We start from the raw sequence: 576716 nt of genomic DNA on the forward strand, positions 1-576716 counted from the left end.
AGACAAACAAATATTGATGAACTTGCACTGCAAGAAATGTTAAACAAAAAAAGATTTTTAGAGAGAAAGAAAGTGATATAGGTCAGAAACTCATATCTACATAAAGAAAGAGCATCAAAAAAGGAATAAATGCAAGTAAAATAGAAACTTATTTTTGCTATTCTTCATTGACCTAACAGATAATAGTTTGTTCAAAATAAAAACAGAAACAACATATTAGTTATGTATGCATATGATACAGACAAGAGGCAGGGAAATACTGGGTAGAAAAGGGAAGGGTCTCTGGTGAGGGCTCCACCCTCAAGCCTAAACCCACAGCCCTAAGTGAGAGCTTCACATCCTTGTTTTCCCACCTGAATGTTGCCTTTTGGCTCACCATGCCCCCTATCCTATGCCCATAAGAACCCCAAACCCCAGACTCAGCTCACACACACACAGAAGAGAGAAGCATCTGAATGTCGAGAGAAGAAGTAGCTGGACATTGGAGACTACAGTCAGAGAGGAGTTTGCCAGGGATGGTCAGTGACTGCTGGGGAAGGCTGAACTCCAGGGCAAGACTGCCTTCCCACTCAATACCCTTTCCAGCTCCCATCCCTCTGAGAGCCACTTCTACCACTCAATAAAATCTCCACACTCACCATCCTTCAAGTCTGTGTGGCCTCATTCCTCTTGGGCACCAGACAAAAATTTGGGATGCACTGGGTGCGGGAACCCAGAAAAGGCTGTCACATTGGCCCTTCGCCCTTGCTGGCAGTGGGCAGCTGCCTCATACAATGAGGCAAAAGGCTCACTGGGCTGGTAACATACCCTGTGGGGCTCCGGGGCTCACAGGCACCCCCTTCCAGATGGCAGTGCTAAAAGAGCATGGTAACGTGCTAGGATGCTGCCAAGCGGCCTACACAGAGCCTCCTCCCACCAGAGAGGAGCCATCAGCCGGTTCCAGCATTTGTTAGCTTTGTCTCCTGCACCTACTCACCTGCATGCTCCCCATCCCATGAGGGGTTCAGAGCTGCAGGCTGAGTAAATGAGCCGCCCCTTCACAAGTCCCACTCCTGAAGGGGCCAAGGGAACTATCCCATTTTGTGTATATATATATGTGTGTTATACACACTTATATATAAGTGAAATAAATGATAACAATGAGATAAAGGATGAGAAGCAGCAATGAGGATTATTTCGTTATAAGGTACTCACACTGCCTTTGAAGCAGTACGGTGTTACTTGAAAGTGGGCTTGAATTAGTTGTAAATGTATTTGCACACTCTAGGGAAACCACTAAAATAAGTTTATAAATGAATGTAACTGATATGTTTTATTGATACATTACAATGCTGTATGATATTGATACATGATAATGATATTCATACATTATAAATGAATGTAACTGATATGCTAAGAATGGAGAAAAAATCCAATCATATAAAATTCTCAATTAAAATAACAAAAAGCAGAAAGAAGACAAAAATAAGAACAAAGAAAAAGGGAACAAATAAAACAGCAATAAATGTGCCAAATATTAATCCAATTATATCAATAATCATTTTGAATGTCCATGGTCTAAATGCAACACTTAAAAGACAGAGATTGTCAGAGTGGATCAAAAAATAAGTCCCAACTGTAAGTACCCACAAGAAACCTACTTTAAATATAAAGGCACATTTAAATTAAAAGTAAATGAATGGGTTGGGCACCATAGCTCACACCTGTAATCCCAGCACTTTAGGATACAAAGGCGGGTGGATCACTTGAGCCCAGAAGTTCAAGACCAGCCTGGCCAACATAGTGAAACTCTATCTCAACTGAAAATACAAAAAATTAGCTGGGTGTCATGGCACATGCCTGTAATCCAAGCTACTTGGAAAGCTGAGGCAAGAGAACTAATTGAACCCAGGAGATGGAGGTTGCAGTGGGCTGAGATCATGCCACTGCACTCCAGCATAGGCGACAGAGATAGACTCTGTCTCAAAAGAAAAAAAATAAAAATAAAAGGTAAATGGAAGGGAAAAGCGATACCATGCTAACACTAACTAAAAGAAAGCAGGAATGGTTATGTTAATCTCAGACGAAGGAGGCTTTAAAGTTATTAGAGATAAAGAGGGGCATTACATAATGATAAACTCATTATCAGTTTTATCAGTTCACCAAGAACACATAACAATCCTTAATATGTATGCACCTACAACAGAGCATCAAAATACATGAGGCAAAAACTGATAGAATTGCAAGAAGAAATAGATAAATCTACTATTACAGTTGTTGGAGACAACAACATCTTTCTATCAAAAACGGGCAGATCTAGCAGGCGGAATGTCAGTAAGATGTAGTTGAACTCAATAGCACCATTATTCAACTGGATATAATTGACATCTATGGAGTACCTCATCAAACAAAAGCAGAATGCACATTTTTCTCAAGTTCACATAGAACATTCTTGAAGATAAACTACATTGTAAGCCACAAATTACACCTTAGCATATAAGTACCCACAAGAAACCTACTTTAAATATAAAGGCACATTTAAGTTAAAAGTAAATTAATGGGTTGGGCACCAAGTAAATGGAAGGGAAAAGCGAATAGAAGAGAAATCATACAATATCGGCTATCAGATCACAATGGAATCCAATTAGAAATCAACAACAAAAAAATTGAAAAATCACATATACATAGAGAATAAACAATATCCTTGTAAATAATAAGTGGGTCAAAAAAGAAATCTCAAGATAAATTTAAAAATACTTTGAACTAAGGGAAAATGAAAATACAACATCAAAATTTACGGGATGCTGTGAAATCTGTACTTAGAAAGAAATGTATAGCATTGAATGCATATATTATAAAAAAGAAAGACGTAAAATCAATCACCTAAACTTCCGCTTTAGGAAACCAGAGAAGAAGAACAAATTAAATCCAATGTAAGCAGAAGAAAAGAAATAAAAATTAGAGTAGGAATCAATGAAATTGAAAACAGGAAATCAATAAAGAAAATAAATGAAACCTAAACTTGCTTCTCTGAAAAGATCAATAAAATGAATAAGGTTTTAACCAGTGTATCTAAGAAAAAATAGAAAGAACAGAAATTATTAAAATAAGAAATGAAAGAAGGAACATCACTACAGATTCTATGAACATTAAACGAATAGTAAAGCAATAATATGAACAACTCAATGCCCCAAAATTTGATAACCAAGATGAAATGGACGAATTCCTTGAAAGACAAAATCTGCCAAAACTCACACATAAAAAAGGAAAATCTGAATAGGCCTACATATGTTAAAGAAATTGAATCACTAAACAATATACTTTCAAAACAGAAAGCATCAGGCCCACATGGATTAACTAGTAAATTCTACCAAACAGCTAAGAAAGAAATGACATCAATTCTCTACTATCTTTTCCAAAAGATAGAAGCAAAGGAAATACTTCCTAACTCATTCTATGTATTGCCCTAAAGCAAAAAACCATACAGAAATATTACAAGAAAACTATATACCAGCAATAAACAAATGGAATTTTAAATTAAAACCACAATATTATTTACATTAGCACCCCCCAAAAGGAAATATTTAAGGATAATTCTAACAAAATATGTACAAGATCCATATGAGAAAAACTACAAAACTCTGACAAAACAATTGGAATAACTAAATAAGTAGGGGAAAGTTTCCATATTCATGAATAGGAAGACTCAAAATTGTCAAAATGTCAATTCTTTCCAACTATAGATTCAGTGCAGTCTCCATCAAACTCCTAGCAAGATATTTTGTGAAAACCAAAAGCTGATTATAAAGTGGAGAGGCAAAAATCCAAGAGTAGCCAAAACAATATTGAAAGAGAAGAACAAAGGTGGAGGCCTGACACTAGCCAAATGCAAGACATAAAACTCCAGTAATCAAGACACTGTAGTATTGGTAAAAGTATACACAGATAGATCAACGGAACAGAATAGAAAACTCAGAAACAGACCTACATCAGTATAGTCAAGTGATCTTTGACAAGGGAGCAAAGTCAATACCATGAAGAAAAGAAAGCCTTTCAACAAATGATTCTGATACTACTGGGTGTCAACATGCAAAAAAAAAAAAAAAAGGCATCTAAACACAAGCCCTACACCCTTCAGAAAAACTAACTCAAAATAAATCACAGACCTCCATGTAAAACACAAAGCTACAAAACTCTTGCAAGATAATATAGGAGAAAATCTAGATGGCCTTGTGTGTGGCAATGACTTTTTAGATATGACCTCAAAGTCATGGTCCATGAAAAAAGGAATTGACAATCTGGGCCTCATTAAAATTTAAAACTTCTGATTTGCAAAAAACACCCCCAAGAGAATGAGAAGATTACCCTCAAACTGGAAGAAAATATGTTTAGAAGACATATCTTGTAAGGGATTCTTAAAAACATACAGAGAACTCTTGTAACTCAACAATAAAAAAATAAAATAAAATAAAATGAGCCAAAGATGTGAATGAGCCAAACACCTGACCTAAGAATTTATGCAGGTGATAAATAAGCATACAAAAAATTGTTTAACATCATGTGTCGTTAGGGAATTGCAAATTAAAACAACCATGAGATACTACTATACACGTATTTGAATGGCCAACATCCAAAACAGACAGCACCATATCCTGGTGTGTATATGGAGCAACAGGAACTCTCATTCATTGCTAGTAGGAATGCAAAATGATACAACCACTTTGGAAGATAGTTTGACAGTCTCATATAAAACTAAACATATTATTAACGTATATTCCAACGATTGCATTCCTTGGTACTTACACAAAGGAGTTCATATATTTTGTCTTCAAAAACCTGCCCATGGATGTTTATAGCAGCTTTATTCATATTTACCAAAACTTGGAAGCAGACAAGATGTCCTTCAGTAGATGAATGGATAGGTACACTGTGGTACATCCAGACAATAGAATATTATTCAGTGCTAAAAAGCAAGAAGCTATCAAACCATGAAAAGATAGGGAGAAAACTTAAGTGCATATTATAAAGTCAAATAAGACAATCTGAAAAGGGCACATACTGTATGACTCCAACTATACAACATTCTGGATAAGAAAAAAATATGGAGACAGTAAGAAGATCAAATGTATAGAAGAAGCACAGGGAATTTTTAGGGCAGAGAGATCATTTTGTAAAACTCTATATGGTGAATACATGCCATTTACATTTGTCCAAACTCGTAGAATGTACACCACCAAGAGTGAACCTCAAAATAAACTATGGAGTTTGAATGATAATGATGTGTCACTGTAGGTTCATCAGTTGTAACGAATGTACCCCTCTGCTAAGAGATACTGATAGTGGGGGAAGCGATGTGTGTGTGGGTACAGAGGGTATGTGGTATATCTGTTTCTTCTTCTCAATTTGGCTGTGAACCTAAAACTGCTCTGAAAAAAATTTTTTTAAGAAAAGCAATAAAAAATGGATGCATACTACAATATAGATAAACCCTGAAAACATCATGCTAAATGAAATAACCTAGTCACAAAATACCATATGTTGTATGATACCATTAATTTGAAATGTCCAGAATAGGCTTGTGTACAGAAACAGAAATTAAATCATTTGTTGCCTAGGGCTGGAGTGTTGGAGGAAAAATGCGAAGTGATTGATAATAGGTATGGATTTTCTTTTGTGGGTGATGAAAATGTTCTAAAATTAATTGGACTGGTGGTTACACAACTGAATACACTAAAAACTGATGAATTATATAATTCAGTTGGATAGATTTAAAGGTATGGTATATGAACCATGTCTTAGTAACATTATGATGTCTTAAAACTAAATAAATTGGAAATGTAAAATTATAGACAAAGAAGAAAAAGAAAATCTTGCAAATGGCTGCTGAACTTTATCAACTAAGCATAAAGAAAAGGCTAAAGACTCAGTGTCGATAACACAGTGGTGGCTGTGGCCAGTACCTTAGAAAAGAGAAATGTGTCTCCCTAAAATACATAATGATATGAACAAAAAGAAATAAAAACAGGAACTTAATTTAACAATGGCAACTAAATAAGAATATTAATTTCATCCATTACAAAAAGTAGTGACATAAAAATTAAATGGAAATGTCTAGCTTGCTTTGTATATTTCCTAAGCCTTCTCTGGTTTTGAGAACCAATAATGTGGAAAGAACATGAGTAAAATAAATCCCAAGAATTATTTCTACCAATTAGGAGAAAAAGCAACTGAGAGTGAGAGCAGGCAGGTTAGAGAAGAGAAATGAAAAGTCACTGGAGTCTGGAAGCACCAGCCTTCTACTATAGACTCTCAATGCTGGCAACAAAAATTTCCAGAAATCAGTATTTTTCAGGTTTTCATGATGAATAGAAAAAATGTTCCAAAACCCAAAGCCATATCCCCAAGGAAATAGGTAGCTTTGCTGTCTGAGAGGAGTGAACCCAAATACAAGACTTTGAACACAATGCAAAAGACCTAGGACCATCAACAAAGACTATGGTTAGCTCTTCTTCTAAGGCCATCCCAAGCTATGGAAAATTGGGTACAGAATAATCCTCATGCTTCAATATTTACTCAAAGGAGAAGACAAAAAAATTATATAAAGTGTGCAGAATATTGATGATAAACTACTCACATTATAGTAAATGAAATAGAATACCTAGACAGATAGTACTACAATATGCATGAGAAAGGTGAGAAAAAGGAAGAGATGGAGGGAAGGAAGAAGGAAGGAAAGAAGGAAGAATTCGGAAGGAAGGAGAGAAAAAAATAAACGAAGGGTAAATAGATTTCTTTGTATTTTAAAAGACTTTTTGTACTGAATCAGGAACTAGAAGATGCATGAAGAGGAGGCCTAAACACTTGATTGGAAAATGTATCAAAGAAGAGAGAATTGTATTTTGCTTAAAAACGTGATCTGAGTGTCAGCCAAATCTGTTAACATTGGCTAAATTAGTGAGTCAGTGATACATAACGATAAACAGTACTCTCATTGATATGCAACTATCTCAAACTTTGGGTTGATTGAGGCATCTCTGTTGTGCTCAATTGCCTCACTCAGGTCAGTAGGTCAGCTGACTCAGGCTGGGTTAGGTTGGCTAAATTCTACTTTATGTTGCTCATTCTAGTACTCAGCCTGAGGAGCAACAGCCGCACAGGGAGAGCTCTTTTCTCAGTAATGGCAGAGGCACAAGAGTGCTTGACAATAAATGCACTTTACAAATCTCTGCTTACATCACATCTGCTAATCTTCAATTGGCCAAAACAAGTTACATGGCTGAGCCCACAGTCAAGGATTAGAGAAAAAGATTCTACCCATGGTGGTAGGAAAAACTGCAAAAGTACATGGCAACAGGCTTGTTTGTGAGAAGGAAGATGTGCTGGGGCCAACAATTCAATCTCCCACTTGTTATTTTAAGCAAGAAACATATAATGTTTTCTCCTCAGAAAAATGGCAATAATAGCAGCAACTTCACAGTGTTAAGAGAAATGAATAAATTGCTGTATAGTCAGTAACTAGAAACCAAAAATGTAAATGAGAAAAAATGAGTATCTATCATTTGTTTAATATTTGTTCCAGCCACTGTGTGGTAAGTCCTAGAAATGTTATAGAGAACCACTGGTTAGCTCACAGTATAATGGGAGAGGCCAAGATACAAAAATATAAAATGCAATATCTTTGAAAATTTATAAATCTGTGTACTTTTGATATATATATATTTCTGATGTATATTATATTACAGTAAAAAGTTTTTAAAATAGTATGTGTAATAAATGGAGTGGAGGGAAAAGTAATAGATACAGAAATGACATGAAATACAGACAATACAACTCTGTTTACATTCTGGAAACTTTCCCAGGAGAAATGATATATGAATTGGGGTTTTAAGAGAAAGAATATAAAAGGGTAGTGGTCCAGGTGGTTGGGATGTAAAGACATGTACAGAGGCCATATTCTAGGAAAAGAAAACATCATTACAAAGTAGATGTGAGCTCACTGCTTGACTCCAGCTGTGGGAATCAAATATAGAGACTAGAGCAGAAGGCAATACTCGAGCTAGGTCACACATGAGGGAAGAGGCAGTCTTCAGTTCATTGAGCTCATGAATCCAGATAATCTAGACATGAGGCTTAGGGATGGACTTATGTCAAGTTCTGTCTGCCAGTTAGAGTACAGCTTATTATATACTTTCAGTCCCTGTTCTCCTTGTTCCTAGGATTACTAAGAACTGATCTTACTGAGATGTTTTTAGATTTTTTCTCTAGGAAAAAAAAGATTAACTACCACAACAGATGGGTTATGAGACACACACATTTTCTTGATCCTTGTAAGCAAATCACATAACTGTTTAGAAAAATAAAATGATTTGAGAAGAGTTTTTATGTTAAAATTAAAAAGACAGAAAGAAACAGAAATTTTGATAATTTCAGAAAACCAAAAATACAAATCTTCTTACAAAAGAAATCACAGGACAAGACTGGTTTTACTAGAAAATTCTACCAAAGTTTCAAGGTAGAGATAACTTGAACCTTACACAAGAAGTAACTCCCTCTAATTAATTTTATGAATAGTATAAACTTGATACCCAAAACCAGCAAGGGAAAAATGAAAAAGGAAACCTGCAAATTGATCTCATTCATTAATAGGTGTAAAAGAAATCATAAATGAAATATTAGCAAGTCAATTCCAACAACATACAGCAAAGATATATCACGATCAAAATGAGTTTATGCTGGGTATACAAAGTACATTTAAATTAGAAAATCAATGTATTTGATTTATAAAATTAACAGATTGAAGAAAAAATATGATAATCTGAATAGATGCAGCAAAGCATTTAATAAAGTTAATAAATATTCATGATTTAAAAAAAACTATTAGCTAACCAAGGATTGATTGGAACTTCTTTAACCTGATAAAGGCAGAGACTGCTATTTCCCTATTTACTTTCCAATATTCGCTTCTATTTTAGTTAAATAATCTCAATTTTGATGGGATATCTGTGTAAACTATAAGAAGACCCCACATTTTTTAACTTCACTTGTAGCTGATTACTCATGAAACATGAGGGTTTTGCAAGCTCTTTGAGAAGGCCTCTTTTTTTTATTATTATACTTTAAGTTTTAGGGTACATGTGCACAATGTGCAGGTTAGTTACATATGTATACATGTGACATGCTGGTGCACTGCACCCACTAACTCATCATCTAGCATTAGGTATATCTCCCAATGCTATCCCTCCCCCCTCCCCCACCCCACAACAGTCCCCAGAGTGTGATGTTCCCCTTCCTGTGTCCATGTGTTCTCATTGTTCAATTCCCACCTATGAGTGAGAATATGCGGTGTTTGGTTTTTTGTTCTTGCGATAGCTTACTGAGAATGATGATTTCCAATTTCATCCATGTCCCTACAAAGGACATGAACTCATCATTTTTTATGGCTGCATAGTATTCCATGGTGTATATGTGCCACATTTTCTTCATCCAGTCTATCATTGTTGGACATTTGGGTTGGTTCCAAGTCTTTACTATTGTGAATAGTGCCGCAATAAACATACGTGTGCATGTGTCTTTATAGCAGCATGATTTATAGTCCTTTGGGTATATACCCAGTAATGGGATGGCTGGGTCAAATGGTATTTCTAGTTCTAGATCCCTGAGGAATCGCCACACTGACTTCCACAATGGTTGAACTAGTTTACAGTCCCACCAACAGTGTAAAAGTGTTCCTATTTCTCCACATGCTCTCCAGCATCTGTTGTTTCCTGACTTCTTAATGATTGCCATTCTAACTGGTGTGAGATGGTATCTCATTGTGGTTTTGATTTGCATTTCTCTGATGGCCAGTGATAGTGAGCATTTTTTCATGTGCTTTTTGGCTGCATAAATGTCTTCTTTTGAGAATTGTCTGTTCACGTCCTTCGCCCACTTTTTGATGGGGTTGTTTGTTTTTTTCTTGTAAATTTGTTTGAGTTCATTGTAGATTCTGGATATTAGCCTGAGAAGGCCTCTTAATAGAAACTGATTTTCCCCCATATCCCTACCCCCAACTTCCTCCTTCTTGTTTCCTGAACAGTTGCTGTGAAGACTAGAAATGCACGAGCCATTTTGCATCATGAAATGACCTTAAAAGGGCAATTCACATGAAGAATGGTGGAGGAGAAAGATTAAAGAGATACCCAGATAGTGAGCATAGTACCTGATAGGTGGAATTTTTTTCAACTCATGTTGTCCTCCCTATCTCCCACTTCTAGTAGTTTGCAGTGTCTATTTTTCCCATATTTATGTCTGTGTGTGCTCAACGTTTAGCTCCTATTTATAAGTGAGAACCTGTGGTATTTAGCTTTGTGTTTCTTTGTTAATTTATTCAGGATGATGGCCCCTAACTGCATCCATGTTGCTGCAAAAGACATTATTCCATTCTTTTTATGCGTGCATAGTGTTCCATGGTGTATATGTGTGTGGTATGAATACACTATAGAACTTTGACATTAAAATAAACACTTTTCCATCAAAAGACCTTATAAAGGAAATAAAAAGACAAGCCATAAGCAGAGCTATTTGAAACACTTAGAATTGACAAAGGATTTAGTACCCAGATTATGTAAGTAAATCCTAAAAATATAATAGAAAAAAAGACAAATGACTCAACAGAAAATTAGAAAATATTATTGAACTGGTTTTCAAAGAAGAGTTAATACGAATGGTATCAAATCTATGAAATGATTGTAATCTAATAATCAGAAAAATGCAAATTAAAACTATAATGAAATATAATTTTGCTTGACATGATTGGCAGAAATGTTTAAGTCTGACAATACCAAGTATTTGAAGGCTGTAGTACAAGTTTTATTATTTTTGAGATTGTATATTTTCACTACCATCTAGGTAATTAGGCATTATCTATTACATTTTAAGATGTACACAATTGATTACCCAGAAATTTTCTCTCACATGAAAAACCCAAAACATTTACATGTATATTTTAGGAGACAAGTATGCAAATACTCATAGCAGTTTTTTTTTTTAAGTAAAATACTACAAATACCCCAAATGCTACACTATAAATGGCCATCAGCAGAAGAATGGGTAAATAAGTTGTGGTATACAATATGGATTGGCTGTGTTCCCACCTAAATACCTTGAATTATAATAATTCCTGTGTGTCAAGGGTCAGAGGGGTGGGGCAGGTGGAGATAATTGAATCATGGGGGCAGTTTCCCCCATACTGTTCTCATGGTAGTGAATAAGTGTCATGAGATCTGATGGTTTTATAACTGGGAGTTCCCCTGCACAAGCTCTCTTTCCTGCCACCATGTAAGACATGTTTTTGCTTCTCCCTTGTCTTCCGCCATGATCATGAGGGCTCCCCAGCCATGTGGAGCTGTGAGTCCATTAAACCTCTTTTCTTTATAAATTACCCAGTGTTGGGTATGTCTTTATTAGAAGAGTGAGAACAGACTAATACAGTATATTTATATGAAAGAATAATGCACAGCAGTGAAATGAGTGAACTACAACTACACAGATTAACATGGAAAAATCTATAATAAAATTTTAACCAAAAGAAAAAGTGTCAAAATATGACATAAATATGATTCTATTAAAGTTCAAAAATGTGCAAAGCAAATTAATAAATTTTAATTACACTTATGTGGTAAACAATAAAGAAATGCATGGAAAAGATAAGTACAATGATCTGAATAGTTTTCTTCTCTGTGTATGGGATAAGGAGTGGCTAAGGTCACACAGAATCTGAAAACTGGTAATGGTCCTTGCCTTAACCCACGCTGTGGATACCAAGGTTTTATTAATTATTATTATTTACATTTTTAATTTTTATTCTCCTGTATGTGTGAAATATTTCATATTAAAAAGCAAAAACAAACTACAACAAAAAATAGTAAGAATTACTCAGGACAGACTATCTAGTTCTATGGACATGATTATTTTAAGGGAGCCAGTATTATGAAACTGTTATAACCTCTTCTGGGTAAAAATGATGGCTTGTGATACCATTCAATGCAACCTTACTTTTCTCATTGAGTACAGTGAGAATCAGGGTTGTATTTCCAACCCTCTTCCCCATCAGATTTCTAATAAAAACATTAAGATAATAAGGCAGTGTAATCTCTAGACAGGCTGATTTCTCACAGAAATTTTCAAAGCATGGTGTGTGATATGGCTTGGCTGTGTCCCCACCCAAATCTCATCTTGATTTGTAGCTCCCATAATTCCCATATGTTGTGGAAGGAACCCAGTGGAAGATAATTGAATCATGGAGGGTTTCCCCTGTACTGTTATCATAATAGTAAATAAGTCTCATAAAATCTGATATTTTCTATAGGGTTTCCCCTTACATTTTGTTCTCATTCATTCTTTCTTTCTTTTATTAAAATTCTACTTTAAGTTCTGGGAGACATGTGCAGAACGTGCAGGTTTGTTACACAGGTATACATGTGCCATGGTGGTTGGCTTCACCCATCAACCTGTCATCTACATTAGTATTTCTCCTAATGCTATCCCTCCCTTTGCCCCCCACTCCCTGACAGGCCCCAGTGTGTGATGTTCCCTTTCCTGTGCCCATATGTTATCATTGTTCAACTCCCACTTATGAGTGTGAACATGTGATGTTTGGTTTTCTGTTCCTGTGTTAGTTTGCTGAGAATGATGGTTTCCAGCTTCATCCATGTCCCTGCAAAGGGCATGAACTCATTCTTCTTTATGGCTGCATAGTATTCTGTGGTGTATATGTGCCACATTTTCTTTATCCAGTCTAATATTGATGGGCATTTGGGTTGGTTCCAAGTCTTTGCTATTGTGAATAGTGCCACAATAAACACAGGTGTACATGTGTCTTTATAGTAGAATGATTTATAACCCTTTGGGTATATACCCAGTAATGGGACTGCTGGCTGAAAAGATATTTCTAGTTTTAGATCTTTGAGGAATGACCACACTGTCTTCCACAATGGTTGAACTAATTTACACTCCTACCAACAGTGTAAGAGCATTCCTATTTCTCCACATCCTCTCCAGCATCTGCTGTTTCCTGGCTTTTGAATGATCGCCATTCTAACTAGTGTGAGATGGTAACTCACTGTGGTTTTGATTGGCATTTCTCTAATGATCAGTGACGATGACCTTTTTTCATATGTTTGTTGGCCACATAAATATCTTCTTTTGAAAAGTGTCCATTCATATCCTTCACCCACTTTTTGATGGTGTTGCTTGTTTTTTTTTTTTTTTTTTTGCAAATTTATTTATGTTCCTTATAGATTCTGGATATTAGCCCTTTGGCACATGGAGAGATTGCAAAAATTTTCTCCCCTTCTGTAGGTTGCCTCTTCACTCTGATGATAGTTTCTTTTGCTGTGCAGAAGCTCTTTAGTTTAATTAGATCCTATTTGTCAATTTTGGCTTTTGTTGCCATTGCTTTTGGTATTTTAGTCATGAAGTCCTTTCCCATTCCTATGTACTGAATGGTATTGCCTAGGTTTTCTTCTAGGGTTTTTATGGTTTTAGGTGTTATGTTTAAATCTTTAATCCACCTTGAGTTAATTTTTGTATAAGGTGTAAGGAAGGGTCCAGTTTCAGTTTTCTGCATATTACTAGCCAGTTTTCCCAACACCTTTTATTAAATAGGGAATCCTTTCCCCGTTGCTTGTTTTTGTGAGGTTTGTCAAAAAAAGATCAGATGGTTGTAGATGTGTGGTGTTATTTCTGAGGCCTCTGTTCTGTTCCATTGGTCTATATATCTCTTTTGGTACCAGCACCGTGCTGTTTGGTTAACTGTAGCCTTGTAGCATAGATTGAAGTCTGGTAGAGTGATGTCTCCAGCTTTGTTCTTTTTGCTTAGGATTGTCTTGGCTATATGGGCTCTTTGTTGGTTCCATATGAAATTTAAAATAGTTTTTTCTAATTCCGTGAAGAAAGTCAATGGTAGCTTCATAGGAATAGCATTGAATCTATAAATTACTTTGAGCAGTATGGCCATTTTCATGACATTTATTCTTCCTATCCATGAGCATGGATGGTTTTTCCATTTGTTTGTGTCCTCTCTTATTTCCTTGAGCAGTGGTTTATAGTTCTTGACAACGTCCTTTACATCCCTTGTAAATTGTATTCCTAGGTATTTTATTCTCTTTGTAACAATTGTGAATGGGAGTTCACTCATGATTTGGCTCTCTGTTTGTCTATTTTTTTTATTATACTTTAAGTTTTAGGGTACATGTGCACAATGTGCAGGTTAGTTACATATGTATACATGTGCCATGCTGGTGCGCTGCACCCACTAACTCGTCATCTAGCATTAGGTATATCTCCCAATGCTATCCCTCCCCACTCCCCCCACCCCACCACAGTCCCCAGAGTCTGATATTCCCCTTCCTGTGTCCACCTATGCGGTGTTTGGTTTTTTGTTCTTGAGATAGTTTACTGAGAATGATGATTTCCAATTTCATCCATGTCCCTACAAAGGACATGAACTCATAATTTTTTATGGCTGCATAGTATTCCATGGTGTATATGTGCCACATTTTCTTCATCCAGTCTATCATTGTTGGACATTTGGGTTGGTTCCAAGTCTTTGCTATTGTGAATAATGCCGCAATAAACATACGTGTGCATGTGTCTTTATAGCAGCATGATTTATAGTCCTTTGGGAATATACCCAGTAATGGGATGGCTGTGTCAAATGGTATTTCTAGTTCTAGATCCCTGAGGAATCGCCACACTGACTTCCACAATGGTTGAACTAGTTTACAGTCCCACCAACAGTGTAAAAGTGTTCCTATTTCTCCACATCCTCTCCAGCACCTGTTGTTTCCTGACTTTTTAATGATTGCCATTCTAACTGGTGTGAGATGGTATCTCATTGTGGTTTTGATTTGCATTTCTCTGACGGCCAGTGATGATGAGCATTTTTTCATGTGTTTTTTGGCTGCATAAATGTCTTCTTTTGAGAAGTGTCTCTTCATGTCCTTCGCCCACTTTTTGATGGGGTTGTTTGTTTTTTTCTTGTAAATTTGTTTGAGTTCATTGTAGATTCTGGATATTAGCCCTTTGTCAGATGAGTAGGTTGCAAAAATTTTCTCCCATTTTGTAGGTTGCCTGTTCACTCTGATGGTAGTTTCTTTTGCTGTGCAGAAGCTCTTTAGTTTAATTAGATCCCATTTGTCAATTTTGGCTTTTGTTGCCATCGCTTTTGGTGTTTTAGACATGAAGTCCTTGCCCATGCCTATGTCCTCAATGGTAATGCCTAGGTTTTCTTCTAGGGTTTTTATGGTTTTAGGTCTAACGTTTAAGTCTTTAATCCATCTTGAATTGATTTTTGTATAAGGTGTAAGGAAGGGATCCAGTTTCAGCTTTCTCCATATGGCTAGCCAGTTTTCCCAGCACCATTTATTAAATAGGGAATCCTTTCCCCATTGCTTGTCTTTCTCAGGTTTGTCAAAGATCAGATAGTTGTAGATATGCGGCGTTATTTCTGAGGGCTCTGTTCCATTCCATTGATCTATATCTCTGTTTCGGTACCAGTACCATGCTGTTTTGGTTACTGTAGCCTTGTAGTATAGTTTGAAGTCAGATAGTGTGATGCCTCCAGGTTTGTTCTTTTGGCTGAGGATTGACTTGGCGATGCGGGCTCTTTTTTGGTTCCATATGAACTTTAAAGTAGTTTTTTCCAATTCTGTGAAGAAAGTCATTGGTAGCTTGATGGGGATGGCATTGAATCTGTAAATTACCTTGGGCAGTATGGCCATTTTCACGATATTGATTCTTCCTACCCATGAGCATGGAATGTTCTTCCATTTGTTTGTATCCTCTTTTATTTCCTTGAGCAGTGCTTTGTAGTTCTCCTTGAAGAGGTCCTTCACATTCCTTGTAAGTTGGATTCCTAGGTATTTTATTCTCTTTGAAGAAATTGTGAATGGGAGTTCACTCAAGATTTGGCTCTCTGTTTGTCTGTTATTGGTGTATAAGAATGCTTGTGATTTTTGTACATTGATTTTGTATCCTGAGACTTTGCTGAAGTTGCTTATCAGCTTAAGGAGATTTTGGGCTGAGACAATGGGGTTTTCTAGATATACAATCATGTCATGTAAAAACAGGGACAATTTGACTTCCTCTTTTCCTAATTGAATACCCTGTATTTCCTTCTCCTGCCTAATTGCCCTGGCCTGAACTTCCAACACTATGTTGAATAGGAGTGGTGAGAGAGGGCATCCCTGTCTTGTGCCAGTTTTCAAAGGGAATGCTTCCAGTTTTTGCCCATTCAGTATGATATTGGCTGTGGGTTTGTCATAGATAGCTCTTATTATTTTGAAATACGTCCCATCAATACCTAATTTATTGAGAGTTTTTAGCATGAAGGGTTGTTGAATTTTGTCAAAGGCTTTTTCTGCATCTATTGAGATAATCATGTGGTTTTTGTCTTTGGTTCTGTTTATATGCTGGATTACATTTATTGATTTGCGTATATTGAACCAGCCTTGCATCCCAGGGATGAAGCCCACTTGATCATGGTGGATAAGCTTTTTGATGTGCTGCTGGATTCGTTTTGCCAGTATTTTATTGAGGATTTTTGCATCAACGTTCATCAAGGATATTGGTCTAAAAATCTCTTTTTTGGTTGTGTCTCTGCCCGGCTTTGGTATCAGAATGATGCTGGCCTCATAAAATGAGTTAGGGAGGATTCCCTCTTTTTCTATTGATTGGAATAGTTTCAGAAGGAATGGTACCAGTTCCTCCTTTTACCTCTGATAGAATTCGGCTGTGAATCCATCTGGTCCTGGACTCTTTTTGGTTGGTAAACTATTGATTATTGCCACAATTTCAGATCCTGTTATTGGTCTATTCAGAGATTCAACTTCTTCCTGGTTTAGTGTTGGGAGAGTGTATGTGTCGAGGAATTTATCCATTTTTTCTAGATTTTCCAGTTTATTTGCGTAGAGGTGTTTGTAGTATTCCCTGATGGTAGTTTGTATTTCTGTGGGATCGGTGGTGATATCCCCTTTATCATTTTTTATTACGTCTATTTGATTCTTCTCTCTTTTTTTCTTTATTAGTCTTGCTAGCGGTCTATCAATTTTGTTGATCCTTTCAAAAAACCAGCTCCTGTATTCATTTTTTTGAAGGGTTTTTTGTGTCTCTATTTCCTTCAGTTCTGCTCTGATTTTAGTTATTTCTTGCCTTCTGCTAGCTTTTGAATGTGTTTGCTCTTGCTTTTCTAGTTCTTTTAATTGTGTTGTTAGGGTGTCAATTTTGGATCTTTCCTGCTTTCTCTTGTGGGCATTTAGTGCTATAAATTTCCCTCTACAAACTGCTTTGAATGTGTCCCAGAGATTTTGGTATGTTGTGTCTTTGTTCTCGTTGGTTTCAAAGAACATCTTTATTTCTGCCTTCATTTCGTTATGTATCCAGTAGTCATTCAGGAGCAGGTTGTTCAGTTTCCATGTAGTTGAGCGGTTTTGAGTGAGATTCCTAATCCTGAGTTCTAGTTTGATTGCACTATGGTCTGAGAGATAGTTTGTTATAATCTCTGTTCTTTTACATTTGCTGAGGAGAGCTTTACTTCCAAGTATGTGGTCAATTTTGGAATAGGTGTGGTGTGGTGCTGAAAAAAATGTATATTCTGTTGATTTGGGGTGGAGAGTTCTGTAGATGTCTATTAGGTCCGCTTGGTGCAGAGCTGAGTTCAATTCCTGGGTATCCTTGTTGACTTTCTGTCTCGTTGATCTGTCTAATGTTGACAGTGGGGTGTTAAAGTCTCCCATTATTAATGTGTGGGAGTCTAAGTCTCTTTGTAGGTCACTCAGGACTTGCTTTATGAATCTGGGTGCTCCTGTATTGGGTGCATATATATTTAGGATAGTTAGCTCTTCTTGTTGAATTGATCCCTTTACCATTATGTAATGGCCTTCTTTGTCTCTTTTGATCTTTGTTGTTTTAAAGTCTGTTTTATCAGAGACTAGGATTGCAACCCCTGCCTTTTTTTGTTTTCCATTTGCTTGGTAGATCTTCCTCCATCCTTTTATTTTGAGCCTATGTGTGTCTCTGCACGTGAGATGGGTTTCCTGAATACAGCACACTGATGGGTCTTGACTCTTTATCCAATTTGCCAATCTGTGTCTTTTAATTGAAGCATTTAGTCCATTTACATTTAAAGTTAATATTGTTATGTGTGAACTTGATCCTGTCATTATGATGTTAGCTGGTGATTTTGCTCGTTAGTTGATGCAGTTTCTTCCTAGTCTCGATGGTCTTTACATTTTGGCATGATTTTGCAGCGGCTGGTACCAGTTGTTCCTTTCCATGTTTAGCGCTTCCTTCAGGAGCTCTTCTAGGGCAGGCCTGGTGGTGACAAAATCTCTCAGCATTTGCTTGTCTGTAAAGTATTTTATTTCTCCTTCACTTATGAAGCTTAGTTTGGCTGGATATGAAATTCTGGGTTGAAAATTCTTTTCTTTAAGAATGTTGAGTATTGGCCCCCACTCTCTTCTGGCTTGTAGGGTTTCTGCCGAGAGATCCACTGTTAGTCTGATGGGCTTCCCTTTGAGGGTAACCTGACCTTTCTCTCTGGCTGCCCTTAACATTGTTTCCTTCATTTCAACTTTGGTGAATCTGACAATTATGTGTCTTGGAGTTGCTCTTCTCGAGGAGTATCTTTGTGGTGTTCTCTGTATTTCCTGAATCTGAACATTGGCCTGCCTTGCTAGATTGGGGAAGTTCTCCTGGATAATATCCTGCAGAGTGTTTTCCAACTTGGTTCCATTCTCCCCATCACTTTCAGGTACACCAATCAGATGTAGATTTGGTCTTTTCACATAGTCCCATATTTCTTGGAGGCTTTGCTCATTTCTTTTTATTCATTTTTCTCTAAACTTCCCTTCTCTCTTCATTTCATTCATTTCATCTTCCATTGCTGATACCCTTTCTTCCAGTTGATCGCATTGGCTCCTGAGGCTTCTGCATTCTTCACGTAGTTCTCGAGCCTTGGTTTTCAGCTCCATCACCTCCTTTAAGCATTTCTCTGTATTGGTTATTCTAGTTATACATTCTTCTAAATTTTTTTCAAAGTTTTCAATTTCTTTGCCTTTGGTTTGAATGTCCTCCCATAGCTCAGAGTAATTTGATCGTCTGAAGCCTTCTTCTCTCAGCTCGTCGAAGTCATTCTCCATCCAGCTTTCTTCCGTTGCTGGTGAGGAACTGCGTTCCTTTGGAGGAGGAGAGGCGCTCTGCTTTTTAGAGTTTCCAGTTTTTCTGTTCTGTTTTTTCCCCATCTTTGTGGTTTTATCTACTTTTGGTCGTTGCTGATGGTGATGTACAGATGGGTTTTTGGTGTGGATGTCCTTTCTGTTTGTTAGTTTTCCTTCTAACAGACAGGACCCTCAGCTGCAGGTCTGTTGGAATACCCTGCCGTCTGAGGTGTCAGTGTGCCTCTGCTGGGGGGTGCCTCCCAGTTAGGCTGCTCGGGGGTCAGGGGTCAGGGACCCACTTGAGGAGGCAGTCTGCCGGTTCTCAGATCTCCAGCTGTGTGCTGGGAGAACCACTGCTCTCTTCAAAGCTGTCAGACAGGGACATTTAAGTCTGCAGAGGTTACTGCTTTTTGTCTGTGCCCTGCCCCCAGAGGTGGAGCCTACAGAGGCAGGCAGGCGTCCTTGAACTGTGGTGGGCTCCACCCAGTTCGAGCTTCCTGGCTGCTTTGTTTACCTAATCAAGCCTGGGCAATGGCGGGCGCCCCTCCCCCAGCCTCGCTGCCGCCTTGCAGTTTGATCTCAGACTGCTGTGCTAGCAATCAGCGAGACTCCGTGGGCGTAGGACCCTCCGAGCCAGGTGCGGGGTATAATCTCGTGGTGTGCCGTTTTTAAGCCGGTCCTAAAAGCGCAATATTCGGGTGGGAGTGACCCGATTTTCCAGGTACGTCCGTCACCCCTTTCTTTGACTCGGAAAGGGAACTCCCTGATCCCTTGCGCTTCCCAAGTGAGGCAAAGCCTCGCCCTGCTTCAGCTGGCGCACCGTGTGCACACCCACTGACCTGCGCCCACTGTCTGGCACTCCCTAGTGAGATGAACCTGGTACCTCAGATGGAAATGCAGAAATCACCCGTCTTCTGCGTCGCTCACGCTGGGAGCTGTAGACCAGAGCTGTTCCTATTTGGCCATCTTGGCTCCTGCCCCCTCTGTTTGTCTATTATTGGTGTATAGGAATGCTTGTGCTTTTTGCACATTGATTTTGTATCCTGAGATTTTGCTGAAGTTGCTTATCTGCTTAAGGAGATTTTGGACTCAGATGATGGGGTTTTCTAAATATACAATCACATCCTCTGCAGAGAGATAATTTGACTTTCTCTCTTCCTATCGAATACCCTTTATTTCTTTCTTTTGCTTGATTGCCCCAGCCAGAACTTCCAATATTATGTTGAATAGGAGTGGCGAGAGAGGGCATCCTTGTCTTGTGACGGTTTTCAAAGGGTATGCTTCCAGTTTTTGCCCATTCAGTATGATATTGACTTGCACTTCCTGGGTGAGGCAACACCCCACCCTGATTCTGCTCATCCTCTGTGGGCTGCACCCACTGTCTAACCAGTCCCCATGAGATGACTTGGGTACCTCAGCTAGAAATGTGGAAATCACCCACCTCCTGCATTGGTCTCACTGGGAGCTGCAGCTGGAGCTGTTCCTATTTTGGCCATCTTGTCCAGGAGTCTAGGTCCCATTCTTTCTTGTCTGCCACCATGTAATATGTGTCTTTCACCTTCTGCCATGACTGTGAGGACTCCCAGCCATGTGGAACTGTAGGTCCACTAAACTTTGTTTTTTTAATAAATTACCCCGTCTCAGGTATGCCTTTATCAGCAGCATGAAAATGGACTAATACATTCTTTCTTTTGTGGAAACAGCAAAAATTATGCCTGAGGAGGGAAATTCAGGACTGTAATTATAAATACAGCAATAATGTTGTTAAAACTTTATATATCACTCTATATAAGTTGGACAAACTTCTCAAAGTTTTAAATAGATTTACTTATTTGTTTTCAAATTAACCCTATGAGATAGAAATTATTATCCTCATTTTACAACTGAGGAGATTGTTTTTTCTGAAAATTATCCATGCTCTTTTAGTCCAAAGATTTCTTCTACAACAATGAAGAAGGCTCCCATGACTGATGGGCAGGGACCTAAGCCTGTAAACATGGTTCTCCAAGAATCTTAATCAGTTTATTGGAGGACACTTGATTGCCTGTTGTCTGGCTCCTTTTGTGTTTTCTGTAGCCCTTGCCTTAATTAATGTGACAATAATATGCACCTGAATTTAATTCTTTTTTTTCTGTTCCATTGTCCTTCATTCCTGAGCACCCACTTCATTCCTGTATTTCAGAATATTAATAAACTATAAAACAAATTTCCAGATATGTAACAAAAGCAACAGTTCAGACCTGTAGTGAAAAAAAAATGCTAATTTCAATAAATAGTGCTGAGTCAATTGTTTATCCATATGGAGAAAAAATAGTAGATTGATTCATACCTCACACTGTACACAAAAGTTAATTCTAGATGGATTACATATTTAAATATGAAAATAAAACATACAACTTTAAGAGAAAGTATAGAATAACATATTTATGTCTTTGGAATACCCCTGAATTTCTTGAGCAGGATACAAAAAGCTCAATTCATAAAAGAAAAAAATGATAAATCAGATTATATTTAAGAATTTCCTAAATCAAAAGGTGCCATTCTGAAATCAAGAAGCAAGATATTGAGTTAAATAAGACATTTGGAATACATGTATCCCACAAATCATTTCTATCTTGAACTTATTAATACTTCCTATAAATCAGTAAGAAAAACACAGATGAACCAACAGAAAAATGTACAAAAGATTAGAAGAGATACTTTACAAAAGAAGATAACAAAATATCCCACATATATTTGAAAAAATGATCCATAGCATCAATCATAAGTGAAATTCCAATAAAACCATGATTAGATACTGTATATACTCACTTGAATTGCCAAAATGAAAAAGACATTATCAAGTTTTGGTCAGGGTATGAAATGATTAGAACCCTCATACCAGTTTGTAGAAGTGTAAATTAGTATAACCACTTCAGTAATTGTCTCGCAGTATTCATTAATCTTATACTTTATGACCCAGTATTTCCACACTTACTCACACGCCAATAGATGTACACACAAGCTTAACAAAAGATATGTACTAGATTGTTTATAGCAGCAATATTTTTAATATCCTAAGACACAAAACTACAAAATGGTCATCAAAAATTAGATAAATAAGTCATACTCACACAATATAATACTGTATATCATTGAGAATAAACAATTGACAAATAAACACAACCATATGGATGTGTCTCAGAAACATAATATTAAAAGAAAGAAACCCAGAAAAATAGTGTATGTACTGTATGATTCCATAATAAAGTGAACCTATGTGCAAACTATTCTACTTGGTAGAAATCAGGGTAATGATTGCTTGGACATTGGGAGATGGTATCATGAGTGGAAAGGGGGCTTTCTGGAGTGTTGGTACAAAAATGAAATTAGTTTGTGAAAAACCATCAATCTGTATAATTTTGAAATGTTCACTTTTATGTATACATATTAAACTTTGAGTTAAAAAAAAATTCCAGCCCATGATGATCTTATTTCAAAGGTGGGGACTTGCTAACCTGAGACAGAAAAGTAGGATGCTGGAGAGTGAGGTACCAGTTGTGGGATCCTGAGGGAAGTGGAGCAATGTGTCAAGCAGATTTACTGTGAAGCAAATGAAACTTCAACTTCAGGGCCTCAATCCCAGGAGTTCCTTCTAAGGCCCTCGGCAAGGGGTTGCGCAATATGTTGTGTTAAATTTTTCCAAACCGTCAGCTTTTCACTTCCATTTACGTTACTACCTCTTCATTATAGTAAAAATGTGTGTGCCTGAGAAACACCTTTATACCTTCTCTTAAGTTATTCACCCAGTCCTGGACCCCTTGAGTCACTGACTGACTTGGTAATTGTTTGGGGCAAAGTGTTATGGGATCTTTGAGGTGTTGCTTTTCTGGACAGAAACCTCTGTGGCCAGTGATGCCTTTGCCCAAGTTTTGCTTGGGCCTGCTGGGCTCATTCTGCTCACTCAGCCTGGCAGGCTGCACTTGGCTCACACTACCAGCCTGCCAAGGGCAAGTCAGGCATGGAGCAGCAAGAGGTGTGTGACCAAGCATGAGGTCTGGCCACTGCACACAATTGGACATTCTGGCTGCTGCCACAGAATGGGTAGCTCCAGGTGATGGCATAGACACTGGCTCTCTGCAAGACTGAGGCTGGAGCAGGCACACTGCAAGCAGCTTCCCTGGCTGGCACTGGGGAATTCAGTGGCACCGAGAAGCTTGGAGATGCCAGGAACCACAAGTCTCCAAAGAGGGAGTCACAGCACCAGCTCAGGGAGCTTCCAGGTTTGGGATTCCTGAAGGACTGCAACTCTCCTTCTCTTTGTCTGCAACATGGCAAGCAAGGGGCATGTTTCAGCCCTGTTTGTGTTACAGCTCTTTCAGCCTCACCGTTCAGCAAGTCCAAAATTCTTGTCCTGTGACCAGGAAGAATGAGGTACACAGACAAGTGGAGGATGAGCAAGATGAAGAGGAGCTTTATTGAGCAATAGAACAACCCAGAGAAGATCCACAGGCAGTAGCTCCTTTCTGCAGCCAGAGTGTCCTGATGAGTGTTCTGTTCCTAGCAGAGAGAGTAGCTCCTTTCTGCAGGCAGGTCATCCCAACAACTGTTCAGCTATCAGCAGAAAGGGTAGCTTCTCTCTGCAGCTGGTTTTCCTGTCATCTGCAGTTCTCAGGAGAGAGACCGTGGAGTGAGTAGCTCCTGTCTCTGCAGCTGGTCATCCCAACATCTGCAGCTCTCAGCATAGGAGGCCCTGGAGTGGGTAACTCCTCTCTGCAGCTGGTCATCCCAACATCTGCATCACTCAGCAGAGAGGAGGCCCTGGAGTGGGTAGCTCCTCTCTACAGGTGGTCATCCTGATGTCTGCTCAGTTCTGGCTGAGCCCAGGACTTTTATGGGCCTCAGAATGGAGGAATTACACACCAATTCGTCCATGGGTGGCCATGGGTGGGCCGGAAAAGGCAGCACAAGTTCCCACTCCAGTTTGTGGAACTGGAAGCCCAGCCCCCAACCTTCAGGCCTTCCCTGGCCTGAAGGTGGGGCCACACCAGGGACTGCCCCCTTCTGCCCAGGAACCTGTGTCCGGCTGCCATTCATGGCACCAAGGCTGTAGGTGCCAAGAGGTGCCTGCAGGCCCGTGCCAAGCTGCCCTCAGTGCCACCTCAGCTTCCCTCCTATGCTTATTGGTGCCCAAAGTCCAGAGGGGGTTGAGGCAGCAGAGGGCTGGTATGTCAGTGCTACTCTGAGTGTGTGCACACCTGGTGGGCTGTGACAGTGCCCAGCTTGGCCCCAATTTTGCTCCAAGATCAGAGCATATGCTGAGAGCAGGGAGAAGACAGGCAGTGGGAGTATGCATTTCTGAGCCTGTGAGGGCAGTGGGGGCCTTCCTAGGTCCTCAAGAGTGCAGAGATGCCTGGGTCTGCAGCCATGGGTTGGGCAACTGCACCCACGCCTAGGGGGCAGGACTTCTGCCTGCTCCTTGGAGCAGGAGGCCTGGCTCTGCAGCAGTTACTTGGGCAGCAGAGTTGTGCCGGGGAGCTCCCACCCCACTGACTCAGAAGAAGCAGGGCTTTCACTAGTCCCTGGCTCCTGCCAGCTCCCTGAGTGTTGGAGTGTGCAACCCTGGCCACGCCTCCCTGCTGCAGCTGGCATGATGGCAGCAGCTGCTCCAGATGGGCCACTGCTGCCATCAATAGGATCCATGTATTTCAGTCTTCCTTGTGGTGCACATGATGCACACACCTTTGAAAAGGTCTCCATAAAGGGAATTGTTAGTTTGCAGGAGTCAAGACTCTTTTCCCCTTATGGTTTAGTTCCTTATTTCCTCTAAAAAGGCCACCACAGCTGGGTGCAGTGGCTCACACCTGTAATCTCAGCACTTTGGGAGGCCAAGGTGGGTGGATCACCTGAGGTCGGGAGTTCAAGACCAGCCTGGCCAACATGGCGAAACCCTGTCTCTACTAAAAATACAAAAAAAAAAAAAAAAAAAAAATTAGCCGGGCATGGTGTCAGGCACCTGTAATCCCAGCTACTCAGGAGGCTGAGGCAGGAGAATCGCTTCAGCCCAGGAGGCAGAGGCTGAGGTGAGCTGAGATTGTGCCACTGCACTCCAGCCTGAGCGACAGAGCAAGACTCCATCTGAAAACACACACACTCACACACACAGTTTTATGAACATGTCAGACTATATGGTAGGCTTAGAAAAAGCTAAAGCAAATTAACTGACATAGAAAGAACTTAAAGCTATGAGCTACATGTTGTATTTCCCATAGTCAATGGGAAAAGCACCCCCAAATTAAAATCCTTTGCAGAGAGTATGTTTGTACATGTGACTTATTTCCCAGTCTTGTTATCTTTGTTCTGGATTTACTTTCTTTTAAGAAAGTAATGTCATCTAACCTCAGGTATGAAAATTTGATCTACCTTTTGGGAAACTCATCTCTTACCCACACAGGTTTTTAGAGTTACCCTAGTCTTCATCCCCGTACCCCTACAGTTCATTTTCTCGTTCTGAGTTACATCTAGAATACTTTCCTGGAGATGCGTGAAGAACAGTTCAGGTTGACTTTGGTATTCAAGATCCCCCGGCAAAATTCAGGTTGGGCATAGCCCCGTCAAATTCTGTCATTTTAAAGGTGGCCCTGCAACTTAAAAAAAAAGTTGCACTTATGCTTCTTTCATTTTTTCAGGTTTTCAGTGGATAACTGATCATAACACTTGCACACACACTGAAAGCATATATCTCCCTAGAACAAAGCTTAACACCCAAATTTTCATAATCAATAAAGTTTATACTCAAAACAAAAATTATTTTCTAACTGTTCCATCATCCAAAAAGCCATTCCAGTCCACCAAAGAGTTTGTATTCACACAGTGGAATAGCACAATTTTTTTTTCTCCATTTCATCTCCTTCCTACTACAGCTTTCAAACTGTCATCTGCCAGGCCTATTGAAGACTAAGAAACTACCAGGTACTAAGTGAGTTGTTGTTCCACTAGATCTATAAGAACCAAGATGAAATCTCCAAAGGATTCCTCCTAAGGGTCTGCTTAACTTTAGACACAATGCCACACATTCTTTCCTTGGTCAGTTTTCCCGAGAATTTGTATTATAGATTGGTGATGATGGGAAAAGGAGTCATTGTCATAGAATTGATACATATTTGATGTTCCCTTAGCCTGGAAAAGTGGATCTCAAAATAAGACACTCGGACTAGCAGAATTAGCATGACCTGGGGAACTCATGGGAACCTATGACAGATCTACTCAATCAGAAACTCTAGGGCGAGACCCAGTGATTTGGGTTAAAATTTGACAACCTCTGGTCTAGGACATCCTCTTCACTTCTTTTCAACTTTCTGCCTGGCAAAAACGGACCCAGATTTCACAGCTCTTTGTGAAGTCTTCTCCAAACCCACAGCCTTTTTCACTAAGCAGAAAAGAATTGCTCTACATCACTCTGTACCCTCTGCTTTTAGAACATTTTGGACATATGTACAACTCTCCATTACAGCACATATCACATTTTCCAAAATGGCAGTCTTTCACTCACTTCCTGCCACATCTGTATCAAGTGACTTGTATCTTATGATGCCAGTTGCAATAACAAAGTGTAATGGAGGAGTCTTATTTTGCTGACAACTTTGACCCCATAAGTGATGGCTATTAAAATGAACCACTGGACAGAGTATGAACAGCATAGTCTTGGAATTTTCATACAAGCCTCTTCCTCCATTCTCACAGCCTCAGGAGCAACAAGAACTAATAAAGTAGTTATTAAGAAAAGAAAGAACTTGATAAGCCAGAGAAGATTAAAAAGCAGATCAGTGGTCAGTATGAAGGCTGAGAAGTTGCCTTCTTGCTGAGTTTAGACTACTTTGCCACTTTTTAATTAAGCAGTCTTTTTGCTCTTGCCAATCAGAAGGCTTCAGACATCAGTGTTTCTCATATATTGGGTTACATATCTTCACCCCTTAAAGGAATCATGTGGTTAGATGGTTATAAACCAGATGTTTGAGGTGTCTGAGATATACCTGCAAACAGATTTACTTTGTCCTGGTGGAAATGGCTCCTTGATTATAGGTTAGATACTTTGGGGTACTGCAGAATTCCCTTCCATCTGAGTATAATTAGAACATCAGTGCTCTAGTGAACTAAACACAATTTTAAAAAGTAAATGCTGAGAATGCAAATTCTTGGAAAATCCTCTTCACTTTCCATTCTCTGTGCTGGTAAACTTTAGTTGGATATTTGGAGCCATATCAGAGATCTGAGCAGATCAACAAAGTAATTCCTATTTTTGTGTTGTATTGGGATCGGCTCCATAAAATGCTTTACATATGCTCAGTCTTTTGTGTGGTAGCCAAGCAGACAGATTTTTCTTGCAAACAGTGTTTTTGAAAATTTGAGCAAATGCTTTTTCTGGCTTTTTTCCTGTTATTTTCAAGAAAATGTGATGCCTTCTATGATTGAAGCCTGTTACTTTGAAGTTTAATGACAATGGAAGAGAGCAAGAAGTCCTCATTGATAATGGACCAGGAAGGAAAGGAACTATATGTATCCCTAAAATATTTATCATTTGTCACATAATTTAGTTTTGATATTATATGCTCCAAACAATAGAAATATTTGTAATTGCCTCTGTTCATTTTTTTCTATATACAGTTTTATTGTTTTGTAATTAGATAATAAAAAGACATATTCCCATTATGCTATTTTAAAATTAATAATAAAAATAATATATGCATATTTTGGATAGTTAGAAAATACAAACATATAATAAAAATCCACAGTCACACATACTACTGTTATTAAGAGAAAATTTATTATTAATATTTTTGTGAAGAGCTTCCCTGTTATTTTATCTATGTGTGTTTAATTTGTTTTTCAAACTTGGGAGCATGATGTACTATGATGTTTTAGTGATACTTTAGTTAATATATCTTGAGCATTTATTTATATCATTATCTTTTAAAATTTTATATAGCAACCTTATTGTTTTCCTGGTTATAAAAGTTTCTTTTATGCTAAAATTAAGTAACCTTAAAGTCATCCAAAAATGATTTAATTAAAAAATTCTCGGATAAATAAGAAGCTCTACCTCAGCACTATCCCAGAGAAAATGCGAAGCAGGTATGTAATTTAAGATTTTCTAATAGCTACATTTTAAAAAGTCAGAAGAAATTTGAAATTAATTTTAATAATATATTCTATTTATCCCAATATATTCCTGTATTGCCATTTTAAGATGTAATCATTACAAAATATTATTAATGAGAGATTTCACATTCTTTTTTTATTTTAAATCTTTGAAATCTAGTGTGCATTGCACACACACAGCACATCTGAATTCTGACTAGCAACATGTCCAGTGATCAATAGCCATATGTGACTAGTGGCTGCCATGTTGGACGGTGTAGCTCTATATTGTCTCACATTTTTTACTTGTCATCAAACAAAGAAAATATTAAAACTAGCACATACAGGTGTATGATTTCCTTTACATGGACCTTCTTTTATAATTTTTTTCATATCACATTATCTCATAAGATTCAAAGAGAAGTTTCACATAAAATTTTCCAGTGATCTAAAGGTGAATAATTCTTAAAGACTCCAGCCCTTAAAGACTCCTGCCACTGCCACTCTCATCTCCACCCCCAGCAGTCCAGAGTTGTAGGACTTGGGTACTGAACTGCCTGCTTCAGCCACTTTGTGCCCTTGTTATAAAGCAATTCCTGGATCTCCATGCCTCATGATTTCTTTGAGGTCATGTTTCTAGACTCTAATTTTTATCATTACATTCATTTATCTCCTTATTACATTGGGCAATTCTACAGACTGTTGTCTTGGGCAGCAGTGTTCAAACTGGGGTCTGGGGATCACTGAGTTTCCAACTTTTTAAAGATAAAGTGCTATGGAGGACATGGAATGGAAATTCGAGATCAAGGAAGAAAAAAGAAATATGTAAAGATTTCCAACTGTTAAAGAAAACTTTTTATGTATGCTTTAAGGACAATAGTGGGGATCAAATAGCTTTTATAGTTGTATTGGATTTGTTACATACAAAAGACTTCGAAATTTATTATTTTAGAAATCACATTCTTTGTAATTATTTAAATATATATATAATTTATTTATATATAAAGTTAAAATGTGCAATGTGACAGTTTTTAAAAAAAACCAGACAGTATGCAAACAAAAGCTTTGAATACCTCTTAAAATTAGCCCAGTTCACTTACATCTGGTCCTGAAAAGAACCCCTCTGGCAAGATTCTTAAACTTTCTGCGTTTCTATAATATGGAATAATAATGTTATTTACCTCACAGTGTTGTAAGGTTAAAATGAGATAACTTATGTAAAAGCCTTTTGTAAATTATGATATATTGGAGAGATGTTTGTTATTCATAATTTCTTTTCTTCCATGAATTCCTTACTTTTTTTTTTTTTTTTTTTTTTTTAATAGAGTCTCTCTCTGTTGCCCAGGCCGGAATGCAATGGCACAATCTCGGCTCACTGCAACCTCTGCCTCCAGGGCTCAAGTGATTCTCCAGCCTCAGACTCCTTAGTAGCTGGGATCACAGGTACGCGCCACTGTGCCCAGCTAATTTTTGTATTTTTAGTAGAGACAGGGTTTCACCATGTTGCTCAGGCTGGTCTTGAACTGCTGACCTCAGGTGATCCACCTGCTTCAGCCTCCCAAAGTGCTGGGATTACAGGCGTGAGCCACCGTGCCTGGCCCCATGAATTCCTTTAATAAAAATATTTCTTGGGCATCTACTTTGTGACAGAGGCTTTTTTAGGGTTTGTAGATACAGTGATGACATAAAAAGGGAAAGTCCATGTTTTCATAAATCTTACATTTTAGTAGGACTGGCAATTACACAAGTAAACAAATGAACAAAGCAAGACACTTGCAGGTGATGATAGATGTTAGGAAGGAAATAATACCAGGTATTTCAACTGTTGCTGAATTTCCAATTTATAGTTTTTTGAAAGAAAAGAGCACTGCCGTCATTATATGGAACATCTCTTTAACAATGTTCTAGGACTGCCAAGGCCTACAATATTCTACAGGTCCCCACATTCTGACATTATCTCTTCACGTGCTCCTCTATGTCCACTGTGTTCCAGCCACTGTGACCTCTTTCCTGAGGCTTGAACACTCGAAGTATGCTTCCTCCTTAAGATATTTGTATTGTCTCTGTCCTTTCTCAGGATTGTTTTCTTCATATGTGCAGGGATAGCTCCTTCATCCCCTTACCTTCTTTTTCTCACATTTAATCTTCTTAATAAAGACTATTTTGGTTATCCTATTTAAAATTGAAAACTGTCTCCTTTTTCCTCCAACTCCATATTTCCAATCTACTTTGCTCTATTGTTTTTTCCTATTTTCCCCATAGTATTTACCACATTTTAACAAACTATATCATTTACTTATTATTTCTGTCTGCTTCTTCAAGAAGGTAAGCTCCACAGAAGGAGAGGTCCCTAGAACTCTAACTCACTGATGCTGTGCAGTCACTGGCAACATTTGAATTAAATTGGAATATTCCACCTTAGGGTACTAATTGTTTAACTATTGCTATCTCATTTAATCCTAACAACCACATGAGGTATATTCTATTTTTAATGCAATTATTTATTGCTGCATGACAAACCACTCCAAAGATGAGTGGATTAATAAGCAACAATTTATTGTTTCTCACTATTCAGTGGGTCAGGAATTTAGGCATGTCTCAGCTAGATGATTCTCTTTATACATAGATAATCACTCACTTATCTGGCTTCAGCCAGTGTCTCGGCATGGCTGGAGAGTTCGAGAAGTCCCTACTCAGATGTCTGGTACCTCGGTGTTCCTCTCTCTCACTACATGATTTTTCCCCCATCTAACAGTTTCATCTGAACTTCTCAATAGCACAGCAGCTGGCTTTCCTGAGAGGGAGCTACCAGACTTCTTAAGGTTTATTGCTGGACCTGGCACAGATTCATTTCTTCTACAATCTATTGCTAAAAGGATTTTACAAGACTGGCCTACATTCAAGAAAATGGAAGAAAGACTCTACCTCTCAAGGGGTGGAGCAGTAGGACATACAGAGAGAAAAGAAAAGGATGCCAGCCCACTTTGGAGACTATCAATTGCAATTATTCTCATTTTCTGGACAAGGAAATTGGAGCTCAGATATATTAGGTTGATAAATCAAGCCCAGGCTTCATTGATTCCAGAGCCTGCACCTTTAAATATTCTGGTTTATGGCCTTTATTAGAGGGGCTCCCACCCTGGCAGAGAGGAGGTCTAGGACTAATGAGACAGACTGTTAAGACTGTTGGAAAACAGCCACGTCATTAGGGAGGCATGCAGTAAGGGTTTCAGAATCCTATCCTTGCTTCAAGCAGAAGAACTCAACTTCAAATTATTTTACCCATTGATCTTGCACATAAAGTTTGATTTGAAGAAGAAATTCCACAGACTTAAACATAGTCAAAGGATACAAAACAGATATATATATATCAAAAACTAGTTTATATCTCTATGAATTTAAATCTGACATATTCTATTTCAAAAATATGTGTTTGTTTTTATAATTGTTATTATTCTTATTTTGTTTACAAAGATAAATCCTAAAGAGATAATAGTTTACCATTTCAAATAGGTATTTTATGCATAAGTCAAGGCTAGTTTTATACAGTGATTTTCAAAATACTAGGTTTTTTTGGAAGCTTCCCTTCGAGCTCTTTTGTAATGTTATAATGCACAATATATCCAATTTCAATCTGATAGGAAAACTATAACCTTTCCACTGTATTCTTTTCAGGAATACAATTTAGGGAGCAATTTTTCACGTAGTTTTTGGGCAGGTTACATTACAATTTTTTGCAAACTTGGCACAATGTGATTGTAAATTATAATAACTGTTTCTTCATAATACAACAAATACTGGAGAAGGGGAAAATTGTGAGTAGTCATATTTCCACGCTTTAGTCAGAGAAGTGTTCCTTTTCTTATTTTATATGCTACATTTGTGTGCAAGATTTTGTTTGAAGAAAAGTGTCCACTGCAAAAGAAAAGTATAATTTTAAAACAGTTTTACTAAACAATCTTTAAGCCATAACATTTAACTACAAAGTCCACGGATTTCTGGCCATAAGGTAATTCATTTGCCAAGATCTGTACCCAATATATTTCTGGAATGTTTAAGGAATTTGATAAAGTTTTTAGCAGTGATTATATTAATTGGAAATAGAATTATATAAAATTATATAAAAAAGAATTAAAAACTTCCATTAAATGCTGCTGATAAGCTGGTATAAATATTTTGTTTTGGTATAATTATTTTATTTAAGACTGCTTGAAGGTAGTTGGGATGCCCACATTTTCTTTAGAGATATTCTTGACTTTCTAGGACACTGCTTTAGATGAGAAGTGCATAGAATCATCCATCTAAGGAAGCAGTGGAGTCCATAACAACTGGCTTATCTGTAATTAAGAACCAGAGAAAATAGAAACTATCCTAACTTTCCAATAGCCACAAGCTAAAACATAGTTCAAAATTCATTCTACTTTCTTAATTTTTTTTGGTTTCTTTGCATCCAAACCCTATTTTCAATATGTACTTTTAACAAGCATAATTTTCTTGTAACAATTCACTTTTGTTCCTGAAATAGCAACCTGAGAAGCCCGGGATCACTCTAATTCCACATGGACTGAAAAAGAGCCCAACACTTATTCATCCCACATGAGTGCTAGAAATTAGCAGGGATAGTCAACTCACTAGAGAAAATATTAAGTTCCTCTGGATCTGATTTGACAGTGGCAATTGCTGCACACTGGATCTAGAAAACACAGCACTTTATATAATATAATCAAGACAAAACATTTTCTATAGCCCACGCATAGACTCTTGCACTATTAGAACAAATTGGTCACAGTGTTCTAGCAGAGAGATAGCTTTGGTCTCAAGGCAAATCAGATATAGAACCAGTTACAAGAAATATCATTAGAAGTCATGGATGTTCTGGGTTTGTAAACTAGGAAATGATTGTGAAAATTAACAATACATGTGGCCAATGATAAAAGCAAGAAAGTCACTTAGCATGACGTCACTACAACCCCAATAAAAATGTAAAAGAGCTGAAATAAGCTAGTCATCAATGGGATAGAGAGGAAAGAAGGTATAAACTATAATAAAGAGTTAAGCTGATGTAGCCAACCAACCATTTTGGGTTGTGTGGTACTGAGCGGTTTCCTGGGATACAGAACTTTTAGTTTTAAAACATGTACAGTCCTGAGACAAATTTGTTGCCCAGCTCTACCTTCCTTCACTTTCTTATAACGACCAAGCTTTTTCTTGCCTCAGAGTCATTGCAGAAGCTTTTACTTCTGCTGAGGACATTGAACCTACCTCTCTAGAACACTCAATTACATCTGGCAAGCTTCAGCTAATTCCATTCGAAATGTTCCTAGAACATCTCAAGATGAACCAGAGAGGAAAAATCAGGTCACATGGATGAACGATGATATGAGTTACCACTGACTTATATTAAAATCACCACAAACCAGAAGACAATGATCTGGCATCTTTAGAAAGAAAACCTACAATTCTATAACTAGCAAAAGTATCCTTCAAAACTGAAGACAAAATACATTTTCAAATAAACAAAAGCTGAAGGAATGTGTCACCAGAAGATTTACATTATGAAGAATGTTAATGAAATTTCATCAGCCTGACAGAAAATTATATAACATTAAAAAATTCAGAGGTACCAAAGAAATCAAGAGCACAAAAAATTGTAAACATGTAGGTAAATATAAATTATTATTTTGTCCTTGTTTCTTAACTTATCTTAAAGACACATTACAACTGAAAATAAAAATAGTTTTAAAAAATCATGATCAGCTTGTAGCTATTGCTCAACATGGAGAAAACTGGAAAGAATATGGCTTCCAACCTTACCACAAAAATTTAGACACCAGATAATCTGAAAATTCCCTGTTTTTCTCAAACCTAGCAGATAGCTGAGGTTTCAAGGCAACAAATACCTGAGGCTTTAAAGCAAACAACTAACCTGAAGTCTAAGGAAAAACATGTGCTCTTAGGAGAAAGGAGAGAAGAACAATTGCTTACCTGGATCAGGGCCCTACACAAGCCAATAAGAAGAGTTGAAGTATTTATTAAATTACTAAGGGACATGTGTGAGGCAGGAGGAAATTATAAAGCTTCTGAGAACAATAGACCCCAAAGTATTAACACTTATTTTCAGGTTCTTATCAATGAATCTTCCCAAGATTCACTAATGAGGGGCAACGAGGAAGAAAGTCCTACTTGTCCAAGATGGCCGATTAAAAGGCTCCCATTGAAAAGACCCATAACAGCATGCAAATCCTGCACCAGAAACTGAGGTATCCAGGTTCCCTCATCCGAACTGACTAGGTGGCTGGTGTGACCCACAGAGAGGAAGGAAGAGCAGTGTGGTGTGGTGGCCGACCTGAGAGCCACATGGGACAGGGGAGCCCCCACCTTCCTACTCCCCAGCCAAGGGAGGAAGTGAGTGAGCATGCTACCCAGCCTGGGAAAATGTGCTTTTTCCACGGACAACCCACGGATTGGAAGAAGATCCCACTCATGAGCCCATGCCACCAAGGCTATGGTTCCAACCATGGAGCCATGCAGATTCTCAACAGCCACTAAGCTAGAATCTGCTAAAGCCTGCAGAGCTCCCAGGAAGAGGGGCAACCATCACCACAGCTGCGCTGCCTGTTGTCTAAGCAGTTTGAGCTCCTTGGGGGAGGGGCAACAGCCAATACTGGGACTGATAGCTGCCTAACACACTAAGCTCCCAGGATGAGGGAAGGGTGGCAGCCATCTCTATAGCTCCAGGCCATGCTTTTCCCCTGCTGGAGTCAGGGAGGTTGAGCCACTTGGTCCCAAGAGGTATACCCTACAACCCAACACATCGGCTGGGACAGAATGTGGACAGAGTGCCTTTTCAGGCCTGACCCTGACCCATCCCTCCTCACTGGGTGGGGACTCCCTGCAGGAACTCTGACAACTGCAGCCAGGGGCTCAGAAACAGAACTCTGATCTCCCTGGGGCTGAGCCCCCAGGGGAAGAGATGGCTGCAGTCTCCATGGACCAGCAGAATTAGCCTTTCCTCCTGCTAGTTCTAAGGAATCTGGGCAGCCCAGATGAATGGGTTTCCCCCACAAAGCACACCCCCTCCACCAAGGGACAGTCAAAGTGCTTCATTAAACAGGTCCTGCTCCCCATGCCACCCAACTGGATAAGACCCCACAACAGGGGTTGTCAGACACCCTATACAGGAGCATTCCTTATGGCATCAGGTCAGTGCCCCTCTAGGTCAGAGATCTCAGAGGAAGGAGCAGGCACCCATCTTTGCTGTTCATCAGCCTCCTCCAGGCACGGGAATGAACCAGATGAATAGGGCCTGAAGTGAATCCCCAGCAAACCACAGCAGCCCTATGGAATAGAGATTGCAAGAAAAACAAACAGAAAGCAACAACAACAGCATCAACAAAAACAAAAAGTCCCCACAAAAACCCCATCCAATGGTCAGCAGCCTCAAAGATCAATACTAGACAAACTCATGAAGATGAGAAAGAAATAAGGAATCAACAACAACAACAAACAGTGAAAGCCCAAAGGCCAGAGTGCCTCGTCTCCTCCAAATGATGGCAATGCCTCCCCAGCAAGGATACTGAACTGGACAGAGGATGAGATGTATGAATTGACAGAAGTAGGCTTCAGAAGGTGGCTAATAACAAACTCCACTGAGCTAATGGAGCATGTTATGATCCAGTGCAAAGAAGCTAGGAACCTTGATAAAAGGTTTCAGGAGCTGCTAGCTAGAATAACCAGTTTAGAGAGGAACATAAATGACCTGATGGAGCTGAAGAACACAGCACGAGAACTTCAAGAAGAATACACAAGCATCAATAGCCGAATCAACCAAGTGGAAGAAAGGATATCAGAGTTTGAAGACCATCTTGCTGAAATAAGGTATGCAGACAAGATTAGAGATAAAAGAATGAAAAGGAATGAACAAAACCTTTGAGAAATATGGGACTATGTAAATAGACTGAACCTACAATTGATTGGAGTACCTGAAAAAGATGGGGAGAATAGAACCAAGTTAAGAAACACACTTCAGGATATTATCCAGGAGAACTTCCCCAACCGAACAAGACAGGACAGCATTCAAATTCAGGAAATACAAAGAACACCGCTAAGATATTCCATGAGATTTTCAACCCAAGACACATAATCATCAGATTCTCCAAGGTTGAAATGAAGGGAAAAAATGTTAAGGGCAGCCAGAGAGAAAGGTCAGGTTACCTGCAAAGGGAAGCCCATCAGACTAACAGCAAACCTCTTAGCAGAAACCTTATGAGCCAGAAGAGAGTGGGGGCCAATATTCAACCTTCTTAAAGAAAACAATTTTCAACCCAGAATTTTATATCCAGCCAATCTAAGCTTCATAAGTGAAGGAGAAATAAAATACTTTCCAGACAAGCAAATGTTGAGGGATTTTGTCACTACCAGACCTGCCTTGCAAGCGCTCTTGAAGGAAGCACTAAATATAGAAAGAAAAAGCCAGTACCAGCCACTGCAAACACACCAAAATATAGACCAATGGCACTATAAAGAAACTGCATCAACTAGTGTGCAAAATAACCAGATAGCATCATGATGACAGGACCAAACTCACACATAGCAATATTAACCTTAAATGTAAATGGGCTAAATGCCCCAATTAAAAGACACAGACTGGCAAATTGGATACAGTTAAGACCCATTAGTGCGCTGTATTCAGGAGACCCATCTCACATGCAAAGACACACATAGGCTCAAAATAAAGGGATGGAGGAAAATTTACCAAGCAAATGAAAAGCAAAAAAAAAAAAAAAAAAAAAAAAAGCAGAGGTTGCAATTGTCGTCTCTGACAAAACAGACTTTAAACCAACAAAGATCAAAAAAGACTAAGAAGGACATAACATAATGGTAAAGGGATCAATGCAACAAGAAGAGTTAACTATTCTAAATGTATATGCACTCAATACAGGAGCACCCAGATTCTAAGCAAGTTCTTAGAGACCTAGAAAGAGACTTAGACTCCCACACAACAATAGTAAGAGACTTTAACCCCCTACCATCAATATTAGACAGATCAACGAGACAGAAAATTAACAAGGGTATTCAGGACTTGAACTCAGCCTTGGATCAGGTGGACCTAACAGACATCTACAGAACTCTCCACCCCAAATCAACAGAATATAAATTCTTCTTGGTGCCACATGGCACTTATTCTAAAATCAACTACATATTGGAAGTAAAACACTCCCCAGCAAATACAAAATAACTGATGTCATTAAAAAAAAAAAGTCTCTCAGACCACAGTGCAATCAAATTAGAACTCAGGATTAAGAAACTCACTCAAAACCGCACAATTACATGGAAACTGAACAACCTGCTCCTGAATGACTCCTGAGTAAATAATAAAATTAAGGCAGAAATCAAGAAGTGCTTTGAAACCAATGAGAAGAAAGAGACAATGTACCAGAATCTCTGGGACACAGCTAACACAATGTCATAGCACTAAATGCCCACATCAGAAAGCTAGAAAGATCTCAAATTGACACCCTAACGTCACAATTAAAAGAGCTAGAGAAGCAAGAGGAAACAATTGCAAAAGTTACAAGAAGACAAGAATTAACTAAGATCAGAGCAGAATTGAAGGAGATAGAAACATAAAAACCCTCCAAAAACATCAGTGAATCCAGCAGCTGTTTTTTTTAAAATTAACAAAATAGACTGCTAGCTAAACTAATAAAGAAGAAAGGAGAATGATAAAGGGGATATTACCAATGGCCCCACAGAAATACAAACTACAATCGGAGAGTACTTACCATAAACACCTCTACACAAATAAACTAGAAAATCTAGAAGAAATTGATAAATTCCTGGATGCATACATCCTCCCAAGACTAAATGAGGAAGAAGTCAAATCCCTGAATAGACCAATAACATGTTCTAAAATTGAGGCAGTAATTAATACCCTACCATCCAAGAAAAGCCCAAGACCAAAAGAATTCACAGCTGAATTCTACCAGAGATACAACGAGCAGCTGGTACCATTCCTTCTGAAACTATTCCAAGCAATTAAAATGAGGGACTCCTCCCTAACTCATTTTATGAGGCTAGCATCATCCTGATACCAAAACCTGGCAGAGACATAACAAAAAGACAAAATTTCAGGCCAATATCCCTAATGAACATTGATGCAAAAATCCTCAATATAATACAAACAAATTCAATCCAGTAGCACATCAAAAAGCTTATCCACCATGATCAAATCAGCTTCCTCCCTGGGATGCAAGGCTGGTTCAACATACACAAAACAATAAACATAACACATCACATAAACAGAACCAATGACAAAACCACATGATCATCTCAATAGATGCAGAAAAGGCCTTCCATAAAATATAAAAATTCCTTTATGTTAAAACCTCTCAATAAACTAGGTATTGACAGAACATATTTCAAAATAAGAAGAGCTATTTATGACAAACCCACAGCCAATATCATACTGAATGGGCAAACGCTGGAAGCATTCCCTTTGTAAACAAGAAAAGGATGCCCTCTCTTACTACTCCTATTCAATATAGTATTGAAAGTTCTAACCAGGGCAATCAGGCAAGAGAAAAAAATAAAGGGTATGTGAACAGGAAAAGAGGAAGTCAAATTGTCTCTGTTTACAGGTGACATGATTGTATACATATAACACCCCATCGTCTCAGCCTAAAAACTCCTTAAGCTGATAAGCAACTTCAGCAAAGTCTCAGAATACAAAAATAAATGTGCAAAAATCACAATGATTGCTATACACCAACAATACACAAGCAGAAAGCCAAATCATGAATGAACTCCCATTCACAATTTCTACAAAATAATAAAATACCTAGAAATACAGATAACAACGGATATTAAAGACCTCTTCAAGGAGAACTACAAATCACTCTTCAAGGAAATAAGAGAGGACACAAACAAATGGAAAAACATTTATCCTCATAGATGAGAAGAATCAATATTGTGAAAATGGCCATACTGCCCAAAGTAGTTTATAGATTCAATGCTATTCCCATCAACTACCATTGGCATTCTCCATAGAATTAGGGAAAAACTACTTTAAATTTCATATGGAACACAAAAAGAGTCTGTATAGCCAAGATAATCCTAAGCAAAAAGAATAAACCTGGTGGCATCACTCTATCTGACTTCAAACTATGCTACAAGCCTACAGTAATCAACACAACATGGTACTGGTACCAAAACAGATATATAGGCCAATGGAACAGAACAGAGACCTCAGAAATAATGCCACACATCTACAACCATATGATCTTTGACAAACCAGACAAAAGCAAGTAGTAGAGAAAGGATTACCTATTTAATAAATGGCGCTGGGAAAACTAGCTAGCCATATGCAGAAAACCGAAACTGGACCCCTTCCTTACACCTTATACAAAAATTAACTCAAGATGGATTAAAGACTTAAATGTAAAACCTAAAATCATAAAAACCCTAGAAGAAAACCTAGGCAATACTATTCAGGACATAGGCATGAGTAAAGATTTCATGATGTAAATGCCAAAAGCAATTGCAGACAAAAGCCAAAATTGACAAATGCGATCTAATTAAACTAAAAAGCTTCTGCACAGCAAACAAAACTATCATCAGAGTAAACAGGCAACCTACAGAATGGGAGAAAAATTTTGCAAAATACGCATCTGACAAAAGGCTAATATCCAGAATCTATGAGGAACTTAAACAAATTTACAAGAAAAAAACAAACAACCCCATCAAAAAGTGGGCAAAAATATGAATGGACACTTCTCAAAAGAAGACACTTATGCAGCCAACAAACATATGAAAAAAGCTCAACATCACTGATCATTAGAGAAATGCAAATCAAAATCACAGTGAGAGACCATATCACACCAGTCAGAATGGCAATTATTAAAAAGTCAAGAAACAATAGATGCTTGTGAGGCTGTGGAGAAATAGAAATACTTTTACCTGTTGGTGGGAAGGTAAATTAGTTCAACCATTGTGGAAGACTGGTGATTCCTCAAAGATCTAGAACCAGAAATACCATTTAACCCAGCAATCCCATTACTGGGTATATACCCAAAAGAATATAAATCATTCTACTATAAAGACACATGAGCACGTATGTTTACTGCAGCACTAATTACAATAGCAAAGACTTGGAACCAACCTAAATGCCCATTGATGATAGATCGGATAAAGAAAATGTGGCACATATACACCATGGAATACTATGCAATCATAAAAAGGAATGAGATCATGTCCTTTGCAGGGACACGGATGAAGCTGGAAGCCATCATCCTCAGCAAACTAACATAGGAACAGAAAACCAAACACCACATGTTCTCACTCGTAAGTGGAAGTTGAACAATGAGAACACATGGACACAGGGAGGAGAACATCACACACCGGGGCCGGTCGAGGGGTGGGAGGTGAGGGGAGGGACAGCATTAGAACAAATAGCTAATGTATGCTGGGCTTAAAATAGATGATGGGTTGATAGGTGGAGCAAACCACCATGGCACATGTATACCTATGTAACAAAACTACACATTCTGCATTTGTATTCCAGAACTTAAAGAAAAAAAGAAAAAAAAAAAATAGAAAGCCCCACTTCTGGTGCATCTGAAGAGAGAGCAAGGCAGCCACTGTGAGGAAGCCAGAATAACTTGTCTTGATGTTTCCCCGCTATCTCCCATGCTGAACAAAAGCTTTAAGCTCCTGAAGAGGGGCACTAAATCCTGTTGCCCTTACATCACAGGTGAAAACTTATTGTAGTTAGGGGAAGAAAACAGTAACAACAACAAAAAACCTTCTACTCTGGGAGAGGGGCAAAAAGGCCTGACCTTAGAGATTCCTTGTCACTAGAAGAAGTACCAGATCACAGAGAAGGCTTCATCCCTGAGATCCAGTGTTTTAGCAGCTGCCTGACACTGAGAATAAATCCAAACAACGGAGGACACACTCCCTGCCTCTTACCACAAAGCCAGCAAGAGTTGAGTAGTCAGCAACAGCACTCAACCAGTAGAAAAAATAAAGATACTTAAACAGGTACTTTTCAAAAGAAGATATCCAAATGGCCAATAAATATTTTAAACTATGTTCAACTCATTAGTAATCAGTAAAATGTGACTTAAATATAAATGAGACATGACTAGGATGTATGAAACTAAAATAACTGACAAATGAAGTGCTTACAAGGATGTATAAGAATAGGAATTCTCATAAACTGTTGAGGGGGGGTGTAAATGATACATGTGGAAGATTGTAATTTTTAATAAAATTAAACATATACCTGCTCTCTGACCCAATAATTCCAACGTATATGTTCCAAAGAAATGAGTCCACACATCCACATAGAAACTTCTATGAGAATGACATGGCAGACTTAGTAATAACAGCCCAAAGTAAGAGACAATCCAAATGTCAATCAACAATAGAAAGGGAAAATAACTCATCATAAAATCATATGATGCAATACTTTATAGCAATGAAAGGAATGAAATACAACTATAGACAACATCACAGATGAGCCTCACAATCAAAATTTTAGTGAAAGGAGCTAGACAGAAAAGAATATCTACTGTATGATTACATTTTTATAAAGTTCAACAACAGGCAAAATTAATCCCTAGTGATAAAATCCAGAAAGAGATAAGCTTTATGGAAGGGAGTAGGGTAGTGACTGGGAGGGCATATGAGGTGTGCGCATAATGCTTTATTTTTTTATTTGCCTAGTAATTACCAATTTGTTCACAATGTCATAATTACTTAAAAGGCACGTGTATGATTTGTGAACTCTCCTACATGTCTGTTAGAGTGCAATAACATTTTTTATTGTTAAAAATAATAAAAATAAAATAAAGCAAAGTAAAGCATATTGATCTCCAAACTTGAGTAAAATCAATTACTGTGTAATTGGCAGCTATTTATTGATCTAAATTTTTTTCCTGGAAACAAACATTCTGTATTGGTTAAGTGGCTGTGGCATGGGTTACATTCTTGGTCTTGATAAGCAGCCCTGTGTAGTCGGTTCAGGTTAAATTAGTCTTTGAGAGAGCAGTGCCCAGTGGGCAGCTTCTCTTTGCTCTTTTCTAGACTTTTTACTTGTTTACTTTATGCTCCCTTCCTGCTGAGATGTTTCTGGTATTAACAACAAATAAATGACAGCTGTAGCCTATGAAAAGTAATACCTTAGGTAATTCTTTTGTGATGAATCATCTGATTTTTTATTAATTCTTTTCCTTTTTGATTCTAAGAGAAAGCAGAGGGCATCACCTGGAATCCTGCCACTGATGAACACTCTTTGCTGTTTACTTGCCAATAATTGAGGTATAACAATAGCAGTTATAACAATAGCAATGCTCATTTGCACAGCATTTTAGAAAACATTTTTTAAATGAATTATCTCATTTGAACTTTATATCAGTCCTGTTAAGAAAAGTGGAGCACATGAGAACACATAGACACATAGAGCGGAACAACAGACACTGGGTCCTGCCAGAGGGTGGAGCATGGGAGGAGGGAGAAGATCAGGAAAATTAACTAATGGGTACTAAACTTAATACCTGGGTGATGAAATAATCTGTACAACAAAACCCCATGACACAAGTTTACCTGTATAACAAACTTGCACATGTACCCCTGAGCTTAAAATAAAAGTTAAATTAAAAAAAGAGTAACAATTGCAGTGGATTGAAATATGTTTAATCCTTATGCTTACTCTGATTTTAAAAGAATAAAGCTCACTGGTCACCTTGAGAAAAAAAAAAGAAAAGTGGAGCAGACATTATTATCTTCATTTTATTCAGGAGGAAACTGAGTTTCAGATATATGTTGAAGAATAAATTCTTTATTTGAGACGAGTAGGGAAAGATGAAGCTTTAATATCACTGAATTTTTGTCTTCCCAGAAGTAGATCCTGAGCCAAGTGCAAAGAGTTTCTTTGGAACAAGAAAACATGACAAGGAAGTGGAGAAATGAGAGCGGCAAGGTAAATCAACAAATAAATAATTGGTTATCAAATCATTTACCACTGCGGGCTAGTAGTATTTAATCCTGCTCTAGGAACAAGAATGATATTATCCTAACCCAAAGAGCAAAGGAAGTAGGAGCTAGGGTATTTATCCACCCACATTGAGGCCTATATTAGTCCGTTTTCACACTGATATAAAGAAATACCCGAGACTGGGTAATTTATAAAGGAAAGAGATTTAATAGACTCACAGTTCCACACGGTTGGGGAGGCTTCAGGAAACTTCATGGTGGAAGGTGAAGGGGAAGCAAGGACCTTCTTCATATGGCAGCAGGAGACAGAAGTAAAATTAGGGAAAATGACAAACACTTATAAAACCATCAGATCTCCTGAGAACTCACTCACTATCATGAGAACAGCATGGGGGAAACGGCCTTCATGATGCAATCACCTCCCTCCTTCAACACTTCCGGATTACAATTTGAGATGAGATTTGGGTGGGGACATAGATCCAAACCATATCAGGGCCATTAACTTTCTTCCTCTTCTGTCCTGTTTGCATAGGTGGACAAAGGGGATTTTGGAGACCAAAAAAGTCCTCAGGCAAACAGATGCAGGTGCTAGCAGTTGGAAGTCAGGCCCAAGAGCTCTGATGCGTGTGATAATATGGGAATTAATAAGCCTGCTATATTTGGTAAATAAGAGAATTGTCTTATCATTTGTGATTGCTTTCCTTGCATCCATTTCCTATCTCTTTCTTCTTGTACAAGAATTTCCTATTACTTTTAGGGACCAAAGGGTGGATCAGGCAACTTAAGCTGGTCCAAAAAGAGTTATATGTTAACTTTTTCTGGATCTCTGGGAGAAAGTTCCCACTTTATCCTGATGAATGTGGAAAAAGAAGCCTGTAGCCCCAGCAACTGCTGGAGTGATGTTGACATTATAAAAGAAGATAACCTGAAGATGAAGCTTATAAAGGGGAAGATAGAGTGGAAACACAAACCCAGTTTCTTAATGACATTATTAATCCCTGGCTCAAGACTTACCTGATTCAAGCTGAAAAACTTGACTTTATGATTAAGTAAAATAATTGATTCCCTTTAGTGTTTAAGCAAGTTGGAGTCTCTTATGTTTTCACTTACAATGAAAGAAATCTAATATTTAATCTAAAATAGTGTTCATTTGAAGAAGCATTATCATTTTACATACTACTGGGGAAAAAATACTTCCAATTAAACTAAGAATCAATGACTTACAATCCCTAAGGTTTTGAAAATTTTATATGTTTTGAAAGATCTCTGTTAGACATTTTTAGATGTAGATTTTTAAAATATAAGTTTTGGGGGGTATTCATTAGAAGGAGTATAAGGGTGAGAGTCAAATATGCTAGTTACGAGAATCCTAAAATGTGTTCCCACTCAGAGTCCAACTCTTCTCAAATCATTTCAATCGTGAGCATCATCAGTGCTCATATGTTCTTACTACATCTTCCTTGGCAACATAACTTTTCTTAAATTGAAAAACAGGAAACCGATCTGTTTTCTGTTACTACAGAAATCTAGAAATGCTAAAATTCTAGCATTTAATATAAATGGAATAATACTACACTATGTACTCTCGTTTCTTTATGCACTTTTCTAAGACGTTCCATGTTGTCACATGTAGCAGTAATTCATTCTTTTTTATTACTGAGTAGTACTATATTGTATGTTTATAGTTTTCTATCTATTCGTCCAGTTTGGAGCTACTGTGATTATACCCACTATAAGCATTTGTGTACAAGATTTTCTATAGACATGTATTTTATTTCTATTAGGTAAATATCTAGGGATGGAACTGATATGTCATATAGTAAGTATATGCTTTACTTCAACATTACTGCAAAATTTATTCCAAAGTGCTTATATATTCCCACTAGTATGTATGAGACTTTTAGTTGCCCCATTTTCTTCCCAACATGTGATACTGCCGATCTTTTAAAAAACAATTTTGCCTTTCAGGTGAATGTATAGTGATATCTCATTATTTTAATATGTGTGTTCCTGATAATTAATAATGTGTTTATTAGCTGTTTGTATGTCTTATTTTGTGAAGTGTTTGTTCAAATATTTTGCCCATCTTTTTTTAAATTGGGTGTTTGCCTTTTTATTAGAGTAACGAAAGTTTTAATGTTTACTGGAGACTTCTCTCTATCAGATATCTGTACTGTAATTTTTTTTTCCAATTAGTGGCTTTTCTTTTGCTTTCCATAGTAATGCCTTTCAAAGAGTAGTTTCTTTTTTATTTTGATTACATTTAATTTATAATTTTTTTCTTATAATGTTGGTACTTTTGTAACCTATCTAAGAAATCTTAAGAAATCTTCTTCTTTTTAACTCTATATTAACAAAGATTTTCTTTGTTGCCTTTTAGAAATTTTGTAGTTTCAGCTTTTATGTTTAGATCTATGGTCCATTTTGCATTTTTTGTGTGTGTGTCATGTGTGATAAAGGTCAAGACTTTTTTTTTTCCAAACAAGTTTCCAGTTGTTTGAGAATTGTTAGTAAAAGATTATACTCTCCCTATTGAAATATTTAGGTACTTGTATTAGTCAGAGTTCTCTAGAGGAACGGGACTAATAGGATAGATGTATATATAACAGGGAGTTTATTAAGGAGTATCGACTCACAGGATCACACGGTGAAGTCCCACAATAGGCCATCTGCAAGCTGAGGAGCAAGGAAGCCAGTCTGAGTCCCAAAACCTCAAAAGTAGAGAAGCAGACAGTGCAGCCTTCAGTCTGTGGCTGAAGGCCTGACAGCCCCTGGCAAACCACTGGTGTAGGTCCAAGAGTCCGAAAGCTGAAGAACTTGGAGTCCGATGTTTGAGGGCAGGAAGCATCCAGCATGGGAAAAAGATGGAGGCCAGAAGACTTAGTCAGTCTAGTCCTTCCACGTCCTTCTGCTTGCTTTTATCTTAGCTGCACTGGCAGCTGTTTAAATTGTGCCCACCTAGATTGAAGGTGAGTCTGCCTCTTCTAGTCCACTGACTCAAATGTTAGTGTCCTTTGGCAACACCCTCATAGACAAACCCAGGAATAGTACTTTAAATTCTTCAATCCATTCAAGTTGACACTCAGTATTAACTATCGCAGTACTATAAACCAAAAATTAAATGAATGTCCTCCAACCATCTGAATGGACTTCCTCCTCAGCCAGGGCTCTTTTAAAATTTAACTTGAAAGATTGGTTCAAGCCATGACAGAAGCGGGGTTGGACGTTTCTCTTTATACCTCTCTGGCATTAACGTCCACACAGACTTTAAGTCTGATAAGGGACATTTTACAACCTGTCTCTGAAGCCTGTTACCTGGAGGCTTCATCTGCATGATAAAACTTTGGTCTCCAGGACCTCTTATCTCGACCCAGACATACCTTTCTATTGATCCCAGGTCTTCGGTTAAACTAAACCAATTGTCAAGCAGAAAATGTTTAAATCTACCTATAAGCTGGACCCCACTCCCCTTCAAGTTGTCCCACCTTTCTGGATCAAACCAATGTTTTTCTTAACTGTAATTGATTTAAGTCCTATCCCTCCCTAAAATGTATAAAACCATCCTGCATCCCCAACCACCTTAGGCACAAGTTCTCAGGACCTCCTGAGGGCTGTGTCACAGGCCATGGACACTTATATTTGGCTCAGAATAAATCTCTTCAAATATTTTACAGAGTTTGATGCCTTTCATCGACAGTACAAATATTAAAATTTAGCCTTATATAAATGGATCTATTTCAGTAGTCTGTTATTTTGTTTCTTTCATTTTTATGTCTGCCTTTACATCAACTCTATACTGGATTATTGGAACCATATACCCTTGGGAGGGGTCCTGGGTGATGGGCTATATCCATATGATAGCTTCCATTTAAAATGCCTCAAAGAGCTAAGATTTAAAAATCCTTGAATAACTAATGTGAAGGTACTCCCCAATACATAAGGGACTGGATTTTGAAGAAAAACAAAATTTAGTTTAGAGTTACCGAAGTTTACATGTAGGATACAAAATGTATACTTAGTATACAAAAGAGAGACTGTGTGGTCTCTTTTTTGCCATCTAGTGGAAAGCTACTGTGATTCAGTTCTATTTGAGGCCTGTATTTGAAAATTGGAAGGAATCTCAGTTACTGTGTAGTAAAGCAGTTCTCAAACCTGGTTTGCATTGCCTAGGGAAGTATATATTTCCCAATAATCAGGCGTTCTCCACCATTTAAACATATATTTTTTACTTTATTACCACCTATTATATTTATACTAATATTTTGTATAACCTTTTTTAAAACAATTTAAAGTGTTATAGGTAGGTAGACAGACATGAGTGGGGAGGAGCGGTCTCTCCCCTCACCCACTAGAAATGTCAGGTGATGGTTCGGCAGTAAATCTCATTGCCTCTCTAAAAGTGATAAATTGGCAGCCGGTGCCAGGGAGAGGCCATTTCCTGATGATTCATACCTGTGAACATTAAAGTGTTAATTAAAGGCAGACCCCAGGGAGAAGCATCTTCCTGGGCATGCACATTAAGAGACAAAATGGCGAAGTACAATCTTCCGGGTACACTCCACTGGAAAAAGGAAAGAAAGCTTCAGACAGGCATGTATATAACTCCCTAAACTCACTCAGTATGTTCAGTTCCCAAGGGTAGGAGAGCACCGCACATGAGGAAAGCCTACCCTAAGAGATGAATCATGGGAAAGAGGCGAGCCTAAGAAGTCCTAGGATCAAAGGTTAAACGCTCTTCTTTTTTCTCTCTTGGGCCTCAGTGCCCACTTGGATCCCTTCCAAGCGTTCTTTCCTTTCTTTACTGTTCTAAAGCCTTTTTAATAAACTTCCACTTCTGCTCTGGAACTTGCCTCAGTCTCTTTTTCCGCTTTATGCCCCTCAGTGGAATTCTTTCTTCTGAGGAGGCAAAAATTGAAGTTGTTGTAGACGCCTACAGATTCGTCACCAGTAACTTGGGGTAATTCAGATCTCTTCTTTTTTTTTTTTTTTTTTTTTTTTTGAGACGGAGTCTCGCTCTGTCGCCCAGGCTGGAGTGCAGTGGCGCGATCTCGGCTCACTGCAAGCTCCGCCTCCCGGGTTCACGCCATTCTCCTGCCTCAGCCTCCCGAGTAGCTGGGACTACAGGCGCCCGCTACCACGCCCGGCTAATTTTTTGTATTTTTAGTAGAGACGGGGTTTCACCGTGTTAGCCAGAATGGTCTCGATCTCCTGACCTCGTGATCCGCCCGCCTCGGCCTCCCAAAGTGCTGGTTCAGATCTCTTCTACTGCTAACAAAAGAATGTAAACATTAAAGAATATTTTAATCATTAATAAAATAGGAAAATAGTTTTCTAATATGTATTTTAATAATAGATAAATGTTAAATAATGTCATCTTGGTATAATCTGAACTCATCCAACAAACAACTCATAGTATCGTACTCTGAAAAATACTGCACTAGAGACCTATAAAATGTATGCTGCATGTCCTTAAGGGAAATTACCACAGAAAAGTGAGCAATATTGAATCTAGTCAATAAGTTTCATTTTGGATATCAAAGATTTTGAATGTTTATGATATGATTTACGTGTCCTAAGAGTTCAAGACTTGGACTCAAACTCAAGTCCCTTGATTCCAAGTCCAGTGATTTTCCAATTATACATTGGAAAAGGTTCCAATGTTTAGAAACCTCTTTTCTCTGTTTACCTTCTGAAACATGTATATTCAAATTATTATACATAGTTTGTATAAGAAAGGAGCCATTATCCATATTAATATAATAATATGAAAAAAATCAATTTTAAGTTATGTTTTTGATTTTGTGAATTTATAATCCACAAAAATCAGTAAACTTTATTTTTGTCATGTTTCAGGAAGCAATTAAATGAAACTTGAAACTTTGAACATGACAAAAAAATTTTTAACTTAATGACCAATTATTTAAATATTAATTTAATTATTAGCTTTTAACTTCTAATTTTACCTGAATGCAATCAATGCAACTAAGTACTATCTATCCTTTAAATATATTAATATACATTTAAGTAAGTCATTCAAGGACTTATTTTTAAAAGACCTAATCCTTTAAAAAAAACAAAAAAGGATAGGAAATAGTGGCGACTTTAGCTACTTTCCCCAAAACTCTTCTGCATATGCTTAAATAACCATTCAACAGCAATTAGAATAAAACTGATAGCTGTTCTTGTTTTTTTGTTGTTATATATATATGTGTGTGTGTGTGTGTATTTGTCTTTGGCAAAGAAGAATGACTAAGCTTACAAAATGCTATCAAGGGAAGTGTTTAACTGTTGAAATTGAACTTAATATAAAGGATCTACAGTGTGGGCTTGTTGATTAAAAAAATTTATTTATTTCCAAAATTCAAATAAACTCACACTTCTGCATCATACTCTACAGAAGCAAATAACACATTGAGGCAAGGGACCTGCTGCCTCATCAAGCAGTACTCCACTCCTTCATTCATTCATACGTTCACTCATTCCTCATTGAGGCAATCACATCTCTGTGGTACCTGAATAATTTTGTGAATTGTTTTCATTTTGAATTATTTTGTACATTAAGCATACCCATGATATTGATCCTTGTGTATTTTTTAATGGAAAGAATAAGCCATTACAGCCTCACCCTATCAAATATATTTTAGTATTTCCAATGATTTGTATAAGTTGTTTCTTTGGATCTGCTCTCTAACTTCCCAAAAAACATTGTTATTGTCACATAAAATTATCAGCTGAAAGAAAGAAAGGACTAGTGAAAAGTTAACTATTAATTATATTCTTTTAAAATGTATCATTATTTTGGAAAATAATATCTCTAAAAATCTCTGCTCTACAATGTGAAAGTGTTGACTTTTTTATTTTAAAAAAAATCCATAAGCTTAAAGATACAAAATTCTAATAATTTTATTATTTCATTAACTTCATTATTTGAATGTTTTCCTTTTTCCTTTTGAGTAAAACTCAAATGTGATTGATTTATCTTTAATGTTATATTTTATGTGCGTCTCTCTTAGACAGAATAAGACAGCATATAGAATCAGATAACTGTATAATAGAATGATCAATTAATGTGCATGTAGAAGCTACTGAGCTTTTAATTCTTGTTCTTATTATAAACTATGTGCCTAATAGGCTTTATTGAACTTTCCATCTGTTTTCTCTCACATCTGTAACTTAAAATGAAAGCTTTTGTTAAAGAAACCCAGAATTGTTCTTTTCTAATTTTTCTTAGAGCTTAAAATATTCTCAAAGTGTTGTAACTTCTAAATTCCTTGATACTATTTAGTCATATCTGGATTTGCATATTTCCTAAGGCAGAATCTTCAAGTCCTCTAACTTTACAGTCTCAATAACTCTTTGTCATCCTTACTATATATTCTACATTTAATAGGCAACAAATATATATATGGTCCGTACTTAGTTAAATGGTAGGGGACACAAATAATAAGATTAATAGATAGAAAGTGAAGGTTAAACAACAGGTTATGTAATAACTCGAGGTAGTTTTATAAACTGATGTTGCAGATATTCTGCAATTCACTAGATACTGTTACATTCTCTACTTCAATTTTTCTTCTTGAGTTCTGCTAACCTCAAGGTAGCCTGAATGCATATACCAGGGAGAATGATCTGAAGTGACAGCCATAACTTTGAATTTTTAAAAAATTCCTTTATTAAAAGGAAATATATCACTGTATATTAATACAAAAATGAAGTTTCTGGAATATGTGCCTTGTTTATATTATGTCTTCAGAAATAACTTTACCACATACCATGAATTATCAAAGGCACATATATGCCAGTTTGAGAAGCATGGAAGGTGGTCTACAAAAGATTAACTGCCATAAATATTTTATCAGAATAATTTAACTCAAAAGAAAACGAGGAAATTTACCTTCCATGAGCACATGAGAGATTGTGCATCAAGAAGTACACCATGTTAATAGTCTCAAAAATATTGATCCAGGAAAAAGCAGAGCTACAAAAGCAAAGTCACAAGAGTATTCTACTAAGACAATTTAGATCTAAGTACTCTTTCTTGACTTGGCTGTTTGACTTTGGAAAAGTCACAGCCTTTTATAGTGTGCCATCCCTCCCCTGCTAGAGTCACTGCATAGCTTCTAGAGTCTTCTCTAGTTTTGCCATCCTGTGATTCTAAAATTTACTGAATTTCTTATCATTTTACAACATTCCACTTTGAATTAACAAACACAGTAGAGTGGCAATGTTCCCTAAGTGCCAACCTCATCACCAGAAAGTGTTTTGACAGTGTAATTTTAAAACACGTTTTGACTGCCTGCTATTTTGAGGCTGCTGCAAAGGGAAGAAAACAGCATTTATTTAGCTACTATAATTTGCCACTCATTGCATACTCAGCAATAAAAAAGAAATGACCCAAGACTGCTCCTTAAAGTTTATTTAGAAGCAGTGTTTTTAGAGCGAAATTACATAAGAAACATTTAAAGATGGCAGCAACAAAGGAAACACTAGATATTCAAGATTTAAATCACTTCAAGTTAAAGTGATGGTCAAAGTGGAAAAAGATTAGAAGTAGAAGACTTTTTTTTTTTTTTTTTTTGAGATGGAGTCTCGCTCTGTTGCCCGGGATGGAGTGCAGTGGCGATATCTCGGCTCACTGCAAGCTCCACCTCCTGGGTTCACACCATTCTCCTGCCTCAGCCTCCCGAGTAGCTGGGACTACAGGTGCCCGCCACCACGCCCGGCTAATTTTTTGTATTTTCAGGAGAGACGGGGTTTCATGATGTTAGCCAGAATGGCCTCGATCTCCTGACCTCGTGATCTGCCCGCCTCAGCCTCCCAAAGTGCTGTGATTACAGGCGTGAGCCACCATGCCCGGCCTAAAAGTAGAAGATTTTTAAAGTAGGTGAATTTTCAGCAAAATCTGGAAAAGAAGATGGTAGCTAAGTAATAAAAAGAAGAAAAGAAAGAAGGGATTGAGTTGAAGAAGTAACAAAAAATGTAGTTGAAAGGAATCTGCAGTTCAAAGATTTTCATTTAAATATTAGAATGAAGGAACTGGCAATATGGAGGCTCTAGCTAAGTTCACCTGATCAATACACACTGCCTAAATAACCCAGCATGTGCAGAGCATACAAGTCTGTATTGAAAACCTACAAAGAACACTGGTTCAGTATAGGTACTATGAAAGAAAGAATCTAAAATATAATCCTTTCCCCTAAGTTACCTCTGGTCTAGTAGCAGACCTAACGTGTACAGCATTGGAAAATAATGAAACTATATTTTATAGAATGAAGTCAAGACATCAAAAGAAGACATGCCTTGATATTGCGTGAGACATTAGCAGACAGAGAATTTGGGCAGTGCTACTATAATTCTGAAAAGAAAGAGATCATTGAGCTAGTACCATGAGTTAATAAAAAAGAAGTGGATAGCATGATGTCTGACCACTAAGAACTTACAGTTTTTAAACATCTACTTCATCAGCACTTAGAACTGCTCACATTCCCTCCCCTTGATTTCTTTTTTCTTTTAGCTGAGTGATGACGGCATTGCCATTTACATCAGCACTGAGTATCTATTCTCATCTTCTGCTAAAACATTTGGTTTAAATACATACAAAGGAGCAGCAGGAGACTTAGAAAAGACTGACTTTATATATATATATATATATATATTTTATTTATTTATTTATTTATTTTTTTATTTTTTTATTTTTTGCTTGTGTGAAAGTCTAAAAACAGAAACCGGGGTAGAATCTAGGGAAGAAAAGGAGGGTGTGAGAATCAGTATTTTCATCTTTAATGCACTAGGAAAAACTCTGAATTGTCTTTATCTGTATGTCAGCAAAGAGATAAAGTTTTTCTTTCAAGTTCTCTGGGTCAGCAAGGATTGTTGCTGGGGTTCAATTTTCAAATGAAAAGAAATAGCTCCCAATCTTATTTTGAAATTTTCTAGCTGAACATGGATCATATGAAAGCAAAAGGGACTTCCGAAATCTGAACTTACTCTTCCGTCTTTCTTCCTCCATATGAATTTCAGAAATGTTAAGTGGTTTGTTTAAGGTCTCAAAATTAGTTAACAATATGCTTGGAGTAGAGAACTTGAGTTTTCATGTCTGGTATTTTGCTATTTCAATAAAAAACAAGTGAGAGTTTTCTCTTGGAACTTACTACCAGGAAATGTTTTGATCTCATCCAAATAATCAAGATGCTAATTTTAACTAGGCCTTTTTTTTTTTTTTTTTTTTTTTTTGAGATGGAGCCTTGCTCTGTCACCCAGGCTGGAGTGCAATGGCATGGTCTTGGCTCACTGCAATCTCTGTTTCCTGGGTTCAAGTGATTCTCCTGCCTCAGCCTCCAGAATAGCTGGGATTACAGGTGCCTGCCACCAAGCCTGGCTAATTTTTGTATTTTTAGTAGAGACGGGGTTTCACCATGTTGGCCAGGCTGGTCTCCAACTGCTGACCTTGTGATCCTTCTGTCTTGGCCTCCCAAAGTGCTGGGATTACAGGCATCAGCCACTACGTCTGGCCATCACTAGGCCATTTTTTACTCTCTATGTGAGAGCTTAATTTAATGCTCAGGTGAGTAAACCACATTCCTTGTACAATATTCAAGATTTAAATCACTTCAAGTTAAAGTGATGGTCAAAGTGGAAAAAGATTAAAAGTAGAAGACTTTTTTTTTTTTTTTTGAGATAGTCTCGCTCTGTCGCCCAGGATGGAGTGCAGTGGTGATATCTCGGCTCACTGCAAGCTCCGCCTCCTGGGTTCACACCATTCTCCTGCCTCAGCCTCCCAAGTAGCTGGGACTACAGGCGCCCGTCACCACACCCAGCTAATTTTTTGTATTTTCAGTAGAGATGGGGTTTCACAATGTTAGCCAGAATGACCTCCATCTCCTGACCTCGTGATCCGCCCACCTCAGCCTCCCAAAGTGCTGTGATTACAGGCGTGAGCCACCGCCTTTATACTTCCTGATTTTTTCTGTTTTTTTCCCCAATGTATTTTGAATTTCATTTTTAAAATAATGTATACTCATTATAGAAAATTTGAAAAACATGTCCGAGTATAAATAAGCAAAAATGTCTTATAATCTTATCAGTTCATATTACTTTACTTGAAATAATTTCTATATGTGTTTTGATTGTAAGCTGCCTTGAGATAGTTTACAAAATAGAAAGGAGTTACTTTACAGATAAATTTATTTTCTTAAGCAGAACTTACATCACCTCACTTTTCACAAATATCCACCCATTTATTAATATGCATAGTTCATATAGCTTAACAGGCATCCAACAAATGGGAGCCTTTTGAAAAATATGTGTATTGTGCCAGATGCAGTGGCTCATGCCTGTAATGCCAGCATTTTGGGAGGCCAAGGCAGGAGGATTGACTCCAAGAGTTCAAGATCAGCTTGGGCAACATGGTAAGATTCTGTCTCTATAAAAAAAATCAAAGAATTAGCCGGGCATGGAGGCATACACCTATAGTCCCATCTACTCAAAAGGCTAAGGTGGGAGGATCATTTGAGCCTGGGAGGTCGAGGGTGCAGTGAGCTATGACTACCACTGCATCCCAACCTGGGCAAAAGAGCAAGACCTTGTTTAAAACAAATGTGTGTATATATATATATATATATAATGATGAGATTGAAGCCCCAGTACAGGACATAGGCATGGGAGATTGGCCTCATAGTGAATAGTTATAGATTTAAGAAACATTCTATAGCCTTAAAATACTGTGACTTAAAGAACACACATAAATAGAAAGTGCCTAATTTGAATGAGGAAGTTTGGATCATATACCAACTCCTTGATTCATTTTTTTCATGTAAATGATCAATTCAGCAGTATGGGGAAAAATGGTAGGTATATTATTTTAATTTCACATTTGCATGATTCATAAATCAATAAATAAAATTTACATACCTTCACATGTACATATACCCCTACATTCAGAGTATGAATAAACCAAGGGAAAAAGATTGTATAGAAAAGAGAATTGTAGTAAAAGAGACATAAAGTCAATTTTGACTCTTGCTCCTGAAAAAGACATGCTATAGATTAATTCTGTTGTTCTATATATTCATTTCTAATTCATTAAACATTGTCTCATGCATCCTGTGTTGTAGATAACCTTACGTAAAGGTTGGACAGGATAAGATAATAAACCATATGAAGCTCAGGGTGCTGTGGAACAGACAGATAAGCTAATAAATATAAAGCAATGTGGTGGTAAAATGATTGAGATAATAATTATGTTAACTAACTTTTTTTTAAACAAATATTTATGTGCCTACAATGTACCAGGGATTATGTTAGCCACTGGAGATACAATGGTGAAAAAACAGTGGATACTGTACTAATCATTTTCTCTATATTATTTCATTTATCCCTCGCAGCTGCCCTGTGAAATGTGTGTTATTATAATCTCCATGAAACTAAGAAAAGGCTTGCCTAAAACTGCGCAGATAAAACTAGGTCAGAAGATATACAACATCTATTATGAAAGCAAATGCTTCTATTTTGAGTGGCATTCAAATTAGGCTGAAGTGGAAAGTGGGTATGTGTGTGTTAGTCATGCAAAGAAGGTCTGGGAAGCACTTTTCATGAAGTGAGGTTATCATAATCAAAGTCATAGTCTCTAGAGGAGCACTGTGTATTTTAGGAACTTCTAGGAATTGTGTTTTCCTTGAGTATAAATTTTGAGGATGGTGAGAAATGAGCCATGGCAAATAAGATGGGCTCATAATCCCAGAGGCAAAATGAAGGGTGACATGCTCAGATTTGCCTTTTATTAAAATCATGCTAGCTACATTGTAAAGAAAGGCTTAGAGGCTAGGCAAGGTGGTTCACACTTGTACTCCCAGTGATTTGGGAGGCCAAGGCAGGAGGATCACTTCAGGGCAGGAGTTTGAGACCAATATAGCAAAGATCTGTCTCTACAATATATATATATATATATTTTTTTTTAATAGCTGGGTGTGTGGTGCATGCCTGTAGTCCTAGCTACTTAGCAGGCTGAGGTGGGAGGATCACCTGAGTTCAGGAGTTAGAGGTTACAGGGAGCTATGATTTCACCACTGCACTCCAGTCTGGACAATAGACTGGAGCCAAATATGGCTCTTAGATATAAGAATAAGGACTACTTGGGATCTCACATAGATTACTTGGTGGTATACACAGAAGTTTATGTGAAATAAATAGTTAAGGAGTAATATCGAGAGCACAATTAGGTATTGTCAGAAGCTTAGAGGCCTGGGTTTCAGAAAAAGATTAGGAAAGTGTTCTCAGAAAGGAAATATTTAAAATATGACAGTAACTGAAATGTAGAGTTTAGTGGCCCAGTTTATGGAGTCTTGAGGGAGACTAGAATATAAAGATAGGCTAAGGGAAGAGGGTTTTTTTTTTCTTTTTTCAAGAAACCCAACCATTCAACAGAAAAGACTCTTTCTGTTCAAAACAATAAAGTTTTCTATTTTAGAAATTTAGAAAGTTTTAAGAAGGAATTGACAGAGTCAAAGACAACAAAAAATTAGGAATATATGGATTGAAAATGTCCATTATTTTAGAAAATTACGTCATTATTGACTTTGATAAATCTTTTTAGAATGGTTGAAGAAGCAACAAGATCAAAATAATTTTAGATGGATTTTCAGGAAATTTACATGTAAAAGAAATGTGAAAGATCAGATAGATCAAGGAAGGATATGTCTCAGGATTAGAATAGCTGGAATATTTATAGGTTGAGAGAACAAACAAGTAGTGAGAGAAAAAGAGACAGAAACAAAGATATAGGACAGAAGGGGAGGACAAATGGAACATGATTCTGGAAACAGACAATGAAAATTTCAGGTGGCTGTGTATTACTTTTGGAGAGAACACCTAATCTTCTGGAAGAAAAGAAAGTAGGATGGACACAGTGTATACATACACTGGTACAGGAGAGAGCAAAAATGGAAGGTATTTACCATTAAGGTCTGATGAGACTGGGATTCCAGTGTTTGTGTAACAAGCCTGAACAGAGTATTGAAAATTGGATAGGCACTGAGGGACATGTTGTTTCCTGTGGCAGGAAATTTTCAAAACAAGAGAAAGATGGTGAGATTTAATAAATAAATAAGCAGTATTATCTCCACTTTTCACCTTCCACTCTTCCAAAGAGGCTCAGATTCATTGAATGGCAGTAAGATATGGAATGTATTCCTCCTTATGTAACTTGACCACTGTGAAAATTTATAAGAGTTGAGAATACTATTGGTTGAAACCATGTACCTCTTGGAATCTACTACTGAACTATTGCCCAAGGTCTGTTGCAGTGACCTGAATTCTGAAGGTGGGAATATATGCGGAATTACCTAAAATAGTAATACCTTGCATTTATTGAGTTATTACTATAATTCGGTCATTATTCTGTGTGTTTTATATTATTCAGTCATTTAAATATCACGAAAAGTCTGAGTTGGTGGTATCATCTTTTATTTTTATAGAGGGGATTTGGCAGAGTACTTTCCGGGTGCTCTTTCTCATAGGTGAGTAAAAGCATATGAGTAATTCTGGTCAGTAAGCTTTAGGAAGAGGTGATGTGTATAATTTCTGGGTTGAATCACAGGATAGCAGGTGACTTTTCTGTTCAGTGATCATGATGGAGGCCTCTGTTTCTGGATGTGCAACTGTAACATGGATGAGTGTCCATCAGCCTGAGTGCCTGAGTAATTGTGTAAAGAAGAGCCCCCTCTATTGCTTTATAAGTGATAATTACATTTTGGTGGTTAACTTACTTAAACTTGAGGTAGGGTATTAATTTGCTACCACAAAATAATCTAACATAGCCTGACTAACAAGTGATCAAAATGAGAGATATAGCACTAAATCATAGGGTAAGTAAGTACTTCTTCACTTTCCTCTGCAATGGAGAGATGGGGACAAATACGGCTCTTAGGAATCTGCTACAGAGCTAACAGCTCCAGGTCTACTGCAGTGATCTGAATCCCTAAGATTTTCTACCATGCCCATGGTAGACATTATTAATTGTTCTTCAACTCTCTTGATGAGTCTGGGAGCCATCTAGGAATTATTTTCAATACAGAAAGCCTAGTAGTTGCTATTAATTTTTAGGATTGAAGTGTATATAAAACCTGCATGTCATCCATATTATGGACGTTTGTTCATGTCACACCTTGTTTCTAACTGCCTTTGAAATATGTGGCAGAAGATCTAGGTAGGTTGGTTGACCCACACGCATTCTTAAACTGTTAGACCTTGCTTCTTTCTTTTATAAATCCTGGGTAATTAATCACTTCCACATTCTTTTTGTAGCTAAAGACATCTTTATTACACAGTGTTAGCTAATGAGAAATAGCAGAAATGTCCTGAGAGGAAAAGGAGGTTTTCCCAAGGAAGTTTTAACTTTTCCTAATAAAAAGAGCTGGTTTCAGCCAGCACTACCTCCTCCTCACTTCTGATAGTAGACCAAAGAAGTACTGGATGGAACTTTAGCAGCCATCTTGCAACCATGAGGAAAAGGTCAAGATAACCAGAAATAATGACTGATATTGTTGTGCTTTTGAATTTATATCTGCAACTAACCACCCCAGGACCAGTTATTTTAGAGAAGAATAACCCTGTTTGTTTAAGCCACTCTTACCCACTTTAAGGCAAGTATTCTGTTACTAGCAGACAAGCAGAATTCTAGTTAATATAAGGCACTTATATTATGTAGATATTCAGGCACATACCTATACCTATAAAGTAAGGGTTATAACAGAGGCATATGCGAGTTAATATAGGGACACATACAAAATGAGTACTTAAGTTGATTAGAAAATTCAAAGAAAGGTTTCACTGGAAGCGATGTTAAAGGTAATCTTTGGGTCATGAGTTCAACTGATGAGGAAAGTTAGCGAGTATGAGATAGTCATTTGAAATAAGGGTAACAGCATGTTAAAGAGATGTCCTGAAAGAAGATATCATGTTCTGGGAATTGTACATAATTGAGCAAGTGTCAAACATAAAATCATGGAGGAGTTAGCTTGCTATGTGCATAAAAGATGACGCTGGAGGGCTACGTCGAGGACAGTTATTGAATGGCTTCAACTAATAGGTGATATAATTTTGCTCTGTCCTCAAAGATACAAAGATTTTAAGGAAGGAGTACATGATTAATTTATATTATAGAAAAACACCATGCTGGCTGCAGTATAAAGGAGGAATTCAAGAAGAATGCTTTCTGGCAGGAAGACCAGCTAAGAGAAATAGTTATAGTAAGAAATAATGAGTATATCAGTTAAAAGAGTGACAGTGGAAAATGGAAAAAGGACAGATTCTACAGATTTTATGAAGCTAGAGGTAATAGAAACTAGTGATAGATTATTTATTTTAATGTAAAGAGAGGATAATCAAGACTGGTTCCCAGATTGTATTTTGGGCTAGTGGTGAATCATGGATGAAAAATAGGGAGCAAAGGAAAAGAATGTGCTGGAGTGAAGGCAACAAAGATACATGTGAGATGTTTTTTGTTTATTTTCTATTCAAGATTCATTGTTAGCTGTAGAATTTAGTAAATGGGCTCATGGTTCTTTCTTCTCAGAAAACCTCCCTGATATGCCAGGGTCAATCTGGATCCTCCGTCAAGCAGACACCAAGATAGGAGTTGACACTGAAGAAAGAGCATGTAAAGGATAAAGGTAGGTGGGGGGGCAGGAAGAGTTTTCAGACTGTGATGCAGGGTTGACATCTCGGAAGGAGAGGGAAGGAACAGTGGGTAGGAAGAATGGTGCACTACTGAGAAAGTCTTTGTCAAGCTAATGAGGAATCCTGGCACAGAGATTACCTATTAGGCGAGCCCCACACAGGATAGAAAGGGCTGAACTTTACTATTGGCATCACGTTTGGTCATCGGCTGACATGGACAGTGTGGCAGATTTGAAGATTTGGCAGCTGAAGACTGTCATCAGCAACACTTTTCCCACCAGGTTCTCTTGACATGAGATCCAAACAGTGCACCTCTATTGCTACTAAATGTCAGTTCTTGAATATTCCAGAGTTCCTTTTCTTTGAGGGCAAGGGTTGGATTGTATTTTACCACCTCTTTAAAATTAGGATGGCCATATGACTTATTTTGGTCATTAAGTTGTAAGTGGAAGTTTGAAAAAACAGTATATGCTTTGCCGGATTATCTTTTTCTCTTCAAAGAAAATACCTTTTGAGCAGAACTTCCATCAATCTGGGCCCCAATAATGAGCAGGCTCTTACCAACTCAGGTGGGACATGTAGACTGAGCAAGAAATAGCATTATTGTAATAAGCCATTGAGATATTATGTTTTTTATTGAGGCATAACCTAGATTACTCTGACTGAAACCATAGCTTTGGAGATTGTGCTGGAGTATTTTAGTTTCTACATACACTGAGAAATAGGCAGTGACCATTGGGGAACAGGAGGCAGTGAACACTGGGGAAGAGGAGGCAGTGAACATACCACTGGAATCCAGCTTGGTTGGATATAAGAGCACAACAATTTGAAAGCGTTAGTCAAAGAAATGAACTGCTTGATTTTCCTTCTGAGCTTCTAAAGTCATTTATATTTAGAAGGAAAAGCTCACCAGTCATAGGTTGTAACAAATTATTAATACATAAATGTGTTCTGAGCTAACAGGACCATAAACTGTCATAGTTGGTCAACAATATTTATTGTGGATAAACAACTTGTATTAGATATGTTAGAACATAAAAAAGAGAACAATGATTATTATCATCCCTTTTATTGTATGCCACATATTATGAGATTCAAAGGCTTTCATAAATATTTTCTTCTACTCAGTGGAGTAAGTAGGGAAAGTATTATTATCCCAGTTTTACAGTTAAGGAAATGGAAACCCACAAACTTTAAATGACAAAGGGGATAAGTGGTTGAAACAAAACTAGAACTCAATACATCTGAGTAGATGCCTGTAAATTAAAATATTGCCTTCTTGCGAAGGCTAAAATTCTTGTTGCCAGAAAAAGTTTAAGAATATTTTCAGTGCCTACAGTCAAATACATATGCATCAATAAGGCATTTGCAGCTATTTTGTGTCATGGTATTGGATGAATGCTATAATTAGAAAACAGACGTGAAGCCGACCTAAAACCATCAAACTAATATAGAGAGCCCTGAAGCTTTTTCCAGTTCCAGTCAGTCTGAAAAGACAACATCAAATGCTAATGAGAGTCAGTCTTAAATAAAATAAGAATAAAAATTGCTTTATCTGTGGCTTATAACTCTTAAGTGAATTTAATGTGTATTTTCTCTCTTGTGTGTTACATTTTCCCTATAAGGAATTATAGAGTTGAACCCAGATCTTGTACCCATAAATCTCAAATGCTTATGGAGACATAAAGAATAGGTAAAAATGGATTTTTAATCACATTAAGGAATGCTGTTATGAGGCAACTTCCTTTGAAACTCAAAATACTAACAAATTGATAGGAAGATTTTAAAACATGGCTCCATTTTATTTGATACTTGTTCCATCTAAAGGTTGGACTTTTCCCCCTTTCTGATTAACCTGGATTCTGTGCTTGCTTTCAATCTGGCCGTTTCTAGATCAGGCCTTAAGAAACTGGCAGTTCCTACTTCCTGTCTCTTCAGACACTCTGGAAACCACCATGCTGTGAGGAAGCCCAAGTAGTTCCTGGAGAGATCTACACCAATAACTGAAGCCCCAAGGCCCTAGCACTGGCTGAGCTCCCAGCTGAAAGCCAGCACCAAATTTCCATAACTTTGAGTGAACCATCTTGGAAGTGTATATTCCAGTTCCAGGTTAAGTGTACTCAGAAATAACCTGCCCCATTGATCCCTGTAAAAATTGGAGATCTGAAAGCAAAATACAATATTGTTGACATTTTAAGTCAGTAGGGTTTGGGGCAGTTTATTGTATCAGTGAACTTTGCCTAGGTTGGTTTTACCTAGAGGCCTTCTATAGTACATAATAGAGTACCTTGGTCTGGTTATAGGGATTTTGTGCCTTCCTTTACATTTTAAAGTGAAAGAAAAATATCTTTTCTGTGAACATGAATTTTTTATTATTATTGTTATACTTTTAAGTTCTAGGGTACATGTGCACAATGTGCAGGTTTGTTACATTGGTATACATGTGCCATGTTTGTTTGCTGCATCCATCAACTCGTCATTTACATTAGGTATTTCTCCTAATGCTATCCCTCCCCCAGCTCCCCAGCCCCCAACAGGCCCGGGTGTGTGATGTTCCCCTCCCTGTGTCCATGTGTTGTCATGAACATCAATATTTTTAATGAGGGCATTAAGTTTACTCTATTGTGTGGTTATCCTGTATTCTTGTAGCATTGTCTCGTTTAGTCCGTAGAGAAAGATCACATCCCTGTAGTGTGTGATCTACTATAAAATGAGTTGGGGTTTTTTGTGTCAATAAAATGAGTTGCAACAAAATGAGTTGGGTTTTTTTGTGTCAATAAGTGGGGACAGTGGGAAAATTTCCTTAAGGAAAGCACATGAGATTTGGTGATTTGGGGCAGATGATAGTGAAAACTCCAGACTCCCATGGTGCTTCTTTCACGGTCTTTGCTTTCCAGGTGGCAAAACATGTTTAAAGGGATTTAATATACTTAAACTTGGATGGAGGTCATGTTCTAATGGCACAATTTGGCCTCACTGATGCCACAAACCCTTAGGATGAACATTAGGTTTCGGGCTAGAACTTAAAAAGGGCCTGGAACTCAAGACCAGAGTGGTGATGGCTGTCTTCATTAAGAAACACTTCTTGGTGGGCAAAGGATATAAGAGATAGTTAGGTCCATCTACTGCAGTTCAGTAGAATACAGGGCTTGAATTTGAATTTAGGGCAGGGATCTTGCCATGCCTAGCACAGTTCCTGACACATAATAGGTGTTGGAGGGGAGACAGTGAATGATAAATGCCAGGCTCCTTTTGCCATGAAACTGGGGCTTTCTTTTGGGTTGTCATTTTTAAGCCACTATGTGGCTTGCTTCTTGCAGTGATTTCATATATTAGGTAACAGATCAGGACCACGAGGAAACAATTTTTACACACACGGCCCTACAGTGCAAATTGTTATGAACCACAGTCATAGCTTACAACTAATACATTTCATCCTGAACTTCGAGCCAATTCACGGGTGGCGTTTATCTCCGTTTTACATCGGCAGCAACAGCCTGAATTTTCTGGGACACGATGCGCCACCCAAACAACAGGGACTCCCTCATCTTTTTCTCCCCAGCTCCGCCCAAGACTGAGCCACATAGCCACCTGCAGTTGCGATCGGCTCGCCGCGTGGGGGACTCCACCCGCGTGAGCTCGGTTTCCGAAAAGCGAAGCTGGGGTGGGACACAAGGATTGAGGGGAGGACAGGGACGGACCTGCGGCAGAAGCAGGGTGCAGCTGGGCGAGGAACCCCACGTTGGTAGCTTCTCTTCTGGGATGGCCGCCCCGCGCCGCCCACTCCGGAATCCTGTCCCCTCCCCGGCGCGCCCCCGCCCAGCTAGCCTAGAGCCTCTGCCGGATCTTCTCGAATTTCAACACAAAGGGAATCCTCGGCCGCAGGAAGTGCATCACGAGAAAGGGGGCCTGGGGGCGGGGAGAGGGGGATGCCGCTTCTCTCTCTTCTCCCCCTCCCTCCCGGAGCCCAAGGCAGACGTGACGAAACCCGCGGGGTCCCCCCCGAAGCCCCAACAGCCGAGATAATTGAAACAAGAAACCCCCTTAGTAAGGGGGCGGGGGGTGGGCCCTCCCTCCCTCCTCCCGCCACGCCCGAGTTCCTGGAGATCAGAGCTGCCTCGCCGCGGCTCTGACACCTGTTTGCTTTTTCCCTCCTTTCCTTCCGGGTGCACTAGCACCTGGGCTTACGTTTGTTTTTCTACCCTGGGGCTCTCAACTTCCCTTCCACACTCCACCTCCCTTGCAGAGTTTTCTATAAAGTTCGGGCTCTGGGTGTCCCCTTGCACTCCCCACAGGGCTGTGCCGCAGGCTTGGGCGACTTTCCCCGCAGAACGTTGGCCGAGAGGGAGTCCCCGCGGGGGGGGCCAGGGGGGAGGACTGGGAGAGACCACTTTCGTTTTCTGAGACGCCTTCAGTTCCTGGCCGTCCGCCAGGCTTTCTTCTTGGAGGTGTCAGTCTTCGGGAGTGGGGGCTGGGGAAAGGGGGGCAGGCTAGGGGATTTGTGTTTGAAGCTATTTTTGGAAGGCAGCCTTACTGTTTTTACTTACGTGGTATTTTGCAAATTAATAAAAATAGCAAACTTTTCTAGAAATGCTTTATTCACATTTTACCGGAGAATGGGAAACCATCCATTGTCCGTTCAAAAGGCTATTTTTTTAAAGTTTGGGATGGCTTGGGGAGGCCAATGGCAATTTGGGGAGAAGGGCTGAAGCACCCCTTTTTGGAGCTCGGGGCCAGTTTCCCGGACTAAAAGACCCTGGTGACTGGGGATGGGCCTCACAACTAACTCGGGCTGCCCTGCCCCTGTCGCGTGGGCTCGCAATGGCAAGTGCTCCGGAAGGGGGCCGCCTCCCCGTGGGGCTCCTGGCTGCCTCTGCTCCCTTGGACACCACTGGGGGGCCTCCCCCTCCTAAGTTCTAGGTTGAGGCCGGATACCTGCCCCGACCTGTCTCCTCCCTTTCTCCAATACCACACCCACGGGACTCCAGTCTCCCCGGGAGTGGGACGGAGAGGGAACAAAGGGGTCTTTGTTCACTGGCTCCCGGGGCGTGGGAGTTGCGCTCGCTCTCCTTTCCCGGCGTCCCGTGGAGACCGGGAGGCTCAGCGCCTCTCCCAGCTCTCAGCGCCGCCCTCCCAGACCCCAGAGACGTCGGTCAGGGCGCGGCGCCCCGGGCCACTGCGGGCTCTTTCCGGGCGGGCGACGTGGGGGGCGAGGCACCGCGCGGCGGCGCCTGGCGGGCACTGTTGCCCGCGGAGGGACGGTGGGGGGGTTTCAGCAGCTGGCGGGGGTGGAGGGGGCGGGAGAGGGAGCCTGCGCCGGGCTGAGCCTGGAGGTGCGGGGCGGGCTCGGGGAGCGCTCTTGGGGCTCCTCCTGCCACAGCCGGGGCGGCTGGAACTCTCTCCCTTTCTCCCTCCATCCTTCCACTTCCCCTGCTCGGCCCCGCCGTCAGGCCGGGTCCCCCTTCCCTGCCGTCATCAGGTTCCCCTTCTCCCTTCTTGGCACTTTCCTTTCGAACCATCCTTCTGGACAAACTTTGATGGAGAATTTCACACCACGCTGGAAAAATGCCGGTTATGAAAGGATTACTGGCGCCGCAAAACACCTTCCTGGACACCATCGCCACCCGTTTTGACGGAACACGTAAGTCTTACACTTGAACGAGTGGTATGGCATTTTCTGAGACTGATTTTTCTCGTACACATTACTTTTGCTCCCACCTTCCCTTTTGCACCAGCGGAGTGAATTTTCTTCTGTTCTTGCCAAGGTATCTTTTGTGCGGAGAAATTTGTTCCCTCATGGTTTGGTGTAGTATTAACACTTTGTATTGGTGTAATAGTTGGCTCTCTTGAGTTCTTGGGTTTGTTAAGGACTGAAACGCAGCCTGAGGAAAGACCGACGCCCGTATTCACTGTGGGACCTGCATTTTGGTGTATCTTTAGGGAATTGGTTGTAATTTTCTGAGGTGAAAAGGGGAATATCGGTGTACCTAATCTTTCTAGAGTTTCAAGGCTCCCTAGATCAAAAGGAGAGCTTGGAGTGTTCTTTCTTGGAGCTTCATTCCGTGATATATTTCGGATAGGTATGATTTTCTATCTGAGTTTAAGAAATGCAGGATTGCCAAGTGTAAGCTTTCTGTAGAATTTTAAGTGTTGTGAGTTTGTCAGAACCTTGATTCCTGCTTTTGAGCTAGAATAGCGTATCTTTTAATCCTTAAATGAGCCTAACACTCAAGCAGAGGCTGTTCAGGAAGAAGGACATGAATAAAGACGATTTGATGATAAGAGAAAGTTTTTAGTTTTTTTTTTTTGAGTACGAATATTATTGGACATTTAGCTCATTTAAGCTACAGTAGGAAAAAAAATAGATAGGATGTTGTGTGGTTGCTAGCAGACGGTTCGTTATCATCTGCAAGTTGTTCTCTTTCAGGACCACGGTCAGGTCCCCACTCCTTCTCAGGCTTTTCAAGCTCTCTACTTGACCCTGTGGATCTTCCTAGCTGGCTTTAACCCTGTAATTAGGAGTCTGTACTACCACCCCTAACAAATGCTCTCAGTTGGTTTCACTACGAATATCCTCATCTTCTTTCTAGCTTATCTTGCTTCTGTGCACTGTCTTCCATTTTTCTGTTGAGACTCAGAGAAACTCATTTATCCTAAAGTCCTTCTTAGTGGTTCAAGTGTCATTGCTTTTACTCTGTATATTTCTTGGAGCTGATATGGGAGAGCAATACTAATTTCATTTCCACTCCAGTAGTCTAAATACACAGTCTTATCTTTGGGTGGGAAGCAAGTCTTGGACTTATGCTTCAGGGATAGTTGGAAAAGTTTACATGAGAAAGAAATGAATCACTTTAATTTTGTTCAGTTTTTATTTTTGACATCTAGTCTAATCATGGTAGTTGGTGTGGATATTTGGTCACTTCATAAGTGTTTTTATCTTTACATCTAGCCATTCTTTTCCCTTTTATATTCTAAATGTGTTAGATGTTATGTATGAGGTGTAATGTTATTACGTATGTCTTTTTTAGATAATAATGATAAATATTATAGGAAAACTTCAAGTCCCTGCCATTGCCACTACCACACCACTGAAGCGCCACACAAAATCACCACTGCTGTGTTTTACCATGCATGATGGCGGATACTACTATTTTACTATTCATTACCTGAGGTACTGATCAGTTTAATGTGGATGTTTTTTTTTTTGAAGTTGAACATCCAAAACTAAAAGGCTGTAAACATTGATCCTGAATTTGTCTATTGAAAATGAGGTAATTGGCAAATGGTAATTGTTTATCTCATTGCCATTTAAAGTTGAATGAAGTGTAATGTGTAGTGAATCATCCCAGCACAGCCTTGGGAATTACTGCAGTGATACATTCAGATATCAATTGCTAATGAGAGGGGCTTTAAATCATCAGCGTGGAAATATCTTGGCCTCTGACTCTGACTATAGTGATATGCATGATAAGCAGGAGGGCATGTAGGGAGAGATGGATGTACTTGTGAATAGTTCTTTTTCTATGTTGGCTACACATTAATGTTAATAAGATAGGTTAGATACTTTAAATCCTTATTTTTAAAGAAGACCATCCTGACATACCTGTATTTAGTATAGTAAGAAATCAAAAAGTCTTTTGGAGACCATGCTTGGTCTGTGCTCCACAGCATCTGGGGGATTCCTGGAGGGAACCAGTTTGCATGAAATCTGACAATCAGAGAAGCAAATTTGAAGGTGATAAGTAACATAAGGGTTGACTTTGGCAAGGTTTTGTTTACAACATTTAGTGAACACCTCTCCTCCCAAGAAACCCCCACTCAATGAAAGAGGGTTTTCTTTTCTCATTTTCTTTTCCTTTCTTTTTTTTTTCTTTTTGAATAGCAGGATGACTTGAATAATCTGAAACTTAAAATACCTTAAACAAAATTTTAGCCACAAATTTTGGTATATCTAGAATAATGGGTATACCATTTTTCCAGCTAGCTATTTACTTTATCTTCTTATGCCATTGTTTCTTGTTGATACAGTTTTGTAATTACTATCTCTGAAACTATTTTCCTATGATAATCCTTACTTCTATTGATTTTTATAGCTGTCATTTATTTTCTTTTGCAAGAGAAAACTATTTACAAATTTTAAATTTACAAAATTGCCACCTACTCAAAAACTTTGCTGGAAAGTGAATAATGTTAATTATACTGAATATGTAATATGCTGAGTTGGTATAATTTTTACCTTATTTGTGAAGTATATTTTACGGTCATGCTAGTTTCTTATTTTATTTTGGACAATTTTTATGAAAAAAAAATTAGAGAGCAAACAACAACCCTGGCAAACTGCCTTGCTAATGTACCCAACATGCAGTATTATTATTAGCCTTATTAATTTATTTTATTGGAGAATAATAAAACAATGTAAGACATCATCTGAAAATCCTCCCAGGAAAAATAAATATATGACAACATAAAACTCTATAACATAATCCTACTATTTATCAGTTGAGATATTATCACAGGGCAACATAATGGAAGTTAATAATACATTTTATAACTTAGTGACACTTTATTATTTTACATATTATAATATTTCTTTTTAATATTTAAAAAGTGAGGTCTGTCAGGATTGAAAGACACTTGTGGATTATTAATTGAGGCTATTTTTTTCTGATATGCAATATAATTTGCAACCATTATTGAAAAATAAAAATATTATATAAAATTACCACTAAATATATTTACTCTTGAAATATGTTTTATGGTTTGTATTTAACTGAAGTGTAGTAAGACTTAGAAAAACTAAGAACCTTAGAAATCTTAAATACGTATACCCCACTTAGGGGGAAAAAGAAAAAGTAATTCCAATTAATTTCTTTGAATTATTACACATAGCAAAAACCACTCACTTGTACCACTCTAAGACATACACATACACACATACACCACACACACACTCCTAACGTTATGGCCTGCAACTAGTTCACTTCTCCATAGTTTTTTTTTAAAACATATTTGCTGTAATTTAAGAAAATCTTTTCTGTTTAGACTTTTGCTTTAAGTAACTATTAATTTGGACAAAGGGAAAGTACAATAAGGGAACACATTGGTATATATTTGAAAAAATATATACCAATGTATTTATATTTGAAAAAATAGTATTTTTAGTACAATTGTTTGTCACAGGATACCATTTGAGAAAAACAGCTTTTTAAAAAAGATACAAAGCTTTCAGAGGGAAGTATCCATTTTCAAACATAATGGTGGATTAGCCTACATTTTCTAGGCATATCAAAATTTGGCCAGACTACTTCTTCCCTTTTGGTTTACTAAGACAAAAATTTAAGTTTTAAAGGAAGTTTGTAGCCCAGTGGACTCCATCAAGAAGATTCCAATCAAAGTATTCAAAATAATGGTTGTTTAGAAACTCATTAATATTTGCATATATTTTATGCACTTCTATATAGCCTGTTTGAAATGGTCCAAAGAAATTTGTTAAAATTGATGCTGGGCGCAGTGGCTCACGCCTGTAATCCCAGCACTTTGGGAGGCTGAGGCGGGCAGATCACTTGAGGCCAGCAGTTCGAGACCAGCCTGGCTGACATGGTGAAACCCCATTTCTACTAAAAATACAAAAATTAGCCGGGTGTGGCGGCATGCACCTGTAATCCCAGCTACTTGGGAGGCTGAGGCAGGAGAATCCCTTGAGCCCAGGAGGCAGAGGCTGCAGTGAGCTGAGATCATGCCCCTGCACTCCAGCCTGGGTGACAGAGTGAGACTCTGTCTTAAAAAGAAAAAAAAAAGAAAAAAGAAAAGAAATTTGTTAAAATTGAAATACTTCCTCTACAGAGGAAATTCTCAGTGGTTTTTTCTTTTTATCTTTTTGCTTTCATCAAGGTACATAGACCTCTTAATGTTAGAAGCATAGGGAGAAGGATAATGTACCCATTATCATACTCTTGACTTTGTAGATGAATTCTGTGCCCTCTAAAGGACTTATCACAGGGGTTCTGATAACTTCACTACAATGAAGAAAGTGTTAGAATTACAGGAATTGGATTTATGTCTTTACCAGAAATGATTTTCTTTTGATTAGTGATATATACAAATAATAAGAAAAGTTGTATTGCACAGTCTTAAAAGCTAACATCAGATAATTTTGACATTATTATATAGAGAAAATGGACATGCAATATGCTGAAAATTGAAATTGTGTCCACGATATAGTCTTTCTAGGCTCTAACATTTTTCATTACTGTCAGTTCAAAGGTCGTGGCATGAGACCTCTTCTGGCCAATGAGACTGGCAAAGGACAAAAAGTCTTTACAGAAGCATATTGAGGATCCTGAGTTACTAGTTTCTGAGATATCCTAGACTCAACATACTTCTGGAAGAGGCACAGTCTTTCTAAAGAAATGTGTACTTTATTCATTCACTCAATCATTTTTCTTTTTCTTTTTCTTTTCTTTTCTTTTCTTTCTTTTTTCTTTTTTTTTTTTTTTTTAGACGAGTCTCACTCTGTCGCACAGGCTGGAGTGCAGTGGTGCGATCTTGGCTCACTGAAACCTCCGCCTCCCGGGTTCAAGCAATTCTCTGCCTCAGCCTCCCAAGTGGCTGGGATTACAGATGCCTGCCACTACGCCTGGCTAATTTTTTTGCATTTTTAGTAGAGACGGGGTTTCACCATCTTGGCCAGGCTGGTCTTGAACTCATGACCTCGTGATCCACCCACCGCGCCCTCCCAAAGTGCTGGGATTACAGGCGTGAGCCACTGCACCTGGCCCAATCATTTTTCTAATAATATTCAATGAATACCAACTTTACACAAAGCCATCATGCTAGGATATTTGGAATAAATCAGGATTATCTTTTTCTCAAATGGGGCAATGTAACATGCACAAATTACTATAATATAGATTAGAAAAAGATAAGTGTAATTCAGAAGGTGCAGACAAAGGGCTATGCACATTTGGGTGAGGGAGGAATAGTTTCTATGCAGGAATGATCTGAGAGGGCTTCATATAATAAATAACTTTGGGTGGGAATGATTGTATCATATATGATAGGTGCAAAAACAATATTCTATTTAATTTGCCATTTTGTACAGTACTTGTCATTGAGGCTGGAAAGAGCCTTTAGTGAGAATAAGAGGCATTTTAAAGGGTGTTAAGGGGTCAATGTAGAAGTAAGAGGGCAATGGAAAGTAGGTTAGACCAGCCATAAAAGATCTTTAAACCCACAGTTTTTGGTTATAATAAGCCATTGGAAGTGATAGATCCATATTTTGGTAAAAAACTATGGTGCCATCTATGTCTAGTTAAAAAACTTCCAAAATGCTCAACCTTCCCATGTTCTACAGTCTAAAGCACACTACAGTAGATGCCAACTTTAGACTTGGGATGTTTCTTTTTACTATCTCTTCTAATAATGCTTTTTAAAATAAAGGTTCCATAGAATGCAGTGAAGTTGATGTGTTCATTTTCTTAGGAATGTTTCTTTCTCCCAGGGAGTTAACTTTCTCTTAAGGAAGTGATAGATTTATTTCTCACCACACAGCTGACTACTCTTCTCCTCCAGGGCGGTTTACCCCTGTATTATTCTAGAGTTATGTCCTTGGTCAAGAAAAAGAATTGAGGGTTTGCTGGAATTCAGTGCCAGTGAACTTGATTGGAGAAATCCCAACAGTAAAAGGTAAAGAGTTGGAACTGCTGCAAAGATAGTATGCTTCGCCCTGGCAGTATATATTTGCTGATCTCATCTAAATGCTGTGTTTAAAATCCAAAATACAAACATCAAAGATGAGACTTCAACTTCACCTATGACCTAGTTCATATTTGGCAACTGGAGCAATTGAAGAGCTTTCTCAGTAATTTAAACAGGCAAATATAGTTATTGGATTATAAATTCCCTGGAAGATATGTTTTGCTTTCCTTTATAGTTGTTAATACAACCATCTTTGTCACATAAACTCTTCAAATGCCACATGTCCCCAAATGAACTAATAATCTTTTCTAGCCTTTGAAACCTATTTGTTTTCTTACATGTTCCAGCCTCATTATTGGCATCACGACCCATCCAGTTCTTCAAGCTGCAAATCTGAGTTGGCCTTGACTGCCTACACATCTAATTAATTATCAAATTTTTAATATTTTACTGCAGAAATGCCCTAATTTGGTACCTCAATTCCCTCTTTATTGCTTCTGTTTTAATTCTGATCATCTTTTTCTTATCTCTACAATTGCAGCCTTTCTCTAACTAGACCCCTGTGACCATCAGTCCCTTCTACTCCCACTTGTTCAGTTTCCATTGTTCCCAGAGTGATTTCCATTAAAAACAATATTACCACTTAATCATGTAACACTCCTGCTTAGAGCCATCCGTTGGCTCCCTGCTGCCTTTTGGATAATGTCCAATGTCCTTGGCATCATCTGACCCCAAGATGATTCTGCAGAATCTTTTCCAACCACTGTCTCCCAGGCTACACACATACTCATTCTAAATTCCCTGCTCTTTCATGGTTTTGGGACTCTGCTTTTCACTTGAAGAGCAAGATGCTTTTTGTTCAAGATCCATCCTAAAGATTACATTCTATCAAACTCCTTCTCTGAGGCTCCGAGTAAAGTTACATGACATTTCCCCTATACTTCCACATGGCCTTGCCCATTCCTCTAATCAGCTTTTATATGTGCTATAATTATATGCTTTCATATTTTAACACTCGACCATGAACTCCTTGAAGCCTTAACTATGTCATTACTCCCATTGCTTAGACTTATAGTTGAAATGGTCTTTGCTCAGTAAATATTTCTTTGAGTAAAAGAATTTCAACTTCTTTGAAGGCCAGGGCTGAGTATTAATTATATTTATCTCCCTTTAGTGGTACCTGGTGTTCCTTTTATTCACTATTGCATGATTACCTTTAGTTTTGAGAGAGAATACTGGACTGCCTTCCAGCCTCTTATTTTCACGTGGTTCAAGCACAAATTTCTTTTACAAACTCTAGTGATAATAGTGTCTATCATCTTGGGCATGTCTACATGCATGCTGTGTACTGTGCTGGTGCTTTTTCTGTTCCTATCACAACCCAATAACCCAGCAAGGTGGAAGGCAGCACCCACTTTTTGAGTCAAAGATGACAAAATTCAAGCCCAGAATTCTACTATATCATATTAGCCTGTGATTTTTCTACTATATCATACTGCCTCTAAAATGTGCTTGTATAGCAAGTGTAAACAGACTAGGGTGGTTTGTGGTATCGTTTCTAGTTTCTAGCTCTTGCAAATGAGATATTTCTTTAAAGATTTTAGCCATTTCTAGTTTATATGCTGTTTGTTCCCCTTTGGATATATTATGCTTTAAATACTTGTCATTTAAGTGATGTTTTAAAATAGGTATTAAAGATTCATAACTGGAACTACTAAATGCATTCACTGTGCAAAGCAGTTTAGCTCATCAAAGAAAATCTAGTGTCCATTTTTTTTAAAAAGGAAATCCATTTTCTTTGAGATTTTTCTGTTTAGAATTTGCTGACTGTAGTACTCTCTAGTGATTTCCTTTTGTTGTGAGGTTAATCTGTCTGTGAAGATATTCTAATTCTCATAGCTATTATAGTGATATCATTTTGGATATTTACCTTGTTAGGGTCATATAGAGGAAATTCTTCCATGTATTTTGAGTCTGCTTTTATTGGGAGGAATATATTTTCCAGTGTCAGGTACTGTTGACATCTTTTAACAGAAATAGTTTACCTTTTCTCCACAATGAACTTGCAGGAAGAAGTAAGGGTAGTTAGCCCTCCAACTCTCAAGTCTATAAAGCTTTTTTTTTTTTTTTTAAAAAAAAGGTTTTCTTTTGTTCTATTAAGTATTTTGGACAGACATCTTTATTGTATTTGTCAGTCCAAATGAATCTTTTATTCCAGTTATTGAACTAAAGGGAACAGAGACCAGAGCACTTACCAGTCTTACCATGTTTTATTTGATTTTCTGGAAAAAAGGATCCACATAAGAAGTTCAGATTTTATTGAAATGCCAAATATCCAGTTTGACAAGAAGTAGATGGCTCTTACCTGTGGTGTTCTGGCTATTCCTTCAATGGAGAGAATAAAGTAGAAGGTAAAATTGGGCAAGGTTTTTACCTTAACATCTGGATAAATGTTTTGCTGTGATTTGATGAGTTATGGAAAAGAATGAGGGTATTGGGCCTGGGGCAATGAGAAGGAGCTTTTGTGTTGTATTAATTTGGTACAGTTTTGGTTAGGCTACATCTCAGTCATCTGAAAATGAGCCTGTCCTTCTCTCTCAACAAATGTGTAATTTTAGGTTTTAGGATACATCATTAATAAAAATTTAGGCCTCTTGTTTAGCTGTACAGTACTCATATTATATATTGTATTATTGCTTCTGGCAAGTCAAAAGTTATAAAATTATTTGGTAGATATTAATAATGGCTAATATTTGTATAGCATTTCAGCATTCTTTATGTCATCACTTGAATTGTTTTCAAATTAATGGATGAAAAGTGGTTTCTTGTGATTGTTAATGTCCATTTGTTTACTATAATTGAAGTTCAGAATTTTTTAATATGTTTAAGAGATATTTAAATGCTTTGTTGAGCATTACTTGTTTATATTCATTGTCTCTTATTAACTGAATTGTTGTTTTTCCCTTTTTTGACATCTTTGAGCCATTTATATAGTTTTAAAAATGGAACACTTTATTAGTAACACGAATTGTATACATTGTCCCAGTTTTGGTTGGTCTTTTGATTTTTATATAGATGAATTAATAAATTTCCCTGTTATGATATCTAGATTTTGTGTCATACTTAGAGAGGCATTCCCTATTTTGAAATTACTATTATTATTATTTCTAATTTTTCATTTTTGTGGGTACATAGTAGGTGTATAATTTTTAAAACATATCCCATATGTTCTACTATAGTTTTATTTTACGTATTCAATTTTTTTCTCCTCCATTAATAAGTTCTGTAACTTTTACTTTCAAATTCCTATCCTAAGAGTTTATAGACTTAAGAATTGGACAAATTTCCTAACAATGTTATTCAACAATTCATCTTCTTTATGTTAGTTTGAAATGTCTAGTTTATCATATTTTATATTCCTCTATGTAATTCTATTTCTTGACTTTCTATCCTATTATATTAACTGATCTTTTTCTGTATATTTTAGTACTACAATTTTAATTATAGAATATTTGTGATATGTTCTTAAAATTCTCATTCCATGATTTTGTTCTCAGAATTTTATTTGACTAATTGTACTTATTTGGAAGTCTGTATGACTTTAAGTATCAGATTTTCTAATTGAAAAAAATCCTGATGGTATTTTTAATGGACTGATCTACAGGAAATACGACATTTTTGTGATGTTGAACATTCATATTCAAAAACTTGCTAGGTATTTTTATTGTTTACACCTTTTGAGGGAGTTCTCAATAAAACATTTTGTACTTATTTTATTCCTAGTAATTTTATCTTTGCAATTGCTATGTAAAATAGAAAGTTTTCTTTCACTGTTTTGCTTTTTCTAATTCAATCATGTTTGTTTACTTGAAGGAAATTAACTTCTATATGTTATTAATTTTTTTAACCAGCCAGCTTACTGACTTTCTCCTATCCTTTGTAATAATTCTGGTGTTGGATTATTGAAGTTTTCAGATAAGAAATAATACTGGTCTTAAATAATAAAAATTTTGCCTTTTGTTGCTAATTTTTGCAACTCTTACTTTTTCCCTTTTGTTTAATTGCTTTGGCATTTTAAGACCAATGTTAAAACATGGCGACCATAAAGAAAACCCTTCTCCTTCTTAACTTTAAGGGGTATTATTTTATTGTTTTTCTAATGAGTGTTTTCTGGCTTGTTGTTTGAGAGGTAAATATTTTATTATATATTTGTGCTTTATTAGAAGACTTTGTAATGTATTCCTATTTCATTAAGCCTTTTTATCCATTGTCATTTTATTATCTATCGAGACTATTCTTTCTGTGTTATTGAATCAATTAATATAATGAATTCAACAGATTTTATAATATTGAACTATCTTTGCATCCCTTCAATAAAAGTTACTTGCTATGTTGCTGGATTTTCCCTCCACTAATAGGACTTTTACACTGAATATATATAGAGAGATATATATGTAAAAATATATATACACACAAATATAATATAGTGTATATATAGTATGGTATATATATACACATATATGATATGATGTACATATATTGGAATTTACATTCTTTTCTTGGACGTGTATATTATTTGACTTTGGTAAGGAAACTACACACCCATATTTGTGCCGATTACAAGGTGGTCCCACCTGGTTTAGCATTTGTGCCGATTTTTCATATTGTAATAAGGCATTGTTATTCATTGTTGCATGAAAACAGGGCCAAGATTGGTTGGCAGATCTCCAGTTCTTATAGTTTTGGCTGTGGCCTTGTCTAATAGTGTCTCAAACGTTTGTGTAGTGAATATAGTTTTTACTTCAATGTGTGTTTAAATCTGAAAGATGCCCAGAAATATCACATATTTTTCAGACACAAAAACATTTGTATCTAAACACTTCAGATACGAAACATTTGTATCTATATCTATATCTGTATCTATATCTATATATCATCTCCTTTCCTACAACAACATGCACATTGTACACCAACTAGTAATGTCTCATAGTCTGTGAGAGCCTGAGGTTACCAGCCCACAAGTTAGTGGAGTCAGTTGGAAATATGGGAAATTATAGTGTATGTATACATGCAATATATTTAGAACTTTTCAGTATCTTTGGTATTAAAAAAATCCTACAATAAACCTTTTTGGGATCAATGACCTAACAAAAATGAAAAATAAGTTTAATGAATTATTAAATTCTCATTTCTAAGAAAATTGATGATGCATAGATAACTGGGAGAAAATGCAGACATTTACATTTGTCATGGGTGCCCACATTGACTGCATTATAGTCACTGACCACATTAAAATCAGAATGCATAAATCTGCTGAATAAGCATCAGCATGTATTTTAAAAACCAGTAACCGATTTAAGAAGACTGTACTTAAAAATTATGATTCATTCTGCAGAAGGTATCTTGGACATATTTTGTGAAGCATGACTTTTCATTTAGATCAAAGGACTGCTCTTCCAAATGAATTTCATTTATTCATTTTTTTTGGTAAGAGTTTTTTATGATATAATTTACATATATTAAATCACTCCTTTTAAGTGTAGAGTTCATTGAATTTTGCAAAATATATGCAATCATGTAACCACCACCACAGTCAAGATTTAGAACAACATCCTCAGCCCCAAAGGTCAGTACCCTCCTCCCACTTCCAGTACATAGCAGCTACTAATCTATTTTTATGCCTAAAATTTCCTTTGTTTAATATGTAATTTTAATGAAATTATATACAGTACCCGGCCCCTTAACAAGCAGCTTTGCTTTCCATGATTTCAATTATGTTCTGTGAGCTGAATCCCAAAAATATTAAATGGAAAATCCCATAAATAAACAATCCATAAGATTTCAATTGCACACCCTTCTGAGTAGTGTGATGATATCTCACGCTATCCCACTCCATCCCACCCAGGATGTGAACTATCTCTTTATTCAGAGTATCCATGCTGTACATGCTACCTCTCCTTTAGTCACATAGTAGGCATCTTGGTTATCTCATCAACTGTTGCGGTTTCACAGTGCTTGTATTCAAGTAAACCTTATTTTACTTAATAATGGCCCTAAAGCGCAAGAGTGGTGATGCTAGTGATTCGGCACCACCAAAAAGAAGTCAGAAAGTGCTTCCTTTAAGTAAAAAAGTGAAAGTGCTTCCTTTAAGTAAAAGAGTGAGAAGAGGAAAAAATATGCTGAGGTTGCTAAGATCCACAGTATGAATAAACCTATCTGTGAAATTGTGATGGGAAAAAAATTGTGCTAGTTTTGCTGTCACACTTCAAACTGCAAAAGTTACAGCCACAATGCATGATAAGTGATTAGTTAACATGAAAAAAGCATTACATTTGTGGGTAGAATACATGAACAGAAACATGTTCCAATTGAGGGCAATTGGGTTTGGTACTATCGTCGGTTTTAGGCATCCACCAGGTGGTATTGGAACATATCCGTCTCAGGTAAGGGGGAATTACTGTATGTAGCATTCTTTGTCTGCCTTCTTTCACTTAGATAAATGATGTTGCAATTTATTCCTTTTTTCGAGGGAAGCAGTAGTTTGTTCTGTTTTATTGTTGAAAATTTTGTTCATTTTGATTCCAAGTTTTCTTCTGTGTGTAGAAAAGAATGAAGCACCAGTGATTAATGTGTTGTTATTAGTAACAGCACTTGGCAAGTATTCATGTCATCAGGGTTTCCAGTGGAAAACCAGTTAACTTTAATAATGGTTGAACTTTTGTATCTAATTGAATTGAAGTAAAACTTTTCAAAGTTCGTTCTGTAGGTGAATTATATTTCTCTGTAAATGTTGTTGTAAATTCAGTTTAAAAGGTCATTAAAGATAAAGGTATTAATTTTATGGTGACAAAGCAATTGTAAATTTTTGTAGAGCACAGTAACATGGCAAAGACTGCTTTCTAAATTAATAAAATGTATGAAGCATAAATGTTCTTGGACTTGATGTAGTGTACACATAATTCACTTTTGTGTTAATCACTATAGAAGCTGGATTGGTCAAAATTACCACATATTTTTATATGTGGTGAATTAGGTACAGTAATTACACTAAGTGATTAGATACATTAAATACAGAAAAACTATTTGGCATGATACTACGTGGTTTCTTTTTTTTAATGCCTGTTGTCAGAGTTTTGAAATATCTGAGCCTTTGAATTATTACTTGTAAACAATCTAAGTGTTCAACAAAGTTATTAGTCTTTTCTAAATGAGCCTTTTATGTTTTCTTTACATTTTATTTGAAATCACTTGAAAATATTTAACCAAGGTTTGTAATTAAACAAAACACTAAAAACTTCATCTTTTAAACATTTTAACAAATAGCAACTTTTTAAAAACAAAACTTGCAGATAGAAGCACATTGAAATGTACTACTGAAGGCCAGGCGTGGTGGTCCACACCTGCAATCTCAGCACTTTGGGATACCGAGGCAGGTGGATCACTTGAGGCCAGGAGTTCGAGACCAGCCTGGTCAACATGGTGAAAACCCATCTGTAACTAAAAATACAAAAAAAAAAAAAAAAAGTATCTGGGCATGGTGGTGCATGTCTGTGGCTGACGCATGGGAATCACTTGATCCTGGGAGGTGGAGGTTGCAGTGAGCCAAGATCACGCCACTGCACTCCAGCCTGGACGACAGAGTGAGGCTCCTTCTCAAACAAAAAGAAAAAGAAAAAGAAAAAAAGAAATATATTACTAGATAAGGAAGGGAAAAATATTAAACAATGAGAGCTCAAACTATTTACTAGACTTAATATTAAAATGATTTAATTTTTCTTTGAGATATTTTAACTTAGAAAATATTTTGGTGGAATTTGTTTTTAATTAGATAAATTTAAGTTCCGTACTGATTTTGCAATCTCTAAATCTGGAACAACATTACAAAGAATCATATGGACACCTATTATGATAAATTTTTATATTACAAAAATGTTTTTGAAGGTAGTTACCCTGAATGAGGCAAAATAAGAGGTAATATTTTGACTGAAATGTTTGCACTTTCCAATATAAAAAGTATATAATTCAGAATATTCGTAGCATATCAAAATTTGGGGGAAAAGTAGAATTTAAAATATCCTGTATATAGCAAAATTTGCTGTATGCCTACAGGTTATTTTAGCAACCATAGATAATATTTTTTCAATTAAAATTTTTATGGTCTGTTGTGAATAGTTTATGGAAGATGTCAACAATTTCAAATTTATTAACTATGAAGTGCACCTTTGAGGAAAATTACAGGCAATTTTATGAAAAAAATAAAAATAATGATACTACATAGAGGAAAAGCAAAAACATAGTCTTCAGAATAACACCAACAACTTGGCATAAGAGACAGATATGGCTAAATACATGATTTAAATATGACAAAATATAATAAAATATTATTGTGTTTAGTGTACTATTTTATTTTCAGGTAATGTGTATATATAAAATTATATATATATATAAAACAAATAATTTTACTTTTTAAAATAGTTTTGCAAAAAGTAAATTTTATAGGTTTATCAATATAATAAAACTAGTCAAAACTAAAACCAAATACTTAAAGAATTATATTATTATTTAATACTTACTTTCACTCTCAAAGCAGTCCCTAATTTATACCTTATTTTATACTCACTTCATAAAATCATTTTCAAAGCCATTTGAACTAGGCAGGGGTTTTGGGTGTGCCTCAGATTGCCAAGCACAAATTTCCAAAAAGTAGACTTTTAAAATAATTTAATTTTTATATTATCTTCTGAGGTAGATTGATCAAATTGACAAAAATTATTCCACAATTTTAATTGTTAATACACAGTTGACTCTTGAACAACAGAGGTTTGAATTGCGCGAGTCCACTTATACAAGGATTTTCTTCCACCTCTGCCTCCTCCCATGAGACAACAAGACTGACCCCTCCTCTTCCTCTTCTTCCTCAGTCTACTCAATGTGAAGATGATAAGGATGAAGACCTTTATGATTATCCACTTCCATTTAATGAATAGTAAATCTATTTTCTCTTCTTTATAACTTTCTTATTAACATTTTCTTTTCTCTAGCTTAATTTATTGTAAGAATACAGTGTATAGTACCTATAACATACAAAATACATGTTAATTGACTGTGTTATCAGTAAGACTTCCAGTCAACAGCAGGCTATTGGTAGTTAAATTTTGGGAGAGTCAAAAGTTATATGCAGATTTTCTACTGGAGGGAGGTGCCCCTAGTTCAAGGGTCAACAGTAAATATTAAATATTCAACAGCTGATATAACACTGATATCTCTTTAATTTTCATATGCTAGAAACATTGACATGCAGATGACACGTGTCTCTTTTGACCTGTCATTGCTCCTAGACATGTTTATTGTGCTCACTTGAGAGACAAGGAGCCAGAGAACCCTAAAGAGGCTAAGTATTTTTGTCTCAAAGCTAGAACAGGAGAAGGCTTGGCTGTTATTCTCCTCTTAATTGCAAAACCCATGCTCTTCCTTCAAATTTACTGTGCTTTTAGTTTGAAAAGAGGAAAAGGGAAGATAATTAACATTTAATAAGCAAATTTGGACCTAATGCTGTACTTGATATTTTCACCTTCCTTAGTTAATTTAATCTCAACAACAATGCAAGTTAGATGTTTCTGTTCTGACTTTATGGATTGGGAAACTGAAGCCTAGAAAGGTTTAATAAATTGTCAAAAGTCACACATTTTGTAAGTAGTGAAGCTGGAATCTATACACATGGTTTTGACAATAGCAGGCCCTGTTTAATAAAAGGCAAAAATTGGATCTAAAGTGTAAGGCATTAAATTTATGATTAAGAACTTGATGATCATACGTGACTTCACTGTGAGATACTTACAAGCTATTTTTATGCTTTTTAAGAAGACATTATCTGGGAAGCTCAACATATAAAGTCGCCAACTGGCAATGTTTTATAAACAGTATTTAGTAGGTTACTCAGGAATTTACCTCTCTTGTTAGAATAAAGTACCCACAAGGCTGTTTTTACCTAAGGAGTAATAACCCACTGGTGTTGGAGAATTGAGAGCTCTGCTGTAAGTCCAAAGCTTGTTAATATTATAATATATTCAGAGTTATCTGTAAAGCAATGTCACACTAACTTGAATTTTAAAATGCTTCTGGCTCATCAGTGGTTCTTTAGGGGTGGGGGTCAGGATCAAGAGGGGTGGAATTACAAGAGACATGAAGAAACTTTTGGGGGTGATGGATATGGTCACTGTCTTGATTGTGGTGGTTTTGGGCTTATACATCTGTTAAAGTTATCAAATTGTACACTCTGTGCAGTTTATTGTACATGAATTGTACTTCAAAAATGCTGTTAAAAATGATTTCTGGGGTGGAAGAGAGAAGGGTAGAGTTAAAACTACAGCACTATTAGGTTGGTGCAAAAGTAATGGCAAAAACAGCAATTACTTTCACACGAACCTAATAGAATGACACGTCCTCTGCATTCAATTTTCTCAACTCTGATGAGCAGCCTTTTCTGGAGTATTATTGTTTGTGCAGGTACAGACTATTGAACGTAAACTATTACTTGAGAAACAAGTAATGTTAACAATGAACATAGTCAAATTAATAATACAAACCTATTATTTTAACAGTAAAATTAGATTAAAGTTAGTGTTGATTTTTTTTGGTCATTAGCAAGCTTTGGACTTACAGCAGAGCTCTCAATTCTCCAACACCAGTGGGTTATTACTCCTTAGGTAAAAACAGCCTTTTGGGTACTTTATTCTAACAAGAGAGGTAAATTCCTGAGTAACCTACTAAATACTGTTTATAAAACATTGCCAGTTGGCAACTTTATAGGTTGAGCTTCCCAGATAATGTCTTCTTAAAAAGCATAAAAACTACAGACTTGTTTTCTATGTTAGTTATCTACTCACTTGTTTGTGAGTTGGGTGGGGAGTAATCTAATCCAAGTTGGGCTTAGCTGGGTTGCTCTGGGATCTTGGCTGAACTCACTCATGTGTATGTAGATTGTCTACAGGCTCTGCTCCTGTGGGCTTGGCTGAGGAAGCTCAACTAGGGCATTTCTCCTCCAGATGTCTCTCCTGAAATGCTGAGCGTGATCCTGTCAGCAGAAGTAGAACAAAGCCAGCCCAATAACACAAATGATTTTCAAGACTTTGCTTGTGTCATGTTCGTTAATATCCCTTTGGCTAAAGTAAGTCACATGGACAAGCATGGGCTTGGGAATGATGCCCTCCCACAGTGAGTGGGAGCTGAAAGTTATGTTTCAAAGGATAATTGGAGTCAATAATAAAATCCATCATATTTGCCTTATTATTGTTATCTTTGGGGGAAAAATAACACGTTTCAAAAATTAAAAGTTATTTTAAAAAAGGTTAGACATCTTTTTTTGTAAAATGAGGGTTTTGTATCTTAAAATGGCTTTTTTATTTCCTCACATACACATGCAGTTAATGTTTACAGTGAATGCCATAGAATACAAAATTTATGATGCTACCTGTGAGATACATAAAAATGTTATCAAAAAAGAGTTCTGATATTTCAATATGATTAAAAACTGCACATGCAAAAAAATACACTTTTGTATAATGCTTTGCACAGTCAGCCTACTTTTACAAGAATATAAGCTAAAAAGGATGGCAGTCAACTCAATCCTGTTGATCAGTGTATGCTTTGTCCCCAGCATTGTTCGTAGTACATAGTCCAAACTTCAAATATGTGTTGGATGATTGAATTTGTAAAATATGAAAAAAAAACTCGCCTGCCTCATTGGAAGCTTTCATAAAGTGAAGAACTTTTCTAGTTAAAGGAGGCAAATTTGATTAAATTGTTGGAATGCTATCCAAAAATGGACAGTAGGCTTGGGGACAGCAATAAGAAAATCAGTAGGTTCTTTGAAAGTCAAATCAAGGATGGTGATGGTATGTAATCTTAAACTCTATGCTGCACTATAAAGCAGCAGGGATATCTAGTACCCTTAAAGCAAGTTTTATAGATTTATCCACTGAATAATAAATTTTTAAATGTTCTGTGACAAAGTCATCAATGTGAGCTATTTGACCCAAGGTGACAAGGCCACTAGTGGTTAGTATAGAAGGATTGCAGCTCTGTTTAAAGTATCTCAGTTGTGGTGCTGGAATGTCTGCTGTTAATAACTAGCTGAGGTTATATCCAGCCTCCTGCATTATTAGGTATTGTGGTATGTTTGCATAATATTTCCAAATGTTCTCTGTCACAAGTGTCTCCTTTATTTGTTCCTCATAGCAAAATGAGAGAGACATGGAAGACATTTTATCCCAATTCTACAGATGAGGAAATTCAACATTATTTGGTTTATAGTCATTAGCAGGTAAATGACACAGACAACACTGGGGCCAGTTGTCCTAATTGTCAGACCTGTGTTTTAAGTTGTATCATATTGTTACCAAAAAGGGTTGATGAGGGAATTGAAAAGATTTAAATAATTGAAATCTCATAGGCATTGAAGCAATGTTGGTTTTGCTAACGTAGATGTGTCATAGTTTATTCAAAACATTTCTTCTTATAAATCGAAACATTTGTAAGATTTCCCCCATTTAAATGTGAATCATTTTATAAAATGAAGATTCCTCTTTCAATTTATAAACTGAAAATTTATCAGTAGGGAAGATTATCTATTGAATCATATTTTTTTATAAATTTGAGACCAAGGAATGTGATTCTACTTTCCCTCTCAAAATAAGGTATTCCTGCATTGCTTTTTAGGACTTTTTACAAGTCAATATCCTTTTATTAATGAAAATACTTAAGGCACGAGAATCGTAAAAGTGAATGGCAATCCAGTTACTGTACACAGATTCTGGTATTTTTCTATTCCATTTTTTATAGATAACTATAGATTCACATGCAGTTATAAGAAATAATAGAGAAATTACAGATGCCCTGCGTCCAGTGTCTTCCAGGGTATTCAACTATAACACAGTATCACAACCAGAAATTTAACATTGAAACAATTCACCTACCTTCTTCAGATTTCACCAGTTTTACATGGAATCATTTGTGTGTGTTTGTGTGTGAGTGTGTGTGTTTGTATTTAGTTCTATGCCATTTTATTATATGTGTAGTTTTGTGGAGCAACCGCCAAGGTCAAGTTACAGAACAATTTTATCACAAGAATCCCTCATGCCATAGTCACCTCTCTCCACTTCTTTTTTTTTTTTTTTTAAGATGGAGTTTCACTATTGTCACCCAGGCTGGAGTGCAGTGGCGCGATCTTGGCTCACTGCAACCTCTGTCTCCTTGGTTCAAGCGATTCTCCTGTGTCAGCCTCCGAGTAGCTGGGATTACAGGTGCCTGCCGCCATGCCCAGCTAACTTTTTTGTTTGTTTGTTTGTTTGTATTTTTAGTAGAGACAGGGTTTCGCCATGTTGAGTAGGCTGGTCACTAACTCCTGGCCTCAGGTGATCTGCTGGCTCAGTCTCCCAAAGTGCTGGGATTACAGGTGTGAGCCACCGCGCCCGGCCCTCTGTTCCCCACTTCTATAATTCTGTCGTTTCAAGAACATCATATAAATGGAATTATATAGTAAGTAGTTTTTGAAGTTGACTTTTCTACTAAACATCATTTCCTTGAGATTCATCCAAGTTGATACATGCCTATAGCAATAGTTTCTTTTTAATTGCTGAGTCATATTCTACCCATTCATTTTTATCTCCAGTTTCTTCCTCTGTAAATTGTATGGAATGGGCTCTCAGGACTTGCAGGTCTCAAGGGCTAAGATGATTTGTCTGAGCAAATGGTGATGCACCCCAAAAGAGCCAACAGACTTGGGTAAATGTGAACAGCCATAAACCTTAGAATGAGGGCATGTGCCATCTGAGTGTTTGAATGTCTTCCCATTCGTGTAACTATCGTTTTCAAATATGAAGGACGAAGAATAACAGCTTTCAGGAAGTGTTTAAAGGATTAAAAGTGTTTAAAGTATGAAAGTTCATTATGAAATTTCCTCAGAAAAATCTGTGGATCTACTACATTTTCATCACTCCAATAAAAAAATTAAAATCCAAAGGTGTTGAAGACATCTCAGGGTCGGTTTTCAAACTATCCTTCAGCACTCTTAGGGGCCTACCACATACCTCTCCTGACTTTCCTCCTCACCATCCCTCCGCCAACAGGAGCAAGTCTGGGATCATTAGTTTTCCTTTGAGGAAGGAATTCTGTGGCTGAAAAGAAATTTGAAAACATCGAATCTGTCACCTAAACATTATATAATTGTCACTGTTTTATTAAATGAGCACCCAGTGACTCAATTGCCTGCTCAAACTCATTTTTATGGAGCCAGTGCTTTCCTTCCACTTGGATGACATCTGGGCCAAGTTTCACGACCTGCCTCTTAGAAACTCCACCCCAAATCTCCAAATCTCCTAATCTCACTCTTTTGTTTCTTTCTTTCTTTTTTTTTTTTTTTTTTTTTGAGACGGAGTCTCGCTCTTTCGCCCAGGCTGGAGTGCAGTGGCGCGATCTTGGCTCACTGCAAGCTCCGCCTCCCGGGTTCACGCCATTCTCCTGCTTCAGCCTCCCGAGTACCTGGGACTACAGGCGCCTGGCTAATTTTTTGTATTTTTAGTAGAGATGGGTTTTCACCGTTTTAGCCAGGATGGTCTTGAACTCCTGACCTTATGATCTGCCCGCCTTGGCCTCCCAAAGTGCCGGGATTACAGGCGTGAGCCACCGCGCCCAGCCTAGCCTAGTCTCACTCTTTTCTAACATTGGAATGAAAGAAGCGTTGTTAAGAGTATGCATAACTGGTTTTTGTTGACCGCATCTGAAAATCCTGTGTGTTATTTCTCACCTCCCTTTGGACCCTGGAGGCATTAGCACCTAGTATTTTCAGACCTCAACAGAAATGGAAACTGAAATAGATACATTATATTATCCTGTTTTATAACAAAGATAACCTAGCACGTAATTGTCCCTCAATAAATGGATAGCTCCAGCTAAAGTGAATTTTTTGGAACCTATCAAGGATCCATACATATTCTTCTAATGACTGAGAAGTTGTATATCATTTTTTGTTTTGTTTTCAAGGAACTCAACATGATTTTATCAGTAAGATTACATTCAATACTTTGTTACAAAAAAAAGAAACCACGTATTATCTCATTTATTTTTCACAAATACCAACTAGTTTGGGAAGGAATCATGTATGTTCCCATTTGAGATCTGTGGAGGAGATCCACATCCCTGTGTTCCAGCCTTATATCCTTCATTCTTCCCTTATTTCACTTTATGTTAATATTTCATGCTATCAAATTTTTGTGACACATTTAAAGAAATGGCATCATTCACATTTTACACACATGAATATTGAGGAAAAAAACATTCTAAGTATGTCTCTAAAATTGTGCTAAGTAAATTTATTGTTTTGTTTTTCACGTCCTATTTTTACCCCTTTCTTAACAGTTCCCTAAGCTCTATGTTTAACACACACAAATGTATACACACACTTGCACATGTATCCACACACATGCACACAGCTATGTAAAATGTATTACTACTTCAACTGAATGTTCATTGCACCCAAAGTGTTATATCATATATGATGTAATAGGGTCTCAAGCTTACAGAATTTAGAACATTTTACAGTATCAGAGAGTTACATAGGGAAGAGATTTGGGGAACAATGTGAAACTGATCATGACTCCTCCTTACACAGGCTTAAGGATGTTCCAACTTCAATGTTCAGTCTTCCTTCAGCAAGTGCCCCACTTCTTGGGGCATCTATATATATATATATATATATATATGTATACACACACATATATATATACACACATATATATACACACACATATATACACACATATATATACACACACACATATATACACACATATATATACACATATATACACACACATATATACACACACATATATATACACACACATATATATACACACATATATATACACACACACACACACATATATATATATATATATATATTTTTTTTTTTTTTTTTGAGACGAAGTCTCGCGCTCTCGCCCAGGCTGGAGTGCAGTGGCGCAAAATATCGGCTCACTGCAAGCTCCGCCTCCTGGGTTCAAGCCATTTTCCTGCCTCAGCCTCCCGAGCAGCTGGGACTACAGGCATCCGCCACTGCGCCCGGCTAATTTTTTGTATTTTTAGTAGAGACGGGGTTTCACCGTGGTCTGGATCTCCTGACCACGTGATCCACCCGCCTTCGGCCTCCAAAAGTGCTGGGATTACAGGCCTGAGCCACCACGCCCGGCCCCTTGGGGCATATATTTTGAGTAAAGATAATATCCTTGGCCACATAGTCTCTTTCTTATTCTTACTTGTTCTAATTTCCTCACTTATATATTTTTTGTAAATTGTATATATTTTGTGAGCAATATGAGTAATTTCTTTTCCGGAACAATTAATCATATAAATAAACATAAGTTTTCAAAAAAATCAATTTTTCTACTTTCTGAAAAACGTTCTCACTTGCCAAGTTTTCTAGGTTAAATTAGGTCCCTTGGAGAATACAGCTTATATTTTTGCTCCTGTTCATTTATCTCTCTATATCTATTTATTTCTCAGTGACTAGAGGTATAAAAACTAAGATTCAGAAAAAATGAATGATCCCTACTTACAATCCATTTTTTCAAGTTGTCATCTTTTAAGGGTTGATGAACATGGTGGAAGTATGTGGCTTCTCTTCAAGTCTTCAATTTTCGAGTATTCATTAGCTCGACTCTATAAATAAGTTAGCCTATCAAGACCAAGATGCTGTGAATGACAGCTCTGCTCCTCTGATTACTAGATCCACTTAAATGATCTCATGTATACTTTTAAAATTTGTATCTGTGACATTTTTTAAGGGAGCAAGGAAATGTGCTAATTACCTTCACTTCTAAGTTTATAGGTAAAATGAAAACTATCTCATTAATCCAGAGTGAGACATGGCCCTGGGTTGACGATATAAAGTGAGAAACTGAGATTAGTTTTGAAAACAAGTCACATGCAATTTTACTATGTTGGTGTTGGTTAGTTTGTTGGTTTTTTCTGCTTACTTAATTGTCAAGGATCTTCATTCTGAATGAGGATAAGAACTTGACGGTGTTTGCACTCATTGTGTGACAATGGGGTAATCTCATCTGAGTATAGTGATTCCCTTTCTCAATCATGTAGGAGGGAGTGACAAAGACTCCCACTGTGTAGATAGTTGCTGTCTGTCAGTGGATTTTCTCGGCAAAAATGTCTTTTTCTTCTGACATCTGTTACTTCACAGTAATGGGAATACTTTGACTACCTTCCTGGGTTGTACAAGTAACAAAAGAGCAAATATTATTGTAAATTTTGCTACCTCTTAGTATCTAGGTTGTCTTTGCAAAAAAATTGTATTTGGAACTATATGTACCTCAGAGAAAGAGGGGGGCCTTGTTTGCACTCATTATGGCATTACTTTGGTATTATTATTTTTACTTATATACTTCTCTTCTCCATAAGAATACATACCCCTTAAAGACAGTCTTGTCTTTTTAATGATTTTTTTCTCCAGTGCCTTGCAGAGTGTCAAAACACAGTAGATATAAAAAAAAGTTTTTAAACTGATAAGTGTGAAAGAAGAATAATAGAAAGTGTTTTTCTATTTAACTACCTAGACTTTATAAAACTCCTTGATCACTTATATTCAGGAGCCATCATTACCAGCATTGTTGTTTTCATCACTGTTGTCATCTTTGTCATCATCTCACCTCCCATTTATTGGTCTCTTATTAAGTACCAGTCTCTCTGTTAAGCAAGTTTTATACATAACCTCATTTAATCCACATAACAGTCTTATGAGATATTGACCTCAGCTCCATTTTAAAGCTGAAGAAGCGGAGGTATGGACAATGCAAGCAATTTGTCACAGCTGAACAAGTAGCAGAGTCATGGTTCAAACTCTGTACTTGTCTTATGTTAGGTTCAAGCTCTTATCTACCTTGTGGTTGTGGCAGAAGTTACCTTCCCCCTTCCCCCCACCAGTCTTCTTGATTGTACCATAAAGTTTTTGTCAGTTTTTTAATTGCTCTAATCCCATCTCCTGCTATCTGCTTACCTATATGCCTTCTTGGATGTATGTTATTGAAAAGAAAAAAAATCTGAGTTAGGTTAATTAAAGGAATAAAAGTGAGTTAGGTTAATTAAAGGAAAAAAACACAATCCTAGGTATGGAGATTCATTTCATTCTAGGTGGCTCTCAACTCAGGCTACATATCAGAATTGCCTAATAAGTTTTTGAAAACTGCAGATTCCCAGGCTCTGTCCAAAAACTGCTGAATCAGAATCCCTTAGGAGAGATCCTGGCATCTCATTTAAAAAAAAAACAAATGCCATGCTGTATTTCTTATGTGCAACCTGGTTAGCAAATCAGGGCTTAGGTCTGTGAGACAGTGACTTGAAGAAGTGATTTCTCCCTGAGCACTGGACCGGCAATGTGAGTGCCTTGGGCAATGGTGGTGGTGGTGGGTTGAGCAATGGATGCCTGGACAGTGCCCGGATTTTTCCTAGTTATTTTTTTCAACAAATATTTATTGAGTATCTGCTATGTGCCATACAATGTGCAAGGGCTTACACCTCTGCAAGTGTAAAAACAGGAAATAATTCAACCAATAGAACTATTTAATTTTTCTTTATAATTAAAATTTTGAGGTATATCCACTTTGTTCACAACATACTCAACTCGGATGTCTTAGCTCTGTGCCCAGTTTGTAAGTTTCATAGAGTAAGCGATTTAGAGAAGTCAGTGCAGGAGAGAAAGGCATAAACCTACACACACACCCACACACACACATCCACAAATAAAATGTCTGGAGAACACACTAAATCATTAATACAAGCTACTCATAATTTATTTTTTATGAGAAAAATGAGAGAACATTTAGACTACAATTTAAATAAATTCACATAACAAAGGAGTTATAACTGATTCTCTTGATTATTGCATATTCTACATCTTCACATTTATCCTCAAAGTAAATAATTCTCTTTGTGTCCCCAGGACTCATCTAAGCATAAATTCTTGGTAACTGTGCTTATCAGGTTTGACTTTGACATCTGACTGTTCTCACAGGTGTCTTTATTGATTTTTTAATCTGTTGTAGTATCTAGTATCTGTGTGTTATAATCACATTCCTTTTTTTTCTCCCCTATTACCACTCTGACTTTGCCTCTCCAGCTCACCACCCCCAGCACTTGGCCACTCCCACTCTACACCGCTTGATTCTGTCTTTTGTCTCCTGTACTGATAAAAAGAAGTAAGAAAAAGATTCCCTGTGGCAGGTAACATTTTCCCCCTTGCTCTTCCCACAGCTCACCACTAGGCCCCATATCTACAGAAATGGATTTCTTCCCTTTTTTCAGTAATGTTCTGGCACCTCTACTTCTTGCATTAGCTCCAGGCCTTAGAAAGCAACTGTATTACTAGGGATTTTATTTTTCTGAATATTTTCAAATACATTTGAATAAAATAAATTTTTAAAACACAAATATGGCAGTTTCCTCAAAAATAGTATTAAAAATGTCTCCAAAGGATCATACGGACGTCTTGACAAGTTCACATATCTTAGTATTCTGTCTATCTTTAGGGAAATGGAAAAATAAATAGAATGGGGTTAAGCAAGCTAGTGAATAGTCAAGGATTTATTTAAAAAGTTCTAATTTGGACCTCATTCAAGTTATGAAGGAATATTAATTATAGTTTACATTCTCAATCTTAAGAACTAAATTAAAACTGAACTTGCAAGTTTTTAGTGAGTTTATTTCTGCATTGTGTCTGAAAACATGTTCTTTATTCAATTAGTTAGGCATTTACTACACGCTTTTGGATATAATTATAAAAGTAAAGAATAAATAATCACTATTCTCCTAGTGGTGTCTAGCATAGGAGATGGATATGACTGTTAAAGTCTGGAGGGTTAAAAAGAAGAAATATATGCAATTTAAAATATTTTTATTCCTGAATAGTAAATAGTATGTGCCTGTTTTGTTTCAGAAAAGGAATATTTGAGTCCATCCATGGTTGTTTTGTTTCTGTTAATGAAAATCATTGTAAATGAAAGGAAGAAACACGCCCTTTTGAATTAGGCACTAATAATTTTGTTTTATTATGTAAAATCTTTGACCAATTAGTCAGAATATGAAGTAGTATTTTTTTAATTAATGAATTTGGCCTCTTAACCTTGGATGAAGTGGCATGAGTTTTAGAGGATATTTTCACACCAGAAACCAGTATTTTCTGAGTCCAGACTTTTGCTGACAGTTTGCCTTTGTCTAAATATAGTAATATAGAGATACTCTGTTCATATTTACACATTTCTCTAAGAAGTTGTTGACTTGAAACCTGCACAATAACTGTTTTGTAATTTTTTTTTTTTTTTTTTTGAGACGGAGTCTCGCTCTGTCACCCAGGCTGGAGTGCAGTGGCGCGATCTCGGCTCCCTGCAAGCTCCGCCTCCCGGGTTCACGCCATTCTCCTGCCTCAGCCTCCCGAGTAGCTGGGACTACAGGCGCCCGCCACTACGCCCGGCTAACTTTTTGTATTTTTAGTAGAGACAGGGTTTCACCGTGGTCTCGATCTCCTGACCTCGTGATCCGTCCGCCTCGGCCTCCCAAAGTGCTAGGATTACAGGCGTGAGCCCCCGCGCCCGGCCAACTGTTTTGTAATTTTATCGGTCATGCTTTTTTGTACAATTTCTTTTATTTCAAATTGCTCCATAGAATGGCAATGAATTTGTCATATTTTATGAGACTAAATAGTTAAAATACTGTTTTATGATTATTTTTCCTATAAACTCTACAAAGAATACAGTGACTAGTTCTTATACACTTCCTTATATGTTTCTTTTGGAAATACTGTCAAATCACCTCCTTTTCACAGCTTCTAAAATGAAAATTGATTTGTCATCTTGATTCTTCTGTTGATCATGTATTTATTCAATAAAGTGTAAAGGCTGAATATAAACTGGGTATCCTAATACTGTCTATGACTTTTCAGAGGGGCTAAAAAAGATCTGTGAGCTATTTATATTTAGATTTGAATACAAGTCCAAGTTCCCGTATGGCACTCAGATTTCACATTTTCCTCAATTAATAAATTTCCAGCAGCTGTGTGGGAGTTTAGGATCAATTTAGCTACGTTAGCTTGTTAGAAATAATGCATACCAAAATGATAAAAATTCAAATTATGATGCCAGTACTGTCTCTAGACTTGTTTCCTGTTGTTAGAATTTTCTCAGAAAATATGTCCAGCTGAGTTTGAGGTGAAATATTTGTTCACCTCTCGTCCTTTAATATTTTACTTCAGTTTTTCTCTCAAGTAGATTCAGGATTCATTTTTTGCTAACACCCTGAAAGAGACCTGAATAATTACCTTGTTCAGCTTCTTATTTGAAAGTAAGGAAGCTGGAGGCTTAGAGAGGCACAGCTGTTTAGGATAGAAACCATTGTCTACATTGTGCCCTTACTCTGCTGAAAATATTCAGCTAAACAGTATGAGGCTCTATAAACATGAGGTAGAGTATTCTCATTCAACGGAGACCTTTCTAGTTTAAGTAAGAACATTACCGAGACAGAAAGTGTTGGATATATCTGAAAATGCTATGAGATTGTGGTTAGTAGTGCATTTAGCATAATTTTAATATGGAAGACACATTCTTTTTTCCTAAGATTCTTTTAAGACTATCATTATCTTTAAAATTATCAGAGAAGTTAATAGAAATATTTTCTTCCTTTAACTGAGAATATATACTCAGTTTGACCAGAACATACGGATTTTGAGCATGCAGTGTTATATAGTTGAAAAAAGTAGCTTTTCTGACATTACCTATCTTTTGATTGTTTAATTTCATAACTATATTTCAGAATATTCTATTCCATTTATGGTTTTGTGTGTATATGATATACAGTTGATTCTCATTATTTGTGTTAGTTATGCTCTATAAAATTGTATAAACACTGAATTAGCAAATACTTGACCATTTCTCCTAAAGGAGATATAGGAGTTAAGTTCTTGTGAGCCTCTGGTCACAATAATTTTGTCAAACAATCAATACATAACCTTGTTTTATGTGTATTTCTATTTAAGGCAACTTTAATATATATTTTTGATTTATTACCAGTGAACTTAAAACCAATAGCACTATAACTCATGCTTGAACAAAGCTTATCTAACACATGTGTTTTCTCCATAAGTCACATCACAGTCTTGCTCTTAGCAACACTAGACAGTACTTCAGCATTATACTTCTGAGCCAATTTAAAAAAGAAAATTATCAACAAAAAGCACAAAAATGCAAAAAACACGGCACTAAATAGAACACAAAAAAGACACTTGTTTTTACAGTATGAGAGGTAAACCAAGAAGGCAGAGCATCACTTTGTTCAGCCACAGGTGGGAATGTGTCAGGTAATTCAAATATTTTAATGCTTTGTGTGTGTCTGCAAATAATTGTAAAAGATTCATGAGTACTGATTTTGTGGTTATAAATGAGTTTTAATGAGTAGCCAAATTCACAAATAAGGCACCCAGAAGTAATGATTGTCATGCATCTATGACATGTTTTGGTTAATATACAATAGGAATTATTTTCTATTATGTTCTATCTTTTAATTCAAAATACTTGGTAGACAGCAGCCTCCCCCATTCTGTACTTCTACTTATTATTGGTTTTAGGGAAATACCTCTTTGTGTAATATTTATTATCTTTTAAATATATACATATTAAAACTTGAGTATTTAAATGCATGTATATTTAAATACATGTGTATTATTTTTATACACCTACAGAGACAGAGAGTGAGAAAGAAAGGAGAGAGAACAAGGGTGTGTTGATGTGCAAAAGAAAGTCATTTTAAAGAATCATGAATGAACTAATTATTCATGTGTTAATGTAGCAGCCTGCTTAAAAATTATTTGATATACATGAAATTGACTTAACCTCTTCTGTTTATAGACAATTAAAATGAAAAGACTTCATAATTAATATAATCTTAACACTGTTTTAAAATGCAGTTAATGGGAAGTCATCCATCTTCTGACATAGTTAATTCAGTTTTTGCCACACTTCTAGCTACTAAATTTGAACATGTCATTATATATTAGAAGGTGATGCTTTGCTTCACTTTTTTTTCTTAATATTAAAGTCAGTGGAACATTTGTTTAGTATATTACCAACTCAGTTCTTTATTCATTTATCAAAATTAATTTATGCCTTCTAGCGACACTGAATAGCACAGGGAAGTAAATGCAGTAATTGGGTTGCCAATTCCAGAAAATTCTGCACTGGATTGTTAATAAGATTTAGAATTGAGGCTTCTGAAATAAAAAAAAAATTACTTATTTGTATTATATTTTATACCTGGAGATTTTTTTATTGCTCTATCTTTGGAGAACAGAAATCATTAGTCATTTTAAGTTTTTGTTCATTAAAAAATTGTGAATAGCTAATAAAGGGCTAGTGGTCTCTTTCAGTCTCTTAATCTTTAGGTCCTAACTCAGTGCTGAAAACATAAGTTCAAAAATTACTCTGCAAATCATTGTGTTACATATTGCTAAGGGAGCTGCTTCAATAAAAGGATGAATGTTTCTTTTCCTCAAGATACACTACAGTAAGAGAGGGAAGACTGGCATTACTATAACACAGTATAAAATGGAAAGATTATACAAAAACCTAGCAGCAAAGAATATGAGTGGGCAAATGGAAAGCCTGCTTCATAAGGGGAATAGAGAAAGGAGAATTTAGACTGAGATTTGAATTCTGAGTAGAATCTGTTGGCTAGAAAGGGAGTGTGGTCCTCCAGCAGGTTTTACTGGAGCAGGAAATTCTTGAAGACAAACATAGGGAGGCAAATTTCAGGAAGGCTGAAATGGTAATTTGGACTTATGGTTCAGGTCTTGCATGTCAAGTAATATGGTTAGACTTTAATAAATAGATAACTGGAGCTATTACAAAATATTGAACTGGCAGGGAGTCTTGCTTTTAAGAAGAAGTTGTGTGTTGGCTGAGCATTCTGTCCTCACTTAGGCTCACTCCTGAGGCAGGAGGCTGTGTGTTAGATGGATTAGGTAAGATGCGACACTAAAAGCAAAGAAGCAAGGTAGGAATTGTATTCATAGTATTATGTTACCTGAACCAGAGTGGGAAATTTGAATTAGGAAGTTGGGGATAAATATGAGATATATTGTTGAGAAAGGATATATTTTTAGTGTAATAAACATTTTTTTTTCTTGGCTGAGAGATTATTTACCCTAAACTAGAATTCTTTAGTTTTTGTAGAGAATTTACTCCTGGTAAATTACTGTTTTTGTTGTTGATCTGGTTTTGTTTGGGATGGGAGAATGTTTATTATTTGTTTCTCTAACGCTTGCCAAATATGCATATCTGTGGTGATAGTAAAATACCATATATGAATTATCCATTTTGAGTAATAAAGACAAAATATTTGGCTTAATGCTAAAAAACTATGCTGATTAACAATTTAATCTTTACTGGTCATTTGAAAGATAATATTATGGGCCTCACTGTCAACATTAAGAATATCAGTTATGATCCGTTTTTGTTGTAGTTATTTCTCTCCAAGATGAATGTTAACAGGGACAATTAAAATACTTCTGGCAGATATTTTAGTTAAAAGTAGAAATATTCTAACTCATCTCAGGGGCTTGAAAGATTTGGTAGTATTTCAGAACAAATTTTGTGAGAAAGAGTTAAAATATAAGTATTTTTGAACAAGATCTGCAGAGAGTTTAACAGAATGAAATAATAGTAACAGCTACAATAAAATCATTCTCTTTATTGTTTCCAAAGAAATACAATAACAGATAGTGTTATTTAAGTAAAGTCGTAGGGGAAACAGGATATTAATGCTTGTTGAAAGATGCTGAAACTCTAGGTAGAGGAGAAGTGTGTATCCATACACATTGCACTCTATATTCTTGTTCTAATCTCAGTAGGGAAGATTATAAAGATGGAAATTATGTAAATGACATTCGTGGTGGTTTTGCAGTAGAGTTGGTAAGTAGGAAGAGAAGGACTTTTTCAAGAGACACCCTAGTAAAAGTATGATTATTTAATAAAATGCAGAAGGGCAGGTTTTCTGACGTAAGACTGATGCTTTTATACATGGCCAGAATCAGAGTACATAGGAAAAACTGAGAAGCTTTTGTACCAAGAAGTTTTCTTAAATTTGTACTGATTACTAAAGGTTGAACCCTCAAAACATTTAAAAGTCAAAATCATGCTTCAGAATCAGTATTTTCTGCTGAAAAGTTTAGAGAAAATATGCTAGGATAGCCTAGAATGTATTATAAAACTAACTATTTCAACCCTTTACCTACTTTGAGAGTTTTGTGAAGGCGATCTGGCATGACCTACATTTGTTCAAAGGGCCAAGACAGACTTGGCCCTTCAAAGGGCCAAGACAGACTTGGCCCTTCAAAGGGCCAAGACTCTAATCAGAGCTAAAGGAATTTTGAAGTATTTATTTCAAAGTATTCAGAGAGACATGCTTCTTGTTGAAACAATTATGAAAGCTACTATTGAACTGCCTGATATTTATCATGGAATAAACAGAAGGCTGTCAAAATGGAAGATTAGCTTTGACTTTAGGAATATTACACTTTTGGAGATTAGGAATTGCCAACGTTATAACAAGAATAAGCCATTAGCAGTTTCATTAAGTTTGACTCTTCCAAAAGTTGCCTTATTTCGGGCAGGTTCTTGTATTTTCTGAACTTGACTTCAGGCATTCAAAATTGCTATTGTGGCTTTACAATCTGGTTCACTATACTTACAAAGCAAATCAGTACAAAGTTGTATGGTTTTTTTTGTTTGTTTGTTTTTTTGTTTGTTTGTTTGGTTTGGTTTGATCTTTTAAATCTCCCCAAAAAGACTATTTGATAGGCTATGAGGATATACTCTTTGTAAAATATTCTGTGAGAGCATATTTTTAGATGATTACACAAAGTTTAAAAAATACATTCCATCTGATACTTCTGCTCACAAGTAATTGTCATATCTAATTGCATAGGGTGATCACAGAGAAAGGATATTGGTCAGAGGAAATAAAATAAAATAGAAATTAAATTCTTTTGGTAGACTAGAGACAGAAATATAACATGGTAATATAAAAAGGCATGCAATTTTCAAGATGGCCTGAATATTATCATAACAAACATAAACTGTTTTAGAGAGGATTAACATTTTTATGAAGTTGCTTTCTTTCCAGTAACATGATATATTTTTATTTGTCAAAGCCTATTTTTGTGGCAAGACATTTTTAGTCATACTGATACTGAAAGAGTTTATCCCTAATAAACATTCAGAAAATAATTTTTAAAAGATATACTTTATCAAGAGGAAAATTGAGCCCAGAAGGATTGTGTGCTGGTCTTTGCTGTTTCCTCTCAGATCTATTCCTTGCCCTTCTCCTGCTTTGTTCTATATTTCATTTCACTCCAGAAGTTAGAAAAAGAAAAATGGAATAAAATTAAAGAAAGTAGCAGAAAGAAAGGAGGAGGAACAAAGATAGATCAGAAATGTTCAATATAAGGGAAAGAAAGAGATGAACGACAAAACAAGCTTGGGTTTCTGAATAAATTAATGATATGTAAATATCTGTCAAGATTAATCTAAAAAGAGAGAAAAGACATAAAGAAATGAATTTGTAATAAAAAGGAAAACAGATATTTTTAACACCCTATGATTACCATGAGCAAATTTAAGCCAATATAATAACTATATGTAATAGATGAATATCTATAAATTGTAAATTTCCAAAATTGACTCAAAAAATAGAAAAGTTGAATAAGCAAATAGCAAACAAACAAATTTAAAAAATCAACTCAAAGATGTTTATAGTTTGTCCTCATTGTCCCCTGTCTTGCACAGACAACAGAAAGATTATTAGCATACATATTCAAGGAACTGATGATCCCTAATCTCGGCTGACAGTTTCAACAAACAGAGAAAGAGTGAAATATCCTTGATCTAGAAATCTTGTTACAAAACTGGACAAGAATAGTAATAAAAATAAAATTAGGGGCCAATCCTTTTTTCACATACAAACACATATAATACTAACAAAGTGAATTCAGTGTTGTGCGTGACATTTGTATAGAAAAGAAAATGACCAAATTCCTGGGTATCTATAACACAGGAAAAGTATGGTTCCTCATCAGAAAACAAACAAACAAAAAAACCAAACCCCAAAACTGTTCTTTTATATACTATACTAAAAAAGAGACTGGATTGTAAATAGAGGCCATATATTCTTTGTTATTCTTCCCATCAAGAGATGGAATCTGCTTCGCTATCCCTTGAATCTGGGCTCAGCTGTGTGACTTGCTTTGGCCAATGGAACATTAGCAAATCTTATTAAAGAAGAGGCTTGGCCGGGCGTGGTGGCTCATGCCTGTAATCCCAGCACTTTCGGAGGCCGACGGGGGCAGATCACGAGGTCAGGAGATTGAGACCATCCTGGCTAACACGGTGAAACCCCGTCTCTACTAAAAAAATACAAAAAAATTAGCCAGGCGTGGTGGCAGGTGCCTGTAGTCCCAGCTACTTGGGAGGCTGAGGCAGGAGAACGGCATGAACCCGGGAGGCAGAGCTTGCCGTGAGCCAAGATCGCGCCACTGCACTCCAGCCTGGGCGACAGAGCGAGACTCCGTCCCCCCAAGAAAAGAAGAGGCTTAAAAAGTGGTTGTGCATCAAGCTTTCAGCTTTTTTTCCTGCTCAGAGCCCTGATATAATCCTGTGAAGAAGCATGGACTAGCCTCTAGCACAATGAAAAGACAAATAGGGAAAGAGGCCCCAGTAGTACTAGCTGAGCCCTAGTAGGCCTCTTTACTGAATATATTCTGCCTTATGAGTGAGCGTAAGTAAGAACAGAATGAGTTCTGCCTTATGAGTGAGGGTAAGTAAGAACAAGTAAAATTGTCATAAAATAACAAGAACAGAATGGTCGGCCAACACACAACTATTTTTTTCGTGAGAAATGCATTTGAAAAATATTGAGAAAAAAATAGTTGTTTTTAAGCCACAACAGTTTTGGGCATTTTGTTACATTTAGCAAAGGCTAAATGACACATTAATGAATGATCTTGGATACAGAAAAAATTTAAGTAGTTTTCAATGCTTCTTCATTATGAAACATCATAGCAAAATAGCAGTACAAGTTTCTCAACCTGATTAAAGGTGTTTATCTAAAATGTACAGTTAATATATTTAGTGGTGAAGCTTTAGGCATTCCCATTAAAATTTGGGACCAGTGAAGAATTGTGCTATTACCTTTCCTATTTAATGTTGTACAGGAAGTTCTAGCCAATGTGCTATAATAATAAAAAAGGAAATGAGATATGTAATTAAGAAAAAAATAGTATTTTTATTTGTAGACGATATCATTGTCTATGTAGAAAGCCCTGGAGAATATAAATACTGTTAGAACAAAAAAACACACTAAAGATAATGTTAAAGAATAACAAGGTGTGGAGACCAACTCTACCAGATGGCAAGGTTTATTATACATTAAATTATAGTAAGTAGGTAAGAAGGTATCGTGCATGCATGGAACAATGACAATGGAATCGAATATACAGCCAAGAAACAGAATTAGATATTTATAAAAACTGATATAGGGGAGAGTTAACATTACAGATGAGTTGGGAAAAGATGAAGTGGCTATTCTAAGTGGACTAAAGGCTTAAATAAACAAATAACTAAAATTTGACTAACTATAAAGAAAAGATTTACAAATGCCATTAAATTATAATTGTAAAAGCATTTAACAACCTCAGCAAAACCTGTGGTAAACATATTTGACGTGGAAGATACAGACTGGAAGTAGGTATTTGTCACACGTGTGGCTGACAAAATAAGGCATACAGAATTTTAAAAGAACTTGTGGTTAGTCTAAAAGAGAAATGGACCAACGCAATTCACAGAGGAGGAAACTCTAGCGGTAAGTCAGCATAAGAAAGAGAAAGATGCTGAACCTGATTAGCAAACAGGGAAATGCACACTAAAACATTTCACATTTATATGGCCAGTGTGTTTTTAAAAGTTTGAATGTAACATTTACGGTATTGGCAAGAATTTAGAGAAAGGGATTTTAAACATGCTTATGTTCATATGAATTCAAACAGCCACTCTGGGAGAGCAATTTGTCAAGTTACAGTAAACTTGAACATAAGCATGCTCTTTGACAGAACAATTCCACTTTTAGAAATATGTTCTAGAAAACCATCCACTACAAGTACACAAGAAGATATGTTCAGAGTGCTTGTTGCATCATTATTTATAATAGCAAATTTTACTGTAAATTGGATAAGTAAATTATCAATATAATCATACAATTAAATACTAAGCCCTTATGAAATTGAACCACCTAAACATGGCAGAATCTCAAAAACATAATTTTGAGAGAGAAAATACAAGTATGTCACTGCTTAGCTAAAATTTTAAAGCATATTAAAAATACTGTATACTGTTTATAGACATAGCTATGTGACAACAGTATAAAAAGAAGCATAGTAATAATAAACACAGCTTAGGATAGTGGATCAGCTGGGAAAAAGGATGGAATTTTGATACATAAGCACTTCAACTGTATATGTAATTTTTCTAATTTAAAATATAAAGAAAAACTGAAAAATCTTAACGTTTAATAAGGCTGGCTGACAAAAATACATTCTTTATAACTTTACGAATGATAATGATATTTCGTTTTAAAATGGCGTTAAATAAAGTTAAATTCTATTGTAGTTGATGTTGGATTTCTCAGACCCTAGGATGCACTGTGACTCTCTAAAAGGTAAAGGTAGTATTTGGTATTTTTCAAATGCATTTGATCAGGGAATGAATTTTGAGGATATGTATGGAGACACTAGATTATTGCAGAACAAGTGGGAGAAATGCAAATCTTGAAATAAAAAATGATGTGAAATTATTTTTTAGTGCAAATGCCTGAGGTCTAGACCATCATCTTTTCTGAATATTTCATACATACAGAATCATACAATATGTAGTCTTTTATATCCAGTTTCTTTCATGTAACATAACATTTTGAAGTTCTTCCATGTTGTAGGATGTATCAATATTTTGTTATTTTATATTGGCAAATAGTAGTGCATTATATAGATATACCATACTTGGTTTATCCATATACCAGTTGTTGATTATTTGAATTGTTCAGTTTTTGGCTGTTAGCATTATTCATAATACTGCTATGAACATTTTTTGTATAAGTCTTTTGTAGAGAGATGTATTTTTATTTCTCTTGGGTGGATTCATAGAAGTGAAATTGTTGGATCATTGTAAGCTTATGTTTAACTTTCTAAAGTCCTGCCAAATTATTTTTTAGAGTGGCAATACAATTTTACATTTCTATCAGTAATATTTTCAGTTTCTCTGCATCCTTGCCAAAACTTTTCATTATCTGTGTTTTGATTATAGTCATTCAGGTGAGTGTATAGTGTTATTTCATTGTGGTTTTAATATGCATTCTTCTAAAGATGAATGATGTTGAACACTTTTCATGTTCTTATTAGCTATTTGATGTCTTCTTTGATGAAATGTTTATCCAAGTCTTTTGCCATATTTTAAACTGGATGATGATGATGATTTACTGAGTTATGAGAGTTCTAATATGGATGAGTCCTTTACCAAATGTAGGATTTGCGTATATTTTCTTCCTGTAAGAAATAACATAATTTTAAGTGGGACTTGATTTTCATGTGTTTCATATCTCTCACATGATATTACTTTGGACAGAAAGTACTGCTGTAAAGATGATTTACAAGAGGACCATTTATCACTGTAATTGATAGTTTAGGTATTTAGCATGCTTATGCTCCTATGATTTATTTGCTGGGGATTTAAATCTTATGAAAAATACTAATTCAAATGTATTAGAATTCCTACATTCTAATTACTGGTAATTCTGTCAAAGCAATGGTCTTATATTTACTTTCCACATTTATTCCCCCAATGTAAATATTGTTTAAAACATTCTTTAAAGTTTTCCTCATGATTTGCATTCTGAGTGGTAAACCTCTGCATTCAATGTACATACACACATGCACACACATTCATTTTCTCTGCTTCAAAATGTAAGTTAATATTTTACCAATTGCAGATGTTACCCTCATAGTTGTTGGACAAACTTTAGTGTCTCATGGAAAATAGGGATTTAGTTAAAAAACAATAAAAATTATTACTAAGTATGCTTTAAAAAACAGCAATAAGAAACAATTTTAAAAGTCAAATGCTTCCACAGGAACTAGTTTAATCAGCATTAAAACCTTCTGGAATAGGTAAGTCTACTGAATCACCTCTCTGATTGTCTAGGAGACATTGCTGCATCGCACAATTCACAGGAGTGTATTCTCCCATAGCTTTATTTTATATGGAATGCTCCTCTTTAAAAAATGTAAAAAAAAAAAAAAAAGAAAAAAAATTGCAACGCACCATTACTGAGCTTGAAATGAATGTCCTTTACACTTGCACATGCCTTTTGTTTCATTTTCAAAAGTCTCTCCAAAAGAAAACCTTGTTGAAACACCTGGCATTTCACAAATTATTGTGCTGCTTAAGGGCACTTTTTCTGGCCCTTGTCTTTTATTCATATATTGAAAGGGCAGAGCATAAACAGATCACCTTTCTGTGCCCTGCCCTCACATGATGTAAGAGGTGGAGGCAGGGAGAATAAGACATATTCTTTGATGTGTTTCTTTGTTTCGTTGAGGGATAAATTTTAAAAAAGAAAAATCGTAACTTTCATATAGATATAAAATAAACATGTTAAAGATTTTGTTTAATTCATTATTAAAAAGGGAACTAGGCAGATGTTACGAAGTTCAAAGGAGAAGTGAATGAATCCCAAGTTTTTATGGAGCAAAATAATGTTGAAATCACTGTACAAAAGGAGATAAAACTGGCTTTTCCATTACAGAGAGGGGTGAAGGAGGACAATGTGTAGTTTTTCAATGGAGACACCCAGTAATGTTTTCTGCTTCTTAAGCAAGGATTGTCAAACATTTTCTGTAACATGCCAGATAGTAAATATTTTAGGTTTTGTGTGCCTTATGGTCTCCCATTCAATTCAGCTGTTGTAGCATGAAAGCAGCCATAGATAATACATAAACAAATGGGCATAATTATGTCAGAATAAAACTTTATTTATGGACATTGGAATTCAAATTTCATATTATTTTCATGTTACAAAATGTTGTTCTTTTTGTTTTTTTGGTTTTCAACCACTTAAAAATCTAAGACTAGTCCCTGCTGTGAACCATACAAAAACAGCCTGCAAAGCAAATTTGATTAACATTTAACCAATAGAGAATATACTGAAAAACTCATAACTAAAATCAGCACAGATTTGCAAAGTATGAGATTTATAGTAATAAGTTATTATACATAATAAATGTAATATTGTTACATATGTACATAGTAGATATGCATAGATATATATATACTTGTGTACATACATATCTATCTATGCATATATATAATATAAATAAATAATTGTCATGAAATAACAACAACGGAGCCTATGCTAAAACAGTTGGAAAAACCAAGGTTGTCTAAGTACAGATGACCATACCTTGTTAATGTGTATCACTGGGGTTATATCACCTCAGTTGATCACCCACTTCACTCATAAGACTAACACGACCTGATGGAGTAAAAAATACTGTTCTGTGATCAGTTACCCAGAAGTATTCTCTTTCACAATTGGTTTACCAAACTCACATGGAATTTCAAGCATATTTGAAACAGATAGCTTTCCTTAAGTGCACGGGGAACATAACAAAACTTAGAACCTGGGTGTTAACAAATGCATAAGATACAGAGCCTCTTTATGTAAGTTAACTATATAAATATGAGTGTTTTCATTTTATTAAATATGTTTTAAATTGTACATATAATGTAATAGTTTTCCAGATAGTTTAAAAAGTCTTTGTGAACAAACTTTTATCAGCCCTCATCTACTTGTTGGCTGAATACTCTGGTAAAATTTCATGAATTGGGTACAGGTACAAAATTATGTCTTTAATATATTTATTGTTATATTACTTATTACTGTGTTTTGTAACCACTATACACGTACCAGCGTCACCAGATATATTCTTAGGGTCCATGAGCACTCTAAGGACTTCAAATATGCATTTTTATTTTTATGAATTAACTGGATGTAATCAGCCCACCACATGTTTTTTGTTAATAAAGTTTTCCTGGAAAATAGCCCTACTCATTTGTTTGCATATTGTCTATGGATTCCCACTTTATGACCAAATATTGCTGCACAATTTTTGTTTCTGTAATTGTGTTTATTTCTTTAGTGGGCTTTAGATGATGCTTTAAAATGTAACTTTTATGATAATATTTGTCTAGCTGTGACAGTTTGCCTCTTGTTGTAGAGTATGCAAATATATTCTAGAGCAGAGATATTGGCAATCTTTCTGTAAATTACCAGAGAGTAAATAGTCTAGCTTTTGCGGGCCATAGAATTCCATCATAACCATGCAACTCGGCAGTTGTAGCGTGAAAGCAACCATAGACAATATGTAAACAAATGAATGTGGTTAGTTTCCAATACAACTTTATTAACAAAAACATGTGGTGGGGTGATTATGTCCAGAGGGCCTTAGTTTGCTAACTCTTGTTGTAGAACATCTGGTGATTCTCAAAAATTTAATAAAAATCGATTTATAAATATATACTCTTTAACAAATGATTCTATAAAGCATCACATTTGCAGAGGTAAAGTACGAAGCCATTATTTGCTTAGCTACATAATGCTTCCATTATACAAATACAATATAAAATTACATTATTATGAATGTTTTATGTTAAAATAAAGAACTAGGTTTTTAAAGCTTTTTTAAAAAATAAATAGCATATTCCTGAAGAAAACCAGCCTGTATTCCACAAGTGTTTGTTTGTTTGTTTGATTGATTTTGTTTGTAGAGAGAGGGTCTTGCTATGTTGCCCAGACTGGATTCAAACTCCTGGGTTCAGGCGATCCTCCCACTTCATTCTCCCAAGTAGCTGACTGCAGGCGTGCATCACTGCTTCCAGCTCACAAGTTTGTTTGTTTTTTTTTTAACACAAACTACGGGTAGTTTTTCTTTTTGACTTATAGCCGTAACCCATATATATATTTGAGTTACTAAATAAACTGCTTCTAAAACCCTAGATATTGGTTAGAACTTTTCATCCTCAGCTTACAATTGCAGGAATTTTAGATGTCAGCTAAATCAAAGGTGTCTGGTTGAAGAAACAACAACAGTTAAGATACATTCTCTGACAGGCCAGAAAGGTAGTTTAAAAGCTGGCCAGCAAAAATCTAATTGTTCTTGAACATATTCAATGAATATTCAATACTGAGTTAATTTTTATGAATACATTTATAAATATATTGTTTTGTTTACTATTTTAAGTGAATCTAACAAATGTTTCATATGAAAATTAGTATACTGTGATCTCTTTCAAATTCTTTTAAAAGTCAAGTAACATTGATTAGATTTATTTTAATTATTTATAATTATATAGCAGTTCATATTGTGGGGCTAAATTAATGGTTTCTTAAAATTTCTGTAAATTTCAGTGTTTTGGCCTTTTTGGTCTTCATAGCAATATTTTAAATAATTAGTTTTTTGAAAGAGAATTTTTAGAAGGTCATAGTATGACTTGGTTTTCTTAGGAAAAATTTCTCATTTAATATTCAGAAATATGTGATTCATATTTAGTAACCAAAATTTAGAATAAGATTTAGCATACCAAATCTGACCTATAATCACCTTCAGAAACATAGCTTTATCTAGAAACACATTAATGTCAAATGTTAATGATCTTCCTATTAATTACAAAATTATGACTGGTATGCCATTTGGTGAAATGATGACAAACTTACATGAAATAGTAAAGAATGTGTGCAAACTGAAAACAGCCCAAAACAATTCCATCACATATCAGTTGCTGAGATTTTATATTTTAATTGCTATAAATACAAAATTAAAACTGACGCTACTTAGATAGATTCATTTAAAATATAGAGCTATTGACTATAATTTTAAAATTCATTAACATACTTCTTATGAGTTGATACATTTGGTAAAGGTTGGTGATTATTTGATCAGTTGATTTTGGGCAAAATTGATCTAGTGCTAGCAGAGATGGCGTCGTTAAGGGAGACAAAATACCTTTGCTTGCTGAGGGGGGAATACTTAAGGTGAGATATCAGAATCAATATGTTTGTAAAGTCCAGTAGTTAAGTAAACATGTTAAAACTGGTGTTCACAGGTTTTCCATTGCTTCAAGAAACTATGGAAACTAATAAATGATTTGTTTCATTTTTTTTCACTTACAGAAGTTCTAAGGGAAAAATTTTATTCACTTCCTTTTTATTGTATCAGCAGCTGTTCTTCTTGATAACAAATCAGCTTCCCTTTAGTTCTCTGAGGAGATCCAAGGTCTTGCCAAGAGCAAAAGTTGAACAGATGCCTCAGTAAATGTAGTTCTATTCTTGGCTAGTCAAGGCCACTTGTCTTCAGCAGATTGAGTTTTTTATTGTTTTTGTATTTTATTTTATCCTAGAAATATTTTGAAAGCTGTAAACAGCCCAGGTGAAATTAATTCGACTGTTGATGAGTTATAAGGAATAAAATATATAAACCTGGCTGCTTTGACGGAATATTTTTCCTGTAGTAGCTTTGTGGGAATAATACGTGTCCAATGTATTTATAGGCAAAGAAAAATTAGCTGCATGGACAAGAAGCCTGATGGATTTAATGTGGAAGAAAGTAGGATGCTGTTGGAAATGAGCTAATTTACTGAAGCAACAAGTGCGATTGATAATGTTGCAATAAGTTTGCTTTCACAATGTGTAATGGATGGTAGAGTTTAGGACTGTGCGCAGGAAGAAGTATTCATTTGTAGCTTCCTGTTTCAAACCTCCACTTAAAATCCCTCAAACACGAATCTCACGAAGGTAGAGTAGCTTCTACAAGTTTGTATGGCCTTATTTCAAGTATGCTGTGTTAGTTTCATTTTTAAGGAAATGAACATATGTAATACTGCTTTTGATATGTATACTGTAGTAAAGTGTTGGTCACATACTTTAATTGTTCTTAAATTTATAAGATTACTTTCATCAACCTTTTGAACTAGATTATTTTGAGGAATTAACTTTAAGATGCTTAATGTCAGTTTAAGATGATCACATCTTGAAACTTTCACAGAAACTTTTATCTTTTTTGTTTCAAAAATGGTGCCATAAACCTAAGTTTATACGTTCTAGTATATGTGTGTACTTCCACAAGATAGAGCCCTAGAAATGGAATTGATAGGTGAAAATATATTTACAGTTAATATTTTAATACATTCTTTAACGTTCCTGCTAAATTAATCATGATCTCACTGTAGTTGTGTGAGAACATCCATTTCCCCGTAAGCTTGTCAGCGTTGTATTTTATCAACCTTCTAAATATTTGTTAATATGATGAACAAAAAGTGATGTCATGTTGTTATGATTTCGATATATCTGATTAGTAATGAAATTAAACATCTTTCACACAGTAATTGTGTAATTAGCATAGTTCTTATCAGTTTAAGAATTAACTAATGGGCAGATTTTGTTTATTTGTATGCATGAATTTTATTTTATAGAGTCTTTCTAAGGCTTAGGGAAATTTTCCTTTTTGTTTTTTACTATGATTATTCTTTTTTCTCTGTCACCTTTCTCTAGAACTCCTGTTAGATGCATGTTAGCCTTTCAATATCTAATCAATACACCTTTTAACTTTGCTCTCTCATACTGTTAAACTTTTTGTCCTCTACTGTCCAACCCTAGTCCACTGCATTCTGCGGGGAGGTCCCACTTCTCAGTCTTCCAGATTACTACTTTTTATCAGGGTTCATCCTGCTATTTAGTGCTTGATGTATTTTGTTTTGATTTTAATTATGCTGTTTATGATTTCTATAATAACCTATTTATGTGGTTGTATAATTTTTTGTTTTTTGTTTATTCTCACTATCCTTTTGGATATTCATGATTAGGACATTAGTTCTACCCATTTTTAATCTTTCTTTTAATTTTTTTTTTAGTCTGTTTATTCATATTTCCTTGGGGTAGTAGATTGGTATCTCCTTATCAAGTTGATGGTTTTCTCCACTGGTCTCAGGTTGTACAGCCTTAGTAGCTTCAGTATAATTCCACAGACTGGATGATAATTCCTTTTTGTTTGACAGCAAATGCAAGTTCTAAAGACAGGAATTTTCCCTCTTATTATTGTTTGGGGGGAACAATAACCTTCAACCGTTTATAGTTTTCTTGTATGTCCTAGAAAATGTGTTACCTAGGATTTTGTCTCATATTTCTGGCACTTTTGCCCACTCTTGGAGTCTCTCATGTAAGACTTCCTACTTTGATAGAATGTACTCATGTTTGTTTTCATTTTTTGAGGTAGCAAACATAGTAATTACCAACCTTAAAGAGTCAGCTACTCTCACTGGGGTTCCAACGTGCTTTTATTTTTCTCTTGACTGCTTATCATCCAATATTTCTCCAAGGAATGGCTTTATCTTGGGATTGTTTAAGGCCTTATCTGATTGAGATAGTCTTAATTCAGTTGAATTTTGATATTAGTCTATTTCCATCTGCTTTATATCTTCCAGGAAATTCACAGTTGTCCCATATTACCAGTGCTCTTTTGTATTTACTTTTGTTTTTATACTTGTCCTTTTCAAAGGTATTTGGGAAACGAGGAGATTTGCTCAGTCAGTAATCTTCTATTTGAACTAAGAAGACCACAGTTCTTTTATTATTGACATAAAATGTCTCTAGTTAAACAAATGGTATTGTCATTTCGAGTAACTGATTATATTTTTTTCAAGTTATTCCTTTTAAACTTCCTATGGAGTTGGCTTGGATTTGTGATTAAATTTGATCCCATTATATTTATTTTCACTTAGTCTGATTCCAATAAAAGAGATGACTACTTATCTTGCTTCAGTTTGAAATTCTTGTAGCAGGTGTATTTAGAAAAGGTCTACAAACTTACTGGAAATTTAACCCAATCAAATATTGTTAGAAGCATTAGTCTTCTTTTAAGGGCAAGATTGTCAGTGATTTAACATTTTTACATAAATTTTTAGAAAGATTCATTTATAGATGCATTGAAACTTTCTTATTTTAAAACATTAGTAATGAGAGAGTTTAATTTGAAAGCTGAAACTGATCCCATTCAAGAATTATTTTCATTTCTTATTATACTTAAAGTTTTAGATTTTCAAATACATGCCATTTAATAGTTTAAAAAATATTAAAGTAAACATTTTCTAATGCCGATATTTAATAAGTTCTTTCTTTGCAAGACCTGTAATTTGGTGCTCAACACAAAGGTTATGTGTAAGAATTGACTATGAATGTAAATTAGCAAAGTTTCTGCATAGATAAAAATAAGAACAATCTTATCTCCATGGATACTAATATTTCCTTGTCTTTCAGTCATGCCATTCTCTCCCTTTTCTCCCTGCTTCTCTTCATTTTGTTCATTTATGTTTAATTTAACAAACATTTATGCAGTATTTTATATGTGCCTGGCACTGTGTTAGACCCAAGAGATACAATGATGAATAGATAAGACACGATTTTTACCTCATATCTTGACCTTTGTTTCCGTGCAAAGATCAGATGAGAAAGGTATAAAAACATTCTATAAAATTGTCTTATAATAGAAGATGTTGTAAAAGGTACAGGTAGATATACAGTATCAATTTAAATTTTGAATAGAGGGAAAATGCTATAAAATTAGGCTTAAAAACTTTCAGATTGTTGTCTTAAGTACTGAGTATTAAATTGGAGATAACTATATTGCAGAAGGAGACTCCTCAAAGCAAGCATTGTTTCATTGAAGAAATTTCTTTTTAACTTGAAAGCTTCAAACATCTTCGGAAGCTTATTAAGTATTAGCACTTCTCTCTTGTAGTTTTTGTTTGTGTGTGTGCAAAAATAAAAGAGACAGTAGGTGTGAATGTTTTTTTGTAAACCGTAAAGTACTTCATAAATATAAGTTGCTATTATTGTGAAGGGAGGTGATATTGAGAGACTATGGAACAATTTTGATAAGGTGTAGAACCGAGCATATTTGGAAAGGAAAAGACAGTAAATTTTAAGCAAAATTGTAACTACCTAAATGATATATTTTGAAGTATGCTCGAATGGACTTCATTTCCAGAAACATCTTCTGTCTACAACTTGTTATGGCATTTAAAATTCTGCTGGAGAAATTGCTTCTGTTTGATGCTAATAGTAGGTAATAGTATGCATTCAAAAATAGTATTTTTTAAAATGCAGCAGTTTCACCTTTGAAAGTGCTTTGCTGTATTTTTATTGGCTCTTGATAACATTTTGTGCTAGCTGTTGGTGATGGTATTGTTATCTTCATCATCTTTATTCCTTTTCTTTATTTGAGCAAGTGTTAGTAGATATTTTTCCTTTTTTATTGGTGAGGAAGTAAGGATCACAAGTTGTATGAATTATTTATCCAATTTTTAATGAGTGACAGGCTTAACCCACACTATCTTACTTCTGTTTTCTTTCTGCTCTACCATGATTAAATCCCTAATGAAAGAAGTGCTTATTATGGACCTATTATAGGGCTAGGACATTTCAAAGTCAAATAGTACAGTTTCTCCATAGGGTGCACAAGTTAATTGGAGATATAAATCTTATGGGTTAGAAACAGTAGACAATGGGGACTATTAGAGGGGAAAGATAAGGAGGGGGTAGGGGTTGAAAACTACTTATTGGGTACTAGGTTCATTACCTGGGTGATGAGATCAATCATACCCCAAACCTCAGCATCATACAATATATTCATGTAACAAACCTACACATATATCATCTGAATCTAAAATATAAGCTAAAAAACAAGAGAAGGTCGTAATACAGTGTTTCATTTTAAATACTAAGTGGTGTGATAAAAGCTTTGATTATTTAGACAATCGAGAAAACAATATGAGTTGGTTTAGGTCAAGGAATGGTTTGTTAAGAGGTGGAATTGCCCAATTATCTAAAAGTTATAACATATAGTTAGATAAGGAGTAGAAGGCCCTTTCAGGGTAGGTTAAAAGCATTATGAGCAAGGCCATCATAACTGAAGTGATAGAAAAAAATGATTAATAAGACATGATATGTTTTAGGGGAGAATACCAATAACTTCTATAATCAAATTTTTCCCTGACCCTCAGCTATAGTATAGGAACACTTGAAAAAAACCTCTTTTGCCAGCTTGAGGCTTGCCAGGAGTCTCATAACCCCATTTTTCTGCTGTCATTATCTACATCTGTGCCCTAACCCCTGTTCCAGTCATGAGCTTTGCCTGGGCTTCCTGAAGTTCTAAGATGCCAGTGTGTTAATAATTCCCCTTGCTGGTTGTCAGATTCTTCCTGTCTCTATTCTATTCTGACTTTTTAGAAGGGATCACACAGCAGAACTTCTTGGCCCTGGTATCATAGGCTTTTCATTTTCTCGATTCCCATACCCCTTTTTTCCCTCACAGTATATTCATGTTGACAGGGTAGATGAATCAGAGAGGAATTCATGTCTCATCTCTTCATACCCAACAGAGAACTTCTTGGGTCTCAACACCCAGACAGTTCTGGACATCTGCTTTATCATTTAACAATGGAACATCTTTTACTCCCTTTATATTTTGGCAGAATTTGGCCCTGTGTATAGGATTGGTGTGCTGCAGTTTTTCGCCTGTCACTACAAAAGCAGAGGAGAAGATACTCCATCTACTTGATAATTACCCAGGAGTCAGAGCATGGCCTGTGACCCAAGCTCAGCCAATCAGATGTTTCAACCTGGAACTGATTCTAGAGCAAGTGACTCAAGAAAGAAAGATCAGTTAGGAACTATTGGTGGTGAATGATGTAGCTTCGATGTCAGTGGTTTCCAGTACTCGTCATTTCTTTCAGAATCATCAGTCTTGTAATTGGATTTTCCTGTTCCTTGGTCCTCCAGCTAAGATCTTTCCTGTGTCCTGGTCTTTTTTCAGTTTGCATCTTCTTCTAGCCTTCTTGCAGATTCTGTAAATCTAATATCTGTCTATCTACTTCCTGAGTATGTTTTGTTCATTTCCTTTTTTAAAAAAATTAAAATAGCCCAAGTTAGTTTATTTTTCTTATAAGAAAGTACTCTGTCTGAAACTCAAAACCCTGTTGCCAAGTCTGGCTTATTGGGCCAGGCTGACATTTCTTTTCTTGTGCCAGATTCTCTTCAAGAGACTCAAGCCTCTCCTTTGTTCAGTTATTGTCTTCCTCTACCACTCCAAAAGTGGCCAGGATACTTGCATATGCCTAAACCTCATAAAAGAAATAGTTCTACTCTTTTTCTGAATCTTCTAGTTCACATATATATTGATAAAAGGATTAGGTACTATTTAGGAGGTGAGGAGAGGAAAAGTGACATCTAATCCCATGTGTTCGGAAGTTTCAAATTTCTGCTCTAATCCAATATCATAGGTATTATCACTTAATGCTCAGCACCAATGTAATGAGATAGGTACTTTTACTCAGTGAAAGACTGAAATGAAAAAAAAAAAGATCTTGGCTTCATTGGAAACCTAGATTTCCTTTAGCACATCCTTCCTGGTTATGTTTATATGGAGGTCTCTGTACTGTTTATTGTCTTTAAAATAATTACAACTCTGTAAACTGTGGAAAGTGGATAGAAGTGCATGTGATTATTGTCTGTGGATGTGTGAATACATCATGCTTGGTGGAGGCTAAATTGACTTCCTTTCTCCGCCGTGGAAGAACCCAGTTTTTAGTCTATTTGTGTGGTTCTCTGGATTCTCCTTTGAGAATCCAAAAAAATCCAACTAGTTGACTGATTATCTTGTTAATTAATAAGTTAAATAAAATGTTTGATACCTATATGCTTTATGTTTGTTTGAGGGATTTTATCTTTTAAAAAATTATCCTTTAACAACTTGATTTTACCAAATAGGAAATATTACACTTTTAGTATCCAGTAATGTAAACATAGCTAATAAATAGCAGAGGTGGAATTTAAATCCAGATTTTCCAACTTCAAATTCAGAATTTCCCAAATTCAGATTTACAGAGGAAAGAAGTGATAGGTAAAACAGGGGTCCTATTACTTCTGTCCAACTCTGTACATTAGTGTTCAAGTAAGCTCATTTTCTCCAATCTGTTGCCTTTGATTTTTGCTTTACAAGCTACTGAAAGATTATTATTCTGAAAAAAATGCTTTATTTCTCTTTGTCCTTCCCCTCAGTGACTTCCATGGTCAGTTAGAAATATTTTGAACTGTTGACTCCAGAATTTAATCCACCCCCAACAATTTTGCCCTCTATACCCTCCAATATTATCTCACAAGCAACACACCTTATTCTTAGTCATCTTTGTTTTCTCGGATTTAGTTTTCTCTGTTATGAGGCCTTCTTGTACTCTGTTTTGCTGAACCTAATAAACCTTGAAAAATCATTTTCAGTGAATTTTTATCTCTCCCATAAAGTTTCCCCAAATCTATCTGGCATTGGAGCCATTGTTGCCTCCTCTAAAAGTTAGCACGTGTCTGTTTAGACATTTAGCAGTTAATATTAACAGTTGTCTTTGGGGTATGTAAGCATTTGTGCATCATGTCCTTAAAGGCAATTTAGTGCAGTAGTTAAGAATACAGGTTTTGGAGCTGGACTTCCTGGCTTCAAATCCCAACTTTGCCACTTCCTTTCTCTACAACCTTGGGCAAGTTATCTAAATTCTCGGTGGTTTGGTTTCTTTATCTCTAGGAAGACCGTGAGAGTTCCTATGTAATTGGATTGTTGTTGGAATTACATAAGTTAATACATGTCGAGTCCTTACAGATATATTTGCTTCAAAGTTGTATAAAATTTTACTGTTATTGTTGATATTATTTCTATTTTACTATTTCTTGGCTTACTTTTTTCCAACTAAATTTTAAGTTATTTGTGGAAAGAAATAATTTTTTAAAATTTGTGCAGTATTTTTTACAAATCTGATGCGTAATCACTGGGTAAAGAGGAGCTATTGACAAATGCTTTTGAGCAGGGTTTTGTGTATCAAAGGCAGTGTTTAAACAGTTTGCAGCAAGGTGTGGGAAAGGTTTTCGGAAAGGTTGGATTAAGGACTGCTGCAATAATTCTAGCATGTTATAATTTTTTATAGGTCTCCAATTGCAAACATTTATTGAGTATTCGTCATGTGCCTGACATAGAGATAAAACCTATTGATTCATAATGGACAAATAACCATTCCAATCTTCAGAGCATTTAACACCCAGTACAGAAAAATTAATAAATGAATAAAGAGGGGCAGTCCATTGCTGAACTTTATGTATAGGGACAGGATGCAGAGGGAGAGTAAGATAGTGGTGGTTTCTTGAAGGAAGTAATGCTTAAGCCTTGAACTGGAGGAGTTGGGTGGTAAAAATGGGGTATTATTCCAACCAAGCAAGTAGAGCAAACAAGGCGGAACCAACATTGCAGTGCAAGACAACCGCAGTGGGTTCAGGTTTGGCTGTGGTACAAAATAAAGCTGGAGAAGTCACAGAGGTCCATCCTGCCGTTTAAAAAAAAGATTTGGACCCTTTCCTACAGCCAATAGAGAATGTGTGCAGATTTGAGTTTCTAAAATAAGTCATCAATAACTTTTTCAGACTATTGTGATTCTGTTTTGCCTCATTTTAATATTATAGAAGTAAGGATATATTTTGCACGGACAGAATTAATATGATAGTGACCCTTCCTTACCCCAAGAACAAAAAAATTTTCCAAACAACCATTATAACAACCAGTGCCAATACCCACTCCCCACTGATGTTTTCAAATTTTTCTTAACACAAAGGAATGCACTATATTTAGTTTCTAGGGTATTTCTTAGAATGTTGAATTCCATTAAGTATGCCATGGCTTTTGAGATGAATTAGCTGTCTCACTAAGAACAGGATTTGCAGAAACGAGGTACATGTTAGTAAATATAGAAAGAGAATGGATGAGAAAAGAGGGGTTTCAAACAAGGCCACTGCCTGGAAGAGCCACAAACTAATCAGAACCTCAAGCAGTGGCAGGCGTCAGGTGAACAGATGATAAAGACTGACTGGCTGACCAAGAACTGCCAATAGTAGCTTCATATTTATGGAAGAACATTATAAAATAGGAAATATGCTGTAAGAAGACCTTCCCCTCAAATATTTAACTTTTACCATGCTGCATATTATCACACTCATTGTACTGTGTCATCCTACTAAATATATAAAGTCTGATAGTTATTTGTGACTAATCACGTTTAAATAAATCATGTTATGTGTTGAACTGAACTTAATTCTACCCTTTGTTTTTCATCTGACAGGGTGCTTTTAGAACAGTAAGTTCCACAAATGTCAGAGCATAAACTTTCATTATAGAAGCTATTCACTAATATTACATAAATCGTAATCAGAAACAAAGGGCATCACATCCTAAGAGGCATCCTTTTTAATCATGTAACAAAAGAACACTACCCTCAATTTGTAAATATGTATTTCATCTTGTAATACCAAAAATTCTTGTGGTGACAAAAACTGCTGGACAAAAACTGCTATTCATGTAATTCATGAAGCAGAAATGTACTTTGATCATTGCTAGAATCAATTCATATATAATAACTATATATTTAAATTTTATATAAATAAAATATATGATGTATTATATATTTTTATGTTATGTACATATAAATATATATGTACAAAATGATATATGTTTTTAAATGTCTTAGCAATGAGTACCTAAATTTTCTAATTATAAGGGACTAGCTCTTATCCTTATAAACAAGATATTTCTTTTGGATATATTGAGTAAAATATGTAAATCACTGAGAATTATATTGATAAATGGCAGATAGTGTTACTGAAACATGGTAATATGTGACATAAATATTACTGTTTTAGTTTAAAAAGTGAGTGGTCCTTTCTATCCGTATGAACTGGGTTTTATTCAGCAAATTTCCTGATCTAATGCCACAGTTCATTATGAAGAAGTTCATAGTAGGATTTCTTTTTAAACTGCTCGGCTATAAATTCCTATGTGACGTGAATATCTTGGTACAAGTTTTTATTGTGATACTGAAGCATATAATATCTTGTTCAATGAATTCCTAAGCCTGACAAATAAGTGATTAAAAATAAAATTTACTTTTATTAAGTGATTAAAATAAAATTTGATTTTTATGTGATTAAATTTTTTTCTACATAAAAAATAAAACAAGAGGAAAAAATGGGTGGAAGTAAGAGTGGTGAAAAAAGTAAAGTTAAAAAATAAAATGAGTTCCAAGATAATGTTGACATAAAAGATGATCTTGAGAAGTTGCTAAATGTGGCTGAAAATGTATTCAGACCGAAACATAAGCACAAATAACTGGTAGTTTATTTGTTTTTATGTGTCTGTTTTTAAAGAGAATTAAGAGATAACTAATAATAGTCTATTAAATGAATAAAGTTTATAAAATTTTATATTCTAAAACAAAATTGGCATGTCTTCAAAATTTACTGAAAGCCCTGAATATTATGCCACCCAACCAAAATTGTGAAGCTCTTACTACATAGACAGTTGTGATTTCCACCTTTTTTTTTTTTCCTGGAAGAATGTTTTATTATCAGGGCATAATCAGTGTGATCTTTAGCTAACCATGGTTTTCAATTTTACCTATTTTTAAAAAAACTTTTAAATTAACATTAGCTCAGCTTCATCTTTATTAACTAATTTTTGTTAAAGATTTGATGTCTTCCTATGGTATATACTATTGTCAGTTTATAGCAATGGTAGCTTTGACCTATGAATCTCCCAAAATCAAACTTTGATCAAACTTTAATACACGAAGTTCTCCCAAACCGTTACTTTTATAGTGAGAGTTCATTAGTAAATTTCTGTCCTTAAAGTTTTGCTTTTTTATTAATTTTGAATGTATTCTCAGGATAAGCATACTAAATCATTGGGATATTTTGAAGTATGTAAAAAAAATTATATATAAGCCGTTATTCTCTTAAAATTGTAGTATATACGGCCGGGCGCTGTGGCTCATGCCTGTAATCCCAGCACTTTGGGAGGCTGAGATGGGCAGATCACCTGAGGTCAGGAGTTAGTGACCAGCCTGGCCAACATGGTGAAACCATGTCTCTGCTAAAAATACAAAAATTAGCTGGACATGGGGGCGGGCACCTGTTATCCCAGCTACTAGGAAGGCTGAGGCATGAGAATCGTTTGAACCTGGAAGGTGGAGGTTGCAGTGAGCTGAGATCACACCACTGCACTCCAGCCTGGGTGAAGTAGCAAGACTCTGCCTCAAAAAAAAAAAAAAAAAAAAAAAAAAAAAAAGAAAAGAAAATTATAGTAAATACTTATATACGCTGCTAACATTTTTAACACAACATGTTTATTTTGTTCCTTTTCAAGTTTCAAGTTTTCATTGTCATCTAGATGTTTTCTAACATTCAAAATTTAACAAATGTTTTTAAAAGGTCAATTATGTGCCATTGTGTCATTTAATCCCACAGCCTTCTCTCCTCCAAGGATGCTGTATGTCCGTTTTATACATAAGAAAACTGTGGTTTAACAGTGAGAAAGGATCATAGTGACAGAGTGGGGGAACTTGAACATACTTTTTTTGACTTTTTTTTATATTCTACTCCACCAGCTGCTATACAGCTCAATGGCCCTTAGCTATGACCTTAATGAATGCCCTATTTAAATCTGATTTTTTCTGTCACTAACCTGGGCCCCCCACCTTTATTTAATAATCTCCTGGGTACCTTGAAGAACTATCCATACTGATATTATCCATTGAATTATCAGTCCAAGACAGAATAAGTACATGGTATCTCAACTCACTCACATGAAGACATGAGTTTTTGCTTCACTAAGTTCCATTCTAATATATCTTTAAATGTTTTATTAATACTTATGTTATTACTCGGGAGATAAGTTGATGGCTTTCACATTTCAGATCAAAACCATTAGATGTTAATTTCTACTGCTCTGAAAACAATGTACTAATTTCCTTTTCATTCTAAAAACAGAATAACACTAAGAAGTAAAACTTAAGGTCAATTGATTGAGTTTGGCAGATTTCTCACTAATTTTAGAGATAAAATCCAACAGTATCACTTCATAAATGTATTTGCAGCACCAAATTCGTTGAGTTAGGAGAGTTGGGTTTAAAAATGTCCCTCTTAAGTTAGGGCTGGCAGTGGAAAGGGACTTCATGAGGAGGGTAATCATATGTCCTGTTTTGCTTAGGCCGGTCCTGGCTTATGCCTGTTGTCCCATCATTTTATCTGGTTTAGCATGTATTTGAAGTTTTCAGTTTTTAAGGACAAGTTATTATTATTTATTTTATTAAGATGAGCTGGGTTGGGTTTGATATATTTCTACTTTGTTTGCATCTCCTGCCATAATTTGAACTAGTAGTTTGTGATTCCCATGTGCAATGAAGTCATTTCTAATTTTAACATGTGGTTAAATCTGATAGTCAATGACCAGCCTGTCCCTCTATTCTCAACCCTTTCCAACTCCAGTCTCCCTCCAAAGACTATGTGAATTGTGTTTGCCGATAATACAAAGACCTCTCAGTCCTCAGGGGCTGAGAACAGCTAACTCCTGCGCCAGATGCACAAAGCTGCCAAGCCACCAATGATTGCAGTTAGGAAGAAATATGAGAAATTATGCTTTTGGTATGGGAAGTATGTATGGAAAAGAGAGGATGCACAGTCCTGTTCTATAGAGAGTAGTCTGTAACTTTTTGTTATTATTTTTATGTTTATGTCTATAACTATATTGCATTGTTTGGAAAACCTTTTTTATTTTGGAATCAACCCTTTTGGCTTCAATAACAGAGTAAAAAAAGAAATGTGTTTATTGAAATGTTAGGTACTAAATTTATAGTTATTAAAAAATGTTGATGATAACATGTAATGTGCACAAAAAGTTTGTTGACATTTACCACCCATTATGGGGACTACACACATATCACTAACCACCTGACCACCCGACGATACAAATTTGCTGAAGAAGTGTCAGTGTCCACTTCAAATACTGTTTGCATTTTGTTCAAAATTAGTTAGAAATTTAGAACCAAAGTATTCAAATAATGGAGTAGCAATATATTTGTATTTTGAATACGTAATAAGCTATAATTATTGTGAACAATGCATGCAAACAGGAACATATTAAAATGGATCATTACAAAAGGAGAAACTAAGCAAATTAAATAATGAGAGCCCCCCTTGTGTAGAAGACTTAATTTGAAAGTTTATAATTGCACTTGAAAATATCTTGAGAAATGGGAAGGATGTTTTGTTAGAGCTCCCATCTTTGAGTTACTCATATATTTGAAGCACTTAAATTTGGCTAAAGATTCAAAATAATCAGAATAGAGACAAATTATTGATGCTTTTTTGTTATAGAATATTTGTCAAAGGAAATATTCTAAATAAAAGCAAAAAATCTATAAGAATGTTTACATATTTCAATATAGAAATATTAAAATTGAGAACATATTTTATGTAGCATAATTTGCTTTTTGCTTACCAGACAACTCAGAGAAAATTTTGCAGTTAAAAATTTTATGGTTTACAAAAAATGTAAATTGAAAATGTTCACAATTTCTAATATGTTATTCATAAAAATGCATCTTTGAGGAAGTTTGCAGGTAGTTTTATAAAAAAGCAAAAATAATATCACCACATTGAAATAACATATTTTCAAAATAATATTAGTGACATGGTAGTAGGGATAGAAATAGATAAGAAACTCTTCAAAGTACATAAAGGTGTGCAAAAATGCTTCCTCTGTTTATGTTTTTTCTAGACTAATTTCTTACACTATATTTTGAAAGGTTTTACAATGCTTTTTAATATTTTCTAAATATTTTAGCATTCTTAAAATCTAAAACATCTTTGATAAAATCAATGCAATTACTAGAAGCAGAAAGTGACTGTTATGCTATGTTTATTGTTCAGATAAGATTTAAGAAATATTTTAATGTTAATGTACTATGTAAAATAAGTGCCAATTTTATTTTTAGAAAGAATTTCATTTTGAGAATAGGTATTGAATAGTACATTTTATTGCTTCACCAATATATTTTAAAACCAAATTTTCAATTTTTAATCATTTCAAAAATTATAATTTATTTGCATTGCTCCCATTCACTGTTAAATATCATGTTAAATATCATCTGATTTGGATGATAAATCACATGGCCTCCCTGCTCATAATGGCTAGGACCAGGAACTTGATTCTACCGGCAACTGAAGCTACTACTTTCTGTCTCTGTCTTTCCTCTGTCATAAGCATGTGTGATCTTGGGAATGAATTACATAAACTAATGTGTCTGTGAGAGCCCATTTCTCTATAATGGAACAGTTCTTAGAGGTGGCTGGATAAGAACCCCTACACAGCTGTCTACTGCTAATTGATTTGAAGTTGAAAATAGTAGCTTTAAACTATGGTACTCTCTCTTGCTGGGAGTGGGGGAAGAGAGAGAGAGAGAGAGTGTCTGTGTGTGTGTGTTCTGAACGCGATTTAAAAATAAACAGACCTACTTTCAGGTAAGTGGTTATCAATTTTTCTTTCCTTCTAAGATTCATATTTTAGCCAAAATAGTTTTTAAAAAGCATGTAACAAAAACATTTTAAACAAGTTGGGAGAAAAAAATATCAAGGTTGGGGAGGGAAGCATAATGTATTGTAAATGTAAAAAAATATAATGCGCTCACTTGAAAGATGTTTTCTTTAGCCTGAAGTATTTTTATGATAGCCATAATTGGAATCCAAACAATGCAGAAAATTATTATACACCAGCCTAGAGCAACTCCCCAGTCAGGGTATGGAATTGTAAATGAAAGACCTAAAGATATCTTAGCTCCATTCATTATAAATGAAATCAAGATGCTTTTAATGAACTCTAAATATTGAACTCTTCATTCAGATGCTCTCAGAAATCTTTGCGCTTGATCTTCCTGAGTCTTGTCAACATGGAGGACAAATACATGGACAAGGATGTCAAATGAAGAAGTACAAAGAGTGTTTCCTATACCTATTAGGGGGCATATGGTCATACAAAAGAAACCAAAATAGAGATCAAAAGAATACAGTGTTTATGCTGTCTATTCGCTCATTCATCCACCCACCCACCCACCAAACCAGTCATCTACTTACCTGTTTGTTCAACTACCCATCCACCTACCCAACTATCTATCTACCTATCCATCCACTCACTCTTTCATATATCTAACTAATAGTTGATAAATGCATATTTTTAATATATTTCAATGGCAAAAAAAATGAGAACCTGGCCCTGATCTTAAGTTATTTATAGTCTAATGTAGAGATTTGATGCCAAAAACTATATTTCAATATAGCTAGATTTCTGCTTATATTCCACTGCTTTGGGCAAGATGAGTTCTTTTCTGAGAATTTAGAAAATATCCTAGAGTTACTCTTATGCTAATAAAGTTCTGATCTTCAGGTGTATATAGTCAGTCAAACTCTACTTAACTATTCTAGTTAATTTTAACAAATATTTATTGAATACTTATAAGCCAGGCACTGGGGTTCAGAGAAAACTGATAAAACACCACCCTTACACTCAAGCAAGGGGGTATAGTTACACATAGATTTGTTGAAAGCCACCCCACTAATTTTCTGATAGAAACATGCTCAGTGTACTACAGGAATACATAGAAGTGGCATCCACCCTGACCTGGGGTGGTGGGGAGCAGTAATAGCATCAAGGAAGATCTCTGTGAAAAGTCTAAAAATATGTATGAAATTAACCAAAGAAAAGAAGGGAGGGAAGGGCATTCCAGGAAGCATAAAAAGTATGAGCAGAGGCATAAAGGTGACAAACAGTGTGGTGGGAAATTATTATTTATTTTTTATTTCCATAGGTTTTGGGGGAACAGGGGGTATTTGGTTACTTAAGTTCTTTAGTGGTGATTTGTGAGATTTTTAGTGCACCCATTACCTGAGCAGTATACACTGAACCCAGTTTGTAGTCTTTTATCTCTCACGCCCTTTCCACCCTTTCCTCTGAGTCCCTATAGTCCATTGTATCATTCTTATGCCTTTGCATCCTCATAGCTTAGCTCCCATTTAGGAGTGAGAACACAGGATGTTTGGTTTTCCATTCCTGAGTTACTTCACTTAGAGTAACAGTCTCCAGTCCCATCCAGGTTGCTGTGAATGTCATTAATGGTATATATATATTAATGGTGTGTGTGTATATATATATATATATCACAGTTATATATATATGTATATATACATACCACAGTTATATATATATATAACTGATTGATATATATAGATATATATATATCTATCTATATACATCACAGTTTCTTTATCCACTCGTTGATTGATGGGCATTAGGGCTGGTTCCACATTTTGCATTTGCAAATTGTGCTGCTATAAACGTGTGTGCAAGTATCTGGCCTGCAAAAGCATAAGGGGAAAGGCATTCTGGGCAGTAGATGAACTGGAGTGGAAGGCTGGGATCTGTCATGCAAGGACTTTTATGAAATTTCAGGAAGCTTGAAAGACAATTAAAATGGTTCTAAGTGGTGGGGATGATAATGACATAGTTAGTTTTTATTCTAGATAAGGTTTTTCAACCTTAGCACTATTAACCAGATAATTATTTGTCATCTTATGGGGGCTGGGGTGTTATCCTGTACCTTATAGGATTTTGAGCAATATTTCTAGTCTATACCCGGTAGATAAGAGTAGCATTACCCAGTTGTGACATTCAAAAATGTTCTGGACATTGTCAGTGTCCCCTGAGGAGCAAAATTGCCCTAAGTTGAGAACCAGTGTTTTGGATGAATCACCCAGGGGATGAACTGAAGGAAGAAAGACAGGTGATGAAATCAGAACCAAATGCAGAAAGAATTTAGAGAGAAAAGCCTGCCAGATATGGCAGATAATTTGAGAGATACTGGGATGGAAAATATCGGAAGAAGAGAAAGAGCAAGACAAAGACAGGGAGACTGGAGGAAATCACGGGTTTGGTTTTTGAACTTGAAATTTGGGGTGCCTGAGTTACCTCCAGGCAAATGGGTCTGGCAGTCAGTGGAAAATGCATACCTGAAACTCCATGAAGAAGTTTGGTCTTGAAAAAAAGATTTGGGTGTTGTTAGTAAAAATAAGGAAGGAGGTGTGTAGAAAAGCAAAACAAGTGGGCCGGCAATTGAACTTTTGGGAACATAAATAGAAGAGTATACAGCAGGAGAGAAACTTATCAAAGATAATGAAGCATCAGGGGTAAAAAAAGAGCTTTTTGGGAAGGAAGTGTCTTAGTAACAATGGTAAAGAAAGGGGCATTCAAATAGGAAATAAAATATATTTTTGGAGATAGCAGTTTGAGCAGAAAATACAATACTATATGAAGACTGTTATTTTCTTTTGTAGATTTGGTGGCTGACACATAGTGTGTATTCAAAAAATGTTTGCCAGATGAATGAAAGAATCAATAAATGAATCATAATGAATTATACTGAATAAAGGATCTCTTTTAAGAAAATAAAGTGGATCTGTGGGCCTAGATTATTCAAATAGTCTTTGATTATAATATTATATCAATACCATACCTAAGAAAGTGGACATAATTAATGCTTCTTCTTTGATCACTTTATGATAATACAAAATAATCTGTTAATATATATCAAGTCTTTTGAGACTCTCACGAATAGACATTCCAGGGCTATATTTTTATGACGTTCCTTTTCATAGCAGTATGAACAAGTAGATAGCTGAATTAAGCCAGTGACAAAATAAGTGCAATGTGTAATTGGACTCATTTAATTTATAAATGATCATTTGTGTGTCTTGAAATATGCCAAGTTGTGTCTAGAAGACTGTGAACAGCTGTCTCATAGTTAATGGCTTTTCTCACCAAAAATATAAAAAGTGGATATTCAACTCATCACCAGCAGAATGTGTTCTAGATATCAAAGAGGGAAAAAATGTTTTCTTGTGTGAAATTTTAATGTAATTGGTATGGATTTCAAGATTTAAAAAAAAATGTATTTCAGGGTGCTCAGTTTAGTTAATATCAACTGGCAATTCTAAGAATTATTAAAATAAGATGTTAATTTCAGTTGAATTAATAAAACTCTAGCACTTACAGCCTTTGCCTGTTTATCTGCTTATTCCACAAGTTGAGAGTGTCAGATGCTAAATACTACAGAAATTCATTTCCCAAGATTCAAGCACAATTTAAAGAAATTAGTCATGTACTCTTCTTGTCAATGTTGGGAAAAAGGAGCTAAGCAAAATGCTGGCAATTTGCAAAATATTGCATTATGTTTTATTCATAAGAAGATATTTATTATTTGTATTTACTATCAGAAAGTACACATTTAACATTTCAAATGTTGTTATGTTTATTCCTATTGCACATCTTCAATATATGATAAAATATATGTAATCTGTTCAGAAGTTGTCTGAGTCTTACCAAAGAATAAATTCACTCTCTCTTTGTAATTAAATTAACATCCTAACTCCATTTGGATATATGTTTTCAACAACTTTAAAAAATTGAAAAGAGTGGTGTGTGATTCTCAATCAAGATGTTATGATTTGATACTATTAATCAAATACTATTAATACACCGCTGGCTACCATAAGGCATAAATAATAAATTATAGTCCTTATGCTCAGATATTTCCAAGCCCATTGGTGAGAAGGAACCCCATATAAATTAATAAGAGGACAATAAAATGCTGAGCACCATTAAGTTCGGTGCAAATGTGGAAAGCATTTAAGGAAAGGAGAGATCCATGGGAATTAAGAAAGCCAAAAGAGACTTATGGCAGATATGGTGTTCTTCCTATTTGTGTTGATGTTGGTAATACTCCAAAGAGAAATTTTTCCTCTTTATGGGTAGAAAAGACGGGAAAACGGGGGTTGAATTTGCCTTTCACAGGAGCTCAATGTTAAAGCAAGGGATCAAGAGATGTCAGGTCTTTCATATTTCTGGATCCCAGGGATATTTTTCATACTTTCCTTGTTCAGTAAACAAAATCACAAGGATATATGTATATCTATATCTATCTATATTTATGTCTATATCTATACCTGTCTCTCCTGTCTATATATAGTATATAAATATAGACTACACAGTTCACATATATATTCATATTATAATATTCACAAATATATGTGTGCAAAGTATAAATATATATGTATAGCCATAAAGGAGTAAATAAATGTGTAAAATATATATTACACCTTCTCAGTTCCCATCCCTTAACTGCTTTGGCAATAGCTTTTAAAGCATTATGCATTTTTTACTTAAAAGGATTCACAATGATTGCCCTCACATGCAAACCAAGTCTTTTTAGTGCTTAGAAGTTACTAATGAAAATAAATCACTAAAACATGCTTTTCTCATGTAGGAAAATGATTTCTACTTCTTGAGGAAAATGTTATTTTACTTTCTGAGGCCAAGGAGTTATGTTTATCTAGAAAGTAATGCTGATAAATTTAAGAAAATACTTGGATCATTTTAAAATGAAGTAGGTTCTTCTAAACAAAGCTAATTTAGTCTTTGGGATTTTCGTAGGGTTTCTAACACTCACTCAGAGATTGACTATTACATTGTAAAGCATTCAAACCAGTCATGTAGACTACCTTAAATTATCCAAGATATTTGAACTCCCCTGCAGAATTAAGCAAATGATTGTGCCTTCACATCTGCTATGAATACACAGCACAGCTCCGTTTACTAGATTCTGAACAAAAATCAGCTTTGCTTATAGGGAGGTGTATGTATTGTCAATGGTAGCATGAAACTTAACAGGGAGGCACTGCCTGTTCACTCCATTTGCCAAGAAGAGAATTCAGACAGGATTCAGGTGCTTTTTAAAGATCTGGCAGGACGATTCCTGGGAGAGTTATAGGTACCTTTTGAGTTATCCTTCCTCAGTGTAATGTGTAGTCCCTAGGTAAGCCCTCAAGTGGGCTTTGGGAAGAGATTTTTTTGGGGGCGGAAATACTGCATAAACCAAGGCTAGATATTTGGCTTGAGAGGCCTGCATTTCAGAGTTCCCTTTGCCAAAAGTCACTGAGTGACCTTAGACAATTTATATACTCTTTTCTGGTCTTCTCTTTGTACAATGTGAAGTTTAAATTAGGCAGTCTGCAAGATCTCTTCCCATTCTAATAAAAGGTTATTTAGAATTTCTTATTTATTTCTCGGAAAGCCATTTAATTTCCATTTATTTCTAGGAAACATTTTGTGAGTGAAGAGATTTGCCATCACATTTTAAAATTAAGAGAGAAAGATCAGAGATGGACCAGCAGCACAAGGCTCTCGATGTTTTTTTTCTTTCTTCTACTTTTTTCTTTTTCAATTATGTGATTCTCTCCAAAGTGATATTACCCAAATGCATAAAATGAAATTGTATCCTTCCAATTGTATACTTAGCTGTGGGATGATTAACATCCTAATTGTTACATAGGACTTAGTAAGAAAATAACACAAAACCCCTACCACCAGGGTGAATAAAGCCTTCTTTTTGGTGCTTCAATCTCATTTGAAGTGTAAGATGTAAGAGAATTCATTTTCATATTTTATCTTCTTGTGCATCACACTTCCTGAATGCCCATTTAAAAAAATATATATTGCTTTCATCAAGATTGTCCTTTTACTCCTGAAATTCTGTTGTGGAGGGTTCTGACACATTGTAAAATGGCTGCTTTAGTGTTACAGAAGGTTAAGTTTCATAAACCTATCAGTAAAAAAAAAAAATTTGATTAGAAAAACCGGGCTGTCACATATGTTCAAATAGGAGTCATTCATATTTCCCAGTGAATCAAATGAGAGATAAAAATGAAGGATGATGGTGAGAATACAAAGTAGGTTCCTCTGACAGCACCATCTGGGCAGAGCCCTGTTAATATTGGACCCTGAAAGTATGATGAGCTTTTTGCATTAGTGCTGACAGCTTCCTTCTTCACATCCATATGAACCTGAAATTAGGAAGATGTTTGCATACTATCCAATATTCAAATATTTTTATTTCAATAATGCCTAGTTGATGCCACTATCCTTAGCCTTCATCTAGGTTGTTTCAGTTCTCCTATACAGTCATAAATACATGATGTCCCATTGACCACATATTTTCATTAGTTTTCTACATACGTTTATGCTTCTCATTTTTTAAAGTACATGAGAGAAAGGTATTGTGGGTGAAAAGAAAAGACATAGTTTCCACCCATAATGACTTACACTGGGGAGGCAGAAGAAAAACATATACAATGATAAAAATGCAAGAGCAATATGTGAGTATGACAGTCAAAGAACAGATGCCATGTAGAAGTGCATGATTTATTTCCAAATAGGTTTGCTAACACCAAGTATTTTGATTTAAAAGATGGAGAGCCTACTTGTCTGTTGATTGGAATAGTCAGGGCAGGCTTCATGGAAGAGGTGGGGCTGGAGGAAGCATTGAAAGATGTGAAGGATTGGGATAAACTAAAAAGGCAGGATGGTGTGAACAAAGGCAGTATTTCTCAAGGCGTAGTCTCTGTACCACTGCTGATATGCACAGTAGACAGATGTAACATTAAATAATGTTGAACCATCAGTGAGAAAGTTTTCTCTTTCCAATTCTCTTCAAAATTTTTTTTACTCAGGAAAAAATAGACCTCAGTCTGATATTTTAACTCCTTGCTTTACTTGCTAGCTAGCCAGTTCCTCTTCATTCCCCCTATTCTTTAACACATAGCCAGCAGGCCTCAGGCTCCAAGACTGTGTCAGACAACGGTAACTATAATAAAATTGATCTCAGATCGCATTTATTTTTTAGTTCTCTTAATCTTATGGAAAGTCATGCTGGATTTCCATTTAAAATTGTGGTATGAAATGTTTTCATCAAATAAATGTATTTAAGGAAAACCTTAGGCAACTTAAGGAAAAGTAGAGACAAATAATAGTACTAGTGTTAGGACAAAATGTGTTTGGGTGGTATGTTAATCACTGAATTTGGGAGAACACTGAGGATGATAGGTAGCTCCATGTGATAACAAGGAGAGTCATGATGGACAGTAGCCAGAATAAGATTAGAAAGACTGGTTGGTTGTGAATAGGTCAGAAGATCAGGGAATGCTAGACTCATGAGCTTTATTCATGGTGTTCCTTCTCTTGGGATTACATTATCACCTCTTTTATCCAGATAGTAATAGCTGTGGTTTATTGATTCCTTCTCAGATTTCACATATTTATTAAGCATCTTAAATATAATTATTACATCTTTCATCACAACTACATTAAGAGAAAAGTATTACCTTGATTTTAAGAGTGAATATTCTCACCAAAGGTCTCACAGCTAACAGCTAATAGAGCTGGGTTTGAAACCCAGACCCACTTGACTCCAAAACTTCTATTCTTCAACATACCTGGCAACTCTCTTGATCTTCAAGCCCCAACGTGAATACCAGCTTTATCTGTGTGAGCCCCACTTTCCAACAGATGGTTGATGTCCTCTTTGGCCTTCACACAGCCAGCACTATGTATTTCTGGGTAGTAATTTATTCTTATCTTCATTAGAATTTACTTGGCCATTTACTGACTAGTTTATAAATCCTGAAAAGGCCTGTTCACATGTCTCAAGGCATCTAGCACTGTACTTGTCTCGTGGTTGGGGCTCATACTGTTTGAATTGAGCTAAATTTTCTTCTTTTGCCTTAGCTTATCACAGAAGTACAGAAGTACAGCTGCACCACCTCAGAGTGGAAGTGGGAACAGGAGCTCTGGCAAAGATAATTCAGGAACTACCTGGAAAGGATTTGCCTTTGTCAGACTCCAAGAATCTAATTAATTAATTTTGAGCATATCAGCAATTCTTCAGTTAAATCACTTTGTATTTTTTCTGTAGCTGGGTTTTGTAACATCTGGGTTAAGTAGCACAAAAATGGATGCCTAATAATTATAGACTTTTGGGTCTCAGAAGAGAATCTTAAAGAATATCTCATCCAACTCCTTTATTTTTTCAATGAGAAAACTGAAGACTAAGGGAGTTTCATGATTTGATAAAGCCACAGAGCAAGTTTAGGGCAGGTCTTTAATTAAAAGTCTCTCAATTTCTCATTAATTATCTTCTATATTGATGGCTTTGAGCTTGGAGATCATAGACTCCTTCTTTGCACCCAATGTAGGAATCTCTACAGCATCCTTTACTGATGTTAACAAGTGCTGCTTGTGCACATGGAACAGGAACTCATTGCCTTTACGAGTAATCTATTTCTCTTAAATTAAAGAGGATATTTCCTCTATGAAACCTAAGACAACATTGCAATCCTATCTTTTTTAATAGGAGTGTTCTAGGACTCTGTTTTTGAACTTGTCCCCTTTTCCATCCATATGCACCTCATTCTGTGATCCCATCAGTCTCAAGCCTTTAAATACATCTCTAAACTGAGGACTTTGAAATTTGTATCTCTGGAACAGCCTCTTCTCTTTTGAACTCGAGGCCCATGTATAACTGCTTACTGGGTATTTCCCCCCTAGGATGTCTAGTAGGCATTTCTGATTAATATCAAAAAACAAAGCCTTGATTTCTCTTTCCCACCAAAATGCTTCCCCAATCCCCCAGTTTTCTTCAGCTCTTGAATTGAGACTTTATTTTTTCTAGTTGCTTGGGCCAAAAACCAGTAGTCATCTTGATATGTCTTTACTGGCCTGGGGTACTATTTCAGTCATCTGTTTATTGCATCTCAGCTCAGAATGCAGTCTTCAGCATATGCTCAGTGATAACGGAATTCCTTTAAGTACTTCCCCTTTAAAGAGAGCATAATGTTAATCGTTCTCAGTAGAGGGTGCTAGAGGGACAATAGAGGAGGAAAAGGCTTTGCAGGCTTTTTCAGAATGGTCCTGGTATTGGCCATGTGGGTAGGAGGACATCTAGTGAAGTCTACTCCAGTATCAAGGTCAAAACACAGTCCCTCTGCAAGCCTGCAGCTTCAGCATGGCCATAGTCTCTCCTCAGCCTTCTTGACACAGAAACCAGAGGTAGGCATGGCTAGCACCCACTGAAGTGCTCCTATTGCTGACAGCACCTGGGCTTCTACCACCCCCGCCTGCCCGTGGGATTAGTTGCTGATCATCTGCTCTGGGCTGGCACTCAGCACTCTAGAGGGTGATGGCCTATTGCTGGCCCAGCAACTCCAGACCACCTCTGGCCTGGCCATACCTATGTAATTCTCTACGACGTTGGGAGCTGAACTGCACTTTCTCTAAGTTTGCCCTTCCTTGGATTTTTTCCCTAAGCCCTAGGATAATATATAGTTACACTTTTATCAGAGTTAATAATTCTCTATATTAAATGTTGTCTGTTTAATTTACCATGTGACATCTTTATCCGGATTGGATCCAGATTGCTATAGGACCATCCCATAGCTGCTAGGAGCATTGGCCACAAAACACATAGCTGTCCCTTTCCTTGGATAATTGCCCTTCATTAGTGGGTGCTGCCTAGCTCAGGAGGTTAGCCACCTTTTCCTCCTCTCCCACCTATGGGCTAGATCCAATGACTAACCGATAAAAGCCAGCTCCTTTGACTTAAGGCAAGGACAATTCTGTGGGTACACTTTGCCTCCTAACTTCCCCTGTGGATCAGGCCAAGGCTAAACTTTACCAGAAACCATGTCTTTTCTCAGCTTTCTCTCTCCTTCTCAATCCTGCTTCCCTTATTCTCTTATGTGTCTTTCCTGAGAGTATTCCCTCAATAAACTGGGTATATCCTAGCCTTTGCCTCAGGCTTTGCATCTGGGGAACCTGACATTAGACATGTACCAAGGACACAGTGCTAGAAGATAGTGAAGTTAGTAATTATACCAAATCTCTCTAACTCCAAATCTCGTGCTCTCTAACCAGCATTGTCTCATAGTTAAGATACTCTTTCACCTTCAACATGTTCTCCCTAATCCAGTATGTCTTCCATGCTGAGCCACCTTGGCCTGGAGAAAGGTCTGCCATTAGATCAGACTAAAATATGTGATTATTGATGCACCAATATCTAAGGCCTGTGCCCACTGTTGCCATAGGTCTGCACGCCCATTATCTGTTTCATGGAGGCTTACACATACCCTGCTGTTACTGGCTTGGGCCTGTATCTCTTCCCTAGAATGTGGGCCAGCATTCTAATTGGAGCTCTACCTTCCCAGTTCCTTGAAGTGAGTCTGCATGTCTAGCTAAATCACACTGCTATTCTCCCATCAGGTTTATTTGGGGTAGAGTAGTTCTCCATTTCCTGGGAATTGTGCACTGGCATTTACTAAGGTACAGAAACTAAGATGATATCTTGACACTTGAATGCCTTTTAGGTAAATAATCTATGAGTGGGGGCCATAACAGTTTATTTATAATTTCTGGCACCACACACTAGCACTTATTGGGGAACGGGGTAGAGGCAATTGAAGTGTTGCTCAGAGACCTGGGAGAACCATGAGGACCTAGATTTATGAGAGATTGAAAGATTGAAAGATAATTGGGCCAACACTATGTGAGAACAGCTTCTTTCAACCGATTCTATTTTCAGATGCTCTAAAACACAGTGAAAGATTCAGCAGACAAGTCAACAGGTCTTGGATCTAATTGTCTCTTTTCCATGATCCCAGCTTATGTTTTGATTTTGTGGTTTGTTTTTGACCATTGCATGCAGATCCCTTTGGGGATTTCTTAGCCTACTCAATGCTACTTACTAGAGTATGACTCCAAATTTCCCATATGACTCCAATTACTTGACAGCCCACAACTTTTTCTCTCCCTTTCTCAAAAAACAAACAAACCAATAAATGAAAGACTGGTATTCTTGCTAGTAGGCTCTCCTTTCTGCAGAGAGACAATTTACCCACGTCAGAAAGGTGATTACACTCTCTTCGGCATAGCCATGTTTTCTTTGTGGCTGGATGAAGTACATCTGTAGCTAATTCTGTCACATTTTTAGTGTCCCACAGTTAGATGAAATTATTAGCCATTTCTACAGAGTGTCAGCAACTGCAAATAGAAATGTGCCTTTGAAGGCAGCTGGATCCAACTGGGAATTGAAAAATTAATAGGAATTTAGAATAATGGGCATGTTTGCAATGAACCATTTATGGGTTCAAGAAACCTAGTTCCTCTGGTAATTTGAATAAGCAGTTTTGCTAACAAAGTTTGTCTATTAAGTGAACCTGCTGGATGTACCTATCATTCACAAACAACTCGAATTATCACTCTCCCATTAAATTTTACCCTTTCCCCTTAGCTTGCTGGTTTGTGGAATTGATTCTCTCCATTCTAGGCAGGGAATGGAGAGAGAAAAAAATAGAAACAACTTACAGTGCTAGCAGAGGCAGGCTGGCCTACTTCTCCATCAGGGACGAAGAGTGTTTGTGTTACACACGTAACTTTGGATGAAATTCATGTGTATTTTGCAGGTAACTTTGGACGAAATTCAAGTGGTGCCACATTTATTTGAAATGGCAGATATTCTCAATAGAAATTCTCAGTTATTATCAATATCTACTAGTAATTCTTGATACTTCTTCTTAATAGATCTCCAGTATCATGGTCCTTGCCCCTCTGACCAAAATGGATTTTAACCTCAGGAAAATAAGCAAGTGTCACCAGCAGCTTCAAAATGTTTATAATCATAATTATTCCTCATACTACTAAAATGTGTTAGAGTTTCCTTGCCACCTTTATTTATGTGATTTTAGTCCCTTTTGTGTAACTTCCCTTTCCCCAGTGGAAATGTGTGTCCCTCAAGGAAATACAATGTGCTGCTCACTCATTGATACATCAGGAACCCCTTTTATGTTCTCTTCAGTTTTGTAGCAGTTAGAGCACTGTTCTCAAGGAAACAGTTATCAACAGGATTGGTTTTTCCATTTGGCTCTGAGATTGCAGCAGTATGGCAACAGGCCAGATCCAGGACGCCGATGCTTGCCAGGAAGGGTGAGGAAGGAGCCAGGGATCTCAGAGATCAGGTTGAGCAATATGAGAGCAGGACTTTGGTGCAAATGAAGCAGCACACATTTTAGCTGGTGTGAAGGTAGAAAAGATATTTAACCTCTTTGAGATCATTTCTTCATCTTTCTGTAGAGGATGATAGCAAGATGCACCTCGTGAGGTTATTGTAAAGATTAAAGGAGGCATTCATGTGAAGTCTGAGCGCAGTCCCTTGCGCAAGGCTAACATTTTTGTTTGGGTACACTGATCATCACTGCTAATTCAAGTTGAGGAGAAAGCCGTCTGCTTTGCTTGGAAAGTGTTCTATTTCAGTTTATTTAGATACATGGCTTAAGATATTTCACCTTACATTTCTATAGTTTATAAAAATCTATTATGTCCAAACTTTCAAAGTAGGTGACCCATTCTGTGAGCAAGTTGCACACACAGGCCTAGTTATGAGTAGTTATGATTAGCATACATATTGTTTTCTGGAGGCAAACATTCTAAGAGCCTGAAAAGTTTGGCTTTAATATATGAAGTCTCTTCCTTTTTAGCCATTTTTATGTTTTTTATTTGTTCATCAATACTCTTTCCTAGGAAATATATAATTACGCATTTAACAAATACTTACATAATATTTACAGAGTGCCAAGCATTTCCTAGGCCTATTATAAATATTAATTAACATAATCCTTATGAAGTTGCTTCTATTATTATTCCTGTGTTACAGATATGTAAACTGAGGAACAAAGTAATTAAGTAAGTTGCTCAAAATCTCGTAGGTATTAAGCTGTCCAGCTGGGATTCTAATCCAGGCAGGCTGGCTTCAGCGTCTGTACTTACAGGTATCAGGCTAGACCAATCTAGCCCATTTGTACGGTCGCAGCTTTTGAATAACTGGATTTGGGATTATTTAACTTGTTCTGTGTGTCTGTATGTCTAGGCTTTCTGAGTTAACTTAGACTTACCTTATTTAGTTTGTTTGGGACTATGGTACTAACTGTAAATTTCCCTTTTGCATAAGTCCTACAGGTAGGGAGTTTAGGGATGCAGGAGGATGCCAGGCAGTGGTGTTAAGGACTTCTCTAAAGAACCTGTGTCACATAAACTAGGAGCCATGGATTTGACTGACTTAAACTGTTTTCTCAATCCAAACTAGATTCTGAGACTTCTGTCATTTTAAATTATCTTAGGAATCCCTTCTTAGTAATTCAAAGTAATTCTACTCAGCACAAATAGAAGACCTATGTACTGAGACCAGGATTTTTTTTTATTTTCTTGCTAATAACTCAATTTTAGAATATTTTAAAACTCCACTAATCATAATGAACCCTATGAATTTAAGAAATTTTTAAAGTTTTTCAACTAGTTTGTGTTTGGTTTTGAAGAAGTTAGTGAACTTGTTGGATTTCCGTCTTAGTACTTGTCCCTGATCCACCAGCAGTGGTCTGCTTTTATAATACCAACTGACCATATTTTTAGTTTGAAAAACACCATGAGCTTTCTTTGCTATACATGCTCCTGGTTTTCCTGCCACATCACTGGTGGCTCCTTTGCCATGTCCACCTATGTTCTGTGACTTCATAAAATCGAACTGCTCCAGAACTCAGGCTTTAGTCAGATCATATCACTCCTTCACTCAAAATGCTGTAATAACTCCTTGTTTAAAGTCCCTGCGGTAAGACTCTTCATCATCTGGTCCTTCACTTTCTCTCTGGCCTGATTGCCTATTGCATTACTTTGCTATGGCTGCTGGAACAATGTACCACAAACTTAAATGGTTTAAACAACAAAAAGTTGTCTCATGGTTCCAGAAGCTGAAGTCTGAGATCAAGGTGTCAGCAGGCCCTGCTCCCTCTGTTGGTGCTAGGGAAGGGCCTGTTCCTAGCTCCTCTCCTAGCTTCTGATAGCTGTTTGACTGGCAGAACAACTCCAGTCTTCATATGGCATTGTCTTTGTGAGTATGTCTATCTCTGTGTCCAAATTTCCTCTTTTTATAAGGACACAGTTATATTGGATTAGGGGCCCACCTTATTCCAGTATAACCTCATTTTAACTAATGGCATCTGCAATTACTCTATTTCCAAATCAGGTCACATTCTGCAGTACTAGGGGTTGGGACTTCAACATATGAATTTGGACACAATTCAGTCTGTAACACCTACTATGCTTCTTCCTACCCACTGTGGGGCAGCCATACTACCCTCTTTGAGGTTTTTTGAGTACTTGAATGTGCTGCTGCCCTAAAGTCTTTGCCTTGTCTGTTCCCTCTGCCTAGAACACTTTCATCCTCACTACCACTGTCCTCATGGATTATAAACTCCCTTCTTTAAGTATGTCTTCAAATATGCCCTCCTCAGTAATGCCTACCCAGATCACCCTATTTAAAATCTTACCCCAACTCCTCCTCATACCCCTCAAACTCTTTTGTCTGTTGCTTTTCTTTTTTCCATAGTATTTATCACCTTATAACTAAAATGTTTATTGTTTGTCTTCTGACCCTGACACTGGAGTGTAAGCCCTCTGAGGGGTCTTTGTCTTTTTTTATTCTGTTGTAATCCAAGCACCTACAACTGAACTTGAGACTTAACAACAGGTCAAAAAATGTGTGTAGCATTCCCATTTTTCTTTGTTGCTTTAGTTTGAGAGATGCAACCCTTTAATATATTGGAGTAAGGCAGGTGGGAGAACGGCAAAACATATCTGAAACAAGTTTCTTGCACACTGCAACATGGCTTTTCCATGCCATACATTTGAGGCTTTTAGCTAAATGCCATCTTCATGATGACTGCAAATTCTTATGGGTGCTTGCCATGGCTCCCTTCTGAGAGCTCAAAGCATTCTCTTCCTACAGAGTGGAACCAAGCTCTTCCAGAGATGAGAGAGGCCTCATCTGACTTGGTCTGACATCACTTAGCATGCGGAGAAGCAATCACTGAGGCTTCTAGAAGGGACCTATTACTCAGGTCAAGAACTCAGGCATCATGACTTGCTGTGATTTTTCCTACTAGCATCAAAAGCAAAAAGCTCCTAAAGTAACCACAAAGTACTCTGAGAGACATTTCTCTGGCTTCACTGGAGAGGACACGGTTTAAAGGGCCACAGACGTTACATCTACTTGCCTTAATAATCACATCAAGGTCTCCCATGGTTCTCTCGTAGCCAATGTGTCAGGAGAGATTCCCAGCAGAACTGCTGAGCTAGCCAAGCCACCATTTTATATTAAAATTGTCTATTTGTTATCAGCCTCTACCTCATAGAATGTGGAGGCTGATGAGGGCAAGCAGGTCTTGGCCATTGCTGTTTTTCATTCTGGCGCCCAGCATAGATGCTATATATGGAAAATGCTTGGAAAATCCTTCTTAAACCCCAGCTGAAGTACAGTCTCAGAGCTCAGCCCACACAAGCTCATGCAGGTTGCATCACCACCCAGCTACCTGGGTTACTTATCATAGTGGCATGGTCCATGCCTTTGTTCTTTGGTTTAGTTTCTCCTTAAACTCATGAATGGCTTGCAAAAATAAATGCTGAAACACTGCTTAAGCAGTTCTTCTTGCAGGGGTAAGATTGGTGACGTGTAGGAGAGTCTGAAAGGGTGTTTCTGATGTGCCCCAGGTGGTGAAACCTGTCAACAATGCATCTAAAATGAATGAGTCTTCAAAGAGGAAGGACTCCCTACACAGATGTGGGAAACATGACACTGATTTTTTTTTTCAGCCATGCTCTTTCATGGATGGCAACATTATCCATGACCAACCATAAAACAGGAATGGTATCAAAAGGCATCATTGACCAAAGCAGCACATATGATCCCTCAATCCACAGGTAATAAACCCATCTTATTCCTTATTTGGCCATCCATCATATACTCCCTGAACAATGGCACTTTTTTTTTTTTCTCATCCTATCAGTGTTATCTACATTAAGTCCATTTAAAAGAAAATGCTAGGCATGTTTTAGTGTAGAGGTAGTTCCTTTTGATGAGGATGGCTTCTTTCTGCAGACAAAGCTTTATCAAGAACCTAATGAAGCCTAAGCTTTGGGGCCTTTTACTTCCCCTAGTGGGAGCTTTACCATGTGCCGCAATCATTTTTGTTTGTAAAATTTTCAAAAGGAATATATTTTAACCACAATAGGTTTGTTGTACTGTCTCTCACCATTCTGATTTTCCTTCTGCCACACTTATCTTCATATGGCTGCAGGCAATTTTGAGGTTTAGCTAAAAGGGAATGATAAGTTGAGAATGCATTTATTTAGGTTAGATTGAGCAGTATATACTTAAATAGTTTGCAGTAATTTCCAAGTATAGCTGTTGCTAGTCATCCTGGTGTAGGAATAAATGGGCTTGCAAGATTACTTGAGATACCTGCTTCATGACTCACTGAGTGTTAGGACGCTAAGGGGCAGGGCCTGAGATTTTGCCCCAGGTTGGATAGCTCCTACAGTGCATTGCACCAGAATTGTGTGAATGGGGAAGGTGAAGGAAGGCTTGAAATAGCCAAAAACAGATCTGTGGAAAAGTATTATAAGAGATACATTCGGCAGTCAGTGATTAATAAAGCCATTATGTTATTTTTCTGGATTTCATGTTTGTGTTTGTCAACTTTTTGTAATTTGTCACTTGGGTGATTTTTTTTCTCATCTTAAATGAATGTTCATCTTCACTCCTAATTTATTTGTTTTTTTTTCTTACAGAATTTTTCCTATTTTTAAAAAACATTAAGACTTCCAAAACACGGATTGTCCCTTCTACAGCCTTATCAATTCTCTTTAATTTGTTAAATTTTGACAAGTCCTCTTGGTCCTAATGTATGAAAATGTCATATAAAGTTTAATGTCATTTGGTGGTTGTTATTAGTAATTTCACTGCTCTCAACAACTTCTAAAAACATACAGATATTAGATAACTAGTCCTTATCAAGTCTCTAAGTGCAAGAAAAAAATAACACTAGCATTCCTTTTTTTTTTTTTTCCTTCTTGAGACGGAGTCTCATTCTGTTGCCTAGGCTAGAGTGCAATGGCACGATGTTGGCTCACTGCAACCTCTGCCTCCCAGGTTCAAGCGATTCGCCTGCCTCAGCGTCCTGAGTAGCTGGGACTACAGGCACGTGCCACCACACCAGGCTACTTTTTTTTGTATTTTTAGTAGAGATGGGGTTTCACTATGTTAGCCAGGATGGTCTTGATCTCCTGACCCCGTGATCCTCCCGCCTCGGCCTCCCAAAGTGCTGGGATTACAGGCGTGAGCCACTGCGCCCGGCCTAGCATCCTATATTTATAGAATAAGTGGAGTTGGGCAATATGAGTAGATTTTCATAGCTCAAAAGCTCTATGAATTACCCAGCATTTTTGTCTTTTTGCCTTCTACATGGGGCTATGCCCTTCTACATAAAACATATTTTTTTTCCTAATTATTTGCAGATAATATGAGAGAATTCCTAAATGTTATTTTTGCTGAATGCCTTTATTCTACATATATAATAGATACTTCGGTGAAAAATGAATGTTTTGGATAGCCACAATATTCTGAAATTTTCTATGAGGAAAGATGGTAATAAAGTGTTTAAGCATTTCTACTTGAACTAGAGTTGACTAATTAGAACAGGTCAAAGCATGTGCATTTGTATACAGAGGATAATTTTGTTTGGCATTTCCAGTCATCAATCTAACTGCAGTAATGGATTTAGAAGATATCAGTAAAGCTTTGAAAACTGTAGTGTGACAAATAATACAAGCTCACCCTTTAAATAAATTGTACCACCAAGAAATAGAGTGATAATAAGTTTTGATAAAAGTAATTCAAAACTTTCCAGATCTAGTGTAAGCCAGTTGTAGAGCCTTTGAAATCTTTGGAGTTCTGTTTTGACCACAGATAAATCACTAATGTCTGGTTCATTTCAGGATATTTTTTAGGATGAAGGCTATAGGATAAATGAAAGAAAGCCTCTACATTTTACTTTACTAGTGAGGAAGTATTTGCATTTCCTGTCCTTAGAGATGTACCAAGTACTCTTAAGGTGCACAACCCCATGCTAAGTGTAGACCTTTACCAAATCCTTTAAGTCCTTTAGAGCTCAGTTTCCTTATTTTATATGTTTTGAGCTCCGGCACAAATATTCTGTGGTGTTTTGTCTTTATTCATATATTAAGTGGGTCAGATCCATAATAGAGTAGAAGAGTAATTAGCACTCTAGGTATAAGAGAGTGCTATGGGAATTGAAGATATCACTGAAACCCTTAGGATTCCACTGAATTATTATTTAATACTTGGGAAAGAGTTACTAGAGGGGATAATCCTGGCTTGAGGTCAGCAACTCCAAATCTGGGCATTAGAACAGAGTCACGCATTATTCAACAACTCTGTACTAAGGTCTCAACGTAAAATTAAATTTGCATATGGTCAAAATTACCTACCTCTCTCCTTTATGAAGTAAGTCTATTGCAGACTGACATTTTTGTCTTTAACTAATGTAGTCAGATTTTTCCTCAGTATTGAATAGGTAACTAACTCTTGAGTTCAGCCTCTAATAAAATAGTTGCCTTTTGTTTTGGGGACATATTACATATTTTTTTAAAATAAAGTTTATCTTTATATCATTCCAACGGTTTTCCTCTCTTTTTAATTATTTGCTTATTTATTTACTTATCTATGTGTTCATGCTGAGCTTGTATATTAAGTTTGTGTAAGTTAAATGTGCTTATTTGGGCCTGGATTCCACTGTGCTTTCTAGGTTTACTGCTAATGGTGAAGGTTTCTCTCAACCATTCATTACTAAATCACACTGCTAGAGTGGACCATTTCGGTGACATCATCTTTGTCTCCTATTCTTATTTTACCATTTGAGACTGCAAAACCTCTAACTTCTAGGCCAGTTCCTCAATGCTTTATCATTGACACCACTTGCCATTTTCTTCTATTTTGGGGGGGAAATTTAAAAAGTGATGGCTGCCTTTTTAAAGGTTATATAGATATTTCATTTTCTAATTTTATCTCAAAGATTTTAATCTTTAATATTTTTTTCTGAGATAAAAAGGTATTCAATGTCAGGGAGGGAAAGATGTAAAATAAGTTATTTGAAATCATATTTGGTATGTACAGAGGAATAAATACAGACAGATTAAGATCTATAGTGACACATCTTATACTGATTTGTGCTTCCCTATAAGAGAATGTGTGTGCATCTTAAAAGACAGAGCCAAGATTTCTGTTAAGATTAATTGACATGGAGTGGTTTTTCTCTTAATAACTTCAAAGTAAAGTTTTTTTTTCTATTTTTGGCATAAGTAGAGTACCCTAACTCAAACAGACCAACATTTCTTGAACATTAAATAAAGACAAATTCTGACATTTTTAAATAATGAGTACATTATATGTTCCAACTTAGAAAATATTTAACCTTATTTCAATTATTATGTTTTTGGAGCACTTGAAAATGTAATCTATTAAAAGTTGCCATGAAGCCTGTGGGAAATTAGTCTAGTGATGGTTAATTTGTTTACCTAAACCATACTTGTTTTGAAAATTATGAAACCTAAATAGTCTATGTTTAAAGAGAAACAAACCATTTTTAATGATTTGAAGTGTAATTTTTTCTCCCTCCTTTCCAATAATTTATTCCTATGAGGTTGAGAAGAACTAACTTTTATTAAGGAGGATGTACTTTGTTTTGAACTTTTTTTTTTTTTTTTTTTGAGAGAGGCTGGAGTGCAGTGGCATGATCATAGCTTACTGTAACCTCAAACTCCTGGGCTCAAATGATCTTCCCACTTTGATCTCCCAAAGCACTGGGATTACAGGCATGAGCCACCTCACCCAGCCTGTTTTGATTTTTGACAAAATGTGTCATTGATTAAACTGGAATCAGATATTTTGCTGTTTTCTGTTACCAAGATTAGAATTACCAGTCATTCCCAAGGATATGTTTTGGACTAGGTGTTAATGAGTACTGTACAAACAGATGACACCTTGCATAAAACCCAGCCTCCAGCATGTAGGGGCTTGTAGTAACGACAGACATACAGAATTCTAACACAGAGATGGCTTTGGCAAATGCTAGAATGAAGTAAAACAGTTAAGTTGAAGGAGAGGAAAGAAAAACAGAGGCAACCGTGATGAAGACTGAGAAAGAAAAAGGATATGAATGGGACGTTGATACAGCTTCAGGAATAGAATGAGATAAAAATTAGGACAAAGGCTGTAGTCAAAACATGGAATACATTGAATACTAACCTGAGGGATTTAGACTTTACTCTCAATACCTGAAATCGAATGGTAATATGAAGGAACACTTGTAGAGATATAATAGAGTAGCAAAACTCTAATATGGATTGGATTTTTATGGACCCACAAAAATCAGAACTCTATTATGGAAGGGTCCATAAAAATCCAATCCATTATTTTACAGATAAGGAAACTGAGGCACAGAAGTGACTTTTGGAAGTGACTTACCAAAGGTTGCATACAATATCAGTAGCTTAGAGGGACCAAAAACCCAAGTCTGCTGACTTCTAGCCTAGAAATCTTTCGATCACATTAGGCTATATTGGGCTATTCAAGGTCAAAGTCCTCAGCAGTTATTACATCTTGAATATGTTGATATAGGCCTAGTTGTCATTGTTTTTTAGTATCTGTTCTTCTCCTACGGGCTTCTAAGAATGAGAATCTTCTGGACGTATGAATGTGGTATGTATGCTAATATATTTGCCCTTCATATAAAAATTCTTATAATTCCCTTTTTAGAAAATTGTTGACTCACTCCATGACTTGTGGAAGGTGGTACGTTTTGTTCATGTGAACTTGACAGTTTCTTGTAACATTTATTCTCTAGAAATTGGCTTTTCTATCTACTCTGGGAGTTATTTTAGTTCTTGGTTTCCCGCATTCATAGATGGCTGATTCGGATAATATTTATGTCCACAATATGGACCTAAAATTCACAAAAATTAAATGTATTCATTTAGAATACTTGTGAGTGATATTTTCCTCCATAAGCTATTTTGGCTGGTGTGCTAGGTCAGGTATACATGCCAATGATTTCAGAAGTAAGTCTTATAGGTGTTTATTATGAATTCAATGTTTATGAAAAGTGATATCATTAGCAATGCACATTGTTAGGAACTGAAAATATGTATTTTGAAGTAATTCTTTTGATATGAAATTCTTCTTGACCATATGGGGCTTCCCCCAGTCTTAGATGTATGTTCCAATGGAATAAATATTGAATGCTTGTCTTGTAAGGCATAATTTGAAAAATATTAAGGCCTTTATATTGAGAATACAAATTTTGTTGAGCAGTGCTTCAACTGCCAGCAGGATTGGCAAAACAGCTTTAGGCAAAAGCAGTGTCTACTACAGTTAGCTATTTTATATGTTGTCCACACATATTTGGTATAATTATATATGTTTGTATGTGTATACATGTGGATAAAATTTTCCATTCTGAGCCCTATGAAAGGTAGTTTTGATCATTAGTAGTAGTAGTTAACAGAGACTCTCTGCCTTGAACATTACAAGGGCATGCTTGATATTTCCTGGATAATAAGCAAGGTCATCAGAAGAAACTGTGGTTTCTATAATCCTTGTCTTGGTAAGGTCTTGACAGTAAGAGACCGAGTTACATTTTGGAGGCATCATACTTCTTTGGCATCAAAGTGTTTGCTCCACCATCTCTCTCTCTCTCTCTGTTTCTTTCAGTCTTTCTCTCTCTCTCTCTCTGTCACACACACACACATGCATGCACACACACACACACACACACGGGAAAATTCACTCTGCAGGAAAGGCAGCTGTTAACTTACTGATGTTTAGGCTATTCAGGCTGTGCTCTGCTAAGCTCAGTTGGGTGCCATTCACAAAAGACCCCCTAGGATATGGTGCCTATAATTGGAATGGTGCCTTCTGGGGCTCTGCAGTGCCCTTCAAGAGCAGGACATATCTTAAAATGTTTCCAAAAGATTTTCAATAACAGGAAAAAACACCCATATACATTAGATCTATGATTTGTATACAATTCTGCAGATCCACAATTTCCCAGTCTCTTATCTCTGACTTGTCCACTAGACCTCAAGACTTAGGGTCTATTTTTGGAGCCGTGTCCCAAGTCTTCACCTGGATTCTTCACTGGACTCCTTTTGCCTGGATAGGTCCAGTGACACTTTCAAATCATTGCAATCACTGGAATTTATTGTTTATACTCAGGCATAAATATGGGAAATATCACTGTTACTCTCTAGAGCCAACATTACTCTTTGGGCACCTCAGTCTGGGTTTCCTTCTAATCTTGAAAACCAGACAAGACATCTGCTCCCCTCTGTGCTTTCTTCTTTAGCAACTCTGTTGTCCTTAATCCCTCCTTTCACTCATTTCTTTCCACCTGGGGCCAAGTTGCTATTTTCCATAGTGTTACTAATCTGTACATCTAATGAGCCAGTATTTTATCCTATTCTGATATGTCAGAGAAGGGGGATGATTGGGAGTAAGATAGTATACATGACACTTTTCTCTATTGAGAACTTTTATTCCTCGAGGTGACCCGTTGTCTAGATTGAAGATCAACATATACAAGAGAACTCAAGAATTCCCAACATCACTATGGATTATATTTGAATATCATTGCTTTATTTCTGTGAAAGTGTTCTCAGTCCAGAGCTTGAGAAGGAGTATACACACGCAGAGGGACACATAGGTTACAAATGATACAAAGATATAAGACATATCAGCTACCTATGGCCTATGAAGAATAAGAAAATGAGTTTAATGTAAAACAAAAGTAACCAGAATTTTTGAACATCTTGTTTATGCTATAGATTCAGGGAAACACTCAGTATCTGTTATGCACCATGTGGTCGCAGCAATTGTGAAGTATAGATAATGTTGTAGGCCCAGTGAGCGGCAACAAGGGTCAAAGTCGGTGGTCATGATTTGGTTGCAAGTCTGTCTGACTTCAAGGATCTTGTGTTTCCACTATACATGATGCCTGTGAAAAGATGTTTCCAGGGGAAAGGAACCACCCTTTTGGTGGTTATACATGTGCTCTTCATGTATAATGTTATGCACTTTCATGTATTCCTCACTGAGACCACATAATAATCATGTAAGCGAGGTATAGGTTATCATTCCTACTTAGATTCCAGAGCTGTGAGAGGAGGCTAATTTGTTCAGGATCGCATGACCACAAAGGCATAAACCAGAATTGGAATCCAAACAGTATGACTCTAGGGCAGTACCCTGTGCATACCCTGTGGGCCCTACCTGTCTCACCTCCTGTTTTTTTGAACAGGTGAGCTAAGAACAATAGTTATATTAATAAATGTTCAAAAGAATGATATTATTATTTAATGACAATAATTGTTTACATATTTTCTGTGGCTGTTTTCGTACTATGAATGTTGAGTATTTGTGACAGACTATATGGCCTTCAGAGCCTAAAATATTTAGTTGCTGGCCTTTTACGGAAGAATTTGCTAATCCCTACTCTAAAATCTACATTCTTAGCCTCAGGGCTGTTCTTTTTTCACAAGCTCGTGCCAGGCTTATATTGAGCACTTTTATAATTTGTGGCTTATTTTGTAACATATGAGAGTTTTAAAATAAAAATAAACATCTGAAACATTTTGGATGAATGTGGCACAGATGTGAAATTTTAGGGGCAGCTCAGTAAAACCATAAAATAGATTCTATAATGTATTGTGGGAAAGCATGATAAATGTTTTACTCACAGCATTGCTAGTTCTGTGATTCATTTAAAAAATGTATCTATGTTGACAAATAAAATGATGTTTATTTGTGTGTTACGTCACCAATATATTTAGCTAATTTCTATTTATTTGTATTCATCAGGTTATTTTCCAAAGCAGATAAAAAGTAGAACATTCACTGGAAACTTATGAATAAAGCTACATGCTTAATGGTTTAGCTAATAAGGCCAGAGAAAAAACAAATATGTCTACCTATGAAAAAAATTGTATTTAAGACACCTACTATGTGCTGTGCACTTTTATAGGAGGTAACTCATTTTACTCTTCAAGACTCAGAAGTAAAATAACCACTGCAAGTCATGCAGCGAAGCCGGATCTTGGAACTCCAAATCAGCATCTTTTTGTAAAACATTATAGGACATTTATAATTTCAAGTTGTACATTAGTCTAGAATTACTCATCCAGCTGGACAATGGATTCTGTTTCTATTTATTTGACTCTATTACTTCTGTCTGTTATTAGTTGTTCTAAGTATTACCCATTATTTGACTTTATTACTTCTGTCTGTAGTTTACTAGATGTTCAAAAGTAGCTGAAGATGTAAATGATATTGCCACTACTTCATATCTCACAAAATAGTTGAAGATGCCCTCTTCTCACAGCTCCACTAGGTGGTGCCCCAGTAGGGACTCTGTGGGGTGCTCCAACACCACATTTCCCTTCCATGCCCTAGCAGAGGTTCTCCATGAGTGCCCTACCCCTGCAGCAAGCTTCTGCCTGGCCATCCAGGCATTTCCGTATACCTTCTGAAATCTAGGTGGAGGTTCCCAAACCTCAATTCTTGACTTCTGTGCACTTTCAAGCTCAACATCACATGGAAGCTGCCAAGGCTAGGGGCTTGCACCCTCTGAAGCCAGGGCTTGAGATCTACATTGGCTCCTTTCAGCCACTGCTGGATCAGCTGGACACAGGGCACCAAGTCCGTAGGCTGCGCACAGCATGCAGACCCCAGGCCCAGCCCAAGAAACATTTTCTCCTAGGCCTCTGGGCCTGTGATGGGAGGGGCTGTGACATGCCCTGGAGACATTTTCCCCTCCTCATCTCCATCTGAGACCACCTTATCTTGGACCTTATTGTTCATATCACTATCAGCATTTTTGTCAAAGCAATACAAGTCTCTAGGAAGTTCCAAATTTTCCCACATTTTCCTGCCTTCTTCTGAGCCCTCCAAACTGTTCCAACCTCTGCCTGTAACCCAGTTCCAAAGTTGCCTCCATGTTTTCAGTTATCTTTTCAGCAATGCCCCACTCTACTGGTACCAATTTACTGTATTAGTCTATTTTCATGCTGCTGATAAAGACATACCTGAGACTGGGAAGAAAAAGAGGTTTAATTGGACTTAACAGTTCCACGTAGCTGGGGAGGCCTCAGAATCATGGCGAAGGTGAAAGGCTCTTCTTACATGGTGGCGGAAAGAGAAAATGAGGAAGTTGCAAAAGGGGAAACCCATGATAAAACCATCAGAGCTCATGAGACTTATTCACTATCACAATAACAGTATGGGGGAAACTGGCCCCATGATTCAGATTATCTCAGGGTAATTATGGGAGTGGGAATTATAGGAGTACAGTTCAACATGAGATTTGGTTGGGGACACAGAGCCAAACCATATCAGATGTTAAGCAGAAAGAACTTGTTTTAATAATTCAAGGTTTCAATAAATCTTATTCCAAGTTTGTATAAAAGTTGGAGAGATGACTTTCTTAATTTCCAACCACTCACTTTTTGGTGGTTATCTAAATTTTACAGTTGCAAACAGTAAACATAGAAGTTTAATAAAATCTAAATAAGCAGCAGACTCTTTCATCTTACTCAGAACCAGATAGCATAAATACCAGACTTGATAATGAGAAAAGATAAAGATCTGCTACTATGCTATCTTGAAAGATAGTTTTAGATATTTGTGATAAATGGTTATAGGGAAAATGCATACTGTGTCATCGGTTGCATAATACCAAAGCTGTACCTTAAAAAACTTTGAAATAGGTATTTTTTACATTAAAACAAAATCAGTTATCATCAGTAACTCTTTATGTACTGTAAACATTTATTGTGCTCAAGAAAAAACAGATGGTTTGCACTTAAAAAACTTACAAACTGAAGAAAACAAGGACAGTGTGATTTATGAGTGTGTACTTGTATATCTTTCATAAGGTTCCATTCCTGGTGGGCATGTAATTTGGCACAATGCTTTCGTTCTTCGGAACGCAAATTTGCAATATGTGCCAAGAGTTTTGGAAATGTCCTTACCATTTGAATCAAAACTTTTAACTTCTAGGAATTTGCCTTAAGAAAGATGTAAAATGCGTTCATCATCATGTTAGATATGAATGAAAAATTTTAAAAAATCTGAACAAATAAGTATAAGAAAATGGCTAACATACTATATCCAATTATGTTACTATAGTATAGTAACTATAGTATATCCAAGGTGTGGGCTATTTTGCAATCAATAACATGATGTTAAAAATGTATATCTGCTATCTTGGGGGAACATATTACATTAACTGAAAAAGAAGAACTATTTTCTTAAAAATTTGATTTATTAATATATAATATGCATATACACCTCTATACTTCTATGATAACACTGATTAAAATGTACTATGTTTTCCTTTTTATTTATGCATGTTCCCCACTACACCAAACAAATCCAAGGGAAAGGATTGTGTCATTCACTAGTGTAGTGTCCTTATTGTGCATAATGCTCGGTATGTTGTAGATAAACTGTAACTTCTTTTGAGTAAATAAGAAAGATGAGAGAAAATCTGGTGGTCTTTGTATAATGGAATTATACTTTTTTTACATTTACATTTTATATTTTATTTAGTACTTTCTTATTTATATAATCAGAACAGACAATTTAAAAAGTAATAGTAAATTTATATATTGAAAAAGAGAGATGGCATCTTTTTTCCAAAACTGCTGGCTTAGGTATATAGTGTTGAAATGGTTCTTTCTAATTTAGCTCTAGTTTAAATAACCCTCTCTTAATGGGCCAGCCTACAAGATCATATCTGTTGCATGGCTTCCTTTCTACCCCATGGTATTCTTTTACAGAATGAAGTATCCAACAGTGCAATGCTGAATCATTATTAGCTCTAATTTGGGAAATCGAGCCTTGAAGTAATAAGTGTTTGGGGTCTGATTCTGTGAATGCTACTCACTCTCAGCTTTCCTTTCATCAAAGGAGCTTGTCTTCATTTGCAAACATTTCTTTTCTCTTCAAAACATCTTTCACAGTGCCTTTGCCAGGTAAATACATTCCTTCCTGAAATATTAAATCAATACATCAAATTAATTGCCGCGAGTTTTGAGACCTGACACCAAAAGAGAATACACAGCCTCTAGCTCAATTCAGAGGTCACTATGCTGAATTGCTTTCACAATCTTTGAATTATGCATTTGAAATGTTTGCTGCTGTATCTTGATTGGAATGTATTTTTTAGTGTGAAAATAATTGACAGGAATTAGTGTTTTTTTCCTTTTCAAAGAAAAATTCAGGATCACATGGAAGCCTCTTGCATGATTAGCAAACAAGACACACCTTCCAGATTTATTTACTTCAATCAATAGATTGCAAATGTCCTAATGTAACTTGAATACGTCATCTGTGCTTGGTTGCCAAGAAGATAATCTGACTCTTGGTTTTATTTCCTCAACCATATCCTTCACTGAGAATCTGGAGAAAATCCCTCAACATTTTCATCAAAGGGATGTTTGATGTAGAAAATCTTAGCTACAAGAAAACCAAGGATCCAATACAATAAAGGAGAGTTTCTATTTGCACGTGTTATGAAACTTCAGCCCACTGTTTTCTTACCTAGCTAATCTTATGCTTTAATGTCCAAGCTTGTATAGAATTCAAAAAGTGATCAGGAATTAGCCTATAGGATGCTTTTGTAAAAATTAGAAAAAGGTACTCCTGGTGGACAAATCAGTTAGGAAAAAGAATCTCCTTGAGTGGATCCTGGGGTGCAAGGTTAGTCACTGGCACACTGTTTCCCGTTTGGCTTAGATTCTTTGTGAAATGCACAAATGCCCAACCTGGGATAGCAGCTCTTGGGTAAAGGATGAGTGTATGAGAATTGTATGAAGCATCTGAGAGGTATGGTATGAAAGATGCCCTGTAGCACCTGGGAACACATCCAAATCTCAATTGGCATGGGTCACGTGTAGCTACAGGTCTCAGAAATAGTTCTTGGCCATTTCAGAGAATACTATTCATGCTGTTGCCAAATTCAAAGCATGAGGAACAGCTGATTTTTATATATTGCTGATGTTTGACACATAAAATGGCAATTTTCTATGATTCAACCTAAATAAGTCCCCTATTAGTAGTGCTTGGCCATTTTCTAATGTTTTGATTAAAATGCTACTTGTCTCTTATCCCTACACCTCAATGTCTTGATATTCCTCCCCCCCCCCACCCCACTACATAAATTGAGCTGTTATCTTAAATGGCAGCCATCTCTGTCTGGAGCTGTTAATTCTTGATACTGTTGAAAATAACTTTGATTTGATCTTATTGCTACTGTCAGCACACTGAGTGGGTGCCAGTTTCAGGACACAATAGTAGGTGAGGGACTTTTTAATCAGTGAAAAGTTTGTAGCAGAAGAGTCACTAGTATTATTTGTTAAATCTACCTAGAAACATGAAACAATTGGAATAATTACTGGACAAATATTTTACAAAAATGCATGTAGTGTTTTTATAGGTTATAATGCTTACAGTGAGCTTCAAGAAACTCTAGAACTTATGCTTCTGTGCTTTGCTGCTTTGTTTATTATAGGGAAAGAAAAGAAGATAGGAAGGAAGGAAAGAAGTTAAATATTCTTTCATGAATGGATAAACTGTTAGAGTTTATCCTACAGTTGAGTAGTTCAATTGGAGCAAATAGATGTACAGCAGATCCTTGAATAATATTGTTTCATTCAAGTCATTTATTATAACATTGATGAGAAAAAAACATCAGTTCCCAGCCTGGGCCACTGTCTGTGTGGAGTTGGCTTGTTCTCTTGTGTGGATTTTCTCTGGGTACTCTGGTTTCCTCTCACGTGTCAAAGATGTACACGCTAGGTAATTTTGTGTCTGGAATTGGTGGGTTCTTGGTCTCACTGACTTCAAGAATGAAGCCATGGACCCTCGCGGTGAGTGTTACAGTTCTTAAAGGCGGCGTGTCTGGAGTTTGTTCCTTCTGATGTTCGGATGTGTTCGGAGTTTCTGCTTTCTGGTGGGTTCGTGGTCTCACTGGCTCAGGAGTGAAGCTGCAGACCTTCGCGGTGAGTGTTAAAGCTCATAAAGGCAGTGTGGAGCCAAAGAGTGAGCAGCAGCAAGATTTATTGCAAAGAGCAAAAGAACAAAGCTTCCACAGTGTGGAAGGGGACCCCAGCAGGTTGCCACTGCTGGCACCGGCAGCCTGCTTTTATTCTCTTATCTGGCCCCACTCACATCCTGCTGATTGGTAGGGCCCAGTGGTCTGTTTTGACAGGGCGCTGTTTGGTGCGTTCACAATCCCTGCGCTAGACACAAAGGTTCTCCACGTCCCTACCAGACTCAGGAGCCCAGCTGGCTTCACTTAGTGGATCCCGCACCGGGGCTGCAGGTGGAGCTGCCTGCCAGTCCCGCGCTGTGGGCCGGCACTCCTCAGGCCTTGGGTGGTCCATGGGACTGGGCGCCGTTGAGCAGGGGGCGCCGCTCGTGGGGAGGCTCCGGCCGCACAGGAGCCCACGGAGTTGGGGGGAGGCTCAGGCATGGCAGGCTGCAGGTCCCGAGCCCTGCCCCGCGAGAAGCCAGCTAAGGCCCTGCGAGAAATTGAGCACAGCAGCTGCTGGCTCAGGTGCTAAGCCCCTCACTGCCCCAGGCGGGTGGGGCTGGCCGGCCAATCCGAGTGCGGGGTCCGCGAGCCCTCGCCCACGCGGAACTCCCGCTGGCCCGCAAGCACCGTCCGCAGGCCCGGTTCCCGCCCGCGCTTCTCCGAGCTCCACACCTTCCCGCAAGCTGAGGGAGCCGGCTCCCGGCCTTGGGCAGCCCAGAAAGGGGCTCCACAGTGCAGCGGCGGGCTGAAGGGCTCCTCAAGTGCCGCCAAAGTAGGAGCCCAGGCAGAGGAGGCGCGGAGAGCGAGAGAGGGCCGTGAGCACTGCCAGCACGCTGTCACCGCTGAATTTGACCTGCGTACATGATCCCAGTCTGAGTGAGTGTGGGTGGGTGTGAATGCACCCTGCAATAGAATGATGTCCTGTCCAGCGTGGGTTTCTGCCTTGCACCCTGAACTTCTGGGATAGGCTCTGGCCACTCTGTGACACTGAACTGAAGTAGCTGGGTAAATAATTATCTTACTTGTTTTTATTAAACTTTGTTAAATGTATGTATAGTTCGCGCTTATCTCAGTGTTTAGTATTAGAAGTGTTTTGGTTTTTATTTAGAAGTTTGGTGACGTTAGGAGAAATGTGCCATAGGAACTTAACTCTTGTTTGTATCAATTAGCCTATGGTAAAATTGGTTTTATTATACCTTGCTTTGCTTAAAGTCACAGCTTCCAAAAACCTATCAATGACATTAGGTGAGACTTACTATATAGTTATCAATGTGATAGATTTCAAAAACAAAGTTCATCGGGAGGGGGTAACTTCAAAATAATCCATATAGAATGATACAATTTATGTAAATTTTACAAGCACATAAAAGATTTTTAAATGCTGTTTATATACACAAAAATATGATGAAAGTATAAAACAAAGGTGATTAGATTACATGTGCACTCCAGAATTATGTGTGCCTCTGGGGCATACATATGTATCTTCTGGGGAAAGATGAGAGGGACTAAAATTGAGGAAGCAATGTTGGCTGCATCTGGAATATTATCAAATTAGAAACAAATACGGAAATATGGTTAATATTTTTTAATTCTGGACGATAGGCCCTGAATTTTGGTCACATTACTCTCTTCAATTTTTATGTCTGAATACTTAAGAATAACGATATAACAATGATCATCTATGTAAGTCTGTTTTACGTGGAAAATTTAAATACTAACAAATTAGTGGATTTTTCTTAAAAAATGCAGATGCTGTTATCTTTTTAATGCCATCAGAGGGTCTCAGGCACTTCAAATTCACAGAGTTACAGCGATCTAAGGTTCTGAGTGAAAGACATCCTAGTTGAAATGACTTGATTTTCTTAAGCAATTATTTTAGAAAAATGGCCAAAATTGAAATCAGGAAAACTGACTTTCAGCATAGATTTGATTATCCTTACTTGGAAAACAGCCATTGTGCATTTGTTTGATAAAACAGATTTCAACATAGGGCCTTGTAGTTAGAGATAATTTTTACATAATGTCATCGAATAAATGATAGTTTTATGTATAATTCTGTGTAACTGTGTGTATATAGTTTATGAGATGGGGGAAGGCAGGCAAAAGCTTGGTGGCATAGTCTTAGACCTTTAAATAGTATATAAAAGGCTCTGCAGATTCCCTAGAGGGATTTGCAACTCCATTGCTCCACAGTACCAATAAGCAGTGCAGAATACCAGGGCTGAAAGAAACTTCATTGAAGTTGTTAGTCTCTCTTTGAATCCTGGAAGAAGTCTTCATTTGAGTCTTTGAAGAAGTCTTCATCTGAGTCTTCCTCCGTGTGGGGGTGGGTACATGCAGCTTTTTGGTTAACAACAGAGACAACAAAAATGTGGACAGTCATTATCTAGATAAATTATACACTATCTCTTCTCTTCTTACGTCATCGTGTACTGCCTCCCTTCTCCAGCCTGTTAATATGCTTAAGATGAAGGACTCCAGTGTCTTTCACGGGGAGGGAAGTAAGAAGGAAAACCCTGGTATGTACACTGCGTGGTGTATGCTTTTGAGAGTTGAAGGTGGAGTAAGAGGGCACTGGTTAAAATCTTATAATTTGTTATTCTTGTAGTATTAGGTAGAACTGTGACACTCTAACCATTTTATATGCCCTTTCCTCAGAATCTGGTAAAGGAAGATGTGGTATAAGTTTAAGATGAAACAAAGCATAAAATTATTCACTCAAGTTGCAGCCTTAGAATGGTATAGATTCCATTAATAGACATCCATGTAGAACATGTGTAAATGAAGATATCTAAGACAAGGAAAAAAAAAGCCAAAGGAGTAGATTTTAAACACAGAAATTATTAACACCTTTCTGTAATACTCTAGGTTTCAACATCCTATGTGCCATACATATATTATGCTAAAATATTTTAATGCCATTGTCAAAAACATCAGTTGGTTTAAAAACCCAGTTGAACTTGACTTTATTATTCTGTTTTGACCTAATTCCTTTGGAAGTCACTTAGTTTATTTATATGTTAATGTTTTATCTGTAGTATAAAATGGTATGAGATTGTGGGAGGTAAATACAGTTCTTATGGCCAAATTAAATGGCAATACATGTTAATGCAGCAACAAACAGCATAAGCTTTTTTGCTTTGTTTTCTTTTTGAACTTAGTATTTATAAATCCCCTAGGAAGAACCACTTGATAGGAGGTCACAGGTAGCATCTGTAGATGTTTTTAATTGGTGTTTTCGTTGTTGAGTAATGGAAGAGTCTTCAGATATTATTCAGTCAGTCTGTTGTTCTCAGAGCTGCCCATGGCCTCTGTGGGAATTAGACAAAGGCATCTTTCCTCCAGTGGACATGGCCCAATGCTAGGGCTCATGGCTTGGTGAACGAATGCAGGCTGGATTTCAGTCCTCATAGAGCCCTTTAGCTGGGCACTCTTGTTCAAAATATGACCTACTCAAATGTTTGTGGCAGCCCTGGTGGTTGTTCTCCAAAAGCTGTGCTGGTTTATAAAACCCTCTCCTTCACATTAGTACAAGGAATACATACCTGAGTATTAAAGGGCAACTGCAGTGGGCACATGCATTGAATATTAGTGTGTTCCTTGAGTTCAGTGATTTACAGTAATCTGTACAGAGGCAAACACAAATGAATAATTAGGGTCATGTAAATGTAGACAATGAAGACCCTGTAATTTACAGACTGAACTTGGAGCAAGTGAAAATAGCAAGACTGAGAAATCTGTGCAGTTAGTATATTAGCTCTGATTCACTAAAGTACATGAACCACTGAGGGACCCAGAACAGAATCAAAGGCTAATGTATATGCAGGGCACACATGTGCACAAACGTGTGTATGTCTTTTGTTTCAAAGCAATTTTTATCCAAATTACATATCCATTGCTTAAGAAAAAAATGCGATTAAAGGTCCATTTTGAAACTATTGGATAAGGGATAAATATATTTATATAAAATTTACATATGTCCTATAAATTTTATGGTAAGATATTTAGCAGTTGGATTTGGAGTATATTTCAAAATAAAGATCTTCAGAATTCAGGGCTTGTGGGGGACACAATTCAAAAAGCATGGCAAGATAATTTCTTAGATTTTTCAAATGGCGTCAGAAGTCATCTAGGCTGTTTCTGCACCTCATGGTAGTCTGCTTTCTGTTGCACTTGTGCAAGTCATCCATCTTAGTATTAGTTCTTTTGGTAACAGCGAGATCACCGTATTTAAGGTAGCTTGTGACCTTTTGGATAGCCTTAGTTACTAGACAGAGTTATGTTCATGCTGAGATTAAATCTTTCCCTTGTAATGTCCATCAGTGGGCTCTGCTTCTGTTTCCTGGACAAACCTAGAATAAGAGTGCTCTCTCTTCTATGTGACAATGCTGCAGATATATGAAATGGTATAATTTCCCTGTCTCAAGACTGAGAAAATAGTAGACTAGACAATGGTAAAACAAACTGAAAAAGAAAAAAATATCCAGGAAGTAGAGAGATTATTCCAAGTCTTTGTTTTTGCAGACACTTGCACCCCTTTATGAGAATTTATTTGCATAGAATAATAACTTTTTATGATTTAATAACCGCATGCTGAGGAAATACATTTTGCTTTCCAAATTGTGGATGAATAACAATGCCAGAAGACCTTTTACAAAGGCAAAAGAACCAATTACTTGTCCTCCTTGTTTCTAATATTGTAGTCTCATATAAAGTAGACCGAAAAAAATAAAGCTTACTGTGATGTTACTTCTTAGCATATGTTGGCATATGTTTATATCATAAAATACACATTTTGGGTCTTTTTCCTCAATGAGCTTTTGTTGAAAATTATAGAATTTGGTACAAGTCTTCAAGATCATTTGGAACCAAGTGTCTAGCAGTGAGCAGGAGAAGCGTATCTTACAGTTTTTTAATTCCAGAGGATGTTCCAAAATAGTAGCTTTAATTTTTACTCACACTAAAATTTTAAAGGAGCAAACCTAGAAAGTTCCCAGAAAACGTATGTAATTATTAGAATACAGGACTAACTAAGTAATTTTTGATATATTGATTCTTACATCACGATTCAAATTGTAGTTATAAAGACAGGAATAAATAGGGAAATACTGATGATACTGTGTGTTTCAGTTAGGAATGCTTTCAGCCTAAAATACAAGAGAACCCAAGTATCAGTGGTTTAAACAAATAGGACTTTTTTTTTCACCTAATAAAACATCTGGCTATAGGCTTTTGCTGGCCTATTTTACTATTAAATGATATTATCAAAAATCCAGGATTTTTTCCATCCTTTAGTTATGCCATATCCAGGCATGTCACCTCAAGGTCACAAGATAACTAGTACAGTCCTGGACACCACAATCACATTACCAGGCATGGATGAGGGGCAGAAAAGGTAGAAGAGCATAATGGCCCGGATGGTGAGAACATTTCTCTTCTCATAGCTCTCTTTTAATAGAAATGAAAATCTTTTAACCTAGATACTTTCAAACTGACTTATCCAAATATCTCATTGGACAGGACTTGTTAACTTGGCCACATAATGGCAAGTGAAAATATCAGTTTCACAATTATGGCTATGCTATGATAATATTTATTTAAAATATTAATGGAGAAAAATTTTAGAAACTAGTCTAGAATTATTACCAGTAGCTGAGGAAAGTAGAATGATGGAATCTATCTATCTATCTATCTATCTATCTATCTATCTATCTATCTATCTACCTACCTACCTATCTATCTAAGCTGTCTATCTAATCTAGTTTCCTAATGCTTTATAATGTGGCTACCTTAGTTAGATAACTAAATCATGCATTTATAATAAAATTAAATTTATTTAACCTTAAAGATATTAGCCTTCTACTTGACAGATTCATTGGTTTATCAAGTATCTCATTTGACATCACATCCACACAGCTATACTTAACCAAAGCAGGGAACGGAGCAGGGAAGCCATGCTGGTATCTTTATGATCATCCTTTTAGCTAGAGCATATTCAGTATCACAACCAATGCCTTCCCCAGTGTTCGTGGACTCAAAACATGATTATATTGATTTCTTTAAAAATCTATACTGCAGATCATATTTAAACATAAAATATACTTAGTATTGGCGTGGAAACATTGTGATTAGTTTCATCTAATTTCATGAGCTCTCTCTTTACTCACTTTCCGCTTTCTTGGCTACTCTTTTCAGGCTCATTTGATGGTTTCTCCTGATTTTTTTCAACCTTTGACAGTTTAAGTTTTCTGGATTCAGTATTCAGACTTTATTTTTGCTCTGTTTTTACTTACTTTCTAAATTATCCAATTTCTGCTAACTCCAAATTTCTATCTAAGCATAGCTATCATCCTTAAACTTCAGAAATTAGGCCAGGCGCAGTGGCTCATGCCTGTAATCCCATCACTTTGGGAGGCCGAGGTGAGCGGATCGCCTGAGGTCGGGAGTTCAAGAGGAGCCTGACCAACATGGAGAAACCCTGTCTCTACTAAAAATACAAAATTAGCCAGGCATGGTGGCGCATGCCTGTAATCCCAGGTACTCTAGAGGCTGAGGCAGGAGAATCGCTTGAACCTGGGAGGCGGAGGTTGCGGTGAGCCGAGATCGTGCCACTGTACTCCAGCCTGGGCAACAAGAGCGAAACTCTGTCTAAAAAAAAAAAAAAAACAAAAAAAACTTCGGAATCTATTCAACTGCATACTTTATATCTCCTCTTGGATGCTTAATAGACTTCTTAAACAGCATATATAAGACCAAACTGTCAAAATCACCCAGACCTGCAGAGTTTTTGTTCCATCTCATAAGATACACCTCTGCCTTTCTAGTTATTAAGGCAAAAGCATTGACATCATTCTTGAACTCCTTTTTTTTCCCTCTCCAACTGCAGTGGAATCCATAGGCAAATTTTTCAGCTCTTCTAAAAATGCCTCAGATATGACCACTTCTCACCACCTTCATTGGTATCGCTCTGGTCCAAAATCACCTCATGTTTTTTTATGGACTGTCATGATAACCCTCTACTAGTCTTCCCAGTCTGGCTCTTGTTCTTCTATAGCCTATCCTATTTTGTTAAGTGGAAGAAATTTAGGGTTTGAGATATTTCACACTAATTAAGATACCTCTGCTGTATCTTAATATTCAAGCTGTTTTCCTTTTGTCTGTTTGCGTTTGTCTTTTTCTTTCTTTCCTCTCTCCCTCTCTTCTTTTCTTCCTTCCTTTCATTCTGAAGATTAAAACTGTATGCAGTTTTTACATTGTTCATTATAGTCATTAAGTTCTAGTCACTGTTCATACATAACTTCTGTATCCATAATTCATTGACTCACCACCTGTCTGAGATAGAAAGGATCTTGGAGATCATACGATTCAACTACTTCACCTTACACATGAGACAGGTAAGGTCCAGAGAGGAGAGGTGACTTGAGCATGATCATACAGTTTTTTATTGATTGAATTGAAACCCAATTCTAAGATACCTCATGTGTAGACTAGTGTTTTTCCAAAGTAGAAAATATCTACTAGATATAGTATATCTAACATGTAAACCTCCTCATGACTTAGGTCTAAAAGGTGCTCAACCCAAAATCTAATCATCAACAGAAATGAGTTTTCTCATGAAAAGACAATTTTGTAAATTGCAGATTAGGTGGCTTCCATGGTGTCATATCAACATAACTCAGATGTATTGACAACATTGCCTTGGAAAAATGTGTGTGTGTATGTGTGTCTCAGGTAATATTCAGTTATAAAAATACACACACAGACACACACACACACACACACACACACACATGCTTGATAGAAGAGAAACCATTCCTGATGGAGAAAGTATACAGTTGAGTGTGCATTAATAATTTTGTGTATAAGGGGCTCAGGTATGTGTGGCTAACAAATCACAAATAACTACAATATTGAACGTTGTAATAGTCTTAATTAAAAAATAGGCCATGATGATAGAGAATAGTTGAGAGAGGGATCTACTTAGAGAAGATGATCAGGGAAGGACTCTGAGAAGTGTACATTTAATCCAAGACCTGAAATATGTAAAACAGGGAGAAGAAACTACACGGGCAAAAGCCTTGAAAGTGGAAAGAGCTGGGAAGAACATTCTTGAGTATAAAATACCAGGTGTGAGGAGTGAGTGAAGTTTTAGGCAGGGTATTCCAGGCCATGAAAGAGGTAGTTTAGATCTCATTCCAAGTGCAATGGAAAATCTTTAAAGAATTTAAAACAGGAGGGTGATAGTGTGATTTTTCTGCAAAGATTTCTAGGTAGTATAACCAAAAGCAGGTGTTAAATCCACATGTGGATTAGGTTAGCACCATTCCACGGTCATACCATTGACATCACTAACTAATGAAAGAGTGAGATCCCCATCACTAGGGTACTGGTGCAGAGGAGGCTGGGCAACCACTTTATGAGAATATGATAGAGGGGGATTAAAGGATTATAGGTTGGGCATGAGGTTATGTATTGACCTTTATGATCCTCTCCAAACTTTAAGCTTCCATAGTTCTATGAACTAAGCTAATTATTGAAAATGTCTTTAGGAATAAAAGAAAACCATAAGATCAAAGGGGTTATTATTCAGAAGGGAATTCCCCCTCTCCCCCTAAACCATAGAAATCAATTATATACTTATCTAGAAAGGTGTTATCCCCCTTCCCACACTGGAGCTGCGGAATATAATCTGAACCCCCTTCCATTAGAGCAGAAGGTCTTAATTTTTTGTGTGATATCTCTCACTGAGTAATCTTGTTTAAAATGAAGGTCACCAGGTCCTATACCTTGGAGGTTCTGCTTCAGTAGACCTGAGGTAAGGTTTATGAAACTGCAAATGTAATAAGCAACCCAGGAGATTCCAATAGATGAGGTGGATGAAGTGAACAAGGACTGTACTTTGAGAAACCGTGGGTTTGGTGACAACAAAAGAAAAAACAAAACAAAACCCATTTAGATCCTAGCTGTAGTTCACCTCTAGCCATCCTCCACTGAACTCAGGAGTATTACAGCTCTAAGGATGGTTTAACTTGCTGTTTAGCATTGTTAGGTTATGCAACCTTTCTGAGCCAAAGTTTCTTCATCTATAATGACACTTACCGTAAGATGCTATTGTGAGGGCCACAGATTCAAAATACAGAATGCTGACCTGAGCGTCTGGCGTATCACAGCTGCTTAATAAACAAAAGCTATTATCTGCTTTATTTCAGCCTAATTTATTTGGCTTCCTTCTTACTACTCATCTCCATTCTGTAATGCAGAGTCAGCATACACCTGTGTTGGTTTGTTTCTCAATTATTGTCTTCTTCTTGCCTCGACCTCTCTTGCAGACTCCCAGAGACTTGCCTTAAGCAAGTATCACCTTAATTAAAGTTTGTTTTTTCCATCTCTGCATTATTATAATGACTCTAGAAGAAAACTCCGATATTACAGCCATGGAATAGCTGTGACCATCAAATTAGTTTAGTCTTATGTTTCCTGTTACTTAACTTACAATTATCTCTTGTAAAGCTACTCATCTTTCCTGTTTAATCTAACATGAGTACTGCAAAGCAGAGAATACAGTTCAGGAGACAGATGAGGTTTTGGAAAATGCTACCAAATTATGGAAAACATTTGAATACCACTAGCTTTTGCAGAATATAAACAAAACTTAAATGGAGAAAGGTCAGTCCACTCTGATGGATTGGGCATATTAATTTGTATATGTTGTCTTCAAAAATTCAAATTTAAAAGACCTATCAGTGTAAAGGTAATAAAACGACTAAAACATGACTGAATTAACCATTTTTTTCCTCAAATCTTCATGTATGCTTGAAGTAAAAAGGCTGTTCCAGTCAGTTTGAAATTAAAAAGAAATATTCTTTGAATTAAATATAATTGCAAGTAAAGTCTAGACTGTGCTTCTGGAGAATCAGGGGACAAGTTAAATTAAATATTTTGGGAATCTTAGTATTCTTAGAATATGGCTGGTTTCATTTGCTAGATTCCACTTAACTTGCCTTTCAGTAGGCCAAATAAGATGTCAAGATAAATAACTGTGTTTTTTGAATAAAAAATATTGTCTTGTGGTCTTACTTTGTTTTTAAATAAACTTCTAAAAGAAGTTTTTTAAAAGGTATAAAATTAAAACCACACTTAGCTGCATAAACTTATGTTTATTTAAAAGAATAAAATTATACTAAATGAAAATTGTCCCAGAAAATCCAGGCCCTGTCACTTTCTCCTTAACTCTTCACCTTTCCTTTTCCTCTGGGATGGGAAGTCACAATTTTTATCTACTATTCATTTCTGTATGTTGAAAGGGGGAAGCTATGGCAAAGAATAAGCTTTGCAAAGGCAGGAGAAAAGTTTGACCACATTTTATTTACGCAGTCTACCATAGATGGGCCCCTAGGTTGATTCCATGTCTTTGCTATTGTGCATAGCACTGTGGTGAACATATGAGTGCACGTGTTTTTGTTTTTGTTTTTTGTTGTTGTTGTTGTTGTTATAATGATCTATTTTCCTTTGTGTATATACCCAGTAATGGGATTGCTGGGTTGAATGGTAGTTCTGTTTTATATTCTTTGAGAAATCTCCAAACTGCTTTCCACAGTGGCTGAACTAATCTACATTCCAACCAACAATGTATAAGCATTCCCTTTTCTTCACAGCTTCACCAGCATCTGTTGTTATTTGACTTTTTAATAATAGCCATTCTGATCGGTATGAGATGGTATCTCGTTGTGGGTTTTGATTTGCATTTCTCAGATGATTAGTGATGATGAATATTTTTTCATATTTTTATTGGCCACTTGCATGTCTTCTTTTGAGAAGTGTCTGTTCATGTCCTTTGCCCATTTGTAATAGGGTTTTTTTTTGTTTGTTGGTTTGTTGAAGTTTCACATAGATTCTAGATATTAGATCTTTGTCAGATGCATAGTTTGCAAATAGCTTCTTTCATTCTGCAGGTTGTCTGTTTACAGTTTATTTTGCTATGGAAAAGCTTTTTAGTTTAATTACATCCCACTTGTCAGTTTTTATTTTTGTTGTAATTCCTTTTGTGGACTTAGCCAGAAATTCTTTGCCAAGGCCAATATTGAGAAGGCTATTCCCTAAGTTTTCTTCAGGATTTTTATAGTTTGAAGTCTTACATTTAAATCTTGAATCCAACTTGAGTTAACTTTTGTATATGGTGACTGGTAGGGGTACAATTTCTTTCTTCTGCATATGGCTAACCAGTTATCTTAGCACCATTTATTAAATAGGGGAGTCCCTTCCCCATTGCTTGCTTTTGTTGTTCTTGTAAAATATCATATGGTTGTAAATGTGTGGCTTTATTTCTGAGTTTTCTATTCTGTTCCATTGGTCTATGTGTCTGTTTTTGTACCAGTACCACGCTGTTTTGGTTACTATAGCCTTATAGCATACTTTGAAGTTGGGTAATGTGATGCCTCTGGCTTTGTTCTTTATGCTTAAGATTATTTTGGCTATTTGAGCTATATTTTGTTTCCATACGAATTTTAGAATATTTTATTCTAATTCTGTGAAGGATGATGTTGGTATTTTCATCAGAATAGTGTTGAATCTGTAAATTCTTTTTGATGGTATGGACAGATACTGATTTTTCAATCCATGAGCATGGACTGTTTTTACATTTATTTATATCATCTCTGATTTCTTTCAGCCAAATTTTATGGTAGAGATTTTTTTTAACTCTTTAGTTAGTTGTATTCATGGGTATTTTATTTTCTTTGTGGCTATTGTAAATGGGATTATGTTCTTGATTTGACTGTCAGCCTGGACATTGGTGTATAGAAATGGTATTCATTTTTGTACATCTATTTTGTATCCAGAAACCATACTGAAAGTGTTTATCAGTTCTAGCAGCCTTTTGGCAGAGTCTTTAGGGTTTTCTAGGTATAGAGTAATATCATTAGCAAAGGAGATAGTTTGACTTATTTTCCCATTTGAATAACTTTTTATTTTTCTCTTGCATTATTTTTCAATATGAAACTTATTTATTGAACTCTAAGGGACAATAAACCTGACAAGAATTAGTACAATTCAACACTAAAGCTCATATAGGTGGAAAAGTGAAATTTACAAAATTTATTGATGATTTTGCTAATTCTAAATTATGAAAGTATATAAATTTGCTTCAAGTTTGTTTATCTTAATGAGCTTTCACCTTTGTTTAATGAAAGTTTTAAAATTTGTTAATATAGGGTTTTTCCTTCAATAAGATTGCTGTTTTTAAAATTAAATTATTTTTATTAAACCATTCAAATGAATGATTAAATAACTTTAAGAAGTTTTTTTGTTGTTGTTGTTTTTTTTTTTTTTTTTTTTTTTGATGGAGTCTCGCTCTGTCGCCAGGCTGGAGTGCAGTGGTGCGATATCGGCTCACTGCACCCTCTGCCTCCCAGGTTCAAGCGATTCTCCTGCCTCAGCCTCCCGAGTAGCTGGGACTACAGGCACGTGCCACCATGCCCAGCTAATTTTTGTATTTTTAGTAGAGATGGGGTTTCACCATGTTGGCCAGGATGGTCTCGATCTCTTGACCTCATGATCCGCCTGACTCGGCCTCCCAAAGTGCTGGGATTACAGGCGTGAGTCACCACGCCCAGCCAAGAAGATATTTTTGAGTATGTATTACATGCATATAACAGAAAATTCAAAAGTTAAAATGGGTATACAATGAAAATAAGTCTCTCTTATTTTTTTATCCTCAGCCGCATACTCCTTCAATCATTTACTGTCACTAGGTTCTTGTAGATCTTTCCAGTGCTATTCTAAAGAATCATCTCAAACTTTAATGTGTATATGAATCTTGTTAAAATGTGGGTTAAGTTTCACTGGGTCTGGAGTGAAACTTAAGATTATGAATTTCCACCTGAGGGTGATGTTGCTGGCCCACGACTATGCACCCAATGGCAAGGTTGTGAAGGACATTTGTTTCCATTTGTCTCTCTGTTTGTTTGTTTATTGGACTGAAGGGAGCAAGATAGTCTCATAAACAGATGCGGTTTTCTGCTTTCTACTACTACCTCAGCACTAGAGTTCCAGCTTTGAGCTTTGCACTGTTACAAAGCTTTCTTCTAATCTTTGTCTTAAGTGATAATCTATACAGTATTTAAAAAATCAAACCATAAATGAAGAATGAAACCTAGCAATATGAAGCCTGATACTGGATGATGTATAAATTACAAGGACTATGAGAAATCTTTTTTACAAATTTTTAATCTGCTATTTAAACAAGGTTAGAAAAGTTACCAAATAAAGATAACCTCCTAAATTTTGGCAGAAGTCATGCTGTAAACTTTAGCTTGGAGCCAGTACTATTAATCTAATAAAGATGCTATCATACTTGGAAATGATGCAGTTAAGCTCCCTGAAATCAATATAAAGTGCAAAGATCATTTAAATATTTTAAAGTCATAAATATTAATATTCTATCTTCCTATACAAAGTAGTTTCCAGAAATGACTGTGTTCAATATCACAAGGGATACAAACGTTGTCTTTGTTGAACCTGCATGTAAAGGTAATTCTGAAAGCATAGGGGGGCAACTCACAAAACAATGTCAAAAGTTCCTGTTTGTTTCTTGCTCTGTGCAGGAAAGTGAAGGATGGAGGACTTATATTTGTCTACCTTCCTTGTCAACAGCATATGTTACTATGAGTACTTGCTAACCCAATGCAAGGATTCTTTTTAAAAAGAGAACCAATATCAAAGATACTCTTCAGAAATAAAGATTTGAACTATAAATGTCTCAATTTCTGCATAATTGGCAGGAAGAGCCAAGAGAATACAGGTTTCTGTATGATGCCAAGTCAGTGTGTATCAGTGACCCCATTGCTTTGAATGGCTCCAGGGATCTGCCATATGGAGAATTATTACACTCGGTGCTGAGATGGTTATTTTTAAATATTTGAGGCTACAAAGGGAGAATGGTTTGTATCTGCCTAATCTTCTTGAGCATACACTATTCTACTTAGAGTTGTGATTCTCAAACCTAAATTATGTAGTAGTATACTAAATGATATGCACAAGTCATAGTAGAAACAGCACAACCTTTCAAAGTTTCAATTGAATTAAAAGTTTTACAGGCCCATATCAAAACAAAATAACACTACAACAAGCAATAATATATGAAAGGGTATAATGAAAAATTCTGATGAATTTTTAAGTTAAACCTAAGATTTGAAAACAATATCAGGCTTAGGGATATGCTTCTAGGCCCCATGGAATACAAATTTGTTGGCCAGTAGAAGGATATTTCAGTGGGAAACTTTTAAGTATTGCAAAATACATTAAAAGCACGTGAGATTAGAGACCAGATTATTTGAGTAGAAACGACATTTCTGTGCTGCCTATGAGACTCCAGAGTGGCTGTATGCAAAACATTTTGAGACCACAGAAGTTACTGTCCTATTTCTGAAACACTGATTTTCTGCATGAAATTAGAAAGTGACATAGAGTTTGCTAACACATCCAGACTGGCTTAGGAGATGTCATCAATGAATTTTTAATGTATAATCTCTAGAGAGAAAAATCCATGTCTTTGGGTTTTTTGGAGACTGAAATAGGTAAAAATATTTTTTCTACAATTTACCCATTTCTCCTGCTAGTAGCGAGCAAGTCAGTTCTTTACAGAATGTGTGGTATAGTAAAATAAGTCACATAGACTGAGTTTTAATCTCCAGCATTGGATCTTAGACAGGAAACTAAAGTTCTCTAGGTCTGTGTTCTCTGAAAAGTGGGACAAGTACAAAGATGAAAGAAGCTAATAGTGGATCAATGTTTATGCTCTTCTCTCTTTTTTATTTTCATCTTTTATACCTTTCCATTCCTACCCGCATTCTCTTTGGGCTTAAGAAGTTAACAATAAACAGTACATCTTCATTTGAAGGGGAAAGTGGTGCTCCATATTAGGAGATCAGACTCAGTGACCTGGGTGTTTACCAATCATGAGATTCTCTCTGAAGATTCATGAAAGCTTCTTGCTAAGAAAGCATTTAGAGAAATAGTCAGCTGCCTAGTGTATAAGTACATTTATATCTTACTGTTTACTCTCACTTTCAAACTGAATATATATATAAAAATTACCTAGAAACAAGCAGAGAAAAGCCATGTGGCATTTAGATGCATATTGCATATGCATAATTGATTTCTTAAAAGGTTAAATACCCTTAGCATATGTATGGATAGTGATATACCCATGATGATTTCGTAAGTATTATGGCAGTGGCTTTGTTTTACATAATTCTAAAGTAAATGTCATGTTTCTTCTTTAGGGATTCCAGGACTGGGATTCAGAAAAGCATGTGTTTCCAAGTAGATAGCTGGGCAAGAGAGGCTACTCTCCCAAATACAGGGACCATTCATGTAGCTAGTACACTGAGCTTTATGAAGCTCAGACTGCCACTAAATCCTCTTTAGAATTGAAATGCAATTACACATCGAGGACAAGTGCTAAATATAAACAGAAAAGACCAAATACGTGCCTTTATTTTTTCCTTTGTTTTTGCAGTATATTTGCAGAAAGAATTAACCACCTCAAACACACTATAATCCTTAATTGAAACACACAGATCAGTCAACTCAGTGAATCCTTCAGCATCTTTTGTCAAAAGTTTATTGTAGCTCTGAGGGACTGGTCTTTTCTTATATTCATAAACAATTATAAAGATGCTAAGGAAATTAATAAATGAAGCAAGTAACTAAGAAATATACCAAATGAAGCATCATTAAATATGTCCTAAATATTTAAAAATAGGCACTATGTTGCTTGAGGATACATAAGGGGTGAAAACTACATAAATGTGAGTGATTATTACAAAAATTCAAGTTATGGGCTTCTTCTTTGGGAAAGGAAGGAAATACAATTTGTATGGTATACCCAGGGGTTTTCACTGCATGAATGATCTACAGGTATTTATTATTGTTTAATAATATTATATAGTCTTTATGGGGTATCCTATATTTCCTAATTTTTAAAAATGGCAAAGGCAAGCTGGGTATGGTGTCTCATGCCTGTAAACCCAGCAAGGCCAAGGTGAGTGAACCACTTCAGTTCAGGATTCAAGACCAGGCTACGCAACATGACAAAACCCCATCTCTACAAAAATTAGCCAGGTGTGAATTTTTAACGTATAATCTCTACAGAGAAAAATCTGTGTGGTAGTGTGTGCCTTTAATCCCAGCTACTCTAGTGGCTGAGGTGGGAGGATCACTTGAGCCCAAGAAGTTGAGGCTGCAGCGAGCTGTGATTGTGTCACTGCACTCCAGCCTTTCTTTCAAAAAAAGAAAAAAAAATAGAAAAGACAAAATGACAAAACATAGTGAAGAGAATGCAAAAATTAAGTTGGTAAAAAACCCAATGTAATATACTTATAATAATAAAAGTAAATATATCAATCTTAGGTTGAAGAATGTATTTTTCTATTACACTTAAAATAAAACTTGATATATGCCATGTGCAAGATAATACTAAAACATAAGTCCCTGAAAGTAGGAATATGGGAAAATATATGCTAGACAAATACTAACAAAGAAAGCTATTGTATCTATATAGTTTAAGAACTGGACTTTAGGATAAAATGAAATGTTTATTCTGCCTGCAATTCTTGTTTCCGTATTCATTTTCTGAGCCTACTTCATCCAAGCATCTGCTTCTAACATTCTAGGACTTATGATAGACCATCTCGATCTATTTTTGTCTTATTCCAACCTAACCATTTCAAAGCCCAGATGTTTGATCTCTCAGCTCTAGTAGTACCTATTATTTGTGGACCACTGATTTGGTACTTATATGATGTGTTTTAGTGTTATTTATGTACATGTATTTCTTTAATTAAATTACAATATCTTAGAGCTAGAGATCATGCTTATTCTTCTTTAAATACCTCCTGTCACCTCACTCTAGGACTTGCCATCTGGTAAAATTGTGTTACCTGGCATTATCATATAATAGAAAGTTAATAAACATGTCAGCAGTCAACTGAAAAATGGCTTCTGAAAGTGCATTAAAAGCTTTTTTTAGGATGTGTAGTACTTTGTCAATCCTATGTATTTACATTTTCTAAATAATCTTCCAGCCAAAATTACAAAATGGAGTTGGGGAGAGACACACACTATTGTTAAAGTGACCCAAAGCTGTGCCGAGTTGATGAGACTGAGACCACAACCCCAGTAGGAGGGTGCCCCCCTCTGGAGACTCCCACAGGTTTATGACTATGCGATCGTTAAGGACTGGGACCACATCTAATGAACTTTTTGCATCCACACCTGAAACAAAGTCCAACATACAATGTGTAGTCAATAAGTGATTCTGCAAAGTGTGAGAGAATTAATTATGAGTCTAGGGTAATGCACCTCACTCCTGTGGCCTCAAAACAATGTATAATTGGAGTTTCTCGGTGTGTGTCTCTAGCTCATGCTTTCAGAGGGGGAGAGTGGCTGGGAAGGCAGAAGAGCCAGCTGGGCAGAGGCAGGGTGCTGATGCTTACATTACACTTGGTACTCTGGGGTTAGGCGCTGATTGGAGCAAAGCTGAGTAGTGTGGATTTTGTTCTGCCAGCCGATGGTGGACTATGTTTGGAAACAAACAACAAAAGCTTAAAAGGAGATGGAGAAACACATGGAATAGATTTTCAGTGCTTCTCCTGCTGGCCATCAAGAAGTAGCTGGAGTACCTTCTTTCCCATGGCAGGAAAGATAGTCTGTCTGCTGCAAACCTCATTTAAACTTACTGTTTTTTGAATAGGCAATATATAAAGCATGTGGGATAAAATTCAAAAGGTATAGTAGGGTATATGGGAAAAATAAGTGTTTTCCCACCTCTGCCTATAGTTGCTCTCTCTAGAGACAACACAATTACCAGATTCCATTTATTTTTAGGTATACAAAAACATTTCATGTTTGGTATGCATACACATGTGCATATATATGTATTTATTTCAGATAAATAGCTCATATAATAACATACTATACTGAATCTTGCTTTTTAACAAATTAACAGCTTATCCTGTAGTTTTTTCATTTTTATCTTTATCTTTAAAATCCCAGTCTCTAACACTGTTGGTATACCAAGTGTCCAACATTTGTTTCTTGTATGAATGAATGATTAATTTGATAGTAGTATCTAATTCATTCATAGTGAACCTAAAAGTCACCCACCAACACATTTTTTGAATGCCTTATCTTAAACCCCATCTCCAACATGCATCTTTTTTCTCTCTGTCGACATTATATTCAAATTAAATCTCAAAAAATTTATCCCATGGAAACCTTCTCTGAATATTGACTGTCTCTCCCCCAGGAGTTATTTCTAAGCACTTAATAATAGTTTAATGTTACTAATTACTTAATAATTTACTATTTTGATTGTCCTCTAAGTCTTTTGTGTTAATATTACAACCATAAATACGTGAATAGCACTCTTTTTTTTTTTCTTTTTGAGACGGAGTTTCGCTCTTGTTGCCCAGGCTGGAGTGCAGTGGTGCGATCTTGACTCACTGCAACCTTCGCCTTCTAGTTTCAAGTGATTCTCCTGTCTCAGCCTCCTGAGTAGCTGGGATTACAGGGGCCCACCACCATGCCGGGCTAATTTTTGTATTTTCAGTAGGGATGGGGTTTCACCATATTGGCCAGGCTGGTTTTGAACTCCTGACCTCGTGATCCACCCACCTTGGCCTCCCAAAGTGCTGTAATTACAGGCCTGAGCCACCACACCCAGCCTGAATAGCACTCTTAACAATAATTTTTTATTGAGTAGTTGTTTGTGCCAGACACTTCACTAAGCACATAATATGCATAATCTCATTAATTCCTACAACACACCTATGAAGTAAATAACATTATTATTATTGTAGCATACCTGTCATTGCCCAGCCAATATCACCTAGACTCACCTGGAGATCGTATCCAGACCATTTCCTTATATACCACTGTTTTCTGGCATCTTGCTGCCAGAGTGATCTCTGGAGAGTGCACTTAGCTTAAGTGGGTAGGTCAGAAGTGTCAACATATTGACATCCCAGGAGTGAACTTTAACCAATTATGTGTGGACATTAGTGGATAAATACTTCTGCTTTCTCTCCCCTTTGTGGGACAACCTTTAGTTGTACTCCTCACAATTATTTCAGGACCCATGTATTTTGCCCACAGTGGTGAACCCCTTTTTAACTTACCCTTTATTATCTTTTGTCTCTTCCCTATCTCAATTTACTACTTGCTTTCTTCCTGGAATCACCTCCCAAATAAACTAATTATGCTCAAATCTTAGTCTCAGAATTTGCTTTTGGGGAAAGCAGATTTAAGGAAATTGAGGTTTAGAGTTCTTGAGTAACTTTTTCAAATTCACCTATACATTACATGGCAGATTCAGTATATGAAACCAGAAGCCATGATCAAAAGCATCATCCCTTACTGCCAACTAGATGGTAGGTGCCACAAAGCAGACCAGTGAACATGTATGTTTCTTCCACAGTGTGTTTCAAAATGCAAGCCTAAGTCAGAACTTAATGCATACTTCTGCTGGTCAAGTCCATTTTATGTTTTGGAGTGTCTCTTTTCCACTGCAGCACATCAGAATGTGCCTTTTGGCAGCTAGCTAAACACATATGCTGATAATTTATACAGGAATTGTGTATAAATTCTCACACTTATCTAGTTGCTGAGTATCTTCTCCTTGTTTTTCTATAGATAGCAACTTCATCCTTGCCAATGCCCAGGTGGCTAAGGGTTTCCCCATAGTCTACTGTTCCGATGGCTTCTGCGAGCTTGCTGGATTTGCCCGAACTGAAGTCATGCAGAAGAGTTGTAGCTGCAAGTTCTTATTTGGGGTTGAAACCAATGAGCAACTGATGCTTCAAATAGAAAAGTCACTGGAGGAGAAAACAGAATTCAAAGGAGAAATTATGTTCTACAAGAAAAACGGTGAGTTGGCTTTCTTTCGTGCTCACTGGAGAGTAGTGAGAGGCCGTCTTCTTTCAACCTAGTAATTGCTCCGCAACTCCCATTAAGGCTTAATGGCATTTCACATACATGCAGGCTGTTACAGAAGTTCCACAAATGACTTGGATGATAGCCTTGTTTTAACCATAAGCAGCATAAACTGCCTAGAAATTTTGAATTAGAATTATAACTATTCAATGTCAATGAATAGTTAACATATATTAACTGAGTTAATATATGTTAAAATAAAGTACGTTACTATTATATTTTGGTAATTCTTAAAATATACGTTATGTATAATAGTTATTTGTATATTAATAACTTTTATCCAGGAGTATTTCTCAAATTTTATGCCTTTAAAGAACTACATCTCAATTCCAGTCATTAAAGACAGAGATCTGTGTGTTCCCTGCAAAAAAGGAAGTCAGTTAAAAAAAAAAATTGGCATATGCATTTTCTTTTCCGGTTACCTAGCCACAGAGCCTTTCTCACTATGCTCTTAAATTCTAAACACAAAACAGGAGACACTTAGCATCTCATGTTAGAGTAAATTTTCTTGGGCTCCAAACTGCCTCTGGGGAAATACTAGGTCTTTTCTTGTGGCTGCAGTTTTGTGACTCTCTTTTGAATCAAAGAGGATCTAGGGGTGTGTAAGGTGTCCTCAGTCCTTGAGTTCTATGTAGGAATACATATCATTAGCAAATGGGCCCTGGTACTTAGGGTAAATTTAAGAGGGAGAAATGGGAGAAATGCTAGATCAAAAATTAGAACAAACTATTATTTTCCTGGTATCCAAAATTCTCATTTTTTCTTCAATAGCTTTCCTTTTCCCTTGTAGTAACATAATCCCCTGAGTTTTAGCTAGTGCATGGCTACCAAACTAGAAAAAAATATTTCCCAGCATTCTTTGTAATTAGGTTGGGCTTGTAACTAAGTTTTAGGCCAAGATATATGAGAAGGAGTATTTTGTGCAATCTCTGGGTAAAATAACTGAAAGTGAAATTGTTCTCTAATTTATCTCCTTTCCCTTTCCCATGGTGTGGACAGAACTGTGCCCTAGAAAGTAGGTATATTGACGTCATAATCCCCAATATGATTGTATTTGGAGATAGGGCCTTTGAAAAGATAATTAGTGTTAAATAAGGCCATAAGGGTGGGGACCTAATCCAATATGACTAGAGTCCTTATAGGAAGCAGAAGAGGCACTGAGGGTGTGCACACACAAAAGAAAGACCACATGAAAATACAGCAGGAAGGCAGCTGTCTGCAAGTCAAGAAGAGAGGCCTCAGGAGAAACCAAACCTGTCAGCACCGTGATCTTAGACATCTAACTTCCAGAGCTGTGATAAAATAAATTTCTATCGTTTAAGCTACCTAGTCCGTGTTATTTTCTTATGGCAGCCTAAGCAAACTAATACGCATATATTAAGAAGTTAAGACAGCTTAAGATGCTTCTGGGCTGAGACAATGGGGTTTTCTAGATATAAGATCATGTCATGTGCAAACAGAGACAGTTTGATGTCCTCTTTTCCTATTTGAATACCCTGTATTCCTTTCTCTTGCCTGATTGCCCTGGCCAGAACTTCCAATATTATGTTGAATAGGAGTGGTAAGAGAGAGCATCCTCGTCTTGTGCTGGTTTTCAAGGGGAAATGCTTCGTTGATAGGTGCAGCAAACCACCATGGCACACGTTTACCTGTGTAACAAACCTGCACATCCTGCACATGTATCCTGGAAGTTAAAATGAAATAAAATTAAATTAAAAGAAGAAAAGGAATTGTATATTTGAAATAGAAACAATAATAGCTAAGATGTTGCTAAAGTTTATTTACTGGCTCTAAAAAAAAAAGATAGTTCCAGTTTTATTTGTTGTAACAATATTACAATGATGTTTATTCTTTCCCTTAAAAAGAAAAAGTTAAGACAAGGCTAGAAAACCAGTTTCAACCATTTGACAAGGACAATAACATAATGAAATGCAGAGCAACAAGATAGAAGGAACCTGGGTATGTTTACAGATCCACTTTCCACTCCAGACAACAAAATTTCTATCTTGTTTTGTTGCATTTCTGTCTTGTTTGAGTCACTTATTTTGGGGTCTTGTGTAACAATATTTAAATTGTACTCTAACACAGGGTTTCTCAACCTTGCCACTGTTGACATTTTGGGTCAGTAATTCTTGTGGTAGAAGGCTGTCCTGTGCAGTGTAGATGCTTAGCAGCATCCCTGGCTTCTATATCTTACTCATTACTTTGAGGTATTGAGATCAATGTCAAGAAGGAGAGGCTGCATATGGAAATGTCATCCCCTTTTGTAAGTTATTTTTCCTTGGAGGATATTCCCTGATGATGTGGATTTTGGATATATAGTAGTTATGAAGTATTGGAGACTATCTCTTTGGGACAGGATACCTCAAAACACAGTTCAGACCATTGTGTCCTTCCCAGTGTCAATACATAAGGCCTACATAGCAAATATGATAAAACAAAAGGATTCCAGCTCTGTGTAATTATACCATAATCATTGAAAGGAGGCCTGAGATAAAAGAAAATGCAGGATGTTGCTGAGAATGCAGACTGGCAGGGAGTGACAAAGCTGCCATCCGGTGGAACGAAGGGGAAAGGATTTCCTTTGTCTGAAATATCCGCTGACTGCAGACTTGTCCTTCTTAAGATAGGCACCTTGTGTAGGTCACTCCAAATCTATATGAGTATTTTTCTTTTTAAGCCTCTTCACAATATCCGAATCTAGGTGTCAGGACCAAACAATGGAGACTTATAGGCTTGATAGGTAGAAAGTATGGCGTACAGGTTGGGAGCAAGAATTTCTTGAGCTCAGTTTTTTAATCAGATGTCTCTGCAGCCTTAGACACACTTGGGTAGAAATCATTAAAGGCACCAGTTCCCTTTAAGTTAGTCGCCATGGGGAATTGCCTGACATTCTAAGAAAACTAATTGATCCAGTTACAAGACTGAAAATTGCCATCTACCTTAGGCTAATCATACTGCATTATAGCTATTTATATAAATATCTGTCTGCAGATACAGTTGTGAGCTTTTGAAGGCACATTTCTACATCCCCAGTGCCTGACGCCTGGGGTCTCAAACAGTGTTCATCAGATGGTAGTTTCTTAGTAAATACTTGCTGAAGGGAATTGAAATTGATTATTAGCCTATGGGTACTTAAAAATATGTCTGGATTTCTGGTTTTAAAAAATATGCTTATGACTTCAAGTGTCCTCCTTCCTTTCTTCAAGGATCATTTTCTTTTAATATGCTTTAGAAAGCAGATGCTTATCTTATCCTCCCCAGATACATTTTGACATTCTGTGATTGTGCTGCTTTGCCTATTTGTTCCTTAATGCTATGATTGCTCTCCTGACCTTACAGAAAAAGTGATATGGAAAAAGCTATCCAACACAATTTCTCCATGCTTCAGAGCTATAAAACCACATAGTGGGAGATCATCTCTGGTTTTCCCTATTCTTTCTCGTTATCCTTCAAGCTGAGATGGACACACTGAGATGTCATGTCCTATTTGTTTTCTTCCTCACTCTAGCTTGTTGGCTTTAATATCAACTTTAATATCAACTTTAATATCAACAAGTTGTGTCTTCTCTGATAGCATGAAAGACCATCATGATTGGATGTACCAGCCTTAGCTTTTATATGTTTATCTTAACATGTCTATCCTCTCTACAGAAAGCTTATTTTTCAAACCTATTTGCATATTAGTAGGTGCAATATCATCAGTTTCCTGGAAAGAAAAACGTAGAGAACAAAGATTTAAGGTTGTTCTTAGAATAATATTCCCAATTCTGCAAAAAATATTATTGTGATGTATTAGTTTGTTAGGGTTACCATTATAAAGTACCACAAACTGAGTGGCTTAAACAACAGAAATCTGTTATCTCATAGTTCCGGAAGCTAGTAGTTCCTCTAGATGATAGCTGGGTTGGTTTCTTCTGAAGGATGTGAGAAAGAATCTCTCCCGTGCCTCTCACTTTGCTGCTGGTGGTTTGCTGGAAACCTTTGGTGATCCTTGGCCTGTAGAGTGTCACCCAGATCTCTGCCTTCATCTTTACATATAGGTCTCCCTATGTGATGGTCTGTGTCCAAATTTTCCCTTTTAAATGAGGGTATCAGTCACATTGGATTTGGTCCTACTCTAATGACCTCCTTTTAACTTGATTACCTCTGTAAAGACCCTATCTTCAAAAAAGGTCCCATTTTGAGGTACTGGGGATTAGACTGCAACATATCTTTTGGGGAAGATAAAATTCAACCTAAAACATCTAGTTACATTTATGTTGAATAGATTAGGAGTTAAGTTATTTGCCCAAGATTACAAACTAGTAAATAAAAAACCCCGAATGCATAAACATTCTTGCTTGACTTCAAGGTCCTTGTTCTTAAGCCACTGATTCTCTGTGGAGGTGGAGATGCTCCCATCTCCCAGGGAAGTTTGCAAATCTCTGGAGGTTTTTGACTCAGTAATTAGGAGAATGCTTTTGTCATTTATTGGGCAAGAGTCAGAGTTGCTAAATATACTGTAATGTGTGGAATGATCTTGCAATTGAAGAATTGTCCAGTTTCTTGCATGACTTTCTAATGCCCAGTCAGACTTTCCAGGAGGTGAAACACTGGATTCTAACTACCTGAATCCTGAACTTAACATGCAGAGTGCTTTTTGAAAGGATTTATTTCCCACTGAATTTTCAAAAATAAAACCATAGTGTAAGTGAGTGAAGATTGAACTTTATCACATTCAGAATTTCACCATGTAAGAAAATCTTATTAGTGGCTCACAGCACTTGTTGGTCTGATGGAGCACATATTCAGGTGTTCTGCACTCAGAGGCGTAGCATTTGCAGTGATTCTACATACTGGTCCAATTATGCAACTGTTTTATTATATCTTCTGCTCTAGTTGGTCATACCTGAGCATTTCTTGTTGAGATATATATTACAGAGTAAATAACTTCATTTTTATTTTCTGTTTCTCTCTCTCTCTCTCTCTCTCTCTCTCTCTCTCTCTCTCTCTATATATATATATATATATATATATATATATATATCTGGAAATAATGTGTATAAGTAGGCAAGTTTTGTTATGATGATTTTTATTTCTAAATAGTAAAAAAGGAAATACAACTATTTATTTTAAAAGAGAATCTTGAGTTTTGATAAGGTTGTGGATAACTCTGTACTCACAAATGCATTCATTCTCACGTCGCCATCAAGGTTTGCCATTTCTGTGTGTATACCTCCTGAGCTATTGCTTACTTGATGTTTTTCTTTATTCTGATTCACTGTTTCATTTTACTTAAATAAATTGTAAGCAAAAGAAAACTAAGCCACTACCATGAATACAAAACCAGGATTACTAACTTCAAATAGAAGGCAAACATAAATAAATATTAAATGAAAACATTTGTTTTAAGCTTTTTTTAAATTAGAAAAGTAAAAAGTATACTGGGTAATAATAGACCTAATCAATTTTATTATGCCAACCAGCATATATGTTATTTTATTTAATTTTCCCAGTAACCCTTCAAATAAATATGGATTATCTCCTATTTACAGATGAGGAAACTGTGATGTAGAAAAATGACTTAAACACAGGTCTAAATGTTATGTCATGAACAGGTCCCAATTTGTTGCCCCAGTCATTGTCCCTTATTTTATTTACAGATTGATGCACTTCAATTTATTTATTTTTACATTTTAAAATTTAATTATCTGATGACATAGTAAATGCCCCAAAAAGCCCAATTCTTTTTAATATGTTAGGTTTTCAATTGTTTGTGAAATGGATATATGGATACATACACACATATATATGTACATATATATATATATGCATATATGTATGTGTGTTTACATACACACACACACACACTTGTTACAGCAAAAATAATTTATTTATAATTAACTGCCTTTCTTTTTTAAGGGAGAATGCCTCCAAAGGGGGAACCTCTATTTACAAGCTGGATATGTATGAAGCAAATCTCAAACTGACCTAAGCTGTTGAATAAATGAAAACTGTTGTGTGGAAATAGGGAGGGCTGAAGAGGCTTCTTTAGCATTGGGATGGGTAGAGGAAAAGAAGGAAGAACTGTGAAAGATAGGAAGAAAAGAGGAGAAAAGGGGAGAGAGCAAAGGAAACAAATGGGGAAACGTGGTGATCTCGTGGTATTTTAGCCATCAACATGTCTAAAGGTAAATTTGATAATGCTAGCTGCATATTTTAGCTTCAAATACACATTTTAACTAATATGTACATATTCAAATGTAAGATATTTATGTTTTCCCCTTAAAATAATCTTGTGTACCATTAGAATTATTCATACCACTATTTGGGCAACACGCTATGTTCATGCAAGTGTACACATAAGCTGTCTGAATCAGGTATATTCATATTCAGTCTTATGATTTCAGATCCTGATAAAAAGGAAGCAAATTTCTTCATGACCTTCCTCTTTTACAATGAGCTATTCATGACAGATAATTACAGTAAGAAACATTACTTACTTAAAAACATTTTTATTGTGTATATTTAATATATGTATTACTCTATAGGATATATATATATATATATATATATATATATATATATATATATATATAGTAAAATGGTTACTGGGTGGAACAAATTAACATATCCATTATCTCACAGAGTTACCCACTTCCACCCCTGTGGCAAGAGCAGCTGTAAGCTACTCATTTAGCAAAAATCCCAAGTACAACACACTATTATTAACTATAGTCTTCTTCTTGTTCATTAGATCTTTCAACTTGTTCATGCTGCATATTTGCTGTTTTGTATCCTTTGAACTGCATCCCCCCAAATTTTTCTCCCCACCCCAATGTTAACCACTGTTTTGTTCTTTGTCTCTATATATTTGATCTGTTTTTCAGCTTATGATTCCATATATAAGTGAGATAATGCAAGTTTTCTTTCTGTGTCTGGCTTATTTCACTCAGTATAATGTTCTCCAAGTCACATCTATGTTGTGACAAATGGCAGGATCTCCTCCTTTTTTAAGGCTGAATAATATTCATATATATATATATATATATATATATCAGTTTATTTATCAAATTTTTATATTGATGGACACCTAAGTTTGTCCCATATCTTGGCTGTTGTGATTAGTGCTGCAATGAACATGGGAGTGCAGATATCTTTTTCTTTTAATATATACTCAGAAGACAGATTTCTGGGTCATATGGTAGTTCTATTTTTAATTTATTTAGGAACCCCCATACTGTTTTTCATAATGGCTTCACCAATCTACATTCCTACCAACAGTTTAGAAGGGTTCCCTTTTCTCTGCACCCCTGCCAACACTTGTTATCTCATGTCTTTTTGATAATAGCCATCCTAATGGTGTGAGATGATATTGCATAGTAGTTTTAATTTGCATTTCCCTGATGATTAGTGATGTGGAACACCATTTTATATGTCTATTGGTCATTTTTATGTCATCTTTGGAGAAGTATTCAAGTCCTTTGCTTATTTTTTATTTGTGTTATATGTTTCCTTGCCATTGAGTTGTACATGTTCTTTATCAATCTTGGATATTGACCTCATCTTCGATGTGTGGTTTGAAATTTTTTTTCTCAATTTGTAGGTTACCTTTTCATTTTGTTGACTGTTTCCCTTGCTATGCAGAAGGTTTTTAGTTTGACGTAGTCCTGTTTATTTAATTTTTGCTTTTGTAGACTGAATTTTTGGTGTAAGATTCAAGAAATCATTGCCAAGACCAATGTCTTGGAGAGGAGCTTTTCCTCCCCTATATTTTCTGCTAAGTGTTTTATGGTTTCAGGTCTTATATTTAGGTTTTTTTTATTGATTTTCAGTTGAATTTTGTGTATGGTGTATGATATGGATGCAATTTTATTCTTTGGAATGTGGAAGTCCAGTTTTTTTTCCCAGTATCATTTATTGAAGAGATTTTCCTTATCCTCTTGTGTCTTTTTGATGTCCTTGTCAAAATTAGTTCACCATATATGTTTGGATTTATATCTGGGCTCTCTATTCTGTTTCCCTGTTCTTTGTCTGTTTTTAATGCCTGCACTATTACATTTTTATTACTATAGCTTTATAATATAATTTTAAATCAGGAAGTCAAATGCTTCTAACCTTTTTTTTTCTTTAGTCAGAATCATTTTGACTATTTTGGGTCTTTGGTGGTTCCATATGAATTTTAGGATTATTTTCTGTCTGTGGATATGTCATTGAGATTTTAATAGGAATTGCATTGAATCTATATATTGTGTTGGGTAGTGTGGACATTTTAACAATATTAATTCTTCCAATCCATGAGCATGGACTATCTTTCCATTATTAGTCTCCTCTTCAGTGTCTTTCATCAGTGTCGTATAGCTTTCAGTGTAGATATCCTTCTCATCCATTATTTTGCTTCTAATACTAAGAAGATATTCTTAATGAGTTTTTTTACACTTAGTTATTCAATATGACTCTGGAAGATTTTTAGAATATTTGATTATGTCATCTAGTTATTTCAGAATTGGAACTCAAAATAGGAAAAGAGACAATGATTTGGGTTGTAAAATTTCAGAGTATTCCCAAAATAACAATTTTAAATTTGAAGCACATGTGACTTCCCCATTTGGCTGTTAGGTAATGGGCTCATAGCATTGCATATGGAATGTTCTTCACTTAACATACAAATTTCAGAGCAAAAGATGTCATGCCCACCCATTTAATAAATGAACAACAGCAAGAATGTACTTTTAAATAGAATGTGTTGTATCCAAATGAGTGTTTTTGTGAATACCAGAGTTCCTAGCGTGGACGACACTTGTAGTTGCTTTAGAATTTCACCACGTCTAAAGAACCAAGGATTAATTTTATCAAGAGCTAGTGAAACCAGGCTTGAGATCACACAAAATAAAAAGATAGTTTATTCTAAGATTGAGTGAGACCTGGGGAGAAAGGAAAGATCATTCTGAGCAAAACAAAATTATCTTCTCACCTAGCCCTCCCATTGATTCAAACCAGAGTCCAAGCCAAGAGAAAGGCAATACAACAGCAAATGCAATATTTTTTTATAAAGTTCTCCTCAGGCTGTTGAGAATGTTAAAGTCATTAGCACCGTGGGCATTAGGCTTATATAAATGGTAGCCTTGGCAGCAACTGAAAGCATCCAAGTGAGCCTGGAGGACAGCATAAAACTTAGATTCTTACTTCTTTGGAAGCCAAGAGGACTAGATTATAGGGACATTTCCTCTGAGTGTTAGGAGTACTTGTGAAGAGCCCCAGGGAGACTTGGTTTCCTGAATATGAGACCTTGTAATATTTTTCCTGTGTAATATATATGACCATATTTTTACTCACTGGGTTGTAGAGTCAAGGAAACTCAAAACAGTTTATCTAGTGTTCCAGTTATGACAAACTACTTTAGGAACTAGCAACTTAAAATAACAATAACTATATCTTACAATTTTGTGGGTCAGGAATTTAAGTTGGCCATGGGTGACTAATTCTTCTTCCATGTGGAGTTAGCAGAGGTTGGTATTTGATGGTGTTCAGTGGGGAAATGCACCTGTTTGGCAGGTATAAGATGGCTTCACTCATGTGTGGCATCTTGAAAGGCTGAGATCAGTTGAGACAGTGAACCAAAGTGCCTACGCAAGGCCTCGTCAGCATGGTGGGTTTGGGTAGTCGCTAGTCTGGTAGTCTAGTGTTTCATGAACCAGGCAGAAGCTGCAAGAATTTTTGTGAACTCATCTAGGAGATTACATAGCATAACTTCTGCCATACCATATTTAGTGGGGCAGCCACAAGTCCACTCAGATTCATGGGAAGGAGACCAAAATTCTACCTCTTGATAAGAAGAGTGTCAAAGAATGTGCAGTTGTGTTGCACAACTTCAATATCTAGTTTCCTAGAAACACATTTGGGGACGAGTGTGTGTGTCGCAACAGGCAAGAGAGCATTTGGTTCTGAAGCTTATAAAATTTGCAGTTTTCATAAAGTCTATAGGGCCACCAAACAGTTACCATGCTTCTTTCAACTAAGTGTATTCGAGAATGTTGGGTCAGATTATTGTGACTACTCTCAGTTGCTTTCTCCAGCTTGATTCATCTGAAGCCTTACCTGAGACTTTGCATGCCCTCAAATAGAAAGCATGCATTGTTCTTTATGTTTTGGCAAAAGATTTTATGAAGATTCTCCAATATATATTTTCAGTCTTGATAGGAGATTAATATTTTATATTTGCCTCTTAGGTCTTTTGCATTCAAGAGGTGAATCTCACAAATGCATTTATGGAAGACAACTTCAAAGTCATGGTAGCAGAAAGGCAAAGGGTTGAGAAAGTACGTGCACTGAAGGTAGCACATGCAGCCTGTATGGAGAGTCTGCCTTGCCGTTTATCTTTCTATTTGCACATAAGCTTTGTATTTGTAAATGTAGGCAGTCTTTCTTTTCTTCTTTTCGTCTATCTGAACAAGCTACTCTGAGAGAGCCTATTCTTTTCCTATGGTCATGACTAAAGTTGAATTGCTTAATCAATGAGCAGGAGTTTTACGTAAGTCCAGTTTTTGAAGTGCTCTTCACTGACCCACGCTCTGCAGCCAGAATGATGAGAAGAAAGTGAGACAAACGTAGAGATCAGGTCGCAGTGCATTCATCAGAAACTGCTTAGCTTAGCTTTTTCGGCTTAGATTTAGTGTTCAGTGATACTGCCTAACTAGATTCCTCCATACTTTCACTTCTTCAAAGTCAGCCTTAGCAACTACCTGACTTTGCACAGACAACTTCATAAAATAGAAGCAGCTAGCATTTACTGAGCGTTCACTGTGGGCCAAGCTCTGTGCTCTGCTCTTTGCCTGTGTTGTTGCTTCAATTTAATCCTTTCATCAACCCTTTGAGGAATATCCTATTACTATCATATTTCACAGTTAAAGATCCTGATTCACAGAGAAGTTAAGTGGGAGGGCTGGGATCCAAGTCCTGGCAATTCTGACTCCTGACCCCTTGTACTCTGAAATACTAAGTCATGCTCATGCACCTGGCAAACCTAAGCTTTCCACCTAGGAAGCCCATGACACTCCCTCACCTGCCCTTAGTCTATGACAGGGGATGGTAGGCATGCCAGGCACTATACATACCCCTTGGGGTGAGTGATTGACAAACTATCAAAGAAGGAGTAGCTCAATAATAGCTAGAATCAGAAAGTTTTGGAGTAGAATCTCAGCTCTCTACATTCAGTAAGTATGTATTCTAGTTCAGTGACTTTGCTTGTTTGAGCCCCAGCTTGATCTTTCCTAAAATAGAGATCCAATATCATCCTTATAGGTGTCTTATGAAGGGCCAAATGAGATAACCACTTTTCAGCACACATTATCAGGAACAGCCACATAATGTGCAAATGAAAGTGCAGATGCCTTTGTTAAAAAGTTGCTAAAAATTTCAAGACAGCACCAGCAGAGCGTTAAATGAAAGCATGGGGCCCTTCTAAGCATGCAGTCTATGTGACTGCACAGACCGCATGCCCATGAGGGTGGCCTTGTACATCATAACCATTTAATGAATATTCTTTCCACCCCTGATATTCTTCCCACCAGAAGAACCTGCCTACTCCCATTTCCCAGAGTGTTGGATCCTCAGAACCTCACATTAAGGAGCCTGGAATCTAATGCTTGGCCCTGGACTAACTTTGAACCCTGGCCTGTGGGCTGGTTTCTAGTTTTCCCTTACCTTATCAGAAAGCCATGAATATCTATCCATCTTCAACGAGATCCCACAAAAGTTTTGTGAGGTCTTAGCTAAGAGGATCTATGTCTCTTGAGTTGGATAGGAATTATAAAATTAACACAAAATTTACATCATTTACACATGCTTAAACTATACTAGCAACATGAATAATTATAATATCGACTGGCTACAATTATATTAAAATAGTGCTTTATTTTTCAGTGATGAGCCTTTACTCTATGTCATCCATCAAATTTACACAATCACTGGCACCAGAAATTCATGCTTCCTGACACTGTCTTAGGTCAGACCCTTACAATTTTGGTCCAGAGCTACAATAACTCATCTCAATCTGCAGACCAACCTCCAGTTCTGCACCCTCAAGTCTTTTCTCCTCACTGTCTCCAAAGCTGTCTTCCTGAAGTGTGTCCTGCAATCCCCAAGTGTGCATCTCCACAAAACACATGCTACTGTCTTATGACAGAGCCTTCAGGGGTGCCTCGTTGCCTTTCAGGATAAATAAAAACTCTTCACTCTGGCATATAAAGCCATTCATGAGCTAGTCCCAGCCTACAATCTCTTTAAACTCATCCTTCCCTGTTTCTGTCCTCCCTGTTCCCTTCATTTCTCATCATTCCCATGTCAGCACATCCCAGACTTCAGCCTAATTATTTTATAGTTTTGTTTTTTAAAAAATCTTCCATATTCTAACTTGCCTTGTGCCTTTGTACTCGGTGTTCCCCCTGCCAGGAATGCTACTCCCCACTTCCAAATTCCATCCTCATATTAAGCTAATAAAACTATTGAGATTCAATTCAAGCCTATTTCATCTATGAGGCTTTCAACTATGACCTTCTGTTTCACACAGTGTTTCCATGTGTCACAGTAGGCACCACCTTGTGTTATAACTTTCTCTTTATGCATCTCTGTTTCATTATGCATGTTTGAGGGTGACATTGGTACCATATTAATCTTGTTATCTACAGTGCCTAGAATAGTTCCTGATATATAGTAAATGCTATTTGCTGAATGGGCGAATGAATAAATAGTTTTTCTTGCTGTTTCAATTGAAGCCCTATATTGCTTCCATGTTAGAATAGCCTTGAGATGTTGTATACGTCTCCCTATATTCTCACATAAACTCATTTTGCTTTTCTATTTCAACTTTATGGTTACCTTTCCTCCCAAGAAAGACCTCTGACCTCATCCTTCACTTTTCTTTCTATTTCTAGACATTAATTCCTTTGCTGGAATATTTTATTTTTCTCTCCTTAGAGAACATATTTCAATTCTCTGTCTTACACAGAGAGAGGGATTGGTGGTCTGGAGTTTTCTGCTGGGTTGATAAATTAACATCTGTTTGTATGGGAAGTGACCGGGTTGTTCTAAGGCATTTTAATTCAGGCATGTGGACTGGGGTCTGAAGGATTGTTCATTGACATCTCTGTGCTCTGCCTCAGTCCTGTCTGTCACAGCCGCCTCTGGGAGGTTGGGCCAATAAAGGCACAAAGGAGGTAAACAAAAAAGGCAGCTGAGAGAAGTGAGTGTGTCCCCTGAGCATGCTGGCAAGAAAAGGCCAGGGGAAAGCACCTGAGAAGACAGCCGCTAGAATGCAGCTGATGCCAGCAACTTGCACACAACTCAGAAATCCCCATGCCTGATGATGGAGACAATGGGACCACTCTGAATGTGAAAAGAATACGTATTTTACTCTACCTAGAAACTCCGGCATGTAAATAGCTCTGAAGGCTGAAAGAGCTCTCTAAGAAGTAGTTCAATGTTGGCCTTTAGCAACTTTGCAGGATGTTCGAAGGAATTCACATTTTCAGATGCATATTTGAGAAGAAAAATGTAGTAAAAATTATCTTATCATAGAAAGCATTTTTAACCATTTCTAGTGGGTTAGAATGGAAAAAAATGTGACCTTTGTGTGTGAAGGCTCGAGTTTGAGTCCTTGCACAGTCACCAAGGTGCTGTAGGTGATCTTAGCCAAGCTGATTAACCCTACAATATCTAATCTTGCCTGTAAGAGCAAGCAGAAATATTTAGCTCTTAAAAGCATTTAAGAGAATCGGATAAAGAAAGTAAGCTATAGAAAATATGAAGAAACACATAAATGCTTGTTGTATTGACTCTCAGAGTCTACATTCATATCTACCAGACCAAAAGGCTTCTGTCCCTTATGAACTATGTGATTTTGAGCAATTAACTTCAACTTCCCGAGCCTCAGTTTTCTCTTCTGTAATATGGCAATAACAGTAATAGCATCTGTTTCATAGGCTTAAGTGAAGTGTAAAGTGCCTTGCACAGTGTCTGACACATAATATGTGCTCAGTAAGTGTTAACTGTCACTCTTGTAACCAATAGTATTACTATTACAAAGTTTGAATTCATCTTACAATAATTTAGTTCATTATCTGAGCACAGAGTTTAGAATACCTGTTATGTTTGGGTCAGTCCTTCTGTTTTGCACGTAAGAATACAAGAAAAGGGAAAACATAAACCTTGCCCTCCTGTACCTTATGGTCTATTAAGAGAGAATGACTAATCAAATAATCACACAAACATATTAGGAAGTTTGAAGGCAAGTTGCAGGCTCCTATGGTAGAGAATAACAGGGGGATCTGACCAAATATGGAGTTCAAGGAAAACCTCATCAAGGAAATTATATTTGAGTTGACTTTTGAAGGATGAGTAGAAATTGACTACATGGAGGAAAGAATGAAAGCATTCTAGTCAAAGAGAGCCACGTATGCAAAGTTCCTGGGAGAGACTATCTTATTTGAGACACGGAGAGAAGGCCAGTTTAGCTGGAGGGCAGATAGCTGTTTATCACATAGGAGAAGGTAGGTAAACCAAGTTAGATCACTTGGGATTTTGTCGACTATTCTCAGGCTATTGAGAGTCAACTTAGTGCAGTCAAAGTGTTTTAAGCAGGAAAGTCACATGATGAAAATTTCATTTAACAAAGAACATTTTTGCTGCCATATGAGTAATCCACATAAGAGATGATGGTCATTAAGGCAGGTCCTACTCAGAGTGTGATGTGAAGACCAGCAGCATCAGCATACCCTGGGATTTATTGAGTGCCACCCAGACCTACAAATCAAATCTGGGGATGGGGCCCAGCACTCAGTGTTTTCACAAGCACTCCAGGTGATTCTGATGCTCACTAAAGGTTGAGAAGCCATGGCTTGGTCCAGGATGTAGCCAGTGAAGACTGAAGAGTGAATGGATTTAAAACCAATTTCAGAGGTTAGCTGCTAGAATTGACAAGATTTGGCAATATCTTTACTTTGGGAAATGAGAAAGAAGGAAGCATCAAGGATGACTCTAAATTGTGCATCTAAAGAAACCACCTAATCTGACTTTTTATACTTCGTTGTGTGTATAGATATATCTGTTTTGAGATTAGAGAAGATGAAGGACTAGGGTGTGGATTTTGGTTTACGTGTGTTTGTTTGTTTAAGCATGTACTAATCCACAGAGCACTGTTGATGAGATCTAAGAAGCATCATTATAAAAAATGACTTCAGATGAAAAAAATAACTTATAACTCGGACCATCTCAACCCATTGGCAATATAAGCAAGTTATCACTGGAGAGCTCATATCCTCTATGATAAGGAGAGCTATTTTTCTTTAAGTCTTTACTTTCCCAAAATTTCTCAATTTTGAGTCCCCCAAATTATCTTTTGAAACATCATGTTCCACTATTTTTAAAAAAATACCTTTTCAGAACTATACTAGGAGTGAAACAGTAAAAGAAATCTTGTTAAAAATGCTACTAAGATAATATACTATTAAAAGGAGAAACATTAAACTCAGAATGTGTTTTGAGATTAAAAAAGTCGCTGACCACCTAAGATTGTTACACTCTGTATAATGTCTATAATGATTTTTTAAAGGTACCTATTCTTTTTCATGCATATAAGAGACAGCCAGAGTGGACATTTCTCACGTTTTTAACTTTCTAGTTGCTTTGATCTGACTCTGTGTAGACTCAGACCACAATCTCCATTTCACTTCTTTAGACTCATGATTTACATATCTTTCGCTTTGTAATGCAGCTGAGAAAGCTCCTACTCAGTGCCATAATTCCCAAAGCAGCTTCCGCTCATGGATTTCAAAGTAAAAGCCTTATCAGAGATCCCTCTAGGCCATTGGTGGCCAACCCTATTTTTCAAGTGAAGGAGAGTTAATTATATGCTCAATATCAAACTGGAAAGAAAATGTCTAGCCTTTATTTAGGAAAACAGTGTTGTCTGATTGGATGATCTTTTACAAGACACCACTATGACATAGTCTAGGCTCCTTCTCAAGGAAAACTGTCTATATGATTTTTACACTAACAAATAGTGCTTCTTAAATACTTTGGTAGTATATAGTCTTCTTAAATCTCCAAAGAATCAAGAATTAATTCCTAGTGTACAGTAATCTTTAGGCTTCTACATCAAATGTTGGCTAATTATGACCTGTATCTGGCAGGATGCCTGTTTTTCTAAATGAAGTTTTACTATGCTCATTTTTTAATGTATTGTCTATTACTCCAAAAGCAAAGTTGAGTAGTTGAGACAGAGACCATATGCTCTGTAAAGCCAAAAATATTTAGTCTCTGGTCCTTTGTAGAACAAGTTTGCTGACCTTTGAAGATGAATAACCAAATCTGTTAGATTGCATACCCAATTGGAACCCTCACAGTTTAGAAGGATTCTGAATTTTCATTTCTTAATGACACATATGGTCTCAAAATGTATTTTTTTCTGTTGTAGGAAAATGCCTGTAATCATATGGGAAAATGTTTTGCACAAATTTATTTTTCACAAAACGATTTCTGTCTTAGAGCAGGTGTCTGGTGAGTAACGCAAGGATAAGCTTATTGGTGCTGATACCTCACCTGAGTAGTCTGAGTACAGTGATGCCTACCTGGACACCAGGTTTTGGCCTCAAGTTCTAGTGAGGTGCCCACTTTATTTTAGGAGAGAAGCAGTAAGTTGAGGAAGATGTCTGTTTTGCCTCACATGTCTGCCAAGTTGTGACTCAGGGCAATCTGGCACAGTGTTCACAAGTCTTCGTTAAGAGTTGAGTTTGCACAATGGAAGAAATGTTCAGTATGTTTGTTGTCTGCATATTCTTGGAAAGTGCTAAATTGCCACCTAAAACTGTAATCATATATTTATACACTGGAGAATTGTCATGAGATCCTTAACCATTTCTTTTTACTTCTTTTCTTATTTCCAAATTCTCGTCTCAATATTTCTGCTTTCTTACATAGGATGTATTTTTCATTCATTTCACTGCATTTGTCTAACCTTTTAGACACAAATTCTAAATCTGAAACTAATTTCTTAAAAAGGACTTGGTCAAAGTTGAATTTGTTACATGTCCTAGCTTATGTTATCAAAAAAATAATAGCAATATATAGAACCATAATATTTCCTTTTTAATATATCAAAAATAGATCATTCACTCCTGTGATAATGATTCCTTTGGTAATTTCTTTTAACATGTGTTGAAATGCACTGTGTTTTGGCAGAAAGCTCATGAAACTGAGAGTCATATGATTTGAGGTCTAGTCCCAACTCTTAAAACAATTAGCATTTTTGACTTCAGTTTACTGAACCACTCTGAACTCATGATTTTCATCTTTACAATAAACAGTTCCATCTCATCATCTTTAAGATCTTTTTTAACTCGAGCAATCTGAAATGCCTTTGTATGTTTCAACTTAATATTATGTTAGATGTTCAAAGAAACACTGAATTCTCCATTTTTAAAGTGGAGTATGATATGTGTTTCCTTCATTTAACAATGAAATGTTTCATACATACACAAAGGAGAAATTATTGGAACAAATATCCACTTTACACCACCACCTAACTTTAAGATATATTAAAACTAAACCATAATTGTCCATGATTGTTTTTATGGTTAAATAAATGAAGCATTACATATACAGGTAAAGCCCTTACTTTATATAACTATTTAAAATGCATATAATACTTCACAGCTCTTAACCCTGGCCTCCTCAAAGCTCTTAACCATGAGAATTAGCCATATAACCAGTATGCAGATGTGGTATGAACAGGTGTAAAATTATACCTGAGAATATTCAGCAAGTAAATGGCAAAGTAAATGACTGTTACTTCCAGTCTCAGAAGATGAATCCAGGGACTTGACCACATGCAACGCCATCTAAATCCTGCATGTTCCTGTTACATCTTGACCCTTCTTTTCTAAAGATACAGTTTTGTATTTAGTGTTCTTTGGAAGTAACACAAATTTGTTCTGATCATCTTAAGCAAAAATAATAATTCACTGAAAAATATATGGCATAACTTATCAAATCAAATAAATTAATGAGAATCTGAACCTTGAAAAAGACAAAAAGCAGTAGGGTTCTGTAAGTTCTAGGTAGCAAGAATAATTGGAAAGGTTTTTCCTGGCTTCATTATTGAATGAACGTAATTCCTTTGTTTTTGACCTTGGATTCATCAAATCAAGATTAAAATTACCAGAAGAGAAAGACTGATTGCTTCATTTTGGATGGTTTGCCCATTCCTCCAGTGAGGGTTTGCAGAGCACCAGATGGTTCTACCAAGGCTGCATGCAGAAAGGAGGTTTGGTTCCCAGTAAAATTTTGAGGTACAATGACAAGAAGAAGGGGGCATAGATGATATTCTGCCAAAAATATGAGAGGTAAACTATACTAATTATGTCACCTCAGAATGTGCCTGTCCTGTCTGTGATTACAGGAGAGTAGTTGGCTGATGGCCCCAGCTGCGGTGCTCTGAAACGCATCACCGGATCAGCCAAAGTTTTCATGGGCTGCTTCTAGCCAATGATTGAGTGAGGCAGGGTTGCTAAGACAGGTCTGTTCCTAGGAAATGAGGAACTGCTTAGAACTGTGCTGCAATCTAGACACTTCCTTTCATCCAGTTTTTCTTCCTTCTTCTCTCCTTCACTTGACATCAAAACTGCATCATGGTCTTCTCATAGTTTGCTTCTAAGAAGACCTGGAATAACACACAAATAGTTCATTAATATTCAAAAGCAACATTAAGTGGCATTTTCATGAATAATTCTTTAAGAATGTCATGCTACAATCCTATAGCCTCTTCTCCCACACTTTCCTACATTTCTCCTTTACCCTGCTCTCCTTTTTCTTTTTTCCTATAGCATTTAAGACCTTCTAATAAACTATATAATTTGCTTATATATTGCATTTATAATTTATTGTTTTTCACTCCAATTAGAATATACGTCCTTTCAGGGATAAGACAGAGATCTATTCTGTTTTGTTCACTGATGTATCCAAACAGTTAACAATAGTGCCTGCCATTGCAGGCACTCAATAAATATCCACTGAATGAATGAATAACTTTATGTCCAATTGCTTGCAATGTAATTTCCAAATGTTTTCTTTTGGATCCTAAACTAGATAATCCCAGAGTCCCAGATCCTCATAACAATGTTGAGTTCATACAGACGTTATGTTTATTGGAACCAACAATTATTCTCATTGCTCTGCAAAGGCCATAGATTCCTCCAACTAAAGCCTTGTGCAATTAGAGAGGGTTAACTTAATCCTCAAATTCTCATTTAAAGCAAGTTATTTCTCACTAAACAATTGCAAATTTGAAGAAATCTTAAATTGCTTTTCTTAAAGAAAAGTATCAAGAGAGTGGGTTTGTTTCAGTGCCTTGTTCTCACAAAGAAGTGCTTAGAAGTAGCAATCATGAAACCAAACCTGTCAGATCAGACATTTGTCTGCTCACTACCAATTGTCCATCACATGTGGCCTTCTTTTCTCCAGAGGATCATTGAAAAGATAGAGCCATAAGTCAGACATTAATTGGGGCTTAGTTCTCTTTGCTATTTTCAGTCTTAGCAGATGAATCCAGGGAATGTTACTCTGCATCCTACACAGAGCTGCCATGGTATACAGATCACCATTTCTGAAGCTTCCTAAGAGAGCAAGAAGCAAAAACATACCGGGAGGCAGAAGCATGCAGCAGCTTTGTGAATGAGGTCAGAATATGGTGCCTCATATGTTAGCAGCTTAGGTAACTACACTTAGATACTGTAATCACAAAGCTTGTATAAGTACATTCTCTTTGTCTCAACCTGGGACTGGCAGCAGCACCAGTGGTGTTTTTCTGATCCCAGTCTCATTGGATACTCAAGCAAATTTAAAAATTAACGCCACATATACCTTAATGAAGGATGTTTTTCAGTCTTAAACTAAAATAGCTGAATCTTGTTTTAAATAGTGGTTCTACTCTTATTCCTGGTTTGAGAGTGAAATTCTTTTTATTATAAAAAGGCTTTACTGCACTTTTTTCATTTAAAATAGGATTTTTTTAGAGCATGTATATAATCGTGTCCTATAGTATGTGTAGAAAGGAGAATTAAATTGACTTGAAACTCAATGTTTAAAACATTGTCCATAGAAGAGGATCATTCCCAGAATATTACATTAATAGTAAGGCAAAATTAGAAAATCAAACTCAGACTTGTGTTTAAATTCCATTTCTTCACAGGACTGTTGTGTGACCTGAAGAAAATACTACACATCTCAATCTCCATAATTGTAAAATATAGTTCAGTGCAGTAAAATGTTGATCAGGTTGATCAGTGGGAAATTTAAATATAATACATGCAAGACGTGTTGTACAATGTTAGCACATAATACACTCTTAATAGAATACAGCAATCACTAGGTCCTTGCTGTGTGTGTTGTTTTCAGGGCCTCTTTATCTCCAGTTCTCATTGGACTGTACTCAGTTGTTCCATTTCCTACTATAAAACTATCGCTGCTGAATTTGTGTTTAACTGTACATGGAAACTCCTTTCAACTGTAGGTAAGAATTATCTGTGTTTACCATGGGAACCAATTTGGTTTTCTTAAAGCAAGTATTAGTTCTACTGGTCAATAACCCCAGTTAATTTGTTGAGCAAGGATGTTGGATGTATTGACTAAATCATGTCTTGGGGATATTTTTGCACCTGAAGTTTCCAGGCTCCTCTTGTTCCTAATTATTAGAGATTTCTGAGAGGTGGCTATACATACACCTGGGAAATGAATAAAGTACTTTTATTTAAGGAGAAAGGTAACTTGGATCAAAATGAAAAGAGGATTAAAAACTTGACACGTTTCAATCAGTTAATCATAACTTGATTTCCCTTCCCTTCCCTCCCCTCCCCACCCCTCCCCTCCCCTCCCCACCCCTCCCCTCCCCACCCCTCCCCTCCCCTTCCCTTCCCTCTCTCTCTCTCTCAGTCAGATATTCTGACTTAACATAGCACTTTTCTCAAAAGTTTGAAATGGAAGTATCCATTAGAACATATTTTAAATTATCAAGAATATATAAAAAATTATTCCCCAGAAATATGATCTCATCATTCTTATTGCTCCAGTCTTGAACTCTTTACATCTCTACCTCAAATCACTGGAGTTGACAGAATCCTACTATATATTTCTTCATGCTTATTCTAGAAAACCTGAAAATAAAGATGCTGAAAAGAAAAGGAAATTAAACCATAATTTACAATCCACCATTGTGGATTTTATGTTTATTCTGCCAGTGTTTTTTCAACTCAATATAGTATGCGTATTCTACCCATCTGTTTTTAACGCAAAAAGAAGTTTAAAACACAGTGTGTTTTATTTTTCATTAAACATTGAAATGAAGGGTATCCTTAGCCACCACCCAGTTCAGGGAGCTCTCCAGCTGTGTCAGTTCATCTCCTGTCTACCCCCCACGCTGCCCTCCACTGTTACACAGGGAGTCAGGAAACCAGTGCCATTTACTTTGGCTCACTAGTATCCTGGGGCATTTGGAGGAGGGGTATTGACCCGACGTAAATTCAGTGAGGACTGAGCAAAGACTTGCAGCCTATATGAGCTGCATTGTAGATAGATGGTCCCTGGAAGAAATGTTCACTGCAGATAAGGTGAAGCTTTTACCTCATGTTTTCTAAAGAACCATTACTTTCATCTCTTAGTATAGTACAAACATCAGGAAGGGCTGGTGACGATGCTGTAGAGACTTATTTGCCAAGCAGCTTTGGGTATTCCAGGGAACATTCCCCTCCTTTTTAACATGACACCTTTTTTTAGTTCACCTCTTTGCACGTCCATCACATTCCCGTATTTTCTAGTCCCTTGAAAGACACTTTCCATATTGATTAGAGTCTGGAATGTTGTGCTGATTTGAGCAAACAGTGAAAAGCCGTCAGGTGTTTTTAATCGGGATCCTGTATTGTCAAAGGTTGTTGGCAGTAGCATGGGAGGAAGACTAGAGGCAGGAAGAATACTTTGGAAAAGTGGGCAAGAGATGACTGAAACCGAACAAAACAGTAGCAAATATAATAAAGTGGAGGGGTAACTTGGAGCTTTCTGGTAGATTCAGTTAGGACTGAATTACTGCCCCACTCTTTCTGCTGAAGAAATGAGTGTCCCTTCACCCAGCCACAATTCATAGCAGCCTTGTTTACTCACCTGCAGCTCTTTCCCCACTCCCACCCCAATATGTATATGTGTGTGTGTGTGTGTGTGTGTGTGTGTGTGTGTGTATACATGTATGTATTTTCTCTGGACTAATTTCTAAAAACTGGCAAGCCTGTTATTTTATCATTAAGTAGCACTGAGACAATGGTTGTAGAGAACAAGACTCATCAGACTTAATGTGAACTAGGAGGAACACCTGGAAATGTTTAGGTCACATAACCCTGATGCTCTTAACCCTTGGGATATTATGTTATTGTTGCTATAATTTCAAAAAGTAAAGATGTTATGTATTTATCATTAAAAATTTATTCAAAATCCTGCTTGATATTAGAAACAAGAGAACATCAAATGTGTCCATATCTCACTTTGACCTATTGTGTTATATTGAGCAATGCACTATTTCCCATCATGACAGCACAGTCATTAAAGAGAGTGGGACCACTCACAACTCAGTTTTCCTTATACCTGCACCTCCTTGTATTAAGTTATTAAACCATGAACCCATACTAGAAACATTATTATTAGTTAGCTATTATGAGTTTTTATCTATTGACAAATATATTTTAGTGCTGTCTGGAAAGCATATGAGTTCTCTAATAATTATAAATATTAGCAAAAATTAGTACAGCTACTATGAAGAAAAGTATGGAATGGTCTTCAAAAACCCACAGATAAAACTTCCATATAATCCAGCAATTCCATTACCATGTATATATCCCAAAGAAAGGAAATCAATATATTAAAGAGATATCTGCATTCCTGTATTTATTGCAGCACTATTCACAATATCCAAGTTATGGAATCAACCTAAGTGCCCATCAAGGTATGGATAAAGTGTGATATATATACATAATGGAATATTATTTGGCCATAAAAAATGAAGTTCTGTCATTTGCAGAAGAAACATTGATAGAACTGGAGGCCCTTATGTTGAGTGACAGAAGTCAAGCACAGAAAGACAAATATTGCATGTTCTCATTCATATTTGAGAGCTAAAAAAGTGGCTCTTATGAAGATAGAGGGTAGACTGTTGGTTACCCTAGACTAGGAAGGGGAGGCAGGGGGATGAAGGGAAAAATATCTATAAAGATATTTATTACCACTGAACTGTATATTTAAAAATGGTAAAGATGGGCTGTGCATGGTGGCTTATGCCTGTAATTCAAGTGCTTTGAGAGGCCAAGGTGGCAGGATCCCTTGAACACCGGAGTTTGAGACCAGCGTGGGAAACATAGGGAGATCCCCATCTCTACAGAAAAATTTAAAACTAGCCAGGCGTGGTGGTGCACGTCTGTAGTCCTAGCTACTTGGGAGGCTGAGGTGGCAGGATTGTTTGACTCTAAAGTAGGCTGTGATCATGCCACTGCACTCCTACCTGTGTGATAGAGTAAGACTTTCTCTTAAAAAACAAAAAGGCACAGGTGGTAAACTATGTATGTATGTTTTACCTCAATAAAAAGAAATACACAAAAATATTAGCAAGTCAAATTATCCTGCATCCTTGTTTCCCAATCAAGAAAAAGAAAGTACCAAAATGGAGACAAGGGACATTCCACCAGATTTAAGCTTTTGTGTAACTATTCAATTCCAAAAATAGATTTTTCCATATAAGGTAAAAACCTTGTTTTCTCTCCACAATTGTATTTATCCATAGAAATTAAAGGTGTCATTAACCTAAATCCTGTCAGAGCCTCATCTGTGTTGACACTCTCCAACCCACATGGTAATTACTGCTGCTATATAAAGAAGGAGTTAAAATTCTCATGAAATGTCTGCCCTCTGACTCTGCTCTTATCATTCACATCTCTGAATTTGAGGCTGTGGGACTTGCAGCCTCCCACCTTAACCCTAAGAGAGATTTGTTGCACTGGGCCTGAATTGCTCTTGACTGAAAGAGTTGATCATTGTGCCCACAGGTAAGAGAGGAAGAGCCAGATCCTGGAGAATAGTCTTGAATTATTGCATTCATAAGAGGTGAAAGGTGTCATTAGAAATGCAGGGTGGAGGGCTTGCTGGAAAGATTTAGGAAAGCAGAGAAGCAAAGGATAAGCGAGCATGCTAAGTATAAAGAGTCTTGCATTGAACATGATTGGTAGCTTTTGGCATCTATTATCTTTCTAGAAGATAATGCAGTTGGTATATGCTTTGTGTTCTTCTAAAATTGAGAAAGAAAAGCATAAATATACCTGAATATTCGTAAGATTATTGGTGTGGATAAATCTGGAGGGACAGTTGAAAGGAAAAAAGGAAGGAGGGAGGGAAGGAGGGAGGGAAGGAGGGAGAGATGGAGGGAGAAAGGCAGGCAGGAAGGAAGGAAAGGGAAGGGAAGGAAGGAAGGAGGGAAATGAGGAAGGGAGGGAGGGAGGGAAGGAACAAAGGAAGGAGGGAAATAAGGGAGGAAGGGAGGGAGGGAGGGAGGAGGAAGGGAGGGAGGGAAGGAAGGAAATAGTTTTTATGCCCTTTACACTGTTTCTCTCATAAACTTTTTTGTCATATAGGCACTAGGAAGGTAGACATCAGCCTAGTTCATGTAAAATCATTCCAAAGCTTGAATTTAGAAAGATCCAAAGTAATGAAGTTTTATTGAATTTATAAAATGTTAGTGATCACATCACTGTAACTTAAAAGACAAATCTCAAAGTAAACTTTCAGTTATTCCAGAATATAATGTGAAATGATGGCTGTGCCTCAAGGGCTGATCAGTGAATATTGCCATATCAACAGCTGTTTCCTTGGTTTTCACCTCATGTGGTTTTGGCTCTTTCCAAAATATATTGGTGCACCTATGCAAAGGCTCTTTGGAGACAGTAATGATACTTGTCTGAGTACACAGATAGAAGATTTTCAGGAAAATTAATAGCCTCGGTTATGATTTGGTGATGTTCTTGCAAGGTAATTGACAGAGAGGTGCTTTAAAATGTCAACCAAAATGTCAGATTTCATACCGTTCTTTGTGTCCCCACTATTACTTTCTCTAAGGTCTGATTATTAGTTTAGCCTGATGGCTCTTTTTGTTTCTATCATAGCTACAGCATTGAAAAAGGCTCCCAGTCTGAAATGGTGACCATAGATAAAATTTCAATTAAGAACCATTCTGGGATGACGAGGATAGCAGTGTTTGGCTATGGGTATGGCTCATTTATGAGGCTTCTCCATGAATCACAAACACTTGAGTTGATTTATTGTCTCAGCATTTTTGGGGTCACTGTATTCACTACTGGAGTGAAGGATGTGACAATGTTACAATGAAGGGAACCAAGTTCCAGATGGGTTAATCGACTTCCCTATCGTTTCATGGCTAGTTAGTATTAGAACCATGGTTAGATCCCAGGTCTTCTAGAGCCTGGTAATGAGCTATTGAAATGAGATTGCCATGGCATAGATATTGGGGCAGATGAATGAAATGGGATGCCATAGGGCTAAAAAAAAAAAAAAAATAAGGAGGAAATCATGACTCTAAAACTATTGGGAGAATACAGAGGAACGAGCATATTTTATATTCCATGTGTAACTTATGAGAGCAGCACATCATACATCATCCAACCATTCTTTTAAACAAATACAGCAGCAGCTACGATAAAATAAGACTTTTATATCAGATGGCTCCTAAATATAAATTAGTGGCTTCACCTGGTGTTTAACTGCAGAAAAAAATGATAGATCCCAAGGCTGGATGAATACATAGCTGTGTTGGAAATTATGAGGTCTAATACAGTGTATGCAAGACAACTCAAAATATCAGGGATATTTCTGACCCTCATATTTTTGTCTTATACCCTGACTTTGAAATCAACACCCAAATAAGACAAGAATTCACAGTATTGAAGTCTTTTTCCCCTCATCAAAAGAAAATGAAGGAAAATTATGTATGAATAGATTAATAGTTTAGTTTTTAAGCAACAACAACTTTATCATCATTTTCAAATATTCCTGTCCAGAATGCCTTTCAGTAGGAAATACAGTGCAAGATTTTTTTACATATTTCTAAAATACATATTTTAAAATATATTTAAACATTGAAAATATAAGCTTTAGGCAGTACCATTTGGCTACTATATTTTGAATTTGAATCTTAATGACATTTCTCATGGTTTTTTGCTCAAAAATTGAATGGAATTTGATTATTTCTTCTTCAAATATTTTTTGAAATGTGACATGCTTACTGAAAAATACATGTAAGCATTTAAGAACTGAACACTCCTATGTAAACAGCATAAAGATCATGTAACAAAACTTGACCAGCATCCTACAACTCCCAGACCTGAATGCCTTTCTAATCACAATTTCCCCAAAGTAACCGTTAACCTGACTTTTAACATCATAGATTAGTTCTGCCTGTTTTTGTATTTAATGTAAACAAATTCTTATTGCATTCTATTTGTGTTTACGTATTTTACTTACATTATATTAGTGATATTCATCTATTTGGTTTCAAATGATTGTAAGTCACTCATTCACGCTGATGTATAATGTTGTATTGTGAAACTAAATTTTAATACTACCTGTGTTTAAAGTAGATGTATTAATTTGAATCAGCCAGCAATGTATGAGAGTTTAAGTGGCTGTGCACGCTCCCCAAAACTTGATACTTTTCACCTTTTTTATTTTAGCATTCTGTTGGGCAAGCTTTGATTTTTAAATTGACTAAATAAACCTCTGGCAAACTCATACCAAACAAAGGTCTTTATTGAAGAACGAGTGTGTGCTGGGGGTGGGAAGGGGCAATCTCTCATAAAGTGGAATGCTTCAGCATCAACGAGTTCAAAGAGGAAATGCAGTTTGAATAATGTAAGCAGAAATGTCTCAGCACAGACAAGTGTTTTTGTTTAAAATACTTCTTTATTTTCAGAAAAAGCATTTCCTTTGGAATGAAGAGAGATGTATATAGGATAGAAATTTATGGAACCTGAAAACTGACATTTTTAAGATGGAGGGAGTTGTGGGATTGAAGAAAACACTAAGGGCTTTATTTTTTATTGATGATTGAGATTTCCATAGAGATAACACAAGGCAATGGTTGATTTGTATTTTTTTTTCTTTACTGTTGCAGGGTCTCCATTTTGGTGCCTACTGGATATTGTTCCCATAAAGAATGAAAAAGGAGATGTAGTACTTTTTCTGGCCTCGTTCAAAGATATAACAGATACAAAAGTGAAGATTACTCCAGAAGATAAAAAAGAAGGTTTGTACCGTTTTCAGAAAACATTGACAGATGGAGTAACATTTTGAAATTGTTTACTTAAAAACTCTTGGAGAAAAACATGCATTTTTAATAACAGCAACTGATAAATATTCGTAACTGTTAGCAGTCAGCATTTGGTGCATATTCCAAATCACAGACTCACATGCATTTACATTCTATCGTCTTTATAATAAAGACACACTTGACAGGAACTAGAAGTTCATATTCCTATGCTAATATGAGGAGGATGAGAAAACAGTTTATCACAATGTAAGGATTAACACCACTTCATTGTATTAGGCAAAAATTAATGGATGGGATAAGTGTCTTTAGGAGGATGTGATTTAAAATACATCTCTCCATTTCCTCTAGATTGCTGTAGCTCAAAACTTAGATGTGCGAAGTGTAGTTATGTACAAAGTTAAGAACTCTAGCTTAGTGGTTGTTAGAATAGAATGTTGCAAACAAATGTGAATCCTGTACCTTATTGTATATAAGAATATAATACTTGGTTTTAAGACATAAACAAGCTTTTCAGTTATCTTTAAAGGAGTCTGAGAATTTGTGTTGTTTACCTTGTATCTTCTGGTTATAATTTATTAAGAAATTCTTTGCATTTTGTATAAGCTGACAAAAGTTAACACTGAAAAACTGCTGATATTATTTGTTTTAAACCAAAGTAGGATTCTAGTCACCAGAGAAAAAGCAATTATCCTTTGTGGATTTCTATGTAGTAAGTTCTTTTTTAGAATCAGCTACTTGACATTTCAACAGCTATGTCTTTTTAGGAATGGACTCTTTTATTCCAGCTCTTTTTTAAAATGTGTGTGATTGTTTTCAATACATTATGTTTCTTGAAATGACAACCCAAATGAACAGATATGATAGTTTGGTGCTCTCACTTCTAGCATTTGAAAGCCTTGCAAATGCATGTCTGTTTTGCTGTATATTGGCATGACTAAATTATGTAGTGTATTTTACATATGCAAGGGAAGAGCCATATTAAAATTAAAGTTGCTTGAATTTTAGAGCAAGCATAGTACCTGTCCAATGTAAGTTCCACAAAGATAAGTATGAAAATTGGTGTGTATAGTTTTTGCTTTTAATATTTTCTTTGTAAGATAGAAACACAAAAGGTAAGGATCCTTTGAATAAAATTATTCAAACATGTAAGTATATATTCATATTATGTACATTCACAAATATGTGTGGATAAATAGAAATATAACACAATCCTTAGAAAGAAATACATGACTTTTTTTTGCTTGAAAGAAGGCAGTTTGATTAACCTTTAACTGACTTGTTTGGAATATGAGGACCATGCCTAATGGTTTTATACAAATTCCTTAATTATCTTTGTCTCATGTTCCTTATGTCTCGTGTTAGGGGAGAAATCCCCATCTTGGTGGACTGCAGTGAATAACAGCGGTGAAGTATACCTTTTCATTTAGAGTTTGAGAGAGCTCAATAAAAATACTCATTTTTGCCATCCACGTTCTGAATCAGCTGAAAAAGAAAAATGAGTAGATTGGAGACCAAAATATCACCTTTATTTTTGATGAAACTAATAAAGGAAAACATGAAATATGTCTACCTCCAAGTGGGCTTCCTTCTAGTGAGCTCTAGTTTTAGGCAAAGTTGCCCCTCAGTCACAAAGCAGAGCCTCTCACTGTGTAACTTAATGTCTGGAGAACCAGAGCAGAACAGTTGCTCCCTAAAGAGAGAGAAGACAAAGGGGTCATCCTATACATGTCCATATCACCTTCCAAACTTAATCAAATTATATTCTTCTTCTTTTCCCGGAAATAGCTAAGTTAAGGAGCAGAGAGAGGCTAGCATGTCGCACTAGTAGAGCTGCTGGCACTTGAAAGATTACACCTGTCATTTGGAAGTGAAGGACATCAATTTGAACACTGTGCAACCAATAACAAAGTAATCCAAAATTCTATCTTAAAATGGTGTTAACATTTGTATTCCAATACATGTATTAAATTGTGCTCAATAATATTTTCATTTTGCTTAGGGAACATGTACAATGTAAAGACTATCTCTTGCAAGATTTAAATAAAAAATATCAACAAAACACTTTTAACATTAATTATATTGTGCAAAATATGATTTAATTTTTTGAAATATTTGCTAGTAAGTCCCTAGATATATTTATCTCAACATTATCTCATATAAAAATATTACTTCTAATATATACTGAACACTCAAGAACAGTTTTTTCTATTGCTACCTTATTATAAATGTCCCATAGAAGTATGTAGTATTTTTAGAAAGACAGAGTAACTGTTGTAAGTCACTATGGTTATAAAATGATAATTAAAAATAGCCAACAATCTAGGAGGCCAAGGCAGGAGAACTGCTTGAGCCCAGAGTTTGATACCAACTCGAGCAACATAGGGAGACTCTGTCTTTACCAAAAAAAATATAATAATAAAATAAAAAATAAATTAAAAATTAGCCAGGTCATGGTGGTGCGCACTTGTAGTCCCAGCTATTTGGGAGGCTGAGGTGAGAGGATCACTTCAGCCCAGGAGGTGAATGCTGCAGTGACTGGTGATTCACTCCTGCACTCTAGCCTGGGTGACAGAGTGAGACCCTGTCTCAAAAAAAAAAAAGAAATAAAGAAAAAGAAAAAAAAATATTTTTACCTGCCCTTAATGGAGAAAAACACCTTAAAATTTACCAATTGATGGCATGTCTTGCAGGAAAGACACACCTTAACATATGATATTTTTAAAGCTTCCAAATAAGTGTTTGATTATTAAAATGTCACCATGTAACTGTAGCAGTATTATGTCATAACATTAAAAAAAACTAAATGAGTGCATGACATGACCCAGTGTTGCACCTTCTGCAAATGCATCACTAAAGTTCATCTAAGTTGTAGGAATAAGGTTCATGTTAATTAAATTAATTAATACTGAGGTTCACATGATGGGCTTCATTTAAGAGATATAAATGGCATGGACTTCTATTAAAAATACTTTAATCATTTTTCTATGTTTTGGGGGAGTTTATTTAAATGAGGAAGAACCTGTTTTATAGAAGTGGCTAATGAGGTGTGGGATATAATATAGGCCTTTTATCGATGGACAGCATTGGTGGAAGATGAGCACAAAATTCAAACTACTATTTGTATGTACAATAGCTTTCAGCTGGTGGATCTGCTGGTGTGTGTGTGTGTGTGTGTGTGTGTGTGTGTGTGTGTGTGTGTGAGGGAGAGAGAGAGAGAAAGAGAGAGACAGCCTTCAGCAGGATTCTGATGGTTCTTACCACCTTTAAAACTACCTTCTTTTTTGGCACATAGTTTACTTCTATTCCAAAAATAGTGTGTACACCACTTACTTCTATGTTCATGTCAAGTGTTACTTATGGAGTGAATTTAATACGAGGCCCTGTTTATATCTTTCGGTATCAGTTAGGAAATACTTTGATATAAAATTTGGATTTATATGTCAATCAGCTTGGCAATTGAGGTTCTTTTGTTGCTGATCAGAAATCTTGGCTGGCAGTTAAATATGTCCTTTTTATAAAAAAAAAAAAGAAAAGGAAAGAAAGAAAAGAAAAGGAAAGAAAGAAAAGAAAAGAAAAAGAAAGGAAGGGAATGTCTACTTAGTACAAGAAGCCAGGGTAGGCAAAGTCTTTTTTGGACACCAGGTCCTCGATGGTGGGGAAGGATTAAGAAAAACATTCACAGGGCTGAGAACGGAGGGCCTTTGGTTGGAGTGGTTCAGAGGGAATTGTTTCCTTTGAGTGAAGGAAAATAGCCTCAGCAGGGGGCTTTAATTTTTTTAGTTAATTAAAATTAAATTAATTTAATTAAATTCATTTTAAAAATTATATTTAAAATTTAATGTAAGTTTAAAAGTGGATTAATAATATATTAAGTAATTCAAAAAATATTTATTGAGCAGCCACTCTGACCCCAGCATTGCATTCGCATTTGGAGATGTCAAAATGGAGACAATATGCTTGGAGACATCTTAAGTCTCAGCTTAAATCCTTTCCACTAAATTTTGGCTGTTAGTCCTTCTAGAAGCTGCTACTGTCTCAGGAACTGAGTTTCCTCATCTATAAAATGAGGTACTCATACATATCTCCTACATTTGTTATAGGTTTATAAGAGATAATATATGCAATTCACGTAGCACAGGGCATATAGAATATGCTCAATAAAAGATGTGGTCATGTTTGTTATATTCTATAAGTTTTTATAAAAATAGCTAGCTCTTATTGAGTCTCTGCTTCATGCTAAGTGCTTCACATAGGTGACTTCATTTACTTCTCATAACTCTGTGAAATAAGTATTATTCCTATTCCCATTTATTGATGAATTTAAATGACTTGACAAAGTTGACATAGTAAAAAAAAAAAAAAAATGGTAACCTAGGATTTACACTCATGCAGCCCAACCTCAGAGCCTACATTATGTTTTTTCTCCCTCACTTGCCCTCGGCAAAGTGCTCGTAATCTTATGGTGGACACAGATCCAGTTTTGCGATACAGTATGTTCAGTAGAATGACAGAAATAATAAATTCTTCTCAGACAAGGAAGCAAGATAGAGCGGGTCAGCAAGAGGTAGAGCAGAGTCAAGGAGAACTTCACAGGAGAAATAATATTGAAGCAAATCGTGAAAGATGATTTGTGTGTGGAGTAAGACTGAAAGGAAAGAATGTTAATTTTAGGTGATGAAACAGCAAGTAGTTGACCTTTGTTCATAAGAAAAGTCATGAAGTTGAAGTTCAACCCTAAGGAGTTTAGGTGGTATGCAGATATATTTCAGAGTTAGAACAGCTTGGCCTTGACATAAGAGATGAAGGAAAACGAGATCTTTTGGGACCCTCTTTCTGGTTTAAGGGCTGTTATGAACTGATTCGTGTCACTCCCAAATGTATATATTGAAGCCTTAACCCCCAGTTATCTCAGAATGTAACGGTATTTGAGGCCTTTGAATAATTAAGTTAAAATGAAGTTGTTAGGGTTGCCCCTAATCCAGTCTGACTCTTATGAGAAGAGATTAGAACAAACAAAGAGACACCAGCGGTGTGAATGCACAGAGGGACTGCTGACCATGGGAACAGAACAGCCATATGCAAGCCAAGGAGAGTCCTCAGGAAACCAACCTGCCAAACCAACCTTAATCTTGAATCTCTAACCACCAGAACTGTAAGAAAATAAATTTCTGTTGTTTAAGCCACTCAGTCTGAGGTACAGTCTCCCTTGGTGTCATTGGATTGGTTCCACTACATCCTGAGGATACCATAATCCACTGATGTTTAAATTCCTCATATAAAATGATGTAATATTTTGTATATCCTCCCATATACTTTAAAAAAATCTCTAGATTACTTATAATGCCCAATGCAATGTAAATGCTATGAAAATGATTTTTGTGTTGTATTGTTTAGGGAATAATGACAAGAAAAAAGCCTATACATGTTTAGTTGAAATGAAACCATCCACTATTTTTCTGAATATTTTTGATCCACACTTGGTTGAATCCGTGGATGTGGAACCCGCAGATACAGAAGGCTGACTGCATTTTGTTATAGCAGCCCTAGCAAACATAATTAATGACTTTAATCCAGATGGTAAATGCAGAAGAGAAATAAGTTTCTGAGGAACATTAATGAATTCAGTATTGGGTCTACTGTTTGAGGTTTCTATTCATGTCTTATAGGCAAATAGACATGAGGGTCAGGTGATCAAGAGAGAGTTATGGACTGAAGGCATAGATTTGACAGCCATCAATATATTGATGGTAATGCAAAAAAAAAAAGGTCATAGGTGAGATTCTTTAGGAATACTAAAGAAAAACTTCAAGAGGAGGGAGGAAAGAAGTAGGTCAAGGGTAGGACCCTGGATCATACTAACGTTTGAGGAACCAGGAGGAGAGTATCATTAAAGGAGATAGATTAATAATGGTGAGACATTAGAGAAAAACGGAACCAGACATCATAGAGAAATTAAGTCAGATGAGGACAGAGATGTGCCCATTGGGTTTTTTAATTGAAAGATTACAGGATTGCTGCTAAAAGCAGTTTCAAGAGAGTGCTGGGAGAGAAAGCCAATAATGAGAATCTTACTAACTTTCCAACACTTTGGGCCATCACATTATTAAAATTAAGGAGACACAATTGTAGCACTTTCTTGTATGCTCTTAGCTCAAGTAAGTAGATTTTAAGTTCAAATTATTTAAGAATCAGCTTAATAAGCTCCCCACAGTCCACTTTTTGTTGTTGTTGTTGTTGTTGTTGTTGTTGTTGAGTTGGAGTCTTGCTCTGTTGCCAGGCTGGAGTGCAGTGGCACAATCTCGGCTCACTGCAACCTCCACCTCCCGGGTTCAAGTGATTCTCCTGCCTCAGCCTCCTGAGTAGCTGGGACTACAGGGATGTGCCACCACACCCAGCTAATTTTTGTATTTTTAGTAGAGACGGGGTTTCATCATGTTGGCCAGGATGGTCTCGATCTTGTGACCTCGTGATCCACCTGCCTCGGCCTCCTGAAGTGTTAGGATTACAGGCGTAAGCCACCATGCCCAGCCCCACATTCGACTTTCTAACTACCATTTCACCTTCTAACTTTTTTGAAACTTTGGGACAAGTCAAGCTGCCCTGTTCATTTTCAGCTCACACTCTTCTTTCTCCTTACCCAGGAGAATTTTCCCTCACTTGGAATATATCTTTGTCACCTATTCATCATGAAAATCCCACTTCTTTTCTGTATAGTCAGATTTTCCTGATCTACTTTAGTTCATAGTAAGTGTCCTTCCCTTAAAACACTCTATTCCTTGCTGCTGGAGTCATCTTTCTAAACCTTCTTGCACCGGTGTATCAAACTTCTTTTTTTTTTTTTTTTTTTTTTTTTTTTTTAGTATTAAAGCTAGTTTATTTATTTTTTTAATTATACTTTAACTTTTGGGGTACATGTGCACAACATGCAGGTTTGTTACATATGTATACATGTGCCATGTTGGTGTGCTGCACCCATTAACTCGTCATTTAACATTAGGTATATCTCCTAATGCTATCCCTCCCCCCGTCCCCACACCCCACAACAGGCCCCAGTGTGTGATATTCCCCTTCCTGTATCCATGTGTTCTCATTGTTCAATTCCCACCTATGAGTGAGAACATATGGTGTTTGGTTTTTTGTCCTTGTGATAGTTGGCTGAGAATGATGGTTTCCAGCTTCATCCATGTCCCTACAAAGGACATGAACTCATCATTTTTTATGGCTGCAAAGTATTCCATGGTGTATATGTGCCACATTTTCTTAATCCAGTCTATCATTGTTGGACATTTGGGTTGTTTCCAAGTCTTTGCTATTGTGAATAGTGCCGCAATAAACATACGTGTACATGTGTCTTTATAGCAGCATGATTTATAATCCTTTGGTTATATACCCAGTAATGGGATGGCTGGGTCGAATGGTATTTCTAGTTCTAGATCCCTGAGAATTGCCACACTGACTTCCACAATGGTTGAACTAGTTTGCAGTCCCACCAACAGTGTAAAAGTGTTCCTCTTTCTCCACACCCTCTCCAGCACCTGTTGTTTCCTGACTTTTTAATGATTGCCATTCTAACTGGTGTGAGATGGTATCTCATTGTGGTTTTGATTTGCATTTCTCTGATGGCCAGTGATGATGAGCATTTTTTCACGTGTCTTTTGGCTGCATAAATGTCTTCTTTTGAGAAGTGTGGGTTCATATCCTTTGCCCACTTTTTGATGGGGTTGTTTTTTTCTTGTAAATTTGTTTGAGTTCATTGTAGATTCTGGATATTAGCCCTTTGTCAGATGAGTAGATTGCAAAAATTTTCTCCCATTCTGTAGGTTGCCTGTTCACTCTGATGGTAGTTTCTTTTGCTGTGCAGAAGCTCTTTAGTTTAATTAGATCCCATTTGTCAATTTTGGCTTTTGTTGCCATTGCTTTTGGTGTTTTAGACATGAAGCCCTTGCCCATGCCTATGTCCTGAATGGTATTGCCTAGGTTTTCTTCTAGGGTTTTTATGGTTTTAGGTCTAACATTTAAGTCTTTAATCTATCTTGATTAATTTTTGTGTAAGGTGTAAGGAAGGGATCCAATTTCAGCTTTCTCCATATGGCTAGCCAGTTTTCCCAGCACCATTTATTAAATAGGGAATCCTCTCCCCATTTCTTGTTTTTGTTAGGTTTGTCAAAGATCAGATAGTTGTAGATATGCAGCATTATTTCTGAGGGCTCTGTTCTGTTCCATTGGTCTATATCTCTGTTTTGGTACCAGTACCATGCTGTTTTGGTTACCGTAGCCTTGTAGTATAGTTTGAAGTCAGGTAGCGTCATGCCTCCAGCTTTTGGCTGGAGGATTCCAGCCAAATCTTTTGGCTTAGGATTGACTTGGCAACTCGGGCTCTTTTTTGGTTCCATATGAATTTTAAAGTATTTTTTTCCAATTCTGTGAAGAAAGTCATTGGTATCTTGATGTGGATGGCACTGAATCTATAAATTACCTTGGGCAGTATGGCCATTTTCACGATATTGATTCTTCCTACCCATGAGCATGGAATATTCTTCCATTTGTTTGTATCCTCTTTTATTTCATTGAGCAGTGGTTTGTAGTTCTCCTTGAAGAGGTCCTTCACATCCCTTGTAAGTTGGATTCCTAGGTATTTTGTTCTCTTTGAAGCAATTGTGAATGGGAGTTCACTCATGATTTGGCTCTCTGTTTGTCTGTTATTGGTGTATAAGAATGCTTGTGATTTTTGTACATTGATTTTGTATCCTGAGACTTTGCTGAAGTTGCCTATCAGCTTAAGGAGATTTTGGGCTGAGACAATGGGGTTTTCTAGATATACAATCATGTCATCTAAAAACAGGGACAATTTGACTCCCTTTTTCCTAATTGAATACCCTTTATTTCCTTCTCCTGCCTAATTGCCCTGGCCTGAACTTCCAACACTATGTTGAATAGGAGTGGTGAGAGAGGGCATCCCTGTCTTGTGCCAGTTTTCAAAGGGAATGCTTCCAGTTTTTGCCCATTCAGTGTGATATTGGCTGTGGGTTTGTCATATATAGCTCTTATTATTTTGAGATAACGTCCCATCAATACCTAATTTATTGAAAGTTTTTATCATGAAGAGTTGTTGAATTTTGTCAAAGGCCTTTTCTGCATCTATTGAGATAATCATGTGGTTTTTGTCTTTGGTTCTGTTTATATGCTGGATTACATTTATTGATTTGCGTATGTTGAACCAGCCTTGCATCCCAGGGTTGAAGCCCACTTGATCATGCTGGATAACGTTTTTGATGTGCTGCTGGATTCGGTTTGCCAGTATTTTATTGAGGATTTTTGCATCAGTGTTAATCAGGGATATTGGTCTAAAATTCTCTTTTTTGGTTGTTTCTCTGCCCGGCTTTGGTATCAGGATGATGCTGGCCTCATAAAATGAGTTAGGGAGGATTCCCTCTTTTTCTATTGATTGGAATAGTTTCAGAAAGAATGGTACCAGCTCCTCTTTGTACCTGTGGTAGAATTCGGCTATGAATCTGGTCCTGGACTTTTTTTGGTTGGTAAGCTATTAATTATTGCCTGAATTTCAGCGCCTGTTATTGGTCTATTCAGAGATTCAACTTCTTCCTGGTTTAGTTTTGGGAGAGTGTATGTGTCGAGGAATTTATCCATTTCTTCCAGATTTTCTAGTTTATTTGCATAGAGGTGTTTATAGTATTCTCTGATGGTAGTTTGTATTTCTGTGGGATTGGTGGTGATATCCCCTTTATCATTTTTTATTGCGTCTATTTGATTCTTCTCTCTTTTCTTCTTTATTAGTCTTGCTAGCAGTCTATCAATTTTATTGATCTTTTCAAAAAACCAGCTCCTGGATTCATTGATTTTTTGAAGGGTTTTTTGTGTCTCTATTTCCTTCAGTTCTACTCTGATCTTAGTTATTTCTTGCCTTCTGCTAGCTTTTGAATGTGTTTGCTCTTGCTTTTCTAGTTCTTTTAATTGTGATGTTAGGGTGTCAATTTTAGATCTTTCCTGCTTTCTCTTGTGGGCATTTAGTGCTATAAATTTCCCTCTTCACACTGCTTTGAATGTGTCCCAAAGACTCTGGTATGTTGTGTTTTTGTTTTCATTGGTTTCAAAGAACATCTTTATTTCTGCCTTCATTTCGTTATGTACCCAGTAGTCATTGAGGAGCAGGTTGTTCAGTTTCCATGTAGTTGAGCGGTTTTGAGTGAGTTTCTTAATCCTGAGTTCTAGTTTGATTGCACTGTGGTCTGAGAGACAGTTTGTTATAATTTCTGTTCTTTTACACTTGCTGAGGAGAGCTTTACTTCCAAGTATGTGGTCAATTTTGGAATAGGTGTGGTGTGGTGCTGAAAAGAATGTATATTCTGTTGATTTGGGGTGGAGAGTTCTGTAGATGTCTATTAGGTCAGCTTGGTGCAGAGCTGAGTTCAATTCCTGGATATCCTTGTTAACTTTCTGTCTCGTTGATTCTGTTATCTTGTCATTCCCAAGTCATTATGGGCCTTGAAACCGGCATAGGGCTTCATTCTTTGCATTTCCTACATTGCCTTAAACATAATAGAAACTGAGTAAATACTTTCTTATTAATTAATTGTATTCAATTGCCCTCACCTGTGTGATAGTGGTTAATGTCTTTTAAAAGTTCCTTTCCTCTGCACTCAGTTGCATTTGTGTCAATTTTCCAAACATTTTTCACAGCAGTTCATTCATTATGTTAATTTGGTTTTCCATTCAAACCAGTTGAGTATAATAATACATGCCTTGTTTTTCCAGGCACAGAGCCCAATGAAATTATTTTTGTTTATTTCTTGTTGAGTGTCCCAGATTTGCTTTGGAATGTTGGTTGATGCTGGCTTATTCATTATGTGATAACAACATCAGTTATCATAGAATGAGGGGATTTCAATTACAATTTCTAAAAAGTGAGCACTTCAAATTTGTTTTGAGAATTTAGGGGTTGATGTGTGAAGCTTTTCACATTATCTTTAGTGGTAATACAAATCAAGATTCCAACGCAGTGGCATTTCTTGGTTGTCTAAGTGGCAAGCTGCAGCAGGTTGGCATTGTTAATTACACTGGTAAAAGTTTTGTGTTGCAGATACCATTGCCTATTACTAAGTGACTTCAGAAGAAATAAAATAATAAACAGCTATTCTAAACAATTATATGTGCATTGCCTTTAGCTACAAGAACCTGCAAACCTAACTAACACAAGATTAAACAGTAAAGGCTTATTTTCCTCATATTTCAAAGAGCATGGGACTGCGCAGCCCGTGGTTAGGAACAGTGGCTCTGTAATACTGGTGGGCACTCAGGCTCTTTTGGCCCTTCTGCTCTGCTGTCCTTTATGTGTTGGTTTTCTTCATCTTGCTTGTCACCTGATGGTTGCAAGATGCATGCTGCACCTTTAGAACTCATGTCTGTGGTGCAGACAATAAAAAGAGTGAAGGACAAAAGCCAAGGGCCTCTTTCTATGAGGGTTCTCCTTTGTTTGTAGGAAGGAATGTCTTTCCCCTTGCCTCTTTCTCCTTCCAGAGATTTCTGTCAACATGTCATTTACCATAACTTTGTCACGTGGCCATGGCCATTTCTAGCTCCAAGGAATGCCAATAAATCAAGGTTTGGGTTTTTTCCCTAAGCTTTTATATCTCTAAAATAGAAATAGCCAAAAGAGAAAGAGTCTTGGAATGAGATTGGGTCAGGCAATCTAGAGTGTGTGTCAAGGTATCATGTATTGATTATTTTCTATATGCCAGACATATTATCCCAGGATCCTACAATGTAGAAGAATGAGACTTAGAGTGTAAAGTGAACTGCCCAATGCCTCGGTGCTGTGCAGAGATGGAGACAGGGTAAAGTTCAGGGCCATCTGGTCTCAGAGCTTATATATTTCCACTATACCACAAGGGGACCTCCAAGGAAACAAGTGAGACGAAACTGGAAATGATGTGGAAAGAAAGGTGGGCTTATCTCCGTTTCTTCCCCAAACCCCTACAAGCAATTGTTATTGAAACAGAGCTCCTATCACAATTATTTTTACCATTCTCATTTGTTATTTAAAATCCTTACTATTCAAAGTGTGGTCTGAGGGACTGACACTTCAGCATCACCTGGGAGCTCATTTGAAATGCAGAATCTCAGGCTCTAGATTAGACCTTTCGATCAGAATCTGCATTTCAGTGAGCTCAGGTGACTCACATGCATATCCAAGTTTGAGAAGCCCTGTGACATATACATTTCTTAGAAGGCTTCCCCAACCATCCAGATTAAGCTAATTCATCTTCAGCGATTCCGTTACATCACCCTGTTCATTGTTTTATAGCATGTATGCCTATCTGAAACAACATTACTAAAAAGTTGGTTTTAATTGTAATTGTTTTCTGTTCCACTAAAATGTATGTTTCATCAGGGAACAGACTTTGCTTTTGTTGAGGATCTTATCTCTAACACTTGCAGATAGAGTGTCTGACACATAGTAAGTGCTCAATAAATATTTGATAGATGGATGATGAGTATATGAATGCATAAATGATGTCTAATTTAGGATGCTTGGCTCTTCAGAGATAGATAACCACATAGCATTCTTGCTGTTTCAAAGTAACCAGATCAAAATTATAAAAGCTGCATTTCTCAGGTGCACATTCTGAAAACTGTATTGTTTGGCTTTGTTCTGCTTGATTTAATTCAAAGACGATTTTTCATGTATTTACCTTAGTCTTAGCCTCTCTAAATGTGTTCTTACTGCTGGTATTGAATGGCCCTTTGGCTTTGAATAGAATCTCTGTTGCTGGTTAATTTTTTGTTCTTTTTGACTCTTCTGTTGTTAAGTTTACAAGAATCTCAATTTGGTCAAAATTTTGAAGATAATTGAAGTTATTTGTTATAAAAAATAAAAAGTCACCAAAAGGAGAGACATTAAGAGACTGATCAGATGTTAATTAAATCTACGGTGATTGATATGTACTTCGAATATTTTAATTTTCAACGTGGAACATTGTAGTAATGTTCCTTTCACTTGCTGAAGTATTCTGCCTGATTTTCTTTTGTTTGCATAATGGAAAAAAACACATGCAAAATTTCTAGTAAAGAGAAGTTGCCTGATGAGAGAATTATTATAAAAATTGATACTTTATCCCAGGAAATAGATTTCTGCTTCAGGGACATCTATACCAACTCTTTGTCAGATATGTGATGGCACTGGAACTGAAGAGCTCATATAGATGCTTAAACTGATTTAAAAATTTTAAGCACATCTATATTTTATTTTATTAGCTATGTTTAAAAAATGATCTTTGGAGTTTCTACACATATTCGCTAATGTCTTTTTCTCCCAAAACCTTTTAAAGACAAATAATGCAAACTAGGGTTCATAAACTAAGTTGCCTTTAGAGACCACAGTATGATGTAATGAGAAAGATGTTGCCATAGGCTGTGGTAAGTACTAGGCATAATAGTCATGGCATGCTTCACCAAGTCATTCCATTTGAAAGAAAAATTTAAAATATCTGCAGCCAGTCAAAATACTCTCGTGGATTGCATTCGTTCTGATGGTGAGTAGCTTGTGATCCTCGGACAAAACTTTCTGAAGCTATTATCTCATTAGCCTTATTTTTTATACAATATATTTCTAGTTTTATTACTTTAAGATTAAAACATCATTTTTGCCCCTTTTTGGAATTTAATATTAAAAAACTTTTTGCAATTAAATGACCAATTCATTGAAACACCAGGCAAATATGGTATTAAGAAGATTAAGGCCAGGTGCAGTGGCTTCCATGTGTAATCCCAATTTGGGTGGCTGAGGCAGGAGGACTGCTTGAGCCTAGGATTAGCCTGGGGAACACAGGGAGACACTGTCTGTACAAAACATTGAAAAAAAATTTAGCCTGGTGTGGCGGTTCATACCTGTGGTCCCAGTTACTCAGGGAGCTCAGGTGGGATAATTGCTTGAGTTCAGGAGGTGGAGGCTGCAGTGAGCTGATAGCATGCCACTGTGCTCCAGCCTGGGTGACATAGAGAGACCCTGTCTCAAATAAATAAATAAATAAATAAATAAATAAATAAATAAATAAGTTCAGGCTGAGAGCTAAAACAGCCAGAGCCATATAACTTGACCGCCTGTATGGATATACATTCTTGATGATGTTCGCTATATCCAGCAATATTTACCTAGACATTGGTATTAAAGAATATTCCCAGTTTGGGGATTACAGCTGTTATGATACTGTCATGGATGATAACAGTGTCACTGAGGACAGGCTGGAGACCTACAGAAAGGTCTATAGGTAACTTTTCTTTGACCTGCTGGCATTTTCTGTGGAAGCATGCTGGGGAATGGCAGAAAATACTGTGGGTTTGTACTTCAGTGGGTGGTGTGGCTAGTGTGGAGCTTTTCCCTTTTTTGCCTGAGTTTTTATATGGGGTTACTGAGGTAGTGACTTTGCCAGTGGGGAAAAAAACAGACTATTTGGTACCAAGAGCATAGGTGCCAATTATTTGGAGAAGTGTCTGGGAAACACTAAGTACCCTGAATGGGAAAGATAGGGTCCCCAGTTTTGGGGGATTTTGAGTCTAGTTTCTGCCCCATGCTTCAGTAAAAATAAGCTTTGCATCCCAGCTAGCTTGTTTTCAGACAGTAGGAAAAAAAGTGTCCAGGAGTCACTATGTATCAATCCTGCTTATCTCCCCAGTGAGCCTCCCCAAAATTCCATGATGCTTTACATAGATTTATATATATTTATTTGACACTTTGTGTGGGGGAACAATTTAACTCATGGACAATATAGAAGTTTCAAAGGCAAATGTCTACTGAAATGTTCACATAGTTGCTTCAGTCTTGTAATATTATATAGCATTTAAATTTTATTTGATCTACTTCAAAAATACATCTTTGAGTTCATGAGAAAAATACCTACAAACATAATTAGGGGACTGCTCCCCAGTTTGGAGGATGAAAATTTTGCCCAAGTATTAATTTCTCAAAGCAGACACTCATATTAAGAATGCTTATGCAATGTGGGAGGTGAGCTGAACAAATATTAACTAGAAAGCTGCTAAAATGACTGATTGCATTGATGAAAACTTCAGAACTTACAAATGGTGCTTATGAGCACACTGGTTTGTGCTCTAGTTTTTTCATGCATTCCTTTCCTCTTCTAGACTATGAGCTCTGTGAAAACAGATGCCATGTCTGATTCACTTTTGATCCCAGTAATTTAGGCTAAAGTGTGAGGACTCTCTTGAGTGGCATTAAAAGATTCAGAAGTCTTATGGTTATTCGTAATAAACTATGAGGATGCAAAAGCATAAGAATGATACGATGGACTTTGGGGACTTGAAGGAAAGGGTGGGAAGAGAGTGAGGGATAAAAGACTACAAATTGGGTTCAGTGTATACCGCTCAGGTGATGGGTGCACCAAAATCTCACAAATTGCCGCTAAAGAACTTATTCATGTAACCAAACACCACCTGTTCACCCAAAACCTATGAAATTAAATATATATTTTTTTCTTAAAAAAAAAAGACATGAAAAGGAACAACTTCTACTAACTACAAGTGAAGAAAAGTAGTGAGTCTATTTTAAAAATTAGAAATAGAATATTCCAATTATATCAGATACAATATATATTATTTATTAATTCCATCTTAGTGCAAAGGTGGAAAAACATACATATCCAGATGGAATATGAAAGCAAACACATTAGAGTACAGTATGAGATAGACACTTGAGAGTATCAAGCTCTCAAGAAAATGGTTCAGAGTAATGCGAGCATTCAGAAATGTACTCAAGAGCATGGAAAAAAATACTGAGATACCCAGATAGAAGGGAAGAATAGGGCAAAGCTCTTATCACATTGGAACACATTTTTGAGAAGCAGCCACCGGCTGAGAATCCCGATTTGATTTTTTAAGTACATGTTCCCTCTCATGGTTAGAGTGCTATAATATGAGCTTAAGGAAGTAGTTAAATTATAAAGCCCAAATGGTACTACAACTATATTTCATCTTACAATAAGATTCAGCAATACCTAGATGATACATTGATGAAAATATAAGTTATTTAACAGTTTGTTTACATAAATTATAGGATAAGTACAGAAAATTAAGCTATGCCACTAGATGATGACTTCCTGAATAGATAGTTCAGCTTTTTATTGAAAGAGGGATTGATTGGCTAAATTGAAGTTACAGTGACATATATTCCTATTAGTGTTCTGTCATTGCCTTCTGTAAAGGAATATGACTTCAGGTAAGCTCAAACCTGAGTCTACTGAAGGTATGGCACACCTGGAAAATTGATTTTCAATTTTCTAATGTACCTACAAACCTCTCAGAAGTATGCTGGCTATTGGTGAGTGGAAAAGGGCTAGAAGGTATCTACAACTTCACACATAACCAAAAACAGAGAAGTGGTGAAGTGGTGAAAGGAGTTTCTCAAAGCCTGTCTTCAGTCAAGTGATTTCATTGGCAGCAATGGGCCAGTATGAGAACTTGAAAGCTGCAGATGCTTATCAAGCTCTCCAGAAGTACCGCTGGCTAGCCATTTTATTCCGTGTAACAATTTCTAGATTTGTAGATAGGGGTTTTATTAATCACCTATGTTAAATAAAAGTGTGGCGTGTCTTTTGCTGGTGTTTTTTGGTGTCTCTCCATGGTGACTATCACTCTTATGCAATTGTACATCACCATTGGAGTCAAAATATAAAGTTTTAATAGGTGAGAATAATAAATAATAGTGCTGAGAAGAAAAATACAGTGAATTTGATTAGCTAAACAGGGACGGCAAAAAAGAGTTACTAAATGACCTAATGTCATGTGATTGGTAATGGCTACCTAGAATTTTACATTGAAAACCTTTCTAAGGTAACATCTTGTCTCATAGGAGAAAGGTGTTATGATCAATTATTGAAGTCTGCCAGGTCACGGTGATGGAAGAATAGAGGGTAATAGTAAAAGCAGATATTTGCCATACCTGCTGTTAAGGAAAGCAGTGTCATTCTTATAACAAGTAGAATGCTGGAGACCTCAAGCCTCCTCTTGTGGGGTTAACTCATAAATACAAAATAGTATATCTTTCATATAGTTTTGAAGTGAAGATAATCCATCCACTGTGGGTTACAGTTGAGTTATCAAAAATCTGTAATTATAAAGAAATCAATTGTGAAAGTAAAAATCATGTGATGAGCTGGGGGTGCAGAAAAGACATACTGATACAGAATTCTTAAAGTTGCTGCATAAAATAAAAATTTTACAGTATGGCTGTGCTGATGGTAAAGTAAGAGAAACAGGCTGGGCAGAGTGGCTCACGCCTGTAATCCCAGCACTTTGGGAGTCCGAGGCGGGCGGATCACGAGGTCAGGAGATCGAGACCATCCTGGCTAACATGGTGAAACCCCGTCTCTACTAAAAATATAAAAAATTAGCCGGGCCTGGTGGCGGGTGCCTGTAGTCCCAGCTACTCGGGAGGCTGAGGCAGGGGAATGGCGTGAACCCGGGAGGCGCAGCTTGCAGTGAGCCGAGATCGCGCCACTGCACTCCGGCCTGGGCGACCTAGCGAGACTCCGTCTCAAAAAAAAAAAAAAAAAAAAAAGAGAAACAATTAGATTTGAGGGGTAAAAAAGTTATAAATAAGAGGGGTGCTTTGGAGTTGATGAAGGAAGAGACAAAGCCTATGTTTTGAGCAGAGTGGGAGGTCCAATTGAAGACACCAGCATAAATCTGGGACAACTGAAAGGTGACACTGACAGTGTCCCTTGGTGTAGGGATGTAGGGATGTCCCAAAAGAGACTTGCTTATTTAAATAAACCCTGGTTCTGGGTAGTGCATGAGAAAATAAAAAGAAAAATTTCATTAAGAGTTTCTAGTCGCAATCTCACAGTCGTTTAAGTTTGGAATTCATAATGCATGTGGAATATGGAGTAATCTTAGCTGAAAATTTTAAAATGATTCTGGCCAGACACAGTGTCTGATGTGCTCCTCAAAATGTCCATTCTAAATCAGGAACAGTGGCTCCCGCCTGTAATCCCAGCCACCCAGGAGGGTGAGGTGGGAGGATTGCTTGAGTCTGGAAGTTCGAGTACGGATTGGGCAACATAGTGAGACCCCCATCTCCGAAAAAAAGAAAACAACAGCAACAAAAAGTGTCTCGTCTTGTTTTTCATTTAGCAAGGAAATATAATTTTCATTTCCAAATTAGAGATGATTATTCACATTTTTAAATCTCTACAACAAACCCCTATGACACAGTTTACCTATGTAACACACCTGCACTTGTATCCCTGAACTTAAAAAAAAATAAAACAAAAATAAAAATAAAAAATAAAAAAGTTTTAATGTGACTATGTATGTCAAAGTATAATTTTTCTATTCTAATATTTTCCAAAGAGTAGTAGAAGTCATAAATATTGCTGGTGGTGTACCAGTAGTGATTTTGGATGACACATCAATAACTTTATAAAGCTAAAAACCTATTTTAATATATTTTAATATGTATTAGAAAACATTATTATTTTAATGTTTTAGTATTATTTTAATATTTTAGTGCATGAATATTATTAAAATGATCTAAATAAAATAAAGGAGTGATTTGGAAGTATATATAAAAGAAAATATGGGCCAGGCATGGTAGCTCACGCCTGTAATCCCAGCCCTTTGGGTGGCCAAGGCGGGTGGATCACCTGAGGTTAGGGGTTCGAGACCAGCCTGGCCAACATGGCGAAACCCCATCTCTACTGAAAATACAAAAATTAGCCAGGCATGGTGGCATGTGCCTGTATGCTTGGCTACTCGGGAGGCTGAGGCAGGAGAATCGCTTGAACCTGGGAGGCAGAGGTTGCAGTGAGCCAAGATTGCACCACTGCCCTCCAGCCTGGGTGACATAGCAAGACTCTGTCTATAAAAAAAAAAAAGAAAGAAAGAAAAGAAAATATGAACAGGTGTTATATAAGTATGGCAAAATAAGGAAGCTAGTATTTGAATGACCAGTTTGGGAAGCATTTGTCAATTATAGGAAGACTCACCATGGGGCAAGTTGATAAATACCGAAACAAGACAGAGAAACATAGTTAACTTCAAAAGCATTAGAGCTCTGTCTAGCTGTTGATCTGTTTACCTATAACTCAGTGGGGCATATATAAGCTCCTGCTTTGGAGTATTTTTATCATATAACTGTGCTTGATCTCTGTAGTTTAGAAAACAAAAAATATGCTTAAGGAAACCTAGACCCCTAGGTGCTCAATATTTAGAAATTTAATTTTCAAGGTATTTAAGAGCGGAGATTACATAACGGTTTACAGTTTCTAATAAATAAGTTATATATCCCAATGACTCCTTTATGAGAGTCCTGGGGAAACATTTAGGTCAGGATATGACTTTTGGTTGATGGTTTTTAAATTTATAGGCATTTAGATGTTATATCCAACCACATTTTCTTCTTTTCAATTGAGAGCTAGAGATTTTATATTTATTAAGTAATATTAATTTTTAAAATATTAAATTTTTAACTCCTTTTAGTTTTATTTCATTATTTTCTACCTTTTGCCTAAATCTTTTTTCTTATTTTTTTAAAGCCTTTCTAGTATATTTTTTAAGCTACCTGAAATGCTTTAGGGATAAAAAATAATATCTAACATGTATTGAGTGCTTACAAGATATTCTTCTAAGTATTTTCATATATTTATTAATATAATCCTCTCAATAACCCTGTGGTATGAGCAATATTATTATCAGTGTTTTCCAGGGTTCAGTAACATTCCCAAGGTCACAAAGCTAAAAAGTGGCAAAGCTAGGACTTGAACCCAAGCCCTATTAAGCTTGAGTCTCGACTCCTACAACCTCTACCCTATAAGGTCTCTGTATCACAGTGTAAAATAATATATATGTAATATCAGGTTGCAATTAAAAATAAAAATAGTGACAATTTGTATCCATTTTTAAAATGTTACATGGTCATCTATGTAAAATTAGGGAAATATAAAGAAAATACAAATATATATAATATATATTTATAAAATAAATATGTAACATTTATTTACATGAATATAAATATATATAATTTTATGCTTACATAAATATAAAATTAGAAATATAAAGAAAAATTGAAGAACTAAGGAAATCCATCATTAATAGGCTTATTTAAGAAAAACCATCTTTCACATAATTTTTTCTTTCCAAAAAAGAAAATATTGTGTCTCTACTCATAGAACACTTCTAACACCAAATGTGTGTTTTTTCGACATCAAGCAATTCTCCAATTCTCTGTGGACACCAAGTGGGTGTCCTGTAATTTAATTCAATTCTGACACTAACTATCTGAAGTTAGTGAAGACCCCACAGGTTAAGGGCTTACTCCCATAAAATTGTGCCCATTTCAGATGCCACCCACAAGTAGCAAGTCTCAGGTTACACACCCTTCTGTCCAACTTGGCTAGAAATGGAGTTACTACAACTACTCCAACACCCTCTGAAGGTTTGATAATTTGCTATAGCTACTCGGAGAACTCAGGGGCACACTTTATTTACATTTACTAGTTTATTACAAAGATATTTTAAAGGATACAAATGAACAGACAAATTAAAAGGTCCAGAAGGGTCCTGAGCACAGGAGCTTCTGTTACTGTGAACAAGGTGCACCAGACTCGTGGCACATGGATATATTCAGCAACCCAGAAGGTCTCCAAACTCTTGCATTTACGGTTTTGATGGCGGTTCCGTTATGTAACTATGATTGATTAAAACATCAGCCATTGGTGATTAACTCAGTCTCTAATCCCTCTTCTTTTGGGGTGTGAGACTGAAGGTTCCAACCCTCCAATCAAGTGATTGGTTCCTCTGGAAGCCAGATTCCATTTTTCAGGAGTCACCTCATTAGCATAAATATAAATATGATTGAAAGAGGCTTACTGTGAATAACAAAAGATACTCCTCTCACTCCATCCCTTTGGAAATTCCAGAAATACTAGGAACCTCTATGCCAGGAACCAGAGAGGAAGACCAAATATATATTTCTTATTAAAATATCACACATCCATTTTTTTCTTTGTAAATTTTAGTAAATTTTAAGGCAATAAACCCATTCTGTAATAATCTTGGCTTCTAGGAAATTCTTTAAAGCTTTATTTCTTCATGTTGAAATTAAAGACCATTTCATCATGCTTGACTTCTTTGTGAAGAAAACATTAAACGTCCTTCTATCAATAAGGTACTTTCCCTCACCAATCATCCCATTAGATTTTCTCAGAAAAAGCACTTAGGAAGGTGTAAAAGAATGAGTATTTCTTCATATCCTTAGAAATGCCATTAGAAAGCCATCTAATTCTTCTCTTCTGAATAAACTACAGGCTTTTCTGCTTCCTACTTAGACTCTCTTCATCCCCAACCCTTTATCATATTTGTTATTTTCCTTAAGCCCTCTTGAAGTTCATTCTATTTCTCTTGAGTCTAGAACAGTACATGCTAATGCATATTATGTCTCGTCACTACTGAGTTTAATTAAAGAATAGCTTTTAAGTGTCTCCATTTTATATATTCTACCCATCAGAATGACTCTTAAAAATAATTATGACTGTCATTCAAGTCACAAGCCACTATTATCCTTGGGATACTGTCCACTTTATGGTTTATAGTCAGTCTTTTATATCATCTTATGATTGCAAAACCTGTAATAACTCCATCCATACCGAACCTCAATCTGTTAGCTTCTGACCACTTACTTCCTCAAGGATATATCAAATTTCAAGATATACAACCCCCTTTCTACTCACTTTTCTTTCTTGGATTAGTGCAATCAGAAAGCTTGAATGATGAATATTTCTATTTACTATACAATATGGCCTGCAAATAAAAATGTCAGAAGTTTTAATGCAGAGTGAAGTTTATCTGTGGAAACTGGCAGATTAAATGCGTGGATTTCCAAAACATCACTGAAACAACCATGAGGAAATTTTTAAAAAGACATAAACCCACAGGTTAAAAATAATAGAAAAGACAGTAAGAACAAAATTTTAGAAGCTGAAAAGCAAACAGATGAGTGTGAATTGACTTAATAGATCTGAGAAACCTAAATCCTAAGCGGCAGTGGAAAGAGCTAACAAGCAACACGATTTTCACTATAGGTCCCTCCAAAAGTTCAAAAATTGGTACCTTTGGAAGTGATTATGACAGTAAGACTAAAACCAGAAAGATAAGTTGAAAGCATGTTTACGGAGTGTCTATATTTATAGATTTACCCCCCTGATATGTGCATTGAGACAATCCTTCCAAAGCTATCACGTTCCCTGGAAAGCAAAATTAGTGGGATCAGTATCTGTGTGGGAAAGGAGGAAAGCAGTGCTAAGCAGAAGTCATTGGGTTCTGATATAGTCACAAAAAAAGCCTCCCTGCCAGGATGACCTTTCAGAATGCTCTTGAGATGAGTGAAGGACCTGGAAATTTGTAAACACTCACACTGAACAATCATTGTAGGCAAGCTGACCTTACAAATGGTGCATGATCATGGGCAAGGTGATCCTCTTCAACCAAGGGTGCTCCCAAGAGCTGGGGAAATAGACCCTTGATTTTGAGGGTGGATACAGGGGGACCACAGACTATCCAATGCATCACTTTTTTGCAGAAAGGTTGAGTCCTATTCTTTTGTGAAGGTAAAATAGAAAGTCTCTGGACTGAAGAAAATCAGGCAGTACTAAAAGAGGAGAAAATAAGCAAAAGTTTATATCCCAAATGTTAAGACACCCAGTCCTCTTCCTCAACTTGGCTCCTATAATTCTAGCAGCCAAGAAGTCTATACCCTTTCAATAAGGCTTTGGAAGAAGATTTTCAAAATAACCTGGACAGCCCATGAGAAAAATTCTCAATATACTGACATCAGACCTTGTCCATCCACATCACTCTATAGCAAAGAACAAATACGACGCATTCCACACATGTGCTCAGACTTTCTATTCAGATTTATCTAGCTTCAGTCTTAAATATGAGCAGATGTGAAAAACTGCCAAGACTTCTACAGGGAGCTTCTTATGGAAAAGGTATAAAATCAAAATAAACAAAGAGAAAAAATCACATTAAATAAAAAGAAACTAACAAAAAAATAACAAAGCTAAATATTTAATATCTCTAAATAGATAAGAATAAATACGATATTCATGAAATAAATATAGGATATAATGAAGTAAAGAAGCACACGAACTATAAAATTTTTAAAAAACTTGTGAAGATTAAAAGATAATGATAGAATTTTTTAACAGTTGAGAGATTAGAAAATTAAGTTGAGGAATCTTCCAGAAATTAGAGCAAAGTGACAAATATGTGAAAAATAAAAAGAAGTAATTAGAAAATTAGAGGACTATCAAGGACTATATTACCCTAGAATTTTCAGTGATGACGGAGATGTTCTGTGTTTGTGCTGTCCAGTACAGTAACCACTAGCTGCATGTGGCTATTGAGCACTTGAGACGTGGCTAGTGTTACTAAGAAAGTTAGTTTTAAAAATTTATTTTATATCTATCAATTTAAAGGCAAATGTGAAAAGCCACATGTTGCTAGCCGCCACTGTATTGGAAAGCATAGATCTAGGGGGCTAAGCAACTAAATTAAAAAGAGTACCAAAAATTAAAAAAAATAGAATGAAACTGATTGGAAAGGAGTAGTCCATTATGCCAGCTAAGTTCCCAGATCTAAAAACATGAGTTTCCAGACTTAAGCATCATGACACTGTTAACTGCAAACAAAAAGATAATTCGACTTCCAGAAAAAAGGAAAAAAAAAAAGTGCTATACGAAGGATCAAGAACCAGAATGACATTGGACTTCTCAAGAGGAGTACTGGGAGCTAGAAGACAGTAGAGCAATGTCTTAAAAATTCTAAATGAGTATGGCTTCCAACCCAGAATCTATATCCAGCATAATTGCCAATAAAGTCAAAGGTAGAAAAAATAGATTTTCAGACATGAAACGTCTCTAAAATGTATTTCCCTTTCATGTACCTTGTATTAGGTATCTACTAGAAGATGTGGTGCATCAAAAGGAGGCAATAAGCTAAGAAAATGTAAACATGAGATTAAGGAAGTGAAGACAGAATTCAAGACAGTACTATATGGTACTGCTGGAATGATGACCAAGGGTCAGCTCAGGGTGAGAGCTACGAACTAGGTTCATCAGCCATCCTGCCCAGAGCAGGCAGAGGCTCTGGGAGTTTTCAAGATTAGTTAATATTCCACTTGATGTATCAAAACCTATTGAGAGAAAATTCACACACAATTGGAGAAGACTTTGGATTTTTATTAGTAATAATGAAAAACATATTAGAGTAGTGTTAGTAGCAATAAACATATAGAAAACAAAGCAAACTAAAAAAATCCAGAGAATTGTTAACTCCAAAGAAAACAAAAACTTGTATAGAAAACAAATATTTATCAGACACCAATGGCTCAGTTGTCACAATATTGTAAACACTGAATATTGATTTAAGCAAAGTAACAATCTTACCTTGCTGCAAAACGAAGAGATGGAAAGAGGGTATGTGTGGTTAGGGGATGGGATATAAGTGAGCCAAAGTCTCATTTGTTATATGGGAAACGAATTGGTAATGCCTTGAAAATCAAAAAATAAAAAATAAAAAAATGGCAACATAGGTATGTTAGTTGTAAGAAAGTGATTACTAAAATTAAATGGACAAAACTCTTGAAAAGTTTTGTTTCTGGTGTGAAAGAAATGGGAGGAGAGGATCTGGAAACTTCTGGTTTTCTATGAACTATTGGACAAGTTATGCCGCATGCATGTATAACTTTTATTTATCAAAGAAAAATGTTCAGGTCAAATGAATAGCACCAGTCACATTCAGAATTCACCGATTAGGATGGCTATTATCAAACTTGTCCTAATGTATTAGTGAGTGATAATACATTTCCTAAAATCTTACAAAAAACCTAAACTAAACTAAATACAAATAATATGTCTCCTTTCTATCAGGTACTTAAATTGATGAGGTAGCCCTTCATCATATTAGGAAAAAACAACCTATTACTCAAAAGGGAAAATAACATTTAAAGTAGACTTCATATAAAGAAAACAAATGAGAGAAGAGGGTCAATGGTCTTGGTAGGACCAGGAGTTCTCTGCAGAGAAAGAGTCGATGTTCAATTCTTACTGCATGCCAGGCAATATGCTGGTTAGTCTCATCAGTGATCTCTCCCTAAAGCCTGACCTAAGGTCATACAGCTAGCAAGTACCTAAGTTTCCATCTGAAGCTGACTCAAAAGAGAAAGGAAACAATTCTTTCTAAAGAATGATTAAAATCAGGGCTGGCACAGAGGCAAATTGGTGGAGAGAACATGGGAGCAGGAGCCCCAGAGCCAGAATTATTGTTCCATCTTCCTTGCCAATAAAATGAAGCAATATGCAAAATGTGAATATGTGGCTCATTTGATTCCTTTCACCTATCAGGAAATGTGATATCATATCAAGGATTAAATAGTATAGATTTATATCCTTTAATTATCAACAAAAGATCCATTTTCTAAGTCTTTTCTGGATACACACAGACACATAAACCCCAAATAGCCAAAGCAATCCTGAGCAAAAAAAGAAGAAACCTGGCAGTATTACACTAGCAGACCTCAAAGTATACTAAAAAGCTATAGTAACCACAACAGCATGGTACTGGCATAGAAAGAGACACATAGACCAAAAGAACAGAATAGAGAATCCAGAAACGAATCCACATATCTACAGCCAACTGATTTTTGACAAAAGTGCCTAGAATACTCACTGAGGAGTTCCTTCAATAAAGGATGCTACTCATATAACAGGGGATTAATGTATAGAATATGCTGGAAACTCAAACATCTCAACAGCAAAACAAAAGAAAAAAAAAGCAATCCAATTTATAAATGGGCAAATGATTTCAACAGACATTTTTCAAAAGAAAACAAACCAATGGCCAAAAATATATATATGAAAAATGCTCAGCATCACTAATCATCAGGGAAATGCAAATCAAAACCACAATGAGATATCATTTTACCCCAGTTAGGATGGCTATTATCAAAAAAAGCAAAGCTGTGGAGAAAAGGGAACTCTTATACACTGTTGAGGGGAATGTAAACTAGTACAGCCACTACAAAGGACAGTACGGAAGTTCTTCAAAAATCTGCAAAAAGAACTACCTTATAATCCAGCAATCCCACTCCTGGGAATTTATCCAAAGATAAGGAAATCATTATATCAAAGAGACATCTGCACCCCTGTGTTTATTGCCGTAGTATTCATATGGATTCAGTAGGCAACCTATGGAATCAACTTAGGTGTCTAAAAACAGATGCATGAATGAAGAAAACGTGGTACATATACATAATGGAATACTATTCAGCCATTACAAAGAAAGAAATCCCGTCATTCATGGCAACGTGGTTGGAACTGAAAGACATTATGTTAAGTGAAATAAGCCAGAAATATAAACAGTATGTGTTCTCACTCATATATGGAAGCTAAAAAAAGTTGATCTGACAAAAGTAAAAAGTAGAACAGAATATACTAGATGTTGGTAAGGGTAGGTGAAAGGGAGGAACAGGAAGAGATTTGCTAAAGAATACAAAATTTTAACTGGATAGGAGGAATAAGTTCTAGTGTTCTGTACCACTGTAGGGTGACTATAGTTAACAATAGTATATTTTGTAGTTTTAAATAGCTAGAAAGACGACATTGAATGTTCCTAACACAGAAAAATGATAAATGTGTAAGATGATGATTATGCTACTCTGATCTGATTGCTATATGTTATATGTATTGAAACAGCACTAGGTACTCTATGAATATGTACAATTATTGTCAATTTCAATAAACTAAATTTTAAAGAATTGCTACTTATATATTAGAAGGTCTAGCTGCTAAAGTTTATAAATTTTCTATGACATAAAACAGGGAACAGGGAATTTTTCCCTCATTAAAAAAAAAAAAGGTGATGATTAGAATTCATATGGCCTACTATCAGTAGACCTCAAACTAATCTGTGCATAGTACCTTTAAATTGACAGCTTCTACCTAACCTAAGCCCTGAGTAGTTATATTTCCTGACTGAAGCCTAATCAGTTACCTTGGGAAGAAGGATATTTCAAGGTTTGTCCATTCAAAAAAATAAAACTTTTGATGATTCCCCACAATCTTCCATATAATATTTGAGTGAAATCCAGAATGTCACACTAAATTCAATTCCACCCCAGCAGAAGTGTTCAAATACTAAAAGTTACCAAATTTTTTTTTAAATTCCAACAAGCCCACACATGAAAAGACCCTGTGAATGTTGGGGTCTCTCTCTCTCTCTCTCTCTCTCTCTCTCTCTCTCTCTCTCTCTCTCTCTCTCTCTCTCTCTCTCTCCCCCTCTCTCCCTCTCTCCCTCTCTCCCTCTCTCCCTCTCTCCCTCTCTCCCTCCCTCTCTCTCTCTCCCTCTCTCTCTCTCCCTTTCTCCCTCTCTCTCTCTCTCTCCCCTCCTCCTTCTCCCTCTTTCTCAGAGCAAATTTTATTTTCATTACCATGAAAACTGTGGATTAAATTTAATCTGTTTTTAAGGGAGCAGCAGGCCACACTGTCTTAATGTAAATTCCAGTGATGCTAACACACACCAATTAGTAAGGAGAACAACAGCTTCAGGCCTGGAAATAACACCAAATCACAACTCTGTAGTGCTCAAGTGGAATCAGAATGTGACAATAAGATTAAAACTTTATACCAGCCAAGTGCTTATTTTCTGGTATTTTTCTTTTTGTAGATTTAGCATGCTTGGTTGACTTTTGATTATTATTAACTTAAGTGGTTTTCCTTTTCAATCCACTGGTGTCCTGTTTTCTTTACCAGAGACCCCAACAGCAAGTGCTGCCATTGTCTAAGAGAGACTGGGGTTTCCCTGTAGCTAAAAGAAGAGAGGGATGTTCCCTCAAAATGCTAGTTAACTTCCATTTTATGCAAGTTACCAAGGGATGGAGAAGAACTGCCTGAATATCAAACTTGACTCTGGAAAAATTATTTGGAGGTTTTATGGTGTTTCATAAAGTCAGAAAGCACATCTTCATAGGCATACTATTTAAAAGGTTAAAATTTAGCTGAAGTGTTATGCATAGATTCATTGTTGCACTCATTCATTCAGCAGTCACCAAACATCTAGACACAGAAAGGTGAAAAAGGAAAATTGTTACCTTTACATAAACCACTGTCAATTGGAGAGTGATAGTGTCTGATAACTAACATATATTATTCTATATAGTAAGATAGAGCTGCGAAAAAAGTGTTTCAAGAAAGTGATGATTATTTCTGAGTGGTAATGGAGGAGGATGAGGGAAATGAAGGAAAGAATTTTCAAAGGAATTGATAGTTTCAGAAGGAAAACATTTAGATAGATACAGCCACAGCAAAACATGAACCAAAAATCCCATTCTTGCAACCATCAGCCATGTCCTTTTTGAAACCACTTAACGTAATAGTTGAATCAGAAACTATGTGAAAATCTGTCATCCAAATAGAGATGCAACAGGACAATTTGCTTTGGCACAGGGCTCAATTCATTGGTGGGTCAAGTGTCTCACCTCTCCCATCATCTCTGTGTTTCTTGGGCCTTGCTTGTTGCTAGATAATCAGGTTTTTGGATCTTGTACATGCAGGAAGCTCCTGGGAGGAAAAGAAATAGGAACTCTGCATCCCAAAAATATTAAAACATTTATGAGGCAGGGCTATGCCTTTGCATTCTTGCTCCTAGCATTGTACCTGAATATAGTAGTTACGTCTATTTAAAAGGGGAGAAGAAAACAAAACATGTTTTTGAATGTGTGAATATGTGAACAATCAGCATACTGATTACCATGGTATTTGAGATGGAAGAATTTTCCTTTTATTTTTTATCCAAGTAAAATTTCAGTGTTGCCTTACATAAGTGACTAATAGAAAACTTTTTCATTGTATTCATTAGATCTTTTTGAAGATTTTTTTACTACTTGTTAAAGAATAATGCCTTATTTAATATATAGCAACTTACAAAAATATTTACCCAATGTGGTGCAGAATTCTTACCCTTTAGCAAATGTTGCTGAATCCTATCCAGGGACAGATATAACATATCATGAAATGTCAATATATAGGATGTGATTTTCTTTTTGTGTTATTTATGGATTTTCATAACTTGAGAATCATAACATTATTGTTTTTATGAAGTCTCTGAGGAAAGACTGTGAGAAAGAAGTTAGCAGATCTGGAGGAGGTGAGAGCTATCAGTAAGGTAAGAGGCTTTTAAAATGAGAATAATAATCCTTAGATTAACATTCTTGTTGGCAAGATAGCTATTCTTGAGTTCAAAGGGGTGAGTGTTACAATCTATTTCTTAACAGAGTAATTTTATGAATATATCGTAAAATCGTATAATGGTGCCTACAAAGCTATTTTTAGTGAATGAATTAAATAAAACAGGAGATTATAACTATTCATAATAAAAGATGATAAACATAAGGTGAAAAAATACAATTTCTAATAATACTTCAGGATCACAGCCTGGGAGAATTATCCATGCACAGTATTTTTGAAAAAAGGATAGCACTTGTAACCCTGTTACATTTTTCCTCTTCACTCCATCAGATTGATTGCTCTACTGTGACTTTTGCTCTTTCATACTGCTACACTTCAGCATAGAGTGTTCCTAGCAACCAGAAGGTCACCTCCTTTCCCGTCTGCTTATCACAGTTACCCATTCTTCACCATTTAGTGCAGGTCCACAGATTGCCCTACCCAAACTCCCTTTATAAGTTCTTTCTCTGATTTTTTACAGTCCTTATATTTGCCTCTCATGTCTAATAATAATAATAATAATGACAACTAACATTGATTGAGTAGTTACCATGAGTCAGGCACTATTCTAAGTACTTTATGGTTTTTACCACATTTAATTGTCACAAAATACCTTGAAATAGGTATTCTTATTAACACCATTTTTAAAGATGAATAAACTGAAACCAAAAGAGGTTAAGTAATTTGCCCTAGTGGCTAGCAAGTGTTGGAGTGACAACTTGAACCTGTACAGCCCGGTTGCAGAGCTATTAACTACTATAGCCATTTACTCTGCAGCTTTGCCTTTTATTTGACTTTTTTGCAATATATATTAAATAATAATTAAATATATATTTAATTATTTTTACTGTGTGTATGTCATAGACATTTTTTGCCTCTTGGCTGTCTTGTATTAATTTGTCCTACACCCAGAAACATATCTGAGAGGGAGGGATCCACTATTTCCTCACGCTCAGTCTGTAGTTTTGGTGGAGGGCAGTTTATCCCTCACAGACTCCAGGAGTGTTATTTGATACAGACCAGGCCAAACAGAGCTGTACACTCCTCTGACATAGAAACTGGTTCAAGGTTAGACACACAACCCCATCAGAGCCAAAGAGACATTATGAGATGCGGACATACATACTGTTGACTACATTTGAAACTGAGATGATGCACATCCTTGGAGCCTTTCTGAGAACTGAGTTAACACAGAGTCTTGACCAAAATTCCTGTTTTCTCTTTTTCAAACAGTTTGGAATTTTCTAGATTTTCTGTCAATTGTTGTATAAAGTATCCTAATTGATATAAGGCTGACAGATTCTCTCAGATTAAATGGTAAAATTTTAGACATACGGATTGCCTTTCTCAAACTCTTTCTTCCGCAGTGTTTTGCACTTATATATTATGTAATATTGATTGAATCCATTTTGAAAATCTGTGGAATTAATATATTAACCCAAAATTCATGCCAAGTATACTGCAGCTTACATACAGACTTTAGTTTAACTTTGTTGTGAATTTGATTTAAACTTCATTCGAAATTATAATTCTAAAAATGCAAATGTGTATGGGCCAATCAATGGCATAAGAAGGAACTAAGTTACTTTTATCTTTACCCCTTCTATTTTTCCTTATTATTTCTTTCTTCATTTCAGAACATGAGGAAAACAAGGTTATGTGATCAGTTTGCTATAAAACTTTCCATGCTGTGAAATAGTATACTATAGTGAAAGGGACACCAACTTGGAAATGGGAAACTTGGCAAGCCGTATAAGCTTGGGTAGTCCTTTAATACTCTCTCAGTCTTGGGCTTGAGTTTCCTCGTACATACTCGGAATATATTGGATTATATTACTTCTTGGCATTTAAAAGAATGGGAACTCTGACTACCTGAATGTTTCTGAACCATCAGTCACTTCTCAGAAATTCTTAGCTCTTCAGTGGCCAATCACAGCTTCTCGTCATGTAATATTAGTAAATATTATTCTAAATAAAATCTAGATTAAGAGAGTATGATCTTGATCTATATGGCTCTTGTTAGTATTATGATGGATAAAATATTTTTCCTAGGTCTTATACAAAATTAAAATTTGCTTAAAGAGCTTGCTCCACTGCTTTTACGGATCATAACTTTGAAACTGTGGAAATCACTGGGTTAGATGTTCTACAAGATTTCTTCCAGCACCACCATCTTGTGAAAAGACACAGGTCATTTCCTGGAATAAATTTGAGAGTACCTTGTGTAGTCAAGATGGGCCCATTTAAAAGGATGACTTCGTGTTGTTCTGGATACCTATGATTTCAGAATTGGATAAGTTCTAGTGTCCAGGATTTTCTGAAGATACTAGTTTTCTCCATAACTGCTATTGGCTGCTTTGGCTTTCACGGGATGTCTTGGCCTGTGAGTTGCTCTAGAATTCCAAAAATATGAGTGGTTGCATTGAATGGGGAACACAAAGGTAATTCAGGCTTCCAACTGTGGGTTGTGCTAAGGAGTTTGGTCTTTATTCTTTATTATGTGGTGTGTGAGTCCTGACAAGGCAGGCACTCAAAAGGGGGCTTAGGATTATTTATGGTTGTCTGAGGACAGCATTTCTCTATTTCATCATTTTATTTGGGACAAGTCAGCTTGCTAGCTCTGCAGTATAGTAAAAAAAAATCCCAGGAGTTACAGTTTCAAGTCCTGTCTCTCCCACTAGTTAGCACTGTGATCTTAGGCCAGGCATTTTTGCCTCCCTAACTGCAATTTTTCCAGCTACAGTATAAAATAATTGGAATATAACATTTCTAAGGCTTATTTTACTGTAAGGATCTAAAATTCTATAATCACACTATATGACACAAAAGCATGACCACACAGAACCATACTTACAGATTGGGAACTATGACCCTGTTTTCCAAATCTCCCATCTGAACTCACCAGAGCCAGTGAACATTCAGTGTGTTTGTCACATGCAGTATTACCAGCCAGAAAACACTCTTGTTCTAGCCTAAGTTCTTGAAATTGAAGTATACATTCTTTTTTCTGATACTCCCTCAGATTCATTTGGAAAAAAAAAAAAAACAACTCAATAACTGTAAATGAAGAAACACTTTCTAAGAAGTGTCATGCATAAGATTATAGATGATCATACAAAGTACCATGGGTCCCTGGTTACCTTAAGGTCCTATTCAGGAGAAAGATAAAAGTAGATGTTAGTATTCTTGGTGAATTAAGTGGGAATTTGCATTTCAATGCCAGTCCTTAAATGGTTTGATTTTCATAAACCCTATATATTATAGAGTGTTTGATGTTACATAATGGTGAAATGAATAGAAATGAGAAATATTTGAACTTCGAATGTACTTGCAAACGTTCTCCCCCCACCCCTTTAAACTACCTACATATAAAAACCTAGAATCAATTATGTGAAGTTTAATTTCTGAAAGTTTCAATAAAGCTGGGTCATCATACTTTCTCCTCCAAAAATTTGGTTCTCAAATAGGAATATATTTAGAAAAATTGTTTATTTATATTTTCTTTTTTGTTTGTTCTATAATTTAAGTTTAGAAAATAGCAAACTTTTTATGTAAAAGATATGATAGTAAATATTGTGGGCTTTATGGACCATATAAAGTCTATTGATACTACAGTACTTGGCCAGGCACAAAGAAGCCCAGCACTGTAATCTCAGCACTTTGGGAGGCCAAGTAGGGATGATAGCTTGGGCCCAGGAGATTGAAAGCATGGACAGCATAGACAGACACTGATTCTACAAAAAATTAAACAATTAGACTGGCATGGTGGTGAGCACCTATAGTCTTAGCTCCTCAGGAGGCTAAGGCAGTAGGATCACTTGAGCCCAGAACGTTGATGCTACAATGAGCCATGGTCATGACATTGCAGTCTGGCCTGTGCTACAGAACAAAACCCTGTCTCTAAACAAACAAACAAACAAACAAACAACAAACAAAAAACCCCACAGTACTTAACTCACCCGCTGCAGCAGGACAGCTGCCATAGACAATCTATAAACAAATGCATGTGGCTATGTTCTGTACAACTTTATTTGCTGAAACAGGTGGCCCATTGGTGAGCAAAAGCTGACAGATACTTGATCTAGGCAATTAATAAGTGATTTCTCCTTCAATCCTCTCCCAATCCCAGATCATTCCATATTGAAAATAGCATTGGACTGAATAGCTGGATAGCTTTTCTAATTACTGGACATTGACTGCACATAATCCCATTGAAATTCTCATTGATATGGAGCTTATTTCAGTCATCATATCCAGTTCTTAAATTGTATTAGCTATGAGTTAATAAGACTGTTGTTGTGGTATTGCTTTATATCTGGTGTAATACTTTAATATCAGGTCACAGGAACTTCTGTACCATTAAATGAAGATCAGGTTAGGATTCTGATCAATTGGACCATATTTCTGGTCTGGAGGGGAAAGAGGTAAGAAAAGAGCTCCTCCATTCTCATCACAAAAGTGATCATGTTCTAGAATCATAACAAACATGGCCCAGGATTGTGCAGACTTGAAACTGGGGAGTGAAGTGTCAGTGCCAGAACTGGTAAAGAAAATGAAGGTTCTATTTCTGATCCAAGAGGTAGGATCACAGGGCATCCAAGTCTATGCAGGTGGTCCAAGGATACCCTACAGTCAAAAAGACAAAGTATTAGGAGCCCAAGAAGCTGGGGGACACAACTAAGGTAATGAGAAAGGAAAAGTTGCCTGCACTCTCTGTGATAGCTCTACAAATGCTGATCAGCTTTTGCCTTATCCAAGAATTTATTTCAATGAACTGAGGGACTTTTTTTGCTGGCTGTTGTTTCATAAAACTTAAAGGCACCTAGGTACTTCCTGCTACCCAACACATAGTAGATAGAGGTAGAGCCATAAATATTGACCTTCAGACATCATTTGTAGATCAGATATCCTTTGTAGATCTATTTAGATGACCTTAAAAATGTGTTAATAGTCTATTAGTAGTTGGCTACTATGTTGGCCCATCTGGAATGCTTAAGTATTCCTCAAAATAGTTCTTTTGTGCACTTAAAATACATCACCTGACCTAAATGAACTATCAAAGTTAGTTCAACCAGGGCATTTTTATCTTAGATATTACTGAGATTATTATCGATTCATAATTTGGATGCAAGTGGTTGAGGCACTATAATTTTTCTTTTAAGGAAAAAAATCAGGAGAATATTTTATAGTTGGCCACACGTATATAAGAATTGCTTCAAAAAATTCTCTAAAGATGTTAGAAACTTAGATCACTATTTGGTGACTTGACAAACATGACTGGAGAAAGATGAATCAATTGAAAGTTAACTGTCCTTAAATTGAATTATGTCTGATTGTTACTCCATTTATTGTGTGTGACCTAAAGATTTAAAAGAAATTAAGTCATGTATTAATTTCAAGTCATTTCATTATTTTGGAAAAAAATAAAATTATTGATTGCATAATTTTTTGGTTGAATTTTATGGAAAGGTTTTTAAGTTCGTGTAAAATTGGTATTCAGTAGGTTTTCTTAACATTGGCACTATTGACATTTTGAGTTGGATAGTTATTTGTTGTGGGGGACTGTCTTGTGCATTGTAGGATTTTTAGCAGCATCCCTGTTCTCCACCCACTAAATGCCAGTAATACCCACACACAAGTTTAAACAACCAAAACTATCTCCAGACATTGTCAGATATCCCCTTAGTGGTAAAATCTCCCCTGGTTGAGATACACTGGTATACAACAACCAGGCCATAACTCTATAACATACAAGATTAAGGAATAGAAGCAGGATCTTATTAATAATACAAGTCTTTAAAAATTGAATTTTGGTGTTGAAATGAATTTATTTGTGTTATTTAGTATTTTTGAGTGGTGCATTATTACTCAAGACTTTCTAAGGAAACCTAACATTTAGAAATAAAGCAATCCTCCAAAAAGGGCTATCTCTCTGCTCCTCCAGCTCTTACATATCATGTTGTCAATATCATGCTAAGGTTGTAATAGGAAGATTGTATTATTGATTCTGCTCTTCAACCAGAGATTGCATGCAGAGCAGCAATGGTGGAGTTACTTCTGAGAATAGAAAATGAATTGGACCTTATCTTGGGAACCCTATGAATTAGCTGAGTTACCTCCAAGTCTCTCAACACACTTTTTGTCTGGATAAATCAGATTGCCTACTTTTCCTTAAGGTCAAGAAATATGATGTATTTATCTCTGTCTTTCCAGCTCCATTTCTGGCACAGGATAAATAGATGCTTTGAAATTGGATGAATAGGCGGAATCTATTCATTGATCTTACAGACAGAGTCAGCATGTTTTCATCTTCTGTTCTTCTTTTTTCCTCCTGTAGTCCTGTATTCATTCCTGACTACTTCTTGGTGGCTTGATTTATTCATAGATAATCTGTTCTATTCTTTCACACTCAAGATATGGCCAAGATTTTGTTGCTTTAACTTCTATAAGCAAAAGGGGGTCCCAGAACCAAAAAGTACTAAGGAGTTTTAATGTAAGACATTGGAGAATACTAGTGGGAAAATACTGTATTATTTCAGTACCTACCATCACTGTAACAAAATTGTTACTGCTACAAATTATTAAGGCTGACAACGTTTTTAAATTAATTTTCACACTAGAATTCTTATAAACTTGCTTTTCATCTTAATTATTTTTAATGTGTTTTATAACTCCAAAACATGGACCAATTTTATATAGAACTTAATTACTTTTCAAAATCAGTTACCAATACTTTTCTTTCAGACCTGCATGATAAAGACAAAGAGAAAATGCTTTAGAACTGGGCAGAACTAGGTGTTCATTGTCATGTGTACTCTTGTAAACATTAATTTGGACATGCTATTTAAACCTACTGAACTTCAATGTTATTATCTTTAAAATGGGCCAGTGTCTACCTCAGAGTATAACTATAAGAATAGAGAAAAATAAATTAAATATGATCCAAGAAAGCAGTTGCATTAAGTAGGTAGTTGTAAGTCAATCATAATCATAATAAATGACATATGCAAATCAATAAATATGATTCATCACATAAACAGAACTAAAGACAAAAAGCACATAATTATCTCAATAGATGCAGGAAAGGCTTAAGATAAAGTTCAACATCCTTTCATGTTAAAAACTCTCAATAAACTAGGTATTGGAGGAACATACCTCAAAATAATAAGAGCCATATATGACAAACCCACAATCAATGTCATACTAAATGGGCAAAAGCTGAACACATTCCCCTTGAAAACTGGCACAAGACAAGGATGCCCTCTCTCACCAATCCTGTTCAACACAGTATTAGAAGTTCTGATGACGGCAATCAGGCAAGAAAGAGAAATAAAGCGTATTCAAATAGGAATAGAGGAAGTCAAACTATCTCTGTTTGCAGATGACATGATCCTGTATCTGGAAATTTCCATCATATCAACCCCCAAGCTTCTTAAGCTGATAAGCAACTTCAGCAAAATCTGAGGATACAAAACAAATGTGCAAAAGTTGCTAGCATTCCTGTACACCAACAACAGACAAGCAGAGAGCCAAATCACAAGCTGTATTAGTCCATTTTCACATTGCTATAAAGAAATACCTGAGACTGGGCAATTGATTTATTTTATTTTATTTTATTTATTTCAATAGGTTTTGGAGAAACAAGTGGTGTTTGGTTACATAAATAAGTTCTTTAGTTGTGATTTCTGAGATTTTGATGCACCTGTCACCAGAGTAGTATACACTGTACCCAATGTGTAATCTTTTATCCTTCACCCCCACACCCTGTCCCTCAAGTCCCCAAAGTCTATTGTATCATTCTTATGCCTTTGCATCCTCATAGCTTAGCTTCCACTTATGAGTAAAAACATACAATTATTAGTTTTCCATTCCTGAGTTACTTCACTAAGAATAATGGTCTCCAATTCCATCCAGGTTGCTGCAAATGCCATTATTTTGTTCCTTTTTATGGCTGAGTAGTATTACATGGTAAGTGTGTGTGTGTGTGTGTGTGTACACACACACACACACACACACACATATACGGTAGATCTACTTTTATTTCTTTAAGGAGTCTCCACACTGTTTTCCATAGTGGTTGTACTAGTTTACATTCTCACCAACAGTGTAAAGGTGTTCCCTTTTCACCTCATCTATGCCAACGTCTATTACTTTATGATTTTTTTATTATGGCTATTCTTGCAGGAGTGAGGTGGTGTCGCATTGTGGTTTTGACTTGCATTTCCCTGATACATAGTAATGTTGAGCATTTTTCCATATGCATGTTGGCCATTTGTATATCTTCTTTTGAGACTTTTCTATTCATGCCCTTAGCTCACTTTTTGATGGGATTATTTGTTTATTTATTTATTTATTTTGCTGATTTATTTGATTTCTTGGTAGATTCTGGATATTAGTACTTTGTCAGATGTATAGATTGTGAAGATTTTCTCCCACTGTGTGGGTTGTCTGTTAACTCTGCTGTTTATTTCTTTTGCTCTGCAGAAGCTTTTTAGTTTCATTAAGTCCCATCTATTTATCTTTGTTTTTGTTGCATTTGCTTTTGGGTTCTTGGTCATGAAGTCTTTGCCTAAGCCAATGTCTAGAAGAGTTTTTCTGGTGTTATCTTCTAGAATCTTTATGGTTTCAGGTTTTACATTTAAGTATTTGCACCATCTTGAGTCGATTTTTGTATAAGGTAACAGAAGAGCATCCAGTTTCATTCTTCTACACGTGGCTTGCCAATTATCCCAGCACCATATGTTGAATAGGGTGTCCTTTCCCCACTTTATGTTTTTGTTTGTTTTGTTGAAGATCAGTTGGCTGTAAGTATTTGGGTTTATTTCTGGGTTCTCAATTCTTTTCCATTGGTCTATATGCCTATTTTTATATGAGTACCAAGCTATTTTGGTGACTGTGGCCTTATAGTGTAGTTTAAAGTTGGGTAATGTAATGTCTCCAGATTTGTTCTTTTTGCTTAGTCTTGCTTTGGCTAGGCAGGCTCTTTACTTGGTTCCATATCAATTTCAGGATTGTTCTTTCTACTTCTGTGGAGAATGATGGTGGAATTTTTATGGAAATTGCATTGAATTTGCAGATTGCTTTTGACAGTATGGTCATTTTCACAATATTGATTCTACCCATTCATGAGCATGGGATATGTTTCCGTTTGTGTTGTCTATGATTTCTTTCAGCAGTGTTTTGTAGTTTTTCTTGTAGAGGTCTTTCACCTCTTTGGTTAAGTATATTCCTAAGTATTTTAATTTTTTGTAACTATTGTAAAAGGGGTTGAGTTCTTGATTTGATTCTCAGCCTGGTCACAAGTTTATAGCAGAGATACTGATTTGTGTACATTAATTTTGTATCCTGAAATTTTACTGAATTCATTTACCTGTTCTGGGAGTTTTTTGGATGAATCTTTGGGGTTTTCTATGTATACGTTCATGTCATCAGTAAACAGCAACAGCTTGACTTGCTCTTTACTGATTTGGATGCCCTTAATTTCTTTCTCTTGTCTGATTGCTCTGGCTGGGACTTCCAGTACTATGTTGAATATAAGTGGTGAAAGTGGGCATCCCTGTCTTGATTCAGTTCTCAGAGGGAGTGCTTTCAACTTTTACACTTTCAGTATAATATTGGCTGTGGGTTTCTCAGAGGTGTCTTTTATTACCTTAAGGTATGACCCTTCTGTGCTGATTTTGCTGAGGGTCTTAATCATAAAGGGATGCTGGATTTTGTTGAACCCTTTTTCTGCATCTACTGAGATGATCATATGATTTTTGTTTTTAATTCTGTTTATGTGGTGTATCATATCTATTTACCTATGTATCCTTAATGTATACATACCTATGAATGTATCCCTACATTACTGGTATGAAACCCACTTGGTCATGGTGGATTATCGTTTTGATATGCTGTTGGGTTTGGGTCACTAGTATTTTTTTTGAGAATTTTTGCATCTGTGTTGATCAGGGATATCTGTCTATAGCTTTCTTTTTTTGTTATGCCCTTTCCTGGTTTTGGTGTTAGGGTGATATTGGCCTTATAGAATGATTTAGGGAGGATTCCCTCTTCCTCTGTCTTTTGGGATAGTGTCAATACGATTGGTACCAATTCTTCTTTGAATGTCTAATAGGATTCAGCTGTGAATCTATCTGGTCCTGGAATTTTTTTTTTGTTGGTAACTTTAAAATTACCGTTTCAGTCTCTCTGCTTGTTACTGGTGTGTTCAGAGTTTCTATTTCTTCCTGGTTTAATCTACGAGGGTTGCATATTTCCAGGAATTTATTCATCTCCTCCAGGTTTTCTAGTTTATGCACGTAAAAAAGGTATTCATAGTAGCCTTGAATGATCTTTTGAATTTCTGTGATATCTGTTGCAATATCTCCCATTTTGTTTCTAATTGAGCTTATTTGGATCTTCTCTCTTCTTTTTGGCTTAATCTTGCTGATGGTCTATGCGTTTTATTTATCTTTTTAAAGAACCAGGTTTTTGGTTCATTTATTTTTTGTATTTGTTTTTGTTTTAATTTTATTTAGTTCTGCCCTGATCTTTGTTATTTCTTTTCTTCTGCTGGGTTTGGGTTTGGTATGTTTTTGTTTCTCTAGTTCTCCGAGGTGCGACCTTAGATTGTCTATTTTTGCTCTTTCAGACTTTTTGATGTGAACATTTAATGGTATGAACTTTTCTCTTAGCACTGTCTTTGCTGTATCCCAGAGGTATTGATACATTGTGTCACTATTTTTCAGTTCAAAGAATTTTTGAATTTACATCTTGATTTCATTGTGGACCTAATGATCATTCAAGAGCAGGTTATTTAATTTCTATGTATTTGCATGGTTTTGAGGGTTCCTATTGGAGTTGATTTCCAATTTTATTCCACTGTGGTCTGAGACAGTACTTGATATAATTTCTATTTTCTTAAATTTATTGAGACTTCTTGTGACCTATCATATGGTCTATCTTGGAGAATGTTTTGTGTGCTGATGAGTAGAATGTATATTATGCAGTTGTTGGGTAGAATGTTCTGTAAATAACTGTTAAGTCTATTTGTTCTAGAGTATAGTTTAAGTCCATGGTTTCTTTGTTGACTTTCTGTCCTGATGACCTGTCTAGTGCTGTCAGTGGGGTATTGAAGTCCCCCACTATTATTGTGTTGCTGTCTATGTCATTTCTTAGATCTAGTAGCAATTGTTTTATAAATTTGGGAGCTCCAGCGTTAGGTGCATATATATTTAGGATTGTGATATTTTCCTATTGGATCGGTCCTTTTATCATTATATAATGTCCTTCTTTGTCTTTTTTAACTGCTGTTTCTTTAAAGTTTGTGGGTTTTTTTGTCTGATATAAGAATAGCTACTACTACTCATCTTTGGTGTCCATTTTCATAGAATATCTTTTTCCACCCCTTTACCCTAAGTTTACATGAGTCCTGACATATCAGGTGAGTCTCTTGAAGACAGCAGATACATAGTTCATGAATTCTTACCCATTCTGACATTCTGTATCTTTTAATTGGAGCATTTAGGCCATTTTCTTTAAATGTTAGTATTGAGATGTGAGGTACTATTCTATTCATTGTGCTATTTGTTACGTGAATACCTTTTTTTTCATTCTGTTATTGTTTTATAGGTCCTGTGAGATTTATGCTTTAAGAATAATCTATTTTGGTGTATTTCGAGGATTTGTTTCGAAATTTAAAGCTCCTTTTAGGAGTTCTTGTAGTGCTGGCTTTGCAGTGGTGAATTCTTTCAGCATCTTTTGTCTGTGTCTGGAAAAGACTTTATCTTTCCTTCATTTATGAAGCTTAGTTTCACTGCATACAAAATTCTTAGCTGATAATTGTTTTGTTTTAGGAGGCTAAATATTGGACCCCAATCCCTTCTTGTTTGTAAGCTTTCTGTTGAGAGATTTGCTGTTAATCTGATAGGTTTTCTTTTATAGGTTATCTGAAGCTTTTACCTCACAGCTCTTAAGATTCTTTCCCTTGTCTTGACTTTAGATAACTTGATGACTATGTGCCCAGGCAATGATCTTTTTACAATGAATTGCCTAGGTTTTCTTTGAGAATCTTGTATTTGGGTATCTAGATCTCTAGCAAGGCCAGGGAAGCTTTCCTTGATTATCCCCTCTAACATGTTTTCCAAACTTTTAGATTTCTCTTCTTCAGGAACACCAATTATTCTTAGGTTTGGTCTTTTGACATAATCCCAAACTTCTTGGGGGCTTTGTTAATTTTTTTATTCTTTTTTCTTTGTCTTTATTGGCTTGGGTTAATTCAAATGCCTTGTCTTCAAGCTCTGAAGTTCTTTCTTCTACTTGTTCAATTCTGTTGCTGAGACTTTCCTGTGCATTTTGCAATTCTCTAAGTGTGTCTTTCATTTCCAGAAATTGTGATTGTTTTTTACGTTTGCTATTTCATTGGAGATTTTTCCAGTCATATCCTGTATTTTTTTTATTTATTTAATTGGATTTTACCTTTCTTTGGTGCGTCCATGATTGGCTTAATAATTGGCTTCTGGGCCGCACACGGTGGCTCACGCCTGTAATCCCGGCACTTTGGGAGGCTGAGGCAGGCAGATCACAAGGTCAAGAGATCGAGACCATCCTGGCTAACACAGTGAAACCCCGTCTCTACTAAAAATATAAAAAATTAGCTGGGCGTGGTGGTGGGCACCTGTAGTCCCAGCTACTCAAGAGGCTGAGGCAGGAGAATGGTGTGAACCCGGGAGGCAGAGCTTGCAGTGAGCTGAGATCGCACCACTGCACTCCAGCCTGGGTGACAGAGCAAGACTGTGTCTCAAAAAAAAATAATAATAATAAAATAAAATAATTGTCTTCTGAATTCTTTTTGTGGCAATTCAGAGGTTTTGTCTTGGTTTGGATTCATTGCTGGTGAGCTAGTGTGATCTTTTCGGGTGTTAAAGAACCTTGTTTTGTCATTTACCAGAATTGATTTTCTGGTTCCTTCTCATTTGGGTAGACTATGTCACAGGGAAGATCTGGGACTCTTGATTGCTGTTCAGATTTTTTTGTCCCACAGGATGCTCCCTTGATGTGGTGCTCTTCCCTTTCCCCTAAGGATGGGGCTTCCTGAGATCCGAACTGCAATGATTGTTATTTCTCTTCCGGATCTAGCCACCCAGTGGAGCAACTGGGATCTAGGTTGTTACTGGAGAGTGTCTGCAAAGAGTCCTATGATGTGATTCGTCTTCAGGTCTGTCAGCCATGGATGCCATCACTTGCTCCAGTGGAGGTAGCAGGGGACTGAAGTGGACCCTGTGAAGGTTCTTGGTTGTATTTTTGTTAAGTGCACTGGTTTTATATTGGTTGGCCTTCAGCCAGGTGGTGGCATTTTCGAGAGCACATCAGCTGTAGTAGTATAGGATCAGGCAGTGGGTGGATCCATAGAGCTCCCAAGAGATTATGTCATTTGTCTTCGGCTACCAGGGTGGGTAGAGAAAGGCCATCCAATGGGGCAGGGTTAGGTGTGTCTGAGCTCATACTTTCTTTGGGCAGGTCTTGGTGTGGCTGCTGTGGCTGATGGGAGTGTGGTTTCCAGGCGAATGGAGTTATTATAGAGACTGGGCAATTTATAAAGGAAAGAGACTTAATTGACTCACAGTTCCACATGGCTGGGGAGGCCTCGGGAAACTTACAATCATGGCAGAAGGTAAAGAAGAAAGCAAGTACCTTCTTCACAAGGAAGCAGGAAAGAAAGAAGAGTAAAGGAGGGACTTCCAAACACTTACAAAACCATCAGATCTCATGAGAACTCACTCACTATCACAGGAACAGCAGGGGGAAAACCACTCCCATGATTCAGCCACCTTCCACCAGGTCCCTTCCTCAACATGTGGGGATTATATGAATTACAACTGGAGATGAGATTTGGGTGGGGACACAGAATCAAACCTTACCATGAACGAATTCTCACTCACAGTTGCTACAAAACAATAAAATACCTAGGAATACAGCTTGCTAGGGGGGTGAAAGATCTCCATAGGGAGTACTACAAACTACTACATGAAGAAATCAGAGATCACACAATTGGAAAAACATTCCATGCTCATGGATAGGAACAATCAATGTAATTAAAATGCCCATACTGCCCAAAGCAATTTATAAATTCAGTGCTATTCCCATTAAACTACAATTGACATTCTTCACAGAACTAGAAAAAAAAAATGTTTTAAAATTCATGTGGAACCAAAAAAGGGCCCAAACAGCCAAGGCAATTTTAAGCAAAAAGAACAAAGCTGGAGGTATCAGGCTACCTGATTTCAAACTGTACTATGGGGGTACAGTAACCAGAAGAGCATGGTACTGATGTAAGAACAGACAAATAGACCAATGGAACAGCATAGACAACTCAGAAATAAGACCACATGCTTACTTAAGATCACTAAGCTATGTGATCTTCAACAAACCTGACAAAAACAAGCAACAGGGAAAGCACTCCCTATTCAATAAATGGTGCTGGGATAACTGGCTAGCCATATGCAGAAGATTGAAACTGGACGTCTTCCTTACACCATATTAAAAAATTAACTCAGGATGAATTAAAGACTTAAATGTAAAACTCAAAACCATAAAAACCCTGGAAGACATCCTAGGCAATACCATTTAGGGCATAGGCATGGGCAAAGATTTCATGATGAAGACACGAAAAGAAATTGCAGCAATGACAAATGGGACCTAATTAAACTAAAGAGCTCTACACAGCAAAAGACACTGTCAATAGAGTAGAAAGATAACCCAAAGAATGGTGGAAAATTTTTTGCAAACTATGCATCTAACAAAGGTCTAATATCCAGCATCTATAAGGAACTTAAACATACTGACAAGAAAAAAACAACCCCATTAAAAAATGGGCAAGGGACATGAACAGACACTTCTCAAAAGAAGACATACATGTTGCCAACAGTCATGAATAAAAGCTCAACATCACTTATCATTAGAGAAATGCAAATCAAAGCCACAATGAGATAGCATCTCACAACAGTCAGAATGGCCACTGTGAAATGTCAAAAAGTAACAGATGTTGGTGATGTTATGGAGTAAAATGAATGCTAATACACTTTTGGTGGGAGTGTAAATCAGTTCAACCAGTGTGGAAGACAGTTTGGCAATTCCTCAAAGACCTAAAGATAGAAATACCATTAGACCCAGCAATCACCTTACTGAGTACATACCCAAAGAACTGTAAATCATTCTATAATATTATAAAGACATGCACATGTATGTTCATTGAAGCATTATTCGCAATAGCAAAAACATGGAATCAACCTAAATGTCCATCAATGATAGAATGGACAAAGAAAATGTACATATACATCACAAAATACTATGCACCCATAAAAAAGAACAAGATCATGCCTTTTGCAGGGACATTGTTGAGGCTGGAGGCCATTATTCTTAGCAAACTAATGCAGGAACACAAAACCAAATATCACATGTTCTTACTCATAAGTGGGAGCTAAATGATGAGAACTCATAGACACATAGAGTGGAACAATACACACTGGGGCCTATAGGAGGGTAGAGGATGGGAGGAGAGAGAAGATCCAGAAAAATAACTAAAGGATACTAGGCTTAATACCTGGATGATGAAATAATCTGCACAACAACCCGTGCCCCTGCCTGCCATGACACATTTACCTATGTAACAAGCCTGCACATGTACCCCTGAACTTACAATGAAAGTTAAATATATATATATATATATATATATATAATAAATGATTATGATTTATTTTGGAGGTAATGGTGTTGATATTAACTAGACATGACCAGAGCCAAGGCTCTGCAAAATCATGAAGTGTCTCTGGTACTTTTTAAACTCCTTTTTCTGAGTCAGGCTTAGGTAAAATCATTCCCTTCATTCTGTGCCAAATGTTGGTATTCTATTGATTGTCAACTAATTCCTGCTAAGCAGCTATTTCTTCCAGAGAGTATTTATATTTTAATAGAAGTAGCTGTTAATATCAGATATAGGCTCCAGTTTTGAATAAAGATAGAGACTAAGGTGGCACTACCCTCCTGCTATGCCTGTATTTTCCTGATGACTTGTTCTCTCCATTTCAAGATCCCCAAACTCATTGTACCAATTAGTCTTTGCTGCATAGCAAATTTCCCCAAAACTTGAAAAATTGAAAACAAAAATAGTTTTTATATTTTATGATTCTGTGGGTTAGCTACGTGGTTCTTATGTTTCATATGGTATTGGCTGGATTCATTCATGTAGCTGCTATCAGCTTGGAACTTGGCTGGGGACAGAATATTCTGAAGGACTTCATTGATATATCTGGTGTCTTAACAGGGCCCTTAACTGGGGAGGGTAGAATCACTGGGGGTCATTCCATTGTCTAAGATGTCTAGTTCTCTCTCTCTGTCTTGCTTTCTCTTCTTATTCATTAGTTGAGCTTTGAGACTTTACATAATGGTTGGATCTCAAGAGGGCACATATGGAAGCTGCGTAAGTCCAGAAGTCACACACAGTCTTTTCTGCCATACTTTAATGGTCAAAGAAAGTCACAGGACCAGCTCAAATTCAAGGGGAGAGAAAACAACCTCTATCTATTGGTAGGAAGAAAAGCATATATGAATAAGAATGTGATGGCTAATTGCTGGCCATATTTACTTACTTAGTTACTTAGTTTTGAGACAGGTTCTCACTCTGTCACCCAGACGAGTGCAGTGGTGTGATCTAGGCTCACTGCAGCCTTCGTCTCCTAGGTTCAAGCAACTCTCCTGTCTGAGCCTCCCAAGTAGCTGGGATAACAGGCACACACAACCATGTCTGGCTAATTTTTGTAGTTTTAGTAGAGACGGGGTTTCACCATGTTGGCTGGTCTGGTCTTGAACTCCTGACCTCAAGCAGTCTGCCAGTCTCAGCCTCCCAAAGTGCTGGGATTACAGGCCTGAGCCACCATGCCTGGCCCCATGGCCATAATTATAGACAATCTAACCTTTTATTACACTTTCCACCTTTTTCTCCTATCTTTCCTTGTTTATTTTTCACGTCTCTCCTGACAATTTCAGTGATGTCACTGGTTTCTCAGGTTATAAGGAGTGAGTGTTGTCATCATTATTTCTAATTCAGTATGCCTAGTGGAAAAGACACAGGTTTTAGAAACATATAGACCTCCAAATCAATGCCGGGTCTACTTATTTCTAGCAATATGACACTAAGCAAAATATGTAAGCTCTTTTACCTCAAGTCTTCTCTTCTACTAACTAATAGAGGGGACAAAACTTACCCCAAAGGGTTAATATTAGATTTATATTAATATAGTTTATGCCTAGTGATTAACTGAAACTTAAGAGATGCTCAATAAGTGTTACTTTATTTCTTCCTGTTTCTACATGTCTCTCTCTCTGTCTCATTTTTTTTCTGTCCCATTACTTTTCCTAGAAGAAAAACATTTTTGAAAATTTCTAACCACTGTTTATAACAAACATATTTGTCGTAAACTTACTGATAATGTTCAAAAAATGCTTCAAGATGTATTAAGCATTTTGACAATTACTGTTCTCTTATGCTGGATGCCTTATTCTTTCCTGAGTTTGCCATGTTATTGCTACTACTAAGCCTTGGCTCATACTTTCCTTTTGCCAAATAAACTATCATTCCTAAATCCATATGAAATTTTTTCTTTTTCAGAAGCATTGTCTAATGTTTCTGATGGTTATTAATAGTATTTGTAACCTTGTATTTTAATCTATTTGTTTCCAAACCGTTTCCATCAGTTTTATGCTCCATGATGAATTTGGGGGTCTTTTAAACCATGTATCCCCCACTACACATTTTAAATTTCACACACTGTAAATAGAACTAAACAACTGGCAATTTTTCAATAACAACATGTTGAATTGCACAACCAGAAGAGCAATAAAAATTTGCTTTTAGGGCCATTTTTTCTATGAAAGATTCCAGAGACAGCGTTAGTCAATGTCTTCATAAATTCTGTGGAAAAAAATATATAAATAGAAAGTAATAGCAATGATTAGGGACAAGTGAGTGATTGCAATTTTTGAAAAGAAAAAATTGAGAAAAACACATTATCTTTCTTGATTCATACATTATTTTGTGTGATTAGAATTTCCATAAAAGAAACTCCTAACCGATATTTGACTAAGCATTAGAACAAAATAGTGAATAAAAGAATCCTATTTCTGTCATATTATTATGCTTGCTATGGATACAATATGCAGGGACTTTTTTTCTTTTGGTGGGTGTTGCTGGATGATTTCTTTATTTATGTCCTTGATAAATACTGTCAGAAATATGTTCTAAAAAGTAAATAACCAAAGGATAGTTCTTACCAATCCATTAGAGATTTTATAGCTAGTACCATTTGTTTGGTCTTTCTGTTTCTAAAAGCTTTCTTTAATAAATACATCACTACAAATCCAAAAGCAGAAGTCAGATAACATCTTCCTCATCTAGATAACCCCAATATTTCTTTTAAGAGTTAGGATTCCAATGTGCCATAACCAGAAGGGCATTCCGAGGCTTCCCCACATTTCCTCTGTTTATGGAGACAGCTGTTTCACTAACTTGCAGCTCTTGTAAATGCTTTGAAAGCTGATCACATACTATATTCTTGACTTAATACTTTGGTAAGCCTGGATATATATCTTTCTATAAACCTCACCTAATCTTTGATATTACTATAACTTTATCTTTGCTTGGAAAGCACACTCAGAAGGCTTCATCACCAAGATTTTGGGAGAGTAAAGCTAAGTGTAGTTGATGCAACATTGTAGAAACAGCATAGGAACAATAAGAACAATAGGTAAAGCTATAATTATGGCTTATATTTAGAAATGACCACATTTGATATTTTAGGATATTTTTCTAGGTTTTTTTCCTTTCATTTTATTCTCTTCTAGTTTTGACATTTTATGATAGATTTGCTCTCTAGAAGGGAACGTCTTTCTTTAGGAGGGTAAAACTTTGGTCTTAGCATTCACTTTTGCTATTCCGATCTACAACTGGAAGATACATAAAAGTGCTTTGCATTGCAAATTTGGGATAACTTCAAAAATCCCATGGTTGATGTTAGGGATAGCACTAAGCATTTCAATTCCAGGAGAATAAAAGAAATTCCGATTTGAAATGAATTCCTCATTTGGAGGGAAAAAAAGCATGCATTCTGGCACAACAAGATCAAATTATGGAATACACAAGTGGCTCCTTCCCATGTGCAGTCCCTGTCCCCCGTCCAGTCCTCTGCACACCCGAACTGTTTCTGATTGGCTTTTAGCTTTTTTTTTTTCCTTCTAACACTTGTATTTGGAAACTCTTCTGTGATTTTGAGAAGTATGCTTTTGAGTATTTAATGAAGTTTTTTTCTAAAAGTAAAAAAAAAAGGATTGAATTCTTTAGCCTATTATGCAAGATCTCTAATAAATTTTGCTGAAAGTTTACTCTCAATTTTGTCTCCCGCAGCATCCATTACACACCACCACGCATAATGTGTGTAATATTTTTCTCAAATGATATTCTAACATTTTTGTTCAAGCGTTCTCAGTCTAGAATTCTCTTTCTTCCATAAGCTTGGCCAAAAGTATGTTTTCTAGGCTCAGACCAGAGGCCAGTTTCTCTATTGATTTTTTCATTGTTCTTATTCTCCCTTATAAATGTCTTCCTTATATTCCACAAATACTTCCATTTAGTGCTCATATGTACCACCATATCCTCAATTACGTCTATTTTTCCAACCATATATGATCTAGACGAAGTCAGAAATTGTTCATATGAGCTTGATGTCTCACAGTATCTTCCTTGTAACTGATTGGGTTATAAAAAGACAATGAATTTCCAGCACCTATTGTGAAACTGTTGTGGGAGTCATATTTATTTTTGACATTTAAGTTGAATTGAAGTTATTTTAATATTGGGAGCATCAAGTTATTCTGAAATTGTGCCATTTGGGGGCATTACAAACACAAGATTTGGGAAATACTATCAGGAAGTTAATGCAAGGAGTAGGAAAACCAAAATATTCCTTTTATTCTTAACCACTAATAGGGTAATTTTTGGTTTTGTTTTGGTATCATATAGTACAAACATAGGAGGGTCTTCCCATAGTCAGGACTTCCTAGGCAAATTTTACGATATTTTTGTAAGGAGGAAAATTCTCATTTCCTCATAACTTATTTAAATTTAGAGGATCACCTATAGGCAAAGGATAATCATGTATTGTGATATGCCTAGTTTTTTGAACTACCTTTCAAAGCTAAATTCCATCAAACATTTTCTCAATTTTTTCTTAAAATGTCATGTTCTCTACTGAAGAAGTAAGATTCAAAATTGCAGTATCTGCCATCTTCCCAGAAAGACATAAATCTCCAACCAATGATACCAAATAATAATCAGTTCACTGTAGGCAGACTATTTCTTACAAGGTAGTATAAAGTTTTTCAAAAATCAAAATTCATACTTTGTATCATTTTCTAATACTGGGGGGAAGTTTTTTTTGAGATTTTTTCTTATAATCTAAGTTTCTGGCTTTCTGACGTTGGTAACAATAATAGCTACATGTTGACTTTGAGAAGATTTAGATTTTGAGATGGACTTCTTTCTTTAATTATTTTTATTTATTTATTTATTTATTTATTTATTTATTTATTGTTGTTATTATTATTATTATTTTGAGATGGAGTCTTGCTCTGTCGCCAGGCTGGAGTGCAATGGTGCAGTCTCAGCTCACTGCAACCTCCGCCTCCCAGGTTCAAGTGATTCTCCTGCCTCAGCCTCCAGAGTAGCTGGGCCTACAGGTGTGTGTCACCACGCCTGGCTAATTTTTTGTATTTTTAGTAGAGACGAGGTTTCACCATCTTGGCCAGGATGATCTTGATCTCTTGACCTCATGATCTGCCCGCCTCGGCCTCCCAAAGTGCTGGGATTACAGGCGTGAGCCACCGTTCCCGGCCAATTATTTTTAATTTTTATGGGTACATCATAGATGTAGGTATTTATGGGATGCATAAGATATTTTGGTACAGGCATACAATGCATAATAGTCACATCAGGGTAAATGGAGTATCCATCCCCTCAAGCATTTATCATTTCTTTGTGTTACAAACATTCCAATTATACCCTTTTAAGTTATTGTAAAATGTACAATAAATTACTATTGATTGTAATCACTCTGTTGTGCTATCAAATACTGGCTCCTATTTATTCTATCTAACTATATTTGTGTACCACGGTGAGTCTTCTATCATGATGAAAGTAACTGTAAGTCAAATACAATGAAATACCCAGTCTCTGAACTGTTTTACTTGTGAAGATCCATATTCAAAATGGCCAATATCAGAATATTTGGTAGGAGAAATTTTTTTAAGTATTAGTACTTTAAGGATGTATATATCACCTATTTTTGCATTACGTTAGTTTTTTTTTTTTTTTCACATACACTTCACGTGTGTGAACTAAACTGACTCAAGATTTCAGGCCTACTTCCTTAGATTGGGCAGTTTCAGGTTCACTTACAGTTCTCCAGCCCAGCAATAAACATTGCTTTGCTTTTGTTAAAAATTCTATCACTACAAAAATCTCCCTTTTGCTACTCTTTTATTACAGTCATACCAACCCCATCACCCTCTACCATCCCTAACCCTACTACTGCTAGTCTGTTCTCCATCTACAACATTTAGAGAATGCTATAATGGAATAATGCAATGTGTAACCTCTTGAGATTAACTTTTTCCACTGGACATAATGCCCTGGAGATCAATTCAAGTTGCTGCCTACATCCATTGTTTATTCTTTTTTAAGTCTGAATTGTATTTCATGGTATAGATAGACCAGTTTACTTAACAATTGTGCACAGGGCTTCATGAGGACATGCTTTCATTTCTCTGGGATAATTGCCCAACAATGCAATTGCTCACTTGTATGTTAAGTATACGTTTAAGGCTTTTTTCTTCAAGAAATTCCCAACCTATTTTTTAGATTGACTGTTTTTCTTTTTATTTTTTTTCTTTTGTTTTGAGACAGAGTCTCCCTCTGTCCCCTAGGCTGAGACAGTGGCACGATCTCAGCTCACTGCAACTTCTGCCCTCCAGGTTCAAGCGATTCTCATGCCTCAGGCTCCTGAGTAGCTGGGATTACAGGTGCACGCCACCACACCCAGCTAATTTTTGTATTTTCAGTAGAGACGGGGTTTCATCATGTTGAACAGGCTGGTCTTGAACTCCTGACCTCAAGTGATCCGCCCGCCTTGGCCTCCCAAAGTGCTGGGATTACAAGTGTGAGCCATTGAGCCCGGCATAGAGTGACTGTTTTACTTCACATTTCCACCAGCAATGTGTGAGAGATCCAGTTTCTGCACATCTTCACCAGAATTTGATACTGTAACTATTTTTTATTTTAGCTGTTGTGTATTGATATCTCATATGGTGTCTATTGATATCTCATTGTAGTCTCAATTTGCATGCCCCTAATGGTTAGTGTTTTTAAACATCTTTTCATGTGGTTATTTGCTATTCTTATATCCTCTAGTGAAATGTCTTTTGCTTATTTTCTAATTGGATTGTTTGGTTTTCTTATTGTTGAGTATTCAGAGTTCTTTATATATTCTACATCTAAGTCCTTTGTCAGATTAGTGGTTTAGAAATATTTTTCCCAGTATGTAATTTGTACTATAAATGTGCTAATTTGAAGCTTCCATATACTATTAAAATTTAACAGTAACCGTGCAATTGTTTTGAACCTAAATCAACAAAAGATTTTTTGTTTAGAATTGCAAATGCATGGTAAGAATACAAAGCTGACCAAATGTAGTTGGATTTATTATTGTTTTTAAATTTCTGCAGACAACACTTCCCCTGTTGCCTACACAGGTTTGGAGTGCTTCCCCTGCCCTGACTCTGGCAGTATGCTATTGCTCTTGCTAGACCCAGAGATTAGCAGGTTTTTGTAACACTCTCATAGTAACAAAATTAACAATAGACTGTTGTACAATTCAATACGTGGAAAATGATAAAATATACAATCCATATACTTTTCTTTAAAAAATGACAATGTATTCCAGCCAACAGAAACAATTCAAAATTGTAAACTTAAGAATGTGGAAGATATAAATTTGTGTCTTTCCTTAACAAATTTGGACCAGTTATATATTAATCCAGAAGGATTCTTCAGTTCACAGTGTAAACAACACCCTTCATCAATTCTCTACATGATTCCTCTTTCACTTGTAGTCATTTTTGTGTATCAGCAAGTAGTTTTTCTGGGGCACACTTTTTCCCCCACAGTTCATACAGGAAATTTTTTTTAAGCAGCACTTTTGGGATACAAGTTTATGTAAAGGAATAAAAGGAAGAAGAGTGGGCAGAGGGACATACTGGGCTGCAATGCAGTTATAAGATATTTGCTGACTCCATGTTCACCAGCAGCTAAAACTGGGTGCTCTGCAGAGTTGTCTCGAATTGGGCAGAGGCCCCTCATTACAGTCCCGTATGGACCGTCATTGAATGCAGGATATTCTGGGAAGAGTCACTCACTTCACCTGAGGGAAATTCATAAGTGGACTGAGGCCTAAGAGGTGATGGTTCTGGACAGGTACACTCGCAGCAGCTATAGACTCCAGGCTTTTAGTCCTGAGCAGGCATCTGGCCAGTGTAGCATAACATGCGCTACAACTCAGCAAGCAGAACCTGTCTTTTTATTTCCCATCACAAAAGCAAAGCTTCAGGAGGTCGAGGCTATAGCTTGCGATGATTGCACCTATGAATAGCCACTGGACTCCAGCCTGGGCCATACAGCAAAACCTCATCTTTAAAAAACAGAACAAAGCAGGGCTTAATTTGTGGCCATTTGCATTTCAAACCTTTTAATAATGATTACATATATATATGATGTATATATTCAAAATTTATATTGAATAAACTGAGTCACAGGCTTTTTTTTAATTGAGCAAAACTAAAAGTCCAGTCTCATGTTCATTGGCAGATATTTTCCCCTTAAATCCTCTTTATATCTAGGATCTATAATTATTCCTGTGTTAATTATGTTTAAGATTAGTTTATATGAGGTCAGTGATGTTAAAAAAAAAAAAAGCCTAGAACAAAGCCAAAAAATAAATTCACCAAATGTTAAATTATTACTGGAAGATGGTATTATGAAAGAGATTCATTTCCTGCTTTACACTGTTTTTCACTTCTAAATTTAGTAAAATGCATATGTATTATTTTTCATATTCAAGGAAGAAATGTGTATATACTATTTAATTGTAGTTAAGCTTATAAAACATAAATGCAATAAAAATTTGGAAGGAAATGCATGAAATTCTTGGTATTGAAGCTAATCAGGCATTCTTTCTTTTTTATTTTTCTGTATTTCCCAATTTTCCATAATGAGTTTAAATTACCTTCATTCTCTCTCTCTGAAATATATATAATTTTTAGATTTTAGCCTTTTTATAAGTTACAAAAACTGCCACCCCTCTAAATAAGGCTGTTTCCTTAGTTACTGTTGAGTATTTTTAAAGAAGATTCCTTCTATTGCTTATTATAAAGACCTTTTTAAAAAACACAAATGTTTACTGAGTTATATGTAAAATTTGGTATTTACTGAGATGGTCATGTGTTTTATTTTTATTTACAGATCTGCTGAATTATATTGATTCCCTAAAAGGGAACCACCCTTAGCATAAATGCTACATGAGATTGATATATTTTTCTTTTAGTGTACTTCTATATTCAGTTTACTAATGTTTTATTTAGGATTTTTGCATCTATAAGTGAAAGTAGTATATGTGTGTGTATATATATGTGTGTGTGTATATATATATGTGTGTGTGTGTATATATATGTGTGTGTATATATATATATATATATATATATACTTTTTATACTCATCTAGTTTTGGTACCAAGTTTTCCAGAGTTGTAGATGTATTCAGAAATTTTTTGGCTCTTTTATTCTCTGAAGTTGTCAAAAGAATTATTTGTTCCTTTAAAGCTTGATAACCTTGACTTTAACACCCTCTGAAATAGGCCTCAGAGAGGGGTGGTAAGTGACATGAGATGGTCTTTTTCTCTGCTTCTTTCCACATTACTGGTCTATTCAAAATTTTTACTACTTTTTGGAACTATTTTGGTAATTGACTCCTGCCCTCAAAGTATTCATTAAATCTAAAAATAGAACTATGAAAATACAATTTTCTACAAAGTAATTTTATAATTTTTAAAGTCTTCCAAATTCATGATCTTGTTTTCATTCTGAATATTATTTGTGTTGGTCTTATTTTTTTTCCTTGGATACAGTTGCCAAAAGTTTAATTCTCTTATCTTCTTTCCATTTAATTGGCCACCTTTTAGAAAAAAATGTTGTTTTCTGCTTCATTTATTTTTTTGTTTCTATAACCTAGTTTACTCTTTTTTATTGTTTTCCTATTAAATTACTATATTTATTTGGTATCTTAAAGTTCTACATATTTAACATTTTAAATATATAGTTTGTTTCATGTATTAGATATTTTTATATCATGTATTTTGTAATAGATACATTTTAGGTATTAATTTTTCTCTCATTCATCTGATTACATCCATTGAGTTTGGATATCAAATATGCCTATTAACATTATTTCTTTTTAAAAACAGTCTTTTATTTCCAAAAGTCTATAAATTTACTAATTTCTCTTAATATAAAAAATTATACAAAAATTTAGTAAATCAAAATAGAGTTTGAGCCATTATATGGAGAATTGTTTTCATACACATGACTTCTATTTTTTGGAATATTTTTGAAATTGCCTTTGCAGAACAAAATCAACTGTTATGAATGTTCCATGAGCATATGAAAAGAAGAGAAATTCTTTCTTTGGTAGATACCATAGATATTCATTAATTATAGATAATTATTAACATTAACATTATTAATGTATTAACATTAATAACATGTAAATCAATGTATTAACATTCCCTATAATTTTATTTATTTTTTGCCACCACAGCTATCAATTTCTGAGACAGATGAAGTTACTTCACTGTGATTTTGGATTTTCAGATTTCCTGTGTTTTTAACGTTTTTCAATGCTATATAATTTAGAACATAAAAATTTATAACTTTATTGTAATTTTTTAAAGAGGACTTTTCCTTTGCATCTTGAACTAGAAGTTTCTGCATTGATATTTAAATGGGAACAAGTGCTCTGTTTTTTTAAAAAGCATGTTATAAAAGTAGTTTACAATGTAAAAGTAGGGATATGAGAGAAAGTGGAAAGGAAATAAAACCTAAAATGACAACTGGAGAGAGAGTATATTTCAGCGTATGACCTTTTTAGTGCAAGAAAGAGAGCAAAATAATAGAAGACCCTTTCTAGCAGAGAAAATAATTCCTGCCTAGGAGAGATCCATTTTGACCCAACATGATAACACAGATAAGTAAAAAAATCGGACAGGCTCACAGCTCAATGATCTATTATTTACTATGTTGAGTTGGAAAGAACATGTGATTTCAAGCAAGTTCATTGAGAATTCAAATATCAGCCCTCCCACTTACTGTGTGAATTTGGACAAGTACACAACTTTGATGATCTTTAGGTTTGTTTTATGCTTTTTTTTCCCTTTCAGTTAGTGGAAAAACTAATGCCTAACAAAGTGAGTATTAAAAAAGAACCAAGACAAAGTTCCTGGCATAATGCCTAGAACATGATGGAGGTTAAGAGAATATTGCTAATACATGATGTTTTGTTCAGAAGTCCTAACTCAGTGGAGTCTAATCATAACTTTAATTTTTTTCCTGGAAATTTTCATCTCTCAGTGTTGCTTAGTAACTAAAATGGCTTATTAAATTATCCTGCTTACTGACCACTACCTCCTCCTCTTGTATTTTACTCATTTACCTTCATTGACCTGATGGCAATTGAAATCTTCACCTTTTTCATCACTGAAAGAAAAAGGGAGGGCCTAGATTTTCTCCTTTTACTCCGAACACTCTTACTAGATAATTTCATAATCAACTAAGTGACAAAGCCAGGCAACTTTTATCTCTGTACGTATTTCAAATGTGCCAGCTTTGCTCCATGTCTACTGCTAGCTACCACTTTAGTCTAAGCCTTACCATGTTTTTACTGATCTACTAAAACAGGCTCCTGAGTAATCTCCTATCAACTTCTGTTGTCTCTTTCTAATAAAATCACACATTACAAGTCAATTTCTTCTTTTGAAAACTCAAATGTTCTCATGTCATTTGAAAGTTTAAAATCTTGCTGTTGCTTCATGTGCTCCAGCACCGTAGCTTGCTAATCTCTGCTCTGTTATAGGAAACAAGAAGAGGGTGAGGGAGACAGAAAAAAAAATAAACACACACACACACGCAGAGAGAGAGAGGCGGGGGGGGGAGAAAGAGGGAGTTATTCTTCTTATTCAAGTCGCTACAAATATATATTCTAGGCTTTGAAAAATAATTTAGGCTTTTTTATTTGTTTGTTTCCTAATACTTTTATCACTGCACTTATAGTCAAGAGCAAAAATTCTAGTGTGGCTTCAAAGGCGCTGGATGAGCTGTCTGACTTCTGCCTACCTTCTAGTTTCCCTTTTTACCTCTCTTCCTTCCTTTCATCATATACTAACTCTTCTGGACTTTCTTCAGTTCTTCAAAGATGCTGAACTCCTTTCTGTCTGAGATCCTCACACCTTGTCTTTGCTCCTCGACCCTATCTTATTAACAACTATTGATTCTTCAGATTTTAGCCCTCGGTCATCCATATCAAGCAGTTTGTTCCCTACCACCACCACCACTACCACCACCACTCTGTATAATTTTATCAGGTTTCACTGTTAAATGGTTTGATATCACTTTATTATTGTCCTTTTTGTGGTGAAATAATTTTACATTAAAAATATATATGAAGTATAAAATAGTATTACAAATCATTATATACCCCCAATCCAGTTTAAGAAATACAGCTGTACTAATACCATTTAGTAAGGCACGGTGGTCAACTGGATATTGTATTTTCTAGCCTCTTGTGCAGCTGGTTGTAGTCATGTGATTACATACAGTTTTACAGCAGTTGTACATTTCTCTAAACAATATATCATTTAGTTTTACATGTCTGTGAATATTGTTAAAATGTTGCCATGTTTTCTGTGATCTTTCATTTTTTGCTTTTGTACTCAATATTATGTTTTTGAGATATTTCTGTTAATAGGAAGACACTGTTTCATTCATTTCCCATTTATTTCCTATGTAAGTTCAGTTTAATGGAATTATGATATTCTAGGTCATTACTATGCCTGTATGCATTGTTTTATATGTGGACATTTGGCTTATTTCTAGTTATACATACACAGACACCCATATGTTATGTATATATGTACGTACTGATGTGTTTGTGGTTTATGTAGATATGCAGATTAGAAATATTGCTGTCAGGAATATTACAGTAAAGTAGAATGATTTTCAACCCAATCTTGCATGAGGGTTCAATTGTGACTAAATATTTTCACAGAAAACTTTTTTTCTTCCATTTAGAGTCAAGACTAACACAGATTATTCTTTGACACTTCCCTTTGAGGGGACCTTTTCTAAGATGATAAAATTGCAATTATTTGATTTGGAAAATCTGTTATTAATTAGATATCTCACTGAGAAGGGAATTGGCTTATTGACTGTTGTAAATATCTAAACCGGTTCATTTTGTAGTTAGCATTGTAATTCCACTTGACATTTTGAAGCCAATTGATATGGTATAAGCAGCCTGTTGGCCATACCTACGAAATTTCTGTAGAGATTGTCTGAAAACTCTGGCTGTTTTCAAGTTTAAATATATTTAAAATTACTCCTTGCTGGAGTAGTAATTACATTTTCAAATGTAGTTTACAAAGATTCTATGTAAGTCAAAAAATTTAACACACGAAGATATGATCTTAACTTTTCGCAGTAACAATGAAATGTGCTTTGTTCAGCCACAAGTTTTTAAAAAGTGTCCTTTTTGATATTATTCTGAGTGTTTTAAAATCTACTTTTAGTGATTCAAGTCTATAATAATGTAGCAAATTTTATTTTCAATATTCTTTCAAGTATGTAGCAAAGGTGAATGCTTTTTTTAAAAGTAACATTCAGTTAGACTTTTGCGGTGAATTAAACACCCCATTTGCTGGTCATTAAAGCATCCCAGAGTGGTGTGGGAATTTTGGAGGTGGGGGTAATTAAAGTCCGTGAAAGACTTGGAGTGAAGTCTCAGATGGACAGGAATTATAATACCTGTTACTCTATGTGAAAGTCGATAAAAAGCAGCAGTCCCGAACACTGATTGAAGTCACTAAGAGACTTGGTTCTGTGTGTGGAAAGAAGAGGGACTCAAGACCTATCTGACTTCACATAACGACTCTACTCCTGTTACTAGATGTGTGACCATCTAATGTGTTATTAGACCTTCAGTTTTCTCGTCTGTAAATGGAGAATAATAATACTTATTTCATAGGATATTTATGAGGATCAATTTTAATAATAAATTTGGAAGATCTAGAACAGAGCCTGGCGCACAGTAGGCATCAGCAACAGTCATATGGCTTCCATGACATAGCAACTAAACCAAATTATTTTTATGAAGGGGAGATATCAAAGAGCTTTTATAATAGTAGAGAGATTTTATGATGAAGCTTAAATAAACAGATTTTAATGTTTTTGTATTTTGCAATAATTGTGACATAGATTCAATTTATTTTTTTTATTTTTTTTTTAATTTTTTTTTTTTTTATTATACTCTAAGTTTTAGGGTACATGTGCACATTGTGCAGGTTAGTTACATATGTATACATGTGCCATGCTGGTGCGCTGCACCCACTAACGTGTCATCTAGCATTAGGATTCAATTTATTTAGGATGAAATTGTATGCTGACCATTTGATCAAATAATGACTAAATATTTCTTAATGTAACATAACCACTTTATTTATTTTTCTTGAACAGTAGCCTTTTAGAAAGAAAATAATATAGCTAGATCCTTACTTTTTGTTACTAAAATATAGTGCAATTGGATTAAAAATTTAAATGTTAAAACTTTTTAAAGTAAGGGCAAAGTATATTGGAAGAAACTTGCATATATTTTTGTGTGACAACAGTTTGGCTATGCAGGGCATAATGTCTAGACACCAGAAATAGAAGGATATGTCTGACTAAAACCAGTGGCAAATCCATACAGGTCTGCAGCAAACTCAGTGCTTGCCTTCTTGGAGGAAATAATTCAGCCAAGGGGCAGAAGTAGGTTTAAGGCAGAGGGAGAGACCAAGGCAAGTTTTAAAATTGAGAGTTTATTAAAATGTTTTAGAGCAGGAATGAAAGGAAGCAATGTACACTTGGAAGTGGGCCAAGCATGTGACTTGAGAGATCCAAGTTCCCTGTTCGGCCCTTGACTTGGTGTTTTACACATTGGAATGGTTCTAGGGTTTCCAGTTCTCTTTTCTTGATTCTTCTTTTGAGGTGGGCTGTCCACGTGCACAGTGGCCTGACAGCACTAGGGAGGGGCTGCATGCACAGTGTGTTTACTGAAGCTGTGCACATGTTCACTTGAGGTGCTTTCCCTTACCAGTAGTGCATTGCCAGAGGAAGGTTATATACTGGTTAAACTCCACCATTTTGCCTCTTAGTGTGCATGCTTGAGCCCACTCCTTCAACGCCTAAGATCACCAGCTCAGGTGTTTTCTATCTATCAGGAGACTATCTTTCACTAGCGCTGGCTGTGGCCAATTATCATTTCAGAGAGACAGTTTAGCAACCACCAGACCATCAACTAATGTTTGCTTGACATTTCTGGGGAGGTGGTCCTCTCCTGCACTGTTCATGTCTGACTAACTACCTACTCTAACATGACAACAGATACTTTAAAATTTGTAAACTGCATAAACAAATTCCAAAGTCAAGCAACAAATTGGGAACATTTTTGGTGGCACATATGATGAGAAAATGGCCATTACTTTCGTATACAAAGAGCTATTGCAAATAAATTTAAAAACACTACTTTGATTCTAAAATTGACAAAAATGAATAGACCAGAAAAATCAATACAAATGAACAATAAATATTTAAAGCATGCTCATCCACACTCATGATTTTTATAATATAAATTAATATGGCATTTTTCAATTATCCAAATATTGGCCAATATTCATTTGATAGTTTATAGTTTTGGCATGTGTGTGGTGAAGCAGGCACATCTATTCACTTGCTGGTACTGTAAATTGCTAGAATGAAATTTGGAATATGTATACCAAAATTTACAATGTACATACCACTGCCAGTAATTTATTTACTGAATAAACTCAAAACTGTATGCATTTAAGAATTTTCTTTGCAGGATTGGCCACACAGATTTTGACAAAAAATCTTAGATAAATCTGAATCTTCATGACAGTGAAATAGTAAAATTAATAAGGTTAGTTATAATCTTAACATAGTATGCTATTAGCCATTTAAAAAATAGAGAACTATAATATGCAAATATGGAATGATTTACAAGTATTTTAATGTGAAAAAAGTAATAAGTAAACAGTTTTCACTGTAAACTTACATTTATGCAGAGAAAAAATAATTGTAAATGTGGATATAGGGTACATATTAGAAATTTTTCTGGAAAGAATGTTTTTAAATGTTGAGAGTAGAACTAGGGATTTCAGTGTAGAATAGCAGGAAGAAAGGAGTAATACCCATTAATGATTTCCTGAACTATTTTAAAGTTCTTCTGTGTTCATGTACGTTTTACTTTAATTTTTAAAAATTAATGCAGTCAATATGATGATAAAAATATATAAATCATAAAGGACTAAAATTAAATTAAATGTCATTAGGATCCAGCAGATTATTGTAGGTATTGGAAAACATGTACAATATGCTCTTGAAAGGGAACTGTCAAAATGACATTCTTGAGGTGAAATGATGCATGCATGTGTGTCTAATGAGTTTTATTTTCCCCCAGACAAAGTCAAAGGAAGATCAAGAGCAGGGACCCACTTTGACTCAGCCCGGAGACGGAGTCGAGCAGTCCTTTATCACATCTCTGGGCACCTGCAAAGAAGAGAAAAGAACAAATTGAAAATAAATAACGTAGGTGGTATGTGTGTACAGGATGAATGCTAGTGTTTCCCCTGGTGGCAATGTTTGACTCGCTAAAGAAAGGCCTCAATTACCCATTTATTGGCTTGCCTAGATTTTTTTTTCCACTTTGGTTTGTGCTTTTCTATAAAGAACAAACTGGAAAAGGTCAGCAGTCATGAGGCATTTCTATAATAAAAGTACTTAATCATAGTGTTATCACAGCATAGAGATTAGAATATTATTGCAGTGAAGTACAATATGGTACTAGGGACACTGCAAATGGGGACGCACTGGTTACATTTTATGAAACAAAAATGATGCAGCAAGTCGTATTACACATTCATAGTTTATTGGTTAAAATTTCTCAAATTTAATTTTAGTTCCATCTGTTTTGCATATTATCTAGTTCTACAAATGCTTTTATCCAGGAGGAACATGACCAAATCAAAGTCATTACTCCATTAAAAAACTTACATTTTATATAAAACACAGTTGAAAATTTCACAGTAAAACACTGGATTTACAATTGCATACCATACGTTAAATAATTTGGGAAAGTCACACTTCTAGTAAATTACAATAGAGTTGCTTTCTGAAATATGGTGTCTTACCTGTCAAAGCCACAACAAATAACTATGCCTGTATAAGGAGTTTATTTCCTATTTTACATGACATATGTCTTCCAGGATTTCACACTGAATTTTGTAATTGGTTCTTAGCACTAAGACTTCACTGAGAAACCTAGAACAATGTCTCTTTAGTTGTAGATACTCAAAGTTTTAAGATAATGTTAATGTCATTAATTTGCCTTATGGAATCATCAGAACATGTATGGGGTGTTGTGTGACCATAGGTGGCAGATTAAATACCAGCATCTAACTTGCCAATGACAAGAAAAAGTCACATGAAACAACCAGATCTATTTTGGAATCGATTTAAGATCCAGAAGTTCTGGGAGTTAAGGACAGAGAGGGGATCCTTTGGCATTTCATTTTTAACATAGCAAGCTCAAGGACTACCTAATCCAACATACACATGCTTTGATAAAACAGGACCATTCATCAGACATACGAAGTATTCATTTCTGATTGTAGTGAACAAAGAAAGATGTATGAGCCCAGGGTGAGGAACGAGATCTGACATGAAAGTGCTGCAAACCTGGCTGTACTTCAGTGCAACTTTCTGGAAGCCAAAACAAGATGTTTTGAATCATTTGTCCTCCAAGGACCATCAACCATGTCCGTGCTGGTGTGCCATGTACCACTGTGGTCACGCTTTGATTTTTTTTTTTTTTGGTCCTAATTCAATATAAAGTTTCTCTAGGGATACCTGTGCCTTAGTGTTATATTGATTTCCTGGGAGTCCAGGGAGAGGCTTGAAACAGTGCACACCACTTGATCTATGGATCCTTCCACTGGTGCCTATTTACATCCCCTTTCAGTTACCAAGTCAGCCTTAGTGACATAAGCAAGTTATAAGAAGAAACAAAGGTAACCGCATCTGGGCTTGATTCCATGCAAATCAACCAGCAAAGCACCTAAACAAATATTATCCACAGATTCTGTAAGGCTGAAAGCTGACACTGTCTAGCTTTTAGTGGAGAATTTAAACATAGCAAGTATTAGTGAGCTTTAAAATGCATTTGCTGGGCATGCTATTTTTCCCTTTAGATTCAACAAAGTACAAAGCAGTACTTAAAAATCTGATTTCAAAAAAACTATAACTCCCACTACTTAGCTAATTTGCTTAATTGCCATTCATTTAAGAAATACAAACATCAGAGTAGAGCATTAAAATAATACATAGTAATTTAAGATGCCTAACAGCCCAGTGACTCTAATACTACAGGTAATATCTTATTCCTGAAGCAAAGTATGGAATCAGGACTTGCCCTGTTCACGTGTTCACCATCTCCTTTCAAGGATAACATAGTAGAATGGCTAAATGGCAGATAGAAGGAAGGCAGAAGGGAGAAGAGGAAATGACTTGTATAGTTTATTGAATAAACAATAAATTTTCTGGAAATTCTGGCTGTAATAACATTTGCACACACAAAAAATAATTCTTAACATTTTATAGCCCTTTGCTATTTACAAATTCCTTTTACTTACATCATATTATTTGATTCTTATAGCAAGCCAGTACTAGGTCTGATTTTTATTAGTCCCATTTTAATGATGGAAAAAAACACAACTTATTAGAAGCAGCAGTTGTGGTACCCAACCTTTAATCTTCTAATTCAAAGCCACTGTGCTTCTGACTCTTACCTTGCTGCTTCTCGGATACAGTTCTGTGGAACAGGAATATATGCTTCAGCCATAGTCAAATGAACTCGTCAGGTCATTAGCAGGTTTGGGAATCAGGATGCAACATATTTTAGTCTGGCTCTAACTTTGCCTGGTATACCTTGAAAAAGGTGTTTTCAAATTCTGCCTTCCTTGATTGTTATTCTGTCAATCAAATGAGAATGATATGATGCAAATGTTTTCAACACAAAGAAATATTAAAGATCACACTAGAGCCTTGAAAACTTGAAAGGAGAGTGCTACAAATGCATTTTTCTGGCGGGGACAGTGGTGATCAGCAAAGGCATACACTGGGTTTAGATTACTCACTGAAGTGACTGTAGAAACATTTTCACATTCTCTTGCTCATTCAGATGATAGTTTCAAAGGAACTATTGCAAAAATAGTTTAGGAAACAATTACCTTAATTAGGCACTGGAGTTAACTAGTATGTTTCAATAACTCATAGGTGGAGGTTAAACATCTAAAACACCATTGGTACTAAAGAAATATGCTTGAAGATTAATAAATAAGATAAACTTAACGTCTAGACTAGGCAAACTCCATGTTTGACAGTTATAAATAACATGTCTTTCCCCCTACTTCCTGCTAAAAAGCATAATTTTACAATTGTGTACCATTTTTTTTTACAATTTTAAGAATTTTTTTCATTCAAAAGGATTTTGATAAAACATTACAAAAGCTGGTGGAAGAAGAGAAGCATCTATTTTTTTCACTCAGGTGATTATGTAAAGATGTTTGCAGGATTTGAGTTAACAACATTTCAAAATTTAAATCTAATCTCAAATGTATTGAATTCTCAGTATCTTTTTAAAATATTTTTAAAATATGTTCTAAGTAGCTTACAAAATGAAACCATGAGATTTATTTTCTGATTTGTACAGAAAACTAATATATTGCTGAACTTTTGTGACAGAATCACTAATGCTTCATATAATCAGCATAATCAAAGACAAAAACAAAAACTTCACTTTTGAGTTTTCCCAAATCATTACCCTAGATATGGATGTTCCCTCAAACAATGTAAAATTTTAATTTCTGTAATACGATAGAAAAAACTTATGTGGATAGAAAATGAGATATTTCCCATGGCTTCTGATAATTCTTTATTGTAGTAAATATTCAGGGAAAATTTGGATTAGAACCAATCATGTTATTACAACTTGAAGTGTTTATCAGTGGTGAGAAGATTAATGGTTATAGACCTTAATTCCCTCTTCCAATGTAACAGCCCGAATTTTTATGAGAAGCCCAACGGGGCTACTTCATCTCCCCTTCTCTGTTTTATGCCAAAGTCTACCTTTGGAACTGGTTTCTTGAAACCAGAGAATGAGACAAAGGAGACAGGACAAATATGAGGGAATTGTATGAAACATAGATGCAGTGGCAAATGGGCATTTAAGGACCATCTGGAAGTAGTTTAACAGTGACCCACCACGAAGTACTGACATTATGAGATGCCTGTGTGGGTTGAGTGAGAATATTAACAGGAAGTAGAAACATGGGTTGAAAATACCTACCAAAGAGAAATGCCAGACAGGGGTGCGTTAATATTAAGGTAGCAGAACTATTCAATCACTGACAGTCACCACTTAGAGCTAAATGTTCCTGATCTTTCTGAACCTTTCTTGAATCCTCAGGTACTTCAGGATCCCTGAACACATCACATTAATCTGCCCTTCCCTCAATGAGTGAGACAAGAACACAACATTGTGACCTACAAGTAATATGTATTCGGGAATTTATAACTGCTCTGTTAATTCAACTAAACTTTCAAATATAAGTTTCCATTACCTATCTTATATTTCCCATTAATTGAGGTCAAAGCCAGGTCTGCAAGTAGCTGGTCACAGGCTTGTCAAATTTCCACACATGCTATTGTTGGGCCTCCCTTTGTCTTCTAGCAACAAGGGAATTGTTCATCAATTTGAACTGCATTCAAAGTGAAGTGCTTTTGCAGTTATCAAAAACTCCAGCTATTCTGCATTTAATCAGCTGCACAGTGAACATTGGCTTTCTCCTCCCATGACTTGACTAATAACTCTTAAGCAACTGTTTCTTACTTTACCATCTGAATAATGTCTGGCCCATGTCAGAGTGCATCTGTGTCAGTCAAGGTAACGAGATTTGGGTTCCCAACTTCACCAACAGCCACAGTGCAAAAAATGAAAGTAGTTAGCACGACTTGGCTATATTTGGAAAGAAATGTAAACTGTTTACAATATAATATTGGTCATATATCTATTCTTTTTGGAAAGAAAAGCACCATTGCTGTCATCAGTAAAATATCAGGTCAAATATAGTCTTTAGATAATGACTGTCATCAGAAATCTACAAGTATACAGAATGTTCTCATGACAATAGGAATGTAAATATAGCTTTGTGTTTATAATGTGTGTAGAATTACATGTAACTGTGAATGTTTTTTGATGACATTTTAGGTAATGGTCTTTTTTATTTTTTAATGAACAAAATCTGGGTTACTCACTTAGCTTCATGACTAAACTCTGCATATTCCTGTTCCTTATAACAAAGATCTCTGCTCAGTTTTAGATGTTTAGATGCTTTGCGTCACCAACTTTTAAAAGTCACTTGTAAGATACTGCTTTGTGTAGTGAATGATCCTACTCACAAAAGTGTGTGTTTCAAGCTATGTAATCCTTGTTTCTAATGTTGTGTTTCTCCTTTCTCTCCTTTTTGTCTTCATCCACAGAATGTTTTTGTAGATAAACCAGCATTTCCGGAGTATAAAGTTTCTGATGCAAAAAAGTCCAAATTCATACTTCTGCATTTTAGCACTTTTAAAGCTGGCTGGGACTGGCTTATTTTGTTGGCAACGTTTTATGTTGCTGTGACTGTACCTTACAACGTTTGCTTTATTGGCAATGACGACCTGTCCACAACTCGGAGCACAACCGTCAGTGACATTGCAGTGGAGATTCTTTTTATTATAGGTAAGAACAAACAGCTGCTTTCCTACGATATTTGCATATGAGAAGTGAAGTGTGTTCCAGATTTTTCTGACATGAATTTGAACTAAGATCCATTTGCATGGGCTTGATTCAGCCTCTGTTGCAAATTTTGGAGAAGCACATACTGTATTTGGATTTCTGAAAATTGCCTCTTCCAACTTTTCCTGTCCCTTTATTCAAACAGATCTAAACTGATCTCCTGTGTTTCTATACTTATTTCATCCAGAATGGGCTAAAAAAGATTTAACAGCTGTTTTGTTTGTACTCTCACATCCTTCATGATCTTAAACTGGTAGGGTCAGAGATGGGTTTGACAAAAACCCACCAGTGGTGTTGTGACAGTGGTCCACTCCTTGACGTGTTCTTTCTCCATGCCCTTCCGTGCCCTTTCAGCATGTTGATGGTTTCAATAAATGACCTGGTTGCAGAAACAAAGGGTTACATAAGCCTTGCAGTAAATCTGGAGAAGCAGTGAGTATCTGATTTTAATTAAAGAAAAGGCCCCAAAGGATGTTTGTTAAGATAATTTATCACTAGAATATTGTGTACCTCAGTTGAAGCTGCGTCTGTGCCAATCTTGTAAGCCTTTTCCTATTTTCCTGTCCCTTAAATCTTCATCTTGTTTAGACCAAAGCCTAGCTCTGGCTTGCTCATTCTAGGACAGATTCCGGGTCTGTAAGTCACAGATTGACTCCCTGTTGAGTTATTGACTGTCATTAGCAGCTGATACCTGCTTCTTTCCTTGGTCATGGTGATAGAGGGCTATATTCTTACTGTAAAGATGAGAGGATGTTTGGAAACATTTTCAAGCAGGTAGGTGAACAAAGGAGTGAGAAATGGATCTTAAAATTTCAAAGAAAAATAAATAATTAAGTGAGGCACATCAAAACCTTGGTTCAATGGTGGTAGTAGTTGTTTTTTTGTGTGTTTTTTTGGTTTTTTCTCAGTGAAGCTGTTAAATCTTTGAGGCTAGAGTGCGTTTTCTGGTTGAATGTCAGCACGTTTGCTTTGGATGAGTTTGTGTGCTCTTGGTATGGCTTGGCATCGTTATTAACATTGTGTCTACTGGGCACACCCTTCAGAGCCTTGATAGGACCTCTGCTGTCACCCCAGAAGTGGTAGCTATAGTGTGTTTAGGCCACTAGATGGCAATGTTGTCTAGTTAGGCAGACGGCAATTTTATTTTTAATTTTTTTATTTTAAAATATAGCTATCCTTTATTAGAAAGATGTAACCATAAAGGGATCTATTAAATAATGGTTAAATGGAAAATAACATTCCAGTTTGAACAAGAATTTAAAATGAAAATGGTAGACAGATTGGGTGTGTCTGTGGTTTTGTATCCTTTTACTTTGCCAACATTTGAAGTCTCCTCCCACCCACCCATGATGCACACATAAATTAGCATCATAAAAACACTCCCCATGCCCTGGTCAAAGTTCTCAAGAACTTGGGCAGTCACTCAACATGGCTAAGCCTTCGTTTTTTGTAGTAGTGATTTCATAGGGTTTTGTGAAATAATAGATGTAAGTATCTGCTTAACAAATACTTCATCATCTTATTGTTATTTACAACTTTGTTATTAGGTCAAGTTATATCTTGAACTTTCCTTTCCATTCTTCCTGGTTCTTAGATATTTGACATTCTTTGGCCTTAGAAGCCACTTCTGTTACCACATGTTCATTAGCAGATGATGACTGACTTACTCCCATAAAAACTCATACCTTTGACGGAGATATTTTAAAAGTTTTTGTTTATTTGTTTTAAGGCTGCTTTTCTCTACTAAACCAATGGAGACTCATTTGCTCCCCTGATAGCAACCCCTAAATTCTTCTGTGTTTTTTATTACTGTCATTTCGACTGTGCTTCAGCAGCAAGATGGTTCTCCCAGTAGGCAATACCCATCCCTTACTAGCTACATGCAAAGGAATGAAAACCCATTCCAATTTTTTTGGTGTTTACTTTCTGCAAAGATTTAGGATTTGAAATTTTGGTCTGCAAGCAGTTCTAGTGTGACTCCTGCCTGAAATCTCTTGTTGACCAACTTATTTTTATAAGCAGTAAAAACTTTCCTATTCTTTCCTGCTGTTATCTGCCTGCTCTTTCTTTTAAATGAGTTTAAGCATATCTACAATTTATTATAGCATATTTAGAAAAATGGCTTAAATTAATATTTCTCTGTTTCCCTAAACCTTTATTCTATAAAATATTTCAAAAAGGTGGCCTAAAAGTGATCATTGAGAAATAAGTTAAAATACTGGGGACAAAATAGTTGCCTGTAATATTGCCTGTAATATTGTATCTTTACAATGTGAAGGTAGTGTTCATACCATTTAATATTTATTAAATTACTGCAGACTTAAACTTCCCTGTCTGACAGCTTTGAAGAGAGGAGCGGTTCTCCCAGCATGGAGTTTGAGATCTGAGAACGGAAAGACTGCCTCCTCAAGTGGGTCCCTGACCCCTGAGTAGCCTAACTGGGAGATACTTCCCAGTAGGGGCCAACTGACACCTCATGCAGCTGGGTGCCCCTCTGAGACGAAGCTTCCAGAGGAAGGATCAGGCAGCAACATTTGCTGTTCTGCAATATTTGCTGTTCTGCAGCCTCCGCTGGTGATACCTAGGCAAACAGGGTCTAGAGTGGACCTCCAGCAAACTCCAACAGACCTGCAGCTGAGGGTCCTGACTGTTAGAAGGAAAACTAACAAACAGAAAGGACATCCACACCAAAACCCCATCTGTACGTCACCATCATCAGAGACCAAAGGTAGATAAAAACACAAAGATGGGGAGAAACCAGAGCAGAAAAGCTGAAAATTCTAAAAATCAGAGCACCTCTTCTCCTCCAAAGGAACGCACCTCCTTGCCAGCAACGGAACAAAGCTGGATGGAGAATGACTTTGACGAGTTGAGAGAAGACGGCTTCAGACAATCGGTAATAACAAACATCTCCAAGCTAAAGGAGGATGTTTGAACCCATCACAAAGAAGCTAAAAACCTTGAAAAAAGATTAGATGAATGGCTAACTAGAATAAACAGCATAGAGAAGACCTTAAATGACCTGATGGAGCTGAAAACCATGGCATGAGAACTATATGACGCATGCACAAGCTTCAGTAGCCAATTCGATCAAGTGGAAGAAGGGGTATCAGTGACTGAAGATCAGATGAATGAAATGAAGCAAGAAGAGAAATTTAGAGAAAAAAGATTAAAAAGAAATGAACAAAGCCTCCAAGAAACATGGGACTATGTGAAAAGACCAAATCTACATCTGATTGGTGTACCTCAAAGTGACAGGGAGAATGCAACCAAGTTGTAAAATGCTCTTCAGGATATTATCCAGGAGAACTTTCCCAACCTAGCAAGGCAGGCCAACATTCAAATTCAGGAAATACAGAGAATGCCACAGACGTACACCTCAAGAAGAGCAACTCCAAGACACATAATTGTCAGATTCACCAAAGTTGAAATGAAGGAAAAAATGTTAAAGGCAACCAGAGAGAAAGGTCGGGTTACCCACAAAGGGAAGCCCATCAGACTAACAGCGGATCTCTTGGCAGAAACTCTACAAGCCAGAAGAGAGTGGGGACCAATATTCAACATTCTTAAGGAAAAGAATTTTCAACCCAGAATTTTATATCCGGCCAAACTAAGCTTCATAAGTGAAGGAGAAATAAAATCCTTTACAGACAAGCAAATGCTGAGAGATTTTTGTCACCACCAGGCCTGCCTTACAAGAGCTCCTGAAGAAAGCACTAAACATGGAAAGGAACAACCGGTACCAGCCACTGCAAAAATATGCCAGATTGTAAAGACCATCGAGGCTGGGAAGAAACTGCGTCAACTAACAAGCAAAATAACCAGCTGACATCATAATGACAGGATCAAATTCACACATAACAATATTAACCTTAAATGTAAATGGGCTAAATGCTCCAATTAAAAGACACAGACTGGCAAATTGGATAAAGAGTCAAGACCCATCAGTGTGCTGTATTCAGGAGACCCATCTCATGTTCAGAGACACACATAGACTCAAAATAAAGGGATGGAGGAAGACCTACCAAGCAAATGGAAAACAAAAAAAAGCAGGGGTTGGAATCCTAGTCTCTGATAAAACAGACTTTAAACCAACAAAGATCAAAAGAGACAAGGCCATTACATAATGGTAAAGGGATCAATTCAACAAGAAGAGCTAATTATCCTAAACATATATGCACACAATACATGAGCATCCAGATTCACAAAGCAAGTCCTTAGAGACATACAAAGAGACTTAGACTCCCACAGAATAATAATGGGAGACTTTAACACCCCACTGTCAATATTAGACAGATCAACAAGACAGAAAGTTAACAAGGATATCCAGGAATTGAACTCAGCTCTGCACCAAGCGGACCTAATAGACATCTACAGAACTCTCCACCCCAAATCAACAGAATATACATTCTTCTCAGCACCACATCGCAATTATACCAAAATTGACCACATAGTTGGAAGTAAAGCACTCCTCAGCAAATGCAAAAGAACAGAAATTATAAAAAAGTGTCTCTCAGACCACAGTGCAATCAAACTAGAACTCAGGATTAAGAACCTCACTCAAAACCACTCGACTACATGGAAACTGAACAATGTGCTCCTGAATGACTACTGGATACATAACGAAATGAAGGCAGAAATAAAGATGTTCTTTGAAACCAGTGAGAACAAAGACACAACATACCAGAATCTCTGGGACACATTTAAAGCAGTGTGTAGAGGGAAATTTATAGCACTAAATGCCCACAAGAGAAAGCAGGAAAGATCTAAAATTGACACCCTAACATCAAAATTAAAAGAACTAGAGAAGCAAGAGCAAACACATTCAAAAGCTAGCAGATGGCAAGAAATAACTAAAATCAGAGCAGAGCTAAAGGAGATAGAGACACAAAAAAACCTTCAAAAAATCAATGAATCCAGGAGCTGTTTTTTTTTAAAAGATCAACAAAATTGATAGACCACTAGCAAGACTAATAAAGAAGAAAAGAGAGAAGAATTGAATAGTCGCAATAAAAATGATAAAGGGGATATCATCTCCAATCCCACAGATATACAAACTACCATCAGAGAATACTATAAACACCTGTACTCAAATAAACTAGAAAATCTAGAAGAAATGGATAAATTCCTCGACACATACACCCTCCCAAGGCTAAACCAGGAAGAAGTTGAATCCCTGAATAGACCAATAACAGGCTATGAAATTAAGGCAATAATTAATAGCCTATCAACCAAAAAAAGTCCAGGACAGATGGATTCACAGCCGAATTCTACCAGAGGTACAAAGAGGAGCTGGTACCATTCCTTCTGAAACTATTCAAATCAACAGCAAAAGAGGGAATCCTCCCTTACTCATTTTATGAGGTCAGCATCATCCTGATATCAAAGCCTGGCAGAGACAAAACAAAAAAAGAGAATTTTAGATCAATATCCCTGATGCACATCAATGCAAAAATCCTCAATAAAGTACTGGCAAACCAAATCCAGCAGCACATCAAAAAGCTTATCCACCACGATCAAGTTGGCTTCATCTCTGGGATGCAAGGCTTGTTCAACATATGCAAATCAAGAAACATAATCCATCATAGAAACAGAACCAAAGACAAAAACCACATGATTATCTCAATAGATGCAGAAAAGGCCTTCGACAAAATTCAGCAGCCCTCCATGCTAACAACTCTCAATAAACTAGGTATTGATGGGACGTATCTCAAAATAATAAGCGCTATTTATGACAGACCCACAGCCAATATCATACTGAATGGGCAAACACTGGAAGCATTCCCTTTGAAAACTAGCACAAGACAAGGATGCCCTCTCTCACCACTCCTATTCAACATAGTGATGGAAGTTCTGGCCAGGGCAATCAGGCAGGAGAAAGAAATAAAGGGTATTCAGTTAGGAAAAGAGAAAGTCAAATTGTCTCTGTTTGCAGGTGACATGATTGTATACTTAGAAAACCCCATTGTCTCAGCCCAAAATCTCGTTAAGCTGATAAGCAACTTCAGCAAAGTCTCAGAATACAAAATCAATGTGCAAAAATCACAAGCATTCCTATACACCAATAACAGACAGAGAGCCAAATCATGAGTGAACTCCCATTCACAATGGCTTCAAAGACAGTAAAATACCTAGGAATCCAACTTACAAGGGATGTGAAAGACCTCTTCAAGGAGAACTACAAACCACTGCTCATCGAAGTAAAAGAGGACACAAACAAATGGAAGAACATTCCATGCTCATGGATAGGAAGAATCAATATCGTGAAAATGGCCATACTGCCCAAGGTAATTTATAGACTCAATGCTATCCCCATCAAGCTACCAGTGACTTTCTTCACAGAATTGGAAAAAACTACTTTAAAGTTCATATGGAACCAAAAAAGAGCCCGCATTGCCAAGTCAGTCCTAAGCCAAAAGAAGAAAGCTGGAGGTATCACGCTACCTGACTTCAAACTATACTACAAGGCTACAGTAACCAAAACAGCATGGTACTGGTACCAAAACAGAGATATAGACCAATGGAACAGAACAGAGCCCTCAGAAATAATACCACACATGTACAACCATCTGATCTTTGACAAACCTGAGAAAAACAAGCAATGGGGAAAGGATTCCCTATTTAATAAATGGTGCTGAGAAAACTGGCTAGCAATATGTAGAAAGCTGAAACTGGATCCCTTCCTTACACCTTATACAAAAATTAATTCAAGATGGATTAAAGATTTAAATGTTAGACCTAAAACCATAAAAACCCTAGAAGAAAACCTAGGCAATACCATTCAGGACATAGGCATGTGCAAGGACTTCATGTCTAAAACACCAAAAGCAATGGCAACAAAAGCCAAAATTGACAAATGGGATTTAATTAAACTAAAGAGCTTCTGCACTGCAAAAGAAACTACCATCAGAGTGAATAGGCAACCTACAGAATGGGAGAAAGTTTTTACAATCTGCCCATCTGACAAAGGGCTAATATCCAGAATCTACAAGAAACTCAAACAAATTTACAAGAAAACAATCAAACAACCCCATCAAAAAGTGGGCAAAGGATATGAACAGACACTTCTCAAAAGAAGACATTTATGCAGCCAACAGACACATGAAAAAATGCTCATCATCACTGGACATCAGAGAAATGCAAATCAAAACCACAATGAGGTACCATCTCACACCAGTTAGAATGGCGATCATTAAAAAGTCAAGAAACAACAGGTGCTAGAGAGGATGTGGAGAAATAGGAACACTTTTACACTGTTGGTGGGACTGTAAACTAGTTCACCCATTGTGGAAGACAGTATGGTGATTCCTCAAGGATCTAGAACTAGAAATACCATTTGACCCAGCCATCCCATTACTGGGTATATAACCAAAGGATTATAAATCATGCTGCTATAAAGACACATGCACACATATGTTTATTGCAGCACTATTCACAATAGCAAAGACTTGGAACCAACCCAAATGTCCATCAATGATAGACTGGATTAAGAAAATGTGGCACATATACAACATGGAATAGTATGCAGCCATAAAAAAGGATGAGTTCATGTCCTTTGTAGGGACATGGATGAAGCTAGAAACCATCATTCTGAGCAAACTGTTGCAAGGATAGAAAACCAAACATCCCATGTTCTCACTCGTAGGTGGCAATTGAACAATGAGAATACTTGGACACAGGGTGGGGAACATCACACACCAGGGCCTGTCGTGCAGTGGGGTTAGGTGAGAGGGATAGCATTAGGAGATATACCTAATGTAAATGATGAGTTAATGGGTGCAGCACACCAACATGGCGCATGTATACATATGTAACAAACCTGCACATTATGCACATGTACCCTAGAACTTAAAGTATAATAAAATATATATATATATTTACTAAATCAATATGTGTGGTAAAATTTACATGTATATTTAACATACTGTTTATTTTCTATTTCTGGAGTAGTAGTATTAATTTGGCATCTTATAATCAATTAGGGCACAATTGTTAAAAAGTAGTACAAAAAGGGTCTAGGAAGGATAGGTGTTCATAGAACTACAAGATGATGTTTTAAAAAATATTTTGGTATTCACGTAAACTCCATACAAAAGTATAAGGCAATATGATTATTTTAAATTGAGAAATAAATGTTTCATGAAGAAAGGACCCACAGTCAATTTTGGGAGATGATATATCTCTTTTGGAGAGTCACAATACACTTTGGCACTGTAGGTCTTCTGAGAAATTTAATGATAAAGAAATTTATTTAAATATGATTAATCCAGCATCTCTCAAATTTATTTTTACCTCAGAACTCATTCTTCCCCAGACCACTTAGTAATGCTCTTTTGGGGAGATAGACTCAAAAACATTCTTCCCATGTAGATTTACCATAAAGAAAGTGTCTGATTGTAATTATGCTAGTCAAAACTTAAATATGAATGGTGAATCTCTACTAGGCTGTACTCTTACTCTTAAATTAAATTCTTTTGTAAGCCACATTAATTATTTGGGATCAACATGGTGCAAGGTTGCCTGTTAGTTACAAAGTTTGGCTATATAGTTACCTTTAGTTTGAAAATCATCCTATTTAATTAAGCTGCTGATTCAAAGCCTTATAGAAACTTAAAATGAGAAGTGACTGAATAGCATTAATCGAATCCAATCTTTCTTACACCACAGTTGGAGAACTGTGCATTAGTGATTTGCCCAAGGCCCTATAACTAACTGATGGCAGACTCAGGCCTTCTGGTTGTTGGATCAGGTTTTTTGCTTGAGTTTACAGTTAATATGATTCTATTTTCTGAAAAAATTTCACTCAACTTGCTTTTCTTTATTTATGGCAATGAGGCAGAAAATGAGAAAAAGAAAGACCACCTCCTTTTCTTTCTTCCACGAATATGGAAATTAATAATTTGAATTTGTAATCTTGGTGGTGAAAACTGCTGTGTATCCATAGGTTCAACAGTTATCGCTCCCATTTTCTTACTGAAAAATTTAAAAAAAAGCAATTTTTTGTAGGCAGCAGTATGCCCAGATTCAGGGAATAAATTATGACTGTTCTAAACCATTGCTAATTTCATTCCCTTTATCTCACTTCCTGGTGTGAAGATCAGTATGTGACCAAGTCTATCCAACAGGATATAAAGAGATTGTTTTGGTGGGGAGAGGGGAGCTTCTTGGAAATAATTCTTTTCCCTGATAAAAAAAAAGAAACACATGTAAGGGAAAAATATTTGCATCCCCATTCCTTCATTTCCACTGGGATGTGTAGATAGAAGGAGATGGTGTTTGAAACCACTGCAGCTGTCTTGTTATCATTCAGAGAGATATGGCAAAGAAAATGTGGATGGCCAAGCAGAAAGCTGAGACATTGCATCTCCAGACTCCTTTTTGGATGATATAAAATGTTCCTATTATTGGAGCCACTGTTAACTGAGTATTTTGTTACTAATCATCATATCATTCTAAAAATACAAAAAAAAAATCACTTGATTGTTTGCGGCCCCTTTTACTGGGCCATTTCAAAGGCTCTAAGTTATATTCTTTCAAAGGAAATAGAATGTCCTTTTTTACATCTTGTCATTTTACTGTGAGACTAAGAAGTGATTTGCACATTCTTACTATCTACTATTATAACCACAAAGACTGAGAGTCATAGATTATGCCATAAAGTTGTATCTCTGATTGCTTTGGTCTCTCTAAGAACTCTTCAGAAAGCTAAGTGTCAAAAGTAACATGATATGCAAGTATGCTTTGTTTATATTTACCTTAGTCAAAAAATCACTGAGTTATTTAACAGGACATCTGAAAAAACAGGATAGCGTAATGGGGAATATATAAATAAAGGGATAAAGCTGAGAAGCTTTCATAATAGAAGGAATATATATATATAAATCCTGAGTCCAAAAGGGCACTTTAGGAACTGAATGGGATAAAAAATACATATACTCCATACCTAAACATGTTACTGTGCAGATTATAAAGGATTAAAAAGAAAATCTTCAAAGCCTTCTGAAAGAGAAAATTTACTTACCAAGGTATAATAATTAGACTGAAGTCAGATTTCTCAGCAACAGTAGAGGCCAAAAGGCAATGAACAATATCTGGCTTACTAGAAAAAAATACTGGCCGGCCTTCCTTCCTTCCTTTCTTCCTTCCTTTTCTTCCTTCCTTCCTTCCTTCCTTCTTTTTTCTTTCTCTTTCTCTTTCCTTCTCTTTCTTTCTTTCATTCTTTCTTTCTTTCTCTCTCTCTTTTTTTCCTTCTTCTCTCTTTCTCCTCCCTTCCTTCCTCTCCCTTCCTTTCTTTTCTTTCTCTTTTTTCTTTCATTTCTTTCTCTTGGTTCATTCTTCTTGAGGAAAGGGTACACAATGAAGATATTTTCACAAAAAATAAAACTATTGTACCACCCACAGATTCTCACTGAAAGAACTACTAAAATATGTTCTTTAGCAGGAAGAAAAGTGAAGCCAGAAGGAAGGAGTGGATCCAAGATAAAACAAAATTTGAAATGAAAATTGATAAAATATGTTGACAAATTAGATTAACCATTGGGTGAAAATAAACAATATTGTTTCAATGGACTAAATAAAAACAAGTTATAACAGATACTGCTAAAACATGTTGATAAATTTAATTAACTATTGACTGAAAATATATTAAGGTGTTTTATGTTTTTTAAATACATAGAAACCAAAATTCTAAACAGTGATGACCATATGGAGGTGATGGTAGGTGGCTAAAAAGCAGTGTGTCACCTTTTAACATGTCCAGAGTAAATACATTAGAACCCAGGAAATATTGTTAGAAAACTTTGTAATTAGTTGTGTGTATTAAAATTTTTAAAGGAACTGTGCAAAAATAAAACAAAAATATTAATGGACCCAGTGATTTCAAAACAACCAGAAAAAAAAACCTAAGGAAATATGAAATATTACTAATCCACAAGGAAAAGGAAAGGAGAAAAACAAATGAGGAAGACAAATATGGGGATTAGAAGATGAAAAATAACAGCAGTAAATCAAGATATATGACAAATATTCAAATGTAAACACTTAATGGGTAGTAACTCACATGCTAAAATAAGTGATAGTCAATGGATTTTTTAAATTCAAAAATATGCCAGTTATAGAATTAAATCTAATACAAAATTACTAGAGGAATTGGAAAAAAGATCTGTTATGTAAATACTAACCAAAAGAAAAGAGGTGCAAGAATATAAATAGCTGAGATATAAAATTTAAGACGAAGATACTAATAGGGCTAGTAAGTAATATTATATGTTAATAAAAGAAACTATTAAGAAGATATAACCATAATAAATATATGTACTTATATATATATGTGTGTTGTGTGTGCATGTGTATATACATAGAGAAAGAGAAACTTATTTTAGAAAATAAAAATAGCTATAATAACACGCAGTATCAGAAACTGATAAACTAGCACATCAATATTTTTAGACTATAGGAGATTTGAAAAACGTGATCGACACCTGATACAATATCGTTTAAGTAGAATTCCTCAACCGTGGGACGACTGAAGTTTGGGGCTGGATAATCGTTAGTTATGGAGGCTGCCCTGTATATTGCAAGATGTTTAGCAACATCTCTGATCTCTACCCACTAAATGCCAGTAGCACCCACTGCCCAGTTGTGACAATCAAAATTGCCTCTAGATGTTGCCAATTTATGCATTTATTATAATTTCCAAGACATATTGTGAAATGAAATAAGCAAGATTAGTTGTGTATATATAGTATGCTAACGTTTATATACAAAAGGGGTGGGGAAAGAGTATGTGTGTGTATATTTACTTGACAATGCTTAGGTTGTCTTTGGAGATTTAAATAAGATATTGCTGAGCTTCTTTGCTTCCAGAGAGAACCACAAGGTACTGAGCACAGAAAAGGGAAGATTTTACTGGATACCTTCTGTGAACTTTTGAGTTTTGAGCAGTATAACTGTAATGCCAAATAGAGAATAAACAAAATTAGAGTAAAAAACATACATATAAGAGTTAAGTGATTACTCCAGAATTTTTAAAAAGCATGAGCAAAAGCCTAAAGGAGGTCATAAAGATAAGGACAGAAATTATACCCTAGATAGCAAATGAAAATAAGAACAATGTGGCAAGACTCAATCAAATTTGAAATGCACATACCCTAGGATTCAGCATTTATTCTTTTTTAGGTGGAGAATCACTTGCAGACATGTGCAAAAGGTTTGCTGGGTTATTGTTTGCAGGAGCAAAATAATGGAAACAAAGTCTATATTCACCGAATAGTAGAGTATAAATCAAGTGTGGTGGATGGGTGGATGTATATAATGAAAAACTACACAGTAGAGAAAAAAGAATATAGAGCAGGGATTGGCAAACCAAGTGTCAGAGGCCAAATCTTTCTCCCTGTTTTTATAGATAAAAGTTATCGTTAACACAATTACTCATATTCTTTTGTATATGTTTTATTGTTGCATTCCCACTATATCAGCAGAGTTGAGTGGTTGCAACAGAGACTGTGGCCAACAGAGCCTAAAATCTTCACAATCAGTCCTTTAAACAAAAAGTTTGCCAACCCCTGGTCTAGGACAATGTTTTCTAACCCAACATTGCCTTTTCCATAACAAATATTTTATAATGCCTTCTTATTCTCTACCTAGTCATCTTAAAAATAAAATTGATACAATTTTATATATCTCTGATACTGTAATATCAGAGACAACATAAAAGAAATCATTTATAATAATTTCTTGTGTATTTCAATTCATAAGGGCTGTAGCGTTAGGATACTAAAATGCATAATGAGATAAATACTTGCAGTTAGTTATAATGAACAAACTTGGATTTACAATAATTCCATTGAGGAAGTACAGGCAAATTAAAAGAGTAGAGGTACAAGTGGACATAGAATAAGAACTAGTATTATGATGAGTATTCATTTAAGCAGACATTAATATATGACAACAGAAATTGGGAAATAGCTAACTCAGGTAAGGATAGCATGCTAAGACAAATTTCAGTCTATGAAAATAGAAAAAATGAGGAAACTGAGTCTTCTGGCAAATTTGTTGGCCCTTATCCCTATATGTAGTATTCTAACAATTCCTGTGCTCAGACCTGGAGTGAGATAGTGATGAAATCAAAATAAATAAATAATAACAGGAGAAACATTTGAGTGGGGAAAAACAACAAGAAAAAGAAGTCATGAAATTAAGTTTTCCTAATGGTTTTTCAATAGAATCATGGATTTTTTTCTCTCATGTATTTCTTCATTATTTAAAATAAAGGAGATCCCACATTTTTCTGCCCAAACAGTTGAAAGTCTTGTGGAGTAAAGGGCTATCACATTGGGTAGATTATCCTGTCCAGGCCAGAACATCTCACGTCCTTGCCCACTACACACCAGTAATGTTCCCAATCATTATAACTCAAAATACTCCATACATATTTGGCATTTATATTCAATGCTGTATTTTGAGGTTATTTCCTACATCCACTTGAGTAGTTCTAGTTTGCCGATTCTCAGAGGAGCAATACCAACCATGGGAGATACTTTAGAAACACATGGGTTTGACTTTAACTCACCAATCGGCATTACTATTATTTGGTATAGCATTTGTGCTTGTAATACCAATTTACATATTTGCAAATGGAGTAAAAATTAAACAAATGAGCAGAATTCCCATTGGTGCAGCATTTCTTATAAGCATATATACACATTTTCATTGTTTGTAATTATTTTTTCTCCTTTTGCTTAAAATGCTTTATTAACCAATACTTCTATTAACTTACAAATACCCAAATTTTTCTATCTCAGAATCTTTATTTCTGAACATCATTTAATTTTTAGTATTAACTTTAGTGACATAATTAGGGCAGGTATATATTTGTATACATAAGGAGAAAGGGAGGGAAAGTAAGAAGTTGATACAAGATCTGGTTAATTACTGACGAAGCTAGAGCTAAAACCCTGAATGTTTCATTTGTAAATGGGCAAAGAAGTAGCATTATTGTGAGAATTTGGTGAGGTAATTATATCAAGAAATCAGCTCACTCACTGTTCAATCAATAATGATGATTATTGTCGATAATGTAGGGGAGGAAAATCTTCCTTCTATCTTCTTAGATTCTGTGGCTGAGAATTAAACTAATGTAAGACAGACTAACAGGGCAAAAAAGCATACAAATTTTATTAAATATTTTTCCATACACACAGGAGTCTTCATAAAGAAAATAAAAATCCAAATAAGCTGTTAGGCCCCAAAGCTTAAATAGCTTTTTTAAAAATGTGTTAAACATTGTGAGGATGTGACAAGACAGGGGAAGTAAATTGTGGGGCAGTGACTAGGAAATATATGGGGGAAATTAATGGAGGATGAGTTGTTTTAGTAGATTGGTTTGTCCAGATTCATCTCAGCTTCAACTCCCAGTCTTCAGTGATAAGAATGTTCTTTTCTTTCTGATATGGGGAAAGCACCTGTCTCATGGGAAATTTTATGATTTGCATTTAGAAGAGGGTCAGGGAAACTTTCCTGCACCTGCTGTTTCTCAAATACCTTCAGCTATAAATAATCAATATAACAAAGCAGCGTATCTTGAGGTGGCATGTTCAAGGTCATCAAGCCTGTATTTCCTCAGTATTTGTTTTTGTTTTTGTTTGTTGTTTGTTTGTTTGAGACAAGGTCTCACTCTGTCATGCAGGCTGGAGTGCAGTGGCACAATCACAGCTCACTGCAGCCTCAATCTCCCAGGGTGATGCTCCTACCTCAGCCTCCCAAGTAGCTGGGATTACAGGCATGTGCCATCACGCCTGGCTAATTTTGTTGTTTTTTTGTAGATGGGGTTTCCCCATTTTGCCTAGGCTAGTTTCCTGAGCTCAAGTGATCCTCCCCCCTTAGCCTCCCAAAGTGCCAGGATTACAGGCATGAGCCACTGTGCCCAGCCTCCTTGGTTTGTTTTAATATCTACTGTTTTTAGAAAATTAGCATCCTTTGAAACATACTTAATAATCCAGCTAATCTTGGGACTAAGATACACCAGAACATTGCACAACTCAAAGCTTTCAGGAACACAAGTGTCTGAGGATTCATTTACTACTTAAAGGAGCGGAGGCTTTTTCAGGTACTTATGCAGACTTGGCTCAGCATCTTTCTGAAAAGCCAAGAGAAGGTCTCTTAAAGACCATCATCTTGTATCTACCTGTCAGGCATCCTTTATCTGCAGTACTCTAGGGACTGACATGCATTGAATGATGTCAAACAACATTAGAAGTAATCATTCCAGTTATCTTCTCTCTTCCAATCTTCCATCAGCACTTCTAAGAACAAGGAAAAGAGCTGATCAGCATTTCAGCTCCCCCTCCTTTTTTCCTGAACAGCTCTGAAGAGGCCTGAAAGGCACAACTGGGACTTCCAGTAACACAGTCTAGAAGCAAGTCATTAGCTAAAGGCTTAATCACCAGCTTGAGTATTCAAGAGGTCTCTTAACAACAGCTTCATAATTTTGCTGGATCTGAGTTCAATATTTAGTATCATTTACAAATACATACTTGCTTCAAAAAACTTTTCTCCAAATCTCCTCTTTATTGTGCATAACCTATATAATCTCCGTTTCGTGTTAAATGGAACTAAGGGGTAGTGCTCTTGTACCATTGAACTCTACTCATATCAATGCTTGTTACACTAGTAGCCCCCAAAAAGGTACTTTAATTCTAGGATTCTTGGATGTCTTTTTCTATCAGGGTAAATACACAAACATCAGTGGGCCCTGAAAGGGTATGGACTTTTTAATGTTATTTCATTGTATAAGCAAATCCCAATTTATAGTATAGTCATTTTCCTGAAAACTGCAAAGATGTCATTTCCTCCTTAGGTAAAATGGCTAAAATTAAAGATACTGACTTGGATACTGAAGGCAAAGACATCTAATAATAAATAAAGTTGAAGTTTTATGATGAGGAGAAAATTAAATTAAATTTTACCCCTGAATTGCTTGGACATTCTGGTATACCCTGACTACATAGTTAAGCTTTGATTAGTTAACATCCATTCGTCTCTTAGTGTTTGGCTCCCTCTCTCCCTTCCTCTCTTCCTCTTTAAATCTCATTTTTCCTCCTCCCCTACTACTAACATAGTCAGATTCTCCCACCTATTCCTAGTACACCTTTTAGATATAAGGTGGCAATGGAGGTCCGTATACCCATATACCCCCACGTCTTCATGCCCACGCCTCCACAACACAAAGCCTTAAGCGTGTTGAGGAGACTCCTTCCAGTTATTCTGTTTAGCCATTCACGCTAATCTAGGATTGAGTAATAGGGTCTCTCACTAACAATGACTCAATACGGCATTCATGGCTCGGATTTGACCTTTGTCCCACAAAGCTATTTATAATGCAGCTATGAGAATATTTACAGTGTCTGTATGCCAAGATAATATATTTGGAACATTTATTAAATGGAATGTATTATATTGAGCATTGATCTTTGACTAGAAATGAATCACTGCCGACTTGGTTACTGGCCAGCTATTTTTTGGTGAATAAATCTAAGCCTGCGTATATAGCAATAATTATACAAAAAACAGAAAACTACACTACCACTTCAGATTCCCAGTGAGGTGTAAGGTAGTAAGTGTCTTATCTCAAAAATGTAGGGATTTTACATGTCAGAATATCTTGGTGGGAAAAGACCGTGCATTGAAAAGTAAGGTACTGTTTTCATCATTCTTATTAAGAGCTCTCAAATTAGGTGACTTTAAAGTACCTACTTAAGCACTTAAGCAAAGATTAAAATTGCATTTGTTTTACAAATCAACTGTCAGTTCACGTATTGCTTCATTAGGCTTTTCAGAATTCACTATGGGAAGATGAAACGCTATCATAAATTAACTATTGAACGGATACCCAGGATGTGTAACCACTACATTTTCCTTAACCATATGAAACTGCAGAGCAGACTATTTTTCATTTGATTGTTTCAAACATAGCAATGGATGTTTCCTTAGGCAAGATGTAATAGGCTTATGTTTAATTATAAGAATTACTTTATTCACCATCACTTTCTATTAGACAGACTTACAGATTTTTGGAAATAATTCCACCATTCTTTACTGTAAGCAAAATCATACTCAAGGACAATGTTCTCGATAAACCTACAAATTACATTTTAAGGTATTTTCTTGTGATTTAATGTTCCTCTGTGCATATACTGTGCTAATTATCTAAACTTTAAAATAGAAGCAGTGGAGAAAAACAAATGTCTGTCAATTACAGCCATTCCAAAACAATGTCTGCTTCCATTTTAAATCTTTCTGTGTGTTGTTTTCTCTACTTGTTTTAATGTAGTTGTGCTGGTATTCTATGCAAACTTGGGGAATATTTTTTCTCATAACATTTTAATATAATTATTTCTCTGTGTTTTATAAATATTTATAAACATATTTAATATCTGCATAATATTCCATCATATAATGATTATTTAGTTTATATAACCGCATCTTAATTGTTACGCATTTAAGATGATTTTGATTTTTTGCCACTTAAATATAAAAATCGTAATGAACATCTCTATGAAAAATATATTTATTTACTAACTAAGCAAATACGTACTGAGTGCCTATCATTTGCCATGTACTGTTCTAGATGCTGGAGATAGGCCAGTGAAGCAAATAGACACAGGTTCTTGCCTTCATATGATTTACATCCTGATAGGAGACAAACAGTAAACAAAACAATTAATTTAAATGGCATGCTTGATAGTGACAGGTTGCACGTAGAAAAATAAAGCAAAGAAGGGGGAAGGAATGGGCTGCAATTTTAAATCAGTGGCCACGCAAAGTATAATTGAGAATATGACATTTAAATAATGACAGAAGAGAAATAAAGAAGCAATCAACTGTATCTCTTGATGAAGAACATTCCAAGCAAAGGGGACAGCCAGATGCTTTACTCCCACATTTGGAGTTCTTTTAAGAAGCAGTGGAATTATTGGGCCAAAGAATGTTAATATATACAGCTTATAACACATCTTTTTTTAAAAAAATTACATTATCCTTCGAGCATTTTTGGTCAGTGAAGCTCTAGTTGAAATGCCATTTGTCCATGCTAATATTTCCATAGTAATAGCTACTGTGAAATATTATAGGTTGTATGCTGCTTTCTGAATTTTTTATACTAGTTAAAGTCGCTTAATTTGATGGAGTAATTCAGATACTATAATATTCATATTGCATTATTGTTACTTATTCCTATTTTTTCCTTAGGTTTAATGCCACAAGGAAAATGAAGTTGTATTTGTCTGATGGATTCAAAACTTATTTCACAGTGTACCTGAATGTTTAAATTTGAAATATTTGAGATGGCAAATATGAAGGAAAATTGTCTTAGCATGTGTCTGAGAATGATTCTGCCTTATGACATATATTACTGTAAATAGACTATGAGAAGAGCATGTGCTCATAAAATATGAAATAGTGGTGCTTGTTTTGAACAAGGCAGGGATATTAAGAATGGAATGTTACTAAATTTAGAAACCCAGGAGAAAATTGTGAGTTCTTGATTTAGAAACTTAATGTAATGAAAGGGTTTTTTTCCCTCTTACCAAACGAGTTCTGCTATGTCATTCTCTCTTCTTTCCACTTTTCAAGTATGTTTTCTTAAAGTATAAAAAAATAAAATAAAATTCTACTCTCAAAATAGAAAAGGCATTATTCACATGGTTTGTATTTTCCATCTCAGTCCATGGTGTTAGCATTTCCTATTGGAATAACCTCCTCTTCCCGTCACTCCAATAGTTTTAAGATCAGTAAATACATAAGTAATAAATGATAAAAACAAATATATATTGAATATAGTGAAAAGTTATTTAAATATTTTTAGATGACAGAAAACATTCTGGCTACCTGTGTGTGGATGTAAGTCTTTATGTAGTCAATGTATTAAATATTTGTTGAGGACCAAAATGATGTCACCCAAGAGAGCTGATGTGGCAATTACTTAGAAGCATAGAAGACCCTTCAGGGTCTTGACTCCTTATTTCTATCCTTTTCTCCATCACCACTTGCTCCTCCTTCTTGTGGCTCCAGCCATACTGACCATTTGCACTTCCTCAACTGTGTCATTCTTTTCACCTCGTTTCATGATCTTTGCACTTTCTACTCCCAGAAAATAAAAATGGCAAGACATCTCCTTAGTTCCTCTTTACGCAATTAAATTTTTCTTATCCTTGAAGTATCATCTGTGAACTCTCTGTAAAGCCTTCTTTATTCCTTGTTACCCCGATTACCATGAGTCTGGGTTAGGTTTCTATCATGCACTATTTAACTTATTTCCTTCCTCCATTCTTTAACCCCGTATTATAATTGTGTACCCCCACTCTCTCTCTCTCTCTATATATATATTTATATATATATCAGAAATATATATATCATAATATATATATATCAGAAATATATATATCATAATATATATATATCAGAAATAAACTTTGAGCTCTCAGAGAACATGGACCAGGCAATACATTTATTTTTCAAATTCCACCAACAAATATAGTATTTAATAACATATTTAATATTTGCATAATATTCCATCATATAATGCATATGTAGCACTAAACATATGTCTCCTTACCAGCATAGTTCAGATAAACAAAATATAACATGTAGCTCATTGAGTTGAACAACAGCCTTATTTCCAAAGGTTTGTTTGTTTCATGTGGCCTCACAGGTAACTGATTTTGTTTTTTAATTTTTAAACAGCACAGCCTACTTTAGAGTTGCTAATTCTTAACAAGTCATGTATAATTAAACAAAGAGCAGGTAACTTGGGAAATCCTACAGGTTTTGGCGCTGGGCCCAGACCCTTGCAAACACATCAAGGTCTTGTCAAGGACCCCTTTACTGTTGGCTTACAAGAGAGAGCATGGGATTAGCCCAGCAAATCTAAATGCTAGGTGTTAGGATATCATCCTTTCCTGGATAACAACCCTAAAAGGGAGACTTATGACCATACAGAGGACCAAGGAGATGCTGCAGTCTCAACTCAACTAGACATACTGGCCACCAGGCAATTAAAAATCTTTCTTATCAAATAGCTAATAAAAATTATCTAATCATTGCTAAATACTTTAATTATATCAGGCCTGATATAAATCTGATGCCATGCTTTGGGTTATGAAAAGCATATTGAAGAAGTTGAAGACACTCTCCCTGTATTCAAGAAGCCCATACAATGATTAGGGAAATTTGTCTAAGCATGGAAAACTCTCAGTGAATAGTAAAAGAAGAGTGGAAACTTTGTTCAAGTTGTGTAGTATAATTCCATAAGTGTAGGAAAGATATCTGTGGTGTATTTTGAAATTGATGTAGGGCTGGTCCATACTAGTCACTGAATTTGAAGGTATGATCAGAGAAGAGAAATGGGTAAGAAAGTGTGATGAGAGACCATGAGTGCTGAGCACCTGGAATGAGGAGGAGCTTACCAAGGTGGCAACAAGAAAGCAGCTGTAGTTTTGATTATTTACCCATTCATAATTATACCTAAGACTAGCCTTACTACAGACTAAAGGAAATTCATGGCTGGAGTGGAATGTTTCAAGAGACCGTCCTCAAATAAGGCCATTGAATAAAGATTATATACTTAGAAGCATGACTGAGCATAAACGTGCTAGATACCTAGTATCTGCAATATAATAGCTGGTCAGTAAATTTATGCTGCGTATTTGAAAGTTATTGTGTCTTGGAATTGACTGCAATAGTAAATAAGACCCTGATTCCCTTGGGCTGATCATATATTGGCCTAGATAAAACAGATGGTCTCGTCAAGAAAAATGTGAGATGCTGTCTAATTTTAAAAATTTATTTTACTTTATAGCCACAAAAATTCAAAATATTTAAAGTTTAGTTACTTATATTTTCTCATTTGAAACATATAAAAACTCTGAAAAGACTCCCTTCTGGTTTTTCTATCTCTTAATATTTGTAAGACTGACCTTTCCTACTATAGTATAATTAAGAGCCAAATTGCATGATAATATTCGTCTTAGTTTATGGATACAGAAACTAAAGCTCAAAGAGTTTAAATCACTTTGTTTTTTAAAGGAAATATGTTTGGAAATTAGGTATAAACATATTTTGAACAGTGGAGGTAACAGTATTTTTATATTTATTATTTCCCTTAATGGTTGTAACAAGGATACAGAAGAGTGTTCAGTCACTTGTAGACTGTAGCCTCTTGTTTGTCAAAGAGTGCTTGTTAGTCTTTATCTGACTAGACCTCTTTCCATATTTGATACTGGTGACCCCTCCTCTCTTCCTTGGCTTCCACTGTCTACTACTGTGTTCTCTTGATTTTCCTTCTCCTTGCTGGATGTTTCTACTCAGTCTCTTTCATGAGCTCCTGTCCCTTTTCCTGTATCCTAAATGATACTCCTCCCCTAAATATTAACCTTGATTCTCTCCTTTCTCTCCGCTGTATCACACACTCATCATGGGAGATTGTTTCGCCACCTAGCATTTCAATGTTGGTGGCCCCCAAAACAGTATCTTGAGCCTGATTCATTCACTAAATTTATGCAAGTGAATTCAGCTATCTATAGGATATCATTCCAATGAAACATAGCTACTTAAAATACCACAGGTTGGAAATTGAACTCATCATTTTTTCCCACTAAACCACAACCTGTTTCCTTCCTGGATTTTCCCATATTTGTGAATGATCTAGTAAGTCATAAGTTTAGGGCCCTTTACAGATTTCTGTCTCTTCCTCCATCCCTTGATAAAATCAAACTCGAAACCCTGTATGCTCCACCTCCTAACCACCTATTTTTGCACTCTCCCTTATTATTCTTGACGCTGCTTCTTTAGTTTTGGTCACCATCAGCTCTGTCTAGACTACTACAATCCTTGACTAACTTCCTTCTCTACCTAGTCTTGGGATTTATTTACTATGCTATAAATAGGTTTTTGTTGCTGTTTTAATAAAGTGTATGCCTGATCATGTCATGTCTCTGCTTAAATCCCTTCCATCACTTGCTACTCTTTAACTTTAAATAAATGCAGACTTGCTGCCTCCACCTTCTTCCTCTTTGCCTTGATAACTGTTATTAATCCTTTAGGATATAGTTCGCTTGTTATCTCTCGCCTGCCTGCCTCAAGCTTCACCTCCCAAGTCTGTGTTAGCTGTTTTTTCTTGGCATTCCCATAACATTCATCTCATGACTTTATAATTACCTATTTGCTTGTGTGTATCCTCTACTAAACTACAATTTCTTTTAATACAGAAACAGTTTTTGTACTCTCAGAATTCAGCTAAACATGTACATATCAGGTGCTTCATAAATACTGGTTGAGTAAATAGTTGAAGGGTAACCATTATTAGTTTCGTTTTAATTAAGTGAAAATTGGAACTTAAGAAAGGTAATTAACTTTCCATAGGACACACTGCTACTGAGTGAGAGAGCTGCATTAGGACACATTTTATTTTGTAAATGTTTTATTTTATATTTTATTTTAAAGCCAATATTCATCTCATGACATTTTATCATATATTATTACTAAGCTAAGATAATTTTAAAGAATAAAATACAAAGACTGTATACATATTTTATTTTATTTTTAATTATACTTTAAGTTTTAGGGTACATATGCACATTGTGCAGGTTATTTACATATGTATACATGTGCCATGCTGGTGCACTGCACCCACTAACTCATCATCTAGCATTAGGTATATCTCCCAATGCTATCCCTCCCACCTCCCCCCACCCAACAACAGTCCCCAGAGTGTGATATTCCCCTTCCTGTGTCCATGTGATCTCATTGTTCAATTCCCACCTATGAGTGAGAATATGCGGTGTTTGGTTTTTTCTTCTTGAGATAGTTTACTGAGAATGATGATTTCCAATTTCATCCATGTCCCTACAAAGGACATGAACTCATCATTTTTTATGGCTGCATAGTATTCCATGGTGTATATGTGCCACATTTTCTTAATCCAGTCTATTACTGTTGGACATTTGGGTTGGTTCCAAGTCTTTGCAATTGTGAATAATGCCGCAATAAACATACGTGTGCATGTGTCTTTATAGCAGCATGATTTATAATCCTTTGGGTATATACCCAGTAATGGGATGGCTGGGTCAAATGGTATTTCTAGTTCTAGATCCCTGAGGAATCGCCACACTGACTTCCACAATGGTTGAACTAGTTTACAGTCCCACCAACAGTGTAAAAGTGTTCCTATTTCTCCACATCCTCTCCAGCACCTGTTGTTTCCTGACTTTTTAATGATTGCCATTCTAACTGGTGTGAGATGGTATCTCATTGTGGTTTTGACTTGCATTTCTCTGATGGCCAGTGATGATAAGCATTTTTTCATGTGTTTTTTGGCTGCATAAATGTCTTCTTTTGAGAAGTGTCTGTTCATGTCCTTCGCCCACTTTTTGATGGGGTTGTTTGTTTTTTTCTTGTAAATTTGTTTGAGTTCATTGTAGATTCTGGATATTAGCCCTTTGTCAGATGAGTAGGTTGTGAAAATTTTCTCCCATTCTGTAGGTTGCCTGTTCACTCTGATGGTAGTTTCTTTTGCTGTGCAGAAGCTCTTTAGTTTAATTAGATCCCATTTGTCAATTTTGGCTTTTGTTGCCATTGCTTTTGGTGTTGTAGACATGAAGTCCTTGCCCATGCCTATGTCCTGAATGGTAATGCCTAGGTTTTCTTCTAGGGTTTTTATGGTTTTAGGTCTAACGTTTAAAGTCTTTAATCCATGTTGAATTGATTTTTGTATAAGATGTAAGGAAGGGATCCAGTTTCAGCTTTCTACATATGGCTAGCCAGTTTTCCCAGCACCATTTATTAAATAGGGAATCCTTTCCCCATTGCTTGTTTTTCTCAGGTTTGTCAAAGATCAGATAGTTGTAGATATGTGGCGTTATTTCTGAGGGCTCTGTTCTGTTCCATTGATCTATATCTCTGTTTTGGTACCAGTACCATGCTGTTTTGGTTACTGTAGCCTTGTAGTATAGTTTGAAGTCAGATAGTGTGATGCCTCCAGGTTTGTTCTTTTGGCTGAGGATTGACTTGGCGATGCGGGCTCTTTTTTGGTTCCATATGAACTTTAAAGTAGTTTTTTCCAATTCTGTGAAGAAAGTCATTGGTAGCTTGATGTGGATGGCACTGAATCTATAAATTACCTTGGGCAGTATGGCCATTTTCACGATATTGATTCTTCCTACCCATGAGCATGGAATGTTCTTCCATTTGTTTGTATCCTCTTTTATTTCCTTGAGCACTGGTTTGTAGTTCTCCTTGAAGAGGTCCTTCACATCCCTTGTAAGTTGGATTCCTAGGTATTTTATTCTCTTTGAAGCAATTGTGAATGGGAGTTCACTCATGATTTGGCTCTCTGTTTGTCTGTTGTTGGTGTATAAGAATGCTTGTGATTTTTGTACATTGATTTTGTATCCTGAGACTTTGCTGAAGTTGCTTATCAGCTTAAGGAGATTTTGGGCTGAGACAATGGGGTTTTCTAGAATACAATCATGTCGTCTGCAAACAAGGACAATTTGACTTCCTCTTTTCCTGATTGAATACCGTTTATTTCCTTCTCCTGCCTAATTGCCCTGGCCAGAACTTCCAACACTATGTTGAATAGGAGTGGTGAGAGAGGGCATCCCTGCCTTCTGCCCGTTTTCAAAGGGAATGCTTCCAGTTTTTGCCCATTCAGTATGATATTGGCTGTGGGTTTGTCATAGATAGCTCTTATTATTTTGAAATATGTCCCATCAATACCGAATTTATTGAGAGTTTTTAGCATGAAGGGTTGTTGAATTTTGTCAAAGGCTTTTTCTGCATCTATTGAGAGAACCATGTGGTTTTTGTCTTTGGCTCATTTATATGCTGGATTACATTTATTGATTTGCGTATATTGAACCAGCCTTGCATCCCAGGGATGAAGCCCACTTGATCATGGTGGATAAGCTTTTTGATGTGCTGCTGGATTCGTTTTGCCAGTATTTTATTGAGGATTTTTGCATCAATGTTCATCAAGGATATTGGTCTAAAATTCTCTTTTTTGGTTGTGTCTGTGCCCGGCTTTGGTATCAGAATGATGCTGGCCTCATAAAATGAGTTAGGGAGGATTCCCTCCTTTTCTGTTGATTGGAATAGTTTCAGAAGGAATGGTACCAGCTCCTCCTTGTACCTCTGGTAGAATTCGGCTGTGAATCCATCTGGTCCTGGACTCTTTTTGGTTGGTAAGCTATTGATTATTGCCAGAATTTCAGATCCTGTTATTGGTCTATTCAGAGATTCAGCTTCTTCCTGGTTTAGTGTTGGGAGAGTGTATGTGTCAAGGAATTTATCCATTTCTTCTAGATTTTCTAGTTTATTTGCGTAGAGGTGTTTGTAGTATTCTCTGGTGGTAGTTTGTATTTTTGTGGGATCGGTGGTTATGTCCCGTTTATCATTTTTTATTGCGTCTATTTGATTCTTCTCTTTTTTTCTTTATTAGTCTTGCTAGCGGTCTATCAGTTTTGTTGATCCTTTCAAAAACCAGCTCCTGGATTCATTAATTTTTTGAAGGGTTTTTTGTGTCTCTATTTCCTTCAGTTCTGCTCTGATCTTAGTTATTTCTTGCCTTCTGCTAGCTTTTGAATGTGTTTGCTCTTGCTTTTCTAGTTCTTTTAATTGTGATGTTAGGGTGTCAATTTTGGATCTTTCCTGCTTTCTCTTGTGGGCATTTAGTGCTATAAATTTCCCTCTACACACTGCTTTGAATGCGTCCCAGAGATTCTGGTATGTTGTGTCTTTGTTCTCGTTGGTTTCAAAGAACTTCTTTATTTCTGCCTTCATTTCGTTATGTACCCATTAGTCATTCAGGAGCAGGTTGTTCAGTTTCCATGTAGTTGAGCGGTTTTGAGTGAGATTCTTAATCCTGAGTTCTAGTTTGATTGCACTGTGGTCTGAGAGATAGTTTGTTACAGTCTCTGTTCTTTTACATTTGCTGAGGAGTGCTTTACTTCCAAGTACGTGGTCAATTTTGGAATAGGTGTGGTGTGGTGCTCAAAAAAATGTATATTCTGTTGATTTGGGGTGGAGAGTTCTGTAGATGTCTATTAGGTCCACTTGGTGCAGAGCTGAGTTCAATTCCTGGGTATCCTTGTTGACTTTCTGTCTCGTTGATCTGTCTAATGTTGACAGTGGGGTGTTAAAGTCTCCCATTATTAATGTGTGGGAGTCTAAGTCTCTTTGTAGGTCACTCAGGACTGGCTTTATGAATCTGGGTACTCCTGTATTGGGTGCATATCTATTTAGGATAGTTAGCTCTTCTTGTTGAATTGATCCCTTTACCATTATGTAATGGCCTTCTTTGTCTCTTTTGATCTTTGTTGGTTTAAAGTCTGTTTTATCAGAGACTAGGATTGCAACCCCTGCCTTTTTTTGTTTTCCATTTGCTTGGTAGATCTTCCTCCATCATTTTATTTTGAGCCTAGTCTCTGCACGTGAGATGGGTTTCCTGAATACAGCACACTGATGGGTGTTGACTCTTTATCCAGTTTGCCAGTCTGTGTCTTTTAATTGGAGCATTTAGTCCATTTACATTTAAGGTTAATATTGTTATGTGTGAATTCGATCCTGTCATTATGATGTCAGCTGGTTCTTTTGCTGGTTAGTTGATGCAGTTTCTTCCTAGTCTCGATGGTCTTTACATTTTGGCATGATTTTGCAGTGGCTGGTACTAGTTGTTCCTTTCCATGTTTAGTGCTTCCTTCAGGAGCTCTTGTAAGGCAGGCCTGGTGGTGACAAAATCTCTGAGCATTTGCTTGTCTGTAAAGTATTTTATTTCTCCCTTCACTTATGAAGCTTAGTTTGGCTGGATATGAAATTCTGGGTTGAAAATTCTTTTCCTTAAGAATGTTGAATATTGGCCCCCACTCTCTTCTGGCTTGTAGGGTTTCTGCCGAGAGATCCGCTGTTAGTCTGATGGGCTTCCCTTTGAGGGTAACCTGACCTTTCTCTCTGGCTGCCCTTAACATTTTTTCCTTCATTTCAACTTTGGTGAATCTGACAATTATGTGTCTTGGAGTTGCTCTTCTCAAGGAGTATCTTTGTGGCGTTCTCTGTATTTCCTGAATCTGAACGTTGGCCTGCCTTGCTAGATTGGGGAAGTTCTCCTGGATAATATCCTGCAGGGTGTTTTCCAGGTTGGTTCCATTCTCCCCATCACTTTCAGGTACACCAATCAGACGTAGATTTGGTCTTTTCACATAGTCCCATATTTCTTGGAGGCTTTGCTCATTTGTTTTTATTCTTTTTTCTCTAAACTTCCCTTCTCGCTTCATTTCATTCATTTCATCTTCCATTGCTGATACCCTTTCTTCCAGTTGATTGCATCGGCTCCTGAGGCTTCTGCATTCTTCACGTAGTTCTCAAGCCTTGGTTTTCAGCTCCATCAGCTCCTTTAAGCACTTCTCTGTATTGGTTATTCTAGTTATACATTCTTCTAAATTTTTTTCAAAGTTTTCAACTTCTTTGCCTTTGGTTTGAATGTCCTCCCGTAGCTCAGAGTAATTTGATCGTCTGAAGCCTTCTTCTCTCAGCTCGTCAAAGTCATTCTCCATCCAGCTTTGTTCCGTTGCTGGTGAGGAACTCCGTTCCTTTGGAGGAGGAGAGGCACTCTGGTTTTTAGAGTTTCCAGTTTTTCTGTTCTGTTTTTTCCCCATCTTTGTGGTTTTATCTACTTTTGGTCTTTGATGATGGTGATGTACAGATGGGTTTTTGGTGTGGATGTCCTTTCTGTTTGTTAGTTTTCCTTCTAACAGACAGGGCCCTCAGCTGCAGGTCTGTTGGAGTACCCTACTGTGTGAGGTGTCAGTGTGCCCTTGCTGGGGGGTGCCTCCCAGTTAGGCTGCTCGGGGGTCAGGGACCCACTTGAGGAGGCAGTCTGCCCGTTCTCAGATCTCCAGCTGTGTGCTGGGAGAACCACTGCTCTCTTCAAAGCTGTCAGACAGGGACATTTAAGTCTGCAGAGGTTACTGCTGTCTTTTTGTTTGTCTGTGCCCTGCCCCCAGAGGTGGAGCCTACAGAGGCAGGCAGGCCTCCTTGAGCTGTGGTGGGCTCCACCCAGTTCGAGCGTCCAGGCTGCTTTGTTTACCTAAGCAAGCCTGGGCAATGGCGGGCGCCCCTCCCCCAGCCTCGCTGCCGCCTTGCAGTTTGATCTCAGAGTGCTGTGCTAGCAATCAGCGAGACTCTGTGGGCGTAGGACCCTCTGAGCCAGGTGCAGGATATAATCTCGTGGTGCGCCATTTTTGAAGCCGGTCGGAAAAGCGCAGTATTCGGGTAGGAGTGACCCGATTTTCCAGGTGCGTCTGTCACCCCTTTCTTTGACTGGGAAAGGGAACTCCCTGACCCCTTGCGCTTCCCGAGTGAGGCAATGCCTCTCCCTGCTTCGGCTCATGCACGGTGCGCGCACCCACTGACCTGTGCCCACTGTCTGGCACTCCCAAGTGAGATGAACCCGGTACCTCAGATGGAAATGCAGAAATCACCCGTCTTCTGTGTCGCTCACGCTGGGAGCTGTAGACCGGAGCTGTTCCTATTCGGCCATCTTGGCTCCTCTCCCTGTATACATATTTTAAATTTACTAATGTATTGCCCACAGCCTGATTATTATTGTGGTTTCCATGGAAATCAGTAATTTTGGTGCTATTTCTTTGGAGGAAGCTTTGAACATTTTTATTTACATTGGATAATCCAAAAAGTGCAATGGGAAGTGTGAAGAGACTCAAAATACACTGGAGTGGAACAAAAGTTTGGGATACTAAACAAGAAGCAACTCTCATTCCCCTTTTTGGGAGACCAATAGTGAACAAAGAGATGTCCAAAATTACTGACTTAAAAAAATATGAAGACATAAAAAGGTCATTCGATGGGTACACAGCAATGCTGTGCACAGGTAAGGCAGAGAATGAGATGGCACAACCATAAACATACATGGAAGAGGGTAGACAGAATGTCCTTTATTGTGTATAAGTTGTCAATAGAACAAATGTCTAGAATACAATGGGAATCTAGAATGTAAGTTGGATACATCTGCTATGCTAGGCAATGATGAATCCTGGAAGAAATAGCAGGGAGGTTAACAGCTGTAGCAGCCAACAAAAATATTGTTTTCAAAAAACTAAAATAAAAGATATTAGTGGCAAGGAGACAAATGAAAAGACGGTATTTTCTGTTAGTTGCTGAAACACATTTCTGCTGTACAGGATCCACATCAGGATCCATCTAGTGATTAACACACACTTTTTTAAGGTTCCTGATCAGGGCATTGAGTGGATTTGTGCACATTTGTTGGAGAGGTGAGAACACATGGTCAATTTCAGGTAATCTGGATGTATTCTGAGATGATTAAGAGTCCAAGGGTGGTTATAGCCATTTAAATCAGACGTAGGGACAATTTCTTTTTATCCAATATATTTATGCTAAAGAATCATCTGGTTTTTCCTGAAGTTCAAAGTTCCACAGCTGTCCTATATTTTATTAGCTAAATCTGGCAAGTATACAGAGGTGACCTCAACGGATCATATTAATGCCTTGGTTTTAGCAAACAACACTAAGAGGTTCAATGCCCAGGAGGAGCTGCAAGAGTGGTATATATTGAGATGATGCTGATCAACATTTGACTGGGCATTGAAAAAGAAAAACTTATTTATGAGTGCTGCCATCCATGGTAGATGGTGGAGAACTGTGTGAATGCCTTGTTCATAATGATAAAAGGTCACATTTTGATTGGATTTTCAAGACCAACCATCAAAAGACTATTCTCAAAAGGCTGAGAGCCATTAAAATGCTAAGTTAGTGGAAGGAAGAGAGCAGTGGTTTTTGCTTTGTTTGTTAGTGTTAATACGCTGTTTGAAGAAGTGCTCAACAATAATTCAGTGCATTATGGGATATGAAAATTTATTTCTCTTTATTTTATTTCTTACCTAATGTTCTGGGTAGTCTATTGAAGGCTAGTAGGGAGAGGTATATGTGTTGAGGGGAGTTGTGCGTGTTGGGGGCGGTTCTCTTAGATAATCATTTAGGGACTGAGACAGACAGTGGTTCTACCATCTTTAATGGGTGGCTTGTAATGTCACTCTGTTTTTCTTCATTCCAGCCAGCAAAAGCGCGTGGAAAAGCAAATGTGCACAATTTTATGGGCAAACCATAAAATTTGTACATATCACTTTCATTAGAAGAGCTCAGTCATGTGACCATAATTAGTTGCAAAGATGGCTGGGAAATGTCATTCCAGCTACAATCCTATTGCTCTGGAGAAAGCAGAAGTGAATTTTGATGGTCAGTTATTTTTTGCCACTGTGTTTTTCATTGTACAATAGAGTTGCATTACAGGACTTTTAGATAGAAGGAAAGGTAGACAAGGAAAGCAAGGGACTGTTTTAAGTATTAGAAGCAATTTTTCCCATCATTTTGACTCAAAGAAAATATGAAGTAAAATATGAGATAGGTGAGCACCCTCTGCCATGCTCTGTATTTGTTCTTCGTTTCTTTGTTTCTCCCACAGAGTGGGAATGTTATGATTTGAATGTGATTTTAGTATTTTAAGGAACATAACAATATGACCACTGGATATAAGTCAATCACTTCATCTGTTATTTAACTGCAGGTACCACAATCTATTTTAACACTGAAGAAAAAGGTGATATATTGGATTTCATGAGAAATGATATGTTATGATGATATACTTTATGGTGACAAGTTCTTTGGGGCACAGTTTTGACTCTACATGAATTATCCTTTACTCACAAACTTCAGAGCCTAATATCAACGTAAAAAATTCTCCTTGCAAAACAAATAAATATATGCTATTTCTTCACAGTCCCTAGAGTTTAGCTGTTGCATGTTTTAAATGTATTTCAAGTCTCATGCATCACAGACACCAAGACAGTTGTTCCCAAGTAGTGAGGTCTATAGGTACACAAGGGCAAGTAATTTACATGTTCATTAAAGGTACCACATAAAAGTAAGAAGAAAAATAGTAAGCAGCTTTGGAGTGTGTATTTGATCAGATCAGGTACTATCTTGGGCAACTTTATTAAAATAATACAAATTAATCTTTACTAATCACGGAGAAGTTATTTCGTAACAGATTGAAAATCTGAATTGACCATACACATGAAAAGCCTCATTACAGTTTAAATATACAAAGTACATGACCAGTGGCAATCCTTAAACAAATTAAGAGGAAGTTATGTTTGAATCTCTTGTATGGCAAGGGAGATATTCTTGCCTGTATTTAAATAAGTATTTAGCATAGCATTAGTACTGACAAGCATTCAAATGCTAAATAAGAAGGCCGGGCCCAGTGGCTCATGCCTGTAATCCCAGCACTTTGGGAGGCCATGGTGGGCAGATCACGAGGCCAGGAGATCGAGACCATCCTGGCCAACATGGTGAAACCCCGTCTCTACTAAAATACAAAAAATTACTCAGGCGTGGTGGCATGCACCTATAGTCCCAGCTGCTTGGGAGGCTGAGGCAGGAGAACTGCTTGAACCTGGGAGGTGGAGGTTGCAGTGAGCTGAGATTGTGCCACTGCACTCCAGCCTGGTGACAGAGCAACACTCTGTCTCAAAAAAAAAAGAAAAAAGAAAATAACATTATCTTGGTAACAGAATTCATCAAAACCACCCCAAGTCAAGCAACATGCTAGTGACAGCCAAATATCACATTTGCATTACTCAATTTTTGGAGCTATGCCTCAGAAAACAATTCCTTGGAATAAAAGCTTAGGCTTATAGTTTGTGGCAGTGTTCAGTCCTGAGTAACCTAAGTATTGTAGCACTTTCTGACTCTAACCCCAATAAAGAAAATTTGGTTTCATCCATATTGCTAGGAGAAACAAAAAAACAGTAAAACTATCTCTATGTAATAAAAGGTTATTTTGAGGATAAGACCTTTCCTGAGTATATGAGTAGATCATTTCTAACAAATAGCTGTGTTTATATAAAGTTTTGCTTATTAATCCTTATATCAACAACCTATACCCTGTGAAGAATAAGTACAGAGACACACAGCATTGGTAAGTTTTGAGAGTTATATTTTGCTGCCTCTGGAATATCACTGAGAAACTCTAGATACTATAATTTATTTATCTAAACAGATACAGGAACAATGTCTTTCCTTCCCTCCTGAAATTATATAGAATAAGAGGATAAACTATGTAAGAACCTAAAAACAAAACTTTAAACATGAAATATGAACAAATAAAAATGACTGGCAACTTCACATTTTTGGAGATTCTGGCTCTAATTGGTGACTCTTTTGATAGTGTATATTTCCAACCCATGAATCTTACTTCCTGAGGCACATTTTCAACCCTAATTCTGACTATAGGCCAGGTGTACTTCGGCACTAACAGGCTCTTTAATTCCTCCTGGCCCACTCAATTCTTGTTATTTCTTATTGAGTTCCTGTGGCTATTTGGATTTTGAATTCTGTTTGTCTTGTTGTTTCTCTTCTTGGCTTTGGTGATCAAACTACCACAGTGAAATTCTTGGCTCTTAAATACCTAGTGATATTGACTTGACTGATCATTAGGCTGTACCCTCTACTCAAGTAACTCTGGGGGAGAATTAATAAAACGTAAACCCTATTTTGCTTCCCAACTTGCCTTTTGGTTTCAGTGACCTGGATTATAACATAGCTAGAGTGAAGAGCACTCAGTGCCAAGTTTGGCATTATTGCTTGAGCTCATACATTACCGAAATCACGTGGGTGTGGCTTGATACTATTGATCTTTTTGTGATTTTACTGTTCACAATTACTAAAAATAGACTGAATTATTGTAACCACAAGTAGAAATAAAATTCTAGCAAAACACAAAAATATGAGCAATTTCTACTGATGGCATTCATAAAAATAACTATGAAATCATAATGTGCTTAAGTGAGAATCTATTTTTCTCTTAATTGAGCATAGTTCTGTTATTTCAAATATAGAACATTTTCTTCTATTTCACTTTTAATAGAACACCTCGTATTTATAACTAAATCATCTTTAAATTTTACGTTTAAAGTCAAATATATTAGTTATGTTTTGAGTGTTCTTAAGAGTCCTTAAAAATAGTTTGTGAACACTTCTATTTCTGACTGTGCTGGAAATGTGGGAAAACTAGCATCTGACAAATAAGCCATTGGAACAAAATACAGAGATCATAAATGAATCTGCACATATATGATCATGAACACCTGATTTATGTCAAAGGTGCCACTGCAATGTTTTGGGGAAATCATGTCTTCAAAAATAGTGCTGGATCAATTGGATATCCATCTGGAAAATGTAAATCTTGACTCTTGCATCACAAAATATACAAAATCAATTGTAGTTGGATTGTAGACAAATTATAAAAGTTAAAAAATAAAGCTTTTAGAAGACATCACAGTGGAGTATCTTAATGACCTTGGGGTAGGCAGAAATTACCTGAACATGACACAATTTATGTGAAAATATAGCACAATTCCTGCAAATGAGAAAAAATGCTGGCGGGTGGGGGAGATTTTCCTTAGACAAAAGTTCTGAATTGATATTCACAAAAACCAGTATATAAATGTGCAAGTAGTTTGTGCTGAATGTTATTAATCATAAGGAAAATGAAAATAACTTCACTACCACGAGAATTGCTAAAAGGGAAAAAAAAGAGAAAAAAATCAGAAATTACCAAGGATTGGAGGAATATACAGAGCAACATGAAATTTCATACACTGCATATAAGAAAGTGAATTCGTATAGTCTCTCTATTAAACTCTTTGCCAGTGTCTATTAAACTAGAATATATACATAACTTGCTCCAGCAATTGGATTAATAGAATCAATGGACATACATACCATACTGATTTAAATGAAATTAATCAATGAGAACCAGGACAGTGGTTATATTTTGAAAGTTAATGGCTAGACAGGATCATAAAGGAGGCTTCTGGAGTTCTGGTTCCAGTTATATCTCTATCCATTGTTGGCTACAAAGATGGTTAGCTTTGGCAAATTCTTTATCCCCTTAAGATCAATGCATTTTACAGTATATATGCTATTCTTGAAATGCAACATTTAAAAAAATGTTGAGCAATTTAGTACATAGAAACCTATAGTTTAAATGCTAAATATTATCTTTATATGATTCTAAAAATTAACTAAGTTTCAAAAAACAATTCATAGATATTACTAAAAGAACCTCTTTCCTGAGCTGGAAGCAGGGTAAGAATTATAGTAAATCATGTTTTGGTGGCCGTATACAGACAGACTCTTAAAGTGTAACTTTTAGCTCTTCCACTGCCTAGTTGGGTAACCTTCAGCAAGTTAATTGTCTGAGTGTTTAATGTATCATTAAATAGACGTATTACTTACTTTAAAGTGACTACATGATGACCAAAATAGTTAATACATAGAAAGTACTTAAACAATTCCTCTCACAAAGTAAAAATTTAATACGTTAACTGTATTACTTTGATGATCATTATTTTGTTGTCACTTTAACACCACTATATTAGGTCTGTAAAGTAACAATGAAAATAATACTATTAATATGTGACGCAGTCTTAGATTAAGTCATTCATTGACCCTGTTCGTCAGTTTTGAAGCCTATAGAGTAGTAGTAACAGCAGTAGTAATAGTAATAATAATAATAATGACAACACCTACCCAGTGATCCACAACCTAGGGAGTTGGACTCGAAATTCTACACTGTTAGCCCCTCTGCTCTATGGCTTTACAAAAACACCTATCAGTCAGGATGGGCTAGGGTGTGCTACAGTAACAAGCAATCTCAATGTCTCAGTGGGATATAGTGTAAAGTTTTATGTCTCACTCATGCTATGTACAATGGGCAGAGCCTTTGTACAGAGGGCAGAACCTCTCAGGCACCTAGGCTGACAGAAGATCCACATCTTGTCATATGCTTCCATAATTATCAAGGCAAGGAGAAGAAAATGTGAGAAATTATGCCCCGGTCCTCAAAACTTTTGCATAAAAGTGTTCCAGGTTACCCCTGTTCTCACAATTTTGGCCAAAGCAAATCATAGGGATGCACTTAATCTCTTCAGATGGTAAGGAAATATAATCTTTCCAGGAGATAAGGAGCCATAATATTTGGTAAACAGCACTAAAAAGCTACCACAAATGCTAAGAATATTATTTTCCTCAAATGTGAAAATGAACATAATAGTTATAATTAAAATGCAAAGAGCTATGTAATTATAAGAGATATTATTTAACCTAAATTTATTTTTGTCTCTATTGAGCATACATGTGGGATTTCATTTTGGGACAAACATCAATTATATTAACACTTTTTTTATTACTCATCTCAGTGTTCGTTAATTTTTTTTTTTTTGAGACTGGAATCTCACTCTGTCTCCCAGGCTGGAGTGCAGTGGCACAATCCCAGGGCTCACTGCAGCCTTCGCCTCCAAGCGATTCTTCTGCCTCAGCCTCCCAAGTAGCTGGGACTACAGGCGCCCGCCACTACATCCTGATGATTTATGTATTTTTTAATAGAGACGGGGTTTCACCATGTTGGTCAGGCTGGTGTCAAACTCCTGCCCTCATGTGATCCACCCGCCTTGGCCTCTTAAAGAGCTGGGATTACAGGTGTGAGCCAATGCACCCAGCCAAGTGTTCATTAGTTCCAAGCTTTGTAACTTGAATAATTAATATTTACTTCAAATGAAATTAATAACCCCCATTGTGAATTTTTTAATTGCATGATTGAATATTATAGATTAGATAGTTCTTATATTTTCTATTTTTACTTAAACTTGGAAACTTTACCACCTAATAACTACACCTATAAACAGAATAAATGTGTCAAAACTTTATATAATTAAGACTGATTAAATAAGGTTTTTTCAGTATGTTTATGTTTAATCATTAAATTATTTTTATTAAAAATGATTAAATTTTTCCAAAGTTCAATATCTAATTTGGAGTCACACATCACTGAAAAAGTGAATATAGGGAGTCAAAATAGATAGTCTGTACACATGCCAATGGACATGTTACATGGAAGTCTTTTGATATGGTAAACTTATATAATAAAATAAAAGCAATGCACAAGACCAATATAACACAAATAATTAGTTGTAGACAATAAGTGGGGAATATTAAAGATCCACTGGTAGTGTGCACTGTCTCCTCTGACCTGCAAGCAAGATCACAGATAGTGTGTATTTTTGTATCTACAGCTGGAATGATTGCAGATTAATAAAATTATGAAATCCCATGGTTACCAGAAAAAGGCATGCTTCTCTTGGATGCCTTGTTCATCTTTGAGTGCCAGGGGCTCTGCACAAGGCAAAGAACACAAGTCCTCAATAGCAGTATTTTGTGATACTTAAGTATATTGAAAAGCTGAAAGGTATAGCTATGCTTTAGCTCTTCCAATAAGAACCCAAGCAGTCTATTAGGACCAATATGTATGAAAAACAATAACATTTGGGACTTTAAGTTGGCAAAAGTTCACTTCAGTATTTAGTAATAAAAGGGTTTTTTTAACTGTGACAATTTAATAAGGCTGCATTACTAGAAGTATTAAAATAATTCTAAACACATTAGAATTATTATTATCCCACCCAATAGGCAAAAAAATTTTAAATTTTATAACATCAAGTGTTAGCAAGGCTGTGGAGTAACAAGAACTCTGAAAACAATGCTGGTGGGAATTGTGCATATTTGCTCCTGTCTCCCACACTGGCCAGACCACTTCTGGGATGGTAAATTTAATTCCAAGTACCTTACAAGAGCGGTTTTCTTTTTATTTTCTTTATTGTATTAAAGACTTGAAAATTCCTTTTCAAAATCAAAATTGATAAGGAGGCTTACTATGTAAAATGAATAAAAGCTCAGCCTGAAAATTGGAAAGGCTGGGTGGGTGGAGGTAGAACCCAAATCCTTCCTTTCTTCGATGAGGCTTTTGTGAAAACCACCAAACTAGAGAGTATCATCGGGCCTATGAAGAGGAAACCATATCAGTAAGAGATGGTTGAAAGAAATGAAGATATTCAACCTGAGAACTGAGAGATGAACTTGACGACTGATCTCAGATATTTATAGAAAGAGCTTTGGGCTGGGAGAGGACAATGTATTCTGTGCTGCTGCTGAGAACAAAACTAGAATAAAGGAAAGGAAGTTATGAGAAAGAAGGCATTTCCTCTGACTTGAGAAAAGTAAGAAAATGATGAACACTCCACTTACATTGATTTGATCTTTATAAATTATATGAATGTATTAAACTATATGCACCCCCAAAAGATGTACATTGGTCATGTATCAATAGAAAAAAGAAAATTTTTCTAAAACATGAAAAAATAACTACCTAATGATGAACATAGCCAACTAATGCAACTATGAATAATTGACCCTACAGATACAAAGCAAAAGCCAATACCAGCATCAACTATGCCTCAATCTACCTGATTGCCCTTTGTCAGCTTCATTTTTTCTTCTAAATGCAGTTTTTCTTAAATGCTGTTTCTCACTGGGCCTACTGCTCTTTCTATTCCATTAATCTTTCACTTCAGGTAAGCAAGAGGGACAATTCTGACAAGATAAGCAAGGGTCAAGTGATATGAAACTCTTATCCACTAATATTGGCAATCAATTGCAATTATTCTTAGGATTATTAGTCCCTCAAGCCTCTCTTCATTGATCAGCTCTCTATTCATTCGTCTCACACCTTCTAGCTCAAATTTGCTGTGGTATCATAATGTGTTTGAAAGAGTGCCTCATAAGCAATGAAAAAAACAGAGTATCTTTAAATATTAGTCAACAGCTGGTTTAATTAAATATCTCTCCGCCCACACTGTACTACATTGATTACTTTTTAAAGAAATGGCTAAATGAAGACATTAATTATTTGTATGTGGTGCATATGCTTTCATGCACACTATTGTATTTTAATTTACTTTTTAACAAGTAAGCCAATATGATTTTAAAATTATTTCCCATTTGTCATGGATGCTAATAAAGAAAAGAAATCTACTAATTTTTGCCATATTAAATTTAACCTCTTTTTTTGTGCTTTCTAGTTACATAGTTCTTGAGGAAATCAAACTAGAAAAAATGGATTTAACCTTTCTGCTTTTTAGTCCGCATAAATAGACACTTAGTGTGGGAGATAAGTGAAATACTCACTTTTGGCTGCCTTAACAGTTTGGAAATAGAATATGTACACATTTTTCTCTTGATTATTTGTCTTTTATTAATCATTCTATGTAAAACTCAAATACAATAAGGCAAACTGATTACTCTGCAAAATAATTGTCATCTGAAGCATTAGATAATTCAATTATATTCTGCTTCTTTTGGGTGGGTATATTATGATTAGTTTTTTGGCAATTCTATAAACCACATAGAGTATGTATGGTAATTCTGTATTAGCCTGCTTATTTACTCATTATGATACCAATACCATGTGCCATAAAGGATTGCTTATGCATATATAAGCACATGGAGACATTAAGCTTTCTAGGTGAAAAATCCTTTTGAGTTAATTTGTTATGGATTTTGAAATTTCTTAAAAATTTAAACTGTGTGTATATGTGTGTGTTTTGTACTTATGGACAGTTGTGCAAATTGCTCATTAATGATATTAACAAGAAAATTACATATAAAACTAGATATTAATGAATATACTTTATATATTTTTCAACGTAAGGCTGAAAAACATGCTTCTAAAAATGAAAGTTATACTGCTGCTTTTCAGATGGATTATGGATTGTCTGGAGATCATATTCTTATTGTAATATTTAAATAAATTCTGATCTAATTTAAAGGGAGTGGGACAGCTACAGGGGGAGGAGCAGCTACATTCAGTGTTTGCGAAGTTCCACTCTGTTTCTGTGATTCTGTCATGAGGGACACCAGATCTAGAAAGCTCTTTTCTTCCTCAACACAATCTTTTTATGCTGTGCTTCCTTCACTTTCAAAGAACTTGTACTTGCCATCTCTACAGTTCTCTTAAATGGAAGGAAATATTTATAAACATTGAGTTATCCTGGTTCGTGAACACCACCACCACATCCTCACCACTGGATAGAAAACAGAGTAACTTCTCTGTTATCCCTGAACAAAAGCTTAGCTCTTGTACTTCCAGAATCAAAGACAGTTCATCTCACCACATTTAATTCTGTGACCCTAATTTAATATTATTTTACCTGGGTACTGCTGATGCTGAATTTGATCGAAGGACTACAATCAGAAATGCATTTCCTTGCACTGACCTATTGTTATTTCCTCTAAAATATATTTAGAAGTGCAGTAATCATTTAGATAATGGAAAGAAAATGGGATTGAATGTCAGAAAACATCCTCTGTCTCTGTTGCTTACTGTCTGTATGACTTCAAACACTTTACTTAAATCTCCTGTGTCATTGTTAAAATGCAAGTGATAGTAGTCCACCTGAGAGGATGGCATGGGAAATATTCAAATCAATGAGTGTGAAAAAGTGTTTCGTAAATATACCAGAACTATGTCTGTTCTTATAAGTACGACAAAAGTAGTTGTTCGCTTTGAAATCAGTTACTGAATAAATAATATTGATTGGATAAACATACAGTCTTTGCAAGTGTACCATACACTTTATAAGTGTATCATAGACCTAGAAATCTTAGAAAATAATATATATCTAGGTTTTTCCCCTGAAAATAAACCAAAAAATTTTCAGGTATTTCAAAAATAGATTTGTATAGATGTTTTAAAATCTTTTATTCTTTTACTATTATCTCTTTGTGTATAAAAGTCTTATAATTACTTCTTTTTAAACCTAAATTTAGCATATTTCTTTTCATTCCTTTAACTCAATTGAATAATAAATTGTTTTTTAAAAAGCTCTTTAAACGAATATTCTCTAATGACTTACCCAAGAAAATACCTGTTGTTTTTTTTTTTCAGAAGTCTGAACCACTATTTTGTTCTTTAGTGAACCACGTAACTAACCACACAGCTTTAAAAATGTTGCTGTATCAGTCAACCATAGGTCATTCACTTCATTCATTCTTCCATTCATGGGAGTGCTGCTGGAATGTATATGGATGATGGTAATGGGTTTTCCATGAAAACTGTGGTAGATTCCATGGTCACTTATTCAAGGAATTTATCCCCTTTAATTTTATAAAGAACTTATGGGCTTACCTTAGCCTATATTGCGGAAACCAAACATCACTAATGAGCTTAGTAAACAACTCTGGGTTTTCTTACTCATGAGAATTTAAGTGATTCACCTGTGCTTCCTTTTAGAAAACATGAAATTGAAATCTTTGCTTTATTTCAAAGTGGGTGGTCTGAGGTACTAAATTGCATTGCTAATGCGGAAGTACCTGAGCCTAGAAAAATAAAGAGGAAGAATGAATGTTCACATGCTACTCTTACAGTCTGATGGCATTACATTGACCTGTCTCCCTCACGGTGGCCATGCTTCCGTGGTCCATCTTTGCCACGATAGCATTTTAACTGTGCAGTGTAATTCACCTGGGATTGTTCTTATCCTATGTGAGTGCTTTATTAATTAGCTTCATTCTTTCTCATATTCTCAATATTAACAATAAAATTACCTAGATATTTTTATTTTTTGACAAAAATATCACTTTCAATAATTCAGTTTTTAAAAGTTATATCATTCACAATAGACTAGAACAACAATTGTTTTCTTTTTGGGTCACCCAGGACTTGCCTCTAGATCTGTGATAAGACTAGTCTCTGTGAAGGTACCAAACCCAAAGTCCTGAACTGGAATTCAGGAGACTTGAATTTGGGTCTTGCTCTTTCACTAACTTGGTGGAAGATGTAATCCTGTGCTTCAGTTTTATCAGATGTATCACCCAGGGCAAGTCACTTGACTTCCTTTATGCCTCAATTTCCTCATCTGTAAAAGGAGATAATAGAAATGATTACCTCTTAGCATTGTTGTAAGGCATCAATGAGATTATGATGATAAAGGACTTAGAACTGTACTGGGCTCATACGAAGAACCTGTGTGTTATCTACAATAATACTAATCTTCCTTGTCATAGCTCCTGTGCTTTTCACTTCACAAGGCTATACTGAGAATCAAATGACATAATAAGTATTGTTTCAGTTTTTATTGCTGCATAGCAAACTTATCAACTTAAAACAACATCCATTTACTGTCTTACAGTTGCTATATGTCAAAAGTCCAGGGATGGCTTAGTTGGATCCTCCGATCAGGAATTCAAAAGGCTGACATCAAAATATCAGCTGAGTTGTGTTCCTTTCTCCTGCTCAGGGTCTTCTTTCAAGCTCATAGGGCTGTTGGAAACTCACACGGATGTCATTTGATCAGCACTCAGGAGGACCTCATATATTGTAAAACGCTCGATAATATATAACTAAATAATGATGCAGGGAAAGATTGAAAACAATTACATCTTTCATTAAAATAGAATTTAACCCAGAAATTCACACAAGAAACTACCAGTACTTTGTTAATAGGAGTGCCTTCAGGGCAGGGCTGAATTCCATATCGACACAGAGATTAGTAAAACTTTTATACATGGAAATAAGTAATATTATATAAAATAAGGAATATAGATTTCAGATTATATTTAGTGGGTTTTTTGTTTTTGTTTTTGAAACAGGGTCTCACTCTGTTGCCCAGGCTGGAGTGCATGGTGCAATCATGGCTCACTGAAGCCTCAACTTCCTGGGCTCAAGTGATTCTTCCACCTCAGTCTCTGGAGTAACTGGGACTACAGACATGTGCCAGTATGCCCAGCTAATTTTTTTTGAATTTTAATAGAGATGAGTTCTCGTTTTGTTGCCCAGACTCATCCTGAACTTCTGAGCTCGGGCAATTCTTTTGCTTCGTCCTTCCAAAGTGCTGGGATTACAGGCATGAGCCACCATGCCCGGCTTGTATCTGTATTAAAACTTGACTCTGCCACTCTTGGCAATATGATCTTGGATGAATTACTTTTTCTTCCTGGGACTTGATTTCTGACTCTTTAATCAGAGTAACACTGTCTACTTCAGGAGATGTACTGAGGATTAAGTGAAATATCCTATGCCAAGCTCTTAGAACAATATTGGGTACATAGTGAACACTTAGTAAGTGATGACTATTGTTGCTATTGCTACGATTATTTATTTTAATAATCTTAACATGTAGCTTCATGTCTGGAACATTATGTGCTCAGAAAATATTACTTTCACCCTTCTTCAGTATCTGTTTAGTTGAACTGGATCTGTAGAGGAGAATATTTTGGATATTATCAATCTGAACTAGGCTAAGTGGTTGCCATTTGCCTAATTTTATTTAATTTTCTACGATTTTCTTCCTCCCTTCCTTCCTGCTTGTTTGCCTGCCTGTCTCCCTTCCTTTCTTCTTTCTTTCATTGTCCTTCCTACCTTCTTTATTCTTCTCTGTCTCTTCCTTTTATTTCTCAACCTTTTTTTTCCCAAGCAGATATTATTTTAAATTTCCGAACAACTTATGTCAGCAAGTCTGGCCAAGTTATCTTTGAAGCAAGATCAATTTGCATCCACTATGTCACAACCTGGTTCATCATTGATTTAATCGCTGCCCTGCCTTTTGATCTTCTGTATGCTTTCAACGTCACAGTGGTGAGTAAAGAGCTCCCCGCCACATGGCCTTTAAGGTTGATTTATTTATCGCATGTTCAGGTTTTAAATGCTTGTGGCGATTTATGCTTCCAGGGTTTTGTGCCTTCTTCAATAAAGATGCCCTGATGCCCAGTGATATGCAGGCCAGATTCTTCAGTTGATGAAGTTACTTCCTTTTGACATTCATATTAGCTGTTCATGCTTTTTTCAATACCTGGAGCCAGGAAACACAGAAATGCTGAATTTATCATAAATACTGACCCACTAAACAAATTCTTTAATAAGGAAATCATCTGTAGGAATTTAAGCATCACTTTATATTACCTAGGCAGATACATGTGTCAAGAATTTGCTAGAGAGTTTGAAGATTTTTTTTTCTGCTTGTATGACCCTTAACTCTCTATTTCTTTAGTATTTTGTTATTCATTGGCAAAACCAACTGAAGACTGATCAAGATAGAGAGGACTATTGAATTTAAATGAGAAAATTCAACCGCTTCTTAGAAGTCCTTGTAAAACTGTTGGATGTAGCAAAAATCTAAATCATATGACTAATGTAAAACTTGAGAGTTCTCTTGAATTTGCATGAATCTTGGTACCTTCTTTTTCTTGCTCTAAATCCCTTACCCTCATGTAGCCTCCCAGGACAGAAAGCATATCACTTGTAGTAGCAGCCATTTTTATAATTTAATGATTGGTATTCTTAAAAGTATTAAATGCTCCCTTATAAAGAAACTTTTAGGGAGGCCATTTGTGAAGCAGTAATGCAATTTTCTGCTAGAGTAACCAATTACGGCGTGTAAAACTTTATTAAACATTAGTTCAAATTAATCAGATATTCTAGTCAATTGACAGTGCTTTATAGAAATCATATTCTCTTTCAAAAATTTAAAGGCATAGTTTTAAATATTAAACACAATAATCACAGTTTCAAATACAATTATCATTAACTTCAGAATGAATATGGAATTGTGATCCTGACTTGTTAGTGCAGACTTGTGCATTTGTTAATTGCCTGTACAATAGTTTCTTTTTATTCTTTTTCTTTTTAAGTTGGGAGGTTGACAGTGCCAACATCTTTAAAACGTTTATGACTCAACTGAAAGGAAAGCTCCCAGGAAAAATCTAGTACATATCAATCACTGCTACATTGAATTGTTATCTAGGCTTTCTACAGTGCTTTTTAAGATTGAATTTGACTAGATAAGTGTACCATCATGAAACTATAATGGCTTAAAACCATGTTTTTGCAAGACTGCAGAATAAGTATATAATTCACAAAAGGTTAAAAAAATTTCCAAATTCCCCTGGCAAATTGTTTTAAATTGTTCATTAATTATTTAATACAATTCCATTTTAAATTAATTTGCTGCTTTGCTACTAAAAGCGAATACTTTTTTATGTTCCATTTTTATTTGAGTACTGAGCGAATATTTTAAATATGTATATATAATATACAATTATATTATAGGTATATATAACATACATTTTTATATCATTAACATTCTCATTCCCCAGAATTAACATGGATGAAGAAATGCCTTAAAGTCTAATTCGCATGTTTGATGAATTTTAAATATTTATATACTTTCACTACACTCCTGCTCTCTTTTCGTCAATCTTATGTAATCTAACACAAATGCTTCATAAATAATACAAGGTATAGGGCAACATCTGTGTCAAAAAAAAAAAAAAAAGAAAAGAAAAAGGGGAAGGAATCTGTTACCAGTGATACTTGTTCTGCTTTTCACAGGAGTGAGCATATGAGAATTTAAAAAGCTGGCACCTAAATTCGTTATCCCTCTTAAACAAGTTAGTCAGGATCAAATATCCTATAATATTTGAACAGAAAAGCTTGTTCAAGGTATTATGTTTTCTTCTCAGGAAAACATAAGTTATGAGGAATAACTTATGAGTTATGCTCTTTTACAACAAAGACTTAGAAAAAGAAACAAATAACCAAAGATGTTTGTCTCCCAAATCTAAAATATGTCCAGTTAATGCATCTCCATAGGTGACATTCAGAACTGCATAAGCTTTGGCTTTGGCTCTGCTCACAATTGCTCATGGCAGTTCTTTTAAGTACGGATCACATGCTTTTTGAAAACTAGTATGTATATCACTGTAGAAGGCACTTATAAGAGATACAATTATGAATAAGACATAGGAATGTTGATAGAGTAGAAAGGGCAGAAGTATGAATCCAAGTTCTATCATTTACCATCTGAGTAACTTATTTGGGGAAGTTAACATTAAAATATCCATAAAATGGGCATAATATAATTCCTACAGAGTTTTTGACCAGACTGAAAATGCAACATATCTATACAATGCTTTGCTAAATGTCTAAAACCTAAGAAGACCTCACAACATATTAGTTAGCCACCTCTCTCTCTCTTTCTCCCTTCTGGGTAATAGCTAGGAGATGACCATGTCCATTGGTAAAAGGGGAAACTCCCATTTTATAGGGGGGTTTGATGAATGCACCTGTCTATGAGTAGCTTATAATTCTCATCAGTGACAGATTTGAAACAGCATCCAAAGAGTCAAAAGAATCCTGTCCCTTTTTCAGATACATATTTCCATCTAAGTCAAATATGCTTCTTTCTCCTGTCATTCTTCAAGAGAAAACATTAAAACTGTAGCAAGAAGCTACTGACTCCGATGGGAGCAAACATAATTTCTTTAATGCCAGTTTTTATTGACTTAAGAATGAACAAAGAACTATGTGGGTCATCTGGACACCTAGGTTCAAGTTCCTAATATTTGCAGATGACTATTGTTCTCATGTACAAGCAGCTCTACATTCTTTGCTCAAACATCCCCTTTCCGGTCAGAGAAAATGGGGAGACTGTATCAAAATTATGTGTGCAGATGCCCTCCTCCATTTGGGACTTCCGTTCCAGTTTTCATTTCACTTACAAAATTGTCACCTAACCATCAAATTCATCTACCTGTAAAATAAACTCCATCCCCAGTAATATCTTTAAATAACAGAATAGAGATTACAAATCTTGGCATCTGACCATCTAGCTAACCACCAGCTTGAGAAATCATAGATGAGAACTTAGCTATAAAGGAGAAGAAAGTAAAACTTGACACAGGAGAATGACAAAAAGAAATAAAAGAGCACAGCTAGCTGTCAAGTTCTTCAAGCGCCCTTAAGAGTTTACTGTATTTGATATAGAATAATTCACAAGATTACAACTGAATATAATTTTGTTGGATATCAATTTCTACGCTGAGCTTGGAGTGTTTGCATCTTAACTTGATAATTTATTCATTCACTCATCTAATAAATATTTATTGAGCATTTTCTATGTGTCAGGTACTGTTCTAGGTATGTTTTTCTTAGAGATAAGAGAATATGGCTAGCAGAGGAAAGAATTGGAAGTCAACTGACTTTAGATAAATACAAAAGCAAACTCCCAGTGCTGACCTTGTGTCTGTTCAGTTTTGTAAAGGAAAGAGTGAGGTTAGTTAAAGCCATAAAGTTACTCCTTCTCTACTTGTGCTTTCCCCAAAGAAATTAAAGGTGACATCAAGAAGTTTGTCAAACTGCATTTCCATATGATTTAATGTTTTATTTGTTGTTTCTATCTTAGAATGTTCTTTGAAGGTATGAAAAGAAGGTGTGTTATGTGCACCCCTTATTAATGGTGATATTGACTATTCTGGTCCACACCAATGATACATATTTTTCAATTGGACCCTGAAGTCAATAAAATAACCCCTCAGCTACAAGTCTACTGCTATAGTGGATGCAAAGGCACTAGGAGACTCTTCAGAAATTCCTGTCCATTTCATTTTAATTCCCTAAGCATGTCTGAGAGAGCGCTGAGAGAGAGAAAGAGAGAGAGAGAGAGAGAGCGAGCTTCAGGCAAATGTTTCCTCTGTCCATTGATAACGTTGGAAGTATAGTACATGAGGCAGAAGATGCTACTGGTACTTGTGGGCAGAACTTACTCAAGTTTTATGGGTCTACCTATTTTAAAAAATAATCTCTAAGGTATTTTTATTATCACTTTCTGTGCCTTTACTTCAATTTGTCTGAATTATTATTATAAAGCAATTTCATTACACAGGGAAGGGAATGTAGGGTTGAAAGAAAATATGTGTAGGGGATTTGAGATATGTACAATTCTGATACCATAATGTGTTTCAGTTGTGTATCAGAATGTAAACTGCAGTATGAAATCAGACAGGAAGTGAAAAAAAGATAACCCCTAATTAAGAAAGGTGTTTACTCAAATAAATTAAATTATCCTTCCTATCCTATCCTTTATTCCAGCCTCTTTAATTCTATCACTTTCTGATATAATATGTCAAGAACAAAGAATTCATAAAAATAATAATATGAAAATAATTATACTTCATTTCCAGAATTTTTAGAATGGCTCCAAGTTAATGTTGTGGTATGAATTTAACACATGCACCAAGTTGTGCTGCTCTGTCTCTTACCACAGGTGTCTCTCGTGCATCTTCTAAAGACAGTGCGCCTCTTGCGTCTTTTGCGTCTGCTGCAGAAGTTAGACCGCTATTCCCAACACAGTACTATCGTCCTGACTCTGCTCATGTCCATGTTTGCACTCCTTGCACACTGGATGGCGTGTATCTGGTACGTCATTGGAAAAATGGAGAGGGAAGACAACAGCCTTCTGAAGTGGGAAGTTGGTAAGGGCTTACATTTGTCACATTTTCCATTTTTTAATTTAAAAAAAAAGAGTATCAAGAACTTGGAGGAAGTGAAAGATAAGTCTATAAATATATTTATTCTTACTATCAATTTGTCTAATTAATTTCTATTTTTGAATCCATGACACAAGTAATTTATTTCAATAAGGTTTTCTGGAACAACGTTACATTTTTTTCAAAAATTAATGGGTTAAACTGAGAAATTTTATATATAATCAAAATGACCAGTTTGGCTGTAGAAGTGTTTAGATAAATAATGTTCAATCTTATCTTGAAATGTTCCGATGCAGGGCTAGTAATAGTAAATCACTGGGAAACTGGCCTATGGTCTATCACTACGATAACTTAACTAATAAGAAAATGATCACTTATATTTGAGGTGGCGTATTAATAGAGAAGATATCCTACCATCCTTCCCTTTACAAGGAGAGAGAGAGTGTGTGAGAGCGAAAGTAAACAAAATAACACATTCTCCACATTTAGCACACTTTGAGAATTTGTGATGGTAGAACGGACTGGACATTTACAAACATAATTTATAGTTTTGAGTCCCCATAATACATAGGAGTTTAAGGGAGATTTTTTGAATGTTACATAATCTGCATAAATGAATCGGAAACACTATGCACATGAACACATTTTTAAACTTATGTCAACCACAGTAAATTTATAGAAAATGAAAATTCTCAAAACTATAACTCTCTATCCCAAAAATCTGCATTTTTCTCACAGTCATACCCTTTAGAGAATTGTCACAGTACCTTATGTAGAATTTTTTTTTATTAATCTGAGATTTAATCAAAAGAATCTGCTTCTCAGTTGGCTAGAAAATCCTTCACTTATCTTCTCTATCAAAAATCAATCTTGAACTTTTGGAAGAAGCTCAGACCTTTGCATAGGAGACTGCCAAGAAAGAAAAATGCCCAGACTTTTCATACCAGCACTTAATGGCTGGACATATTTGGAACATCCCTGTGTTGGCCCTCATAAATGGCAATCTCTCAGCATAGGACATATACAAAGCCTTCAAAGGCAGCACTGGAGGAAGAGCTGGAGACCTTAGGAAAGCAGGTGGAAGGGAATAAGCTCCTCTCCAAGTTCTTAAAAATACCTCTTCACATCCCAATTTTATTTCTGAGCTACACAAAACAACTGATGTGTTCTTATAATTTTTATCTTAGAATGTTTTTCTTATCTTCTTTATCAAAGCACTTTTTAAATGTCTTGCTGTGGGTCCTCAATTCTAGGAAACAAAGAAAATGGGGAAATAAAACTACCAAGTGAAAGCAAACATATCTTAGATAAAAATAAGATCCAATAAGAAAGAGAAGGAGAAAGAGAGAGAGAAGAGTTGGTTAAAAGGAGGATCAGGGTCTGAATTGTATGTGGATTAAAACATTTTCTATCTTTCGATATTGTTTTCTTCTCCATAACTTTGTCTTGAAGGCTTCCTCATCACATCATATGTCATCATCCTAATGGTGTTCAGTAAATTACAGCATTAGATCTCTGCCCTTTGTTTTGAATTCATATTAAAATTCTGACTTGTGGTCAGCACCTGATTCCTTTTTAGACCTGACCTAATTTTCCTCAGGCCCCAGACCTATACACTCATATTAATTTGTAAGTCTCGTCTGGTCTGAGAGTCTCCAGATGGGGAAATTTAGCTTATTCACACTCTCAAATTTAGTTATATGAACAAAGCCTTTTGTTTCATTTCCAACATGCCAGGCTTGCTGCAGACTTAAAATCTAGCTGTTGTTTTTCTTCCCACAACATATAGAGGTATTTATTTGTCAATTAAAAAAAAACAATCTGAATTGCTTCTATATTTACCCCCTTACTTGTATTCTTGGTCCTTGTATTATGGTTCAATGTAATGAGTAGCAGGTTGTAAGCCAGAAACCAATCTCGCAGAGAGAGCATTGTCATGAAGTAGTGGCAAGAAGAGCACTGGGCTGGGGGCAATAGACCTCTCCTGTCATCATGGTTCCATTGCTAATCAGCTGTCAGATTTGCAATATTTTTTTTCACCTGTTTGGGCCTCAGTGTCCTCGTCTACAATGTGAAAAAGCTCACCATATAATTTGAAAGTCTATTTCTGGTTTCATGAGTAATGATTATCAAGAATAAACAAACCCCAAAATGTGCTTCATATATCTATATATACACACACACATATATATACGTGTGTATATATACACACATATATATATATGTGTGTATATATACATATATATATTTTTCTTATTATGGGTCAGTGTCCACATAAACCATCAGAGGATATATTAGAAAGTACATCCTATGATCATGGCATGTCAAATAATTGATAATCTTACTCATTTATGATAAAAATGACCGAAAATTTATCTTTAGAGAATTAGATTTCCTGTCCAAGCACCTACTGGGATATGACTAGCAAGAGAGTATGCTAATTAAGTGTGTAAATATTGGGTTTACAGGCTTGTCTACAAAGACTTTCCCTTCTCCTAAAATTACTTGCATCATTTAAATGTTCATTTAAAACATTCCCCAGCTGAGATTTGAACACAGATTAAATAATCATGACCTTCCCTACCTAACTTTATAATGAAGTAGCTTAGAGTCTACGCTACTTTAATTTTTACCCTGTAATCTGTGCACTAATGGTAAATTTTACCTTTTTGGGTCCAATTATCATGAATCCAAAAATTTATCATACAAATATTTGATGAGAGAGCATGTTGTTCCTTATGTTTGTGTTTAACATTAGATGTATAAAAATAGATTCAGTTTCCCAAAGGATAAAATTTCTTTCTAATTATTGTTAATTCCATAAAATGAGATATTTAAGTGCCCATTACATACTTGGTTCTGTGTTAGGCACTGGGGATACCAAAACAAATAATAGAGCTTAAAATCTGGTGGGAAAAGTAGACAAAGATTTAATGGGCATATTACAGTGCAATATATTTTATAAAAGGAATAGGTATAGAGGGGTGGCACTAAATCTAACTAGAATATCATCAAAGGCTTCTCAGAGATGACCTGAGTTTTAAAGGGTGAATAGGCCTTGTCTGTATAGATGCTGAGGAAAAGGCATTTGTGACAGCAGGGTTATTAATATATTAAGCAATTCACTCTCACAGAAGGTGAATGGAGGTGTGGTAGAAAGGCAATGAGGCCAAAGAGGTAGGTAGGTAGATACCAGATCTTTAAAGACTGTGCTAAGCTTTAGAGTGTAGACTTCATCATAAGATACAGTGAGGGATAAAGTTCCCTTTTGAACAGTGATCCTTTGAACATAGAGCGCCACCAAACAGTGGGAGATGTTTCACTCTGCTTCATTTTCAAGGACTGTAAACTGACAATAATAATAGTGCCAACCTCAGTGGGGTTACCAGTATTAAATTAGGCAACATATATAAAGCATTTATATTGGTATGTAGTAACTGCTCAGTAAGTAACAGCTAGTATAATTCTCATTATCATTGTATTATGACAATTACTTCTAATGAAGGAAAGACCATGAACTATGACTAGTGAATACTTATCATTTTATGTACGAAAGTTACTAAGAAATAGCTTTAAAAGTATTGCCTTTGCGGTTTAGTTTGGTGCTGGACAAAAATTATATGCTTTTGCATATCTTCAAAGTAATTTATCTGTACCACCTTTCAATTGGAAAGTCAGCCTCTGAAAAATGTTTACATAGGCTCACAATTGCACATACGTAGGAAATTTTTATTTCAGGTTCATTTAGGAGGCAAGTCCTATATCAACCTTGTAACCTTGTTAGGATATATCAAATTTTTATGGAATTTAGATATAGTGCTTCAAGGGTAAGATTAAACACTGTATTAAAGAGACATGTCACAACTGAATCAGAGAGTGCTTTTTACAGTTTAATTTTTGGGAGGCTGCAAAGAAATGTTTCAGAAGGATCTCTTTGCAGGGAGTGGAGGATGCTTTATTTGTTTACAAGAGGACGTCAATAAATATCTAAAAATGTACAAGTAGACCTTGCATGTTTTCTTATATCTCAGTTAATATATGTATATATTATTTTAGCTACTATCACTTCTAAGGTTTAATCAATGATATTGAATTAGTCTCTGAAGAACTCCATTAGCATCCTAATGTGAGTTCTGATTTGCAGCTCAAAAGCTTCAGGTCTGAATCCTGCTTCAGGAATGTGATTTTGAATCAGGCATGTGATTTTGACCAAAATGACCTCAATGTGTGGTTTTTCATTAAACAATCTCAGATTTGTTGTCTATGAGTGTGGCAATACTGACTCTCATGAGTACTCACTTCACATAGTATCTGGTACATAGTGTGTGCTTGCAGTTGGTAACTGCCAGCATTATCACCACCACCTCTGCTCTTATTGTTAATTGAAGCCCTCTGAAACTCCAGCCACCTGTTCAAACTTATATCGATGAGCAATGTAGAACTGAAATAGCAATACTCTTAAAGTCTAGTGAAGAGGTGATATTTTTGTATCAGTCATGATTCTTGATTGCAAGTAAAAACAAAAAAGGAATTCATTAGCAGGATGTGTAGACTCAGAATTAGAAGGATACAAAACAAGACTAGGAAAAGAACATGAGCTAAGGTAGCCCCAGATTGCCAATGCAAGAAGTTCAATTGTGACATTTCACAAGGATGGCCTGAACATGTTTCTGTCTGTAGATCCTGTGCGGGAGTCCTAACTTCCCCTGCACCTCTGATTCACAGTGCCTGAGGGAAGAATTCAATTGGCCAAGCTAAAATCACATGCTCAGACACAGACTGCCAGGACAAGAAGACTCTTTCCATCTTACCCTTCCATGATGGAAAGTGGAGCCCTGTGTCTCTCCATTACTATATACAATGAAGAACCCACCCATACCCCTACCAGATACGATGTTAGCCAGCAAAAAAAAAAAAAAAAAAAAAAAAGCATCATAATGTCAGACAGAATTAGCTGAAATATGGAGAAGTGGTATTTTTGATGCATCTTGCTCACTGTAACAAATCTGTGTTCCTTATGTGAGTCTAACGGTGGAATCCTACTTACCAATCTGTGTTTCCTCAGCTATAATAGATTGTGTCTTGGTCAGTAGCTCCCATTTTATAGCTAAAATGTTACCTTATGTTCTTTTTCAAAATTACCTCTAAGACAATGACAATCTGAATTTTAAAATAAATAATCTACTTCAAAGGTCAAAGAGTATTTTGTAATAGAGAGGAAGCTCTTTTATCTCTTACCCTTTGGCTGGAGCAAGCGTATCCATTGCAGATGCCTAAAAGTGTATCTGTATCATGCGGGGTAGGGTGGGAAGGCCAAGAATCTAGAATGGGAAAAAAGGGATTAAGTCAGACATCATTTTCAAATTTTCATTGACAATTTTAATCCTAAATCTCCTGATCCTCGTTGGATAAAACCTCATAAATGCTGATTGATTTGAACGGCTCTCTAGTTATTAACTACTTAGCATTTACAAGCCTTTTGTAAGAAAAAAAAATGACCAGGCTTATGATGTTGTAGGCTGATTACTTCAGTAACTGCATCGGTTTTCCTAAAGAAGGTTGAATTTACTAACCCTACTTTTTCAGGGTTTACATAAAGAATTATAAAAACTTTTAAAGCTAACCCTTACTTGTAGATTCGCATTCTTAAGAATGCATGAGATAAAGAAAAGAGGAAAAAATCTAAAATGAAGTTTTCCAGCCATTAAAGTGGACACTAGTGAAGGACTCCTGGATTTATTTTTTTAAAACATAAACCAGTACCTTAAGCCTTAATGTGCACTGGAATGAACCAAGGATCTCCTTTAATATAAATTCTAATTCAGGAAGTCTGAGGTGGAGTCAAGACCCTCCTTTTTTAAACAAACTCCACAGTGATGCTGGTGTCACTGGTCCTGCACACCGGACTGTGGGTGGCAAGGTTTTTAAAATGTCTTGAGACTTTTGAGGAAGTTAATACTCCCAGTTGTAAACAACACTAACCAGTAACAATTCAGTCCTTTCTATCCTTTTCCACCGTCCTATACTTTTTCAATCCCCAACACATCTGCAAATTTATTTGGACATAGTTTATTTCTGATGGACAAAGGAGGTCTATCTAAAAGCAGTTAACCTCAATACTGAAGTAGTACAACACAGTACTTAAAATGTCATCACAAACAATTTATATTACTGTTAGTTCCAGAAGACGCAAATCAAATACCATCCATTTTAAAAGTTTTGTCAATGCTCTATTCTATTTTCATAAGGGCTTCTAGAAAACAGAAAATATTTCCACGTTTTAGAAGTAAGATTTTACTCTTTTGTCGTAAGGAGCAAATGGTATATTTTAAAGACTCAATTTTTTTATATTTTAAGTATAGCAATAAACTTTGCTTCTTATAAAAATAGAGGAAGTAAAGTATATATAGCAATGTCCAATTATGAAGTTGCATTATCTCTGCAGTCTGATCTCGTATTTAAAGATTATTGGGGCATTTAGATAGTAAGAAATACAAAAATTTGCATTTAATTGCATAATATTCTCAGTCCTTTGAAAGGGAATTTCTGGGTTTCAGGTAGCAGACAGGGAGTTAATATGATTTCAAGTTGCCACGGTTGCTTAAGAGGAGAAAATACTTATACCTAGAAAGGAATGAACCTACAATATACTCAGTATCTTTGCACCACAGTTTCCAAATGTGTTCACACTTCCTACCAAACACTCCAAGCAACAAAGATTCTGTTATCATGTAAGTTTGAGAAATGTAGCACACTGCATCCCTGTTCGTAAAGACTGAGAAGGTATATTAGCAGCATATAATAAGCTCAGAGAAATTCTGAAGAAATTGATTAAACTTTATTTAAAAGAAATGTTGCATAAATTTATTTTCTATCATAATCTTTTTCTTTTTTGTACATATTGTTAATACTCTATTAACATCCTATCCTATGAATTTGAAGTTTTAAAAACACACCTTAGGAAAAGTTACTAAAACCAATATCATAATAGGAAGAATAATCATGGTTTTAATCTTTTAAAAATATAGGACATCACATGTATCATCCTACAGTAAATCTACAAAAATAGAGAGCAAGATTATTCTCGCTACAAAATGGAGATAAAAATGCCTACTTAGAAAATCACTGGTGAGCGTAAATAAGAGTATATGTGAAAGCAGTTTGCAAATTGAAAAGTGCTATAGAATTATGATGTGTTATTTTTGGGTCATAGTTAACAGTATACACACATATACATACATGTGTATATGTATATTTATGCATGTATAAGAAAGAAAGACAGGAATGTGTATATGCTATACCACAAATTCCTGTCTTCGTGTTCTCCACGATACTGATCCTAGCATGGATGTAGAGAGGACATGCACAATACATGTATTTGAGTGAATGGATGCAGGAATAAGTGGGTGAACAACAAATAGGGATTCTGTACCTTATTACTAGGTCACCCTTTAGCTTAAACGAGAAAGACATTCTGAAATCAGTCTTCCTTCAGTGTTTGGAAGTTATGCTTGTTCCGTACTTCCTTATAGTATCTCATCATTTATACTGTACGATTATAGGCCACATTCTCGTTAGTCATTTGGTTAAAACTGATTTGCCTAAAATATAGACAATAAAGTTATAGGAAACCAAAAGTCAGGATTCTATTTCTATTCAATAGTCTATTCTTTTGGATATTTTGGCTACCCAAATACTGAAGTCCCTTAGTATTCAGATTACACTTGAGGAGAAACTGTTTTGGTTTTCTCTCAAAAGATCTTATAATACCTGACAATTATTAATATAAGTTTTATTAAGCATTTATAAATATCACAAATTAATCCACTTGGGGTTTGGTTTTCTGATTTATAAAACAGTATCCAAGTGTACCTTGCCCCTACATTGTCCTTGCTCTTTTTTGAAAATCTTTGACCTTTTATACGATAATTAACTTGCAATCTGTACTCTACATAGTCCTCACATCTACTGACAATCTCATACAAACAATTACTCACTTTCTTCTGTTCCCCCCCATGAAATACATATGTAAAGAATATATATATATATATATATATATATATATATATATATAAAATCCTTCTGTTTATGGTATTACTAAAGAACAATCTTTAACTATTACCCCCATCATGGAAGAACATATTGCAAACTCTAAATATTTATAATTTTATTGTGAAAAATAATTACTAGATTAATAAGTCTATGGGTACTGACTACCCATACAGGTATAAGGTATAAGGTATACCTTATACAGGTATAAGAATTAAATACTGACTAAGTCTGAGTCACTGATTTGAAATGTAAAGTGTGAAATTTCAATGTGCTTATAGAAAAGCGCAGGTTTTGAACCACTCACACTGATATATTTTTAACCAAAACAGACAAATTAGCTTTGATGATGAAAATAAAAATCATAACCACAGTGTCATCATATTCCTAAGGATAAAAAAGTGTTAAGCAGCTAATACTTTGTGACTGAGGTTAATTGTCATTCTGTAGTGATGATGCTAATCACTATGCAATTTTCATTATCTGGACTTTGTTAAAGCACCTAGTATATATTTTATTGAAACCTGTGTAGTATGTTTTACATTATGCCCCATATGACATTTTAATATGTAGATTTTAGAGGCCCTATTCCTCATCAGATGTCCTGAAATTTGTGTGAGGAGGCAGTGCATCAGTCAATTGTAAATGTATTTTCAATTTCTTACTATGTGATAGCATCAGTAAAGGAAATGATAAGCAATGATTTCAGTTTTATAGAACTTTAATTTCACCAAGTTACAAGAGAAAACTAATCATTTCACCTGCTCTTCACTCTCTATCCTGTTGCTTTTTCTGTATTTCCTGTCTCAGTAAATGGCTCAAGCATGCTTCCATCTTCTAGCTGGAGATAAATTTAGATTGGCACTGCTTACAGCTCTTGTTGGATACAGAATCCCTCCAAAGAGCTGTTGCTTTCTAGTCTCATCTTCCTAGTCTCATTTTGGTTTCTCAGCTTTCAAGGAATACTCTTGGCTCTTAAACATCTTAGGCTGTGCCTTGGACCTAGATTTTAGAAGAGTGGGTCTTTTTTGAGTATTTTCTCCAAGGAGTCTTTGTTTTAAGGTGATAGTTTGCTGACCATTCATTGGTTCCACTGCTTCTCTGAAAGGATCTATGACTTCAATCACTGTTTTTCTATTCTACTGGATTTTCCTGAGTTGTGTAGTTGTTAAGATCATGGACAAGTAATATGCTTCTGGCTCTGGGAGTGTCATGGACTTCTATATTTAAATGAGTTCAGTGTTGAAGACATGTCTCACACAAGAACTACTGATCTTAGGGTGGCCTAAAAGGTAATATGAACATTCAAAGAATAAAATGAAAAGAGATTTATTTTTGATAATGGGAGCAATGTGATCTACTGACTTGAGGTTTGGATCTATCCTAATTAATTAATTAATTTTCTAAACACCTACTCAGTTTCCTAGTATCATTTATCAAATAATCGATTTATTTCCACTAATTAAATATAGCATTTTAATCATGCTTAATTATGCATACTTATGGCTCTTACTAGGCTTCATTTTTCTTCTGTTGACAGTATAATTTTACAAAAATATTACATAGTTTTGATTATTGTACTTTAAAATTTGGGGTATAGCAGGTAGAATAGAGGACATTTTAGCTCATTTACTTATTTAGATAAATATTAGGAAAAACATCCCTGCCCCAAAAAATCTAACTGGCATTTTAATTGGAGTTAATTTTAGAAATTAAATTAGGGAAAGGAATGCTTTGAGAACATTGAGACTTTTTGTCCAGTTCATGGCATTTAATCTCCATTTATTTAAAATATTATTCTGTATAATTAAGTGAAATTGTGTAATTTTCTTTACACAGGTTGCACGTATTTCTTAAGTATATTTTTAAGTATTATGCATTTTTGTGCTTCTGTGAATGGGATCTATTTTTCATTGATTTTTGTTTCAGTCACTACTGTATAAGAAAATCTAGTGACTTTAAATTATTTTATAGAAATATCAAATAATATGTATCTAATAATGTTTGATAAGTTTTATATTTTCTGAGTTTTTTAGAAAGACAATCATATAATATATACATACTAATAAATTTCTCCCTGACTTCTAATATCCATAGTCTTTTTAGCTACTAGCTTGAGAAAATGATGTATTTTATTAAATATGTGCTGTAACTTCACTAACAGATTTTGCTGAAAAGATGTTTTATAAATCACTGACAGGCATTATCATCGACGCTTGATATACATTGATGCTTGATAAAGTTCTGTGATATACCACAGAACTTTATATTGTGGTTCTCAAAAGTGTATTTCATAAAAGAACATGACATAATAGAACAATTCTTAACCTGGAGGTTGGGAATACTTTATCCTAATCAAGCCCTGCCATTAATTAGCCGTTTGACCTAGGACATTTTATCAAACCATATTTGTCTCAATTATTTCTCTCAAAATGAGATAATTGACTGATTCTTACTGAGTTTCAATCCTTCTTGCATCATAAACCCTTTGGGAAAATGAATGGAAGCTGTAGATATCCAATGATAAATTAATATGTCATATATAAATGATATTTGCATTAAAGTATAGTTTTATGTTTCATTAGATTATTTCATAGGATCCTGGTAAACAAAACACACAAAAACATCTGAGAGCTAGTTGATCTCTAAAATTTTTAACTTAAGGAATATTTGGTTACATTACCTTTAAGAAATGTGTCTTGCATATGAATTTTAGGTCTGTTGAACAACTAATGCCTTGGTCTGTTGACATATCTTTAGTGGTAAATGAAAACTACATAACAGCTGCCATAACTCACTAGTAAAACATTTTAGTCTTTATATTCTTTCAGGTTTTATACCATTAAAGTATAATTGTATTCTGTATAGTAATATGCTTCTGTGAAATCCCTCTCATTTAATCCATTTCTTCCTAAAGTTCTTAACCTTCGGAGACTTTTAGCTATAGCCATGAACTTTCAATTTTGCTATTGAAACAAGCTTAATAAAAATTTTCACTTTACATGCAACTTTTCAGAAATGTAGTAGTTTCTTAAATTGAGAGAAACCAACCACTCTCCAGGTTGGATATAAAAATAACCTGTTTTAAAATGTTCAAAATTTCATTTCTGGTTTAATTTCTAAAGGACAGTAAGAAGCAAGGGAGATTCCTAGTATTTTAAGACTTCTGTCATTTGGGCAATGTTCTAATTAGCCCAGATGTTGTGAGATTCTTCACAACATAGTCTTTAATTGCTGTATTTTTTTCAACCCCCATGCTCAATAACCTTATGCAACTGAGTTGGCTCCAGGTGAGTTACTCTTTTATTTAAGCCACTGTAGCCCATAGATGCACAGGATGTTAGCATAAGAAAGGACTTTAGAGATAATATATTCTAAATCCCTAATTTTACTTGATTGTTTCCTTTGATAAGGCCTCATAATGTAGTGGGGAGAACATAGATTGAGTGTTATAAAATTAAGAGTCTATCCTGGCCCTACACCTCAGATTTCTTCTCTGTAAAATGAGCTAGTCAGATCAAATGATCTCCAAAATCTTTAAAACATCAACTTCTCTTATTTGTATGAGAAGAAGAGGGGAACAACAGCTCTTTTAGTAGAATTATTCTACTCCAGAATATTTCTGAAGATCGAAATATATTTTTCTACTTCCAAACATCCATGAAATAAATGGCTTTTATGACTTCTGACCCTTGTTCCAAAGAAGGAGTAAGTCTGACCTGATATATGTCTTTTTAAAAATTACTTTGTAGTCTATATGCTTCTATTCTGAAGCCCAAACATAGTATTTTTTAATTTACAGCATTGGAAATTAAAGATAATATTTACAACAAGTAATAGAAAATAAGGTGTGATATTAATGGAAATATAATCTAAGTGTAGTTTTTTTCTTAAGTTCATATCTTCCCTATCTTTCTATGCCTGTTTCTGCTAAATTTACAAATGTTGTATTCAGACAAGAATTTATCTGCTAGAGGGATTTGGAGCCCCCAATTGCCTGGTTCAGCAACCTGAGCTGCCCCACCCTGCCTAGACATAGATTGTAGTACAGAGGGAATCCCTCTGCTCCACACCTACGCAGATCTCCAGTAAGTTGGAACATCTGTTCACTTGGGTCAGCAGCCTGAGTTGCCCCACCCCTCCTGTGAAGAGATCTTGAGGTGATCCTTTCTTCTCCATGGTCAGGCAGATATCCAGGTATTTGGAGTGCCCACTTGTCTGATTCAACAGCCCGACCTGCCCCACCATTCCTAGACATAGATAGTGGTGCAGTGAGACCCTCTCTGCTTCATGTCCAGGCAGATCCTGAGGCATTCAGAGCACCTGTTTCCCTGGTTCAGCAGCCTGAGTCATACCACCCCTCCATGCAGAAATCTTGGTGCAGGGGTGCTGTCTCTGCCCCATGCCTAGGAAGATCTCCAGGTATCTAGAGCACCCACTCTCCTAGATTGAGCTTCAGCTGCCCCTATTACCATGCAGAGATCTTGAAGCCAAGGTTTCTCAGCTCCACATGTAGGCACACTTCTGGGTACATGGTGACCACCCACTGGATTCTCCTTTGGCACTGGTGCTTGTGCCTGCCATCAGGGAACCTGCTGGCAGACTTGCTTGGTCCAGCCCTACCCTTCATGGCTCCCACCCCTTGGAGAGTGAGCAGAGAGTTCAGACCACTGTGCATTCCATGAGTCAGTGCATTGGTTGAGGCAACAGGGAGCTTCTGCCAGTAAACAAGGATCAAGTATATACCCAGCCCCATTGGTCACAACCAAATCTTACCTATAAGTGTCATCTATGGGCTTGTAGGACAAACTGCACAGCCCAATTTAAAACCTGCTAAAAGAAGTACGTAGACATAGAATTTATACAAGCAAAGCCAAAAGACCCTCCTCATCATTCTCTATAGCCACAGCCCCTAGGGTGGAAGGGGAAGGTAAAGGGAAAGAAAATAATAATAATAACATTATAGGGAAAGAAAGAAAAAGAAAAAATCCTACCTGCATGAACATAATTATAAGAATTAGAAGTGCCAGCATCTCCAGATGAGAAGGAACCAAAACAAGAATGCTGGCATCATGAAAAATCTGAATGTAGTGACACCACCAAAGGACTGCACTAGCTCCCCTGCAATGGTCACTATCCAAAATAGAAACTCAGAAATAACAGATAAAGAATCCAAAGTATGGATTGCAAGGAAGTTCACTGAGAGACCCAAGAAAGGGTGGAAAATCAACACAAAAAAAATTCTAAAGCAATCCAGTAAATGAAGGAAGAGATAAATGCCCTAAAAAGAAAATCAGTCAGAACTTCTGGAATTGAAAAACTCACTTAAGGAACCTCAAAATACAGTTGAAGATCTTATCAATAGACTGGATGAAGTAGAAGAAAGAAGCTCAGAGCCAGAAAGCCAGTCTTTTCAACTAACCCAGTCTGACAAAAATGAAGAAAAAAAGAATTTTAAAAAATGATCAAAATCTTTGAGAAATATGAGCTTATGTAAACTGATCAAACCTACAAATTACTGGCATTCCTTGGAGAGAAGGAGGAAAAGCGAATAACCTGGAAAATATATTTGAGGTAATCATTCAAGAAAATGTCCCTAATCTTACTAGAGAGGTAGAAATTCAGATATAAGAAATTCAGAGAACACCTGTGAAACACTGTACAAAACAAATATCACCAAGACATATAACCACTAGACTATCCAAGGTCAGCACTATAGAAAAAAACTTAAAGGCAGCTAGAGGAAAAGGAAAAATTACATACAAAGGGAACCCCATCAAGCTAACAGCAGACTTGTCAGAAAAAGGCTTACAAGCCAAGAGAGATTGGGAGCCTATCTTTAACAGTTAAAGAAAAGAAATTCCAATCAAGAGTTTTATATCCTGCCAAGCTGAACTCATAAATGAAGGAGAAATAAAATATTTTACAGACAAGCAAGCACTAAGGGAATTTGTTACCACTACACCTGCCTTACAAGAGATTCTTAAGGGAGTTCTACACATGGAAACAAAAGAATGATAACTGCCGCTACAAAAACACACTGAAGTATACAGCTCACAGACCCCATAAAGCAAAAATACAATAGAAATTACACAGCGAACAGCTAACAACTTCATGATAAGATCAAAACCTCTCATATCAATATTAACCTGGAAGGTAAATGGTCTAAATGATCCACTTAAAAGTCACAGAGTAGTAAGTTAGATAAGAAAACAAGACCCATTCATCTGCTCTCTTTTAGGGATCTGTTTCACACGTACTGACACCCATAGGCTTACAGGGTTGGAGAAAGATATACCATGCAAACAGAAAACAAAAAACAAAGAGTCGGAGTTACTATTCTCATATCAGATGAAACAGACTTTAAAGCAACAACAGTAAAAAATGACAAGAAGCACATTACAACATTACATAATGATAAATTGTTCAAGCAACAAGAAGACTTGACTATCATAAGTATGTACACACCAAACACAGGAGCACCCAAATTCATAAAATGAGAACTTCTAGAACTACAAAAAGACTTAGACAGCCACACAATAATAGTGGGGGTATTCAAGACCCCACGAACAGCATTAGACAGTTCATCACGGCAGAAAACCAACCAAGAAATTCTGGACTTAAACTCAGCACTTGACCGACTGGACCTAATAAACATCTATAGAATACTCCACCCATCAACTATAGAATATATGCTCTTCTCATCTGGACATCTGGACATGGAACATACTCCAAGAAATCATGTGCTCAATAAATTAAAAAATACTTGAATAAGTCTCAATAAATTTTTTTAAAAAACTAAAAATCATACAAACTATAGTCTCAGACCACAGTGGAATACAATAGAAATCAATACAAGGAGGCCTCTCAAAAACCACACAATTATAGGGAAATTAAACAACTTGCTCCTGAATGACTTTTGGGTGAACAAAGAATCAAGGCAGAAATTTCAAAATTATTTGAAATAAATGAAAACAGAAACATAACATACCAAAATATCTGGGATGTAGCCAAAGCAGTGTTAAGAGGAAAGTTCATAGCACTAAACGCCTACCTCAAAAAGTTAAAAATATCTCATTTTAACAATCTAACCTAACATCTAGAGGAACTAGAGAAACAAGAGCAAAGTAACCTTAAAGCTAGCAGGAGAAAATAAATAACAAAAATCGGAGTGGAACTGAATAAAATTAAAACCTAATAATCCATTTAAAAAATCAACCAAACCAAAATTTAGTTTCTTAAGAAATAAACAAGGTCAATAGACCACAAGATTATCAAAGAAAAAAAGAGAGAAAATCCAAATAAGTACAATAAGAAACAGCAAACAAAAGATTCTCAGAGAGTGTTATGAACACCTCTGTGGACACAAACTAAAAATCTAGAGGAAATGAATAAATTCTTGGAAAGATAAAATTTCCTAAGATTGAATCAGGAAGAAAATGAACACTGAACGCACCAATATTGAGTTCCAAAATTGAATCAGTAATAAAAAGCCTACCAAGCAAAAAAAAAAAAAAAAGCCCTGGACCAGATGAGTTTACCACTGAATAATACCAGAAGTACAGAGAAAGCCAGGTACCAATTCCACTAGAACTAATTTCAAAAAATTGAGGCGAAGGGATTCTCCCTCACTCATTCTATGAATCTAGCACACCCTAATACCAAAACCTGGTAACAATATAATGAAAAAAATCAAACTACAGGCCAATATCCCTGATGAACATAGAAACAACAATTCTCAACAAAATATAGCAAACCAAACGCAACAGCACATCAAAAAGTTAATTCACCATGATCAAGTAGGCTTCATTCCTGGGATGCAAGGTTCGTTCCGCATGCACAAAACAATAAATGTGGTTTACAGCATAGACAGAATTAAAAGCAGAAACCATATGATCATCTCAATAGACACAGAAAAAGATTTTGATAAAGTCAAACATCCTTTTGTTACAAAAACTCTGAAGAAACTAGGCATCAAAAGAACACATCTTGAAACAGTAAGAGCCATCTATGACATACCCCCAGCCAATATCATACTTAACAGGCATAAACTGAAAACTTTCCCCTTGAGAATTAGAAAAAGACAAGGATAGCTATTCTCCCACCTTCTATTCAGCATAGCACTGGAAGTCCTAGAGAGCAATCAGTCGAGAGAAAGAAATAAGAGTCATCCAAACAGGAAAAGAAGAAGTCAAACTCTCTTTTGGGGAGATATGATTCTACACCTTGAAAACCCTAAAGACTCTGCCAAAAGACTCCTGAAACTGATAAACAACTTCAGCAAATTTCAGGATAGAAAATCAATGTACAAAAATCAGTAGTGTGCCTACACACCAGTAATATTCAAGCTGAAAGCCAAATCAAGAACACAATCCCATTAACCGTAGCCACACACACACAGACACACACACACACACACACAGACTACGAATACATCAAACCAAGGAGATGAAAGATATCTGCAAGGAGAATTACAAAACACTATGAAATGAAACCATAGATGACACACACAAATGGAAAGACATTCTATGCTCATGGATTAGAAGAATCAATACCATTAAAATGTTCATACTGCCCAACACAATCTACAGACTCAGCACTATTTATATTAAACTACCAACATCTTCTTTAAGAATTATTTAAAAAAAATAGAATTAGAAAAAAAATTCTAAAATGTATATGGAACCAAAAAAGAGTACAAACAGCTGAAACAATCTTAAGCAAAAAGAACAAAGCTGAAGGCATCACATTACCTGACTTCAAAGCATACTATAAGGCTACCATAGCCAAAACATCATGATACTGATATAAAAACAGACACATAAACCAATGGGAAAGAGTAGAGAACCCAGAAATAAAGCCATACACCTACAGCCATCTAATCTTTGATGAAGTCAGCAGAAATAAGCAATGGGGGAAAAGACTCCCTATTCAGTAAAATGGTGCTGGGATGCCTAGATAGCCATATGCAGAAGAATGAAACTGGACCTACTACTTTTCACCATATACAAAAACTCAAGGTGGATTAAAGAGTTAAATGTAAGACCTCAAACTATAATAATTCTAGAAGAAAACCTAGAACACACCATTCTGGACATGGGCCTTGGGAAAGAATTTATAACTAAATAGTCAAAAGCAATCACAACAAAAACAAAAATTGACAAGTGGGACCCTATAAAGGGCTTCTGCACAGCAAAAGAAACTACCAACAGAATAAAAAGACAACCTACCGAATGGGAGAAAATATTGGCAAACTATGCATCCAACAAAGTCTAATGTCGAAGATATGTAAGAAAGTTAAACAATTCAACAAGCAAAAGACAATTTAAAAAAAATGAGCAAAAGACATGAATAGGCACTTGTGAAGAGAAGACATACACATGGCCAACAAACATAAAAAATGCTCAATATCACTAATCATAAGAGAAATGCAAGTTAAAACCGTGAGATGTCATCTCACACCAGTCAGAATGGCTATTATTATAATATAAAAAATAATAGGTGTTGGTGAGGCTGTGGAGAAAAAGGAACACGTTGGTGGCAATGTAAACTAGCTTAGCCACTGTGGAAAGCAGTTTGGAAATTTCTCAAAGAATTTAAAACAGAACTACCATTTGACCCAGCAATCTCATTACTGGATATATATCCAAAAGAAAACAAATCATTTCTATCCGAAATACATATGCACTCGCATGTTCATTGCAGCACTATTCAAATGCAATAGCAAAGACATAGATTCAATATGGGTGCCTATCAGCGGTGGATTGGATAAAGAAAATGTAGTAAATAAGCACCATGGAATATCACATAGCCAAAAAGAAAAAAAAAAAAAAGAATGAAATCATGCCCCTTGTAGCAACATGGATGGAGCTGCAGGCCATTATTCTAATTAAATTAGTGCAGGGACAGAAAACCAAATACTACATGTTCTCATAAGTAGGAGCTAGACATCAGGTGCTCATGGACATAAATATGGAAACAGCAGCAACTGGGGACTACTAGAGAAGGGAGGGAAGGAGGGAGAAGGGCAAGAGTTGAAAAACTAACTGTTGGGTACTATGCTCACTACGTGGGTGATGGGATTATTCATACCTCAAACCTCGGAGTCATGGGTAACATTTTTTAACCCATGTAACAAACCTGTACATGTACCTCCTGAATCTAAAATAAAAGTTGAAAAAGAAAACAAGAGATTAGAACAGAGACAATATACATGGCTAGAAGACCTTGTGAAGACACAACGAGAAAATAGCCATTGACAAGCCAAGGAGAGAGGCTTTAGAGGAAACCAATCCTGCTGACACTTTGATCTCGGACTTCCAGCCTCTAGCACTTGGGGGAAATAATTTGTTTTTTGAGCCAGTCAGTCTGTGGTATTTGTTACAGAAGCCCTAGAAAACTAATAAAATGCCCTCCTCTGTTTTAAAAACAAAAGAGTTCATCTGAAAAACAACTCTTGTTGCAGCCTTTCACATTTTCCCTTTAAAATTAATATGAAGGCCAGGATGAAGACATAATATGACATTTTAATCATCAGTAAAAGTTAAGTGTCAACCATTGATATGTTGTAAGAAAGCAGAGGAATTTTCACTAAAAGCCAAGTAAATAGGATTGGATTTTAAAAATATAAACAGCAGATAGCTTGAGTTTTTTAAGATACTTATTCTAATGGGAAATCCTTCACCCCATACTCACACTCTGCCCTCTGATTCAGAGAGCTGAGGTCTCCAAGAAAATGGGACAATCGTCCCTCTACAGCTTAGACATTGCTTTAAAACGTAACAGTCACTCTGCTAGGCCCAGTAGCTTTGTTGTTCGATTCAAAAGTAAAAGAAACATTAAAGTTTACAAAATTTCTCAACTAGAGTTTGGAGCAGGGAAAGGAGATACTCAAATGTTAAAGTGTCAATATTTACTGATAAGTAGGAAAATATAGTTATAATGGGATTTTGAAAAATTAAAAGTCACCACTAAATAAAATTTAAAATAGAAAACATACAAATCAAACAAATCATGAAACATATGGAAAAACATTGAAAAAAAGGAAATATCAAGAAAATACAAATGTAAGAAATAGTAGGTCATAAACACCATGATTTTAAAAAATGTTTAAAGCATAGGAAACAGCTCAGGTTATTTCATGTGAAGAACTCAGGAAACAGATTTTTACATATTACATGATTCTTATTTGGGATAAAAAAGGAAATACACACACAAAAGGATTGAAAATAAACCCAATGAGTAGTAAAATTATTTGGAAGTTTTTCTTTTTAATCATTACAAAATAATTGATTTATATCAAATTAATATTATGCTTACACTTATTGATCACAAACTATTGCATGGAAGAGTGCTTAATACATTCTTGTACATTTTTTCATCTGATCTTTATTGCAGTCCATGAGGCAGATAATTTCAAGCCCATTTTATAAGAAAGAAACTAAAACTTGAAAAGCTTGAGATTTCCTGGAGATGCTTTAAAATTAGCAAATATCTTAACTTGAAAAAGTTTATGATTAATATAATAGAAACCTGCCAGAAATTATTGTCTTAACATTTTGCCATAATTGCTTAATTTCTATTTTTAAATTTAATAAAATGTTACAGATAAAGCCCTTCAGTTCTCACTTGCTCCCTCTTTCTCTCCTCTACTATTATAAACTTGGTGCATAAGATTTTTAGATACTATTTTTACTACACAAATGTGTTAGTAAACCAATATTTGGCATTATTTTGTCTCATTAACTTCTATGTGAATAATCACAAATGAAAGAAATGATGGTAATAATAATAATAGCAGACATACATGAAGCTTCCTCAGTGCCAAGCAGTGTTCTAGGTACCTACATGGGTTAACTCATTTAATATTGTCACAATTCTATGAGCCCAATACTATTATTATTCCCATTTACAGGTAAGAAAACACACCATAGACTAAATAACTTGTCCTAAATCACAATCACACAGATAGTATACATGAGAGCTGGGATTTCTGTCTTCCTTTTGGGATTTTTACTTTCTCAATGAGCTTTTTTTTTTTTTTTTTTAAGATTTATCCATGGTAATAGATATAAATCTTACATATTTATTTATGTTTATTATTCTACAATCAGCTGTTGATTTATTCATTTGGGTTGATTTATCTGTCTCCTTACTGAGGCACAATTACTTGTTTTGTACTTATTAATAAAAGTAGAGAGCAATGAGCAATCAATTATGAGTTCCCTTGTATATATGCACGAATTCCTCCAGGTAAGATATGTACAAGTGTACTTGCTCAGTCCAAATGCTCGTGCATCTGCAAAGTTAACATATTAGGTTGGTGCAAAAGTAATTTTGCCATTTCTTTAATGCAATGTAAAAACAACAATTACTTTTGCACCAAACTAATATATTGCTAAATTCTTGTCTGAAGTAGTTGTGCCAATTTATTGTTTGGTAGTTTTATATATTCTTTCCCCAGATCTTCATTAGCAATTGTTACCAGTGTTTTTCAATTTGTAAAAATCTGGGTGGTATGAAATAGTGCTTAATTCTTATTTTAATTTCCATTTCCCTGAATAGGTAAGGTGGAATATTTTTTCATATATTTTTTGACCAGTACTGTTTCTCTTTGATGAATTAGACACTTAGCTCATTAACTTGCAGGTTATCTTCTTTCCTACGTAATCTATTTAAAGCTATATATTTTAAGTGTAAAAATTTTTAAATTATCATCTAAATTATGTGGGACTTTTGAAGTTGATTCTTATTACTGATTTCTAATTATGTGCATTGGTCACCACAGAATTTGGTTTACATGATACTGATTTTTCAGTATTTATTGAGGCTCAGTTTGTACATATTCTTTGTGTACTTGGACAGACTATGCATTAATTCTTAGTGTTTTATATATTTCCATTAGATCAAGCTTTTGAATTTAATTATACACATATTATAAGACCTTATTATTTTCTAATCAAATAAATAAAGAAATTTTATTTGGTGCTTTTTCAGATTTCGATTCACTTTCTACAGTGTTCAGTTTGTGTTTTATAGTTCAAATATTTTTATTAGGTCAAGCTTCTGAATTGAAGTTAAATATTTAAAACATACTACCTTCCTGTATTCCCCATTTTTGTTTCATTAGTTCAAATTCATTGTGTTCTAAGTTTCTGTTCTGCTAACCTTGTGAATGATAAATTATTCCCTCATGTGTTTTGTAATTTTTAAAAAATTCTTATTCTGAGCTCATCTTCAATAGCGCTCTTTCTGTAGAAATCCTGTGCACACTGAGCTGTGAAAATATACAGAATTTTGGTGGTGATTGTTTATGTCTTTGCTTCTCTCAATGACACCAATATTATCACCTGCCCTGGGATCAAATTTTTAAAAACTTCTTAGCATCAAAATTCCTGTGCCTCATAGATAGTGTGCTTGCAATGCACATGGCTGAATTTTTAAATTTGCTTAAAAGAGACTACTTTTTAAAGCTTAAGTTTCTTTGTTATTCCCATAAGCTGGTAGGTAAATTACTTCTGTCTTTCTCCCTGCATGTTTCACCCTTTCACTAACCCAGTTTTATAAAAGGTGTAGTTCCAGTGTTTGTAGGATTTAAGAGTTATAGCCTGTGCCTTGCAACCGCATGAAACTCAGGCCCACTGACATCATTACCACTGATTAGCTTCCCACCTCTTCCCCTGTCAGCACCACCACCATAGTGTCAGCTAACTAACTTCCTACTCTTTATTTTTAATATGGAAATTTCACTTCCAAATATTATATATATTTGGAAGATATATATATAATCTAATATATATTAAATTAGATATTTTGGAAGAATATATATATATTCATATATGTATATGTGTGTGTATATATATATATATTTCCAGTATTTATAGGTATTTATATCAGAAGGGCTTGCACATTAACTAAGTTTATGATCTTGCCAGAACCACAGTATTAATTTCTGCTGAAATAATAGAGCCTAAATTCCAGTGCGATTTTGTTATATATTTTGTTTGAAATATAATAATGGTAGTTATCTACCCATAAAAGGCCAACTGAATAAGGTTTAATTACTCTGGACCTTATTCTTGCTCGGAATAAGTAAGATTATTACAAGATTATTATACTTATAAGTAATCTTATAAGTAAGATTTCCCACATAAAGATTTCCCTTTATGTGGGAAAATCATTTAAATGTAAGACCTCAAATCTTCAATCCTTCAAACAGAATTTTTCGGTTACCAGGAATATAAATTATGCTTCTGAATTGAGAAGAGATCATAAAATATGCTTAATATACAATTATTTTTTTCTAACTGCTACTTTAATCATAGTAATTCCTTTGGAATGCATGACAAGTTAATATACTGCAGATTATGTGTCTAAGAGACTATAGATATGAAGAAAGACAAAACAGAAAAAGAACCAAGGCTCTGAGACTGTTGCAGTTAAATCCTATAAGGTTTTCAGTATTTACTATAAAATAAATCATTAATGATTACCTAAGAGAGACATACTGTTGTGAATAATACTAAGAACTGACAAATAAAGCCTGCCTCCTTTAAATGTATTCTCATTAGAAAATCAAGGTGGACACAAAAATATTGTAAAAAGTAAAATAAAATGTAAAAAGACAAAAATGTTAGTTTGATGTATGTTTGCACAAGTAGAAATTTCCTTAAAAGTTCAGAAAGACACAGAAATAACTCTGAATCTCTCTGAAGGTGGCATTTGAACTGGGCTTCAAAAGGTGAGTATTATTTGGGGGATTCATCAGAGAACATTTCAGGTGAGAGGCTCAGTGTGAATAAATGCATAAAAGAAGGAAATCTCACAGTGTATTTGAGGAATTGTGAGTGGATCAGTTGGCTTATAGCAGAAATTTAATGAATAGCTGAATTTGCAAGATAAATAAACCTAAAGGAGAAAGAGACATGGTGTACATGGATGAAGCAGGTCAGATATTAAACTAAAGGTTAATGAAATTAAGTTCTGAAAAAGGTGGAGAATGCAAGTCTCATCTGAAAGAACTAATCATGACCTAACTCCAGCACCAATATAGCTTAAGTTTGGCCACATCTGAGTTTTCTAGAGAATTTGAGAATCAGGATTTTTTGATAAATCTCTAATATTTAAACATTGGCAAATACTTCAGAACTTGAAAACATCGTATAAAGCCCAAACAAAATATCTGTGGATCTGATCAAGCCCATTAGTCACTAATTTGCCATCCTGGACACAAAGTAAGTGAAAAAAATGGATAATACCAAAATGATGGGTTGGCCTTTTAGCTGAGGTGTCTGAGTATGACCCCTAAGACATACCAAGACAGAGAACAAGAGAAGATGTAACTAGGTTTCTTGATTGATATAATAATTTAGAAAGTTTAATGCAAACTTGAGAGAAACACTGAAAGTGATTTTCTTCACAATCTTTGTCAAACAGTTTTCATCCAGCTGCACATTCTTATGAAAACAAATACCAATGCTGTTTTTAGGTAAAGGTCTCATGCTCTTTATACTTGCACTAATGAAAAGGTATTCTCTGTTATACTAATGGTGGGAATATTTCCATAACAGGGTTTTGGCATTTATAAAGAATTTCCACCGGAATACATTCCCCATATGAGATGTTAACAAACATGGACATAACTCATAGATACATGATAGGAAATGAAAGATAAACATTTTATCTAAACTAGTTACACATCTGGAATAAAATTTTAATACCTCTTCTCTCCTTTCTCATCATGCATGTGTATGTGGCTGTTTGCTTTGTATTTAGGATTTTTCCATCTAGTCACAAAAAGAAGTAATTAAAATGGTTTTGGTTTTTTTTTTTTTTTTTTTTTTGAGACGGAGTCTCGCTCTGTCGCCCAGGCTGGAGTGCAGTGGCGCGATCTCGGCTCACTGCAAGCTCTGCCTCCCGGGTTCACGCCATTCTCCTGCCTCAGCCTCCCGAGTAGCTGGGACTACAGGCGCCCGCCACCACGCCCGGCTAATTTTTTTGTATTTTTAGTAGAGACGGGGTTTCACCGTGTTAGCCAGGATGGTCTCGATCTCCTGACCTCGTGATCCGCCCGCCTCGGCCTCCCAAAGTGCTGGGATTACAGGCGTGAGCCACCGCGCCCGGCCAATTAAAATGTTTTATGTGGCCTTCAGCCCTAAAGAAGTTACTGCCAAAATGTCTATGCTGACATGGCCTTTACTTGAATGTGAGAGTCTTTGGATTTTTTGTTATTTTTTCATTGAGATTAGTCAGGAAAGATAGAAACAAAACCCAATTTTAATTTCTCAGAAACTCAGAGCCCAGAAACTTATTCAAGATAGAAAATATTTACGAAGGCCCCCATTTTAAAAAATGGTGGATTCACATCCTACTATATTTATCCATACTCCTATCCTTTACACCAAACTCAAGCAGAAATGGGATACCAGAAGGTTCAGTCAATTGAAGTACTAAAGGCAAAAATAAAAATTAACTCCTATTTAGCTTTCTGTAGCTTTCAACATCTCTAAATTCATTTTCTATTATAATGATACTTAAAATTTGCCTTTGGCTTGACAGCTCTCAATGAACCTGTGTTTAGTCTCATAGGATAAAATGTCATATGACAATTTTTAAGAATGTGTGTTCTAAGTTCAGACTTCAAAGCCTAGACCCTGTACTTACTATCATTGAAAATTTATGAGATACTTAAATTTTACAGGCTGTCTAAAGTACCGCCTGTAAAATAGCAACAGCATTAGCTACATTACATGGTTGTTATGAGGATTAAGTGATGTAGAGTGATTAAATGCTCAATATATGTTCATTGCTACGGCTGCCACTGCTGCTGTGGTTGTTTTAACTATCATTGCTATTCTTAACATGATGACATTTTATTTAAATGACTATGGTAGCTTATTTTGTTCCCGATAAACTTTATGTAACTTTTTTGCTATATTGAAGCCAGTGACTGAACTGCTTGCAGTCTCTACCAAAAACCTGCTGCTGATGGTCAGGGATTAAAGGCTTATTTTTAGCAATCTTTCTAGCCTGAAATGGAATTCTGTCAAGGTTGGCTTTTTTGACTGTGACGCACAGAGGGAGGGCGGTATTTCTAATTTTATCATCTGCCCATAAAATCATGTTTTAGTGCTAGCTAATTTCATTAATTTTTAAAATATGCTGGCTTAGGTTTACAGGTTGAAAAGCTATTTTGTGACTGAAATGGTATATTTTGGAATATGTCGTGACTCTGTGACCCACTCAGGAGTAATCCATAAAAATGATTTCAAAGAGTTGATTAGTGTCTGATTTACAAGTGACAGCACATGATTATAGCACATTCTAGTCTCCAATGCAGTGCTTTATATGTTTCATACAAAAATGGGCATAGTAATACAAATATATCCTCCAAAATCCAAAAAATAATACCATGATACATCAGGATTCAGAGAGTTAGAGATACTTAAATGAAAATCTGGTATTATTTTATTGGCAACTGAGGATATGTGACTGTGATTTCTCCATCAACAACATGCTTAGTGAATGGTATAAGCAAGCCATCTTATGGTAGTCATTCTTTACAAATATGACTATGTTGACTGTGTGTGTGTGTGTACACATGCATACGTGTGTTAAGAGAGAAGGAGGGAGAAAAGAAAGAAGAAAGAACTGCAATTCATTGTCACTGCCAAGTTATAGAATTGGTAGAATTTGACACTTTTTAAAAAATTGGTGAAACAACTACTTTTTAAAAAATTGGTGAAACAACTACTTTTTATTCTTTAGAAAGGACATATTACATCTTTGGGTAACAAGATAAATAGGAATATTTTAATAAAATGCTCTATTTCATGTAAGTCAGTAATTACTTTCAGAGGTATAAACTGGATAATTTAAAAAAATCTTTGTTTGACCAAATACTCAGTATGTTTTACAAAGTATAAGATATTTTGATCTACCATTTTGAACCTCCCATTTTAAGATGTTTTTGTCTTCACTGTCTTGATCCCTAAGGACATTTCTATTGTGTGTTTCTTAATACAGTCATTCTCATTAGAATGATAGCAACCTGTATGACTGTTAGGTAAAGGGTACTTTCTACAATTTCATTAAACTAATTTAATTTTTTAATCAAATTCTTATACAACAGAGTTAAACAATTCCTTTACATTTCCTTTTTGATTTTATTGAAATTATTTTTTATTAAGTTCTTTTGGTATAAACTTTACTACCAAAGATTTAATTCACTAATCAGTTTTTAAAAGTTCATATCAGATACACTGAGCTTTTTTTTAGTAACATTTCTACAATGCCCAATTTTTGTCAATTTAAGTTTTAGTGAGCTCATTTCCATCAAGAAAATGTTATTCTTTCATCAATTTTGAGTCAGTTACAAATTTTAATCTGTGCATTTTTAGCCATTGTTAATTTTATTTTTTATTATTTCTACTAAGTCTAATTTTTTAAAAATCAATGTTTGCTGTCTTTAATGTTCCTAAAGAATGTATAATCTCAATCAGGTCTTTTTGTTTTGTTTTGTTTGGAGGACTAATCAATTTTACCATGCTCTGTTTTAAACATATTCAACTGTATTTGCCTCTTTGCTGCCACTTGTGTTTACTAATTGGATATAATAATTAAAATATGTGTTTATTTGGTCAAGATGCAAAGAACATGAGATAGTACAAATGATGGTAACTAGGTGGAGATGGAGGTCAAATGGCATTGCAATCAAAACGGTTGGGTCAAAATATCCTCCTTCAGATATTAGACACCTCAGTGGAACAAATAAGAAAGTATATGGTTTTGCTATATGATACTGATGTCTTGCAAATAGTCATTATATCTTAGTTTCTATCTACATGTACAGATCATGGTATTTTAACATTTGAATTTCCCAACTGGCACATGTTTATTTGTAGATAAATACATATTTTATAATGAAAATTGTCAACTAATCTTCCAAATCAGAAAGCTAATTTATATTTAAATAATACAGTTTTTTGTGACAAAGTAATAGAAGACTGCAGAAAAGGTGAAAAAAGAACTGTCATTTTAAGCAGGAACAATACACCAGGCACTGTGCCAGATGTTTTACAAAATTATTTTCTTAAATGCCCTCAGCAAACAAGAAGGGATTTTTAGTTCCATATTTTAGCTGAAAAAGCTGAAACTTAGAGAGTTAGCTTACCTACAGATAAATTATTAAGTAGTGGTGGGGGCTGCAGTTCAAACCATTCTGCAAACCCAAATCCTGTTTTATATGCAAAGCATGGGTAGCTATTCTGTGGTATTTACAATTTAGAAAGACATTTTTTATCATTTAACAAATATTAATTGAGTGCATATTAGGTGCCTCATCCTGAGCTAGGCTTGGGAATCAAGTATATAAGAAAGACCATAATCCCTATGTTCACAAAGCAGTCGGCCTAGTATTACCTATAGGCAGATAACCAGAAATTAAAGTGTGTTGAGACCTCCAGTGGGGTGGGAAGTCTAAGGAAGATAGGGCCAAGAGATTGATCAGTTTAAGTAATTGAAATGAAAAACGGATAACCTAGTTTACTGAAAAGTGAAAGGGGATAAAAATACTCTAAATGAAATCACTGCAGGTGAAAGAATTTTGCAATATTCTGAAAGATCCTTAACAATATTTATAATTGTTACATCATAGTGATGATGATCCACAATGATTAGAAATTATTATCTCAACACCAGCATAAGGATTGAATGCCAGCAACCTGAAATCTTGAGTATAATCTTTTCTAAAGACTGAAAAGCTTCTCTCATGATTGTACATTTGTTGGGTCAGACTGCATGACCCTAAGATAAATCCTAAAATAAATTCCAAGAGGTTTCTACTGCAGTTTCTCAAAGCCTCGGTATCTTTTGCCTTATTATTTCTCTTAAAATTATTTCTTTTTATTTATATTTTTATTGTATTTCAATAGTTTCTGGGGGAAAGTTGAATTTTGGTTGCATGAATAAGTTCTTTAGTAGTGATTTCTGAGATTTGGGGGCATCTGTCACCAAGAAGTGTACAGCATACCTATTGTGTAGTCTTTTATCCCTCACCCTCCTTCCACCCTTCCCCCTGAGTCCATTATATCATTCTTATGCCTTTGCATCCTCATAGCTCAGCTCTCACTTATAAGTGAGAACATACAGTATTTCATTTTCCATTCCTGAGTTACTTCATTTAGAGTAGTGGTCTCCAATTCCATCCAGGTTGCTGCAAATGCCATTATTTCATTGCTTTGTGTGGTTAAGTAATATTCCATTGTGTGTGTGTGTGTGTGTGTCACATTTTCTGTATCCACGCATTGGTTAATGGGCATTTAGGCTGGTTTCATATTTTTCAATTGCGAATTGTGCTGCTGTAAACATTTGTGTGCAAGTGTCTTTTTCGTATAATGACTTCTTTTCCTCTGAGTAGATACGCAGTAGTGGGATTCCTGGATCAAATGGTAGTTCTACTTTTAGTTCTTTAAGGAATCTCCATACTGTTTTCCATAGTGGTTTTACTAGTTTACATTCCCACCAGCAGTGTAAAAGTAGTCCCTTTTCATGACATTTGTGCCAGCATCTATTAATTTTTGATTTTTTAATTATGGCCATTTTTGCAGGAGTAAGGTGGTATCTCATTATAAAATCAATATTAGGAAAATGACCATATTGCCAAAGGCAGTCTACAGATTCAGTGCAGTTCCCATCAACATACCATCATTATTCTTCAAAGAACTAGAAAAAACAATTCTAAAATTCATATGGAACCAAAAAGTTTCCATAGCCAACACAAGACTGAGCAAAAAGAACAAATCTGAAGGTATCACATTACCTGATATACTACAAGGCTATACAACAGGCTATAGATACCAAAACAGCATGGTACTGGTATAAAAATAGGCACACAGACCATGGAACAGAATTGAGATCCCAGAAATAAACCCAAATACTTACAACCAACTGATCTTCAACAAAGCAAACAAAAATACAAAGTGGGGAAAGAACAACCTATTCAACAAATGGTGCTGGGATAATTGGCAAGCCACATGTGGAAGAAGGAAACTGGATCCTCATCTCTCACCTTATACAAAAATCAACTCAAGATGGATCAAAGACTTAAATCTAAGACCTGAAACCATAAAAATTCTATAATATAACATCAGAAAAACTCGTCTAGACATTGGCTTAGGCAAAGAGTTCATGACCAAGAACTCAAAAGCAAACACAACAAAACAAAAAATAAATAGATTAGACCTCATTAAACTAAAAAGGAGGAAATGATCAGAAGAGTAAACCGATGACCCACAGAGTGAGAGAAAACATTCTCTAACTATGCATCTGACAAAGGACTAATATTCAGAATCTACAAGGAACTCAGGCAAATCAGCAAGAAAAAATAATCCTATAAAAAAGTGGGCAAAGGACATGAATAGACCGTTCTCAAAAGAAGATATACAAATGGCCAACAAACATATAAAAAAGTCTCTTAAAATTATTTCTAAAATTTTAAATGTGCATTAATTTTTGCATTATGAGTATTTCAAAATAAAGTTGAACGAACTCCCTGATTCTAGGAAGAATTATACAAAACCCATCCCCACGTCATTTGTGGTTTCCCTGTTACACACACACACACAGAGGAAGAGAATGAGTTAGCCATTATATTAAATATCAGTCCAAACCCAGCTTTTCTTTTGTTTCTGATTTTGATACCTTGAAAGAAAAGGAAAACATTTAAAGTTTGAAAACTTGTAAGTTAAATATACTTCACATGACTTCCCGTTCTGTACCCTTAACTTGAGCCAATTCACATGAATTTTTCTCCATAAATGCCTTATATTTACCTGGCCTAGTAATTATTATTCATGTGCTTTGAACTGTCCTAAATGTACTTTTTCTCCATCTCTGTTCATCCAACTCTACTCATCCTGTACAGTACAGTTTGAATATTTTCCTCCTTCTTTAAACTCTTTCTGGTTGCTCCAACTAGGAGGACTTAGTATCACCTTATTTACACTTGTATTAGAGTTTCCCCAATAGACTGCAAGATAATAAAGACCTTTCTCCCTTATTTTTATATTTCACACAACAACCTGAACATTGTGCATGTTCACTAAATATTTTTTAATTGAGAGAATTTTTAATTAGCTAATTAAGGGCTAGAGACTGTCGGAGAGATGGACTCAATGAAGGTAATGTTTTAGTCCCCTGGTTCAAGGAAAGTCTCCCCTTCAGTAGTAGTGGAAGGAAATGCAAAGGGAACTGGTCTGAAGGTAAACTTGACTGGGAACAGGATGTGAGAACAGAACATTTAGGAATCAAATCTTGTCATGAAGGGGCAATTGCTGGCAAAAACAAAACGAACGAAGAAAAAACATTAACTGTATTCAGTTCAGTTCTAGTACAAAATATCGAAGATAGACTTTGACAATCTGCAGAATGTTCAGAAAAGGAAAAGCAGGCACAGGAAGTGGTGTCATATGACCTTGAAAAAGACTACCACATAGAGGGAAGAGGTTGGAGCTGAGGTGTTGACAATTGTATTTTTAAACATTGAAAATTGCTGTAATATTACTTAAGAGAATAGAAATAGGGCCAGAGAGTGGAGAAGCAACAGAGGCAGATTTGGACTCAACACTAGACTTTAAATGTGTCAGGGCTGTGACAACGCAGAGAATCATGTGTTCCTGGATTCTTAGCTCTTGTGGAAACTGGAGCCAAACTCTGCCTTCCACCAAGGCCTGGGATAGCCAGAGCCCTGGCTTTTTAGCATCTCCCTGAGAATCCCTGATGCTACTCCCTTGGTCCTGCTGGGCTATGCTCCTGCTGTGCTCTGGTGTTCTTGGACTTCCCTTTTCCCATTGTTGCTATGCCTCTTGCCACTTCTGGTACCTGGCCAAAGGTGGAGAGCTCTGTCCCTGAAGGACACCTGTAAAACTTGCCACATGGAAATTAAAACATGCTTCTCAAAATTGGAGTTTCTTGAAAATACCACCCAATGACATATAATGAAGACATTTTTCCAAATTAGTAGGTCAAGACTTAGGCAAGTGTGTAAATTAAATTTCTGTTGGCTTGTATGGTTTTGATATCCCCAAACCACTCAGATAGATATGCATATTGGGGCCCCTGATGTGCTCTGCACTAGAAATAACTTTCTGATAATCAGAATTGTCCTAAAATTGATGTGGCATACAAGATATGAAGTAAATTTTGTTTTGCCATAGATGGCCAGGGGCTAGGTGTCATTTGACTGAATGTTGTGAGTTTAAATATTAGAGTGGATAGCCGCTGAGTTTGCTGTTAGCCTCATGACCAAGTGATATGATACGGTCTTAAACAATAGGAGAGGTTGAACACCCAAAACTGTGACTTTGCTTCTTAGCAATCAGCCACTTTAGTCCTGTTCTTCTTTCCACTTTTGCCTACTTTTGAATCAAAAATATCATTGTTCTTTATCCTTTGGCATTTGTCCCTTTCATTCTATACGTTTGCTCTTTAGTCAATAAATATTTCCTTCTTCATGCAATGTGTATCTTTCTCCTTTCTCAAACCTCCTTTCCTTTCCCTTTTGTGTTGAGTTGGTGATTCAGATTTATCCATGGTTTTGATTAATAAAATGTCTCATCTCATATAATATCATAAGTGTCACAGGGCAAAGCACCAAAGGGTACCAATGGACATGGCCAGGAACAGAAACATAAAAATTAATGCAAAAGGGGTAAGCAGCCTCTATCTTCAAAAGAAGATGGGGAGTTAGATCTAGATATCGACTAGTCATATCCTTCAATGTTTAAAGGATATTGGCCCATTGTTCTGACAGTGCTTTTAAAAAAACCACTGTCAATTCTAGTTAGGTTTATCTATTTAAAACTAGATACTGTAGTTTGGTTATAATGTGAATTAAACCAGCTTTTGTGTGCCATGCTGGAGGCTAAACCACTTTTTGTCCTTCTTTCCACTGTTTCAAATCCATTGAAAAGGCATTATAGTTGCCAAATAATGGATTTCTAAACAGATAGTTGGTGTCTGTAAGTGAAATTAGAAGTCAAATGCCAATGAATGGTATGGTTAAAATGTGATTTGAAGTTCTTAGTTTATTCAATATTTTTTATAAGTTCCAAGAAATTACATAGAAAAATGGGTTCTTATAAACAAAAGCTATGAGGTTATAAATTTCTTCACAGCATAGGTATGACCTATATCAATATCTTGCAAAGTTCACAAGACAGTAACCAAAGAGTTCTATTCCTAGAAAATGAGTCATTGGGATGTTGCTGAGAGTTCAGTCTGTGGTTCCAAAAAGGTCTTATGTTACCAAAATCTTTGCATACACAGAACATTAAAACCCCTCCCACCAACTGCCTTTGGAGTAATAGCTAGGGTTTCTGGGAGAAGGGCTGGGGAAGTGTTCAGAAAAGTTTTCATGATCAATATAAAAATAATGCAAGGTCTGCAGACCACACGTCCTAGATGATGGAGACAGTAAGTAGACAGTAGACAACCTGAGAAATTCCTATTTGCAGGTGGAAGGAGAGAGCACTTACAGAGAAAAATCTACTGGGGTAGCTATTTCTATGAAAGAGATGAAGTCAGTCAGAAGTTCATTAATATCAAAACCTTGACTAACAAGAAGGATCAGGAGATAGAAGCATATTAAAAAGTGTAATGACTTTCAATTCAGACAAACCCAGATTCAAAACCTGGTCCTTCTCCCTAACAGATGTCCACCCTTTGTTGTTTTGCTTTAACCTTCTTAAGTACCAATATTTTAATATCAACATTTCAGATTGTAATACATAGTAGGATTAAATTAGATAGTATATAAAGTACTTAGCACATCAGACCATGGTCTCCTAGACAAACACAGAAAAAAGATCATTACAACATACTATTTTTATCATAGGGAATCAAGTAACAACAAAACAAATCAATGCCAGAAAATATTCTGAGTCTGTGTCTTAACCATTTAATGACTTCGGTACCTCATAATGGAAAGTGTCATTTGTAAATAAGAATGTTGCAAGATCTTTGATTTCTGAGAATGATGCAATTGTGTACATTATTTTCTACTTACGGAACTGGGATGCTGAATTAATATATAGGTTTTCAATAATGAAGGATTTTTGAAGTCTGCATAATTTTCAGTAAAACAGAAATCCCATATTTAAAAAAACAGCACCAGCAATAGTAAAAGCCTTATATTGAATGCTTGCTACATGTAATACTGCATTCTGCTAAGCGCTTTACGTGAATCATGTCACTTAACCTCACAACAGCCTATGAAGTGAGTTACTATTGTGTTCTCCATTTTAGTGAGAAGAAGACTGACAGAAAAAGAATAAGTAAACTTACATTACATAACCACTAAGAGGCAGAACTAAGACATAAAAAAGTGAGGCAACATAATTCCAAGACAAGATCGCGTATGCACTTTTATATGCTGCATTGCTTGCCTTCTGGGTTATCAAGGTTTACTCCATCACCGGCATCTGACACATTTCTCTCTACTCATGTTTCTCTTCTGCATTTCGCTGTGTTTCTTGTTCTCCTGTGTGTTGTCTCTCTGCATTCTATCTACTTCTTATTTTTCAAAATGACTGTGCCCCCCTTTAGGTCTCTCTCAGACAACGTCATTGCCCTGTGTTTACTTCAAGGCCAATCGCTTCACCAGACGCTGGCTGAAAACTTATTTTGGAATGTTCAGGCAAACTCCCACTACTTATTGTTTTTCACACCTATCAAGCCATGAAACAAAGTTACTTATATGTTTTTAAATGCATATGAGTCAGAATCCACTCTTTTTTTTTTTTTTTTTTTTTTTTTTGGAGACAAGAGTCCTCGCTCTGTCACCAAGCCTGGAGTGCAGTGGCGCGATCTCGGCTCACTGCAAGCTCCGCCTTCCGGGTTCACGGCATTCTCCTGCCTCAGCCTCCGGAGTAGCTGGGACTACAGGTGCCCGCCACTACATCCGGCTAATTTTTTTGTATTTTTAGTAGAGACAGGGTTTCACCATGTTAGCCATGATGGTCTCCATCTCCTGACCTCGTGATCCGCCCGCCTCGGCCTCCCAAAGTGCTGGGATTACAGGCGTGAGCCACCGCGCCCGGCCGGAATCCACTCTTCTAACAAAGGCTGACACCTCAAAATTGGTGTTTCCTTTTGAGACTTGGACATTTCCTAGAAACATGAAGAAAACTCCTTTAGAACAGTTTCTTTTTTTTAACTTTTAAGTTTGGAGGTACAAACCCAGGTTTGTTACATAGGTAAACTTGTTTCATGCGAGTTTTTGTACAGATTATTTCATCACCCAGGTATTAAGCCTAGTACCCATTAGTTGATTTTTCTGATCCTCTCCCTCCTCCTACCCTCTGCCCTCTGAAAGGCCCCAGTGTGTGGTGTTCTCCTGTGTCCATGTGTTCTCATCATTTAGCTCCCAGTTGTGAGAACATGCAGCATTTGGTTTTCTTTTCCTGCGTTAGTTTGCTAAAGATAATAGCCTCCAGCTCCATCCGTGTTCCCACAAGACTTGATCTTGTTTTTTTATGGCTGCATAGTATTTAATGGTGTATATCTACTACATTTTCGTTATCCAGTCTGTCATTAATGGACATTTAGGTTGATTCCATGTCTTTGCTCTTGTGAATAGTGCTGCAATGAATGTATGCATGCATGTGTCTTTATAATAGAATTACTTATATTCCTCTGGGTATATACCCAGTAATGGGATTGTTGGGTCCAATGGTATTTCTGTCTTTAATCCATCTTGAGTTCACTTTGTATATGGTGTAAGGAAGCGGTACCATTTCAATCTTGTGTATATGGCTAGTCTGTTATCCCAGCACCATTTATTAAATAAGGAATCCTTTCCCCATTGCTTGTTTTTGTCTTGTTTGTCAAAGATTAGATAGTTGTAGGTGTGTGGTCTTATTTCTGGATTCCCTATTCTGTTCCATTTGTCTGTGTGCCTATTCTTGTACTAGTGCCGTGCTCTTTTGGTTACTGTAGCCTGGTAGTATAAGTTGGGTAGCATGATGCCTCCAGCTTTGTTTTTTTTTGTTTTTGTTTTTATTTGTTTTGCTTAGGATTGTCTTGGCTATTCAGGCCCTTTTTTGGTTCCATATGAATTTAAAAATAGTTTTCTTCTAGTTTTGTGAAGAATGCCAATGGTAGTTTAATAGGAATAGCATTGAATCTATAAATTGTTTTGGGCAATATGGCCATTTTAATAATATTAATTCCTTCTATGCATGAGCATAGAATGTTTTCCATTTGTTTCCGTCATCTCTGATTTTCTTGAGCAGTGTTTTGTAGTTCTCTTAATAGAACTCTTTCATCTCTCTAGTTAGCTGTATTCCTAGGTATTTTATTGCTTTTTTTGGCAACTGTGAATGGGAGTTTGCTTGCGATTTGACTCTCTGCTTGACCATTGTTGATATATAGAAATGCTAGGGACTTTTGCACATTGATTTTGTATCCTGAGGCTTTGCTGAAGTTGTGTATCAGCTTAAGAAGCTTTTGGCCTGAGACAATGGGGTTTTCTAGATATAGAATCATATCATCTGCAAACACAGACAGTTTGACTTCCTCTCTTTCTATTTGAATACGCTTCATTTCTTTCTCTTGCCTGATTGCCCTGGCCAGAACTTCCAATAATATGTTGAATAGGAGTGGTGAGAGAGGGCATCCTTGTCTTTTGCAGTTTTCAAGGGGAATGGTTCCAGCTTTTGCCCATTCAGCCTGATGTTGGCTGTGGGTTTTTCACATATGGCTCTTATTATTTTGAGGTATGTTCCTTCAATACTTAGTTTATTCAGAGTTTTTAACATGAAAGGATGATGATATTTATCAAAAGACTTCTCTGCATCTATTGAGATAATCGTCTGGTTTTTGTCTTTAGTTCTGTTTACGTGATGCATCACATTTATTGATTTGTGTATGTTGAACCAACCTTGCATTTCTGGCGTGAAGCCTACTTGATTGTGATGGATAAGCTTTTTGATGTGCTGCTGGATGCAGTCTGCTAGTATTTTGTTGAGAGTTTTTGCATCGATGTTCATCAAGGATATTGACTTGAAGTTTCCTCTTTGTTTTACCTCTGCCAGGTTTTGGAATCAGGATAATGCTGGCCTCCTTAGGAAGTAGTCCCTTCTTCCCTCCTTTTTGGTTTTTTGGAATAGTTCAGTAGTAATGGTACCAGCTCTTCTTTGTACATCTGGTAGACTTCAGCCAGAAATCTGTGTGGTCATGGGTTTGTTTGTTTGTTTTGTTTTGTTTTTTGTTTGGCAGGCTATTTATTGCTGCCTCAATTTCAAAGCCAGTTATTCACCTGTTCAGGGATTCAATTTCTTTCTGGCTCAACCTTGGGAAGGTGTATGTACCCAGGAATTTATCCATTTCTTCTAGATATTCTAGTTTATGTGCACAGAGGTGTTTATAACATTCTCTCATGGTTCTTTGTTTTTTCGTGGGGTCAGTGGTAATATCACCCTTATAATTTCTGATTATGTTTATTTGAATCTTCTCTCTTTTCTTCTTTATTAATCTAGCTAGTGGTCTATTTTATTAATTTTTTCAAAAAACCAGCTCTGGGATTTGTTGATCTTTTGAAGGGTTTTTCGTGTCTCTACTCCTTCAGTTCGCCTCTGATTTTTGTTATTTTTTAACTGCTAGTTTTGGGATTTGTTTGCTCTTGGTAGAACAGTTTCAATACAAAGCTAAGGTAAACAAAACCCAGTGAACTCTTTAACAGGTTATTTGTATACAATATTCAAGCATATTATATGGTCTAATTTATTTTACATGTACTTTTATGATTCAGATGTTAGAAAATGCATCCCCCTCCAATATTTTTGGAAAAAAACGTGATTAGAATTTTCTTTTGAAGTTTTGCAAACCAGGGAAACTTGAGATTCCTTTTCAATAGATGACAACACCCTATCCTTTTAAGTTAAATGGCTGCCAGGAAACTACCAAAAACAGTTGAGAAATGATGTGCAAATTTGAGACGAGACCTGTCACTTCATTTTTCCTCTCTAGCTTTTCACCAGCCTGAAACTTTGAGAAAAAAGAGAGGACAATAAGGAAATTTGGGGCAGATTATTAATGTGAACTTTAGCATATCAATAATAAAATAATTTGCCTGGACTTAATTATTTTTATCCCAAATTGTCTTCCTAAAACATGTTTTTGTCCTGATGTAATGCAAGTGATGAGTACTTTCAGTTAAAAAATTCTTATTTAGTAAACAGTTTCATTTGTAAATGATACTCTGAGCTCAGACACAAATGTATGTCCCACAAACCTATTTAAGCCACGAGAAACACTAGAGCAACTACCCATGAAATAAATGCCCATGTTGGGGAACAGATCTGAAAGCATTGTGAATTGTAAGTATTTTATGTAGGAAAGTTAAATGCAACAGTTCATAGTTTTATGTTCTGCCAACTTAACCATGAGCCTAATCTTTGTTATGCTTTTTTCTATTATTAGCTGAGATTTAAGAGGCATTTGGAAGTGCCCCAGTTAGCTGGAAACAGATGGCCTGTTCTTTCTCTTCTTAGAATCAACCAGAGAGCTCTACAGTAGCTGCTCAACTGTGGCTTCAGATTGTTTAGGGTTTTTTTGTTTGCTTGTCTTTTGTTTTTTTTGGGGGGTTTTTTTGTACACATGATGATGCCCTATTTTGGCAATTTACGATACTGTACAATCTTTCAATTCATCATTGCTTAAGTGAAATGCTATACTTTAGTAATCAATGTTCAAAAACTTCCTATCGTACAAACTTTTCAACTTTTATGTAGACTATTATGAACTGGCAACCTCTGGACTAGTTTAATACAAGTGGCACATTTTTGTGACAGTACTAACAGTATATAATATTGCTTGCCCTGGAAGGTTGTATAGCAATGGAAATAGAGCACAAGTGATACATACATGAGAATGTGAAAATCTGCCATCTTTATCCCATCAATATTTGCTGATGGATCTTCCCTCAAAGAATTAAAACAAATGAAAGATAAATTCAAAAAGTCATACTTTTTACACAGAGTTTTGCTTTTAAAAAATGTCAATCATTTGTGAAGAAGCATTACAGAATATTATTTCACAAAATCTTAGATGTGAAAGCGAACCTAGAGATTATTCAATCCAATCACTTCATATTTAAGTTTAAAAAACTGAATTCTATGAAGGATCACAGAGCTACTCAATTAGTAGCAAGACCAAGCATAGGACCCCAATTTCCTGACTCAAAGTCCAGTCTTTACTATTTTATGATTAATTACTTTTGTTTCAGGTGTTTATCTCAAAAGTAGATTGTACTAATTCAGAAATGTAAGACACTTCTTATTTTGTGAGAATCAGACTGACATTAGTGGGAATTCCAAGTCGTAACTGCTTTCCTGTCAAACTGGGACCTAAATTTACTGATGCCTTCTGAGTAAATCAACAAATAACACTAAATGCCGTTACGGCTTTGTGCCATTCTAGCCTTATCCTTGATCACATCTCATAAAATGGAAAAGGGGTGAAGGGTTGAGAGTGAGCTTTGGGAACTAAGTCTCTAACCTCTTTGGCTCTATTTCTTAAATTAAAATGTGAAAAATTTATAGTTTAGTTAATAGTAATGTACCAATGTTAATTTTATAGTTTTTACAAATGTGCTTGATAACATAAGATATCACCACTGGAGGAAACTAGGTGAAAGATGTGGGGTACACAGGTGCTCTCTGTACACTTTGAACTTTTGTGTAAATCTAAACTTATCTCAAAACAAAAAGTGTTTTTAAAGCAAAACAACAACAAAAACACCCCAAAAATTATAGTCATGGGCACTAGATTAACCTTGAAGCACAGAGACAGATATGTAAGTATGTTTCTTATCAATGATGTTTGTAATCAATGCTATGAAGTATAGATATTTTAAGAGCAATAGAGATGAAATCTCAAGCTTTTCTCTGATATTTGCTCTTATTAAGTATTTGTAGCAGTAACAAATACTTCACCAATAACCACCCCACCCTCATCTCCCTTACACAGACATAAAGACACTCAGACTTCTGAAACTTATCCTGATATCTCTCAGTCACTTCTGCAGCTGAGTAGTCCCATGCTTCAGGCCCTTGCCTAGGAGGCTGAAGGGGGTGGAGAAGCTCCCATGTTATGCCCCATCATAATCATTTTCTTCCAGTGCTCTGCCTCTCCCAGCAAACTGCTTGCCACCTTTTGCATCACAAAAATCACAGTGCTTTTCCACCTCTCATCCTAATGAAGTCCACGAGGATGATTAAGTGGACCTTCAGAATTGTGGAGAGGGGGGAAACAAATGTTAGTAAGAGTATTTTTTTATGCTTGGAATTTGCATTTGACACTTCTTAATTACTGTTAAAGTAATATCCAGATTCTAAATATCAAGGCATACTATGTTTATATTGTAGATTGTGTTTGGATAATTCTATTTTCTCTGGTATGATGTTATGCTTTTGGGACACATTTTCCCACTAAAGTGGGAAGTGCAAACCTATTTAATAATGATCTCAACACAGCACAATTTAAAATGATAATTGGAAATGATCTTTTGTACAGCATCACGAGATAACTATACAAATGAACTCTTGTATGGTTAATAATGTATTTAAAACTTGAAAACTGCTAAGAATAAATCTTAAATGTTCTCACCACACACACACACAAAAAGACAACAATGTGAGTTCATGGATATGTTACTGGGCTTGATTGTGGTAATCATTTCATAACGTATATGTATATCGAAACATCATGTTGTATACCATAAATATATACAATTTTTGTTTATCAATTATACCCCAATAAAACTGAAGAAAAAAAGAATCAAAATATGCCCAAAAGACCACTGGAGGAAAAAAATACAACAAAATGATTACTTCTGGGTTAAAATTCTGATAATGCCACTTTGAACAAGTTACTTAATGTCCCTGAGCCTTATTTTTCACATCTTTAAAGTAGAGATAACAATTCCTAAGTCTTTGTGATTATTAATGAAATAACGAACCAAAATGTGGGCTGTAATTGTACCTATTCCATAGGGTTAGTACACGTAAATGAGATGGGATGTACCATTTTCGCAGAGTATCTAGAGCACAGGTAGCACTTAATAAAATGTTGACCATGTGCTAACCTGCTAACAAGGAAGCCCTCACATGGGCTCCATTCTTGCTGCTAGCTAACTTCTTTTACAACATGGCTCATTCATACCATATTAAGTAGAACACCATTTTGAATTATAGGTGTGATTAAGTACTTGCTGATTATTTCTACCCTTTCTCTCCACACACATATCGTTTAGCAAACATCTAAATCTGATTTAACAAGCTTATCTTTTACTAGGTGGTTTTTCATATTACTGAAGTGTTTTATATAACCACAGAGATTCTCCATAGTTTTTCATTAAATAACTTGCTCGCATTCCTTATATTGAACCTAAAACATGTTAATTTACCAAATGCTAACATAAATCAAAGTTTTTAGGAACACATCTGTTGTATAAAACAGATCACACCTGTACACATTGTTAATGCACACATATAAATAGTAAACCAAAGTATATTATTGTAGGAAATCTAAAGAGTAAAATAATAAACTCCTATTTAGAGTTAAAAGTATGTAATTAAGCAAAATACTGGGTCCATGGTAACTATGCAATCGAAAAATACATCAACTGAATTATCATGCTAATGATAAACTCTTCTAGGAATGACTGTGAAGTCATTCTGTCTTTGAAATTGATTATTTATTTCATAAACCTATTGTATTCATGGAATCTATTTTACTAATTATGAGATTATTTTATGATACCTTTTGTTTTTATCATAAGTCAGTGTCCTCAGTATATTTAGATTCTACTTTATGTTGTGTATGTTTTTTCATTCAAAATGTTCTTTAGGAAAAAAAAAATTTGAGCAGAAACAGGCTGTCCTAGGACATCCTTTCCTTTAGAGACATGAGTTTCTCCAGCATAAAAAAATGATTGGATTCCAAATTGGTTAAATAGCATCTTCTGTAACAGTACAGTCACATGTTGTCTTGTTACCGTGGAACATGTACTGTCATTTCAGAAGAGCCATTCTGTGAAAAAGTTTTATTTGGCCCACATAGCCAATCCTCGGATTTGTGGATGTTACCTCCTTTCTGTGTTACCAGTTTTTTTCATCATCATTATTGCTTCTGCTTCATCAGCTGTAACACAGTTTAGGGCAATCCTTTTAAAGAATGAGATGTTTCTCAAAATAGACAAAACAGTTGGCCAGACAGAAAAGAGATATCAACAAAATTAGGTCAGTTGTTTGTCTGTGTGTTGCTCCCTGAAACACTTCAGAGACACACCATCTCACACATGTGTAAATGAACAGACATTGAGTAAGCATATCACCTGTGCATTCCAATACAAATTTTTATCCTATTTTATTAAGGAAAGTAAATGATATGCAAAGTGATTTCATTCAGAGAATACAGGACCAAAACAACCAAATAAATTCTTGGTTCGGACCCTCTTTAGCAAGCCCTCTAGGTGTTTCTGATGCAAGCTAAAGGTTGAAAAACACTCTGTAGCAACACAGAAGGAATAAGGCACAGTACTTGCCCTTAAGCACTTCTCCTTGGTCTCAAGGAATTCCCAGCTGCTTCAAATTTGCATTTTAATTACCTAGCACAGTTTTATCATATATAAGCTTAGTTGATAATGATAATATTATTACTGCTTAAGAGTGTAATGGTTTTTCATCTCTTCTTGAGCAGTCATTCAATCAAGTGTTTATTAGAAAGTAGTAGTTAGTATCCATTACAAAAATCCTTATGAATCTTATGAGTTGAGCTGCATTGTTATTGCTTGTTGCAACACACACATAGAGAAAGAATTATAAAATATAAAATCTTAAGGGACAAATATTTTCAATAAAGAATTTTAAAGTGATTTTTGTGTTGTGTTTAAATTCTAGATAATATTATTAAGCTTATACTTGCTATCTTCTCATGTTTATTAATATAGGTTGTTTACAGCTTTCTGACAGCACAATTAATATACAATTAACTATACATATTTATAAAGCATTTAATTTGATAAATTTTGACACATATATACATAGTATCATAAAACAGTTTGTAGAGGGGCTTTCAATTCTAATAGATTACAAGTATTCATTACTTGTGCAAGTTTTCCCCCTTCCAACCCTAATTTCGAAGTGGGACTGCAAAGAAGGCTTCCTGAGTAAAGTAACATGAGCTGAGATTTGTAAAACAACTGGATACCTGCCCAAGTGAATACAAAGGGGAAGAGTTTTACAGAATGGAAATAAAGTCTATCTCACCCAGACTTCTAGACTTCTCACCTCTGACATCTAGACTTATGGCTGTTGTAACTTATCATCACATTGGGTTTTGAAATATTTACTCAATTTCTTTGTTTCTTCTTATAATTCCAAATGAGATGAGCTTAACAGGGCAAGTGAAATAAACAACACTGTTTCTGAGAGTAGCCATCCCTGCAGTTTGTTTCTTGCATTAGAGTAACTTGTTTAGCTTTGACCATCAATCCACTCTGGAATTCATATTTATATGCTGTGTGTATTATAGAGAACAGCATGAGTAAAATTATATTTTCACTTTTAAAGAATGAAATCTAATAGCTTGCCTTTAATTTCCTTTTTACCTTCTTCTTCCTCTGAGCAAATTATTACCTCCCCAAATGTTCATTTATCATTACTCCCATGTGTTAATACTGAGACTTTACTTTTTCTTCTCTCATTTGCTTTATTTCCTCCTTTGCAGGTTGGCTTCATGAGTTGGGAAAGAGACTGGAATCTCCATACTATGGCAACAATACCTTGGGGGGCCCGTCGATCCGAAGTGCCTATATTGCCGCTCTGTACTTCACGCTGAGCAGCCTCACCAGCGTGGGTTTTGGGAACGTCTCTGCTAATACAGATGCAGAAAAGATCTTCTCCATCTGCACCATGCTGATTGGTGGTAAGAGAGCATCTTCTTTTATACTAAGAAGAGGAACTATGCCTACCTAACTGTCACTGCCTGTTTGTTCTGTCCTGAAATACAAAACAGATAAACTGATTAACACTGGAAGATTCTAAAAGCACTAATTAGACAGTCTAGATGCAAAGCTGTAGTTGTCTCTGTGGTTCCATGTAAAAAAGGACTTGAGAGATTAACACACAAGAGCATGCATTTAAGAAGAATGGAGCAAGATTAACACGTGGGGCTCCTCTTATGTAGAATCATTACCTCATCCAGCTTACTGTTTTATCCTGCAAAGGTAAGATGAAGTAAGAGGTGGCTATGTAGGCAAACTTATAATACACATTTGCCCTGCCCACTAGGATATGTACTCTGGACAGTGGCTTAGAACCTGAATTTTCCTAGATCCTCCAACTTACTTTTACATATGCCCTCTTTCTGGTCCACATTGTGGCCTTGAAACTATGGATCAAGTCTGTTTCAGACTCTTCACTCAGTTTCTTCATCTTTCAAATGAGGTATTAGGCAAGATGCAACTGTGGTTCTTTCTATCTCTGATGTAATGTTATATGACCATAAATATCATTGCTTTCTATAAAGCAAGGGTATTAGTAAGATCCAGCAGTACTTCTCCCAATAACAAAACAAATTTCATTTAGATGTGAATTGTATTTTCAGTCTTCGCACTTCTCTCCCTAGGCAACTCATTTTATAAGACTCAATGAAAGAGGGTGGTTGATTCAGCAAACATCTATCCCCACTCCTGGAATGAAAGCCCCAAATACACTTACTTTGGAAAGCTCAAAACATTAAAAAATTAGGAAATTTGCCCAAAATGCTCTCTAGAGAATTTTATGACAATCAAAAACAGGAACAAATATTTCTTATATGAACATAATGAAATAATCTGCATTTTATATTTCTCTTCAAAGAAATCAAATTTTTAAAGCATTAAGCATATTTTTTAAAGCCAGTAAGTTCAATATTCTGTTTAACTAAGAGACAGCTATGATTCATAAATATACATAAAGTCTGCAAAAACTGAGACTCATAGATGGCAAACGTGAGGAGAGATGGGAAGACTTGACAAGAGGGTCTAGCATGTCAAATCTCAGAAAGCATCAACAAAAATACACTTCCTAAGTATGAGGTTCATGATCCAAAGTGCAAAAGCTATCACCCTCCTTTATTGCAAGTAAGAGCACCAAGTGAGCAAGTTTGGTGGAGAAGTAGAGAAGGCTCAACTCACAAAGAATCACACGGACCATTCATATTTGCAGAGATCATGCTAACAACAGACAATAATTCAAAATATATTAATAAAGTTATTGCTGTTATTAAAGAAGACCACAAACAAAAAGTATCTTAGAAAAGATATAATAACAGAGGTTAAAGATAAGCTAAAATAGCTAAGCAAAGACGTAAAAGAAAAAAGCAAAGCCATCTTATGCACAAAGATAAAATTGAAGAGAAAAAAGGGAATAGATATTGCAAAGAATATAATGAGTCATAAAGGATAAAAAGAAGGAAAGCAAAAGGAACTGAAGGGAAGGAAGAAAAAGTGGAGAGAAAAAACAAAAAGAGACAGAGGGAGGAGAGGGAGAGAGATAAAGGATGGAAGGCAGGCAGGCAGGCAAAAGAAAGAAAGAAAAAGAGTGAGTGACAAAGACAGAAAGAAACAAACTTAAAAAGAGTAGAGAAATCCCTAACAGTAGAAAGCAGGCTAAGGAGAACCAACATATGTATATTGCTTGTTAATACATAAATAAATTTTAATAAGAGTCAGCAGATTCAAGGGAAGACTTTTCACTATATAGCATTTTACATAATTTTTTAAAAAAATTTTGATAACATGAATTATTGCATGTAATTTTTTTAAGCAAGAAGAAGAGAACTAGCTAGATAGAGGCACAATAGAAAGGAAGGAAAATAACAGGCTTGATTCAACCATTTATGTATTCAAATATTGTATTAGTTAATTCTCACACTGCTAATGAAGACATATCCAAGACTGGGCAATTTATAAAGAAAAAGAGGTTTAATGGATTCACGGTTCCACATGGCTGGGGAGGCCTCACAATAGTGGTGGAAGACAATGGAAGAGCACAAGCACATTTCACATGGTGGCAGGCAAGAGAGCACGTGCAGGGGAACTGCCCTTTATAAAACCATAAGATCTTGTAAGGCTTATTTACTATCAGGAGAACAGCACAGGAAAAGCCTGCCACCATGATTCAACTACCTCCCACTGGGTCCCTCCCCACAACACGTGGGGATTATGGGAGCTACAATTCAAGGTGAGATTTTGGTTGGGGACACAGCCAAACCATATCAAGTGTATAACCAAATACTTACTGAATGTCTATTATATGCCAACACCAATACAATAATAAATAGTGAACATTTATTAGTTGTTTTTATGTTCCATTCTCTGTTCTAAGTGTTCTGACATAATACCATAATTTTTAAAGCAAATCTTTGGGGTTGGCACTATTATTATTTCATATAACAAACAGACAATTTATTATACTATTTTCTCTGGACTCCAAACCCACCTTTATTTATTTGCTTTGTAATGCTGGGGTTTGTACTCTGCAAAACTCATTCTTCTTCGCTAGCTGACCTCAGTTGCTTTCTCTTATGGGAGGAACCAAGGGAAGACTGGCAGGCAGGAGGAGGGGAGGAGGGACTGCCTGCTCTGGTGTGCATGCTGTTCCCTCAGTGGAGGCGGGCACCTCAGCAGCAGCAGGTGGTTTCAGCCTTCATTCTCAGAACCAAACTGATTGGACCTCCTCAGACAATCTTGCATCAGTCAGGGGCACTATCTTGTCCAAAGAGAACCCTGGCTCCCTGACACTCCACACAGCTCCTGCTCTGTGTTTCTATGTTCTGATAACTGCACTTCTTCCCTTTGTGTATCCAGCCCTAAGGGTTAAGCCTTCTACATTTGCTATGTCCATGTTACCTCTATGCTCCCTTTTTATTTATTCAGCCTTCCAACCCCAGGAAAACCAGTTCTCTATACTGAATTACTGCTGTTGAAATATTTAGTGTAATTTCTTTCTTCTAAATCTTCCAACTGATGCAGATTGATATTATCCACATTTTTCAGATGACAGATCTAAAGTATGGAGAATTAAAGTAACTTTCCCAATGCCACACAACCAGTTAGTAAAGATGCAAGGTTTGAACCCAGGTGCATACTTACTTCTCTCCTTAAATATGTAAAGGGAAACTTTACTGAACTATAAGACTGCTGTGATGGAGTATTAGGAGATGTTGAAGTCTACCTTGATCAAGTAAGCATTCTTCTTAGGCTAAAGTTCTGTTAATATTTTCTGCCCCACAATATTCCCCTCAAAGCCTGTTTTAGCATGTCCTCTTAATGACCTTAATTCAAGATATCACTTTGAGTTTTGAACCTTATAATAGGAGATGGCTCCTACAGGCTTCCTTGCATGAGAGATGTGATATGAGTGTGTGGGTCTTAAGCAATGGATCACGCAGCATACAGTGAAATCAAAGAAGTATAAAAACAAACCTTCCCTCAAAGAGCTTATGATCCAGTTTGGAGGAGATGGGCTTAAACATGTGGAAAGAGTTTTAATGATACCAGGCAGTAAATGCTAAGTGCCACATCAGTTAGGAAGTTCAGAAGCAGTGAGAGTTTCTTGGAAAGACAGTGCCATGGCACAGTTGTTCAAGTAGCATGCTGGGGCTGCAGCAACTGTAACAAGCTCTTGGCTGATGTAGAGCAGTGACAGCCTAGGGAGCAGAGAACAGGAATTCTCATTTTCTGAAGAGCTACAATGTGCCAGGCCCTGTGGTGACTGTTTTATATCCAGCGTTATGACTTTTATAATTTCCATTCTCTGTGATATCCCATATTTCAGCCAAGCAAAATCACAAGCATTTTGCAGATAAACACAGTCTATACTTATTTAATACTTGCCCATGTTTCTTCTACTCCTGATGATAATTTTGGGAAATGCTCAAAGCCTAATTCTACTAATTTGACATTTCAAAAAATCCATAAGATAATTGAGCTTATTATCTATTGATCCACTTACTGTATTGTGAGTAGTACTGAATCAAAAATTGTTAATGCACAAACTATTCCCTGCTGTTCTCTGTAGGTAGGTGCGACACTGATCACAAGGCCAAAAGATGTGGGAAATAATCTGATAATGTCACTTTGTTTCTTGTTTGTTGAATGTTTATTGAGCAAATGTCCTGGTGCAAAATCAGTGCTCATTGGTAAGTGGCATTAAAAAATTTAGGTGACCCGAGCAGCACTTAGGAAACTATTCATTTGAAAGTCAAATGCCATCTAAGTGACTTGAATTTATTAGTTAAAGCTTTTCATATTTGTGTTTGTGGGGAAATAATTTTATATTATTGTGAAAATTACCCTGGCTAGGAAAAATGATGCCTGCATTTTAATATTTCCTAATTAACTAATTAATTGTAAAATGTTGAGAACTAATCATAAGAGCTCACACTATTGAGCACTTTGTTCATTTAATTCTCATAATACTGTGAGATAGAGATTATTAATACCCCAATTTAGACATAAGGCAGAAGAGATTTAGTGAGTTTAAATCCAGGACTCACTAAGACCTGGCAAACTTCTTCTAAAATATTCATTTTATTATGTACTATAAATTTATTTTGTTTACTTAATTTTTATAAATATAAACAAATAATTTATTTTTAAAAAGAAAAATCTAAAATTTGTGTTACCATAGACTTAAGTCTAGGGTATCTCACTAGGAATCCCCCACACAAGGCTGATGAAATTGCTAATGGCAAGGATGCAATATACTAGAAAAATCGGCAGTAGCAATATTAAATGAGAAAGGGGACTGGCAAAACTCCAGATAATTATCAAGGACAGAGATAATATTGCTCAGTGAGAAGAAATGGGTGAAAAAATGCTGAATGGATCCACCTAGGAGTCCTCTGGGAACCCACCAGAATTTCCACAGGAGTTGTACAGGTTTTATTTTATATATATATATAAATATACATATATACACACACACACATATATATACACATATGTGTGTGTATATGTATATAAACATAAACTTTATATATATGTGTATATATAAAGTTTTCATTTAAGATGCCATATAAACTTCCATATAGGCATCTGTAATTATGGAGTGTACAAACCACTAATATATGGGAGGAATATTTAAAACTATAAATCAGAGAGATTTAAAGCAAAAATAGTTTCTAAAAATTATACATAGACAAAACCATGTGAACTTTGAGAACACCCAAAACAAATAAGTAATTCTAATAGCTTCAGATGAATATCAGAATTAATGAGCGAATTCAATAATGTTTATGGACACAAGATCAATATGCAAAAAATCAATTGCATTTCTATATACTAGTAACAAATTAGAAATAAAATATAAAAAATGATTACAAATAATTAAATATGTATGAATAATTATAACTAAAAATTTGTAAGACTTCTATACAGAAAATTACAAAACATTAGTGAGAAAATAATGGAAGGATGTACAATGGTGATGGTTGCTAACAATGGACTCACGTTGCAAAAATATCAGTTGTATTCAAAGTAACCTAAAGACTCAATGCAATCCCAATAAAAATTCCAGTAGATGTGTGTTTGTGTGTGGGTGTGTTTGAAAATTGACAAGTTGTTTCTAAAAATCAGTGGAGAAGAGCTAAAACCAGTCAAAGCTATCATGAAAAAGAACAAAATTGGAAGATTTGTGCTACAGATATCAAAATGTATTTCAAAGTTACAGTAATTAAGAGTGTATGGTGTTTGTTCAATAACAGACCAATAGGCCAATGAAATAGAAGAGAGTTCAGAAACAGACTCACACATGTTGTCACTTCATTTGTGATACGGATGCTACTTTCAGTAAATGTTGTTGGGCCAAATGTATATCTACCTGTTGGAAGACAACCTTGGTCCCTCTTAAAACTGTACATAAAAATTAATTCCAGGTGGATTTTGACCTAAATTTAGGAGGGAAAACAATGAAACTTCTAAAAGGTAATATAGGAGAATATTTTTTATGACGTCTGATTTGGCAAAGGTTTCCTAATCATGACACAAAACGCCCTAGCCTTAAAGGAAAAGAATGATAAATTGAACTGCAGAACTTCTTTTTTATCAAAAGACCTTATTATAAATGTGAAGAGAGAAGCTACAGGATAGGAGAAGATATTTTCAAATGTTTATCTGACAAAGGACTCTCATCTACTATATATAAAGAACTGTTAAATCAATAAGAAAAAAATCAATCAACGCCCTGAAATGGGCAAAAGCTTGAAAAAAACACCTCAGAAGTAGATTTCCAATACCTGAGTAGATGACAAACATATACAAAGGTGCTCAATGTCATTAATCAGTAACATGCAAATTAAAACCAAAATTAGATACCATTTTTGTTCACCAAAATGATATGTTTAAAAACACTGCAACCCTAAGTGTTTGAGAGGATAATGAAACACCTTGACCTCCTCTCCTATACTGTTGATGGGCATGTCAGTCGATACAACTTTGTCAACATCTACCATATCTGAATATACCTCTACTCTGTGATTCAACAATTCCACTTCTGAATATATAACCAATGGAAATGCATACATATATACTTCAGGTTATATACACAGATGTCTATAAAAGCATTTTTGTAAGAATCTCAAACTGGGAATGTCCATTAATAGGAGAATAAATAAGTAAATTGTGAAATACCTATTCAAGAGAACATTATACACTAATAAGAGTAAATGAACTACTATGTCATGGAACCTTATGGATAAATCGTACAAACTCAATGCTCAACAGAGAAGCCAGACGAAAAAAAGTACATATTTTATGATTTTGTTTAGAGAAAGTTTATAGATAGGCAAAGCTTATTAATTGTAATATAATTGGTAACTGTGGTTACCTTTGGTGAAGGGATTGGTTAGTGATTGTGAAGGGGACACAGGGAAGCCTCCAGGATACTAATATTTGGTTTATTTATCTCGGGTGGTGGGAGGTAGTGATTCTATAGCTATGTTTACTTTGAAAAATCTCAATGAGCTTCACATTTAGCAAATGTGTAACTTGTTCTGTATGTATCTTTGATTTTAATTTTACCTTGTAAAATTTTAATAGATGAGCTAAAAATAATATATCAAGCATGAGTTAAGAAGCTAGCTAATAGTGAGCTAAGTTCTTGCCTTTCATATCAGATTGTTTTTAGGTTTGTCTTAACAATAATGAGTCAAGCAATGGAGTACAATTATGTTGTCCAAAATTTTGGTGATAACTGCAAAAATACCCAAAAAAATCATTTTAAAAGGTTGACTTTAGCGAGTGAGATGGGGATGAAGGGATGGGTTTGGGGCTGGACTATTTATCATAGATTTTCTAAACCATTTGCTTACAATTATAAAACTTTTTAAAGAAAGTATCAAACTACCAGAGGCACATTGCAGTTCCATAAATATTTATGGCATACTTAAATTATGCCAAGAGCTGTGCTAGATGCAGGGAAAACAAAGATGACTAAGATATGATACTTTATTTCAAGGAGTTCACAGTTTAATAATGGAAATAGGTACTTAAGCAGATGATGTCCTTTGTTATTTCTATTTTTTTCTATTATAATGCACATTTAGAAAAGACTGGAAAACAAAGAGAAAAATAAAATTACACAGTCTCATTATCAAAAAATAGTTTTCCAGAATTTCCATACATATATAACTATTTTTTGAAATATGTATGTATAACTATTCATATTTTTCACAACCAGACAAAATATACAGAAAAGATTTTCTCATGTCTTTAAAAATTCTTTCATACTAAGCAGTGACTGCTTATAGTCACCTAATGAGTTTGCCCCAGTTGATAGAGTCATCAGCACAGCCTTGGAGGTTGGATAAAGCTTCCTAGTAAAGATCGTTCATCACTGATAACATATTCAGTTTCAATGAAGCATTATTATCACAAAGTAATCAAGGCTTCCCTCGGGTCCCCCCACTGAATACACACACACTACCCTGACATAGTTTTATTGGACCCATATGATGAGCTATTGTGTTCACAAATTCAGGCTGTTCTCAAGATGTCTTTGCACTGCCATTTAAATTCATTATTTAAGAAATTTTTCTCATCTCTATTCTTTCTGCCATCTGCCATCCACAAGCCAGTGTACTTATAACCAAGAATGGAAATTTCCAGGGCAATGAGGAGGTGGGAAAGAGAAGGAGGGCAGCTAAGATTACCCAAAACCTGAGCTCTGGCCTCCTTTTATATCAGTAGAAAACACCCCCTACTTAGCCTCCAAAGCCATTGCAAAATAGTTGGCTAAAGTAATTAGCAATGATGTTATACTCCAGGAGATAAGTGTTGTCCAAAATTCAGGAAAAGAAAGAGAAGGGGGAAGAAAAAGGAGAAAGGAAATGAAAAGAGAAAGGAAAAGACAAAGGGAAAGAGAAAGAGAAAGAGAAAGAAAAAGCCAGGCAGTTCTATAGAAGCACTTCTTTCATTTGAGAACTGCTTACTTTCTTCTTAGATGCCAATTGTTGAGGTTCCTTCCAAGACCTGATACTGAGATGAGATTTTACAAAATGCATTTTATGCAAAACTCCAACACACAAAAAAAGAGACGCCCACACACTCAGCAGGTCTAACACTCAAGAATTATATACATCAAATTTGCTAGAAATAAAGGAAAAGTAAGTGATAATTTCCAAACTGACCTGGATATAGAAGTTCTTGAGTCAAACTTTGATAACAGATGGAATGATGTTTCCTGACAGTTACACACACTCTTTGCCAGGGTGAAATGATAACCAGTGACAGAATGGTCATAATAACTTTGGAAAATGAAAGGCTATGAGGACCAGAATTTTATTTTTTTAACTACTTAAATTAGAAGTAGTTATCTATGCTGAAATGAGACTTTGAAATTGTGGTGACTCAGACATAGACTAGTACTTTTCAACAACACTTATGAATGCTACAATTAATCCAGTAATTCATTTTACTAATAAAATACAACTAGGATGCTAAATAATCTGAACATATTACTTCTCTTACTTTAAGTGCTTTACACATTATAATTAGCAAAGCAAAGTTAAAATCATACACATAATTAAGGAAAGCAGTGTTAAAATAAATGAAACAGAATTGTTCTCTGTACTCGATTTAATCTCCATGGAAAGACTATTACATAGTGTTAAAGATGGTAGGGCTTCCAAACACTTAGCCCATAAGTATATTAAGGGTGCCTGAAGTCGATGTTTAATTTCTTTGACTTGGAGCAGAATCAGTTCTTTTCTTTGGTGAGTGTTTATCATAAGTAGAGCTCTTATCTTCCAAATAAAAGACTTAAGCATCAGAACTGCTGTGCTTCTAAAACAATACAGAAGAATGAACCTCTATTTAGAATCTACAAAGAACAAATCCAACATTTAGTTGTTACACGATATATATTTTTCGTGGAATATTTTTGACCTGTTGGGAAACATTTAATTTTTGAACATTTAGGAATAATACATACTTATACATTCTTGCGTGTATCAAGCATTTATTGAGTATATTTTGAATTTATTTCATCAATAAGTTATGTCTACCAAGAGCCGCTCTTTACTATTTAAGAGGTTGCAGGAAAACCTTAAATCTGAGTCATTTTCCCCAAATTTAATTGCATTGAGCATGCTGAAAATTCATAACATGTTTCACTTTCATAAGGAAAATTACATAAACTGAGCAAATACTGTTTTTGATACATATACTAGGCACTTTTTAAAAAATACATTTGTCTTTAAATCTTGAAATAGCCCTATGAGTAAGGGCTATTTAACATAATGAGTATGCCCATTTAACATGAATCTGTTTAAAGGAATTATGTAACCTACCAAGTTCACACAATTAGGAAGTAGCAAAATCAGTATTCAAATCCAGATCTGTCTGATTCTGAAGTTCATCTTCTCTCTGCAACATTATATTGCTTCTTGTATATAGACCCTAAGTTTAACCCTATTCTAGTAGCTTTTCTAAAATACTGAGGTCTTGTTATGAAGGGAGTGATTTTATAGACATAGTGACCATTATTCCATAGAGAAATTATGTATTACCTAGGAAATAATTTTAATTCCAATGTAAGATTAGAATTAAGTTAGTATGCCAGTGTTTGGTAATTTCTGATAAATGTAGGGGGAGAACAAGATTTGAATTGGGGAGGTCCTGAAATACTCAGGAAGATAGAAGTAATAATATGTTGACATATTTGCACCAATGTATCCATTATGATGCTAAGAAATTTTTAACATAGCTTCTTGGGCACTAAGGTTTTGTACATGTACATTTTGATAGATCCTAATAGACAAGCTACTAAATGTTTAGTCTTTTTTTAAGCCCCAAATTACTGAAACAGATGATTTTACCCAACACATAAGCTTCATACTTCATTCCTAATCCTGTCCCAGAATAAGGATCAGGGATAAAATCTGAATATTACTTAGAGTTGAATTATCCATAAATATGAACGTGCTTGACCCTCATCTTTCTCTCAGTTTCACAGTTCCAGGTGTGTCCAAGGCCTTCTTGGATTATCTGCTGGTTTAGAAACCATTTCGGTTTCATTCTGCTAATGACTAGTGAGTGCAAAATCCTGTCATACCTTCTCTGACTTGATGATACCTAGATGCTTCCCAAAGTGGGTAATTCCTGGAAAGTGAGGTCCATCCTTTCACTCTACTGTTCTCCAGAAGAAATACCCACCCTAAATCTCCATATGCCCTCAAATTCTGGTGAACAAAATTGTTCATGTCATTACACTTTGATGGTAGGTTTGGGACAGGCTCAAAGGGCAGGCTTAGCAAGAAACTGGAGGTTAAATACTATCTGGTTGACAAACCTCATTGAAACAAGAGTCCCATATATATATATATATATATATATATACCCTGCTGGTGCATCTCATGGTGGCAACAAGGACTCTAAGCAGAATACCTCTTTTTCTCTGTGAATTCATTTGTTTCTTGAATGGTCTCAAATTTTCCAATATCTCCCTCAAAATTAAAATAACTGCAGAGCTGGGGTTGGGCTGGGTATTGGAGCTTCACACTGCTCAAGAAATCCTCAGTTACATTTTTAACAACTTCCTCCATATCTGCATTAATATAAATGTATCATATTTAATATTCTAAAACGAATTTTAAATGATGGCTTTTTGAGGGGGTGAGACTAAAATTCCCACAAAGGCTAACTAATTAAAATAGACTTATTTCAAAAATTTATTTCATTCATTACTATTATAAAAGTAATTATTAAACTATAACTTTATAGCTTTTCTATCAAACAATGAAGACTATTTTATTGTAACTATCAAACTATACATAACTATTAAAATAATATAGATGTAAATTGAGTTCAAATAAAAGTTTATCATAACCAGAATGGCAGCTAGCAGGTTAAACGTAAATCAAAGGGGCCTATTTTGCATATGATTGAGTATTTTTAAAGATATTTTTACTCTGATCAAGCCATATGGAATCAAAGTGACTGCTTCAGGATGTACCCTGTGACACACTGTCTGTACCAAAATGCTTGTACCAAAATAGCTGTATCAACATGGCCATGTAACCATGCTCTGCTCTGCTCTGATCCAGGATAAACTGTAAATTTAGATTTACGTGGTGGGCCTCATGTCACATTTCTCTTCCATTATATACTGTGTTGTTCTTTCTAGCCTTGATGCACGCCTTGGTGTTTGGAAACGTGACAGCAATCATACAGAGGATGTACTCCAGATGGTCCCTCTATCACACTAGAACTAAGGATCTGAAAGATTTCATCCGTGTCCATCACTTGCCCCAACAACTCAAGCAGAGGATGCTCGAATATTTTCAAACAACCTGGTCAGTCAACAATGGAATAGATTCAAATGAGGTAATGTTCATTTCTCATGTTGTTTTCAGGCAGAAAGCACATATTCTAAGGTAAACGCAAGATGTTCTAATGCAGGTATCAGAAGTGAAAAGCATACCAACTTCTTTATTCCTTTACATTTTTAATTATTCATGAATCCCAATCCATCTTCTTTCACTTGCTTTGGCTTGTGTTTTCACAATGCCAATTTGGATTGACCGAAGTTTTATATTAACTTGCTGCTTATTCGATCAGGTGGATTTATTTTCCTTCTTATTGTCTCTTTTCAAAGGAATCAATTCTTACGATAATTTAACAGTGTAATCTGGGATAATTATATTAATCAAGTTTCTGTTTCCCTTAACATCAATAAAGTTAAAAAATTCCATCAAAGGGGTTATCTTTATACTTCCAGAAACACCCCAGACTGCCACTATAAAAACAGTATTATATAAATCAACGAACCATTTCATCAACCCACCAGCCAAACCTGTAACCAACATTTTAGTAGTGATTAATTGGTTTCTCCTCTCTTCGCATAATCACCAGTGGGTCCAAATTCCATATCTTCTGTCCTGACTAGGACTCTCTGTGAGAAGGAAGTCACAATGAGTTATATGTTTTCCTGCTAGAGGCTTTTTTAATTTGTTCTGTTTCTCCAGACTTCTTATCAGCTGATTATTCAGTAGCACATAATTCACAGTCACTGAAAAATCTCTCCAGGATTATACATACTTAGATTTCCTCTTCTGTATGCTGGATGGCCAAACAGCAGGAGACAGTAGGAAGAGCATCCCTGCTGTCTTGCAAAGTAAATCAGTTAGACTACACTTACCCCAATTTGATTTCCTCCTTCATCTTCTCTGACAGCTTTTGAAAGACTTTCCAGATGAACTGCGTTCTGACATCACTATGCACTTGAACAAGGAGATCTTACAGTTGTCCCTTTTTGAATGTGCCAGCCGGGGCTGCCTCAGGTCTCTGTCTCTACACATCAAAACCTCTTTCTGTGCTCCGGGGGAGTATCTGCTGCGTCAAGGGGATGCTTTGCAGGCCATCTACTTTGTATGCTCGGGCTCCATGGAAGTTCTTAAAGACAGCATGGTGCTGGCTATTCTTGGTAGGTCTGAATTGAAAAACTTGTATGAAATTTGACTCTGGAGCATAAATTAAGAAGATGAAATGGGGGAAAAAACTGCTATTGAGAGTAGGAAAAGAACAGATGAAGACATGAACTCAGGAGTATTCCTCATATGAGTTTAGTGTGCCTATGTGTTATATCCAACATATTATTTAATTCTTGCAAAAAAATCCAGTAGTATAAATATTATCTCCATTTTAGACATGAATAAATAGTACTTTAGTTAACTAGCCCAGATCACCTAGTAAGAAAATAAACTCAGTTATTTTTTATTCCTAAAGCCAAATTATTAATCATGATATATACTGCCTTCTGGTGAAATAGCTGCTCAGTTTTAAGAGGGCATTTATTTTTGTGGAAAATTAATTCAGAGAACACAAAAATTAAATTGTACCTGTACTAGAAATAGAGCAAAGGTGACTATGTTTCAAGAAAAAGCTCTCATAGCAGTCATTAACCTAATACTGTCAAGGTGACTATAGGCTCTTTTTACTTCCTTAAAGAAAACTTACAAGATATATTGTGAAAATTTTGTGCCACAGAATTGACTCTCAATATTAATACATAATTGGTCTTCATTGAAATATAAAAGGCAGTTGACAAAAATGGCATGCAGAGTTAATGTATTGAAAATCTTATTTACAATTTTATGTAGGGCTCTTTTAAAAACCACTCTAGGCTGGGCACGGTGGCTCATGCCTGTAATCCTAGCGCTTTTGCAGACGAGGCAGGTGGATTGCTTGAGCCCATGAGTTCAAGACCAGCCTGGGCAACATGGACAGACCCTGTCTCTACTAAAAATACAAATAATTAGCTGGCCATGGTGGCAGGAGCCTGTAGTTCCAGCTACCTGGGAGGCTGAGATGGGAGGATCGCTTGAGTCCCAGAGGTGGAGGGTGCAGTAAGCCAAGATAGTGCCACTGAACTCCAGCCTGAGTGCAGAGAGAGAGAGACAGAGTCTCAAAAAAAATCACTCTAATTTTTGTTTGTTTATTCACCTAACGTTTATTGAGGACTTATGAATGAATTCAGTACTGGTCTAAACAGTGATAATGCAGCAAAAAAGAAATGGCCAAAATCCTTGCCTGCATGAAAATTAAACTGAAGTGGAAGATATAATGGGGTCTGAGACCAGCCAAGGTGGTAGTAATGATGGTGAGAGGCAGGTGAATTCAGGATGTATTTCAAACACCAATATAAAACACAATATTTAGAGTTTGTGCTAATAAAAGGGGGTGAATTCAGTACTTTATTTTCAATTTTTAAGAACCTTGTATTTGTAAACAATTATTTGCAAAGTGTGCTCACACACAAGGTCTCATTTAAGCCTTTACAACACAGAGAGACAGATGGTGAAGGTATTTTCTCTGATTTTTCTAAAGTCAAAGCTAACCTAAGACTTTGGACTCTGTATTCAGCATTCCTTCCATGTCTAAACAATATCTATTTTTCTAATTTTAAAAAAACCCTGCACTCATATGTTTATCACAGCACTATTTATGATATCAACAATATGGAATCAACCTAAGTGTTCATCATTGGATGAATGGATTAAAAATGTGGTACATATATGCAATGGAATACTATTCAGCCATAAAGAAGAATGAAATCATATATTTTGCAGCAATATGGATTGAACTGGAGGCCATTATCTTAAGTAAAATAACTCAGAAAAAGAAAGTGAAATACTACATGTTCTCACTTATAATTGGGAGGTAAATAAAGTGTACAGATGGACATAGAGTGTGGAATAATAGACACGGGAGACCAGGAAAAGTGGAAGACTGGAGGAGGGGCGTGAGGGATGAAAATAAATTAATATACAATGTACACCATTCAAGTGATGGTTACACTGAAAGTCCAGACTTCACCACTAGGCAATATATCTATGTAACAAAACTGCACTTGTATCCTTTAAATTTATGCAAATTTTAAAAAACCATTATTCTATATAATCATTGTAGGCCTTCTATCAATGGATTCTGGCTACTAAGCTTCAAAATAGATTATATTTTGGAAGAGAAAAAGAGAACTAATATGTATTGAATCCCTCATATGAGCTGGGTGTTTTATGCCCATTATTGAATTTAAATCATGCAATTTATTATTTGTGGGTTATGATCTGAATGTCTGCGTCCCCCCAAAATTGATATGTCAAAACCTAATCCCCAATATGATGGCATTAGGGGTGGGGCCTTGAAGAGGTGAATAGGTGATGAGGGCACAGCCCTCGTGAATGGGATTCGTGTCTTTATAGTAGAGGCTCAAGAGAGCTACCTTGCCCTTTCTCCCATGTGCGGACACAACGGAAAGGTGCCATTTGTGAATCACAAAATGAGCCCTTACCAAACACCAGCCTGCAGAACTATGAGAAATAATTTTTTTGTTTATAAGCTACCCAGTTTACAGTATGGCAACCTGAATAGACTAAGACAGTATGATTATTTTCAAAATTAAAGGTGAAGAGATAGACACTAGTGAATGATGAAAGACCCATATGCTTTTCACAGCTTCATGTTGACTTGTCTACCACTTAGAGTAAAGGTAGGGTTTGTCTTTCAAATTTGTGACTCAGTTCTTGTCTCATCCTCTTATGTTTTTCTCCTCAATAGAAAGGCATGAAATAGCAACTCAGAGTTTACTATTAATGTGGTCATTTCTTTATCAATATTAAAGTAAGGCTCAATAATAGAGTAACTCAATATTAGAGTAAGGCTTCTGTGTGTGTGTGTGTGTGTGTGTGTGTGTGTGTGTGTGTGTGTGTGTGTGTGTTTTCTTTCTTAAGGGGAGAATTTAACACTCTTCCTGGCCTCTTCTCAAGTTTGGGAAGTTAAAGGCCAGTCACCCTATCATCTTGTGATTCTAAATTAGAATTAATAATTATTCTTAATTTGTTTCAAAAACTTAACCTTAATCATAAAATATTTTTTATTGATTTTCCTTAGTACCACTAAACGTTTTATAGCCTGCCTAATGATTCAGCCTGTTTTTAAGAGGGCATCTAGACTTTCTCTTTAGCATCTTATGGTTTTGATATTCATGTTAGCAAATACAATGCAGCATTCTAAACAGACATAATGTGTATTTTTCTATAATTGTGGTGTATTTTAAATTTAGGTGGCTAGCAACAGTTTTAGGAATAGAATATGAAGGCATCATCCATGACACTAGAGCACAATAAGTACAGATTTAGTGGCTTCTATGTAACTTCCATTGCTAGTCAAATATGATTCAATTGGATATTTCTTGTTATGTTTTTTTAAAAACTACTTACGGCTGAAAGACTTAATTCATTATCTTTTGCTCCTGGCCCCAAGTTTCTCCATAAATTGTGATTAACATGGGTAATATTTTCACATCTTTGCTTCTACCATGTATACATCAAAAGTGCAAATTGCTGCATGACCATTCTAAACACTGGTATGTGGTACTGGGACTAAACTCAACAAAGACAATAAATGATTAATATTTACTTTCTGTGATTAACATTACTTCAATAAAGATTGATTATTTTACTTTCCCTATAGCAATATTGCCTTATAGGGCTAATTCAAATCAATAATACTTTGATAAACTTAGCAAGTACATGACATTATACTTGACCTGTAGATATTTAGCACATGTTCACTCTGCCAATGAAAAAAAGCTAATGTTCTTCTTCCTCACAACAGCTGTCCAACCATAAACTTGTTCTAGCAACTTTCTTGTCCAGTCAAGATGTGCAGACATTTCTTAATCTGATACCTGGAAAGGGTAGGGGCAGGAATTTGTTATGGGGCTAGAATGTGTTTGCCTTGTACACCTTGATTTCATGTCCAGGTAATAGTGTTTCCCCCACCAATTTCTTCATTGTTTTAAAAGAAAATGGCAAAGCCTGAATAAATGTACTCTCCACAGAACATTAGTCTGCCTAATTATAACTAAACGTAAGTTATAGCTCTAACCTGGGTGGTTTGCAGATGCATCCCATCACCTTATGTTTTTCAATGAAAGAGTAACTGATTAGCAAAGATCAATAGTATAATGCTGAAAAATGGAGCCCACAAGGAAATCTTTCTCATCTTTTAGAAATAAGGATACTGAGACCCAAAGTTACTTAAAAACTTAACTAAAGGTCCTAAATCTAGACAGTAAGAAGGCCACAAGACTGTAAAATTAGTGAGGTAGTTTTAGGTAATGAGGTGAATACCAACATGGTATTCACCAGTACCTGCTTGCCAGGACTCAATACAAGGTCCAGCACGCGTGGTCAGTTCTCCATAAATATTCATTGAACGAATAAATGAAGTGGAATTCTTTCTAGGATGCCAAGATTGGCAGGATGTTGGTGCTGTTTTTATAGCTAATGTCATTGTGACTGAAATAGCCATACCATGGCAACCCAAAGTATGAAAAGTATGATGACCCGAAAGTTATTGCAGACACTAGTTGCTTAGCAGAGAATGTGAATGCTTATTGTGCAAGAGACTGCATCATGATAAATTCTCCTCAAATATACAAAATTTAAAAATTTGCTGTATTCAAAACATTTTGGCTATATTTACATCCTGCATCAGTATCCAACTTTGAGTTTTGAGCAGCAAGTTAGATTTCTAATGAAATATACAAGAAACAAAATTTCCAAGTTTAGCAATATTGACAACAATAAATCAGACTTAAATTCTTCCACACCATGTGGCTATGTATTATTCCTAGTGTCTATAAATATAGATTTTAGTCTACTTTTTCTTCTACCAAAATAGGCTAAATTTCAAGGTTTAAGTCCAGTACTAACTTGAAGATAATACCTAGTTGTAATCTAATAATTTTAAAACTCTATTTTTTATTTGACATACATATTTATGAAAAACTCAGATATTCATAGTCAATTTGACATGTTTTCTTTTACTGTCAAATCTGATAAAACAGACTTGTATTGAAGCCTGCTACATACCAGGGACTTTGCTTCCACAAATGCTGGGCACAATAAAAAATAAAAATTTTAAACAATGCTGGGTACAATAAAAAATTTAAAAGTTAAAAAAATTGTTGAATGGGAAGTAGAGGCCATTTGTCATAATAACATTCCAAAGATATAGCTTGCTTGCTGCTTGTTGTTGTTAGTTAAAATTTGTTAGTTGTTGGTTCTTTATGAAATTGAGCATAATGGCCATAAAACAAATAAAAGCTAAAGCCCAGGTATGATGCTATTGTATGCCAAAGTTGAAAAGCCCTGCCCCAAGGTAAACATTCTTCTCTTTTCAGTGTAATCTCACTGAAAAATGAAGCCTGTAAGTCAAATGAGGTTATCAGTCCTAAGCTTGCTTTTTTTTTTTGAAAATGATCTCTCTCTCTCTTTCTAGGGAAAGGGGATTTAATTGGAGCAAATCTATCAATTAAGGACCAAGTGATCAAGACCAATGCAGATGTAAAGGCTTTAACCTACTGTGATCTCCAGTGTATCATCCTCAAAGGACTCTTTGAAGTGCTAGACCTTTACCCAGAATATGCTCACAAATTCGTGGAAGACATTCAGCATGACCTCACATACAACCTCCGAGAAGGTCATGAGAGTGATGTAAGTCCCATTTCTAATTAGTGCTAAGACCTAATAACATTGGGCCTGGAGATCATTTGTAACAGTAAAGGCAGATGTCATGACCTCACCTTAAAAAGTCTCTGAATATCTAAGACGTGAATATTCAGCCACCAGTTAAGCAATTAAATAATTAGCGAGAAGCCAAACCTAGAGTTTGTTATTAACATTCTAGGAAAATATTTTTCATGAATGACTTCTCAACTCAGTTTCTTTCTTGTTTCTTTTCATATGCTTAAAACTACAATCCATTTCAGTTATATATAACATTAGGTAGAGATGTGTGATTTCTCCAGAATTTAAAGATTTCCAGATGAAGTATATGGTTCAGTTTGCTGTGTTTGTAATTGTTCACTACTCCAATTGCTTGACATAGATTTTGCTTAAAAATAATCTTTTATTTAATGGTACACAAAACAGTCTATCTTAAAGTGAGTAAATATGCATAAAAGGATTCAAGCGAAGGATTGTCACACTGAAAGCATAATGAACATTTTATGCAATTATATATTTGCTGCAAGTTTCGTATTAGACAAACAGCTTTCCTGTCAAAATATGTACTATACTGCATCCTGTGATTAAGCTGATCGTGAACATGACTTCATTAGATGTCTCAGAGAGAGACATGATTTAATAGGAATGATTGTTGAAAGGCAAGCCAAGGCATGCATAGCATTGTGTAACAACAAGCCTTTATATGCTGTCTTGAGCTTTGTCCCAGATATTTGTAACTCTTGATTTTTTTCCTATGTACTTAAGAAGCTATGGTTTGGACCAACCCATATTGTGCAGATATTCATGTCAATCATTAGTATTCTCTGCTTTGAAAGGTAGAAAGAAAACTTAAATTGTGTATTATTTTATCTTGGTTGGGGCTATCTAATGACAGTAAGTATGTAGATAATATCCCATTATGAGGTTCAAGATGACCAGTTTTGCATATATGCTTCTCTCCATTGTTGATAGCAAACAGCAGAGTAGGTACCAACATTTACTGGCTATGTTTTATGTGTTAAGCACTCTACCTATGTAAAGCATCTCATTTATTGCTTAAGACAAATCTTTAAGGTAAGTCTTGATCTATTTTTATGGAAGAGAAAACAAATTCAGAATGGTTAAATCACGTGTGTATGTTCACACATACTTGCAGGTGGCTGGGTCAGAGTTTCAACATAGGTATCAGAGTTTAAAACATATATTGTTTCTGTTAAATATGTTGCCTCATCTTGAAATCCTTTTCATGTCTTTTAAAAAAAATCAGTAGATTGAATTTTAAAACTACAGGTGTCTTTTGTGCTCACCATGACAGCATAAAATGACAATTGTTTTGAAAATCAAAGGTGAGTTAGGGGGTGGAAGTAATCAAAGAGAAGAAGAAATTAGCAAAGAGAGAAAAATCGCTAATATTCCTCAGCATAGAAAGTGGGAAATATTGGATCTCAATCTCTATTTTATTTCATTTGACTTATTAAGGATCCTTATCTTTTTAAAAAATTCGTGGCATACAAAATGATGTTTTCAAATATGTATACATTTTGGAATGGCTAAATCACGCTAATTAATGTATGCATTTCCTCACGTTTATCATTTATTTGTGGTGAGAACACTTAAAATCTCCTCCCTTAGCAATTTTCAAGTGTACAATACATCGTTATTAACTAGAGTCACCATGTTGTACAACAGATCTCTTGAACTTATTTCTCCTAGCTTAAACTCTGTATCCTTTAAGCAACGTCTTTCTAATCTCTTCTGGACCTGCAGCCCCAGCTCATGGTAACCATCATTGTACTCTCTGCTTCTTTGAGTTCAAGGTATTTTAGATTCAGTATATAAATGAGATCATGTAGTATTTGTCTTTCTATACGTGGCATATTTCACTAAGCATAATGACCTCCAGTTTCATCCATGTTGTGGCAAATGACAGGATTATCTTCTTTTTTAAGGCTGAATAGTATTTCATTGTGTATGTATACCACATTTTCTTTATTCATTTGTCTGTTGTTGGACACTTAGGTTAATTCTGTATCTTGGCTATTATGAATAATGCTGCAATGAAAATGGGAGTGCATATATCTCTTTAAGATACTGATTTCATTCCTTTGGATATATACCCAGTATTAGGACTTCCAGATCATATGGTACTTCTATTTTTAATTTTTTTAAAGAACTTCCCTACTGTTTTCCATAGTGGCTATAATGATTTACATTTGCACCAACAGTGTGCAGGGGTTCCTTTTTTTTCACATCCTTGCCAAAATTTCTTTGTTGTTGTTTTTTTTAAAATAGCCCTTCTAATAGGTGTGGTTTTAATTTGCATTTTCCTAATGATTAGCAATATTGAGCATATTTTCATATAACTGTTGGCCTTTTGTATGTCTTTTCCTGAGAAAAGTTCATTCTGGTCATCTGTTTTAAAAATCAGGTTATTTAATTTCTTGTTATTGAGTTGTTTATGTATTTATTGTTGTTACTGAGTTGAGTTTATGTATTTTGCATATTAACTCCTTATCAGATGTATGATTTGCAAATATTTTCTCCCATTCTGTAGATTGTCTCTTGATTCTGTTGATTGTTCCTTTTCTGTGCAGAGCTTTTAAATTTGATATAATTCAATTTATCTGTTTTTGCTTTTGTTGCCTGTGCTTTGGAGTCATATCCAAAAACATCATTGTCCAGACCAATGTCATGGAGCTTTCCCCTATGTTTTCTTTTAGAGTTACATAATTTCAGTTCTTACATTTAAGTCTTTATTCATTTTGAATTTGTTTGTATATGGTGTAACATAAAGATCTAATTTTATTCTTCTGCATGTGGAAAAGGAATTTTTATCTTTGATAAAATTTTCATGATTCTTTTTCTATCTTCTAGAACATTAATTATAGTAATTTAAAAATCCCTGTATACCTGAATTATCTCTGGAATTATTTCCATTGTCTGTTATTTTTCTCTTTTTCTGTCTCTCTCTCTCTCTCTCTGTCATTTGTTCTTTTTTGGTCATTTAGTTCTCATTTTAAAAAAGGAAAAGCGGGTGTCAGAATTTTGTTTAAATATAGATGTTGCTTATTAAAGATTGTTCATGTCATTTTCCTCAAAATAAGATTTTCTTTTCACAGGCAAACAGTATCAGCAAACCAACTTAATGCTGACCATAGTTTATTTTAGGCTTTGTTAAGGTGGCATATTTCAATTTTGCCCTCAATCCTGAGGTCTAGCCTTTATTCCTAAAACAGCTTTTCTGGAGTCTCAGCTCAAACCATAGTATGTTTACCAAGGCTCTTCCTATTTAGCAGAGCCTGAGCTCCAGCCTCCATCTCCCCAACACCACGTGACTGCTGAAATCTCTATCCTGTAATTTAGCCTTCTAGGTGCTATTTTAATCTGTTTCTTAGAGTACTACCCCTTGCTGTTCAAGTTAGGAGTTGGCTAATGCCTTAAAGGGAACATCAATGCAGTTTACTTCTCTCTGGTATTATATTCCTCAAATCCCTTATGCTTTGGTTTACCTGAACTTCTCTGTCTCCTTAGTTGGTAAGGATGGTCCTTTCTCATCTCTTCTATTCTATCTTACAATGAAATAGCAAGTGCCTGCAGAAAAACTCCTAGCCAAATGTGATGCTCTCATTGGTGCACTTCTCTTTTCTTAGGGATCACGTCCTTCAAGTCTTAAAGTTGATTTCTCTCAAATTCCTTCAAGAAGTTTCATATGGTTTGACTGTGTATCTCATCTTGAATTGTAGTTCCCATAATCCCCACATATCATGGGAAGGACCAGGTGGAGATAATTGAATCATGGGGGCAGTTTCGCTCATCCTGTTCTTGTGATAGTGAGTTAATTCTCATAAGATCTGATGGTTTCATAAGGGGCTTCCCCTTTCACTGGACACTCATTCTTCCTCTCCCTGCTGCCATGTAAAGAAGGACGTGTTTGCTTCCCCTTCTGCCATGATTGTAAGTTTTCTGAGACCTCCCCAGCCATGCTGAACTGTGACTTAATTAAACTTAATTCCTTTATAAATTACCCAGTCTCAGGTATGTTTTTATTAGCGGCATGAGAACAGACTAATGCCCAGTTATTTTACTAATTTTGTCCAGTTTGATAATTACTTTTGATTGGAGGGTTAGTTCAATATAAGTTACTTCATTATGGCTGGAACCAAAAGTATTGCTTCTTTTCAAAGAGGACTCCTTATGAGTTACATTTTAAAGGCAGATGGGACCTTCATTGTTTTATACTTCCTGATGTTTTATCCCTCAAAACTTCTATTTATATATAACTGAGAGTCTAGGGGATACTATGCCCTCTAAGGGCTAGATAAGTTTGGACCTCTGTTTCTATAAGTTTGTACCTAGGGGAAAAGTCTTGTGCACTCCCCAAGCATACTGTGACTTTCAGGGGAACTTGTATTCTGATGATTACATTATGGATTCCTGTTCTCTACCCTGGTGTCAGACTAACTGTAGAAGCAAGCCCCTTTCCTTGATTTTCACAGACAAAACCAAAAATATCCAGTCACACAGGATTTTCTGTGGTTAAAGGCTTTGTGGAAATTTAAGTGATGGGTTGTGGGAGGAGGAACATTTGCAAAATGGAAATGTACACAACATAAATGTAACTTATCTATACATCCTTATTTTTAAAAGTCATGTGGCCACTCTGCCATGTTTTTTGTTTCTTTGTTATTATACTTTAAGTTCTAGGGTACATGTGCACAACGTGCAGGTTTGTTACATAGGTATACATGTGCCATGTTGGTTTGCCGCACCCATTAACTTGTCATTTACATTAGGTATTTCTCCTAATGTCATCCCTCCCCCTCCCAACCACCCCACAACAGGCCCCAGGGTGTGATGTTCCCCGCCCTGTGTCCAAGTGTTCTCATTGTTCAATTCCTACCTATGAGTGTCCTTGTGATAGTTTGCTCAGAATGATGGTTTCCAGCTTCATCCATGTCCCTACAAAGGACATTAACTCATCCTTTTTTATGGCTGCATAGTATTCCATGGTGTATATGTGCCACATTTTCTTAATCCAGTCTATCATTGTTGGACATTTGGGTTGGTTCCAAGTCTTTGCTATTGTGAATAGTGCCACAATAAACATATGTGTGCATGTGTCTTTATGGCAGTATGACTTATAATCCTTTGGATATATACCCAATAATGGGATCACTGGGTCAAATGGTATTTCTGGTTTTAGATCCTTGAGGAATTGCCACACTGTCTTCCACAATGGTTGAACTAGTTTACAGTCACACCAACAGTGTAAAAGTGTTCCTATTTCTCCATATCCTCTCCAACATCTGTTGTTTCCTGACTTTTTAATGATTGCCATTCTAACTGGTGTGAGATGGTATCTCATTGTGGTTTTGATTTGCTTTCTCTGATGACCAGTGATGATGAGCATTTCTTCATGTGTCTGTTGGCTGCATAAGTGTCTTCTTTTCAGAAGTGTCTGTTCATATTCTTCACCCACTTTTTGATGGGGTTGTTTGTTTTTTTCTTGTAAATTTGTTTAAGTTCTTTGTAGATTCCGGGTATTAGCCCTTTGTCAGGTGGGTAGATGGCAGAAATGTTCTCCCATTCTGTAGGTTGCCTGTTCACTCTGATGGTAGTTTCTTTTGCTGTGCAGAAGCTCTCTAGTTTAATTAGATCCCATTTGTCAATTTTGGCTTTTGTTGCCATTGCTTTTGGTCTTTTAGTCATGAAGGCTTTGCCCATGCTTATGTCCTGAATGGTATTCCCTAGGTTTTCTTCTAGGGGTTTTATGGTTTTAGGTCTAACATTTAAGTCTTTAATCCATCTTGAATTAATTTTTGTATAAGGTGTAAGGAAGGGATCCAGTTTCTCATATGGCTAGCCAGTTTTCCCAGCACCATTTATTAAATAGGGAATCCTTTCCCCATTTGTTTTTGTCAGGTTTGTCAAAGATCAGGTTTGTCAAAGATAGATGTGTGAGATTCAACCAACCACCAATCAAAATCATCAAAAAGTGGTGTCTGTACTAAATATGTACACACGTTTTTTCTTATCATAACTCCCTAAACAATACAGTATAACAACTATTTACATAGAATTTACATTGTATTAGGTATTATAAGTAATCTAGAGATGATTTAGAGTATACAGGAGGATGTGCATAGGTTATACTATGCCATTTTATATCAGGGCTTAGAGCATCTGAGGATTTTCATATCTGCAGGACGTCCTGGAACCAGTCTCTCAGATACTAAGGGACCACTGTACCTATATAATGATAATTCATTGCAAAAGTTTCAGAGTAGTCCTATGCATTAAGTTAACACAAATATAAATAAACATAATTGAATGCAAAAGTTTCATACTAGTAGTATGCATAAAGTTAATAGAGGACAAAATGGAAGAATATATCCATAATGTCTAAACCCATAAGGGTTTGGTCAAAAAGTAAAAAGTATTACTGTTAGAAAAATGGGCAAAATATATGTACAGGCAATGTGTAGATGAAGAAACACAAAAGACAACAAGCAGATAAAAAATATGCTCAAAAACATTAGAAATATAAAAATGAAAATAAAAAACAAAGGCGTAAACTTTTAAATTCTTAGAATACCAACCTTATGGAGAAGATTAATAAAAGTGTATAGGAACTTATGCAGTTATTGGTGGAGAATATAGTCTTGTGTATCCATTTTGCAGAAAAATATGTCACTACTTAGTCCATTTAAATATATATACAGCCTATGACCTCTCAATTTCAAAGTGTATCCAAAAATTTTACATACAGGTCTATAACGGGGATTGTATGGGGATGTTCATTGTAGCTCTGCTTATTGTGGACAAGAGTTAAAAGCAACCTGGGTATTCATCACTGGAAGACCAGGTTCAATAAAATATGGTGCATAACAGAATTCTGTATAGCAGTGACAGTATATGTAAGTATGTAAAATGTAGGATTTATTGACAAGATAAGAAACAGAATGATATCTGAAACAATACCGCTTGCGTAAATTAAAATGTACTCAAATCAGTGTACAATTTCCTAAGCTAATTATAAACTAAAATACCAGAGGACTTTCTGTACATTGAAATACCAAAGACTGTCAATACCTAAGACAGTCCAGAAGAAGAACAAAATTTGAGGATTTATGCTGTCACACTAACAAAACTTTAGAAACTAAACCTACAGTAATTCAACCAAAGAGGTATGAATGCAAGGCTGTACAATTTCAATAGAACAGGTTCCACAAACAGGCCCACACTTTATGGTCACCTGATTTATCACAAGTTGCTATAGTGAAAAAAATGGCAGTTTAGACTATCAATTAATGATGATGTATTAACTTAAAGCTTACATGGAAGAAAATAAACCGTGGCCTAAAAGTTGGCCCATGAGATACTTAAAACTCAATTCCAGATGGATTGCAGACCTAAACGAAAGAAAAAACAATAAAGTTTCTAGAAGAAAACATTGCAGAATATCATTATGACCTTGGAATAGCAAATATTTCTTGAGGAGGACATGGACTGTAATAACAATAAAGGAAAGAGAAATTTACTAAAATGAGGAACTTTTATTCATCAAAAGACAGCAGTAACAGAATAAAAAGGGAAGCTGAAGAATGGGAGAAGATATTTGCATCACATATATTTGAAAAAGAAAGAATATCCCGAATGTATTAAAACTCCTAAAAATAAGTAAGAAAAAGACATATACTTCAGTTTTTAAAATGAGGAAAACGATCAGGCACTTTTCAAGTGGCTGATATCCAAATGGCCACTTGCCATTATCCAAATGGCATATCCAAATGGCCAACAGTTTGATCATTTACTTCTTGTACACCTCTTCCCTCCTCAGTCTTTTATCTAAGTTAGTAAATGACATCATCATCTACTCTATTGCTCATAGTAAAATAATTTAATAAATTATAGTGAGAATGATATGATTAGTATCAAGATAAGTAATTGAGATTAGCAGAAATAGCACCCAAGATGCCAAAATAATTAAAAGGAAATATGAATAGGTAACTCAAGAAAAGTTTTGAAGGCATTACTTAGAAGATTTTCTTTTCTTTTATTCTGCTTCTCTATATTTCAATAATGCTGGAGAAATCTTTAGCAATTCATAAGTTTTACTTGTCAACTTAAGGAAGAAGATGCCATCTAGGAATTTCATAGCTAGAGAAGTCAGTGCCTGGCTTCAAATCTTCAAAGGACAGACTGATTCTCATTAGGAGCTAATGTAGCTGGTGACTTTAAGTTGAGGCTAATGCTCATTTGTCATTCCAAAAATCCTAGGGCCCTTAAGAAGTATGCTAAATCTTTTCTGCCTGTACTCTATAAATGGAACAACAAAGCCTAGATGTAGTACATCTGTTTACAGTATGGTTTACTGAATATTTTAAGCCCACTGTTGAGACCTAGTGCTCAGAATAAAAGATTCCTTTCAAAATATTACTGCTCATTCATTGACAGTATACCTTGTTACCCAAGAGCTCTGATGGAGATATGCAAGGATATTAATGCAGTTCTCATGCCTGCTAACACAACATCTATTCTGTAGCCCATAGATGAGGTGTAATTTCAACTTTCAAGTCTTATTATTGAAGAAATATATTTTGTAAAGCTATAGCTGCCATAGATAGTGATTTCTTTGATGGACCTGGATGAATTAAGTTGAAAACACTCTGGAAAAATTTTGGCATTCTAGATGCCATTAAGAATATGTGTGATTCCTGGGAGGAGGTCCAAATATCAACATTAACAGGAGTTTGGAAGAAGTTGACTTTAATCCTCATGGATGACTGAGGGGTTCCAAACTTAAATGAAGGAAGTCAGTGCAGATCTGGTGGAGATAGCAAAAGAATTAGAATTAGAAGTGGAGCCTGAAGATGTGACTGAATTGCTGCAATTTTATGATAAAACTTTAACATATAAGAAGTTGCTTCTTTATTTTATTTTATTTATTTATTTATTGAGATAGGGCCTCACTCTGTTGCACAGGCTGGAGTGCGGTGGCATGATCACAGCTCATTGGAGCCTTGACCTCCTGGGCCCAAGAGATCCTCCAACCTCAGCCTCCCATGCACGGGCATGCACCACCACACCCGGCTAATTCTTTTTTATATTTGTAGAGATGAGGTCTCGCTATATTGCTTAGGCTGGTCTCAAACTCCTGGGCTCAAGCAATCCTCCTGCCTCAGCCTCCCAAAGTGTTGGGATTACAGGTGTTAGCCACCATACCCAGCCAGGAGTTGCTTCTTATGAATGAGTGAAGTGGTTTCTTGAGATGGAATCTACTCATGGTGAAGATGTTGTGAACATTGTTGAAATGACAACAAAGGATTTAGAATATTACATGAACTTAGTTTATAAAGCAGTGGCAGGGTTTGAAAGGCTTGACTCCAATTTCAAAAGAAGTTCTACTGTGGGTAAAATGCTATCAAACTGTACCGTATGGTACAAAGAAATCACTCATGAAAGGAATAGTCCAATTGATGTCACAAACTTCATTGTTGTTTTATTTTCAGAAATTGCTGCAGCCACCCCAGCCTTCAGCAGCCACCACCCTGATTAGTCAGCAGCCATCAACATCAAAGCAAAACCCTTCACCAACAAAGAGATTATAACATACTGCAGACTCAGATGATTGTTAACATTTTGTAGCAATACATTTTTTTTTTTTTTTTTTTTTTTTTTTTTTTTAGATGAAGTCTCGCTCTTGCCGCCCAGGCTGGAGTGCAATGACACGATCTCAGCTTACTGAGATCCATCTCCCTGGTTCAAGCGATTCTCCTGCCTCAGCCTCCCGAGTAGCTGGGATTACAGGCATGTGCCACCCTGCCTGGCTAATTTTGTATTTTTAGTAGAGATGGGGTTTCTCCATGTTGGTCAGGCTGGTCTCGAACTCCCTACCTCAGGTGATCTGCCTGCCTCAGCTTCCCAAAGTACTGGGATTACAGGCGTGAGCCACTGCGCCCGGCCAATAAAATATTTTTAATTAAGATATGTATGTTGTTTTTAGACATACATAAGTCTATTAATGCACACTTAATAGACTACAGTATAATGTAAACATGACTTTTATATCCACTGGAAAACAAAAATTTCATATGACTCACTTTACTGAGATAGTAACTTTATTGTAGTGGTTTGGAAGTGGTCTGAGGTATGCCTGTATCATAACTCAGTTTCAGGGGATTCATTGACCCTTTCAATATCGTATAGAGAGTCCATAAAATTCCAATTAAAAATATACATGTTAAAATATCCTGAGGGAAATATAGTGGCCCTTGTCTCCTTTCGCAGATTCATGTATAAGTAGACACACACACACACACACACACACACATGTGCACACACACAAATATATAACCAAGCAACCTGCAAAGAAGGCATGGGATAAACATCATTAACAGCTGCCATTTCTGATTGCTTTCTCTGTGATAGACACTGTGTATGCATTATCTGGTGAAATCTTTGACAGTCATGCAACTTGGGTACAGTTATATTCACCAGCTGTACAAAGTATGTGTTTCCTTTGTCAGGAATAAGCTGAACTCTAATGTATGAGTCAACTTGCCTTCAGTAGCCCATGGGGGCAGGGAAGAATGTGTTTGTGGGAGCACGGGGGGCATGGTGGGAGTAGGAGCTGAAACATACCTACCTGACCATGACAAATGAGATTCAATATAGTGATTCTCCCTGCCTCCACTTGTATCCTCTTATGACCTCAAGGCTACAGGAGTAATCTTTGTAAAATATAAATCAAACTGTCTCATTTTGCTGCTTGAAATAGATCCCCATGGGCTGGTAGTAACATCCAGACTTTTTATCATAACTTTCAAGGTTCTAAGCCTTCCTTTCCCAGCCTGCCTTTCAAAGTCATCTGATGCCATCTTGCCTCCAGCATTACACTCCAGCAAACTGGCCTGCTTTCCCTTCCTTAGGGAGGCAGGCTCCACCCACCTCACTCCCTCCCTCCCCTCCTCCCCACCTCTGCTGCCTCAGGGCCTTTGCATTTGATCTTCTTTCTTCCTGTTGTGCTACTCCTCTGCCCTTACCTGACAGTCTGCTCTGGAGTTTGCCCTCTCCCAGTTATCCTCTGTTATATCACCTTGTTTGTCTTTTTTCATGGCATTTAGCAGGATCTAATATTATTTTAATTTGTATATTTTCTTGCTCATGATTAGTTTCTCCTACCAAAACCTATTTTATGAAACCTTTGTCTTGTTCTATACTATAGCCCCAGTGCCTAGGTCAGAGCCTAATGCAGAGTCAACATTTAATATATATTCAATGAATGAATGAACAAATGTCAATAAGTTTACTTTGGTGCCTGGAACTAATGTTAAGTTTTAAGAAAATGAAGAAAGTCCTGAAGACAGCGGCCTCTATGGCCAGTAAGTAGAGTCTAAAATGAGAAGCAAAAAACAATTTAGGATTATATCTGTTAGACATAGCAAAGCCAAAAAAAGTATCAATACTAGGATTTGAAAGAACAAATTGAAAGAACGGCTAAATTGAATAACAACATTTTTCACTTCCCCTAAGTTCAGGAAAAGAGATTTTCAAAAGCAACATGAGGAATTTAAGCTGAATAATAGGGGAAAAATAAAGATTGCAATCTGAGTAATATTTCTCCAGGTGGTTTGATATAGTAAGTAGGGTTAAAATAAAAGATCTGCCTTCAAATCTCAGCTAATGTGCCCATTTTCTACATCTAATTTCCATGAACTATTGAGTTACGTCTACTTGAACCTCTTGGCACTGGGCAATTTCTTGTGTAATTAAGCTGTGCTATATCCATGAGATTCGACTTCATGATTCCTTCCTTAGATAAAAACAAGCCTGACTAGATCTTTCGAATGAAGTTTTTGATTTGCAAACATCTCTTGATGCCTATGTGACTATATTACGATTTAATTCAATTCAAGAATGTACTGAAAAGGGAGCTATTCCAAGAAGAGACTTATTTTAAATTTAGTCCCCATTTCAGTCTGAAATAAAATTGGGCTGCTTAGAAGCAATTTTCTTGAAAATGATTTATTGAATATTAATAATTTTTTAAATCATATCTGACAGCCCAGATACTTAATTCTTCAAAAGTAGCCTGTGTGTAGGTGTGCATCTGCTAGCCGAGTCCTGCATAATAACAGAACATAATTAATTCTTCACTTTTCTGAGATAATTGTTCTTAGAAAATTGCATACTAAAGGACTCACATGTCATTTTACCATGTCAGCTTTCCTTGTTATCTCAGGCCCAACAAGTGTTTTGTCAGTTGTGTACTTTAAAATACTCTCCCTCAGGAAGCAAAAACACTTCCATGAAATATCTTGCAGTGAACTGTTTTACACTTTTATGCTGCTTAAGAAAATGTTAGATAGGAAAAGCTCATTAAATAATGGCCTGGGAATTGTACTTGGATCCAGTATGTTTTTTTTGTTGTTGCTGTTGTTGTTTTTTGTTTTTTGTTTTTGAGATGGAGTCTCGCAGCATCACCCGGGCTGGAATGCAGTGGCGCGATCTCGGCTCACTGCAACCTCTGCCTCCGGGGTTCAAGTGATTCTCCTGCCTCAGCCTCCCAAGTAGCTGGGATTACAGGCACCCGTCACAGTATGTTTTTTATATTCTGAAACTTTCCTCCTACTGATGTCTTTCAGTAGATTCAGAAGTGATTGTGGCAAACATAGTATCTTGAAGGAAGAGATCGTGTTTTGATTAGCATCTCCCGAGCCTAGTTTTGTGTTTATGTTCATGGTATTGAGGAAATAAAGATCAATTTGGACTTCTTGCACCTGTTAATACATCCTAGTTCCTGACTGCAGCAAAATGACTCTCAGTGCCCCTTCTCTTCTTAGTGATTGCCTAAGATGACAGCTTCATTCCCTTTATTATTATCCACCTTCTTCCCATCTTCATTGTTTTCTCAGTGAGGACTGGACTCTACTGGACTCCACTGGAGTCCAAGGTCATGTTCCCTTGTAACCCTGAAGTTCTAGACTCCTACCTCAGAAAAATGAAAGCTTGATACTCCATAAATCAAAGGAAAGTAGTTACTTTCACCCTTTCTCAAATTATATTTAATTTTTTTTTAATTCTTATTTTAGGATAGAACTAGTGTGGGACATTGCAAAAGGGCCATCCTGGGAATCCTGTTAAGTTTGGAGGTAATTCAGAATGAGGACATTGATTGTAAACAATAGACATTCAACTCAAATATAGCATTAAAAGAAGGGGAGATTTAATGTAAGAATTCCAAGTATCTAATGGGATCAAATAAAACACATGCACACATACCACAAGTACCCGCTGGATCTCAGGAACTCTTACAGTCAGGCTCTCAAACTCTAAACATTATCTCTCTGTTTCTTACTTTTCCTTTTCTCTGCATTTCCTCTTCATTCTTCTCTCCTTCAGTAGACTTGCCATCTTATTTCCTGCATCCAAATGGCAGAAATATGGTCTCAGACATCAGCTCTTCAATTTAAATAGGAGCAGAGTAAGGTGGACTTTCTTAGTTGATTCTAGATTCTTGTGTAAAGACTCTGAGTGGTTCAGATTTAAGTCACATGCCCATCCAGCTTTCACTAATTATTGTGAATGGCAGAGTGATCGGGGGCTTCAAGGATGAAGAGAGATCACCCTGTAGTAGCATGGTGGTTTCCATGGAATCCCTGAGGGCTGAAGAGTTGAGATAAGAGACAAGAACGAGAAAGAGGGTGGGTAGGCAGAGGTAGCTGCTGGACACATAAAGCAAAGATAGAAATTGTATGAATTGTGGGTCTCCTTTGTGCTGTGGCATTATAGTTTGTCTCCATGCAATCATATCTCAGCAACATTTTCACAGAAACCCAATCCCTTATAAAAAATATATTAAAATAAAAACATATTAAATAGGGAGCACATAAAAAGCTTTAAAATATGCTGCAGTGGCTCATGCTTCATCTTTTCTGGGTTCTCTCCTGTGTGGCCTCTTGTTAGTCAAAGAGCACGACATATACCCTGCAAAGAGATCAACCACATTTTTAGTGGCATCTGGATATTTCAACTTACGTTTGCAAGTTGAACAGTAAGCAGTTAGATTTTTAAGTTTGTTTATGGGGAAGGGGAGTTTAGTTGGGCTGGGAAAGGGAGAGAAAGAAAAGGCCACCTGCCATACCATGAACAAGACAAAAAAGTTTTTCTTTCTTTTCTTCCTTGGTTGCTTCCATCCTGAAGAGAACAGCAGATGTTCAGCCTTAAATAAAGTGTTAAATTTGCATATGCACACACATACCCACAAACAGGCATGGCTCCATTTACATGTATTCCTTGAGAATGAAAAACAACCTACTGCTATATCCACCAGGAATCCGCATACCTGCTCTACGGTTACTTGGCAGGAAGAGGGGGATGTGGAGCAAGGGTCGTCCATTCCATGCTACATTCTGGATAGTTGTTTAGGCCTATGAAGTGCAGTGTTTGCCCTCTGTAGAGTTCTTCTGCAGGCTGGGTTAACAAAGCCACACACTCACGACAAAGGCTCCATGAAAAGAGGATGATGTACATACTGTTGATAGTATAGTAGCTCCTAGGAGCCAAGCTGCATGCTAAGCACTTTACAAACATTAACTTATTCTCACAACAACTTTAGAAATAAGTTGTATAAGTTTATGCTCTAGATAAGGAGACTAATTAAGGATGAAAGAGGAAAGAAAAACTGGTCCAGAATCCTTTAGCAAGTAAGCAAGGGAGATCAATTACTGGAATTTAAGTCCCAAACCACCTGACTTCAAAACCCAGTTGAAACTTAGTATAAGTTTATCCATCAAAACAAAGTTATTGATTCATGGTCAGTTGCCTAATCCTGTGATTACTGAATGCCAGCTAAGTTAATGGAGCATTCATAGGAAACATGTTTCCATGGGAGAATCAGCTTCATGAGCCAAATACGTAAGTAAAAAATGAAGCACAGCACTTTTTGATAATTTATTAAGCTGTACACTTTTGACTTATGCACTTTTTTCTGTATGCTATACTTCAATTAGAAAGTTTTTTAAAAATGAATTATAAGAATTCTACCAAGTTACAAGTGAATAATTCAGTTGTGCACATATGATTTCCTTGAGAACAGTTACTGTATTTTAATTCATTTTTGCAATTCTTTTTTTAATGGGATTGCTGGTACAAAGTATGTGCTTGATGAAAGCTTATTGGAATTTAATCACTTCATTCGTGTGTGTGTGTGTGTGTGTGTGTGTGTGTGTGTGTGTGTGTGTGTGTGTGTTAATGTCCACAGAATAACAGAATGTTAGAACACAAAGGCACTTTATATACCATCCAGTAAAGCTTTTTCTTTGGTGATATGGTCTGGCTCTGTGTCTCCACCCAAATCTCATCTTGTAGTTCTCATAATTCCCACTGTTGTGGGAGGGACCAAGTGGGAGATAATGAATCATGTGGGCAGGTCTTTCCTGTGCTGTTCTTATGATAGTGAATTAGTCTCATGAGACCTGATTGTTTTATAAGGAGTTTCCTGCACAAGCTCTTTTTACCTGCTGCCATCCATGTAAGATGTGACTTGCTCCTCCTTGCCTTCCACCATGATTGTGAGGCCTCCCCAGCCATGTGGGACTGTAAGTCCGTTAAACCTCTTTCTTTTGTAAGTTGCCCAGTCTCAGGTATGTCTTTTTCAGCAGCATGAAAATGGACTAATACAATTGGATAACAAGTGGCATAAAAATTCAGTCACTGATTAGATATATAATATAAGTGAATTACATACCTACGTTAATCAGAATATCTCCTTTGCAGAGAGGACATTCACATTTGGGTAAATCTCCCATGGGCATCAAGCATGTGTTTCAAATAAGATTTAGTCAAATAAACAAAATACATCTCATCTTTTTTTACTTTCTATTGTCAACTGAATATTTAGTAGCATACCTACTTGCTACATAGAGGTAAGAATGTCAATGTTATTAAGTATTATGAGCAAGGTAATTTGTTTATATTACCTTATTTAATTTAACTTTTAATCCTTGCATTGTTTCTGGGAGTTCGGATTATTTTTTGGCTTCCCAAACAAGGGAACTGAATATCCAAGTAGTTTACTGCCTGAGATTACAAAATTAGTGAAAGAATCAAACAGAATAAAATCAAGTCAAACTCATGGTCTTCTGCATACAAGCCTAATACATTTGTCCACTAACATAATCTGCCACAAATCAGAGAGAAATGGGTTAGTCTTCTTCTGATTTATAGCATAAGCTATACTGAATTTCTGGAATAACATTCAGTTTAATTTTCTTTAACTTAATTCTATTGCTTGTCATATCTCATCAGAAACCGACTGGAACTAAACATTTTAGGAAAGACATCTGATTAACAAGAGGACAAGTAAGGTGACAAAATATCCATACCTTGGCCATTTGACTTGCCTGCTCCCCTTGTATTTGTGCTCTTATTTGCTTGTAAATCCATCCATTTATTAAATAACCCTATGGTCACAGACTGGCTCTGGGAGAATTTCTTCCAACTCAAGTATATGTTTTTCAGTCTGCTATTTACATTATTGTTCTTCATCCTTCCCTTGCTCCATCTTTAAGAGTAAATTTGTGAAATCACCACTCCACTATCATTTCAAATGTAAAAAACAGTATTTTACTTTCTTCCCAGACTGTTTCATTCTTGTAAGAAGATGCAGGTCTTCTTATTAGTGGAAATAAATGAAAATCTCTTTGGAGTGTGAATGTATCATATTTGCCAACCAGTAACACATTCTGAGAACTTCTTGTATACACACACAAACTGATGCACACACATACATTTATGTAGAGGGATTGAGAACATAAGTGAAAGAAGCAATGTCTTTAATTTAGATTTTCATTCACATTTTTCCGTCAACCTGCAAATATTTTACCTGTGGATATGGATATGTTAGGACTTTTTAAAACGTAATTCTATTATGCTTTCTGTCCAAGAATTATGCTTTTTGTCCAGGATTTTAAGAATAATCCTGAAGGTTTTATCATGGTAAATATTTCACTGTTTGAGGCTGTGCCAGGATAATAACATTTCACAGGTCATCCTTAGGCATGTGGGGCATTTCTTCTGTTGGCCCTCTAAATCCCAAACCAGTTATCCCTTTAATCCCAGTTCTCAAACTCAACTGTTAGATTTAGTGCATGGTATGATTAAAACTGTCTACATGAGCTAAGTTGATGGAAATTAAATTTAAATTTAAAACAAATTGCAAAATCCCAGGATAAACATATTTAATAGTGCTTTTCCCACAAAATTCCCCAAAAGGGTGTAGACAGCAGAGAGGATGACATATGGTGGAGGCAGTCTGCTTACAGCGCAGCACAGACTGTGCTCAGCAGGCAGATCTGGAGGCCTCCAGTTTGATCAGATTCAAGGCATCTATTTGCTCACCATTTAAACCCAGCATGCCAGGATGCCAAAAGAGCGGCAGCTTTGAGTGGAGGAAACAGCAGCCAAGTCATTAGAAATACAAAGCAAGCTAAATTTCAAATTAAGGGGAAAACTGAAGTACCTCGAAATTATGAATGTGAAGGCCAGCATGTGGTGATGACAACTCTGTAAGGGTCAGGGGACCCAGGAAGATGCATTTCTGTCAAATGAATTGGGATTCAAAGGGTTTGGTTTCCAGGTCATTGAAGAAAATAATTAAGGAAAATTCTGATATGAATGTATACAACATACTAAACATTTAATGATGTAATTCCACTTGTATTTTCCACTGTTAAGATTAATGTCTTTGAAAGCGGAACATATGATGACTGATTCGTGTGACTGCATTTTGCCAGCATTCATAAACAGTCCCGAGTCTGATTATTGCTAATGAAGCATATTTATATCCTAGGTTATACAGTTTACATTTTCCTTTGAGGCTAATATTCAGTCTTCCATCTTGATAGTACAAAATGTTAGCATCATATATAGAGAACAACGAAATAGGATTCTATCAAAAAGAGCAATGAAGAGGATCCAGAAATCCTGACTATTAGACTCAATACACATACAACTAAGGCCAGAATTGTTCCTCCAAAGAATCTAAAGCTTTGAGTTTCCTGCAACCCCCAAAGAAACAACTAAACAAGCACAGTTTGATCCAAAAGATTGGAAGCTTAAAGGGCCAGAATTGCACAAATTTTTGTAAATATTCATTGAGGCATCATCCTTCCAATGGGGTCACTTGTCTATATTTTGCTAAATGAAAATAATAGTCTTAAGGGAGAGAAAAGCTTGTCCTGAAAAGAGGCTTCATGTGTATAACTGAATGATGACTTTGTACAGAATCTATAAATAACTAAATTAAGTAGTTCTGTCTATTCAGAAGTTATGCCCATTCTAAGTGAATTTGCCTTGTTCACTGTTCACGTTTTTACAAAGAGAAGCTCCTCATATCCCTGTGATTTTTCCCAAATTTGGAAATGCTGACTTTGTAACCAGGTTGCCATGTGATAACTCTAAATGCTTGTCCAAATAGTACAATTTCAGGAAAAGAACCATTGATTCACCCTTCTTCCCACAAATCTTGTCCCTAATTTCCTCACTGTTTATTTCAAAAGGTTAAGAAAATGTCTATCCTATGATGAAAGCTCAGGCTCAAAATATAAACTCACTTTAAAAATTAATATAAAATACACGAGACTGTGTAAATAACTGGAGAATAATTTCTCCCCCATGGAAAACATGCTCCACAAGGAAACATTCTTGAGAAAGAGACCGAGGGAAGGAAACTAGAGATTTATCAGGCATATTTTATTTATGACATAATTCTTGTTCTGGGAAATTCCTTCTTTAGGAGAACTATTATTGAGGGAGCAAAAATGTCAAATCAGATGTGTTTCATTCTAAATTTCAGTGGCTTGTAATCCCATTACGAATTCTCTCAAAGACTTGTTTTTAGTCAATATATAACTAGCCAGTAACATCTTCCTTCTGATGCTCCACGCACCAATTTTGAGTACAATACTGTAGTATAAGAAGATTGGCCATACGTCTACTACCTGTGAGAATATCTTCCTCACCTGAAAATGACTATTTGGTAAAAGTGCTAATTCTATGATGAATAATTCTTCAATCTTAAGTTTCGAAGATTTCTTTAAGTAAAACAATTATGCATTTAGTCATGTGGAGGATGCATATCACCCCACTATCATGACCCTCTATTAGCCCTCTTCTTCTTTTGTGGCTAATTGAGCTTAACCGAGGCAATATATTTCAAATCAGCAAAGTAGTTTATTTCAGTTTGCTGGTTCAAACACTATCTTCAACAGACAAGGAGGTTCAACTTTTTTGTTGCAGTGTATAATTGACAATGGGCTTCCTAGGCAGCAAATTAGGCATTTCGCATTAACGCTAAAGTGCCACAGGGAGTTGTGATGCGCAAACTTCTTGCACTAAAGTGAGCATCTTTCTTAACCGACCTGGTTTGAAACCTAAATACTCGGTGGGTATCCTGAAAATCTTATGAAACCGTCTATTGTGTTTCTTTACAATTACACAGTAGCTGACTTTACAAGCTAAGTAGGAGCCATTGTACCCTAATCAGAAGCGGGTCACTGGGGGGCATGGGATCTCAGCTTAATATAATGAATTTAAACAGTGTAAATTCTTTTCACACAGATTACCCTGCTGAATTCCCAAATCATTGATTTGGGGCATAGCTTCTTAAGCTTGAAATCTTTAAAACTCTTACATCATTGCTGAGAGATTTGTAGTCAGTTTTCTTCACATAATAGTGTGTATTTTTCTCCTTTTTCCTTCTAGAATGATATGAGCCACGTATTAGTAAATAACCCTCTTTCCCTCAAAATCATCCTGCATTTTCCAAGCTTTTAAATAGGTATCAAGAAACTTCTTTGGATTTTCTTTCAATTTCAAAGCCTTGTAGTTTAGGTAATTGCATCCAAAGATAACCATTCTTGAGTTGATTTGTATATATTGTCAATGTCTTATTGACTGTATTCACACCCATGAACAGTTTTACTTTATTTAAGTAAAGCATATGAAGGGACTGAGAAAGAAAAATATGGAATGCCTGGCCATTTCTTTATATAAAGTATTCTTCCTAGTGTTGTGCAAAGAAAAGTGTGTTTTGTGGCATGGCATGATAGCCCTTTTGCTGGGAGAAGAATTTTAGGAAAACTGTTATTTAAGTATATGGCCTATTTATTAAGACATTGTACATATTTATTGAGCAAGTGGGACGGACCCATGCATGTGAATGTTGAGATAATCATCACCCAGCTAAATGACTGATGTAAAATATCATAATGCTCCATTCCCAACATGAATTCAATTCAAAGAAAACTTTTATTCATAATCAATATATCAATAAAGTATAATTAATATTTATAAACAAGAATTACTCTTGATGCCAGACATTGGACCGAGAACTTAACAATGAATGTGAGGATTTTTTTGGTTTTCTTTTTTTTTTTTTAACTGTAATTTCTATGTGAGAATTCCGTGTGGAAGGGGACCCTGAAGTTGAAGGGATATGAGGCTTACACTGCCCAACAGGCTCCAAATGCTTTCTCTCTGGAGAAATGAGAGACCTGGAAGGCATGACACTATCACCTCTAGCATGACACTAAGACCTCTAACAGGAATGCTTGGAATTATGGCCAGGTGGAAGCAACAAACAAGGAATCCAGAAAGAGTTTCAGTGAGAGAATTAAGAGAGATGCATGATTATTATTGCTAATAAAATTAAAAAGGAAGGTTAATCTTAAGATGTCTTACTATGAGTTATCAAATACATCTTCTTCTTTAAATCTATTTATTTATTATTTACATTTAGGAAATACAAGTACAGATTCCTTACATTCATATATTGCATAGTGGTGAATTCTGGGCTATTCGTGTAGCCATCACCTGAACAGTGAACATTGTACTCAATAAGTAATTTTTCAACCCTGACCCCCTGGCACCCTTTTTTCATCTCCAATATCTATTATTCCACTCTGTATGTCCATGTATACCCATTGTTTAGCTCCCAAGTGAGAACATGCAAGTATTTGACTTTCTGTTTCTGAGTCACTTCAGTTAGGATAATGGCCTCCAGTTACACCCATGTTACTGCAGAAAACATAATTTTATTTTTTATGGCCTAGTAGTATTCCATGGTTTATATACACAGTTTAGGATTCATAGGCCCATTTTCTTCATCTGATCCTCCACTGATGGGCCTATGAATTCTAGATTGATTCCATATCTTTGCTATTGTGACTAGTGCTGCAATAAACTTATGAATGCAGGTATCATTTTGATGTAATGATTTCCTGCCCTCTCGGTGTATACCCAGTAGTGGGATTGCTGGATTGAATGGTGGTACTATTTTTAGTTTTTGAGAAATCTCCATACTCTTTTTCATAAAGCTTGTACTAGTTTACCCACCAACAATGTATAAGCATTCCTTTTTCTCCACATCCTCAACAACATCTGTTGTTCTTTGACTTTTAATAATAGCCATTCTCACTAATGTAAGATGGTATCTCATTGTGGTTTTAATTTGAAATGCACCCCTTTTAAGGGTCTTGAAAGACACACACAAACAAAAATTAGAATTACATTTTAATTACATTTGGTTTCTATACTGCATTTCTCTTAAATGTAACACAAGCCAAATGTGGCCAACTGGATCTCCATTCAGTTTTCACATATATATCTCATTTAATTCTCGAAACAACTCCAGTTATTGCCATCACTTTTGAGAAGAGGAAATGAACGTTCCCAAAATTTGACTGTAAGACTAGTTCTAGCCACTAAAATGTAAATAGAAGTCATGTGTCACCCTAGGCTGGGGTAGTCATGTGCCCAGTATGCCTTCCCCATACTGTCTCCTGAGCTACCTATTGGATAATACCAGAAAAATCCTGAGACCACAAAACAGAAGCAGCCTAGGTCCCTGAATCACCTAGGGATTATGTTAGCGGAGAACTGCTGGACATATAACACTGTAAATGACTGAGAAATAAAGTTCTTTTGTGTAAAATTTAGAACATTATTGTTAACCCAGCATTACCTCCTCTATCAGAATTAATATGTTTCTTAAGGTTACATAGCTAATAATTGGCAGGACTAGGAAAATATTAATCACTATGCTACCCAACCTCCTAAGTGGGTTCCATCCCCTGGCGCACAGACCTTTTACTCTAACATACAGCAATGGAGAGTTTGCGGGGTGCCTCCTACAATATGAACTCAGTAGCTGATTCTCCGGCTCTCGTCCAGAAACTCTAAATTCAGAGCTCAATTACTTAACTTGTACTTCTGTATCAGAAGTGATACCATTTACCTAGTGGAAAAGAATTATCCTCTAAGTCTTAATAGTTAGTCTTGATCTCAAAACTCAGGATGAAATTGGAAAATGTTAAAATATCATCAGTTCTTTCATTAAAAATGTCATTTCTAAGTTACACAACAAGCAAAGGAAATATAGTAGAGACTCTGTTACTCATTTAGGGTTTCAGGCCATCCTCAAAAAATCTCTTCTTTAGATTAGATGGTGGTGAAATGTCAGATTTGTTTACTTAAACATTAGTGCTCCCTTATTCAAAGCCTATCCTTTCTCCAGAGGTTTCCATTTACTGTTCCCATTACCACCTGCCATGGGTGTTATTTACTATTTATGGGCACCTCCAGATGAGTCTACAAGAGGAAGAAACAGATCAGAAATGAGAAAGAGACCTGCTGATTTGCTGTGTCTCTATTATATGATACTTATTATGATTTTGCAGGAGTAGACATTTTAACTATGAGAGTCGTGGGTTTATTTGTGAGTACGCTTCATTCATATTCTCTTTATCCCAAACAGTCACCAATACTGGTTATGTTGCTGTCCAGTGAATAAGATAAAATATGGAATGATCTCTTTCTCTGAATGGGAACACATGTTCCTCCAATCTGCTTTGTGACTTAATCAGTGTCATTATGATTGAGGCAGAAGATACCATGAATCAGTCAGAAAGAAGAGTCTTATAATACACGTCTCACTTCCCAATTGAGCATTCAGCTGTAGATAATGTTCCTGCTGGAGCATTTAGTGTCTTATGAGATTCCTTATTGAGAGGACATTCTCAGACTCAAACACGGGCTTGTAAATTCTGACCTATGCACCACGTAAACAATGCAAATAGATTTCCTATCTTCCCTGGGCCACTGTTGTACTAGATTACAGTTTAGGTTTCATAGGTCCAGGCTGTGGGTTCTGCGATGTTTGCTTCTTTCCTGCTTCGCAGTAGTCAACTCCCTGGTGGTTCAGCCTCTTGAAAGAAGCTTGAGAGTAAGCTTCCTTCTGCCTCAACAGGACTGAAAAACCACTCAAAATCCTTCCAAAGGTGAAGCATTAGCATCCCATAAAAGGCTGGGTCCCAAACATTGTTACTATAGTATCTTCTGTCAGGATTCAGAGGCATTTAATGAGTTAGAGAAATAGATGAAATAAATCAAAGGACTACCTTCCCAACTACAATAATTAGTGGAAATTCTAATATTAGGAACTTTTACCATTGAGGAATTTAAGAATTTAAGGCAATTATAGGTTGAATAGCCAAAGTCAGGTATGAGCCTATGAGAGCTCTTATAGAAATGTCTTCATTCAGTAGAATAAAGACAACATTAGAGAATACAATAGCACTTTTCACTTCTAAAATTGCTATCCATGTGCCTGGTATGCTTGCTTTCATTTGCAATTCAAGCTCAATAGTAGAATGTTGAGGCCTTCTCTCCACAGTTTGAGAAAAAAAGAGTTGTGAATTTGTTTTGCTTTTTTTGTTACAGATAGTATGAGTACTAAGAAACTATATTTTCTCTGTCTGGTTCTTCATGCCAAAAAAACAATTATCTTTCCAATTTAAGAGTCCTCCCTCTCAGTTCCCACTGTATTCACAAAGTGATAGAGCAATTTAGGTGGTTAGGATTGGGAGAGAAAGGAGAAGAAAAGCTATGGGGAAACTTCTTAAATCAACTGACTGTGGCTGAGATTATCTTTCTTTCCCACTCTATAAGGTTATAAAGCCTTCCTGCTGTTCAAAATAACATTGTGCCAAGACAAATCTTTCTTTCCCATGTTTGGCTTCTTCCATCCTAATAGATGGAAGGGCACAATTCTAAGGTCTCAGTAGGCTAGCCCTCAATCTTCTTTATCTCTCTCAAGACTTCATTGATTTTGTTGTTTATTTATATAAATTTATGGGGTAGAAGTTTAATTTTGTTACATAGATATACTGACTAGGGGGAATCACTGCTTTTAATGTATTTATCACCTAAATAATATATATTATACTCATAAGTAATATCTTATCCTCCCCAAAGGCTTCATTGCAATGAGCTCCATTTCTCTCTTTTGTCTAATTTACTTCCTTTTTGTTTCTCCAACCTCCAAAAGTCTAGTCTTTTTTTTAAAAAAGTTATCCCCAGTAGAGATTAGAGATGACTAGAAGTTCTTCATGTTGTGTAAAGGATATAAAAATTTTATGTAGAAGGGACTCAAAATTGGATAAGACTGCCCTCTTCAAAACATTTAAAACTTCTGAGTCCTCTTCTAGATGTTAGAACAAGAAAATTGGGGTCAATAAAGGTTTTCTGTTCAAAGTTTCATGCATTTTTTTCTTAAGGAGAGAATGTCTGTAATGTATCACATTTCCAGAAAAATCTATGACACAGAAAAGGTTAAAGCAGTGCTTGAGCAACCTTGCATCATGAGCTATTTGGGTCGGCTTTATGGGAATCATCAAAACCCTGTGCTGGATTAAATTCTACAGTACATCAGGCATTTATTCTTTCAGCTCAAGTAACAGCATTAACTGCTGGAGAAAGTACCTGAGAAAACTTATGGTTGGGTAAGGAACACTGAGAGTCAGGATGCATGGCCTGTGACAGACATTCTGTTCTTAACTTGATGGATGAAGTTGCAGCAGGATGAGCCACAGACTAGAACCCCTCAGACAACAATTTGTAGAAGGAAAGGGCTTTATTCACCTGGGAGCATCGGCAGACTCACGTCTCCAAAAACCGAGCTCCCCGAGTGAGCAATTCTTGTCCCTTTTAAAGGCTTACAACTCTAAGGGTGTCCATGTGAGAGGGTCGTGATCGATTGAGCAAGCAAGCAGGCAGTACGTGACTGGGGGCTGCATGCACCTGCACCGGTAATTAGAATGGAAGAGAACAGGACAGGGATTTCCACAGTGCTTTTCCATACAATGTCTATAATCTATAGATAACGTAACCCATTAGGTCAGGGGTCAGTCTTTAACTACCAGGCCCCAGGGTGTGGCGCCGGGCTGTCTGCCTGTGGATTTCATTTCTGCCTTTTAGTTTTTACTTATTCTTTCTTTGGAGGCAGAAATTGGGCATAAGACAATATGAGGGGTGGTCTCCCTCTTTATTCCCCTCCCTTTGAGAACCTCACTCATTAGTGGGAGTTTTCACTTTTATTTTTACTACCTATGTCTTTTTGCAAGACAGATCGATAGTAATTCATACAGTACACTTGTGCCAAAGCATTTTTGTGAACTAAGGTAGCAGTGAAGCTTTTTATCATTTGAAGAAGTACAGGTAGTAAACAAGGAAGCAATAAGCAGGTTCTTATTACTATTATAACTCTTATTATAAAAGTTTTAAATTCTCCTAGCGCTGGGAGCCATTTTTTAAACATGGCCTTAGGATTAAATCCATGCCACACTTGCACAGGCACATGTGTCAGTTTTGTCATATTTTTAACTATGTCTTCAACTACTTGTCCTTGATCATCTATGTGTAGACAGCAATTAGTAAGGTTAAATTTCCTACAGACCCCTCCTTCAGCTGCTAGCAAGTAGTAGAGAGCTAATCTATTTTGATAGATAGTATTTCTCATCTGAGTTTCTTGCCAGAGCAGAATAGTCAAGGCTCTGCCGGTTTTATTAGTGATTATTTCTAAGACAGCTTGTAACCGTATGATTTGATTGATCCTGTAAATGGGAGTCTGGTATCCCCACGAGCTGTCTTGTGTCTAAGTAGCAGGCCTATGATATTGTATGATTTTTTTTCAGGGGGCTATTTTTTTTTTAATTTTTTATAACTATGCTTCTCTTTTTGTGGGAAGCATAGACAGGGAAGCTAGGAGTTTGCCTGTTTTTATGGGCAGTAGGAAGAAAGATGGTTTAAGAGTGCCAATAACACAACTACCTGCCCACTGGTCAGGTAATTTCGCATAAGCTCTATGCCCACATATCCAGTATAATCCAGTGGGGGCTGTCCAGTCCTGGTGGGACTCCAGGTAGGTCCACACGGTTTGCAACTTTGGGAATTTACTAAATGGATTCCTTTTTGTGTGATTTGAACTCCACCCAGTGACTGTTTTCGTGTTACCACTATACAGTTTCTGTCCTAGACAACTAAGTCATCCTACAGGGTGAGTGGATTTTTTTTTTCTAGCTATGCAATACTGTCCAATAATTGAGGCTTTTAGGACTAGAAATTGTCAGGGTGATTTTTCTGAGCCGGGAATTCATCAGGAACTGGGTCTGTAGGTACTAATTTTCATGCTTCCTATGGCTGTTGATCTCCTGTTACAGTTTCTCCACATACATAACATGAAGTGACATTGAGAAACTGGGCTACATGCTCGGCTAATTGCAAAAACAAATTTCTTGGGTTTTTTTTGGAATTTCTGGTACTGGCACATTTAGTTCATCATAGAAAGTTTAAAACACTGGCTCAGGAGAGCGTTTGTAAACTTTTCCTGAAACTAAGATATTTACTCAAGGATCCAGTCTGGCCCCATCGATTCCTAAGGTCACACGTTCCCCTTTTTTTCACTGAGGATCAAGGGGATTGGTTATTACTAGCTCTAAGGAGTTACATTGTCCCTTAGTACAGGAAGGGCCATTTTTTTCTTTTTTGAAGGTGGACTGGATCATTTTTATTTTTTATTCAAATGGCCTAAATGACACAAGACCAGTATTTACATTTATATTTATATAGTCCTAATTTATGACAAATTTACTTACTTTTGGTCATATAGTCTTTTTTTTAATTAAGAGAGTCACATTTCCTTTCTAACTTATTGCTATTAATGACAGCACAGGCATCAAATTTCAAGATTATGCATTTGGGCACCCCCTTTCTTTTGTTCTGGCTAATACTTTACTTGTATTATTTATGAGTCCTCACCAGTCTTTAGTTCTTAATCTTATTTTAAAAACTGTGGACATGGGAGGCCCAGAGGGGTCATAACACACATCTGGCTGGTCGTTTCCTGGGCTACATACCTTGTACTGAGTGTCATTATATAAACATGCTCCTTTTAAAGTTTCTAGGCATTCATAGTAACTATAGAACAGAAAGATTGTTTTACTTTCTTGTCTTACCTCAGTAACCTGATGTATACACTAAGAGTAGTCTTTCATGCGGGGAAAATCAGTGGAAGTTTTTACTATACAAGTCCAAATTATAAGGAAAATGAGTTTTACGATGATTCTCCTCATGCTTCAGCCGTGCGTAGACCAGTCAGCTTCTGGATGTGACTGGAGCAGGGCTTGTCGTCCTCCTCAGAGTCACTTTGCAGGGCTTGTCCAGGCTCGGTTTTGTCTCCTAGTTTTCAGTGGCTGTAGGTTTCACATGGCTGTTGTGGATCCAGGCTGGGATTCCTTCTACCTTTACAGCCGTGGGGGTGGTCAGGATGATGGTTTGAGGTCCTTTCCACGGTGGCTGTAAAGGGGCTACGTTCCAGTCCTTGATCCACACGCGATCACCTGGAAAGAAAGGATGAACTGGGGAGAATAAGCTGATGGGACACCTCTTATTTACCTAAGTTGAGATTGTTTGTGTAATTTTTCTTAAAGCCTGTAGCTGTCACTGTAATTCAATTTCACCTAACTCTCGGGGAGTGCCTGGAAGTCTCTGTAGTATAGGAGGAGGCCTATGATACAGTATTTCATAAGGGGAGTATTCTGTTTTCTTAGAAGGAGTGCATTTAATTTTAAACAATACCATAGGAAGGGCCTGTATCTATTTTAATCCTGTTTTCTGACATACTTTTTTAAAACTATTTTTGATAGTCCGATTCATTCACTCCACCTTTCCGGAACTCTGAGGTCGGTAGGCGGCATGTAGCTTCCAAGTGATTCCTAATGCCTTTGCTGTTTTCTGTACCAAGTCGCTCACAAACCTGTTACCTGAGCCGATTCGTAAGGGCAGTCTAAACCTAGGAATAAGATCTCAGAGAAGCACACGGGTTACTTCATAGGCCTTTTTAGTTTGTGTTGGATCAGCCTCCACCTACCTAGAGTAAGTACACACAAGAACCAGCAAATACTTGTTACCTCCACATTTTGGCATTTCTGTGAAATTTACCTGAAGATCCTCAAAAGGAGCTGCTCCATAAGCTTGTGTGCCAGGTGGAACAGTGGGGCTTTGCCTCACATTGTGCTGTTGGCAAGTAACGCACTGTTGTGCTACTGCTTTGGCAAGGGCTGGCAAATGTGAGATGTAGAAGTACTGGCCTAACAACTTTTTAAGTGACTCTTGACCTTAGATGAGTAGTTTTGTGCACGGCCAATACGATTGTGGCTCCCAGAAACTGTGGCACAGCTACCTTCCTATCTGGCAGTCTGATCTATCCTCCTTTTATTACTTGCCCCCTTTCTGCATGGAAAAAGTCTTTTTCTTCCTTAGAATAGGTAGGTACCAGGTCAGGTGTTTGAGGGAGTAATGGGGCTGCTACCGATGCCCAGTAAGGGGTAGATGCTGCTTTTCGAGCTTCTGAATTAGCTCGAGAGTTTCCTAGGGCCACTGAGGTGGAGGCTCGCTGGTGTCCCCTGTAGTGCATGACTGCCACCTTTTGAGGTTTTTACACTGCCTCTAATAATTGTAGAATTTCTTGTTGATATTTTATGTCCTTTCCCCCAGGGTTTAACAGGCCCTTTTTCTTGTATAATGCTCCATGCACTTGAGAATTAGAAAGGCATATCGAGAGTCAGTGTAGATGTTTACAGTCTTACTTTTACTGAGTTCTAGAATCTGAGTTAAAGCAATGAGCTCAGCCTTCTGGGCTGAAGTGCCCTGTGGCAATGGTTTGGCTTCAATGACAGCATCCAAAGTTACCACCACATATCCTGCACATCTTTCATCTTGTGGGTTGATGAAGCTGCTCCCATCTACATATAACTCCCAGTCTACTGAGATGCCCATGGCTGGTCCTGAAGGTCAGGTCTGCTAGAATAGACTGAGCCCAACACCTCTACACAGTTATGCTCAACCAGCCTTTCTGATAATGGGAACAGGGTGGTGGGATTTAGGTTGTTACAGACTTCAATTGTTATCTGGGGATTTTCACAAAGCAAGCTTTGGTACTTGGTTAATTTAGCATTTGTTAGCCAATGATGTCCTTTGGTATTCATCAAGGTTACCACAGCATGGGGGGCTTTTATATTCAGCTTTTGCCCAAGGGTTAGTTTATCTGCTTCTTGTGCTAACAGGGCCGTTGCTGCCAGGGCCCTTAGACATGGTGGCCGGCCTTTGGAAACCCCATCTAGTTGTTTTGAGAGATAGGCCACTGGTCTTGGCCAGGGCCCCACAGTCGGTTAAAACTGTAACTGCCATTTTTTTTCTTTTTGACACATAGAGTGTAAAGGGCTTTGTCAAATCTGGTAGTCCTAGGGCACAGGCCAACGTAAGTTTTTCCTTTAACTTACAAAAGACTAGCTCTTGTAGAGGCTCCCATTTAAAAGTTACCGGTCGCCCCCCTTTGTAGCCCCGTACAAAGGTTGGGCTAGTACTGCAAAGTTTGGAATCCATAATCTGTAAAACCTTACAGCTCGTAGGAATTCCCTTACTTGCCTTCTGGTTTTAGGTTCCAGTAGGCTGCAGATGACCTGCTTTCTTCCTGACTCCAGGCTGCGCTCCCCTTTCCGAATAGTGAATCCCAGGTAGCATACCTGCTGTCTGCAGATCTGAGCTTTCTTCTTGGACACTTTCTACCTACAGTCCTCCAGGTGCTGAAGTAGGACATCCGTACTTTTTGCGCACCCGACTGCCAAGGAGTGTCCCAGCAGAAGGTCGTTCATGTACAAAAGCAAGATGCAGCCTAGGTCTTTAGCAGGAAACTTTTGCAGGTCTTGAGCCAGGGCCTCCCTGAAGATAGTAGGGGAGTTCTTGAACCCTTGGGGAAGCCGGGTCCAAGTGTACTGAGTAGTCACACCTGACTCCGGATCTTCCTACTGAAAGGCAAACAGCTTCTGGCTCTCAGGAGCTAGTCTGATGCTAAAGAAGGCATCTTTTAAGTCCAGACAGGTAAACCAACTGTCCTTAGCAGGCAGTAGCCCTAACAATGTGTAACGGTTAGGAACTGTTGGGTGCAGAGTCACTGTAGCTTGGCTGACCAAGCGCAAGTCCTGCACTGGCCGGTAGTCCTTTGTCCCTGGCTTAGGGACAGGCAGGAGGTAGGTGTTCTATGGAGACTGGCAAGGAACTATAGTTCTAAATTATAGGTGCTTTTAAGCGCCTGAGATGAACCTGGATTCCCTCAAGAGCTTCTCTGGGAACCGGATACTGCTTTTGTCTAATTGGCTGGGCCCCAGGCTTAACTTCTGTGAGTACGGGTGCTTGATTGACTGCCAGTCCCAGAGGATTATCCTCTGCCCATATTTGGGGCCATCGCTTAGCTAGACTGGTTTTATCTCTTGGCCTGGCTCGGTTAGAAAAAGTCTCTATTCTTTTTCCTGGGGGACCGTAAGGGCCATGATAACTCCTGTTCCCAGTAACTTTAGCTGTAAAGAGCCCTGTCTTGTAAAGGAGATGGTGGCTCTCAGCTTGCTAAGCAAGTCTCTTCCCAGCAAAGGCAAGGGACAGTCAGGCATGTACAAGAACTGGTGAACTATTTTATGTCCCACCACCCAGCAGGTCCGTGGTAGACAGAAAGCCTGCTTAGTGGAAACTTCTGTTGCTCCGATTATATCAATGGTTTTCTCGGGTAAGGGGGTGACCGGGGTGGTCACTACTGAATGTTCAGCACCAGTATTGACCAAAAACTTAATGTCCTTGCCTCCAATTGTAATCCTGACGGCAGGCTCCTTGGGGGCGCTTCAGCCCAGTCCCCTTCAGTCTAATAGCCCTTCAGCCAGATTGAACAAAGCTCTCTCATCTTTATCTAAGGTCTTTTGTTCTGAATCACCTTGTTTTTCCTTCAGTTGGGGACACTTATTTTTCTAATGTCCTATTTCCTTACAATAGGAGCATTGGTTACATTGAAAGTGTGGGCGATTAGACTGGGTATTCTTCCCAGAACCCTCCTTTTCTTTCCCTTTTGGGGGAATTCCCTTAATGGCCGCGGCCAGTAAGTTGGCGTTTCCGCCTGGCCTGGTGTTCGGCTTTCTCAGCGGCTTGTTGCATCTTTGTTCACAAACAAACACTTGATTGGCTATTTCCAGTAATGGCGAGGTATTCATACCCACAAACCCTGCCTGTTTTTGCAATTTTTTCCTGTTATCTTCTGTGCTTTGACTAACTAAGGCCATGTTAATCATGTGCTGATTTTCAGGGCTATTTGGATCAAAAGGAGTGTACATACGGTAAGCCTCACACAGTCTTTCATAGAATTGTGCTGGACTCTCCCCTTTTTCTTGGATGACCTCAGAGACCTTATTTAAATTTGTAACCTTTTGAGCCCCTTTCTTTAGACCTTTTATCAATGCCTTAGGATACCATCTTAGCCTCCCTGTGTCTGGTCCCTCGTTCAGGTCCCATTGGGGGTCTGTTCCTTGCAGCTGAATCCTTATATATTCTTGGGGGTTTTGGTAATCGGCTGGGACATGCTACTCTAGCTACTTAGTTGCCGCCTGGAGCACCCTTTGCCTTTTATTTGTATTAAAGAGGTACATGAGCAGCTGGTGGCAATCAGCCTAAGTAGGATTATGAGTCTGTATAACGGTTTGGAGCAAGTCAATTAAAGCTTGAGGCTTTTTGGTATAAGGTGGAGTATTATTTTTCCAATTGAGGAGGTCAGCAGAGGTGAAAGGTTGATACAAAGGCACGCCTTTCCACCATGTGTCCATCCTCATTTACCCCAGTAATATTGCTGTTCTCTCAGGGGCATTTGGATTCCAGTCTTAGGCCGTAAGCAAGCTGCCAAGGGAGGAGTTTCTCCTTCAGCTTTACTTCCTCTTTTGTCTATGCTGGGTGGTCTAGGAGTGTGGCTATCTGGTGGAGGTGGAGGTGCTGTGGGTTCTGGAGTGGGGAGCCCTTCCTCTCAATAAGGAGGGGGTATTCCTGGTACCAATTCCTGCCATGATTCTTCTGGTGTTGGGACAGACAGGACTTTTGGTGCTGAATTCCCTCGGTGGGTGGAGCGAGAACCTTCCTTAACTAACTGTCCCTTTGCTACTAGTACTGCTGCTGCCTGTCCTCTTAACCACTGTGAGGGGTCTAAAACTAACTGTAACCAAGAATCTATATGTATATACGGGAATTGATACGGGAATTGATCTGGGTGCCCTGGCTTACAAGTTACCTTGTGCCACACTTTTGAGAGAAGGGACCTGTCCAGGCTTCCTTCTGATGGCCAACGTACCTGTAATGCTGGCCAGTCTATCTCACACAAAGTTCTAAGTTTTCTTGGTGTCATAACTCCATAGTCTCCCTTAAATCCTGTTTTGAAATTTTTCAACATAGTTCCTAGTGGGATGGGCTCACTTTGTGCCTCACCCATGTTTCCTCCAGACAAAACACCACACTCACACCACACTCACACCACAAAACAAAGAACAGGTAAAGAGGGCACACACACACTTTTACAGTTTACACCAAACCAGAAACAACCAAAATCAGAGTATCAAATCCAAGCCAGGTCAAAACCAAAACCAAAGTATCAAGCAATCCAAGTCAAGCCAAAAACAAAAACCAAAGTGCCAGTACAGGCACGTCGTGGGTGATCAGGCCATGCTTCCACTCAAATGGAGTGGGCAAGTTCCAAAGACCAGTCTTACCAAGTTTCAGATGTCCGGACTCCAAGTGCCAGTTCCTTCCCGGTGTTCAGCCACTGCACTGATCATCCACAAGGGCCTGCTGTCCACCGCTCTGACGAGGCGTTCCACCAGGGCAAATGCCTACCCGAGAGTGCTCTCAGGATCTGCATCGCTCAAGCTGGCCGGAGTCCCCCGCAGGGATGCTCCACAGGGCAGGCCTAAGCTGACTAAGGGGCTGACTCAACTGTCCGTCCTTAATCACCTGCTTCCTGGTCAGGAAACCACGAAATGTAGCAGGATGAGCTGCAGACAAGAACCGCTCAGACACCGAATTGTAGAAGGAAAGAGCTTTATTCAACTGGGAGCATCTGCAGACTCACATCTCCAAAAACCGAGCTCCCCGAGTGAGCAATTACTGTCCCTTTTAAGGGCTTACAACTCTAAGGGTGTCCATGTGAGAGGGTCGGGATTGATTGAGCAAGCAGGGAGTATGTGACTGGGGGCTGCATGCACCTGCACGGGTAATCAGAATGGAACAGAACAGGACAGGGATTTTCACAGTGCTTTTCCATACAATGTCTGTAATCTATAGATAATATAACCGATTAGGTCAGGGGTCGATCTTTAACTACCAGGCCCCAGGGTGTGGCACCGGGTTGTCTGCCTGTGGATTTCATTTCTGCCTTTCAGTTTTTACTTTTTCTTTCTTTGGAGGCAGAAATTGGGCATAAGACAATATGAGGGGTGGTCTCCCCCCCTTAAAGTGAGCAAATAATCTCATCTCCCTGGGCAATAGTGTTTCTAAACACTGTTTCTAAAGTGAGAGAGTTGGACTAATTCAATGGTTTCACATCTAACCTGGAGACTTTTGGAAAACTCTGGATCACTGGGTTCCATCCACCACCAGCTATAAGAGACTCACTGTAGTTAGCACAATGGATTTTTTTTAAAGAAAGCTACTCAAGACATTCTGTTCTTTGACAAGTAGAGAAATCATTTCAGCAGACAGTCTGTGGTCACTTCTAGCTTTAAAATGCTGAGTTTCCAATAAAAAAAATACTCTGGGCAGAATCTGGATTGGTATGAAGTGTTAATCATCTGAATAAATATAGTGCTCTTTTTTAAGCATAAGTGATTAATACTACATGTAAATGAAATTATTCAGATAGCCCATCAGATTGCTGGGAAGTTACTAATTATATACATATATATATGTGTGAGTGTGTGTGTGAATGGAGTACACTTGATTATGCCTCACGCTTTTAAAAAAATGTTCAGCCTTTATTTTAGATAGATGGGGTACATGGGCAGGTTTATTACATGGGGATATTGCACCAAGGTAGTGAGCATAGTACCCAACAAGTAGATTTTCAACCCAGGCCCCCTTCCCCGCTCTCTCTAGCAGTCCCCAGTGTTTATTATTCCTATGTTTATGTACATGTGTACTCATTGTTTAGCTACCATTTGTAAATGAGAACATGTGGTATTTAGTTTTCTGTCCCCCATTAGTTTGCTGAGGATTCTTGCCTCCAGATTCATCCATGTTGCTGTGAAAGACATGATTTCATTCTATTTTATGACTGTATTACTATGGTAATTTATCACTGTGGTGGATATGTACCACATTTTCTTTATCCAATCCACCACTGACGGTCACCTATGCTGATTCTATGTCTTTGCTATAGTGAGTAGTGCAGCAATGAACATATGAGTGAGCATTTCTTTTTGATGTAGTGATCTATTTTCCTTTGGGTATGCGCCCAGTAATGGAATTGCTGGGTCAAATAATAGTTCTTCGTTTTTTGCGAAATCTCCAAACTGCTTTTTGCAGTGGCCGACCTAATTTACATTCCCAGCAACAGCTTTTCCTTTTCTCCACAGCTTTGCCAGCATCTGTTTTTTGACTTTTTAATAACAGCCATTCTGACTAGTGTGAAATGGTATCTCATTGTGATTTTGATTTGCATTTCTCTGATGATTAGTGATGATAGCTTTTTTTCATATGTTTGTTGGCCACTTGTGTGTCTTCTTTTGAGAGGAATCTGTTCATGTCTTTTGCTCACTTTTTAATGGAGTTGTTTGGTTTTTGCTTGTAAATTTGTTTAAGTTTCTTATAGATTCTGGATAATCAGACCTTTTTCAGATGTATAGTTCATAAATATTTTATCCCATTTTGTCAGTTGTCTGTTTACTCTCTTGATAGTTTCTTTTGTTATGCAGAAGCTCTTTAGTTTAATTAGATCGGACTTGTCATTTTTTGTTTTCACTGCAATTGCTTTTGGGGACTTGGCAAAAAATTCTTTGCCAACACTAATGTCAAGAAGAGTACTTCCTAGGTTTTCGTCTAAGATATTTATAATTTTAGGTCTTATACTTCTATCTTTCATCCATCTTGAGTTAATTTTTGTATGTGGTGACAGATAGGAGTCTAGTTTCATTCTTATGCATATGGCTATCCAGTTATCCCAGCACCGTTTATTGAACAGGAAGTCCTTTCCCATTACTTATGTTTGTCGATCTTATGGAAGGTGAGAGGTTTTAAACATGTGGCTTCATTTCTGAGTTTTCTATTCTGTTCCATTGGTCTGTGTGTCTGTTTTTGTAACAGTACCATGCTGTTTGGTCATTATAGCCTTATGGTGTAGTTACAAGTCAGGTAGTGTGATGCCTCCAGCTTCATTTTTGTTGTTGTTGTTGCTTAGAATTGCTTTTGCTGTTTGGGCTCTTTTTTTGGTTCCATATGAATTTTAAAATAGTTTCTTCTCATTTTTTGAAGAATGATATTGGTAGTTCAATAGGAGTAGCACTGAATCTGTAAGTTGCTTTGGCCAGCATGGTCATTTTCATGACACTGATTCTTCTAGTCCTTGAGCATGGAATGTTTTTTCGTGTGTGTGTGTGTGTGTGTGTGTGTGTGTGTGTGTGTGTGTGTGTGTGTGTGTGATTTCTGACTTCTTTCACAAGACTTTCGTAATTTTCCATGTAGAGATCCTCCACCTCTTTGATTAGCTGTTTTTCTAGGTACTTCATTTTCTTTGTGACTATTGTAAATGAGATTGTGTTCTTGATTTGACTTTCAGCCTGGACATTATTGGTGTATAGAAATGCTATTGATTTTTGTACATTGATTTTTGTATCCTAAAACCTTACTAAAATTGTTTATCAGTTCTAGTAGCCTCTTGGCAGAGTCTTTAGGGGTTTCTAGATATACAATAATATCACAAAGAGAGACAGTTTGGCCTCTTGTCTTCCTATTTGGATGCCTTTTGTTTCTTTCTCTTGCTTAACTTCTGGCTAGGACTTTCAGTACTATGTTGAACAGGAACGGGGAGAGTGGGCATCTTACATGGTTAGGCTTTGTGTCCCCACCCAAATCTCATCTTAAATTGTAATCCCCAGGTGTTCATGGGGAGAACTGGTGGGAAGTGATTGGATTATGGGGCAGTTTTCTCCATGCTGCTCTCGTGATAGTGAGTGAATTAGATCTGATTGTTTTATAAATGGCAGTTTTTCCTGTGCTCTCACACACTTGCTTCTCTCTCATCCCTGCCACCATGCAAGATGTGCCTGCTTCCCCTTCTGCCATGATTGTAGGTTTTCTGAGGCCTCCCCAGCCAAGCAGAACTGTGAGTCAATTATACCCCTTTTCTTTATAAATTACCCAGTCTTAGGTAGTATCTTTATAGCAGTGAGAAAATTGGCAAATACAGCATCTTTCTCTTGTTCCAGTTTTCAAGGGGAAGGGTTTTTTAGCTTTTGCTCATTCCATATGATATTGGCTGTGGCTTTATTATTGATGAGTCTTATTATTATTATTATTTTTCCTGCCCTACACAACATTATTCTCCTTATGTCATTTATATTACAAATTACATTAGTACATGATGAACCATTAATATAGATTGTTTTATTATAACTTTTATTTTAGGTTCAGGGGTACATGTGCAGGTTTGCTATATGCATAAACTGTGTCTCCCACAGTTTTGGTATGTAGATTATTTCATCAGCCATGTACTAAGCCTAGTATCCAATAGATATTTTTTCTGATGCTTTGCCTACTCTCACTCTTCACCCTCAAGTAGGCCCCAGTGTCTGTTGTTCTCTTTGTTTTCATTGTTTAGTGCCACTTATAAGTGAGAACATGCAGTATGTGATTTTCTGTTCGTGTGTTAGTTTGCTTAGGATAATTGCCTCCAGCTCCACCCACGTTGCTGCAAAGGGCAGGAGCTCATTCTCTTTTGTGGCTGCATAGTATTCCACAGTGTACATGTACCACATTTACTTTATCCAGTGATAGGTATCCCCACACAAATCTCGTCTTGTAGCTCCCATAATTCCCATGTGTTGGTGGGAGGGACCCAGTGAGAGATGATTGAATCATGGGAGTGGGCCTTTCCCTTGCTGTTCTCATGATGGTAAATGGGTCTCATGATGGCCAATGATTTTGAAAACAGGAGTTTCCCTACACAAGCTCTCTCTTTGCCTGCTGTCATCCATATAAGATGTGACTTGCTCCTCCTTGCCTTCTGCCATGATTGTGAGTCCTCTTCAGCCATGTGGAACTGTAGGTCCAATAAACCTCTTTCTTTTGTAAATTGCCTAGTCTTGGGTATATCTTTATCAACAGCATGAAAATGAACTAATACATTCAGTCTTCTATTTATGGCCATTTAGGTTGACTCCATGTCTTTGCTATTGTGAACAGTGCTGCAGTGAACATATGCATCCATGTGTCTTTATGGTAAAATAATGTATATTCCTTTGGCTATATACCTGGTAATGGGATTGCTGGATCAAATGGTAGTTCTGTTTTTAGGTCTTTGAGGAGTCACCGCACTTCTTTCCATAATAGTTGAACTAATTTATACTCTTACCAACAGTATATAAGTGTTCCTTTTCCCCCGTAACCTTGCTAGCATTTATTTTTCAACTTTTAATAATGGCCATTCTGACTGCTGTGAAATACTATTTCATTGTGGATTTGATTTGCATTTCTCTAATGGTTAGTGATGATGAGCATTTTTTCATATGTTTTCTAGCCACTTGTATGTATTCTTCTGAAAAGTGGCTGTTCCTATCCTTTGCCCACTTTTTTATGGGGTTGTTTCGTCTTTGCTTGTAAATTTGTGTAAGTTCCTTATAGATTCTGGATATTAGACCTTTGTTGGATGCATAGTTTGCAAATATTTTCTCCCATTCCGTAGGTTGTCTTTTCACTCTGCTGATAATTTCTTTTGCTATAAGCTCCATACTTTAATTAGTTCCCATTTGTCAATTTTTGCCTTTGTTGCAATTGCTTTTGGCATCTTTTTCGTGAAATCTTTGCCAGGTCCTATGTCCAGAATGGTATTGCCTAGGTTGTCTTCCAGAGTTTTTATACTTTTGGGTTTCACATTTAAGTCTTGAATTCATCTTGAGTTAACTTTTGTTTATGGTATAAGGAAAGGGTCCAGTATCAATCTTCTTCATATGGCTAGCCAGCTATCCCAGCACCATTTACACCACTTATTGAGGAGGGAGTCCTTTCCCCATTGCTGGTTTTTGTTGGCTTTGTTGAAGATCAGATAGTTGTAGGTGTGCAGCCTTATTTCTGAGATCTCTATTCTGTTCCATTGGTCTATATGTCTGGTTTTGTACAAGGACCCTGCTATTTTGGTTACTGTAGCCTTGTAATATAGCTTGAAGTCAGGTAACATGATACCTCAGCTTTGTCTTTTTGCTTAGGATTGCCTTTGCTATTCAGGCTCTTTTTTAGTTTTGTACAAATTTAAATTTTTTTTTTTTTAAATTGCATGAAGAATGTCACTGGCAGTTTCATAGGCATAGCATCTGTAAATTACTCTATGCAGTGTGGCCATTTTAATGACATTGATTCTTCCTAATCATGAGCATGGAGTGTTTTTCCATGTGTTTGTGTCATCTATGATTTCCTTGAGCGGTGTTTTATAATTCTCATTGTAGAGATCTTTCACCACTCTGGTTAGCTGTATTCCTCAGTATTTTACCCTTTTTGTGGCAATTGCAAATGAGATTACATTCTTGATTTGGCTCTTAGATTGGATATTGTTCGTATACAGGAAGGCTACTGATTTTCTACATTGATTTTGTACCTGAAACTTTGCTGAAATTGTTTATCAGATCACAGAGCTTTTGGGCAGAGACTATGGGGTTTTCTAGATATAAAATTATATTGTCTGCACACAGGGATATTTTGACTTTCTCTCTTATTTGGATGCCTTTTATTTCTTTCTCTTGCCTTAGTACCCTGGCCAAGACTTCCAGTACTATGTTGAATAGGAGTCATGATAGAGGGCATCCCTGTCTTGCTCTGGTTTTCAACAGAATGCTTCTAGCTTTTGCCCATTTAGTATTATGTTGGCTGTGGATTTGTTATAGATGGCTCTTATTATTTTAAAGTATATTCCTTCAATGACTAGTTTATTGAAGGTTTTTAACATGAAGTGATGTTGAATTTTATCAAAAGACTTTTCTGCATCTATTGAGATAATCATGGGTTTTTTATTTCAGTTCTCTTTACGTGATGAATCATATTTATTTATTTGTGTATGTTGAACCAACTTTGCATCCCAGGGATAAAGCCTACTTGATCTTGGTGAATTACCTTTATGATGTGCTGCTGGATTCAGTTTGCTAGTATTTTGTTGAGGATTTTTGTCTGTGTTCATCAAGGATATTGACCTGAAGTTTTCTTTTTTTGTTGTGTCTCTGCCAGGTTTTGGTATCAGGATGATACTGGCCTCATAAAATGAGTTAGGAAGGAGTCTATCCTCCTCAAATTTTTGAAATAGTTTCAATAGGAATGATATCAGCTTTTCTTTATACATCTGGCAGAATTTGGCTGTGAATCCGTCTACTTCTCCACCTGTTTTTGGTTGGTTGGCTTTTTATTACTGTTTCAATTTTGGAACTCATTATTGGTCTGTTCAGGGATTTAATTTCCTCCTGGTTCAGTTTTAGGAGGTTATATGTGTCCAGGAATTTATCAGGTTCTTCTAGATTTTCTAGTTTGTGTGCATAGAGGTATATGTGTCCAGGAATTTATCAGTTTCTTCTAGATTTTCTAGTTTGTGTGCATAGAGGTGTTTGTAGTAGTCTCTGAGGGTTTTTTATATTCCTGTAGGTCAGTGGTAACATCCCCTTTGTTATTTCTAATTGTGTTTATTTGGCTCTTCTCTCTTCTTTCCTTTGTTAGTCTAGCTAATGGTCTGTCGTATTAATTTTTTAAAAACCAACTCTTGGATTAATTGATCTTTTGTATGATTTTTCATGTCTTAATATCCTTCAGTTTAGCTCTAATTTTGGTTATTTCTTATCTCCTGCTATCTTTGGGGTTGGTTTGCTCTTGCTTCTCTAGTTCCTCTAGTTGTGATGTTAGGTTGTTAATCTGAGATATTTTTAACTTTTTGATGTGGGTGTTTAGTGCCATAAACTTCCTCTTAACACCGCCTTAGCTGTGTCCCAAAGATTCTGGTATGTTGTGTCTTTGTTCTTATTAGTTTCAAATAACTTTTTGATTTCTGCCTTAGTTTATTTACGTAAAACTCACTCAGGAGCAGGTTGTTTAATTTCCATGTAACTGTATGGTTTTGAGAGATTTTCTTAATGTTGATTTCTGTTTTTATGCACTGTGGTCCAAGAGTGTGGTTGGTATGATTTCAATTTCTTTGAATTTGCTGAGGGTTATTTTATGTCTGATTTTGTGGTTGATTTTAGAATATGTGCCATGTGGCAATCAGAAGGATGTATATTCTGTTGTTTTGGGTGGAGAGTTTTGTAGATACTTGACAGATCCATTTATTCAAGTATTGAATTCAGGTCTTCAATATCTTCGTTAATTTTCTGCCTGAACAATTTGTCTAATACTCTCAATGGGGTATTGAAGTCTCCCACTACTATTATGTGGGAATCAAAGTCTCTGTGTAGGTCTCCAAAAACTTCTTTATGAATCTGGGTGCTCCTCCCTTGAAGGCATATATATTTAGGATAGTTAGGTCTTCTTGTTGAATTAAACTCTTTACCATTATGTAATGTCCTACTCTATCTTTTTTGGTCTTTGTTGGTTTAAAGTCTGTTTTGTCTGAAATTATGACAGCAACCACTGCCTTTTCCTGTTTTCCATTTGCTTGGTAGATTTTTCTTTATCCCTCTATTTTGAGCCTGTGATTGTCACTGCTTGTGAGATGCATCTCTTGAAGATGGCATACCAGGGTGTATTGCTTCTTTCTCCGTGTTGCCACTCTGTTACTTTTAAATGGAGCATTTAGCGCATTTACATTCCAAGTTAACATTTATATGTGTGGATTTGATCCTTTTATGTTGTTAGCTGGCTATTATATAGATTTCTTTGTATGGCTGCTTTATAGTGTCACTGGTCTGTGTACTTAAGTGTGTTTTTGTAGTGGCTGGTATGTTTGTTTGTTTGTTTTTCTTTCCATGTTTAGTGCTCCTTGCAGGACCTCTTGTAAGGCAGGCATGGTGGTAATGAATTCCCTCAGCGCTGACTTGTCTCAAAAGGATCTTATTTCTCCTCCACTTATGAAGCTTAGTTTGGCTGGATATAAAATTCTTGGTGGAAAATTATTTTCTTTGATCGTCTGAAGCCTTCTTCTCTCAACTCGTCAAAGTCATTCTCCATCCAGCTTTCTTCTGTTGCTGGTGAGGAACTGCGTTCCTTTGGAGGACGAGAGGTGCTCTGCTTTTTAGAGTTTCCAGTTTTTCTGCTCTGTTTTTTCCCCATCTTTGTGGTTTTATCTACTTTTGGTCTTTGATGATGGTGATGTACAGATGGGTTTTTTGGTGTGGATGTCCTTTCTGTTTGTTAGTTTTCCTTCTAACAGACAGGACCCTCAGCTGCAGGTCTGCTGGAGTACCCGGCCGTATGAGGTGTCAGTCTGCCCCTGTTGGGGGGTGCCTCCCAGTTAGGCTGCTTGGGGGTCAGGGGTCAGGGACCCACTTGAGGAGGCAGTCTGCCCGTTCTCAGATCTCCAGCTGCGTGCTGGGAGAACCACTGCTCTCTTCAAACCTCAGATGGCTATGGGAGGACATTCAAATCAAAGGAAAAGAAGTTGAGAACTTTGAAAAAAATTTAGAAGAATGTATAACTAGAATAACCAATACAGAGAAGTGCTTAAAGGAGCTGATGGAGCTGAAAACCAAGGCTCGAGAACTACGTGAGGAATGCAGAAGCCTCAGGAGCCAATGCGATCAACTGGAAGAAAGGGTATCAGCGATAGAAGATGAAATGAATGAAATGAAGCGAGAAGGGAAGTTTAGAGAAAAAAGAATAAAAAGAAACGAGCAAAGCCTCCAAGAAATATGGGACTCTGTGAAAAGACCAAATCTACGTCTGATTGATGTACCTGAAAGTCACAAGGAGAATGGAACCAAGTTGGAAAACACTCTGCAGGATATTATCCAGGAGAACTTCCCCAATCTAGCAAGGCAGGCCAACATTCAGATTCAGGAAATACAGAGAACACCACAAAGATACTCCTTGAGAAGAGCAACTCCAAGACACATAATTGTCAGATTCACCAAAGTTGAAATGAAGGAAAAAATGTTAAGGGCAGCCAGACAGAAAGGTCGGGTTACCCTCAAAGGGTAACAGCAGACTAACAGCAGATCTCTCGGCAGAAACTCTACAGGCCAGAAGAGAGTGGGGGCCAATATTCAACATTCTTAAGGAAAAGAATTTTCAACCCAGAATTTCATATCCAGCCAAACTAAGCTTCATAAGTGAAGGATAAATAAAATCCTTTACAGACAAGCAAATGCTCAGAGATTTTTGTCACCACCAGGCCTGCCCTAAAAGAGCTCCTGAAGGAAGCGCTAAACATGGAAAGAAACAACCGGTACCAGCCGCTGCAAAATCATGCCAAAAAGTAAAGACCATCAAGACTAGGAAGAAACTGCATCAACTAACGAGCAAAATAACCAGCTAACATCATAATGACAGGATCAAATTCACACATAACAATATTAACTTTAAATGTAAATGGACTAAATGCTCCAATTAAAAGACACAGACTGGCAAATTGGATGAAGAGTCAAGACCCATCAGTGTGCTGTATTCAGGAAACCCATCTCACAGGCAGAGACACACATAGGCTCAAATTAAAGGACGGAGGAAGATCTACTAAGCAAATGGAAAACAAAAAAAGGCAGGGGTTGCAATCCTAGTCTCTGATAAAACAGACTTTAAACCAACAAAGATCAAAAGAGACAAAGAACGCCATTACTTAATGGTAAAGGGATCAATTCAACAAGAGCTAACTATCCTAAATATATATGCACCCAATACAAGAGCACCCAGAATCATAAAGCAAGTCCTGAGTGACCTACAAAGAGACTTAGACTCCCACACAGTAATAATGGGAGACTTTAACACCCCACTGTCAACATTAGACAGATCAATGAGACAGAAAATCAACAAGGATACCCAGGAATTGAACTCAGCTCTGCACCAAGCGGACCTAATAGACATCTACAGAACTCTCCACCCCAAATCAACAGAATATACATTTTTTTCAGCACCACACCTATTCCAAAATTGACCACGTACTTGGAAGTAAAGCTTTCCTCAGCAAATGTAAAAGAACAGAAATTATAACAAACTATCTCTCAGACCATAGTGCAATCAAACTAGAATTCAGGATTAAGAATCTCACTCAAAACCGCTCAACTACATGGAACTGAACAACCTGCTCCTCAATGACTACTGGGTACATAACGAAATGAAGACACAAATAAAGATGTTCTTTGAAACCAACGAGAACAAAGACACAACATACCAGAATCTCTGGGACACATTCAAAGTTGTGTGTAGAGGGAAATTTATAGCACTAAATGCCCACAAGAGAAAGCAGGAAAGATCCAAAATTGACACCCTAACATGACAATTAAAAGATCTAGAAAAGAGCAAACACATTCAAAAGCTAGCAGAAGGCAAGAAATAACTAAGATCAGAGCAGAACTGAAGGAAATAGAGACACAAAAAACCCTTCAAAAATTTAACAAATCCAGGAGCTGGTTTTTTGAAAGGATCAACAAAATTGACAGACCACTAGCAAGACTAATAAAGAAAAAAAGAGAGAAGAATCAAATAGACACAATAAAAAATGATAAAGGGGATATCACCACCGATCCCACAGAAATACAAACTACCATCAGAGAATACTACAAACACCTCTATGCAAATAAACTGCAAAATCTAGAAAAAATGGATAAATTCCTCGACACATACACTCTCCCAAGACTAAACCAGGAAGAAGTTGAATCTCTGAATAGACCAATAACAGGAGCTGAAATTGTGGCAATAATCAATAGCTTACCAACGAAAAAGAGTCCAGACCAGATGGATTCACAGCCGAATTCTACCAGAGGTGCAAGGAGGAACTGGTACCATTCCTTCTGAAACTATTCCAATCAACAGAAAAAGAGGGAATCCTCCCTAACTCATTTTATGAGGCCAGCATCATCCTGATACCAAAGCCGGGCAGAGACACAACCAAAAAAGAGAATTTTAGACCAATATCCCTGATTAACACTGATGCAAAAATCCTCAATAAAATACTGGCAAACCGAATCCAGCAGCACATCAAAAACGTTATCCACCATGATCAAGTGGGCTTCATCCCTGGGATGCAAGGCTGGTTCAACATACGCAAATCAATAAATGTAATCCAGCATATAAACAGAACCAAAGACAAAAACCACATGATTATCTCAATAGATGCAGAAAAGGCCCTTGACAAAATTCAACAACCTTCATGCTAAAAACTCTCAATAAATTAGGTATTGATGTGACGTATCTCAAAATAATAAGAGCTATCTATGACAAACCCACAGCCAATATCATACTGAATGGGCAAAAACTGGAAGCATTCCCTTTGAAAACTGGCACAAGACAGGGATGCCCTCTCTCACCACTCCTATTCAATATAGTGTTGGAAGTTCTGGCCAGGGCAATTAGGAGAAGGAAATAAAGGGTATTCAATTAGGAAAAGAGGAAGTCAAATTGTCTCTGTTTGCAGATGACATGATTGTATATCTAGAAAACCCCATTGTCTCAGCCCAAAATCTCCTTAAGCTGATAAGCAACTTCAGCAAAGTCTCAGGATACAAAATCAATGTACAAAAATCACAAGCATTCTTATACACCAACAACAGACAAACAGAGAGCCAAATCATGAGTGAACTCCCATTCACAATTGCTTCAAAGAGAATAAAATACCTAGGAATCCAACTTACAAGGGATGTGAAGGGCCTCTTCAAGGAGAACTACAAACCACTGCTCAATGAAATAAAAGAGGATACAAACAAATGGAAGAACATTCCATGCTCATGGGTAGGAAGAATCAATATTGTGAAAATGGCCATACTGCCCAAGGTAATTTACAGATTCAATGCCATCCCCATCAAGCTACCAATGACTTTCTTCACAGAATTGGAAAAAACTACTTTAAAGTTCATATGGAACCGAAAAAGAGCCCGCATCGCCAAGTCAATCCTGAGCCAAAAGAACAAAGCTGGAGGCATCACACTACCTGACTTCAAACTATACTACAAGGCTACAGTAACCAAAATAGCATGATACTGGTACCAAAACAGAGATAGATATAGATCAATGGAACAGAACAGAGCCCTCAGAAATAACGCCACATATCTACAACTATCTGATCTTTGACAAACCTCAGAAAAACAAGCAATGGGGAAAGGATTCCCTATTTAATAAATGGTGCTGGGAAAACTGGCTAGCCATATGTAGAAAGCTGAAACTGGATCCCTTCCTTACACCTTATACAAAAATCAATTCAAGATGGATTAAAGACTTAAACGTTAGACCTAAAACCATAAAAACCCTAGAAGAAAACCTAGGCATTACCATTCAGGACATAGGCATGGGCAAGGACTTCATGTCTAAAACACCAAAAGCAATGGCAACAAAAGCCAGAATTGACAAATGGGATCTAACTAAACTAAAGAGCTTCTGCACAGCAAAAGAAACTACCATCAGAGTGAACAGGCAACCTACAAAATGGGAGAAAATTTTCGCAACGTACTCATCTGACAAAGGGCTAATATCCAGAATCTACAATGAACTCAAACAAATTTACAAGAAAAAAACAAACAACCCCATCAAAAAGTGGGCAAAGGACATGAACAGACACTTCTCAAAAGAAGACATTTATGCAGCCAAAAAACACATGAAAAAATGCTCACCATCACTGGCCATCAGAGAAATGCAAATCAAAACCACAATGAGATACCATTTCACACCAGTTAGAATGGCAATCATTAAAAAGTCAGGAAACAACAGGTGCTGGAGAGGATGTGGAGAAATAGGAACACTTTTACACTGTTGGTGGGACTGCAACCTAGTTCAACCATTGTGGAAGTCAGTGTGGCGATTCCTCAGGGGTCTAGAACTAGAAATACCATTTGACCCAGCCATCCCATTACTGGATATATACCCAAAGGACTATAAATCATGCTGCTATAAAGACACATGCACACGTATGTTTATTGCAGCATTATCCACAATAGCAAAGACTTGGAACCAACCCAAATATCCACCAATGATAGACTGGATTAAGAAAATGTGGCACATATACACCATGGAATACTATGCAGCCATAAAAAATGATGAGTTCACGTCCTTTGTAGGGACATGGATTAAATTGGAAATCATCATTCTCAGTAAACTATCTCAAGAACAAAAAACCAAACACCGCATATTCTCACTCATAGGTGGGAATTGAACAATGAGAACACATGGACACAGGAAGGGGAACATCACACTCTGGGGACTATTGTGGGGTAGGGGGAGGGGGGAGGGATAGCATTAGGAGATATACCTAATGCTAGATGACGAGTTAGTGGGTGCAGCGCACCAGCATGGCACACGTATACATATGTAACTAACCTGCACATTGTGCACAGGTACCCTAAAACTTAAAGTATAATAATAATAATAATAATAAAGAAAATTACTTTCTTTAAGAATGCTGGGATACTGTACAAAAAGAGACACATAAGTCAATGGAACAGAATTGAGAGTCCAGAAATAAGGCCACACATCTACAACCATCTGATCTTCAACAAAGCTGACAAAAACCAGCAATGGGGAAAGGACTCCTTATTCAATAAATAGTTCTGGGATAACTGGCTAGCCATATGCAGAAGATTGGAACTGGACCCCTTTCTTTCACCATATATAAAAGTCAACTCAAGATGGATTAAAGACATGTAAAACCCACAAGTGTAAAAACCCTGGAAGACAACCTTGGCAAATACCATTCTGGACATAGGACCTGGCAAAGATTTCATGACAAAGATGCTGAAAGCAATTGCAACAAAAGCAAAAATTAATGAGTGGGATCTAATTAAAGTAAAAAGCTTCTGCACAACAAAAGACACTATCAACAAACAGCCTACAGAGTGGTAGAAAATTTTTGCAAACCTTGCATCTAACAAAGGTCTAATATTCAGCATCCATAAAGAACTTAAACACATTTACAAGCAAAACACAAACAACTCCACTAAAAAGTGGGTAAAGGCCATGAACAGACACTTTTCAAAAAAAGACCTACAAGTGGCCAACAGTCATATGAAAAAAAGCTCAATATCACTGATCATTAGAGAAATGCAAATCAAAACCATGAGATACCATCTCACACCAGTTAGAATGTCTATTATTAAAAAGTCAGAAAATAACAGATGCTGGAAAGATTGCAGAGAAAAAGGAAGAATGCACTGTTGGTGGGAGTGTAAATTAGTTCAACTGTTGTGGAAAGCAGTGTGTCAATTCCTCAAAGAGCTAAAAACAGAACTACCATTCAACTCAACAATCACATTATTGGGTATATACCCAAATGAATATACATTGTTCTACCATAAAGACACATGCACACATATGTTCATTACAGCACTATTCACAATAGCAAAGACATGGAATCAATCTACAAGCCCACTGATAATAGACTAGATAAAAGAAAATGTGAGATATATATATATATATACACATATATATATCTCTCTCACATTCATATAATATATATGTATGTGTATATATATACACTATATATATACACACACAATCTCTATATATGTATATATAGATACACACACACACACACACACCATGGAATACTACACCGCTGTAAAAGAGAATGAGATCATGTTCTCTAAATGAACATGGATGGAGCTGGAGGCCATTATCCTAAGCAAACTAATGTAGGAACAGAAAACCAAATGCCACATTTTCTCACTTATAAGTGGGAACTAAATGATGAAAACACATGGACACCAAGAGGGGAACAACAGATACTGAGACCTACCAGAGGGTGAAGGGTTGGAGGAGGGAGAGGATCAGAAAATATAATAGGTACTAGGCTTAGTACATGGGGAATGAAATAATCTGTACATCAAACCCCCGTGACACAAGTTTACCTACATAATAAACGTGCACATGTACCCCTGAACTTAAGATAAAGTTTTTTTTAAAAAAGAATGTTGATATAGGCCCACAATTTCTCCTGGCTTGTCGAGTTTCTACTGAAAGGTCTGCTGTTAACCTCATGGGGTTCCCTTTGTAGGTGACCTATCCCTTCTCTCTAGCTGCCTTTAACATTTTTTCTTACATTTCAACCTTGGAAAATCTGATGATTATGTGTCTTGGGGATGTCTTTCTCTTTAGTATTTCACTGGAGTTCTCTGCATTTTCTGAACTTGAATGTTGGCCTGTCTAGAGAGGATGGGAAGGTTTGCATGGATGATATTCTGAGATATATTTTCCAGGTTGCTTGCTTTCTCCCTAGCTCTTTCAGGGACCCCAGTGATTCATAGATTTTGGTCTGTTTACATAACCTCATATTTCTCAGAGGTTTTGTTCATTCTTTTTTATTCTTTTTTATGTATTTTCTGTTTTACTGAGTTATTTCAGTGAGCCAGTTTTCGAACTCTGAGATTCTTTCCTCAGCTTGGTTTATTCTGCTCTTAATAATTGAGGTTGCATTGTAAAATTCTTGTAGTGTGTTTTTCAGCTATTTGCTTCTGTTTTATAATGGCTATTTCATCCATCAGCTCCTGAATCATTTTATGGTACTCATTAGATTCCTTGTACTGGGTACTGACTTTCTCCTGAATCTCGATTGTCTATGTTCCCATCCATATTCTGAATTCTATTTCTGGCATTTCAGCGATTTCAACCCAGTTAGGAACCCTTGCTGGGGAACTAGTGTGGTTGTTTGGAGGAAAGAGGCCACTCTGGCTTTTTGAGCTCCCAGAGTTCTTACGCTGGTTCTTTCTCATCTGTGTGGGCTGGTGTTCCTTTAACTGTGGTGTAATTTGGGTATAATCAGTAGGTTTCATTTCTGGATGTTTTCAGAGGGCCAAGGCTTTGTGCAGGGCCTTTATTTTTAGCTGAGCTCTTGTCTTTGGTTTCACAGAGGAGTATATTACCAAAAGTATTTTTGCTGTTGAAGTTTGTGCTGTGATTCAATAGGTGGTGCTTAAGTGAAATGGCCAGTAGGTAGGCACTTGCTTGACCATGTGGCTCCTCTGTATTTCCTCATGATTGCAGCTATGCTCCCTCTCAGTGCTCTGACAGTGTGGGCTCCTCTCCCACTTGAGGGCTGGCTGCAGATCTCGGTTTGGCTCTCCTGGGCTGCACACTGCAATTCTGGAGTGAGCTCAGGCTTTATGTGGCCTCCTTAGCTTGGAGACAGCAAGGCCAGGGACCTTAGCAGTGACTGTGACAGAGGGCCTTTCTCTCGTCTCTGGGGGCTCCACTCCAGAGAAATGCAGAGTTGCTACCAATCAGTATAATCAGCCAAGGTTGGGGTGGCTGCACTGGGGACCCAAGCTGGGGGCACCCTACCTGATAACAAGCAGGGAGGGTACATAGGTCACAGAGTAGACAGACTGGCCTCTTTCCTTAGGGCAACTGCAGCTTCCTAGAAGTGTGGTTAAAGCACTCATGGTCTTTTTGCCTTCCCCAGTCCGAGGGCAGCAAGAGCAGTACCACTCTGCAGTGGCCATGGGAGTGGGCCTTCAATTGTCTCTGGGACCTCTGCCTCAGAGAAACACAGCGCCCCTGCCACTGGAAATGTTCAGCCAGGGGATGAGACAAACGCACTGCTGGCCTGAGCTGGGGGCCCTGCTTGGTGAAGAATGGAGGTTCAAGAGCTTACAGGGAGGAGAGACTGAGCTCCTCTCTGTATGGTGGCTGTGGTGTGCTTGGAGCACAGGTGAAGCCCTTAGACTGTTTCTTCCCTATAGCAAGGGCAGCAGGAGCAGAACCACTGCTGTGGCAATGACGGAGAGGCTGTTGATTGCCTCTGGGAGCCCCCACCAGGGAACCTCAGAGCCAGTATCAGTGGGTGTGCTCAGCTATGATGAGGAGGCTGATCTGTGGTCCGGAGCCAGAAGCCCTGCCTCATGAAGAGTGGGGGGCCTGGGCTCACAGGGAAGAGGGTCTGGATTCCTCTCCTTATGGTGTGTAGTGTGCTGAAGGTGCCAGCATAGTGACTAGGCCCTTTGTTCCATCCCCAGCCCCACAGCGATTAGGGCAGTACCATTGCAGCTGCAATGGCAGAGGGATTGTGGGTTTTCTCTGGGAGTTCCTGCTCAGAGAACTGCAGAGCCACCTCCAACTGACATGTTCAGGTGGGGACAGGGTAGTTGTGTTGGAGTCCCAGGTCACAAGGGCCTCCCAGTAAGGAGAAACAGGATCGGAGACCTGGGTGGAAAAAGGTCTGGCTGCTTTTTCCACAGGGCAGCTGCATTGTGCTGGGGATCTGCACCAGTCCCTTGTCACCACGTACCTTCTGGAAGCCTGAAGGCAACAGGGAGGGGCAAGGGCTGCAAGACAGCAAAAATGGCGGCTTGCCTCTGTGGGAGCACTGTCCCAGGAAAACACGGAGCTGCTACCTTCCCAAAAGATGGCTCTTACTATTTTCGGGTATATTCCTCTGATGACTAATCTGGGTTATTATCATGAAGGGAAGTTGATTTTATTTGCATCTATTGAGATGATCATTCGGGTTTTGCTTTTAATTCTGTTTATGTGGTGAATCACATTTTTTGAATTTTGTATGTCAAACCAGCCTTGCATCCCAGGAATAAAGCCTACTTGATCATGCTGTATGAACTTTTTGATGTGCTGCTGGATTCATTTTGCTAGTATTTTGTTGAGGATTTTTATGTCTATATTCATCAGGGATATTGGCCTGAAGTTTTCTGTTTTCACTGTGTCTATGCCAGATTTTGGTACTAGGCTTATTCTGCTTGACTCTTGACCGTCAGTACATTTGGTAAAAGATGAGATAAGGTTACCTTAGGTAATCAAAGGTATCAAAAAGTAGGAGGAAGAAAAATATATTGCATGCCAAACACTTAAATATAGTATTGCATTTAACCTTAATAACAGCCAATCTGGTGTTCATTTCTCTGCTTAGTCAGTTATTACTTTGCAGCCATCACCAAATCACTTAACTCTAATTTGGTCCTTTTGTTTCCTCTTCTGCAGAATAGAGACTAAAAATACCTATATTATAGGATCACAGTGGGAATTAATGGGCATAATGTCTGGGAAACACTTATCAGGGTGCTTATCACATGATGGATAAATAATTGATAGGAAATAGGATGATAATAACTGTGATGTTGGTCATGAGCTCTTACTACTCAAAATGTGTCTCCAGGGCCAGCAGCACCAGTATTACCTGGGAGCTAACTAGAAATTAGGAATTTCAGGCCCCACCTCAGACCTCCCATGTCAGAATCTGCATTTTAATGAGATCCCTAAGTAATTCATGTGCACATACATGTTTGAAAAGCACTAGTATAGAAAAATGACTCTGGGATTCAGCAACTTGACAGAACTCATCTAGTGGTAAACCACACAACTAGAAGCATACTCAAATCAGAAGATGCTAAGGCCAGCATCTTTCTCTTATATCTCTAACGGTATCTGTGATTGGAGGTGTTCAGCCTTCCTGAATCCCATTGTCATGTTCTTCTGTAATCCAAGCTATAAATGAAAGGCTTTTTACAAACATGTTTTCATGTCTACCACAGTAGCAAGAACACCATAATTTTGTTTTATTTTTCACATTTTTAATTATTCAGCTGTTTTATTTGTCACCATTTAGGGAATTATTACAAAACTTATGTCTAAAATGCATCTGGTTAAGGCATATTAAGGCGGCTAAGCAGATGTAGAATCGGTTGACTGCTATCATAAAATTAAACACTGATGAAACATATATTTGCACAGCAATAATGATCCTGGCATTTGTATAAATATAACAGATCTATTTCCCTAATCATCTAGGGAAAAAAATGAGGAAAGGGTGACAGAATTACCAAATTTGTCTGGCTTACTAGGCAGATCATTTTCAAGTACAAATTTTTTTTCATGTGAATAAAATCATGTTAATTAACAGCATCTATTACCACATTAAAATGAAAGAAGTGTATTTGAGCAAAAAACAATGTAGATAATATCAGAAGCATGTTTCCAGGACATGTCATAATTTCCAGAGCTTCTTTATAATCATGGTAGGTGCATGTTTTTAAGATATTCCTCTATAGTGCCATAGTTTGATTTTATACAAAATGTGTCCTGAGATTCAAGCCTAAGTGAATAAGATATATATTTTTCCCCACATTTTAGTATCTCTGAAATTTAAATCTGTCTTACAATTGATGGTATATCAACACTGATTGGCAGCAGTTTTTCTTCTTTTTTTGTGATCAGTGGAATATTTGATTCAATTAGGGGATTAGGATTCCCAGTAAACTGAAACCTTGTCCACAGGGATTACCACAGTGAGATAGTGGAAAACAAGTGGAACAGAAAGGATAGCTCATGCCTATGAGCGTTCAGGCAAAAAGAGAAGTGAATAAATAGAAGTAATGAGATTAAATAAGAAATGATTTCATAGATTTCTATTTCCACAGAGCCAGAAAGAAAAATCGAGGAAGATGAGCAAATTTAGCAAAATAGCAAGAAAGAAGAATAGGGAGATAGAGGAAAAAAAAAAGGAGAGAGAATGAAGCATCAAGATGGAAAATACAGCCAATAAGCCCACTATTGTGATCATTATTTTTTAGGTGTGGTATCCTGTGGTAGACATTCAACTTGGTGCTCCTTTTCTCATTACACACACTGATCAGTAGTGGTCCTAGAGGATAGGATGAGGCAGTTGTTTTTGGCACATTGTAGAAGGTGTTTTCTCTTCTCTGGCCTGCACAGGTAGATCCACACCCCTTCCTGTGCTCCTTCCCTCCCACAAACTCTGTACATACTTCTCTTTCCTCTGCCTGCTGCATTTCACCCAGTCCCAAACCACCAGGATATGTAAAATGATTAATACTTCTGTTTGTTCTTTCAGGTGATATCAAGACTATCAAACAAATCTATGGTCTCACAGGTATGGCTTTTGCTACACAGCAAAATATTTATCTAAAATCTGGAGGATTACCAATAAATCTGTCTTGTCTTTCTCTTCAGAATTTCATGTATTTATCTTTTACTTTCCCTACTTGACTTCCCAATAAGAGATGTGGCAACTGACTTGCTTGAGTTTGAGTATAGAGGAGAATTGAAACTCATAGTTCTATGGGAGCATTTTATAGTTATTGTTATAAAGCAGTTTGTTACCAAAACATGCCAAATGTAAAGTCCTAAGGTGTTAATCTTAAAAGTACTTTCATTGCATTTAAAATTGGCAGTCAAATTTTTTCTTGTAAGTGTCCATAATGCTAAAAATATGGTTGAGAGATATTCTGGAACCATGTTTTATGATTCAGTCAGCTCTTAAAACAGTTTCAACTTTTAAGAACTCTCTAATTAATTTCAAGAAAAGTTTCCCGAAAAAACTAATTTGTTAAGATTATTAGCTGGACTTTTATTACCAATAATCCTGTGACACAGAGGCACGCAAATAGATTAAATTACCTAATGCATTATGAAGACATTAAGAATTTACTGAAGATGATGGTGGAGAAGGGTCAAATAGGGTTTACTTTTTATTTTAATTATACTTTAAGTTCTGGGTTACATGTGCAGAATGTTCAGTTTTGTTACATAGGTATACATGTGCCCTGGTGGTTTGCTGCACCCATCAACCTGTCACCTACATTAGGTATTTCTCCTAATGTTATCCCTCCCCTAGCCCCCCACCCCCCACAGGCACCAGTGTGTGATGTTCCCCTCCCTGTGTCCATGTGTTCTCATTGTTCAACTCGCATGTATGAGTGAGAACATGTGGTGTTTGGTTTTCTGATTGTGATAGTTTGTAATGTCGGCTGCCCTGATTGTGAGTCAATATCTAAGCAACTTGTCCAAGACACCAAGTCTCCATGACAAAATGGAAGTATGAAATTTCCACAAACTTGTAGAAGTACAAATACTTGACAGGTTATTAGAGAATTCAATTAGAGCCAATAGAGGCTTCTTGAAACAAAGGAATGATTAACTTGCCAATGCAAATGTAAACAGAATTCTAATTAGAGAATGCGCTCATTGTTTCTCATTTCTTAGATTAAGTTTGCCCTGTTGTGTCTTTAGCTGGGTAAACTGATTTTTCTATCCAACGATGCTAGTATACAAATGTTCCCCTGTAATTCCGTGTAGGCCCAATTTTTGTTAAAAACACAGAGTTTTAAACGCTGTGAAAAACAAACAAGAGTAACATCATGACTATCCCAGCAAAAAAAAAGTATGCCCTCGTCATTAATTAAAATAACCATACGTATTTGGAAAGATGAGTCTAAGAATGCCATTTCTTCAAGAAATTTTGAGCCAATAAGATTAAAGTACAAGAACTTCATAAGTAAACTATGCATTTCACTCAGCACCTATGGCCTAAACTGAACGGGCTATTGCCTATAAGTCACTGCAATGTTAGATCTGTTATTATACCTGTAATATATACACCATATACACCAAAAAATCCGTATACACCAAAATCCATATACACCAAAAAAAACAACTATTCATTTAAGTCAATAACCATGACAGCCCAGAGTCTGAATAGTAATCTTAGGGATTTTCAGTTCTTTGCCTTATTTTTATTATAAATTATTGATGATCAGATATAAGGGATTCAATTTTCAAAAAAGACAGAAGCACAGAAAAGTGAGCAGAGAAGCCATGTCTGGGGCAAAGCCAGAAGCACACACTATTACAGTGACTCTGTTGAGGGCCACTAGTTAGCCTTTGCTGCGTTCACTGCCCTGGCCCTTCCATCATCACCTCAATTGTCTTTTCCCACACTCTTTCTTTCCTCTTCTTAGTCTACACAGTTGAATGATCCCAGTCAAGAGTCCAGTAGTTACAGGATGGGTTTTGGCAAGACTATTTTTCCTTCCTTTTCCAAGGCTTTTCAAAGGAAGCAGACCAGGTGGTTTGCTTCTTTTCTTGCTAGTGACTGGAAAGAACAAGGAGAGCAGGAAGTAGAGTAGCTGAGAATACTTCTGATCTTCTTCCATTCATGTGATCCAAAATAGGAAAGCTTTTTATTCTCAAGAATAATGCAATTTTGCTGGTTAATCTCCATGTAAAGTTCCAGTAAAGACCCTGTAATTTTAAATAACAAGGCCTAAGACCCTCCATTAAAATGGAAAATGTCTTTATTTCTAAGAGCATGCCATCATATACTATTACAAATGACAGGCTGATTAAAATCTAGTTGCAAACCTGGTATAATGCACCTTTCACGTGGCTCCCCATGAAGACAGTTTAAAAGACCAAGAGAAAGGTTAAAATCAGGGGCTAAAAATCAAGAAAGCATAGAGAGTAAACCTGGAGAAGAGCAGAAGTGGGAAGACCTTTAACACCTGATAAAATAATAACAAAATCTGCAAAGACTTCAGTTTTAATGAAAAGTAAGTCTCTAAGAGATTTGACTTTGTTCTAATGAGACCTCCAGCATTAATGATATACCTTTTCTGCGGTTTTTGCAGTCTGTACTAATTTATATTATCCACTGATTTAGTCAGAGCCCAAGGGAAATGGCAACATCAACAAGCGACTCCCATCCATTGTGGAAGATGAGGAAGAGGAGGAGGAGGGGGAGGAAGAGGAGGCAGTCTCCCTCTCTCCCATCTGCACAAGGGGATCTTCTTCGCGCAACAAGAAGGTTGGAAGCAATAAAGCCTACCTGGGCTTAAGCTTAAAGCAACTGGCCTCGGGAACGGTGCCCTTTCACTCGCCTATCAGAGTCTCCAGGTCAAATTCCCCCAAAACCAAGCAGGAAATTGACCCCCCCAACCATAATAAAAGGAAAGAGAAGAACTTGAAATTGCAACTTTCAACTTTGAATAATGCTGGACCCCCAGACCTCAGTCCAAGGTAAGAGTTCATATCATATAACTTTCTCACGTGAACGTGGCTGCCTTTTATACAGAGTAGTACCTGCCTTCAGCCTTCTGAGCCTTTCTACTCCACAGATTCCTAGCCTGGAATCCTCAGCTTTTCTGAGTTTTGTGGGCAATTTTTTGAGTTTATGTGCAAGTGTGTGTGTGCATGCAGGATGGGCAAAATATGTTCTCAAAATACTAAATGTTCAGAAATCCTTCTTTACTCCTTTTATTCATTTTGCACTACCTATTATGTTAAATGTATATTCCTACCTTGTGATTTTATGATTTATAGTGAAAATAAAAGAAATGGAACAAACTCCATCAATGTTATCCCCTCAATGCTTGATCTTACCAAAAGTTTCATAAGCAATGAGTTGAAATTAGGAAGAAAATGAAATGCAGATTTTTATTTTTCATACTATTCTTGCCTTATTATCAAGGACGGCTAAAACTTAGTTTTATTTCTGGTCTCTTCAATAAGTAACACAGCATGGTTCCATTTTTCATTTCTTAAAAATCACTTTAGAATCCACTAAAGGTGATTGAAAGCGTGAAAAATCCTGATTCCGAAGATGTTCAGGGGTAGGCCATGGTGTAGAAAAGCAATAGCCATCATCAAAATCACATAACAGCTGAATAATAATAAATAAAAGCATGAAAAAAATATGTATTACTTTTTATGTTTCATGTATTTTGCGAGATAATTTCACATTCACAATTGCATTTAATCTTCTCAGAACCCTATAAAGTAGTTTGTGTTATCTCTATTATAAAGTTGCAAGAAGTGAAACTCGAAGGGTAAATATTTTGTCGAAGATCTCAGAGATATTAAGTATTGAAAGGTGGATTCAAAGTTTGTTTTTCTACTTATAAAGCAAGTGGTCTTTCTCAAATACTATATTTTTATTATTTATTTGAACAACATTCTTATTCATTAAGATAAAATATTAAGGAAAAGATAAAATAGGTTTAGCAAAAAGTAGGCGGATGATATATTTTCAAGAATTCAGTTGGAGATGGTAATTTGAAAATATTGCTTAACTCTTCTTCCTAAGTTTATACTAAAATTAAACATAATAAATTATAAATAGGAAGAGACTGTATTGGAGCTGAGAAAGGTTTATATACAACATAATCTTACATTTATAAAAAGAATATATGTTCTTTATAGAGAAAATAATATTTTGAGGACATACATCAAAATCTTGACTATAGTAGTAGATTACAGGTGATTTTTATTTTGTTTTTTTGTTACCTTTATGTTTAAATTTTCTACAATAGACTTTTTTTTTTTAAATAATGAGTGGGTTAGATACTATTTACCATGAAAAGAAGACTAAATACTGATTTAAATATAATTATTTAACTCTGACATTTAGAGTTTTCTCTAAGTCTAGAGTAGAGGTGTAATCAAATTTATTTTCTGTGATGCTAAGGGTTAAAACCTGGAGAGTAGTGATTTAACATGAATTTAGGTCAGAGGACTTTTGTACCATACCTTAAAGTTTTGAATCTGAGAATAAGTAAAAGAGCCTCTGTCTACAACAGTAGTGTGTGATAAAAAATATAATGTGATATAAAATTGTGAGCTACATATATACTTTTAAATTATCTAACAAACAGCTACATTTTTAAGCGTGATAAAAGTGAAATTAATTTTAATAATATATTTTATTTGACTGAATATGTTCCAAATATTATTTTAAATTTGAACAATATAAAAATACTCAGTGAAATAATTTACATTTTTTAACCATATTCTTCAAAATCCAGTGTGTATTTAATTCTTACGGCACATCTCAATTTGCACAAACCACATTTCAAGTACTCAATAGCAATATAAGGCTAATGGTTACTATATTGAATAGCTCAGCTCTAGAGCATCTAGAATTTAGAAATTTAACATAATATCTTTTAACTCTTTAAAAATACTGGAATCCATGAATATGAATCCACAGCCAGCCAATTTCCTTTATTTTAAGTAGGATTGTTGATGGAATTGAAGATGGAAACAGCAGTGAAGAAAGTCAGACTTTTGATTTTGGCTCTGAACGAATCAGATCAGAGCCCAGAATTTCTCCTCCTCTTGGAGGTAAGATCTATATTTAGTCTTCTCCTAAGGTAAAATATTTCTTATTAACTTGTAATGTTTGTTATGGGCATTTTTTTTTTTTTGCTTTCCTGTCCTTAGAATATTCTCCCTGTCATAGAACCTTACCAATACCATTGAATAATTTGACATGAGTTTATGCCATTTCCAAGTTAAGATGTCATTTGTGATCATTTCTCTGTCCAGATTGGATGAGCTACCATTTAGCAGCGAAGGTAATTGATATGCCAGGAGACTCAAATTTCTGCTATTCATTAGAGGATGGCCATGTTTTACTATTATAAATTTAGATTAATCCATAAAAACATTATCTAGAGGAAATGCCATGTTGATTGTGCACTGAAGGAACATTGGTTATATTTAACCAGTTTATTCAGTGTGAGGTTATATACTTGAAGTTTTCCAGATGATAAATAACTTCGGAAAGGTATAAGCATGTTGGAAATGACGGAGAACTATGTGATGTGTTAACCTTTAGTGATGGTGAATTAATGTGAAGGTACCTCCAACTCTAGCCCAAATCCCTCTCTTTACTTTTCAATCTTGAGTTTGTTGCTCGTAAGAATGATTCTGTCAACAAGACAAATAAAATGACAAATAAACTCTAAAGAAGACACACCTGTATTTGATAAAAAGAGAATAGTGAACATGTGTTGAATAGGCAGAGACAATCCAAAACAATTACCAGCAAACTACCTAATGCAAGGCCAGCAATCCTCACCCAACCTCCCCTTCCCTTCCCACCAAGTTCTAAAATCCTTGTATTAGAATGTCTTGGTAATTAGCAAATCCCTTTATGAACAAAGCCAAGCCCAAGAAAGACATTTGAATATACAGTTCTGGAGATGTTTCTCTGGTAGAATACCAGCATTTCATCTGAATCAGTAATTCTTTCCAGCACTCATCATCTTCTTGGGAAACTAAGGGATACTTGTGAAATTCCTTGATTGGGAGTGTGAAGTGAGGAAAATGCAAAAGGATAAGGAGTACAGTCTTGATTTATTGATTTAACTGACTTACATATGTTGATATTACTGTGCTTGGACCAAGGAGCAAAGAAATCATAGTTATCATCAAACTGGTATATTTGCAATAAAAGCCTATTGACACCTCAATTGGATGTTTACCTTTTTGGTTCAACTAGAGACAGTGCACAGAAACTCACCATTTCATCCACATATTTCTAGTCCTACCACTCTCTTAGCTTCCTCCTCTTCCTTAACCTATCACCTACCCCTACGCTTACACATTCAAGCATCAAGTTTTCTAGAAGCAACTTCCAAAATATCTCTTAGTTCCCTCTAAGACTTTCTACCATTACTGCTACCACTCTTTCTCTAGCTATATCTATCTCTTGCTTGCATTGCTACCAAAGTCTTTTCTTTGACCTCACACTGTTTTCCATGCAAAGGGAATTTTATTAATTCAAATTTATTTGTATTACTCTATTCCTATGCTTAAAACCCTAAAATGGCTTTCTATTGCCCTTAGTGTGAAATTCAAACCTATTGCATAATTACTTTATATAAGTTATTTTACTTTTTTAGTAGAGATGGGATCTCCCTATGTTGCCCAGGCTAGTCTTGAACTCCTGGGCTCAAGGAATCCTCCTGTCTCAACCTCACAAAATGCTGGGATTACAAGCATGAGCCACCATGCCTGGCCTACTTTTTAAATGTTTATTTTTCCTGCTCAATTCTAAGCTCCATGAGTGTCAACTATATTTTCTTTATTGGTTGCTATCTACTCTAAAAGAGGGCTGGCCTATTGTATATGACCTTCAATCATTCGTTGAATGAATGGATTACCTCTGCAAGATATATCTGCAAAACAATTTCTTATTACTCTATTTCAGACTGTTTTGAATTACTTTTCTTCCCCCACCAACAAGTTTTCTCCTCATAATTGACCAGAATTAGGATGGTCTTATCTGTCAAATCTTTTCCACTCAAGCTGGCACTGACTCACCTGTACTCTTGTCCCTGACAGAAATAAATATATTTGGAAGAGCAAAGTAGAGAAAAAGTGGAGAAGAAGAACTAAAAACTGGGAGAAATTACCCTTTAGAGTGATGCAGGAAGAGAAAGGCAACCTGCAGTGGATATCAGTATCTGATATATATGTGGGAGGAAAATATGCTCATGGGCACATGAATCAATGTTTAGAATGGAACGAGAGAAGAAAAATAATATCCCTTTTCTATGGCTTGAGCACTGACTATGATACAGTTTTAAACAATGGTCAAAGAAAAGAAAATGTGCCATCTTGGAACGTGGTGGTGACTGTACTCGGGGAAATGGGGTGTTTGCAATGGACACATCCAGTCACTGTGGGTGCAATCACCACCATGATGTGTGTCCAGAGAGTATATCTGGTGCCATCCAGAGGAATACAAAAAGCTTGCCTGATCCCTAAAAGACAGTACAGTGCACAGACATCAGAAAAGGTTAAAAGTGATAGCGTGGACTTTCTTTCATATTCTAATTGCCTCGATCCTCAAATATAAGGTTTATTCCTAAAGGACTCATTCTGTATGTGTGTCACTTTTCAGATCCAGAGATTGGAGCTGCTGTTCTCTTCATCAAAGCAGAGGAGACCAAGCAGCAGATAAACAAACTCAACAGTGAGGTATGGAGCTCTTTCTTTGGTCATGCCTAAATGGTAAGAGGAGATATAAATCCTAGTTACTCGCAGAAGCAGTGTAATATAGTAGTTACAAGCATGCATTCCAGAATGAGACCACCATGGGTGAATCTCTGCTCTGCCTCATGTAAGTTGTGTGATCTCTGACAAGTCACTTACCTTCTCTCAAGCTCCACTTCCCCATGTGTAAGAAGGGAAGAATAATAATGCCTGCCTTATGGCCCCTTGTGAAATTAAATAAAATAATCTAGGTCAATCATTTAGCATGAAGTGTCTTAGATATATGCATATTTGGTTTAATTGGTACATTTTAAACTTTTTTGTGACCTTCCATTTTTAATGAGCTAAAGCAAGGTCGTAAGTTCACAGAAGAATGCTGTTTCTCAGTGTAGTCAAATGGCCTGAACTCTGTTCTTTCCTCTGACTTGTATTTGCTTGTGTCACCTTGGGTACTTTACCTCTCTAAATCTTACTATCTATTCATTTTTAACAGTTTTATTGAGGTATATTTATATATCATAAAATTTGTCCATTTCACCAATACAATCCAGTGAGTTTTAGTAACTTTATTGAATCCATCATCTATAAATCAGTTTTAGGATATATTTTCTTCCCCCAGTAAGATCTCTTATACTCATTTTACAGTTAATCTCTATTCTTATGTCCAGCCTTAGACAACCACTTATCTACTTTTTATTTCTATAAATCTGCCTTTTCTGGCAATTTTATAGAAATAAATACAAAAATAAGATACTTTCTTGATTACTGTCTTAATTGGGGTCTCTCTCATTAAAATAAAATAAAACAAGTTCTGAGACTATATGGGTGCAAAAGTTTATTTGAAAAGTGATACAGGAAGTATAATTAAAGAACAGAGAAGTAAGACAGAAAAGGAAGGAAAGCAAAACAGAAGGATATGTTAGTGAGACAGTTAAACTTGTAAACAACTGGGGCTCAATCCCACTGGAGACCTCTGAGAGACTATGTAGGACAACTCAAAATTATTCAACCAAGGAGCAAGGAAAAGTGGAGTTGAGGCTCTTCAGGCAGGCCTGAAGAAAAAAAATTGCTCAGGCGAGAATATGCAGCAAAACCTGTGCCTATCTTTGGTGTCCAGGGTAGACCCAGGCAAGGGCATGTGGGCAGGGACAGACAGTGCAACAGAATCCTTTTCTAGGAGTAAAGTCTTAGTAATAGTTGATTTGATGACACTTTGGGGAAAATGTAATCACGTGATGGTATTGATGAGATTTATGAAAAATGAAGTTCACATAACTTCCAGTTATCTGTAATAAGGGCAGACTGAGTAGCTTGTCATAAACTCTGCAGGTTTCTCTTAAACCTGTGTTTCTTCAGCTTCGTGGAGATTTATGTTTTACTACCATCTCCCTTCTGCACCTGCCCTCTCTGGAGCTGAGATTGTTGCTAATAAGAAGTAAGAGAGCCGAAGGACCGACTAACAAGGCAGAAAAGGAATACTAGATGGTCCACTAACTGGTTTGAAAATACTTAAATCACAAAGACTCAGCCATGCACTGGATCACCCAAATAACCTCTTGTTAAAACAAAAAAACAAAACAAAAAAAACACCGAAACCCAAAACAAAACTAATGCAACTCCCCGTTGGAGAACTGGATGTTAACCTTCTGTTCAACAGTTTCTTTTCAGATACTGCTCTTAGCTAAAACCACCCATCAATACCATTTGAATTCTTTCCTCTCATATTTGAGAAGGGCATTTAATAATTTTAAAAACTGACTGACCTATATCTTAGTTCAAATATTAGAGTTAGTGATTCTTCTGAGAAAAAATATCTATATGTTCACCTTTAGGAATGTAGATAATTTTTCCAAGTTAGGGCTGTAAATCCACACAGTTTGTTATTTTCCTTTGACAATGTGAATCGGGTAGATCCATTAACAAAAAAAAAAAATTACCATTTTAAAAACAAAATATCTTCCCAGTATGATCCTGTATTCACGATTTCTTTTCTTTTTTTTTAAATTATACTTTAAGTTCTGTGGTACATGTGCAGAATGTGCAGGTTTGTTACATAGGTATACACGTGCTATGGTGGTTTGCTGTACCTATCAACCCGTCATCTACATTAGGTATTTCTCCTAATGCTATCCCTCCCCTAGCCCCCCGAGATGACACACATCTTTTTATCTTGTCAAACATTTAAATAAAAAGGGAAAGATAAAATATCAAGGTCCAACTATTCTTTCCCAAAGAATTAGGTTTTCCATAAAGGAAAATATCTGATTTATTCTTCGTCGAAGATTAAGTAGAAAAATCTGATCCTTCACACATAATTTAATTTATACACAGTTTTGACCCTTTGGATAGTGCATAAAAACCCACTAAGATGGGCAGAATAAAAATACAAATGGACTTCAAACTGTAAAATTATCCCTCTTCTAACCTATTTTTCTCTTCCTCATCTTTCTGTAAAGAGTTTATATAGAAAAAAAACTTTTTAAAAGTCCAAGCCTAATTTTACCATTTTGCCTATTTTCTACTAGTAACATGTGTCATCATTTGATTGCTTTATTCTTTGTTTTTGCTATTATCTGGTTAATAGCAAGCAAGAGAAGAATTGATAATAAATGTGGGATGCACTGCATGAAAAAAACTCTACCACCAAAAGGACAACCGAAAATATGTGTGATACATGCCACACAGACTGTGGGCCTTTGTGTGAGGTGTCAGAGCGCTGCAGAATCTCTATTCTGATATTTGTTTAAAGATTTAAGACATAAAGAAAGTGTTCATCAGTGTGTACATTTCATAATCATAATCTGCAAGCTAAATACAGAACTAAAATCTGAAAAGTAATAATATTGGTAATTACCTACATTCACAGAATAGTTAGGAGAGTTTAAAAGATGTGGGGCAGCTGCTAATATTAGAACGCTTTGACCACATTGCCATTGCTTTACAGCATAGTATGAAATAGTGCGACTCTAAGGAAACTCTTTGAAAATTACAAAAATGTCACAATAGGGCCATGGGCTGTGTAAGTCAAATGCTCCACTTCTGAAAAGGTTTGTAGGTGAAGGTTAGAGTGCATTCTCATTTCTGAAATCTGGCTGACCCAGAAAGATACAGAGGCAAAGCTTACCAAGGGAGACTGTGTGCTCTGGCACAGCAGGCAGAAGGCATAAAACACACTATGGAAGAAAGAGAATTCACTTTGGAAAGAGACAAATATTTAGATTCCTATTCTGTGATTTCAACAAGGTGTTTACTTTCCCTAAGCTTAGATTTGTCCTCTATTAAATGATAATAATAGAACCTGTAATCAAGGATTGTTGTGAGAAGTTAATATCATATGTAAAGCACTGAGCACAGTATCTTCCCTTAATAAGTGGTCAATAAATGTTGATTCCATCCTCATACAAGGTTATGCTTTGATTCAACAAACGGTGACTCTCATATAAGCACCCTCCTTCTACCTAACAGTGCCCAGTAGAGTAATAAGTGAGAGAGGATCAATGTTTTTAGAATAAAATGAAAATGAATGGACCTAAGAAGAACATATTTGGTTATGAAAATCACTATTTTCACCTAAGAGACTTTTTGCTATAAACATACTCCATATGAAATTAGAATAGAAAACAAAATGGCAGATTAATGATATTTCAAAGCATCTTATCTTAACTAGTTTGATTGTAATTGTGCTACTGTATTATTTTTAAAAAACATTTATTCTGTAAGACTTATGGATTGAGTAGCAAATAGATGCATATACTAGTTTAACAATGTTTAACCATTACCTGATATTACAATAAACATATAATTGGCAAAATGATAATAAAAACCAGATGGAAAATAACCTGCCAAGCTTAACAGAAAGGTAAGCATAACCATATCTGCATTTATAAAGTGAGAGAAAACAGGTAGCTTGTTATTTCATCCTTACTCACCCAAGCGTGCTTTGGTTTAAATACTCTACTTGCTGTATTTTATCATTTTATTTTGTGTATATGTAAAGGGGTCAGAGTTAATATTAGGTGATTTTAATCCATCTTGAATCTTAAACATACTATGGAGAATAAAATGTGTAACATGCCTAAACAAAAAAAAAATGAGCTTTGTAGAAACATAGCAACTTGTATTAATTGATTATTGAGGCTGAGAGGTCTCATGATCTGCAGTTGGCAAACTGGAGAACCAGGAGATCTGATGGTGTAGTTCCATTCTAATTCCGAAGTCCTAAAAACCAGGAGAGCCAGTGGTGTCAGTTCCATTTCGAAAGCCAAAAGGCTTGGGACTCAAAAAGAGCTGACTTTTTTTTTTTCAGTTCAAGTCCAAAGCTAGGGAAAGACCAATGTTTTAGCTCAAACAGTCAGGCAGGAGGAGTTTCCATTTACCTAGACTTTTTGTTCTATTCAGACCTTCAACTGATTGGATGAGGCCCACCCACATTAGGGAGGGCAGTATGCTATATTCAGTCTACTGATTCAAATGCTAATCTCATCCAGAAACACACTCAAAAGACACACCCAGAATAATCTACCAAACATCTGGGCACCCCATGACCCAGTCAAGCTGGCATACAAAATTTACTATCACATCCAACAAATGTCTTCTGTTTGTCAGTCCAGTGGCTTCCTCTACAGTTGAAGTCATTGGCCTGTTTCAATGTCTAAACTGCTTTGATGGGAATAATTATTTTCCCCTTTAGCGATATAATAATTCTTCTTAGGCTCTGATTGGATCTAAAATTTTTTTTAAATTTTCCCATAGCAAAAGATGTCATGGTTTTCTTTGTGAGATAAATTAAACACTTTCTCAAACTCCAGAATTTAGAAAGTATTTCAGTTTTACCCTTTACAACTTGGTATAGTGTAAGTTACACATATATATGTATATGTGTGATAAGAACCAATATTTGAGAGAGCTGAGTTCAATTACTGAGGCTCACTACTTTGCTGGGAATCGGAGTGATATGGGGTTGTTTCCTATAACACATTAGCACGTTGTTAACTTTAAGTGATATGAGAAGACCATTCGTATCAACTTGGGCTCTAGCATTTTAGAGACCAAGCTCTTATTGCTATTGAGTCCAAAAGAAAGGCCTCTTTTTTTAGGAATGACTGTGTTTGCATTACATTTCATAATTGGATAATAGGTCAGTCATGTCCTTTAAAAATAGATATTACAGAAATGTCCTTATATGCACTATTATCCTAAGGCTTTAGAGAAAATTATTTTATATCATCACTATGACCTAAAAGTTAGATTTCAAATTTAATTTTGTAATATCAGGATCTTTTAGCTTTATTTTCTCATTTTCAACTCCTCAAAAAGTCCAGTTACTGTTTCTAACATATTGAAGAGTCCTGCCATTATCAGATAAGCACTGTTATAAGATAAATTATACTGAGGTAACAAACTCCAAATTGATTAAAATTTATTTCTCGTTCAAGCAAAATGCCTAACACAGGTCAGCAGAAGGGGCTGCACCATCTGGAATGTCACTGCTTGGCTGTTTTCCATTTGAAGCGTGGAGCACAGTTGTTCGGTTTGAAAGATAAAAACATCATTTCTGTCGGTATTTTATTAACCAGAACTAATTCCATGGGCACAGTTAATTTCAATTGGAAAAGAAAGTGTAAGCTTTTGTATATCCTAAAAGAAATAGAAAACTGGATACTGGCAAACGCTAATAATATCTACCATAGCACCTAAAAGCTATTAGGAAAATTTTGTTTCTCATTTAATTTTGCTCAAAATTCAATTCCAAATATCCCCCAATTTAATGTATTATATATTATCAAAGTAAAAAAATACCAGCAATGAAAGGCCTTCCACTGGAAAACAGAGAAAGAATCTGAGTTGTTGTCTAGGTTATACTTGACAAAGCTAATAGATTAATGAAATCTCCCTGAGTCAAAGAGATGGAATAATAAGAGAGGCTGTTTTTTATTTAAGAGTTGCTTTACTACTTTTCTAAATGCCTACAGAAGAAACAGGATACTACTAATATTTCACATAAGGAAACCTGCATGAGTAATATCTTAAGGTAAAGTTGATTCCTTAGTCCTCTGAATTAGTGTTGCCATTATATCTTTTCATTGACAATTGAGTCAACTGAAACACACTGACAGAATTGTCAGGTCATTCCAAGATTTGTCTATATAGGCTTTTTTCTTCTTCATCCTGATCATATATAGTTCTTGATCATCAATTTTCAAAGCAAAACATAAACAAAGACTGTACATTCACTTTTTGACCTAGAACGACAAAATTCAATTAACTGCTGGCAAAACCAACGGTTTTTCTTTTAATTTTTAGATATGTGTTATTGATGTTAATACTACGTTTTGTGGACATAGGCTTTTAACCTGGAATGTTTCCAACTAATTTATGTTTTGTAGAACTCCTTTTGGTTATTTTCCAGTTCTTAAGCCTGTATAAATAGGCAGATTTATAACTCTCATGAGAATTTTACTGACTTTAAAAAATTCTAAACAACAATGTGGATCTCTCAAAAGAAAAAAAAACGTATGTCATTCAGAAAGCTTCTCCTGTGAGGGGTGGATTTAAAATGCATGTAACTTTTGGAGACTGGTTGTTTTCGTCCTCTTTGCTTATGATTGCTTATAGATAGGACTCTTCTCATCTTTGAATAGAAGGACTAAATGGATATATCAGTAAGGGCCCAAGTAAAAACCAATGTTGCATTCCAAATGGGCAATTTTAGCATGTTGAATTAAAAGGTTATTTACAAAGAAGTTAGTAGAGTATAGGCAAACCACAAGGGGTAGAACCACCCCTCTTGATAATAACAGCAGAAGTTCACCACAACTCCTAGGTCAGAAGGGGCCAGAGTAGAGAGCAGTTACAGAAACATGAGTTAGAGAAGGCTGGGTGGAAAAGGTCGGTTGTCAGAAGCTGTGCTCTTTTGTTTTGTAGTGACATAGTGACTACAGTTAATAACAATGTATTGTATATCTGAAAATTGCTAAAAGAGTAGATCTTACCACAGAAAAAGTGGTAAGGATGTGAGGTAACAGATATGCTAATAAGCTCAACTTAGTCATTCCACAATGTATACATATATCAAAACATCAAGTAATATAACATAAATATATATTATTTTTGTCAATTTAAAAAATCAAAATAAAAAAAGAAATTTCAAAATATATTGGGGCTAAGGATCTGTCTGTAGAACATGAACTAGCAGCACTGGCATCAACTTGAGCTTATTAGAAATGCAGAATCTCAGGCCCCGCCCAAGACCTATCGCATCTGAGTATATTCTTTGTCTAAATCCCCAGATGATTCCTATACACATTAAAGTTTGACAAGCACTGTTCTATACAACCAGTATTCTGAGAGCAGACAAACTTTCATTTGATGTTTACTGATAGCAGTAAAGATCCCTTAGCCAGACAGCAATTTGAATACTAATCAAACTTTGTCACAGAAACCAGGAAAACAGATGACAAAAGCAGTCAAAGGGTTGATAAATAATAGATTACCATGGTACAGCTGAAGTAATGTCCAAAGGCCTGAGCTTGCAGAAACTCAACGAAGCTATTGAATCACTTTCAAGACTATAATTGGTCATTTTGTATTGGTAATGCTAGACTTGTAATTCTTCCCTAATTATAATTTAAGAGACGTCGGCTGCACCTGCAAAAGTAAAACCCTGGTTAGTAGTCCTGTGTGACCTAGAACAAGCCATTTTACCTTCCAACATTCTAGTCTCTCCAGCTGTAGACAAAGATTTACAACTTTTATTAGTAATGGGATTGAGGTCCTCATATGGATGAAATGTATGCAAGTGCTGAGTATGATTATTATTTTAGCTGACAGATAAAAAGACTATCACTTGTTCTGAATGCTTTGTAAAGCAAAAGACACAAGAATGAAATTATGCCAATCGTCTTTTTTGTTTTGCCTGCTTATGGAGTTTGTTTGAACATGTCTGAATCTTATGATAAATATGCAACATAACAAAGGATTAAATGAAAAACCATTTAATTTACCGAATCATAGCTTGTAAAAATGTATATGTATTAGTAGTGGGGCAGGGGAGGATTGGTATAATTAGTACCCCTTAGGAAAATTGTGTCTAGCAGGAAAATGTGTACATGTTTGGCAAAAATTGAGTGACAGGTCAAGAACTCTTCAAGCTAAGAAGATTATGTCAACAGATGCATTCCCCATCTGCTCACTGAATGCACAAAAATGGAAACCACATTTTTTCTCTGCCTATCAACGGAAGTTCCAGTTATACTCAAAGCACAAGAATTTTACACCAATCATGCCAATAGCCAAGATGGAGAAATATAAAACGTATGTAAAATGAAGTAAAGCTATTTTATATGATACTATATGTCATTTTATGTGAAATGAAAGGTATTGTCAAAGATAATTTTTCTCTGGTCTGCATTAGAAACTCATACTTCTGTTCCCAAAAGGCACAATCTAACCACACACCAGAACAGTAAATCTGTGTTTACACCAAAAAACACACAATCTAACTGTGGACACTGACAACGCATGGTGTTATTGGAATAATAGGTCACCAGTATCGCAGATAGATTATTTAAGCCATTTAGTAACACAATGTTTTGAAAGCTCCCATTTTGAAGTGCTGGGGACTTCCATGAGACGTGGATATTATATGAAACATTCTTACCTGCTAGAGATATACTGACACTTCTTTATCTTTCAGTGATATTTAGGGGCAATTGATGAAAGTGAGTTACTTAAGTTCAATTGAAAATAACAAAAAGTCATAAGAAATTCACCATGCAATTCACTATTCATTGAATGAATCAACAAAGATTTGTAGAGTTCTATTATGTGGCAGGATTTTTACAGGAGCTTGACTACTGTAAAGAGCAATAAATACATGTAGTAGCTGCCCTACCTGCCCCCCAGCTCCACATTGGTCCTTATTCAATTCTGATCAAAACCAGGCTGCACATCCCTACATTTTGGCTCACACATCCTTTATAGAGAATTTTTAATCCATCTGAATGCAGCTGCTCAAACTTTGGACTTGAAATACAGGACCTTAATCTACATTTTCCAATGGCATCAATTATTGCTGTTTCTACTTGCTACTGCGAAGATCCAGGCAAAGCAATACTAAAAATTCGAGACTTTTTCTTCTGATATTAGTTAAGTAAAATTGTTACTGGGAATGGCTTATCTCTCCATGCTAAGGCAGAAGAATAGTTATAGAGATAACGGTAGTTTCTATTTTCTTTAAGCTAAATACTTTCTGGATTAGGATTCCCTGCCTTGCAGAAGTTCTCTACCAAGCTTAGTGCCTGTGTCACAAATCCACTATCAAATTGAGCCACCTGGAATTCTGACAAGATACCAGTTACATGGGGACTAAAGTTTTATATCTGTTATATTATTTAATCCTCACAACAAGGCCCTTATGGAAATATGACACAGAGGAGGGTGAGAAGTAGCATTACACCAATAAAGCTGATTAAACATGAGAGGAGTAAACCAGATACTCCGGAAATGTAGGGCAACAATAACTATTTCTAAACCAACAGAAGTTCTGAGGAAACCTGGATACAGCAGAAATAGAAAAGCTGTGGTAGTCAGTGATTCCCTTCTTAGGGGTATGGAAGGATCAGTGTGTGGATTATCATGGCCAGTTGGCAAGTCAGTTGTCACATAGGTTTTTATTCATGACAGGGGATGTTGTTTAACAAGAGCAAATGCGTTGCCTGCAAAACATCTAATGATTTGTGTGGTTAATGCATGATGCTGGGAGAATAGACAAGGGAAGAATCTTTAGGTGCTTCAAAGTTTTTGGATACAAAACTGTACCACTTGGAAGCACAGATGGTGTTTTCATCACTTCTTTTTTTTAACAGTTGGGATTCTGGAAGAGATAGAGAAATCTTGGATGTGAACAATTGGTTATGCAGATGGTGATGATAAACTGGTTTGGCCAACAGTTTTAAATTCCAGGCTGATGGATTCTTATCCATGGAAGAATAAGAAGGAGAAGGGGGAAGAAGAAAAAAAGAGGAAGAGGGGAAAGTGGATAAAGAAAATGTATATTAATAAACAAATAAGAATGTATATTGTTATGTTTCCTTTATGCACTGTCTTTATAAATAGAATCTGAAGAAATAGCTATCCAGAGAAGCAATCAGGGATGCAAAATGTTAGCCAAATTTCAGTTGATAAACAACTCTTAATAACTTAATTGAATTCATCACTTGGCATTCATAATGTAGTTATGAGATCTAGGAATCAGTCATTGGGGGAAATTTCCCAGAGAATTAAAACTACCCATGGAAATCAAGTTTATGCTGGGACAGATGACAAAGCAATAAGACAAGTGAAATCCAGCAGAAACCTTGGCCAACGGAGACATATTTCTACAATTATGAAGGAAACACAATAAGGGAAAAGGGATTCTTAACAGTAGAAATACCACCTGCACTTAAAATGAAGGGATAGTCAAGGCTTTGGTTTAGGAAAGTTGTATATGTGAATTCTAACAGTCATACCTACTTTTAGTATATATACTTGGAATGAAGATGGCCAGTTACAGCTTTTCCAATACAATTTTGTATCAGGCAACTTTCCCCTAAAATATTTATGGTAAAATCATGATATAAAATAATATCAGAATCAAAGGCAATATAACAACCAAAAGTCCTTCAAAATGGAGGTATTGTATTTATTTTTACATTGAAGATTTGCTGAGTGCATGTTGTATTCTAGGCATTGCCTTGAGACCAGGAGATACTGAGATAACAGTTTCTACCCTCAAGGAACTCAACGACTAGTTGGTACAGTCTCATGTGATGCAAAGTGGTCAGGGTTAAAACTGCTATGTGAGTGTCAATAAGCCAAGGAAAGGCTCTGCTGAGAAAATTAAGTATTAAAAGAAGTTTGAAGGAGAAGATTTTCTTGCCAGACAGAGAAGGGCAGAGGAGAAGAGCCCGCAGTCAGAAGGAATAGCATGCACCAGGGCAGTGAAGGGTAAAGCTCACTGTATCTGATGGTGTGCAAGGGAGAAAATGCAGGACATGGAGCCATTAAAAAATAAAGTAGGGTTTGTGAAGGGCTTTGTATTACCTGCTCAAAAAGATTGTATTTTCTAATATGAGTGTCAGAAACATTTAAATATTTTATGCTGCTGTTGAGGTAAGTGGGAAAACTTTGGCTCATTTGATCAGAACGATTTTGTTTGTTTTAATTGACGTATCTCTTTGCAGTTAAGTTGTATTTTGAAGATGTATCTTCTTTTTTCTTTTAATTATACTTTTAAGTTCTAGAGTACATGTGCACAACGTGCAGGTTTGTTACATATGTACACATGTCTTCTTGAGTGGACAGAGCTTTGTTCACGAAGTAGCCCCAACAATCCTTTTTTAGCAAATGCATGTCTTCTTACCATGCTATGAAGAAGCACTTGAGCCACCACCCTTAGATAGTGGAAACACTGCATTCTTTGCCTTCAACATTTGATGAAGACTGAGGTCCTTCCTGTTTTAGAATAAATTTTGATAGCAAGCACAGCAGGAAGCAGTAAACAAAAATGCAGTAAAACTTGATGGCATTTTCTGTGGCAGTATGTTGTCACCTTTACTATCACCACAGTCTCTACTTCTAGGAAATGCCATCTCTCCTTGTGACAGCTGGCTTTGCCATGGTAAAAAGAGAGATCCCTTACTTAACACAATTAATTCCCTCATGCAACTTTAATAAGGTTCAGGGGTGTATCCCCAGAGACACAGTGACAGGAATCTTCCCTAACATAAATTGATTATTTCCCTCTAGAGTTAAAGAAACCTCTGTTTCCTTGAGTTACTTGCTCCTTTTAGTTCAAGCTAGGATAGTAATTTGTTTTCTGAAAATGTCAGTGCTTGTTTATGTTCCTGGATCCTGTCAAGACTCTGGATTCCCATTCTAAGTTCACGGTCTCAAAGTTGTGGCAAATGCATGGTAAGCCAGGCACAGAAAGACAAATATTCCACGTCCTCACTCATATGTGGGAGCTAGAAAAATGTATCTCATGGAGGTAGAGAGTAGAATGATGATTACCAGAGGCTGGGAAGGGAGAGGTTAGGATGAAGACAGGTTGGTTAATGGGCACAGAAGTACAGTTAGATTAAAGGAGTAAGTGCCACTGTTTGACAGCATAGTAAGGTGATATAATTAACAATCACTTACTGTATCTTTCAAAATATCTAGAAGATCTGAAATATTCCCAACACAAGTAAATGATAAATGTTTGAGATAGTGGTTATACTAATTATCCTGATTTGATCATTATACACTGTATTCATATATAAAATATCACATGCATCCTATAAATATGTATAATTATTATATATCAGTAAAAAAAGAATGTGTCTATGCAAAGGTATTTCAATCATGGAAAAATATCTGTTTATTTTGAAAACTAGAAAAATAGTTCATCAGAAATATGTCTATTAACATATCTGTTTCCAGTTCTTACCCTGAGGCAAACTATTTTTGCATTCATATAGTTTGCTATGAAGATATTTTACTGTGTTTAATCAGTCTCCTACATTTTTAGAGATGACGCTATTTACTTAATGTTGAATTAACATTTCACCCAGCTTTTTACTCATGAGGCTACCTTTCTGTGTCATTGTGCTCTTTACGTTCTGACTACATTAGGAAAAATCTCTCAATGCTTTCTTAAGCAATATTTCTTTTTCTACATGATAATATTCTATAGCAGAATGAATACCAAACTTAGAAGTCCTAAATTCTAGACTGAAGACTGTCATTCATGAAATAAGTGACCTTAAAAATGTCCTTTCACCTCTGAGTCTTATTGCTCCCATTTTACAAGTTGAGAAATGATAGTACATCCCTGCCTTTCTCAGCATTGTTTGTAGATCCAATAGGGAAAGTGTACCTGAAAGCACATTGTATAAATTTACAAACATACAAACATTTATTGAATAACATAATTGCTGATGTGCCTAAAATTCAAACTTATTCTTCAGAGACTGTGCCTTTATTTAATTCTCAATAAAAGGTCAATTCAAAGCATTTTTATTGGGAAATGAACTAATGTAGCCCTAGTGAGTTTCATACAGGAATTTAGCTTGGACAACCTATATGAACGGATGGCTAATGTGCCTCTTTAACCATCTCATTTAGTGGCAGCCTTGTCTTCTGAAATTATGACACAAGAATTAATCACTTTAAGATGGAACCCTTGTGAATGTAGGTAGTGCAAAGATCCTGGGGTAATGATTTAAGTGTGATTCATGTGCTTTAGAATTGAAGCTTGGCAGGTAATGAAATTGACAACCCATAGTGAAGATTTCAAAGCATATTGAATTTTTCTCATATTCATTGTTTCAGTTCTTAAATGTGAGGCTGAGAGATGTTGTTGTCTTCAGAAGTTTTAGATCTGCTGAAAAGCCTGGACAAGTATTCAGTTGAATCCCTTGAGTTTCATGCCAGCAGTAGGGCAGAAATAGTTTTGGCCTGGCAATTTCAAGGCAGGTGTTACCAGTTGGTTGCCCAAACCATGGAAAAACCTCCTTCTGGCCTTTTTAAATGCCTGACTTTGAGCAGTGTCACCTCCCGATGGACCTGCCAGGGAGAATTAGTTTCAGAATGCACTCACAGTAAGTAGACTGAATTAAGTTGCTGGATGAATTAGGAATATGTACTTAAATGTTGAAGAATGTCTGCCCAAAACAGCAGTCTTGAATGAATCTTCAGTTCAATGAAGTTGAACTACCTCTTTTTGTTTCCTGATTATATTTAGCCCATAGGTTCAGCTGCTTCTATTAGCATTTTGTGGTTCACGATAGTAAAATAAAGTCATAGAAAGTCCTTTATAAAAATACAAAGTATTATAGCAATGAAGGCAAAACATTACATTATGTTAGTATTATGAATCTAACCAAAGACTAGAAAATACATGTGTGTGTCCTGCTTTCTGAAATATGTTTTCCTCAATTTGAAGAATACAAATCTTTTAGAAAAGCTACGTTTAAGTGAAATTCAATTTTCTGGTGGTATTCCATGATTAAAATGCTGATGTGGTCGTTACGAAAATAAATTCTCTAATGAATGTTATTATGTATTTTAAGTATAAAATGAAGACTCTTCAATGGTTCTTAAGTGTTTGGGCCATGACAGCTAAATGTCTCACCTAGAAAACTGAATAAAGTACCTACAACACAATTTGTTGTTTTATAATTCCATGGGGTTTCAGGTTCACTGATGCGTTCCAGGACTCTCAGAAGCCCTGCAGTGCTTATCTCTACTTACGCACCTTGCAGGTCTTTTTCTTTCTTTCCAACTCTCATTCCATAGCTTTCCCTTTTTCTGCAAACTTTCTCTGTAGCAAATCTGGTATGAGTTATTTTGTAGCATCCTCACCGTTACTGAAGGCCACTTTGTCTCTGGCCTATAATAAGCATAGGCTTCAACCAGAAATGGCAAGAGTGAGACCTACCATTCACTAGGTGTCTACTCCAAATAGGTAGTAGTGCTTAGTGTGCTGAGTGCTTTACATGCAGTATCTGCCACTCCACATTGTTTTGAAGTGTCCAGTGATTTTTGTGCACTATCATGCATCCCATTCATCCAGGGGAAGCGAAATATATCATCAGTACTTTAGAGATGATGGATCTGTATCTCTCATTCTGTTTAAGAATCCCAAATCACTAATTAAGATTCCCAGACTACTTATGCCCCTCTAGGCTCTTTCAGAATGAGGATGTCTTTAGATCAGGATGTATGTTCATTCAAATGCTTAACCTACCCATTCACCCCTTGGGCTTGGTTGGAGTTGGAGCAGCCTTTCAGGCTTTCTTATTAAGAAATTTCTTTTTCATGGCTCACGCCTGAAATCCCAGCACTTTGGGAGGCCGAGGAGGGCGGATCACGAGGTCAGGAGATTGAGACCATCCTGGCTAACATGATGAAACCCCGTCTCTACTAAAAATACAAAAAATTAGCTGCACGTTGTGGTGGGCGCCTGTAGTCCCAGCTACTCGGTAGGCTGAGGCAGGAGCATGGCGTGAACCTGGGAGGTGGAGCTTGCAGTGAGCTGAGATCGTGCCACTGCACTCCAGCCTGGGCAACAGTGTGAGACTCCGTCTCAAAAAAAAAAAAAAAGGAAAAAGAAAAAAAAAATTTCTTTTTCACCAAGCAAATGCTAAAATGTTTAAGAATAAATAAGTAGGAATAAAAGAAAACCGAAAGAAATATCACTTCCCTGCTTCATTTCTCTGAAATGTGGTCACTACTATGCACCTCTAACTATTGTCTTTCACTTTGCTCTATCCACATAGGTAACAACATTGACTCAGGAAGTTTCTCAGTTGGGTAAAGACATGAGAAATGTGATCCAGCTTCTGGAAAACGTTCTGTCACCTCAGCAGCCATCACGGTTTTGCTCTTTGCACAGCACCTCTGTGTGTCCCTCCAGGGAGAGCTTACAGACCAGAACGAGCTGGAGTGCACACCAGCCTTGCCTACACTTGCAAACAGGCGGGGCTGCTTATACCCAAGCACAACTTTGTAGCAGTAATATCACCTCAGACATTTGGAGTGTGGATCCCTCCTCTGTGGGGAGCAGCCCCCAACGAACTGGAGCTCATGAGCAAAATCCTGCAGACAGTGAACTTTATCATTCTCCAAGCCTTGATTATTCACCTTCCCACTACCAGGTTGTCCAAGAAGGTCATTTGCAATTTTTAAGGTGCATCTCTCCACATTCAGATTCTACGTTGACGCCTCTGCAGTCCATTTCAGCAACTCTCTCATCTTCTGTCTGCTCCTCTTCGGAAACATCTTTGCACCTAGTTCTCCCAAGCAGATCAGAGGAGGGCAGCTTCAGTCAGGGAACTGTGAGTTCCTTCAGTCTGGAAAACTTACCAGGATCTTGGAACCAGGAAGGAATGGCATCAGCTTCTACAAAACCTTTGGAGAACCTTCCACTGGAAGTTGTCACAAGCACAGCAGAAGTGAAAGATAACAAAGCCATAAATGTATGATATTAGTGCCCATGATGCAGCAGCTAATTTCAAACCTACCACTGCATGACAGTTTTAGTTTGCCTTTTTGCCTCTGGTGGGCATGAAGACTGAGCAAAGCTGGGAATCCTGCAGAAAAGAGTGTGAGGAGCCAGGGAAAGGCAGAACCACCTCCATGCTGTAGCAAACAATTTCTAGATACTAGAAGCATAATAGAAACATTTTTCTGTACAGGTATTAAACTACTGGTCTGTTTGACAGACTTTGGTAACAATCCAAAGACCCTGAGGGTCTGAGCAGCTAGAAGTCCTAGACAAAGAACTTGTGGATGACTTTTGTCCCATGTGGCTTTTGTGAAGTATGGCAAAGGTTTTTCATGAGTGCCTGATTGTTATTCCTGAACAATATCCATAGCACTGTTGGCCTCAGGAGTGCACAGCTCCTGCTGATGTATTTTTCTTTTTGTGAAGGCAAAGGGACAATTATCACTGCATGTCATCTCCTAGACAATCAGTCAAATAGAGCTGGTGGCCAGTGGTTAGCTATTCGCACGTTATTTGCCATGTAAATGAAAACGTCTTTATTTATCAAAAAAACACAGAGGCTATTTTTATATCCTTGGTATGAAATATGTATTTAAACTATTTAAATATTTATAAAGAAATGAATGTTTTCTTTTCATTTTGGTAAAAAAAAAGCTTGCTGTTTTAACAAGAAATGCACTACTGTTGTGTATAGTAGATCAAAAATTATTTATTACTAAGAGGATGTAGTTTCCAAAGGAATCCCCCATTTTTTCTGCATGCAGTTTGCAACAAATGTATTCTCATGCTTCTGGATTATAAAAGAAAAGTGAAGTCATATTTTGTTAATGAAATAAAAACATGGACTGAGTGTCAACTACATGAGCTTTGGCATGGGGATAGAGAGGCTCCATCTAGGCTCTGCCAACTCATGTCAATGACATGATTTAAGGTCGTTGTGCCAGCAGAAATGTCTCTCCTCTAGGTATCGTATTTTGTTGCTCAAGAATCCAAAATGGGTCTGTGGACATAGGGCAATTTGGGGCTCAAAGTGAGGGAGAAAACCTGGGTGTGTCCTTTCCCAGTGCTTTTCTTTTACAAGAGGTAGTAGACTAGTGGAAATCCCCAAATGGAGCCAAGACTTCTGAGCTATAACTTGTGGGAGTAATACCAGCTTGCAATGGGTCAGCACTTTACCTTTTTTCTTTAAGGCTCCCAACAATGCTATACAGCGCAGTTGTTTCCATTCCTATTTTTAATAAATCTCAGGGGAAGCCTCAGAGATTACACAGTTAGGATGCTGACACAGTCTAGAATCCATAATGCTCCCTACATCTCACACTAACAGGCAAATTCAGATGCTGGGATTGGCAATGATTTAAGCACCTTCACTAAAGTCTTATTTTATGTTTTAGAACAGTTACAGTCTAATTGTCTTGGACATTTTGGGAAGATATATTGGGTTCACATTCTGGAGTTCTCTTTATTTTCCACCACAAAAAATAATCTGAGAATTGTATCATTAAAAGTATCTAAACACACCAAGACTTCTGATGTTGTATGAATCTTGCACCTTAAAACTGGCTAGAGCAGCAGAGAGAAAAGATATTTTTTCTAAGAAAAACAAACACAGGACATGTTTATAAGGCAGGTCACTCAGAACTCAATGCCTTCTACTTTCCCCCTCTCCAAAATTCGGTCTCTCCCTAAGTTAAAGGGAAAACTGAGACAAAGGCAACATTCTAGATTTCATGTATTCATTTGCATTCTCCCTTTTGCTCTTCTTGACCTATGTAATCATTTTAAATGCAGTTCAAAAAGAGCTAACTGGTGTTGGCTCACAAGTGTCCTTCTGGCAAATTACACTGCTATTACTAATGCTAACAAGAATAACTGGCATTCTGTTTCTTGAGTACTGACTTTGTACCAGCCAATTTTTAGGAATTAATATACATTATACTTCCTTATGTATTAATCAAACAGTGCTAACAGTTACTTGAGTTATTTGTTATTATTATCCCTATTTTACAAGTGAATAACTAATTGAGACACAGATTTTTTTTAACTTCCCCAGTCACATTATTTTAAATGATTGATAGACCCATGGCTGCTCTAAGTACCCCTCCCTTCATGTTCACACGCATGCTTGTTGATCTTTGGAACTTCTTTACTAATAATTACAATTGACCACTGAACAATGAGGGGCAAGGGGGCTGGCCCCACACACAATTAAATATTCATATGTAACTTTTGACTCTCCAAAAATTTAACTTCTAATAGCCTATTGTTGACTGGAAGCCTTACTGATAACATAAACAGTTGATTTACATATATTTTATATATTATATGTATTATATACTGTATTCTCACAATAAAAAAAGCTAGAGAAAAGAAAATTGTATTAAGAAAATCATGAAGAGAAAATACATTTACTATTCATTAACTGGAAGTGGATCATCATAAAGGTGTTCATTGTTATAGTCTTCACATTGAATAGGCTGAAGAGAAGGAGGAAGAGGAGGAGTCTTGCTGTCTCAGGGGTGGCAGAAGCTGAAGAAAATCTGCATATGAGTGGATCGTGCAGTTTCAAACCCATGTTGTTGAAGGGTCAACTACAACTTTTTTCAAAATCAGTGAATAAACTGAGTTATTTTTGCAATGCAAGTAAACAAATAGGATGAATTAGCTAAGTTCTTGGGATTTGGGGATGTTCCCGCGAATTGGCTGGAAACAAGCCCGTATTTTCTACCCAGTCCCCTTCTCTGTATTTACTCAACATCTGACTTTAACAGGCATGAGAACAAGCTCCCTGACCTGCATGGAGCTGCAGCTGGACAAAAGTGAGCAAGCACCTGGAAGGAGGGAGGGCTCCCATGCATTTCTTCCATGAGGACCTCCACCTCATCCAAATCAATCCCATTTTATTCCTTATCGAACCTTTCCCCCATCTACTCTGACAAATAGGACTCTCCCATATCCAGGGCAGCTCAGGATGATACAGTTTAGTTCTATTTTATTTAAGTATGTGCTAATAATATTCTAGAAAGTGAGAATTTCAAGTTTTCCTAGATGTTTAATTGTCTAAGCACTGTAGCTACACAAATAGCAAAGGCCCTTGTCTTCTTATCAGGGATGCATTTTTGAGCCCCTACATTTTCTTCACCTACTCACCCTCTGCTGAAGGAAAGCCCCAGGAACCCAGAGGCAACAAAAGCAGTTATTTTCTTGGTCAAGGTAATTTTCTTTAAAATTATATTGAGAATAAATATTTTCTATGCAATTCTAATTAAAACCAGACAGATTATGCAAAACTTCATGTTAATTCAATATAAGAAGAAATTCCTAATAATTCCAGCTACTTACAAATGGAGTTTATTGTTTATCCCCAATAGACAAAGTGTCCTCTCAGAGGCTGTGTGAGTATTTGACAGGAATAGTTTTTCCAGAAGGGCTGTGCATTGGATCTGAAGTTAGCAGAATGCCTACATCACAACCACATGGGGTATATATTTGAAACGCAGATAATCTAGCTTCAAGCCAGCTGCTTTGAATGGGACCTGAAAATCTACCATTTGGTAAACTTCCTGGGTGACTCAAATACACTAAAGGCTGAGAAGTATTGGTCTAGAATCTATAGAAGTACAAGTCTGAGTCCTAGCTAATCTGTATGTAAGTAGACAACCACTGAAATTCTATTAAGGACAGCCCAGAGTCTGTAATTGTATAATAAAGAAGGCTGATTAACTCCTAAATCAGTAGTCCTCCAACTTTAGTTCAAATAATGTACTTCTGGGAGATCTTATTAAAAGAGAGATTTCAGGGCTCCAGCTCCTTAGACATGAGCTAGGTCCCCAAGTGATTCTAATATGTATGTTCCAAGAAATAAACTCTGAAAACATTGTCCTAAGAAGTACAACCTTTCGTTTTATAATGAGCTGGTTCTGTGGGAAGATGGACCAACTAGAATCAAACCAATTAAAACTGACAAGTTTCTTTCTGTACAGTTCCAAATACATCAATGACCTTTTTTTATCAAAGTAACTGATATCTTTTCTCCAAGAGAGCTTTGAACACCCATCAATTACTTCAATGAAAAATGATTGTCTACTATGTGTCTTACACCACTTATACCTCTTGATTTGTTATAGATCTTTGTTTTCTTGTTTCATTTAGATTTTCTAGAAGAAAAAAGAAAAGTGAAAATACCTTCTGAAGTTTCAAAAATTGGTCAGTTATCTGATAGGAATCATATTTGTATGTGAGGCAAGATAACTATTTGGTCAGCAGATGACAGTTGCTGTGGATGTCCCCTATGTGAAATGGAATTGCTAATGTTAAGATTGTGATTTTATTCATAACAATGAAAACAGCCTGCACCAAATAGTTCTTGCTAAAGCTACTTATTCTCATGGCATATATAGCTCATTTTCTAAGGTCATCTTTTTAAGACATTGCTTTTATGTCTTCTTTTTTAAGTATATAGTACTTCAAATGTAGTCTTCTCTTAGATACCATCATCACCGAAAATAGAGCTTGGGTACAAGTGCAGGCATAGGCTCTATTAAGGGCTCTTCCAAAAGGCTTTCCTTTGCCTATTTATTTCACTTTATAGAAAGGCAAATGGTCCAAATAAATATTAAGCTGAGAAAGGAGCAGAAGTTTTGGAAGAACACAAAGGAGTGTTTGCCTCCAACCATTTTTTTCTTGCTCTGTGATATGGACAAGTTATTTAAGACATCTGAGCCTCAATTCCTTCATCTAAAACTTGAAGAATAAAATATATCCAATTTTCAGAGTCTTCGTGAGAATTAATGAAGTAATTTTTGTGAAGGCACACTACCCGACGTACAATAAACGCTAAACAAATGTCAGTTTATCTTCCTGACCTTTCATCCCCTGGTTCCTTTCCTATTTCCCCCTCCTCCCCTCATCTCCTTCTTACCTCTCCTTCCTGATTTTTTCACCTTTCCTTGCCCCCCCTCTCCTCTTCCCCAACTTCTTCCTGGCTCTCCCTTTATCTCCAGCCTCCTCCCACTTACATCCTCTCCATTCTCTCTTTCCCGCTCCCTCCTCTCCCCTTGGCCCTTCCTCATGCTTCCTCCTTTTCCCTCTCACTCAGTGTTCCAGGCCACCTTCTGGAAAATGAGTCCTCTCTTTGACATTTTCTCTGCTTAGGTCACAAAGTAGCTTTCATAATATGTCCCCTACAGTCTATTCATCACAGTGTTAACAATCAAGTCAACATTTACCTTTTTAAAAAAAGTTGTTGAAGAGCCACCAGGGCAGAAAAACATGCTGTTTCTGCCCCCAGCCACCTTATCCCCAACCCGTGTGGCTTCTAATATGTCTATCTGAATTTCAGTGAAGTTTTATTTTGAACTCTTTAATTACAGAAAGATACAGGAAGTTTATTCACTAACACAAATATATTCTACAAACACATACCATTTTTCCCCATAAAGTTTTTCTATAGAGATTTGCTGTTGCTTTAGAAATCACACACATATATGTCACAACCACCATCCCTGGCCACAGAAGACCTGAGCACTATCAGCCAGAAGCCTCAGAGCTTTCTCTGTGGCAAATGTTGTTGCCCTCTTACCCACAGTTCCTCTGGCTAGAAGCAGAGCTTATGAAATGTCTGCCACTTCACACAGATGCCTTCAAAGCTTCCCTTAGTAGCCCACCGTGTGAGTAGGTCTCATCAGAGGGAATAAGCTAAATGTTACTCCCTGCAGCTTGTGTCCTGAAAGAACCTATTCCTTGAGTTGTGTCATTCACCAAGCCCTGAATAAACAGTATAAAAGACATGAGGACAGCACAGTGAGGCAGAGATAGACCAGCACTTACATACCTGTCATTGCAGGTAATTAAATAAGCTGTTCATTCCAGAAAAAAAACAGCTGGTGGGAAAATGTGTCCAAAGGGCAAAACTATGCCTTCTTAAGCTATTTCCTTTTAACTTGGGTTTTTCCTTTATGGAGATAAGAAGCTGGAAATGGGATGGAATTTGACGCTGAAGCTAAGCTTCTGGGTTTTTTTTCACAGTTGGCTTGATAAAAATAGAACATACATATGTGATATATTTGAGTACAACAAAGAATAAAATAAGAGGAAGTGAGACTTAAAAGTGTGTCTGTGCTTTTTATTTTTGTAAAGAACTAATATACTAAGTTGAAGGGACCACTTTCATTTAAGAATTTCCTCCAGGGTAAAGAGTACCCTTTTGCTTTGGCACTTTTACTTGCCATGGTAATTTTTTTTAACCAGTGCTGACTCTGAACTTTATGCTACTCCTGTAGCTTTATTCTTCACTATGGTTTATTTGTCCTGAGAGAGAATTATTTCTGAACTCTGCATGGGGGTCAGTATTAAATGCTAATAAGGAAGGGGCTCAAACTCAGCCACATCTTTTGGGGAACACAGAGCCCTCTGGGTAGCTGCAGCCACATGGCCAACACTCAGCATCTTTGGGGCCCCTTGCTATGATTGGCAGTGATGTCCAGAAGCCCTCAGATGGAAACACAGATTTCCGAAAGTTGCCATGATAACTTATTGACCAAAATGAGTCATAAGAGTTCCTCCTGCTATAATCAGACAACCTGTGGAACCAAATCTAATTGTCAACTCTGGCTTCCAGTACCCCAAAGGTATTTGAGCCCTGGGCCTAGATCACTTAGCATATCTCTTGTTAACTTACACAAAAACCACGTCTACAGAAAAGGGGTAAAGAAGACAACATTTCTCACACTTGGTTCGCAGGGTGTGGTTTGCGGGACAACAGCAGCAGCTTCATCTGGAAGCTTGTTAAAAATGCAAAATCCTGGACCCCCATCTCAGAGCAGTGAATCAGAATCTACATTTTGACAAGATTCTCAGGTAATTTGTGCACATGTTAAAGGCTTAGAAATACCTGAACAAGGCCGGGTGCGGTGGCTCACACCTGTAATCCCAGCACTTTGGGAGGCTGAGGTGGGTGTATCACGAGGTCAAGAGATGGAGACCATCCTGGCTAACATGCTGAAACCCCGTCTCTACTAAAAATACAAAAATTAACCACGCATGGTGGCGGGCGCCTGTAGTCCCAGCTACTTGGGAGGCTGAGTCAGGAGAATCGCTTAAACCCAGGAGGCAGAGATTGCAGTGAGCAGAGATCACGCCACTGCACTCCAGCCTGGAGACAGGGCAAGACTCTGTCTGAAAAAAAAAAGAAAGAAAGAAAGAAAAAAGAAAAGAAAAAGAAAAAAAGAAATACCCAAACACTGGTTCTTGACTCTGGCTACCCATTAGAATTACCTATGTTGCTTTTAAAAAACAGATTCCTGGCTCTAACCACAAAGAGTTTGATTTAGTTTGTGTGGGTAGCACACATACAGAATCAGAAACTCTGGGGGTAGGGCCCAGCAACCTGTGGTGCTTCTGATACCAGCTAAAGTTCGAGAACTACTGCTCTAGTCTAGTCGACAAAGGACCCAGCATTGGCTGAAGTAGGGTTTAAGCAAGAAGGAATGTGCATATAGTTATGTATAGGTGTATAACAAGATGTGTATCAATATCAACCTTCCTCCTGGAGACTCATCATCTTCTTTCCACTTCAAATACTCCTCTATGTTTTAAAACCATACTAGTTGATGGACATATCACTTTCTGATTAGAATAGGCTCCCCAAAATGCCGTCTATTCTATCATTTCTAGTTTAGCTTAGAGATATCATTGTGAAGGATTTTATTCCTCAGATATCATTGGCATATCTCAGTTTCATGAGTCTGAGCTTGGGAAAAGAATAATTGTTGGTTACAAGAGCAGATCACAATTGTAGGTCTTGTGAACCATGAGCTGAGACAGAAGTTCCTCCCTCAAGACTACAGACAATGTGTCCCATGGAAAAACTACCTAATGTTTTTCCTCATTTTGCTTAAACATGGTTGTTGTGTTCAGAAATCAGAGCTTTATACTGCAACACAAAACCAGCTCCATATATAAGCCATAAGAGCAGCACTGTGCTGTTTTAACCACATTTATAAAAAACAACTGATAATCTACTATCTGACTGTGGAGAGGTGGTACCTACTGACAATAAAATATCGTATATGAAATAATGAAAAAAGAAAGTTTTCTGTTATTAGAAACTGTTTCTATATCTTAATGCTGCTGCCTAGGTGGCTGATGGGGCAATACTTTACAGAGTTATATGTACAACACCTATACTCTAGGGTTTATGTATTTAGACTACAATAATAGGTCTGCATTTATCTAACACGTAGTTAACACTGTCTTTATAAAGACACTTTCTGAAGTAAATATAAAGAGTGAGACTTGGGCTGAGATAAACTGAGTTCTTTACTTCACTGCTTAACTATCTGGCTTTGAACAAAACAAATTCTCAGACTCTTCATTCCCTTTTCTCTGAGACTGGAATATTTCCATATGACTTCTCCTAGAAGCATATCCTGATATAAAAATTTTGGTGAAATAGTTTATTTGGAGGACAAATTCAGGAAACACTGATTAGGGAATGGCAAGATGAGACTGAAAAAAGGAAGCTAGAAAGTGATGTATTATTGAGCAGGTAACCATTGTGAGCAACTGAGGTTCAATCACTCTAAGGAGCTCCAGACGACATTACAGAACATGACTTATGAGTTGCACAACCTAACAAAGAAGAAGCTGGATTATTCATCCTCCAAGTCCCATCTGTCCCAATGGCTAAAGGCTGCACCCAGAGATGTTAACCATACATCTGGCCTGTCCTTATGCAAATATAAAGACAAAACATTAGCAGAGAGTCCCAGGAATTTGCAGTAAAATGTCTTAGGCAGAGCCTGGAACCGTGAGTGTGTATGAGAAGAGCACAAAAAGCATCTGCTACATGAGGTATGTATGTATCAGGTCCAGTCAAAAGACAGAAACCACACAGTAACTTGAACAGGAAGTGCTTAAAATAAATAATTATTATTATGGAACATAGGTTTCTAAGAAAAGATGAAAGAACATCCTGTGGTGGAGAAAGGGTACCCAAGGAAGGAATAAATTTGGAAAGTTTCCAAGGCTAGGATACAGACTTTCTGAAAAAGGGGTAGACATAGCCCAATAAGAGGTTTGCTGGGTTGCCTGGATAAGAAGTGGTCCATTGTCACTGGACTGAGGCCAGAGGGAAATGCATGCTGGGCAAACAGCAAATCCACCCAGAGGTTCAAGTGGACCAAGGTTGGTGTGAGAAATGGCTCTGGTGTTCAACACACCACTGGTCACTCTGTACCACAGGAGCCAATCAAAGAAGCAGGACACAGAACCCACGAAAAAAGCCCTTTCCTCTGCAGTGTCTCTCCAGCACCCTCTACTGACAAAGAGGAAATATTTACAAGATCCAGTTCAGTATCACAAGCAGTAGTATCACAAGCAGAGCAATGAAGGGTAGATTCTGACCACTGACACAAGGAAATACTATTTACATAAGATCATTCGATATGAAGTAAATGGAATAACGTATTAAAATTACTTTTTAAACAGTAAAGTTCTCTGTGTTAATCTGTTTAGTGTTTCTGTGACAGAATATCTGAAGCTGGGTAATTTGTAAAGAAAATAAGTCTATCTTGTGATTTTGCAAGTGGGAAAATACAAGAAGCATGGCAGTGGCATTCTCTCAGTTTCTGGTGGAGGTTTTCCTGCTGCCTCATAACATGGGAGAAGGTCAGAGGGGAAGCAGAGAAGCAAAGATTCATAACCTGAGGGCCGGCACATCCTGGCTTTATAACAACCCACTCTGCAGGAACTAAGGCATTCCCATGAGAACGAATCCGAATCTCATCTTGCCTGAGTGAGAACTCACCAAACCATTTATGAGGGATCCACCACTGTGACCCAAACACTTCCCACTAAGCCCCACCTCCAATGCCTCCACACTGGGAACCAACAATTTCAACATCAGTTTTAGGGGGGACAAACTCAAGCCATATCCAAACCATAGCATTCTTGATATACTTGGTGTGAAAGTAATTGCAGTTTTAAAAGACATTACTTTTAATGTAAAAAAAAAACTCAATTACTTTTGCACTAACCTAATAGTATTTTTAAAATGAGTGCTTGTATGCAAAAACATCATCAGAATTACTATTTATAATAAAACTATGTTTTTCACTAACATGGTTGATTTATTATATTTTTAAAGCTATCTTTAGCATATGGTCTTTTAAACAAGGTTTTCTTCTCTGTAAAAATGTCATAAATTGACTCCCATGTCCATACACATTTTTCATGGCCTAAAATTCCTTTAATGGGGATCAAGTCTTTCTTCTACAGTTACTGATAAGTGCAATATATTTATTTTAATCCACAGAATACAAAGGCTCTAGCATATTTTTATTTCTTTTACAGAAAATTTTGATAGACAATGGAAAAAGTGAGGAAAATGGTCTATGTACAAAATGAAAAAGCTATTACTGGGCAGTTAGACTGTCCTTGCTTCTCTCCCTCAAAACTCTTCAGGAAACCGCATCTTTTTCTTTCACCCTAGTTAGCACAGAGTCAGATCAGTGCAAAAAAAAAAAAAAAAAAAAAAAAAAAACATTATGAAGCTGGAAACCCCCATTCTAAGCAAACTATCACAAGGACAGAAAACCAAACACCACATGTTCTCTCTCATAGGTGGGAGATGAACAACGAGAATACATGGACACGGGGCGGGGAACATCACACACTGGGGCCTGTCTGGGAGTTGGGGGCTGGGGGAGGGATAGCATTAGGAGAAATACCTAATGTAAATGACGAGTTAACGGGTGCAGCAAACGAACATGGCACATGTATACCTATGTAACAAACCTGCGCATTGGGCACATGTACCCTAGAACTTAAAGTATAATAATAAAAAAAATTGTTTGGGGAATTACAAAAAAAAAATTGAATTGAAATCCTCTAATTTATCACACTCTTCTTTCTTATTCTCCTCACTAGTGATATGTCAATTAAAATATCTCCTTGAGAGGTCTTTATCACATACCTATCCAATTAACCTTTCCTCTAAATGAATTAATCTCTTGACCCATCAATGTGCTTCTGGCTATTAATTTATTGTTTCCTTTCAGTTACCAATGATGTTCATAGTCACTTATAACTCTTAGAAATAGAAAACCAATCTGTCGTCAGGTCTGCCGATAGGTCAGAACATCCTTTGTTCTCCCTTCTCTTTATTTCGTGAAGTTTTAAAGGCTATCAAAGGGATGTAATAGTACAGCATAAGAGACAGGCACAGAAACAAAAAGACAAGAGGTAAGCATGGATAGAAACACAATTTCTGTTTTGAGAGTTGTGTACATGTCAAAGTAATTGGCATTTTAAAGGGAACTGTAACAAAATGGTCAAAGATGGCTAGATAAACATTGGTCAAGTTCATTGTGGAGGTAATGAATGGGATGAATTACATTCGGCCAGGTGATTTCTGAAATGTTTTCTGGCTTGAGATGCTCCAATCATTGGGGAAAGGAGAGAGGCAAGTCTAAGAAAAACTTTCATGTATGACTTGGACTCTACTCAGATGTAACCAAAATTAAAACTCATCGTCCATACGAGCAGAGAAGGTGACTATCTGGTCACAAAAGTGAGAAACCATTTGGATAGTAAATAGTCAAGTAGCTCATGCCCCAACTCTCGAAGCTAAAACAAACCCAGCATCTAGAACTAACAAAGAGAAAAGTTGAATCCCTATATCCTTCTGATACTAGGACTGATTCCGGATCAGTTACTTCACCTGACTCTTTCTGGTGTTAAACAGAAGGGCTGTGGAAGAGACAGCAGGCAGATAAAAGGTAAATAGAAATGAAAAGTAGTATACTTGAGAAGTATGCCCACCTCATGCACCCAGGATGCCCACAGCTCTGGGAAGATGTGAGCCGAACCATCAGGGTTTGTGGGAATGGGCCTCTATATTGGGGTTCAATGATCTTCCTCCATGGTCTTCCATATTTTACCTTTTCCTCTTTTCATATCAAAATAGGAGGATGTTTATTGACTGTCTACTATATGCCAGGTACTTTAGATATGCGGTCTCATTTAATCTTCCCAACAACTCCATAAAATATGCTTTGTTATTGCTCTGTCATGAATGAGAAAGCAGAGGCTGAGAAACTATGCAATTTTCTGCAGCAAATAGGAAGCACAGTGCCTTTAGATTCCAAAAACCATACTCAGCACAACTCCACGGTGTCACTAGATCTCTCTCAGACTCTCCTGGATGTTTGTAAGTACATAGTCTACCCTGCCCTGAACCCAAACTTGGTAAACAAATCTTGAAAAAGCACATACATCTGCAAAGCACCTTAAAATATGAGTGTTTTTATTTGTCTCCTGATACACCTGTAGTACTATCAGAGCATAAAATATAAAATGAGGCTTATTCTATAGAGGAGGATATTGAGGTAAGATTAAACAAAGAGTCTAAACTGGAAAGACATGAAAATAGTTGATATTTAATGGGTACTTATAAAGTAACAGGCACTATACTTGAAGCTTTAGATATCAATTCATTTTGTTCTAACAATAATCCTGTCAGGTAGTTACTGCTATTATATTCATTTCATAGCTGAGGAAACCGAGGATAAAATAAGTTAAATAATATATCCAAACCCATACTCCTAGTAAGTAGCTGAGTTAGAATTCCAACCCAATGATATCTGTTTCAGAACTCTTGCTCTTAGCCTTGTACTGTATTCTAGTTTTGTGCTTATCTATTGCTCATGTGCCTCTTTAGGTTATAAGGCTTTCCAAGATGGCCAAAGTCTTTCAATAGATTTCTAATCCCCACACAACAACCAGGACAGAGGCTGATGCAAAATGGCTACTGAGAAAATGTGACTGACAGGCCATAAAATCTAGACCTATATGGGGATTAATAAAAAACTTGCCACTGTAAAGCTTCCCATAACACAATAAGCATTTAAACTAAGTAACTAAAATGGAACTCAAATTAACCACTCCAAAAGGTCTACTTTTGTGCTTCCAGATCTTCCACCAACTACGCAGCAAAGGTAGAATGAAAATCTGTGCAATATCTGTGTTTCAAACTGGTACCCAGAGACAAGCAGAATCTCTACTTAGCATCTCTTTAACCATTATGAACCCCTTTCCTTAACATAGCCCTCTTTGAAGAAGCTTCTGAGCATTTGTGTACCTTAGAGTGTGAATCATCTAGCAAATAAATAACCTGAGTACATAGCATTACTATCCTTATTTTAAAAAAAAATGAAGTCAAAGGAAATGGCATCTTTTCTTAAGGCTTAAGGTCTCTGAATGCTTAAAGTCAATAGCTCTGACTATTGACTGCTGGTGGTAAATAGAAAAAAAAAAAAAACACACAAAAGGCTCTATTCCTCTGTCTAAGCCAAAATGGCAAGGCATTCACAGACAAACATTCAAGACAGGCAGACCCCTTTCTCCTCAGTCTCTCATTAAAGCAGGCACAGGTTAAAGTGACTCTTGTTGTCCCCACTTGAACTATTTCTTGTTTAAACATAAATTTTTTATGGAGGTCCCAGATTCTTAGGTTTGCCACTGAAGCTTTCTTTTAGAACCAAACCCTTGTTATTTATAAAGCTTGAGACTAAACAGAAAATTTCTCTGCCCTTCTTTGCCACCCCTCCTCCCATTCCTTCCTTGTTGCCCTCTTCCCTTTCTCTCTTCAATTCATGCCTATACTTGAAATATCAACACAAGGAAGTTGGCTTAAATGTGAGATAAAATATTTCCATCATCTGCTCAAGAGACTTCTGCCAAATATCAAGGTTGTTGACTCACATGGAGTGTAAATATACTCTAAAAACCATATGTCAGGGGACCTTGGCTTACATTATTCACTTGGGTCTGCTCAGAAGTAGGCTACTCAGAGAGGGCTATATCAGACACCACCGTAAAAGCAAAGGTATAGTGTGATTGCTTTTTTATTGCTCTGAATCAAATCAGAAGGGGTGATTCACTTGCTGTGATACATTTATTGAGAAACACACAGCTCAACTTTTCATTTACAGAGAGGATATTTGACAGAATAAAGGGGGCTTCAGATTTTTTTCTAAGTAAGCATCTGCATTAGTTTCAATAGTCATGACTCCTCCCTTCACTACAACAGTTGTAGATAGCTAAGTGCGAAAAGCAGCTTCTGGCATAGCCCCAATGATCCTTACTTCCTGGTGTGCACACTTGTGAAATCCTCTCCCCTTGAGTGTAGGCTGAACCTAATGACTTTCTTCTAACATATAGAATACAGCAAATATAATGTGATATCACTTCCATTATTAGGTAACAAAAGACTGTGACTTCTCTCTTGCTGGTATTTTCTCTCTCAGGTTCTTCTCAGTTACTGTGATAGAAAGTATCACAAGGCAAAGGACTGAGGACAGCCTCTGGCCAACATCCAGTAAGGAACTGAGGCCTTCATCCCAGTAGATGGAAGAGAATTGAATCTTATCAACAACCACTGAGTGAGCCTGGGGCTGATCCTTCTCCAGTTGGCCCTTGAGTTCAACCTTGAAGCCACTGACTATATTTTTTTTTAATTTTTAAAGTTGATACACAAAAGCTATACATATTTGTGGTATACAACATGATGTTTTGAAATATGTACACATTGTAGAATGACTAATTAACATATGTATTATCTCAAATACTTATATTTTATTTGTGGTGAGGATACTTGAAATCTACTCTATTAACAAATTTCAAGATTATAATACATTGTTATTAACTATAGTCACAAACTGTGCAATAAAGTCCCTGCTTATATCTTAATGGCAGCCTGTGAAACCCTGACAGAGGATCTAGTCAAGCTGTGCTCAAATTCCAGACCCGCACAATCTGTAAAATAATAAATATGTGTTGTTTTATACTGCTAAATTTCAGTATAATTTGTTACACAGCAAGTAGATAGCTAATACAATAAGAATGGCGGGGATATGCCCTTAAATTGAGCAGAAACCAAAACATCCCTTCTCAGCATAAAAGTAGCACAAAACAAAAAACAAGAAAAAAGGAAAAAAACGTTATGGGCATAGGATTGCTTGGTGAGCATGACATAGGTAAAAAGGAATACAGCAGCTTAATAGATATGTCATCCAGAGTTGAACAGCTCTTAGTCTAAGAAAAGACTAAAAAGCAATGTTCCCTCTGATGCACAGGACTGGAAAACTTTTCTGATTTTTTTTTGCCCCTTTCAGCCAGACCATCCTATTACAATATAATTGACTAGGTTTCTATTTCCCATAGTTATCTCAGTACCTGCAACCCTTCAACCATGCTGATTGGTTTGCTTGGTTTCCAAGCCTCTTGGCAAATGGTTCCACTGTCCATCTTACACTGATCTCATAGTTTCCATCTCATTTTTACCCCAGTAACTACAGTATTATTAGCTCCACTTTATTCATAAGGAAGTCTGAGAGAGGTCATATTACATACAAGTGGAAGAACCAATAATAGAATCTAGTATCAAAGGATCTTCCCTTGGATCATTCAACTTCTCAATACCATTCCTTCTCAATTCTTTGTAGAAATATAAAATAAATTTCAAGACATACATTGAATTGTGTTCATAGCTCCTGTTTCTACCAATTTCTGCACTAACATCTTGTACTTAATACTAATCTCTTATCTTCTTGGGTTTATGGTCCCTGAACCCTCAGAAATTCCTTCTGATCTTTTACCCTAGCATGTTAAAATCTCAGAATCCAGTACCTGAGAATCTTTCCCAAACATTCTTTCTTGCCTTTTTTTAAAGCTTAGAAAGGCATGAATTTTGAAGTCTAACATACCTGGGTTCCAATTCTGGTTCTATGATTCAGTATGACACTAGCTGTGGGTCTGCCATATACGACTTTTATTATGTGGTATTATGTTTCTTCTATACTCAGTTTTTCAAAGGGTTTTTTTTTTTAATCATGAAGGATGTTGCATTTTATCAAATGCTTTTCAGCCTCCATTGAAATGATCATAGGATTTTGTCCTCCATTCTGTTGATATGATGTATAACATTGAAATATTCACATATTTTGAAACATCTTTGTGTCCCTGGGATAAATCCCATTTGGTCATGATGAATGATCTGTTTAATGTATTGTTTCATGCAGTTTCCTACTATTTTGTTGAGGATTTTTCATGAATATTAATCAAAGATGTTGGCCTGTAGTTTCCTTTTGTGATGTGTTTTTGTCCGGTTTTGGTATCAGGGTAATACTGACCTCATAAAATGTGTTCAGAAGTACTCCCTCCTCTATTTCTCAGAATAGTTTGAGTAGGATTTGTATTAGATATTTTTATTTATTCATTTTTTTGAGATAGGGTCTTACTCTTTCATCCAAGCTGGAGTGCAGTGGTACAATCATGGCTCACTGCAATCTCAAACTCCCTGTCTCAAGCAATCTCCCTACCCCAGCCTCCCCAGTAGCTAGGACAACAGGCATGTACCACCAAGCCTGGCTAATTTTTGTACTTTTTGTAGAGATGGGGTCTTGCCATGTTGCCCAGACTGGTCTCGAACTCCTGGACTCAAGTGATTCTCCTGCTTCAGCTTCCCAAATTTTGGGGATTACAGGTGAGTTATTTAAAGGTTTGGTAGAATTCAGCAGTGGGGCAATTGGGTCCCAGGTATTTATTTACTGGGACACTTTACATGACAATTTTGATCTTGTTACTTGTTATTGGTCTGTTAAGGTTTTGGATCTCTTCATGGTTTAAACTTGGTAGGTTGTGTCTAGGAATTTATTTCCCCTAGATTTTCCAATTTATTGTCATACAGTTGCTCACTTAAGATCCTTTGAATTTCTGTGATATCAGTTGTAATGTCTCTTTATTCATTTTTATCTGAGTCTTCTCCCTTTTTTTCTTCATCTGTCTGGCTAAAGATTTGTCAATTTTGCTTGTCTTTTCAAAAAAACAGTTTTTGGTTTCATTGATCTTTTGCTTATTTTTCTTCATTTCAAATTCATTTATTTACACTCTGATCCTTATTATTTCTTTTTTTCTACTAATTTTGGGTTTAGTTAGCTCTTGCTTTTCTAATTCTTTAAGATGCATCATTAAATTGTTTACTTGCTGTTTTTCCTCTTTTTAAACATAGGCGCTTATAGCTATAAACTTCTGAGTACTGTTTTTGCTGCATCCCATAGGTTTTGGTATGTTGTGTTTCCATTATCATTTGTTTCAAGAAATTTTTCAATTTCCTTCTTATTTTCTTCAATAACCCGCTAATCATTCAGACATAATGTTTAATTTCTAGGTGTTTCTATAGTTTCCAAAATTCCTCGTTATTGATTTCTAGTCTTATTCCATTGTGGTCAGAGAAGATGTTTCATATTATTTCAATTTTTTTGAATGTTTTAAGACTTGTTTTGTGACCTAACATATGGTCTATCCTTGAGAATGATCCTTGTGCTGAGAAAAAATGTGTATTTTGCAGCCACTGGATGAAATGTTCTGTAAATATTGATTAGGTCCATTTGGTCTATAGTACACATTAAGTCTGATGTTTCTTTGTTGATTTTCTATCTGGGAGATGTATCCAATGTGAAAGTGGAATCTTGAAGTCTCCAGCTATTATTGTATTGAGGTCTGTCTCTTTCTTTAGCTTTAATGATATTTCCTTTACATATCTGGGTGCTTCAATGTTGGGTACACATAGATTTACAATCATTATAGCCTCTTGTTAAGCTGACCCCTTTATCATTATAAAATAAATTTCTTTGTCTCTTCTTACAGTTTTTGTCTTACTCCTGCTCTTTTTTTGTTTCCATTGGCCCATGGAATATCTTTTTTAATACCTTTATTTTCAGTCTATGTGTATCTTTATAGGTAAAGTGTGTTTCTTGTAGGCAACAGGTCACTGAGTCTTATTTTTTCATCCATTCAGCTACTCTATGTCTTTTGATTAGTGAATTTATTCCATTTAAATTCAATGTTATTATTGATAAGTAGGGACTTACTCCTGCCTCTTGCCATTTGTTTTCTGGTTGTTTTGCAGTCTTCTCTCTCTTCTTTCCTTTCTTCCTATCTTCCTTTTAGTGAAAGTGGTTTTCTCTGCTGGTATGCTTTAATTTCTTGCTTTTTATTGTGTATCCATTGTATGCTTTTTGATTTGAGGCCTTGAAAATACTATCCTATAACCTATTATTTTAAGTTGATGACACTTAAAACTTATTACATAAACAAACAAATATGCAAAAAGAAAACAAAAACTCTACACTTTCACTTTGTCCCCTTGCTTTTTAACTTTTTGTTGTTTCTCTTCACATCTTATTTTACTCTCTACGTCTTGAAAAGTTTTTGTAGTTATTATTATATGTTTGATTGGTTCATCATTTAGTCATTCTACTGAAGATAAAAGTACTGTATATACCACAATTACAGTGTTATAAAATTTTGTGTTTTTCTGTGTACTTACTATTACGATGGAATTTTGTACCTTCAGATGGTTTCTTCAGGCTCATTAACAAACTTTTTTTTTCTTTTTTTTGAGACAGAGGCTCACTCTTGTTGCCCAAGCTGGAGTACAATGGCACAATCTTGGCTCACCACAACCTCCGCCTCCTGGATTCAAGTGATTCTCCTGCCTCAGCCTCCCAAGTAGCTGGGATTACAAGCATGCACCATCACGCCCGGCTAATTTTGTATTTTTAGTAGAGTCAGGGTTTCTCCATGTTGGTCAGGCTGGTCTTGAACTCCTGACCTCAGGCAATCTACCTGCCTCGGCCCCCCAAAGTGCTAGGATTACAGGCATGAGCCACCGTACCTGGCCAACATCCTTTTCTTTCAAATTGAAGAACTCTGTTTTGCATTTCTTTTAGGATAGGTCTATTGTTAATAAAATCCTTCAGCTTTTGTTTGTCTGGGAATGTCTTTATTTCCCCTTTGTGCTTGAGGAATATTTTCACCAAATACACTGTTCTAGAGTAAAAGGTGTTTTTTTCCCCCTTTGGCTTGTTAAACATCTCATGTACTTTATGTCATTCCATTCTCTTCTGGCCTGTATGATTTCCACTGACAACTCTGCTGCCAAATGTATTGGAGCTTCATTGTATGTTATTTGTTGTGGTTTTCTTGCTGCTTTTAGGATCCTTTCTTTATCCTTGACTTTGGGAGTTTCATTATTAAATGCCTTGAGGTAGTCTTCTTTGGGTTAAATCTGCTTTACGTTCTGTAACCTTCTTGTACTTGAATGTTGATGTCCTTCTCTAGGCTTGGAAAGTTCTCTGATATTATCCCTTTGAATAAACTTTCAACTTCTATCTCTTTTTCTATCTTCTTCTTATAGCCAATGACTCTTAGATTTGTCCTTTTAAGACTATTCTCTAGATATTGTGGTGTGCTTCCTTTTTTTTTTCTTTTGTCTCCTCTGATCATGTATTTTCAAATAGCTGTCTTCAAGCTCATTAATTCTTTCAGTGGATCAGACCTAAAGCCAGCACAACACTGGGTCTTGCCCAAGGCCCATTTGTTCAATTCTGCTATCAGGAGACTCTGATGAATTCTTCAGTATGTCAATTGCACTTTTCAGCTCTAGAATTTCTGGTTGATTCTTTTAAATTATTGCAATATTTTTGTTAAATTTATCTGATTGAATTCAGAATTCTTTTTCTATGTTATCTTGAATTGCTTTCAGTTTTCTGTGTCTGAAGGGTCACATATCTCTGTTTCTCCAGGATTGGTCCCTAGTGCCTTACTTAGTTCATTTGGCAAAGTCATTTTTTTTGTTGTTTCGTTTTATTTTGTTTTGTTTTTGGATGGTCTTGATGGTCATAGATGTTCATTGGTGTCTGGGCACAGAAGAGTTAGGTCCTTGTTGTAGCCTTCATAATCTGGGCTTGATTGTGCTCATCCTTTTTGGGAAGGTTTTCCTAGTATTCGCAAGAAGTTGGGCCACAGGCCCAATAGTTCTTTGGTTTGTGCAGATTTGTAGAAGTGCTGCTTTGGTGGTCTTGGATAAGATCCAGAAGAATTCTGTGGATTACCACGCAGAGACACTTTTTCTTTTTAACTTACTTTACCCCAAACAAACTGAGTCTCTATCTCTTTACTGAGCTGCCTGAAACTGGTGGTGTGGTGATGCAAGGACCCCTGTGGCCACCACCACTGGGATTGTGCTGGATCAGACCTAAAGCCAGCACAACAGTGAGTCTTGCCCAAGGCCCACTGTAACCACTACCTAGATACCCACTATGTTCACTCAAGGACCTAAGGCTCTACAATTGGCAGGTGGCAAGGCCAGCCAGGTTTGCATTCTTCTCTTTGGGGTAGCAATTTTCCTCAAGCCCCAGGGAAGTCCATAGATGCTATTCTATTCTATTCTGCTGTGGCTATGCCGGCACTCAAACCACAACATAAAGTCATTCCTACTCTTCCCTCTCCTTTCCACAGGCAGAGGAACCTCTCCCTGTAGCCACCACCACCACCAGCCTATGAAGAGTTCTGCTAGGCCACCAGTGATGTTCCCTTAAAGCCTAAGGTCTCTTCCATCAGCTTGTTGTGAATGCTCCCAGGCCTGGGACTCATCCTTCAGGGCAGCAGGCTCCACTCTGGCCCAGGGCAGGCAGGTCCACAAATGCTGTCCAAAAGCCTAGGCCTGTACTCAGGGACCCCAACTGTCTGCTTGTTGTTCTACCCCTACTGTGGCCATGCTGATACCTAAGGTGCAAAACAAAGTCCTCTTTACTTTTGCCTCTGCTTTTCTCAAACAGAAGGAGTCTTTCACCATAGCCACTGTAGCTGAGAATGTGCTGGGTCACACCTGATGCCAGCACATCTCAGAGTTCAAGGCTCATGGCATACTACCTGCATATCACTGCTAGTTATTCAGAGCCCAAGGGTTCTTTAGACAGTGGGTGATGAATCCTAGGTCCTTCCCTTCAAGGCAGTGGGTTCTGTTTCAGCCCAGGATGTGTCTAGATATGTCATCCGTCATCTAGGAGCTATGGCCTGGAATGAGGCCTCACAACTCTACCCAATGCCCTATCCTACTGTGGCTGAGCTGGTATCCATGATGCAAGACAAAGTTCTCTCTACTCTTTATTCTCCTCCCCTCAAGCAGAAGGAAGGAGTCACTTTCATTGCTGTAAGCTGCACTGCATGGAGTTGGGGGAAGGAATGGTACAAGCACTACCTTAGCCACCCCAGCTGGTGTTTCTCTAGGTCATGTGCCACCCTAGTCCATGGGCTGTAAGCCCAACCCAGCACTAGGAGTTGTCCAGAAATTGTAGTCCATGTGTCCTAGACAAACTTTCAAGTTTACCTAGGCCCCCAAAGCACTTTGGCCCATGGTGGTGAGGCTTGCTAAGAAACTCAAGTTCCAACTACTGGCATGGTCTATTCCCCTTTGGCTAGAGCTAGTCCAAATTCTCCCTCTGTGTGCATGAGCTGACTGAGCCCAGTATGGCTTTTGTTCTCTCTATGACAAGGCAGCACTGAATTCGATATAAAATCCCCCAGTCACCGAGCATTCCCTCCTCCAAGTCCACAGACTCTCCGTGCCACTCAGCCATTGCCTGTAAGTTAAAACCAGGTACTGTGATTGCTCAACTGATTTTTTGGTTCTTATGAGAGTGCTTTTCTGTGTGTAGATTGTTGTTAAAATTTGTTGCTCCTGAGGGGGCGACAAATAATATCGGCTTCTATTCCACCATCTTGCTCTGTCCCAGGTATGTTTTTTAAATGCTTAAAACCTATAAATTCCTTCTGGAAGTTGATTTCTCTTGTCTTGTTTCTTTGTTAGTGTTACAGTATCATTTAGCATCATCATTAAATAACACTACACACGTTAGATATTAGCTATTTCATGGCTGTTGTGGCAGTGGGACAATTGGTGATGGTGATATTAAATCCCAAGTTAATGTGAACATTGGCCCTCATGTGATCTGCTATCCATTCCATGAGCTCTTCTGCCTTTAGGAAGTGCTGCATCCCCTGAAAACATCCCAAAATTATGTCCAAAGATGATCATGAATCAGATGTTCTGTGACAAAATTTATTTCTTGATGTGTGCCCTCTTCTGAGTTCATTCCTCCTTGCTGAGATTTCATGTTGTATAGAATCAGAAAGACTCTTCCCAGGCCTGCTCTGATACCAGTCTTTCCACCTCAGGCCATGTGATAATAAATCTATGTTTATTTCCAAAAAGAAACAAATTGTCCTTGACTGTCTTTACTTGTTTTTCTTATTAGTTCCTGATTTTTTTTCTGTACTAGAGAAAAATAGCTTCTAGATTTTATATGAAACTGTGTTCTTATCTAAAGTTCAAACATCTTGGCTGGGAGTGGGAGCTAACAACTGTAATCCCAGCATTTTGGGAGGATGAGGTGAGAGGATTGCTTGAGCACAGGAGTTCAAGACAGCCTGGGCAACATAGCAAGACCCTATCTTTACCAAAAAAATTAAAATTTAGCCAATCATGGTGTTATGTTCCTGCAGTCCAGCTACTTGAGAGACTGAGACAGAAGGATCAGTCGAGCCCAGGAGATTGAGGCTGCAGTGAGCTATGATCATGCCACTACACTCCAGCCTGGGCAACAGAACAAGACCCTGTCTCCAAAAGAATTTAAAAGGTTCAAATATCTTTTCACTGTATTAATGCCTGTGGGCTGGGACACTTAACAGGTGCCGGGCTTACTTGAAAACCAGAGAGGAGCCTAGTAAGAAGCCTGTTGGTGATTTACTACCTTACAGACAGCTTCATAACCCTACCTAGGACAAATTTTCATCCTTATCTTCAAGATCTCCTGAACTCTTCTCAATGATTTCATACCCAGGTGGCAAAGATTTATTTCTTATATGAAGTACAAAGTTTTAAGTTTTAATGCTTTTCTTTTCTTTTTTGGTTGAAATCTGGGCTTTTAGTGCACCCATCACCTGAGTAGTGAGCGTTGTACCCAGTAAGTAATTTTCTTTTTTTTTTATTATTATACTTTAAGTTTTAGGGTACATGTGCACAATGTGCAGGTTTGTTACATATGTATAATGTGCCATGTTGGTGTGCTGCACCCATTAACTAGTCATTTAACATTAGGTATATCTCCTAATGCTATCCCTCCCCTCTCCCCCGACCCCACAAGAGGCCCTGGTGTGTGATGTTCCCCTTCCCATGTCCATGTGTTCTCATTGTTCAATTCCCACCTGTGAGTGAGAACATGCGGTGTTTGGTTTTTTGTCCTTGCGATAGTTTGCTGACAATGATGATTTCCAGCTTCATCCATGGCCCTACAAAGGACATGAACTCATCCTTTTTTATGGCTGCATAGTGTTCCATGGTGTATATGTGCCACATTTTCTTAATCCAATCTATCATTGGTGGACATTTGGGTTGGTTCCAGGTCTTTGCTATTGTGAATAGTGCCGCAATAAACATACGTGTGCATGTGACTTTATAGCAGCATGTTTTATAATCCTTTGGATATATACCCAGTAATGGGATGGCTGGGTCAAATGGTATTTCTAGTTCTAGATCCCTGAGGAATCGCCACACCGACTTCCACAATGGTTGAACTAGTTTACAGTCCCACCAACAGTGTAAAAGTGTTCCTATTTCTCCACATCTTCTCCAGCACCTGTTGTTTCCTGACTTTTTAATGATTGCCATTCTAACTGGTGTGAGATGGTATCTCATTGTGGTTTTGATTTGCATTTCTCTGATGGCCAGTGATGGTGAGCATTTTTTCATGTGTTTTTTGGCTGCATAAATGTATTCTTTTGAGAAGTGTCTGTTCATATCCTTTGCCTACTTTTTGATGGGGTTGTTTTTTTCTTGTAAATTTGTTTGACTTCATTATAGATTCCGGATATTAGCCCTTTGTCAGATAAGTAGATTGCAAAAATTTTCTCCCATTCTGTAGGTTGCTTGTTCACTCTGATGGTAGTTTCTTTTGCTGTGCAGAAGCTCTTTAGTTTAATTACATCCCATCTGTCAATTTTGGCTTTTGTTGCCATTGCTTTTGGTGTTTTAGACATGAAGTCCTTGCCCATGCCTATGTCCTGAATGGTATTGCCTAGGTTTTCTTCTAGGGTTTTTATGGTTTTAGGTCTAACATTTAAGTCTTTACTCCATCTTGAATTAATGTGTGTATAAGGTGTAAGGAAGGAATACAGTTTAAGCTTTCTCCATATTGGCTAGCCAGTTTTCCCAGCACCATTTGTTAAATAGGGAATCCTTTCCCCATTTCTTGTTTTTGTCAGGTTTGTCGAAGATCAGAGGGTTGTAGACATGTGGCATTATTTCTGAGGGCTCTGTTCTGTTCCATTGGTCTATATCTCTGTTTTGGTACCAGTACCATGCTGTTTTGATTACTGTAGCCTTGTAGTATAGTTTGAAGTCAGGTAGCATGATGCCTCCAGCTTTGTTCTTTTGGCTTAGGATTGACTTGGTGATGCGGGCTCTTTTTCAGTTCCATATGAACTTTAAAGTCGTTTTTTCCAATTCTGTGAAGAAAGTCATTGGTAGCTTGATGGGGATGGCATCGAATCTTAAAAGATGTAAGAACTGCTGGGATGCCCTCTTAAGTTTAGATATCAAAAGGCAGGTACTATAATCCTTCTTTATTCTCTTCTGCATAAAATTATTGTTTTTCACAACCTGGGTGCAGACTAGATTCTACTACAATTTCAATATGAAACTGGAAATTTTAATAAGATACATCTGGCAATTCAGCCTTCAGGTCCCAGGCCAAATGTCACCATTTAAGATTTATACTCTTATAACACCGTGAGCTTTTTTCAAAGGATTTAAATTAAAAATGTAACTACGTATTTTATCAATCAATGTTTCTTTTTTCATCACACTGTAAACTCTTTGAGAGCAGGCACTTTGTCTATTTTTCTCACTATTATATCCATAAAGAACACAGAAATTACTAAATATTTGTGTAGTTAAACAAGTGAATAAATGAGGGAATGAATGCATCAATGAATAAAAAGCTGGGATCAGATGTTTTGTATCATAGGAACCGTGTCAAGATTCAGAAATGTTGTTGACACCAAACCAATCTCTAAATTATGTTCTCTATATTTGCCATATTTACTACTTTGTAAGATAATATATCTTCCAGTAGAACTCAGGGTTAACTTTGTATTCTGCAAGGCCATCTGAAATCTGTATGGACCTGCCATTCTAGGTAAAGGAGATCTAATCTCTAGTTTCCTCTGACTCTCCAGGTTCTGACTCAGCAGAATGGACTAAAGGACCATTATCAATATCCAGAACTTCTAGGCTTCTTAAAGAGCTTGAAATGATGTACATAGAATCAAAGTTTCCCCAAAACCTGAAAGCAGTTTTGGACCCAGCGTTCAGCCATACTTGAATACAAAGGAAAAAAGTAAATGCAGAAAGTGGTGGGAAATGAAAGGAGAAAGGCAATAGAAGAAAGCACTAATTTTTTGACATAGCCACTTGAAAGAAGAAAAATAATTAGTTATATATTTACACAATTACCAAAGAATTATAGCCCGTTTCTCAAAGTCTGTGTTTTTAATAGTGATCTATTTAGACAGTTGTATTAACTCTCACAGTCCAATATGTTACTATTGGGAACATAGAAAGATACCTGTTGTTTATATTTAATATAAGTTTCTATCTTTTATCTGTCAGGGGAAATTGAATGAGAACACTGTTTTAGAATACCTCAAAATTTCTTAGCTGTAACTCAGTATGCAGATATAATTAATGGTGGAAATGAAAATTCCCCACACTGGGAATTCTGGCTTTATTGCTATTAAATCCTCTGCACAGAGGTTGAGCCAGAGGTCTTGGGACCACATATTTTACTTCCCTCCTTCTATCTTGTTCCCATTTCTGTGACCGAGTTTCATTTCTCAGTTTTAGTTCTGCTCAGTTTTCTTTTCTCTGAGAATAAAACTACCAGATGTAAATGGCACCTGTTGCCACAGCAGCTAAAATATTCAGTTCTACCTTTCTCTTCTCAAAGGAACCTTAATGTATTCAGTACCTTTCTCTGGGTTAGAACAAAAGTTAGGAGCTAGGTTAGAATTAACCTCAGATATTCTCACAACCACTGAGATACAGCGTATGTGTGAATTCATTGACTGTTGATATTCCAAATCATTGTAAAATCACCTGTGTCATGAGAAAAAGAAACAATCATATGATTGATCAATGGTTCCATATTAACACCATCTGTCTAGGGGCTCTTCTAAGAGTTCTATGGCAAGAGAGAACAAAGTACACTAATGGAGCGTGAACTTTCTGTGGCTTACAAAGTCGGTTACATTTCAAGTTAGATTCATGTTTGATTCCCTGCAGTTTAATTTAGCCAGCAATATCCCCATTAAGATTGGTTCTTCCTCTGATTGAATCAAATAATTACTTGCTTATACTTCCAAGCTCTCATATCCCTTCCAATTTCTTTTGTTTTCTCAATGGAATTACTGTCTGCTTGGTTAGTTGAAAGGATTAAATCCTAACTGAAAGAAAAGTAGGAGTCTTTGAAGTGGCTGCTCTGTCTCTATTATAGAAACAGGAAAGGCAGGAAGTCCTACAAAAACTGTCACCACATTTATTGCCAAGTTTGTTCATGTCTGTACATTTTAAGGGATGGCTCTCTAAAGTCATGGAAAATTAAATGGGGAGATGGATTCTAAAGAAGGAACATATGTCAAACAAAAAATATATCCACACATAAAAACTGTATACAAATGCTCATCATAGCTTTATTCATCACAGTCTCAAACTGGAAACATCCCACATGCCCATCAACAGAGGAATGGATGAACAAAATACTGTTCAGCAATAAAAGAAATAATCTATTAATATACGCAACAACATAGATGGATCTCAAAAGCATTATGCTGAGCGGAAGAAGCATACTATGTGATGACATGTATATAGAACTCTAGAAAAAAACAAATCTAATCTATAAAGACAAAAAGCAGATCAGTGATTGCCTGGAACCAAGGTAAAGAGAGGAGAGGACTGACTAGGGACAAACACAAGGGACTTTTGTGGCATGATAAAATGTTCTGTATATTAATCGCAATGGTGTTTATATGGGAATAAATTTACCAAAATTTATCAAAACACTTAAAAGGATTATACTTTATTGTATATAAATTATATCTCAATAAATATGATTTTTAAAATAATATATATTACTTTAAATATATACTATGTGTTTTATATATATATATATTCTTCATTTCTTACTACTGAATCCTGTCAACACAGAGACTATCTTTTACCCTGGACTTTTTCAAATAGGGAAACAGATTCAATGTTAAAAAAAAAATTGTGAAGTTCCCTAGTATATGGTTCCTCAGATAGACGCTAGTTACCTATAGTTGGTAGGATAATATCCTCAAACATACCACATCTAATCCCAGGAAGTTGCAAATGGAAAAAGGATATTTGCAGTTGTGATTAAGGGTCTTATCCTGGACTATTCAGGTGGGACCTAAAATGCAATAAGAGTCCTTATAAGAAAGAGGAAAAAGGAGATTACACACAGAAAATGCGAAGGCAGAGGCAGACAGAGATTGGAGTGATGAAGCCACATGCCAAGGAATGCTGGCAGCCACAGAAGCTGGAAGCAGTAAGAAAAGGATTCTCCCCTAGGACTTCCAGAAAGAGTGCAGCCCAGCTTGATTTGGGGCCACTGATACTGATTTTGGACTTTTGGCTTCCAGAACTGTGAAGGAATAAATTTCTCTTCCTTTAAGTCACCAAGTTTGTGGTAATTTATTATAGTAGTCACAGACACTAGTACGATAGTTTTAATTAAATCCCAAACATTTAAAATTTTATAAATTCCACTCAATCAAAGATTTTTTGAGTTAGTATTATGAACAAGACCATGGGGAAAACCTAGCTTAAGTCATTCATACTCAAAGGAAGGAAGCAGATGCTGGAACACAGGGCAGAAGAGATCGGAACTATCTGATAACAGAGAAGCTACAGTGGTGATGAGAAAAGTGGGAGGAGGGAAAGGTGATATTATCTGAGCAAAGGATCAGTGAATCCTTCGGGAAAGAGCTGGCTTCAAATTTGGCCTTGAAAGACTGATAAGACTTCAACAAAATGTGACAGGATACCTGAATATATCTGAGAGTCACCTGTACAAATTTATTCACTATAAAGCTTATTTGGGACTCTTGATATCATGAATACAGCTAGCTTATAGTTCGTATAATGCACCATGAAATCACAGAACCACGCTCAGTCAGTGTAAAAAGCCTCTAATATGGGTGCTGTTCTTATATCCCAACATAGCCATGGGCATTCGTTAGTGTCCCTTCCTCTACAGGAAAATTGATACTCATATGAATTCTAAAAATATAGCTTATCTTGACTCTAGCTTTTTAAATTTGTGTCTCTTAGCAGGGATCTGAGGTTATCTAGTTGAGAGCAGTCCCAATATCCCAGAAGCCCATTTTCTAAAAGGGTTAATAGTCACACAATGTTATAAGAAAAAATGAAGAGCCAAAACAACATCTGAGGTGTGCCATCACAAAAGATGTTCAGGGAATAGTTACCAAAAGCAGCCCTTTTCAAAATGAAAACTAGGTTTTAGGATTTACAGTTTATTGTACTACAAAACTCTCCTCAGATTTTACTAAGGCCCCACCTCATCTCTCATATACATGCATATTATCAATAATGAATGAGAATGAGCTCTGCCAGGTATGAAAGCACATTATAGCCATTAAAGCAGCTTGGTACTACAGATGGAATATACAGCTTGATGATATAAAATAAGCTAGATTTATAAACAAATATGGGTGAAAATTAGGTATATTATAAGCTAGTGTTTTGTATCAATGGACAATAAACAATACAAAAACAACCAGCTTTTAAAAAGTAAGCTGGATTCTAACTCACCTCTTCAACCAAGATACAAATCCCAGAAGAATCAAAGATTTAGATGTGAAACACACACACACACACACACACACACACACACACACACTCTCTCTCTCTCTCTCTCTCTCTTTCTCTCTCTCTCATAAAATCCTTGAGTAAATAATTTTTTTTTTTTGAGACAGAGTGTCACTCTGTCACCCAGGCTGGAGTGCAGTGGCGCAATCTCAGCTCACTGCAACCTCTGCCTCCCAGGTTGACACAAGTCTCATGTCTCAGCCTCCTGAGTAGGTGGAATTACAGGCATGTACCTCCATACTCAGCTAATTTTTTTGTATTTTTTTGTAGAGATGGAGTTTTGCCATGTTGCCCAGGCTGCTCTTGAATTCCCGGCCTCAAATGATCCACCTGCCTCGGCCTCCCAAAGGGCTGGGATTTCAAGTATGAGCCAACACATCTGGCCCAAGAATTTTATTCCAATGAGAACCAAAACCTAATACCTTAAAAATTAAAAAAGATTGAAACCATAAAGAGATTCATAAGAATGAAAATTTTTTAACTAAAAATAATACCATTAACAAAGTCAACAGTCCGGAGAATATGTGCAACCAAGGACAAAGTGCTAATTTCCTTAATATATGAAAAAATATAAATATTAATTAAATTAAGAGATAAGTTATTCTATGGAAAAATTGACAAAGACCAAGGAAAGTAGTTCACGTAGCTAATAAACATCTGTCAGTCTATGTTAAATTGGTATCACCTTCTTAAAGGGCAATTTGGCAACATCTGGCAAATTTTAAAATGCATACAAATACAATCTGATAAAGATTTTACTTCTACAAATATTCTCAACCAAGTACACATACTCATTTTTTTGCTTAAACATTTCTTTGTATTTTTATTGATTTTTTAAAAAATTTCTGCCCAGTTATGACAATGAAATGGGAAACCACAATTACAATTCACAAATTGTGGCATGAAAAACAAGACACACCCCATAAGGAATTATACCAAACCCTTTTCTATTTATTCAAAAGAGAGTGCAAGATGCAAGTGTCAAATATGAGCACTGTAATTTTTTTCTTCTTAGAAGGTTATGTACAAGAATATATTTTATACATAACAACATTATGGTATCCTATTGGCATATAAAATTGTTTCATCAAATTTGTTCATTAAATGAGAGGCTTAATTGTTTATCATGGGTGGGTATTTAATGTCACTCTATGGAAAGAGTCATATGGTTGTTGAAAAGATTTATGATTAATCTATCTTGAAAAAATTTTTATTGAAAAAATGTCACCAAGAATGTGCTAGGAAGAGGAAGAGGCAACCTATACTTCCAAGTTAGTATCATTTTACTTCAAAGAGAAGAGCAACAGAATTTCAAAAAATATGTGAAGTTTGAGGTACAGATATTTTCTAGGACTACAGCAATGCTGAAACCCATTAAAGTCGGTCACCCGCATTTCCTAAACTTTCCAGTTAATCACTTTAAAAATGTTTCTCACTCCACTAGCAAATAAGTGAGAAAAAGTGATGTAGCAGAAGTTGTTTAGGTGGGAGTTTTTTCTCAAATGATTGATAAGCCAGTTATAATGGCACACTCGTCTTCCAAGTTATTAGTAACAAAAGAGATTCATTAGAGTAGTCTAATCTGAAACAAAGGCAATAATACAGGGAACTTTTTACAACTCACTAAAAAAAGATGCCACTTCCAACTGTCCAATTATCCAAGAAACAGCTTTTATAAATGTTCAGAATTAAAAATATATGCTATGTTCCAGACAACAAACATCTTCAGCAGCTATAACAGCTTGAGAGGACTGCTCAGGTTTTTCTAGGCACACAGAGGATAGAAAGCTACACCAGAAATGAAAAATCCTTGATTAGCTTTCACCTGAGTTACCTTTGGTAACTCAGGAAATAAAGTTTTGTTCTACTGATTCTCTAGCTAGAAATCCTGTTAAAATATCCACCCAAGGCTTTAAAAATCAGCACCAACCATATGAACCCCTTTGTCAGTTCATGGAAGGATTAATTATCCTAGGAATTCTAATTTAGAGCAATAGTGGAGTCAAGAAGAGGGGTGTTAAAACATCACAGGTGGAGGCACAACCTTAAAATTTAACCTCAGCTGACTTCAGGGACAATTCCAACCACAAATAAGAGACATCAGATCCTGGGGTTTGTTGCAATCTTTCCCTGATCATTATGCTGGTTCCTGTAATGACAGAAACCTTTATCTGCATTTTTTGAGAAATTAAATAATTTGCACAAACGTACCCAGCTATAAAGATGCAAATATTCCAAATAGACAAGACCATTCTTACCTGCTGCCATGACTACCTTCCTTTGTTATATTCTCTGTTTGATCATACAAAGAATTATTTGCTCTGTGGCAGCTTTATACATACTAATAAAGACTTCAAATAAAGCTATAACCCACTCTCTCAGGTAAATTAAAAATACTGATATATTTGTTGTCCATTTACAAATTTATTTTTCAGTAATTAAACTCTCAGAAAAGGCAAGTATTTTTGAGATGTAAGGAGCACCTATTGTCCACCCAATTACTTTACTTTTAAATTAAACTGTTTCAAATTAAAATATATGTAGCAATTTTACTCCAACTTTATCAGCACAGGAAGCTATCAATTTTTTTAATTTTCTCCTTAATATTGCTCTATTTTGAATTTTTATCACTAGATGGTATGAACAATTTCATATATTATCATTTTCCAATTGCATTTCCCCTATTGAATTGTCAGCTCATGTCACTTGCCTGCTTATCTTTTGCAGTCTCAATATTTTTCTCATAACTTGAGTGCATCCTTAATATTTTATAAATATCAAAATATCATACTTGATGTAAACATCTTGTGGTTGATCTTATTACTATTTTCATCATAAGGATATTTTAAACTTGTATATATGAACATATTTTCATTCTTCTTATTATTACTTAGATGTTGAAAAAGTTATTTCTCCATAAACTATTTTGTCTTCTGCCAGTTCTTCTATAATTTGAGATTTTATAATTAACCCTCCAATTTGATGTGATCTAGACATTTCATTCTCCTTCTCAGCACATAAGCAGAAACAGATAAATTATAATTCCCACTCTCAATGGTATAATAGCTATAAAGCTACTCCTTTTTCTTACACCTAGTGAAAAATGCAGCATCATTCTGCAAACAACACTTATTATTACTCCACACCTCACCACCCACTCTCCCACCCACCTCCACCCAAATGGCAATCACTGCCTGATATGGTTTGGGTCTGTGTCCCTGCCCAAATCTCATCTTGAATTGCAATCTCCACCTTTGGAAGTGGGACTTGCTGAAAGGTGGTTGGATCATGGGAGTGGATTTCTCATGAGTGGTTTAGCCCCATCCTGTTGGTGCTGTTCTCACGATAGTGAATGAGTGCTTAGGAGATCTGGTTGTTTAAAAATGTGAAGCACCCACCTCCTGGCCTTCCTTCTTGCTCCTGCCCTAGTCATGTGACATGCTTGCTCCCTGTTTGCCTTCTGCCATGATTGTAAACTTCCTGAGGCCTCCCCAGAAGCCAGGCAGATGACGGTACCATGTTTCCTGTACAACCTGCAGAACCGTGAGCCAATTAAACTGCTTTTCTTTATAAATTCCTTAGTCTCTGGTATTTTTTTATAGCAACCCAAGAACAGACTAATACACTGCCCTTATTCAAATGGAGTATATTTTGGTGATTAGTATAACGTGATTTTTTAATATTTCAAAATGCTAACCAATTATTCCAATGTGATATATTTAATAATCTTTTCTCTTCCCTCCCATGTTTAGTAAATGTATCCATCTTTGTGAGATGTATTTATACCTACTTGATGCTACCCCATTATTTTATATTTTTATTTTTTACCAATATCAAAATTTCTTAAATATTATTGCTTTATTATAGGTTTCAATATATAGCAGGTATTTTTCTCTCTATTGCTGTTCTTTAATGTATTTGTCTTGATTTTTACCTGTTCACTTTTCCAGTGATTTAGAAGTTTTTTTATCAAAATTCTTAAAATTTCTTTTGAGATTTTGATAGAAATACCTTCAAATATACTTTTTTAAAACTTGGATGCCACAATGTATGAATATTTCAAAACAACATGTACGATAAATACATAAAATTTTTGTCAATTAAAAATAAGTTTAAACTTGGAGAACTTACAATTCATACAGCACATTGAGTTACCATGCAAAACTGACTATTGTGCTTCATTTAGAAAAGCTAGACAATATAACTATATTAAAATATTTAAATAATCAGCTCCTAACCAGAAAATGGGGAGTAAACAAGATAATAAAATCTGTAGGAATAAATCTAATTTATTAAAAAAATTTAACTGTCATTACAAAAATTACAGCATCATATAGAATACTATATACAAAAAATTGAGAAATTTAAAAATACTTTTTTACAAGTAATTATATGTCAGTTATTCTTTTCCTATATCATTCCTTTTCTGATTTTTAAGTTAATGGACTTTATTTATCAGTGCAATTTTAGTTTGACACAAAAGCGAATATAAAGTACAGGGAATTTTCATGTACTCTTTCCCTTCTTCTCTCTCCCAACATACTAGTTTCCCCTATTACTAACATCTTGCATTGGTGCGGCACATTTGGTACAATTAATGAACCAATATAATTAAAGTCCATCATTTATATCAGGGCTCACTGTTTGTATTATACAGTTCTATAGATTTTCAGAAACGCATAATGTCATGTATCTACCAATACAGTTTAATACAAAATGATTTTGCGTCCGGAATTGGTTCTTTCCGGTGGGTTCTTGGACTGGCTGACTTCAAGAATGAAGTCACAGACCCTCGTGATGAGTGTTAAAGTTCTTAAAGATGGTGTGTCCACAGTTTGTTCCTTCAGATATTCAGATGTGTCCAGTGTTTCTTCCTTCTGGTGCGTTCGTGGTCTCGCTGACTTTAAGAGTGAAGCTGCAGACCTTCCGGTCAGTGTTACAGCTCATGAAGGCAGCACCGCAGTTGTTCGTTCCTCCAGGTGGGTTCATGGCCTCGCTGGCTTCAGGAGTGAAGCTGCAGACCTTCCCGGTGAGTGTTACAGCTCATAAACGTGGTGCAGACCCAAAGAGTGAGCAGCAACAAGATTCATTGCTAAGAGTGAAAAAACAAAGCTTCTACAGTGCAGAAGGGGACCCGAGTAGGTTGCTGCTGCTGGCCCCCATGGCCTGTTTTTATTCCCATATTTGGCTCCATCACAGCCTGCTGATTGGTCCATTTTACAGAGAGCTGATTGATCCATTTTACAGACTGCTGATTGGTCCGTTGTTACAGAGTGCTGATTGGTGCGTTTACAAACTTTTAGAGCGCTGATTGATCCATTTTACAGACTGCTGATTGGTCCGTTGTTACAGAGTGCTGATTGGTGCGTTTACAAACTTTTAGCTAGACACAGAGCGTTGATTGGTGCATTTACAATCCTTAAGCTAGACAGAAAAGTTCTCCAAGTCCCCACCCCACCCAGAAGCCCAGCCAGCTTCACCTCTCAGTTTCACTGCCCTAAAAATCTCCAGTACTAGCCGGGCGTGGTGGCGGGTGCCTGTAGTCCCAGCTACTGGGAGGCGGAGGCAGGAGAATGGTGTAGACCCTGGAGGCAGAGCTTGCAGTGAGCCGAGATGGTGCCACTGCACTCCAGCCTGGGCTACAGAGCCAGACTCTGAGACTCCGTATCAAAAAAAAAAAGAAAAAAAAAATCCGTGGTACTCTGCATATCACTCCCTCCCTCTATCACTATCACTACACATCTATCACTCCCTCCGTCTCCTCAAACCCCTGGCAACCACTGATCTATTTATTGTCTCTATAGTCTTGCTTTTTCCAAAATGTGATATAGTTGGCTCACACAGTATGAATATGTAGCTTTTTTGGATTGGTTTCTTTAACTTTGCAATATGCTTTTAACGTTCCTTCATGTATTTCAGTGGCTTAATAGCTCATTTCTTTTTTATTGCTTTTGTTGGTTTTTTTCTTTCTTTTTTTTTTTTTTTTTTTTTTTTTTTTTTGGAGACGGAGTCTCGCTATGTCACCTAGGCTGGAGTGCAGTGGTACAATCTCGGCTCTACTCGGGAGACCGAGGCAGGAGAATGGCGTGAACCCGGGAGGTGGAGCTTGCAGTGAGCCGAGATCGCACCACGGCACTCCAGCCTGGGCAACAGAGCGAGGCTCCGTCTGAAGAAAAAAGAAAAAAAAAAGAACTAATTAGTTGCTTCTAATTTGGTGCAGACTTTTCAGACCTTTTCTCTGTTTTTAGCATAAAATGCAGTTGTAAATAGGAAAAGTGATAGTATATATCATTATTATTTTGTTCTTGAATTTAAAAAGAATGTCTATACTTCACCCACATACAAATGTTGGCTTTGTGCATATGAGTGTTAACCATCATTCTTCACACTTTTCTGTATTCTTAAAACTGCATACAGTCAAAAAATACATAATATATGTTGTTAAAGATCAAGGAGAGGAGAGTCCCAGGAACCAGCTATATTTCTTTATTCAAATCTTTTAAATATATCAAAAAAGTTTTTTTATTTCCTTTTCAAAGATTCTACAAAATTTACCTCTTTGAATACTCATTTACATATTTGAATTTTGTTTTATTTTACCATTTCACATATTTGTTATTTTTTAAAAAAGAACTTTAAATGCTTATCAGAGCAAGGTAATGTACAAATTCATGTTTTTCATTGTGACTTTGTAAGGTATCTAGTTTTCATTGTTATTGAACATAATTGATTTTTGTGTGTATATAATGTATTTACATGTATATCTGTGTGTATATTTATACGTACATTCACATAAAATTTTTCTAGTCACTTTCTCAAGTATTTCCATTAATTCTACATGCCCCCCTTTTTAATTCCTGCACCATGATATTTATCTGGTTAAAAGCCTGATAGCACATTTTCTCTATAGAAAATATATCTTTAGAAGCTTCGAGTTCCCAAAATGATCTGTATAGCATTATCTTTTACTTTGCTTAATGTAATGTTTATTTTTCCATGTATTTAATTTTTTCTATTAAGCGTGTAATACATTAATTAAGGTGAGTTAAAAATCTTCTAATTTTTTCTTTTCTGTGTATTTCACATCATTTTGTTGCTGTTATTTTGTACACGTAAGATTATCAGTTATATACTCATTATAATTTATACATTTTATCATATTGTCATGATCCTCTCCACTCATACTATCTTTTCTTTTAATTTTACTCTGCCATTTTTGCTAACTCATTTTACTTTTGGTCTACTTTCAGCAGATATCCTCAGAGCAACAAATCACTAGGCCTTTTAAATAAAAAACAGTCTAAGATTCTGTGTGTTTTATGTATGAATATCAAATATTTATATTACTTGCATCTGTCTTATGCCTTTTTTGGAGAAGTACATTTCCTTTTTCTTTTTCTATTTCCATTGTCTTTTGTATTTTTAGTATAATTAGAAAAAGCAAATGTCTTCTTTCTACCCTTAATCCTAATTGTACCACTCTTATTTTATAATTGAATTCACAGAATTATTTACTTATTTGTAAATTGGGTAAGTGATTTCAATATTCTTTGTATGTATTTTCCACAATAGCTACAAAATTCAACCCTTTTAAAAAATTAATCATTGAACATCTGAATATCATCATCATTAAAGGTAAAGTTTTTGGAAGACAAATCTGAAATATACTAGGCTGTATTTCACATAGTAATAGCATTTCAACTGGGTGTGACATACCTGCATCACATCTTCTTCCTAGAAAACATTTGAAATACTGCTCTGCTATCTTTTGATTGTGATAGTATGATAAAGAAATAGGAGTTACCCAGATTTTAATTCCTCTGATAATTTATCTTTAATTTTGAGATGGGAAGAGCAAAAGAAAATTTCTATACTATGAAATATATAAAATAGCCAGAGTATATCTTATAGAGTGTTTTTGCTTCTTTTATTTATCTGAAATAAAGTGAGACACTGTTGTCTCCTACCTCAGCTATTAACATCTGTATTTCTTTATCTTGTATGCCATTGATTAACAGTCTGTTTTGTTATTCAGAAACTTCTATTTTCCATGTCTGCTCTGACATCTCTCACATTCCCTTTCATCTTTCAGCTCTTTTCTTATGTCCCACCATGTTCCACCAGTCTGACTTTCTGCAGCACTGAATTTGCTGTCTAATGTTTTCAGAAATTATGTGAATTGGTCAACAGCAGAATTCTACCTTTTTCTTCCACAACTCTCATATTCTCTTTTATCAATGAAAATAGATAGCTGTTATTTTCTAAAAACCATTATGAGTCTCTCCTGCACAAAATCCATTTCAAGTCTTATTATCTGAATATTAGGAAAATTATCTCAGGAAGTACAAGGAAACAAAAAAAAGTCAATTATCTCGTTCCAGTCATAAGTAAATACAAATGAGAAAGGAAAAGAGGAAAATAAGCAAACAAAGAGGCTGATCATTTTCTCTTGTATACATCTTGTATGCATTATTATAAAGTTACTATTTTTAATTCAATTAAATTTAATTCAGTGGGCATGTCACTGAAGGATAGGCACACTCTCAGTGCTGAAAATCAAGTCTAAGTCCTAACCACTTCTAGATTTTATCTACAGATTAGGCATTGGAATGATTTATCCCATCCCATCATGCAATACTAGGTTTATACACAGAAGTTCAGAGCCAGAGTTTTGATGGGCCTGCCCTCAATTCTTTCTCCATTGAGGAAGAAGTAGTGTGTTTGTTTTATATTTCACAATTATTCACTCTCCCACCATATTTCCTATAAGAAGTTTCCACATCCTTGCCATTGCCATGTGACTTACTTTGGTCAATGAAATGTGCTCAGTGACTCACATACACCCTGACTGGGCAGAAGTTGTAAAAGGCCTTGTAAGTCTCCACCATTCGAATGGTACATCCCAGACAGATGTTGCTCCTTCAGCCTGGAATCCAGAAGAAGACATGTGGAACAGAACTATAGCCAGGGGCAGAGAACAGCCTGGAGCCACTGAGATCTAGGGGTGTGTGTTAGCAGAGCAAAGCTGACCAGCACTGTTAGGTTTGGAGTTGTATTCGTTTGCTAGGGTTAACATAAAAGGTTCCACAAACTGGGTGGCTTAAACAAGAAAAAATTGTTTCTCACCCTTCTAGAGGCCAGAAATCTGAGATCAAGGTGATCAAGTATCAGCAGGATTGATTCCTTTTGAGAGCTGTGAAGGAGAACTCTGTTCCGTGCCTCTTCCTTAGCTCCTGGTGGTTTGCTAGAAATTTTTGACCGCCTTTGCTTGTAGATGTATCACCCTGAGCTCCGCTTTCACATTCACCTGGAATTCTGTCTGCATGTCTATCTCTGTGTTCAATTTCCCCTTTTACTAGGACACCGGTCCTACTGGACTACAGTCCACCCTAACGACTTCATCTTAACTTGATCATCTGCAAAGATCTTATTTCTAAGTAAGGTCATATTCACAGGTACAAAATGTTAGGATTTCAACATCCTTTTAAAGGATATAATTCAACATCCAGCACAGGAGGACATCAGATTAACAAGAGTCCAAGTAAGGATCTTCAACTTTAGCCAGCAGCAACCTTCTCATACCTATGTTTTAGTCAAGCAGTACCAAGTTTGGGGCTGGAGAGCAGCAGGTTAGCTATTACAAATATTTTTACCAGTGAAGTAATTTTTTTCTGGATAAATGATTGCCTATGCTTTTCCTTGAGAAATTAGAAGGGAAAAATCTACTGGTGCTTTTCCTAATTCAACTATCTTTCTAGACATCATCCAATAGAGATTATTGTCAGGAACAATTTTCTGTAGACATCAATCAAATTAAAAAGAAGTAATAGCAAACATAATGGTATAATTTCTACTTTCAAATATCTAGTAGGAATGTTTAAGATAGCCATCAATGATCATTATGAAGTAACTTTTAGTAACTGAGCCAACATTTCATAATGCCCTGCATTCATTCATGCACACACACACACACACACACACACACACACACAGTCATTGAATTAGTGGTGGTAGTCAACCCAAATTAAGTAGAAGTCTGTATTAACTTATAGCTTTGGTGCCAGCTAAAGGTAATAATAACAGAAACCCTCAAAGTTATCAATTTTCTGTTTTATTTTTATTTGGCATGTATTCTTTATTTTCTGCCTGCATTTCCAAAGTTTCATTACATTAGACTCATATTTAATAAGACTGAAATTTTAGTGGTTGTAGAAGCAAATGGTTGTAGAGTAGTAAGTGAATAAATTGATATAAGATCAGTTTTCTAAAGCATGTGATTTTCAGCTTAATCAATTATTATTCTCTGTGTCCACATTAATTTCTAGGCCTATTATTATTAAAACACTCCTGATTAAATAAATTGAGCTGATACTTATACAAATACTAATTATGGTTTAAGCCAAATTTATATAAACATTTCTACTGGGTTTACACATACTACATTATATGGAATATTCTGACATCAAATTTGTATTCTACTATTAAATATAACTCAATTTTAAAATACTTCGCACTGGTCTGAAATCACAGGAACTGTTAACTCTGCCATGGTTAAGTGAAATGTATTATGCCATTTACGTGGTTTCCACAGCTATGGGACCTAGCAGATAATTAGGTGTTAGAAAAAATCAGAGACTTAGTTCCAAGGCGCCTCTTCTACTGTGCAGAAAGATTGGCAGCACCAATTCCATTAGCCAGAGGCCACATTAAGTCTGAAATTTCAAATGCAGTCAGGGTGGCTGTGTCTCCAGTGGTTGTAAATGGTCATTGACATTCAGACAGATAGTCATATTTTTAGCATTTATTTACCTTTCTTTATTCTTTACCTTCAATATGACTGTCATTGCTCAAAGCAGCTAGGAAAACAAAAGGGATGGGGATAAAGAGTGATAATGCTTCAGCAAGAATGAGGGCTGAGCAATCAAGCATGACTGTACGTAATGTCTAAAAGGTTACAATGCAGTTATCTTTCAGGATTATTTTCTGTATATACCAAATTGATTGTCATGTCATTGAGTAGAATTTTCATTTATTTTATTATTTTTTTCTCAAGCTGCTACATGAACCCAATATTTTATATCCATCTTATAACCAGGAGAGAGTTTCATTTGTCAGGGATAGTATAAGAAATAAAAGATGGATAAAGATTCAGAAGCAAAATAAAAAAGAAAGGAAGATGAAAACAAACTCAGGATTCGGAATCCCGGCAATGCAAACCAATATAAAGGAGATTGTGGGGGTGACCATGAGGGCAAATACTGGAACTCAATCTGAGACAAAATTTCCTCATATGCCTTCTGGAGATCCAAATACAATCTGTCAAAATTATATTATTAAAATGAGATAAATGCCTTATGTAAACAGGATGAAAGTGGCTCATACAAATGGGGAAGCAAAGCAGAGAATGGTGTACAGAATCTTGGTGAATGTCTGCTGTCTCCAGGATGATGTCATGGCTATAAAATAAAATTTATTGTGATACTGTTTCAATGAGATTAAGGAGTCTAGCGCGAGTTCAGAGCACCCTCTGGCCTGCTGAGTTTGTCTGTAATGTATGGTTAAGAGTCATACAAGAAATGCTAGAGCTATCACGTTGGTTGTGAACCATCAAAAGTTTCTGTGGATTATATTAATGTTGAATGGATAGACATACCCCTTTGGGGTGGCAGCAACAAAGCTACAGCAATGAAGGAAGAAGCCTGTCCACATACATGTCTCCTAAGACCATCTCTATGTGGCTCTGAATCTTAGTCAGGCACTGGTATTCATGAGCACCTGGATGAATGCTCACTAGAGACCTTCCTGGGCAAGACTGCCTTACTCATTCCCAAATAATGCAGCCTGGGAAACAAGACACCTAACTGCTTATTTCAGGAACCCATCAAATCCAGATCCTCCTCAACTTACAATGGAGTTAAGTTGTGATAAACTCATTGTAATTCATGATAAACTCATTGGAAATTGAAAATACTGTAAGTTGAAAATGCATTTAATATGCCTAACCTACCAAACATCATAATTCAGCCTTGCCTACCTTAAACATGCTCAGAACACTTGCATTTCCTACAGTTGGGCAAAACCATCCAGCACAAAGCTTATTTTATAATGAAGTATTGAGTTATCTTGTGTAATTTATTGAATATTATACTGAAAGTAATAAACAGGATGGTTGTAGGGGTGCTTGAAATACAGTTTCTACTAAATATATATTACTTTCACACCATCGTAAAGTCAAAAAGTCATAAGTCGAGCCATCATAAGCCAGGGACCATCTGTATGCAATAGAGAACACTCAAAAACTTCCAATACCTTTTTGGCATCATGCAGACAAGTTGAATAGACTGAACATGGCCTAGGTATTTCATTTTTTGGCATCCAAATTTAATTTCTCAAGGTTGATACCCCGGTAGTTCTATCATATTTGCTACAGAGATACTCAAACCAGAGATCTACATTAGTTTGCATTTATCAGGTACATGAGCATATTATCAATATGGAGGACAGTTGTGCTTAATTTCCTTTATTCATTACCCACTGGGAGATGGTGGAGTCACTGTGTAGGCCAAAAATAATAATACTTCGTGACTAGGCTTGTCTCCATTTGGAAGAAACTTCTTTAATTCAGGGTCACTGGACTACACAGAAAAGGTTTTAGTCACACTCCTGATCTAGCTTCATGAAGTCATTTGTTCCACCAAGTTTGTCAGGAAGCTTGATAGTAGATTTCTTGAATGATGATTGAGATGAGACTGGCATAATCTCAACATATTTAGTCCATCATTCTTCTAGTTATTATGTTTGTATGTTTGTAATCTGTGGAATTTTGGGAACTTAGATGTAGTTTCAGAAAATGGGGACTTGGTGAGATCTTGGGCTCTATAGCTTCAATTATGGAATTTATTGGCATTCATCTTACAAACAGAACATTTGTTCAGGGTATCAGCCTGAGATACGATTCTATTGCAGGGCAGACAGGTGGACAGGTATAGGTAATGTAGGCAGCAAAACTGAAGTCAAGAATAATGCATGGGTCTTCTAAATAATAATGAGACAGTATATCCGCAAGCAAAAGCTCTATGAGTGAGAGGTAACATGGTCAGTAGATGCTGAGCAGCAAGAGCTTATCGATGTGATAGAGGGTCACTTGTGTGATATTTTGGGTAATGATTCCAGCATGAGATCTGCAGTGTAAGATTTCATAGAAGAAGCTTTGAACATGATGGGGAGCAGGTAGACATGCTAATGCCCCTCCTTAGGAGTTAGTACAACTACCCTGCAAATGTATAAAAATGGCTCCAGGTGGGGGAAGAGTGGGACTGCAGAATGAGCTCTAGACTAGACCAGTTCTGTATTGCGTGGATTTTTATTTTTCTATAGTGAGGGAAGTACCTCTTGAACCATACAATCTGCCTTACCACAAATTGCATATAGGTGTCCTCCGTTGATTTGCCATCACTTGCAGTGGGCATACCTTATAAATGCCAACAGGGAGAAGGAATGTGTGTTCTACTCCATCTCCCTTGGATAGGAATTTGCCACACCTTCATGTTCCTGGCAACCGAACCACACACTTCTGACTGTCCTTCACAGGAGGGTGGGCAGTCCCTATCCAGGCTCCTACCTAGCTTCTCATTCCTGTCAGTTCAGAAAACCTGGAGGTTAATAATAGCAGTAAGAGCAATACTTATAATAAAAGCAATACCTGTTATTGGAAGCTTACTATGTACCATACCAATCACTGTGCTAAGAGCTTCACATATATTTTCTTACTTAATGATCACAAAAATATTTCATGAAATTAAATACAATTGTAATCTCAGGAATATGAGACTTAGTGAAACAACTTCCCTGAAGTCTCACATCTAGTAAATAGTAGGAAAGAATCGAAACTCAGTTCTGTCAGATGCCAAAGGCCACAGTCTCAAACATGCTCAGGAGATATATACACACACACAAACATACGTTTCTGCATATACATATATACATACACAGACGAGAGAGAGATTATTCTTAGAAAAGGGATTTTGCATGGCTCTCTAATTACCTACTAAATGTCAAATCTCCCCTTCTCCTTTATTAACCAAAACCTTGATTTTGGTGGAGTGCCAATTTGTCCAACTAAAAATCTTCCTTTTCCAGCCATTCTTGTAGCTGTAGATGATCCTGTGACCCAGTTGTGACAAAGGAAACATAATTGGGAATCTGATAGAAATTTCTCCATGAGTTTTTCACACTCCTATAATAGTTCCTGCCCCTTCCTCTTTCCTGTTTCTATTTTCATTCAGGCTAGGATATGAACCTGATGCTTGGAGGTATAGAACCATTCAGAGACCCACACACTAAGGATAGTAGAGTAGGAAAATGGAAGAAATCTGAATCTTAATGACATCACAGCATCACTGAATTTTTATCTATTTATGGCTGAGTACATTCCTTACTGATATGAATATTAATAAATACTAGTTATGTATCTTATAGTTCAAATTTTGTGAATTAAAAGCTCTTCGATCTTAATTCTTATTATACTGGGGTCATCTTTGGTAGTGGGCACCTCTAGAATACACAATAGCCCTCACAAACTTCAAAACTTTTCTATATAGGTCTCATTGCAGTTAAAACACCCACACAATTTCGCACAAAAGACTTCCATGTTCCAGGCACTTAACAGCATTGGTGCTACAACTTGATTAGTTTAAGTAAATTATGGGGGTGGGGAGATTATGATAGCTTCTACTGCATTCCAGCCAATTTGCACATTTTCCTAGAATTATTTTAAATGTTGTTATCACCCAAACACCTGCTGCTATGTAGGCAGGGAAGCAAGGCAAAAACAAGTGAGGAAGCTAAACATACTAAATTAAAAGCAAATATGCACAATCCCTAAATACGGGATACAAATCATAGCTTTTAAATTTGAAGGGCAGTACACTTGGTTACTAACCAGTCTCTAAGTCTCTATAAGTACTCAGACCCAGATGAGAAGAAAAAAATAATCCTGATAGTTTCTGTATTGTTTTCTCTTATTTTCACTCTATGCTTTCTATAGAATGAAAACATTTTAAAGGGTTCATTCTTATTGCCTTTCTTCTTTTTTCAGAAAACTCAGCTGTGACTGACGTTATAGCCAAAATTTTGCCCAAAACATCTATTAAGCTTCTTTACTCAAAAGCAACACAAATACAAAATCATAGTGTATTAGCCTGTTCTCATGCTACTATAAAGAACTGCCAGAGACTGGGTAATTTATAAAGGAAAGGGTTTAGTTGACTCAGAGTTCCACATGGCTGGGAAGGCATCAGGAAACTTGCAATCATGGTAGAAGGGGAAGCAAACATGTCCTTCTTCACATGGCAGCAGAAGAGAGAAGGAGTGCCAGCAGGCAAAAATAAAACCATCAAATCTCATAAGAACTCACTCGCTATCACGACAACGGCATGGGGGAAACCCGGCTCCATGATTCAATTACCTCCCACTAGGTGCCTCCCACAATATGTGAGGATTATGGGGATTATAATTCAAGATGAGATTTTCGCTGGGGACACAGCCAAACCATATCACATAGGTAGTAAGGAAAAATGATATTAAACATAACTTTATGTGATTTAAACATTAAAAATTGTTGATTTTTTAAAATTTGATGATTCAATGGAAGGAGGTGGGAAGTGGGGAGAACGACTTAGAGCTTCCAACATGAAGAATTTAAGGCTGGTTCTTAGAATAAATATCACATCTCCAAAGTTCTTTTGTAACTCCTAACACTGGCCACTTCCTTCTTATTTGAGTTTGGGAGAAAGGAATCAAAGGAGAAAGAAACCAAAATCCAAACTTCAGTTTCTTCATGACCACCCTTTAAATAGTGATAGGGAATTTTATTAATTACTATGCCAAGGTCAAGTTGGTGCCTGATTATTTCAAAAAGGCCAACAGAGCAGGGAACAGGACCATCTTCTCAAAGGTCATGCACAGCTATTCTGGGAGATTGTGTTGCATGTGGTATGCAACTGGGGAAGAGGAAGTCAGTAGGATGCTGGGAGGTGCTGACAGGGCAATAAGAACGAAAGTAAAGGTAAAACATTTTCACCTGTTGCCATAAGCAGAAAAAACACACAAGGACAGAGAATCATCTATGGAGTATTTTTTTTCAATTTTTATTATACATTTATAGAATGCTTGCTGTATTGGATAAAAATGCTATACTGCCGCTTGAACCTACAATAAATATTGACAATATTTTTTAAAGCATATAATAGTGGAAAGGTATTTTTGAATGAAACTTGAATCATCAAGTGGCTGGGATTATATTGGTTATATATTGGTGGCTACTGTGCAGGTCGTATGAACTTAAGCATGGAGCTTGTCTGCCCTGTGAAGAAACGCAATAACAAAAATCCAAGCCCAGTAGTGTTGCATTCTCCATGCCAACTCAACTCCTAGGAGAATGGTGTCAATGACTCACAAGGCACCAAATGTGGTTCTTTGAAAATCATTGCAAACCCAGAGGGACAAGTTGGGGAAAAATACCATTATAAATTGTATGTTCTAGGCAGAAAATCAGATGTAGGCAGCATTATATAAATCCTCTAAATTTAGGAAATCTAAAAACTTGCTTATGAAATCACCTCCTGGAAACTGGTTTTTACCTACATGTAATGATCTCTCTATTTCTTACGATTTTTGTTTAGTTTTGTTTTTCTGGAAGAATTGAGGGAGTAAGTGCAGATATCCTGGGACTGGATCCAATCTTTTACCCTTCTGAGCATACTAAGACCTGCTATTTTGAACTTGTTTTTTATTTACAATTAAGGAGACCTTTGAATTACAGATCCAGTCTACTGTCTACCAGAAATTAGAGAAAAACACTTTGAGGCATGGTTAGAAAATGTCATAGGGCCAATAACAAGCCCATGATCCCTGCTTTCTTTGTATCCTTGTGTAATGTTCTCTCCTTGAGTGTGGACTGAGCCTAGGGACTCCCTTCTACTGAATAGAATATGACAAAGTAACGTGGTGTCAATTTTGAAGTTGGGTTACAAAAAGACAATGGCTTCCATCTTCGGAAGCCTCTCCTACTGTTGTGTTCACTTGGTCTATGGGAAGCCGGCTGCCATTATATGAACAGCTTTATGATGAGTCCTACATGATGAGGAATTCCTATCTCCAATCAACATCCAGGGAAGACCAGGGGTCTGCCCATAGCCATGTGAGAAGGTTGGGAGACAGATTTTCCTCCACTTAAGCCTAAGGACAGCAGCTTGGCTGACACCTGATTGCAGCTCAAAGGCAGATGCTTAGTCAGAGGCACCCAGCTAAGCTACACTTGACTCCCAGACCTTGGAAACTGTGACATAATAAATGTTGTTTTAAGCTGCTCAGTTTTCAGGTAAGTTGTCATGCATCAAAAGGTAACTAATACAATTTTTATGGATTCAAAGCCTCAAAGGCTGACATATGCTACAGAGAAGATAAGATTATACAGAGTCCAAATTCGGAGTTAATTATAGACTCAAATCTACTCACTTGGACTTCCAGTTCACTAGTGAGTTATATCTCCACCCTGAAGAATATACCCTACAAGGAAATAGTAGGGATTCAGGTCAAAGAGCCATTAGAACTGATTTGTCTTTAGTTCCTATGTAGTTCCTTTAATAGTGAGTTCTCCATCAGGAACATAGAACATGGCCTACAGAATGAGAGGTGCATGGTTCAAGTCCAGGAACAGAGGACAGCAGCTGGCTATAACTGGCTTGGACAGTCTACTACGCATATTTCTCCCACCCTCATACTCAGTATAGTGAAGTTGGTAGCTTGAAATTGACTATGATGAAAGCATTTACACCAAGAAAACTGGCAAATGCTACAAATCAAATTTTTTTTCAGAATCAACTATTGAACGTTTACCAGCACACCACTATTTATAACCAAGAACTACTGATTTTCGTAGACATTATCACAGACCCAAGGAACTACCCAAATTTTATTTCTGGTGAAATGAATCAGGACTAAGGAAAAGAAAAAGGTGATCATGGTTGTCCTATGGAAAAGGGGAAAATGAGTAGATGAGTTGGGATTGAACACATCAGTGCAGACATGGGGAGCCTAAGTTGATGCAAGTGTACCTCAGCCTCTTGAACTCAGATTCATATGAGCAAGATCCTAGTAGCTACTATTATAACCAATTCGTAGACATGGAAAGTAAGAACTAGTGTATCGCAGCTCCAAGAGAAAGAAAGAGAGAATAATTCACCTTTCCTTTGTTTTTATTCTAGCCCCCACCCAATTACATGGTGCCCCCACACAATGAGAGAAAATCTCCCTTAGTATAATCGGATTCACACGCGAATCTCCACTGGAAACATCCTCACAGACACAACAGAAAATAATGCTTCCTCAGTTCTCTAGGTACTTCTTAATCCAGTCAAGCTGACACCTAAAATTAACCATCACAATGGCTAAGGTAAAAGATTCATTACTAAAACTGGGGAGACATCTGGGGACAAATTGAAGCAAAAATTAAAGAGTTCCATTCAAGATGTTTTATAGGAGCAATTGTAAAGCCCACTGCACAAGAAGTAAGCTATAAAAAATAACTCAACACAAAATATCTAATGTCTTTAGATTTCTATTTACTGGAAGTCAGAATGTAACACAACGTCACATTCATCTCTGAAGCCATCAGAATGTGGAACACATTTTCTAAGGTTCATGGTTCCCACCATTTGGGGTCCTCACTAGTGAATTTGCATGAGGCAACAGTGATGCACAAACCAAATAAAAATAAGGCTACTTTTTAAAAATCAAACTGTCATCTACAGAACTCTCCACCCCAAATCAACAGAATATACATTCTTTTCAGCACCACACCACACCTATTCCAAAACTGACCACATAGTTGGAAGTAAAGCTCTCCTCAGCAAATGCAAAAGAACAGAAATTATAACAAACCGTCTCTCAGGCCATAGTGCGATCAAACTAGAACTCAGGATTAAGAAACTCACTCAAAACCGCTCAACTATATGGAAACTGAACAACCTGCTCCTGAATGACTTCTGGGTACATAACAAAATGAAGGCAGAAATAAAGATGTTCTTTGAAACCAACGAGAACAAAGACACAACATACCAGAATCTCTGGGACACATTCAAAGCAGTGTGTAGAGGGAAATTTATAGCACTAAATGCCCACAAGAGAAAGCAGGAAAGATCTAAAATTGACACCCTAAAATCACAATTAAAAGAACTAGAGAAGCAAGAGCAAACACATTCAAAAGCTAGCAGAAGGCAAGAAATAACTAAGATCAGAGCAGAACTGAAGGAAACAGAAACACAAAAAACACTTCAAAAAATCAATGAATCCAGGGGCTGGTTTTTTTAAAAGATCAACAAAATTGATAGACCGCTAGCAAGACTAATAAAGAAGAAATGAGACGAGAATCAAATAGACGCAATAAAAAATGATAAAGGGGATATCACCACCGATCCCACAGAAATACAAACTACCATCAGAGAATACTACAAACACCTCTATGCAAATAAACTGGAAAATCTAGAAGAAATGGATAAATTCCTCGACACATATACTCTCCCAAGACTAAACCAGGAAGAAGTTGAATCTCTGAATAGACCAATAACAGGAGCTGAAATTGTGGCAATAATCAATAGCTTACCAAAGAAAAAGAGTCCAGACCAGATAGATTCACAGCCGAATTCCACCAGAGGTGCAAGGAGGAACTGGTACCATTCCTTCTGAAACTATTCCAATCAACAGAAAAAGAGGGAATCCTCCCTAACTCATTTTATGAGGCCAGCATCATCCTGATACCAAAGCCTGGCAGAGACACAACAAAAAAAGAGAATTTTAGACCAATATCTCTGATGAATATCAATGCAAAAATCCTCAATAAAATACTGGCAAACCGAATCCAGCAGCACATCAACAAGCTTATGCACCATGATAAGTGGGCTTCATCCCTGGGATGCAAGGCTGGTTCAATATATGCAAATCAATAAATGTAATCCAGCATATAAACAGAACCAAAGACAAAAACCACATGATTATCTCAATAGATGCAGAAAAGGCCTTTGACAAAATTCAACAACCCTTCAGGCTAAAAACTCTCAATAAATTAGGTATTGATGGGACGTATCTCAAAATAATAAGAGCTATTTATGACGAACCCACAGCCAATATCATACTGAATGGGCAAAAACTGGAAGCATTCCCTTTGGAAACTGGCACAAGACAGGGATGCCCTCTCTCACCACTCCTATTCAACATAGTGTTGGAAGTTCTGGCCAGGGCAATTAGGCAGGAGAAGGAAATAAAGGGTATTCAATTAGGAAAAGAGGAAGTCAAATTGTCCCTGTTTGCAGACGGCATGATTGTCTATCTAGAAAACCCCATTGTCTCAGCCCAAAATCTCCTTAAGCTGATAAGCAACTTCAGCAAAGTCTCAGGATACAAAATCAATGTACAAAAACCACAAGCATTCTTATACACCAATAACAAACAAACAGAGAGCCAAATCATGAGTGAACTCCCATTCACAATTGCTTCAAAGAGAAGAAAATACCTAGGAATCCAACTTGCAAGGGACGTGAAGGACCTCTTCAAGGAGAACTACAAACCACTGGTCAACAAAATAAAAGAGGACACAAACAAATGGAAGAACATTCCATGCTTATGCGTAGGAAGAATCAATATGATGAAAATGGCCATACTGGCCAAGGTAATTTATAGATTCAATGCCATCCCCATCAAGCTTACCAATGACTTTCTTCACAGAATTGGAAAAAACTACTTTAAAGTTCATATGGAACCGAAAAAGAGCCCGAGTTGCCAAGTCGATCCTAAGTCAAAAGAACAAAGCTGGAGGCATCACGCTACCTGACTTCAAACTATAATACAAGGCTACAGTAACCAAAACAGCATGGTACTGGTACCAAAACAGAGATATAGACCAATGGAACAGAACAGAGCCCTCAGAAATAATGCTACCTATCTACAACTGTCTGATCTTTGACAAACCTGACAAAAACAAGAAATGGGGAAAGGATTCCCTATTTAATAAATGGTGCTGGGAAAACTGGCTAGCCATATGGAGAAAGCTGAAACTGGATCCCTTCCTTACACCTTGTATAAAAATTAATTCAAGATGGATTAAAGACTTAAATGTTAGACCTAAAACCATAAAAACCCTAGAAGAAAACCTAGGCATTACCATTCAGGACATAGGCATGGGCAAGGACTTCATGTCTAAAACACCAAAAGCAATGGCAACAAAAGCCAAAATTGACAAATGGGATCTAATTAAACTAAAGAGCTTCTGCACAGCAAAAGAAACTACCATCAGAGTGAACAGACAACCTACAGAATGGGAGAAAATTTTTGCAATCTACTCATCTGACAAAGGGCTAATATCCAGAATCTACAATGAACTCAAACAAATTTACAAGAAAAAAACAAACAACCCCATCAAAAAGTAGGTGAAAGACATGAACAGACACTTCTCAAAAGAAGACATTTATGCAGCCAAAAGACACATGAAAAAATGCTCATCATCACTGGCCATCAGAGAAATGCAAATCAAAACCACAATGAGATATCATCTCACACCAGGTAGAATGGCAATCATTAAAAAGTCAGGAAACAACAGGTGCTGGAGAGGATGTGGAGAAATAGGAACACTTTTACACTGTTGGTGGGACTGCAAACTAGTTCAACCATTGTGGAAGTCAGTGTGGCGATTCCTCAGGGATCTAGAACTAGAAATACCATTTGACCCAGCCATCCCATTACTGGGTATATACCCAAAGGATTATAAATCATGCTGCTATAAAGACACATGCACACGTATGTTTATTGCAGCACTATTCACAATAGCAAAGACCTGGAACCAACCCAAATGTCCAACAGTGATAGACTGGATTAAGAAAATGTGGCACATATACACCATGGAATACTATGCAGCCATAAAAAATGATGAGTTCATGTCCTTTGTAGGGACATGGATGAAATTGGAAACCATCATTCTCAGCAAACTATCCCAAGGACAAAAAACCAAACACTGCATGTTCTCACTCATAGGTGGGAATTGAACAATGAGAACACATGGACACAGGAAGGGGAATATCACACACCGGGGCCTGCTGTGGACTGGGGGGAGCGGGGAGGGATAGCATTAGGAGATATACCTAATGTTAAATGATGAGTTAATGGGTGCAGCACACCAGCATGGCAGATGTATATATATGTAACAAACCTGCACGTTGTGCACATGTACCCTAAAACTTAAAGTATAATAAAATAAATAATTAATTAATAAATAAAATAACAATTAAATTGTCCAGAAAACAATATTCAAAACCAAATACTAGGCAAACATTAAGTAAGACCTGAGGGTCCTATTAGCTTGAAGGCAAAATAAAATAAAATACAAAAAAAATCAGATAACATTTGGCCCTTCTGGTTGCACTGGAACTATGGATTAAGAATTATCTAATCTCAACCTAATGACAAAAGAAATATGTATAATGTATAAACAAAAATCAAGATTTTCAGGGATAGCTACATGAGAAAGTAAGCTGCCTGGGTGGCTTGCTGAAGAGAGAAAAGCTGAAGATAAAGAGATCCAGATGCTATTTTGTACAGAAAGTACCAGATACCCCATAAGCAATCTTACCCAAAAAAAAGTATTTGCTAAAACAAAGAAAATCAGGTATCATAGGAAGACACCAAAAAATAAAATGATAAAGTTTTATCTGATCAGATAAAACACAGGCAAATGCTTTTCTTCGGGCCACTACTGACCTCAGAAACAGACTAGAAAATGCTTTGTCTGTGTGGAAGCCCATTTCAGGAGTTAGATGATCTGTACAACTTTAAAATCCTTTCACAAGAGCATCTATGGCTGAACATCTCATTAGGTTTTTATTTCTTGCTAGATTCTACCCTGTAACAGTTTTAGATTCTTGTGAGACAAAGCATGAAAAGGGTACATGATGAGGGTCTTTTGAGAGCACTGTCATAGGGATTTTATATTTTTTAGAGAACATATTTAAAAGACATGGTACCCTTGTTAGAAGTTATTTAAAACAATAAGCATCTTATAATCACTACTCCTGGAGAGAATAATAATAGCAAAGGGTATGAAGGGGTTTCTGGAGGTACTAGCTATGTTTCTTTTAAGTCTGGGCTGGCTACATGGATGTTTTCCAATTTGTGAGACTACATTGAGCTGTATAGTTATAATTTGTGCACTCTTCTGCATGTACATTATATTTCAGTAAAAGCAAATAAGTAAATGATAGCTACCTGAAATCACTATTCCACCTGTTTTGGGAAGACTAATCTAACAGAAAATATTTATGATGCACTATATAAGAGCAGAGGGCTATGCTGGGTGCTATGTGACAGAATCCCCCTCCTCAAGGAGCTTTCCATTCAATAAAAAAGAGAGGAAGGACTCACAACCAATTAATGCACACTGCATTGTAAATAAATAACAGAGTAAAAAGTGACAAGTATTACAGAAGTAACACAGATGCAGCATCATTGTTACAGAAGTTGGAGGGAGGGAAAATCATTTTTGATGGTAAAAACCATAGTATGAATATTCTATTACTGTCCCCTCAACACCTCACCCAGAATCCTGAAACACCTTGCATATGGTGGGCATTAACTAGATCAATGGAGGCAGATCAAAAAATAGCAAAGGCTTTGTAAACAGTGACAGGCAGAACTGGTTTTAATCCCAGTTCTATCATTTACAGAGTGTGTGAGCCCTTGAATAATTTAACCAGATTAATCAAGTATGGGTTTTGTTTTCCCAGCCCTTCCACCCTTTTCAAATTGAAATCATTAAGGGGAGTGAGGAGAACCTTTCTCTTCTCACTTGAAACCTGCTACTATAGTGGAGGTAACCAGTGTTAGTACCCAATTCCCTACCTTTCAGTGGTCCAGGAGTGGGCATATGGCCCATACCAGACTACTCAGAGTTATTGCCTATGTCTCTTGGATTGCAAAACTGTGAGAGAAAGAGCTTCCAGGGACCATGTCTCCAGCCATATGGCAAAAGCCATGAAAAGGAATGAAGATGATATGCACAAAAATGCAGGGAGAGCCAGTAAGAGAATGGGGACTGTTATCACTACTCTCTTCTGTTTCAGAAACCCCTGATACAAGAGGTGTCCCTTTCCTTTCCATGACTTTGGTGTCACGGAAACCAATTATGGTTTGTCATGAAAACCAATTGTTATGGCAACCAGTTCCCCATCTTGCCTAAATAAGTTCAAGCTGTGTTTTGGTCACATAAATCAAAAAAGCCATGACTAACACATTTCCCTCCATTAAGCCATGGCTTTTTTCATCTGCGAAATTGAGAATACAAATATTTAATAGATAAGTTTGTAATAAAGATGAAATACTTTATGTAAAGTACAGCTGCTCAGTAATAATTTCTTACTATGTACTATCAATGTGAGGATTTCCATCACCCATACAGGAATTCTCCAAATGATGGAGATTTCTCAAAGAACTTAAAAAAAATATTATTCAGCCCAGCAATTCCTCTACTGGGTATATTTCCAAAAGAAAAAGAAATCTTTCTACCAAAAAGACACATGCACTTGCATGTTCACTGCAGCACTGTTCAAACAGAAAAGACATGCAGTCAACCTAGGTGTCCATCAATGGTGGACTGGATACAGAAAATGTGGTACATATACACAATGGAATACTATGCAGCTATTAAAAAGAACAAAATCATGTGCTTTGCAGCAACATGAATGCAGCTGGAGACCATTATCTTAAGTGAACAGAAAAAGAAAACCAAATTTCACGTGTTCTCACTTACAAATGAGAGCTAAACACTGGGTACTCATAGACATAAAGATGGCAACAGTAGACATGAGGGACTACTAGATGGAGGAGGGAGGGAGACAAGGGTTAAAAATTAACTACTGGGTACTCTTCTTAGTACCTGGGTGATGAGATCATTTGTATCCCAAACCTCAGCATTTTGCAATATACCCAGGCAATAAACCTGCATGTGTACCTCCTGAATCTAAAATAAAAGTTGAAAAAAAAAAAAGACTTCTCCAAACTAGTTTCAATCTACATTGCCTCTACTATACTGCCTCTACCTCACAAAGCAGCTGGACAATTCACAAATTATACACCATCATCCAATAAAGGCAAAAGATAGACTGATCTCAGATATTTTCTACACACCCTCCTTGCTTTTTCCCCAATCAACTCTCTTTTCGAACCCATGACTATCTGATTCACTAGATTGTTCGCCATCTCAAATTTGATCCTGCCTCTGGCCTATTGGACTAGGATTTCATGGTTGTTTTCCACAGCATTTTACTTACTAATATCCCTGAAGATTTTTTTGTCATTTGACACATCCTCAAACTCTTCTTCCTGAAGGCAAAATTAGTTAAGGATGTTCTTAATTTGGCCTCCTGAATTTTAACCTCTGGCAGTAGCTGTGTGGTTAACACTTCTGGTCTATTAACTAGAATGATCTTCACCCCTTTCCAAGGAATAAGTCCAACCAGCCTGAAATTATTTCCAAAATATCAGAAAACTTAATAATTATAAATAAAATTGAATGAGCATTTATTATGTTATCAGGCTCTGTGCTACCCTGAATGTTTACATTATTTCATTTAATCTTCACTGCAAGACTGGAAAGCAGGTACTGTTACTTTGCCTAGTTGGTAGGTAAGGAAACTGAATCATAGAACATTTAAATAACTTTTTATTATATAAAATGTTTAAAACCTTATAGATACTAAGTTGGAAAGTTCACATTTAAACTCAGGCAATATGACAATAAAAACATTTTTTTTGAAACAGGGTCTTATTCTGTCACCAAGGCTGGACTGCAGTGGCACAATCATGGCTCACTGCAGCCTTGACTACCTGGGCTCAAGTCATCCTCCCACCTCAGCTCCCTGAGCAGTTGAGACTACAGGCATGTGCCACGACGCTGGGCTAATTGTTGTATGTTTTGTAGAGACAGGATTTTGCCATGTTGCCCAGGTGGGTCTCAATTTAAACACTGTAAGGGGATATGCAATAAACCAAACATTTCCATTTCATCCTGGTCCCATCTTGCCTCCTCATACACCCACCAAATTCATGTTAGAATATGAATTCCCTAGTCTGCATCTGCTTATGGATTATATATTGTCAGTAGACAAATTTGCATATCATTCTGTGATATATGGACTCAACGTAAACGAAAAACACTACTATCATTTTTACTTCTCCCACTATCATGAGCATTTCCCTCCTAGGAAACACAAAAATTTATTGGTATGAGATGAAGACTCAGAGATCAAAGCATTTAGAAAAGAGACTTGCTTTCAAAAATGTTGGCAGGGGAGTCAGACTTCAGAAAGAGTAGCTTGTCAAATAAAAAACACAACATAAATGTAAGGGGGAAAAACTGTGAAATTACCAAGGTTACACAGTTTACACCAATCGATTTGTAGTAGATAAACAACAACTTTCTCACATAATTATCATATCCACAAAGGATGTTACATATCTTTAGAAATCAACTTTGCATAAGTCCGGGTTATACTTATTCTGCTAGAGATTGAGTAATTTAGAGGACATGCCCAAGGATTTATTTATTTTAGGGAGCAGAATTAGACAGGGTGACCCTGTTATTTTTGGTTTATCTCATTCTGAGACATAATATTCATCTTTATTTATGATGGGGGCAGGACAAAGTGTTCATTTTGCTTCCATATTGGCCATTTTTGGCATGCCTATGATGGCACTAGACAACAGTTAGGTCATCTGGGCAACCTGAAAAATAAAAATACTTTGTGGCTGAATCAGAAACCATGTCATTGCTAAAACAGTTATTCCCATTAGCACTTCATGGAAGGAAATGTTGAGGAAAGGCATTTTAATGAGCTGAGACAGCTCTGATTTCCCACAACTTAAAGAAAACAACATAATCCTGCCGAAAGAACACAGACTCAGAAATAGTGGACATGAGTCCTAGCTACATAAATTACCAGGGCTGTGATTCCAACAAAATCACTGTTTTGCAAGTGATATGGAGCACAATGATTGCATTCCTTTCGTTAATGGGGTATTCTATAAAGACACATGGAGAATAACTGTATCACTCAGAGAATAATCAGAGAAGCAGACCTCCTAGCAGACATACATAATAAGAGATTTATTATAAAGATTTGACCTTACACAATTATGGGGCTAGTTAAGCAACAGCAGGAAATTTTTTTTTTATTATACTTTAAGTTTTAGGGTACATGTGCACAATGTGCAGGTTAGTTACATATGTATACATGTGCCATGCTGGTGTGCTGCACCCATTAACTCGTCATTTAGCATTAGGCATATCTCCCAATGCTATCCCTCCCCCCACCCCACCCCACAACAGTCCCCAGAGTGTGATGTTCCCCTTCCTGTGTCCATGTGTTCTCATTGTTCAATTCCCACCTATGAGTGAGAACATGTGGTGTTTGGTTTTTTCTCCTTGCGATAGTTTACTGAGAATGATGATTTCCAATTTCATCCATGTCCCTACAAAGGACATGAACTCACCATTTTTTATGGCTGCATAGTATTCCATGGTGTATATGTGCCACATTTTCTTAATCCAGTCTATCACTGTTGGACATTTGGGTTGGTTCCAAGTCTTTGCTATTGTGAATAGTGCCACAATAAACATACATGTGCATGTGTCTTTATAGCAGCATGATTTATAGTCCTTTAGGTATATACCCAGTAATGGGATGGCTGGGTCAAATGGTATTTCTAGTTCTAGATCCCTGAGGAATCGCCACACTGACTTCCACAATGGTTGAACTAGTTTACGGTCCCACCAACAGTGTAAAAGTGTTCCTATTTCTCCACATCCTCTCCTGCACCTGTTGTTTCCTGACTTTTTAATGATTGCCATTCTACCTGGTGTGAGATGGTATCTCATTGTGGTTTTGATTTGCATTTCTCTGATGGCCAGTGATAATGAGCATTTTTTCATGTGTTTTTTGGCTGTATAAATGTCTCCTTTGGAGAACTGTCTGTTCATGTCCTTCGCCCACTTTTTGATGGGGTTGTTTGTTTTTTTCTTGTAAATTTGTTTGAGTTCATTGTAGATTCTGGATATTAGCCCTTTGTCAGATGAGTAGGTTGCGAAAATTTTCTCCCATTCTGCAGGTTGCCTGTTCACTCTGATGGTAGTTTCTTTTGCTGTGCAGAAGCTCTTTAGTTTAATTAGATCCCATTTGTCAATTTGGTGCCAAAACACCAACACCATTGCTTTTGGTGTTTTAGACATGAAGTCCTTGCCCGTGCCTATGTCCTGAATGGTAATGCCTAGGTTTTCTTCTACGGTTTTTATGGTTTTAGGTCTAACGTTTAAGTCTTTAATCCATCTTGAATTAATTTGTGTATAAGGTGTAAGGAAGGGATCCAGTTTCAGCTTTCTCCATATGGCTAGCCAGTTTTCCCAGCACCATTTATTAAATAGGGAATCCTTTCCCCATTGCTTGTTTTTCTCAGGTTTGTCAAAGATCAGATAGTTGTAGATATGCGGCGTTATTTCTGAGAGCTCTTTTCTATTCCATTTATCTATATCTCTGTTTTGGTACCAGTATCATGCTATTTTGGTTACTGTAGCCTTGTAGTATAGTTTGAAGTCAGGTAGCGTGATGCCTCCAGCTTTGTTCTTTTGGCTGAGGATTGACTTGGCGATGCAGGCTCTTTTTTGGTTCCATATGAACTTTAAAGTAGTTTTTTCCAATTCTGTGAAGAAGGTCATTGGTAGCTTGATGGGGATGGCATTGAATCTATAAATTACCTTGGGCAGTATGGCCATTTTCACGATATTGATTCTTCCTACCCATGAGCATGGAATGTTCTTCCATTTGTTTCTATACTTTTTATTTCATTAAGCAGTGGTTTGTAGTTCTCCTTGAAGAGGTTCTTCACGTCCCTTGTAAGTTAGATTCCTAGGTATTTTATTCTCTTTGAAGCAATTGTGAATGGGAGTTCACTCATGATTTGGCTCTCTGTTTGTCTGTTATTGGTGTATAAGAATGCTTGTGATTTTTGCACATTGATTTTGTATCCTGAGACTGCTGAAGTTGCTTATCAGCTTAAGGAGATTTTGGGCTGAGACAATGGGGTTTTCTAGATATACAATCATGTCATCTGCAAACAGGGACAATTTGACTTCCTCTTTTCCTAATTGAATACCCTTTATTTCCTTCTCCTGCCTGATTGCCCTAGCCTGAAATTCCAACACTATGTTGAATAGGAGTGGTGAGAGAGGGCATCCCTGTCTTGTGCCAGTTTTCAAAGGGAATGCTTCCAGTTTTTGCCCATTCAGTATGATATTGGCTGTGGGTTCGTCATAAATAGCTCTTATTATTTTGTGATATGTCCCATCAATACCTAATTTATTGAGAGATTTTAGCATGAAGAGTTGTTGAATTTTGTCAAAGGCCTTTTCTGCATCTATTGAGATAATCATGTGGTTTTTGTCTTTGGTTCTGTTTATATGCTGGATTACATTTATTGATTTGCATATATTGAACCAGCCTTGCATCCCAGGGATGAAGCCCACTTGATCATGGTGGATAACGTTTTTGATGTGCTGCTGGATTTGGTTTGCCAATATTTTATTGAGGATTTTTGCATCAATGTTCATCAAGGATATTGGTCTAAAATTCTCATTTTTGGTTGTGTCTCTGCCCGGCTTTGGTATCAGGATGATGCTGGCCTCATAAAATGAGTTAGGGAGGATTCCTTCTTTTTCTATTGATTGGAATAGTTTCAGAAGGAATGGTACCAGTTCCTCCTTGTACCTCTGGTAGAATTCGGCTGTGAATCCATCTGGTCCTGGACTCTTTTTGGTTGGTAAGCTATTGATTATTGCCACAATTTCAGAGCCTGTTATTGGTCTATTCAGAGAGTCAGCTTCTTCCTGGTTTAGTCTTGGGAGAGTGTATGTGTCGAGGAATTTATCCATTTCTTCTAGATTTTCTAGTTTATTTGTGTAGAGGTGTTTGTAGTATTCTCTGATGGTAGTTTGTATTTCTGTGGGATCGGTGGTGATATCCCCTTTATCATTTTTTATTGCGTCTATTTGATTCTTCTCTTTTTTCTTCTTTATTAGTTTTGCTAGCGGTCTATCAATTTTGTTGATCCTTCAAAAAACCAGCTCCTGGATTCGTTAATTTTTTGAAGGGTTTTTTGTGTCTCTATTTCCTTCAGTTCTGCTCTGATTTTAGTTATTTCTTGCCTTCTGCTAGCTTTTCAATGTGTTTGCTCTAGCTTTTCTAGTTCTTTTAATTGTGATATTAGGGTGTCAATTTTGGATCTTTCCTGCTTTCTCTTGTGGGCATTTAATGCTATAAATTTCCCTCTACACACTGCTTTGAATGTGTCCCAGAGATTCTGGTATGTTGTGTCTTTGTTCTTGTTGGTTTCAAAGAACATCTTTATTTCTGCCTTCATTTTGTTATGTACCCAGAAGTCATTCAGGAGCAGGTTGTTCAGTTACCATGTAGTTGAGCGGTTTTGAGTGAGTTTCTTAATCCTGAGTTCTAGTTTGATTGCACTGTGGTCTGAGAGACAGTTTGTTATAATTTCTGTTCTTTTACATTTGCTGAGGAGAGCTTTACTTCCAACTATGTGGTCAATTTTGGAATAGGTGTGGTGTGGTGCTCAAAAAAATGTATATTCTGTTGATTTGGGGTGGAGAGTTCTGTAGATGTCTATTAGGTCCGCTTGGTGCAGAGCTGAGTTCAATTCCTGGGTATCCTTGTTGACTTTCTGTCTCGTTGATCTGTCTAATGTTGACAGTGGGGTGTTAAAGTCTCTCATTATTATTGTGTGGGAGTCTAAGTCTCTTTGTAGGTCACTCAGGACTTGCTTTATGAATCTGGGTGCTCCCGTATTGGGTGCATATATATTTAGGATAGTTAGCTCTTCTTGTTGAATTGATCCCTTTACCATTATGTAATGGCCTTCTTTGTCTCTTTTGATCTTTGTTGGTTTAAGGTCTGTTTTATCAGAGACTAGGATTGCAACCCCTGCCTTTTTTTGTTTTCCATTTGCTTGGTAGATCTTCCTCCATCCTTTTATTTTGAGCCTATTTGTGTGTGTGCACGTGAGATGGGTTTCCTGAATACAGCACACTGATGGGTCTTGACTCTTTATCCAATTTGCCAGTTTGTGTCTTTTAATTGGAGCATTTAGTCCATTTACATTTAAAGTTAATATTGTTATGTGTGAATTTGATCCTGTCATTATGATGTTAGCTGGTTATTTTGCTCGTTAGTTGATGCAGTTTCTTCCTAGCCTCGATGATCTTTACAATTTGGCATGATTTTGCAGTAGCTGGTACCGGTTGTTCCTTTCCATATTTAGCGCTTCCTTCAGGAGCTCTTTTAGGGCAGGCCTGGTGGTGACAAAATCTCTCAGCATTTGCTTGTCTGTAAAGGATTTTATTTATCCTTCACTTATGAAGCTTAGTTTGGCTGGATATGAAATTCTGGGTTGAAAATTCTTTTCTTTAATAATGTTGAATATTGGCCCCCACTCTCTTCTGGCTTGTAGAGTTTCTGCCAAGAGATCTGCTGTTAGTCTGATGGGCTTCCCTTTGTGGGCAACCCGACCTTTCTCTCTGGCTGCCCTTAACATTTTTTCCTTCATTTCAACTTTGGTGAATCTGACAATTACGTGTCTTGGAGTTGCTCTTCTCAAAGAGTATCTTTGTGGCACTCTCTGTATTTCCTGAATCTGAATGTTGGCCTGCCTTGCTAGATTGGGGAAGTTCTGGATAATATCCTGCAGAGTGTTTTCCAACTTGGTTCCATTCTCCTTGTGACTTTCAGGTACACCAATCAGACGTAGATTTGGTCTTCTCACATAGTCCCATATTTCTTGGAGGCTTTGTTCATTTCTGTTTATTCATTTTTCTCTAAACTTCCCTTCTTGCTTCATTTCATTCATTTCATCTTCCATCGCTGATACCCTTTCTTCCAGTTGATCGCAACGGCTCCTGAGGCTTCTGCATTCTTCACGTAGTTCTCGAGCCTTGGCTTTCAGCTCCATCAGCTCCTTTAAGCACTTCTCTGTATTGGTTATTCTAGTTATACATTCGTCTAAATTTTTTTCAAAGTTTTTAACTTCTTTGCCTTTGGTTTGAATTTCCTCCTGTAGCTCAGAGTAGTTTGATCATCTGAAGCCTTCTTCTCTCAACTCGTCAAAGTCATTCTCCATCCAGGTTTGTTCCGTTGCTGGTGAGGAACTGCATTCCTTTGGAGGAGGAGAGGCACTCTGCTTTTTAGAGTTTCCAGTTTTTCTGCCCTGTTTTTTCCCCATCTTTGTAACAGCAGGAAAATTTTAACTCTTCAACTTTCCAGCTAAATTCAGAAGTATATAATAGAATAATTCATTGTGTCAAGGTAGGATTTCACATAGAAACGTGAAGAAGGGATAAATTAGAATATTTATTATAATTTACTATATTAACAAATTAACCAAAAAATACTAATTATAGCAATACACGAAAAAGTACATTTAATTAAAATATAACACTCATTTATTATAACTTTAACAAATTTAATCAAGAATATATCCAATCAAAAGCTACTTCAACATCTTGATGAAATTTTAGGACAATGCTTAATTAAGTTGGCATCCATAAAAGGATGTCAGATATCAAGTATCAGTGCTACCATTCAACATTGTGGTTGAGTTTTTGCCTAATATAATAAGGCAAGAAAAGAAATAATAAGAACAAGGATAGAAAAGATAATCATAGGACGTTATTGGTCCTTTTCCTAAGTTTTTATAGTGAGGACATATTCACATTACTTACATACTAAAATTAAAATAATTTTAAAATTTATATCTCAGACCAAATTTATTTTTTTCCAACCTTTATTTTGGATTCAGAGGGTACATGTGTAGGTTTTTTACATGACTATATTGAGTTACATGGTTTGCTGAGGCATAGAGCACAGATGATCCCATAACCCAGGTAGTGAGCATAATACCCAATAGGTAGTTTTCCAGCCCAGTCCCACTTCCCTTTCTTTCTTCTCTGGTAGACCTCAGTGTCTATTGTTGCCATCTTTACTGCTATGTGTACTCAGTTTCTAGCTCCCACTTATAAATGAGAACATGAAGCATTTGGTTTTCTGTTTCTGTGTTAATTTTCTTAGGATAATCGCCTCCAGCTGCATCCATGTTGCTGCAAAAGACATGATTTTGTTCTTTTTTATGGCTGTGTAGTACTCCGTGGTGTATAGATACCACATTTTCTGATTCCAAACCACTGTTGATGGGCAGTTAGGTTTACTCTATGTCTTTGCTATTGTGAATAGTGCTGTGATGAACATGCAAGAGCATGTGTCTTTTTGGGTAGAATGATTTATATTCCTTTAGGTATATAGTCAGTAACGGGATTTCTGGGTTGAATAGTAGTTCTTTTTTAAGTTCTTTGAGAAGTTTCCAGATTGCTTTCCACAGTGGCTGAACTAATTTGCATTCCCACTCACAGTGTACAAGCATTTCCTTTTCTCTGCATCCTCCCCAGCATCTGTTATTTTTTGACTTCTTAATGATTGTCATTCTGAGTAGTGTGAGATGTTATCTCTGATTGTGGTTTTGATTTGCATTTCTCTAATGATTAGTGATGATGAACACTTTTTCATATGTTTGTTGGCCACTTGTATGTCTTATTTTTAAAAGTGTCTGCTCATGTCCTTTGCCCATTTTTAATTGTATATTATTTGGTTTTTGCTTATTGATTTAAGTATCTTACATATTCTGGATATCAGACCTTTGTCAGATTCATAGCTTGCAAATATTTTTTTCCATTCTATAGGTTGTCTGTTTACTGGTTTACAATTTTTTTTGCTGTGGAGAAGCTCTTTAATTTAATTAGGTCCCATTCTCAATTTTTGTTTTTGTTGCAATTGCTTTTGGGGACGTAGTCAGAAAATATTTGCCAAAGCCAATGTTGAAGAGGGTATTTCCCAGATTTTCTTCTAGGATTTTTTTGTTTGAGACCCTGCATTTAAAGTGTTAGTTGATCCTGAGTTAATTTTTGTATATAGTGAAAGATAGGGGTCCAGTTTCATTTTCTGCATATGACTAGCCAGTTATCCCAGCACCATTTATTGACTAGGGAACCTTTTCCCATTTGCTTATTTTTGTTGACTTTGTCAAAGATCAGATGACTGTAGGTGTGTGGCTTTGTCTGTTCTCTATTCTGTTCCATTGATCTATGTGTCTGTTTTTGTACCAGTACTATGCTGTTTTGCTTACTGTAGCCTTGTAGTATAATTTCATATGAAATAATATGATGTCTCTGGCCTCATTGTTTTTGCTTAGGATTACTTCGGCTATTCAGATTCTTTTCTGGTTTTATATAAAATTTAGAATAGTTTTTTCTAGTTCTGTGAAAAATGATGTTGGTAGTTTGATAGGAATAGTGTTGAATCTGTAAATTGATTTGCACAGTCTGGCCATTTTAACAATATTGAGTCTTCCAATCCATGAGCATGGGATATTTTTCCATTTATTTGTGTAATCTCTGATTTCTTTCAGCAGTGTTTTGTAGTTTTCCTTGTGGAGATCTTTCAAGCTTCTTGATTAGCTGCATTCTTAGGTACTTCATTTTTTGTGGCTATTATAAATGTGATTGTGTTCTTGATTTGGCTGTCAGCCAGAACCTTTTTGTGTAAAGAAATGCTACTAATTTTTGTAGATTGATTTTGTAACCTGAAACTTTACTGACGTAGTTTCTCAGTTCTAGGAGCCTTTTGGCATAGTCTTGAGGATTTTCTAGGTATAGAATTATATCATCAGCGAATAGAGATAGTTTGACTTCTTTTCCTATATGGATGCCTGATGCCTTTTTTCTTTCTCTTGGCTGACTGTTCTGGCTACAACTTCCAGTACTATGTTGAATAGAAGTGCTGAGAGTAGCCTTCCTTGTGTTTTTCCAGTTCTCAAAGGGAATGGCTTTAGCTTTTCCCCAGGCAGTACGATGTTAGATCAGACCAAATTTCTAAAAGACATATTTATAAGATCAATTAAACTCTATTAAATTCTATTAAATTAAATTCTATTACATTACATGTTGAGCATGTACTCTATGCAGAGTGGTAGAATAATATCTTAACATACAATTAATGTAATTTTCTCTCCCTGCTCCAGGATTATACCCATACTTCAGTGAAGGTTTGTATTATAGAGCAGACCATGAAATGGTTACTAAATGTTATGTTACTTTATGATTCCTACATTGTGGTAGTAAGAGATGAGCCAAGAGAGGAAACCAAGCAATCTGGAGAACTACTACTTAAGGTTAGCCTAAAAGGAAAACAGAGTGGCACACAAAGTAAACCCACATCTAGATTACGTTTTTCACTAAAAAGATATAAAAAAGCAATTATAGAAAGACAAGGAAGAGAAAAAGACAACATTGAAGACTGAAGATACGGCATTTGAAATAAGAGAATGGATGAAAGTTCAACTTGTTGTAAAAACAGGGAGAGAGAGAGAGAGAGAGAGAAAGACACAAACAGTAAATATGGGTCATATTAGAGACATGCCTCAGAGATATTTTCAGTCTAACTCCAGACCACTACAATAAAATGAGTTTTGCAATAAAACAAGTCACACAAGTTTTTGGGTTTCCTGGTGCACATAAAAGTTATATTTATATTACACTATAGTCTATTAAGTGTAAAATAGCATCATGTCTAAAAAACAATGTATGTCTTAATTAAAAATACTTTATTACTAAGGAGGGTTTTGCTTCCATGTTGATGTCTGCTGACTGATCAAGGTGAGTAGCTGCTGAAGGTTAGAGTTGCTGGGGCAATTTCTTAAATTAAGACAACAATGCCACGTCACCAAAATAGCAGAATAGAAAGTAACCTGTTCATATCCCTTTATAAAAACAAGAACTCTGCACCCATCTACCATCAAAAATGTCTCTCTGAGAGCCTCAGGATTCAAGTAGGAGTTTGTGAAACTCCAGTGAAGCCTAAGACCTTGGAGTGTCATTTTGAGAGTGCAAACTGAAACCTAGTTGGCCAATTCACTGAGCTTTCTCCTGAGTTCAAGCCCAGAAAAGGCCTAGTCCTACAAGAGGCTTGGTTACAGCCCTGTTTGGGCCTGAGCCTGTAACCAAAACCATCTGCCAAGAGGTCCAGAAAGAACTGTGCACGCTAGTACTTTGGCAAAAAGGCTCATTTGCCCACTACCATGGGTCTCAGCAGTGAACCTGAAAGTTGCCCTATAGCTTGGAGCCAGACCCCCTCAATTGGGGTCCCAGCTCAGAGCTGCTCACACAAGAATCCAGAGGAAGACTCACCCGTATCTTGCAGCCTTGGAACCTGAGACTCTCTAATGAGCTTGCTGATCTCTGTTCCAAAGCAGATCCAGAGGGGGCCCTACAATTAATGTAATTTCACCTACAGTGAACTCATTTTTGACAAAGGTGCCAAGAACATGCATTGGCGAAAAGGCAGTGTCTAAAATAAATGATGCCAGAAAAACTGGATATCCATACACAGAAAAATGAACCTAGATCCCTATCTCTCACCCTATAGTAAAATCAAAATCAAAATGGATTAAAGACTTAAAACTAAGACCCAAAACGATGAAACTACTACAAGAAAACACTGGGGAAACTCTGCAGAACATTGGGCCAGACAAAGATTTCTTTGAGTCATGTCCCACAAGCACAGGCCACCAAAGCAAAAATGGACAAAGGGGATCACATCAAGTTAAAAAGCTTCTGCACAGCAAAGGAAACAATCAACGAACTGACGAAACAACCCACAGAATGGGAGAAAAGATGTGCAAACTGTCCATCTGCCAAGAGATTAATAATCAGTATGTATAAGGAGCTCAAACAACTGTATAGGAAAAAAAGTCTAATAATCTGATTATAAAAATGGGCAAAAGATTTGAACAGATATTTCTCAAAAGAAGACATATAAATGGGAAGCAGGTACATAAAAAGTTGCTCAACATCACTGATCATGAAATAAATGCAAGTCAAAACTACAATGAGATATCATCTTATTCCAGTTAAAATGCCCTTCATCCAAAAGTCAGGCAATAATGAATGTTGGTGAGGATGTGAAGAAAAGGAAAAATTTGTACACTGTTGATGAGAATGTAAATTAGTACCACTACTATGGAGAACAATTTGGAGATTCCTCAAAAACATAAAAATAAAGCCACCCTATGATTTAGTAATCCCACTGCTAGGTATATACCCAAAAGAAAGGAAGTCATGGCTGGGTGTGGCGGCTCACACCTGTAATCCTAGCACTTTGGGAGACAGAGGTGGTTGGATCACGAGATCAGGAGATTGAGACCATGCTGGCCAACATGGTGAAACCCTGTCTGTACTAAAAATACAAAAATTAGCTAGGCATGGTGGCACGTGCCTGTAATCCCAGCTACTTGGGAGGCTGAAGCAGGAGAGTGGCTTGAGGGAGTCAGAGGTTGAAGTGAGCCGAGATCACACCACTGCACTCCAGCCTGGCAACAGAGCGAGATTCTGTCTCAAAAAAAAAAAAGGAAGTCATTATATCGAAGAGATATCTGCACTGTTGTTTGTTGCAGCACTGTTCACAATATCTAAGATTTGGAAGCCAACTAAGTGTCCATAAACAGATGAATGGATAAAGAAAATGTGCTACATATACACAGTGGAGTACTAGTCAGTCATAAAAAGAATAAGATACTGTCACTTACAAAAACATGGATAGAACTGGAAGTCTTTATGTTAATCAAAATAAGCCAGGCACAGAAAGACAAACATCACATGCTCTCACTTGCTTTGATCTAAAAATCAAAACAATTGAACTCATGGAGATAGAGAATAGAAGGATGGTTACCAGAGGCTGGGAAGGGTAATGGGAGGTGGGGGAAGGTGGGGATAGTTAATGGATACAAAAATAATAGTTAAAAGAAAGAATAAGATCTAGTATTTGACAGCACCACAGGGGGACTATAATCAATAATAATCTATTGCACATTTTAAAATAATTAAAAGGGTATAATTGCATTATTTGTAACAGCAAGGATAAATACTTGACCAGATGGATATCCAATTTTCCATGATGTGATTATTATGCATTGCATACATGTACCAAAATATCTCATGTATCCCATAAATATATATACCTACTATGTACCCATGAAAATTAAAAATAAACATATTTTTAAAAAAGAAAGCAAGCCCACTTATAATAGCTATGAAGAAACAGAATAAAAAAATTAAGACTTAATTTAACCAAAGGAGTAAAAGATCTCTACAAGAAAAATTATAAAACACTGCTGAAGAAAATTGGGGAACAAAAAAAAATAGAAAGATATATCATTTTCATGAATTGGATGAATTAATATTGTTAAATGTCTATACTACCACAAGTGATCCATAGATTCAATGCAATGTTTATCAAAATACCAATGACATTCTTCACAGAAATAGAAAAGATATCCTAAAATTTATATAGAAACACAAAAGACCTCAAATAGCTAAAGCAACCCTGAGCCAAAAAACATGAAGGTGTCCATTACACTGCCTGATTTCAAATTATACTACAAAGCTACAGTAATCAAAACAGCATCATAATGGCATAAAAAACAGACAGACCAATGAAACAGAATAAATAACCCAAAAGTAAATTTACTCACTTACATCTAACTCATTTTTCACAAAGGTGCCAAGAACATACAGTGGGGAAAGGACAGTCTCTTTAATAAATGGTGCTGGGTAACCAGATATCCATACACAAAAGAATGAAAGGAGATCCTTGTCTTTCACCACATACAAAAATACATGTAGAATGGATTAAAGACAAATAAATGTAAGACCTTCACAGCTATGAAGCTACTAAAAGAAAACATTGGGGAAATGCTATAGGACATTGGTCTGGGCAAAGATATTTTGGGAAAGACCTCAAAAGCACAGGCAACAAAATCAAAAATAGACAAACAGAATTACATTAAGCTAGAAACCTTCCGCATAGCAAAAGAGACAATCAGCAAACTGAAGAGACAACCTACCAAATGGCAGAAAATATTTGCAAACTATCCATCCAACAAGGGATTAATAACCAGAACACTTAAGGAATTCAGACAATTCAATAGAAATAAATAAATAATCTGATTTTAAAATGACAAAAGGCTTCAATCGACATTTCTCAAAAGAATACATATGAAGGGCTAATAGGTATATGAAAAAAAAGTTCAACACCATTAATCATGAAGGAAATGCCAGTCAAAACCACAATATCATCTCATTACAGTTACAGTGGCCATTATCAAAAATACAAAAAATAACAAATGTTGGCAAGGATGCAGACGAAGGGGAAGGCTCATACATTGTTGACAGGGATGTAAAATATTACAGCCATTATGGAAAACAGTATGGAGGTTCCTTGATAAACTAAAATTAGAGCTACCGTATAATTAAGCAATCTCACTGAGGAGTGTATATCCAAAAGAAAGAAAATCAGTATATCGAAGAGATATCTGCACTCCCATGTTTATTGCAGCACTATTCACAATAGCCAAAATATGGAATCAACCAAGCGTCTATCAATGGATGAAGGGCCAAAGAAAATGTGACAGGGAAGGGTAATGGCGTAGGGAGCAGGTGGGGATGGTTAATGGGTACCAAAAAAATCATTAGAAAGAATGAGTAAGACCTACTATTTGATAGAACAACAGGATGACTATAGTCAATATCAATTTAATGGTATATTTTGAAATAACTAAAAGAGAATAATTGGATTGTTTGTAACACAAGGATAAATGCTTGAAGGGATGGATACCCCATTTTACATGATGTGATTATTATGCATTGTATGCCTGTATCAAAACATCTCATGTACATCATAAATATATACGCCATGTATCCACAAAAATTAAAAATTAAAAACTTTTATGAAAAAAGAAAATGTGACAGATATACAGAATGGAAGACTATTCAGCCACAAAGTGAATAAAATCCTGCCATTTTTAGCAACAGAGATGGAACTAGACTAGAGGTTATTATGCTAAGAGAATCCAGCCACAGAAAGACAAATACTGCATGTTCTCACATGTGGGAACTAGAAAGTAGACCTCATGGAGGTAGATAGCAGAACGATGTTTACCAGAGGCTGGGAAAGGAAAGGGATGAGGATTGGGGGATAAACATAAGTTGGTTAAGAGGTACAAAAATACAGTAAAATAGAAGGAAAAAGTTCTAGTATTCTATATTAGAGTAGGGAAATTTTACTGTATATTTCAAAATAGCTAGATTAGTAATGTTCCTCACACACATACAAAACATAAAACTTTGAGTTGATGGATTTCCCAATTACCCTGATTTTATCATTACACATGATTTTGCTACATATGTCAAAATATTTTGGTACACAGATGTCAGAATATCACACGTTCTCCCAAAATAAGTGCAAATAAGATATATATCAATTTTAAAAAACACAATAATGAAATTTGCTGCACTGATTGATTCCTTTCATGAAAGATTTCTTTATAGCATGTGATGCTGTTTGATAGCATTTTATCCACAGCAGAACTTCTTTCCAAATTGTAGTCAATCCTCTCATACCCTGCCACTTCCTTTTAAACTAAGTTTAATAATACTCCAAATCCTTTGTTGTCATTTTACCAATTTTCACAGCACCTTCATCAGGAGTAGATTTCACCTCCAGAAACCACTATGTTCATCCATAAGGAGCAACTCCTCATAGGTTAAAGTTTTACTATGAGATTTTAGAAACTTAATCACATCTTGGAGCTCTACTTCTAATTGTAGTTCTCTTGCTATTTCCACCAAGTCATCTGCAGTGACTTCCTTTGCTGAAGTCTTCAACTCCTCAAAGTCATCCCCGTCGGTTGGAATAAACTTCTTCCAAAATTGCTGTTTGGACATCCTCCCAAGAATCACACGTATGCTTAGTGGCCTCTAGAATGCTGAAATTTTTCCAGAAACTTTCCATTTAATTTGCCCAGATCCATCAGAGGACTCACTATCTACAGCAGCTATAGCCTTACAAAATATATTTCTTCAATAATAGGACTTGAAATTCTAACGTACTTCTTGATCCATAGCTGCAGAATGAATGTTGTGCTAGCAAGCATGAAAACAACATTAATCTCCACGTACATCTCCATCAGAGCTCTTGGGTGACCATGTTCATTGTCAGTGAACAGTAATATTTTGAAAGGAGTCTTTTTTTCTGAGCAGTAGGAATCAATAGTGGGCTTAAAATATTCAGTAAATCATACTGTAAACAGATGTGCTGTCACCCATGTTTTATTGTTCTGCTGATAGAGAATAGGCATAGTGGATTTGGCATACTTCTTAAGGGCTCCAGGATTTTCAGAATGGAAAATAAGCATTGGCTTCCATTTAAAGTCACCAGTTACATTAGCCCCTAACAAGAGTCAGCCTGTCTTTTTAAGCTTTGAAGCCAGACGTTGACTTCTCCTCTCTAGTTAGGAAAGTTTCAGTTGGCATTTTTTCCCAATGGAAGGACATTTCATTTCAGGGAATATCTGTTGTTTAGCCATCTCCATCAATGAGCTTAGCTAGATCTTCTGAATAACTTGCTGCAGCTTCTCCATCAGCACTTGCTGCTTCACCTAGAGCTTTAATGTTATGAAGACAGCTTCTTTCTTTAAACCTCATGAACCAACTTCTGCCAGCTTCCAACTTTTCCTCTGCCACTTTCTCACCTCTCTGAGCCTTCACTGAATTAAAGAGAGTTAGGGACTTATTCTGGATTAGGCTTTGGTTTAAGGGAATGTTTTGACTTGTTTAATCTTCTATCCAGACCACTAAATGTTTCTCCCTATCAGCAATAGGGATATTGTGCTTTCTCATCATTTATGTGTTCACTGGAGTAACACTTTTAATTTCTTTTAAGAACTTTAATTTTACGTTCATAATTTGGCTACCTGTTTGGTGCAAAAGGCCTAGCTTTCCACCCATCTTGGCTTCCAACATGCCTTACTAAGCTTCATTATTTCTAGCTTTTGATTTAAAGTGAGAGATACGCGACTCTTCATTTCACTTGAACACCTGGAGCCCATCATAGGTTTATTTACTGGCCTACTTTCAATATTGTTATGTCTCAGGGAATAGGAAGGCCTGAAGAGATGGAGAGAGATCAGCAAACTGCCAATCAGTGGAGCAGTCAGAACATACACAACCTTTATCAGTTACATTCACCATCATTGTCATGCTTCATGACACCCCAAAATAATTCCAATAGTAACATCAAAGATCACTGATTGCAAATTACCATAATAAACATAATAATAATAAAAAAGTTCAAAATACAGTGAGAATTACCAAGATGGGACAAAGGCACACGAAATGAGCAAATGCTGTTGGAAAAATGGCACTGACAGACTTCCTCAATGCATAGTTGCGGCAAACCTCCAATTTGTAAAAAAAAAAAACAAAAAACAAACAAAAAAACAATATCTGTGAAGCACAATAAAGCAAAGTGCAATAAAGTGCAATAAAATAAGAATGAGATATGCCTGTATATCTCTCCTCATATCCTGCCACATAGACAACTTACTCAATACAGATTAAAAGTATTGACTGGGTAGGTAGGTTGTTTGGGTCCTATCCTGACTTTATAACTTACTGGTTTTATGTCCTAATGCTGACTTTGTAATTTATTGGTTTTGTCTGGGCCTTTAAAATCCTGCTTCTGCCGGGCACTGTGGCTCACACCTGAAACCCCAGCACTTTGGGAGGCCAAGGTGGGCGGATCACTTGAGGTCAGGAGTTCGAGACCAGCCTGACCAACAAGGTGAAACCCTGCCTCTACTAAAAATGCAAAAATTAGCCAGTCGTGATGGCAGGCCCCTGTAGTCACAGCTACTCGGGAGGCTGAGGTAGGAGAATTGCTTGAACCTGGGAAACAGAGATTGCAGTGAACTGAGGTCACACCACTGCACTCCAGCCTTGATGACAGAGCAAGACTCCGTCTCAAAAAAAACAAAAAATTCCTGCTTTTTCGTCTCTAAAAAGGATGTACCAGTAGTACATGCTTCATAGTGTTTGCTGAAAGAATGAAATAAGACAATATCTGTTTAATGCTTAGAGTAGTACATTACCTATTTGATATACAGCAAGTAATCAATGCTACCTATTTTTATTAATTTTGCAGCAGTACAATAACATCTTAATCAAAAGCTGGAGCTCACAAGTAATAAGCATGTCTCCATATGTGCTACCTGAATTAATTCAAAATAAATCTGATAGTATGCTAACGATAAGCATAGGACTTTGCCACAACTTTGTTCATTACTTTGACATTTAGTTACTCATTAGCACTAATATTCATAAGCATTCAAATAAATTCTCAAGAGAACAACCCCATCAAAAAGTGGGTGAAGGACATGAACAGACACTTCTCAAAAGAAGACATTTATGCAGCCAAAAAACACATGAAAAAATGCTCATCATCACTGGCCATCAGAGAAATGCAAATCAAAACCACAATGAGATACCATCTTACACCGGTTAGAATGGCAATCATTAAAAAGTCAGGAAACAACAAGTGCTGGAGAGGATGTGAATAGGAACACTTTTACACTGTTGGTGGGACTGTAAACTAGTTCAACCTTTGTGGAAGTCAGTGTGGCGATTCCTCAGGGATCTAGAACTAGAAATACCATTTGACCCAGCCATCCCATTACTGCGTATATACCCAAAGGATTATAAATCATGCTGCTATAAAGACACATGCACACGTATGTTTACTGCAGCACTATTCACAATAGCAAAGTCTTGGAACCAACCCAAATGTCCAACAGTGATAGACTGGATTAAGAAAATGTGGCACATATACACCATGGAATACTATGCAGCCATAAAAAATGATGAGTCCATGTCCTTTGTAGGGACATGGATGAAACTGGAAATCATCATTCTCAGTAAACTATCACAAGGAGAAAAAACCAAACACTGCATGTTCTCACTCATAGGTGGGAATTGAACAATGAGAACACATGGACACAGGAAGGGGAACATCACACTCTGGGGACTGTTGTGGGGTGGGGGAAGCGGGGAGGGATAGCATTAGGAGATATACCTAATGCTAAATGACGAGTTAATGGGTGCAGCACACCAGCATGGCACATGTATACATATGTAACTAACCTGCACATTGTGCACATGTACCCTAAAACTTAAAGTATAATAATAATAAAATAAAAAAAGAAAGATATTAAATTTTCTCCAAAATTTATACTCTAATGAAATTTCCAATATGTGTGGAATCATTTTGATTTCCAGATAACTCATTTCCAGCAACATCATGTTTAAATCACTGTCAATGGCTAAAAACACTGAGTACAGTTTGTATTACACTTTTACGTGTAGATCACTTTGCGCAGTAAAGAAATTTCCAAAGAAAGTTACCTATCAATCTAATTACTATAAATCAATATTATCCCCTTGATTTACACTGTAATTTCAAAAACTTGAAACCATTACTAATGGCTCGTTAATTGTTTATGACTTTTGAAAATCCGAATATTCATTTTAAGTTTGGGTCTTTCTGAAGACAGTCATTTTAAAAGATGGCTTATTCAGGTTTGAGTTTTTGTGTAATTTTTTTTTTTTTTTTTGAGAGCACATTTGTACCCTATTTTTGGCTTTGTTTTCCATCTCCAGGTTGGTAATGACTCCCACAGTAGGGGTCCAATGTAGGGATCATTTCACACCACATGGAAATGCAACTGCTGAAGTGAACTACTTCAAGTCCAAGGGAAGCTGAAAGGACTTTCCAAATCCCACAAACTGTAATTTCCCAAGAGGGATTTAGTCAAGGCAGTAAAGTTCATGGATTTGAAGGCAACTTAGAGAAGCTTTAATGGTGATCAAGACCCTCAACTTTAACATCTCATTTTAAGGCCAGGAACAAAGTCAAGAAAAGGCTGCATCAGGGCAAGCAGAGTCAATGCTTAAAAAAAAAAAAAAAGGTGCTGATAGAATTGTCTATTTGCAGCTCCAGGGTATTCTTGAGCAGCAGTTCTCAAACTTTTTGGCCTCGGGCTTCTTTACACTTAAAATTATTGAGGAAATTCTAAAAAGTTTCTTTTTTTAGGTTATATCTATCCATATTTACAGTAGCACAAACTAAAACTGAGAAATATTTAAAATATTTTTCATTTAAAAATATATTTATTGCATGTTAGCATAAATAACATATTTTATAGAAATAACTATATTTCCCCAAAAAAAGAGACAAGTAGTATCATTTTACATTTTTGCAAATCCATTTAACATCCAGTTTAATAAGAGACACTGAATTCTCATATTGGCTTCTGCATTCAATCAAATGGTATGTGTTTTTTTGGTTGAAGTATATGAAGAAAATCAGGGCTCACACAAATACGTAGTAGGAAAGACAGGAGTATTTTAATAGCATTTTTATATATTTGTGGATTTCTTCCTTTGACACCACATCAAAACTCAAATTGTAGTTTCATAAAGCTAAGTTGCAATAAGTAATCTGAAAACATATCAATTAATTTTGCATACTCTGTAACATTAAAATCCATTGGGCTTTTCTTGCACTCTAAATGGATCTTTTACACATGAATGATTTTGTAACATCATGAGATGATCATTTGGAAAACACTGCTTCACTGAGTTATGCAGATCTTCAAAATGTTGGCAGATTTTATTATATAATATCAAAAAATATCACCACTGATCTCATCATAAAAGTCTATTAAGTATTGGAAAAATCAAGATCACATAACTGATGCAAGTTTTTAAAAATTCTTCTAATTTTCACTTGAAAGCTTGAGTGACAACTCATTTAATTTGTTTTTGAGAAAATATCTGTCAAATATCCAAGTTTGAAGAACCATAGTTTGTCAGTTGATCTTTCAAAATGGAAATTTTAAATTTCATGAAAAAGTGGCTATGTTACTAGGTTCCTGCAAAAGTAATTATGGTTTTTGCCATTACTTTTAATGGCAAAAGTAATGGCATTAAAAGTAATGGCAAAAACTGCAATAACTTTTACACCAACCTATAGCTTTCAACTCAAAGCACACACAAATGCTTTAAACATCACTCCATCCCATTTTGTTACTCCAAGAATCTAAAAAGGTATACTGTAGGATGAGTTAATAAAACTAGCAATTGTACTGCTTCATAAGGAACACTCATAAGGAATGTAAAACTGACATTTTTGAAAATGTGTGGTTGTATTAGTCTGTTCTCACACTGATAATAAAGACATATCCAAGACTGGCTAATTTATAAAGAAAAGAGGTTTAATTGACTCACAGTTCCACATGGCTGGGGAGTCCTCACAATCATGGCAAAAGGCATGAGGAGCAAAGTCGTATCTTACATGGTGGCAGGCAAGTGAGCTTGTGCAGGGGAACTCCCATTTATAAAACTATCAGATCATTGGGCGCTGTGGCTCACACCTGTAATCCCTGCACTTTGGGAAGCCAAGGTGGGCTGATTACGAGGTCAGGAGTTCGAGACAGCCTGACCAACATGGTGAAACTCTGTCTCTACTAAAAATACAAACATTAGCCAGGCGTGGTGGCGCATGCCTGTAATCCCAGCTATTCAGGAGACTGAGAGAGGAGAACTGCTTGAACCCGGGAGGTGGAGGTTGCAGTGAGATGAGATCATGCCACTGCACTCCAGCCTGGGCGACAGAGTGAGACTCTGTCTCAAAAAAATAAAATAAAATAAAATAAAATCATCAGATCTCATAAGTCTTATTCACTACCAGGAGAACAGTATAAGGGAAACAGCCCCCATTATTAAATTACCTCCCACCAGATTCCTCCCATGACATGGGGGGGTTATTACAATTCAAGGTAAAATTTGGCTGGTGACACAGAGTCAAACCATATCAGTGGCAATAAGGAATACCATACCTACTAATAGAGTTAGTGAAACTGCCTTGATTCATGTGCCAGAAGTGTTACACACCACAGCTTTCGCACCATCAGAACAAACGTAAACACAATGCAAAAGATAAATATCACCTCAGTATTATTATATTATAAAAATAGTTATGACTTAATAGACGTCCTAAAAGGGTCTTGAGTACCCCAAGAACCCATGAACCACATTTTGAGAATTGCTATTCTAGAGAATTGCAGCCCTATTTAGTTGGACCACTCTGAAGAAGGAAAAAAAACCATAGCCTCTTTAGAAGGGCTGAATGTCTTCTGTTTCAGCTTTCCTTGTAGGATCTAGCTTAGGACTGAAATTGGGGTTCCCTACTTGACTGACACTATGAGGAATATTATCAAAATATAGAAAAGACAAATAAGACATATTTAGCTCTCTTTTTTCTAAAACAAAACAACAGAGTAGCCCTTATTTTTTCTGAACCCCTAAAGCTCCATTAGTGTTCTGACAAATTCTGTGTCACTCTGTACAAAGTTCTATACACAGTGAAATAATTAAAAGAGAAAAAATCAAAATAATGGCATAATTTGGAAAATTGTTCATTGTGATAAACTATGGATTTTGCTCTATCATTTTGAACTTGCCTAAGCATGGTCACTGTTTTTCTACAAAATATTATGTACATATACCTTAAATGTTCTGAAAAAACCCCTCATTTTACAGATAACATAAACTGAAGCTCAAGGAATTTCCATTTAAATATATAATTTGAGAATTGAAACAGTCCTTCAGTTCACCTAATTCAACCTTCGTCCTAAGTAAACTTCATGCTTCTTATATGGTCTTCCTGGCTTGCCTTGAACCCCACCAGTAGCAGGTAGCTCCCTGCCTCTAGAGGTGTTATTGCATTCCAAACTGACATCACCAGCAATTCAGATGTTTTTCTTTAGATTGAGATAAAGCAAGTCCTATATATACTTTCTGATTTGGCATAATATTTCTATTTCCTAAGAACATGTTAGCTTTTCCACAGTCAAAACATAATATTAGCTTGTAGTGACCAGGTGATTTGTAAAACCCATAAGTCTTTTACATGAATTGTCAAGTCTACCCTAGGCCACCTTTGGATTATACTGCTGATAGTTTCCTCTAATGTTAAGGTTTTTTTGGCTTGTTTGTTATTTTTTATGTTTAATAATTTCATATCAAATTACATAATGACTTGTTTTAATCACTAATGGTAATGTTTTAAAATTAAATTTCATGTAGTTCACATTGGCCCATAGTGTAATATCTTGTGATCATTTCAATTTTTGATTTATTCAACACTGATGGTACCTACACACAATTTATATCATCAGCAATGTTGGTTTAGAGGCCAAACATGTCTTAATCTAATTTTCTTTCTAATAGCAGTAATGACAGGGAGAAGAACATAGGACTGCGGCTGTGACATGAGACTAGAGATACTCATTTATTAAATCACTTATGTTACGATTTCACAGTAGTGTTCTAGGCCCTTAGCATAAGTACACTAATCTATACACATTGAGCTTGAAGGATTCAACCACCAACAATCCCATGTAATTAATTCATACTAAAAGCTCTACTAGCAACATTACTCTTATGGCTATTATTATTATGCTTATTAAATATTTTTTCAGAGAGTCAGTGCTGGAATGCTTTTCTCCTCAATCCTGTTTCAGAGGCTTTTTCATAATAACACAATGACTTTTGAGGAGAGAAGCCAATGAGCTATCTCTTGAATTCTTACGTGGTCTATGAATGCTGAATCAATGCTGAATACCCTATAAATCAAGGGCAGATATCAGGAAATGTGTTTCTGTGTTTTATCTTTATTTGCAGCAAGGCTTCTGTAGCAAGGATCTGTAGATAGAGACAGATCCATTTCTGAATTCCAACTCAAACAACCAGTAACTTTCAATCTACTTAATCGTCATGAACTTCAAAAGTTATGGTGAAAATTTAATATGAAGTATTCAGTGCCTAATACAGTGCCTGACACATAGTAGGACTCAATAAATGGTGATGTTTATTACTAAATGTTAATATTTATTATTCAATTGTACAGAAATATTTGAAAACTGAATAATGAGAATGGAAATAAAACAAATACCTAAATCATGTTTTTTCAGCAAAAAAGTTTAGTTTAAAAGAGAGAAAAAGCTTAAAACTAAAGTGTTTGCAATTTCCTTCTATTTGTATATTTTCAAAACTAACTGATGATATTTCATCGGTAAGCAAAAGAATTTCCAAAACTAATCTCACGCACAAGAAGCCAAGCTTTGATACGTATAATTTGTAGATCTATAGGAAAAACATTGACCAAATAATATTAAGACCAGCAGGAGAAATTTTGTACAGAAATTTCTTTTACCTACAGTCTGAAGCTGTAGGCACAAAAATTTGAAAAGCCCAGATGTCCTTTATGTGATGTATAATGATGTCATTATAGAATACAAAATGAACCATAGTAGCACAAAATGAGGAGCCTCCCTATTTATAGACACATTTGCTGGCATATGTTATCTGTAATTCCACAGGCTGAAATTCAGGAAGATGAAATAGATGTCATTATTACTTATATGAAAATCACTCATTTTTCCCCCCAAAACATGAATTCTGTATTTGAGATTTATGGCTGTCATATTTAGAGTAAAATGGGATCTGTTATTTCCTGACATTTGGATTCTCTATCCATGACCTACCTTTACAATTTATTCTCTTTATTCTTTGTGTATTAGGGTCTCTGTAACTAGCCCTAAATTTGAATACATGGTTTTCTCCCTGATTAATTTGATTCATGTATCTATTCATGTATTCATCACTTCATTCATTTATACATCCATCCAATTATTCACTGAGTGATTGCCATATGCTTGCCAGTAGGGACACCAAGTATAATATAGAAACCCACTACATATTGGACTTGTTTTAAGAAAAGGGGAGCCAACATTTTTTTCAAATACTTAAAAGACTGAAATAAAAATATACCAAAATGTTAATTAATAGTGATTGTCTTGAGTAGTATTTTTACTAAACTTTTCTGATCTATCTATATTTTCTACCAAAACACAATGATTTAAAATTTGCTAGTTTAAAAGGAGATTCATTTTTCAATCAAGTCATATAACAGTAAATACTATGATGAGATGAAAGTTATACATGTGAGAAAATATATTTCAATAATATGTAGTGCAGTGGGCTGGATAACCAGTTTCCCAATGGTTCAACAAGTTTATTGATCATCTTGCAGATCAGGTATGTTTTGTCCTTCTTCCATATTAATAGCATAATGTTCTTTTATTTATTTTCTTCCTGTAATTTATAATGACCATATGTCTAAGTAGTGATCTGTGCTCACCTCTACTACAAATACTTGATCTCATAGTCCCATATAGAAATCAGCACTCATCAGATCATGTGATATGATTTGGGGTTCAAAACATGTGTCCCCTAAGGGATGTAAATTGGATTAGCTTTCCTGGGAACTTGATTGCATATCCCAGTGAGAGAGGTGGAAGATGGTAAAAAAAAATGTGGATGAAGACCAATATAAGGCTTCCACCAAGTTCTCTAGTCTTAATTTCATATTCATTTGAGAGGTGAAAACTGACAGTGAATCCCTTAGTAGGACTATACGGAGATGCCAGAGCATTCCCTAGCCAGGAACTGAAGTCAGGAAGAACTACCAGGTTAAGAACATAATGCTATGTGGAATCTCCTGATCTTATAAAACTGGGAAGGACTGAAGCTGCCACAAGCGGAATCAGCAGGTATCATGTGGTAAACTACCTTTTTATTTCTATCATCATATTTTTCTCTTGTGCCGCAATTTGCTAGATTAATGAACTTTAAGATACTTCCTTTCCCTGTGCCCTTCCACTGGAGAAAAGTAGGGGTTACTCTTAAATTTTCTAATATACTTATTTAGGTCTTTGTTTTTCTAAGTTTGAAGCAATTTAAGATTCCTTTCTTCCTCCTGAAAATGACACTGGCCTTATTACCAGTTAACTCTCCACAGAACAAAGTACCCATGTTGTCACTGGGACCTACATTGTACCCATGTTGTCACTGTGACCTGTGTTGTACCCACGGTGTCACTGTGACCTATGATATTAGTCTTTTCACTTTATTCGTACATATTTCTTCTGCATTATTTTTACTTCCAGTAGTTAATTAAAACTTTTTTTTTTTAGATTTAGTTTCTGCACCATATATATCTGTATTAGTCTGTTCTCATGCTGCTATAAGGGCATACCTGAGACTAGGTAATTTATAAAGCAAAGAGGTTTAATTGACTCACAGTTCTGCATTGCTAAGAAGGCCTCAGGAAACTTACAATTATGATGGAAGGGAAAGCAAACACATCCGTCTTCATATGGCAGCAGAAGAGAGAAGAATGAGAGCCTAGCAAAGGGGGAAACCCCTTATAAAACCATCATATCTGGTGAAAACTTACTCACTATCACGAAAATAGCATGAGGGAAACTGCACCTATGATTCAATTACCTTGCACCGGGTCCCTCCCACCACATGTGAGGATTATGAGAACTACAATTCAAGAAGAGATTTGGGTGGAGACACAGTCAAATTATATCATTCCACCCCGGCCCCTCCCAAATATCATATTTTCACATGTCAAAACACAAACATGTGTTTCCAACAGTCCCCCAAAGTCTTAACTCATTCCAGCATTAACCCAAAAGTCCAAGTCCAAAGTCTGATTTGAGACAAGGCAAGTCTCTTCTGTGAGCCTGTAAAATCAAAAGCAAGTTAGTTACTTCCCAAATACAATGAGGGTACAGGCATTGGGTAAATACACCCATTGAAATGGAAGAAGTTGGCCAAAACAAGGGCTGCAGGTCCCATGCGAGTTCAAAATCCAGTGAGCCAGTAATTAAATCTTAAAGCTCTGAAATGAACTCCTTTGACTCCATGTCTCACCCAGGTCACACTGATGTAAGAGGTGGGCTTCCACGGGCTTGGGCAGCTTCACCCCTGTGGCTTTGCAGAGTACAGCCTCCCTCCCAGTTGCTTTCATGAGTTGGCATTGAGTGTCTGTGGCTTTTCCAGGTGCACAGTGCAAGCTGTTATCGTATCTACCATTCTGGGGTCTGAAAGATAGTGGCCCTCTTCTCAAAGCTCCACTAGGCAGTGCCCCACTGGGGACTCTATGTGGGAACTCCAGCCCCACATTTCCCTTTCACACTGCCCTGGCAGAGGTGCTCCATGAGGGCCCTGCCCCTGCAGCAAACTTCTGCCTGGACATCCAGGCATTTCCATACATCCTGTGAAATCTAGGAAGGGAGACATTTTCCCCATTGTCTTGGTGATTAACTTTGGGCTCCTCCTTACTTATACAAATTTCTGCAGCCAGCTTGAATCTCTCACCAGAAAACGGGTTTTTATTTTCTATTACATTGTCAGCCTGCAAAATTTTCAAACTTTTATGCTCTGCTTCCTGTTGAATACTTTGCACTTAGAAATATCTCCCACCAGATACCTTAAATCATCTCTTTGAAGTTCAACATTCCACAGTTCTACAGGGCAGGGGCAAAATGCTGCCAGTCTCTTTGGTAAAGCATAGTAAAAATAACCCTTATTCCAGTTCCTAACAAGTTCCTCATCTCCATCTGAGACCAACTTAGCCTGGACTTCATTGTCCATATCGCTATCAGCATTTTAGTCAAAGCCATTTGTTCCAAACTTTCCCACATCTTCCTGTCTTCTGAGCCCTCCAAATCTCTAGGAAGTTCCAAATTTTCCCACATTTTCCTATCTTCTTCTGAGCCCTCCAGACTGTTCCAACATCTGCCTGTTACCCAGCTCCAAAGTCACTTCCACATTTTTGGGTATCCTCATAGCAGCACCCCAGTCCCTGCAGTACCAATTTACTGTATTAATCCATTCTCACACTGCTAGAAGGACCTACTCAAGACAAGGTCATTTATAAAGAAACGAGGTTTAATTGACTTACAGTTCTGCATGGCTGGGGAGGCCTCAGGAAACTTAAAATCATGGCGAAAGGGGAAGCAAACACATCCTTCTTCACATGGCTGCAGAAAAAGTATAATGAGAGCTGAGTGAAGGGGGAAGCTCCTTATAAAACCATCATATCTTGTGAGAACTTACTATCACAAGAATAGCATGGGGAAAACTGTACCCATGTTTCAATTACCTCCCACCAGCTCCCTCCCATGACACATGGGAATTATGGGAACTACAATTCAAGATAAGATTTGTGTGGGGACTAGTCAAACCATATCAATATTCAATTCCTTGTAGCTTACGCCCCTTAGTGTTTATTTTTCTTCTTGATAAACTATTCAATACAGTACTCCCTCCTTATGTGTGAGGCACATGCTTCAAGACCCCCAGTGAATGCTCAAAACAATAGGTGGTACCAAACCCTATATATACTATATTTTTCCCAGAAAGTACATAGCAATGTTAGAATTTAATTTATAAATTGGGCATAGCAACAGATTTAAAACAATAACTACTAATAAAATAGAACGATTATAATAATATTCTGTAATAAAAGTTATTTGATTCTGGTCTTTTTCTCTCTCTTTTGCTCTCAAAACCTTTTATTGTACTATTGTGTGCCCAGCTATTTTCCAACTGCAGTTGACTTTGGGTAACTGAAACAGTGGAAAGCAAAACTGCAGGTAAATGGGGACCACTGTATCTTTTTAAATGAAAAACTATGCCTAGTAAACTCTATTAGTCTTTGTATGTCAGAAATGTCTTTTTCTACCCTCTCTTCACTCTTTCATGATAATCTACATGGAGGTAAAAATTTAAGTCATAAGTTATGTTCCTTCACTAATTTGAAGATATTTTATCATTGTTTTTGACATCTCTTGTTCATAATCCTGTTCATAATGGTTCTGTTGTCTCATTAATTGACATTCTAGGTGGTCCATCTATTCTCTGAGGTAGCTTTTAAGAAATTCTTTTTAATTATTTATGTTCTGCAGTTCCACTACCAAGCATTTGGTATGGGGTTTTTAACTGGCCAAAATTTAGCATGTCTTTCCTTTCTTTTTTATTTTTAATTTCTGTGGGTACATAGTAGTTATATATATTTATAGGGTACATGAGATATTTCGATATAGACATGCAATATTAAATAATCGCATCACAAAGAATGTGGTATCCAAACCCTAAAGCATACAAACAATCCAGTTACACTCTTTTAGTTATTTTAAAATGTACAATTAAGTTATTATTGACTATAGCACCCTGTTGTGCCATCAAATAGTAGTTCTTGTTCATTCTTTCTATTTTTTGGTACACATTAACCATCCCCGCTACCCTCCCCCAAGCCTGCCACTACCTTTCCCAGCCTGTGGTAGCCATCCTTCTACTCTCTGTGTCCATGAATTCAATTGTTTTGATCTTTACATCCCACAAATAAGTGAGAATATGTGATGTTTGTCTTTCTCTTCCTGGCTTATTTCACTTAACATAATGATCTCTTGTTCCATCCATGTTGTTGCAAATGACAGAATCTCATTCTTTTTATGGCTGTATAAATACACCACATTTTCTTTATCCATTCATCTGTTGATAGACACTTAGGTACCTTCCAAATCTTAGCTGTCATGAACAGTGCTGCCACAAACATAAAAGAACAGGTATCTCTTTGATATAATGATTTCCATTCTTTTGGTTATATACCCAGCAGTGGGATGGCTGGATCATATGATAGCTCTACTTTTAGTTTTTTGAAGAATCTCCAAACTTTTCTCCACAATGACTTTACTAATTCACATTCCCACCAACAATGTACAAAGGTTTGTTCCCTTTTTAGCACATTCTTGCCAGCATTTGTTAATGCCTGATTTTTTTGATAAAAGCCATTTTAATTAGGGTATAATGATATCTCATTGTGGTTTTTATTTGCATTTTTTGGATGATGTTGAACACCTTTTCATATGTCTATTTCCCATTTGTGTGTCTTCTTTTGAGAAATGCCTATTCAGATATTTTATCCATTTAAAATGGTATTATTAGATTTATTTCCTACAGATTTGTTGGTACTCCTTATATATTCTGGTTATTACCCCCTTGTCAGATGGGTAGCATATTAGTCTGTTCTCATACTGCTATAAAGAACTACCTGAGACTGGGTAATTTATAAGGGAAAGAGGTTTAATTGACTCACAGTTCAGCATGGCTGGGAAGGCCTCAGGAAACTTACAATCATGGTAGAAGGTGAAGGAGAAGCAAGCCACCTTCTTCACAAGTTGGCAGGAAGGAGAAGTGTTGAGTGAAGTGAGAAGACCCCTTACAAAATCATCAGATCTCATGAGAACTCCCTCACTATCATGAAAACGGCATGGGAGAAACTGCCCCCATGAAACAATTATTTACATCTGGTCTCTCCCTTGACACTTGGGGACTATGGGAATAATGGGGATTACAATTCAAGATGAGATTAGGGTGGGGACACAAAGCCTAACCATATCATTCTGCCCCAACCCCTCCCAAATCTCCTGTCCATTTTTCATTTCAAAACCAATCATGCCTTCCCTATAGTCCCCCAAAGTCTTAATTCATTCTAGCATAATCCATAGTCCAAGTCCAAAGTCTCACCCAAAATAAGACAAGTCCCTTCTGCCTATGAGCCTGTAAAATCAAAATCAAGTTAGTTACTTCCTAGATACAATGGGGGTACAGGCAATGGACAAATACCCCTGTTCCAAATGGGAGATATTGGCCAAAATTAAAGGGCGACAGGCCCCATGAAAATCTGGAATTCAGCAGGGCAATAAAATCTTAAAACCCCAAATGACCTCCTTTGACTTCATGTCTCAAATCCAGGTCACACTGATACAAAGGGTAGGCTCCCATGGTCTTGGGCAGCTCTGCCCCTGTGACTTTGCAGGGTATAGCCCCTGTCCCAGCTGCTTTCACAGGCTGGCATTGAGTGTCTTTGGCTTTTCCAGACACGCAGTGCAAGCTGTTGGTGGATCTATCATTCTGGGGGCTGGAGGATGGTGGTCCTCTTCTCACAGCTCTACTAGGCAGTGCCCCAGTGGCAACTCTGTGTGCAGGCTTCAACCCCACATTTCTGCACTGCCCTAGCAGAGGTTCTCCATGAGGGCTCCACTCCCGCAGCAAACCTCTGCCTGGACATCCAGGCATTTCCATACATCTTCTGAAATCTAGGTGGAGGTTCCCAAATATCAATTCTTGACTTCTGTGCACCTACACCACGTGTAAGCCACCAAGGCTTGAGGCTCTCACCCTCCGAAGCAACAGCCTGAGCTGTATGGCCCCTTTCAGTCATAGCTGGGATGCAGGGCACCAAGTCCCAAGCAGCACCCAAGCAGGGCACCTGCACAAAGCAGCAAGGCCATTTTGTAGTTTGCAAATATTTTCTCCCATTCTGTGGGTTGTCTCTTCACTTTGTTGGTTTATCTTTTGCTGCACAGAAGCTTTTTAACTTGATGTGATATCATTTTTCTATTTTTGCTTTGGTTGCTGGTGCTTGTGAGGTATTGCTTAAGAAATTTTTTGCCCAGACCAATGTCCTGGAGATTTTCCCCAATATTTTCTTCTAGTATTTTCATAGTTTGAGGTTTACACTATGAAAGACTTAAAGACTAAGTTAGAATTAAGACTACGGTAAAGTTAGATAAAGACTAGACTAGTTAAAGTTTTTAAGATTTACATCATTAACTTGGATTAATATTGGCATCAATAAAGCATTTAATTTAAAAGACTTAGATTTAAGACTTAAATCCATTTTTATTTGATTTTCGTATATGGCAAGAGATAGGGGCGTAGTTTCATTCTTCAGCATATGGATATCCAGTTTTCCCAGCACCATTATTGAAGAGACTATCTTTTCCCCAGTGTGTGTTCCCAGCAACTTTGTGGAAAATGAGTTCACTTTAGGTTTGTGGATTTGTTTCTGGGTTCTCTATGTTGTTCCATTGTTCTATGTGTCACGTTTATGCAAGTACCATGCTGTTTTGTTTACTATAGCTCTGTAGTATGACCTGAAGTCAGGTAATTTGACTTCTTCCTTTCCAATTTGGATGCCTTTATTTGTTTCTCTTGTCTGATTGCTCTAGTTAGGACTTCCAGTACTATGTTGAATAACAGTGGTGACAGTGGACATTCTTGTCTTCTTTGACATCCTTGGAGGGAAGAGTTTCAGTTTCTCCCCAGTCATTAGGATACTAGCTGTGGGTCTGTCACATATGGCTTTTATTATGTTGAGATATGTTCCTTTTATACACAGTTTTTTAGGGGTTTTATCATGAAGGGGTGTTGAATTTTATCAAATGCTTTTTCAGTATCCAAAATGATTAAATGGTTTTTATCCTTCATGCTGCTGATATGATGTATGACACTGATTGATTTGTGTATGCTGAATTATCCTTCCATCTTAGGGATAAATCCCACTTGGTCATGTTAAATGATCTTTCTAATGTATTTTCTAATTAAGTTTGCTAGTATTTTGTTGAGAATTTTTCATCAATATTGATCAGAGATGTTGGCCTGTAGTTTTTGGTTTTTGTGTGTTTTTTTAATGTGCCTTTGTGTGGTTTTGGTATCAAGGTAAGACTGGCCTCCTAGAAAGAGTTTCAAAGTATTCCCTTTGCCTCTATATTTTGAAATAGTGTGAGTAGGGTTAGTATTAGTTCTTTAAATGTTTGGTAGAATTCAGCAGTGAAGCCATCAAGTCCTAGGCTTTTCTTTACTGGGAGAATTTTTATTATGGCTTCTTTATTGCTATTTGTCATTGGTCTGTTCGGGTTTTGGACTTCTTCCTGGTTCAATCTTGGTAGGTTGTATGTGTCTAGAAATTTGTTCATTTCTGCTAGATTTTCCAATTTATTGACATATAGTTGTTTATAGTAGCCACTAATGATCCTTTGAAATTCTGCAGTATCAGCTGGAGTGTCTCCTTTTTCATTTCTGATTTTCTTTTGATCTTCCCTCTTTTTTCTTATTTAGTCTGGATAAAGGTTTGTCAATTTGTTTCACTTTTCAAAAAAAAAAAAAACAACTTTTTAACTCATTGATCGTTTGTATTTTTTCACTTCAATTTCATTTATTTGTGTTCTGATCTTTATTATTTGCTATGTTCTACTAATTTTGGGTTTGGTTTGCTCTTGCTTTTCTAATTCTTTAAGATGCATCATTAGATTGTTTACTTGAAATTTTACTTCTTTTTTAACATAGGCATTTATAGCTATAAACTTCCCTTTGAGTACTGCTTTTGCTGTATCCCATAGGTTTGGGTATGCTGTGTTCCATTAACATTTTTTTCAAGAAATTTTTCAATTTTTTTCCTAATGTCTCCATTGTGTCACTGGTCATTCAGAAGCATGTTTACTTTCCATGCATTTGTATAGTTTCTTAAATTCCTCTTGTTATTAATTGCTAATTTTATTCCATTGTGGTCAGAGAAGATGCTTGATATTGTTTCAATTTTTGAATGTTTTAACACTTGTTCTGCGACCTAACATATGGTTTACCCTTGAGAGTGATCCATGTGCTGACAAGAAGAGTGTGTATTCTACAGCCGTTGGATGAAATGTCCTGTAAATATCTATTAGGTCCATTAGGTCTAGATTAAGTCTAATGATTCTTTGTTGATTTTCTGTCTGAAAGATCTGTCCAGTGCTGAAAGTCGTGTTGAAGTCTCCAGCTATTATTGTATTGGGACTTATTTCTCTCCTTTGGGTTTTAATATTTGTTTTATATATCTTGGTGTCTGGTGTTCGGTGCATATATATTTATTTATAATTGTTATATCCTCTTAATGAATTGACATCTTGATTATTATATAGTGACCTTCTTTGTCTCTTCTTAGTGTTTGTCTCAAAATCTATTTTGTCTGATATAAGTATAGCTACTCCTGCTCCTTTTTTGGTTTCCACTGGCATGGAATATCTTGTTCCATCCCTTTATTTTTAGTCTGTGGGTTTCTTTATAGGTGAAGTGCATTTCTTATAGGCAACAGATCAAGGGATCTTATTTTTTCACCCAGTCAGCCTTGTATGTCTTTTGATTGGAGAGTTTAGTCCATTTACATTCAATGTTATTATTGATAAGTGAGGACTTCTGTCATTTTGTTATTTGTTTTCTGGTTGTTTTGTGGTCTTCTCTTCCTTCTTTCCTTCCTGTCTTCCTTTAGTGAGGGTTATTTTCTCTGGTGATATGACTTAGTATCTTGCTTTTAATTTTTATGTATCCATTGTATTTTTTTTTGGTTCGAGATTACTACGAGGCTTGCAGATACTATCTTTCAACCCATCATTTTAACCTGATAACAACTTAAGACTTTTTGTATAAACAAACAAACATGCAAAAAGAAAACTAATAAAAAGTCTACACCTTAACTTTGTTCCCCCCTACTTTTTAACTTTTTATTATTTCTACTTATATTTTATTGCACTATGTCTTGGAAAGTTGTTGTAGTTATTATTTCTTTTACCGGTTTATCATTTAGTCTTTCTACTTAGGATAAGAGTAGTTTACACACCACAGTTATAGTGTTATGATATTCTGTGTTTTTCTGAGTACTCACTATTACCAATGAGTTTTGTATGTTTAGGAGATTGCTTATTGCTCAACAGTGTCCTTTTCTTTCTCACTGAAGTACTCCCAAGGACTTTTCGGTTAGCAGGTGATAAATGTTGCCAGGACTGGATCCTCCCCTTCAAGGCAGTGGGTTCACTTCTGGTCCAGGGTGCATCTAGAAATGTTGTCCAGGAGACAGGGCCTGGAACAAGGGCCTCATGACTCTAACCAATGCTCTATCCTGCTGTGGCTGAGCTGGTGTTCAAGATGCAAGACAAAGTCTTTCCCATTCTTCCTTCCACTCTCCTCAAACAGAAGGAAGGGATCTCTTGTGCAGCCATAAGCTGTGCAGCCTGGAGTTAGGAAAGGGGTGATGGTAGTGCTCAATAAGCCACCCAAGGTGGTGTCTCAGTAGGTTTCATATCCTCCCAGTCCACTGTCTCTGGGCCCAGTTTAGCACTAGGACTCATCTAAGAGTTGCAATCCTTGTGTCCTAGACTGCCTTTCAAGTTTATTTAGAGACCCAAAGAAAGTTAGCCTATGGTGCTGAGGTTTGCAGGAACTCTAGTTCTGACTGCTATGATTAATGGTTCCCCTCATTCTAAGGCTGGCTTAAATGCTCCCTCCACAGGTGAGCATATGCTGAGTTTGGTCCATTTTTTCCTTCTGCTTTAACAGTACAGCACTGAGTTCAATGCCTCACAATTGCTGTGTTCTCCCTCTTCTAGTGCCCAGAGCTGCTCTTCCTACCACAGCTGCTGTGAGGTGCAGGAGGGGTGGCATTGGCAGTTTAAGACTGTTTTTTCTTTTAATTTCTTCTTCAGTGCTTCTTATAGTGATATGATGTTAAAACCAGGTATTAAGAGGGTTCACCTGATTTTTGGTTCTTCTGAAGGTGCTTTTTTTCTGTACTAGTTGTTAAATTGGTATCCTTGCTAGGATGATGACTAGCGGAGTGCTCTATTCCACCATCTTGCTCTGCCCACCAAGTGAGTTTCTTCCTAAGTCCTTGTGTCTGTCTTCAGTTCTTTCATTAGTGCTTCAAATCTTATTTATCTAAAACTCTCTTCATTCTCTTCAGAAATCCTAGCAGGCATTATGTTGAAAGTTCTCAATTTATTTTCTATATCTTTCAACTGCTTTTTCATACATGATATCTGCCTCTCTCTATTGCATTCAAAGTGAAACACTCAGAACTCTTTTCTGTTTCTATAATTCTTTATCTGTGTTCAGCCTAGAGTTTGGTTGATTGATTGAGTTTATTTTTATTATTATTATTATTATTATACTTTAAGTTTTAGGGTACATGTGCACAATGTGCAGGTTAGTTACATATGTATATATGTGCCATGCTGGTGCACTGCACCCACTAACTCGTCATCTAGCATTAGGTATATCTCCCAACGCTATTCCTCCCCCCTCCCCCAACCCCACACCAGTCCCCAGAGTGTGATGTTCCCCTTCCTGTGTCCATGTGTTCTCATTGTTCAATTCCCACCTATGAGTGAGAATATGCGGTGTTCGGTTTTTTGTTCTTGCGATAGTTTACTGAGAATGATGATTTCCAGTTTCATCCATGTCCCTACAAAGGACATGAACTCATCACTTTTTATGGCTGCATAGTATTCCATGGTGTATATGTGCCACATTTTCTTAATCCAGTCTATCATTGTTGGACATTTGGGTTGGTTGCAAGTCTTTGCTATTGTGAATAATGCCGCAATAAACATACGTGTGCATGTGTCTTTATAGCAGCATGATTTATAGTCCTTTGGGTATATACCCAGTAATGGGATGGCTGGGTCAAATGGTATTTCTAGTTCTAGATCCCTGAGGAATCGCCACACTGACTTCCACAGTGGTTGAACTAGTTTACAGTCCCACCAACAGTGCAAAAGTGTTCCTCTTTCTCCACATCCTCTCTAGCACCTGTTGTTTCCTGACTTTTTAATGACTGCCATTCTAACTGGTGTGAGATGGTATCTCATTGTGGTTTTGATTTGCATTTCTCTGATGGCCAGTGATGGTGAGCATTTTTTCATGTGTCTTTTGGCTGCATGAATGTCTTCTTTTGAGAAGTGTCTGTTCATGTCCTTTGCCCACTTTTTGATGGGGTTGTTTGTTTTTTTCTTGTAAATTTGTTTGAGTTCATTGTAGATTCTGGATATTAGCCCTTTGTCAGATGAGTAGGTTGCGAAAATTTTCTTCCATTTTGTAGGTTGCCTGTTCACTCTGATGGTAGTTTCTTTTGCTGTGCAGAAGCTCTTTAGTTTAATTAGATCCCATTTGTCAATTTTGGCTTTTGTTGCCATTGCTTTTGGTGTTTTAGACATGAAGTCCTTGCCCATGCCTATGTCCTGAATGGTAATGCCTAGGTTTTCTTCTACGGTTTTTATGGTTTTAGGTCTAACGTTTAAGTCTTTAATCCATCTTGAATTGATTTTTGTATAAGGTGTAAGGAAGGGATCCAGTTTCAGCTTTCTACATATGGCTAGCCAGTTTTCCCAGCACCATTTATTAAATAGGGAATCCTTTCCCCATTGCTTGTTTTTCTCAGCTTTGTCAAAGGTCAGATAGTTGTAGATATGTGGCGTTGTTTCTGAGGGCTCTGTTCTGTTCCATTGATCTATATCTCTGTTTTGGTACCAGTACCATGCTGTTTTGGTTACTGTAGCCTTGTAGTATAGTTTGAAGTCAGGTAGCGTCATGCCTCCAGCTTTGTTCTTTTGGCTGAGGATTGACTTGGCGATGCGGGCTCTTTTTTGGTTCCATATGAACTTTAAAGTAGTTTTTTCCAATTCTGTGAAGAAAGTCATTGGTAGCTTGATGGGGATGGCATTGAATCTGTAAATTACCTTGGGCGGTATGGCCATTTTCACGATATTGATTCTTCCTGCCCATGAGCATGGAATGTTCTTCCATTCATTTGTATCCTCTTTTATTTCATTGAGCAGTGGTTTGTAGTTCTCCTTGAAGAGGTCCTTCACATCCCTTGTAAGTTGGATTCCTAGGTATTTTATTCTCTTTGAAGCAACTGTGAATGGGAGTTCACTCATGATTTGGCTCTGTTTGTCTGTTGTTGGTGTATAAGAATGCTTGTGATTTTTGTACATTGATTTTGTATCCTGAGACTTTGCTGAAGTTGCTTATCAGCTTAAGGAGATTTTGGGCTGAGACAATGGGGTTTTCTCGATAGACAATCATGTCGTCTGCAAACAGGGACAATTTGACTTCCTCTTTTCCTAATTGAATATCCTTTATTTCCTTCTCCTGCCTGATTGCCCTTGCCAGAACTTCCAACACTATGTTGAATAGGAGTGGTGAGAGAGCGCATCCCTGTCTTGTTCCAGTTTTCAAAGGGAATGCTTCCAGTTTTTGCCCATTCAGTATGATATTGGCTGTGGGTTTGTCATAGATAGCTCTTATTATTTTGAGATACGTCCCATCAATACATAATTTATTGAGAGTTTTTAGCCTGAAGGGTTGTTGAATTTTGTCAAAGGCCTTTTCAGAGACTTAGACTCCCACACATTAATAATGGGAGACTTTAAAACCCCACTGTCAACATTAGACAGATCAACGAGACAGAAAGTCAACAAGGATACCCAGGAATTGAACTCAGCTCTGCACCAAGCGGACCTAATAGACATCTACAGAACTCTCCACCCCAAATCAACAGAATATACATTTTTTTCAGCACCACACCACACCTATTCCAAAATTGACCACATACTTGGAAGTAAAGCTCTCCTCAGCAAATGTAAAAGAACAGAAATTATAACAAACTATCTCTCAGACCACAGTGCAATCAAACTAGAACTCGGGATTAAAAATCTCACTCAAAACCACTCAACTACATGGAAAATGAACAACCTGCTCCTGAATGACTACTGGGTACATAATGAAATGAAGGCAGAAATAAAGATGTTCTTTGAAACCAATGAGAACAAAGACACAACATACCAGAATCTCTGGGACACATTCAAAGCAGTGTGTAGAGGGAAATTTATAGCATTAAATGCCCACAAGAGAAAGCAGGAAAGATCCAAAATTGACACCCTAATATCACAATTAAAAGAACTAGAAAAGCAAGAGCAAACACATTCAAAAGCTAGCAGAAGGCAAGAAATAACTAAAATCAGAGCAGAACTGAAGGAAATAGAGACACAAAAAACCCTTCAAAAAATTAACGAATCCAGGAGCTGGTTTTTTGAAAGGATCAACAAAATTGATAGACCACTAGCAAGACTAATAAAGAAAAAAAGAAGAATCAAATAGACGCAATAAAAAATGATAAAGGGGATATCACCACCGATCCCACAGAAATACAAACTACCATCAGAGAATACTACAAACACCTCTACGCAAATAAACTGGAAAATCTAGAAGAAATGGATAAATTCCTCGACACATACACTCTCCCAAGACTAAACCAGGAAGAAGTTGAATCTCTGAATAGACCAATAACAGGAGCTGAAATTGTGGCAATAATCAATAGCTTACCAACCAAAAAGAGTCCAGGACCAGATGGATTCACAGCCGAATTCTACCAGAGGTACAAGAAGGAACTGGTACCATTCCTTCTGAAACTATTCCAATCAACAGAAAAAGAGGGAATCCTCCCTAACTCATTTTATGAGGCCAGCATCATCCTGATACCAAAGCCGGGCAGAGACACAACCAAAAAAGAGAATTTTAGACCAATATCCTTGATTGAGTTGATTTTTAACATTTACTAGTTCCCTTTCTATATATGTAATTCTCTTTCATATTACCTGTGATTTCTTGTCTTTTTAATTGAAGGACCCCATCAAAATAAATATACAAATTTTAATGTCTTATCACATAGATCTGTAACATTAATTTTTACCTGGAATGAGTAAACGTTTTTATTATTGGCAATTTTTCTTTATAACAAGGTTAATAATAGTACATTCCAGAAAATAGAAATATGTTTATTATTATGTCTTCTCTAGCACTCTTCTGATAAAATAGCTTTTTCACTCATTAACAAGGAAGTCAGTACTGCTCTCATTCAAAATAATAAAGACAAAATCTGAGGTGACATCAAGGGTTTCTTCCAGATGAAATAACATTCTCCTTAATTCATCCTTGTATTGAATTTTATTTTTTCTAATGAAGTCTATGTTGCTAAAATAAATGAAATGAGACGTTAGAGCCACTATAGCTGTAAATAATCTCACACAATGTTGACATCTTTGAAAACTATTAAAAATAAGATTCCTGCTATAGGAAGAATCACACATTTGATCTGAAACCATTTATCCTGTAATCTCCATTACATTGATCACTCTCTTCTTTTTTCTGTAGTAAACACCACATTATTTATATTTTGCCAGGCACTCTGGTATAAAGGCAAACTCTGGGAGTATAAACACTGTCATAAGTCATCCTGGTGAGACTAAACTGTTTTTATAATAAATAATGATTCCTCTACCAGGTGCCACACAACCTCATAAATTCAAGGGAAGCATTGTGGTTGCCATAATCATTAAAAAATACTGATCAAAGATTTCAGACAGCAGATTTTTCTATTCAGCTCTGCAGTCAGAGTAAACTGCCATATCACTTACTTTTACAATTACCACAATTAAGAGTATTGCCATTCTGTGTTTTTGTCTGTAACGGGTGTATCTGTAAGTAATGCCATAATAGGTAAGGCTACTGGTTCAGCAAACAAAATATTTCTATAACTATAGTATTAAGAAAAGTTGTAAACAGGTATTGTAGCTTCTCTCTTTAAAATCAGTTAAAAGTATTGGACAAATGCTTTGAAAGATCTTGACTTTCCCCTGGAAAACATACTGTGGATTTATAACTAATTAGTTTATCCAAACTTTTTGTAAAATTGTTTTCAGGTAGATTAATCAGTTGCTGATCACACATTCCATAAAATATAACAGAAAATTTTTTAATTCCAAAATTGCCAAGGTACAATTTCATATTTGCCAGTTTTGTCAATTATATTATGCATGAATACCTACATAACTACTTAGATTAACTTTGCTGCTGCCAGTCAATCTGATAGAGAATTTTTAGATTATTCATACAACAAATATTTATTTATCATTTACTATGTAGTGGACACTGTCTCTGCTGCTGCTGGATCTTTCAGATTCCCTTCACAGTTTCTGTGCAGACTTCTTCCAACAACTGTGTGTTTGATTTTTATGTCTTGCCCCTGCTACCCTCTTCAGAAAACTTCACTGTGCTTACCAGAGCCACTTTACCTGCTTTTCCTGCAAGGTGTAAGAGTTTATTTCTCCCAGGAATGGCTCAGTTCTAATGATTGAGCAGTGGATTGCTAAATCCCTTGACTTCAACTGGGAGCAACTCAGGGGTATAAGACTCCAGAGCTCTCAATGGGATCAGGGTGAGGCTGGGACATGAGCTGAAATTGCACCTCTGCTTGGCTTCCTTCCCCTGCCTTTCCTGCTCCCCCAACTCTCTTTCCCCTGCAAACACTTTCTTGGGAAGTCATCTACACACATTTCCTCACCCTGGTGTCTGCTCCTGGAGCAGAAAACATACCAAGTGTCAGACTTGGGGCTGGATGCTAAGAATATAAAGAAAAACAAATCAGACACGGACAGTGCTGCTTAAAACTCACAGTCCAATGAAGAAGATGAAAATCAAATGAACATTAGTGTAAAATATGAGAAGCACTCTCTCAGAAGATTATGTACTTTGGGAGAAAAAGTACATAATCCTTTAAGGTAGCAGTGGTCAAAAAAGGCTTACTGGAGGATATGGCTGAGACCTAAAGGCTAAACAGGGCATATGCAGTCAAAGGAAATGTGGAAAATTGCAAGGGGAATACAGGAGAGAGAGTACACAGTGGGATCATTTAGTGCAGAAATCTATACACTGACTGTGTATTACTGTATTTTCCTGTAAATTCAAGAATGAATTACAAGTAAGAGTTAATGGAATGAAACCTTCTAGAAATGGTCTTTCTTGCCTTCACCAAATATATTTGTGTAATTTTGTTTCAGTACTTCATGTACTTTACAATATAACAGGAGAGTCTTGGCAAGAACTATGTTAATAAGTACCTATTGAAGTCAACAAGTCAAGACCTCAAAGAAGTTCAATATAATAATCACTTTGGACTACAGTGGTCCAGATATGGTTCAGTCATTTAGCCCAACATAGGCACGATGTTAGTTGACAGGGAGAAGTGAAGACCACATTCCAGATGGTAAGCCGAAGAGGAGGAAATGATAAGATCATACTCAAAGAATGGAGAGATAGATTCCAGTCCAACTTCAACACCCTTCTCTGTGGGCATGTTCCCAGACTCATCCAAGTAGCTAATTACCTTTTCTTGATACACACCTATACACACTTTTTTTTTTCTGCAACCCCTTTTTTAACTCTGACTTCTTCAATAGACTATGAGTTCTTCACAAAGGAAAAGATACTTATCTTTAATAAACCCAATGATCAGCACATAGCATATGTTCAAAAATGTCTATTGGACAAAGAAATTCAAGAATAAATGATAGACTCCTTCAGCTCTTGCTCTTTTCAGTATGAGCAGAATATTTTATGCCCAAAATCTCTAACTCACCATTTTCTCCTTTTCTAGGCCAAAGCTATCCAATGGAAATATAATGTGAGCCACATATGTGATTTTAAATTTTCTAGTAACCACATTACAGTTTTTTTAACATGTGAAATTAATTTGAATTATTTATTTATTTTGATATTTCAAAATTATAATATCAACATGTTATCAATATTTTATAATTGCTAATGAGTATTTTACATTATTTTTATGCTAAGAAACCCAGAGTGTATTTTACACATGCATTACATCTCAATTTAAACTAGTCATATTTCAAGTGCTCCACAGCAATACGTGTCTATCAGACAATGCAGTTCCAGATACTACCTCAAATGTTAAATTAACATTTTTCTTTAAAAATGATCAAACAAAACTCTAAGTGTAGGCTTTCCAATCCAAGATCTTACTAAGAAGAAAGATAGTTTCAGGCACAATTATTTAGATAAGAGTTTCTCAATATACTAACATTTTGGTGAATAAGTCCTGATTGTGTGCTGTCCTGTGTATTGCCAGTGGCAACCCTCTTCCCCCGTTGTGACATCAACAATATCTCCAGACATTGCCAAATGTCTCCGGGGAGCAGGGAGAAGGATAATTGCCTCAGTTGAAAATTACTAAATTAGATTATCCCTTACAACTCTGAACCAAGAGTGTTTAGGCTCCAACAGTCAGTCTGGTGGTCAGAGAGACAGATCTCATGAAGACTTATCTCCAAAAGAATTGACATGCCACGGAGGAAACCTTGCCCCCCAAGGTGCTTCTTCTGGCATTTCTTCTTGCCAAGACTTCACTTGATCTGCCAAGAGAATCCACACTTTCCCACCTGTGGCCATTGTAGGATACTAGATTTGGGTTGCTTGGTTTTTGTTCAAGGGGTTCATTAGAGAGAGCCTTTTCCTGACATTTTGTCTCCCATTTCATATAAAAGTCCAAGATATCTTGTTTGCAAGCATTAGGATTTGATAAATAATTTGTTAGAAGATTATCAGGAAAGTTATTAGGAAGAGAGTACACAGCTAATGGGAAGACAGAAAAACCAGACTCAGAAAATAGTTAAGAACTATTTTAAGAACTGAGGGAAATTTCTTTTCAGGCTAATACTGTATTATACGAACAGTCTGATTAGAATGAAGCTTTGGGGTCACAATTATTGGGCACTTTTGTTTTCCCCTGGATACTTGACCCCGGATTATGAATATTTTCCTATCTCATTGTGATTTTCCATCATACCCTCACTGCAAGCAATAATAGATTTTACTTGCACTTACTAGCACTTGCATGTAGAATACAGGAAGCCTTGGACGTAGTCAGATTATCCTTGATTTATTCTCAGATGAGCCTTGATCCATTCTTCTGTCTTTTAAGTCTTTCTTCTAGTGGCTAAACTGATTCATTGTAATAGCATTGCAGTGCTCTAGGCCTGTAGTCCATCCATTCACTCAAAAAACATGTACTGAGTGTTCACCAAGCTAAGCTCAGCACCAAACACTACAGAAGCAGAATGAGTAAACCCAGCCCCTGTACTTGTGCAGCATGTACTCTGGCAAGAAAGACAGACATTAATCAAATAATCACAGAAAGTAATATTAAATTGTATAAAGGAAAAATACATAAAGAATACATATCATGTGAAATCCTAGATTTAGAAGGCTTATTATAAATAATAGTCAGGAAGTCAGTGAAAGTTTCTCTGAGGGAGTAGTACCTGAGAGGACCTAAGAGATGAACAGAGATTAAGCAGTAGAAGATAAGAGGGAGCAGTCCACGAATAATAAATAACCTGTTCAAAGCTCCAGTGGCAGGAAGAAGTGTGGCAAATTCAAGAGAATAAAAAAGCAAGGCCAAAAGACAGCACATGCATTTACTCTCTGAATCACCAGGTTTGCTCAATCAAATGTATGTCAAGGCAAGACTACTAATTAACTAAGGAAAAAAGTCATTTTGACTGGTTATAAGGAAATCATTGAAACATACATGAGGAGGTGGCCAACTGGAAGATTCTTGCTGAACTCAGTCACAATTTAAATAAGACGTCTCATTGCTGGTTCATGAACTGATTCCTTTTGTCATTTATGGAAAAGCAAGACTTTAGTGTACCCACACCATGCAAACAAACTTCCTTCTGAATTCAGTTGCTATGACTAGCTGATTTCCACTTACTTCAAGAGAGAAAGGGGACTCAGCAGAACTAGGAGGTTCTACCAGGTATAAATATGTAGGTTTACTATATGTAAATCTGATGCCAGGATCATGCATACTGAATTGAAACTGGAAAAATTTTGCCTCTACAAAAATCCCTCTAAAATATCAAACAGCCCTTAGAGAAACCAAGTAAGCCTTTCGTTTGAACGCCTGTTACTGGCTCTTGTGACCCAGTGAAGAATGATTTAAAGCAAAGTACTTTGTGTCAGGTAAGACAAAAGCTCAGTTTCTTCACAGCTGAGCATCTGAAAGCAAGGCTGAAAGAATACAAGGCCCAGCCAATGTTCTGTCTTCATTTTCACCTCCTCAGCTCAGCCGTCTTCTCCCATGGTGCTGGTGTGTTGGTAGAGCCAGACTCATCTCCCTGAATGCTTGGCTCTCTACCTCTTCTGGACTAAGAGGAGCCAGCTCCATGGAAACTGAAATAAGCAGGTGTTTGAGTCTCATTTAAAGCAGGAAATTCCCCTTTGATGCTACCAATGTATTTTCTAAGATTTTTTTTAAAAAAGGAATGAGAAAAGGGAAGCTGCCACCAGGGGCTCCTGCTGCAAAAGGTCAATGACTTTACAAATGGCCTTACGCTGATGCTTTTAAGAAAGAGTTTCATAGTTGGAAGCAGCTGCCACTCACTTCTCCAACCTGGCATTATCCCTTGGAAAGAGGAAAAGTCTGAAAATGTCTGATAAAGAAACAATTGGAAAATTAAGGCTGATGTGTCACATCTTTTGCTATGTCAATTTTGTGGATTCTAAATCCCTGCTTGGAGGAAACAAGCAATCAAAGACCAACAGAGCTAGAAATTAGTGAAGCAGAGTTAAGTGAGAGAGAAAAAAGAAAAAATGAAAGGGAGATGAAAGCAGTTCAGTGGATGATGAAGGCACAATGTAAGAGGAGGAATGAGGAGACCGGAGATATAAAGATGAAGGCAGAAGGAAAGTGAGAAAGAGTCCAAGGCAAACAGTGATGGAGAGAGGCAAAGATAGAGTTGAAAAACAAAACAAAACAGATAGAGCTAGAAAGGAAAGGAAAACTTGTAATGGGCAAGAGGTAAATATGAAAGAATATTTCTTCAACAAGGATCTATTGAGCAGATTCTATATGAGGTCTCTGCATTAGCAGGCACTTGGACTATAAAGATAAATCAATTAAATAAGCCATTTCAATGAATAGTAGTGATATGAAAATTGAGTACTCTCTCGGAAGAAGGACAGAGCAAGAATTCCCAGCGTAGTATCTATAAGTGATCTGGTACCCTTTGAGAAAAGATACAGATCTTTTCTTTTAATAAGTGTATAAGAAAAAAGTCAGCTCAGCAGTTTCAAAACAATGGGTTCATTTGTACTACTAAAGCCCAGCTTTTAAGCTGTATATTATCTGATTTGCAGCCTTCCTAGATATTCTTCTTTGAACTCACATTTATTTTCATCAAAGTTGCCACTAGCCCACACCGCAACTGTGCAAATTAAAAGACAAACAAACAAAACACTTCCTTTCTTCAAGGCAATTTACTTCCATCCATTGGAAAATCGTCAAAACAAGCTGGCTTTCTTAGAGTGAAACACTTTACTGCTATCTGTCAAAAAATTGTCTGGTAAATATAAACACCTTTTGTGTGCAATGTGAATGGTGACTCATGATGGGTGCTCTTGTGCAATGCCAGTCTATGCAACCATCAACAGCTCTACCTTGAATGCTATCCCTTAGACCAGGACTTCAGAATCAAAATAAAGGAAAAATTTCTGCATTATTCTTGTTTGGGAATTCTAAACCAGAAGTCTAAAGGTGGATGTGCCCCATAGCTATGCTTGCTTTTGTCTGAAACTTTGAACAGAGTAATTGAGCTAAAAATCCAAATTTCTAGCTTCTTTTGAAATATGAGCTCTGATTATACTAAGTGTTTTCTCATTGAAATAAGACGCTGGAGCAGAGTAGCTCTACACCTTGTAGCTAAGGCATATCCTGTAAACACCTCTCCTCACATTCTCCACTATTCTTTATAGTCTCTGAAACACTGAAGTCTAAGAGTCAGTACCATTTATCATAACTCTTTCACTGCTGACTTGTTTACCTTTCATCTACTTCTCATATTTTCATGTCCTACGGAGCTCCTGTAGGCAACTGAATTTGGAAACTTTGATCTAAAGCTCTGCTGTCCTTTACAGTAACCACTAGCCACATGTAGCCATTCAAACTTAAAGTAATATGAAGTAAAATTTAAATTTTCATTCCTCAGTTGCACCAGCCACATTGCAAGTGCTCAGTGCTACCTGTAGCTAGTGGTTACCATATTGGACAACATACATATAGAACACTTTCATCACTGCAGAAAGTTCTATTGGATAGTGATAATTTAGAGAAGAAAGGTGGGTTGAGATCAGCATTCTCCTCAAATGTCCTCCAGGACACTAGATATAGGAGACACTAGAAGGGGAAATTATGGCCACTAGTGGTGATAGTATCACCTACTAGATACTAGGAAGAGGTCTCTATAAGCTCAAAAAGGCAAGAAAATGATTTTCCAACATTTTCCAAAAGTTATGTCACATAACTTTTCAAAAATATTGTGTATATTAATGTCGTATGGCTACTGTAACAAATTACTACAACCTTGATGGCTTAAAACAACACAAATTTATTATTTTACAGTTCTCATGGTCAGAAGTCAGAATCGAGTTGCTCTGAGTTAAAAATAAAGATATCTTAAATAGCTCTTATTATTTTGAGATACGTCCCATCAATACCTAATTTATTGAGAGTTTTTAGCATGAAGGCTGTTGAATTTTGTCAAAGGCATTTTCTGCATCTATTGAGATAATCATGTAGTTTTTGTCTTTGGTTGTCTTTATGTGATGGATTACGTTTATTGATTTGCATATGTTGAACCAGACTTGTATCCCACGGATGAAGCCAACTTGATCGTGGTGAATAAGCTTTTTGATGTGCTGCTGGATTCAGTTTGGCAGTATTTTATTAAGGATTTTCTCATCGATGTTCATCAGGGATATTGGTCTAAAATTCTTTTTTGTTGTGTCTCTGCCAGGCTTTGGTATCAGGATGATGCTGGCCTCATAAAATGAGTTAGGGAGGATTCCCTCTTTTTCTATTGATTGGAATAGTTTCAGAAGGAATGATACCAGCTCCTCTTTGTACCTCTGGTAGCATTCGGCTATGAATTCGTCTGGTCCTGGACTTTTTTTGGTTCGTGGGCTATTAATTATTGCCTCAATTTCAGAGCCGGTTATTGGTTTATTCACGGATTCAACTTCTTCCTGGTTTAGTCTTGGGAGGGTTATGTGTCCAGGAATTTATCCATTTCTTCTAGATTTTCTAGTTTATTTGCATAGAAGTGTTTATAGTATTCTCTGACGGTAGTTTGTATTTCTGTGGGATTGGTGGTGATATCCCCTTTATCATTTTTTATTGTGTCTATTTGATTCTTCTCTCTTTCCTTCTTTATTAGTCTTGCTAGCAGCCTATCTATTTTGTTCACCTTTTCAAAAAAACCAGCTCCTGGATTCATTGATTTTTTTGAAGGGTTGTTTGTGTCTCTATCTCCTTCAGTTCTGCTCTGATCTTAGTTATTTCTTGTCTTCTGCTAGCTTTTAAATTTGTTTGTTCTAACTTCTCTAGTTCTTTTAATTGTGATGTTAGGGTGTCAATGTTAGTTCTTTCCTGCTTTCTCTTGTGGGCATTTAGTGCTATAAATTTCCCTCTACACACTGCTTTAAATGTGTCCCAGACATTCTGGTACACTGTGTCTTTGTTCTCATTGGTTTCAAAGAACATCTTTATTTCCACCTTCATTTCATTATTTACCCAGTGGTCATTCAGGAGCAGGTTGTTCAGTTTCCATGTGGTTGTGTGGTTTTGAGTGGGTTTCTTAATCCTGAGTTCTAATTTGATTGCACTGTGGTCTGAGAGACAGTTTGTTGTGATTTCTGTTCTTTTTCATTTACTGAGGAGTGCTTTACTTCCAACTATGTGGCCAATTTTGGAGTAAGTGTGATGTGGTGCTGAGAAGAATGTATATTCTGTTGATTTGGGGTGGAGTGTTCTGTAGATGTCTATTAGGTCCGCTTGGTGCAGAGCTGAGTTCAAGTCCTGCATATCCTTTTTAATCTTCTGTCTCATTGACCTGTCTAATATTGACAGTAGGGTATTAAAGTCTCCCATTATTATTGTGTGGGAGTCTAAGTCTCTTTGTAAGTCTCTAAGGACTTGCTTTATGAATCTGGGTGCTCCTGTATTGGGTGCATATATATTTAGGATAGTTAACTCTTCGTGTTGAGTTGATCCCTTTACTATTATGTAAAGGCCTTCTTTGTCTCACAGCCAATATCAAACTGAATGGGCAAAAACTGGAAGCACTCCCTTTGAAAACTGGAACAAGACAGGGATGCCCTCTCTCAGCACTCCTATTCAACATAGTGTTGGAAGTTCTGGCCAGGACAATCAGGTAAGAGAAAGAAATAAAGGTATTCAATTTAGGAAAAGAGGAAGACAGATTGTCCCTGTTTGCAGATGACATGATTGTATATTTAGAAAACCCCATCACCTCAGTCCCAAATCTCCTTAAGCTGATAAGCAGCTTCAGCAAAGTCTCAGGATACAAAATCAATGTGCAAAAATCACAAGCATTCTTATACACCAATAACAGACAAACAGAGAGCCAAATCATGAGTGAACTCCCATTCACAATGGCTTCAAAGAGAATAAAATACCTAGGAATCCAACTTAAAAGGGATGTGAAGGACCTCTTCAAGGAGAACTACAAACCACTGCTCAGCGAAATAAAAGAGGACACAAACAAATGGAAGAACATTCCATGCTCATGGATAGGAAGAATCAACATCATGAAAATGGCCATACAGCCCAAGTTAATTTATAGATTCAATGCCATCCCCATCAAGCTACCAATGACTTTCTTCACAGAATTGGAAAAAAAAACTATTTTAAAGTTCATATGGAACCAAAAAATAGCCCGAGTTGCCAAGACAATCCTAAGCAAAAAGAACAAAGCTGGAGGCATCACGCTACCTGACTTCAAACTATATTACAAGGCTACAGTAACCAAAACAGCATGGTACTGGTACCAAAGCAGATACATAGACAAACAGAACAGAACAGAGGCCTCAGAAATAACACTATACATCTACAACCATCTTATCTTTGACAAACCTGACAAAAACAAGAAATGGGGAAAGGATTCCCTATTTAATAAATGGTGCTGGGAAAACTGGCTAGCCATATGGAGAAAGCTGAAAATGGATCCCTTCCTTACAACTTATACAAAAATCAATTCAAGATGGATTAGAGACTTAAATGTTAGACCTAAAACCATAAAAACCCTACAAGGAAACCTAGGCAATACCATTCAGGACATAGGCATGGGCAAGGACTTCATGACTAAAACACCAAAAGCAATGGTAACGAAAGCCAAAATAGACAAATGGGATCTAATGAAACTAAAGAGCTTCCGCACAGCAAAAGAAACTACCGTCAGAGTGAACAGGCGACCTACAAAATGGGAGAAAATTTTTGCAATCTACCTATCTGACAAAGGGCTAATATCCAGAATCTACAAAGAACTTAAACAAATGTACAAGAAAAAAATCAAACAACCCCATCAAAAAGTGGGCAAAGGATATGAACAGACACTTCTCAAAAGAAGACATTTATGCAGCCAAAAGACACATGAAAAAATGCTCATCATCACTGGCCATCAGAGAAATTCAAATCAAAACCACAATGAGATACCATCTCACCAGTTAGAATGGCGATCATGAAAAAGTCAGGAAACAACAGGTGCCGGGGAGGATGTGGAGAAATCGGAACACTTTTACACTGTTGGTGGGACTGTAAACTAGTTCAACCATTGTGGAAGTCAGTGTGGCGATTCCTAAGGGATCTAGAACTAGAAATACCATTCATCCCAGTGATCCCATTACTAGGTATATACCCAAAGGATTATAAATCATGCTATTATGAAGACATATGCACACATATGTTTATTGTGGCACTATTCACAATAGCAAAGACTTGGAACCAACCCAAATGTCCAACAATGATAGACTGGATTAAGAAAATGTGGCACATATACACCATGGAATACTATGCAGCCATAAAAAAGGATGAGTTCATGTCCTTTGGAGGGACATGGATGAAGGTGGAAACCATCATTCTCAGCAAACTATCACAAGGACAGAAAACCAAACACTGCATATTCTCACTCATAGGTGGGAATTGAACAATGAGAACACTTGGACCCAGGGAGGGGAACATCACACACCAGGGCCTGTTGTGGGGTGGGGGAGGGAGGAGGGATAGCATTAGGAGAAACACCCAAGGTTAATGACAAGTTCATGGGGGCAGCGCACCAACGTGGCACATGTATACATATGTAACAAATCTGCACATTGTGCACATGTATACCCTAGAACTTAAAGTATAATAAAAAAAATTAAAAAGATACCAAAACTGAAAAAAAATAAAAATAAAAAAATAAAGATGTCAGAAGGGCTGCATCTTTTCTGAAGGCATCTAGGGAGGAATCATTTTCTTGCCTTTTTCAGCCTATAGAGAACTTCTCTTTCTGTCTTCAAAGTCAGCAACAGCCAGTCAAGTTTATTTCTGTCCAGCTCTAAAACTGACTCTTCTGCTTCCTTCTTCTGCTTTTAAAGACTCTTGTGATTACATTGCCTCCACCCAAATAATCCAGGATAATCTCTCCACCTCAAGGTCAGCTGATTAGTAACCTTAATTCTATCGGCAACTTAGTTGCCTTGTCATGTAACATAGCATATTCACAGGTTCTGAGGATTAGAACATAGGTACCTTTGGGAACTCTTTTGCCTACTATGCTATTTTAAATGAAATTAAACAGGGATCTCGCCAGCAGAACTTCAGTTACCTTCTAGTATCTAAAGAATAACGTGAATTGCCAAGGCAATCACAGGATATGGGGTCTGTGAAATCTATTTCATTACAGATTTTTTTTTAATGAGGAACATTTGTTAATGGTGTTTCAAGGGATAAAATCTGAAAATGCCACTGTTTGAAATCAGCAAGAATGACTCAGAAAGGAGTAATCTTTCCAATTAAATATCAAGACTATAGTAGAATGGTCTCTAAAAAACACACATAAATCGTTTTGCAGGTACTTAGCAGAGTCCTGATGAGTCCTTATTCCTCTATGGGAATACATGGAGGAGGTGGAAATGAGCTAACCACATAGAAAGATTATTGAGCCTACTTGCTCTGTATAGTATGTACATCCACAGACATGCCTCTGACAGGCTTCCATAGTCCCAATTCATTATTAGAATAGTCATGAGATACTACAAGGTACTTTGAGGGAGTGCAATCTAAAGACCTGACGTATTAGTTCATCCTGTGTCATGCAGTTAATATGCATCAAAGGACAGTCTAGATTTCCATATTCCAAGCTTATAAAGCTGCATCTTCCCAAAATATAGAAAGCCTGGTCTTCTAAGTTGTTTGTAACTGAACATCTAAGATACGATTTTTGTCCTTTCCAGAGATTAAGAACTAAAGGCTTTTATTAGAAAAAAGTGTAACATTTTGTTGTTTGTTCCCTCCCTCAGGAATTTCCAGGTAATTCACATGAAGACTTCAGAGGATTTGCCTTTCTTGCTCACATAGACTTTCTAACAAAAAAGATGATTAGGTCCCTCCCTGACTGCAATAGTTTGAATGTGTCCCCCAAAAGTTCATGTATTAGAAACTAAATTGCCACTGTAACACTATTAAGAGGTGGGACCTTTAAGAGGTGATTAGGCCATGAAGGCTCCACCCACATGAATAAATTAATGCCACTATCTTGGAGGTAGGTGAGTTATTATAAAAATGGGCTCCTGATAAAAGGATAAGTTTGGCCTTCTGCCATGTTACTACACAGCAAGGAGGCCCTTAACAAAGCAGTCCCTTGATCTTGGACTTCTCAGCCTCTAGAACTATAAGCCAAATAAACCTCTTTTTTTTTTATATATTACTCACTCTGTGGTATTCTGTTATAGCAGCAGAAAACAGATTAAGATACTGACTATACCACCAGAGTTCTTTTATTGGACCTGTCCTTCATAAAGCAAGAAACGAAAAGGACGTTACAAAAAGAATGAGATTAGACAGAGTTGATGATGTGGGAAGTTTATACATGAAACAATGTGAATAAGAGGACCATTTATTTCTGAGGATGACAGGAAAGGATAAATAACTTTGTTCACTGCTCCCCAGGTTTAAGTGGAAAATTAATCTGCTCTTGATGTCAAAATATATTACAATGTGTGCTGCAAGAATGAGGCCCATCCCAATTTACTTCCCAACAAAGATTTTGTGGTGGATTTGAAATCTTTTAATGTTGCTAACAAATTAACTTGTTATTTTAACAATATCTTTTTCAGGTCTGTAATCTGTGTTATTGGTTGCAGTTGATAAGCAGACCCTTTGTAAGAGAAAAAGATTCATTGTAATATTAATGTTTACATTGGAACTAAAAGGTGGAATATTCAGAAAGTAATAGCCCTTTGGAAATTGAGGGAGATGGTTAATTCTTGGTTCATTTTTACTTTTAGAATCATAAAAATACTAAAAATATTCTATTCTTTGAGTGTTTTTTGATAAACTGACAAATGAAACTAATACAGACTTTGTGAAATATCCCACACTCATTCAAATTAGTTTTACAGAATTTGTAGTTTATGTAAATAGGTTAAATATATGAATGTAGGGGTATTGGTCTATTTTGTAAACATGGTGTGAATTCTTCCTTCACTAACTAAAACCAAGGCAGCAGTGATCTTTCCACAAGATTCCAGGAGAGGGGATGACTCCATTGAGGTTGGAGGATAGGGACCTGTCCTTCATAAAGCAAGGAACGAAAGGATAAAGGATACAGTAGTGAAAAGACTCTTGGACAACACAGTAAAGGTGGCCCTTGAGTCATTATCTGCCTCTAACCTTAGTAAACACCTCTAAAAACATGATTTATCATTGATAAAATAATGGAGCTAAATTAATTAACCCCTAAAATCTCTACCTGTTTGAAATGGAAGAAGTGTTGGTGAGAGGAAAAGATGAAAATCAAAGATAACTCCTCTAATAGATTTCCAGTCTCCCCTCCAAATAGCTCATCTCAATAAAGCATGAGTAGCCAAACGACAAGGACAGGAGGTGAACGAGGGATTCAAGATACCTCCTGTGCCTTGGCTAATAACTGAGAACAGAGAAGGGACTAAATGTGATGTGCTGGCAGTGTAGATGGCAGCTAGTGGTTTCACAATGGTAAAACCTCAGCTCAAAGTAGTTTAAGAACAGAGAGAGACAGATAATTTGGTTCACAAAACTGAGAAGGCCATTCATGCAGTAGACAGGGATGGCAAGACTTGGGAATGACAAGGAAGGATTCTTAATGACCCAATTCTTAGTGTGACTAAGCCTTAAGGCTGTGACAAAGGAAAACAGATGCTATGAATGGCCAGGCTTAGTACATGCCCCACACTCTGTGGCCAGGAGCTGCAGAATACTATTATTGGTGGCCCCTCCAGGATTAGAGAGAAAGGAACAGTTTACCAAAGAACAAAGAGAAGAGGTGGGGGGATTCTGGAGAAATAAAAACAGTAGGCGCTCAATTGTGCATAGGACAGAAGAATTCAGGGATTGGGCAGAGAAAGAATTTCAGTGCCCTGAGCACTCCTCAGTGTGCATCTTTGGGAGCATCTTTTCTCTTCTGAGCAAAGTACCTATGTTTGTAGCAGAGTGCAGGATAGGAACCTTAAGGTTTGAGTTTGCTCCTGGCTCTGACCCTGACAAATCATGTACAAATAATCTAAACTTTGTGAGTCTCATTTATAATTTTAGCGGATTAGTCAGGTGAATTTTAAGATCTCTTCCAGCAGGAACACTCCATGAATTTCTGATGTAGCCTGATACGAAATGTGTAAAAATGCATATGTGCTGAGTAGCCCCCATTCCATAATTACCTTGAAATAGCTCTGTCCATAAGTGTACCACCCTCCTGTTTGATACTGGCATAGAGGTGGTGGTAGCGATAGTGGTGCTCATGATGGCTTTTCACACTTACTACAAGTTTGCTAAGCACCAAGCATTGCACTAGGCATTTTAAGTACATTTTCTCCAATTCTTGTATCTTTGCAAATTATATAGTATTGAAGTTTTGCAGTTGAGAAAACTGATTCTCAGAAAAGCTAAGTAATTATCTAATGTAACATCATTGCTATTAATATATATTCATATTCTTCCTTTACCCAGTCCATTGTCCTGCTATAGTGCCAGGGAGTCCTATTTAAATGATAGAAGGCAATTACCTATTGTTTAATAACCTAATTTTTAAACTTGATGTTTTCTGAGTATCTTTCTATGTCAATAAACTCACTGACATCATTTCAAAGGCTAAATAGATTTCTAGTGTATAAATATATCAGATTACTTAATCGCTTATTTTAAAATGTTTGCAAATTTCCACTCTTATAAACAATACTAAAATAAGTATTTTAGTCATTAAAATGTTTTCTTTGGGTACTTTTCAATTATTTTTTAGGTTGAATTCCAGAAAGTGAAATCACTATAATGAAGAGTATACACTTTGATGCACACTGCTAAGTTGGCACTCCCACAAAAAAGACCACCAATTGAGACACCTGTTAGCAATGCACGAAAGGGTTTATTTCTCCACATTTATACTAACACTGGATATTAGGATCTTTTATACTATTTATCAATTTTGTGGCTGTAACCTTTATTAAAAATTGTATTACTTTGATTATTCATGAAGCTAATAATTTTTCATATGCTTTTAGGCTATTTCTGTTACTTCCTGTGGGTTGCTTATTCATATTCTTAGCCCAAGTGTCACAAATTTTAAACCTTGGCTTTTATTTATATTCACATTGCAAACTGAAGAACTCAATAAAAGGCATTTTTTTCTAAAATCTGAGCTAAGATCTTACTGTTGAAACCTTTGGAAGTTATATTAACATAAGAATAAACTGCTCTGGGTGCCACTGAATACTTCCAACTTTCCAAAAATTTAGGAGGCATATGATAGTTGAAGCAAGCAATAATCACATAGGGTAAAAACACAAAAGAGGATGTAAAAAATTCCAATTTAGTTGATGTTTTAGATGCTGTTGGGGGCGCTCTCTGTTACATTTACTGGGTCCCAGCTGCTCTAAGTTTTAGCTGCAAAGAGCTCACAAATACCCCTGTAAAAGAAAACAAAACTTCAAGACCCTCTAAATTTATTATGTCAAAGGGGAAGTTAAGCCCTGGAGACTAAGTCACATAGCATGTTTGCAATTCTGCTTCTTAGGTTATGGTTCAACTTTCTTTCTCATTATTCTTCTTCTGTAAATGACAAGGAAAGAGCAGACCTTCCCCTTTGCAATCACTGATCTTTGTCATTGATAAATGCCTCCTTCCTTGTGTTATATCTAACTCAGACAAGATGGCACACAACACTCCATGACAATGACATCTTCCATGTGGAACGTTAAATATACCTTTTCCAAAAGGCAAAGACCACCTTGATTAATCACACTAGTTGCAACTGTGCATCAAGACTTACATAGAAAGATACTGAAATTCTGTGAAACTTACCTCAGTTTTGTCTGCATAAGCAATCCCAAACATCTACACTTTAGAACACTGATTTCCATTCCTTGAAATCTGTGCTTTCCAGGTGATCCTATCCTCAACCTCTGTACTTTAACAAACTCTCTTTAAGCTAGATTCTGACCTTTTTGATTATTTTAAGTTGACACCCCTTTGTTAAAAAGATAGTCCTCTATTGATGAGAGCCACATGCCTGGGAAGTTTATGAATCAACCACCAAGTCAGTCCATAGTCAGAACTAGTTGATGTTGGGGTACAAAAGACTGGACCCCTTGTCTTATAGAAAGAAAGTTTTGTGGTGTGATTTGCGCTCTAGAGGCAGCCATCCACCACCAGTGGGTCAGGTCAAGGTGTGACTTTTCCTAAGACAGAAACCTTGTTAGGCTCTTTCCCCTTTACCACCTGATATGGTTTGGTTCTGTGTCCCCACCCAAATCTCATGTGGAATTATAATTACCAATGCTGGGGGGAGGGACCTGGTGGGAAGTGATTGGATTATGGGGACGGATTTCCCCCTTGCTGTTCTCTTGCTGTGATAGTAAGTGAGTTCTCATAAAATCTGGTTGTTAAAGTGTGTGGCACTTCCCCTTTCACTTTCTCTCTCCTGTCCACCATGTGAAGATTGTGCTGCTTCCCCTTCACCTCCCGCCATGATTGTAACTTTCCTGAGGCCTCCCCAGCCATGCTTCCTGTACAGCCTGTGGAACTGTGAAGCAATTAAACCTCTTGTCTTTATAATTTACCAGTCTCAGGTAGTTCTTTACAGCAAAGTGGTAATGGACTAATATACCATCCTACTTTCCTCACTCACTTATGGGTTCCCTCTAAGAGCACCTCTACCATAAATCATGTGCACCTGGATTTCTGCCTCAGGCTGTGCTTCTAGGAAGCCAATGTAAATAGCAGGGAGTAGCAAGACTTCATGCATTTAATGTCCAATAGGTGAAAAAGGTGTGAGCATTTAATGTCGGTAGAATGGGGAAAAGAAGGCACTGAAGCATTCTTGGGAACAATCATACAATTCTATCCTTTCAGTGTCTTAATATACTGGAATATAAGAAACTTGGAGGATCAGAGAAGAAGTAATCCTCAGACATAAAAAGGATTTAAGACGACCAGTTAGGAAGCTAATGTAGTAGTCTCATTTAGGGTTGACAAGTGCCTGGGTTTCAGCAGTAATAGCTATAATCCAGCCCCCTAATACTTCAGTAATTAACATTGACTCATGAGAAACTATGTATATTGCTGAGTAAAAATAGACAAAATGTGGTTAAATATATTTTGTATGGTGTAGAAAAATACCATAGGTTCACATTTCCACTTAAAAACACTCTTAACAAGCAGCAAAACCACATGATTCATCACTGGAACCAGATGACTCGTCAAAAAGACAAAGCATAAAATGAAAGTAAGGAAGGAGAAGGACCTGCCAACTCAGCAAGACTTAACAGGTGCTCAAGAATTTAGGCTAATTAATTGACCACATGGTTGATGAATTAAGACAGTATCCATGTTTGGAATGAAGTACACTTGCTGTCCAAGTTATAGGGGTTGGTGTGAGGAGAAAGAGGGAAACATAATCCCATTGAGATAAAAAGTAATCAAAAGCACTAGGAAAAGAAAAAAATTAAAGAGAGTAATAAGCAAATGGGAAACAAAGCAATTTACATGACCATCCCACAGTAAAATAAAATAAGAATTAAGATCTGGATGCCTTATATGTCTGGCAAAAAAAAAAAAAATGCATGAACTTCAACTCTCTTAAAGAAAACTTTTTAAAATGACTGTGAAAGCTGGTAGCTAATGGACTGAAGATACATTTACCACCCACCACACCCTAAGCAAGTACTCTGAGATAAGCCCTACTTTTAGAAGTCAAAAATATTCATATTTTCCAAGGAAAGGTTATTACTTTAATAATACAAATACCCTCTAGTAAGCTTACTAAAATACTCTGATAATGGACAGCAGAATGCAGGGAGGAACATCTAGCTCAGGAAGCTTGGGACACAGTAAATCCAATTTGCAGAAGTCTTGTACTTCCTCAGCCTGTATAGATACCCTAAAATAAAAATAAGTCTATCATTTCAGTTTTTGAAAAGGTGAGACAGTGCGAAGGAAACTTAAACCCTAGTCCTGGCTCTGATTTAATCACTAACCATCTTACCTTGCAAAAATTTGTAGCATTCCTGGACCTCTGTTCTCTTACCTGTGAAATGAAAGAAGCTGCAAAAGAGGCTAAATCCAACTCTAAAATACTATTTCTTTATTTTGAAACCTACAGCATTCTTTCTAAACACTAAAGTGACAAAGTAGGATGACTCAATATATACTGAAGAGCAATCAGCTCTATTGATTGCTATGTCAACTGGTTTGACTTGAAAGTATTTCATATAAGCATAGTTTCCATTGCTACAGAGGACTACATCTTTCTTTTTGGATCTGACTTGAGATTGGTGCCATTGATGATGGATCATTACATTTTTTTCTGCAATTATTAAATAATAAGATAACTCCTAAGTCTGTATGATCCAATGGAAAGGTCATGGCATTGTGGATCAGAGGTTCTAATATCCAATTCCTGCCTTATTAGTATTGAATTTTATGGACTTTGGAAAAGTCGCTTAACTGAGTGGAGAGCAACCATAATTGACTCCTCTTAATAACATTATCAGGGTTCAATGATAAGAGAGAGCTATTCAAAAATGCTATATGGGGTACACATAGATCTTAGCGCATAATCTGAGATTTGCCAAGATACAACGTAATTGTATTTTCACAACTAAATTTAATTTTAATTTTGAGTTCCCGTTTCCCTAGGTGTGAAAAATTAATCTCAGTTGATTCAGGCTTCCCCCCTACTTCAGTTTCACTTGTGCCCATAGTCCCAGAAGGGCTACATTGTGCCAAGGTGTTGGGGTTGTCATCATTGCCCTGCTGACATCCAGCATGACTGCCCTCCCAACTGTTCTCTGGTCGTCAGTTCCAACTCACTGCTGCATTTTTCTCTTCACAATTGCAAGGCCTCTTCAGTTCTGGCAAAACTTGCAAAGAAGTAACAAAAAAAGCCACAGAGGTAAAAGAAATGACTTCAAGAAATGTTATGGAAGCCAAGGGAGGAGAAAATGCCAAGGAAATTGTGGCCATTGACTTTAAATGACTCAGAGGCATCTAAGAGTAAAGGAAAACAAAAATGGAGTTACAGATAGCTTTTACAAAAACAGTTTTCACTGAATGGCAGATATGCAATCTTAAAGAAGTAGAGAAGAAATACTAGTAGTGAATATGACAATTTTAAAAAAAAGATTTTTTTCCTTAGAAAATATTGTGATTATTTTGACTTTGGAGAAGTGTGACAGTTATACTCAGCTCTAATTTAAGACACAATAATTTCACTAAATAAAAAGAGATAACTATTTGTACTGGCTAGTGAGACTAGCCCACAAGAGTGATTAAATTCCAATATTATCAAATCTTGTTTCTCCCCTTAAGTAAGGTTAAATATTTAAGCCCACAATAATTAGGCCACCACTTCTCTGACATATTCTTAGGAATAAATAGCCAATGAAAATTAAGTCCCTTCTTCTGCTGTAACAACCTGAGACAATGAGTCACCAGTGAGTAATAAAATAGGTACTAGTTTAGATGGAAGACAGAGGAGAGAAGGTCATTAAAATTATGTTTGCCACAACTTTCTACTTTGCATGAGCCCATGAGACCAACCTGACTCTTTTAGATATAAAGATTATCATGCATAATCAACTTTATAACCTAGAAGTAATCACTATCAGATCATTTAACACCAGTCATGTACATCTTGGAGAATGCCCAGACTATGAGAATATGTCACCCTAAATTATTCTCCAAGAATTGTGAGATGAAGAAGAAAATAAGCAGGTGTTATCATGACTCTCTACTCTTTCTATTTCAACCCACTAATCCCAATAAACACACATTTTTAAAATTTTGAACATTTAATGCTAAGAGTATTCAATTCAGCTAAATTATGGAATGGGTTAAGAAAAACTTTGGTAAGTTTTCCCTTTACCCCACCCTCATCTTCTGCTAATTCTTCTGTCTCAGATCAGTCATTCCAAATAAGAAGGGAAGAAGATATGCTTTTGGCAACTTATGTCATATTGGCTCAGTTATAGACTCACAGAATAAGTAGGCGTCAAATAATCTTAGACATCATCTAGACCCACTGCACTATTTTCAGATGGGTAAAATAAGGCTCAGGGAAGTTGTGTGTCTTACCTAAGATATCACAATGAGTAGAGTAGAGCCTGGAATAGAACTCAAATTTTCTAACATTAAGGCCAGTAGTCAACAAATATTTACTGAGTTCTTAGTCCATACTAGACAATGTCCTCACCACTGAGGAGTAAAAGCTAAAAAAAAAATCACCTGAGCTATGGTGATAAATGTCACAGCCACTTAAGATAGCACCACAGATAAGAAATACTTTGATACAAATATAGAAAAATATTTGCAAGACTTATATGCCGAAAACTGTAAAACACTGATGAAGGAAATCATAAGAGACCTCAATAAATGAAACCATATACCATGTTCAGGGATTAGAAGATTCAATATTGTTAGGATATAAATTCTCCCCCAGTGGTCTACAGTACAGATTCATTGCAATTTCAATCAAAATCTTAGCAGGATTTTTTGTATATATTGACAAGCTGATTTTAAAAGGTGTATGGAAAAGTGAAGCAAATAAAATAGTCACAATTTTTTAAAAGAAGTACAAATTTGTAAGATTTACACCACCTGACTTCAGGCTTACTACAAAGCTGTGGTATCTGCAAAAGAATATATAAATCAATGGAAGAAAGTAATCTAGAAACAGACCATCAAAAACATGGTAAATTGATTTTCTACAGATGTAAGATAAAACCCCAGAAAGAAGGAATTGCCTTTTTTTTTTTTTTTTTTTTTTTGAGACGGAGTTTCGCTCTGTCGCCCAGGCTGGAGTGCAGTGGCGCGATCTTGACTCACTGCAAGCTCCGCCTCCCAGGTTCACGCCATTCTCCTGCCTCAGCCTCCCGTGTAGCTGGGACTACAGGCGCGTGCCACCATGCCCGGCTAATTTTTGTATTTTTAGTAGAGACAGGGTTTCACCGTGTTAGCCAGGATGGTCTCGATCTCCTGACCTCGTGATCCGCCCGTCTCGACCTCCCAAAGTGCTGGGATTACAGGCGTGAGCCACCGCGCCCGGCCGGGAATTGCCTTTTTAACATTGTGCTGAATAAATTCAATATCCACATATTAAAAAAAAAAGACCTGTATCTTGTAATATATATAAAAATTAATTCAAAATTGGTCAAAGATATATGTAAAACTTAAAGCTTTAAAACTTCTGGGGGAAAGCAAGGTAAAATTTTTGTGACCCTGGGTTAAGTTATTCATAGAGAAGTCACCAAAAGCACAGCTCATTAATAAAAATATTGATAAATTGGACTTCATCAAAATCAAAAACCTTTCCTCTGTAAAATACATTGTTAAGAGAATGAAAAGACAAGCCATGGACTAGAAGAAAATATTTGGAAATAATATCTGAGAAAGAATACGTATCCACAATCATTCCCAAACCTCAGCATTATGTAATAAACCCATGTAACAAACCTGCATATATACCCACTAAATCTAAAATAAAAATTGAAATTATTATAAAAAATAATTTGTAGAAGTCGTCCATATCCCTTGTAAATTGTATTCCTAGGTATTTTATTCTCTTTGTAGCAATTGTGAACGGGAATTTGCTCATGATTTGGTTCTCTGTTTTACTGTTGTATAGGAATGCTTGCAATTTTTGCACATTCATTTTATATCCTGAGACTTCGCTGAAGTTGCTTATCAGCCTAAGGAGTTTTTGGGCTGAGATGATGAGGTTTTCTAAATCATGTCATTTGCAAGAGAGATAATTTGACTCCCTCTCCTCCTATTTGAATACCCTTTATTTCTTTCTTTTGCCTGATTGCCCTAGCCAGAACTTCCAATACTATGTTGAATAGGAGTGGTCAGAGAGGGCATCCTTGTCTTGTGCCAGATTTCAAAGGGAATGCTTCCAGCTTCAAGGAGAACTACAAACCACTGCTCAAAGAAATAAAAGAGGAAACAAACAAATGGAAAAACATTCCATGCTCATAGATAAGAAGAATCAATATCATGAAAATGGCCATACTGCCCAAAGTAATTGACAGATTCAATGCCGTTCCCATAAAACTACCACTGACTTTCTTCACAGAATTGGAAAAAACTACTTTAAATTTCATATGGAAACAAAAAAGGGCCCGCAAAGGCAAGAAAATCTTAAGCAAAAAGAACAAAGCTGGAGGCATCATGCTACCTGACTTCAAACTATACTACAAGGCTACCGTAACCAAAACAGCATGATACTGGTACCAAAACAGCATGATACTGGTACCAAAACAGATATATAGACCAATGGAACAGAACGGAGGCCTCAGAAATAACATCATACATCTACAATCATCTGATCTCTGACAAACCTGACAAAAACAAGCACTGGGGAAAGGATTCCCTGTTTAATAAATGGTGTTGGGAAAACAGGCTAGCCATATACAGAAACTAAAACTGGACCCCTTCCTTAAACCTTATACAAAAATTAACTCAAGATGGATTAAAGACTTAAACGTAAGAGCTAAAACCATAAAAAACCCAAGAAGAAAACCTAGGCAATACCATTCAGGACGTAGGCATGGAAAAGACTTCATGAATAAAACATCAAAAGCAATGGCAACAAAAGCCAAAATAGACAAATGGAATCTGATTAAACTGAAGAGCTTCTGCACAGCAAAAGAAACTATCATCAGAGTGAACAGGCAACCTACAGAATGGGAGAAAATTTTTGCAATCTATCCAACTGGCAAAGGGCTAATATCCAGAATCTACAAAGACGTTAAACAAATTTACAAGAAAAAAACAACCCCATCAAAAAGTGGGCAAAGGATATGAACAGACACTTCTCAAAAGAAGACATTTATGTGGCCAACAAACATGAAAAAAAGCTCATCATCCACTGGTCATTAGAGAAATGCAAATCAAAACCACAATGAGACACCATCTCATACCAGTTAGAATGGCGATCATTAAAAAGTCAGGAAACAACAGATGCTGGAGAGAAGGCGGAGAAATAGGAAGGCTTTTATACTGTTGGTGGGGTGTAAATTAGTTCATCCATTGTTGAAGACAGTGTGGTGACTCCTCAAGGATCTAGAATTAGAAATACCATTTGACCCAGCAATCCCATTACTGGGTATATACCCAAAGGATTATAAATTATTCTGCCGTAAATACACATGCACACATATGTTTACTGCAGCACTATTCACAACAGCAAAGACTTGGAACCAACACAAATGCTCATCAATGATAGACTGGATAAAGAAAATGTGGCACATGTAAACCATGGAATACTATGCAGCCATAAAAAAGAATGAGTTCATGTCCTTTGCAGGGACATGGATGAAGCTGGAAGCCATCATTCTCAGCAAACTAACACAGTAACAGAAAACCAAACACTGCATGTTCTCACTCATAAGTGGGAATTGAACAATGAGAACATATGGGCACAGTGAGGGGAACATCACACACTGGGGCCTGTCAGGGGTTGGGGTGCCAAGGGGAGGGATAGCATTAGGAGAAATACCTAATGTTGATGATAGCTTGATGAGTGCAGCAAACCACCATGGCACATGTATACCTATGTAACAGACCTGCACGTTCTTCACATGTATCCCAGAACTTAAAGTATAATTTTAAAAAAATCAATTAATTTAAAAATATAAAGTGCTAACTCAAAAAAAAATAATTTGTATCCAGAATATGTAAAGAACTCTCAAAACTCAATAATCGGAAAGCAAACAACCTAATTAAAGGTAAACAGACTATTAAGAAGTGTGGTATCAGCCACTTGGCAGACTAGGAGGCTCCTGGCTCTCTCTCCACTCAGGCACACACCGAATAAACATCTATTTATGAATCAATTTCCTCTGTGAGAAAGTCAGAAAAACAGTAAAGAGACTCTCACCCACTGAGCAACTCAGAAAATATCCACATTTAATGGGCAGGAATTGCTGAGGCACACTCAGGCACAGATCCCCTCTCTGGGCACTGCACCATAAAACTAAGAAGGAATCCTCAACACCCAACTTATCTCTGTGGAGAGAAGGGTTTTGGCCACACATATAGTTCCCTAACTCTAAGGTCATGCACAGTTTGGCTGTTAATTCACCAATGGGAGCAGAGGGGATTAGGCATACGTAAGTCTCTGTAGCAATTTTATGTGGGCATGCAAGTACATCTAGGGGCTTCATCACCTGGGAGTAGTACAGAAAAGGGGCTTGAAAATGCAGCTTGCTGTTTCTTTTCCAGTGGGTACATGATGACCTGGCTTCTGACTAACTTACATTGGAGAGTCAAAGGTGCAAACAGCCTGCTGGCAGCTGAAATGCAGATTGGCACTTCCCAAGCTTTTCCCCCCAGCTCACCCCAGGATGCCAGTTCTACTAATCCCTCCTGAAAGGAATTTGTCCACACATTGAAAGCCACAACTTTTATAGCTTCAACCTGAAGGGATGCATTCTATACCTCTAGCTCTGGGAGTAGGGAGGATTAGGCATATGCCTGTCTCCCTAGATCATAGAACAAAGAGGTGGTTTTAAATAAGTGTCCAAATACAGCTACAGACCACACCAACTGGCAGTAGTTCAGAAAAGAGGCTGGAATACACAACTTCCATTTTCTCTCTGGAAGGGGTTTACTGCATAATCTTCCAGTGGCTACTTTATGGCCTGGCTGTTAACTAACTTGTATTAAGGAGTTAACAGACACAGACAAACAGTAGACTTCCAGCAGCCTAAGCATGAGCTTGGCATTTCCCAAGCATTTCCTTTGGTTCACCCCAGTGAAAAATTCAGGTCTACCTATTTTTCCTGGAAGAAAGTTTGTTTATACACCAAGTCTCACAACTTCTATAGCTCCTATCTATAGCTCCCATCTCTTTAACAACCTAGCTCTAGGAGTTGATGGAGTTTTGCATTCCTGCATATCCAAGGACCACAGAAAACAAATAAGTAGACATACAATGGATCCACTTCTAGAAGCTATCTCTTCAGGATCAGAGGGTGCAATCTGAATGGGAGTGCAGCAACTTGTCACAAATTCCTAGCTTAGTGCAGAGACAGTAGGAGAGAAATTCCTGTAGTCAGCCTTACTGTGAGACTAGAATAAACTGGAACAGCCATCTGACACCCTCATATTTCTAGCTCCATCTGGAGGGTCTGGCTTCAGCCTTACCAATCTCAGGGCACTAACAGGACATGGCATGTTCTAATCTCCAGAGAGCCACTAAAAACAGATACAGTAGTTTGGACAAACAAAAATTTGAGAGGCACCTAAAAATGTCTGGCTGCAGGTACTGGTGAGATCCTTCTTTTGAAAAAGACCAGTCCGATAAAACTGAGAGAGGCAGTAGTCTTATCAAATGCACAGAAACCAACACAGAGAGTCAAGAAAAGTGAGGAAAAAAGGAAATATATTCCAAATTGGGTTAGTCCATTTTCACACTGCTATAAAGAATACCTGAGACTGGGTAATTTATAGCGGAAAGAAGTCTAATTGACTCACAGTTCTGCATGGCTTGGGAGGCCTCAGGAAACACAATCATGACGGAAGGTGAAGGAGAAGCAAGTACCTTCTTTACAAGGTGGCAGAAGAGAGAGTAAAGGGGAAGTGCCACTTTTAAACCAACAGATTTCATGAGAACTCACTTGCTATTATGAGAAAAGCATGGGGGAAACTGCCTCATGATCCCGTCACTTCCCATCGTGTCCCTCCCTCGACACATGGGGATTACAATTCAAGATGAGATTTGGGCGGGAACATAGAGCCAACCATATTATTCCACCCCAGGCCCCTCCTAAATCTCATGTTCTTTCCACATTTCAAAACTAATCATGCCTTCCCAAAAGTCTCCCAAAGTCTTAACTCATTCTAGTATTAACTCAAAAGTCCAAGTCCAAAGTCTCATCTGAGACAAGGCAAGTCCCTTCCACCTAGGAGTCTGTAAAGTCAAAAATGAATTTGTTACTTCCAAGATATAATCTGGGGCTGGGTGCAGTGGCTCACGCCTGTAATCCCAGCACTTTGGGAAGCTGAGGTGGGTGAATTACCTGAGATCAGGAGTTCGAGACCAGCCTGGCCAACATGGTGAAACCCAGTCTCTACCAAAAACTACAAAAAAAATAAAAAATAAAAAATAAATTAGCCAGGCGTAGTGGCACACGCCTGTAATTGCAGCTATTCAGGAGGCTGAGGTAGGGGAATTGCTTGAGCCTGGCCTACGGAGCGAGACTCTGTCTCAAAAAAAAAAAAAGATACAATGGGGGTACAGGCATTGGGTAAATGTTCCCATTCCAAATGGGAGAAATTGGCAAAACAAGGGGGCCACAGGCCCCATGCAAGTTTAAAACCTGGCAGGGCACTCATTAAATCTCAAAGTACCAAAATAATCTCCTTTGACTCCACGTCTCACAACCAAGGCATGCTGATTCAAAGGGTAGGCTCCCAAGGCCTTGGGCAAGTCCACTCCTGTGACTCTGCAAGGTACAGGCCCCATGGCTTTTTTCACAGGCTGGCTTTGAGTGCCTACGGCTTTTCCAGGTGCACAGTGCAAGCTGTCAGTGGATCTACCTTTCTGGGGTCTGAAGGACAGTGGCCCTCTTCTCACCACTCCACCAGGCAGTGCCCCAGCTGGGGTACTCTGTGTGGGGGCTCCATTCCTTCCACACTTCCCTAGTAGAGGTTCTCCATGTGGGCTCCACCCCTGCAGCTGACTTCTGTGTGGAAATCCAGGCATTTTCATATATCCTCTGAAATCTAGGCAAAGATTCCCAGACCTCAATTCTTGCCTTCTGCACACTGCAGGTCCAACACCACATGGAAGCTGCCAAGGCTTGGAGCTTGCATGCTCTGAAGCCATGGCCTGAGCTATACTTTGGCTTCTTTTAGCCATGGCTGGAGCTGGAGTGGCTGGAACACAGGGCACCATGTCCTGAGGCTGTACAGAGCAGTGGGGCCCTGAGCAGGGCCCAAAAAATCATTTTTCCCTTCTAGGCCTCTGGGCCTGTGATGGGAGTGGCTGCCTTGAAGTGTTCTGAAATGCCCTGGAGACATTTTCCTCATTGTCTTGGTAATTAGCATTTGGCTCCTTGTTACTTAGGCAAATTTCTACAGCTGGCTTGAATTTCTCTCCAGTAAAATGGGTGTTTCTTTTCTACCACATGGCCAGGCTGCAAATTTTCCAAATTTCTATGCTCTGCTTCCCCTTTAAACATACGTTCCAATTTCAAACCATCTCTTTTTGAGTACATATCATTGTATGATTTCAGGAAAAGCCAGTTCACCTCTCAAATGCTTTGTTGCTTAGACATTTCTTCTGCCAGATACCCTAAATCCTCTCTCTCAAGTTCAAAGACCACAGATCTCTGGGGCAGGGGCAAAATGCCACAAGTTGCTTTGCTAAAGCATAGCAAGAGTGACCTTTGCTTCAGTTCCCATTAAGTTCTTCATCCCCATCTGAGACCACCTCAGCCTGAATATCATTGTCCATATCACTATCTGCATTTTGGTCAAAATCATTTAACAAGTCGCTAGAAAGTTCCAAACTTTCCCACATTTTCCTGTCTTCTTCTGAGGCCTCCAAACTGTTCGAACCTCTGCCCATTACCCAGTTTGAAAGTCACTTCCACATTTTCCGGTTATCTTTATAGCAGTACCCCACCCATCTGATGCCAATTCTCTGTATTAGTCCATTTGCACACTGCTATAAAGATATAACCTGAGACTGGGTAATTTATAAAGAAAAAAGGTTTAAATGACTCACAATTCTGCATGGCTAGAGAGGCCTCAGAAAACTTAACAATCATTGCAGAAGATGAAGGGGAAACAAGGCCCTTCTTACACGGCAGCAGAAGAGAGAGAGAGCATAGGGGAAACTGCTATTTTTAAATGATCTGATCTCATGAGAACTCACTCATTATCATGAGTACAGCATGAGGAAGACTGTCCCCATCATCCAATCACCTCTCACCAGGTTCCTCCCTCAACACATGGGGATTATAATTCAAGACGAAATTTGGGTGGGGACACAGAGCCAAACCGTATCACCAAATAAAAGAACAAAAATCTCCAAAAACCAATCCTAGTGAAATGGAGATATGTGATTTACCCAACAGGGACCTCAAAATAATGGTTATAAAGATGCTCACTTTATGAGAATTTAACAAGGTCAAGAGAGCAATGCAAGAACAAAATGAAATTTTCAACAAAGAGGTAGAAAGTATATAAAAGCACCAAACAGAAATCCTAGAGCTGAAGAATACTGTAACCAAACTAAAAAGTGTAATAGAGGGAGTTCTTCAAGGTGAAGGAAGAGGATACAAATTAGTAACATGAAAACACACAAACATATAAAATTTCACTGGTACAAGTAAGTACACTGTCAAATCCAAAACACTAATGCTGTAATGGTAGTGGGTAAATAAATTATATCTCTACTGTACAGGTCAAAAGAAAAAACTGTTAAAAACAATGAAAGCTACAATAATTTGTTAGGAATACAAATTATAAAAAAGATGTAAATTATGACATCAAAAACATAAAATGTGAGAGGAGAGTAAAAGCATAGAGTTTGTGTATGCCATCAAAATTAAGCTTTTATCAACTTAAAATTACCAGTTATAAGATGTTTTATTTAAGCCCCATAGTAACCACAAAGCCAAAGTCAATAATAGACCCACAAAAGATAAAAAATAAGATCTAAAACATACCACTACAGAAAACCATCAAACCACAAAGAAAGAAATCAAGAGAGGAAGAAAGGACATGAAAAACAACGAGTAAACAATGAACAAAATGGCAATGGTAAGTTCTTACCTATTAATAATTACTTTAAATGTAAATGGATTAAATTCTCCAATCAAAAGGCATATAGTGGTTGAATGAATAAAAAAACAAGACCCAACTACATGCTGCCTATAAAAGACTTAACCTTAAAGGACACTCATAGACTCAAAGTCAAGGGATAGAAAAAGATTTTATGCAAATGGAAATCAAAAGTGAGCAGGGGTAGCTATATTTATATTAGACAAAATAAACTTTAGGTCAAAACTGTAAGAAGAGAAAAAGAATATCACACAGTGATAAGGGGGTCAATTCATCAAGAGGATATAACATTGTAAATATATATCCACCCAACACTGGAGTAGCTAAATGTATAAAACAAACATTAAAATATGTGAGGAGAGACATAGACTGCAACACAATAATAATAGAGGATCTCAATACTTGACTTTCCATAAGAGACAGATCATCCAGGCAGAAAATTAATAAGGAAACATTGAACTTCAACTACACTCTAGACCAAACAGACCTACCAAACATATATATTAATAGAGTATTTTATCCAACCACAAAAGAATGCACATTCTTCTCAAGTTCATAGAAAACAGTATCCATAATAGATTATGTTAGGCCACAAAATAAGTCTTAACAAATTGAAAAAAAAATTTTAAATCATATCAAGTACACTTTCTAGTCACAATGGTACAAAACTAGAAATTGTTACAAGAGGAATAGAAAATTAACAAATGTGTAGAAATTAAGCAATATGTTCTTATTGCTTTGAGCCAATAATTATTGGCTCAAAGAAGAAATTTTTTAAAACTTAAAAAATATCTTGAGACAAAGGAAAATAAAAACACAACATATAAAAGTTATGGGATGCAGCAATAGCAGTTTTAAGAGGAAATTTTATATAACATATATGTTTATATCAAAAAAGAATAAAGATCTTAAATAAACACCTAACATTACACCCTTAGGAACTAGAACAAAAAATAATCCCAAAGCTAGCAAAAAGAAGGAAATAACAATAAAATTTATTTCAAAGCAGAAATGTAAAAGTAGAGATGAGAAAAACTATAGAAAAAACATCAAACAAACTAACAGTTATTTCTTTAAAAAGCTAAAAAAAATTTACAAACCCTTAGTTAGACTAACTGGTACGGTTTAAATATTTGTCCCCCCCAAAACTTACGTTTAAATGTAATCCTCAGTGTGGCAGTATTGAGAGGTAGTACCCTTAAGAGGTAATTGGGTTACAAAGGCAGAGCCATTCGTGTATTAATGAATTAATAGATTAATGGATTATCATGGAGTAGAACTGGTAGCTCTATAAGAAGAGAAAGAGATCTGAGCCACCATGCTCAGCCACTTTGCCATGTGATGCCCTGTATTGCTTTGTAAATCTGCAGAGTCCCCACCAGCAAGAAGGCTCAAAAAGGAATAAGATCATATCCTTTGCAGTGACATGGATGGAGCTGGAAGCCATTATCCTCAACAAACTAACAAAGGAAAAGAAAACCAAAGACTGCCTGTTCTCACTTATAAGTGGGAACTGAATGATAAGAACACATGGACACATGGGTGGAAGGAACAACACACACTGGGGGCTACTGTGGGGCACACAGGGAGGGAAAGCCTCAGGAAGAATAGCTAATGGATGCTGGGCTTAATACCTGGGTGATGGGTTGTTTGGTGCAGCAAACCACCATGGTACACATTAACCTAAGTAACAAACTTACACATCCTGCACATGTACCCTAGAACTTAAAATAAAAGTTGAAGAAAAAGAAATAAATCAAAAATGAACAAAACTAATCTATGGCAATGTAACTTTTTTAAAGTTGAGAAAGATGACTGGAAAAGAGCTGCATGGAATTGAGATGGTAATAATTTGGGGTGATGGTGACATGAATGTATTTAACTATGAAACCTCCAGAATTTTGAGTATCATCATTGCATCCCAGTAAATTAAATTGATATTGCACTTTTTAAAAGTGAACAGACACCAAATTCTAGAAAATTTGCAGGAAAACATGGTCACTCATACATTACTGGTGGAAATGCAAAATACCACCATGCTCTAAAAAATAGCTCAGCAGTTTCTTTTGAAACTAAACATACACTTACTATGTTACCCAGCAATCACATTTCTGGGCATTTGTACTAAGGAAATGAAATTTATATTTACACAAAAAAACTACACATTAAAGTTCATAGCAGCTTTATTCATAATAGTCAAAAACAGGAAACAATCCAAATGTCCTTCAATGAATAAAATGCTTAAATAAAATGTAGTACATTCATACCACAGAATACTACTCAGCAATATAAAGGAATGAACTGTAGATACATGCAACCACTTTGGTGGATCTCAAAGGGATTATGTGGAGTGAAAAAGCCAATCTCAAAATGTTATACACTGTATAATTTCATTTATACAACCTAATGATACAACAACTTTGATGATTTTAAGAGAATTATGATGAGTGGAGAAAAAAAAAGCCAATCTCTTTCCCCACAGGACTCTCGGAATTTTTGTCTCCTGCCTGGGTAGTAAATGCAGAAAACTGCACTGGCTTTTTTCATTCTACATAATTCCTTTGAAATCCCACAAAGTGGTTGCATGCATCTATAGTTCATTCCTTTATATTGCTGAGTGGTATTCTGTGGTATGGATGTACCTTTTATTTAGGCATTTTACTCACTGAAGAACATTTGGATTGTTTCCAGTTTTTGACTATCATGAATAAAGCTGCCATGAACTTTAATGTGTAGTTTTTTGTGTAAATATAAGATGCAGAAACCGCATTTGCTACCCAGGCAGGAAACTGGAAAATCTCTATAGAATCTGAGAGTCTAGGGGAAAAAGCAAAGATACTCATATTATGAGCTTCCCAAGAAACTTCCAACTGTATTACTGTATATTGCAGTGTACAATCAACAAGGCCTACATATGTCTGCAGGGCATCTAATCAGC

At 36.6% G+C, this 576716-nt stretch overlaps 1 protein-coding gene, 1 long non-coding RNA gene and 1 other non-coding gene across 8 annotated transcripts, besides 14 other annotated features; 1 reads left to right on the top strand and 2 right to left on the bottom strand.

The window, feature by feature from the left end:
• Positions 42994–44193: an enhancer, noted in NCBI's record as "CDK7 strongly-dependent group 2 enhancer chr3:19167677-19168876 (GRCh37/hg19 assembly coordinates)". NCBI's record gives its function as "activates an origin of replication core promoter dependent on BRD2, BRD4, P300/CBP, MED14 and CDK7 cofactors, with strong dependence on CDK7, by STARR-seq in HCT116 cells {active_cell/tissue: HCT116}" and the evidence as "EXISTENCE:reporter gene assay evidence [ECO:0000049][PMID:35650434]".
• Positions 63574–64167: an enhancer, noted in NCBI's record as "H3K27ac hESC enhancer chr3:19188257-19188850 (GRCh37/hg19 assembly coordinates)". NCBI's record gives its function as "activates a minimal SCP1, AML or CMV promoter by ChIP-STARR-seq in naive H9 embryonic stem cells {active_cell/tissue: H9 hESC(naive)}" and the evidence as "EXISTENCE:reporter gene assay evidence [ECO:0000049][PMID:30033119]".
• Positions 63709–63880: a silencer, noted in NCBI's record as "fragment chr3:19188392-19188563 (GRCh37/hg19 assembly coordinates)". NCBI's record gives its function as "represses an EF-1alpha promoter that drives an FKBP-Casp9 reporter gene in an ReSE screen in K562 erythroleukemia cells {active_cell/tissue: K562}" and the evidence as "EXISTENCE:reporter gene assay evidence [ECO:0000049][PMID:32094911]".
• Positions 64168–64761: an enhancer, noted in NCBI's record as "H3K27ac hESC enhancer chr3:19188851-19189444 (GRCh37/hg19 assembly coordinates)". NCBI's record gives its function as "activates a minimal SCP1, AML or CMV promoter by ChIP-STARR-seq in primed H9 embryonic stem cells {active_cell/tissue: H9 hESC(primed)}" and the evidence as "EXISTENCE:reporter gene assay evidence [ECO:0000049][PMID:30033119]".
• On the top strand, positions 65319–452451 carry KCNH8 (potassium voltage-gated channel subfamily H member 8). 6 transcript variants are annotated; one of them, XM_017005698.3, is made up of 16 exons: positions 65319–65604; positions 170463–170696; positions 198007–198138; positions 259396–259523; positions 264534–264774; positions 307290–307447; positions 311913–312120; positions 354973–355170; positions 366915–367114; positions 367964–368213; positions 373577–373791; positions 427172–427210; positions 429779–430134; positions 432128–432237; positions 434807–434883; positions 450204–452451. In XM_017005698.3, the coding sequence occupies exons 1-16, from the start codon at positions 65529–65531 to the stop codon at positions 450906–450908; spliced, it is 3327 nt and encodes a 1108-aa protein (XP_016861187.1). In that variant the 5' UTR covers positions 65319–65528; the 3' UTR covers positions 450909–452451. The 6 variants fall into 6 exon arrangements, with proteins under 6 accessions (XP_016861187.1, NP_653234.2, XP_016861188.1 ...); NM_144633.3 differs by having other exon boundaries at positions 432131–432237; XM_017005699.2 differs by lacking the exon at positions 170463–170696.
• Positions 150643–151159: an enhancer, noted in NCBI's record as "H3K27ac-H3K4me1 hESC enhancer chr3:19275326-19275842 (GRCh37/hg19 assembly coordinates)". NCBI's record gives its function as "activates a minimal SCP1, AML or CMV promoter by ChIP-STARR-seq in naive H9 embryonic stem cells {active_cell/tissue: H9 hESC(naive)}" and the evidence as "EXISTENCE:reporter gene assay evidence [ECO:0000049][PMID:30033119]".
• Positions 151160–151675: an enhancer, noted in NCBI's record as "H3K27ac-H3K4me1 hESC enhancer chr3:19275843-19276358 (GRCh37/hg19 assembly coordinates)". NCBI's record gives its function as "activates a minimal SCP1, AML or CMV promoter by ChIP-STARR-seq in naive H9 embryonic stem cells {active_cell/tissue: H9 hESC(naive)}" and the evidence as "EXISTENCE:reporter gene assay evidence [ECO:0000049][PMID:30033119]".
• Positions 183859–184382: an enhancer, noted in NCBI's record as "OCT4-NANOG hESC enhancer chr3:19308542-19309065 (GRCh37/hg19 assembly coordinates)". NCBI's record gives its function as "activates a minimal SCP1, AML or CMV promoter by ChIP-STARR-seq in naive and primed H9 embryonic stem cells {active_cell/tissue: H9 hESC(naive and primed)}" and the evidence as "EXISTENCE:reporter gene assay evidence [ECO:0000049][PMID:30033119]".
• Positions 183886–184180: a silencer, noted in NCBI's record as "tiled region #372; HepG2 Repressive non-DNase unmatched - State 24:Quies, and K562 Repressive non-DNase unmatched - State 24:Quies". NCBI's record gives its function as "represses a minimal TATA promoter and a strong SV40 promoter by Sharpr-MPRA in HepG2 and K562 cells {active_cell/tissue: HepG2 | K562}" and the evidence as "EXISTENCE:reporter gene assay evidence [ECO:0000049][PMID:27701403]".
• Positions 231657–231740, bottom strand: MIR4791 (microRNA 4791). Its single transcript, NR_039954.1, has one exon. It is a non-coding gene; the product is annotated as a microRNA 4791 (primary transcript).
• Positions 250453–250953: an enhancer, noted in NCBI's record as "OCT4-NANOG-H3K27ac hESC enhancer chr3:19375136-19375636 (GRCh37/hg19 assembly coordinates)". NCBI's record gives its function as "activates a minimal SCP1, AML or CMV promoter by ChIP-STARR-seq in naive H9 embryonic stem cells {active_cell/tissue: H9 hESC(naive)}" and the evidence as "EXISTENCE:reporter gene assay evidence [ECO:0000049][PMID:30033119]".
• Positions 265819–265868: a silencer, noted in NCBI's record as "silent region_14130". NCBI's record gives its function as "represses an Ori minimal core promoter by ATAC-STARR-seq in GM12878 lymphoblastoid cells {active_cell/tissue: GM12878}" and the evidence as "EXISTENCE:reporter gene assay evidence [ECO:0000049][PMID:35858748]".
• LOC105376982 (uncharacterized) lies at positions 305932–403775 on the bottom strand. The gene is made up of 3 exons (XR_940640.3): positions 401160–403775; positions 317374–317456; positions 305932–307661 (listed from the first exon to the last, which is right to left on the bottom strand). It is a non-coding gene; the product is annotated as an uncharacterized LOC105376982 (long non-coding RNA).
• Positions 367311–368510: an enhancer, noted in NCBI's record as "BRD4-independent group 4 enhancer chr3:19491994-19493193 (GRCh37/hg19 assembly coordinates)". NCBI's record gives its function as "activates an origin of replication core promoter dependent on BRD2, P300/CBP, MED14 and CDK7 cofactors, and independent of BRD4, by STARR-seq in HCT116 cells {active_cell/tissue: HCT116}" and the evidence as "EXISTENCE:reporter gene assay evidence [ECO:0000049][PMID:35650434]".
• Positions 457513–457622: an enhancer, noted in NCBI's record as "active region_19575". NCBI's record gives its function as "activates an Ori minimal core promoter by ATAC-STARR-seq in GM12878 lymphoblastoid cells {active_cell/tissue: GM12878}" and the evidence as "EXISTENCE:reporter gene assay evidence [ECO:0000049][PMID:35858748]".
• Positions 458236–458405: a silencer, noted in NCBI's record as "silent region_14131". NCBI's record gives its function as "represses an Ori minimal core promoter by ATAC-STARR-seq in GM12878 lymphoblastoid cells {active_cell/tissue: GM12878}" and the evidence as "EXISTENCE:reporter gene assay evidence [ECO:0000049][PMID:35858748]".
• Positions 459625–459714: an enhancer, noted in NCBI's record as "active region_19576". NCBI's record gives its function as "activates an Ori minimal core promoter by ATAC-STARR-seq in GM12878 lymphoblastoid cells {active_cell/tissue: GM12878}" and the evidence as "EXISTENCE:reporter gene assay evidence [ECO:0000049][PMID:35858748]".

This window comes from Homo sapiens, chromosome 3, assembly GCF_000001405.40.
Source record: "Homo sapiens chromosome 3, GRCh38.p14 Primary Assembly".
NCBI lineage: Eukaryota > Metazoa > Chordata > Mammalia > Primates > Hominidae > Homo > Homo sapiens.

What these genes read in the sequence shown, in the direction of transcription:
- KCNH8 (XM_017005698.3), top strand. Translation starts at nt 65,529, where the DNA reads ATGCCGGTTATGAAAGGATTACTGGCGCCGCAAAACACCTTCCTGGAC. An exon ending in CACCCGTTTTGACGGAACAC is followed by an intron (nt 65,605 to 170,462) that starts GTAAGTCTTACA and finishes GTTTTTCTATAG; the next exon opens with ATAGCAACTTCATCCTTGCC. An exon ending in ATGGAATAGATTCAAATGAG is followed by an intron (nt 367,115 to 367,963) that starts GTAATGTTCATT and finishes CTTCTCTGACAG; the next exon opens with CTTTTGAAAGACTTTCCAGA.